The 576,716-nt window shown below is 41.2% G+C and overlaps 2 protein-coding genes across 2 annotated transcripts in view; both read right to left on the bottom strand.

Moving 5' to 3' along the window:
* LOC129403462 (mast cell protease 1A-like) overlaps positions 1–1,377 on the bottom strand; it is a 3,197-nt gene extending 1,820 nt beyond the window's left edge. Inside the window, exons 1-2 of the mRNA XM_055132086.1 lie at positions 1,326–1,377; positions 1–7 (exon numbers count right to left, since the gene is read on the bottom strand). The exon at positions 1–7 is cut by the window's left edge and continues 144 nt beyond it. Of these exons, the coding sequence (XP_054988061.1) occupies positions 1–7; positions 1,326–1,377 (59 nt within the window). The remainder of the gene's footprint in view (positions 8–1,325) is intronic.
* Positions 1,378–177,014: 175,637 nt separating this feature from the next.
* STXBP6 (syntaxin binding protein 6) lies at positions 177,015–445,628 on the bottom strand. Its single transcript, XM_055130512.1, has 6 exons — positions 445,412–445,628; positions 361,946–362,131; positions 230,499–230,629; positions 229,463–229,628; positions 185,769–185,926; positions 177,015–179,982 (listed from the first exon to the last, which is right to left on the bottom strand). Exons 2-6 carry the CDS (start codon positions 362,097–362,099, stop codon positions 179,959–179,961), a joined length of 633 nt encoding a protein of 210 aa, XP_054986487.1. The 5' UTR covers positions 362,100–362,131; positions 445,412–445,628; the 3' UTR covers positions 177,015–179,958.
* Positions 445,629–576,716: the final 131,088 nt, after the last annotated feature.

Raw genomic sequence — 576,716 nt, 5'->3', positions numbered from 1 at the left:
ATATCCCCTGAGGAGATGTCAGGTGTGTGTGTGTATGTGTGTGTGTATGCACCCCCTCCATGGCCCTGCTACTTTCACTGTAGGCTCATGGCAGCGGGTGGTCTGGGGTTCAGAGTTTTTTTTGGCAGCGCGAGCTTCACATCCCATTCCGTCCCAGGCCCCAAACACACAACAAGGGGATAAGCAGCAGCTCAGCCAGAGAGTTCATTCAAAAAGAAGAGGGAGATGTCTGTCTTAGGGACCGCAGAGTCTGGGGGCTCTCACATTACTCTCCTGGCTGGGTTCTGAGATCTCTGATTTTGTGATGTTCAGCAGGAACATCTTTTAGTGGGAGAATGAGGTCAGGAGCTGAGTGCGTTTCAGCTTATTCCTGAGGTGAGCACAGTGGATGCTCTGTTATTTCAGGTGCCTGTAGGAATGACCTTTAGGTTGGAGGTCATTGAGGAGGGCCTTCAGGAAGTTTGGAGGTATCTGTGGGTTGGATTCAGGAAGCAGAAGGATTGGATCTATTGAACTTGTACATCTTTGACCAGGGGGCACTGCTCAGTGAATGGAAGGAGAACAGAGTTAGTGAGCGGCATTGAGGGGTCTTGGGACAGAGCCAGGCAGAAACAGAACTTTGGGGACAGCAATGCCACCCACTAGAGGGTCTGTTATATTCCAGCTCGTCCTGTACCCCCATCTCCCACGCATCCCGGTATCTGTTCTAGAGGCATCCCTGAACAGCCCTGTCTCTCTTCAGGTACCAAGAGTGTAGTGCCCACCAACTCTTCTTCAGTTGAGTTTCCCACCATTTCTGTTTCTTTCTTTTTTTTAATCCAACATAATTCTTTTTCTTTTAAATTTTATTTTATTGAATCACCGTGAGATAGTTACAAGCTTCCATGTTTGGGTTACAATCTCACAATGATCAAACACTCACCCCTCCTTCAGTGCACATTCCCCACTACCGATATCCCGGGTATACCTCCCCCTCTTTCCCACCTTCCCTCTGCCTCCGTGGCAGACAAAATTCCTAATACTCTTTCTCTAATTTTGGGCATTATGTCTTGCAACACAAACACTGAGAGGTCAACATGTTTGTTCCATTATCTACTTTCGGCTCGCATCTCCCATCCCAGCTGGTTCCTCTAGCCATCATTTTCTTAGTGGTCCCTTCTCTATTCCATCTGCCTCCTCCCCTCCGCTCATGAAGAATCCAACATAATCCTTCAGGGACTCATGTGTCCCCGGATGTGGATTCAGAATGTTCCAGTAGACAATGGATAGTCAGATTCAGAAGAAGTAGGAGCAGGTCAGGCTTTGAGCGTGGGAGGGTCACTTACCTGTCTCTGCTCTCGGGGACAGTGCAAAGATCAACAGAAGGAGCAGGAGCATCTTCCCAGGAAGGTGTTCAGTTGGCAGCACTGTGCTTCCTCTATAGTCTCTTTTCTAACCTAGAAGAGAAAGGTTGTGTGGCTTTGGTCAGTTACCTGGGTCCCTTTCTAGTTTTATACATTCTCCCCACCTCACTGGTGACGACATTTCCTAGATAGCTGTGGGAGAGTGCAAGGCACACCATAGTAGTATTCGTAGTAGAGCCTCAGAGTTCTTGTTCCAGCCCAGAAAGGAATCCTAGTGAATAAGTGGGACAGTGCAACAGGAGGTATTCATCCCAGAATTATTGGATCCCAGAAACATGTGTTCACACTTCTTCATTATCATATTGCCAAGTTCATCCAACTAAAGTTTTTGAGAGCTGTGTGCCTACGTTCTTGTCTGGTATGACTGACGCATCACACTGAAGATGCCTCCTTCCCTTATGTTGTGGGGAACGAAGAAGAAACCTCAGTGACTAGGTGTAGAAAGAATGAACCAAGGTGAGAGACAGCGGACATGAGCTTAACCCAGCTCATGTCTAGAATGGAAGGACCCTAGTGACAGATGGAGCAGACATGGACCCAGAAAGCAACCCATCCACCATCATGGCTTCCTTTTTTTGAAATTTTATCAGCTTTATTAATTTATAAATGCCGAGTGTGACAGAAAATCACCTGTCAGATCAATGTTTTCGTCATTTTGGAAACATGTGATCCTAATGTTTCATCGAGAATTTAAGCCAGGCCTCTGCTGTGTTGCAGAGTTTGATTCCAAGAAAAGTTCTGATCCTTAAACGTCTGATATATGTATAATGTAGAAGTATGCTGGGCCACCAAATATCCAGAACTTGTTTATCCTTTCCCACATTTCTTTTTTTAAATAATTTATTTATTTTTTAATTGGTGAGTCACAGTGAGGGTACAGTTAGAGGTTCACACATTTTTGTGCTTGTTTTTCCCTCATGCAATGTTCGAGAGCCCATCCCTCCACAAGTGTCCATTCTCCACCACTTATGAACCCAGTATCCCTCCCACCCCCCTATCCCATCCCCCCCTCCCTGCTCCCCCTCTGTGGCAGAGCATTCCAATTTGTTCTCTCTCTCCTTCTGGGTCTTGTGGTTTGCAACAGGGGTATTGGGTGGCCATCATGTTCAGTCTCTAGTCTACTTTTAGCATGCATCTCCCTCCCCGCTCGGGATTTCCAATCACATTTAACTTGGTGTTCCCTTCTCTATCTGGGATGACTTTCCCCCAGCGTGTGAGGCTAGCTTCCAAGCCATGGAGCCAACCTCCTGGTATTATATACTACTATTCTTGGGTATTAGTCTCCTACTCTGCCATTTTATATTCCACAGATGAGTGCAATCTTTCTATGTCTGTCCCTCTCTTTCTGGCTCATTTCACTTAGCATGATACTTTCCATGTTGATCCACTTATATACAAAGTTCATGACTTCATCTTTTCTTTTTTTTAAATTTTTTATTGGAGAATCACTGTGAGATACAGTTACAAACTTATGAACTTTGTGTTTGCATTTTACTCAGAGTGAACGTTTACCCATCCCTCCACCAGTGCCCATTCACCTCCACCAATGATCGAAGTACTCCTCTCACCACCCCTACCCCATCCCCCACCACCCTACCCTGCCTCTGTGGCAGGGCACTCCCCTTTGTTCTCTCTCCTTTTGGGTGTTGTAGTTTGCAATAGAGGTATTGAGTGGCCATCATGTTCAGTCTATAGTCTACTTTCAGCTCGCATCTTCCAACCTGAATGGGTTCTCCTGACATACTCTACTTGGTGTTCCCTTCTCTATCTGAGCTGCCTTTTCCCCCAGCATGTGAGGCCAGTTTCCAAGCTGTGGGGCAGACCTCCCAATCCTTATCTCTACAACCCTACAACTCTACAACTAGTGTTAGTCTCCCACTATGTTATTTTATATTCCACAGATGAATGCAATATTTCTATGTCTGTCCCTCTCTTTCTGACTCATTTCACTTAACATGATACTTTCCATGTAGATCCACTTATATACAAATTTCATGACTTCATCTTTTCTAACAGCTGCATAGTATTCCATTGTGTAGATGTACCAAAGTTTCTTTAACCAGTCATCTGTTTTGGGGCACTCTGTTTTTCCCTAGATTTTGGCTATTGTAAACAGTGCTGCAATGAACATACAAATGCAGATGCATGACTTCATCTTTTCTAACAGTTGCATAGTATTCCATTGTATAGATGTACCAAAGTTTCTTTAACCAGTCATCTGTTCTCAGGCACTTGGTTTTTTTCCAGTTTCTGGCTATTGTAAACAGTGTCGTGACGAACATATAAGTGCAGATGTCATTTCGACTATACTTTTTTTTTCTCCAGAATATATTCCCAGAAGTGGTATTGCTGGATCAAATGGAAGCTCAATTTCTAATTTTTTGAGAATCGTCCATATTGTTTTCCAAAGGGGCTGGACCAGTCGGCATTCCCACCAGCAGTGTAGAAGGGTCTCTTTCTCTCCACATCCTCTCCAACAGCAGTTGCTTTTGTTCCTTTGGATGTGTGCCATTCTCTGTGGTGTGAGGTGGTATCTCATGGTTGTTTTGATCTGCATCTCCCTGATGATTAGTGGTGCAGAGCATTTTTTCATGTACCGTTTAGCCATTCGTATCTCTTTCCTGGAAAACTTTCTATTCATTTCTTCGGCCCATTTTCTGATGGGGTTGGATGTTTTCTTCTTGTAGAGTTCAACTAGTGCTTTGTATACCCTTGATATCAATCCTTTATCAGATGGGTATTGCTTTCCCACATTTCTTATTCAGCAGTCCTGGCACTGAGTAGGTTCATATCCATCATGTTGATAATGGATATGGAGATACATTGTCTCTAAACAGTTCAAGCCCAGTATTGGTCTAAGAACAACTTAATATACTTGAAAACTGGTTAATTATGGTGATTAATATTGCCCTCTTTACATTCACTTTATTTCTATGAGAAATACCATGTTTCAATATAAATAACTTTAGTACCAATATCCTTATCAGACAAAGCATATTTTTCAAATCTTTATCTTTTTGAACTTACTGAGTAGTAGGCATTTAAAATAAATAAAAGAACATTTTTTATTATCACAAAGTAAAAATGTCAGTTCATTGTCCCTGCTACCAGACATTTAGCATAGTGAGTTTTAAATATGTGTGCTTCTATTTTTTTCAAAAAATTTTTTTTCTTGACTTAGCCTGAAACTTAGGAATTTCAACATGTTCTCAAAAAGAAACTCTGGTACACAGTTGTTTAGGATGTAAACAGTACATCTAATAATAAAAAGAAAATACTATCTGATGCAACAATACTACACAAAGGCCATGAATATGAGCAAATGCAAACTAATTCATAAAGTTATTCTCTTCTTATTCACAGAAGCACATGGAAACTAGAAAAGCATAGGCTACACTTAAAAGTAAGGCATTGTTATATTAAGAAACCAATATATATGCTCAATGGAATGATACTATCTCATTAAAAAGATAACTTTGCATCCTTCGGGACAAAGTGGATGGAACCAGATAGGATTCAATGCCAAGTGAAGTAAGCCTGAAAAAGAAACAAAAACACTTGGATATCTTGCACCTATATGGGAGATAAAGTGCCCTAAGGTAAAAACACAAATTTTAGACTAAACCAGTCCTTGGATTTACGTCTTAGAACAGAGATTGCCACAGGGAAGGGGCTGGGGGCAAAAAACGGTGAAGGGAATCGAGCTGGTGGTGGAAAAACCTGCAGCCTTGGTGGTGGGGTGGTGTGACAGCTTGTGTTTGAAGAGCACTTGAAAGGGCTCCTGAAGCATGACCTATGACGTAAATCAATGTTACCTAGATAAAAAAAAACAACCCAAATCACTGGAGATAAGAAATGAATTCAAACACATTGGAGGGTATGGGTTTGCTTTGGTTTTTATACATTAGCACTGAACTAGCTGAAGGAAACAATTCCATCTATGACAGCACCCAAAAGAATAACACACCCAGGAGAAATTGAACTTTACATTCTGTTACTCCATTCCCTTCCAGTCCCTGCAGTACCCCAAATATTCCTGTTTATATTGTCCTTTTGGATATAAAAAAGTCATTTCATATGTGAGCTATTGTGAATGGGTTTGTTCACTCAACATAATAATGCTGTAGTCTATCCAAGTTGAGATATATTGTAAGTTCACCCTAATATTCCATGGTCTGTATCTGTCACACTTTACCCATTCATGTGTTGGTAGAAATTTTGGGTTTATTGAGTTCTCCAAGTTCCTTGTTTATCTTCTGGATGAAATAGGGGAAGCCCAACACAGGGAATAGATGCCCTTTTTGGATGAGGAGGATGTACCCGTAGTGGTCTGTTCAGGTAGATGGTGTCAGTGTTCAGCTGGGGAATTGAGAGCCCACAGAGTGGGAAGCTGGGTGCACTGTGTCAGGGTAGTCTGATAGGAACTAAGGCTAAGAACCAGAATTCCTGCTGTGTAAGTGTTTGACAGCCATGGAAGTGTTGGAATCTGTGAGAATTGTCTGAGACTGCTGGTTGTAGTTGGTTTTATGGAGGAGCATGTACTTATAGGTACGAATCACACACTAAAACATATGGGAGGTGATAGAACTCTAATCACTTCAGCAGCTTTACATACCAAAGTTTTATGTAATGTACTTTCTTCACTTTTGTCAGTTTGAGATTGTTTCACACTAAAAGTCAAGGCAGTGAAAGTCATGGAAGGCTAGGGCAAGATGACTGAAAAGGACGACTTCTGTGAGCGCTCCTGTGGTATGAACAAAAAGTATACATAAAACCTAGCAGAGCATTGCATAGCATGTGGAGGTTTGCTAAGAAAATTCACTGAGGAAGTCATTTATTGCCTCAGGGACATTCAAGTTAGCAGAAGGGAGTACTGAAGGCTTTCAGAGTTAAGGAGTGCTTCCTCTGGGCAGAACTGAGCTTTCATATGATACATCAATGCTATCAATTCCTAAGGATCTAAACACTATTCAGAAGATATCTGCATTCCTATGTTCATAACAGCACTATTCACAATAGCCCAAATCCGGAAAAAAACCAAGTATCTAAGAACAGATGAGTGGATAAAGAAACTATGATATATGTACACAATGAAATACTATTCAGTTATAAGAAAAGTTCAGTAGTAATTTGCATCTACATGGGTGGAACTAGAGGTATCATACTAAACAAAGTCAACCAGAAGAAGAGGAACACATGCAGAATGGTTGCTTATGTTGCGGGATATAAAGAAGCAAAGTAAGTGAATAACAAATGGCTAAAAGCAAGAGAATCTGAGAATGTCTTACCAGGGCAGTGAGATGGGAAGATAGGGTTGATATGTGGGTTTCAGGGAAGCATCTGAAGACAGTAGTGGAGGGAAGTGGTTTCTCTGGTGGTGGCTGGGGATTGGGGCATTATATGCATGGAACCTTACCATTAATAGTATTGTTTGTTTCTATGGGAGATAAGATACTTACCTTGCAGGAATATCCCCTGAACAATGGTGTATAAATTCCAAAGAAAAATCAAACACTGACGTTTATAATAGTATCCAAAAGAATAGAATGCTTTAAGAGAAATTTGCCATTATCTGTTCCTCCACTCCCTACCCCTGGGCTACCCGTAATCTTTCTGTATCCTGTGGGTGGACATTTTCCATATATTTCATAAATAAAGGAACTGTGTCATATGTGATATATTGTGGCTTTTTCCCACTTAACATAATAACATTTGAGGTTTAACCAAGTTGTAGTGTGTGTCAGGCTCATACTTTTTAATGGGTAAATATTTCATGGTTTTTATCTACTATTTCACACATTCGTGCATTGATAGAAATTTTGAGTTTACTGAATTTATTGAGTTGATGTTGATTAAATTTAGTTTACCAGATAAATTTAAATAAAAGTTGGTTTATTATGTTGACAAATTTATAAACTTCTATAAGTTAAAGACATAGGCTATATTTATGTAATTACTAATAGAACACGAAAATGCATTATGTCTATCTATATATATGGGATAAATGGAAAGGTAGAAAGAAATCTCAAAAAGGCAATAAAGGGGAAAATAGAATATTTGGGAAAAGCATAATGTCAGAATGGATAAGTCATCAAAAATAATATTAAATATATTATATAAACATATAAACATACTGTGTGTTCCAGTTAAAAGTCAAATCAGCTATTAAAAACAACATGTACTCTGTAATACAGTTTTAGAAAGTTGAAAGTAAGAGAGTGAGACAGATATATTATATTTTTGGTAAACAAAAGAAAACTTTTATAGGTATAGTAACACCAGACAAAATTATGGAGCATAAATACTTGAAATAGGTCAAAATTTAGTAGTCACATAGATGATTAAAACAAAAAATAAACTATACTTAATAGATGTATCTTGAACAATGAACCTATCCAGTGCAGAATATATATGTATATGTGTATGTATATATAAACACAGATAAGTAAATAAACACAAACATTTACTTACACAAACACAAAATGAATCTGTTATTCTGCTGTTCAGAAGCCCTATTCACTTTTTTATATCACCTACCATGTTCTTCATTTGTCATTTCTGATTATAATAGCTTTTTCTTTTTGACTCTTACACTTTCGTGTGCTTTGCTAATTACCTGTGTTATTGTTTCTTTGCACTCATGAAACACCCTTATCATAGTGTCATTTAAAGACATTGTCTGACGATGTATGGGTATTGTTCATACCTCTGGTGATGGCTTTTACTCATTGAACTTGGTGGGTTTCTACGTGTTTTCCCCACCGGTTTCCATGTGTTCTTGTTGTACCGGGGTTGAGTTTTTGTAGTTAACCATCCCGGAAGAGGTGAGGTGAGGGATTAGGTCGAGGTGTCTCTCTGTCTTCTCTGCCTGGGATGGTGGGGCAGCAAGCAGGTCAGAAAGGAGCTCTGTGGACTGTAAATACGACTCATGCCTGGTGTGGAGGCTGCTAGGACCCTCCTGGGGGAGGGGGTTCTCTTCTTTCAGGTGTTGCTCTGCCTCGCTTTCAGAATAGGCCTAGTGACACCAGCCAGAAGGGAGCCTTGCCCATTGGTGGCACAGCAAGTAGAAGGAGCGGTGGTGTGGGCCCACCTAAGATAAGAAAGAACTTCCCAGGATTCCCAGAGTTGAGGAGTACAGGCAACAAGATGCAAGAAACCTGAAAGGTCTGAAAATAGACCCAGTTAGGAAAACTCCAAGACACATTACATTCAAAATAACAAAATATAGATAGGATATTGAAAGCAGCAAGATCAAAAAAGAAGCTCACACAAAAGAAGAGCCTATATGATGTGCAGAAGATCTAGCAAATGAGACTCTATAAGTCAGAAGAATATGGAAGAATATAGTACAAAAACTCAGTGAACTCAACACCTCACCTGTTCAGCAAGGTCATCATGCGTATTTGAAGGAACTGTGCAGAGTTTCATGGAGAGACAACGGCTCAGGGAATTCATAGCCTTGAAACCAGTTTTTCAAGAACTCCTTTACAGGACAGGAGAAACTTCCCATCATGTGGTATTGAATATAGTACTCACTAATGTTGTATATGGTTGTCTCTACTCTATTAAGAAGGGTTAAAAACATATAGCTATTAGTCATCACAAATAGATTTCTAAAGATGAAGTCATGAAATTTGCCTATAAGTGGATCAACATGGAAAGTATCATGTTGAGTGAAATGAGTCAGGAAGAGAGAGACAGACATAGAAAGATCACACTCATATGTGGATTGTAAAGTAGCAGAATGGGACACTAACACCCAAGAGTAGTAGAGATAAGAACCAGGAGGTCTGCCCCACAGCTTGGAAACTGGCCTCACATGCTGGGGGAAAAGGCAGCAGAGACAGAGAAGTAGAGAATGTTAGTAGAGAATGTTGGGAGGACCCACTCGGGTTGAAAGCTGCGTACCAAAAGTAGACTATAGACTGGACATAATGGCCACTCAATACCTCTATTGCAAACTACAACATCCAACAGAGAAGAGAACAAAAGGGAATGCCCTGCCGCAGATGGGGTGGTGGGGGTTGGGATAGGGGTGGTGGGAGGGATACTGGGATCATTGGTGGAGAAGAATGGGCACTGGTGGGGGGATGTAAACTAAATACAAACATGAAAGTTCATAAGTTTCTAACTGTACCCCCTGGTGATTCACTAATAAAAATAAAAAAATAGATTTCTAATGATTTATTTTTAATAATTATATTTGCTATTTTTTGAGCAAAAGAATATAACATAAATATATTTATAAATATTATATAAATAATATAATAAAAGCATATAAATTAAACATAATGGGGCTGGAGCGATAGCACAGCGGGTAGGGTGTTTGCCTTACATGCAGCCGACTTGGGTTCAACTCCTCTGCCCCCTCAGAGAGCCTGGCAAGCTACCGTGGCATATACGTTATGCCAAAAACAGTAACAACAAGTTTCACAATGAAGATGTTATTGATGCCCGCTCGAGCAAATTGATGAGCAACAGGATGACAGTCACAGTGACAGTGACAATGACAGCATATCACTTCTTTGGGGCCAAGTGATATGAAATAAGTTTGTTATATGCCTGCCAATGTGGGGGTGGGGGAAGAAGCCTCATTTATGACAGGGAAAATATGATGATTACTGCAATGAAAACATAAGGTTCAAGTGCAAAATAAAATTTAATGCACTATGTTTTAGATGCCAGAGTTGAAAATTTAGTCATGTAAATAAGAATAGGCACTATACTATAATGTATCAAGTGATTTAAATTTCCTTATTTACATAGGCTAAAATAATATAGCAATTAATCATTCCAAATTAACTTTTGTTGATTTATCTTTGGATAATTCCATTTGCCATTTCCTTAAATTTTGTTGGAGCAAGCAAAGAAAAGAAATTTGTTATATGCCTGCCAAGGGGGCAGACGGAGCAATTGGCAGGGCCCCTGGGGACACTAGTGATGGGACTGGTGTTGCAGCACTGTATGCCTGGAACAACTCTGTTATGAATAACTTTGTAAATCATGGTGTCTTAATTTAAAATAAATAAATTTAAATTGGGTACATATTAAAAAGATAGTAAGCCAGTAGATTCAGTAAAATAGGAAGAGGACTGGAGAGATAGTACAGCAGGCGGGGTATTTACCTTGCATGTGGCCAACAGGGTTTGATCCCTGGCATCCCATATGGTCCCCAGAGCACTTCAAGGAGTAACTCTTTTTTTATTTTTAATTTTTTTATTTTTGTTTTTGTTTTTTGGATCACACCCAGCATTGCACAGGGGTTACTCCTGGCTCATGCACTCAGAAATTACTTCTGGCGATGCTTGGGGGACCATATGGGTTGCTGGGAATTGAACCCGAGTCAGCCGTGTGCAAGGCAAACGCCCTACCTGCTGTGCTATTGCTCCAGCCCCCAAGGAGTAACTCTTGAGTGAAGAGCAAAGAGTAGCCCTTGAGCATCACCAGGTGTGACTTAAAAATTTTTTTAAATAGTGTAAAATCAGAAGAGATAAGAGGGAGCGAAAGTTAACAAAATAACTGGAGATATATAATAGAGAGGCTTAATGAAGGCAAGATTAATTATCTGAAAGGCCTATACAAAACTTTGGAAACTGATGAAGAAAAGACACAAATACTTAATATTTTATAAATATTATAGACTATTAAAAAATTAGTCAAAATTATGATCAAAATTTTGTAGTAGTTAATTGGGAACTTCAGACAAAATGAAAATTTCACTGCTTATTTACTCAAGAAGAAATCACATATTGAGGTAATAGTAGAACTATGAAAGAAATCAGTAGTTGAAAATTTTCACATAGAGAACTGAACTTATGGCTTTATTGGCAATGTCTACTGAAATTCAAGGAAGAAAAACTTTTAACTTACAAACTTCCCAGAAAAAGAGAAAAAAGAAGAAACACTATCTTTCTAATTTCTTAAGGATGTCCTAACCTGGGGCTGGAGTGATAGCACAGCGGATAGGGCATTTGCCTTGCACGCGGCTGACCCAGGTTTGATTCCCAGCATCCCATATGGTCCCCTGAGCACCGCCAGGGGTAATTCCTGAGTGTGACCTAAAAAGCAAAAAAAAAAAAAAAAAAGGATAAAAAAAGGATGTCCTAACCTAATGTTCTTACTAGAAAAGTAATAAGAAAGGAAACTTGTGACTATCTTCAGACACAAAATTTATGATTATCTTCAGACACAACAACTTTATGCAAAGTATCAACTCTCCATTTTACTACAACACTTTATAGAATACACTTAATGCATCATGAGCAAGTTAGGTTTACTCTAGGAACACAGATCTGTTTAACCTTAGAAAATTGCCACAGGAATGAACCTCAGAGAAAGAGCCTATCATTTTCTCAGTAACACCTTTTGGTAAAACTCAGCATGCACTCATGATATCATGGTAACCATTTGGCCCATCAAAAGTTTTCCTAACTTCATAAACAATATCTGACTACTATAGAAACCACTTTATCAGCCACTCATCAAATAACAAAACTGAGGTTTTCATCATTCCCCCAAGAATGCAAAAAGTGCTTCTCTTTAGGCTGCTTCATATACGAAGTATGCAATCCTGGTCTATACTGGTATTTTCCTCCAGCTCTTCTCCAAGGGCAGGGCTATGTGTGGAAAGAATCTCAGAGTAGGATCCTTTTAGAGAAGTTGATGGAAATGAAAAGTGAAGAATGCAGTACGTCAGTCTGAGGCATGAAAAAAAATAAAAAGGGCTGAACTGAGATAGGGGAGAGCTTGCAACCCTATTTCTGCTTTAGTCCTCGCTGCGAGACCTGCTGCTTTGCTAGATGTTCTGGTTTGGGCAAGAATCTTGAGGTCCTCTCATGTAGGGGCCAATATCATGCAGGATCAACTCCTATCCTAAGAGGGCCATGCACAAATTTCTGTTAGGTGATGGCTTCAGGTGCAGTAGTTCTCAGCGAGAGAAGATGCATGACGGTCTTTCACTGAGCTGGAGCTGGAGAGAGCTGTGGCTGCTTCTCTTTAATCTGGCCATCAGGGTGAGATGTATGTGGGAGCAGCGTGAGAACAGCAGCTCAAGACAGCAGTTGAATTTTGAAGATAACCTGAGACAGAAGAACTGATACGCCCAATTATTCTGTGATATTATTTCTCATGGAGATCCTCTTCTTTTGAACTGACTAAAATGGGTTGCGATCACATAAATATTTATGTTTTAACTTGTTTTCCGTTGACCATCTTTTCCCTAGCTTCCCCCTTTCATTGTATACCGTCTATGAATGAGTTCATTCATTTTGTATTTGTCTTTTTCTTTCCAAACTATTTCATTATCATGACAACTTTATCATGACATTTTTGTTGTAGTAAAAGGCAAGATTTTGTCTTTTCTCATGGCAGTGGAGTATTCCATTGTGTGTATATCCCAGATATTCTTTATTCATTCTATGTTATTTGGCATTTGTACCGATTTCATATTTTGACTAATGTAAATAATGCAATGAACTTTCATATTCAGTGCAGTGTATATATAATAGATCAGTGTGTGTATAGTTTGGGTCAGTGTTTTGGGGATAATCTCTTGGTCCTTTCCACAGGAAAAAAATTATGCCTGTTTTCTTACTGTTAAGAGTAAGGTTCTTAGGGAGCATTTTCCTTATTTACAAAGTCCCTTTCTGTATCTGAACAAGTTGAGATCTTGTGCTTTTTCTCTTCTATTTTTCACCTTGCTCAGTTGACACCCCATTAATGCTAGTTGCCTTTCCATTTTTGGACTTGAATGATATAGCATAGTATGATGTATGGAAAATCCCTCCCTCCCTCCCTCCCTCCCTCCCTCCCTCCCTCCCTCCCTCCCTCCCTCCCTCCCTCCCTCCCTCCCTTCCTCCCTTCCTTCCTTCCTTCCTTCCTTCCTTCCTTCCTTCCTTCCTTCCTTCCTTCCTTCCTTCCTTCCTTCCTTCCTTCCTTCCTTCCTTCCTTCCTTCCTTCCTTCCTTCCTTCCTTCCTTCCTTCCATGGGTCCACACCAGGTGTGCTCAGGACATTTTGCTTAGGAGTTTGGGGACCTTTATATAATTCCAAGAACCAAAATTCTGTACTATTTTTTGCCCTGGAAGATGGTCTCCTAAAAAAAATTAAGGGGCTAGTTGACATGAGACAATATCGTCCATGTCTTTACTCAATGCCCAAGCTCTCAGCACTGAAAGCCAGTCAATCATCAAACATCCCACTTTTGATTTCTGAATTTCCATTTCCTATATCCTGTATAGAATAAGATTTTTCTATGTGACTCAGAAGTATTATCCTTCTTTGTTTTTGGAGGGGGCATATGGACTGGAGCGATAGGATAGTGGGTAGGGCATTAGCCTTGCACGCAGCCAATTGGGGTTTGATTCCTCCGTTCTTCTTGGAGAGCCTGGCAAGCTACCAAGAGTATCCTGCCCACACGGCAGAGCCTGGCAAGCTATCCGTGGTGTCTTCAATATGCCAAAAACAGTAACAATAAGTCTCACAATGGAGATGTTATTGGTGCCTGCTCAAGCAAATTGATGAACCATGGGATGGGATGACAGTGCTACAGTGCTACAGAGGGGACATACATGGGTGGCTTAGGGGTTACTCTTGGATATGCTCAGAGATCATGTGGTGCTGGAGACAAACACTGGGTGTTCTGAGTGCAAAGCTTGCACAGTGACCCTTCGAACTATCTCTCTGTTCCACATACTGTCCTTTCTATCTTTCCCGTGCTTAGTAATACAACCATATTTTTGTTTTTGATGTTGAACGCTATTAGCTCCTCTGTCAGTCCTTAACATTACTCTGGAGAGCTATTTCTATGTATTGAGTAAGCTGGTTGACACCTTGCTTTTTCTCACTAACTTCCTGTGAAGTAGCAAACAACTGTGTTTTAAGATAGCATGTTGCATGGTAGCTTTCCTCACTGTAATCTTTCCTCACTGCCATTGCTCTGAGAGTCTATTTCCCAAATAAATTGTTGTCCTCATAAACCTTGCTTTCAGCTCTGCTTTCCACAGAAGTCAGGTTAGGACAGAGCAAGAAAGCACAACTTTTGGTGTTTATTACTTGCAACTCAGGCTGGAATTTAACTCTCAGAAAGTGTTCTGATAAATTACAAAAAATAGAAGATAATCTCTCCTGAATATGCTCTCCTTATTATTTTTTCTCCTCCTGGTATTCTTGTTGGGCAGTCTGTGCATACTTATCTACTTAGTCAAAGTTTGTGAGAGAAAAATCTTTCCCTTAAATAATTTCTACTGGTAGAGTAAAGCTATACTTTCAGCATTACAATGAGAATCCTGAGATCAGCCTTAATGGGGGTAAGTATTATTTTCTTTTCCTCTGGAGAGGAGAGAAGGAAAGTGTGTGGGGAACATACAGGGAATATTTTATTTTATTTTGGGTTTTTTTTTGCCACATCCTGGGGTACTCAGGGACCACTTACTCATAGGTCTTCACTCAGTAATCACCCTTTATGGGGCTCTGAGGATGATACATGGTGCCAGGGGTTGAACCTGGGTTGGTTGTGTATGAGTTAAGCATCCTACTTGCCATGCTACCATTCTGGCTCATAAGCAATATTTTAGTGATGGTGGAAGAACTGAGACTCTGTGCCAGTTTTCACTCTGTTTTCACTCAGGGTGCCCCAGAGGGGGATGGGTGAGAACCCCCCCCTGCCCCAAGGGACCCAGCCCAGGCAGCCAACCTCCACTACTGCCACCATGCTCCAGGCCGCTTTCTGGACCTTGCTTCTGCTTCGAGGTTGCGAGATACATTATAAGACACTTCCTACCCATTTTCCATAATTACCACACCATATTTGATGGAGTTCAGACATACCTCTCAGAGAGCCTGGCAAGCTACCAAGAATATCCCACCTGGACAGGCAGAGCCTGGCAAGCTACCCGTGGCATATTCGATATGCCAAAATCAGTAACAATAGGTCCCATTTCTTGACCCTGAAAGAGTCTCCAATCATTGGGAAAGATGAGTAAGCAGGGGATGCTAAAATCTCAGGGCTGGGAGGAATGGAGATGTTACTGGTGCCCACTCAAGTAAATCTACAGACAAAGGGATTACAGTGATGGAAGAACTGAGGCTGTAGGAAGTCACTGGAAAAAAGTCTGCTCTCACCCCGGCACCTCATATGTTCCTCTGAGCCTCATGAGGTGTGATCCTTAAGTACATAGCTAGAAGTAAGCTCTGAGCACCACTGGGTATGGCCCAACAACAACAATAAGTCTGTCCTCAATAGCTTGTGTTTTTCTTCATTTCTCCATAATTTATTTTTCCTATTACATAGTTGTGTGATTATTCATCCAGACAGTGACAAAAACTCAAACTGTAATGGGACATGAACTATGGTACTGTATCAGTGACAGCCTTGAGGACAATGTAGGTCCAGAGCTTTACTTAATGAAGTGATGTAGGCAGTAAAACATGAAGTAAAATAGAAAAGATACAGGTTTTTAGTTTTAGGACTAATATGGAAATAAACTGATGGGTGGTTTATAAATTACTTAGTAGATTCTCAGAACACTGTTGAAAAAAATCAGTGACAAAAGAGAAATTATTTTTAAAGAACTATTTGAGATTTGCAAGGAATTTGACTTGGAGGAACCTTATAAAATTGATTTACTTCTCCAAGTTATTATTATTATTATTTTTGCATTTTTCTCAGTCCATGAAAAAAATCTCACTTCTTACTTTCGGTCTACACATTGTTTTATTTATAGCACTTGATCTCATCTCCTTTGCCTTTTGGGGGAATAACTTTTAAGTGATGTGATAGACAGCCTCCCCCACTTCCTGCATATTACTATCTTTTACCATTAATTTTTCTTGCTAGGAACATTGTGTTCCAACAGTGCAGACCAATGGTGTATCCTCAGTTCTGTTCTTTTATATGAAGAATAAATTTGGGTCCTGAGTATAGTCATCAACCTTTCCTGTGTGATTTACATCTTCATTTTCAGTTTATCATAAAAATGGACTATATCTCATATGTAATGGTTCACATCAATGTCATCATCTGGCATCTTGCTTCCAACCCCACTCCATTTAGACTAAGTCTAGTAGGTATACATGATATATTTAAGGAAACCTGCCAAAGTCAGAGCATTATGGAAAAATCTCTGTGTGATGACCCTGTGGCCTAGCATCCAGATGGAAAGTAAACATTCTAATGTGGCCTAATTGGTCATATGTTCTAAGTTTAGTAAATGTAAAGCAATAAGATGCTCAGGGTCCGAGTAAAGGCTGAAAATTCATTTTGATTAATCACTAGTCACCAACTTACAAGTAACAGCTGTAACCACAAACTACCCTTATTGAATTTAGTGTGTTGAAAGAACCGTTGACTCTTTACAGTTAATGTAGCCACAGTGAGAACCTCAAAAGAAGAAAAAAATTGTGGGTATTAGATCAAAGACAGAGATGATATTTCCTGTCAATTTGTAGTCTTCCTGTTGCTGAACTGTTATGAGGAAGGGAAATTGTAGAAACACTGGAGAAACATTTCCTAAGGAAATTGTTATTAAATCATAGAAATGGAGACGGAATGCCTGCCCTAGGCATCTCTTTCATTCAATAAGATATTTTAATTACTTTCTCTATGAGCTGCACTCTCCAAAGGACTTGGAATCAATTGGTGAGCAATAAAACTTATTTAGTTTCTAATCTTAAGGAGTGACTCATACATTAGCCAAATAAATGCTAATGTTAAAAAAAGAAAACCAAGAAATTGAGCTTCCATATGACCCTGCAATACCACTTCTGGGAATATATCCTGAGGATGCAAAAAAGCACAGTAGAAGTGACATCTGTACCTATTTATTTATTGCAGCACTGTTCACAATAGTCAAAATCTGGAAACAACCCAAGTGCCCTAGAACAGATGACTGGTTAAAGAAACTTTGGTACATCTACACAATTGAATACTATGCAGCTGTAAGGAGAGATGAAGTCATGAAATTTGCTTATAAATGAATAGACATGAAGAGTATCATGCTAAGTGAAATGAGTCAGAAAGAGAGGGACAGACATAGAAGGACTGCACTTATTTGTGGAGTATAGAATAACATCACATAGGGCTGACACCCAAGGACAGTAGATACAAGAGCCAGGAGGATTGCCTCACAGCTGGAAGCCTGCTTCATGAGGAGAGGGGAGAAGGCAGATGGAATAGAGAAGGGATCACTAAGAAAATGATGGCTGGAGGAATCAGTCGGGATGGGAGATGCATGCCGAAAGTAGATAATGGACCAAACATGATGACCTCTCAGTGTCTGTGCTGCAAGCCATAATGCCCAAAAGTAGAGAGAGAGTATGGGGAATATTGTCTGCCATGGGGACAGGAGGAAGGTGGGTGGGAGGGTTATACCCGTGGTATTGGTGGTGGGGAATGTGCACTGGTGGAGGGATGGGTGTTTGATCATTGTGTGATTGTAACCCAAACATGAAAGCCTGCAACTATCTCACCGTGATTCAATAAAATAAAAAAAAAGAAAACCAAATACACACTTGTATATGATTACTAATGGTGGCAGATAGTTGGAAGGAAAATATTATAAAATAATATGACAGGTTAACCTGATCTTTTCTAGGGAGTGAGAAAGACTTTCCCCAAAGTATTTTGTGTATTCAAGCAAGCACACACTTGCAGATGAAATAAATTCATTATGTTAAACTAATTTTGAGGGGAAGGGTAGGAAGTCTCAAGCCATGCTCTGGGGGCTCTGAAGCCGTCCTGGTGATTTGTGGCCAGGTATTTCATTGTCAGATCTGTGCTGGGGATTTTCTGCCTCATCAAGGTGCTGCTTGAAAACCAACAGGACCACATCTGGTGGGGCTTAGGGACCTCCAGGGCTTGTAAGCAGCGATGCTTAGAGAATCATGTGGTAATGAAGCTCAAACCAGGGTCAATTTCCTGCAAGGGATGTATACCTTAACCCCTGTACTGTCTCTCTGACCCCTCAGTAGTTATCTTGAGGCCACCACTAACCTAGAGGTTCTGGGGTGCCTCATAATTATGAGAATAATAAGGAACTTTTCACAAAAATAATTTCTTGGTTTCCAGAAAATATGTGGAAGTCAAAGACTATTGGCATAAGTCAGAACTTTTAAAAATCTAAATAAGATCTTTAACAAAAGGAATCATAATATTACAAAGATTAATTTATATTAGGAAATTATATTTATAATTATCTATGGAAATGGTATCTAGAATATTTAATAACCCTAAAATCATTAAAAAAACAACTCAAATGTGAATGTGCAAAACATTGATAATTCACAGAAGAGCAAATTCAAATGTCTAAGAAACATTTGAAAAGATAATGAACCTTATAAGCAGTCAAGGAAGAGATAATAAACCCATTATGATTTAACATTTCACAGCCTATAAACTGTCAAATATTAAGTTTCACAACACTGAATTTGGGAGAACATTAATTAGATCAATAACTTTCCAGGGCAACTGAGCAATATCAAAGAGAAGTGAAAGTATTCAAATAAGGTAATTTCATTTACTATTATACCTTACTGCCAAAAACAGTAACAATAAGTCTCTCAATGAGAGACGTTACTGGTGCCTGCTCGAACAAATCGATGAGCAATGGGATGACAGTGATTATACATTACTATAAAAAACCCAAAAAGTAAAAATAAAATAAAATAAAATAAAAACTGGGATCAGAGTGATAGCACAGTGGGTAGGGCGTTTGCCTTGCACATGACTGACTCGGGTTCGATTCCTCTCTCGCTCTCAGAGTCCAGCAAGCTACCGAGAGTATCCCGCCCGCACAGCAGAGCCTGGCAAGCTACTTGTGGCATATTCGATATGCCAAAAACGGTAACAACAAGTCTCACAATGGAGACATTATTGCTCGAGCAAATCAATGAGCAACGGCATGATAATGATACAGTGATACAGCAATACATTACTACAAGCTAGCAAGGAAGAAAATATTCATTTCTAGCAGGGGCCCCTGTCGGTAAGGGAATCTGCTGGGACTTCCACTGTCTTATACACTCCAGTTTCCTCTCATATCCTGATGGGGTCTTCTCCTGGCCTCTGATCAGTGTGCTCCCTCCCCCAGCAAGGGGCCACCGCTCAGAGTCCTGAGGACAGGGCCAATCTTCCCTTCCTTCAAAGAAAGTGGTCCAAGGGAAGGAGCAAACCTATGCTGCCGCCTCCACCATAAAAGAAGCACACGAGCACGGCGGAAGTCCTGTAAAGCAGTCCCAATTTATTAAGCAAATAACAAAGCTTTATTTTATTTTATTTTATTTTTACTTTTTTGGATCATACCCAGCGATGTTCAGGAGTTACTCCTAGTGGTGCTGGGGGACCATATGGGATGCTGGGGAATCTAACCTGGGTCGGCTGCATGCAAGGCAAACGCCCTGCCCACTGTACTATTGCTCTGGTCCCAGTTTTTATTTTATTTTAATTTTACTTTTTGGGTCACACCCAGCTCGGGGGTTAGTCCTGGCTCTGCACTCAGGAGTTGCTTCTGGCTGTGCTGAGGGACCACAAATAACAAAGCTTTATATAGGTTTGAGAAAACGAGGAAGATGTGCAGTCGGTCACGTACTCAAGGTGCTTAGAACAACCATATGTTTTTCTATAGGCAGGGTCACACCTTCCCTGTGTGATTACAATGGTTAAACTGTCACCGCACATCTGCCAGAAACACCCTGTCCCACAGTTTCATTGACCCTAGATAAGCAGGCTTGCAAACAGGCTTCCTGAGTGATCTGGAAACATCTGCCTGGGTCCCAGCCCAGGGATCAGTGTGGCACTTCAGTGCAGACCAAAAGGGGCTTTTCTCCCAACAACAACCCAGAGATGTGCGCTTCAGTTTCATTGGCTGTCTAAATTGCTCCAGTCTGAGTGAGAGGGAGTGAACACGAGTCTGCCCTGTGAGGGAAGGGCATCCTGTCCAAACATAGTTCACACCTAGCGCTCTGAGCTCAGGAATTGATTCCAAGTACCCAGAATCCTAAATAGAAGTAAGTTTGTTGATAAATGAATGAATGAATGAATAAATATAATTACTCTGTAATACTGAATGTGTTTTGGTTTTGATTCAAAAGTTTGGATATATATTTATGATGAGAAATATGCTGGAAAAATTTAACTCTGCTTTGTATTAAGTAGCCTGCAGTTAAGTTGATTTTGTTTTTTGTTATTCAGCCTAGTCACAGTTTCTGAGAACCCAGTAACTCTAAGTAAGGACTTACTGTATTCTACAGAGTAACCACTCCAAACTAGCATATATCCCAGAGGTATTCTTACACATGCAAACATGGAAATATGCAAACGAATGCTCAGGGCATACAGCCTTTTTCACTGGTAAAACTTGGAAACAACAGAAGGTTCCTAAGACTGGATAAATAATGGCTATTTGAATACATTGTACTATTAGACAACCATTAAAATGGATGAACTCTATTTAATTTACCTAACCATTTGGATAAGTCACAAAAATATGTCACTGACTTATTTATTTCAAGTAAAGAAACAAGCTGTCTTAGAGTCAGAGGCAAAGCTTGCAAAAGGCCTGTAAAAGATCACCTTTTAAAAAAAGTTTTTAAACAGACAAAAGGAAAAGGAAGACACCCAGTTCTCTTCTGGATCCTTCATTGTTTCAACAACCCTCACTACTTGAACACATAAAGTCAAAACTGAGACTTCAAACACTGATTATTTTTTTTGAGAGAGGAAAGTTTTAAAGTTTTATTTATTTATTTATTTATTTGTTCATTTACATTAAATTTAAAAAAAATTTTTAAATGAATCACCTTGAGGTACAGTTATAGACTTACAAAGTTTCCTGCTTACATTTCAGTCATACAATGATTGAGTACCCATCCCTCCACCAGTGCCCATTCTCCACCACCAATAATCCCATTATCCCTCCCACCACCACCACCCCACCCCCCACACTTCATCTCACCTCTGTGGCAGGGCATTCCCTTTTTCGCTCTCTCTCCTTTTCGGTGTTGTGGTTTGCATTATATGTAATGAGTGGCCATCATGTTCGGTCTACAGTCTACTTTCAGCTCGCATCTCCTATCCTGAGAGGGCCCTCCAAGCATTCTTTACTTGGTGGCCCATTCTCTATCTGAGCTGCCTTGTCCCCCAGCATGTGAGGCCAGCTTCCAAGCCAAAACACTGATTTTTAAACCTCAGCACCTCCACTGTTTGGAAACCAAAGTTCTTAAGCTTTCCCCCAGTATTCGCTTCTGACAGTAATGATAATAGGGGAAGAAAAATACAGAAAGAACCAGTGAGATGTCAGAACCAACAAGCAGCAAGAGGTTGAGACCAAGCTCTTTTTCTTCTTCTACATCTGAGACCAAATACCTAGGCAATCATCCCAGAGAACTTGACTCCTATGACTGATCTTACTAGCTGTTCTAATTTACTCAAGATTATTTACTTTCTTCTGCCAGAAAATCATCGCGATGTGTGGACTGAGTTAGAACAAGCACTTTCCACAAATGTCTTGTATACCTAGATGTAATCAATGCATAATTAGCTAGTGCCCATTATGTGACTGGCTCAGATGTCCAAGTCCTGCTGTATCTGATCTCTTGAGAGGAAGAACTGACCTTACCTTTGGCCTCCAACCAGAGGAGCTGATATGTCTTTAGTACTAAGTTGGCAGGATCTCACATCACTTAATCCTGTCACTTCTTTCATTGTAAAGTTCCTCTTCTCTGCCCATCACTAGTCTAGATTTTTGCTTTCCATTGGAGTCTAAACAGGTCTTCAAATTTCTTAGTCTCTAGACAAGGAAATGGTTCCTTTTAAAATCCATGGTATGTCTCTAGAGTATCCTACCCTTTTGCTGATATCTTGTGATCCTTAAGGCCTAGGATCACCCTATCATGATCTCCTGGGTCTGAACCATGTGAGTGTTGCCTGACGTACCCCTTGTTTTATTTTCAGTTCTTCCCATTCTTGCTTTTACTGAGGTTACTTAATGGGTTGGTGCTCATATCTCCTGAGTAACTGAGCTCTTGAGGTGATCTTGAACCTGATATAAAGAAGGCCTAATGTCCAGAGAGAGAGAGAGAGAGAGAGAGAGAGATAACAAATTCAACTCTTTAGGAAAGCCTGAAATATCCGTGACTTTTATGATTCATTTTTATCTGTTTCTTTCCCCCCTTTTCTTGCTGCTCCACCTTCCTCCCTTTTCTCCATTCTCTGTCTTCATCCTTTTTCGGTGATGGAGACCAAATCCAGAGACTTAAAGTTGTGAGTTAAGTGCTCTACACTCATATGGATCCCTGAAACCACATTCCATATAAAATCCTTGTAGTTATTGCTCTAGGTGCTTGTGCGGGACAGACACCTAAAACAACCCAGTAGTGACCTCACCCTTATAATAATAAATGCCCTTTCTGTTGAATATAGTCGATGTCTGTGCATTTGTTGAAACACCATTTCTATGATCAAATTTCTTTGTATGACAAAAGAAACATGACCTGAGTGCATAATCTAATCACATAAGCGACTCTTTTAAAAAAAATTATTAGTGAATCACCATGGGGGTACTGTTACAGACTTACAAACTTTTGTGCTTGCGTCTCAGTCACACAATGGTTGAGTACCCATCCCTCCACCAGTGCCCATTTTCCACCACCAATGGTTCCAGCATCCCTCCCATCACCCTTATCCCATCCTCTCCACTCCACCCCGCCTCTGTGGCAGGGCATTCCCGTTTGTTCTCTCTCCTTTTGGGTGTTATGGTTTGCAGTAGAGGTATTAAGTGACCATCATGTTTGGTCTATAGTCTACTTTCAGTCCACATCTCCCATCCCGAGGGGGCCCTCCTAGCAGCCTTTACTTGGTGGTCCCTTCTTTATCTGAGCTGCCTTTCCCCCACAGCATGTGAGGCTGGCTTCTAAGCTGTGGAGTAATCCTCTTGGTACTAATCTCTACTGTTCTTGGTTGTTAGTCTCCCATTCTGTTACTTTATATTCCACAAATGAGTGCAATCTTTCTATGTCTGTCCTTCTTTTTCTGACTCATTTCACTTAATGTGATAGTCTCCATGTTAATCCACTTATATGCAAATTTCATGACTTCATCTTTTCTAACAGCTGCATAGTATTCCATTGTGTAGATGTACCAAAGTTTCTTTAACCAGTCGTCTGTTCTTGGGTATTCTGGTTTTTCCAGATTCTGGCTATTATAAACAGTTCTGCAATGAACATACAAGTGCAGATGTCATTTTTGGATAATGTTCCATGTGCACTGGAAAAAAATGTGTATTCTTTCTTTTTGGGATGCAAAGCCCTGTATACATCTGTTAGCCCTCTCTCTTCTATCTCTTCCTTCAAAGCCAGTATTTCCTTGCTGAGTTTTAATCTTGTTGATCTGTCTAGCAGTGTTGAAGTCTCCAGCTACTATTGTGTTGCTACCAATGTCCTTGTCAAAATCTGTTAGCAGTTGTTTTAAGTATTTAGCTGGTCCCTCATTAGGTGCATACACGTTTAATGAGTGTGATTTCTATTTTACTAATCAAGGGATATGTACATAGGTGACTCTTAAAGCAGAATTTCCTTCAACCGGTAAAAGACGACAATGTGGTAAAAATCCTAAGTATGAGAGGATTTGTTTGACTTGCTGCTGTGAAAATTGAAGGAGACAGGTCATAGGAATGAAGAAAGTTTTTAGAAGTTGAGAACTTTCTTTCATTGGATCAGCAACCAATCAAGTACTGTTTTTTTTTGGGGGGGAGGTGCTATGAACCACACCCAGTAGTGCTCAGGGTTTACTCCTGGTGCTGTGCTCAGAGTTCAGTTATACAGGGCTCAGGAGACCATATATGGTTCTAGGGATTGAACCCTGATTGGCAAAGTGCAATTAAATTGCCCTGCCCACTGCACTTTACTTCGGTCCTCAAGCACTGATTTATACCAGGTTCTACTTTAAATGCCTTCTATGAATCATTTAATCTTATAATCTGTGAGGTGGTAGCGTTGACAATTTCTAAGTAGAGAACAGTAGAGATTCACAGCTCAACAGTCTGTGTGCAGAGTGCGCACAATAACCACTACAAGTAAAAGTTTGCAAGAGCTCCTTTCAGGTAATATAATATAATATAATATAATATAATATAATATAATATAATATATAAACATAATATATTGCTTATGTATTTGTAAATTCTAAAGTCTCTTGCCTTAACCATCTCTGCAACATCCCATGACAACTTTCTCTGTTCATTGGGGATGCCCTGATGTCCAGGAAAGATGGACTCTCCTGCTCCTCTCAGGAGTAATGATGAGGGGAAACCTCCTCAGTAATTTTTTTTGCACCTGGCATATCCCTGAAAAGTTTTCCTAGTCAAATTGGGATATGGAATCTCAGAAAGGCTCATCTGCATCCCACTGAGTGGCCAGTACAGATCAGTCCAGAAAGGAAAGGAAACAGGTCACAGAACAAAGAGAAAGCACTTAGGTCTGAGGATCAAAGAAACTTGCTACAGATTAGACCTACTCCCCAAGATTTTGAGGGAGAAGGTCCCTGCTCCAGTCCAAGTGAGGAGAGCCAGAACTAGAAAGTCATTCAAAGAGATCTGTGTCCTTTTCACTGCACTGCACTGTGGCACTGTTGTCCCGTTGTTCATTGATTTGCTCCAGTGGGCACCAGTAATGTGTCCACTGTGAGACTTGTTACTGTTTTTGGCATATTGAATACGCCACAGGTAGCTTGCCAGGCCCGTGTGGGCGGGATACTCTTGGTAGCTTGCTAGACTCTCTGAGAGGGGAGGAGGAGTCGAACCTGGGTCAGCTGAGTGCAAGGCAAACACCCTACCCGATGTCCTATCGCTTCAGGCTTTTAACAACCGAATAAAAATAACCCACTGAGCTCGGAGAGCAGGTTCCCTATCTATACTAAAGTGACAACATGAGACAAAAGATATGTTGGACACTCTTGTGGAGAAGCAATACACAGGTTTGTGGCTGTGCTTACCAATTTTTCAGTTGCCATCATCCAAGGACCTGGAGAGGTGAGTTGGACAGATTTCTTCCTGTGCACAACCTCAAGCCTAGTTTAACAAGTCTTCTCTGGTTAAAAGCAACCACATCAAAATGTATCTTCAAGCTTAGAGTTCTTCTAGTGTCCCATTATAGAGAGCAGAAACTCTGAGTTGCACAGTGTCAGAACTGAGACCATGCTATATGCCTTAGGAGGTGCATTTTATTAAGACTCCCTCCAACAACTCCATAGATTTTCTTCCTAGGTCATATTTATGTTATAATTTAAAAAATATTTTTATTTTATCACCATGTGGAAAGTTACAAAGTTCTCAGGTTTATGTCTCAGTTATACAATATTCAAACACCATCCCTTCACCAGTGCCCATATTCCACCACCAAAATCCCCAGTATACCCTCCGCCCACGCCCCCCACCCCCAACTGTATAACTGATGAATTTCACTTCATTTTCTCTTTACCTTGATTACGTTCCATATTTCAACACAAAACTCACTATTGTTGGAGTTTCCCCCCAAGAAAGACAGCCCTACTAAGGAAGCATTTGATAATTAGTTTTCCATTAAAAGATTGTATGTTTTCAGTTTTTAGAAAAGGTCACGCGGCCGCTTTAGCGGCCGCGCAGTTCAGATGTGTCCCAGTCCCTCATCCAGGAGCCGTGTTAGTTGCTGCTCAGTGTTGCCGGGGCTCCATCTGGAGAAGGTGTGCTGGCTGTACCTCCTCCGTCTGGATCCCCAGTGTTGCTGGCCCCAATTCGGGTCTGGAGCATTGTCCGGGCCGCGTTGCTCACCAGAACGCCTATGTTAAAAATTTTAAAGTTAGAATTATTATGGCTGGTTTAGCTAGTTGCTTATTCATATTTTAATATACCTGCCTACTATATATGTGCTGTTATGTGCTGAAGAGCCTAATTTTTCTCAGACAGGCAAGATACTTAGCCACTCGTATCAATCCTCTGAAAATTAGCATTCCAGTTATTTAGGGAGGGAGTGTGGTTTCTTTGCATGTAACATAATACTAAAAATACACATTGCTGAGTAGAGTTTCTAGGAGTGATTAAAAAAAAGCTATTAGTTTGGAAAACCATATAAATTTGGAAGTATAGTTTTGAACAATATCCAGATTAAACAGATATCAAGGGTCACCACCTTTACTTTAAAACATGCAACTCTGGGGAGGTGGGGGGAAGGGGGAGGTATATCGTGATTCTTGGTGGTGGAATATGTGCACTGGTGAAGGGATGGGTGTTTGAGCATTGTATAACTGAGACTTTAGCCTGAACGCTTTGTAACTTTCCACATGGTGAATTAGTAAAAGAATTAAAAAAAAACATGCAACTCTAGGGGCTGGAGTGATAACACAGAGGGTAGGGCGTTTGCCTTGCACGTAGCTAATCCGGGTTCGATTCCCAGCATCCCATATGGTCCCCTGAGCACCGCCAGTAGTCATTCCTGAGTGCAGAGTTAGGAGTAACCCCTGTTCATCGCCAGGTGTGACCCAAAAGAAAAAAAACTATGCAACTCTAAATAAATATTATATGTGCCCTGAAATTTGTTGTAATTAAAGTGTCAGAGATCTGCAGAAGGTTCTTTGTCAGTCATACATCACAGTTTTTCTTATGACACATAAGTGGGTTTTCAAGTCAGCCCAACACAAACACCTGGGGTCAAATGCCAGGAAAGAGAGGCACTTCCCATGCCCTCAGTGGCATGAAGCCATGAAAACTGCAAAGGATGTGGCTATGGATGCTGGTTCTCGTAATGTGCAAATTTATTATTCTGGACTGCCAAAGAAACCCAATAGATCATCAGAGGAAAGATTTATCTGCAATGTTACTCATTTAACTACCTAAATCCACCTTTATTAAATCAGTAAATAAACATAAAGCCCATGCACGTGAGAAACTTCTCAATAAAGAGAAATCCAGGGTGAATTACGGGATTTCTTCAACTGTAGCCTATTTTCTACTGCGTTTGAGTTTGGTGCTCTAAGAGGACCCACTTAATGGCTAAACTTCTATTTTCACTTTGCTGGTTCTTAAAACTAGGCTGCCTCCCCTTTCCAGACTTCTTTCTATCCTAGGCTAGTAGCCCAAATTGATTTCTACTACCTCCTGGATGTCCCAGGAGCACATAAAAATCAAAGGTCCAAAACTGGTGGAAGCAATAGTACAGCAGGTAGGGCATTTGCCTTGCACACATCTGACCTTGGTTTGATCCCCAGCATAGCCTATGGTCACCCAAGCATCACCAGGAGTAATTCCTGAGTGCAGAGCCAGGAGTAACCCCTGAACACTGCCATGTGTGACTCCAAAACATACAAAATAGCCCCAAACCTGAACTGATTGTTCCTCTTCTTTTTCAGTCTTCTGAAAACCCAGTGTGTAAATTAACTTTCACAGACAAATCCTAAATGACCCGAAAGCCCATAACTTATTATTGAAATACTGTCATAAAAGATAAAATTAAGCATGATCCATTTGAAATTGTACAGTCAATGGTATTTAGTACATTCACACTTATGCAACTGCCACTTCTCTCTAGTTCCAAGGCATTTTCATCACCTCATAAGGAAGAAAACCTCAAACCCCTTAAGGAATCACTTGCAATTCCCCCTCCTCTTAGCTTCAGGGAAACAGTAGTTAACTTCCTACTTCTACAAAGTTGCCTATAATTACAATTTGAATTGTAATATAAATGGATCAAGCAATCTGTGACATTTTGTGTCTGGCTTCTTTAACTCTGCATAATGTTTTCTAGGTCATCAAATGCTATAATATCAATACTTTAATTTTTTTTGTTTTGCCTTTTGGGTCACACCTGGCAATGCACAAAGGTTACTCCTAGCTCTGCACTCAGGAATTACTCCTGGTGGTGCTCAGAGAACCATAAGGGATGCGGGGAATCAAACCCAGGTCGGCTGCATGTAAGGCAAATGCCCTACCCATAGCTGTGCTATGACTCCAGCCCCAGTACTTTAATTTTTATTACTGAGAATGTTTCATTGTATGGATACACCACATTTTGTTTATTCATTCATTGGTTGATGAACATTTTCCTTGTTTATACCTTTTGACTCTGGTGTTGTTATAAATACACATGTACAATTATTTGTTCTTCTGCCAACTTTCAAGATTTGGTGTCATCTAGGAATAGAATGACAAGGTTTATATAGTAATTCCATGTTTAATAATTTAAGCAACTGCCACACCTCATTGTAGCACCATTTTAAATTATACACTTTCCACTGACTTTATGCATTTTCCACTCCCATAGCCATGAATAAAGGTTCTTATTTCTCCACACCGTTGCCAACACTTACTTTCCTTAAAAGGAAAATCATCCTAGTGGGTGTGAAGTAGTATCTCATTGTGGTTTTGATTAACATTTTCCTAATGACAATGATACTGGACGTCTTTTCTAGCGCTTATTTGCTATTTGCATATCTTTTTTGGGGGGAAATGTTTATACAAGTCCTTTACTGATTTTTTTTTTTTTTGCTTTTTGGGTCACACCCGGCGATGCACAGGGGTCACTCCTGGCTCATGCACTCAGGAACTATTCCTGGTGGTGCTCAGGGGACCATATGGGATGCTGGGAATCAACCCGGGTCGGCCTCGTGCAAGACAAACTTCCTACCCGCTGTGCTATCGCTACAGCCCCAGTCCTTTACTGATTTTAATGTAATTTTCTGAGATTTTTTTTCAGACCTAATTTGAATCTCATGCTATAAACTGGTGTGGGGAAAAATCATATAGCTAGTGCTAACCAGTTGCTTCTGAGGGAAATTTCTCTTGTAATCTTTGAGTAGGGCCTTATAAAGAAATTAATCAAAGCTCTAATATTTTGTTTTGGTTGATGGAGCTATGATCCATATTATTTTCCCAAATTAAAATGTACAGAAATCCGGGACTGGAGAGATATTACAGTGGGTAGGGTGCTTGCCTTGCATTCGGCTGACCTGCTTCAATCCCTGACACCCTATATGGTTCCTGAGCACTATCAGGAATGATCCTTGCTGGGTGTGTCCCAAAAACCAAAAATTAAAATGTGCAGTAATCTTGACACTTCCTAATTATCTCTGTCTACTAAGTTATCATGTGACGTCTGAAAAAATAAAATTTCTAACTTACTTGAAAAACTAAAGTTTTAAACTGAAGATTAAGTTTAAACCTTAATATGGCTTTATTTTATATTAGATTTATTTTCCCTTTCTTTATAACTGTTCATTTAAATATTTTGTTACTTGGCACATAAATTTGCAAGCTTCCCCAAATTTGCTTTTGAAAATACAAAATTAAAAAACTATTTACTTAGTCCTATATCATTCTGTAAAAACAAAACCACTTTTATGGTTTTACTCAGGACTCGAAAAAAGGCGTGATGTGATTGATGTCTTCTCATTTCAGTCAGACCAATGATGTCATACTTGGTCTTCTGTGCTTGCACCATCAGGTCCTCGATGGATGCTTCTGATGCCAGCGTACGTGCATTGAAAGTACAGACAATCATTTTAGTCTTTCTTCGTTTTGGCAGTCTAGTTCGTCGCCAAGATTTTTTCAGCCTCTCCTTGCTGATCTTTCTTAACGCTGCCGTATTGGGGGCTCTTTCAGTGTCAGGTGAATGAGGCCAATTGTTGTTACTGTTGTTGGCATATTGAATACACCATGGGTAGCTTGCTAGGCTCTGCTGTGCGGGCGGGATACTCTCGGTAGCTTGCTGGGCTCTCCAAGAGGGACAGAGGTTTTTAGGGCAGCCTCCAATCGCCCTTAGAGATGTTACCATGGTTCACACCAAATTTGAACTCTAGCAAATATGGTGCGGGAATAATGGGTATTAAGTGTCTTACAGAATGCGGCCTGGAGCATGGGTGTGGCTGGGTAGTGGACGTGCGAAGAATGCTAAGAGTGAGAAAGCCACAAACAGATGCCTGTCTTCGGAAACTCTCGAGCTCATTCGTCAACGTGGCTTGGCATGAGCCTCAGGCAACCACAAGCTAATGTCCGAGCTCACAAAGCTGTGCAGAGATGCGATAAAGGAAGACCTCAAAGAGAGAAGAGCAGTAGTGTTGGCCAGTGCAGCAGAATCAGGGAAAAGTACTCGCAACGCTCGCCTATCCTTCGCCAACTACAAGATCAAGATGACTGCCCTCCGACGTCCCGATGGATCTATCACATCTTCCAGAAAGGCAATGGAGAGGATTATTCATGATTTCTTCTCGGATCTCTTTGACAGCCATGTCCACCTGCCCACATACCAAATTTCGCAGGATGGATATGTCCTTCCCAACGTCCTCCCTTCTGAAATCCTACACACCATTTCTTTGGTACAGACATGTTCAGCACCTCGTCTGGACAAGATCAGACCCGAACACCTGAAGAATCTGCCGCCAGTACTCATCAATAAACTGGCTCGACTCTTCACACGCTACCTGTCTGAATGCAAGGTTTCTTCTCAGTGGAAAACCAGTAGGACCGTTCTGTTGTACAAGAAGTGAGACATCCACGACATCGGCAGCTATCGCCCAATCTTCCTGCTGTCTGTCGTCTACAAGTTGTTCACTCATGTCATCCTGAATAGAATAGGCAGAACACTAGACGGAGGACAACCATGTGAGCAAGCCGGGTTCCGAAGGGGATTCAGCACGATAGACCATATCCACATAGTGACCAAACTCATTGAAGTTTCTCGAGAGTTCAAGATGCCGATCTGTCTAATGTTCATCGACTTAAAGAAGGCCTTTGATTCTGTTGAGACTGAAGTGGTCATCGAAGCCCTGGCCAAACAGGGCATTCAAACTCAGTATATCAAAATCCTCCGTGAGCTGTATTGTGGATTCACCACCAGGATCTCACCATTCTACAAGGAAGTGATCACTGATGTAAAGAGAGGGGAGCGGCAGGGTGATACCATTTCACTGGAACTCTTCAGTGCCACCTTCAAGAACATCATGCGATGACTGGAATGGGAAGGAATAGGAGTGAAGATAGACAGTTGGCAATTACACCACCTTCGCTTCGCTGATGACATCGTTCTCATAACACCATCTAGAGTGGGACCTCCACTCAATAAATGTCTTTAGTAACATCAACTGGGCTCATGTGTGACCCTCATTCTCAGGAACAGCTCTGTGCTCAGAAGGCTATAGTGGTCCCTAGCCACTGTCATTCCATCTCTCTCCTTGATCTTCGGCCTGGGACAGACTCACCCCTGCAGGTAGCATGGACTCTGGCCTGGACTCAGAGGAACCTCTTCAGCCCCACTGCTGTGGAGGAAGCTCACCCCATGTTGCTGCAACCCAAGAAGACACAGCCCGGGCTGAAATCAAATCAATCACTCAACCTTTTTCATACTCATGGGAACAGTCTTAGGAACTCGAGATGTAAGGTGCAGGGAGTCTGACCACTGATAACCTGAGCCCTGCCAGGAGTAATTCCTGAATGCAGAGCCAGGAGTAACCCCCGAGGTTCACGGGGTGTGGCCCCAAAACAAATAAACAAAAACACCAAGTCCCAGCACCATCCTCTCCCCTTATATGGCCTCTTTCTACCTCACTCCTGACACTGACCCTCCACAGGGCCACTTCTTCATGCTCACTCACTCAGCTTAAGAACCTGCCCTCACAGGGCTGAAGCGATAGCACAGCAGATAGGGCATTTGCCTCGCACGTGGCCGACCCAGGTTCGATGCAGGTGAGTGACCCTCCCACCTGAGCCTGACCCCACTCACCGAGGGTGCATCTGCTCCTCTGTACCCTCCTTCCCACTGTCCCCTGGAACATTCTGAACCCACATCCCAGCCAACTTTAGCTTCCTGAGCCTGACATGGGATAAGAACCACAGAAACATGAGAGACAGATCTGAAAAGAGTCAGTGGGCACTAGCCTGCTGGCACCACCTCTGCCGCTAGAACAGACCTGAGGGTGCCTGGGGGATGGGGGAGACTGGAGGGTCTCCTGTTTAATGTTGGGAGAAGGAGCGGGACTGAGCAGTGGGGCTTGAGACTGAGCAGACCCTGAGTGGTTGCCATTGCTGTCCCCAAAGGTCTCTCCAGCTGCTCTCTCCCAAGGCCCCTCAGTCCCTTTCCCAATTCTGCTCTCCTTCCAGGCACAAAACCATGATCCTTGTGAAGGACGAGCCACTGTCTGACAGCTCCAAGCTGCTCTGTTTGCTGAATTCTAACTGCATTGGCATCAGCAACCCTCCTCACTGGGCCACTGGGGTCATTCCCACAATTCCCTCAGATACCCTGACTAACAGAGCACCCATAGAGGTCACCTCAGGAACAGGCTGGACCACACTTGACCCATGACCTCAGTGCCCTCTATTCAGAGATTCCTGCTGGACATCACAGAATGGGGCTCTCAGAATCCAGTCAGGAGAGTACTATCACGAGCCTCTAGTCCCAGTTGTCCATCAGAGACTTGTGTGTCCTCCCACTCCCTGTGGACATGGACTCACTGGCTGAGCTGCTGCTCTTCCCTTTGGGGTCAGGAACATGAATCCCCCTAAGCCTACCAACAGCAGGTCACACAGCAGCCCTGAGTCTTCGGGGAAGTCAGCAGGGGCACTTGAGGGGGTGCACGCTCACAGCTGACATTCCCCAGGTCAGATTGTCGGGGGGCACAAGGCTAAGCCCCACTCCAGACCCTTCTCATCATGAAGACATATGAGACTCCTCAATGTTACCGCCCATGTGGTAGGTTCCTGATGGGACAGGATGTCTCCATCCTGTCATGGCCTGTGAGGAGAGACACAGCCACACTCCCCTAGGGGCCATGGCTGCGAGCCATGCATTGCCCAGACCCTCCAGTGAGCCTAGAGAGTCTTCGAGTCTGGGAGATGGGCGAGTTCCTGGGGACAGGGACAGGTTGTAGCAGAGGCTGTAGGAGTCTTCCCCTGTCTGTATGTGTATTATAACCTAGTGGTAAACAATGCCATTTCACCTCTTTCCTGGGCCCACTCACCCTTGGCGACCACAAAACCATTCACTGCAGAGAATTCCCTCAACTGTGAGCAGCTGACACCCCAGATCACATCCACCTCTCAGAGCCACTGAGCAGCCCTCAGTGTACCTCCATCCCCTGCCTTCCAGCTTAGCTGGCTCTGCCTCCTGTTGTCACCTACACTTGACTTCTCTGAACAGAAATATCGATGTGATTCTGGGCGCCCACACTGCCCTAGAGGAGAGCAGCTGGCAAGTGATCCCTGTAAGCAAGGTCTTCATTCACCAAAACAATAACTGTAAACTCCACTGCAAGGACATCGTGTTGCTGAAGGTAAGGAAACCCTAAGGCTGGGCTGTCCTGGGTCTGCCTGTTTCCCACTCACTGACACCTGCACCCCTCCTTCCATCCAGCACCTGGGCATCATGGTGGCTCATGGAGAGACCGCCATGAGTAAACCACCAACACTGAATAAAGAAGTAGGACTCCTTCCCCTGGCAAGTTTGGGAAACATGGCGAAGGCAGGAGATTTGTGCTCTCTGGTCGGCTGGGGCAGGCTGAGCCTAGAGAACAATACCTTCGCTCGCACACACACACACCGCAGGAGATATATCTGACCGTGCAGAGTCCTCAGGTGTGCGTTTCTCAGTTTCCAAGATTTCGACCTCTCTCTCAGCTGTCTTTTGATAATGTTCCTATAGCAAGAGGTACATTTGAGGTGAGTCTGAGTCACTGGTCAGGTGACCATGAGGGCAGGCAAAATGGGAAGGAGCAAAAGTCCTGTCAGCAGGCTGTGAGGACCCCCCTCACCCTCCAGTCTGGGGTGTTTCCCTCTAGGAGAAAAAGGGGGGGGGACTTGCAAAGCAAAGTTCTCCCAGCCTCCCAGAGCAGCACATGGGGTGTCCCAGTCTCCCACATGGGTCATGTCACCATGTTGACAGAGTCCCCAAATGAGGGACAGAGAGTCCCTGCTGTAAGGGACCCCGAGAGGGTTCAGAGTCAGCCCCTGGCAGCTCGGCCCCAGCCTGCTTAACTGCTAACCACATGAGGCTCAAAGGATTGCCTCCTCTGAGGGGGCCAGAGGGCAGCAGTAGAAGTGTCCAGTCCTTCCCTCATGTCCACAGGGAAACTCCGGAGGTCCACTCGTGTGCAACAATATGGCCCATGGACTTGTGTTCTATGGAAGTAATAGTGGATTTCCGCCCTCTGTCTACACAAAAATCTCTAGCTTCTGGTTTTGGATAAATAGCACCCTGGAAAAGATGTAATCAGAGAACCTGAGGCCTCCTCTGAGAAGACCCTGCACCACCTGTGCAGCGGCCCTCGACTCAATAAAATCTTCAGCAGCATGAACTGGGACTCATGTGTGAGCCTCACTGAGGCACAAGCACAGCTCTGTGCTCAGGGCGCCGGGACAGTCCAGCCGTGTTCCCCTCTTCCCCTCCACAACCCCCAGCTCTGCAGAATGGTCCCCCAGCTCCTGCCCATCCCCCTTGTTTCCTCTGTCCATCTTCCAGGGACAGACTGACCCCCGAGGAGAAGGATGGACCCCAGCTTGGGTCTCAGGGGAGCCTCTCCCCAGTTGTCTGACAGAGAGGAAGGTACCCCCCCAGGGTCTGCACCCCAAGCAGACACAGCCTGGGCTGAAAACAGACATCTAACCTTCTCCCCTTACTCTTCCCCTTCCAAGCCAGGGAAGCAGCAGCCTTCTTGGGGGCTGCAGGGATGAGGTGAGGAGAGACAGCTTGTGAGAACCCATATTCTCACCTCTGAGAGCAGGGTTAGGGATTGGGGTGAAAACATTTGAAGTATGGTGGTAGGTGTAATGGTGGAGGTGTTGGTGTTGAAATATAAAATGCAATAAATTATTGTGAACAACTTTTTAAGATAAAAGAAGATATAAAATATCATGAGTTTCAGTGTACGTCATTAAACATCAACATCTGTAAATAGTACAGTAACTGCACCTCCAAATGTCTAATTCTGTTACTCTCCATCGACTCCTCTTATGTGATACTTCCCTTCCTTTTTCACTCCTGGTAAATAGTTGGTCTTATTACTGAATTCTGTTAGTAACTCTGCGAACAATTGGAGCTCCGTGACTTGGTAAAGGGCTGTTTATGAGTACTGGGGAGACTCTTCCTCTTGGCAACTTCTGGGGCATGATGTAGCAGGAAGAAAGGTGGATAGGATGAGTGAGGTATCTAGAACTGCAGAGTTTTGTGTTAGGAATGAAGACACAGGGAACTCATGGGCCAGAGGCAAGCAAACGGCTACCAGGTGGGGGAGGGGAGGGAGGCTACTTAGAAAGGATGACTCACCTCAGTTGTGGTGAGTGTGATCACAGGAGTGGGCGGGAGAGAGGGCACCCCTGACTTGCTTATCAGAAGCCCCCATCCCCGACCAGACTTTGGAAATTATTTCAAAGAAAACCACCTGCTTTCTGATTTTGAAGTGAATGAGTGTTTATTTTTTTTTATTCCCCCTCCACTCCCAACCCTGCTATTCATCCTAAGACACTGAGAGTGGATTCTTGGCCCTGGTTTTGACTTAGACCTCATGAAGTCCATCAACATTCTCCTCAAGAGAAATCAGACTGTGAATGTGGAGGGGAGCGAACTTGGGGTCCAGACTATTGTTGAGGCAGTAATTGCTATAGGAACTTTTGGAGTGACTAGGTTTGAACGAGGTAGATGGAAATGAAGAAGGTGGTAGGTAAATTAACAGCTGTGGGTGTCTGGTTCTCTCTCTCTCTCTCTCTCTCTCACATACACACTCGTAAACACACTACAGAGCCGGAAGTGATAGCTTCCTGTTTGACATTTCACACATCTACTTGGACAGTAAGTCTATGAGTCAGATTAAAACCACCAAACTGCCTGAATGTACGACTTAATTTGAGGATCAACATTTTTACAACATTGTATCTTCCAAGACAAACATTTAGCAATATTTGGGTTTCAAAAAAAAAGGACCTTTGATATATAGCTGTGCAGACAGGAGAGTTTCTATTTTATGAGTAAGAAGCAGTCTAGAGGTGCATCACCTAAAGTTGCTGCAATGGCTTCACAATATTTCTCACAAATGTATTTGGCTTCCTCTCTCTGCTCATGTTGACTCTTCATTCTTACAGTTAAAGCTTCCTTGTTGCAAGATGGCTGCAGCCACTCCAGGTATCATATTTCTATCAGGAAAAGGAGAGAAGAGAGAAGACTAAGACCTATCATAGGAAACAAGAACAAGAAACAATGTAACTATCCCAGACATCTGTTTACTTCTCAGTGACTAAGAATTTATAAAATTCATGCCTACCTGCAAGAAGATTTAGCATATACATTTTTATCACTCTCTCCTCAAATGTTGGCTTTAGTTAGCAAAATACAGGGAGGTGAACAGAATCCCTGTAAGTCACTTATAGATATGTTATGCCATCCATTAACATTGTATATCTTCTTTTAGTCCTTTTTGTGTTCTTCATAGACCTTTATTACTTTAATATAGTTATGTTTTACATATCTTTATTGGATTTGTTCCTAAGACCCCTATAACCTTATTATATTAACTATAACCTTATTACTAATAAATAACTATAACCTTATTACTAATAAAATTGCCTTTATTTTATTTTATTATTTTCTTGGTACCAGATAGTTTATTCCACAAGCCTTGCTCTGTAACCTATGAGCATGCATTTTATTTCTCCCTGATGAAAGTAGTCTCTACTAAATCTTAGTGAACCCAATACAACAATATATCAAAAAATTATACAGCATGACCAAGTGGTTTTAGTCAACGCTTCAGAAGGGGCTGCTATCATAGCAGCATTATTGGCCATGCTATGTGTGTTTATTTGGTTATGGTTATACTTGACACATTTTTCCAAGGAAAGAGTGAAGTTACTATTTTAGCTTTATAATTAATCAGGATCTTGAGTAGGGCAATAGTTTGAAACTGTTATTCATTAAATCTTTGCCTATACTTGTGATAATTATTTTCAAAAGAATTATGATTATTTTCTAATAAACTTACTATTAAGAGGACAATAAAATGGTGATTTTTCTAATTCTATCCTTCTACATTTCTTACCTGACTTTCTCCTATAAGAAAGAAACCTTACTGATATATTCATTTAATTATAAATACTTGATTCAATGGGTTATAGTCCTTCAGGTCATTTGTCATATCAAAGATTGCCCCATATTTGGAAAAGGATCAATTTTTACTGTCTAGAGGTTTGGCTTAAGTGATGGGGAAAGTTAGATTCAATTAAAATAGGAGGAGGAAAATATTTTCCATTATAATTTTACTTTAAGAGTTTGGCTAACTTATTAGTTTCATGTTATTTGAAAATATTTTTCTGTTTTGTGAATTGTCAAAAACGTTATCTGTTTAGATTATTTAAAAAAAAATAAGAATCCCTTATTGGCTAAGGACATTAACTCTCCTTCAATCAAGTTGTTTATTGAAATGATACAATAAATTAGATTTTTTTTCTCTTTTTTTGGGTCACACCCGGTGATGCTCAGGGGTTTACTCATGGCTATGCACTCAGGAGTTACTCCTGGCGGTGCTTGGGGACCATATGGGACACCAGGGATGGAGCCCTGCTTGAATGTATGCCCCACCCGTCCCCTAAATTAGAATCTTTAGCAATAATTTCTTCATCGCCCAGTGTTTTTCCTACAAAGTATTATTATTTTATTTTCATATTATTATTATTTTCATTTCATAGCTGAGAAGGCAAGAAAATTCTGAACCTCATAGCCCCCCAGTCAAGGAAAGTCAGGATTCCGTTTCCAAATTTATGTGTTAGTAATGGCTTACTTTTTTTTCATTGAATATTATGCATACTGGGAGAATTTCTGAATTTCTTAAGAATCCTAAGAAATCCCATTATCTCCACAGAGATACCAAACTTCAAAAATTCCAGGTACTCCTGTGTCCAGGCTGAGAACTTTGGGTTTTCTCAGAGTGGAGGTGGGCACCTCCCCACAGCGACCTCCCTCCCCCACCCCAGAGCAGCGCTCCCTCCACCCCTAGCAGCCACACCCACCTCCCACAATCGCTGCCCTTTTGGGCTCAACCACCCGCCCTGCTCTTCTGATTCTAAAAGAGATGCAAGCCAAGTAGCTAAAATTCATCTTCTGGCTGAAAACTCTCAGTGCTCTCAGGAAGGGCTGGCTGAGTTCCGGAATGCCCTGTTGGAGCCCTGGCGGCAGCACCCACATGCCACTGCTGCCGTCACACCAGTGGCTCAGCTCCATGGCTTCACTAATAATCTCTGCAGAGACACCAAAGTTTGCTGAAAATTCTAGGTACTCCCGTGTCCAGGCTGAGAGCTCTGGGGTCTTCTGGGAGTGAAGGGGGACCTTCAAGAAGATCCGGCAGCCACTTCCACCTCCTAGAGCCTTCACCTGGTCAATGCATCGGTCCAGTTCTACAGGTTCTAAAGCTTTTGGACCTTGTGGCCATGCACCAAATTCCACAATACTGAAATTCCAGCAGTCCATCAAATTAAATGGGAAGTAACATGGAAGCCAACTAAACTCAAAAAACAAAATAACAGCACAGAAGGCTCACCTAGCAATAGCTTAGTAAATCTTTAGACAAGAACTTAACCCGCTGATGAGACATAACAGTTTTTACAGATTTTCTTTTACTAAGGTATTTTTTATAATTTCATCAGCCATTTATTGTAACTGTCACTGTCATCCCGTTGCTCATCGGGATGGTTTGAGTGGGCACCAGTAACATCTCTTGATTGTGAGACTTATTTGTTGCTGTTTTTGGCATATTGAATACGCCACGGGTAGCTTGCCAGGCTCTGCTGTGCGGGCACGATACTCTCAGTAGCTTGCCGGGCTGTCTGAGAGGGGCGGAGGAATCAAACTCTGGTCGGCCGCGTGAAAGGCTAATTCCCTACCGCTGTGCTATCGCTCCAGCCATTTATTATAACAAGAAACATAAATTATTGTATGACTGCTAAGGGTATAGGTTTGGGGACTTGGTTGGGAAAATAGAGACAAAGGTGGAGGGAAGGTGGTGGGATTGGTGTTGGATCATTAAAAGTCCATAAACAACTGTATTATGAACAACTTTGTAAACCAGGGTGTTCTAATAAAGTATTTTATTTCTAAAAAAAATCCTAGAAAGATCCAACCTAATGCCCAAGTCCCTCTAAAGTTTAAGTCATAAGATTAGTTGTCATAATTGTCACTGTCACTGTCACTGTCATCCCGTTGTTCACTGATTTGCTCAAGCGGGCACCAGTAACATCTTCATTTGTCCCTGTCCCGTGCTAGTATAGCCCAATGGCATCTGCTCACTCCAGGAACACTAAGAGCACATTGTTGTTACTGTTTTTGGCATATCAAATACGTCACGGGTAGCTTGCCATGCTCTGCTGTGCAGGAAAAAATTTTCTAAACTATGAAAAATAATAAGCACTCTATCATTGTCGTTCCGTTGTTCATCGATATGCTCAAGCGGGCACCAGTAACATCTCCATTGTGAGACTTGTTACTGTTTTGGCATATTGAATATACCACAGAGAGCTTGCCAGGCTCTGCTGTGTGGGCAGGATACTCTCGGTAGCTTGCCGGGCTCTCCGAGAGTGATGGAGGAATCAAACCCAGGTTGGCCACGTGCAAGGCAAATGCCCTACCCGCTTTGCTATTGCTCCACCCCTTCCCACATACCCCTCCCCTTTACTTCCCCCATAACCCTCCCCTATAACCTTCCCCCTAAACCTTCCCTCATAACCTTCCCCCACAAACCTACCCCTTTAATCTCCCACAACCCTCCCCCTATAATCCTCCTCTTTCAGTTATCATACTTACACATTAAATTTAGATTTATAATAATTACATTAGCTGGAGGTGGATCAGCACATTTAGGTACAACTGCACTCAACACTTAAACAGATTGTGGTAATATGCAAATTAATATGAAAGTAAATGTTATGTGACCGCACCTGTTTTATTTTGTTGTTGATGTTTGATTTTTTTTTTTTTTGTTTTTGGATCACACCTGTTGATAGTTAGGGGTTGGAGCAATAGCACAGCGGTTGGGCGTTCGCCTTTCACGTGGCGGACCCGAGTTCGATTTCTCCGCCCCTTTCGGAGAGCCCGGCAAGCTACCGGAAAGTATCGAGCCAGCACGGCAGAACCTTGCAAGCTACCCGTGTGTATTGGATATGCAAAAAACAGTAACAATAAGTCTCTCAATGAGAAGACGTTACTGGTGCTCGCTCGAACAAATCGATGAGCAATGGGATGACAGTGACAATGATAGTGATAGTTAAGGGTTACTCATGGCTCTGCACTCAGGAATCACTCCAGACAGAGCTTGGGGGACTGTCTGGGATTCCGGGAATCGAACCTGGGTTGGCTGGGTGCAAGGCTAATGCCTTACCCCCTGGACTATAGCTCCAGCCCTCCCCACCCTCCCACACACACCTATTTTGCTGAGGATAAAATAAAATTTAGCAGGTCTCTAGCTGACATTTATATACCTGAAATTAAATGATTTATGGAGATAATTTATTCGGGTAGAATGAGGACATGAAGAAAACTGGCAGAAACATAAGCATCCTGGGAAGGACTCAGAACTCCCCGCTCAGGGAAACAATAAAGTCTTCCCTTAGACCTCGGACCCTCTTCCACTCCCTGCTAAGCACCTCTCAGCATCCTTTATTTTTCCTTTTTTCTTCCCTCTCTTTTTTCAACTCTCCTTTGTTTCCTCTTTAAAAACACTGAATTGCATCAGACCTGCTAGGGATTCCTTCCCGGAAAACCATCTCTTGTCCTCCTACAATTGAGGCAAGAGCCCTGATTTATCCTGAGGCGAGGGAGGGGAGGCCTGGGATGCGGGCTCTGTCTCTGCCTCTGCCTCTGTGGATGCTACAGGCAGTGGCTGATTGCTTAGCGCCCTCTTGTGTCTATGTTGAGTTCTTTCACTGTTTTGTCAGAGCCCAGAGGGAAAAAATTACTTCTTGAAATCAATTCAGCGAAACTCGAGCTCCTAAGCAGAGAAATCATTTTTTTTAATTGAATCGCCATGAGATAGAGTTATCAAGCTTTTATGTTTGAGTTTCAGTCATACAATGATCGAACACCCATCCCTCCACCATTGCACATTCTCCACCACCAATGTCCCCTGTATACTCTCTCTTTCTACCCCTCCCCATGCTTCAGTGGTAGACAATTTTTCCCATACTCTCTCTCTAATTTTGGGCATTATGGTTGCAATATAGATACTGAGAGCTATCACATTTGGTTCTTTATATACTTTCAGCACACTTTATTTACTTTCAGAAAACATAGGGAAAATGAATATGGAGAGAAGTTGGAAATTAAAGAGAGTTTGTAAAAGAACTAAAGGGACAAGATCGTTACAGTCTGTTTTGTTTCCTTTTCTCCTCTATGTCAACTCCTTTTGGGGGTGACCTAGAGGGGAAGCTATTTGAGGGAGAAAACTTGCACCCACCTTTCATGGGCCTGATCTCAGAGTTCTTTCCCCACTTCCAGATGTCCTTCCAGTTTGGTTTCTGTGCACATTAATATTTCAGTCACTAAAACTGTCTCCCCATGTTCGAATCTTCTAGTCAGTAAGTGGATACTTTACATATTTTATGAACGTGTTTCTTGCCCCCCCCACCTCTGTGGACAATATGGGATGCCTGGGATGGAACCCGGGTTGGCTGTGTGCAAGGAGAGTGCCCTACCCTTTGTACCATCACTCGGACCCCAGGTACATGCCTCTTGAACTTGGTAATATTTTTATTTTAAAATAAAATTATTTCTTTGCATTGTACAAGAAAAAATCCTCCATCTCCATCCAAAAATGGGGAGGAGAAATGAACAAAAGCTTCCTCAAAAAAGAAATATAAACAGCCAAAAGGCACATGAAAAAATGCTCCACATCGCTAATCATCAGGGAGATGCTAATCAAAACAACAATGAGATGTCATCTCACACCACAGAGACTGGCACACACTCAGAAGAACAAAAGCAACTAGTGCTTGTGTGGATGTGGGGAAAAAGGACTCTTTTTCACTGTTGGTTGGTATACTGACTGGTCCAGCCTTTTTGGATAACAATATGGGCATTCCTTAAAAAAACTAGAAATTGAGCTTCCATATGACCCCGCAATACCACTTCTGGGAATATAACCCGAGGCTGCAAAAAAGCACAGTAGAAATGACATCTGCACCTGAATGTTCATTGCAGCACTGTTCACAATAGCAGGAATCTGGAAATAACCTGAGTACCCAAGAACAGATGACTGGTTAAAGAAACTTTGGTACGTCTACACAATGGAATACTCTGCAACTGTTAGGAGAGATGAAGTCATGTAATTTGCTTATAAGTCGATGGTCATGGAGAGTATCATGCTAACTGAAATAAGTCAGAAAGAGAGAGACAAACATAGAATGACTGCACTCACTTGTGGAATATAAAGTAACATAATATGACACTGACACCCAAGGACAGTAGACACAAGGTCCAGGAATATTGAACCATAGTTGGAGGCCAGCCTCATGGCAGCTGGAATAGAGAAGGGATCGCTAAGACAATGATGGTTGGAGGGATTGTTTGGGGTGGGAGATGTGTGCTGAAAGTAGATAAAGGACCAAATGTGATAGCTCTCAGTATCTATATTGCAAACCATAATGCCCCAAAGTAGAGAGAGAGTATGGGAAAATTGCCGTGGAAGAAGGGTGGAAAGGGGAGAGTATACAGGGGACATTGGTGGTGGAGAATGTGCACCGGTGGGGGGGAATGGGTGCTCGATCATTGTATGACTGAAACTCAAACATGAAAGCTTTGTAACTCTATCTCAAAGTGATTCAGTTAAAAAAATTAGCAGAAAATATTTTTCTTCTTTAACTAGCATTTTTGCATATCATAAAGTTTATTAACTTTAGATAATTTATGGCCTATCAATAATAATATAATTATTATGATGATATAATTTTATTCAGAGCATTATTGGAAAGGGAGAAGTGAAATTCTTCTTTGCTTAGAAATGTGTTGAAGTCACAATCTCTCTCCTCCTGTTTGGATTAATGGCATAATTATTCAAACTGGGCAAAAGAGATGGAATGAGTTTGAACTTGGCATGAATTAATACACTAAAATATGCCTCCTGTTCTCTCTCAATGCCTAATTAATTCTGAATTATGAAATTCCTTTTGACTTACACAAAAAGCATGATCACTTGATTCTGCAGCAATTATTTTTTCTTTGCAATGAAAATCAAGTGATTTGATCATTATGGGGAGTTTGAAAAGAGAATATTCTTTTGAAAATTGAGAGAGTAAAAGAGCAAATATCATAAAGGAACTTTCTAGTGAAGTAATCACACACTATGCATATACAGTGGTTGCAAAGGAAACTGAACTTAGCATGGACCAACTTCCCATGAGGAAAATGGAAGGCTTTGGAACATCAACTCAAATATTTATCCCAGACTTGTGCCTTTATGTGTGAAATTTCCACAATGAAGGAACTATTGTTTGATTAGGACATTTTCTTCAGAGGTTCAAGCAAATTTGAATGAGCTACCCTTAGAGAATAGGATAATAATCCTCCAGTATCTAGTGAGAAACAGGTATTCCTTGACCAACTTTGACTACAACTTTGCTAACTGTTATTTCAAAGGAGGAAAAATATCTCTTAGGAATTATGATATTTGAACACAAGACATTGACTGGACTTTAAATGGCAATGGGTTAAGGCATTATGACACAAGAAGTATCAGCGAGGTCTCTCATTCTGGGCAACTCAGAGAAGGAAACACCAAGTAAAATGTGGTCGGAGGTCATGCAGGGGGAGGGGTGACGCGTGCCGAATGTAGACTAGAGACTAAACACAATGGCCGCTCAATACCTTTATTGCAAACCACAACACCTAATCAGAGAGAGAGAACGAAAGGGAATACCCTGCCATAGTGGCAGTTTGGGGTGGGGGGAGACGGGACTGGGGAGGGTGGGAGGGATGCTGGGTTTACTGGTGGTGGAGAATGGGCACTGGTGAAGGGAAAGGTTCTCGAACTTTGTATGGGGGAAACATGAGCACAAAAATGTATAAATCTGTAACTGTACCCTCACGGTGATTCACTAATTAAAAATAAAAAAAACTTAAAAAAAAGAAGTATCAGCGAATCTCCATATAATGCTCTCTAGTCTCACAGTGGAGATGTTACTGGTGCCCGCTCGAGCAAATCGATGAACAACGGGATCACAGTGATACAGTGATTCTACTCCAGGGGGTTGTGGGAGTGAAACTTAGACATGACTATTTTCTTTAATTAATTTACTTCCTGCAGTTTCCTAGGGAAAGTAAGAGTCCAAGAATTGCATCTAGGACTTGGAGGAGAAGCCTAAATAATGATGTAGGATTAACCCATCATTAGAATGTTGAAGTACTGTGCGGGGCTCTTGAATGGTCATTAGTGGAGTGGCAATTTAGTCCTTTCCTATTGTTCCTATCTGTTGCTCACTTAGGGTGCTAAGAGATTAAGGGCAGGTGGAGAACAATTGGTGTAACAATATTTTAGTGTTTTTCTTTGCTTCTTGGTGATCAAACTCTCTCAAACTCTATCAACAGAGCACCCCACTATAATGTATAGTAATAAGCACCACTCATTTCAATTAGTTTTCCAGATCAATTTGAAATTATAGCCTTCCACTGCATTCCTTCCATTAATATTTAAACATCCTGTGACACCTCTTATCTTAGAAAACAAAATAAAAAATAATAATTTCCCAAACCTTTCATCTCCCCCGATGACTTCTTCCTGTTTGTTTCCCTTTATAGAAATTATAACCTATGATTTTTGCCTTCAGATTCTCACTTCATATATCTTCCAAATATTATCAATTTCTTTTTTCCCACCAATGCACCGAGATCACTTTTGTCAAGGTTATCAGAGTTTTTTGTTTTGCTAAAGTCAGTACTAGTTCTGTGCCTTTTTTCTTTCCTGTACACTCCTTTGTATTTGACATCATGGTATTTTCATAAAACACCTTTTTAAACTAGTCCCAGAGGAGAGCGGTCTTCTGATAATTTTGTCCAGGTTTCTCAGTCTGTTCTTTTCTGTACTATTTCCAGAAGCGGTCCTGTCCTTCACATTTCCAGACCTTCTTAGTCAGCTCTTCGGCCCCATCTTCCAGGCAGCAGCCACTTGCTGTCTTACAGAGCAGAAACCACAGCAAGTACTTGAACTTAATTGATCTGGATGTTTGGAATCAAACCTCATTAGCTCAAATTACTTCAGTTTGCCTAATTTGTTTCTCTATGTGAGCTCTGATAAGCTTGGTTTAACATCTTCTAAACTGTGTTGTTTATCATCATAAATGCCTACTCAAATTATCCCTGTGGAGTAGTGGTCCAGGAGAAAAATTGTTTAAAAGGTATAGCTGTTTTGTATAGATATTTATACACACACACACACACACACACACACAAACAAATTGTAGGTCCAAGTCACTATAGAGGCACACTTATTTCCATAAGAGAAGTTCACTTAATAAAAGACACAGGCATACAGCTCTTTTTTTTTTTTGCTTTTGGGTCACACCCGGCTATGCACAGGGGTTATTCCTGGCTCATGCACTCAGGAACTACCCCTGGCAGTGCTTGAGGGACCATATGGGATGCTGGGAATCTAACCGGGTTGGCCGCATGCAAGGCAAATGCCCTACCCGCTGTGCTATCGCTCCAGCCCCAGGCATACAGCTTTTATCATTCATATTTATTCATAACTTGCTAGTGTTCTGAACTTCAAAATCTTTAACAATGTTTTCTATTTGTAAACATGAATAAAACTGTTGCTATTTTTCTTCTAAGCTGTTGAATATTTTTGATTAATCTATGAGCGTACGTGTGTTTACAAATATATGTCTGTTCTGAAAAGCAGGTGGGTGGATGAAAGAGATGTCACATATATACAAAATGAAATAATATAAAATACCATGCACCTACAGTGGAAGATTTAGCTACACTAAAAGATGAGGGGCTAGAGCAATAGCACAGCGGGTAGGGCATTTGCCTTGCACACGGCCATCCCAGGTTTGATTCCCAGCATCCTATATGGTCCCCAGAGCACCGCCAGAAGTAATTCCTGAGTGCAGAGCAAGGAGTAACCCCTGAGCATCACCGGGTGTGACCCATAAATAAATAAATAAATAAATAAATAAATAAAAAAGGATGAAATCTTGCTTTTGCAACAACATAGATTGAACTAGAGGGGTTCATACTAAGGAAATAAGTCAGAAGGCGAACAAAAAATGCCAAACTACCATACTCAGGATTTAAAGAAACAAAACAAGAGAAGAGATGCTGTTCAGTGAAAGCATACTCTGGGACTCTGAGAGTGGAAGAGGTCACCATGTGGTGGGGAAGTTAGCTGAAAGGATGCGGAAGGTCCTGTGATCTCGCTACTTCTGTGGTAGGGATGGTTTGGTAACATTATACCTCTCCATTATACCATCTATAATATAAAAATTATAAAATATTTTCATTTTTGTAAGAAACAGAACCTCAATAAAAAATAAATATAAAAAATTCAGTAAAAATTATTTTTAGGGCTGGAGCAATAGCACAGAGGGTAGGGCGTTTGCCTTGCACGTGGCCGACCCGGGTTCGAATGCCAGCATCCCATATGGTCCCCTGAGCACCGCCAGGGGTGATTCCTGAGTGCATGAGCCAGGAGTGACCCCTGTGCATTGCCGGGTGTGACCCCCCCAAAAAAAAAAGAAAAAAAATTATTTTTAAAAAACAGCAAATAAAAAGACAAAACAAAAAACCTTAGACTCTGACAACAAAATAGTGGCTATCAAAGTGAGAGGGGCTGTGGACTGAGAGGCAGGGCAAAGGAGGTGGTAGATGATAACTGAATTTTTGGGGTTGGATGTGGTATATAAATTTGTGGTGGTCTAAAGCTGTACTCCTGAAACACCCACAGTGTTGTAAATACATGACTTGCATTAAAAAATATATAAAGCTTTATTGAAATGCAATTCACATACTATGCAATTAAACACTTAAAGTTTAGAATTCAATTTGTTGTATGCTACTAACTTTCAACTAATAAAATGCATGACAAAATTTTATTTCACAATTGTGAATTGTGAACTTCAGTAGCATTTGTTACATTTACAATGTATCATCATCTTTCTCTAAAACTGCTTTTTTCTAAACATAAACATTTTTTAGATTTTTTTAAAAAAAATTGAATCACTGTGAGATAGTTACAATGTTGTTCATGATTGGATTTTGGTCCTAAGATGTTCCAACACCCTTCCCTTCACTAGTGTACATTTCCGACCACCAACGTTCCCAGTTTCCCTACGGCTCTTCCCTGGCCCCTCCAGCCTGCCTATAGTAGTGGGAATGGTTGTTGGTGGCTGAGCCTTGGTTGGGCTGGTATTCAATCTGCCTGAATGACAAATTAGTTGATAAACATAGACTAGAAAAGGATGTTCATTATTGATTTTATACACACATGCATACATGGTTTTAGATGGAAGCACTGTAGCACTGTCATCCCCTTGTTCATCGAGTTGCTCAAGCGGGCACCAGTAATGTCTCCATTGTGAGACTTGTTGTTACTGTTTTGGCATATAAAATATGCCACAGGGAGCTTGCAAGGCTCTGCTGTGTGGACAGGATACTCTCGGTAGCTTGCCGGGCTCTCCGAGAGTGATGGAGGAATCAAACCCGGGTCGGCCACGTGCAAGGCAAACGCCCTATCTGCTGTGCTATTGCTCCAGCCCACACCACCTAAAAAATGCAATCAAACTTATTTGATCATCAAGCCCATGTTCTCCCCTGATCATGTACCTTGCTTGTTTTGTCTCAATGTTTCTTTGCTTGCCTTTTTCTACTCTGTGTTCTTACTTGAACACACTTCTTCCTTTCTCTCCCTTCACATCTTTCTAAATAAGTTTCAGTAAAAACTATCTTGCTTTAACAACAACAAAGACAACAAAAATAGAATTCCACAGGCACTGACCTGCTGTCTTTAAATGAACAATTCCATGAGAAATATATACATTAAGTAATTGTTTATGAAATCCTTAAAAGTGCATGCACTCTAAGAAGAGGTCTCCCAGTGGATCTAGTTATTAGGAGAGTAGTTCAGGAAATGTTGGACTATAGTTCTAAGCATTTTAGTTTTAACACTAGTTTGTTTTTGACTCTTACAGGAGGGAGCTTAAGTTTATTGAGTTACACCCACCACAGTGTTCCTGAGGCACTCCCAGTTCCACTGGGACACTCTCAATCCTATGTTCATCTTTAACCTCGCCTTTGTGTTCTTCCTCTATCTGTTAATTACAAATATCTTTATTTTTTTAAATTTATTTATTTTTAATTAGTGAATCACCGTGAGGGTACAGTTACAGATTTATACATTTTTGTGCTCATGTTTCCCTCATACAAAGTTCGAGAACCCATCCCTTCACCAGTGCCCATTCTCCACCACCAGTAAACCCAGCATCCCTCCCACCTCCCCAGTCCCATCTCCCCCCACCCCACCCTGCCACTGTGGCAGGGTATTCCCTTTAATTACAAATATCTTTAAATCAGACACTGTAACCTATAAAGTCAAATCTTCTGAGAGCTCTGGATTTTATATATGTAAGTGACATATTACTTTTCTTTTTCCTTTATGTCCTTTGCATAGCTTAGAGCAATGTCCATTTTGTATAGACAGAGGAAGACAGTAAATACTATGCTTTCATAACATGGGAGTTGATTGATTCTGAACAATATTTACTCCTGGGCATCCATCACATTTACTTGACCTAAGCTGCAGTTGCCCTTAGCTCCTAGTACCCCAAAAGGTGGGTCACACTGAGGGACTTGGATGGACCTAGGGGAAGTCATAGTCTATCCTGGTTTCGAGAAAGGGACAGCCTAAGTGCCATAAAAAGTGTGATAAATCAAGAGCACAGTCATGGGAAGCTAGAACGATAGTACAGGAGGTAGGGTGACATGCGTTCAATTCCTGGTATCTTATATGGTGTCTTGAGCACTTCCAGGAGTAATTCCTGAGTGCAAAGCCAGGAGTAAGAGCACTGTCATGGAACAAACTGTCATGACCCAAAAAGAAGTAACTTAATTAGGACCCTGTTGGGTTGAGAAAAAGCTAGCCTGGCCTGAGGAAAGTATAGCAAGATGTCCCCAGGAAAAACTACCCTTTAGGCTTAACCTAATATTGATAAAAGCCTATATATCTTACTGTGTTCAGACAAAAATGACTAGAGATATTATTAAGAAGTAAGTTTAATATGGATTACTAGCAAGGTGAAGGAGAAAACATATGACCTTAGATGGGGTTCCAGCCTTGGGCAGATCTCATGGTAGGAATCCAGAGTGATGGAGCCCCTAAATGCTATCCTGTCCTTGGGTGAATATCCAAGAACTTCCCCCGAAGAAAGGGCTTTACATCTGCTCATCATTTATACTACTGTTAAGCCACATCTATGTGTAATTCCTAATCCCCCACCTTCATGATTTCTCTGTAATTAACTATGAGAGGTTGGAATAAATGGCCACTGATATCAACCAGCTGGTGGTTTCCATTCTTTCATCCATTGACTGGACAGGGGGATGGTGATTGGCCAAACACACCAGGGGATCCCCGGTCATCTTGGGATGGTGATACAGAACAACAACAAGGAAGGTGATGGGGAGCCCTGAAACATGGAAGAGCCTCAGTCTGAGATGTAGGATTATATCCTCCAGAGAAAGAGTGGGTGGGGAAGAAAAGGGTGGGGTGGTACTTGGATTTCAGTGCAGACTATGGAATCGAAGGAATCTGTTAGGGTCCTCAAATCACAATTACCCATCAGAGCAGTCCCACATCTGGGAACAGACCGGTCTCAGTTTCCCTGTTGTCTTTGGCTTGGACCATACTGGCAGAGGTGTTGCCTCAGCTCAAGCACTAATGGGTTTCAGAGCAGCAGCTGGGGCTGAAGTTGGACTTGTAGAAGCATAATTTTGTTGAAGTGGTCAAGTGTATATACGTGTGGTGACATTTCAGAGAGTCTTTGCTATTTCCGGCTAGAGTCCCATTCTGACGGGTCTCCAGGATGTTTACACTCTAAGGTACCTACTCATTATAATTGTAATTCCTCACCTTCTAAAATTCTTGGGTTCTGGGGCAGTGGTAGCACTATAGCACTGTCATCCCGTTGTTCATCGATTTGCTCCAGCAGGCACCAGTAATGTCTCCATTGTGAGATTTTTGTTACTGTTTTTGGAAGATCAACTACGACACAGGTAGCTTGCCAGGCTCTGCCGTGTGGGTGGGATACTCTCTGTAACTTGCCAGGCTCTCCGAGAGGACAGAAGTATTGAACTCGGGTTGGCCACGTGCAAGGCAAACGCCCTACCTGCTGTGTTATTGCTGCAGGTGCAGATCTTGGTCGTAGTAGCAAATATTCAAACAAGAACTTTGAAGGCCGAAGTGGAGAAGGGGGAAGTGGTATATAAACTTTTTTGATCAAGATGGAGAGTTCTAGCTAGAAAAACGTTAATAATAAATCACTGTACACTGAGACTCCTGACTGCTTATGACATTGAGAGTGCTTTGAGGATTAGGAAAAAACTCCATTCTGAGTCCTTCACCCAAATGATTATTGGGCAGGGTCATAACTAGAAGCCAACACTACAGATCCTAATCATTCCATATCTTTGGTTGAATTGCATTTCCCTTTCAGTTCTCATGTTTGCAATATCTTGGATTCCTGAAAAATTCATCCTGCTTTTGATTTTTACCCCAGGATCTGCGAGCATTGAAAAGGTTTCTGCTGGTGTGGTAGGAGGACCTGGTGTGACAATTTCATCTCATCTTCATCCCTTGCTTCATTCTGATTTCTTTGTGTTTATCACTACCCAGCCCCCTGTTGTCTCTAGGGTTCTTTATTGATTCTAACAATGAACTTGGGTGCTGGAGTGATAGTACAGCGGGTAGGGCATTTGCTTTGCATGCAGCCGACCTGGGTTCAATTCCCAGCATCCCACATGGTCCCCCAAACACCACCAAGAGTAACTCCTGAGTGCAGAGTCAGGAGTAACCCCTGAGCATCGCCGGGTGTGACCCCCCCAAAAAAATAAACAAAAACCAATGAACTTGGGTTGTATTATCCCTGTGCATTGGGCTTGTTTTCTTTGACTCAGTTTCCCACCTGGAAAATCAGCCAGGAGCTGCCTCCAAGTAAACACCAGCTTTGCCTTCCCATCCTTAGGCTGAGGGGCCTGTTCTAGCAAGGCTGAGATCTGTGTTTGGCCCCATATAGAGGAGAGAATCATAAATGTACATGGAACATGCTTTTTTGGGTCCACCCCTCTAGATCGCTATTTGTAGCATGAGTATATGCTTTCCTGTAGTACTGAACTAAATTATAGAAGGTGCATTGGCTGCATACAGAGCAGGGAGAGATTGATTAATTAGGGGCCTAGCTCAAGCACTGCAGCATACTCTCATTGTTCCTGCTGTTGCAGTACATTAGCATTCAGCTGGTACAGAGCTTTAAATAGTACCTGTTCCCCTGAAGGAAAACTTCAAGGTCTATTCATTTGCTAAAGACTAATATTTTCCCCCTGATCAAGTATTAGATTGTGAGCCCCTGGGGCCAGGGAGACTGTGTGGTGAACACAGGACAAGGACAACCTAGGGACGTTTTGTTGTCCATACTCCTGGCATCCTCGTGGGTACGGATCTTGTGCTCCTGTGCTCTCTATCCTGGGAGGGATGAGGAGATGTGCCTCCACAGAAGACAGCGGCATGACCAGTTCTACTTCAACCTTACCCTTGTTTAAATAAAATATTCAGGGGATCAGGGAGATAGCTAAAGTTATAAAGCACACTGTAGCACTGTAGCACTGCTGTCTCATTCATCGATTTGCTCGAGCGGGTACCAGTAACACATCAAGCATATACAAGGCCCTGGCTTTGGTCCCTAGAACTACGTGGCCTCTCACCCCATCTGGGGATGACCTTGGTGCCCCCCTGAATACTGCTGGATGCTGATTTTTTTTTACAAGCAAGATAAGCTTAAGACTATAAAGAATAGGGGGCTGGAGCGATAGCACAGCGGGTAGGGCATTTGCCTTGCACGCGGCCGACCCGGGTACGATTCCCAGCATCCCATATAGTCCCCTGAGCACCGCCAGGGGCAATTCCTGAGTGAAGAGCCAGGAGTAACCCCTGTGCATCGCCGGGTGTGACCCAAAAACCAAAAAAAAAAAAGACTATAAAGAATAAACAGAAATATCAAGACTCCACATTGGTAGAGTCAACACCAGTGAAAAAATCTTTCATACCCAGTAATTCATCAGATTTCAAACACATCTTGAGTGTTTGGTACCCAAAAAAGTAAAAATACTCCCTATTTAAGATGAAAAACGTATTTTTTAGCAACCAAGTTCTTACTGCTTGCTAAGGTCCTGCTAATATATATTGTTCTTACTCTACCTCATTCAGTCTCAGTATGAAATGTCTGGGTGCAAGAGATGCTATCATTAACCCTACTTGGCAGATGAATGGATGGAAGCACAGAGATTGATTTTACCAGGTCATGAGTGGACAGCAGAGTGAAGGTCTGAGCTACATCGACAGAGCCCAGAGCCAGGCCCCGGGCTGGGCTGCTGTACTGATGACCAAACCAAGCTGAAAAGGGCTACGAAGGAAATGAACAATGTGTACTGGGAAAGTAGAATTGGACTCTTAACTTGGGAGAGTGAGGAAAGCTTCTCAAGGATGTAACACTTGTGTGGAGGCAGAGATACAAGTCGGGGGCTGGGTTGAGGGTGGGAGAACAGGTTGGAGGGAAAGACAGCACAGGTAAAGGTCCAGGCAAAGCAGGACACTGGCCTTGGAAGAATTTAAACTACTTACTTTCTTTGCTGAGTAAGGCTCCTGGGGGAGCACAAGGGGATGAGGTTTAAGAGATAAGCATAGGCAGGACTTCATGGTCCACATTAAGAATTCAGTTAGGCTGTAAGTGCAGTGGGAATTAATTAGACTTACAAAGGGTCTCGACAATTGCTCTGGAGAGGCCTAGTGGGCGCCAAGGGCAGAGTAAAGAGTGGTTAGAATTCTCCTGGGGAAGGAAGGAAGTGGGGGATGTGGGCCTATAAACACCAGCTACAAAGGGCGATGTATGAGCACAATTCTGGCTCATACTTCAGGGTTTCCCTTCTGGTTAGACCTAGCTGAGGTGTGTGGTGTCTTGGCTCTGCTAGACTTATGTCTCTACTTCAGGGAAGCACATTCTCTCTCTCTCTCTCTCTCTCTCTCTCTCTCTCTCTTTCAATTTTACTGAATCACCATGAGATAGTTACAAGCTTTCATGTTTGGGTTACAATCACACAATGATCAAACACCCATCCCTCCACCAGTGCACATTCCCCACCACCAACATCCCTGGCATACCCCCTCTTTCCCACTCTCCCCCTGCCTCAATGGCAGACAATATTCCCCATACTCTCTCTCTACTTTTGAGCATTATGGTTTGCAATGCAGATACTGAGAGGTTATCATGTTTGGTCCATTATCTACTTTCAGCACACATCTCCCATCCTGACCGATTCCTCCAGCCATCATTTTCTTTTTTTTTTAAAATTTTTTATTGAGTCACCATGTGGAAAGTTACAAAGTTTTCAGGTTTAAATCTCAGTTATACAATGCTCGAATACCCATCCCTTCACCAGTGCACATATTCCACCACCAAGAATCCCAGTATAGCTCCACCCCGCACCCCCACACCCCTAACCCCCCACGCCCCTAGCCCCCCCATCCTTAGCCCCCCCCCCGCCTGTGTAACTAATAAATTTCACTTTACTTTCACTTTGATTGCATACAATATTTCAACAAAACTCACTATTATTGTTTGGAGAGTCTCTCCCCTAAAGTCAGACCTGCTGAAAAGGAAGCATTAGATAATTTGTTTTCCATTGCTGAGGATGAAGAGGTATGAGGTCGAGTGACCACACTTAGCGGCCTCTCGGTTTTGGGTTTCTGTGTTTTAGTTTTTTAGTAACTAAGTCCAGAGAGATATCTGCCAGAAGTTGCATCGTTGCCAACTTGTACTTCTCAGTTACATTATATTCCACATATGAGTGCAATCTTTCTATGTCTGTCTCTTTCTTTCTGACTCATTTCACTCAACGTGATACTTTCCATGTTGATCCATTTATATGCAAATTTCATGACTTCATGTTTTCTGACGGTCCAGCCATCATTTTCTTAGTGATCCCTTTTCTATTCCAGCTGTCTTCTCCCCTCCACTCATGAGGCAGGCTTACAGCTATGAAGCAGTCTTTCTGGCCCTTGTATTTACTTTCCTTGGGTGTCACCCTCATGTTATGTTATTTTATACTCCACAAATGAGAGAAGCACAATCTCTTGCTACAGGTCTTCTCTCTCTCTCTCTCTCTCTCTCTCTCTCTCTCTCTCTCTCTCTCTCTCTCTCTCTCTCTCTCTCTCTCTCTCTCGGTAACTCCAACTTTTTTTTTATCACCATGAGATACACAGTTACAAAAGTTGTTCACTGTTCGGTTTCAGTCATACAATGTTCCAACATCCTTCCCTTCCCACCAATGTCCCCACAATCAATGTCCCCAATTTCCCTCCCACCACCCCTCACTTCTCTTCCATCCTCCCCCTGCCTCTGTAGCAGACACTTTTCTGATCTCTCTCTCTCTCTCTCTCTCTCTCTCTCTGTCTGCCCCTCACCCTTCTCTTTCACACACACACACACACACACACACACACACACACACAAAGCTGAGAAAAGACTGCAGTGGATTTGTTGCTCTCTCAGTGCATTGGAAGTGTGGGATCCTGTTTTGCGACTCGGACAGAAAGCTGGGTAAAGAGGGCAGGAGGATTTAGGACAACCAAGTCCCAGTATTGACTCTTCCATGGCCCTGCTTCCACATGTGAGATCAGACAAAGGAAATATGCAGGTAATTTTTTTTGGGGTGATCAACTATAAAACCTAGATTCATGGGGCTGGAGTGATAGTATAATGGGGAGGGCATTTGCCTTGCACGCGCCCAACCCGGGTTCGATCCCCGGCATCCCATATGGCCCCCCAAGCACCACTAGGAGTAATTCCTGAGTGCAGAGCAAGGATTAACCCCTAAGCATCACTGGGTGTGACCCAAAAAGCAAACAAACAAACAAACAAACAAACAAAAACCCCAAACAACCTAGATTCACTAATGAACATTTTGTCATGACTGACACAAACTCAAGAAGTTTCAATGGATGCCAGCAAGAAGGATGGATTGTAATAAAGCACTTATATAAAGTGTTCCTTCCCCAATAAATCCTTTCTGGAAGAAATGTATTTTTCATTGGAAAATAGTGATATTAGATGACAAGAATAAAAGTGGAAGGGGGGAAAATAGTGCTCCTCTTGTAGAGGGCTATAAGTTCTTCAAAAGGAAAGAAAAAAATTATTTCATGTTTATAGGGGGTCATAAATATAGCCCCTCTTAGGAAGCAGGGGATTCTGTAGGTGTTTGGAGAACTCAGAAAAAAAAGGAAGAAAGTGTATGTGTGTGTGTGTTTGAAGCTTTTTTGCAAATTCAGAGCAAAATTTCCTGAGTCCAAGGCAATATTTCTAGGCTGTTACATCAGCCTATATAAAAGGGGGACATGCAGTATGCTTGAACTCAAACCATGTGTGCTTTAAAAAAATTGCCTGAATTTATTAGCTTTTTTGCTATTGGGCAGATCCAGCTTGGTCTAAATGATGCCCGAATTTAGCACCATATTTCACTCTGGCCTATAGCTTTGGTATTGCAGGCTAATGATAAATTAGATGATTACTTGTAATTTTCCAGTAGCCTCACATTTGAGGTTGTTTTGAGCATTTCCTTCTAGGAGGCAAATGATCTTTAAATCATTTTGGAAGATCATTTGCCACCTCTCAGGCCCTTACAGTGCTATCCTTCCTCTTTCCTTCTTCTTCTTGTATCAGAAATCACAGCCCCCCAACACTGAACCAGGCCATCCTGCTGTTAGGGACCATCCTCTCCAAAGCAAACTTCCAGCTAATTTGGAACCTTACTGTGTAAGGTTACTATATGGTAAGCCAGAAAGCCAGGCAAGTCTTACTGCAAAGGAAGTACAATGGATGTAAGGGGCTTTGTCGCCAGATTATTGTTCTCCTGTTAGAAAGCAGTTGAACCTCAGGACAGGTGGAGGTGGCCTGGAATCTTTGACTCAGCCTGGTGAGGCCCTCTGAGCAGTGAAGCCAGAGCTGCTGAGCAGAGTTCTCACTAGCAGAAAGAATCCTTCAGGTGAACTTTCTCCAATTCCCTCATAAATTACCCAGTGCTTTCTCAGTGGACACTGTAGACAATATTGACTTGATTTGAATAAATGACTAGCAACATGCATAAGGAAGTTTCTCCTTAGAGTGTATCAGTTGATTAATGACTTGAGCAAGAATCACTTTACAGCTCTTTGCTGTATTATTTGTCATTTCATAATAATGGTTTTTTTTTGTCACTTTACAATGCAATTTTCTTAATGGAAACTTAGGATCATATGTGTCTGAGAAGACTAGCGAGGTAAATACATGATTCTATTCACCCAATGACCATGCAGTGACTTTGACTTTGCAGGAAAAACATAGAAAGGTTCTGGCAAAGCAATGTTCCCTCGCCCATCTGTAGAAATATCTAGCTGGGTAGGCCCTTGTTTTTATTCCCTGTACCAATCCCAGATGTCATTGAGGAGGAAATCAAAGCAGAGAGGTGACATCAGGATCAGGATTATGCTTCCTGAATCAGCACAAATTTCTCAAATGCTTTTGCTGTGCCTGGTACTGTGCTAGGTGCTGGGGGAGGCGCTAGCTTTCTCAAACTGACTCAGGAGTTGGGATGACGAAGCTGGCTTATAGAAACTGTGAGCGAGGGAGCCCCCGATTAAGGCTCCAGACTGCCTTTTAGATTCCATGTTGCACAGGGTTCCTGATAGGTTGAGACTGAGGTGAAGCAGAGTAGTGAGCATAAATTACAGTTTTGTGGAAATCCAGGTTACAATAATCTAGCTCATGTGTGGCAAAATGAGCAGGGGCAAGAGGATCCGAGAATAGGGGACCACTGTGACAGTAAGATCAGAAAAGCCTGGTGATCCTCCACAGGAGGTTTTCTTCCTCCTCACTGTGGCAGTGTCTTTCCGGACTCCAGGTGGGTCAGTACAGCAGTAAGAGCTCAGGTTGAGGGCCAGATGGACCCCATTCGTAGTCCCAGCCCTGCTGCTTTTTCTTTTTTTGTTGTTGTTGCTGCTGAATAATTTTGAACAAATCATTTCACTCAAGTTTTATTTCATCATCTGTAAAGTAAGAATAATTAATGACTACTCACAAATTTTATGAAGATCAATTGAGAAAATGCATATAAGTAAAGCCATGGCAGTGTCTGACTGTCTGACATAGAGCTATGCTCTAATGAGAATCTATTATTAATGCTCCCAAATCACCTATGCAGTTAGAATAGTTGCTGCTAGCAATGAGAAAGATGGAGATGGGAGAGAGAGAGAAAGAGAGAGAGGAGTAGGGTGAGAGACACTAATAGACTGGTGTGTTCTGGTTATTTTAACCATCGAGGGCACATCTGGATTATGGAATCCAGTTGGTTTTGCAATGAAGAGCTCTTTAAAGTGGCTGAAAATAATAAATGGTGTTAAGGTGGAAACATAAGGAACAGCTCATTTATAAGTGACCATGTCAGTTGTTAGGTATTCTTTTCCCTCAGCACAAAAGAAGACAGTGTTTCCTAAACTCCCACACAATTAGGCTCAGATCACAAAATAGCATTCTGGCCAAAAATATTTGAGCAAGAAGTGCTGTTCACCCCTCTTCTAGGTTGACATGGATGACTCCCATGGTCTCCACTCTTCCTTCTCCTCCCATGGTTGCGTTTTCTATATTTATTTATTTGGTTTTGGACCCCACCTGGTGGTAGTTAAGGCCAACTCCTGGCTCTGTGCTCAGGAATCACTCCTGAGGCAGGGCTCAGAGGACCAGATGTGGTGCTGAGGATAGAACCCATGTCAGCCGCATGCAAGGTAAGCACTTGCCCTGCTGTGCTATCTCTCTGGCCTCTGGTTGCACATTCTAAATGACGTGACTTTATATGGCTACACATTCTAGATGGAAAGAACACACATCCATAATTCACTACTTATACTACAACCAGGGAAGAAAGTTGCCTGAGCCTCACAAACACTACACAGCAAGAAATAAATCTTTATTCCGTCCAACCGCTGACATTTGGGGATTATTACTTGCAAATACTATTATTTACAACTACTCAACTTCAAAGAGTATCAGTAACAGTTTTATGAATAAAAAATCCATTTTTACTTAATAAAAAGTTATGCTGCTATACTGCTTCCTTTTGAATTTACTGCCACCCAAAAAGTACTTCTTAAAAATGTAATGCCCCAGAAGGCCTCATTCTGACTCGGGGTTGAGAGCAGAGCCTTGTGTTTCATTGTCTCCAGAAAACATTCCTCATAATATTCTGCTGAGTGAAAAAAAAAAGTCTCCAAAGGTCACAAACTTATTCCACAGAAAAAATTACAATGTCAAAATGATGTATCTCATTGTGGTGGGTTGTGGAAATTAAGTAATTTTTTCTAAATGCTTAATTGTATTTTCTAAATCTACAAAAAGCATGCATTACTTATAAACAAAAAAGATCACAAAAAGCCATTGCAAAATATTCCTTAAAACTGATTTAATTTTGGGGTGTGTGTGTGTGTGTGTGTGTGTGTGTGTGTGTGTGTGTGTGTATGCTGGGTATTAAGTCTAGGGTTTCTTACATACAAACATGTGTTCTGTCACAGAACTATGTCCTCAGAATAAAATGAACATTTTCATACCTTGATCCTTTCAAGGACTGGAGCAATAGCACAGCAGGTAGGGTGTTTGCCTTGCACGGGCCCGACTCGAGTTTGGTTCCTCTGTCCCTTTTGGAGAGGCTGGCAAACTACCGAGAATATCCTGCCCACATGGCAGAACCTGGCAAGCTACCGGTGGTATATTCAATATGCCAAAAACAATAACAAGTCTCACAATGGAGACATTACTGGTGCCTGCTTGAGCAAATTGATGAACAATGGGATGAAAGTGCTACAGTGCTATCTTTTCATCATCATCATCATCACCACCATCATCATCATCAATCATCATCCCCTTGATCATCCCTCCGATGCTATCCTTTCAAAGACCATTAATCCCAAAATGACTAAAAAAGAAAAACAGAAAACAATAACAAAAAAGTTATTTGTGAAAATAAATTTTGATAGTGAAAATCTGGAAATGCAGAGATCTGAACACAAAAGTTCAAGTGGGCTTTGGAGGAGGAAGTATCCAAGAGGTGCTGAGGTGCTGAGGTGTCGTGTTCAGGTGATTTTTCTGGAGGAAGCACCTACACCAGAGCCTGACCTCAAATACTCCTGGTACTGAATCTGAACCCATGAAGAAAAGCTTAGGAAAGACACTTCTGAACCCATTCTTTAAGAACCTTCTAGGGGGCTAAGTTTTTAGAAGGGTCTCCTCTCAAACCTCCTCTAGCGAAGCTGGGGCTCGAACAACCCCTGTTATGGTTCTGATGGAACAGCCAGGCGAGCATTCCTCCCTGGGCTGAAGTGAAACGAAGATGGGAGGTCAGAGATGGGAATTCAGAGATGAGAGTCTTCCTGAACATTTCTCAGCACTTTTCTTTTTCTGAAACAGACTTCATGAGTCTAAATTTCTAGATCAATGATAAATCACAGACACATATTTAGAGAGACTATTGGCCTCTAACTGTCCTCAGAAGATCTAGGTTCTCTCTCTGTTTTTTTTTTCAGTGACTCAGTCACCACTTTGTAGATTTCAAGGTATCGAATATTCCTTTGAAAAAGAAACTGATAGGAGCAAATTTCTTCATCAGTTTCCTGTCCTAAAGAAAGAAAACTTACAAGTCCTTGGTTTCAAACAGAGAAATGTGATTTCTATTCACCAGAATTTGAATAGAAAAGTTTGAAAACCTGGAGAACACGTGAATGAGGGAAATTAAAGGGGTCTTGGGGAGTCTCTGGTTGACTCTCACCTCCTTTTCTTAGTCTCACCCAAGATGGAGGGAGAAAATTGAATGTGCCCTCTGCTCCATCAGCCTCACAGATGACTGCCTTCAGCTCTAGGTTCTTTGCTCCTTGGAGCTGATGTGTTTTCTCCCATGTACTATTTGGGTTGGAGAACCAAGATTTCTGTGGGCTGACTTTGTGCCCCAACCTACAGAGGTCCCTTGCTGTCCAGCCAGGTGCTAGTGCTGTGAGAACCTAAAGAATGCACAAAAAGTGGCAGGGATGGTGAAGTGGTCCTGAAAATATGGGTTTTCCTCCAGGTGGGACTGACTCTAGGGCACTAGTTCCTTCTCTTTACCACCTTGCCTTTCCAGATGTGGCTTAGCTCTGGCCTCTCCTCCAGTTTTCATCCAACTGAATCTTGATTTCCACACAGCCCCACGAATATGTTTCAGCAGTTTCATTGTTCAGCTGATCAGCCACAGAGTAGTTACCAAATTCCAGACATCTAGTGAGGCCTGTTGACAACTCCACCCCTGTCCTTTCTCCTGTCATCTTTGTAACAGCATCCTGTATCTCTTACAATAAAAAAATTAGTACTAAGTATGCTTTCAGGCTATTCTTTCTTAGAATCAACTCAGTATATGGGGTTGTGGTGAGAAAGGAACCTTTTATCCACTCTTAGTTGGATTGTTGTCTGGTTTAGCCTCTGATGAAAGCAATAGGAGATCTATCCAAAAACAGGAGTAGAAGTACCATAGACACAGTGATACTAATTCTTGACATCTATAGCCAAACACAAAAGCATTAATGTGAAATGATATACCCATATGTTCATCACTGCACATAGTACAATATTCTAGACATGGAAAAACAGCCCAAGAGCCAAACTATGGATGACTGGATCATGAAGATGTATATAGGCATAATGGAATACTATGTGGCTCTAAGGAAGAACAAAATCATGCCATTCTCAGTAACATGGACAAAACTAGAGGACAAAATTAAAGGATATTATGCTGAGTGAAGTCAGTCAGAAGGGAAAGGATAGTTCCATCATTCCATTGGTAGATCAGCCATTAGAGATTAAGACTCTTTCCCCTTTCTGATATCGTTGAACTGATCAGAAAAGAGCCAAAGAGGTGCTGGTGAGCATCCATAGCCAAGCTTCCACTGCCTTGCTTAGAAAACATTCTTTGTGATTTAGGCATGGGAAAGAGGCAGATCTCCCTATACTATCCTCAAAATACAACTTTATTTTTCTGTTGCTTCAGGAGGGAAGGGGAAGAAGAAAAGAGTATCTTTTTTTTTTTTTGGCTTTTTGGATCATACCCGGAGGTGCTCAGGGGTTACTCCTGGCTCTGCACTCAGGAATTACTCCTGGCATTGCTTGGAGGACCATATGGGATGCTGGGGATCGAACCCAGGTCAACTACATGCAAGGCAAAAGCCCTATCCACTGTATTATCACTCCAGCTCTGGGAATTCTTTCTCTGGCATCCACATAAAATGTGGCTTTTCTCAAGCTGCATCACTGCAAGTAAAAAGTGTGTTATTTTTTCATGTGAGCTTATACTCTCCACAAGCCTTCTATGTCTCATGAAGCCCTCACAGAGAATCACCAATCCTTATATAATTGCTTTCTGTGCTGGAGATATGTAAATAAGTTAAAATGAATCTCACCACCAAAATCATCTAAATGATCACATTCAGTGAACTATCACATTACTGGTGGAACTAAGAATATATTTCCTAGGTTACTTATTTGCAACGTACCATATCAGCCATCCAATGGCATATCCATAGTTTTAGCTCACATCTTACCTATTTGTGCCTGCTGGCATCATTCTTTTGATCATTGAAAGATAGGGTTACTTAAATCTCTCCTTATGATTAGAATCAATTGCTATTTGCACTTTGAATTGAAAATGGCTTTTCCATTGAGTTTTGCCATGACGCATAATATAACACCATTCAATATCCACCTGCAAACAGAAGCTCACTGGCCTGGTAGGGACTGACTCATAACCACAAGACCTCCAGAGTCCAATGACGCTAAACATTATTCAAACTTCTCTTTTCTGCAGTGACCCAGAATTGCTTAAGACGGGTGTTGAGTTCCATACTTTGAGTGGGGCTCAATAGTGATCTTTCACTGTAACTTTTTACTCCTTAATTCAGGTTTGACTGAGGAATGATTAAAATAAATCCTGAAGACCAATTTATCTTCTAAACCCACTTCCCAGTATTGTGCAAATAAGACAGCTGCAATAGTTATGAGTTGCCTAGGTTCAGCCAGCTCATTAGTGGAAGCATTGGGATGTGACTTCTCAGTTTCACGCTCTTTTCACTACAAAGTGCTGTCTCCAGCCATTTAATGGGGTCATAAGGAAATGGGATATAAAATGGTAAATTCTGTCAGGGAGAAATCACAAAGAGATATGAAGAGAGCAAAGTAGAATCAGGGATAAGTCAGGTTGGAGGATAAAAGGAGGGGGAAAGAAAGAAGAGCAAAATCATAGGACTAAATATGCAGGAATGGAGAGTTGTCAAGTCTGACCAAACTCATGGTCAGACACCTAATTCATGATCTACATAATTTGAAGATATTGTAAAAACATTGTGGTTTGAGACCACTATGGTTTGGGGAAGTTACACAGCAGCAGTAAGTAGAACACCAGCTTCTCCATTATTTATGTAAAACCGTATTCCCAAATTTGAACAACTTGGACTCTGGAGGTCTTGTGGGTATGAGTCAGTCCCTACCAGGCCAGTGAGCTTCTGTTTGCAGGTGGATATTGAATGGTGTTATATTATGCGTCATGGCAAAACTCAATGGAAAAGCCATTTTCAATTCAGAGTGCAAATAGCAATTGATTCTAATCATAAGGGGAGATTTAAGTAACCCTTCTCATAGCCCCATTGTAAAGGAAAAAAAGATGATTGTGAGAGAGAAAGTATAGATGACCACAGACCTAGTGTATTCAGTTTAGAAGGAGAAAGAAAGGCATTACCTCACAGTCATGAATTAATCAGGCAGTATGTTGTATGAAGGCTACTGGAACAATTTTTCTGCCCCAAATACCTTCTGGTATAGAAATATAGACTACTCTCATTTTTGTGCTGTGGTTCAATGCAACTTAGGGCTGGGAAAGGCAAGAGCATGGTTATATAGGGTCCACTGTATTTCTAAAGAGAGCTACAGCAATAACTCCCCTACCATGTCTTGGCCTTTCATCAAAATGCAGAATATATTTCCTATACTTTTGAAGCTAGGGTAACCTTGTGATTCCTTTAACTTTTTTTTTTTTGCAAGAGATTTTTGGATCTTCTAAACCCAGGCAGTAAGAAGGCTTGGCAGTTCCCAACTTTGCTTTCTGAATGATGCCAGCTTATATGAAAGGAATCCTGCTATCTTAGTTGGGCAGGCCACGAGAAGCTCAGCCTTGCTGGACAGAGAAGCCAATACAAATTCCTGTCTGACAGTTCCAGCTGAATCTCACCTGCCAGCCATTATGAACTTACCCACTATGAGAGTGAAGCCAGCTTGAAATTGGACCCTCCATTTTGTGAAGTCACCCTAGTTGACAACCCTAGGAGTAGAGGTAAACTGTGCCCTTGAGACTTGCGCATGTTATTATTTTTGTAGGGCATAATGGCTTGTGGTGGTTTGTTATGTAGAAATAAATAACTAAACCATTGGGCAAAGGTGTAGGAGCTGGCCTGTGATTCAAGGCCTTGGAACAGTGGGGTCCTAAAAACAAGTTTCAGGGGAAAAGCTTAAGAATCTAGGGAAAGGGCTGAGGAAATAATTCAAAAGACTGGAAAAGATGCTTTGCATAAAGGAGCTCCGGGTTCAGTCTCTGGCACTACATTTGGAACAACCCCTAAGCACAATGCCATGAGTACCTCCTGAGCACTATCTGCTGCCCCTCCCCCTCAATTCAGGGACAGGCCAGAACACTTGGTTCAGAAAGGTGGGCCAGAGATAGAAAACAGAGCTCAAATGGGAAATTCACATAAGAGCTTAAGGGGTTGGAGCAATAGCACAGCAGGTAGGGCGTTTACCTTGCATGCGGCTGATCCGGGTTCTATTCCCAGCATCCCAAATGGTCCCCTGAGCATTGCCAGGAATGACCCCTGAGTGCATGAGCCAGGAGTGACCCCTTTGCAATGCTGGGTGTGACCCAAAAGAGCAAAAAGCAAATAAAAAAATTCACATAAGAGATTAGATGAAGTGGAAGAAACATTGGGGTAGAACTGAATAGAGGATACAGAAATCAGTGGTAAAAGAAGCAAGTGGATTTTTAAAAGTGTTATGTTAAAAGGAATTTTAATGGATTTCTTTTCACCTTTTCAGAGAAATTGTTTGAAATTGTTTAAAGCAAGTTCAAAAGCAAACATTTCTGAACTGTCTGTGAATTTAACAGGGCCTTGAAGCAAATGTATGTTCCTGGTCCCCGCAATGGGGGTGGGGAGCCGCAGGAACAGTAGGAGAAATAACAAAGTCAGGTCAATCGTTCCAAAGCTTAAACCTGCTGGGTGGGGTTCCCATAAAGCCTTAATAAAAGAAGAGGAACAAATTATCAAAACACACTGTAATGAGTGGTTTATGCAGTGAATTTTGTTTGGGTCTAATTTCTTGCAAGAGCCCAGCTATTTCTATCCAATCCCTTTGCTATTTTCCTAAAGGGTTGAGTGAAGAGCTCCTCTAGGTACAATTATCTAAATACATAAATTCAGGAGGGATCTGACTAATGCGAAGTTTTTCATTCCCAGAATCTATAAAACTGCTGGGCTAAGTATCACCTTTTCAAGAATTTTATCTTAATTGTGTTTATTTTCAACTGTTTTTACTATGTGGTACATTAGCAAGATAATGATAGGTACAAAAAAAACCAATCTCCCTCGCTCCCTCCCTCCCTACATCCCTCCCTCCCCTTTCCTTCCTCTCTCCCCTTCCCTCCCTCCCTCCCTCTCTCCCTCCCTCCCTGCCTCCTTCCCTTCCTCCTTTCCTCCCTTGTATTTGGTCTGCCTGTCTGTGTTCAAGAATCACTTAGATTCTGCTCAGGGATCAGTTCTGACAGTATTCAGGGGTCCATATGTGGTGCCTGGGACCAAACTCAGGTCAACTACATGCAAGGCAAGTGCCTTACCCAATATACAATTTGGCCTGCAGTTTTATACCCATCTCTTGCTTCACCCACACAATTATTTATGGCCCTACATTATGTAGTTTCATTATTACCTAGTAACATTCTATCTTTCCAGTGTGCCAGAAAAACTACAGTGAGGGTAATATTACCTACTCCTTAACGAAGCTGAGTCTACAGTAAACTGTATAATATTCTAACCCTGTCATCCTTAGCCTATTGAGGCTTGTTGCCTTTCAAGTTCTTCATGTCTCTGACTGATGGTCTCCTCAAGAATGCTTTCATTTGGGGCTGGAGCAATAGCATAGTGGGTAGGGCGTTTGCCTTGAATGCGGCGGACCTAGGTTCGATTCCCCACCTCCCATATGGTCCCTCGAGCACCGCCAGGAGTAAATCCTGAGTGCATGAGCCAGGAGGAACCCCTGTGCATCGCTGGGTGTAACCCAAATAAAAACAACAACAACAAAAACCCAAAACTTTAATTCAATCATGAAGTATTAAGTTATGTATAAATTTTTATTGACACAGTAAAATGCTTACTCTAGCATTTGTTTCTGAAAGAATACAAAACTGTGCAATATCCAAAGCATTCCAAATGTACTAGGGACATACATTTCAATATTTTAAATACTGACAGTAACATTACTCCAAGGTGGGAACTATTCTTGCTTTAGAAAATATTAGAAGTGTGTCCTTTAATGAGTTGGGAAGGTGGGATGGTAAGCTAGTTGTCAGGAGACTGGGCAAGACAGGAAGTGGCTCATGTGCTCTGAGTCAAGTCCAGAGCAAGAGAGAGAGAGAGAGAGGAGAGGGCAATGGGGAAAATGAAGGTTTGGTGGAAGTTCTCTAGCAAAGGGGGCATGAAAAAGGTCTTTCTGTCCCGTGATAGTTACTCACTGCAATGTGTCCTTCTCCCCAGTCTTCAGCTTGTTCTAGGCAGAAATGTTCCATCTAGCATACATGGACATATGCACTGGAAGAGGGGCAGACCTGGTCCATGGACATGGACATGATGAGGGAAAAAAAATCCTCATCAATCTGGTAGAATCTGGGATTAGAAGTGACTGTGGAAAAAAAAATCAAATTGGAATGCCCCGCCACAGAGGCGGGGTGGGGTGGGGGGATGGGATTGGGGGGGTGGGAGGGATACTGGGTTTATTGGTGGTGGAGAATGGACACTGGTGGAGGAATGGGAAACCTTGCATGAGGGAATAACAAGAACAAAAATGTGTGAATCTGTAACTGTACCCTCATTGTGACTTACTAATTAAAAAATAAATTTAAAAAATCCTCATCGGATGTGGGAAGAAAGGGACCCTTCTTCACTGCTGGTGGGAATGCCGACTGGTTCAGCCCTTCTGGAAAACAATTTGGACGACTCTCAAAAAATTAGATATTGAATTCCCATTTGACCCAGCAATACCACTGCTGGGAATATATCCCAGAGAGGCAAAAAAGTACAATCGAAACAACATCTGCACATGTATGTTCATCGCAGCACTGTTTACAATAGCCAGAATCTGGAAAAAACCCGAATGCCCCAGAACGGATGACTGGTTGAGGAAACTTTGGTACATCTATACAATGGAATACTATGCAGCTGTTAGAAAAAAGGAGGTCAAGAATTTTGTAGTCAAGTGGATGGGCATGAAAAGTTTCATGCTGAGTGAAATGAGTCAGAAAGAGAGAGACAGACATAGAAAGATTGCACTCATCTATGGTATATAGAATAACAGAGTGGGAGACTAACACCCAAGAACTGTAGAAATAAGTACCAGGAGGTTGACTCCATGGCTTCGAGGCTGGCCTCACGTTCCGGGGAAAGGTCAGCTCAGAGAAGCGATCACCAACTACATTGTAGTCGAAGGCCATGTGGGGGAAGGGAGTTGCGGGCTGAATGAGGGCTAGAGACTGAGCACAGCGGCCACTCAACACCTTTATTGCAAACCACAACAGCTAATTAGAGAGAGAAAACAGAAGGGAATGCCTTGCCACAGTGGCAGGGTGGGGTGGGGGGGAGATGGGATTGGGGAGGGTGGCAGGGACACTGGGTTTACGGGTGGTGGAGAATGGGCACTGGTGAAGGGATGGGTTCCCAAACTTTGTATGAGGGAAGTATAAGCACAAAAGTGTATAAATCTGTAACTGTACCCTCACGGTGATTCTCTAATTAAAAATAAATAAATTAAAAAAAAATAAAAAAATAAAAATAAAAATAAAATAAAAAATCCTCATCAATCTTCAGGTATTTGGGGGAGGGCTTTGAATATTTACACGGAGAGGATGGAGGTAGTCCTTTTTTTTCAAATGGTTTTTGTCCACACTTGGCTGTTTTCAGACCTTACTCCTGTTCTGCACACAGGAATTACTCCAGGTAGGGCTCTGAGGACTGCATCTGAGGGTCAGCTGTAAGTAAAGCAAGCACCTTACCTGATGTATGATCTATAATTATAGAGCAGGAAGGAAGAATCACATACTAAGATTAGTGATTTCATGTTGGAAATCATTTTTTTCCCTTAGAGGGCTCTCTATTATTCATGGTTTCTACAATGAGCACTCATTATTTATAAAAGCGGTAGAAGGGTCTTAAAAGACACTCATTTTCAGCTTCCCTTGCTTTGGCCCTCAAATTAGGAAGGATTTCTAACAAATCAATCTCAAAGTGAGTGCTTATAATGGTTATCTCTAATAAACAAGGCAATGTGTCCAGGAACTTGGTATTTTAACAGATACTTAAGACTAATTCTATAAGTCAAAGGATGAGACTTTTAACCAGAGCATGGAAAGCCTAACACAACAGACATAGCTCCATATTCTACCTCCCCAAAGACTAGCCTTTCCCTTCAGCTGAAAATATAGAATAAGTCCTGGAATTTAAAGGAGGATTATTGCTCATGGATAATATTTGAGAAAAGTCCTCTAAGGCACCCAGACACCAAGCTGTGGGAATTCAGGTTTTTCAGGTTCTGATGTTTGGGAAAATTGGAACTAATATTTCCTAGTTCATCTTGAACCATTCTGCGTCCCTTTGCTTTGGGATTCCACTCCCCAGGACCCTGAGCATTGAGAGCATTACTCTGTTTTTGCCCTCCAATGTGAATAAAACCACAAACAGTGTGTGCCAGAATTTAAAGAAGTCATTTTCATGAGAGTGGGACCTCTCTCTTTCCAGATGCCGCAGAATTTAGCACACTGAGACACAGAAAAGGAGATATTAATGACTAATTAATGACTAATTGTAACCACTGCTGCTAAGTGTTTGCAACAGGGCTGTATTGTTCCGAGGCACCTTAAAAATATTTTTATTTGCTTCCCTGATGAAAATTTTCTAGTTCTGCTCTCTCAACAACCCCTCAGCAAATGAAAGGTAGAAATAAATGAGAGGAAAGAGGAAAAAAAAGGAAATAAATGAGAGGAAGGAACAGTCGTCAGGATCAGGAAATAGGGAATTTCTGTCTGAGTTTGTTCTGCTCTTTTTTACTTTTAAACTTTATTTTTTAAATGTATTTATTCATCTATTTTATAGTCATAGTTTAGGTAACATAGATAAAATAGTGCTAATGTTTATGGTTTTGATCTTTTTCTTGGTGAGAAGGATGTAGTAAGGACGAATGAATCCTTCAAAATGCAGTTGGGGACCTATTGAAAATGAGTGACTAAGGACCAAACGTGATGGCCTCTGGATCAATATATATGGATCTATATTAGAACCCATAATTCCCCAAAGTAGAGAGAGTAACAAAGAAAGTGCCTGCCATAGAGGCAGGGGGTGTGGTGTAGGGGGGACGGGGCAGGAGGGATACTGGGGATATTGGTGGTGGGGAATGTACACTGGTGGAGGGATGGGTGTTGGATCGATCATGGTATGACTGAAACCCAATCATGAAAGCTTTGTATCTCACGGTGATTCAATAAAAAGAAAGATTTAGAAATAAAAGAAAAGGAAAAAAGAAAAGGAGTGACTGACATTTATTTTTCACTATTAAGTGAATAACGAATTGGACTTTTGGCACCCCCCACTCCAACCCCCCGACATTTGGGGCCTGGCTCCTATTTGTAGTTTTGAACTCGATCAGGTTCCAAGCGGGGTCAGAAGAGCTGTCTTTCAAAGAGGCTGCTCCCCACCTGCAACACAAGAGGGCAGTGTTTCAACAGGCCTGAGACGGGAGCTGTGCCTCCTTTATCTTCGGCAAAAAGCCTGTTGGACTGATTATTTCAGCTCAAGAATTTTAGAGTCCAGGGGAGGATGCATTTTAATGACTCCAGGGAAGGGATCAAATTAAACACATTATCCCGGATTTTCTTCCCTCACCCTCCTCTCACCCGCCTTCTCCGGCCTCTGCTCAGCTTGGGTTTCAACCCCAGCGCCCTGAATCATTCCTTGCTGAAGAATCAAGAGCCGGAAAAGGCCTCAACAGATTGTCTTAGTGCAAATCCTCCAAGGTCACCTTCCAGCCAGATAAAGTCAGGGACCGCTGAAAGGTGTGTGTGTGTGTGTGTGTGTGTGTGTGTGTGTGTGTGTGTGTATGTGTGTGTGTGTGTGTGTGTGTGTGTGTGTGTGTGTGTGTGTGTGTGTCTCCTTTCAGCTGGTCTGGGGCTGAACAGCAGAAAACAGGCCCAGAGCCTGCAGCTGCTCTGTCTTACTGTGGAAACACACAGTTCCAGGGTCTTTATCTGAGCTGTGCAATTGTCATGATAGTCTTGAGAGAACAATTCATCATTTGGCAGGTGAACACACAAAAACAGGGAGGTTAAAAATCGTGCCCACTCATTAGTGGAATATAAACTAACATAATATGAGACTGATGCCCAGTGACAGTAGACACAGGGCCAGGAATATTGATCCATAGTTGGAAGCCTGTCTCATGGCTGGGGGGAGAAGGCAACTGGAATAGAGAAGGGATCACTAAGTCAATGATGGTTGGAGGAATCTGTCAGGATGGGAGATGTGTGCTGAAAGTAGATAAAGGACCAAATGTGATAGCCTCTCACTATCTATATTTCAAACTGTAATGCCCTAAAGTACGGAGAGATATGGGGGAAATTGTCTGCCATAGAGGCAGGGGGAGGACTGGAAAGGGGGATGGTAATACTGGAGATGTTGGTGGTGGAGAATGTGCAACTGGTGGAGGGATGGGTATTTGATCATTGTATGACTGAAACTCAGACATGAATGCTTTGTAACTGCATCTCACAGTGATTCAATAAAAACAAAAATTGTGCCCAACAGCACAAAGTTAGTAAGTGTTGAGCAGGGATTCAGTTCACTATGCCTGGCCCTGAAACCTAGAACACACATGGCATTTCCCTCATGTTAAACCTCTACTTCTCTTTTTCCCTTCACCATGTTTTACAAAATTGTTCATGATGCACTTGTTACAGGTTGGAATTCAATATTCCAACACCAGTTCCACTATACTTTCACCTTCCCCCCATCATTGTCTCCTTTTTCCCAATCACCCCTCAAGCTTGCCCCCCTATCAGGCCCACCACAATTTACTTTCTATTGCTTATTACTGGGCTGGAGCAATAGCACAGCGGTTGGGCTTTTGCCTTTCATGCGGCTGACCCATGTTCGATTCCTCTGCCCCTCTCGGAGAGCCTGGCAAGCTACTGAGAGTATAGAGCCCGCACGGCAGAGCCTGGCAAGCTACCTGTGCATATTGGATATGCCCAAAACAGTAACAATAAGTCTCTCAATGAGAGACATTACTGGTACCTGCTAGAACAAATCGATGAGCAACGGGGTGACAGTGATAGTGCTTATTACTACTAAATGGCTAATGGAATGATTAAAAAAAAAACTTTGGTGAAAGAAAATTTGTGAAAATTGTATCTCACTCTGGGGACATTAAGTCTTTGAGGGTTTATTAAGCTGTTGTTGCTAGCTTATTAGTTTAGATTAGTTGACTTCTATATTACATTCCCATGCAATCTGTGTGCTCCTGCTAGGATATTAGTGTTATAGGGTTTGGAGATGTGGCTCCAGAAAACCCAGAAAATTTAACTGGGTTGTCAGCTGGAGGCATGGCCATGGCTGCAGGGGTCTGAGTATGGCTGCAGGGGCCTTGGTAGGGTGGGAACTCAGTCAGACCTCCTCTTAAAGTCTCCCCAGAGGCCTCAGCTGGGACCAGGTATCTGAGAAATTTTTGCGGCTAGTTGATCTCTCGAGATTTCATTATTAATCTCTGGAACAGGGTCAGTAGACAAGCTTACAAGGCAGCTGCAGTGGGATGTAGGTGAGGCTGCCAGGCTTCCAGAAATGCAGAGAGGTGGGGCTGGGGGATGGGAGTCTCCCATCCTGACTCCGAGAAGGCCTGGACTTTTCTTCCCTTTTTTTTTTCTTTTTGGGTCACACCTGGCAATGCACAGGGGTTACTCCTGGCTCTGCACTCAGGAATTACTCCTGGTGGTGCTCAGGGGACCATATGGGATGCTGGGAATCGAACCCGGGTCAGCCGCGTGCAAGGCAAACACCCTATCCACTGTGCTATCGCTCCAGCCTTGGGCCTGGACTTTTCAAAACGTCTTCTTCTCTCATCCTTTTAAATATCCCATGAGCTTGGCCGCAGCATAGAAAGGACATATTAAATGATCCTCTTGTTGACAGGAAGAGGGGCCGACTTTTGCTTTGGGGAAACTTGAGTATAAAATTCAAACTCTGTTCATACTCTATCCCCTGTAGTCCCTGGAATAACCTGGCATTTGGAGGATGCTGGACTTTTATTGCATTTGAATCTATTGAATATCACTTGGCTATTCGATAGAGTTAACAGATTTCCTCAGGATTTTAAAGACATTTGTTTCTATCTTGTGTGTGTGTGTGTGTGTGTGTGTGTGTGTGTATTTTAAGATGAAGTAACATTGGTTCATAACGGATTTCAGATGCATAGCTTATAGTTCAACATCTGCAAAGACTATTTGAGCTTGCTGGCAGAAGTCTAGATTCTGCTCGTACCCATACAGCTGATGTCCACACTGGCTCCCCACTTCCCTTCTGGAAACCACTGCTTTGTCCTTTGAGACTGAATGGGTTGGCTTTGTTGTTGTTGTTGTTCATTCATCTATTTTATTCCTTTATCTACCTCCTGAGTGAAATCCATCAATGTTTGTCTTTCTTCCTCTGACTTATTTCACAATTGTCTCACCTTTTGTTGGCGTTGTTTCCACCTAGTTTCTTGTTAAAACAACCTCAGAAACCAAGAAGTGTTGTAATTTCTTTTTGAGCTTTATTTTCACTGAGAAGCTACATAAGTGATTTTTTTTAGAAGGAGAACCGATCAATCAAAATAAGCAGCTGTTATCTGATGTTAGAGTGATCTGCATGATAAGAGTTGGCCAAGGAGAAATAATTTCCTATCACAGTGGGATAACATGCAAATGAAATTTAAACTCCGGGGCTCCTTCACCTCACACAATGTCATAGAAGTGCTGAGGGAGAATATGCTTTTGAATGGGAGCCAGTGGCGGTGTATTTTCTTTCAGATTTTTCTCAACTTTGTCTTCATTAGGGACAAAATAGCCATAAACATTGCAAATATTTTATTCCATATGGCCAAATTCCAAACTTAAAAATAGCCACCAACTCTGCCCACAGAGAATGTTTTTAAAGGAAAGATAAATCCATTTTATTGGAAAATCTTTGAAAATGTTCCTTAGACATAAAATATGGGATGCCTGCACTGGACTGTTGTCAAATCTATTCCTGCAAAACCCAGAAAATTCTTGTTGGCCCTGTAATAGGAAGTGCCACAGTTGGTGGAAAGTTAGATAAGAGTTAAACCTTGGTAGGGGGGTTAGGGGTGCCAACTTTATTTAAAAAAAAAAGCCCATACACGTGGTGATGGGTGTTCATCTTGATAAAATCTCCCATATTGTCATGTGAAGAACCTAGGCCTACCCCCTTGGTATTGTGTCAGAGGTATCGTCCAACTTCCCCAGAACCACTCTTCAACCTCTTCAACTCCTGCAAACCAGAACAGCTTACAGGCTGTGAAAAATGATAGAATCTGCCACAGTTGTAAAAATGGGTCAGCACTGAGAAATGCATTGGGAAATGGTGGTGCTACCTAATGTGACAAAAGCTCTGTGGCTATTTTCACTGTCTTGAAATCCAGCTAGTACCTGACGGATGCTACTTTATCAGGCAGATCCTGTTACTCTTTTGGCCGTGAACACAAGTGCTTTCCCCTTCACTAGGGAACAGATGGTCCATGCACAGAATCACTCTTGGAGGGCTACAGGGAAATGGGATGATATTCTTGCTTCTGAATTAGGGGTACAGCTGACCCCCACAGATGCTTCTTGACTGTCTACTATGAGCCAGGAGAATAGCAGGTGCTCTAGATGAATAAAGACCTGTGAACAAGGGACTTTCACTGAGGTCACACTTTAGTGAGAGTGGGGAGAGAGAGAGAGAGAGAGAGAGAGAGAGAGAGAGAGAGAGAGAGAGAGAGAGAGAGAGAGAGAGAGAGAGAGAGAGAGAGAGAGAGAGAGAAAGAGAGAGAGAGAGAGGGGAGAGAGAGAAAAATAGAGAGAAATAATGCATAAATATAATAATGGCAACCATTCCCATGAAAAAATGAAATTCAGATATAGGAAGAAGACCCAGGTAAGTTATTGTTGCTGTTTTTGGTTTTGGGGTAATACTCAGCAATGCTCGGAGCTAACTCATGGCTCTGCACTCAGGGATTATTCCTGGTGGTGCTCAGGAAACCATATGAAATGCTGGGGATTGAATCAGGATCAGTCCCATGCAAGGCAAGTGCCTTACCTGCTGTACTATCACTGCGGCCCCCCTGGTAAGTTCTTTAGAATGACTGTGGGTGGGGTGGAGTCACCCTGAAGAGTGACCTGTTGGTGATGGGAAGAAGCATCTGTGCACAGATCCTGGCAAGAATATGCCAGACAAAGAGAATGGCAAGTTCAAAGGCCATACAGTGGAAACCTCTATGTACATAGAAGCACAGAGAGGTCTGGGAGGGGTGGCACTGGAATGCCACGGAGAGGACTGTTTTATGAGACAAAGCCAGAGGAGCAAAGTTTGTGCTCCAACAGTAGAGGGATAGACCTGCCTGCACTTTGGACGGTGCACGCTGGCCTCTTCTGTTTCCATAGAGCATTTCAGGACAGGCCATTTGCTAGAGCAATTGCTTGATTTGAATCTTCTTCAAGAAACCAGTTAAGATCCTGTCATAATTACAGTTGGCAGGAATTCCTAAAATCCTCTCAGAATGACTCCTTACACTTGAGTATTGAAAGTAAAAAGACAGCTGAATGGAAAACAAAACATTTCTATCCTTCATCAACTTTTGAAGCCCTATCAAGCAACCATTGGCACCAGGATTGTCAATGTAAGGCCATTATTTAAAAATCTTCTAAGCACAAGTCATTCTTCTCATGCTATTTCTAAAATCCAGATGAAAGTTTCCCTTAGAGTATCATCAAACAGACTCTGCTTATTTAAACATTCATTTTCAATTTCAATTGTAGATAAAAATAAATCCTAACCCTCACTTGAACCCTAACCCTAAACGTACCCCATAGCCCTAATTACATCTTAACTGTAACACTAACCCTAACCCCTCTGTTGGCCTAACCCTATCAGGTTAGGGGTCATGTTAAATAATTAGTTAGGGAATGTTAAATACTTAAATTTAACATTCACACTTAACACTAAATTTTATTTTTGTTTTAATCATAGTTAACACTAAATCCAAACTCTAACCTGAATCTTAACTCTAATCCTAATAGTAAAGCTTCTCCTAGCACAGGGCTAACTCAGCCAATTGGTAATATGAAATTGAAAATTCACTTTAATATTAACTTTCATTTTCAGTGCCAATCACAGTCAAACTACAATTTTAACCTGAACCTTGTCCTAACCCTAACTCCACTGTAACCCAAACAGTGAAACTAACCCTTACCCTAGCAAATGCCTATACCTACCAACTACCCTATATAGAACATTAACTCTAATACCAACTTTCATTGTCAGTTTCAAATATAGCCAAATCTAGGCCCTAACCATAAGCTGAAGAATAACCCTAATTCTAACCCAGGCCTAATATTAAACATAATCCTTTATAGGCCTAACCTCACCCTAAATTTTACATTCACCCTAATATTAACTTAGATTTTCAACTTGGACCATAACCAAAACTGAACCTTGCCCTAAACTGAACCATAACGCTTACCCTAACACTAAATACAACCCTAACCCTAATACTAATCCTAAACCACATCATAGGCCTAATCTGAACAATTACCATAAAATTAGCATACACCTTAATACTACCTTTCATTTTGAACTTGACCTAAATCCTCATCCACACCTGAAATCTAACTCTAACCCTAACCTAGACACTAACTCTAGTTATAAGCCTCACTGTAATCCTGACTCTTATTCTACATAGGGCTAACCCTACAAATTTGGGGGTGGGCACACCTGGCAGTACTCAGGGCTTACTCCTTGCTCTGTGCTCAGTGCTCTCACTTGCGCGGAGAGGACCTATATGAGATGCTTGGTTGGAACCCAGGCTGGGTACTGAGTTTCTTCAGTATTATGGTTTCCTTAAAAAAAAAATACTGGTTAAGGGAGCTTGAGAGATAGTATAGCAGGAAAGGCACTTGCCTTGTATGCTACCAACCTGGGTTTAATCCCAGCATACCATATGCTCCTCTGAGCTCACCAGGAATGATCCCTGAGCACAGCTGGGTGTCACTCCAAAGCAAAATAAAATGATTAAAATAAAAATAATTTTAAATTGTCATAATAAAGGAATAAAAAAATATGTTCATGGGACCAGAGAGATAGACCAGCAGGTAAGGGCATGCCTTGCATGTACCTGACCTGGGATTGATCCAGGCATCTAATTTTGCCTCCCCAAGTGACCCCTGAGTGTAGAGCCAGGAGTAAGCACTGAGCATTGCCGGGTCCCCCATCCTCTCCCTCCAAAAAAAAAAAAGAAATAAAACAAAAGCTCTTTTCCTTCTGTACTTGAATCTTTAATTTCCTAGGTTCTAAAATTGATTATTGATGCTTTTATAAGGAGCAGTCATGACTATGTTCACTACTGGATTCACAAATACAAGAAAAATATTTTTAGAAACAGTTTCATTTTGCAACTTTCTGAAGCCAGCTTTTGTTCTGTTTAACAATGTAAAGCAAGAGAGGAATTGGATCCTGCCATTTAAATAAAAATAAAGACTTGGAAAGGGAATTAATAAAAGAAACTTGTCTTTAAATCTTACAGAACACTGTCACATTTTTTTTTGTTACAATCCCAAGTAGTTTTTCTGGAAAAGTATTCTGATGATATATTGAAAGATGTCTCAAGTGTACACCTTTAATACAGTGCTATAGAGTATAAAAAGTAGTGTATTAGAAAATGTGTTGGCAAAGTAATCCTTTCATGTGACTTCAGTTTGAATATTTCATGTTTCAGTTTTTAAGAAACTACATTTTCCCTTTTGTTAATGATATGCAATGGTTAGTAGAAATTAGTCAAGAATTATATCAGGGTTTCTCCTATCATGGCTAATGGATCTAGTTTCTGTATCCTGACAGGATTATTTATTATCTTGGAGAACTAAGCAAGAAGAGAACTTTAAAATATCACACCTGAAATATTTAACCAATAGTTCTAATATTTTGCTTGAATTGTCCTTATAGGCCAAGGATCAAGGGATATTCTTTCTAGTGTGTTTGCTATTGTCTACTTTTGGAATGGGGCAGGTTGTTTTTATTTTCCTCCTTTCTGTTGGGGGAACCACCCAAGCAGTGCTCAAGGAACTCTGCGACCATTCCCAGTAATATTCTGTATGGGTCAGACAGTTCGATGCTCAGGCCCAGTGATGCAGTGCTCTTCCTGACCACAAGTGCTCAGGGGACAATATGGTGCCAGGGGTCCAGCTCAGGGCCTCTGCTTGCCAAACTTGTGCTACAGCCCTTTGAGTTATCTCCTTGGCTCTTTTAAAACATTTTAAATACAAAACCTTACTAGTAATTAAGTTCAGATCTTCCTCCTCCATTTCCATGAAAACTAAGAAAGGAGAAAGGAATTTGGGCAGAGCCTGTCACTAAATTTCAGGCAGAGCAGGCTGTCTATTCCTGGACAATTGGAAAGGGGTGGGTGAGTTCCCCCCCACACCCCAATAGATCCCGGGCAGCCAAAATCCTCCAGAACTCAATCACCACCATGCTCACAGCCAACTACCACAGACTTGGGTGAGCCTCTTCCATGAATAAATCTGCTGAAAAACTCAGGCATACAAGACTTGTGACCAAAATCTTGCACGGAGCTGGGAATGGGTGATTTTGCTTCTGGTAGCCTGATAGTCATGCCCATGAATTGCCTCTGGTGCCATACAAGCTCATTAACAGCTATGATCCAGAAATAAATGTTTTGGAAGAGAGCAACACAAGAGCAACACACCGCAGAGATGTCTCCAGACCCCAAAGACACCATGCAGTTAAAAAAATAAATTAGATTCACCTCAGGTATATCATCATACTTAAAATTTTAGAATTCCTGGACATCTCATACTCTACACCACTGATGTACCAAAATAAGGGCTTTATGACTCCACAGTGAAATACAACAATCCTCACACGTTTTCCTCTAAGGATACTTTTTTGGATTATTTATAACAAGCAATGCAAAATAAATTATTTAGGTCCTTCTTCGAGGGCAGACTTTGGGGGTTGGGATGGAAACATTTGAAATATGGTGGTGGGAAGGTATAACGGTGGTGGGATTAGTGTTAGAATATTAAATGTAATAAATTATTGTGAAAAACTTTATAAAAATGAAATTACATTAAAAAAAGAAATGAACAATACAGAAACCAAGCAAGCAATACAAAGTATCAGTGAAACCGGAGTTTTCTCTTAGAAAGAGTAAACAAAGATAGACTCTGATGATATTAGCTAGACTCACCAGGAAAAAAAAAGTTCTCGAATTAATTGGATCAGAAAACAAGGAAGAGAAATGACAACAGAACCCACAGAAATCCAAGACACTATGAGAACTTACTATGAACTTACTCTATTAAGCTGGAGAACCTACAAGAAAATGATGTCCTAAATTCCTAGAAAGCAGGTACTCCCAAACTCAATGACGAGGAAATATAAAGTCTGCGCAGACAGTCATAAACAAGGAAATTGAAACAGATAGCACAGAGGTTGGGCGTTGGCCTTTCACGTGGCCAACCCGAGTTTGATTCCTCTGCCCCTCTCGGAGAGTCCGGCAAGCTACCCAGAGTATTGAGTCCACTTGGCAGAACCTGGCAAGCTACCCGTGTGTATTGGATATGCCAAAAACAGTAACAATAAGTCTCTCAATGAGAGATGTTACTGGTGCCCGCTCGAACAAATTGATGAGCAATGGGATGACAGTGACAGTTATTAATAATTAATGCATTGTTAATTGATTATTAAGAATGACTAGTTATTATTAGTTATTAGTTATTAATATTAATTAGTAGTTTAAGATGAGTTTTATCAAATCTTCAGGAAAGACTGCCCTTAAACCTTAGGCTCTTCCAAAATATTAAAGAAATTACTTGGGGCAAAGTGATAGCACAGCGGGTAGGGCGTTTGCCTTGCAAGCGGCCGACCCGGGTTCGATCCCCGGCATCCCATATAGTCCCCCAAGCACCGCCAGGAGTAATTCCTGAGTGCAAAAGCCAGGAGTAACCCTTGAGCATTGCTGGGTGTGACCCAAAAAGAAAAAAAAAAGAAATTACTGAGTTTTAAAAAATTCAGGCAGAGACTTTAAAGTAATGTGGTGTTGGAAAATATGTGAAGTGAAATGAGTCAGAAAGAGAGGGACAGACACAGAAAGACTGCACTCATCTGTGGAATATAAAGTAACAGAATAGGACACTAACACCCAAGAATAGTAGAGATAAGGACCAGGAGGTTTGCCCCATGGCGTGGAAGCCGGCCTCACATGCTGGGGGAAAAGGCAGCTCAGATAGAAAGTAAAGGGTGTTGGGAGGACCTGCTCGGGTTGGGAGATGCGAGCCGAAAGTAGACTATAGACCGAACATGACGGCCACTCAATACCTCCATTGCAAACCACAACACCCCAAAGGAGAGAGAGAGCAAAAGGGAATGCCCTGCCACAGAGGAGGGGTGGGGTGGAGGGGAGGGGATGGGGGTGGTGGGAAGGATACTGGGATCATTGGTGGTGGAGAATGGGCACTGGTGGAGGGATGGGTACTCCATCATTGTATGACTGAAACGCAAACATGAAATTTGTAAGTATGTAACTGTACCTCTCAGAGATTCACTAGTAAAAAATAAAAAAAAAAATAGTGATGTAGTGTGCACCAAGATGCATCAAACACACCTGACCCTTATCGCTGTCCCTTTGCAGCTTCATGCAGCAGTTGCTCTGAGTTAAGCTGCATACTCACCTCCTGGTCCTCTCAACATCAGAGTGGGTCAATCCCACTCTTCCATGAAGAGAGAGGTAGCTCTGCAAGAACCTTCTCCTCCTATCTCCTTAAGTCCAGTTTTCTATTCCTTGAAGCATTGGCTCTGCCTCTTATTTTCACAGGATTCGAACTTGACCTGGGCAAGACAGCCCCTTGCTTCTCGAGAACTATTCCTGAGAATGGGCAAGGCTTTGCTGCACTGAGTGCCAACTGCCTTCTCATGGCTAGGGTTTGGGCTGTTTTCTGGATACCTGCCTAAGAAAGCTCTTGTTACTGCAAACCATTCATACCTGTACCCTCTTGTTTTCTTCTTGCTACACTTGTGTGCCTTTCTGTCTGTGTGCAAAATGAATAAGGGCTAAAAACCAAACAAACCAAAAAACAAACAACCCCCGCCCCCAAACAAACTGCTGCCAGAAGCCAGTGAAATTTGAATGGATGAATATTTAGGCAGCCTACAGCTGTTTAGAAAGTTGATTGCCAGGGACACCTGTTTTGGGCTGTTTTGGAGCAGGTGAAATGAAAACAAATATTTTTTCCTGTACTAAATTTTCAGAGTTTGAGGTGTGGCATCGTACTGTAAGTTAAAAGATTTATAGCCCACTGGGCACAACAAAATTACTATTTTCTTACCCACTGAAAACATGGTAAATTTAAAAGATTAGTTCAAATATATCATTGTACTTTTTCCTGTCTTCTCTTTCCCAAATGCTACTTTGGAGTGTGAGAGAACGTGACCTTAAAACTTTGATGTATAAATTATAAGGAACTAGTGCTTCCTCTAAAAGTTATGTCTAAGGAAATGTTTACAAGTAAGGATTAGAAAGTGGGGGTATGACAGAGTCTTATCTTCCCAGTTTTAAGATGACAATAGATTTTTTACTCAGGTTGGGGCTTCAGTGTTCAATTTATACATAAGTGGGACATCAATGTCCAGTTTGTAGCCTTAATATACGAGCTGCTATTTCAAATGACCACTGAAAATGAATGTGTTGGTGTTTTTTGTTTTGTAGCCAGGTCCATCATGTGGAAATCAGAAAAGCTTGTGTCTTATGTATGAGAGAAAATCAACAAGATTTTTTTGAGTCTGTAAATAGAATGCATACATACCCAACAGTGAGTAGCCAGTAGAGAAAGTAGCAGGTGGGGAATGAATTTTGAAACTTTAAATTATTGTGTCATTTCTTCTTCTCTCAGCAGCAAATATGTATTTTTCAGTTGACTTCTTTTCCCTACTGGCTCTGTTTCTGGACCATCTCCTAGAACTGGTTTGTTCTATACTATAAAATTTAAGAAAATAACTTAAACTATGTTTTTCTCATCATTTTCTCTCCTCTACAAAAACCAAACCCCAATAGTTAAGTTTTGATGACTGTTTAGTTCACTCATGCCACTGTTTTCTTGAATTATTAGAATTCATAAAAGGTGTGGCTATGTTGATATTTTGTGTGCTTATTTTTAGTATGTATAAATTGTTGGCCCCTTGTTCTATTAAATTCTGTGCACAATGATCTTCAGTTAGTCAGCCTGAAAAATCTTGTTAAAATTTAATTGAAATAAATTCTGAAGCGTCTGTTTTTTCATGTGGCAAAACATGGTAATTAAAGTCTTTCAATAACGACTGACTGTAAAACAATTTTTGGATAATATTTGCATACGTTAAAGTATTTGAAATTTTTTTTTATGAATGAAGTTTATCAAGGTCTTATTTTGTAAGTGTACGCTTTAGTGACTTTTTATTTTCCCTTTGCTTAGCCCTCAGAACTGTTTGTTTTCTTCTGTGTTATGGGTATTTGCCTGAGGGTTGAGGTTTACTGTTCACTCTTAATTTGCTCTACTGGTTTCGGTGACTAAAACTCTGTTAAGACTTCTTGACTATATGGCTTATTATTTAGAGTTAATTAGCTTTCATGATACCTGGGAGAAAGGAGTATTTTTTAGTCACTTCAAATACATGATTATGGTTTAAAGCAGTGCATCTCAAGTATTTTCCTACATATAAATCACCTGGAATTGTTTAAGATGCTGATTCAGGTATGAGTTGGGGCCAGAGTTTCCTGCATAAACTCCCAAGTGACTTTTGCTACTGTTCTTGCACCACATGTTAAGGAGCAAAGATGTGTATAAAAATGTAAAACCCTATGAGTGAATTTCAGAATAACTATGTTGAAGGAAGGAAGCTAGTCTACCCCATTCCTGCCAAAGTATGTACTATATTATTTTCTTCAGATGAACGTTAGAAAAATGCAACTCGCTCTGTAGTGTTAGAAAGCAGGTTTGTGGTTGCTTAGAAGTTAGTTGAGCATAAGGGGCATAAAAAAATTTATGGGAGGGTGGTACATTCAGTAAATGGGCATAAGAAAATTTATGGGAGAGGTGGGTATATTCAGTAACCAGCTGTCACAATGGTTTCATTGGTATACACATATGTCAAAATTTGTTCCATATAAACATGTATTATATGTTAGTTATACCTCAAAAGCTGTTTAAAGATTGAGAAAAATTTAAAAAAATTTTAATTATTATGATAAGTATACACGAAACTAGACATATTATCTTCTATTTTTTGCTTTCAATTTTCTTTTTATATTCCTTGCAGTTACTTTTTATTTTTACTGAGGTATGTTTTACATACAGCAAAATTCATCATTTTAAGTTTAGTGGTTTTAGTTTTGTCAGGCAATGATACAACTGCCACCATAATCAAGACACTGACAATTTTTCTCCTCATAAAGTTCCCTGATGTCCTGGGCATTTTGAAATTAATGAAATTCTATCTGAAGTGTATGTCTTGTCAAATTTTAAATCTGACAAGACATACATAATGGCTGTCTGGAACCATAATGGCTGCCAGGGATTGAACCCAGGTTGACTGTGTGCAAGGCAAGCACCCAACTGCTGTACTATTTCTCCAACCCCAGCATCAAATATTTTAGGTTTTCAAATTATTGTTTAGATACTAAGGTTACAGAAGTGTTAAAATTTCTAGTATGTGGGTACAAAGCTCCTGTACAGATGTGAAAACTGTAACAAAAAAATCTAGCTTGAGGAAGTGTTGGGTTTTGTATTTTATCAATTTTACACAATGCCAACTTTTACTGTTGTGAATAATGGGTGCTGCAGTGAACATGGGGCTGCATCTATCTTGTTGAGTTAGTGCTATTCTTCAGATAAATACCCAGCAGTAGAATAGTTAAATCATGTGTATTTCTCTTCTACCTATTTTAGGAATGTTTGAATTATTTTTCATAATGACTGTATTAATTTATATTTTCTTTTATTTTTTTGGGAGGGGAATAGCTGGTTGTGTTCAGGGCTCTACACTCAGGGATTATTCCTGACAGGCTCTGGAGACCATGTGGGGTGCTGAGGACTGAATCTGCATCAACTGTGTGCAAGGCAAGAACCTTACCTGCTGTACTAACACTTCGGCCCCCCAATTTAAATTTTCCAAAGAAGTGTTCAGGGATCCCTTTTAACTGTGTTCTTGCCAACCTTTCTTTCTTCCTTCCTTCCTTCCTTCCTTCCTTCCTTCCTTCCTTCCTTCCTTCCTTCCTTCTTCCTTCCTTCCTTCCTTCTTTCTTTCTTTCTTTCTTTCTTTCTTTCTTTCTTTCTTTCTTTCTTTCTTTCTTTCTTTCTTTCTTTCTTTCTTTCTTTCTTTCTTTCTTTCTTTCTTTCTCTCTCTCTCCTTTCTTTCTTTCTTTCTTTCTTTCTTTCTTTTCTTTCTTTCTTTCTTTCTTTCTTTCTTCTTCTTTCTTTCTTTCTTTCTTTCTCTCTCTCCTTTCTTTCTTTCTTTCTTTCTTTCTTTCTTTCTTTCTTCTTTCTTTCTTTCTTTCTTTCTTTCTTTCTTTCTTTCTTTCTTTCTTTCTTTCTTTCTTTCTTTCTTTCTTTCTTTCTTTCTTCTTCTTTCTTTCTTTCTTTCTTTCTTTCTTTCTTTCTTTTCTTTCTTTCTTTCTTTCTTTCTTTCTTTTCTTTCTTTCTTTCTTTCTCTCTCTCTCTTTTTTTCTTCCTTTCTTTCTCATTGATAAAATTGTAGGAATAGGATTTTCTTTACTTGCATTTCTTAATAATGAGATGCTGAATAACAGGCATGCTAATCACGTGCCTGTTGATCATCTACGTCTCTTTGAAAAAGTATATTCACATCAACATCATCTGCCTATTTTTGTGTGTGCACGTGTGTGTGTGTGTGTGTGTGAGGGTGGGGATGGTCATGCACTGCAGAACTCAGAGATTACCTCTAACTTTGTTCAGGAGTCACTCCTGGTTGTACTTAGGTTACCGTGCAGGACAGGGAATCAAACCCAGGCCTACTGCATGTAAAGCATGTGGTCTGCGACTCGAGCGGTCTCTCCAGATCTTCTGGCCATTTTTTTTCACCAGACTGCTTGTTTTTCTTTATTGTTGAGCTTCATTTTGGATTCTTACTCTTTGTTAATGCATGATTTTTCAATTAACTTTTACTATTAAGTAAACTAACTTTTAGCAATAATTTTTTTCTTCCACTGTGCAGAAGCTTTTAGAAGAAAATATAGGTGCCCAAATCTTAGACTTTAGTGTTGTCTTTGTGGACAGATCTTCAGTGGATAGATAAACAAAAGTGAAACCAGATAGGACAACATCAAATAAAAAAGCTCTACACAGCAAAAAACAAAAGCACTGAGATCAGCGTTTTTCAAGCCACTAGTTATTTTTTCCCTTGATGTTTTATTCTGAAAATTTTCATATAAATAAATTTTAGGGATTTTGTATATCCACCTATATATTTGCAATAATACTCCATTTTAAATGAGACTTGCACACTTATGAGAGATCATTGAGTTTATTAGGAGTAAATATCTTCCATTGTGACTCAGAAGAATATAAAATGTAAGATCTTTTGATGAGTGTAACAATGAAAAATTCATGTTTAAGTCTCATCCATACAATATAGACAAAGTAGTACTAAAAGTTAGGGTAATTTGGTATTTGTATACAAAGGATAGTTTATATGTGTCTAATTTATTCATGTATAAAATTTGTTAGTGTTGAAATGTGGACAAGTCAGGTTGTAGTATGGGATTTTACCTTTGTAATTCTCTTTGCCTCAGACTTAGGTGTCAGCTCAGACTCCTAAGATTTATATTTAATTTGAGTTTTCAAAACACAGCCTTTTCCAGGAGATTGAGGTTAGGGTAAGTATTAGAATTACAATTAGGGTTATTGATAGAGTTCTGGTTAGGTTTATAATTTGGGTTTGGCTATGGTCAAACCTGGAAATTCATCTTAAGTATTAGGGTAATTGATTGGGTTCCATTTGGGTTATTTTTGGTCTCAAACCTAAGATGAGGTAAGGGTTAATATTATGTTATGGCTAAGATTATAGTTTTTGTTAGTATAATGGCTAAGGTTCAGGTTAGGGTTAGGGCTTACGTTTGCCTATGGTTGAAGTTGAAAATGAAAGTGTTAGTGTGAAGGTTAAAGTAAGGGTAATTTGGTAGGATTAGGCCTATTGAAGCACAAAGGTTGGAGTATATAGGGTTAAAATTATCATTAGGGTTAGGTTTGGGGTTAGGGTTCAGGTTAGTGTTGCTGTTTACTTTGGCTATGGTCGAAGTTGAAAATGATAGTATTAGGGTAAACATTAAGTTGAAGGTAATGGGTAGAATTAGGCCTGTTCTAAGGTAACTGATGGTATAGGGTTATACTTATGGTTAGGATTAGGGTTTAGGATAGAAATATGGTATAGGTTTGACTATGATTGAAGTTGAAAATCAAAGTTAGTATAAGGATGAATTTTAAATTTATGTTAATTGGAAGGGTTAAGTCTATACCAGGTTGAGGGTTAGTATTAGTGATAGAGTTATAATTATGGTTAGAGTTGGGGTTCAGATTATATTTTCGGTTTGATTATAGTCAAAGTTGAAAATAAAATGAGTATTAGAGTGAATATTACATTTAGGAGTAATGGGTAGGATTAAACCTATGTGAAGGCAAGGATTAGTATTAAGCTTTAGATTTAGGTTTATAGTTTATGGTTATGGTTCAGGTTAGGGTTAGGGTTTAGGTTGGCTCTGATGAAGTTAAAATGGAGTATCAGAGTGAATGCTAAATTAGTAAATGTAGTGTGCTACCTATGCTAGGGTAAGGGTTTAGGTTTGGGTATGGTCTAAGACGAAAATGAAATTATGCTAGAGTCAATATTAAGTTTAAGGAAATTTGTAGGCTTAGACCTATGTAAGAGTGAGGATTATTATTATTAGGGTTAAATTTATAGAATTAGGGTTTGGATTAGGGATCAGGGTCGAATTAGTATTTAGGTTTGGGTAAGTCAATGTTCAAATGAAAGTATTAGGATGAATGTTATACTTAGTATAATGAGTAGGGTTAGGTCTATACTTGGGCAAAGGTAAGTATTAGGGTTAGAGTTATAATTAGAATCACTGTATCACTGTCCTCCCGTTCATCAATTTGCTCAAGCGGGCACCAGTAACGTCTCACAAACAAATTGGAATAAAATGAGGATTCAAGTAAGAGTTAAGAATTGAGTTTCATTGTAAGTTGAAGTAAAAAATGAAAATTAGCACTAGGGTATCACTGTATCACTGTATCACTGTCATCCTGTTGCTCATTGATTTGCTCGAGTAACGTCTCCATTGTGAGACTTATTGTTACTGTTTTTGGCATATTGAATACGCCATGGGTAGCTTGCCAGGCTCTGCTATTCGGGCGAGATACTCTCGGTAGCTTGCTGGGCTCTCTGAGAGGGATGGAGGAATCGAACCCGGGTCAGCTGTGTGCAAGGTGTGCCTTACCTATCGCGCCAGCCTTGGCACTAGGGTGAATATTATATTTAAGGTAATTGGTAGAATCAGGCCTATGATAGCATTAGATTTAGTATTAGGGTTATGATTATCATGTTGAAAATGAAATTTGGTATTAGATTAAATGTTAAATTTAGGGTAATTGTAAGGTTATGTCTAGTTTAATGCTAGGTTAATGGTTAGAATTTGGGTTAGGGTTATACTTAGGGTTAGGGTTAGAATTTAGGTTTGGCTTAGGTTAGGGTTATACTTAGGATGAATATTAGAATTTAGGTTTGGCTCTGGTAAAAGTTGAAAATCACTGTACCATTGTATTACTGTCATCCCGTTGTTCGTCGATTTCCTTGAGCGGGCACCAGTAATGTCTCTATTCCTCTCAGCCCTGAAATTTTAGCAGTCTCTCCTTACTCGTCTTTCCCAATGATTGGGGGGTTCTTTCAGGGTCAGGGGAATGAGACCTATCATTACTGTTTTTGGCATATCAAATATGCCACGGGTATCTTTCCAGGCTCTGCCCGTGCAGGCGGGATACTCTCAGTAGCTTGCCGGACTCTCCAAGAGGTATGTATATATCTGTTACTGTGTTTGGGATATGAATACGCAACTTTCAGTCTAAAAGTCGAAAATAAATTTTATTATTATGGGACATGTTAAATTTATGGTAATTGGTAGGAATAAGCCTATTGAAAGGGTTACAATTAATATTAGGGTTAGGGCTAGGGCATTCTTAGGGTTAGGTTTAGGATAAGGTTGTGGTAAGGGTTAGGGTTAAGGACAGGGCTAGGGCTTGAGTTTGACTATGCAATGTTGGAAATAAAATTCAATATTAGGGTGAATGTTAAATTGGTAGGGTTGAGTGTATGCTATGGTAGATGTTAGTAGTTTCAGGTTAAAGTTTGGGTTAACATTGGAGTAAAGATTCAGGTTAGAAGTGGGGTTGTTTGGCTTTGGTTGAAATTGAAAATCAGAGTTAGTATTAGAGTGAATGTTAAATTTGGGGTTATTAATATGGTTAAGCCTATGCTAGGATAAGGTTAAGTATAAGTGTTATTGTTAGGGTTAAGGTTTGGGTTCGGTTTATGGCTTAGGTTTGCCTAGGGTTGAAGTTGAAAATGAAAGTATTAAGATGAATTAAAATTTAGGGTAACTGGTTAAGGGGCCTGGATTTACAGAGGAGTCAGTAGAGGAAGAAAAAAAATACTGAGACTTGTATGGTGCTTAATAGTGGGCAAAAGAGACATTAGAATCTGCTCCTTATGATCAGTTATGATGATTAGCATTAGCACAGGAATGTGGTAAATATATAACACCTTCCCCTCCCCCCATAATTGGAACACAATTATGAGCATTGAAATAGTAACAGTCTGATAATCTGATTTGGGTCCCTCCAAAGATGAGGCTCTGAGCTTATGGACTTTGCATGGATCACAAAACTTTCTTCCCTTGGGGATTCATAAGGCCTTATTGTACCACATGATTGGCCTGCACAGTTATGTATTGTCTATCGACTGGTGGGTATGGTTAGCAATTTTAAGCTTTAGGATTTTGTTCATTTGTTTTCAGTTTTGGTTTAAAGGCCACACCTGGGGGCTGGAGCAATAGTATAGTGGGTAGGGCGTTTGCCTTGCACTCGACTGACCCGGGTTCGATTCCCGGCATCCCATATGGTCCTCTGAGCACCGCCAGGGGTGATTCCTGAGTGAAGAGCGAGAAGTAACCCCTCTGCATTGCCCGGTGTGACCCAAAAAGCAAAAATAAAATAAAATAAAATAAAATAAAAAAATGAAGGCTACACTTGGTGGTGCTTAGGGCGCACTCGTGCGGGATCAGGGACCCATGAGTAGTACCAGGGATCCAACTGGGGTTGCGCAAGGCAAGTGCCGTAAACCTTGTACTATTTCTCTGGTCTTAAGTCCTTAGATTTTCCATAAGCATAGACCAGTAGGATTTTGCCCTCACAGATAACGGCGACCTTATCCACAGGCAAATGACTGCTTTATTTTTGTACAAGAACTTCAATAAGTGCCAGCCTCAGAATCAGGAAAGAGCTGCCCTTGGCGTCCGCAAACAGAGAGAAGTTGAGGCCAGACTTTGATAAGAGGGAAAGGAGAATGTTCTCCTAAGTTAGTTTTTGCATGTGGGGATAAAACATTTTTGCTGTTGTTAACTTGACTGTTACAGTGTAATACTTTAAAAGCAAAGAAATCTGTATTTCATATGAACTAGAAATCATTTATATGTATAGTTCTGGATTTATAGCGACATGCCAGGCATAACTAGACAGGGAACAACAGTCATGCAGCTTCTGGTCCTCTTTCATGCTATTTTGAAAACTCCTCAAGGACTATTACCGGAGATATTGAGGGACAATATATAATGACAGAGTGGTCCATTTGCCAAGAGGACATAACTATACTAAATGGTTATGACCCTTATTTCAGATTCAAAATCTTAAAGCAAAAACATAAATATTTTAAAAGAGGAACAGTCTACAATTATAATGGGACATTTTAATGTTCCTCTTCCTGCAACTGGTAAATAAGTAACAGAAAATTAAGACAAAAGTCTTTTTTTGTTTGCTTGCTTTTTGGCTCACACCTGGTGATGCTCAGGAATTACTCCTGATTCTGTGCTCAGGAATCAACTCCTGGCGGTACTTGGAGGGCTATATAGAATGACGGGGATCGAACCTTGGTCAGTCTCATTCAAGACAAATGCCCTATCCACTGTACTATCTCTCTGGTCCCTAAGATAGAAGTCTTAAGCAACATTACCCACCAAATTTATATTTATGGAATGTGTCATTCCAAAGCAGCAGAGCACATATTCTTTTCAAAACAGTAGAACATATGTTTCTTTCTAATGTAGAATATTCATCAAGATTCTGAATCATTAAAGAAGTTTCATACAAAAAATTAAGTTAGTACACACATGAAATTTATTGGAAACCAACAAGAGAAATATGTTTAGAAATTCAAAAATTAGAACATTTAAAAGTTAAAACTTGGACCAAAGAAATTCACACAAAAATAATGTTTTTAAAGTGGGTGAGATTGAAAACACATGTCGAATATTTTGAGATGTATCTAAAGCATTGTTGAAATTATTTTAACACAAAATAAGAAACAAGTCAAATTAAAAAAATGTAAACACCATTGGTGGTGAAAATTGGGCATTGGTGGAGGGATGAGTACTCAATTATTATATGACTGAAAGGCAAGCACGAAAGTTTGTAAGTCTGTTACTGTACCTCTCGGTGATTCACTAATAAAAAAATTTTAAAAAATGTAAACATGAAAACCAGGAATATTATTTAAGTAGTAAAGCATGTGTCTAGTTTATGTTAGACTCCAAGTTTTTTTAATTTAATTATTTAATTTTTTTTATGCTGCGGATTGAACCCACGTGGGTCTCATGTCTCATGCAAGGCAAATATCCTATCCACTGTACTATCACTCTGGCCCCAGGCCCCAAGATATATGATTAGAACTACATGGTTGCTAATATCTTGGGTGGAGCCTGAGTACCTGTCAGTGTTCCCTGATGGCTCCCAAGTACCACTGGGTCTGAGCACTGTCAGGACTTCACCACCAGATGAGTCATTGCCGGAAGTAGTTTCCCTCCCTTAACACTGCAGGGTATGGCCCCTGTTGAACAAATCTAAATTTGTACCTTAATAAATTTGTACCTTAATAAATTAGAACAGGAGAATAGGAAAAACTAAAGACATAACAAATAACACTGGAAATCAATTAAATGTGAAATGAATAAGCAACAGAAAAAGATAATTATATAGAAAGCTGATTGAAGCAGTTGGAGAAATGGACCTTGAAGATGTTCTTGTTTTTGGTCTCTGGGACCTCTGAATACATTATGTGTAACAAAAAGACTTTGTTGTGATCCACTTAAGGATCTTGAGCTGGAAAGATTACCCTACATGATCTGGGTAGTCCAATGTAATCAGGAGCATCCTTATTAGAGAGAACAGGCTGATCAGAGATAGAGAGATGTGGTGATAGAAGCAAAAAAGCGGGAAGATGCAGGAATGGGTCATGGACCACATAGTTCTAAATAGGGTCAAGAAGGAAATAACCTCTAGAAACTGAAAAAAAAGAAAGAAAATGGGTGTTTCCCCAAGAACTTCCCAAAGGAATTAGCTCTGTCACTACACTTAGGACAGTGCGATTGACCAAGGTGATACATTTATGATGTTTTAAGTTACTGAGATTGTTCATTTATTATAGCATCAGTAGGAAACTAATACAATAAATCCTTGAAAAACAATGGCTAGACAAACCTCTAGTCAGATTTCACAGGAAAATAAGAAAGAAAAAAAGAAAACAAAAGAGAGAGTCTCCATAGGCATAAATGACCCATTGGAAAACAAAAATTTAAAATATGACTGATAATAGCATTGAAAAATAAGTGTACGCAAATTAAATTAATATAAATTTAATAAAATTTGTGTAAGAGCCATGCATGAAAGTGCAAAATAATGCAAAGGGGGAAAAGTCATATAAATAGTGAGCTATATTATGTTTATAGATCGAAGATTCACTATTTTATCTTTCAAAATTGATCTAATATTTCTAAGTAATTCCAATTTTATAGAAATTGATACAGTCCATCCAAAATTCATATCATAATGCAAAGGCCTAGACTAGACAAAATAGTTTTGAAAAAAGGTAGAAGACTTACTCTAGTTTTAAGGCTTTCTATAAAGCTTCATATAATAATGACAGTGGGGTATAAGAACTGACCTACATATAAATGGATAAAAATCAGAATAGCTAGAGATTTTAGAATAGACTGACACATAATAGAGCAATTGATTTTTTTACAAAGGTTCCGGTGTGATTCAAGGAATAACTCTTCTTTTTCTCTTTTCTTATTTTTTTATGGTGAGTGGGTAGAAATGAGTATCACCTGTCAGATCAATGGATTTGAGAGAAGAAACTGGACACGGGAGGCTGGCATTTATTCCACTTTATTTTCTTTAGACCCTTCCATTTTCTTTGGGAAAAAGCAGTTTATTTTTCCAGTGTTTTTCATTTTTTTCAGTTTCTTTTTCCAGTTTCTTCCAGTTTCTTTCCAGTTTCTTCTAGTTTCTTCCATTTGCCTGCAAACAATATGCTGTTTTCGTAGATTATTCCTTGAAGGCCCAGTACTGACCCAGAGAGACTCGAACCTGGAAAAGTTTAAGGCATGTCATAAAAATGTACTTGCCACTCAAGCCAATTTGAAATTTCCCAGGAGCTGAGTCATTCATAGTTGAGTATTACACAGATTTAAAACAAACAAACAAACAAACAATTATTGACACAGGCAATTGTGTGAATAGATTTCAAAACCATATATAGTAGGTAACTGAAGCCAGACCTATAATAATATGTGCTGTATTGTTTATTACATAAAATGAGATTAAAATATGATGACAGAGAAAAGAACTTGTGGATAATGTTTGCTGGGAGATAGAGTTGACTTTAGAGAGATACAAGAGCATTCGAGGGGTGGAGGATGATGGAAATGGTCTACTTCTGACTCTTATGTTCAGCTTTCAGTTGGTTCTGAACTTAGCAGCAAAGTGGGATAGCATTTATTTGGTACCTTTAATCCTAACTTAGCAGGGAGTTGTGAAACACGTAAATCCTTGAATCAGACCACTTTAGGGTGTTTGACTAAGTACTTGACTCTGTGGAGATATTGGTGAATGGTGAGGAAAGGGAAACAGAGAAATGAAAGGGAAACAGAGAAATCTTTACTATTTTCTGCTGGTTGAGTGTAGTCAAAGCATGACAACTACAGTTCCATGACCATATATTTATTTATTGAAACAGTGTCAAGAGATAGATATTACTCATTTTTAGCCTACATCTCTTTATCAGTGATGAGTCAAGAACAGGAAGAAGTTAAGAAGAAAATTGGTTCATTATGTTGTTTCAGCTAGACATAAAAAAAAAAACAAACCCAGGAGGCTGGAGTGATAGTACAGCATGTAGGGCGTTTGCTTTCTATGCGGCTGACCCAGGTTCGATTCCCAGTATCCAAATGGTTCCCTGAGCACCGCCAGGAGTAATTCCTGAGTGCAAAGCCAAGAGGATTCCCTGTGCATCTCTGGGTGTGACCCCCCCCCCAAAATACCAAAAATCCAGTTCTTGTGAACTTTTGGATTCTGTCTGGAATATACATTTTGGATATACCACTACTTAGTCACAGATAATCAAGAGTCATTCAAACTTTGGAGAAACCTAAATAAAAGACATGTCCAAAATTGGATCGAGGAAAGCAATAAGAAAGCTAGTTCAATCCAATGTTCAAGTTTCAGGAAGGCAAGCATGTAACTATCCTCTCCTAGAAACAGTATTTTGTGATTAACTTTGAAACTTTTCTTTCCTTTTTCTAACCTCCAGTTCTCTCAGATTAAATTATTTACTTGTAAATAAATTCTGCATGTTTATTAGTTTAACAAAACTGTGCCACATCCTAAAATTAATTGCTGGAGTAGAGGCAGACATAACCATGGAGAAGATGATAAACTATGATACTTGGGGGTTTCAACAAGTCTTCTTCCAGTGGATTGACCCCCATAACCTTTTTATTACAAGGTGCAATTTTGGTCAGAATGAGACATTATAATTATTAACACATAGGACTGGGAAGTACAAATAATAGAGCATGATTTTCCAGCAGGATTCTGAGCAAATTTATCCTAGCACTGAGGCCCATACTCAGAGTGAATTAAATTAATAATGAATATCAAAATTGGCAACAAACTGTCAAAGGTTGATCCCTGAAAAGAAAATCAGATTATAATTACATTGATTTTACTCCAAAAGTTGATTTATTATAAATTGTTTAGAAACTAAACATTTATTTGATGTATAATTGTTTGCCCCCTTACTGAACATCATTTAATTCATAAATTGATGGCACATTGACAATGGGATACACTTACAACTGTAAATGGGATACATTTGCTATAAAAAAAAAGTAGTGTTAACGTGAAAGAACTTGTCCTTCAGCTAAAGAAAGGATAAAATAGATTTTAAAAACTTTTGTATTTTGGGGGCCGGAGCGATAGCACAGCAGGTAGGGCGTTTGCCTTGCACGCGGCCGACCCGGGGTTCGATCCCCGGCATCCCATATGGTCCCCCAAGCACCGCCCGGAGTAGTTCCTGAGTGCAAAGCCAGGAGTAACCCCTGAGCATCGCTGGGTGTGACCCAAAAAGCAAAAAAAAAAAAAAAAAAAAAAAAAAAACTTTTGTATTTTGGATATTTTAAGGATGAAAGACTATTTTTGATAAAATTTTGACAGGATTTCCTTGTTCTTTTAAGTATTCTAGAATTTGATGACACTAAAATTTTTTAGTGTAGTTCTCTTTTACCTAAAGTTTCTTGGAAATTTAGAAGAATTTTTTCATCCTTTTTTTTATTGAGGTGATCTAAAATTTAGAGAAGAAACATGTTTCTCTGAGGTAAGCAAGCCAGAATTGAAAGAGCAAGAGGAATAGGGTTAAAGTGTGTGTGTGTGTGTGTGTGTGTGTGTGTGTGTGTGCATACACATATGTGCATGTATTTATATATGTATGTCATAATGTGGGAATAGTTGACTAGATTAAGGGTCTGAAAACTAGAAAAAAATTTTTAAAAAGAAAGAGTACAGCATGGGCCGGCCCGTGATACAAATTTGATTGAATGAGATCGATATCTAGTTTCTTAGAGTTTACGTAGAGTTGTATTACTTCCTGATTTGAGGAACAACTCAACTAGTCTCCAGGAAGTTGGGCAGTAGGCATTCTACAAATGTCCATTTATGCATAAGGTAGCACATAAGATGGTGCCTATTAGGATGAGAACAAATTCCCTGCGTATCATCTGGAACAGTTCTTTAGTGATGCCAGTTCTTTATACACTTGGATATTATCTAGAGGAAAATCAAAAGCTTCTAGATCTTTAGGGTACCTTGGTGCTATTACTGAATTCTTAGTCTGGATTGGTTTTCTCCTATTTGTAGGGGCTCAGTCGGCTTCTCCAGGCTAGGGAAATTAAAACACGGAGGGGAAGAACTCTTGCCTTTTTACAAATTGCTCGCTAATTTCCAAGTGTGTCTGCTGGCTGCTGATAGTGGCAGCTTTCTTAGACCTCCTACTGCATAATGCTCTTGGACATGGTTGCTGAAGAGACAGCAAACGAACTGAACTCCTTGTCCATCGTGTTAGATCAAAAGCAAACAGGCTGGGCTGTGCCAAGTTTAATTCACAAAAAACAACCCCAAGGAAATGAATGTAAGTGTAAACCAGCTGCTCTCTCTGAGGAGAGGCAGTCCCTGTCTGTTCTATGAGGACATCTGTTGCAGAGCAAACAGATGGGTGCTGCAGAGCCATTTGAGAAAAGGCAGATGCATAGGGGTCAGCACTCAGGCTCACTGAAGAGTGTCAGGAGCTTAGATGATGGGAGACCATATCTACTATAGGACTCATTTTTAAAATTTAAAAAGTTTATTTTCATAAAGTTTGTTCACAATAATTGTTTACATTCAATATTTCAACACCAATCCCACCACCATTACACCTTCCCACCACCATTATTTCGAATTTTACCACCACCACTCAAGCCTGCCCCAAAGGCAGATGCTAGATAATTTATTTTTGTATTGCTTGTTATGAGTAGTATGAGATGACGGTAAAGGATGCATTTGTGAATTGCAAAGAGACAAGTATGACATGCGAATATTTTATAGGGATTTGTAATTAGCAATCTAATCCTTTTTGTAAAGAGAACACTGCATCCCTTCTTGTCATTTATGCCTTCGGATAACCAAGGCTCACATTGTGGGTTAAGTCTGAGGCACTCTTGCAAATGAGGATTCTGAGACTTTCAGAGAAAAACTCTGAATCCAGCTGAAAGAAGGACAAACACATTTAAATGGAAAATTAGATCTTTCACCCGATGGCATCTGGTGTTTTCACTTTGGCTTACTTAAGTGCAAACTAAACTTTCTACAGAAATCTCATGGAGAAGCTCAGTAACACTTTTTTTCCTGTGCATATCAAACTGTGGAAGATCCCCCAAAATTAGTAAAGAGGATAGATTGTGATTAATAACTTTAAGTACTCATGAAACCTAGATAAGTTCAAATAGTTTGTGATAAATACATATGTCTAGAGGAGATTATATACAGTGAGATCATATAGGAGATGATGCACATGCCTTGCAAGTCGTCATCCTTGGTTTGATCCCCTAATCATATGTTCTTCTAGGCACTGCCATGAGTGACCCTTGATTTGTTTTTTTTTTGTTTTTTTGTTTTTGCGTTTTGGGTCACACCCGGTGATGGTCAGGGCTGACTCCTGGCTCTGTACTCAGGAATTACCTCTGGCGGAGCTCAGGGAACCATATGGGATGCTGGGAATCGAACCCAGGTTGGCTGCGTGCAAGGCAAACACCCTATCCGCTGTACTATCACTCCAGCCCCATGAGTGACCCTTGAACAGAGACCAGGATTAGCTCCTGAGCATCACTGGTTGTGACCCAGGTACACCCCTCAAGAAACCAGTCCCTCCCAAATAAAAATGTATATATACAGAGTATGTCTTACTGAATTCTGGTTCTAATCTTCTCTAGTGGAGTCAGGATACTGGGCACACTCTGCTCTATTTGTGAAGGTCACATTGCTTGATTTAGCATTAGCTTTATGCTTTATTTCTTTTTCTTCTTTTACTGTGATTTTTACATTATTTGTCCATCATTTCTTGTCCTTAGGTTGTAGGTTTTCTAACATTAGAGTGATGAGCTGATAACTGATGGGGCTGTAATTGGAGGATATTTTAGTCTTCTTTCCTGTGAATCTTCTTAGGTGTTAGACTGTAAGCCTAGGAATAGTTTCTCCACTTCCATACTTTATCCCCTCTGAACATATAGAACATACAAAGCATATAGCTTTGTACAAAACCAAACACATGAAATTAGTACAATCACTTTATGAAATAAAAGTATCTTATATTGTGTGACCACTCACTTATCCTACAGACACCAATTTACATGAGTAGAGAAAAACAACTCATTATAAACAATAGATTAAAAATTGGTACATTTTCTGTATTGCAAACCACAATGCCCGAAAGGAAGAGAGGGAGAGGAACAGGGAGGAAGGGAGGGAGGGAGGGAGAGAGAGAGAGAGGCAGGGGGGAGAGGGGGGGGAGAGAGAGAGAGCGCGCCTGCTTTAGGGACACTGGTGCTGGGAAATGTGCACTGGTGGAGGGATGGGTGTTGGAACACTGTATGACTAAAATCCAATCATGAACAGTTTGTAAGGGTCTATCTCACAGTAATTCAATAAGTTTTTAAAAAATTTGCTACAGTTTCAATGGAATAATTCTCTGCCATTAAGAAAAATAATATCTTTTGGGAAAAATGGATAGAACTTTAGGTGATAATAATGACAAAGGAATGAAAGATAATGATCTGATGGGTTCACTTATGTATTAAAAATAAAACAAAAAACCCATCAAAATCATATTTGGTTAAAACTATAAAAACTATAGTGATAATTAGAGCAGAAAAGGCAGAAAAGAGGAGAAGCAGAGGGATCTTTTGGGGGTGCTGGATTGGCACTGGAACTTTGGTAGAAAGTGTGGCGAGTCTCTTACATTTTGAAATTTGATATAATTTGAAATTCTATAGAATTGTTAGCCAATGATAAAGCAATAAAATGATGAAATATTACAAAAAAGTGATTTGAAATGATATTTCTTATGTTCATTGCCTGATTTCTGACAGTTAAGAGATGGAAACACAAAAGTAGAGTGAGAGTAAGAAGGAAGGTGCCTGCCATAGACGCAGAGGTGGGGTGGGGTTGGCAGGAGGGATACTGGGTACATTAGTGGTGGAAAAAGTACACTGGTGGAGGGATGGGTGTTCAATCATTGTATGACTGAAACTCAATCATAAAAGCTTTGTAACTATATCTCATGGTGATTTATTAAAAAATTAAACAATAAAAATATTGACTTAATATAACTATATACGTAAAATTTAAAACAAAGAAATGGGAATAACCTAAGTGCCCATCAATGAATAAGAAAGTAAAGAAAGTGTGGTATATATACATATGCAGAATATCTATATATATATATACACACACATACATACATACACAAACATACATACATATACACACAGATACACAAAATGGAACACTACTCACCTATAAAGAAGACAAAAATCCTGCCTTGAATGAAATGAACACAGAGGGTATTATGCTTAGTAAAATGTCAGATATAAAGAGACAAACATATTATGATTGTATTCATAGATAGTATATAAGAAATGGAACAAATAAAATTAAACAAAAAATTCTTTAAGGACTTTAAGACCAAAATAGTGATTATCATAAGGGAAGAAGAAAGTAGAAAGTGGGAAAATCAGGCAAAAAAAGAGGTCAATATATGGTGAAGAATGGAAATTAGACGTTGGATGATGGACACAATGTAATATATGCAAATGTTGACTTAATATAGCCATTAAAACCTGAATGTCGTAAATCAATATTACTTAAAATACAGAGAAATATGGCATACATAGAGGCAGGCTGCGGGTTCATGGCAGGAGGGAAACTGAAGCCATTGGTGGTGGAAAACGTGCACTAGTGAAGGGATGGGTAATGGAACATTGTATGACCGACAATCATGAACAACTTTGCATCTATATCTTATGGTGATTCAATTAAAATATTTAAATATTTTAAATGTGCCATATTTAAAATGTGGCACATGTCTAAGTCAAATACAGAAATGAGAATGAATAAACTGCAATTAACAGCATGAATCACCTTCATAAAAATGAAATGAACACAAGAAACCAAAATATAAGACTATGTATAAACCGTGTGCTTTTCCACATGTATGTTTCAAAAATAGCTGAAACTAATCTATGGTGCTGGCAATAAAGTCAGATAAATGACAGAACTAGGCCTTTGGAGGTACTGACATGACCTAGTGCTGTTACACTTTTGTATCCGTTCCCTCCTTTGTGTTCTGTTCCATTTGTAATTTGTATGTCATATTTCAGTAAAGTCACTTCTAATCTTGTTACAGGGGTCACATGCAGGTATGCCAGCATGGAGGAGTGCGGGGCCACTCCGGAATCTCAGTACAGTGATGCTCACCTTGGTGGTCTAAATATCACAGTTTGGAGCTAAGGGACCAATGGGCCACACTTGGTGGTGCTTGAGAGTCCGGCTGAGAATCCAGTTAGGGCTTTGCACATTGAACTTGTGCTCTGCCACTTGAGCTTTTGCCCCAGCACCATTATATTTTTCCTTTAAAAGAAAAAAGAAAGCAAACACTGAAAATTATTCTGAAATACATGAATCTTTTATCAGCCATTCAATTATTTCTGTTCAACCAAACAGCAAGCTCATTTCTACCACTAAGCAAGCTTATCCCTGGCTAGCAAAGCAATCATGGTTGTTGATGGCAGGGATAAAACTGCATGTGGTATTTCTGAAAGAGGTGAACACAGTACCCACCAAAATTACCATGTAGTTGAGGGACTAGTATTGCTTATACATTGTGTTAGGTAGCACTATAGCACTGTCCTCCTGTTGTTCATCAATTTGCTCAAGGAAAGTCTCCATTGTGAGACTTGTTACTGTTTTTGGCATATCGAATATGCCATGGGGAGCTTGCCAGGCTCTGCCGTGTAGGTGGGATACTCTTGGTAAGTTGCTGGGCTCTCCTAAAGGGATGGAAGAATTGAACCCGGGTCAGCTGCGTGCAAGGCAAATGCCCTACCTGCTGTGCTATCACTCCAGTTCATTGTGTTAGGCACTAGGGCAAAACAATGAGCCAGACCCAGTTCAGCCTTCAGGGAACTCCTAGTCTGTTCTATTTGCAAACTTCCTTCCTGGTCCTACCCAATAGCCACCAACCTTACCTCACCTGGGCACACACAGTCGGCTGTGTTTGCAATGTTTCTCCACCTTCTTCTCCTCTCCTGTGAATCTATGTTTTATTCATGGGACTAGGTTTCAGTGAAACTATTAGAGCACTTGAGCTGGAAGCCAACTGAGAACCACAGGCAGGATAATCCAAGTTGTGTCTCACTCCCACCTACAGATATGTGGATCTCAACGGACACAATCCATGTTCATTTCCAACACCAAGCAGATACCTCAAATATCAGCAATTTATAATAATAGCCCTGCAATTCTTGTTGATGGATTAAAATTTCAGGCCACTCTATGGCCAGTTAACATAAAATATAATGTGAAGAAATGTATCCAAGTGGCAGAAAACACTCGGGCACCATCCAGAAGCATCCAGAAGTGCTCATTAGTATAGTAACAATTTTCCAGAAGTAAGGCTGTTTTTTTAAACTTGGTGGTTCCAACTTGAGGCACCTGGACTTACAGATAGAAACCGGAGTTACTTGCAATATGCTAAAAAAAAAAAAAAAAAGAAACATTATAGAAAGACTTACAGACAAGAAGAAGACTTACAGACTGAAAAAAATGATGAGTATATTATATTAGGGATCATACTTATGCAGCTAGATAAGTTTCGAAATGTGAGGTAGTTGGGGTTAGTAAAGGAACAAAAGAACGGCTGGTAGTGAGAAGTTTGGTAACTGCTGATCCCATCCCGTTGGAGGTGGCATGCTCACCCACAGAGCCAGCAGAGGGCGCTGGAACTAAATGATTCTCTCTCGTTCTTGCTTCAAGGACACAAGTGACAGAGGAAAGGGCATTGAGAATAGAGGAAGATGGTTTTGCAAATTGGAAGATGACTACAAGAAGGTGCCAAGTCCACTTTATGTAAGAGTTTTAAGGATTAGATGGTATAAAAGGCAGCAAGGGAAGAACATTGACCGTGTGCAGTGTGGTAGCAGGTGGGGATGGGGGACAGTACTATTTTTATCATGGCATGTAACTGCTCTCAAGAAAGGGCTGTCCTAATGCTTATTCATCCAGGGCATGGCTCATTAGTAAACCCACCTCTGATCTCCTGAGGTGTCACTGTCATCAAAGGAAGCAGATCTGAACATGTGAAAACTGTGACCTTGCTATGGTTTTTCATTTTTTTACTTTTGGATTAGGTTCTTTCTTCTTCCTCCAAAGATGCCCCTACAAGTTTATTTCAGACATTGATAAGTAGCAAAGGGAGCTTCTTGTTCGGTCAGGAGTATCAGTATCCCATTTCTCCCACTGGAAAAGTTCAAGGACAGGACAACCTACCTTATTCACTGTATCACTGTCATCCTGTTGCTCATTGATTTGCTCGAGCGAGCACCAGTAGTGTCTCCATTGTGAGACTTGTTGTTACTGGTTTTGGCATATCGAATACGCCTCAGGTAGCTTGCCAAGCTCTGCCGTGTGGGTGGGATACTTTTGGCAAATTGTTGGGCTCTCCGAGAGGGATGGAAGAATTGAGCCTGGGTCAGCTGTGTGCAAGGCAAATGCCCTACCTGCTGTGCTATCGCTCCAAACTACATTATTACCTGAAAAAAAAAAAGTCTGCTGCAGAGAACAAAGAAGGGAGGCATGGTCTGGGCCCCACAGTTTTATTTTCCCCCACATAACTTTCTCTAGAAGAACTAAACATGGGTCATCTTATCTCACTGCTTTTTATAACACATTCCATTGATTGCTATTTCACAGTTTCACATTGAGTTTTATTAAGGCATTTAATGTACTTAATTATAAGAATGCTTGTGCTCATCATTTTTTCAGGTCTTAATAGCTCCTACAGTGTTCAGGTCACTTTTCCCAAGCCGGATGCTTAACTTCCAAACTCATTTTATTTAGTTGAATTTTTTAGTGATTTTTTCCTAATTTCCTTCTATTTTACATAAGTACTATCTGACCTGACTGGAGTGATAGTGCAGTGGGTAGGGCGTTTGCCTTGCACAAGGCCGACCCAGGTTTGATTCCTCCATCCCTCTCGGAGAGCCTGGCAAGCTACCGAGAGTATCCCGCCCACACGGCAGAGCCTGGCAAGCTCCCCATGGCATATTCGGTATGCCAAAGTCAGTAACAACAAGTCTCACAATGGAGCTGTTACTGGTGCTTGCTCGAGCAAATTGATTAGCAATGGGATGACAGTGATACAGTGCATAATTATTTTGTATTATGATCATTGTTATTGATAAAATCTTATGATACTTAAAGTACATACATATAATAAAAAACATTATGTAAAAGGCTTGGTACTATCTGAAGGTTCAGGATTTCACTGGGAATCTTGAATATAACTCCCAGGGCTAAGAGTGTACTACTGTACTTCCATTGAGGGTGATAAGTTCTAACACATATGGCAGAATTTCTGGCTAATTCTGATGCTAAATAAATATCTGCTTCTTTTAATTATCCAACACAGATGCGAGTCCTAGTTGACCTTCAAATATTTAAAATTCTAATTACTCCCCTCATTTTATCTTTTCTGAAGGATAAATATCTACAAGATTTATTTTAAGTCTCATATGATGATATGAGATACTTCTCCTTTTTCATCATGCCTGAAAATTCTTTCTTGTAGTTGTTAGTATCTCTTAAGAGCTATCTGTCCTCCCTGGCTAGGCAAGGCAATGCCCGGAATATTAGAGATTTCAGAAGCCTTGTCTGCTTTGGGGGTGAGTCTGTACTGAGAACAGGGAGTGTGTAAGCAAAGCTAGAACCAAGACTCTACCTTGACTTCAAGGAAAGCATCTGAACCTAGTGCGACTGACAACTAGAACTAAGCTGATTGCAGCTGCACGTAGAGGCCCTGGGTCAGTCTATGTTGCATTTTCAGAGGCAAGAAAAGGTCTTTGTGCTTGTTGATTTCTATGATTTGATAGAGCTATTAATTGACCATTCATAGCCCCGATTGAGTGCATTTTCTAAAGACAATCTATAGTTGCTGATGATTCCTAATGGTGGGAAGCAGGTTATAAAGGCTTGCTTTCCATTGTGAATATTTGTTGAACTCAGGAAAGGTTAATTATGTTGTTTTCCTGTCACATAGAGGAGTAGCCTGGTGTTTTTTTTTTCAATATCAGGTGTGTATGTGCTGGGGCGGGGGAGGGTGTTTCCACATCAGTTCTTCAATAGTGTCCAACAGTTCAACTGAATTTTGCCACTATCAAGAGTTAGTGCAAACCTCACCTGTTAAGGGTTTAAAACCCCCAAACACTCCCCTAACTCTGCACATCAGTTGCCCAGATTACCTTCTATTCTACCTAAATGTCTACGAATTGGGGGGCATTTCCATGACCCCCAACATTTGAAAATTTTATAGAATAATTGAAATAACCCAGGGTAATGACTCCATGTTCATCTCCTTATTATAAAGAACAACGTTAGGGACCAGTCAAGTGGAGAGACACGCAGGGCATGTGATACACAAGGCACTGGGCTTCTGTGCTCTCTCTGGGCACAATTCTTTCAGCACATCAAGGTCTTTGCAAACTCTAAGCTCTCTGAATCTCTTTGTTCAAGAGCTATTAGAAATAACCCAACCATAAGCTTCTCTCCACTTCACAGAGGTCAACATAAGGTCTGACTGGAAGTTCCCATGCTCTGCTTGCTCTTTGCCCCAGTTTATTTAGGGACCTCTGTAGGATAACATGGGGTTTGTCCTTTTAGCCTTGCCACAGGGAACTTAGTTTACCTTAAAGCAATATCCTTTCTGTATGGACACAGGAAGACAGCTAATATTATGATTTGTAACTTGGGAGCTGATTGACTCCAATAATATTTAATCCTGGGCATCTGCTTTCTCAACTCAGTTGTCCATAGTTCCTAGCACCCCAAAAGCAGGGTCCCGACGAGGGACGGAATGGACCCAGGGCAAGCTGTGAGCTACCCCGGCATCAAAATGGGCCAGGCCAAAGCACCACAATACTCAACTATAAGTTGAGAACATTGTCATAGACAAATGCTGTCATGATCCAAAAGTAATGATGAGACTAGAACCCTGCTGGGGTTAGGAAGACTAACCTGGCCTGAGGACTGTGGTCTGGAATATATAGTGAGTGTCCTCAGGAAGAACCAAACTTTAAGTCTGATATAGCTTTTTTTAAAAAAAATTTTTTTAAAATTAGAGAATCACTGTGATGTGCAGTTACAAACTTGTGAACTTTTGTGTTTGCATTTCACTCATACAGTGATCGTTTACCCATCCCTCCACTGGTGCCCATTCACCTCCACCAATGATCCCAGTATCCCTCTCGCCACCCCCACCCCACCCCCCACCATCCCATCCTGTCTCTGTGGCAGGGCATTCCCTTTTATTCTCACTCCTTTTGGGTGTTGTAGTTTGCAATAGAGGTATTGAGTGGTCTTCATGTTCGGTCTATAGTCTACTTTTAGTTCACAACTTCCAAGCTGAATGGGTCCTCCCAACATCCTCTACTTGGTGTTCCCTTCTCTATTTCAGCTGCCTTTCCCCCCAGCATGTGAGGTCAGTTTCCAAGCTGTGGGGCAGACCTCCTGGTCCTTATCTCTACAACTCTTGGGTGTTAGTCTCCCACTCTGTTATTTTATATTCCACAGATGAGTGCAATCTTTCTTTGTCTGTCTCTCTCTTTCTGACTCATTTCACTTAACATGATATTTTCCATGTTGATCCACTTATGTGCAAATTTCATGTAAGTCTGATATATCTCTTACTGTGCTCATACAGAATGACATTGCTAGAAATATTAGAAGTAAATTTACTATAACCATTTAAGTGGATTACTAGTTGAGGGAGGAAGAAAGGGACACACCCTGACACACCCTTGTATGGACCCCACTTTTGAGCAGATCTCCTATTAATCTGGAGTAAACGCCTTAGATGAATTTTGTTGATCTCCTCAAGAAAAGTTCTTACCCTTCTTTGTTGACTTGTTAATGTTCAACCTACCCTTTTGTTACCGCCCTATGTGATTGCTATATAAACTAAGACTGTAACAGAAGTAGGGGGAGACACAGAAGCAAGGAGACAGCAGAGGCAGAAAAAGAGGCAACAGGACACAGACAGAGGCAGCAGGACAGAGACAGAGGCAGCAGGACAGAGACAGAAGACACAGCAATAAGACACAGAGGCAAGACACAGAAGCAGAGGTAACACAGAAGCAAGAGAGAAGACACAGAAGCAGAGACAGAGAGGTTGGAAGAGATCAGAGGAGAGACTACAGAGACAGAGACAGAGATAGACAGACAGAAGAGAGCACAGTGGCATGCACAGAAGCAGAGCACAAGGAGGAGCCATCCTGATTTGGTCCATACACAGCGGCTCTAGAGCACTGAACTCGGGCGGCTCGCGCCCTAGAGAACCGCCCCGAGAGCCCTCGAACAAGAGAACACAACACACACATCATCATCACCCCCTCCCGCGCTCTCGTCTTTGTAATTTTTTACAGACCTCTATCCTGAGTCACTTCATTAACACCAAGTTAGTTAATGCACTTTATTATCTAAGGAGGGCTCATTGTGAGTGGCTGAACACCCTGCTATCCCTCAGAAAAGGGTTCCAGGATCCCTGAGACAGAAATCACAGGGACAACAAGCCATATCCTTTATTGGAGCACGAGATGACAGCAAGGTGGTGTGTGATCTTGAAGTTCTGGTTTCCCTTTGATAATTTAATTAGGAAAACCAAACATGTAAAGCATACTTAAATCATCATTTGAAAATAGGACATTTTTTTTTAAGGAATGTTTGAGCTCTAAAAATGTTAGCCAATTTTGTCTCTGGAACAAAACTTGTCAACATGTCAACGTTTGCTGCCCTAAAACTGTAATCTTATCAATTTATATAACAAGATTCTAAAATATATCCATAGAAAATTCTGCTCAATAAAGAAAAGAAAAAGTCATTCTCTGGGCTAAAGTAAAAGAACCTCTAAAGGTATTCCCCAATGTGGAATGGTCATGGCTTACCTCTCCATTGCATGTGTGAATGTATTCTTTCTTGCAATTCTTCATTTCTCTGTAGTTGTTGTGATCAGCTTTTCAGGTATTTTTTTTTTTTTTTAGTAAAAGGCGAAAGATTTATACGATCTGAAGAGAAACCAGAGTTTTTTCAGGTATTTTTTATTGTAAATAGATGGTCCTGTAAACAGGAGATATGGATCACCTGAGAAAGGTCAAATTTGTAAAATTGGCAAGTTAATGCATTTTCTTTCTTCTTTTAAAGTGGTTTCAGGGCTGGAGTGATAGTACAGTGAGTGGGTAGTGCGTTTGCCTTGCATGAGGTTGACCCGGGTTTGATTCCCAGCATCCCATATGGTCCCCTGAGCACCACCAGGAGTAATTCCTGAGTGCAGAGCCAGGAGTAACTCCTGAGTATCGTTGGGTGTGACCCAAAAAGCAAAAAAAAAAGTAAGTGGTTGCAACATAGATGAATGATTCCTTAACCTATATTTGGGAGAGATAGGGGTAGTGGGGGAGGGGGCAGACCTTTGCAGTGGGTTCCAGGAGGATGCGTCATAGAAAGGAAGACCAAGGATGATTGTGGGTTCATGTAGGCCTGTAGGCTTAGAAGGAAACTTGGCTGTTTCAGAAAAGTTATGGCAAACAGATACCTTTTTTTCTCTTTTTGCAAGGGGTGTGGGGTAGGCAGGGAGAACTGGATCACACTTGGCAAGGCTCAGGGCTCACTTCTTACCTAACCTGCTGTTCTATCTCTCCAGCCCTTTAGAACATGTCAGCAGAGCACAGACAGAGTCCTCAGAGTTAGGGATGAAGGAAGCTGCCCCTTCAGCTGGACTGGATTGATCGGGCTTCAGCCTGAGAAGGGAAGGTTCTTATGCCTGCTGACTCTGGAGTGTGATCTGAGCATTGAAGTTAGGAGCCTGGGGACTCAGTTCTTGCCTTGGATGCCAGGTGAATGACTTTGGGCTGGTAGCTTAGCCTGACTGAGTCTTGGCTTCCAATAAAATAGAGGAGATGAGAAAAATTATCTCTCCTCCCTCTCAGGAGTTTTATGGCAGGTTGGAGAAAATGTGCCTGAAGTGCTCTGTAAATTGAAACTCACTAGTCAGATACCAGAGATTATTGCTCTTGTTTTTCCACTAATATTCTTCTTGCTTTCCTCTGTCTTCTTTCTATTATAGGCCCTAGGTGGTATGCTTCAGATACCAGGTAAAGGTTGGAATGGGAAGTCCATTCATTTAATAGTATGTTCGTTTCTCCAGGTTGACTTTATAGGCCTCATCACCAACCTCCTAGTAGACACTATCCTCTCGGCTTCAATAACCCAAGCTTCATAAAACATAACGTATTTCTTAACACACTTCAACTGATGCTTACAATTTAAAAGTTTATATATGACGCATCCCCTTTCTCCATCAGTACACCATGTTTATCAAAACAACGTGAAGGTTAAGTCTTGAGTTTAAGTTCCAAATAATTGGTAGAGCACCAGGATTCCCTGTGTAGATGTTTTGAAAAACATACCCAGTGTCAACACAGCCCTGCTGCTCTGAGAGGCCGAGTCACTGCTGATGCAAAACCACTCTCGCCTAGCAAATTCAATTGCTCAGTGACTGGGGTGTGAGATCTTAAGCATTTTCCATCCTAATACGAACACATTGTGACTTAAAGGTCTTTTAGTTACATGTTAGGAATGTGAACAAGCATTTTGACTTCAGGTGTATTGCTAAGGTTTCCATTGATTTACTTATTATGATTTTTTGTTGTTTTGATTTGGGGCTGCACCTGGCTGTACTCAGGGCTGACTTCTGAGTGATCCCTGGTGGTACCCAGTGCTCATACCATCTGGGATACCAGAGATCGAACCTGGGTCGGCCACATGCAAGGCAAGTACCTATCTGCTGTACTATCTCTCTTGCCTCATGCTAAATAGTCCATTTAAAATAATTAGAAGAGGCAGAGTGCTAGTACAGTGGGTAGGGCATTCGCCTTGCATGCTGCCGACTTGGGTTCAATTTAAGTTACATTTCATATGGTTCCCCGAGCACTGCCAGGATTAGTTCTTGAGTGCAGAGCTAGGAGTAGCCCCTGAGCATCACTGGGTGTGATCCCCAAAGCCAAAATGTTAAAAAAAAAAAGAGGCTTTGTGTTAGTGTTTTCTGGCAGAAAAGTTATAGATGACTGACTTTAAGTCGGAGAAATAAGCAGTATTATTTGATTTTGAGCCTTCCTATTTGTAATGTTGAAAAGTGGGAGGATCACAGGGATTTAGAGTCTCTCCCAGAGAATCACGGCCCCTGGTGAAGAACGAAACCTAACAGATGTGACAGGTCTGTGCTTAAAGCTTGGTCTGGTTTCCCTCCTGGCTCTCCCGGGTTAGTCCTGTGTTCTCTGGAGTGGGGGGCTTGTGGGGGGGGTGCTGTGGGTGGCTGCATCTCATGCAATGATAGCTGCTGAATGAACTCCCCCTTCCTTGGAAGTGCTCAGGGGCCTCAGAGCAATCTCTAAAGGAACATAAACACAACATCTCATGTCTTAGCTTGGTGCTCTAATATTTTTCTATAAATGAGATACTTGGACATGCACATTTATTTCTTATCGTTCTAGAGACTGAAAATCCAAGGGTATGGTGCCGGTTTGGTCAGGCTTTTGATGAGGGGCCTACTCCTGGTTTGCTGACATCAGCTGCTCCCCAGCTCTCATATAAGGATGGGGTTAATTCTAGTCTCTTTGTTCTTTTTCTTATAAGGCCATCAGTTTCATCATGAGACTCCTTCCTAGTGGCCTCATCATTGTTTAGTTCTAGAAGAGTGTTGCTAAACATTCACAGGTGAGACTCAATTTTTGGGAATGACTCAGGACTAAAGTCAGTGAGGAAAGTTAATCTTGGGGTTAAATCAAGGTTTAAACATGAATTTGGGGTAGGGTGGACAGGTGGAATACAAACACATGGTCTTTAACATCTGAGGAACTTTAACAAATTCTTTTTCTGCAGACACCAGATAGATTGTCTATAGCAGACTTATTTATTTTCTGTCTTTAATTCTGTGTTTCCAGACAATCTGGCTGAAATGACAGCACAGTGGGTAGGGCGTGTGCCTTGCACGGGGCCAACCTGGATTCGATTTCTTCATCCCTCTTGGAAAGCCCGGCAAGCTAACAAGAGTATCTCGCCCGCACGGGTGAGCCTGGTAAGCTACCCGTGGTGTATTCGATATGCCAAAAACAATAACAAGTCTCACGATGGAGATGTTACTGGTGCCTGCTCAAGCAAATTGATGAACAACGGGATTGCAGTGACAGTGATACAGTGATAGTTCTGTGTTTAACTTGGGGTGCCCCAGAGGGGGGGCAGGTGAGAACCCTCCCTGTCCCAAGGAACTCAGGCCCCCCACCCCCCACCCCCACCTGCTGGCAGCCGAAAACTTCCAGAACCCCACCGCTGCCATGCTCAAGGCTGCTCCCCACTTGTTTGGCCCAAGCCCCACACATGAGTGAACCTACTCCTGGACCGTGCAGCTGCATTTGCAGCTGCAAAACACATCATAAGACACACCCTACCCATACTCCAAAGGTACCACACCACATGTGATGGGGTTCAAATTGTAGGCAACGAATCATGGAGAGAAATAAATATATGTGTTTTATATGTATATATACATATATATTTACAGATATATATACGAAAGTGCACAAGTCTCAACCTTTAGCAACATGTTAGTGATATCTCATAGAAGGTCTTAATGACCCCTGTCAAAATCGAACAATCTTCACACTCTGTTCTCTATGGATACTTTTTTGTAACATTTTCAGCGGTTTTCCATAACAAACAATACCAAATATGTTATTTCGGTTTTGCGTTGGGACAGGGACTTGGAATGGAAACATCCCATATATGGTGGTGGGAAGGTGTAATGGTGATAGGATTGGTGTTTGAATATTAAATGCAATCAAATTCTGTGAGCTACCTTAAAAATAAAAAAAAAAATTAAAAAAAATCTGTATTTAAGCCTAAATTCTAAGATTGAGTAACCATTGGGAGATAGTAGAAATTGGTTAAAATAACATTAGCCAGAACAATATAATATCAGAGAATGTTTCAGTGTGAGCAAAAGGAACTGATTCAACAAATTTAAGCCAAACAAATAATGGAGGCAAAGATCAAATGATAATCACCGAACCTGGGGCCTGGAAACAGAGCCAGGACTCTTGAGGATCAAAAGCAGCATCAGTTGGCCAGTCTGTCAGTTAACTTTGTTCCCTCAAGGCCAAATAGTCTCTTGTCGAAAGGGACTCTTCTTCACTGCTGGTGGGAATGCCGACTGGTTCAGCCCTTTTGGAAAACAATATGGACGATTCTCAAAAAATTAGAAATTGAGCTTCCATTTGACCCAGCAATACCACTCCTGGGAATATATCCCAGAGAGGCAAAACGGTATAGTAGAGATGGCATATGTATTTCTATGTTCATTGCAGCACTGTTTACAATAGCCACAATCTGGAAAAAACCAGAGTGCCCCAAAACAGATGACTGGTTAAAGAAACTCTGGTACATCTACACAATGGAATACTATGTAGCCGTCAGAAAACATGAAGTCATGAAATTTGCATATAAATGGATCAACATGGAAAGTATCATGTTGAGTGAAATGAGTCAGAAAGAAAAAGACAGACATAGAAAGATTGCACTCATATGTGGAATATAATGTAACTGACAAGTACAAGTTGGCAACGATGCAACTTCTGGCAGATATCTCTCTGAACTTAGTTACTAAAATACTAAAATACAGAAACCCAAAACCGAGAGGCCGCTAAGTGTGGTCACTCGACCTCATACCTCTTCATCCTCAGCAATGGAAAACAAATTATCTAATGCTTCCTTTTCAGCAGGTCTGACTTTAGGGGAGAGACTCTCCAAACAATAATAGTGAGTTTTGTTGAAATATTGAATGCAATCAAAGTGAAAGTAAAGTGAAATTTATTAGTTACACAGGCGGCGGGGCTAAGGGTGGGGGGGCTAGGGGCGTGGGGGGTTAGGGGTGTGGGGGTCCGGGGTGGAGCTATACTGGGATTCTTGGTGGTGGAATATGTGCACTGGTGAAGGGATGGATATTTGAGCATTGTATAACTGAGATTTAAACCTGAAAACTTTGTAACTTTCCACATGGTGACTCAATAAAAAATTAAAAAACAAAAACAAAAACAAATAGTCTCTTGTCTTGCATGCCTCTAGTTAGTGCTCATATATTCCCCCTTTGGCCACAAGTGTTATACTTCTCTGTTCAATTCGAATTCAGAATAATTATGGTTCCTCCAGTCCTAGTTTAAAACTTCCCACTACAGAATAACAATGGTCTTTGTGTATCAGCTCCAAATTTTTGGAAGTCAGGAGCTAAGCGATAGTCACTCTCTTTTGATCAATTATTGCTATAGGACTGTGAATCTATGGAACTAGATATAAAGGATGAGCTCATAAGAAGGGATTGTTCAGCTAAGCAAGCAAAATCTCTCAAAAAAATTACAAACACATTTCAGATTATCTTTGGAATAATAAAAGAAGAAAGAAGAAAAAGATAGACATGATATTAAATGATTTATAAACATCAGTAGAAGGTGACTCAGGGCTGAGGTCAGCAGGAAAAAGTTAGTTTGGGGGTTCAGGTGACCCCAAGGTAAATAGTAGAGTCAAGATAATGTAGAAACAACATTACCTTGAAAAGACTCTTTTGTCATGTTGGCTTTTCTGTTATCTTTCCCCCAACAATGGAACTGGTCTAGCTGATAGTGGGCACTCAATAGTTATATAAATGAATAAACAGCTACTCTTCATTCTATATCTGGGAGAGGAAAAACGGAGGTTACTGAGGTGATTGAATTAATAACTTCATTTTACTTGGTACTTTTTTACTATGTACTTGATACTATTTATTTCAACAGTTTCTAAGGTTATGCAATAGTGAATTCATAGACCTTAGTTATTTCCACCCTAGCCTATCACTAATTCAAAAACCCAAGGATTTCTGTCTCAAATAGTGGTACTTTTCCCCTAAAGGTTTTTATGTAAGATAAAAATATCTAGTCTATGCTATTAAAACTAGGGCATTCAGAATTTTGATTATATACAGCTGTTAAAAGTGGCCTTGGAAAATTCTATTTTGTTCTTGTTTTTAAAAAATTTACTATTATTATTATTATTTAGATTTGGGAACTATATCCAGCATTTTTTCAGGGATTAGTTCTGAATCTTTACTAAGAGATCACTCTGGAGGGACCTTGGGGACCATATAGGGTGTCAGAGATAAGATTGGGGGTTTAGTTGTGTGCAAGAGAAGCACCTTACCCATTACACTATCTTTCCAGACCCTGGGATATCCCACTGCTATAGGTTTATACAGAGGACAAAAATTATACCATTTTAAAAATTATACCATTAACTCTATTTCCCAATTAAAAAAATGTTCTTTTAATGTCTCGAAAGAGCTTGTGTGACTAATAGGCTATAAATAAATATAATTTTGATACACTATTCAAGCATGTAGTCTGATTGGAGCTAAAGCAAATAAGGCAAATAGATGTTCAATTCAGAATCATCAGAATGTTTTTGGGGTGACAGGGGAGGCACACCAAGCAGTGCTCAGGATTTACTCTTGACTGCACTCAGAGTGGTACTGGGGACCATACCGGTCAAACCCAGGTCAGTTTCAAGCAAGGCAAACAACTTACCTGCTGTTGCATCTCTCTGGCCCCAGAATTTTTAATTATATACTGTAGTTAAAGCATATGAGATTTAAAAATATCAATTCTGAGCACATGCGAAGGAAGGACTTTTTGATAACTCTTACCTGTAGATGTTAAAATATACTTTAAACATCTTCATGTATACATTTAACATCTTTAAATATACTTTTAACAAAAATGTATACTTACTTCTTTTTTTTAATGATGTGAAAAAAGCTGCAACTTTAAGTGTCCTAATAAATTTATCAATCTCTGCCCCCAAATATTATTGTGGGAGATCTCCTTGATGACCATACATGTTCCATTTCAGTTTTTCATTATTGTTTTAATAGCTACCACATACACATAGTTCACGAATCATATATTGGTCCCACCAGGTGACTCTTCCAGCTGTGAGGAGACCTCTGACTCTGGCCCCGTGACTCTCCCAACTCCCACAGCTAGCCAGACTGGCATTGAAAGAGAGGAATGTCCAGCAAGCTGGGCTCACTAGGTACTGTTTCACTCAGTCTGTACCTTGAGGAAATCTCTAGTCCTTTGCTATAATTATTATATCAGATAGCATAGACTTCAAAATTATAAAAGGCTATAGGAGACTGGGATGGTCATTTCCTAATGAGCAAGGGGTATGCACATCCTGAAAAACTCACAATCTTAAATATTTATGCATTTAATGATGATTCATCAAAATGTTTAAAACAACTGCTAATAGACCTGAAGGAAGACACTGAAAACAACACAAGAGTAGTTGCAGATTTTAACACACTGCAGTCTCTTCACTGGGCTGGAGCAATAGCACAGCGGGTAAGGCGTTTGCCTTCCACATAGCCGACCTGGGTTCGATTCCTTTGCCCCTTTTGGAGAGCCCAGCAAGTACAGAGTGTATCTCACCCACACGGCAGAGCCTGGTAAGCTACCTGTAGCATATTCGATATGCCAAAAAACAGAAACAACAACTCTCACCATGGAGACTTTACTGGTGCCTGCTCGAGCAAATGGATGAGCAACGGGATGACAGTGACAGTGACAGTGACAGTCTCTCCACTGGAGAGACCAACTGGGCAAAAATTTGATAAGAAAAGACTAATATTGAAGGAAGAAATGGAAGAGATGGACCTAACAGATATATATATACATAACATACATATATACATATATATGTATATACATAATATATATATAAATATAGGGACTTTCATACCTCAACAGTGGAAAACACATTCTTCCCTAGTGCACACAGGACACTCTCTAAGATAAAATAAACCACATTCTGAGTCACAAAACATAGCTCCATAAGATCAAGAAGACAGAAATCATATCAATTTATCAAAAGAAATTTATCAAGGAAATCATATCAATTTATCAAAAAAAATTATCCTTAGATCATAATGATTTGAAAATGACTATTAACCAAAATCAGAAACAGAAAAATACCTCAAACATTTGGAAATTAAACAACTTAATACTGAAAACCAGTGGGTCAAGAAGAAATTGGAGAAGAAATCAAAAGATTCCTGAAAACAACATAAAATTAAAACGTGTTGCCAGGCCCACCTCTCACAGTCACACCATGTTGACGCGGACCCCAGCCCTGACCTACCGATTTCTAAGTCCCCCAAGAGATGCAAGCCAAGTAGCTAAAATTGAGGGAATCACCAGTTCCTACAGAGGGTTCCTCTAGGGCACCCTCTCCAGTTGAGGGGTGGGGGGTCGGAATACACGCCCAGCCAAAGCTCCAACAGCTGCACCCACACCCCACAGTGCAGTCACACCAGAGGCTCAACTCCACAGCTTCATGAATATCCTCTGCAGAGAGACCAATTTATGAATAACTTCAGATATCCAGGGACCATGCTGAGATCTCTGATTTTTTTTTCAGAGTTGGGGTGGGTAGCCTCTCCCCACCCCCATCCTCCCACAAGCCCCAGTAGCCATTCTCACCTCCCACAGCCACTGCCTTGTCACTCATTGGCCCAGATCATAGATCCTGAAGTCTCCCCATCACTGGGCCACGACACCTCCTGTTTTCACATAATTGATTTTTATACTTATTGATTTTAATGATGGAGCTTTGCTAACTAATCAATTTTAATTCTAGAATTGTATCAGCAGTGGAATATTTCTACATTAAAACTAAACAAACGAACAAAAACAAAACAAAACAAACCCAAACAGGAGTTACTAGAACACATGGGACATGGCAAAAGTGGTTTTAAGGAGGAAGTTCATAGCAACACATGCATTCACTAGGAATCAAAGAGGGCCCAAATAAATAACTTTGCAGCACGGCTTACACAGTTAGAAAAAGACAACAAAGGGAACTGAAAGCAAGCAGAAGGAAGGAAATAATAAAACTTAGAGAAGAAATCAATGAAATGAAAGCTAAAGAAACAATTCAGAAGATCAATGAAAATAAGAGCTGGTTCTTTGAAAGAATAAACAAGATTGACAAACAACTAGCTAGACTCAAGAGAAAAATAAAGAGAGAAGACTAATAAACAAAACCATAAACAAAGGGAAATATCACAACAGATACCACAGAAAATCAAGGATTGTCAGCAATTCATGTTTCATTCTGTGACATGAAATTAGAGAACCTAGAAGAAATGGACACATTTTGGACTCTTGTACTCTTCCAAGGCTATATCAAAATCACCTTTACAGACCAATTACTCTCAAGTAAGATTGAAGTAGTAACCAAAAATCTCCCACAAAACAAGAAACCTAGGCTCAGATAGGTTCACTAGTGATTTTTTCCAAATTTTTAACAATCTGCTTTTAATTATTTTCAGCTTTTCCAGAAAGTCTAAGAAACAGGAACCCTCCCAAAAAATTTCTATGAGAAAACATTACCCGTTACCAAAAGCTGATAGAGACATCACAAAACAGGGAAAACTGTAGACATCCTAATGAATATAGATGCAAATATTTTCAATAAAATAGTAGCAAACCAAAAATAACATTACACGAAAAAGGTAATACACCATGGTAAAGAGGTATTTATTCAAGGGGTACAAGGATAATTTTACATACAGAACTCAACCAGTTTAATATACCATATTAATGCAAAAAATATAAAAAGTACATGATCATTCAAATTGGTGCATAGAAAGCATTTAACAATATCCAACACCAATTCTTGGTAAAAACGATTAACAAAATAGAGCTAGAAAGAGCTTTCCTCAGTATAGTTGAAGTTGTTTACTTTGAACTCACAATTAACATAATTCAATGGTGAAAAACTGAAAGCCTTCCCTTTAATATCAGGCATAAGAAAAGGTTGCTTTCTCTTGCCACTGTTACTTAATATAGTATTAAAAGTTCTTGCCATAGCAATCAGGCAAGAAAGACATAGTAAGGACATCCAGACTGGAAAAGAAGTCAGACAATCACTATGTGCAGATGATGTTATGTTATACTCAGAAAACCTTAAAGACTCTACCAGAAAAAAGAAAACACCAAAGGAACAACCAAAAGAACCCTTCTAGAAGCAATAAACTTGAACAATAATGTGACAAGCTACAAAATCAACAAGAAGATATCCATGGCATTGTTTTATGAAAACAATGTAATAGAAGAGAAAAATTAAAAACAAAAATCCTATCCCATTCACAATAGTGCCTCCAAAAAAATTCAAGTTTTGGGGAATCAGTTTATCTAAAGAGGCAAACTATTTATATAAAGAAAATGATAAATCACTACTAAAAGAAGACACAGGAGATCAATGGACCAGCTTAACATCTCCTGAACTTCTACTTGCCTCACCCTCACTCTTTCAGATATGATTAATATCTTGGCTGACACCTCAGGGGCCCTTTTGGAACCACTCTAGTCATCAAATATCACACTGCTCACAGTTATGCTTCCCTGTCACTGTGTGAAGATAGTCAGGGAAGGAAAAGAGCAAAACCCAACTATTCCTCAGAGACTTCTCAGAGACTACAAAGATTTGCCCTCAGCACAGCAGGAACAGAGCAAGCACAATGGAAAAGATGCATGGAAGCCACCAAGCTCCATGAATAAAAACAGTAACAATAACATGGAAAACTAATCAACAAACAAACCTGTGCTCAGAGAATGATTTATTGACACTATGATTTTAATGAGCTCAAAGAAACAATAGCACAAGAAGTCTGAAAAGTACAAGAAAACGTGAGAGCCAGAATGAAAAAAAATGACTGTCATCCCTTAGTAAAATGCTAAAAACTACATTAGATGGTTTAACTACAATTTAATTATGAAATACTATACAAATGGTGCTTAAACCATTAAAGTTTAAAGGGAACATTATAATAGGTATCACAATCTGTTAATTTTGGGGGGTGAGGGCTATAACTGAGGGTGAGCAGAGTCTACTCCTTGTAAGTGTTTTGGAGATCATGTGACGCCAGTAATCGAACCTGGGTCTTGTGCATATCAGGCATACACTCTAGCTGAAGTCTATTGGAGGTTAGCATCACTAAAAAGAAGGAGATATTATGATGTCTTGTAAACAGCACCACCAATAAAATTTTCTTCCAAGAAGTTTTAAAAATCTTATCAAGCCTCTAGATCTAATGACTATTTTTAGGAATGGAGAACAAATTAAACAACACAAAAAGGAATGAATCAGTGAAATTCAGAAAATTCAGAATGTGTGGATTTTTTTTTCCTTTTTGGGTCACACCTGGCAATGCACAGGGGTTACTCCTGGCTCTGCACTCAGGAATTACTCCTGGAGGTGCTCGGGGGACCATATGGGATGCTGGGATTCGAACTTGGGTGGGCCGCATGCAAGGCAAATGCCCTATCTGCTGTGCTATCGCTCCAGCTCATGTGCAGATTTTCTATGGCCTGTGTTAGGGGTTGGGTTAGGGGTAGAGAACACTAAGAAATGATGCTTAGGGAAAAAGAAAGAGAGATGGAATAAAAATTAGAGCAGAAGTTAATGACATGGAAACCCAGAAAACAATCCGAAAGGTCAATGAAACCAAGAGCTGGTTCTTTGAGAGAATAAACAAGATTGATAAACCACAAAGAGAGAGAGAGAGAGAGAGAGAGAGAGAGAGAGAGAGAGAGAGAGAGAGAACCCTAATAAACCAAATCAGGAATGAAAAGGGGGACATCACAACAGAAACCAACGAAATTCAAAAGATTGTCAGAGACTACTTCGAAAGTCTGTATGCCATGAAACATGAGAACCTAAAAGAAATGGATGAATTTCTTGATTCCTACAATTTCCCAAGACTGAACCAAGAAGACTTGGAATACCTGAATAAACCCATTAATATCAAGGAAATTGAAACTATAATAAAAAATCTCCCCAAAAACAAAAGCCCAGGTCCAGATGGATTCACTGGCAAATTCTTCAAAACATTTAAAGAAGACCTGTTGCCTGTTTTCCTCAAGCTTTTCCAGGAAATTGAAAAAACAGGAACTCTCCCAAACAGTTTCTATGAAGCACACATCTCCCTAATACCAAAAGCAAAGACACCACTAAAAAAGAAAATTATAGACCAGTATCCCTGATGAACACCAATGCGAAGATCCTCAACAAAATATTAGCAAATAAGATCCAACAACTCATCAAAAAGATCATACACCATGACCAAGTGGGATTCATCCCGGGGATGCAAGAATGGTTTAACATTCGGAAATCAATCAACATAATCCATCATATCAACAAAAGTAAAGATAAAAGAAAGAGAGATGGTTTAGAAGAGACAAAAATAATACAAAAACCAAATGCAGTATGTGACCTTGTTTGGGTGCTGAATCAAATGAACCAAAGGCAAAATGATTTTTTTAAGACAATCAGATCTTGAAAGAGATCAAAAGCCACAGTTAATCTCGGACCCTTGCATGACTAAAGAGACAGGGGTAAATTGGAGGGGGGGGCGGTTGGACTGGTGCACACCCAAGCAGACTCCCCAGCAGCCACTTGCTTCCACAATCCAAAATCGCCACCATACCCCTGCTCTGACTCCACCGTCTTAGGATGGACCTCGCTAAGATATAATTCTGCTGAAAATTCGGGTATTTGGGTTTTGTGACTGAAATCTCTGGCTTTCCCGGAGTTGGGATGGGTTACTTCCCCACTCCCCCCATCTCCCTGTACTTCTGGAAGCCTCGAAGTCACATCCACACCCCAATTTTCAATTGAAAAACCACTCCAGCCTTACCGTTCTGATAATGATACCGAATGCCCTGAAGAAACACCATGAACTCTTAGCAACTTTACTGCAAACCATAATGCACAAAAGGAAAAGGAGAGAAAGAGTAGGAAGGAAAGTGCTTCCCATAGAGGGAGGCTGGGGATGGGGGGTTGCGATGTTCGGGGATGTTGGTAGGGAAACAGGATACATTGGTGGTGGGAACTGCACACTGGTGGAGGGATGGGTGCTGGATCATTGTATGACTGTAACCAAAATTGTGAACAGTTTTGTAATGGATATTCTCACGGATATTCAATTTAAAAAATTAAAAATAAATTAATGTGGAGTTCACGTCCAATTCAATCAGCTTAATCAATGGTTGAATAAATAGCAGTAGTCCTACATTAAATAAAAAAGGAAAAAAAAGGTGCATGTTGTATTTGGCCAACCCCAGTTCAATCCTTGGCACCAGCAAACTCAGCTATGAGTAGCCCCTGTATACTGCCAGATGTGTCACCCGCTCAGATATCAGAAAAACAGAAACTGGTTCCTAACTCCCTTCTGTAATAGGTGCTTGTTTATTTTGAAATTGTTTATTTTATAATGTGTTATATATGTTTTATTTTAAAAATTCATATGCAGAAAATTTTATTAAGTATTTGTATATCATATCAAGTTGGTGAAGGTATGAATGATTAAATTAGGTAGACTGATTACTAGTAGAACTAGTTTTCTTTTTTTAAAAAGCCATTTATTGAAAATAACTAAAATATTGTAACAGTTGAGTGGAAGCCAGATTTCAAGAGATAAAGTGAGTCACAGTTGTATGACCAGAAATATTGATAAAATTAATTATTTGGCTGGTTACAGTTTATGCATGATATGAGCAAGAAAGTGGAAAACACTTCCAAGGAATTACCATTTTGTTTTCTAATTAAGAAATAGCATATAGATTCTAATACTCTCTAAATATTTATGTGTCAGTATTTATCCCTATATTACAGAATATTATTGCATCATTTGTATAAAGAATTTTTGCACAGAATCTTCATGAAATGCTTAGTGTTCTTACAAATACAGAAATGATTATACCATTGTTGATATGGGGTTTAGTGCAGAGGTTAGCTGCTAACTTGCTTTGTGACTGTGAACAAGTCACTTTGCCTCATCGGACCATGTCTTGTTCATTGTTCTATTTCTAGCATTGAGTATTTAGGCACACAATAAATGTTTTTGAATGAGTGAAAAAAAAAAAAGGACAATCAGTAAAATGTGCCATGTTCAGTCCAAAAAGACAGAATTTCTGGCCCACATCTCACCACTGCCACGGCTATGTAAGCTAATCTACTGGCCTTGTTTCAGAGACTCATAAATAAATCCCAAAAGAGATAAACTAGCTGCAAAAATTTCTCAGACACCCATTCCTGGCTGAGACCTCCAGGGCAATCTTGGAGGAGGGCCTTCCAGCTCCAGCCCTAACAAAGGCCCCGCAGCCACTCCCACACCTCAGTGTCTCTGCCATATATCTGACTGGATTGCTCAGTTAAATATTCTGGATTTTCTGCTGCAACATCTCAAACTCTCCACCACTGACATCCCAGTAGTAGCACATCAGATTGGACGGGATGTAATGTGACGCCAACCAATATCAACTAACTTAAACATTAACACAATAACTTAGTGAGCCCAGACAAGAATTTAAAATCCCCATGGTGAGATACGACAATTTTCACAAATTTTCTTCCATGGAAATACTTTTTGGTCATCCCATTAGACATTTATTGATAAAAATATGTAAAATAAATTATATGTGGACCTGCTACAGGGGCAGGCTTGAGGGGTGGTTGGGAAAATAGGGACAATGGTGGGGAAAAGGTGAGAGTGGTGGTGGGATTGATGTTGGAATATTGAATGCTTGTAACAAAACCACTGTGTTTAAATAAAATGGGGGTGGGGGAAATAGAATTTCCCCTTGAAATCTAACTTTTTAGAGATACAGAAATTTATAGTATTCTGGATTTCAAGGAAATGGTTTACTTAATCATTATAAACTCCTTCCTTCCTTCCTTCCTTCCTTCCTTCCTTCCTTCCTTCCTTCCTTCCTTCCTTCCTTCCTTCCTTCCTTCCTTCCTTCCTTCCAGTTCATGCTGTTCTCAAAGCACTGTGAAGAAATTAAACATATTAAGCCTTATGGTGCATTGTAGGAGGTCCCAGTGATGGTGGGAGATTAGATGTGCATCTGTCATATTAATACAAGGCATTCTGAAACAAAGGCTGTGTGAGAGAAGTAAGCTCAGACCCAGATAAATGTTTTTGATTGGAAAACCAAGATCAACTTCTAAAAAGAATGGTGAGCTGACCTCTAAGTTTGGGTGGGGTTATTTGCTAGAGATTGGGGAAACTTTTATTTTTTTCTCAAATCACAGCTTGTCCATACTTCAATGAGGAAATTGATTTTTCACGTCTTTCTTCACTTCTTTCCTCATTTTAAAAGAAAAAATAACATTAACATTAATCCTTTCGCTGTTTCCTGTTCTTTCCCTGGCAATTGTATTATTTTCTAAAGTTCCTAGACAAATAAACTACTACCTTTATTTATTTTTATTTTTCACAAACATTTGCTGAATAGTCACTAAACCCACCTTAATAAATACACTCACTTCTTTCCTACTGCTAGTTTGAAAGGACAGATCTTACTTAATCTAACTCCATCCTGGGAAGATCAGGAATAACCAAGAGTTGTATTTTCAGAACATTTTATTTCTTCCAGGTTAATAATCAGCATAGGCTCTATTACTCCATAGGGAAAGATAGTATCAATTTCCAAGGAATTGTGATAAAACATTGCAAATGGAAGTGCATGGACCCTAAAAGCTCAAGGCTGAAAAAAAATAACCTTTCCCTCTGTGCCCATAAAATCTGCAGAGTAAACCCTTATTAAACTGATAGCTGTTATTCAAAAGAGCTCACATTTTATAGCAATTGCTATTTCCCAGTCAACTAAATGCTCAATTAGTCTTTAATAAAATAACACCTAGTACAGTGCCCAGCAGAGAAAGGTATTTAACAAATCCTTTATTGCCCAATTCATTTAACTTGGCTGACCTAGATGTTATTTATACAATTTGTTTCTGAAATAAATACTACCCATGGGTTGACAATAAAGGCATTATCTTGACTAACTCGCTTGTTAAAAAGAATACTGATAGTCAACCAAGAAAGTGTGTGTTATTCATTTTGTCCTCATTTTAACCTGTCAAGAGCAGAATTGGTCATTATTATTTTCTTAGTAGAGATTCATTTTAGGACTGTAAGCATACAAGATTTCATTTCAGGCCCATTCTTAACCACTATCTGTCCAAAGTGTGTGTGTGAGTGTGTGTATGTGTGTGTGTGTGTGTGTGTGTGTGTGTGTGTGTGTGTGTGTGCAGACAGACAGAGACAGCTGTCAATACTGGCCCCTGGGTCTGGGGACACCTGACAGGGACATTTGCTGGACAATATTACACTATTGCACTGGGCCCTTAAATATAACTTGGGGTGGGGTGGGTAAGTAAAATATCATACTAGATCATCTTAAATGGATTTTATGGATTTCTTTACTCAAAATTTTAATTATTTTGAAATTTTGATTACCTACTTTTGCCTGAGACTGGCAGGAGATCTTGATAAAGAATTTCCTGGAAAGGTGTCCATTGCGCCTCACTTCCTCCTTATTCTGTATTCACACGCTGTCTTCTTTTTTCCTAGGTTTCCTCAGGAAAGTCTCTCTTCAAAGTAATCAGTGCACAGCTTTGATTAACAGAGATTTGTGAAGGCTGGGAGAGAGTTTAGGGATTAGGGACTCATACAAATTTACCCCAGAACCTGAATTGGAACCTGACACCACATTCCCTCCTCCCTCTTCCCCTCCCCATCGTCCAACATTGCTGGCCGTGGCCCTGCAGTTTCCCAGAGCACCATCAAGGGGCTTCTGGTGGTCACTGACTGGCATTGCAGGATAAAAAGTGGCTCTCAGTTCCCCCACTGCTCAAGAAGCTCCCCTTCTCAAAAGGGGGATTTGCGGTGCTGGCTACACGTGCATTCACTGATGCAGGTTTCCCACTCGGCACCCTGTCATTATCACGCAGCCTTCCTCCCTGTGATTGCCATGAACTGGTAGGTGGTGCTCCAGGTTGTCCTCCTCCTTTCCCATGTGCTGCTGTTGTGAGCATTTGCAAAACAGTTTTTGCAATCCTGCTGTTCTGGACCCGACTGCTTGGGGCCAATGGTAATTTTTCTAGTTGTTTTGAGAGGATTCTAGTATTCAGAATGGAAAACTGTAGGCTCACATCTCAAGTCTTGTTACTAATGAACATGTCTTTGAACAATTTGATTAACATTTCTCCTACCCTCCCCCCACCCGCCCCAAATTTCTTTAAATTGGAATACTAAAGGGGCTGGAGCGATAGTACAGTGGGTAGGGCGTTTGCCTTGCACGCAGCTGACCCAGGTTTGATTTCCAGCATCCCATATGGTTCCCTGAGCACCACCAGGAGTAATTCCTGAGTGAAAATCCAAGAGTAACTCCTATGCATTGCCAGGTGTGACCCAAAAAGCCAAAAAAATAAATAAATAAAATGATTAACAACTCAGCTTACATTAAAAGAATTGGAATACTAAAAACTTCATAGAATTTTGTATGCAGTAAGATAATATGTAGTACCCCTAATACATTAGTTTTGCTTAATAATGTTGCTTCTTTGACTCTAAAATCTCACTGATTATAAAACACTCTAGAAGGAAAGGAGGAATTAACTTTCAGTCTATATAAGAAAAGCCTGTGTATACAAGGAAAGTTGGTGATTTAGAAATGTAGAACAGACCAAAAAAAGGAGGAATGAGGAAAGATTCCAAGGAAAAACTTTACTTTTTAGTTTTATTTTGCCCAGATATAGACCTTCAGATAGAAATTGGCTTGAAATTTGCAATTCTTTTCAGCCAGGTTTTGGCTTCCTGAAACTTCTGAATATATTAAATAGGATTAGTTTGGATGTGAGACAAAAATCATCTGTCCCCCAACTTTCAAGGTTAATTAAAAAAGTCCCATGTGAAATCAGATGACCAAAATCTGCTTCTTTGTGCCTCTTTGTGGAGTATCTCACATTTCTGCCTCGGATGTTGGGACAAAAGTAGACTGAACAGAGAGCAGAGATGGGTGTGGGCCTGGGAAAAAGGAATAAGGTAGCCCTTGTACACAGGTAGCTTTGTTTCAAGTCCTACGTCTGTCTCTAATCTAGACAAAGGAATTGACCATAACTGTGGTTGGTGGTAGCTCACCTCACTGATGTAAGACTTAAAGATGCTGGAGTCAGTTTCCTATCCTTTTTGAGTTTGGAACATCTGATCAGGAGAGGAGAAGAGAGATAGACTGGAGTGGATTGAAAAAAAATCTTAGAATTTTAATATCTTTTTTTTCTTTGTTTGTTTTAATAATGTAGGAGTACCGCTATTTGTTCAGCCATTGATTAAGCTGATTGAATTGGGCACGAACTCCACATTACTTTATTATTTTATTGTATTCCCGTGAGATAGAGTTACAAAGCTTTCACATTTGAGATTCAGCTGTAAAATGATGGAACACCCATCCCTCCACCAGTGCACATACTCCGCCACTGATATCCCCAGAATCTTCCCCTACCACACACACACACACACACATCCCAACATCCCAGTCGTCACCCTATCTCTATGACAGGCAATTTCCCCAATACTCTCTCTCTAATTTTGGGCATTATTCTTTGCTCGAATTTTCCCACCACCATTCAAGCCTACTTGCCAGGAGCAGACACTTGATAATTTATTTTCCATTGCTCATCTTGAATATCATGAGAACTCGCATGGCTGCAATTGTAAATGTAAATTTCTAGATTGTAAATGGTTGGGTTTCAGAGACATCTCTGTATGACACTAATCTATTTAGGGATTCAATTAAGAGTCTCTGGGCCAGAGCTGTTGGTGTGCTAAGATGGCGCCTGAGGCAAATTGTGGGCATGACAGCCAGTCTTCTAGGCGGGCGGGGACCGGGAGGGGACAGCCCAGGTCCTCTGCTGCCTTGCAGCCTGGAGATTTAGTCCTGAACCCGCATACCTGGGCCTTGTCTGTGGAAGCTCTTGGACACTGGGATTCCATCTGGAGTAGGTGGGGACACTGCCCCTGCTCCATCTGGGGTGCCCTCGTGATATTGGTTTGGTATGGGGCTTAGATAGATCTCCGGCACTGTGGTGTCTTCCAGAACTTGCCTCTGTGTCTCTGAGCCAGGGCTGTTGGTACGCTAAGATCCACATTACAAAATTTTCAGCAATTATGTCTTGGTGAGACAGTGGAGTCAGGCTGGGGGTTTGGCAGCAACTTTGAATTGTGGAAGCAAGTGGCTGCTGGGCACTCTGCTTGGGCTGTCATAGGCCAACCCATCCCTTCTAATTTACTTGGGTCTGTTCAGCTATGCATGGATCTGAACTTAACTGTGGCTTTTGGTCTCTTTTGAGATTTATTTAGGAGTCTCTGAAGCAAGGCTGGTAGTAGAGCTTACAGGGTGGCACTGGAGTTGGTTTATGGGGGTGACTGCCAGTGCTTTTATGTGTATTGGGAAGTGGGGAGGTAGCCCTAGTCTGAGAAAGCCATGAGCTTGTATAGCTGAGCCAGAGGTGTTTGTGGGGGTGGCTCCCACATACCTAACTTTTGGCCATTTGATTTCTTGGTAAACTTGGTCCCAGGATGTTGGGGTATGGCCAAAGGCACAGCCACAATTTGGGGTATCGGGAAGCACTTGCCCCACAGGTACAGGTTGACTTATCGGCTGCATGACACCCCCTGAATTTAATATCTTAAAGGGACCAAATATTAAATCTTTTCATTCAGAGCTACTTAGAAGATATGAGATAAAAATATCCTTAACCTAACATATTTGGTCACTGCTTTTTCTCCTGGTTCCTATTCCCCATAACTCTGGCATTTATTTCTCTTTTTTCTAACATCTTTATATGTCTGCAGAAGTTTCAGATTGTCTGAAAGTTTCCAGGTGTAATTTCTTTTACAACTTTGGTAGAACAAATCATCTCAGGAGGTTGCCATGAGAACCTTTGGTCTGAACATCCATCAAACTATTTATAACCATCAAAAAGGCATTACACTCTTTGCCCTTCCATCAAACCATTTACCACAAAGCAGCCTGTGGCTTCCCTCACCAGGGGACCTCAGTGGGGCGAAGGGATGAAGGGTGAGCAGCAGGGGTGGGGGAGTAGGAGTGCAGGGGCATGATTGGACTGCTTAGCTTGCCTCAAGAGGCTGGTCCTTGAAGCAGCAGAGACTTCTTTCCTCTCCAGGGAAGCTCCTGAATGATTCTTCGAGCTACATTCAGGTATATGGAAACAGAGCAGAAAACCTGGGGTTAGACCTGGCCACAGGGTTTCACATCTTAAAGGTCAACTGGCCAAGGTCTTTATTAGGCCTTCCACAACTAACTGTATCCTGAAGCTAGGGGATTCCCAATGGGCATGAGATCCTTTGGGCAGAAATAAAATTATTGCTCTACCTTTTGCTCTCAGCTCTGAAAGCTCCCAGCTTGCTCACCAAACGGCTGCATTCTGTGTTTGCTGATGCAGAAGAATAGCACTTTCCTATAGCATACCACCAGATGGTAATTGGATTCTAATAATAGCATGAAATACCGAGAATTCCCACTGCTTGGCTGGCTTTTAACTGATGTGACAGCAGAGAGCAGCCCCTCCACTGTGTGCCTGTGCTGGAAATGAGCTCTGGGGAGCTGGGCCTCATAAGCACTCTTAGAAATACTGGGCCAGGGGTAGTTCCTCTGGCTATAAAATATTCTCAGTCTACTAGTGATTCTAGAAGGTGTGCCTGCCATGTTCCAGTGACTCTACATGATGTATGCATCATGATTTCAGAACTCCCCTGGGGAGTTTGGCTTCTATGGGGGAAGCTGGCTTGACTGTTTTTTCACCTCGGCAGTTCAACAGTGGGGACTATTCTCTGGAACCAAGGTTTTAGGCTCAGGAAGGAGTTTCTTTATTTTCCAATACTCTTGGATTATGTAATAATCACCTGGTGACTTCCACGAAGGACCCTGCCATGATACAAAATTCTTGGGTGGCATTGTATTTTTTTTGAAATATAATAAATTCTGGAAAACTTATCATAGTGGGAGTTATTATCAGGAACAGGGGAATATGCAACCTGCGACACATCTCAATGTATTTATTACAGGGAAGATATTGTTGAGGGAAGCTGCTTGGTCCTGAGAAACTTGTAGACTTCTGAACAAAATTGGTCAGGTGATCAATGGAAACACTCTTTTTATAATATCATTTTTGAAAATATTCCCATGATACCAATCCAGTAGAGGAGGGCCCACCTTCTGAGGAATTAATCACTCTAAATATTTCCAAGATAGTTATTTTTTTATTTAATCCAACAATATTAATCATTTGCTCACAGTACTTTAGGAGACAACAAAGCAAAAAAATCACAAGTCCTATAATAACTCTAACCTGACCTAAAGTGAAGAGAAACACAAGAATAAGTTAAGTAGAGTGAGACATCCAAAATCATGGGATGAAGTTGCACAAAAAAATCAGGATTGATATCTAACACAGATTGACATCTAACACAGATTCTATGTGAATAGAATCCATAATTCTATTCATAATGCAATGAGGGAAGATTTCCTGGAAGCAGGAGTCTTTGAATTAAACCTTGAAATATGACTCTAAGGTGAAGAGTAAGAATAGGACCAACTTGCCTAGCCTGGGTCAGAAGGTGCTGTCCTAGACTCACGTGAAAGGACAGTGGTTAGCATAAAAACCTGTGCACCTTAAACTTGGCTAGCAGGCGATTTAAGTGTTGGCATTATTTTAGAAAATCTTAGAAGGCTCAAAGCATCAGAGTCTATATTCAGTCGAAACAGGACTACTGGCTCTTCAAGCCCATGTTCTTGTTGAACATGTGTCTATCTCACTTGTATGTCTCTATATCTCTTTGCTTTTTCCACCTGGGAGAATCCTGTATTCTCTCTTGAACATATACTTTTTCTTACTTTCCCCTCACATATTTATAAGAAATTTCATTCAATAAAACTGTCTTGCTTCACTAAAAAAAAAAGACGAGAAAACAGTTGAAATTATAAAAGTGAGATTTTATAGTCACTGTCACTGTCACTGTCATCCCGTTGCTCATCGATTTGTTTGAGCGGGCACCAGTAACGTCTCTCATTGAAAGACTTATTGTTACTGGTTTTGGCATATCCAATACGCCACGGGTAGCTTGCCAGGGTCTGCTGTGAGGGCGAGATACTCTCGGTAGCTTGCCGGGCTCTCCGAGAGGCGGAGGAATCGAACACGGGTCGTCGGCGTGAAAGGCGAACGCCCTACCGCTGTGCTATGAACATCTATAATATCTGTAGGTTAAGAATCTCAGACACACTGTACATGAACGGCTCCTCTGCTCCTAAAAGACCATGATCCCGGAGGCCTACTAGTTTCGGCACCCAGTGGCTTTTTAGAGAGGCATTTCTAAATGCAACCCCATGCCGCTTAGGGAAGGGAAAGATTTTTCTCTTTTGGCCTTTCCTTTCTGAGGTGGCGGCGGTGGCAGTGGCGGCAGTGGCTGAGTGGTGACCGCCATCTTACAGAGCCCACTAACTGGAGGTATGAGCTTGCAGTGACGCAACTTCTGGCAGAAATTTCTCTGGACTTAATTACTAAAATACCAGAAATCCAAGACATCATATACTCTTCATTCTCAGCAATGGAAAACAAATTATCAAATGATGCCTTTTCAGCAGGTTTGATTGTTGGGGGAAAATTCCAAATAATAATAGTGAGTTTTCTGTTGAAATATTAACTGTAATCAAAATATAGAGAGAGTAAAGTGAAGATCACTGGCCACACAGGTAGGGGTGGGTGGGATGGGAGGTACTGGGGTTTTTAGTGGTGGAACATTTGCACTGGTGAAGGGATGGGGTTTTGATCATTGTATGACTGAGACTTAAACCTGAAAGCTTTGTAACTTTTTTCATGGTGATTCAATAAAAACAAAAACAAAACCAAAAGCTAGTCACAGTGTGTTTAGATATTGTAGTCCATCTTATAGACCAAACAGTATGTATATTAAAGTACCCAACGTTTACATAATGATAGTCTGAACCAGTTTACTATAGCAGTAATCTTTCCTGTCATGTTTCTCTCCTCACTCTACTTTCTTCACTTTTAAAAATACTGTGTTTTATAATTTATTCCAATATTTTCTTAAAATATAATGACATTTTAGAATTTGTAATCACAGAGACATTGATATTTATATCTCTTGACTACTATGTTTAGCAATTCTGTTCCCTGTAAGAATTTGCTTGCATTTTCTAATGAATAATTTATCTCTTAACAGTATATAAATACCTATCTGATGTTTATTTCTTTGGTAAGTATAAAGAAGAAAATATATGAAAAATGAATCACAGCAGCTTTTTTAAAAAGCTTTTTTTTTGTTAACTTTTTTTTAAAGTTAACAACAAAAAGAAAAAGAATTTCAGACACAGTAAGCAACGATAATTGTTGGAAGAAAGTTAAAAAATAAATGAGAGAGCTCAGTGGGCTGGAACACATGATTTGCTTGAAGGAAACCTGAATTTGATCCCTGACACTACTTGGCCCTGAACATCTTCAGGAGTGACCACCAATTATAGAATCAGTCCTTGAGCACTGCTAGGTGTGCTTCCCCACCCCAAGTCACAAATATGTAATTCATAAGGGTCTCTTGTCAAATTGAAGTCAAGTATTGAATGCAGACTTACCAATACACCCAAACTCTTTAGTCGGTAAAGCTAAACTTTTTTTCTCAGACATATGATTTGAGAATCACTTGTATCACTTGTCTTCCCATTGATCTTCGATTTGCTCGAGTGGGCGCCAGTAATGTCTCCATTTGTCCCTATCGCGTGCTAGTGTAGTCCAATAATATCTGCTCGCTCCGGGAACAGGAAGAGCCTCAAACCGTTCATTCAGGGATGATTTGAAAATAATGGATTAAATTAGTGTCTAAACTTCAAGACCCCCTGGTGATTATTGACAAGTTCACTCCTGCATGAGGTTTAGCCTGGAGCATGGCAGTGGCTGGGTAGTGGATGTAATGGGGGTCGGCCGGTGAGGTATTTATCTGGCTTGGGTAGGGTGGGGCGTCTGGATTTGACCCCCTCCCTAAGGTGCCGGAGATTGGAGGAGGCAGATAGAGGATCTTGTTTCCGGGTCTCATTGAGCCTAGAGTCCAAGGTCACAAAGTTCTGCTTTCCTGGTTTTGTGGGGCTTCACTCATGCGTGAGGTTTGGCCCAAGTGTCTGGAGAGTGACCTGGAGCATGGCAGTGGCTAGGTAGTGGAGGTCATGTTCACATAAACTTGATGCACAATGGTGGTTTTAGCTCCTGAGATTGCCTCCACATTTTCATACTGTTTCTGCCCTCCCCGCGCTGGCCCCCCCCCCCCCGCCGCCCCCCGGCCGCCTTTGGCAATTAGGGATATCAGAAGCATTTATACTCAAGACAAAGTCTTTGATTAAACTTGGAGGCTCAAACACAAAGTCTGGGCCACCAGTAACGTAATCCAAGGCAGGAAGTGCTCCTAAAATGAATTCTAAGGAAGATCATTCCAATATGCCTCAAACACACTGAAAACAGCTGCACCAATTAAAAGGCAATTAAATGTGTAATAAATGGAAATGCTACAAAATTGTTATGTGAAAAAGTCTAAATGGGAATTGCCGGGGTATACTCACTGAGAAATGTGTGCCAGAATGAAGGTTCCCCGAGTTTTAGCTGGTGTGCTGCTCCCCAATACCAGCAAGCATCTCTATAAACGAGAGCTCAAATAGCTGTTCTCAGGCCTGGAAGAGTACGGGTAATTTCTGCTACCCTCCTGCATGGGAGAGAAGGAATCCAAGGTACATTGATGGGGGTCTGTGAGGAGTTGAGGGAGGACAGTGAGAGAAGATTGCTTGGCAGAGTTGTGTTGGCTTTGAGGCTGTGAATCTGAGCATTAAACAGTATGAGCCTGGGTAAGCTGCATCAGCACGGGAAGATGGTCTTTTGCATCAGTAAAAGGAGCTAATAAGGAATATCATAGACTATAGCAATCAACTCTGCTCCTTTAGCATAAGTGCCATTCCAGCTTTCCTGATTTCATGTGACCAAATAGTCCAGAAAAAAAGATACTCAGATGGAAACCTGATCTATCATACACTTCATCATACACTTCTATATTTTAGGCTGCTCTTGGGTACCAGATAGAAGGGAAAATTAGCGAGGTTCAGATAGAGAAAGAGTCACTATATATCATGGGATAGAGGGTTCATTACAGAAATTAAACTGAACCCTGTTATGAGATGATCTACAGTGGCGAAGGTCCAGGAGAGAGGCTGCTGGAAGGTCAGAGGAATCAATATCCAGTGTGTCTGAGAAACCAAGGAGGTCTGGCTTCCTAGTGAGACTTTGAAAAAAGAGATTTGAAAAAAGAGAAGGTACGTGGAAGAAAATGTAAGCAAAACCCTCCATGATATTTAAGCTAAAGGTATCTTTAAAGATGAAATGCCATTGACCGAGCAAAGTGGAAGCAAAGATAGACAAATGGGATTACTTTAAACTAAGAAGTTTTTGCATCTCAATAGAAACAGCAAGACAGCCTATGGGAAATGTTATTCACCCAATGCCCTTCTGATAAAAGATTAATATCAAAGATAGACAAGACACTGGTTGAAAGTTACAAGAAAAACCATCCAATCCCATCAAAAAATGGGAGAATAAATGAACAGAAACTTTCTCAAAAAAGAAATTCAAATGGCAAAAAGGCCTATGAAAAAATGCTCTTCATCAGGGAGATTCAAATCAAAACAACAATGAGATATCTCGTACCACAGAGAGTAGCACATATTCAAAAGAACAAGAACAACCAGTGCTGGCACAGATGTGGGGAGAATGGGACTCTTATTCACTGCTGGTGGGAATGCTGACTGGTTCAGCCTTTTTGGAAAATGATATGGACATTCCTTAAAAAACTAGAAATTGAGCTCCCATTTGACCCAGAAATACCACTTATGGGAATGTACATTTGGGGCCCCAAAACACACATAGCAGAAACACCATCTGCACTCCTATGTTTACTATAACACTATTCACAACAGCCAGAATCTGAAAACAACCTGAGTGCCAGGGAAAAGACATATGGATAAAGAAACTATGGAATATCTACATAATGGAATACTATGCAGCTGTTAGAAAAAAATTAAGTCATGAAATTTGCCTATAAATGGATGGACATGGAGAGTATCATGCTGAGTGAAATGAGTCAGAAGGAGAGGGACAGATATAGAAGGACTGCAGTCATTTGTGGTATATAAAAATATACCACATTTTATCATTGTGGTATATTTGTGGTATATAAAAATAACCAAAGGCCAGGGAAAACAGGGGCTAGGGGAACTGGTCAATGGTTGGAATATACCACAAGTGTATGTGGGGTGAGTGTAGATAATATAAAGAAGGGGCTAGTATGACAATAATAGTTGGAGATGATCACACTGGACAAGAACTAAGTGTTAAAAATAGGTAAAGGGGTATACATGATAATCTTTCAGTATCTGCATTGCAAACCACAATGCCCAAAAGGGAAGAGAGAGAGAGACAGACAGACAGACAGACAGAGAGAGACAGACACAGAGAGAGAAAGACAGAGAGACACAGAGAGATAGAGAGAGAAGAAAAGTACCTGTTATGCGAGGGAATGATGGCAGGTTGGGAGGGAAAGTGGGAACACTTATGCTAGGAAATGTACCCTGGTGGAGGAATAGGTGGGATTTTGGAACACTGTATGACTGAAACCTAATTATGAATAGCTTTTTAAGGGTCCATCTCACAGTTATTCAATAAAATAAATCTTAAAACAAAAAAAGAAAGGAAAAGAGAGGGTCACAGGTTTACAGACAGATGGACATTTGTGGGTTTTTCTGGCATGGTAGAGGAGAGATCTGGAGCCATCTTTGATCAACAGCTGGGAGAAAGACTAAAGATGCAGGGAAGCAGTGTGAGGATGTGTTGGAACCCACTGGCACAACAACATCTATAAGCCACATCTAATGTTGCTGAGATTCAGCCAATAGCAGATGTTGCTCCACTTGTCTTCTAGATACCATGCAAATTGTTCTTTTGACCAACTCTCAGCCAGAATGCAGAAAGGAGGAGGGATGTGAGTAGACACCTTAATGGAGTTGGCACAGAACAAACTCTCCCAGAGTAGTAGTGATGAGTACACTGATCTAGTTTGCAGCTGAGACCTCCTGGTGGGTTCAGGGTTATGGAAAAATGGAGGAATAAAAGAACGACAAAGACTCAGAGTCAGATCCAAGACTGTAGAAGAGCCAATCATGGGGAAATTTGGTGTCTGAACAAGACCTTTTCTGGAAAAATAAAAGTGTCTCAGGTTTAAGCTCTCAGTTGTACTGAAGGAGGGATTTTTGTTAGAGTCCTAATTATAGGATTTGTGTTAGACTATCTTTTGTTTTTGTGGGGGTCACACCCAGCAATGCACAGGGGTTACTCCTGGTTCATGCGCTCAGGAATTACTCCTGGCGGTGCTCGGGGGACCATATGGGATGCTGGGAATAGAACTCGGGTCGGCCGCGTGCAAGGCAAACTCCCTACCCACTGTGCTATTGCTCCAGCCCCCTGTGTTAGACTATTTTTAACCCAATCTCTATAATCAGAATGACTCTTTGTCAAAGCACCAGAAGAGGAGCCGTCATGAAGAGTTAAGCTCTCAGTTGTACTGAAGGAGGGATTTTAGGCTAGAACCACCTAAAGTTAAGCATCTCAGAATATTATATTGAGTGAAGTCATTCAGAAGGGAAGGGATTGGTACAGAATGATCTTTCTCATAGGTGGCATTTAAAGTTATACAGCAAGAGAGGAACAAAGGGTCAAAGGCAACAGAGTTGGAGAGTTGGTCCCCAGAACTGAGTGTGAGGGGGTATATGGGATGGGGTATTGAAAGTGAGAGTCCTTTGAGAACTTGGTGGAGGGAAGAAGGTGCCCTGGTCATGAGTACAGTATGGAAATGATGATGCACAAAACCATCATGATTTTAATGTAAATCACATATCTCAATAAATATGAAACATTAAAAATAAATAAATAGTGTCAGGTATCTCACAACAGAAATTGTTTTCTACCTTAAATTTCAGAATGTCAATAATAGGCAGTGCTTGAGAAGGATTCATTTATATTTAGGGTGACTTTTGGTTAAGTCAATGTAGGAAGGTAGATAAAGAATTATAGATACATTAAGAAATCTATTGGCAAATAAAATTTATATGTGTTTATCAGTACTCACTTCTTTCTATCTCAAGTATTAACTATTGACTCAGCTGGTTATGCTAACTTTGATATGGAGATAAAACTTGCCCAAGAGTGAATTAGGAAAAATTTTTGTAAGGGCTATTTGAACCCTGCAGGTAGTAAATTAGAATGCCAGACTCACGTGAAGGTGAGTTAATGACAAATGCTAACGGAAACTTTTATAAAATTTCCAGTCAGAATCCAAGTCAAGATAGGACAGTGTCCTCATCTTCCTTTGATGGTGAGGTGATTCTTTAGGTTTTGTGGGGTTATTTTTGTTAGCTGGTAGGCCTTTGGGGGACCTAAACTTATATGGGGGCTTTTTACTCTTTACTTTACATGAAATAAAGATGTTTTCTCCTGTCCCCAATACTTGCAGTAACTGGGTTTCTTGGGTATGGAACAGGCACTTATTCAGTTTACAGCTCTGTCTGTAGTGGCCTCTTGGTATTTTCCTCCTTTGTCCTGAATTCATTTATGCATTTAATAAGAACTTGATCTACTTTTTGTTGTATTTCTGAGTATTTTCTATGAATTACTCAGTAGCTTTGGAATTCCAAATTTATAAAAAATAAAGTTGCTAAGATCATTAAAATTCCTTTTGGAAAACACTGTTCTACACCCTGCAGCACCATCTAATAACCTAATATTTGTAATCTTAGGAAAAAAGTGCGAGGAAGAAATATTCCCTTCACCATAATATAGAACATATAGAGAATCATTTCAGGACCAAAATCTCAGAATTGACTTGGAAACTCGGCTCCAATGGTAAGCAACACAAAAACAAAAATAACCCAATGGGACTAGGTCAAACTCAAAAACTTATAGAACAAGGGAAAACCACAAAAATAAAATAGGTATCCCAGAAGTTAGGAGAAGATATTTATATATGATATATCTAGCAAGGATAAATATCCAAAATATACAAAAAAAATCCACACACAACAAACAAACCACAACAAAAGAACAAGAAATCCAATCAAAGGGGGGAAATTTATGATGAAAGCCTTCTTCAAAGAAGGACACTTTCTAGATTACACATATGATCCACAGAGACATGAAAAGAAATGCTCATCATCCCCTATGAGGGAAACACAATTAAAACCACAAGAGTGATCACCGACTTAAGTGAGAATGGCCTACATAAAAAAGATTTGAAATGATGCCACCCATCTTCTTTTTCCCGAGGATTGCTTTAGCAATTCGTGGGGATTTATTTCATCTTCCCCAACTTCAAACTGTACTAAAAGCAGTAGTAATTAAAACAGCATGATATTGGGCTAGAAACAGAACCACAGACCAATGGAACAGAGTTGTCACAGACTCCCAAATATATAACCACTTAATCTTTGACAAAGGAGCAATAAAAGTGAAGTGGAACAAGGAAAGCCTCTTCAATAAATGGTGCTGGGAAAACTGGATCGCTACCTGAAAAAAAAAAAGAACTCTGACCTCTGTCTAGTGCCAGGCACAAAATTCAGAGCAAAGTGGATTAAAGACCTCAATATCAGACATGAATCCATAAGGTACATAGAGGAAAATGTAGGCAGAAGCCTCCATGACATTAAAGTTAAAAGCATCTTTAAGGATGAAACACCACTGACTAAGCAAGTGGAAACAAACATAAACAAATGGGACTATATGAAAATAAGAAGCTCCTGCACTTCAAAAGAAACAGTGACCAAAATACAGAAAGAGCCCACAGAATGGGAAAGAAGGGGCTGGAGAGATAGCACAGCGGGTAGGGCGTTTGCCTTGCACACGGCCGACCCGGGTTCAAATCCCAGCATCCCATATGGTCCCCTGAGCACGGCCAGGGCTAATTCCTGAGTGCAGAGCCAGGAGTAACCCCTGTGCATTGCCAGGTGTGACCCAAAAAGCAAAAAAAAAAAAAAAAAAACGTGAAAGAATATTTACCCAATACTCATCTGATAAGGGATTAATATCCAGGATATGCAAGACACTAGTAGAATTATGTAAGAAAAAAGCCTCCAACCCCATCAAAAAATGGGGAGAAGAAATGAACAGAAGCTTCCTCAAAAAAGAAATACAAATGGCCAAATGGCACATGAAAATTGTTCCACATCACTAATCATCAGGGAGACTCAAATCAAAACAACAATGAGATATCATTTCACACCACAGAGACTGGCACATATTCAAAAGAACAAAGCCAACAAGTGTTGGCGTGGATGTGGAAAAAAAGGGACACTCTTTCACTGTTTGTTGGAATGCCGATTGGTCCAGCCTTTTTGGAAAACAATTTGGACAGTCCTTCAAAAACTAGAAATTGAGCTTCCACATGACCCGGCGATACCACTTCTGGGAATATATCCCGAGGCTGCAAAAAAACACAGTAGAAATGACATCTGTACCTATCTGTGCATTGCAGCACTGTTTACAATAGCCAAAATCTGGAAACAACCCAAGTGTCTGAGAACAGATGATTGGTTAAAGAAACTTCGGTACATCTACACAATGGAGTACTATGCAGCTGCTAGGAGAGATGAAGTCATGAAATTTGCTTATACATGGATAGACATGGAGAGTATCAAGCTATGTGAAATGAGTCAGAAAGAGAGGGACAGATATAGAAGGACTTCACTCATTTGTGGAGTATAAAATAACATAACAGGGGCTGGAGCGATAGCACAGTGGGTAGGGCGTTTGCCTTGCACGTGGCCGACCCGGGTTCTAATCCCAGCATCCCATATGGTCCCCTGAGCACCGCCAGGGGTAATTCTTGAGTGAAGAGCTAGGAGTAACCCCTGTGCATCACCGGGTGTAACCCAAAAACAACAAAAAAATATAACATAACAGAAGACCGACACCCGAAGTCAGTAGATAGAAGGGTCAGGAAGATTGCTCCGTAGTTGGAAGCCTGCCTCATGAGCGGGTGGGGAGAAGACAGCTGGAATAGAGAAGGGGTCACTAAGAAAATGGTGGTTGGAGGAATTGGTCGGGATGAGAGATGTGTGCCAAAGTAGATAAAAGACCAAACATGATAACCTCTCTGTATCTGCATTGCAAACCATAATGCCGAAAAGTCGAGAGAGAGTATGGGGAATATTGTTTGCCATGGAGGCAATGGGAGGGTGGGAAAGGTGTGGGTATACTGGGGATATTGGTGGTGGGGAATGTGCACTGGTGGAGGGATGGGTGTTTGATCATGTGTGATTGTAACTCAGACATGAAAGCTTGTAACTATATCTCACGGTGAATCAATAAAATTTTAAAAAAAGATTAGAAATAAGTATTGGTAAGGGTGTGGAGAAAAAGAAAGCTCATTAGACTGTGAGAATGTAAATTTGTGTGGCCTTTCTTTTCAGAACAATGCAAGAAAAGAGAAGAGAGGATTAGAAAAGATTCTCCCTCATTATCCTTTTTAAAAATTTTTTAAATTTTTTAATTAGTGAGTCACTGTAGGGTACAGTTACAGATTTACACATTTTCGTGCTTGTGTTTCCCTCATACAATGTTTGAGAGCCCATACCTCCACCAGAGTCTATTCTCTACAACCAATGAACCCAGTATCCCTCCCACCCCCCAATCCCATCCCCTCACCCCACCTCTGTGGCAGGGTATTCCCTTTTATTCTCTCTCTCCTTTTGGGTGTCCCTCATTATCCTTTTAAGGAACAAACACTGTTATATCCAGATCTCTAACTTCTGGTCTCCAAAGCTAAGAAATAATAAATTTCCTTTGTTTAGGTAAAACAAAACAAAATAAAATAAAAATAGAACTAGGACAAGGAGAAATAGTGTCAGGGCTTAGAGTACCTCCCTTGCAAGTTTAATGTCACAGATTGAAACCCTTAGTGTCTCACATAATACAACAAGCTATTCTTGGAACTGAAAGCCATTTGTGATAAAACCAGAGTAGGTGTTCGTAAGCACCACAAAAGGGCATCACCTCCACTGACCACTATGGCTAAAAGCTGTGCAGGCATGCCAGCCAGGAAATGCAACCTCCGGTGAGTATGTATGAGAACACTTTAGGTTATATAATTGCCAATATTCTGTGCCTCAACTAAGAGTATGAGCACTGGCTAGCATGTGTAAGCCCAACTAAATGAACACAAACCTCAGTGAACACTGAGGTTGAGTGTGCAGTCACCGCAACCTGATTTGCACACCACACAAAAATGCACAAACCCCACAGCAGCCTTGTGTGCAACTCCTGGCCATCACAACATCAACAAATATCAACATCAGTGAAGGGATGAGGGAATTAAAGAATAGAAATGGTGATGATGATGAATCCCAGCTAGCCAAACAACCAAAGAAGAAAAAAATAGTTCATCTCTCAAATGCCATTCTTAAAAATCACAATGAAACCATCAGTACTAAGATATCCCCAGGGTGCTTTGCATGTCATCACTGCTCAGATAGTATGATTTCTGCCTGCATATGTGTGAACTCCAGTCTTCCTTTCTTCATGAGTTTTCTCTCTGATGGCTGTTTCCTGTACAATGTACCTCTTGAGTACAGTCTAAAAATGAAAAGTGAAAAAAGATAACTCGGTTATTATTTTTTGAGAATTGAAATATTATTTCTGCGTGGGGGGTTAGGACATATACCCATCCTTTCCATTATCCTACATAAATTATACCAACAGGGTTCTTTGAAATCATGAAAAGGAGTAGTTTGCTCTTGGGCTTTCTATGAGTATATTGGTGTAAAACCTAGTTATCACCAATGTCTTTGAAAGAAAAGGACCTGCTGTCTCTTGGGTTTGAAGTCTCAAAACTTGTGGTCTTGAAGTTCCAGATTAACGATGCATAGCATGATGGAGAGAGGCTTGTGGGAATTCCTGGATCAAGCACGCCATCTGCTCTTTTCTCTGGGCACACTCAGGATCATCCACGTCCACAAGTCATTTTCTCTTTTTAGACTGAGAACCAGTCAGTTCTGTGAATAAAGGATCAGCAGTGGAAAGTCAACTTTTTCCCCTACTCCTGGCTGGAAGCATTTAAATGAAAAATTTGACAGGCTCTTTCTTTTCATTTATTCAGCTGCTTCATCTGTGAGAGGAATAAGCTTCTTTTGGCAGAGAAAGAGAATGGAAGTAGAAGCTAAATTTATTCATTCAATAAGTACTTGTTGTGCAGCTTCTGTGTCATGTTCAAATAGATCAGAAAATCAGGCCCACACTACATACTACCCTCAGCAGAAGCTTGACCAAATAGCATTTTTTGTTAAAGGTGACTGACAGATAGAAGCCCCTTTGGTAATTGGAGTGGAGGCACCAAGGATTCCCAGGAAATGGACTTTTTGATCTAGCACAATTGAGAGAGGTGAAGGTGTTAAGGAGAGGGGCCAGAGATGCTGCCCTAGTCTTCCAGAAGACCATCCCAGTGCAATAGTCAAAGTGCTAATCACTCTATCACTCTATCACTCTATCACTGTCATCCCATTGTTTATTGATTTACTCAAGTTCAGGTAAAATAAAAATCACGATTCTATTCATTACCTGGAAGCTTAAATTAGTCAGGTCTTCATGAAGCTAGAGAACATATCATCATCATCATCATCATCATCATCATCATCATCATCATCATCCCGAGATCATCAAATTTCTTGAGCGGTCTCAGTAATATCTCCATTTGTCCTAGCCTCGAGAATTCAGAAGCCTCTCTTTACTCGTCCTTCCCAACGATGCCACATTGGAGGCTCTTTCAGGGTAAGGGGTATAAGACCCAGCATTGTTACTGGTTTGGGCATATGAATACAACATGGGGAGTTTGCGAGGCTCTCCCATGTGGGCAGAAAACTCTCGGTAGCTTGCCAGGTTCTCCCAGAGGGAGAAGTAGGCTATAAGATGTCGCTTCCGGGAGCTTGGTTTTAAGTCTCTGGATGTTGGCCATTGGTGGGATTACATGGTGCCAGGGGCAATCCCTGGGTGTGACTGCCTAGCTACTGGAAAATGGGGGATCTGGGTGGAAGAGGCCCTGTCCTGATCTGAGCAGGCTTGGAGGTCTTAGCCCCGGGTACCACACATCTGGGTTCCTCTGCTGGTACCTTCATGTGTGAGGCTCGTATGAACGTGTGGAGAGGGGCCTTGAGCATGGCTGTGGCTAGGCTCTGAAGGTCTTCAGCCGTGGGAGCTCTGCTTGGGGCAGGGAGGGAAGCTGGAAACCCATCCCCTCTGAGGGGCCCTGGGGAAAACAGTCAGGTGCACGGGCAAGAGACTCTCTCTCAGAGAGAGAGAGAACATATACAAAAAAAAATCTGAGTGCTATTTCATACTTTTCAGTTTTAAGTTTAATCAGTCTCATTTCTTTTGAAGGGGGGGTCACACCCAGAAGTGTTCAGGTCTTATTCCTGGCTCTGTACTCTGGGATAATTCCTGGTAAGACTTGGGGTACCACATGGAGTGCCAGGGTTCAAAATTGGGTCATCTACATGTAAGACACTGTATTATCTGGTCTCTTCATTTCTTTTACAATTTTATATCCATAGATGATTGATTGGTGGGTTAGTAGACTCTTATGTAGATTCTGATCATCTTGGACATCTTGACATCATTCCAATACAATCTTCTATTCTCCTAAAAGGAAATGCAAAGATGTAAAGAATTCTAACATGATTTCTGTTGTTAGTCATCCAATTGTAGGTATTATCATGAAGTTTTTAGCTAAACCCTTCTATATAGAAACTTTTAGGATACTATATTCTCTTCCTAACAAAGGAATACTTGTGAGTAGGGGTAATGTTAGCTTAACTTACATAGATAAGGTATGAGTTTCATGAGGCCAAGGATTATTGCATAATAATTGCATAATAATTATTGCACCATCTATTGTTTTTACTACTGGATCTCCATGGCTATGTTTTCCAGTGCCTGGAAAGTAATAAATGCTCAATAAATATTTGTTAACTAATTGAATTAATAAATGATGAATGAGTAAATGAGGAGAGAGGAGTGTCTCAAGAAATTCTATTGCAGAGAAGGTTAGACATTTCAGTCAGGAGGAATGTTTCCCTGAAAATGCAAATTAAAGCCATGTGAGAGATCACATCACATTAATGACAATGACATAGATCTGTTGAAGTTTTGAAACAACAAATGTTGGTGAAGATACAGAGATGAAGAAACTCTGTTACATTCTTTGTGGCAATGTAACTTGAATCTGCCTCTGTGGAAGATGGAGAATTCTATCATATAATCCGGGGACACTACTTCTAGGCATTTATCTGACAGGTATAGAAACACTAGTTTGAGAAGATATTTGCATCCTTGGGGTTCATAGTAGTATTATTCACACTAGACAAAACATTGAATTAACATATGTGCCCACAAATAGAAGACATGACAGAATCTGGAGAGATAGTACAGTGGATAAGGTACTTGCCTTGCACGTAGCTGACCCAGTTTCAGTCTCCAGCATCCATATGGTCCCCAGAACACTAGCAGGAGTCATTCCTGAGTGCATAGCCAATATCTCAGCATCTCTAGTTGTGGCCCAACCCCTTCCCTCAGATAGATGACATGATAAAGACACCATTGTTTGTATGTTCAGTGGAATACTATTCTGCCATTAAAAAGTTATGAAACCCAATCACTAACAATCTTGCAACTGTGTATCTCAATGTGACTCAATTAAAAAATAAATTAAAAAAAGTTGAACTGTGGGGCTGGAGTGATAGCATAGCGGGTAGGGCGTTTGCCTTGCACGCGGCCAACCCGGGTTCAGATCCCAGCATCCCATATGGTCCCCTGAGCACCGCCAGGAGTAATTCCTGAGTGCAGAGCCAGGAGTAACCCCTGGGCATCGCCAGGTGTGACCCAAAAACAAAACAAAACAAAAAAAGTTGAACTGTACCATTTGGGTTAAAATGGATGGATATAGAGATGATCATATTGAATTAAATAAAAAGTAAAATATAATTACCAGGTAGTAGACTATGAATTACTTAACAAATTAGCAACAAGAAAAACTCCTATGTTTAGCACAAACAATAGTGATTGCCAGAGGGAAAGAAGTTAGGGGGTGGAAGAATGAGTGGAGGAGGCCATTGTATGGGGGTGGGATAGCAGTGGATTCTTAGTACAAACCTTATACAAATATTGGTGTAAAAATGTACCCCTGAAGTTCTCTATGTAAAGTAATGATAAATCAATCTTTTAATTGGAGAAAGTATCCTTCTGCAGTGGGTCTTTAGGGATGAAATGCATTCATGGGACACTTGAAAGGATATGGATCTGCTACCTGCAAATGACCAATGAGTTCGTCTAGGTCCTTTGGACTTGAAGTAGCTGAACATAATCTCAGGCACCAAAGCCCATGAACACTAAGAAATACAAACAGGGGGCTGGAACAATAGCATAGGGGGTAGGACACTTGTCTTGCACGTGGCCAATCTGAGTTTGATTCCCAGCATCGCATATGGTCCCTCGAGCACCACCAGGAGTAATTCCTGAGTGCATGATCCAGGAGTAATCCCTGCGCATCACTGGGTGCTACCCAAAAAGCCAAAAAAAAAAAAAGAAACAGAAATAAAGACAAACAGATTTAAGTTTGTCAAGAAGGCAAAATAAGACTGTGTAAGATTGCCAGTTCAGCCTTCTGAATGTTATTAGTTTCACCAACGATGCTGGCAGGAGCAATATACCATCACTAGGCAAAATGTCTTACAGGTCAACACTCTGACTTGTGGTGCTGAATACTGCAGAAGGAAACATGACTGACAGGAGAGTCTCTGCTGGGGAAGCGCTGAGAGTCCAGCTGTTCTACTTGACATGGACCAAAAACAAAACTACCAGCAGTTGTATATGCACTTCCTCTTACACTTTAAGTATATCACCAGAATTTAATAAATCAAATAAATATAATTTACAGGTATAAGATAATATAAGTATATAAGCACTGGAGCGATAGCACAGTGGGTAAGGTATCTGCCTTGCATGCGGCCAACTCAGGTTCGATTCCTCCATCCCTCTCAGAGAGCCCAGCAAGCTACTGAGAGTATTCCGCCTGCACAGCAGAACCTGGCAAGTTACCCGTGTAGCATTCGATATGCCAAAAACAGTAACAAGTCTCAAAATGGAGACGTTACTGATGCCCGCTCGAGCAAATGATGAACAATGGGCCAACAGTGTGACAGTGCTACCAAGCACAAGAAAAACATATAAATATATAGTTTCCCTCTCCCCCCAACTAATAGGACTGTTTTTCAGCAATAGAGATGGGAGCGAATGGGGTGACTTAGGGAGAAGGGTTGTAGAGAGAATGAGGGTGTTTAATAGAGTAGGAGTTAGAAAATCAGTTCTCAATAAAACTTGCCCAGTCATAAAAATCCTTTAAGTTGGGTGCTTTGAAATATCCCCATTAACCAAGAAGATAAAGTGCTTACAGATGTTCAACCAGTCTAAGCGGTTGATTAGCAGAACATCTAAATGTCTCCATTATGAAAAGAGATGCTTTCTCATTCAGAAGGAATAATGAGCTGTTTCCTATTGATTCCATGAGAAGGAGACTAGGGGACTTCTACATTTTTCCCTCTTTGATGTTATGGCAAATTTAAAAGTTAAATGTTAAAATGTTAAAATGAAAAAAAGAAGTTAAGTGTTAAAAGGTAAAGAGAGACCCACCCAAGGGCCCTCTACTCACCCATTGCAGCCATGCCAGGGGTTTCTGCTGACCTCCCACAAATTCTCATTAGCATATTCTCTTTATCTTATGTAATTTGACACATTTCTTCAAGTCAGATCATCAATTTTTAACTGAACCTTTTTTTTTAATTTTCTTTTAAAAATTTTTTTAATTTTATGCTTTTTAATTGAGACACCGTGAAATAGTTACAGGGCTTTCAGGATCAAGTCTCAGTCATACAATGATCAAACACCCATCCCTTCACCAGTGCACATGATCCACCACCAAGAACCCCAGACACCCTCCCTCCCTATCCCCCTCTGCCTGTGTGGCAGATGATTTTCAATTAACTCTCATTGCTATGATAACATTCAATTTTTGACCGAAAACTCACTATCATTATTTGGAGTTTTCCCCCCAACAGTCAAACCTGTTAACTGAACTGTTTTAAGGTCACCCTGACCACCAAATTTACCAAATACAAAATCCCTTATTTTCATTTTGAACCACTCTACAGAACTGACATTACTCATTTAAATTATTTCTCTTAACTTTGTCAAATATGTTCTTTTGCTGATTTGTGAAAATAAAATAAAAACACAAAATAATCTACCTTTGGTGGTGGTGATTGCTATGGTGGTGTGTGGCTTTGGGCCACACCCAGTGGTGTTCAGAGGACACTCCTGGCTTGTTCTCAGGGTTCTGCCTGGTGATGTTCGGGGCATTTATGCAGGGAGTTGAATTGGGTATGTGGCAAGCAAGGCAGAAAGGATCTGCCTTATCAAAGGTTATGCTCTCTCCCTCGGGTGAGCTCATATCCAATGACTACTTGATGCAGACTTATAAAGCCCGTCTTTTTATTTTATTTGGAGGCTTGAGCATTACAACCTGTGGTCAGCAGCCATTACTGGCTGTAGGTTCAGGAGAGATCCCTGTCAGTGTTCAGGGAACCATATATAGTGCTGGGGGTTCAAACTGTGAGATAAAAGGTAAGTGCCTTTACTCCTGTTCTATCCATCTGCCACCTATCTCATTAATTTTAATTCGGAACATCCCTGAAGGGTTATCCTGTGGGATTGGATGAAATTTTTTCTGCAATGGCATCACAGTTCAATTTCTCCCTTTACCCAATCTTACTTCTCTTCCTCCTTTAAAGGTGCAACTCTTCTTGAGCTGGAGAGATAGTAGAGCGGGTAAGGCACTTGCCTTGCATGCAGTTGACCTGGGTTTGATCCCTGGCATAACATATGGTTCCCTGAGTCCAGCAGGTGTGCTCCCTGAGGACAGAGCTAGAAGTAAGCCCTGAGATTTCCAGGTGTGGTCCCAAAATTGGAAGAGAAACCCCCAGCTAACTATGACCTATTTGCATAGCACAACATACATCACTTCACCATTTCCCACTTCAGCACTTTCCCGTATGATCAATGCTGTGTTCTATTTCCCAGACCCTTTTTAGAATGAAGTACTTATTTCCCCAGCACCTAGAGTCAGTGATGAGAAACAACTTCCTTCTGAAGAAAATTAGTTATCCTAAGTCACACCTTCAGAATTCTAGGAGCAGTCTGCATCGAATGACTGATCCACTTGTTCTTGGTAAAATGACTGATTTAATCCTCTTGGCTAAACTCTGAAAGGAACACCTCAGTTCTAGAGTTCTGGGACTGAGGTTTTTGCTTGGATCACATCACAGCTCAATGCCTCCCTCTCTCCAATCCCATCTATGTCCCCTTTTATAATAAATATCTTTTGTGTTAATTCTCATTTTATTTTCATTTTGGTGACCCACCCAGCAGCATAACTCTCTTTTCTGAGATAATCATTGTTTATGTTCTAGAAATTCAGCTCAGAGATTCTCAAATCTAGACCAACCCCGCAAACTTCCCCTTCTGCACTGTGTTTTCCTTGGTGGGTGTTCTCATAACATTCTGTATATGAATTTATCCACTGCATTGCAGAAACTCTGTTCATCTCTGGCTATGGTTCTCCTGAATTGAAATGTAGGTGTTACTCTTACTGTTTTGTTGTTGTTGCGACCTGATCATGCCAGGGTAGAGGAAAGAACATTGAAGTCTATTTCAAAAATCTGAATCCTAGTCTCTGCTCTCCTTGTAATTTTACATGCACCCTTACCTCTCACTGTGTCAATTTAGCAAAACAGAAACAGTAATCTCCAGGCTTCCTCCTTTACCCATGAGCTCATTACAGTTGGGAAAATTCCAGGCAGGATTCCCTTGGGAGTGGCTAAGTGCCCTTTCCACTTAACAGTGTCCATCCGGCCCTTCTGCAGGGTAGCCTGGAGATAGCTTCCGGCAGGGAAACCAGTACAGAGAGCCAGTCTAGGTTTGGGTTCAGGGACACACTACTATTAGCATAAGCCATGGATCTTCTGAGGAAGCCTGCTTTAATTTTTTAATCACATAATTAATTAAGTACATTTAAATATAATTAGCATCTATATTGCTGTAACACTTTGCCTATAAATAATTCTAAAGACAAAATTCTTCACTAGATTACACAACCCATTGTGGGTTTGGAAAATTATGATTCTGTATGTACACATTAAATCAAAGCAGCAAATTGGCATTATGATTTATATAACTGCCATTTATGCATTTGATTAGTCTGAGTCCATTCCCCAGATACCTGTATAATAAAGTTTAATTGCTAAATTTTCAAGGCTTTTTGGAGTGTTTGGCAAAGTAAAGTCATTTCTTAAAGTTCAGCTTAATATGGTAATAAGGTATGACAACTTATTGAGCCCTGCTATAGCTTAGCTTCTGTTTGGTTGTTATTTCTTTAATCTAAGTTATTGTTCTTCCCAGTACATGATCCCTTCAGACAGATGATGAAACTGAGTGTTTGCAGCTGGTTAGCATCATACAGCTTACTTGGATTTAAAAGCCAAGAGACAGATTTCTTTTTACCTTTGCATCAAGTGATGCCACAATGACACCTTATATTTGGCCATTATAGGATTAGCACTGTAGTAGCACTGTCATCCCATTGTTCATCGATTTGCTCGAGCGGGCACCAGCAACATCTCCATTGTGAGACATGTGGTTACTGGTTTTGGCATATCGAATACGCCATGGGGAGCTTGCCAGGCTCTGCCATACAGGCAGGATACTCTCAGTAGCTTGCTGGGCTCTCTGAGAGGGATGAAGGAATCGAACCTGGGTTGGCCTCATGCAAGGCAAAGCCCTATCCACTGTGCTATCGCTCCAGTCCATTGTAGGAGTATGTACTCAAAAGATTTCCCACATACTATGAATTAGAATTTTATTTATGCTAAAAGTCTGTTGCTAAATATATAGCAGTATATACCACACTCTATAGCTAATAAGCCACTGAACCATGATTTGAACTCAGATCTCTCCAAATGCTATAGTCTGTCCCCCTGAGGTGGAAGTCACAGACTGAGGTCAGTACCCAGGGCTTTCTGAAGGCTCTGTTCTAAAGACTACCTTCCCCGGTGAAGTTCTGCCAACTCAAAATAGGAAGCTAAGTTCAGCCAGGGGCTATTCAGAATTCCCTTTCTTCTGTTTCAACTCTTGCCAAAAAGGAAAGTCAAATGGTGAAACTGTTAGAGAAAAACCAAAGAGACAAAGACAATCTGGCTCCTGTTTGTTCAGTATCCATGAATAAACGCAAAGGAGTAACTGAATAAACCATTAGTTCCCAAATGCTTTGAGAAGCCCCACTGGAGAGCTCTTTTATTTGGCAGTGAGGAGAAGGACCCCATGGAAGCCTTAATCAACACCATCTAATTAAAGAGATGGAGTTTAATCTCTGGGCCAACTGTCCATCTGCTTCCCATTCCCAATCATTTAGTACACATTAAAAGTGAGCACAACATAAACTCAGAACAACCTCAGTGATGCATTACATTTCCAAGACAAGACAAGAAATGAACTTCAAAGAAGATAACATAATGGGCTGAGAGTCTTGCTAAAACCTGGCATGGACTACAGTCAGGTATTGAGAAAAGGATCTGTAATAAACAACGACACAGACTTGTCTCTTGGCTATGATGGTTTGTCAGTGTTGGGGCAGTATATAATAACTTTATATATCCATTTTGCGTGCAATCTATACCTTTTGATTGGGGGAAATTCCGTCTTAGGTTTTACATTGCAAATTATTTGAGGATGGAGACCAACTCCATTAAATCTTTGTGAGATTGAGTGTTTCTTGCACAGTAACTGAGTCCTGAGTTACTTGGGTTGCTAATGATTGTCTCAAACTTTTAGAGTGACATCTTTCAAGGCTACCCCTTTATGTTCCCATGGAGATAACATTTCCCAGAGCCTTTATTAGTTTTTTCTTGGTAGTTTCTAAGTAAGGGAGTTGGGGAAGTAAGCATGCAGCAGGTAATAGCACAAGGTCATTATCTGCTCATACCTAACACAGAAACTATTACCTGTAGCCCCTGGAAAATCCACTGCCTCCTCAGTCAAGGAAGGTTGTTTGCAATTGTGTCACCAGAGATAATGTAAACAAAAAGGGGAATATAGAAAAAGAAATCAAAAGAAGGCGCCCTTCAACTAACCTAGGAAGGTGTAGTCCAGGAAAGCATCGGTCCTTTGAAGACCTAAGTGGACATCTTAACATCAGTCACAGAATATAGAGGATTTATGAAGGGTGTATCTTAGAGTCATTGTCATCCCGTTGCTCATTGATTTGCCCAAGCGGTCACCAGTAACGTCTCCATTTTGAGACTTGTTGACTGTTTTGGCATATCGAATACACCATGTGTAGCTTGCCAGGCTCTGCCGTGTGGGCAAGATACTCTTGGTAGCTTTCCGGGCTCTCTGAGAGGGGCAGAGGAATTGAACCCGGGTCGGCAGCATCCAAAGCAAATGCCTTACCCGCTGTGCTATGGCTCCAGCCCGTATCATAGTGTAGAACAGAAAAAACTTTATCTCCCACCCACTGCTGCTCATGGGAGTCCCATTATCCTGTGAATCTCTGCTTCTTTAAGGGAAGATCTTTCCAGCTGACTACCTTAGATCTCTGACTTCATCTGCCTGAGCTGCCTTAACAAACTGTGACTCAAGGTGCGCAGAGCGATAGTACACTTGTCTTGCAGGCAGCTGACCCAGGTTCAATCCCTGGCATCCTGTGTGGTCTCCTGAGCATACCTGAATGCAGTGCCAGGAGTCAGCCCTGAGCATCACTGGGTTAAAAACAAAAAATAAAAGACAAAACCAAGAACAAATCCAGAATGTGGCTTAAACAACAGACTGTGGAAACTGAAAGTTCAAGACCAAGGTGCCAGCAGGCAGGTTTCTGAGAAGGGCTCCCCTTCTCAGTTGCATATGACCACTTTCTCACCATGTCCTTAAGCGGTGTTTCCTCTGTGCATGGAGAATCCTGACAGGGACTGAAGCAATAGTAAATCACGTAGGATGCTTTTCTTGCTCGTGGCTGACCTGGCTTCAATCCCCATTGAGCCATATGAGCCCTACCAGGAGGGATCCTTGAATGCAGAGCCAGGAGCGATCCCAAAGAATAGGTAGGTGTGCCCCTCAAAAAGGAAAGAGTCTGCTGTCTTGAGCTCTTCCTCAAACGACACTAATCATATCAGATTAGAGTTCCATTCTCATTGTTTGACCCCTGCCAAGGTCTTACTTCCAATATAACCAAACTGAACTTCAACTGTGAATTTTAGGAGCTACAGCTCAACTCATAACCTTGATTCTCTATCACCACCCCACACATACTTACTCTTTATTATATTCTGTTCAGCCTTTTATTACTGTTCCTCCAAGGACTTAGTCCCTCTGAGATGGTTCTGTGTTCTCTCTCTTTCTCCCTCCCTCTCTCTCTCTGTGTCTCTCTGTCTCTCTTTACCTCTCTGTCTCTCTCTCTCCCTCATTCCGTTTCACTCTCTCTGTCTCCCTCTGCTTATAAGGAAACATAGTAAAAGTATGGCGAATGTCCAAAGTAATTGGAACTTCAGACTTTGTCTTTAAGATTTAGCTTACGTGGCTAGGACACCTGGGGACACTAGTAGAGGGAAGTGGATACTCTGGTGATGAGTATGATGTTGGAATGATGTATGCATTCAAAGTTTAATTAGCAGTATCACTATTGTAAATCACAGACCTCAAAAAATGGTAACAAAATATGAAATGAATAACTTCAAGTAGGCAGTTGGGTGTCTCATGGTGCCAGTATCCCATTGCATCAATTTCATCCTCCCTGAAAATAAGGACCTAGGTGGCCACATATCTGTTACAGCATCTCTTTCATCACAGACCCATTTCATTGCTCTAGTATTAGAGGCCTTGATGTCCCACCAGGCTTTTGAATCCCAGCTACTTGAGAGGCTGAAGAAACAGATGAGAGCTTTACGAGTGAACAAGGTCTTAAAAGGCCTTAAAAATCCCAGTGCAGCAGCGGCCACTCAACACCTTTATTGCAAACCACAACAGCTAATTAGAGAGAGAAAACAGAAGGGAATGCCTTGCCACAGTGGCAGGGTGGGGTGGGGGGGAGATGGGTTTGGGGAGGGTGGGAGGGACACTGGGTTTACGGGTGGTGGAGAATGGGCACTGGTGAAGGGATGGGTTCCCAAACTTTGTATGAGGGAAGTATAAGCACAAAAGTGTATAAATCTGTAACTGTACCCTCACGGTGATTCTCTAATTAAAAATAAATAAATTAAAAAAAAAAATCCCAGTGCAGAATGGGGACTCTGAGCTGAGTTTGGAGAGTTGAAGAAAAGCATTGAAATACCTGTGCTAAAAGGGGGTGGGAGAGGACCTCCACTGGGAATGGGAGACAATTTCCAGTGAGGAAGAACCTCAAGTGTCCAAGTAGGAAAATGATGGGAAAGAAATTTATCCATCTGCTTCTGAACCTCTTCAGGTTGCTTTGCAAATGAATTCCAGTGATTATTTTGTTTTGTTTTGGGTCACACCCGGCAATGTGATGCACAGGGGTTATTCCTGGCTCATGCACTCAGGAATTACTCCTGGTGGTGCTCTGGAGACCATATGGGATGCTGGGAATTGAACCCAGGTTGGCCGAGTGCAAGGCAAACGCCCTACCCGCTGTGCTATTGCTCCAGCCCTCTGTTTTGTTTTGTTTTGTTTTGTTTTTGGGACCAGTGATTATTTTGGACACACCTCGGGTAGCCAGAAGTTTCCAGCTAACAAAAGTCTCTTTAAAAACCCCGGTTTAGTGACAGCAAGATCCATAGCTGTGGTTTACTCCCTGATACATAGAGAAGTAGGATGCACACAGAATGATGTTTTAAATGATCCCAGATAGCAGCAGAGTCTCATTTCCAGAAACTATATTCTATTTTTAGCTTAAAATGTTATGGGGTAAAGAGATAGATCATGGGACTAGAGCCCATTTGCTTTGCTCAAGGGAGGCCCGCATTTGATTCTCAGCACTGCGTGGTTCCTCGATTATGACCTGGAATGACCCCAGAGCCTTGAGCTGGGAGTAGCACCTGTGCACTGCTGGGGATGACCCCCAAATAAAAATATATTAGTGAGAACTTTGAGTTCCAGTAGTACATTCCACCGTCTATCAGCAGGCTGCCAAATTGGCTCTAGTGAGATGATGCTTTCCATGGAGAGACACAAATCATCACAGGGAAAAGTTGTATGCACACTTCTGCAAGGATTACTGTGCATTCTTTCCTTCTTTTCAAAATGTTGCCTCAGGGACTGGAGCGATAGCACAGCGGGTAGGGCATTGCCTTGCACGCGGCCGACCCGGGTTTGATTCCCAGCATCCCATACAGTCCCCTGAGCACCGCCAGGTGCAATTCCTGAGTACATGAGCCAGGAGTAACCCCTGTGCATCGCCGGGTGTGACCCCAAAATCAAAATGTTGCCTCAGTTTTTGCTTAAAGGAAGGAAGGAAACTTACTAGGCAGGAGGCAGGAAGTTGCTGGGGAAGATTATGAAGTGACTGAACCCATACAGGCAGGTTTAGATCTTAGAGTCTTTAGGGTTTTGACATTTTTTAAAAAAAAATTAGGCAATTGAATTCGGTTGAATTGTGATCCCTAGCAAAATATATAGTGAGGATCAGAGAGGTAGCTCAATGGACTGAAACACGTACATTGTAAGCAGGAATCCCAAGTTTTGATACTCAGTACCAAGCATCAGTACCACATAGTTCACCAAGCACCAACTTTGGGAGAAAGGGTATAAGATAAGGCGGGATATTTTAATGGGATCTAGTGAGGGAGGAGTATTTCAAACCCACTGTTGCTTCTGTTGCTTTCAATTTTCAATCCCATTGGGAGAAGTTACCCTGAAATGTTGAAAGGCTAGCAGATAATTTGGTGCTTTACTAGTTTTTTGGGTATTCACACATCAAAAACCGTATAGGTCCATGATAAGAGTGTGGTGGCACTGGTTCCTTGTGGGGACAGAGAGCCTCCTGACCTCCGTCAGGGCTAGGGGATGGCCCTTTTCTTGTCTCTTCACACTGTCTTGTACTGTGTGTGTTCATGCCCTTCTTATATGAATGCCTTTCTTATATGGAGACTGGTACTGGTGATGGTGCTGGGGAATGACACTGCGGATCTTGTGGTTCCTGTTTGCAATGTATGTGTTTCAGTCCACTGACCCACCTCTCTGCCCTCAGTATATGTTTTGCGAAGGATCACAATTCAACGCATAAAAAAAGCAGATGTTATTGGGGCCAGAGGGACACTACAGCTGGTTAGGCATTTACCTCGCACATAGCCTACCCAGGAACAATTCTTGGCACCACATATGAACCACAAGAGCATTTCCAGGAATGACCCATGAGTCCAGAGTCAGGATTAAGCCCTGAACACGACTGGTGTGACTCAAAAGCAAACAAATAAAACAAACAACCCTCAACCTCATGCCAAAACCTCACCAAAACAACCTCCACAGAAAATGACTAGATGAAAGTTGCTTGTTCATCCTTGAGCCTCCAGCTTCATATCATATATTTTACTCTGTTCACAGTAGAAAAATATGGGTCGAGTCATTTTAATCTACTCCTAAACCTGCCCTCAATGATCCAAAAGACTCTGGGAAAAAGGAGTATGGCACCACCAGCAGGTCAACCTGTACCTGCGGGGCAAGTGCATCAACAACCTGATGGTGTTTTCAAGCTTCCTGATACCCCAAAATTGCTACTATGCCTTTGGCCAGATCCCAACAACTTGGGACCAAGTTTCTCAAGAAATTAAACGGCCAAAAGTTAGGTATGTGGGAATCATGCCTACAAACCACCTCTGGTTCAGCTATACAAGCTCATTTCTTGGCCTTATTTCAAAGGCTGATAGATAAATCTTGAAAGAGCTCAAAAGCCTCAGTTAATCTCAGCCCCCCCAAATGGCTGAACAGACCAGGGTAAATCTTGGGGTGGGGGCGTGCCCTGGAGCCTGCCGAAACAGGGTTCCTGGCAGCTACTTGCTTCCACAATCCAAAATCACTGCCATAACCTGGCCTGACTCCACTGTCTCAAGATGAACTTCATTAAGATATAGGCTGCTAAAAATTCTGGTATGCAGGTTTAGTGACTGAAATCTCCAGGTATTTTTAGGTTCAGGATGGGCTACCTTCCCCCACCTCCCTGGACTTCTGGAAGCCTTGGCAGTCACATTCACATCCCAAAGCTGTCACCCAATTGAAAAGCTACTCCAGCCTTACTATTACAATAAAAATACTGAAAGCCCTGAACAAACACCATGACTTCTTAGCACTTTTACTGCAAACCACAATGCACAAAAGGAAAAGGAGAGAGAAAGCAAGAAGGAAAGTACCTCCCATAGAGGGAGGCTGGAGGTGGGGTGTGGGGGACTGGGGGATGGTTGTAGGGAAACAGGACATTTGTGGTGGGAAAATGTACAAAGGTTGGAGATAAGGGTGCTGGATCATTGTATGACTTAAACCCCATTGTGAACAGCTTTGTAATGGTCTATCTCATGGATATCCAATTAAAATTATTAAAAAAATTAATGTGGAGTTCATGCCCAATTCAATCAGCTTTATCAATGACTGAATAAATAGCAGTACTCCTACATTAAAAAAAAAAGACTGGTAAAAGTCTCAGTTCCTCTTGAAACCTTGCTTTGCTATATGAAAGTGGGAATTGAACTGTAATTCCCAAAACTCTGACCATTTATGATTTTTTGGGGGAAAAATAAACTACAGAGAGACAGGTTGTTGTGTATGGGAATTGGGCACAGAGTCACTGCCCCTGTTGAAACAAACACTTAAAAACAATGAACTTTTAGTTAATTAAGCTCCAAGTTACTATTTTTCTTTTCTGAGTGCTAAGTAGATTTTCAGGTGGCCCAGCTCTTCTATAATACAAGTTTGTATTTTTTTGCCTTTCTTCCTTTTGTAAGCCGATGAGAGGATTAATGGTGAGAGGCTTTACTTCTGATATTTGGAAGGAGAAGGAAAAATTAAATGGGAGATTTGGATCAATATAACACCATTTTCTTCCTCAGGACTTAGAACAAGAGGGTGTTAAAGCTGGAACCCTCCATGCCACTTGAACTAAAAAGCTTCTTTGTTGTCAGAATGCTGAGGTCTAGAGAAGTTTCATCAGCTCATCCCTGTCCTTCAGCCTCATAGATAGAGGAAACATCAGGATTAGAATCCAACTCCATGGGAATGCCATTCCACTTCTCAGTATAGAAAGAGGAGCACTACCCAAGTCAGTGGAAATTAACATTTGAAAAATAATTTTTCTTGTTTTGTTTAGTTTTTGGTAAACAGCATTTGGGTATATCTGCCTTTCTTTCTTTCTTTCTTTCTTTCTTTCTTTCTTTCTTTCTTTCTTTCTTTCTTTCTTTCTTTCTTTCTTTCTTTCTTTCTTCTTCTTCTTCTTCTTCTTCTTCTTCTTCTTCTTCTTCTTCTTCTTCTTCTTCTTCTTCTTCTCCTTCTCCTTCTCCTTCTCCTTCTCCTTCTCCTTCTCCTTCTCCTTCTCCTCCTCCTCCTCCTCCTCCTCCTCCTCCTCCCCCTCCCCCTCCCTCCTCCTCCTCCTCCTCCACCTCCTCCACTGCAGCCTTCCCCTTCCCGTTCTCCTTTCCCTTCCCGTTCTCCTTCTCCTTCTCCTTCTCCTTCTCCTTCTCCTCCTCCTCCTCCTCCTCCTCCTCCTCCTCCTCCTCCTCCTCCTCCTCCTCCTCCTCCTCCTCCTCCTCCTCCTCCTCCTCCTCCTCCGCTGCCGCCGCTGGCTTATCCTTCTCCTTCTTTGTCTTTTTTTTTTCTGCCACACCTGGCACTGCTCCTGGATTTTTCCCGGTGCTGTACTCAAGCAACATTCCTGTCAGGCTTGGGGACTATATGGAGTTCCGGAGATTGAGCCAAGGTTGGTCACATGCAAGGCAAGCACCCTACCCACAGTACTACCACTCAAGTCCATATTTTCTATTTTTTCTTAGAGCAGCAGAATATGATAGGTGGGATAATCCCCATCAGATCACTTCCCTGACTGATTAGAAATAAGACTCGGCAATTTCAGTCCAGCCTGAACCCCCTTTCAACCTTAGATCTATGCCTTCTATCTGTTATATGAGCAAATCAGCACCCAAGAATATTTTTGGGGTAGAATAGCTGGCAGAAGGGGTGCACACTCTGGCACTGGGCTAGAGAGTCTCAGCCTTTCTTTCATTTTGGAGATTTTGCTGCTCCTGCCCCCAAGCTCTACAAACATTGGTCTCCCATTTTGAAGCTCCATGCATCCTAAAGCTAGTTTGAACTGGGTAAGTTCTCTGGCAACCAGCTAATGTGATTTCTTAAGTTAGAAGGAGTCATCTTTAGTAGTTAAATACATATTTCATTTTCCATTGAGAATAAGGAGTAACCTCACCAAAGATGAATGTTCTTCTCAATGCCTAAAGAAACCAACACAGTATCCCATCCAATAAGTTGCTAACTCTATACAGGTTTTCCTTCTTAAAGCCCTCAAGTCTACTGTTCATATTCATATATGATGACACGCACCCAATTGATGGACTTGACTTGCATCTCTTATTTTTTATTCATTGCCCCTTCAGATTTATCTTGTCGATATCTCACTCTTATGAGGACCCTGCCTCATAAAAGGCAGGACTCTTATCACCGATAAGGAGAGTTCAGGGAAGAGCTTAAAATAGTGTATTATTGTTATGTTTTATTGCTGCTCAGAAAATTCCCATAGCTTTAGCAACTGAAGACAGCATCCATTTAGAACCATGCAATTCTATAGGTCAGAAGCCTTGCTGAGTTGACTGGGATATATTCTCATGATTTCTGAAGGATGAAGTCAAGATATTGGTCAGGCTAGGAATTTCCTTGGAAATATGGGTGGAGGAGTCTTCTAAGCTGTATAGATTTTTGGTAGGGATTGGGGACTTGCAGCTAAAGGTCTGAGGTTTCCATTTCCTGGCTGGCTGTTAGCTGAGGGTTACTGCCTGATTCAAAAAGCCACACACATCCTTCTTTCCACAAGTCCTTTTCCCCCACAAGTCTCTCCTTCTCTCCTCATGTCCTCTCCCTCCATTTCCAAAGCAACAGCAGTGCATTTGAGTTTTAGCTCTCATCTCACTGATTTGAGCTCTGCCACCAGTTGTAGAAAGTTTGGCTTTCCAAGGAATAGATGAGCTCCCACTTTGTGATTTGAAACCTGAATTGCATCCAGAATCCCTTCATTCTTCTAAGAGCATAATCATGCGCATGTATTCTCATGGGGTGCACAGGCCCCATTTCCATGCAGTGTGAGGAGATTAGATTAGATGTAGCAGAGGATCCTTGGGGTCACTATAAGCATTCTGCCTTACATAGACCGGTGTTGTAAACTATTTTACAACTCACCTAAAATATTATGGAAGAGTCAGAGTGTGAATATGGGTGTCACGTAGAACAAAAAACTAAAGCATGGTCAGTGATGTGGGTTTGGCAGCAGCAGGACCAAGAGTAGACAGAACTGGACTTTGATCTCTGTGTGTGGGGGGAGTGTGTGGTGTGTATGTGTGTGTGAGTGTGTGTGTTGTGGAAGAGGCAATATGAGGAAGCAGAGAATGTGGGAGGGAGATGTGCACAGGGTGTGTGTGGGAGCGGGTGTGGCAGAGTTATTAATTACACAACCTGAAGAGCAAAAGGCCTCACGTGTCTAGAAAGAATATTTCACTTCTTGGGGCAGCCAGAGCTCCTGTGGTCACCTTCCTCCCCAAACAGTCTAGATCCTCCCCATATACTCCCCAGTGGGTCATTAAAAGTCTTCCAGTAACAGGCTCCCATTATTTTCACCTTATTCTGTCTGTACACATCCTCCTAATGTATCTTCTGCTGAAGTTTCAATTGAACTGTACATAGTGAAATTAATAATGCAGTGAGGAAATCGATGCCACCAATTTGTTCTGGAGAGCAATCACTGCTGTCATGAATTCATAGAGATCTGAGGCCTGTCTCCCATCTTCAGAGTCATATATGATTTTTTTCAGTATATCAAAAGTAGGGCCTTCTGGGAAAGTGCTCAAAGAAACACCCTTTGTTGGCATTTTTCCTTTGCTTTTCAGTCCTGATCTCATCCTCTCTTCCACTTGCATTAGCAATCTCTTATGACTGGACTTTCCGGTTCCTCAATTGTGGTTTAGGAGATATCTCTGTGGAGTCTTGAGACTATTTCCCCTTTCCAACAAGTGTGACAGACCCAGCTACCAACTGTGGGGCCCAGTGCATACTGAAAACCTAGAAATCTTGTTTAAAAATGATTAAGAGTTTTTAGATGTTACTGAGGAATATTGAAGTGAGCACTGTGCCCATGTCGCTACACAGGGCAATCAATGCACTATAAGTCACCATCCTAATGGCCTGTCTTCTCTCTGTATGCTCTTTTCTGTTCACATCCATATAGGAGGTTCTCAAAAATTGTTTTTAATGATAACATAGTATCTCAGATGTTGGATAATGACACATTGCTATTGGAAGCTCTCTGAATTTATAAACATAGTCTTGGAGAATAGTTTTTTAGTTTGATGCATGCTATCAAAGGTATGATAACCAGATCTAATAATTAAATAGTGAATGGCAACTCAGCATAGAAAGTTATTTTCATTTTGAAATACAGAATAGTGATAAACCAGAATCATAGGAAGTCACAATAGTTGGAGGGAGAGAGACCTTTTTATGAAACTGCAATATTTCAATATCCCCTTGGGAAAGAGCGAAGAGAAGGAAGAAGGGAAGAGAGAAAGGAAGAAAAGACAGAAAGAGAAAGAAAGAAAGAAAGAAAGGAAGGAAGAAAGAAGAAAAGGAGGGAGGGAGGAAGAGAAAGAAAGAAAAGGAAAAAGAAAAAGGAAAGAGTAAGAAGGAATGAGGAAGGAATGAAGGAAGGAAGGGGTAGGGAGGGAAGGAGAGAGGGAGGGAGGGAATAAGGTTAGAAAAATTAATCTTACCTTCACAAACATCAAGCCTTTCAGGTTCTGGATACCTGATTTTTCTTTTTTTAAAAAAATTTTTATTGAATCACTGTGAGAAACTGTCTTTCTCACAGTGATTCTCCAACCAGCTTTCATGTTTGGATTACAATCACATAATGATCAAACACCCATCCCTCCACCAGTGCATATTCCCCACCACCCAGTATCTCTGGTATATTCCCCCTTTCCCACCCTCCCCTTGCCTCCATGGAAGACAATATTCCCCATACTCTCTCTTTACTTTTGGGCATTATGGCTTGCAACATAGACACTGAGAGGTCATCATGTTTGGTCCATTACCTACTTTCAGCACATATCTCCCATCCTGACTGATTCCTCCAGCCATCACTTTCTTAGTGATCCCTTTTCTATTCCATCTGCCTTCTCCCTTCCGTTCATGAAGCAGGCTTCCAGCTATGGGGCAATCCTCCTGGCCCTTGTATCTACTGTCCTTGGGTGTCAGTCTCATGTGATGTTATTCTATACTCCACAAATGAGTGCAGTCCTTCTATGTCTGTCCCTGTCTTTCTGACTCATTTCACTTAGCATGATACTCTCCATGTCTACCCATTTATAAGCAAATTTCATGACTTCATCTCTCCTAACAGCTGCATAGTGGATACCTGATTTTTCTAAGGGTATGAAAGTCCTTTTCAAAAGCACCTTGGTTAGGGTTGGTGCTGTGGGTTAAAGTGGAGGAATAGGACAAGGGAAAGACAGAGCACTGTCTTTAAAACAACAGCTATTTAACGAGCCTAGATAATTTGCAAGGCTGCATTTTGCCTTCCCATCCTGGACCTGACAGGACAGCGAGAATTATGAAATGGCCGCTGGCAGATGAATGGGGAGGGCCTCTGCCATCTGTCTTCCAAATGATCCTGTAGGTACAGCTATTATTTCAGTCAGACACTGGCAGGCGGGCAATTGTTCACCGCCTCTGTGAAGAATAGTGGCTGTCAAGGGTTTGGTGAGTGTTACGACTTCCCACACACCCGTCTTCGGCTCATCGGAGGCATTAAAACATGGAGGGGGCCTGGGGGCTCCACTGGCCAGAGCCCCCAGTGGCCCTTCCCCCTCTCTTCTCTGTCTTTCTGCTCTGTGCCCTTTCTCACCCCTAATTCTCCCCAATTTTCTTTCCTTTCTCATTCTCTTCATACGCTCTTCATGCACCACAGCTTCTGTTCCCCACTTCTCAACCATTTTCTCCTCCTTTTTTAAATCTCTTACACAAACATGCTCACACACATATTTTGTGAGGAAAGTTGCTGTTGCTCCCTGGATGAGTAAAGAGAAAGATGCCGTTGAGTAAAATGTGCAAAGGAGACAAGACTAAAATGAGATAAATAAGACAAAGGCACATGAGGTTAGCTCTGGAATCCTTGGTAAGGAGAGAGAGAAGTGGAATTTGAAAACAGAGAAGAGAGAACCCGGCAGACAAATGGCATTAAATATTGTGTTAATCCAATTAAAGAGAAATAAAATTGAAGGCAGAAGATAATGCAAGCAAAACGAGTAACAAGTCTCGTTAAGGTTTTAGGTATTCAAAGAAAAATTCTAATTCTTTGCTTTCCATAAAATGCTTCAGCTATTATCCTTCCACAATAGGCCCAGGCCTGTGCTCCCAGGTTTATCTAGGAATATTCAGGTTTATATCCGTTGTCCAAATAGAATCATTCATAACTTGATTGGAAGACAAGAAAAACAGCCAAAAGACATATGAGGCTCATCAAAACCTTTTGGGAGGAGTAGGTATGAACAAGCACATTGAATAGCTTCCCATTATTCAATGCACTCATTTATCAGCATTTTAATTTTCATTCCTCTATGGACCAGTTTGAGTGACAGAATTCGGCCCACACCTGGCTTGACATGACAGTTGGATTTGAAGTACTTCTAACTCTCACCTCCACACTCTTCACCACCCTCTTGACACAGACTGGTGGTGGAGGGTCCCACAGTCTTACCTTCTACCTGAAGCAAAAAAATATCTTTGAAAAGACATCACACAGCACAGTGAGAGTCAAGTTCAAGGGTATAATCAAAGATTACCCTTGAATTCTGTTAAATTCTGTTAAATGGTACAAGAGACTTAAACCTTGCTGCTTCTCACCCTTTAATTTTTATTATATATATTTTTTTCTTTTGGGGCCACACCTGGTAATGCACAGGGGTCATTCCTGGCTCTCATTCAGTAATTATTCCCGGTGGTGCTCAAGGGACCATATGGGATGCTGGGAATCGAACCCAAGTTGGTCACGTGCAAGGCAAACACCCTACTAGCTGTGCTATTGCTCTAGCCCCTTGATTATCTTCTTATAGCTTTCCTCTGCACTCGTCCTCTTCTTTGCATCTAAATCTTCTACCCATGACCACCCTCCTGCCTATAAAGTAATGCTGAAGAACAAATAGCAGTAAGACAAAGCAACTCCTTAACTGCTTTAACAACAGAGGGTATCATACACCAAAATCACTGTATCTCATTAGTCAACAAATTGTTTTTTTTTTTTTTTTTTTTTGCTTTTTGGGTCACACCTGGCAATGCACAGGGGTTACTCCTGGCTCTTCACTCAGGAATTACTCCTGGCGGTGCTCAGGGGACCATATGGGATGCTGGGAATCGAACCTGGGTCGGCCGCGTGCAAGGCAAATGCCCTACCCGCTGTGCTATTGCTCCAGCCCTAATTAGTCAACAAAATTTAAGTTTCCTCATTTCAACTTTGCTAGGAAAAAAAATCTGAGTACCAATTGTCAAGTATTATTGAAATGTATGTTTTACTCTAGTCGATCAGAGTAAAAACCTAGGCTATTCTCTATTGAGATGTCAGTAACATAAAAATTTAAGGACCACATTTTATTCCACGTTGAGATTCAGGATCAGTGCTATACTTAACCAGCTCTCTAGTGTCCAGGGGCTTTCTGCCTAATGCCCTATTATTTGAATGATGGATTGGATTATAGTGAAGTTTGTATATTTGAAAATGAAAGTATTCCTATTTATGATTCTGTTTGGACAACAGATATAAATTTGAGCAGTCCTGGATAAACCTGGGGGCACAGGCCTGTATCTATTGTGGGAAAGACAATAGCAGAAGTGTTTTACAGAAAACAAAGTTAGCGCCTTTGAATACCTAAAACCTTAGCTGAATTTGTTATTCATTTGGCTTGTATTACATTCTGCCTCAAATTTATTTCACTTTATATGACTCTCTCATTGAGATTGGAGCCTGATTCCCAGTCAGAGATTCAGAAACCCTAATAAATGCTAATAAATACTTAATAATTTTTTTTTTATTGTGACCAAATTTTGGTCTGAAGGGTACTACTGGTTCACCCTAGTTTTAGAGGGATAGTTTTAGAGCTTTCCACCTTATCTTGAGGGTAAAGTCTGAATTATATTTCTATTGGTATTACAAAATTAGTGGCTTAAACCAACACAAATTAGTTTACAGATTTGGAAGTCAGATCCTGCATTAAGGACTTGGCAAGGCCGGAAGCTTTCAGATAGATTTTCTTCCTTCCCTTTTATAGCTCCTAGAAGTCACTTGCATTTTGCGATTCATGACCTTTTTCTCCATCTTAAAATCAGCAATTTGGTATCTTTCACTGTATATTTGACTCCAACAAAATGTAGTTTTTCTGATAACAGACTCATTGCCCCTTTAAAAGGTCCTTTGCGACAATTAGGCTCATCTGCATAATCCAGCATAGTCCTACACCTCCACCCCCGCCCCCCAGCATCGCTAATCACAGTAACATATGTGGTTACATAGTCACAGTTTTTCGGGATTGGGGGAGCATATTTAATTTGCCAGAAAAACCCTCCCAAAACAGACTCCGAGGCTGTTTCCTGAGGTGCTAAGTCAGTCATTAGTCTTAGCAAAGCATACATCGTCATAGTTCATTGGTGCCAGTGGTTTCAATAGTGTTTTAGAACTAGTGTGAGGTGTGTGAGGAGGAAGACCTCAGCTTTCTCACTGCCAAACATACATTTCACCACCACCAAATAAAAGCTAGCATGAATTGAACATCTACAGTATGCAAATTATCATACCAAATACTTTACACATGCGATCTCATTGAGTCTTGATATCCATCCCATGAGATGAGTATTGCTGCCTCATCCCACAAATGAGCAAACTTAAGTTTAGAGACATGAGTTGTCCCATGTGTGCATAAAGCCCACCTCCTCCTCCGGAAACTCAGATACCCACAGGACTGTCAGTGGAGTTTGGGTGGAAGAAAAAAATGTAAAGATTTAAGAAAGAAAAACTAAACAGAAATAGAAACAGTACACTAAAGAAAGAGAAAATGCTTTAGATACCTCCCTTTTTGTGTGTTTGTGTGTGTGCTCAAAGAATTCCCTCTGTTGCTCAGAGACAAACAAAACCTTGGTCTCCTACATGCAGAGCATATGTTTCAGTCTCTTGGATTCTCTCTACATGATAGCAACCTCCTGTCATTCTCAAATACTATGGACTGAGTATTGTGTATCCCCCAAATTCATACATTGATGTCCTTATCTCCAGTGTGATGATGTTTGGATGTGGAGCCTCTGGGAGGTAATTAAGGATACATTATGTCATGAGGAAAGGGCTCTCCTAATGAATTAATGCCCTTATTAAAAACAGAAGACACAGAGCTCTTTTTTTCTCACTGTGAGAAGACACAGCAAGAAGTCAGCCTTCTAAGTTAGGAAGAGAGCACTCAACATAAGCATATCTGACTTGGTATTTATGCCAGCTTGAGCTAAGGCAACACAGTCACGTCACTCAATATAGGAACACACGTTTATTGTATACTCCTATACGGAGTACTCGTGTGCTCTTGGATATGCAGATATAATTGAGACACAGTATCTATCTCACAAAGAAGGCAAATGTTATGTGGAATATACCACTTAATGCTAGAAAAGCTGAGGCAATAGCACAGCGGGTAGGGCGTTTGGCTTGCGTGCAGCCGACCCAGGTTCGATTGCTCCGTCCCTCTCGGAGAGCCCGGCAAGCTACCGAGAGTATCCTGCCCACACAGCAGAGCCTGGCAAGCTATCCATAATGTATTCAGTATGCCAAAAACAGTAACACATCTCACCATGGAGACATTACTGGCACTCGCTCAAGCAAATCGATGAACAACAGGATGGCAGTGCTACAGTGCCACAGTGCTAGAAAAGCAATGAAAGTGCAAAGAAAGAAGTTGTTGTATCAGCCTGCCCTCCACCCTGCCTTGTACCACCATAGAAAACTGGGAGATATTTTGGGAAAAAAGAGGCTGAGTGAAGTCTTGAAAAAAATATAGGATTTGGGGGCCAGGGACATAGTTCAGGGGTTAAGTGGCTTGCCTTCCACATAAATGACCCTGGATTGACCACCAGTACTGCATAGCACTTTTAGCATCAGTACCACATAGCACCACAAAGTACCCTGAGTACTTTTAGTAGGAGTGATCCCTGAGTGCAGAGCTAAGTATAGTCCCTGAACACCTCTGTGTGTGGCTCTAAAATAAAAAAATCAGTAACAACAACAACAATGACAGGAGTTGAATGGATCAGTGGAAATAGGATTCCAGGACCAACAAACAGTGTGACCAAAGGCACCAAGGTGAGAAAAGTAACAGCTTCTCAGGGTAGAATTTTGATCAGGTTATCATACATGAAAGCAAAGAGTAGATTGGGAAGATGGTTGGGGTAAAATCATGTGGGACTTGCATGCCAGGCTTTGGAATTCAGATTTTATATTGTGGAAAATGAAGACACAAGATTTTTGAGCACAAAGATCAACACAAATTTGGACACTGAAAATAAGTCATAAGTAACTTATTGATTGCTTTGTTTGGCACAAATGGAATATTTTGCATTAAAGTGTCTTCTCCTAGAGAAACTAGAGAGATTGCTTCATGGGCTGAGTGCAAGCTTTGCATCCAGGGGGCCATTAATTTTATCCCCAGCACATTGTTCCCAGAGAACCATAAGGAATGACCCTCAAGCACAAAGCTGGGAGTAGCCCCTGAGCACTACCAGATGTGTCTTATCTACCTGCAAAAGAAAAACAAAATCCACAAAAGCTGGAAGACCTGGTTTCTGTTATGGCCACTATTATAACAGAAACCGAATAGCTGAGTGCCCATTTAGGGCATTCACTTTCAGTTTGCTGCCACACCACTCCTTATTGCCTCCTACAAATCTATTTTATTCCATGTTGGGTATCTGACTTCATTATATTGACATAAATTACCAGCGATGTCCTTCTGAAGATCAATGTAGCAGCATGTACAAGCAGATCTAGTTAGGGGAAATAGGAAAATGCTATGACCACACCAGTCTCTGGTGAAGCTCCCAATCCATTTTGGGTTGTATTCAATTTATTTTTAACTTTCTCAGAAAAGGAGAAAGTAGAACTACTTGAGATAACTATTTTTTTTTCTTCCTTTCCCCTGAGAACATCCTTACAATGTCTGTGGCACACACTGGGGACAATAGACTTTTCACAAAAGTTGACTAATTTGAGTAGTTCAGGTAAACATTGATGAGTGTGAGAGGTTGGCTGGTGGCAGTGATGGAAAAACCCAAATAGAAATGACTGTATAAGAATATAAAAGACGCTACTTGAGTGGATTGTATTAATAAGAAACATCAGTTCTCTTAAGGGTTTTACCACAAAATATTTCTCCCATCTCATGAGAAAAGCACTATTATAAATTCTACTTTATAATTGAGGGGAGGGAGAGAAATACAATAAGAGTTAGGTTTAAAGTCTCAGTAGGATGCTAAGAGGAGGAAAATAGGCTGTGGGAGAGAAGATAAATTCTGATTTTGACTGACAGAGCTATGTGGAAATTTCCAGCAGGAAGTCAGAAATTTCGTTTTGGAATTCAGGAGAAAGATCAAGGCTAAAACTGTATTATTGCATAGAAGTAAAAGTCAAATAAGTTCATGGAATAACCTTGGAAGAGTTTGCAAAAAGAGATGCATAAGGACAAAAGTTCTGGGAAAATATAATCTTGGGGTGGGGTGAAGAAAAGACAAACCAGATACGTTCGAAATCGCAGATTCCAGAGAGGCAGCAGAGAACAGGCACTGGACTTTTCATCACAACACCTGAGAGAGTGTCAAGGGCCCATGACTGTGATCATTCATTCACTCCCACTCACTTGTGATGTTTGCTGGACAGGGTGGTGAGAAAGTGGTATCTTAGTTGATAATAAGGAAAGGAAGCATTGATGGGGGAATCATTCCTCCTTCGTGATGGAGGAACCAACAACTCTCCTCCGAGAAGATGACAGGTGGGGAGGAGGACCTAGGACATACGAGATCAGGGTCTGGAGAAGAGCTCCAGGCTAGAGTGTCTACCCTACAGTTGCTGTACTGCGGTTACATGATCCTCATAGCACAAGCACCGTAACTAACTATGCACTGTCTGGTGTACCACAACCAAGTGTATGTGTGAGCACCCCACATTTCAGTGTGGCCAACCCCCACTAAAAGATGTGTGAGCACTGCACTCCAGTGTGCTGTTCCCATCATCGTAACACCAAACATCAGGGAAAGGGAGAAGGGAGCAACAATAGCAGAGAGACACAGGTTACTGTTGACAGTGTAAAACTTTTGGGGGAAGCAGAAGTGGGGATCCAAGACTCAAGAATGGGGCCGTTCCTTCCCAGTGGAGGAGAACTATGATGGCAGAGACAGAGAGGATATTGCTGATGTTGGCAAAGCATCAGGACATGAGATTATTTTCCAGAAGAAAAGGGTTTGCCAGATGAGACCTGCAGAGAATGGCAAAGCGTTGGAGCAGATGCAGTGCCAAATGGTCCGAGATGATGTGTCAGCAGGGGTGAGTCTGGGAAAAGAAGTTATGCCAGTTCTCTGAGCAGGAAGAATCAACATCAATAATTGTTCATTAGTTAAAAACATATTTTAACAGGGCCAACAGATAGTAAGATGCTTGCCTTGTATGCAGTGAAACTGGGTTCGGTCCCTGGCACACTGCCAGCAGTGATCCCTGAGCACAGCTTGGTGTGGCCCAAAAACCAGAAAAAAAAACAACACCAAAAAACCAAGAATCAAAAATACTTCAACCACGAAGGGGGTCTAATAAGATTTAGTATTCACAGCATCTAGCTCCAGTATCATAAAGAAAAACAAAAGACCATGTCATCTGGAACTGAGAGACCATCAATAGATGAGTGACATAGATGGATTAAAGGATTTTCCAACACAATAGGTAAAAAGCATTACAGTTTTGAGAGCCATGCTGGCTTCCTTCCCCTCCAGAGTTTTAATTCCAGGGAAAAAGAGAAGTATGGATGAGACAGAGAAACTCTGTTGTTGCTGAAGTTAGGTGGAGCAGTTGACAGTACCTGCCAAAATCAAATATAAAATGGGGAAACGAAAGAGTCAGCTTTATTTATGGAACCTGTTTGTTCTGGGGGAGTCGAGTGAAACCTGGTCATTGCCACCAGACTCCCAGGAACCAGAGAAACTTGTAATGAAAGATGATGGTTGAAAACTGGGGAAGGAACAGCATTGGTGGGGGCAGGAGCAAAGTATTTGAATCTTGATAAACATTAGCAATCTGATTTTAAAATGAGCTCTGGGTCTGGCAAGAGGTTACAGGAATTAAGACCCAGGTCTTGCAAGTAGTCAACTCCAGTTTCATCTCCAGCACCACACGATCTCTGAGCATTGCTGGCTACAGTCCTGGAAGCTCCCAAGTATCTCCAGGTGTGGCCTGGGAGGAGTTATGCACCATAAGGATGGTCCAAGTAACTCCGTGGACCCTTACTATGGGCCAGAGCAGCACTGCATCCTTGGGCCCTCTCACACTGAACCACTGGCCCAGTTAGCTGAGAATTGCTGGGAGGGGCACTCCAAAAATGTGATCTCTATTTTTATTCCACTGTCATCATTGTCATCCTATTGTTCAACAATTTATTCGAGCGGGTGCCAGTAATGTCTCCATTCGTCCCAGCCTTGAGATTTTATTTTTTTTTTTATTTTATTTTTTTTTAAATTTATTGAATCACCATGTGGAGGGTTACATAGTTCTCAGGATTATGTCAGTTATACAATACTCAAACACCCTTCCCTTCACCAGTGCCCATCTTCCATCACCAACCCCCCCAGTATACCTGCCGCCCCCTCCCACCTCCCCAGTCCCCACCCTTGTAAGTGATAAGTTTCACTTCGTTTACGCCTTATCTCGATTACATTCCATGTTTCAACACACAACTCACTGCCATTGTTGGGGTTTCCCCCCAAAAAGAAAAAGACAGTCCTATTATTGCCAAGGAGGCATTTGATAGTTCTCCACTGCTAAGAATATAGAGATATTAAGTCCCGCTGTTTGTTACATAACTTTTCTTTTTCCCCCTTGCCCCGCGCCACCGAGTTCACGCCTGCTAGTAATCGCCACGCTGCCTGACAAGGGAAAAAAAAAAACGAAAAGGATGGTTATTTCCCGTCATCAGCAGGCGTGGGGCTCTGGCTTAGTTGATAGACTAGTAGAGTGTCTGCAAGCAGTTTCTGGAACCGAAGGTCTTGCGCTGGCATCGGCTCCGGCTCGAGATTCCACCAGCGTCCCACTGTTCCATGTACATAATTTTTCCCCTTATATCCCATTCCCACGCCACCAGGTCTGTTTGCTTAATGGACATCACACTGTAGTTGACGCCACGCCGCGTTTCTTCCCGAGAAAGAAGAAAATTTCTTCTCAGCCGGCGTGGGGATATAGCTTAGTTCAGTCTAGAGAGATGGCTGCCACTTTGATTGCCTTCAATATTTCAGCAACAGACTTACTATTCTTGTTAGGATCTCCCACAAAAGTCCGACCCATTAAAAAGGAACCATTACATATTGCTGATGCTAAGATGACATTAGGTCGCACGGCTGCTGCCGCGGCCGCACGGTTTTGGGTTTCTGTATAAAGTCCAGGGAAAGTACAACCAGAAATAACATCACTACAAACTTTTACCCTTTTATGGTGCTCATAAGATGGAGAAACCTAGAGAGAGGCTCGGCGTCTCCATTTTGCGCTCAGAAAGCCCCTGACCCTGCACTGTGCTCAGGAGGGAGGAGTTGAGAGAGAGGTTAAAAGAATTGGGGGATGCCCGGTTCCCACTGTTTCAGCCCGCCGTGGGGTCTCCGATCTCGTGCCGGAATTAGTTCAGTGGGCTGCTTGGAGTCCAAGGGCGCTTCCTTGGGCTCTTCCATCATGCTCGCTCTGCAGCAGGGTCCAAAGGGAAGCACACGTGGGGGAGGTGGGTTTAAGTATCTATCTGCGGTGGGCGGGGGTCACCGCCCCCACCCCCTCGTGTCTCCCGCAAGCGCACGTCCTGTTTCAGCTATCAGCCTTGAGATTTTAGCAGCCTCTCCTTACTCATTTTTCCCAACAATTAGAGGCTCTTTTCAGGGTCAGGGGAATGAGACCTGTTATTGTTACTTTGTCATTGTTACCTGTTATTGATTTGACATATCAAACCCGCCACAGGGAGTTTGGCAGGGTCTTTACTTCTATATATAATATTTTGCTGTCAACTATCAAACTTTAAGCCTTGAGTATTACACTTCTATAACTTTGTGTGAGTCCAAGTATTTCAGGTATTTAGCCATTTGGATCATTTTTCTATTCATCTTTGTATCTGGCGTGGGTACAGGTTTATCACAAACTAAGAGGGTACTATGAGACCGGCAGATCTAGGATTTTGAGGTGACCTGATGAACAAAAGCCATCGTTTCTAATCTCAGAGCTGAATGTGTTGTGGGCAAGACAAGAAAGGAGAGAAAGATGTATAAACACACATTTTGATAAATTTTATGAGAGGGAAAAAAAGATTCTGTAAGAAGAAGAAGCCTGCGGATCGCCTTTGGATGCAACACGCAGGGGTTTACATATGCGGACCCTGGATGGGTGAGAAGTGATTGGGCAGGTGAGGGCTGGGGAAAGTGTTCTTGGCCTCGGAGACAGTACAGCAGGTAGATTGGCTGGACCAGCATGCTTTGCATGGGACCTACCCAGGTTCGGTCCCCAGCACCCTATACTGTCCCATAAGTCCTGCCAGGAGTAATTTCTGAGTGCAGACCCAGGTGGAACCCCTGAGCATCGCTGGGTGTGGCCCAAAACAAAAGAAACAAAACCAGAGATAGTACCAGGAAGACATGCAGGTTCATGTGTGAAGAAGTGTGCAAGAGCCCGGTCAGGTGGAGCAGATTGAGTAACTGGTGGGTGTTTTCACAATCCTGATTTAGACCGGGTGCAGGCGGGGAAGGGGTGTAGCTCTTTACAACTCCGAGGAGCTTGTAGAGAGCTTTTTAGCTTTTCTCAGGTAAAAAAAATACCCTATATTGAAATTATAGACTGGTGTCTTTTGTGAATTTGCGAATAAAAGTAGACTGTTGAGGGCTTTTAGAAGCTGCCTCTGAAAAACAAAATACAAAACAACAACCCTACCTAACTCACTTCTTTTTTCTTTACCTCAGGTAGGAGGAATAAGTGGGATACAGACTGGGGATCAGAAGGAAGCCCTGGGTGGAGTGGTCTGGCCTTATCACTCCTTTTTAACTGTGGGGTCTTCAAGCTTTTTCCTAATAGTAGTGAGCAGTATGTGCCTGAGGGGAGTTGTGTGTGTTTGTGTGTGTGTGTGTGTGAATACATGTATGAGAAAGAGAGAGAGAGAGTGAGAGAGAAAGAGAGAGGTATGTGTGAAAGTGTCCGTCAGGGTTTATGTGAGTGTGAGAGTATATGTTTTAGAGAGTTGTGACAGTGTGTATGTAACTATTGTGAGTATCTGAGTGTGTCTGTATGTGTGAGAGTGTATGTGTACATGGTGAGTGTGAGTTTGTGACAGAATGTGTGAAAGTGTGTGTGTGTGGGGAGGGGGAACCACCCATTATGGATAATTTGATTGATGGAATCCAGAGAAGCTGAATCATGATTCAGTGGGGATTGAATTAGTGTCTCCACATTCAAGGCTTGTGCTCCAGAACCCTTTGTGCTCTCTCCCTGGCCCCAGATTAGTTTATATTTGAGTAGCAGAATCCTTGAAATAAAAGCAATACATCTACAGAACAGCCTTGAACATTTTTTTAAAAGAGGGACATGAATTACTGCCCAAAGGACACCAACTAATCTCCAGGCCATAAACTACTCATTTCATGGTGCAGATACCAAGGCCCCATTCTCTCGACTGCTTTCTCTCGAGAATTTACTCTTTTTGGAAATTTCCTACAGAAAAGGATACGACTGAGGGCATTTTGGCTTTTGAAGTCACTCCTTTATCCCAGAGCTGGGATCTATGAGATTTCAAGGAATCCATGTACATATTATTATGGCTCAACAGAACTAGATAATAATGTCTTCCCATATTGACACTGAGCCAACATGAATTTAAGGAAAACCATCTATTCTTCTAGCTAGAAACCCGGCCTTGCAGACACTGCAAGCTGGAGAGTTTTATTTGTTTGGCTTCTTTTATACATACATCCTAGCTTTGCGAAGTTGATATAACTGGTGCCCTTTATGTGGTAGGCACTGGGCATTACATTAATTTCATTAAGTCCTTATAATAACCTGGGAGGTAGACAATCACTCCCATTTTAAAGCTAAGAGAACAGGCAGAGAAGGAGTTGGTAAAGTAACTAAACCACCCATCTAGTAAGAGAACCAATAATTCAGAGGGGGGCTGATCTTACTACAGGCTCATTAACCACAAGCAATACCGCCTCTAGTAATACACCACAGGGGAGCTCCCTGCACATATTCACTCCAGTTACAAGACATTTTTAGAGGTGGGGTAACACTGTAGCACTGTCCTCCTGTTGTTCATAGATTTGCTCCAGCGGGTACCAGTAACGTCTTCATTGTGAGACTTGTTACTGTTTCTGGCATATTGAATACAGCATGGCTAGCTTGCCAGGCTCTGCTGTGCACATGGGATACTCTCGATGGCTTGCCAGGCCCTCGGAGAGGGATGGAGGAATCGAACCCGGGTCGGTTGCATGCAAGGCAAATGCCCTACCCTCTGTGGTATCGCTCCAGTCCAGTCCTCAGGGGTGGGGTACAGTTCATAAGCTCTCTCCTGCCTACAACCCCCTCCATTTCTTTTTGTTCAAATGCCAAGGATCCTTTCAATATAAGAAAGTTTTAGACTGATGTAACTGTGTCTACTAGTATGCTACTATAATCCTAGATTCCCCCAAACAAAAGCTCCCTGAAGGAAACCACTGTAGTAGGAACCTGAGTTTTCTTCCTGGGGTAGTAAAAGAAAGGACTGGATTTAATAAAAGCTAACAGCAAGTGTCAGCTTTAAGTGCCAAAGATGGAGCACTTGGTATACAATCAGAGCACAGAATTGTCTTTAGAGATTATGAATCATCTGAGCTATGCTTTAGATCTGAGGGTGACTCTGAGAATTCATGCACTCCTTTTTTTCTTTTCTCCATGTCAACTGACAATGTGTGGCAAAGCCATTAGGAGACAATGTCACAGGACAAAGGCTCATATTTAATGTTGATAATTGGCAGCTGGGCCTAGGACAGTGATTCTTTTTTTTTAAATTATTTTAAATTGAATCATCATCATATACACAGTCACAAAGTTGTTTGTGATTGGATTTCAGTCATATAATGTTCCAACACCTATCCCTTTACCAGTGTACATTTCCCATCACCAATCTCTCCTGTTTCCTTCCTGCTACCTCTTGCCCGGTCTGCTTCTATAGCAGGCACGTTTCTTCTTTCTCTCTTGCTGTCTTTCTCTCTTACCTTTATGGGAATTATAGTTTGAAATACATGCTTGTATTACATGCTTGTCATGTTTGTTATAATGTTTGTTCCTTTACTTACTTTCAGCACTCAGTTCTTGTCCAGAGTGATCATTTCCAACTATCATCATCATAGTGCTCCTAGCTGCCCTCCCCCATCACCACTTCTGTCAAGCTTCCAACCAGCCCTCCTGACCCTTGTTACTACAGGACAGGTGATTTTTTTTTTAAATTTATTTATTTTTAATTAGAGAATCACCGTGAGGGTACAGTTACAGATTTATACACTTTTGTGCTCATACTTCCCTCATACCAAGTTTGGGAACCCATCCCTCCACCAGTGCCCATTCTCCACCACCCGTAAACCCAGTGTCCCTCCCACCCTCCCCAATCCCATCTCCCCCCCACCCCACCCTGCCACTGTGGCAAGGCATTCCCTTCTGTTTTCTCTCTCTAATTAGCTGTTGTGGTTTGCAATAAAGGTGTTGAGTGGCCATTGTGCTCAGTCTCTAGCCCTCATTCAGCCCGCAACTCCCTTCCCCCACATGGCCTTCGACTACAATGTAGTTGGTGATCGCTTCTCTGAGTTGCCCTTTCCCCGGAACGTGAGGCCAGCCTCGAAGCCATGGAGTCAACCTCCTGGTACTTATTTCTACAGTTCTTGGGTGTTAGTCTCCCACTCTGTTATTCTATATACCATAGATGAGTGCAATCTTTCTATGTCTGTCTCTCTCTTTCTGACTCATTTCACTCAGCATGAAACTTTTCATGCCCATCCACTTGACTACAAAATTCTTGACCTCCTTTTTTCTAACAGCTGCATAGTATTCCATTGTATAGATGTACCAAAGTTTCCTCAACCAGTCATCCGTTCTGGGGCATTCGGGTTTTTTCCAGATTCTGGCTATTGTAAACAGTGCTGCGATGAACATACATGTGCAGATGTTGTTTCGATTGTACTTTTTTGCCTCTCTGGGATATATTCCCAGCAGTGGTATTGCTGGGTCAAATGGGAATTCAATATCTAATTTTTTGAGAGTCGTCCAAATTGTTTTCCAGAAGGGCTGAACCAGTCGGCATTCCCACCAGCAGTGAAGAAGGGTCCCTTTCTCCCCACATCCTCTCCAACAGCGGTTGCTTTTGTTCTTTTGGATGTGTGCTAGTCTCTGTGGTGTGAGGTGGTATCTCAAAGTTGTTTTGATCTGCATCTCTCTGATGATTAGTGATGCAGAGCACTTTTTCATGTGCCTTTTGGCCATTCGTATTTCTTCCTTGGTAAAGTTTCTGTTCATTTCTTTGCCCCATTTTTTGATGGGGTTGGATGTTTTCTTCTTGTAGAGTTCAACCAGTGCTTTATATACCATTGATATCAACCCCTTATCTGATGGGTATTGTGTAAATATCCTTTCCCATTCTGTGGATAGTCTTTGTATTCTGGTCACTGTATCTCTTGCGGTGCAGAAGCTTTTTAGTTTAATGTAGTCCCATTTGTTGATCTCTGTTTTTACTAGATTGCTTAGTTCCGTGTCACCTTTGAAGATACCTTTATCTTCAATATCGTGGAGGGTTTCGCCGACCTTGTCTTCAATGTACCTTATGGTTTGTGGTCTAATGTTGAGGTCTTTAATCCATTTTGATCTGACTTTTGTGCATGGTGTCAGGTCAAGGTCTAAACCCATTTTTTTGCATGTGGTAGGACAGGTGATTTTTGTCCAGCAACTCACATGTGTGAGTACAAAAGTATGGCTGAGCATTTGGCGACCAGAAAAAAAAGTACGTTCTTTAAAATAGTCTTCACTGCATGTTAGGGAGTCAATCAGAACATTTTAAATGTCCAATAGACAAAACGTGGGAGCAGGGACTCTATCTGTGAGGTGGACCTGGACTCCCTTCCATGGGTTCCCGGTTCTGGGAACACTGAGGTGGTTTTGCTGACCAACTCACACCTAGCAGTGCCCAGCAGCAGGGCCTCTAAAGCTGACCCCCCGTCGTTCCCCCAAACACACTCCTAAAAATGTGATGCTGCGGATCATGACTTAGCAGCAGAAAGAATTAGGTGTGGGAGAGAACCTGAGGGGTGGGAAGCGGGTGGGAAGAGAAAACACAGCTCAGGAAATCCAGAGACCTGAAGTGAGGCTCCAGGGAGAAAAGATAATGGGGGTCAAGGCAGAAGGTTACACTCGAACAGTAATTGAGCTTAAATGTATATCATATTTAATTTCCTTGACAGGTTAAATTTGTTGATGAAAAAATTTCAGCATCCGGGAAAGTCAGGAGTCTGACCCCTCTCCCCCTGCCTTCTACTACCCTGCGTGCGCGTGTGCGCGCGCGCGCTCACACACACACACACACACGCACACGCACACGCACACGCACACGCACACGCACGCACCCACGCACGCGCGCTGTTCATTTTTTTTTCCTTTGCAAACGACAAAGGAACACCAAGAAGTCAAAGTTGTATGTAGGATGCCTGCATTTCTCCAAGTCCCCCAAATGAGCATGAATCGCAGCCAGGGTAGAGAATTGCTCTAAGCCACGGTAAACCAGCACTTTATGTCTTAGTAACAATTTAGGAAGGCTTAGCTAAAGCAGGATTTAAGAAGGGTCAGAAAGTGAGGCAAAGGACACAGTGGGGAGAAAGGTGACCTCACAGGAGGCTGGAAGTAGAACTGAAGATTAATTTTGTCCATCAGGCTGTTTTTTGGTTCTACAAAAATCATTTCATAGATAATCTCAGGAATGAAAAAATGAAAAAAATAAACGAAAAATAAAACCGGTCTTAGCACTATCTAGTTAAAAGAGGGAGGCTAGTACATTCACAGTTTGGAGAAATAAAATTAAACTTGCCTTGTGGGTGAATGAGTTCTCTTCCTGCGTTTTAAGTCTTTACATTTCTCCTGCTCTGATAATGGCCCACCTGGGGCATTTTCCACTTCTAATGACCCCTGCAAATAGTCAGAAAGTGTCACCAAGAGACTCTGGGGAGTCCAGGGGCGCAGCTCAGTTTCTCTTTGATGCCAGCTGTGTGCCTGCCTGTTTTAACATGAGTGAGCACGTGAAAATGTTGGGGATATATGAATGTGCATGCATGTATAAATGTGCACACTCATGACCAGCTGCTCCCCAGCCTCCCTCATGGCCGAGCCAGAGGCGCACAGAATGGATAGCAGCAGGAAACAACTCTCAAACATTTGCATTTCTGAAATTGAGGGCTGATATTTCTCTCTCTCCTCCTCTTCTTTTTCTGCCCCATCTAGTTATGTTTTTCCTAACCATGTTGTCAATGAAAAACAACCCAAACCCCCAAACCCCAAACTTCATATTACTTTTCCCACAACATTTGTGGCATAATTGCTAACAAATTGCTAACAAATAAAAATCAGGTTGGGAAATAAGGTTATCTTCACAAGGCTGTTGTTTAGAATTAGTTCACAAGGTCTAGCAACTTTAGAAATATAATTAAGGTTGGGCCTTCTTCTCTGAGAAGCAGAGATGGCACTCTCTTTCCTCCGCTTACAGTCCCAGGAAGTATTTTTAAAGTCTGTACTGTCTGCTTTAACCTAGAAAGGGCAAGGATGCTACAGGAGTCACCTCGGGCATTGCCCTGGAAAATGACCCTGGCAATACAATAAGCGGCATTGTCTTTCTAGAGAAATAAATTGCCATAACTTCATCAAACCGTCTTTCCAGTTTAACAGGCATGAAACGGATAGGCTGGATGAGGGAGCATGCTGGGATAAGGATTCAGTTAGCACATCAGTTAAAACATAACTACTGCTTTGAGTCACTTCACCTATGTGTTGAATATCATTGGTGTGTCCTGCTCCCCTTGCCACTAGGAGCTTAGGTTTATCAGTCACACCCATCAAAGTGCTCCCGAGTCACTCCCATTCCTTTGTTTATCTGTAACCACTTCTACCAGTTTATCTGCTCTTCCTCTGATCAAACTGTTAATTTGTAAGGTCAGACCTTGCTAGGACAGTGATCTTGTATTGTAAGTTAATATTGTCTTTCTCCTCTCTTATGTCTTTTGAATAGTTTACCTTAAAACAATATCCTTTTTGTGTTGACAAAGAAAGACATTTATTAATATGCTTTGGTAACATGGGATTTAATTGGCTTCAAATATTATTTATTCCCGGGCATCTGCATTCTTGACTTAAGCCTCAGCTGGCCTTACTTCCTAGCACCCTCAAAAGCAGGGTCCCAACGAGGGACAGGATGGACCCAGGGCAAGCAACGATGAGACTAGGCCCTGCTAGGGCTAGGAAAGACTAATCTGGCCTGAGCGCTGTAGTCTGAGATCGAGGTGACCCCCGGAGAGCAATTCTATAAGCTTAATGCGTCTCTTGCTATGTCCTTACAAAATGATTTTTTTTTTTGCTTTTTGGGTCACACCCAGCAATGCACAGGGGTTATTCCTGGCTCATGCACTCAGGAATTACTCCTGGCGGTGCTCAGGGGACCATATGGGATGCTGGGATTTGAACCCGGGTCGGCTGCGTGCAAGGCAAACGCCCTACCCGCTGTGCTATCACTCCAGCCCCACAAAATGATTTATAATATGAATACTTATATGTTAGTCGGACAAAGAGAGGGGAAACACACCCATGGGGCGGATGTCCTACTGAGGGAGATTCTGTCCTAGTGAAAGCATCCCCTAAGGGATAGAACTTTACCCCCTATGGATTGTAACCACACCTACGCATGAGCCCCGGGCCCGTGGCATCCGGAGTGGATGTGGGGGATTTAAGGTAGCTGTATGAGGGGGCTGGGGGCGAGTTAGAGAGGAGCAGAGGGAGAGAATGAGGTAGGATGGGGGAGGAAGAAGCAGGAGGAGAATCAGAGGAGAATGGAGAAAGAAGTTTGGAATAAACTGTGGTGAGATCAACCATCTTGGCTCTGTCCCTTCCCTTGCCCGCAGTTCTCTTTTTATTTTTGTGTTTTTTACACACTATGAGAAGAAAGAAAACTCCCCTTGACAGATAGATGATCATTTTTCAGATCATCTTGATGGTCTTTTCTTCCTTTGGAATGTAGAAAAGTAAACTTTATCATAATGTTGGTCCCAGCTCTTCTGTAGGCACACAGGAGCTTCCATTCACATCGAAACTGTGGCGATCCCCAACTATTTGGTGGTGATGTACAGACTCCACAAATAACTGACAGAAGCAAACTTTCAACACAGAATTCAAATATTTAATGACAAATTAGAGCTAGCTGTAATAGTGAATCATAGAGCAGGTGTTACTCATCTTTGAGAGAAACAAAAATTGTACTTGACATCTTAGGGAAGAATTAATAACTGTACAATAGATATCAGCAGTGTTGTAATCCTAAAAATTAAAAGCAAAACCTATCCTTATTACCCTGTAGGCAGGGCAATCTGTAAATACTCTTACATAAATTCACAACCTTTGTTAGCCACAAAAGTAGTATTAAGACAGATTTCACTGTAATTTTAAGTCTAACACAGAAACTTTTTTCCCCCTCAGCTTAAAAAAAAAAGTTAACTACTGATCTTGTTACATTTTACAAATACATTCTTTAATATGAAACATTAACCTGAATAATTGTATACTCTCTGTACACAGATATCTAATACTAGTGAAGAATACTAAGCTACATTCCAAGAGGTGATAACACTGGGAAGTTTCTTCTCTTTACACATTGTCAAAACAAGAAACTCTTCACAAAAATAGTGTCCCAAAAACTCATAATGAAAAGCAGAAATGAAACAAGCAGAAAAGAAAAGCTTTTCTAGCGAGTTCAACCAAATTGGTCCCAAGTACGTGAATCATTCCAGCAATTTTCTCTAGACTAGGTTGCACTAATATTTAGTACTGCAGCCTCTTCTACAAAAGAATAGAACTTCATGGTGTCATCACAAGGCCTCAGCAAGAGGCCAGGAGGCAGAGAAGGGACAGGGGCCGCTATTCTAGCCTCTCTGGGGGCAATGTGGTAGGCAGGACGCCACACAGGGACGTCGAGGGTATGATTGGAAGCAAACCAATACAGAAGGTGAACAGAGATTCCAATAACGTGTGTAGGAAATTTCAAAGGGGTAGATGGTGAGGACAGAGGGTAAGATGTAAAATACTTGTTTCTGAGGCAGCAATCACAGCTCTACTAGGGTGGAAGAATCTCAGGTTTCACAGTCTGCTTATGACCTCATTGTCTGTTACTTCAGAAGCATCTTTGCAAATACTGTTGTTTGAGAGTTGGTATTAACGTTTACATTTTGAGTTTGGCCAATTGTCAAGGGGGTTTAGATTTACCCTTTCAATTATTTATCTCTGAAGATTTAGCCCAATTTGGGAAGTGTTGTATGTTCTGAACTAAAATCTATGAGCAGAACCATTTGGACTATTATTTTTGGCTTTTCTTAGATATCATAAGTGCTTCTAATGGGTAGCAACCTCTTTGCATATTTTAATTTTTAAAACACCAAAAATAAAATTACAGAATCTGATAGTAAACTCATATGGCTTACCATATTTATATATACATATATATATTTACAGTTTGCTAGAACTGAAACATTTAATCAAGAGGATTCAAAAATACGTCTCCAGCACAGTCAATCTCTCTTTTGTTTGACATCTATTACTTTCCTTATTGATATTCCAACTTTCTCTCTCTATCTCTCTCTCTAAAATGCTTTATCAGGAGAACTTAAATTATTCAAACAATCCTATCAATAATATTGCAATGTAAGAGGCTACAAATTGAGCCTACTGAGCTCATAGGTTCAGCAGGCTCAAAGGCTAGGAAGGAACAAGAAGGGGTTTGCAGATTCAAGAAGCCTAAAAACCAACGCACTGCTATGGGAGCTGAGAATGAGGCTGGGCTATGCAGTTTGCTTACTTGTTTAATGAAGACAGAATTCAACTTCCATGGTCAGCTTCCAACCCTCTAAGAAACAAAACTCCCCAGTTACTATGTACCTTGCACTATCATAAATAATAGAAAATTGGGAGGTGTGTGTGGGGGGCCAACTTGCACTGCCCTCGGGGCAGCCTGAAGACTTCTGGACTGAACCCCCTTCATGTTCTCTCAAGCGAGTTGCAATCACTCTGAAATGCAATGTGTCCAGAAACCTACACTGAAATGATATTAAATAGGGAGCAATCACAATATTGAACTCTACAAAATCCAGATGCGAAGGCCTCTGCCCAAGACAGTGGTGAGGGTGTCTTTAAAATAGACAGAACTTGGTGAAGAGAAAAGAAAAATGACTTAAAGTGTCATCTACGTTCACCCTGTCATTTCCACAGACGCTTATCTGCACAAATCAATTCTTGATAAAAATCCAAGTTCTTTTCAATGCCAGCTCCTGTAATTTGGGACAATCACTAGAGACACATCCGTGAATGCACAGCTTTTCCTCAGGGCTTTAATCTCAAATTTTTATCCTTCATATGATAATTCCAAATAATCAGTCTTTAAACAAGGAGCGGAAATATTTAAACTAGTTCAGAAAGTAGATTTCTATCTGTGATTTTGATTTGTTTTTCTAACTGCTGATGAGGGCTCATGCAAAAGATTACTAGAGAAGGAGCAGAGTCTAAGACTGCTGTTTCCCCTGATAAATCTTATTGTTCTCCATAACATCTAGAATCTTCTCCTTCAAATTAAGACTAGGGAGGACACAGAGACCAATTGCTATTTTACTTTATTTCCATCCAGGAGCAAAAATATCTGATGTCACCATATTGAACTGCCTTCCTGCTTAATATCAGGACAAAAGCTTAGGTTGCCAGTTTAGACTCATCTCAGTATATCATTTGGTCCAAGTTTCTAGCTAAACAAAGAAACAAACTGACAAATAAAAACAGTGAAAAACTTAATATAAACACATACACACAGTGCGGTGAGTGTGGGCGATGGGGAACCCAAAATGAAGCTGATGCTTTTTGCAGCATTTCTTCGCAAGATCATCAGGGAAATGTATAAACATAATAATCTTTTTTTTCATATTAACATCTAAAAAGGGAAACAAAAAAAAACCCAAATGTCCATATACTAGAATAAAAGCAAGCGGAGGTCTGGGATTCTTGTAAAAACTGCGACACAAACTCTTCCACTTCTTGTAAGAGGTTCACCACAGTCGGCTGTTTCTCAACATTTGTGCTTCATGGCAAGCTACGGAAAGAGAGAGGGATGAGAAAAGGAAGATGTTAATAATAGTGGGAGGGATCCCCTGTGCCAGTCTCCTCCCCATAGCCATGATGAGAAGCAGGAGTCTATTTGCTATTGGACTAAATTTGTGACATTCTTGAAAAATAGTCCATTAACCCTTTCATTTTACTCTTGACAGTAATTGTGCTGGTGTTGGAGCTCAGGTGGAGAAATGCTATATGTGATGCCCTCATCCCACTGGAGGGACACATGGAGACATCAATGACTAGGAACAATGTCCAGCTCACATAACAATGTCCAGCTCACTTGAACGATGTCCAAGTCACCCATATGAGCTGTGGGAGCTGGGCACAGGCCCCTGGTTGACTAGTCACTAGTAACACCAAACTTGCACAAAGGCAAGTCTTCATTGGCATCATACATTATTACAAAGCACCAACTGCAAAGAAATAATTGTCAACAATATATGCAAAACCCTGTATGGATGTTCAACCAAGTCCAGAGCACATGACAATTAAACTGTGTTAGGAGCTAGGGCTAAAAAAAAAAAAAAAAGAAGAAAAAGAAGAAGAAAGAAAAACCAAAAATCCAAATCTTGATATAGTCCTCCTCCACAGAAATGTGCTTTATTGAAATGTTACAGCTATTTATAAATGAGAACACCAAATACCAATCAATAGCTTCCCAAACCCAGCTTGAGTTCTTGATGATATAATTAAGAAAATGCACACAACTGTGGGACATAAAATTAAATCTGATTTGTCTTTTTTTTTAGCTAGATCCTTCCCATGGAATCTTTGTGGGGGATGTGAACCAGCAGGCAGAGCTGATGCTGAATTGCAACTCTTCATATGATATGACATTAGGGACAATCCCTGAGGTCAAGGCTGGGAGTGACTTGGGAAAGGGGGCAGAATTCTGAGATCCAGAATTTCTTTGACAAAAGAGCAGATGATTCTCAAAGGCAATCACTTTGTAAATGCCCTGCCATCTGCATCATAATCAGGTTCTTGACCTTTGAACAATTATCAAGAGGCATTCCCTGATTCCACATTTTGGTTCTTGCATCATCCTAGAAGAAGTCAGTGATCTATTTCTCCAAGGAGTACTGACTCAAAGCCACCACCGTGGGCCACCTATGAAAGCAGCACCATATAAGTCTCCTAACCAGTGTACTAGACCAGGCTGACACATGATAGAGAGGGGACCTATGAATTTAGCCCTCATGTTGCTGGGTTAATCTCTGCATGAGAAACCTCATATGAAATCACTCTACGTGCTTCTACCTGACGAAACCAGCTAAAGAGAAGATCTCCATAGATCTCCGTACTCTTCAGTGTTTCATGAAGATCTGGTCAGTTGTTAGTCTAAGTGAAACCCTGAATAAACCAAGGGATCCATGATAAATTATTGACTGGTTTCCCTTGTCTAGATAGAGGAGGGGATGGTTACAACTCCAGATCTGAACTTATTTATAACCTAGGAAACATGGTGGGTAGAAATGCAAAACCAAGGTCTTTCTTAAGTCTGTTCCCTCCCTAGCTTTTCTGTAATTCTCTGTTGCATGGTGTCTACTTCTCGCCCAGTGTCTAGTGTCAACCATTATTTAGCAATGTGAACCACCATATCAGCACAGTCTTTTAATGTTGATGTGTGTGATGAATACCAACCATAAACGTTCGATTGGTGTTGCTGTCCTGAGCATTTAACTGAGCATTTAACCTCCAATAAATTGCTGTGTGCCAACCCTGTTGCTCAAACCAGATCCGGCTTCCTACAACACTCTGGAATAAAATCGAGGACCTTGTGGGGCTGAGGCCAGCTCTGCTTTGCAGCAGTGCAACTAGATTGGGCATTTGCTACTTGAGGTATTTTTTTGAGAGGGTGGCATCATTTTCACGTTTACTATTTTAAAAAATTGTCCTGGGAGCTAGAAGATGCAGAATGTGAAAATAAAGATGGCAGAGTATAAAGAACACCAAATTAAAGTGGGGGGAGTGGTAGGGGGATACCCCTATGCCTGTTATAAATTTGCTATGCGACTTAGGCTCAAAGGCCAAACCTACTCTGTTCTTCAAATTATCATTTCTATAAATATACACTTATCATTTTGTACTCAAATGCTTCTGGATCAATTCAGAAGGTTGCGATCTTGTCAAAGTGGGGTTTAAATTTTCCCTTTCAATTTTTGTCTTCTTAATATTTCATATAAAACTTTGAATTCTGTGTAACCTATCCCACTTAAATAATAACAGTAATAACAACAATGATGATGCCAATATCATTACTTAGATTAGTAAGATTATTGTTTTGGTTTTAGGCCATGAACAAGAGTGCTCAGAGGACTTACTCCTAGCTCTGTGCTCAGGGATCACCCCAGTATGTGATGCCAGGGACTGAATTTGAATCAGCTGTTGCAAGGCAAGTGCCTTAACCCATGTACTATCTATCTAGCTCTTAGGGCAATTCTTTAAGAGGCCTGGCCACTTGAGGACTTTTGGCTCAGAGATTCAGAGAAAGCAGGTGACTGTTGTGGAGATAGAGACAGCCATTCCCTGCAGAGAGAAAGGCCACATGCCTCTCCCATCCCCAGAGATGTAGGTTCATGTGAAATGGAGCAATTCCCATTTCTTTCTGCACAAATGTCATCAGAGCATGCCTAGGTGTGGGTAGGCACAGCTGTCTGCTGCCTCCCCGCTGCACACTTTGCTCTGCTGTGCTTTTGGAGTGCAGGGTGAGGGAAGCGAGCAGTCTGTGCTGAGGCTGAGCTACATTTTCCTAAGGGTTGAGACCTTGCCAAGCCCAGAGCTCAGGAAGGAACCACGCCTCCTCCAGGCTGAGGGGAACTGGGGAGAGGGAGGAACAAGGCTGTTTTCCATCTGCTCTGGGCAGAAAAGCACCCGTGGATCTTGGTTGGGGTCACGGGAAGGTGACCCATTCACTAACAAGCCCGGGTCAATGGCAAGGGTCCAGGGAAAAGTCAATAAGGCAAAAAAAGCCCCTTCTACTATGCATCTGGAAAGGTGAGACATGATCTCCCTCGAACTCACATGCCCTGATCCAACCCACAACTGTGGAGGGACTGTCACCAAGAATTGCCCTTCTCTGCTCTCTTATGCGTACCACAGCTAATGTGCAAACACAGCCCACTCCTTATGAGTCAACACAGGCTATTGGGCTGGGCGGGGTGGGGTGTTTGGAAGGTCTGAGCACTGGACAGCGTGGAACTCTGCCCACCGGCACACCTGGTGCATAGAGTGACATTTTCATGGTCAACCCACATCAGAGGTTGGAATCAGGAGTCTCGACCCTTGAGAAAAGAGCTACGACCCCTTACCTAAAGAAGCTCATCTCCTCTGTTGGGCTGCTGCCAGTACTGGTGATTCATAAGCACACATCCCAATTTTAGAAAAGCACAACTCTGGCAGTTGCAGTATTCTCTTTTTTCTCTCAAATACTCTAACAGATACCAACAGCCTCATTCCTCCACACAGGATATCCCCAGCCTTCTCGCCCGACCCTGGCTTAGTGGATCTCTCCTGAAAACTGGTGGAGGCAGAGCCTGGTGGTGGTCAACCCTTGGCTGTTAGGGGGCTGATAAGCAGTAGGGCAGGTTCATCAGAAATGGTTTTAATTGGGGGGCTGGAGCTATAGCACAGTGGGTAGGGCATTTGCCTTGCATGCGGCCGACCCAGGCTCGATTCCCAGCATCCCATATGGTCCCCTGAGCACCACCAGGAGTGGTTCCTGAGTGCAGAGCCAGGAGTAACCCCTGTGTGTCACCAGGTGTGACCCAAAAAGCAAAAAAAAAAAAAAAAAAGAAATGGTTTTAATGGAAATCATTATATGAATATAGGTATAAATATGCCAGATACTGGGTTAACTCAATTGTATCACATCCTACAAAGCATCTCACATCCCATTATTAACAGTGATGAAGAAACTGAAGCTCAAAGAAATTAAGCACTTACCCAAGGTCATTCAGAGGGTAAGTTTAAAAAAAGTGTTAACTGTTCTACAATATTGTCTTCCCAGGACCTAGCGAATGTGTGCACAATATCAGGGAAACGAGGTAACCAGAGCCAAGAAGTCCGGCCATCTGGTTAGATTATATCCAACCCAGTGTTGCCTGACCTCCTCTGAGGGGGACGCCTACACCGATGACCTCCAGGTATTGTCTACTTCACCTTAGGAAGAGTGATTTTACAGACTTCCTTGGTAACTTGGCTCATGGTTTACTCATTAGGCTCCACTCTTGTTTTCACAGAATTTTATCAGTGCTCTATTCTGTGAGATGAAGGCATGAGGGAGAGCTGCTTGCACAATCACACTTCCCAGACCTGAAGACAATGGAAAGATCACTTCCTTTGGTCTTCTCTTTCCAAATCAACCTGTGAACGTTTCTCCAGATTCCTGGCTTTCCCCTCCTCGTTTCACCCAGCAAGCTTTGCTGCTGTTGGAATGAATGAAGCTGGGCCTGGAATTTTAGCACCTCTCTCTCACCATGATCTTTGGACCACGAAGGCTGGTGGAGGAGGACGGAAGAACGGAGGCTTAGATCTGAGTTCCCTCTCACAACCATGGCAGGCAAGGCTCTGGCTTCCAATAGGGCTGCCTTTCTCACACAACCCCTGTCAATGCTTCTCCAGGGAACCCCTGAAGGAAACCCCCACAGCCGCAGTGCAATGAACTCGTGTGAGACAGATTTGTGCAGAGGGAATGCAGGAAGGGAAGGCAGGAAGCATTTCCTCAAATAGAATCGGGATCAGGCTTGGCTCAACTGGAAGATATTCCTCCTTACATTTCAGGTTGTCACTTCTTGTTTCCTTAGCAGAAGCATGTTTTTCTGTTGGAGAAAATTAATTTTTTCCCCAAAGGTCACCTGGAAAACATATCTGAAACACCAGAACCGGAGTCTGAGGTGCCAACCGTTATCAGCAGATGTCATTTCTGTAAACCTAAATTTGAATCACCATCCAGAAAAAGAATTGCCCTTTGATGGGAAGCACAAGAACTGGAATAAATTCTCTTTATTTCCTGACCCAGAGGGCTCTCTTGCCTTTGGTTTGCACCCATCCCAGTGAGCTGGCTGCCAATGACATACCCCTTCCCCGCTTCTCCGTGTGTGTGGGGGGGGAGGGGAGCTTCTTAGTGCATGTGTGTGGGTGTGCGTGTGCCCATGTGTGTGGCTTGAGCCAGGCTGTGTGAGACTAGCTATCCTGTGGGTTTGGAAGCAGGAGGGCAGGAGGGAACCGGGTAAGCAGCTATCCACTGGTTAGGTCGGCCTGAGAGACCCACAACTAGCAGAGGGGTGCTAGACCTGAGGACCAGAGCTTGTTTTGGGGGGGAGGGCAAGAACACAGCATGCCAGGCTCCAGACAGGGACATTGTGGGAGAAGTCAGCAGACTTCAGTGGCTTCTCCCAAGCATTTTGCTTAGTGGGAAGGGGTGCCCTGAGACCTGACATCCCCTGCCTCTTCATCCTGTGCCCCGAAACCTGAGCATTAAACCTGAATCCTCACTTCCCAAAATGCCAAGCAAGGGCAGTGACACTGATCCAGGCATCAGAAAAGGAGATGGCCCAAGAGACAGCTACAACGAAAACTCTCACGACTACGTAGGTAGCAGATGAGCATTGAACGAAGGGATGGGTGGAGCTGGAGGTGGGGGAGAAAATAAAAGGAAAAGAAAACGCCTTAAATGAGTATTGGCTCTTAGGGAAAACATAGCAACACAGTGTTCCTCTGCCCTCAAACACCCTCACAGCCCAGGCTGAGCCCTCAACCTACCTTATGCGCAGTTTCTGCAAACTGCTGCGCGCTGTTCTTCATGTCTTCCGTCTTCTCCTCAGCTCGGCCTAACCGCTCCCCACGCTCATTCAAGGCCTGGCTGGCTTTCTGGACGGCGCTGGTCACGCTGTCAGCTGCCGAGTGCAGGATGCTGTTTCCTGTAGGAAGATACCCGGAGCGTGAGCAGTGAACTTTATTTCCTGCAGCAACAGACCCCTTCCAGGGGTGTCCACCCTGTTAGGACCAGACAGGTTGAGACCTACAGAGAGGCCTTGAGTGAGCAGGAAACAAGTCATCAGATCTTCGGACGGGGTCAGACAGATTGATGGAGGAAGAAGACATGTGGGAAGCCGAAGCCTGGGCAGACACTCAAGGCTTCCCTCCAACACCCGTCACCCATGAGATACTCATTTCCGTCCTACTTGTATTCTGTCACATGAGGCTTAAGAGCCAGGGCCATCTTTTATGTAGGCCGAGGGACGTAAAGGCAAATGGAAATCCTGTCAAGGATTTAGGCAAGCTCAGGGAAACTTAGCTGTATCATATATGTGTTTTCTTTTGATTTGAGATTCACACATCATCACATCACACACACACGCACACACACACAGAGCAGGGGATACAAAATTTTTCCAGCTATAACTAAGGTGGGCTGGAGCGATAACACAGTGGGTAGGGCTTTCGCACTGCACGTGGCCGACCCGGGCTCGATTCTGAGAGTATCTCGCCCGCACCGCAGAGCCTGGCAAGCTACCTGTGGTGTATTCAATATGCTAAAACAGTAACATCAAGTCTCACAATGGAGACATTACTGGTGCCCGCTCCAGCAAATCGGTGAGCAACGGGATGACAGTGATACAGTGATAACTCCAGGTAGTTCTCCCAACTCATCCCTTCCTAAATGTGTGAATGTGTGGCTCAATATTTCCAACTATGCAGAAGACATGCGAGCTTCCAGCCTTGAATGCTGAGTACAGTAGGTCCTTCAGTAATGTCATATTGCTCAATGTACTTCCACTGTGACATTGATGAAAAAAAGAAATCTTGGCCTCAAATGACATGAAGGGGAACTAAGACTTATTTTATGTAAAATAATGGGCCTCCACATTACACATAGACACCAGCAGAAAACAGTGAGAGAAATCAGCCATAGAAAAAACTTCATGCTTCTACATTCATAACTGATGCTACAGAGACAGTTTCAAATGATTACATATCCCTGACCTTCTCCCTTTCAGGTCTGGGAAACAGAATTCAATAGTGAAGGCCTGGCAGAGGCAGAGATACTGAGCAGCTTTGCGTCTTTGAGTATGTTTATTATATCACTAAACTTTCTACCTGGGATGGATGGATACATCTAACACTGCTTTTATTTTTTATAATTAAAAAAAATTTTTTTGGGTCATACCCGGTGATGTGCAGGGGCCATTCCTGGCTCTGCACTCAGGAATTACTCCTGGCGGTACTTGGGGACCATATAGGATGCTGGGAATCGAACCCAGGTCGGCTGCATGCAAGGCAAATGCCCTACCCTCTCTCTCTGCTATCACTCCAGCCCTAACACTGCTTTTAATAGGAAGGTAATTTCCACTAGTCTTCGAAGGCTTCCTAATTTCTCTTCTGTGGGTACAGCTACGGTTTTGGGAAAAGAAGCCTAGGCAAAGAAAGAGCATGGCCTAGAGGAAGTACTTTGTAAATTGTTCTCCAGTTTTCTTCTTTAGGAGCAGAATTCAAGGACTCTCATGATGCACTAAGGGAAAGCGACTGAGACTAATTTATTATTTACTTGGGTGCATCACACACACAGGAACCAAGATAACCAGCACATGTGACCAGAGCCCAGAGCAGAGGAGGCACTGGGAAAACCTGGTTGAACACAAAGTTGGAAAGGAAAGTTTATGTCTTCTAAGCAGAGTTGTGAGGAGACATTTCAGTCCTTGTTTGCTTTTTTACATCATATATCTATCTTATGCTAGGATGAATCCTATCACCACTGCCTACAGTTTTTTAATCATAGAGGATCATCACAATTATTGTGCCAGTTGTCATAGAAGTTACTAGAAGACTGAGATTAATAAAAATTAAGTGGCATATGATGACAAATGATGACAATACTATGGTAGGGACATGGCTAGCTGTGGAATCTGGTTTTCAATAGTTTTAATTCTGTACCTTCTCTCTTTGTAGATATAATGTTGGTTGTGGAAGTTAATCACTTTGGCATCATCAAAGCGGGCTATGTTTCTCTTCCCTTCACATCTTTGTATTTGATGTTACCTCCTTTTGGAACTCTGATTCACATTTTAACCTTCCTATTTGGTCCTAAGTGCTTCCATTCACTTCACACCCAATTATTGAGAAACTTGTCTGTCCACACACTCTTCTCCAAATTTCCCTGCCCCCAATAGGCATATGACCTTGTGTCCATTTAAATGATGCCTTTTATTTGCCTGCATGTAATTGATGGAGACATAATGTGAGCTCCTTGAAGGCAGGGACTGTGCTATTCTCACTATATTCCCAAACCAAGGCACACACAGACACAATAAATTGTTGATTAATTTAGGGGAAGGAAGTATGAATCATCCCTCTGACTTCATGCTGGTTTAGTCAAGGGATGGTTACATAACTGATACTGTCACATAGTCTACTTGGGTCCTGAAAATGTAAACATACCAAATGGCCATAGCACAGCAGGTAGGGTGTTTGCCTTGCACGTGGCCGACCCAGGTTCAATTCCTCAGTCCCTCTCAGAGACCCCGGCAAGCTACCAAGAGTATCGCGCCCAAATGGCAGAGCCTGGCAAGCTACTCATGGCGTATTCAGTATGCCAAAAACAGTAACAACAAGTCTCACAATGGAGACGTTACTGGTGCCCGCTCGAGCAAATTGATGAGCAATGGGATGACAGTGATAGTGATATCATCTAATGAATGTGTTGGGAGTCCTGTCAATTCATTAAATCAACAACAAAATGCAAAAAGGGCAATATTTTTGCCATAGCAAAAGAATTTAAAAAAATGTCATTAGCCTTAAAATAAACTTTACGATAAAATAACAAGTTAAAAAAGTGAAATCCTGGGGCTGGAGAGATAGCACAGCGGGTAGGGCGTTTGCCTTGCACGCGGCCGACCCGGGTTCAAATCCCAGCATCCCATATGGTCCCCTGAGCACGGCCAGGGGTAATTCCTGAGTGCAGAGCCAGGAGTAACCCCTGTGCATCGCCAGGTGTGACCCAAAAAGCCAAAAAAAAAAAAAAGTGAAATCCAATGCAAATATAACAGTTGTTTAATGTTTAACTACATTCTTGGCAATTAATAAAGTCTGCTCATCATAATCATATGTGAAGGACATTTCACTAGCTCCATTTTCAGCAGAGAGACGTTTATCAAGCCGTTATGGATCACACAGCATGCAGATCACAGAACTGAGTTTTGAAGCCAGGAAATTGAGCTCCAGATGAATGTCTCTTACATATTGCATTACATTGGCTCTCAGTGGGAATTTTCTTGTATTGAGATTAATGACACAGTTTATATTAACTGCATGGAATGAGAGCTTCAGTATAGTCATTCCTAATGCACTTAATAGAATGAGGGTACAAAACAGGAAGCATTGTTATTATTCTAAGTTAAAACATTTACTATAGATAATTTAGAATATATGTTACTATAAGAGATAATAAAATAATGAACTATTCAATTGGTTAGAAAAAAAACATTATATATATGTGCAAATATTACTAAAATGAAATGTACCATATACACATGCATATTATCTTAGAGAACATGGTTGAGATCATACTATTATATTTTTTCTATATTGTGAACATTTACATACGCCATAGAAATTTCCTTGAAACCACTGTTTATAATGGCTGAATGGTACCATTGTGACATTGAATTATTCAACAATTTCTCTTTCAGATATCTAGTGTATTTTAAAGCTATATCTTTGTAAATGAGGTCATAATTATCATCTTACACTTATACACACACATGCACAAGTGGGTGCATGTACACACACACACACACACACACACACACACACACAAAGAGACTCTTTGGTGACCTATCTGATAGTTCCTAGAAATAAAACTGCTACTTCAAAGTCCACACACATTTTTAAGGGCTGTGATGCATGCTGAAATTGCCTTCCTGAGAGATTCATTGAGAGCATTCAAAAGTATCCATTAAGTGCAAATTATGTGCCAAACACTGACATACTGACACACTTGGCAGAGTGCCTTTAACTGGGTAATTTAAATTCTCTAATCTCCCATTTTCTTATCTGTAAAATGAGGCTTATGCCACCTGCATCCTGCCAGGTTACTTCTGTGGCAATGAAGACAAAGATGCATATAGACCAGAAATTGTGTTTGTCCCTCTGTCTCCCTAGGACCTCATCTGCTCTCCAAGAATTTTGGACACATGGCACAATCACACCCACCCCAAATTGCATTTTTTCCTTTCTCCTCTTCTGTCTTGGGACTCGGTATTCTGAGGCCCAAAGGAGACAGTTTTCAGACCCCTCTGTTTGTCCTGTGTGTAGTGCAACTTAGTGTTATTGCTCAGAGAAGGAGTCAAACACATACTCATGAAGCCAATTCATGCTTTGTAAATAGGCTGCCTCATTCAGAAGTTGGAACCAACCATATTGTGCTGAGCTAAATCTGGAAAGAAAACAGTCTCCTGAGGCAGCCATAACAGTAATTCTCTCTAAATAGACAGGACGCAGATTAATACCCAAATTTATTCAAGCAGTCTGAGAAGAGGCTATCAACCATAGCAAATAAAGTCAACTACCTTTTGAATGATAGTCTCTGGAGAGTAGAGCAGGGACCGGTCTTTACTTCCCTGATGTTGCATTTGCATCATTTCCACTTAATATGGCTTTTTAAATATATGCTGGCATCTTTTATGTTTAGTGATTTAGAAGAGTTTATGGAGAGAACAACTTGAGATCATTACAACATTATACCCAAACACTATTTGAAATGCAGTTAAAAGAAATTTAAATGTATAGAAAATGAGAGGGGAAAGAATCGGGTCTATTGAAATGTGATGATAGAAGGCAAAAAAGAAAAAAAATTTCTAAAAACAGAAAACACACCACAGCTTAAATATCACCATAATTTATTTAGATTGTCCTAGACCTCAGGGATTCATGTTGGTAGGCAAAAGTCCCAATTCGAGAGTTAATATGAGACAATTTACATGGAGTTGCCAGGAGGTACTTCTCATATTAAGTATATGTATGACTACTCAAAATTTCAAAATACTTATTTTCTTTGAAAATAAAAAGATATCAGGAGAAATAATCTAAAGAGTAACTGTCCAATAACTACATACTCTGTGCAGAGAAAATATGTCCATCTCAGAACACTTAAAAATATTTTATCTGTTAATAGATCTTGGACTACATATATGCCACGATCTAACCAATTAAGAATTTATTATATAATAAAGTACCATTTACTAAAACAAAGTAAGCCAATTGTGGAAAAGTATGAAATATATGAAAGGATTTGGATTCTAACACAACAAACTCACAAAAATTGGCAGGAAGATCTATCATATTAAATCTGCTAATGGATAGAATCATTAGAAACTCCTGTATAATATGTCCAGTGTGTTCATATTAATTTATTCTGAGTAGATTATATAGTCCCTTTCCTGTTCTCCTTTATGGTTTTAATTTTCTTATCAAAATGATTTTTACAGGTCTATTTAAGGTAACTTAACGTCTGCTCTCAGACTAGTAACATAATTTTACTGCATACAGATCTATGGACTTTTTTTTTCTTTTTCTTTTTGGGTCACATCTGGCTCTGCACTCAGGAATTACTCCTGGTGGTGCTCAGGGGACCATATGGGATGCTGGGATTTGAACTCGGGTTGGCCGCATGCAAGGCAAACACCCTACCTGCTGTGCTATCGCTCCAGCCTCCAGACCTTTGGACTTTATCCAAGATGTTCTTTCTTCCCTTTTTCTACCTCTAGTCTTCATCGTTGAGCATCTCCACCAGTATAGGATGTATATTAGCAAAAGAAAAGTTGTATGGAAACCAGGTGCCCCTGATCATAGGCTCCTATCTCAGTCCTAGAGTCACTCTGAACCATTTCGACATTATTTTGCTTCCTGAGGTAAGTGCTCACCTCTGCCCGCATTGGGGGTGATACAGTTGTAAGGTCACTGTGATGCTGTCAAGGAGCTTCTGCTTAGTACTATGACTAGTACAAAGCATTTGGTAGTGAATAATCATGAAAAATGATAATACCAACTTTTATAAATAGTGATTCAATTTGTTAATCCATGGGCTTGGCTCCATTGATTATCTGTGAGCCAGGCAAATTACAAGCTCTTTCTGTATTACACATAGAAACAATACTAAACAATACCAGCCCCACTGCTGCATTTCAATATTGGACAACATTGAGGATCTCCTTAATGATGAAGATTTTCCCAAAAGACTGAATTTCATTTGATCTTCTGTATAATGAAAAATTAGACCATTATATATCCAGGTTACATCAAACAAGTGCTCAGAGAGACGATAGAGCCTATCCAAGATTATCCAGGTCTTTATCTCAAAGCTATTTTTTAAGTAAAAATTGCATATATTTAAGATGTAACAACTTTATAATTTGATATACATGTATGTACAAAGTGAATGAGTACTAATTAACATATATCTATATCCTCATACAACTATTGTTTCTTTTTGTGTGGTGAAAATACCTAACACCTGCACTGTCTGTCACTGTCCTCCCATTGTTCATCGATTTGCTCAAGCGGGCACCAGTAATGTCTCCATTGTGAGACTCGTTGTTACTGTTTTTGGCATATCGAATACGCCATGGGTAGCTTGCCAGGCTCTGCCGCTCGGGCAGGATACTCTCGGTAGCCTGCTGGGCTCTCCGAGAGGGGCGGAGGAATCGAACCCGGGTTGGCCTCATGCAAGGCAAACACCCTACCCACTGTGCTATCGCTCCAGTCCTAATATCTATTGCTAGTAAATTCCCAGTATTTATCCAATACTATTATCATCTAGAGTCATCATATTATGCATCCAACCTTTACACTTGTACATATTACACAACTTCAACTTGATACTCTCTGACCAAAACCTCTCCATTTCTCCCACTTCCCTGCCCATGGTTGCCATACACAGGAAGATAAACACATACTTAGGAGTTCATTTACATGTGGAATCTTAAAAGGTCAAATACATAAAAACTGAGTTGGCCCCAAAGTTCTTAATGGTTATTTCAGCATTTCCCAAAGTGGTTCTGTGGTTTTAAGAAGTGCTACATAGAAAACTCAATCCTGTGGCAAAATGACTTTATGAAATGCAAATCTTCTAGCCAGAGGCTCTTTTATTGCAAAATTCTGTAAAATCTTTAATATGCTAATGTAATTTGTGAATCAAAAGAAAGTAGGGGTGGGAACAGGAGAAATCTGCTGGCAGAATTTCCCCAAAATATTTACTCACAGGTTTCTCTGGCATAGTTTATCTTGGTAAGGTGGATTTCTGTAGAATTTACTCTTAGAAATGCTGTAAGCTACACTAACTCCCAAGTAAAAGAATAAATAAATGAACAAATCCTGGCTAGTTTCATCAATCTGTAGATGGACACGTCATGTAATTACAATAAAAAAGCCAGTTTTACTGAGGCAGCAGCACAGATATAGCACACTGAATAGCAGCTCCAGAATTATCTTTTGTCTTTGTTGGTGGCTAATTTCAGGGATCATGAAACTGATCTGTTGCAAGGAGCTGGGTGACAAGAAAAAATGGGTTCAGCACTCAAATACTTTGTGAATTCCAAACACCTGCCTAAAGGAGACCTACCTTGGCTTTATTTATTGCTGGGGAAGCAAATGGAAGAAGAATGGACCATTCTACCAGGCAAATATCTTCAGATGGTGACATTAAAGTAATTCAGAGACATGCTAATGACTCCGGAGAAAACTCAATGCCTGCTCCTTGTCCTATAGACGAATACGGGTTCATACTGATCTCAATTTACTTTCCCAGTATTTCCAATAGCATTGGTGAAAGAGCTGGGATTTTATAAAGTGGGGCTGGGGGCTGTCATTTGGGCCACACCCTGCTGTGCTTAAGGCTTACTTCTGGCTCTATGCTTAGAAGCTTGGGGGTGGGAGGCACATGTGGTGCTAAGGATTTATTTACTAGGGTTGGTTCTGTGCAAGGCAAGTTCCTTGTCCTCTGTCCCATCTCCCTGACCCCCCAATATTCAGGGTTTAATTCCTGCTCAATAAAGGGTCAAACACTCGAACTTAGGATATGCAGAAAATTCACCAGTCCTTTATTTATTTATTTTAATTCGGACTTAATGACCATGTTCTTGTGTTATAGGACATGAAGAGAATAATTCAAGGACATTTCCTATGGTTCTATTTTGTTCGGAGAATCAGACTGTCAGAGGGTGGTTGAAGTACATCTTCAAAGAGGAAACCCTTGTTCTGAAGTTAAAAATCTAAAGAGGCTCTAAATTTGGTTAGATGGATTTTGTTACTTATCTTTGGTACATATGACTCCAATCCAGCTCTGATCTTCTACTTTGCTTTCATCATCTTTTTTTTTTCTTTTTCTTTTGCTGCGGGGACCATACCCAGCAGTATTTGGGGCTTGGAGATACTCCTGTCCATGCTAGGGATGGGATGGGAGACACATTGTGCCAGGGATCCAACCAGAGCCCTGTACATGCAAGCCATGTGCTCTACCACTTGAACCATATACCTGGCCCAGTGTTTTGCTTTTATCAGTTGGAAGCTAATGATATTTATGTGAATGACTACAATGACAAATCCTGATAAAAATAACTTAAAAATCCTCCACAATGCTTCCAGCTAAAACATTCTATCCAACCAGTGGAACCAGCTGCTTATTAACTATATGATCTTAAGTAAATAACACTTCTCTTTGCTTCAATATGTTCCTCACCTGTTTTGGGGTTGGAACAGTATTTACCCTACAAGGTTGTTGGGAAGAATAAAAATGAAGGAACTTACAGTACACACCAAGTAGACATCTAATAATGTAGCCATTATTAGAAAGATAAACTTCAGTTATCTGCAGCTAAGGAGTTTAGACAGATTTAGAAAATCACTGATGTTTCATCAGTTTCTTACTGCAAGTAGAGCAATGCACAAAACACCAAATTTGGGGGAGAAATAAACGGAACTATGATGCTTAACAATGAACAGTGTCTAACTCTCTGCCTAAAAATTCTTCAAACATTAGCAACAGCATTTCTGACATTTGGATCATTAACACCCAAATGTAAATTCAGCACTTATATTTTGGTATCTAACCATTTTTTTCCCACTAGGAAAAAAGCAAAGTTCTTTGGGAAAATGGCGACAATGGTGGAGGGAAGGCCTCACCGGTGGTGGGATTTGATGTTGGAACATTGAACGCTTGTAACAACTGTAGTATGAACAACTTTGCAAACCATGATGTTTAAATTTTTTTTAAAATTGTGTCTCAAACCTATTGCTGCTATTATTATTATTACTGTTTTTGCTGTTGTTGTTTCTGAACACACCCAGTGTCACTCAGGGACTACTTTCATCTCTGAGCTCACAGGTCCTCCCAGTGGAGCTTGGGGTATCATGCGGTGCCATGAGTGAATCTGGGTCTTTTGCATGCAAAGCACAGAGATTAGGTTCTTGAGACTTCCTCGTGTGAAATAAGCAAATATCCCATTGTCTTACATTAAAATGAACCTCGGAATCACCGGATTCCTGGGAGAGAGAAGTGTGGTCAGAGGAGTATGGAATGGATTTACTCAGGTCACATCTCTGTTAATAGCAAAGCTGACTCATATTTGCTAACTTGGAACTCAGTGAGGTGTCCAACTTGTTCATGTTCTACAAAATTTAAGAAAAACATTCTAAATTCCCACATTTGATGTGAGATTTCCTTAATATATGCAGCTGATTTCCTTAACATAATCCATACTCATGCCCCTTTTGGGAAGTATGTACACTTAGACCACATTATGTATTCAATATGCAACGTTACCCAGCTTTAATAATCATAATATCAAAGGGAAAAATCATACACTTGATAGAAAAAGTGTATACATGTCACCAGGGATCTTTTACAAGACCATTTTATGGAATTCGAAGGACTGAAAACTTGTGAGGGAAAAAAAACCTTACAATTACTCAATCCTTTTCCTTCTGATAATTAAGTCTGTAAGCTGGCGATGCGGCTATCATCAAAAGATATATGGAAACCTCTTATTTTGAGCAGGAGAAATAAATAAGATGGACTTCCACAGAAAAGAGACAATGTTGCTGCTGCAATGAAGGTGAAATATGTTGATGATAACAACAACAACAACAAAATCTTCTATTATCTTTAAAATTATCACTTTACTACTGGGCCAGGCCATAACTGCTCTAGTTTCATCCTATTATTTAGGAGATAATAAAAGAAAATCAAATCTTTCCCAGTCTTGACCTAATTTCTTTTATGATACTGGCACCTGAATATTACAAAGTCTGGATCCTTCATGCTGTAGACATTGTCATGGGGAGCAACAGAATTCAGCACAATTGAATTTCTCTTTCTGACATTCTCTAGCCGGCACCCAGAGGAACTGAAGAGTTATTTAATTTCTTGTTTCAATCTGGTGAATGCAAAACTCAGAATCTTACCTGAAAGATAGATTGAGGAAACAGTGATGAAGAAATGACTGGCTGTCTCATGTCAAATACAGTTCTGTACAAGCTGTTTATTTTTTTAAAAAATCTCCTCAAGATTAAATTCCCCAGAATTTGACTTTCCCAAGATTGGTAGCATTGTTTTTTTTTTTTCCTTTTTGGGTCACATCCGGCAATGCACAGGCGTTACTCCTGGCTCTGCACTCAGGAATCAGCCCTGGCAGTGTCAGGGGACCATATGGGATGCTGGGAATTGAACCTGGATTGGCTACATGCAAGGCAAATGCCCTACCCACTGTGCTATCGCTCCAACCCCAAGATTGGTTGCATATTTAACCGTTTTGAAATAGATATAAAATCCCAGTGGGTTTCATGACTATTCATTATTCATTCCATGTTCTTAATGTGTTTTGTTTAATTACTAATGAATCCCGGTGACACTTTACTTCCTAAGAAGGATGTTCTGAAAACTTCCACCAACTGATTATGTAAAGCTACAACAATTATCATCAGGTGAATCGAATTACTATCAGCTCCTAAAAGAGTTAATTCTTATGAACACAGTATCAAATTGAACACAAATATTTTCAACTCCTATTAACAAAATAGAAATAGAAATAAAGGATGTTTAACCAACTACAGACCTGGAGTTCAATTATCAAAGTTTCTAATACAACCCATTTCCATCTGAGCTATTCTTATTAGAAAGGATCATTTGTTAAATGTCTGCTCTGTGCCAGAAGCTGTGCTAAATTCTTCATATATTATTCTTATAATGGCTGCCATTTAAGTTCATTAATATTTCCGCTTAAAAATGAAAGAAGCACACAGAAACTCAGATAAGATTATACAGCTCATCAGTGACAGAATCTTGATTTGAACTCAAGTCTGTGTGACCTCAAAATCAATATTCATTTTGTTCCACGAGAGTTTCTAAAGTTACTTTATGGGTATGCCACCTTAGGAGGGGCAATTTTAATGTACTAAAAGTGGATTTTTCACTTATCCCACCTTAACTTATCATACTTGTATACTGGATATTCATAAGCTGTTTTTTTTTTCTTTTTACACTCTCCCTTTTCAAGGCCTCAGTTACCTAAACCATAATCCCTTCTCCAGGGATCTGGTTTTGCTTCCCTGAGGCGAGTGAGGTAGCTATTTTTTCTGTGCTTACCACAGGACCCTTTTCAGTTCTCAAAAAAGCATTTGTTATACTGCAGCAACACTGTTGATCTATTTATTTGTACACCATATTAAACTAGGAGCCTCTGGATCACAGTTGTTGTCTACTATTTAGAAATTCAGTGGACCTGTGTAAAATGGATAGTAGATACATTTAAAAAAATGTTTTCCACTTTGATGAGTATGGGGCTTTTAGAAGCATTAAGCTCTGCTCCCACACTAAGCAGGTAGGCTTTTCACCCAAAGGGACTCAGTCCCTACAGCTTGTTTTGGGAACAGGAAAGGGTCTTTAGTCAGTGGGGCCTTGGAAATGAGACCTAAGCAAAACAGTGAGACCTTGAACACATGTGCATAATGCAGAGGCTTTGGCACAGAGCGCGCTTTGTCCCTTTTCCCTGTAAAAAAGTTTTACCCAAGGCTGGATGGAGGGAGGCTTTCGAGAACAAGTGTTAAAGGGTGCGGCTAGTTAAGGGGTTCTACCACCGCTGCTAAAAGCTAGCCCAGAGATCCCACAAAGAGTGGAGGAGGTTGTTGTTGGCCCTAATGTAATAGAGAGAGAGAGACAGAGAGAGACAGAGAGACAGAGAGACAGAGAGACAGAGACAGAGAGAGCGCTCAGGGTCATGAGGCCAGTTGTTGGTCCTGGAAGACAGAGAGAGAGAGAGAGAGAGAGAGAGAGAGAGAGAGAGAGAGAGAGAGAGAGAGAGAGACAGAGAGACAGAGAGACAGAGACAGAGACAGAGACAGAGACAGAGAGACAGAGAGACAGAGGGAGGGAGGGAGGGAGGGAGAGAGCGCTTCCAAGGTCATAGCTACAGAGAGAATGGGAAGATCTATGGTGAGGGATGGAGCTGGGAGTAGAACTGACATAGAGCCTGTGGGGATGAAAGAACAGGTGCAGCTCCAAAGAAGGTTCGATTCTGCCCCACAGCTACTCTCCTCCTCATTATGCTGTTTTGGGACCCAGAGACACCCGAGAAGGACCAGTTTCTACACAGACTGTAAAGAAACCCACCACAGAGCCCCAGGGGTTGGGACCTGAAGTGCCATACTTGGTGTCGAATGGGCAGGATTTAGAGACCCCATAGCATCCCACAATCGGTGAGGAGGACTGGCCCAGCCAAGCAGGATTCTGAGTGAATGCACCTGTGGCAACTGCCACACACTGAGCTTCCAGTTTAGGTGTTTTCACTGTCATTCCAGTGAAATGGATAGTCCATAGTATTGTCTTAATCCACACACAGAAAGGGTCAACTTTTGTATATATAAACAAAGTGCCAGTCATATAGCATTTTTTATATTGTTAGGAATGTTTGAAAAATTTTGTCAAAGATATAATCATGTGCAAATGTAACTGCATAAGGATATTTGATTAATATGGAAACATTTACTTTTGGTAGAAACAGCAGCACTATTTCCAAAATTCTTATCTTTCTCATGGGGAAAAGATGACACAGAGTGAAAGCCCAAACAGATTTTACTACATCCTGTGTTTACTCCATTTAGGGCATGAAGGGAGACATGTTTTTCACACCTCCTCTCTTTAAGCACCACACTTTTAAAAAGGATTAAGCATGGAGAAGAAGTCAGAAGAATTTAGTACATTTTATTCCTAGCTTAAATGCAGGTTAAAGTGTTAAGAAAATCATGGACAAAAATGGAGATTTTTGTCAATTTAAAAATATTTTGTATTTTACTCACTGGATTCTCCAAGTAGCATTATAAGTCACTTATAATCTTTATTGAGGAAAAAAGAGCTTTATGTACAAAGAGAATAAACAATCCTCTTATTTGTAAGGTCAGTGGCTCTAAAATATCAAATGACTGTTTTGATTGAGCAATACAGATGCTAATATTTTTAGAATTTGTGAGGTGGAGAGACATGAGTTGTTGGGAAAAAAATGATCTGGTTGGGGACAGAATAATAAAAGGAATTAAAATGACTAGCAATCAGTTATTATAACTACTCCAGGAAAAGACTTACAAGTCCCTGAATTGGAATGGTAAAGATGAGAATTTTAGAAAGCAGAGCTTTAAGAGATACTGAAGTAACAAGAAGGCATTGTTATAGACTTATTTATAGACGTTATATCATGGGTTTACAAAGGGAAAAAGTAGAGGTTAGGGGGTGATAATTTACTATAAGATCAAGTTCAGATCACCTGATTTGAAATGCTGAATTTCAAAATATGCTTTTTAAGAATTTATTCCATGATACATAAAAGGGTTGGGCGGAAGTAATGATGGATATTCACAAAACTATGTTTCAGTTTCTTCTTCCTTCATACAGAATAAGTGCCTACTTCTCAGCCCTTCTTGCTGTTAGTTACATTGGCAACAATACCAGTGAGCAGTGAGTAGAACAGTGAGGGTCACATCTGGGCTGAAATAAGGAAAATCCTAACCTGTGTAGCTTTCAGCTCTCTTCTGTTAGATTTGATCGTAGACAGAAAACAGACAAGAAAAATGGAGCCTAGGTTTATTGCTTAGAGCCTGTTCTATAGAAGCACTGAACTCAAACATTATTGGTGTAAAAATAATGACTTGTCAAGCCACTAAAACTCTGAAGTTATGTTTGTTATTGCAACATAAACAAATGTTGTTCTGACCAATAACAGGGTCATGCTGTCTGTTTTCAACACATACTGAGTACATTACGCAGATTTAGAAAACCTCACAGATGTGTTACCCTTATAAAAAAAATCAAGTCAATGACATTTATCGAGGAGGATAAGAGTCAATAATGCACAAATATATCTTATACATGTGTATTCAATGAAATGAGACACTTAGAGATTTAGAAAATGTTGTTTTAGGATACAAAGTATGTTTAGCTCAGGCTGCTATAACGGAACTACCATAAACTGGGTTGTTTAACACTTTTTCTCTTTATGGTTCTGGGCTTGCCATGTCTGAGACCAGGATGCTTGCATGGTTGTGCTCTAGTGGGAATTCTCTCTTGGGTTGTTGATGGCCATCTTTTAGCTCTGTTCTCCCTTGGGGCAGTGGGAAAGCATATGTTCTTTCTAGAATTTCCTGCTAAAGCTACTAATGCTTTGCTCTCATGTATTAATCACATCCCCAAATCCCACTTTCTAACACCATTCCTGTGGAGGTTTGGTTTCAACATAAACAACATGGGGGACACAAATAGACTATATCATCTCAATACATCTCAATTAAAAACCCCAAATCTCATTTTATTTTTTCCCTTTTCCTTAAAAATTATTTTAGTCACTGGGCTGGAGTAATAGCACAGCGGGTAGGGTGTTTGCCTTGTACTCGGCCAACCCGGGTTCGATTCCTCCATCCCTCTCGGAGAGCCCAGCAAGCTACTGACAGTATCCTGCCTGCACGGCAGAGCCTGGCAAGCTCCCCGTGGCGTATTCGATATGCCCAAAACAGTAACAAGTCTCACAGTGGAGTTGTTACTGGTGCCCGCTTGAGCAAATCGATGAACAACGGGACAACAGTGCTACAGTGCTACCGTGATTTATAATAATATCAATGACAGGGTTCCGTGCATGCAGCATTCTTACACTAGACCTTCTACTGGCATGTCCGTTTCCCTCCACCATTGTCTCAGTGTCCCTCCTTCAACCCTCTGTTTTGCCTCACCGTGGTAAGCTCAGTTATGTAGACCAGTTCACAGATTCTTTTGTCTTAAAACATTTTTTCCTATTTGTTTTCAATTTGTCTGTGTTTTTGTGCTACACCCAGTGGTGCTCAGGGTTTACCTCTGGCTGTGCACTCAGGGGTCACTCCCAATAGGGCTCTGGGTACCATATGAGATGCCTGAGGTCAAATCTGGGTTAGCTGCATGCAAGGTAGGCACCACATCTGCTGTACTATCTCTCTGGCCCCTTTGATCATGTGTATTCCTTTACCAAGCTTCTTTGAGTGTGTGTGTGTATGTGTGTGTGTGTGTGTGTGTGTGTGTGTGTGTGTGTGTGGTGGGGGTGGTGGGGGCTGGGGGGAGAGTATACCTGGCTTACTCCTGGCTCTACATACAGGAATTAACTCTAGATGGGACTCAGGGGACCATATGAAGTGTCAGGGATCAAACCTGGGACAGACATGTGCAAGGCTGGGCTATTTCATCCCCATTACATTGCTTCTTTATATCCCAGTATGAGAGAGATCACTTTGTATCTGCCCCTCTCCTTCTGGCCTAAATTTTGAATTTTAGAAAAATTTCCCCATCTGTATAAAAATGATAAAGTAGAGGCTCTTTAAAATGTGCATAAAAACGAATTTTATGGTTTAAATATAAAACTACAACCCTTGTAGATTAATATGCTAATATAAACATTGTTATTAAAATCCCATTTTCTGCTTTGAACTTGTAACCGTAACTCCTCTTAGTAACAACATGTATAATATTATTATCTCTCCTGGGAAGTATGGGGGCAAACTCCCATTTTTGACTTACTTTCTTATTAGAGAATGAGCCCAGGGGTAAACTCAAGCAAAACGGTGCTGCTGTCACCCCACTCTTTGCACTCAGGCCCAAGAACGACCCGGTCAAAATACTAAATATCAACATTTCCAAACTCAAAGTCAGAAAATCAATAACTAAAGGGCATCTAGCAATCAATAGATTAGATTTTCTTTACATTATTTCTCGAAATAAGGAAAAGGTGTGCAAGAAAGGTCAGCCGGTGATAAGAGACAGATGAATGGAAAAGATACTCTTTTTCTTAATTCTTTAAATCTTTAGAAGAAAAAACCTCAAGTGAAATCTTAACATGAGCCTAATTACGCACTTTTACTGCAGGATGGAGCTATAATTAAAGCGTTACCTTATATGGCTTACTAACTTGCAGCTGCAAGCTGAATGTTTTAACATATCATCATATTGGCATTACTTTGGCAAAATGTAGTAATCATTTCCTTTTGTGAACAAGAAGATAGTGAGAACATGCATATTTTAATTCATGTGTTAGCCAATACAGGAAGAATTATTAGAGGTTATGGAGAGTACACAGCATCGGGATTTTTTCTATACTTTTTTGTTTTAAAGGTAATTGAATGCTTTGCTTATTTTGAATAAGTATAACTCTACACAAATGATCTAAAACAAGGAGTTGAAACAGTAGGAAAGAAAACAGGACAAATCCTTAAGACGTGAAGAGGATAGGAAAATTTAGTGCTTTTAAAATTTAGTGCTTTTAAAGCATTTTGAGAACCATGCAGATTAAGAGGCTGACAGACAATTCTTTCCATCAGTATATTATACTTTTATAAGAATCCAGACTACTCACTTTCTCAGTTGCAGTTCAGCAAAGGGAAGCAAAACCATTATTTAGTAATTAATCGCCACATAAGTATATATGTAAGTGGCATAATCTCACCTTAACGTTTTCTATCAATTTCCTTTAGTCAAATACAAGGGGGGAAAAGAGCAAAAGGTTGTCCTGTGACTTTGGGAGAGGGTGGTAAGGTGGGCAAAAGGAACTGTGTGGGCCGCTCAGAGCTTAGTCCTAGCCCTTGACACACAGTTATCCATTGTTTTGCTATTCTGAAGCCTTTTTCATTTCAGCAAGGGCTAGGCTGAAAGGTCTCTGTAAGATTAGATAAAAAGAGAGGGGTGATAGATGCAATTTATTGTGGTAGAATACATGGTGACATGTATGAGGCCCTGGGTTCAGTGTCTTGGTACCACACAACACTCTCCCCACCTCCTCTTATTATGGTGCCTCTTTTTTTTTTTTGCTTTTTGGGTCGAACCCCGGGATGCTCAGAGGTTACTCCTGGATCTGCACTCAGGAATTACTCCTGGTGGTGCTTGGAGAACCATATGGGATGCTGGGAATTGAACCCAGGTTGGCCGTGTGCAAGGCAGACGCCCTACTTGCTGTACTATTACTCCAGTCCCTATGGTGCCTCCTTTAAAAAGGCACAGATGATAAGAATATACATGCCACTATTAACCAGAGAAGTCTAAGCTTCTGATCTAACATAACCAGCTGCAGATGAGCATATTTATCTTGGAATTTCCCATCTGAAAGCCTGAATCATCTCTAGAAACTGCAAATGTTGCAAATATTGGAGATGCACTGTGAGCTGATAGTGGCTGGAAGAGAACTCAAGAGAACTCAGTTTACAATGGCTCATGATCTGGGGGTCCTTTTCCTTCATAAGTTTGATCAAAGATCTGGATTCAGTTCTCCAGTAGAGAACTTCACTGATTTTGAAACGAGCATCAAAAGAATTTGTTGTAATATGGAGTTCTGAAATTGGTCAGGCTATTTGCAAAATTGGTGACTTTGGACTCTCCACAAAGCGGGAAGATCTGCTCTACTCCCAGTCTAGGCAGCATATAAATTTTCTGGTTTCAGAGCTCCAGAATGGAGAGGCAATAATACTAAGCCAACATCTCTTCTTTCGCATGTCCTCTCTCTGACAAGGGACTCCTGAGAAGCTGTTGAAACTTAAAAGGGGCTCTGCACAGTCATGCCCTGTATCTCTCATCCATCTCTCTCAGCTGCTGTCTTCTCTGACTCCATCCCTAGGACAAGATTAAAGATCATCAAATGACCTCGAGGGTCAGAACTTTGCAGTAGCTAAGAGAAATTGTGGTTGACTGTATCTCTCCAAGCTCAATGTGGCTAACTAAACTTGTATCAAGATAACTTTTTGTCCTTACCTCTTCATTTTTTGAAGTGAAGATATAGGAAAATATATTAGTAGAATAGAAAATATAAGTTACTAAAAATTATAAAGGAGAACAGGAAGGCCAATGTACTTGAAAACCCTTCAATATTTTATAATTAAATATCTAAAAGTTTATTCCTTTTAGAAGTTGATGGAGGAGAAGTGAGCAAATTTGAGTCTAAATACCTACATGCATGGATGATTTAAAAAGCCCCATCTAACTCCTACTTTGATCCATTTGAAATTAGTGACAGACTTAAAATGTTATACTCTGTAAAAGGCTGAAATTAAAAAGTCTAAAGAAAATTTAAAAAAAATCACATTGTTAAAGATATCTAAAGGGAGACAGACCTTGAAAATGCAGGTTGGAAACATGACAAAGATCTCCCTTTTCAACTGGGAATCTGGCCAAGCAACCCCAGGGGAGCTGGATTCTGTGATTATGAGTGAAAGTTGCATTGTCTGCCCCAGTCTGCCCTCCTTCTGTTCTGTTCTCTAATTTTAGATATATTGGCCTTGACAGTATCCCTTAACGAAAAGATTAGCCACAAGAACTTAAGTCCTCAATCTGACATTTCTCTCATTATGAGAAAGGGGTGGGATTCCTTGCTATTTTTTCTTTTTTTACATTAGTAGCTCTTATGTAAGCACACACGCCTATACAGTGGGATGACTAGTGCCATGTCGCAACCAACCTCTTTCTAATTAAATTATACTTTACTTTCAAAGTATACAGTCTTATAGACCCCCAGAATGTTCCTAACTACTAAAGACTTGCTGAAAACTTAAACACTAGGGCAGAAATAAGCAACTTTTATCTGGAAAGAGTCAAGCATGGAATATTTTAGACCAATTAAACTTTGTTGGCCCTAATGTCTTTAGCAAAGTAAAGCATGGAAATAATCACAGGCAAGATTTAAATGAATAGGCATGGTTGTGTTTCAGTAAAACTTCATTTACAAAAAAGGCTAGAGTGATAGTACAGTGAGTAGGGCAATTGCCTTGCATGTGGCTGACCTGAATTTGATCCTTGGCACCAAATACAATTGCTCCAGTCCTCCAGGAATAATCCCTGACCAAAGAACCAGGAGAAAACCTGAAGCATCAATGGGTGTGCTTCCTCAAACAAACAAACAAACGAACAAACTTTATTTACAAAAGCAAGTTGGATTTAGACCTCTTCTCAGGTCAAAACCAGTTTTGCCACAACTAACATCACCACAGCCACCATAATCAACTTATTTAAAATATGCATCAATTTGTAAAATTAGAGAATTTTGCTCATGATATCAATAAACCAAATTTTTCTCATCATATAAAATAGAACAAAAACTGAAATATATGACCTGGCAATCAATAGATTATTATACTTTGTACCTACCCTCCCCTGCCCCCAATTCAGTTTGGTTCTGTTTCAAGAACCACATTTTCTAAGGTCCCCAAGAAGTATAGTAGCTATATCTATTGTATTTTTGAAAAATAAAATTATTGATAGTCAATATGAACTTAATGTATACTAGTGCCAGATGCAAATAAAATCCTCCAAAATAATACTTTTCACAACTTTGTGAAGTCTGAGGCTCGTCCGAGTGTGTGGAGGACGAGCCTCATTCACAAAGAAACCGGCAGAGGAACCCAGGTGTGTGGGACCCAGGGCTGAGATCTCCAAGCTTGCTCTGATCAGGACTGGGCCTCCTCCACCCAGATCCCCCATTTTCCAGAAGCTAGGTAGTCACACCCACAAACTGCCCTGGGAGCCGTGTTATCCCATCAACGGCCAAGATCTATAAAACAAAGCTCCCGGAAGACCTCTTATTGTCTAGTTGTCCCTTTCAGAGAACCCAGTAATCTACTGAGAGTATTCTGCCCACATAGTAGAGCCTGGCAAGCTCCCTGTGGCATATTCGATATGCCAAAAATAGTAACAATGATGGGTCTCATTCCCCTGACCCTGAAAGAGGCTCCAATGCAGTACCTTTGGGAAGGACGAGCAAAGAGAGGCTGCCAAAATCTCAGGGCTTGGATGAATGGAGACGTTACTGGCACCCACTCGAGCAAATCAATAAACAATGGGACAAAGTGATACAATGATACAGTGAACTTTATGAAGTAAATATAACTTCCATATTACAGACAGGAAAACAAGGTCAAAGAAACAATTTTGTCTACATCATAATGCTGATAGGTGAAAAATGAAAGATATGAAACCATGCAACCTTTCTCCTGAATCTGTGACCGTAATCACTCCTCTTTGAAAAAGAAATGGAAGAGGAAGAGGTGGACAAATTCATCCTCAGTCCTGGGAATTCTACAGACAGATACATGACAGTGATGTCTTCTCTGAGTTGATCAGTGCCAATTTATTGAATTTATTTAATTCTGGACAGTGTATTGCTATTTGATATATGTTATGTTATTTAATCTTACCACAGTGCTATCTGGGAGGAACTCTTTAAGGAACCCACTTAACGAAACCAAATTTATAGCTTGGGCAGGTTATGAGATGTGCAAGGACATAAACTTAATGAGGATTGCAAAATCTACACTTCTAGGATAGCCAAAAAATATGAAAAATGAGGCGATCATATTCTGAACAGCTATTTGCTGAAGGTTTATATTACTAAGGACGAACCAGGGCAGTGAACTAAGCTAACAGGGAGTAGCATTCTCTTTGTAATGTAGTCTTGCATCTGTGGCAGAGACCTTCTGAGCCTTTACTTCTCCCAAATGAGATCTGAACCCAGGGTTGCATAGACTTTAGTTTCTTTCCTTCTCTATAAACAGACTGATTCTTAAAATACAGTTTTGGGTATGTGATTCTTTGTTCAGCACTTCTTTCTTTTCTTGTTCAGGCATTCATGTCATACAAACCCCATCAAACATCAGAACTTTCCTGGCATGTGCTTATTGTTCCAAAGAAGGAAACGTTGGCATTTACTATGGACCATTTTTATTCTCCTGACTTTAGGTTTTGTGTGAGACTACAGCAGTAAGGATCTCTTGGAATCTACTTTGACGTTCCCTGCATTTATGAATTCTTCTCTATACCTAGAGGCTTAAAATTAGACCATCAAAGATACCTTGCATCCCTGTATAACCATCATAGATTTAAATAATGTTCAAGAAGAGAGGGAAAATTCTTGCTTCCTTCTATCACAAAAAACAAGGTGTCTAACAATTGCAATGTGATTTTTTTCTGTGAATCAATTTAATTCAGTAACTATCATTCTCAGCACAAGGATCAGCATAGATTAAATTTCAGTAACTATCATTCTCAGAACGAATTTCAATATAGCATACAACAAACACACATCATATAGTCTTTGTTAATTTTGTCTAGAATTTTAGTATCAGTTTTTTTTAAAAAGATAAAAAATAATTTATATACAGTTGGCCTTACATATTCATGAGTATCAATCAACATCCATGGACTTAACCAATTGCAATAGAAAATATATATTGTATAGTAAAGCTTACAATCTATAGTGAACATATGCAAACTTTTCTCCCTTGTCATTATTCATAAACCATACAGAATAGCAACTAATTACATGGTAGGTATATGAATTAAAAATTATAAGTAATCTTAAGATGATGTAAAATAAATGGGGGAAAGTGTATAGGCTACAATGCAAATACTATGCTATTTTGTTGAAGGAAATTGAGCATTCTCCAATTTTAGTTTCTGAGGGGGTTTTAAAACCAAAATTAATTACTGCAGACCCCAAGGGATGACTACAATCATTAGGCAATTAAGTTTGACAATATATTTTAACCATATTTATAATTCCTATTCGTTCTTATATCCTTTGTCTTTCTGTCGGTTCTCTTTGTACAACTCTCAAATGTTTTTGTTGTTGCTGTTGCCTAACTTAGGGAATTTCAATATGTATACAGCTGAGTTGGAAAATTTAATTTCTTCTATTCTCTTCTTACCCTTTGGACCCTTCTTCTTGTGCACAAATTCATTGACTTTTTTTGGACTTAGAGTGAGCGTCTATGATTTCTATCTTGGGTGCTATTTTGTTTTTTTTTTTTTTTTATTTAAAGTCGTTTTTTATTTTTTTATTTTTTTTTTAAAGAAATATTTTATTGAACCACCGTGAAAACAAGAAAAAAATACAAAGCTTTCAGGTTCAAGTCACAGTCAAATACTGATTAAACCACCATCCCTTCACCAGTGCACCCGTTCCACCACCAAAAACCCCAATACACCCCCATCCCACCCCACCCCCCATCTAAGTAGCTGATGATATTCCCATTATTCTCTCTATATATTGAGTACATTTCATATTTCCATACAGAACTCACTATTGTTGATTGGAAATTTTACCCAACAATCAGGCCTGCTGAATAAGCATCATCTAATAATTTCTCTTCCTTGGTAAAGGTGAAGATTTTGAGTCCGCGCGGCCGCGATCGCGGCCGCGCGGTTTTGGGTTTCTAATATTTTAGCTCAGTTCGCAGTCAAAATGCATGGCTCCAAGAATCTGCTCTGGTGCCAAAATGGGTTAGGAGACCTCAGGATCACAGTCAGTAGGCGGGAGGCTCTGCTTCTCGTGCCGCGGCTCTTGGTTCATCTCTGGGCGGAAGGCGCGCCGGGAACACCTCCCCTCCCAGGATCACCTACAGGCTACGTCACTAAAGAAAGTCCTACCTCCTGGTGTAGGGGTCTTAGAGGGTGGCTCTCACCGCGTGGTTGCTGCCGCTGCCGCCATTTTCGCTCAGAAAAATGGGGTGGAGAGGGAAAAAAATCCCTCCCCGGGCTGCACGAGGTTGTAGTTCAGTTCGCAGTCAAAATGCATGGCTCCAAGAATCTGCTCTGGTGCCAAAATGGGTTAGGAGACCTCAGGATCACAGTCAGTAGGCGGGAGGCTCTGCTTCTCGTGCCGCGGCTCTTGGTTCCTTGGGTGCTATTTTGAACATCACATGGGCAGTCCAAATTTGTGGGCAGTTGGCTGCAGGTCTTGGGTGGAAGACAACATTTGCTTTTCTCTTCCTCAGGTTCCTTACAGGCAACTGCCCTAGGGAGCAACTGCTCACAACGTATTGGTAGACTCCTTTGGGCACAGAAGGTAAGCTGGATCTCCTTGGACAGACAATGTGTGTTTGATTTTACAGACACTTTCAGCCATGTTTACAATACAAAATTAAGACTATGTCTTTTCAGACCTGTAGCCCAGCAGGCAGATAGCTTCATTCCTACTGATTTGTGGTTTTGTTATGTTTCTAGTATATACATAATTATATTTTTTCTGAATGTGGATACTTTTTTTGTTTCTATTTTGTATATGGTGGTATTAAAATGTGCTCAAAATGTGGATTTACAATGTCAAATTGCACTAACATTCAATTTTAAAAACATTTAATTTTATCAATATAATCATCCAAAATTCCTCTAATATTATAATCTTACACATATATTTTACCTTTGTTTTCATCAGCAAATTCAGAAAGAACTATTTATGTCTGACTGATAATTTTTCTAACTTATCTACATTTGACTAATTGAGATGGTTCCAAATTATTTTCAGGCTACTTGTTTCACAGTTTTTGGGTCACACCTGGTGGTGCTCATGGCTGACTGCAAGCTCTGTGCTCAGGACTTACTCCTAATGTTTTTTGGGGAACACGTGTGATGCAAGGGACTGAACTGAGTGGGAAGTATACAAGGCAAGTGCCTTACAGCTACATTATCTTTCCAGCCCCACCATTTGCTTATTATTAGTGTGGAGGTTGGGATGGAGAGTTGATAAGCAACAACAATTCAATGTTATTGTCTATTATTTATATTTGATTTAAAACTACAGAAGCTGATCTTAATCAGAGGGAAATTTAACTCTTTCTCATGTATTTATCATTTCTTAGGGATAACCTTGTGAAGTAGAACAGATCCCTAAGCAGGGAGTCATAATTTTGGAATTGTTTCCCAAATCATTATTAAAGAAAGCTGTACCATACTCTTTAAACTTGTGTGCATGTGTGTAAACATAACTATATATATGTGCATATGTGTGTATATGCATATACATATGCAAAGGAATGCATATATTCATTTAGTTTTGAAGGCTAACTTACCTAGGACTCTATTTAATTACCCATGTGTTCTGCTGGTGTATAAGCCATGCTTATTATGCATAAAAGCTGAATACAAATGTGCCACACTTTATGTCACATAGTTATTCCTGAAAATGTATGTATGCATTACATTTACATTTCAAAAATCAAACTGCATTTTCCTTCTGAAGTATAACTCCATATTTGTGAAGAAATAAATAGCATCTGGAACACCACAATAAATGAAAGTATTAGAAAAGTGAACATTACATCAAATACTTATGTGGAAAATAACTTAGTGATAAGGCAATGAATGCTAAAGCTTAAATGCTAATACTGAGAAAATACAACATTGCACAATGTCAGGACTAAACTAATTGCTCAATAAAATGAGAATAGAACCTAATTTTGTTGGAGGAAAACTTGAAGCTTTCAGAGAAAAAAAATAGTACTAACATTAATGATAACTGCTTTGAAGATTTCCCCCCCCCCTGCTTTTCTCTCTAATGGAAAAAGTGAAAGGGATTTATTTGAGATGGAATGTTAGGTACAAATCATGTACTACCAGTATTATGCAACTTTGGGCAATTTAAGTAGTCTTTCTCTCTGAGAACCAGTTTTTTCACCAATAAAATAGAAATAGCAATAATTACTTTATAAAGTTTTTGTAAACTCAAGAAAATGCTCAGCATGTAGTCACTGTCATCCCGTTGCTCATCGATTTGTTGAGCGGGCACCAGTAACGTCTCTCATTGTGAGACTTAATGTTATTGTTTTTGGCATATCCAATATACCACAGGGAGCTTGCCAGGCTCTGCCGTGTGGGCAAGATACTCTCGGTAGCTTGCCGGGCTCTCCAAGAGGGGCAGAGTAATCGAACACGGGTCGGCCGGGTGAAAGGCGAACGCCCTACCGCTGTGCTATCACTCCAGCCCTGGCATGTAGTAAGAACTCTATATGGTGAATATAGAGTTGAATACTACGTCTGATATAAAGGATGATTTTAAATCCAAGACTTGATCTCCATTCTCTCCTCTGGGTCTTGCTAGAATTCAGGTTACATGTAAATTGACCCTAACTGGATTAAAGGTAGGAAAACAAAAATACATAATGAAGAGAAAACATAAATAATAGCATCCATGTACTGATTAATTATAACAACTAACTCCAAATCCCACACTATTTCTAAAGCACCAATGCTAAATGTTTCACATTCTTAATCTTTATACCAATCTTAACAACCATTATTCCGTTTAAGTAGTGGTAGTCAAGGGGTTGTAGTGATAGTGCAGTGATAAAGGCAGTTGCCTTGCCTGCAGCCAGTTAGGGTTTGACCCTTGGTTCTGATCCCTGAGCACTGCCAAGAGTGACTCTTGAGCACGGAACCAAGAGGAGTTCCTAAGCATGGCCAAGTGTGGTCCAACACCCTGCACCCACCAAACCCCCCAGGGAGAAAAAGAACTCAAGCTTTCAATTTAAAGATCTAAAGATAATAGAAAGACAACAAATTCAAACGGAAACCTGTGCATTCCAAGACATGTTTCTAGTTTTGTGTTTTTGGTCACACCCTGCATGCAGTAGTCAGGCCTTACTCCCGGTTCTGTTCAGGAATCACTTATTGCTGGGCCTGGGGGACCTTAGGTGGTGCTGGAGATTGAACTTCAGTCAATTGCATGAGGGAAGTGCCCTTGCTGCTTTACTATCTCTCTCTCAAACATGTTCTTTTTTAAACTGCATCATATTATGTCAGAAAGACAAAACTGAAGAAGCAATGCCACAGAGAAAGAAGGATACACGATAAGCAATACTGACAATTTTTGAATGAGCATAGCCATTTATTTCAAGTGCTCATGAGGAATCATTTCTCAAAGTATCCTGAATTATAGAGACAGATCTAACCAGTGAATGTGAATTTGTCTGTGATGAGTATGTGTTAAGTAAATCTGAACTTGACATTTTATACTGAAGCTGAAAAGAGAATTGTCATCCTCTCAAGAGGAATACCATCTGTTTATTTAAAAGTAGGGCATTAAGATCATTTTCAGAGCATACAATAGAGGAATATCAAGGAAAAGTATGATTTTTAACAAAAGGAAATTGCCTATAACATCTTCACCATCCAAAGCTTTAACAATTAAGCACTCTAAGACTTCTCAGAAATGTATAAAGTACTTGTGTGCAATTATTAGGGAAGATTAAGTCTCTGAGGGTTGGAGCAATAGCACAGCAAGTAGGGAGTTTGCCTTGCATGTGGCTGACCTGGGTTCGATTCCTCTGTCCCTCTCAGACAGCCTGGCAAGCTACCGAGAATTTCCCGCCCGTACAGCAGAGCCTGGCAAGCTACCCATGGTGTATTCGACATGCCAAAAACAGTAACAAGTCTTACATTGGAGATGTTACTGGTGCCCGCTCAAGCAAATCAATAAGTAACGGGATAACAGTGATACAGTGATAGAAGCTCTTAAGAAAAAGAGAAAAGGCCAACATCCAAATATTCCAACTTGTAAACTGAGGAACTGCTTGATAGTATAGTTCATGCAACCCCTTTCAACTACTTAAGTACCAGCTCGTCATAAAAAGTTTGGTTGTTTCTAAGTTTAAAAGTAGTATTACACTATTATAGATTGGAACCTGTAATACAGTCTTTAGGAAGTATTTACAAAATAACTTATAAAGGGGAAAAATAAATGTAGGATAATATTCCATGACAGCATATTTTATAGCTTTTAGAGTAGTTCAGAATAATGCTGTGGTAGGCAGGGTAATAGTTCCTCAAAGATGCCCTCATTCTAATTCCTGAAAGCTGCAGCCTGTTATCTTTCATGGTATAGGGGATCAGCCAAGTGACAAAATTCTTCCCATGTTCAGATGAAATGATATTTTTGAATTATCGGGTAGATGCTATGTAGTCACGGATCCTTAAAAGGCTGATGTAGGAGTAAAAGATTGAGAGTAAGAAAGAAAGTAAGAAGTACACACACACACAGAGGGAGAGAGAGAAAGAGAAAAAGAGAGAGAGAGAGAGAGGGAGATCTGAAGATGTGAGTCTGGGGATTTTGAAGATGAAGGAAGGGCCACACAAAATGCAAACAACTTCTCGAAGGTGGAAAATGCCAGAAAACGTATTATGGAATTATACTATAAAAATCACATTTAATAATACAATTTGTATGATAAAAATTGTATTAGACTCTGTCTTAATCCAAGTTTAAAATAGGTCTAAAAGTCAGAAGTCTAAAAGTCAAAAAGTCTAAAAGTCAAAAACAGTCTAAAAGTTTTAAAAAAATCTATAAGTAAGAACAGTTTAAAAGTTAAAATTATCAAAAAGTCAAAAGTAGCTTATTGATATGGAAATAAACAGATGGAAATTGATTATTTTCTCCTTTACTTGTTCGGTCAAAAATAAGCAAACATTCCTGGAAACAAATTATCAGGACCATCTTGAGACTTTGTCATCAATATGTGAATGCATTCTTAATTATGGAACACTTTTTGTTTTTATATCTTAACCTCTTATGATGAAAACTACAAAGATCAATAAAATCAAGCAATGGTGAAAATGAGAACTATGGGGTAGAGTGAAACACTAAGAATAATATGTGATAGTACCACAAGGAGCCTGAATTTGTACAGTATTTACATAGGAATGGTGCAATGTTCCTGACTCATAGCCACTAGTTAACTCATGTTACAAGTGGAATAAATTTGATCCCAACCACCATAATGTTCTCAATCAGGCTCAAGGAAGGAGTTATTGATTGCTCCTGAAAATTATTTTTTATACTATTATTTTACTGTCCCTCTGGGAGAGCCCGGCAAGCTATCGAGAGTATTCCGCCTGCACGGCAGAGCCATACAAGCTCTCCGTGGCATATTCGATATGCCAAAAACAGTAACAAGTCTCACAATGGAGACGTTACTGGTTCCCGCTTGAGCAAATCAATGAACAACGGGGATGACAGTGACAGTGATCTTACTGTGATTTACAATGCTATTTATGATAGTTTCATGCATACACAGTTCCAAGTCTATAAGAATTATATTTATATTATATATAAAATTTTTACATATTTTTGGTACATTGTTATTAGCTTATTTTCTTCTGAATTACCTCCTTATGTTCTTGATGAATTTATTTATTTGTTCATTTATTTATTTAACTTTTTAAATTGAGTCACTGTGAGATACATCTTTACAAAGCTGTTCATGATCAGGTTTTAGTCATACAATGTTCCAACACCCATCCCTCCACCAGTGTACATTTCCCATATCAATGTCCCCAGTGTCCCTCCCGCCTCCACCCCCTTGCCTCTATAGCAGACATTCCTTTATTCCTCCACCTTCTCCTCCTCTTCCTCCTCCTCTCTCTGTCTCTCTGTCTCTGTCTCTCTCCTTTTGGGCATTATGGTTTGCAATACAGATACTGAGAGGGCATCATGTTTGGTCCTTGGCTCACTTTCAGCACATAGCTCCCATCCCCATCCAGAGAGATCACTTCCAACCATCATTGCCATAATGGTCCCTGTCTCTATCCTAAATGCCCTCTCCCCCAGCACTTGAGGCAGCCTTCCAACCATGGACCAATCATCCTGCCCCTTGTTTCTACTGTCCTTGTGTATTAATCTCATACCACATACCTGATGACATCATTCTCATAACACCAAACATTAGCCAAGTGGCACAAATGCTGGCCAACTTCGACCACGAGTGTGGAAAGGTCAGATTGCAGCTGAATCTCAATAAGACAATGCTCATGAAAAATGAACTAGTCCCTGAAGCTCCATTTGCTCTCAATGGAACGAACATCTCCGAATGCAGCAGCTATGTGTACCTGGGTCGAGAAATCAACATGAGGAATGACTTAGTGCCAGAACTGCGCAGGAGGAAGAGAGCAGCGTGGAATGCCTTCAAGAGTGTCAAAGAAGTGGTTAAGAGAACGAAGAACCTCCGACTCCAGGCACATCTTTTCGATTCCACTGTTCTTCCTGCACTAACATATGCCTCAGAGACCTGGGCCCTACTCAAACAGGATGAGAACGCTACTAGGGTATCCCAAAGAAGAATCGAAAGAGCTATGCTAGGAATATCACATCTCACTCCAGTGAGAGAAGGAATCCGGAGTTCTGACCTCCGTCAACGGTCAAGAATCAGGGACGCTGTCTCATTTGCCAAAGCATCAAAAATCAGATGGGCCAGTCATGTAATGCGATTCAGAGACAACCGCTGGACTAGAGCTGTTACCGACTGGATTCCACGGGATGTCAGAAGAAGACCTTGTGGCCGCCCACCAACTAGATGGTCAGATTTCTTCTTCAAATCCCTGGATGAACAATTTGAGGCTCTTCCTGTTCCGGGAGCAAGCAAATATCATTGGGCTGCACTAGCACGCGACAGGGACAAATAGAGACGTTACTGGCGCCCGCTCGAGCAAATCAAAGATCAATGGGATGACAAGTGATACAAGTGATCCCACAAATGAGTGCAGTCATTCTATATCTGCCCCTTTCCTTATGACTCATTTCATGCAGCATGATATTCTCCATATCCATCCATTTATAAGCGAATCTTATGACTTCATTTCTCTGAATAGCTGCATTGTATTTCATTGTACAGATGTACCATAATTTCTTTAACCAGTCATCTGTTCTTGGACACTCGGATTGTTTCCAGATTCTGGCTATTCTGAATAGTGCTGCAATGAACATAAAACTGCAGATGGTATTTCTGTGTTTTTTGTGCCCCCGAGGTATATTCCCAGAAGTGGTATTACTGAGTCATATGGAAGCTCAATTTCTAATTTTTTGAGGAATGCCTATATTGTTTTCCAAAAAGGCGGGGTTAATCAGCATTCCCATCAACAATGAATGAGAGTCCCTTTCTCCATTGGTTGTTCTTGTTCTTTTGGATGTGCTTGTTCTTTTGTTCTCTGTGGCGTGAGATGATGCCGCATTGTTGTTTTGATTTGCATCTCCCTGATGATTAGCAATGTAGTCTTTTTTTTTATTGCCTTTGACCATTGTATTTCTTCTTTGAGGAAGTTTCTGTTCATTTCTCTTCCCCATTTTTTGGATGGGGTTTGATATTTTATTCTTATAAAGTTCTACCAGTTAATTTCCAAAATATATAAGGACATATTTTGGATATATATATTGGAAATTAACCCTTTATCTGATGGCTATTGGTTAAATAATTTTTCCCATTCCATGTGCTGTCTCTGTATCTAGATCACCATTTCTTTTGAGGTGCAGAAGCTTCTTAGTTTAATGTTGTCCCATTTGTTTACCTTTGATTCTACTTGCTTGGTTAGTGGTGTTTCATCCTTTAAAATTCCTTTAGCTTCAGTGCCATGGAGAGTTCTGACTACATTTTCCTCCATGTTTCCTTATGGATTCAGGTCTGATGTTGAGCTCTTTAATCCATTTTAATCTGATTTTTGTGCCTGATTTTATTAAAGCATAAAATTCATGTTTCTTAGACATCTAAAGTGAAAAAATACTGGGGCTGGAGATATAATGCAGAGGGTAGGGGCTCTTTCCTTGTAAACAGCTGACCTGGGTTTGATCCTGGCATCCCATATGGTGGTCCCCCAAGCCCTCCAGGAATGATTCCTGAGTGTAGAGCAAGGAGTAACCCCTGAGCACTGCTAGGTGTAGCCCCAAAACAAAGCAAAAGTGAAAAAATGCTACATTTCTTACTAATGTCTTTTTGATTTGGACTAATTCAAATGAAAGGGAAAAAAATACTTGCTTTTTATTAATCATGCCCATTGAGTTTAAAGATCTGTGCGTGCATACACACATACACCTATTTGTCACCAGCAACTTAACCATTCATAATTTGGACAGTAAATCCCAAATACAATGAAAACTCATTCTTTCTAAAACATATTATTTAATGCCATATAATGAATATACCTAATTATTTCCTTTCCCACCACTCACGTGTTTCAGGAGAAGTGTGCCTGCTTAACTGTGCCTTTCTTTGGTTAGAACATATTGGAATAGATATTCCCCCCCCACCCCTTCTTGATGGGTCAAGAAACTTTCAAATGCTACATTCATATAGAGCTACAATCCAACTGGAACTAGAGCCACAACAAATATAGTCAGAATCCCTCCCCATGCCTGTATACTTGACAATGACAGAAGGCCACCGAGGGGCAGCACAATGGTAATAGCTGAGCCAGGGAACAGAGTTTGTCTAGGGATCCTTGATGGATCAGTTATTTCCATTACTATGAAAACCATTTGACAGGAAGGATCCCAGAGGTTTTATTTTTGTTTTGTTTTATTGGGGAGGTCACACCCAGTTATGCTCAGGGCTTACTCTAAGGTACGTTTATTGCAAAAGAGAAGGAAGCAGGATATTTTGTCTCAGAAATGTAAAGTTTCCAACATTAGATTTGCCTAAGTCTCTGCATTTCAAATAATTACCTCTGATAAATCAGTGAGTTACTCTTAATGATCATAAACAAGGCAAAAAATTTAAACCAGTATAATGTGGAAAGGAAAAAAAGTCATGTTACTTACCTCTTCATTAAAGGTTTCAGAAACCTCATATTTCTGTGGAGCTTTTTGGATATTCTGCCCATATATGTTACTTCTGTTCTTGGTAAAAAACAGAACTACGACCTCATCCTGAAGATTATATTTTGATCTGTTGTCTTGAATGTGTGACTGTGTGGTAGCCTCCTCATAAGTAGGGATGAAAATAATAAATCACAAATTACCAATTTTAGAACTAGTGACTGCTTCTGAGAATGTACAGCATCTCCTCAGAAAAATACAAGGCATTTTCAAATTCCATCTCTATGTCACTGTAGACAACTTTCAAATATTTCCTGATGGAGTTTTCATTGGTTCATGTGAATTAAAAAAAGTGAGGACAATGTAATTTTTCTTAATGGTATATGTTTACAATTTAAGGAATAGTCGTTATCAGTCTCTGCCCATTTTTATCTTCTGATAAAGTACATTTTTTAAAAATGAAATTATGGTAGTGCTGAGTGATAAATTAAAAAAAAGTTTTTAAGTAGAAAATTGGTTGGCAAACTTGTCTCCAAAATTCTTTAAAAAATAGTTATATGTTGACCCGAGAGATAGTTTTATGGGTTGAGTGCATGCTTTGCAGATGTCTGATTTAATCCCTGGCACTGCATATTGTCCCGAGTACCACCAGGAGCGACCGACTCCTGAGCACAGAACTGGTAGTAACCTCAGGGTCCAGAGAGGTGTGCTTCCTCCAAAGGAAAAAATTTTGTCCATAAGTTTAAAAGTATGGGCATCTGGTCATTTAAAGGCATGTATTTTATGCCTGTTAAGAAAAGGTGCTTGGGGCTGGAGTGATAGCACAGCAGGTAGGGCGTTTGCTTTGCAGGTAACCGATCTGAGTTTGATTCCCAACATCCCATATGGTCTCCCAAGCACTACAAGGAGTAATTCCTGAGTGCATGAGCCAGGAGTGACCCTTGTGCATCGCCAGGTGTGACCCAAAAAGAAAAAAAAAGAAAGGGTACTTCAGGTCTAACACTATTAAACAGTTTTAACCCTAATACAAAACTCTTCATTTTGGCTATACAAAGAATTGGATTCAGAGAAATATTCTAGCCTTAAGATATGCTGGATTCTATTCTCATATAAAGTTCAGAAAACATGTTTCAGGGTTTTTTCTTTCCTTTAGGAAGACCTGAATAATGTACCCTGGTCTCTGACACAGTGTCACTCGATATATTTTAAACATTGTTGTTTTGGTAAGTCAGCAGTAACATATGCACTCTATAAATGTCAAACATAAAAGGCAACACATTCAGCATTCTATAAGCTCTGGTGAACAATTCGGCATTCCAGACACTTGAAATATCCATAGTATAGCTTAACTCATTTCTACTCCCAACAAAGAAATTATTATGTTTTTTTGCAATTCTTAAGGCCAACATGGATTAGGGAAGCTTAAGAGCATTTTCTTGCTTCTTTAACGACAAAATGCTTTTGGAAGAAATTATGTAGCACTGTAGCACTGTTGTTCCTTTATTCATCGATTTGCTTGAGTGGGCACAGTAACGTCTCCATTGTGAGACTTGTTACTGTTTTTGGCATATTGAATACACCACAGGTAGCTTGCCAGGAAGAAATCATGTAATAGTATGAAAATACAGGTAGTAGTTTCCAAGTTTTAAAAATAGAATATTCAAGCATATTCTGCATTTTACAAAAATTAGATTGAATTCTTTTCACATTAATCACCACATTATTCATTCAAAACTTAGATTACTATTCATAACACAGAAAAGCACAGAGAGACAGCGTGTAAGTTAAACAACTTAAAGACAATGGGCCCTGGTGGAGGGATGTAAACAAAATGCAAACATGAAAGTTCATAAGTTTGTAACTATACCTCATGGTGATTCACTAATAAAAATTTTTAAAAAAATTTAAAAAGTAAAAAAAAGAATAAAGACAAAGGGAACAAGAGATAGTCCAATGGGCTGAGCTTGTACTTTGCATTCAGGAGGCTGAGGTTCAAGCCTGGGCAATCCACATGTCCCCTCAGCACCACCAGGAGTGACCCCCATGCTTAGGGCTAGGAGTAGCCCCTGAGCTTCTTGGAGTGGGTTCTAGATAAACAAAGCAAAACAATCCCCAAATAAAGTCATAGATATTCATGAGTGCGACCATTGAAGGTAGGGATGAGAGAATCTCTTTTGTGTTCTTTTGATTATATTGACTCATGAATGACATCTTTTGGTTGACTCTGGGTATACGAATACTTCTCAATTGCAGATTATTTAATCAAGGTAAAGACAAAATAGTTTTTATAAACATATCAAGCCAATAACGGTAACTTGCAAGTACCCTCAGGGAGCCTCAGTTTGGATCATGGTTTGATGGAGTGATACGATTCAAAAGTATTTCATGCAAAAAGTTGCTCCTGGCTTAGGATGACTAACCGACCACCAGCTGTTACACAGCATGCATTTCAGTGTAGCTTCCAGCCCATGAGCAAAGAAAAAGAGAAAAGTGCATCTGCGACCCAATTTTTCTTCAGTTACTAGTCATTTGTATCATGCACAGAACTGGATGAAACCTATGGAAGTAGTCCTTGTTACTGCAATTTTCTCACTTAAAATAAAAGCCTCTATTTTTGATTCACCTCGATGAACAAGATAAGGTTGAATGACTGACTCAGAAAACATGAGAAAGTGCATAAGATATCCAACATAATGACTCATAATATCATCCTAAATTTAAGCAATGCATACCCCAAAAAACTCAGATCCAGAGACATCTCCCAGCTCTGCTAGAATGTCCTGTTCTTAATAGAAATTGGCTCATGTCAGACTGCTATTTCATAGAGCACTGGAAACTCCAAACTTGAGTTTGATGCAGTAATTGCACTGCACCTTAGTGCCAAAATAACAACAAATTTCCCAGATTGTTCTTTTCCCCTTGTATCTTGTCAGTATTTATGCTGTTATTTTATTGATCCATTGAGGGAGGGGGGTGATACTCTTCATTTCTTACTTTCTCCAAACCATTTTCTATAGGGAAATTGTTAATAAAATATGCTGCATAGAAAAAAGATGTCACTGACTTCAATAAAGAGGATGGAGTGATGGAAACATGAATGATAATTATATTAATCAGGTATCCATACAGACTTAACAATCATTCACAGAAAACTTTCCAGAAAATTTCACATTTGATTGTCAGAAATATCTTATTTAAATAGGTGTTAACTCTTCTGCTCAGCTAAGTCTACAAAAGGGAAAAAAAGGTTCAGGCTTATTAAGGGAACCGGCAGTTACTGCTTGCTGAATGGCTGAGGAATGACAGGCTTTGACTGAAGCACTAGCTTTATCCTTATTAGCTGTGGGATCTTGGGCAAGTTCCTCATAAATCACTTTCCTCATTGGTACTACTATGGAGGACAATTTCAGGTTGTTATTTCTTCAAGGGTAGCAAAAGTAATCACTAGAAGATCTATGACACGGAGTGCTCTAGATTTATAGAATTATAAGAATTGCGTTACTGTTCTTTTATAAGAGTGACTCAGTCAGCTAAGCATCCTGGCTTCCCGCTCTCCTCTCAGGCCAGTTCCAGGAAGAAATGAGTCCTTGGTTTTAAGACAACTTAACTCTGCGTGTGGATTATAATTTCTAATATAGGGTGGGTGGATGCATCCCCAAGTATTTTCAAGTTTGAGTAGTAGAGGCAAAATTATACATGACTTTAATTTATTCATGAGAAAGAGCAGTTTCTTGTAATGCAGCCTGATTAAAGCAAGTAGAAGAGTGCAAGGTTTACACCCTAGAAGCTGTTTTTTTTTTAATTTACAGAAAACATTAAAAGAGGAGAAAAAATTGTAACACTGATGTTAGATCTAAGAGAGTCTCTTAAAACACTGTATGTTAAAACATTGGGATTATTAATGTTTTTTTAAAAGAATCTGGTGAAAAAGTGCATGCATGCTATTTTATACTTTACTGCCTCATTTTACTCATCCCTATGCCCAGGGCACTCACAAGGTGAAATATTCCTGCACCTCACCTTGGGATGACTCTGCTTTGTTTGGAAGACAAATACAGGAAAATGTCATGCTTTGAATCCTTAGATTGAATCCCACCCTAGGGATGCCAGCCTAGAGTCATCCAGTTTTCTCTTTAGCATACTAATAAGCAGTAGCTAGCAAGGGTATGAAGTAGGAAGGAGATATTTGAGACAATTGTGACCTGGAATTCCAGTAGCATTCATGAGTCTGGATGTAGGGCCTCCTCTGAAGGGCCACAGGCAGACAGCCCAGGCTTAAGAAATACTCTGTGTGAATAATAGAAAATATACGGTACTGGGGCTGGAGCATTAGTACAGTTGGTAGGTTGTTAGCCTTGCACGTGGCTGACCCAGTTCGACTGCCAGCATCCTATATGGTCCCCTGAGCACTGCCAGAAGTACTTCCTGAGTGCATAAGCCAGGAGTAACCTCTGTGAATCATTGGGTGTGACCCAAAAAGAAAATTATATATATATATATATACACATGGTACTTCAAAATAGCCTGCTGGGTGGGGACAGCCAGATTTCAAATTCTGAATTGGTGACCATGGAAATGAAACTGTTGGGATTAACTGCAGCAGTGAGAAAGCACTTATGTCATCCTGCCCTTTTCTGTCCCATCACAACTGCTTTCTTTCTTGTCTACCAGTTCTTCAGAACATAGTCAGGTGGTTGTGCATTATTTCAGCTCTAGTTACATCTCTGCTCCTCAACAGAGATGAGTCAGTGAAGGAAGGCATCCACCCTGCTTTTGGATGTCTGACAAGCAAACCATCCTCAAAAAAATATTGTGGAATTTGTAAGACTGTGGGCACAACAGGGCCTCAACCAGCGCTGGTGGGGGCCCTGGAAGGTGAGGACCCATAGGGACCCGTGGTAGGTAAGAGCATGCTTGGACTGTCAAAATGCTAGAATCTGCTTCAGTTTATACAGAACCATACCTAGAGGAATAAATCTTTTTTTCTTCATTGGTTCATCCTTTCTGCCTTGCCAGAGGGAACTTAGGTTTATAGGGTTACGCTCATCACAGTGCTCCCATTCCTCTGTGTTTATTTGTAACTTCTTTCTTTGTGCTCTGCTTCCCCAACCAGTCAATCACTTTTATCTTCAAATCAGACTCTGTTAACTTGTAAATATTTCTTTTCCTTAAATCTTTTGCATAGTTAATTCAGAGCAATGTCCTTTTTGTGAGGACACAGGAAGACAGTTAATGCTATGCTTTTGTAACTTGGGAGTTAATTGACTACCAATAATATTCACTCCAGGGCATCTGTTCTCTTGACTTAAGCCTCAGTTGCCCTTAGTTCCTAGCACCCCCAAAACAGGGTCCCGACCAGGGACTGGATGGACCCAGGGCAAGATGTGTGCTACCCTGGCATTGAAGTGGGCCAGGCCAAAGTACCATAATACTTAACTATAAGTTAAGAGCATGGTCATGGACAGATTCTGTCATGATCCAAAAAGTAACAACTGGATTAGGACTTGCTAGAGTTAGGAAAGACTAATCTGGCCTGAGCATTGGAGTCTGGAATCTATAATGAGGTGTACCCAGTAGATGTACCCCATTAAACTCTACAAGCTTAATGTGTCTCTTACTGTGTCCATACAAAATAACTAATATTAAGAAGTAGAATTAAGATGTTAATTAAGTTATTGGACTAAGGAAAGGAGAAAAACCCCTAAGTGGCATTTTGCCCTTGGCCTGATCTGCAATCAGGAAGGGCTTTCATATGTTTATTATGGTACCCCAAATGCGAGGAGTTGGTGAGAGACAGAGAGAAACCAAGGTGGCAAGATGGAGCAGGGCGATACTAGCAAGGGGCACAGGAAGAGACTGAAATTAGGGGGCTTAATGAGACTGGAAGAGATGCATGAGGAGAATGGAATTAATGGCAACTGATCACCAACCAGCCTGGCCCTTGTTTCCTCCTTCATCTGCCTTTGGCATTGGCTATCCAGGGTCGGGGAGCGGCTCGAGACCACCAAAAGCAGGCAGTGAGAGAGAGATTTCTGAGATTTCACTAGCTGTCTGGTGATTACACACTTTCTCCAACAAATAATTTATAATACATATCCAAAAACGTTTGAATACGTGTGATAAATTATTCTTTAAAATGTTCTCAAAGAATATACTTTGGGTTCTTATACTGAAATTGTTCCCACCACTAAAGATTTCTTAGTTTACAATGTGAGGCATAAGAGTAGGAGGCTGGGGGCTGGAAAGATAATTCAGAGATTAACGCACTTGGCCGACCGGCCTCTAACTCTGGTCTAATACCTGGCACAACATATGGTCCCCTGAGCACAAAGACAGAAGGAGTCTCTGAGTACCTCTGGGTGTGACACAAACCACATCTTTAACTGCCCCTCTCCTTCCCATCCCCAATCCCCTCCCCCACCAAGGGGAAGTAGGAAAACAGGAGGATGACAGTCACTACAAAAGGCTGCACAAACAAAATCACTATGGGGAGCAGGGGAGCACTGTGGATCTGCCCACATTTACTAAGAAGGATGACGAGAGCAAGCTGTCAAAGTTCTCTTGGGTTCCTGACTTAATATGATCAACTGCATCAAGACAAGTTTGAAGTACAAATGGATTATCACCCATAGCCTCATCTCCACTGATACACCTAAAGCAGCCCACGTGTGTTTGGTTTTAACATACTTGCTTGTATTCTCTTATATACATTTTCTATCCCCCTCAGAGAGCTGGGCGAGCCACCGAGAGTATCCCCTCCCACACAGCAGAGGCTGGCAAGCTCCCCGTGGCGTATTCAATATGCCAAATACAGTAACAATAATGGGTCTCCATTCCCCTGACCTTGAAAGAGCCTCAAATACGGCACCATTTGGAAGGACGAGTGGGGAGAGGCTGCTAGAATCTCAGGGTTGGGATGAATGAAGACATTACTGGCTCTGGCTTGAACAAATCAATGAACAATGGGATGACAGTGACAGTGACAGTGATCCTCACCTCCATTGACAATAAGAGAAAAAGGCTGCCTTCTCAGAAGACAATGTGACTTGGAACCTCAGTCCTTACATGCAGTGCCCTCAACATTTTTGATGTCCTTACGTTTCAGCAGCCAGATTGGCTCCACAACTCTATCTTCAAATAGGGTTTCTGTTTAATAGTTCAGACTCAGACACTTTCCTAAAAAGGGTGAAAAGGAACCCCCAGGGGACACTGCAACAATCAGGGGGTAGGGGAGGGAGAATAATAGTGGTCTCAGCCTTTGTATTCCACTGCATACCAACACAGATTTTACTCAACACAGACCAAGACAAATTTTTGGCCATAGTGTGGAGTATGACCATTATATAGAGTTTTAAAAAGCTTTGTATTTTTATACATTTTATATATTTTATTTGTGCTAGTATTACTGAAACAAAATAAAACAGAGTGCAAGAGTTCTATGGTGGTGATGATTATTTAGTGAAACATGGTAATTTTCTTTTCCCTGAAAAGGGAGCGGTAAGCCCAAATTAAGTCTGGGAACTTCTGCACTGAAAGAATAACTGCATTGTTGAAAGGTGAGTTAATGAAGTAAGAGAGGTTAGGAAATGAACAAAACTTGGGAATGTTGGCCTGACTTATGGGCACTCCAACCACACAGGACAAAGAAGACAGCTGTAAAGATGTTGACACAGGCTTAAAACGTATATCCCCTTCTCTTGCCTTTCCTTTCTGAATACCAAGAAATGTGGTTTTTGCACACTGCTAATGGTGTCCCTTGCTGGATGCCCCTTATTAGCCCTGGGGAATATATTTTTAGAGCAGAGTGGATCTGTGTTTGCATCTTACCTCTACCACTTACTATCTGAACCTTGGCAAGCTATTTTATAATCTCTCTGGTCCCATACTCTTCTCTTTAAAATGGAGGTAATGAATTGCATTTCCAAAGGCTACCTTAAAAACTAAATGAGATAGTACATGCAAAGAACCTGATGTAGGGCAGCAGTCCAACACTAATATTAGGTTTTACTAATCACAGAAGTTATCACAGTACAGGAAATAAGTATATCTAGGTAAGCCTAGATATGTTCTAAACAAATATATTTGGACTCTCCTTAGAATATGTGACCCAAACTAGGAAAAACCAAAAAATTACTATAAAAGGTGGAATAGGTCTCATCTGCTAAAGATGGAGTAGGTACCTCCAAATCTAAGGCGATCAGAATATAGTGAGCCAAGAACTCAATGATTTTGATCTCCAACTTATAATAATTGGCAGATAGTAAGCCTAATCAGTATGTTGACTAATTGGGACTGGTTGGTATAATTGTTACCAAGACTTTAAGTAAGACATTTGCTTTTTCTAAGGACATACTTGCTGCCAACAAATTACAATGTGCTCAAGTCCAACCTTATTTTTTTTCTTCTCTAGGAATCCAGGACCAGTGTATATTTAATTCTACCACACCTTTTATCTATTATCAAATTAAGAAGGAACTAAACAGCACAAGGAATCTATAATTTAGGAATTATAGATGCTCCAAGGGATAGAACTGAGATAAGTTCGAGTTTGTAGGGCATTGGAAGCCATAGGAAGGACTGTGGTCATGACTGTTAGAAGCAGCTCTGTGGGACCTAGTAAGGTCTGAGAATATCCAAGGAAACAAGAAAGATCATAAGAGAAAGGCAATTAGGTCTATAAAGGGTCCAAGTTCAAAACAATTCCTGATTTGCAGGATATAGCACAGTCACTGGCATTGAGTAGATATCTAGTACTTATTTGTTGTCTAATTTGAAGATAAACCAAAAAATATAAATGAGTGAATGAAAGGAACTGCTCTGAAAAGAAGAAATGACAAGTTGAGAGACAATAGAGAAGGGGGCCTGTCTAGTACATGAATGTCAACTGATGTGTACAACTTGTATTGTAACTGCAATCTCAAAAGTCATTTGACATTAGGGGTTGAAAAAGAAAATAGTAACCACAGCTCTCCCCATTTCTACACAAAGAAGCAAGAATGAGTTAGTAGTTCTCCAGCTTCCACCTAACACGGCATGGATGGTTTCTGGCAACTTTTCTCTTGGAATGAGCATGAATAAGCGAAACACTTGAGAGGGGTCCAGCTCCAAGGGGAACAGAAACCTCAAATCCATAATTTTCAAGCCCCATTATTCTAAGGAAGTAGTCAGTGATTAAGCATTAACCACGCAAGCTACTGGCTCAATGGAGAAAATGTTTCATAGCGAAAACTCAAGATCAAGAAATAAATTAAATTAGATTCTTGGGGTGGGGGGGGAATGGAGTTGGTTGTGGTGGGAGGGATACTGGGAACATTGGTGGAGGAAAATGGGAATTGGTGGAGGGATAGGTAAACGATCATTGTATTACTGAAATGCAAACATGAAAGTTTGTAAATATGTAACTGTACATCATGGTGATTCACCAATAAAATATTAAAAAAATAAAGTTTTTATGACTATTAGCAAAAATTGAAAAAAAAAAGAAAGAAATCAGATTCTAGAATAGCAGAGAAAATCCTACCAAATAAGGAATAGGGAAAATTGGATTTCCTGGTCAATTTTTCATTCACTGAAACAGAGCCACCTGTGGTTGGATGCCTGGTGTGATCTGAGCTTCTTCCAAATCTGTTAAAGTGGGACTTTAAAGAAAGGTACATTGGAAGAACAGTGGAGATACAGACAGGATAGAACACTGTGTTTCATTATATTTTTTAAACAGTAATGTCTATATTCCCTTCTCCCTCATCATTTGTGTCTAATATCTTTTACTTTGGTATCCTAGGATCTAGTTTCTTAGAAAAAATATGCATGACTCACCACCCATTATATTTTCTAGGATTAAACAGAGAAGCCACTAAGCTCAGAATTACAGCTCAAAAGGTCTAACACTCCAAGTTTGATCCCTAGCACCAGTTAGTTAGTCCTGAGCACAGTCAGGTGAGATCCTCCGCCCCCTCCATATGACAGCACCAATAACAAGAAAATAAACTATATTAAAAGATTGTACTGGTACCTAAGAAAGACCTTTCATGGTTCTTATGATGCAAGTAACGTCCAATTTCTTTTTGTTTTTGTTCTTTGGGTCACACCCAGTGAAGCACAGGGGTTACTCTTGGATCTGCACTCAGGAATTACCCCTGGCGCTGCTCAGAGGACCATATGGGATGTTGGGAATCGAACCCGGGTCAGCCGCATGCAAGGCAAATGCCCTACCTCTGTTCTATTGCTCCAGCCCCAAGCAACCTCCAGTTTAAGGGGAATATCAGCACAATCGATAATGAAGAGGCACTACACAGCATCTTCTCCATGTAATTTCCAGCCAACCAATGCAAAATGTAAGTCTGCCTCAGCTGCTGAGACAGTATTGGATTCTGCCCCATGTACCAAGAAAACTGATACTGCCCTAGGAGAAGATGTAATGTCTTGAATGCGATCTTCTTTTGACATTTGACCAAGACAAAATTGATGCATTAAAGAAGGGAAAGATTTTGAAGTTAAGAGAACAAGTCAGGGGAGAAAGAACAATGATATCAATACTTCCACTCAATTTACAGAGCAGCTAACAACATTTTACTGCTGTTGGTGATGTTTGTTTGTTGAGTCTTCTAAGCTGTGATCTGGAGGCACTGGACCCTTTCTTTGTGATTCCTGGCCTACCAAACAGATGGTTTAATGCTAGCCAAGGATGAGGTGCTTATCTGAGATGCCAGGGATTACCTGGGCTAACATGGAAGTTCTTGGGGTTCTCTAAGGCACACCTGGTGATGTTTGAAGGGACAAGGTACTGGGGGTAGAACCAGGATCAGTCACATGCAAGACATGCACCATAATACCTGCATTATCTCTTTGGCTCACTTTTATTTTTTAGTACAGTTTCAATTACCACCAAAGAAATTCAAGCTCAATAAATGTGCTAAAACCTCCTGAATGTTTCTTATTAAGTTACCAATACTGATAGTTTCCTGCTAGGCTAGATTACAGCCTTCACCCTAAATCAATACTGCTCAATGAATAAATGTGAGATTAGTTACATTATTTGAAAGAAAGGGACTACATCTCTAAGGATTTTTATGTAGTATTTCTAAGATATCTTGAATGATAATAGAGAAAAGCAACCTAGAATACGGTGTTTTCCAATCAAATTATAGAAATAGTAATAAAGAAACCCAACTGAAAGATACAGGTTCGTTCTCCAAGTACAAATAATCCTAGCAATGCAATCAATTCTTCTGAAAAAACAAGTTTTGTTTTTCAGAAAACAACCATTCTTTATTTTTTTTTTTAAATTACGCTGCTGAACACTGATTTTTTTAATAATGTTTTTTGAAATAAAAAATTGTTAGTTTGGTTTTGGGCCACCTTCGGTGATGCACAGGGGTTACTCCTGGCTCTGCACTCAATAATCACTCAATAATCACTCCTGGTGGTGCTTGGGGGACCATCTAGGAAGCCAGGAATCAAAGTCCAGGCTGGCTGCCCTACCCACTGTACTATTTCTCTGGCCTCTGACTTTCTATGCAAAGGTGAGCCTAAGGAAGCAGGAGAACTAAAGTCACTCAGTTGCCCACTTACCTCCCATGATCTTGGATTGGCAGTTAATAAACTCTGGCTTCCTGTCTGTGAGGTACCTCTGGCAGGTATGATGGAGGATCTGGAAGAAGGTGCATTTTTCTGAGGCTGTGCTGGCTACCCATTGGTCAAAAGCATTTTCAAACAACAAATCAAACTCTGCAGAATCCTGAAAAAGACGGTGAAATAACTATTGATCTCAAATCTATAAAAGCCATGGCTACTAGCTTCACCTTAGCAAAAGATATCCCAGCTAAAACACCTTTCAAAGGCTTTAGTTCTAACCACAAGGCTCACCTTTATTGGTGCCAAGGCACACGGAGAGCATATCTTTCTCTGTTTCTCAAGCAACTCCAAATCTCACAGCACTTATAGATGTTCCTAGAAGCTAACATCACAGAAGACCCTGCAGCCTCACTACGCATTGACTTACATCAGAATTCAGATGATATCTGCTTTCATGTGGCTGCTTGGGAATGGATTCTTTCAGGTTCCTGGTATTGTACCCTATTAACATTGCCTGCAGTAACCCTCAGTAGAAAAAGAAACCCCTTCTTTGTTATCAGTTCAAAGTTACATTTTATTTTCTCTCATTGTGGGTGTTTTATATGGTAAATGTGTGCGTGAGGAAAAGGCACTATACTTTTAACAGATAATACTACCACAAAACTTTCCTTTATTAAATCCAACTTTTAAAAGTGCCATTCATTGATGTTTCAGGGATAATGATGTTGCACAGTAATAAGCATGACCATGATCCTTTGACCCTGGTCTTTGCATTTTGCTGGTAAGTACTATGACCAGAGTGAGTACTTCTTCACTATGCCTTCTTTTTGGTTTCCCATCAAGGATAAGGAAAAGATGGATAATTCCCCATCAGAATGTCACAGCAACTAGAAAGTCTTCAGTACAAAGGAAATAGAGAAATAGCCTTGTTGAAAATGATGGGGGCCATCACCTCAGCACCCTCAGCCAAGGTGAGAGCGGCATCATGGGTAAAGCATGCCCAGCTGCTCACCCCCAGTGATGTTCCACTCACCCGGTTTGGATCAATGCCATTGACCTGGCGAAGCTGCTCCAGCATCCACTGCGATCTGCGCACAAATGAGGTGGAGCCTTCAAACTGCTTGACCTTCGTGATGGACGCCTGTGTGGGCTTCTTGTTTGTCACTGTTAAAAAAAAAGGACAGCTCATATCAGGGCAGGGCAGGCTAGTGTGTCTCTTCTTTCAGTGATGCAGCAAACTGACACCTACCTGTGGCCATGCAAACAGAAAGTCAGGGAGGGGGCTGGAGAGACAGGACAGCAGGTAGGGTGCTTGCTTTACAAGCGGCTGACCCATGTTCAATTCCCGACATCCTGAAGCACCGGCAGAAGTAATTCCCGAGTGCAGAGTCAGTAGTAACCCCTGAGCATCTCAGAGTGTGGCCCCCAAACAAAACAAAACAAACCAAAAAAGCCAGGGAGAGGCAAAGGAATGAGCGAATATGTGAGCCTTCTCATTCTCACTTCAAGCAGTTATGTTATAATTAAAGTTCCTTCTTTTATGTCTTATCTAGTCAAAAGAAACATAACCTAATAGAATAAGATCAAGTCTCACTAATGGAGGCGGGCGAGCAGGCAGTTACTGTCTGTCTGGGAGCGTGCAGGGCTGACAGGCATCAGATAGGGGTCATTGGGAAAGGTTAAATTTGAAAGAAAGTGGAGGTTACTGACTCCCTGGAAAACCGCAGCTCAAATATAGAATCCAGTGTAAAAATTTCAGGCATTTGTGAGGATGAGGAATGTGTAACTAAAACACATAAACAGCCCCCGCAATTTGGTTTAAAATACCATCCAATGAATTATGTCCCTGCAGAAATCATTATTCATATTATTTTAAGCCAAATAAAAAATTAAAATACCATCCAGTTTGAATCTAGTTTGCATCTGATTAATACTATGTTCTATATTTGGCGTTCTGGGTCCCCTCCCTCTTTGGGAATTCCTGAGGTCACTGAACCCCCCAGGACCAGGAAAATTCCTCTTCCAGCCCATGAAACTCTTCCTGAAGCCCCTTTCTGCAGGAGATGGCCAGCCTCACCTTCCAGACAGAGTGTACCAGGAGGGGCATAGCCTCATTCCCAGGTCTGTGCAATTCCTGACTTACAACACCATGCATGCAGAGAGGTAAGTGTGTGTTTTATAAATGCTTTTTGAAAGCTTCTCCTGAGCCCCCAGTGTTGGATTCATAAAATAAAATAGAAAGGATGGAATTAGAAGAACGAGAAGAAGAGGAAAGAACTGCCTGTAATGAAAGCCAATCTGGCAAGACCATATTTGTAGCACATTTCTGGTTTCAAATTACCCTACACCGGGCTGGAGTGACAAAATCTAACCCCAGTTGACAAAACCCGACCAGGGTTCGATTCCCAGCATCCCATATGGTCCCCTGAGCACTGCCAGGAGTGATTCCTGAGTGCAAAGCCAGGAGTAACTCCTGTGCATTGCCGGATATGACCCAAAAAAGAAAAAAAAATACCCTACAGCTCTCACATTTTAAGGTAACTACAGAATGCTCACCCCATATAAAAAAGAACGGTCCTATTTCTAGACAGAACACACCTATTTCTAGGCACTTTGCATAGTGAGTGGCAAGAAGTCATAAAAATAGATGTTTAATTAATTGATTAATTAATTTTTATTGAATCACAGTGAGATATACAGTTACAAAGTTGTTCATGATTTGGTTTCAGTCATATAGTGTTTCAACACCTGTCCTTTCACAGGTGTACATTTCCCACCACCAATGTACTCATTTTCCCTCCCACCCCTCCTCCCCATCCTCTATGGCAGGCACTTCTCTCTCTCTCTCTCCTCTCTCTCTCTCTCTCTCTCATACACACACAGACTCTCACACACACTCTCTCTCTCATACACACACACTCACACATAATCTCCCTCTCACACACACTCTCTCTCTCACACTGTCTCTTAAACAAACTCTCTCACACACACACTCTCTCTGTCTCTCTCTCTGTCTCTCTCTCTCTCTTAATCTCTCCTTTCTCTCTCACTCTCACGCTTTCTTTCCCTTTGGGTATTATGGAGATCTCAGTGTCTGGGTCCCTAAAGCAGGAGATCAACGGCCTGTGGGTACCCACTGGTCTGGGGAAAACCCTGGGTTAACAAGACACAGCAGTTTCTATAAACTCATTTCAATCTTCTTTCTCTCCTCATCAGAATTTAGCAAACATTTAAAAAAATTTCAAATAATGCTTAGGTTTATTACTCATCATTTCTGTTATATTTGGATAAAAGCTTATGAACATTTCATACCAATTACATTTACTTTCATGCTTAAAAAGTCATTATCTCTTCACCGCCCACAATCAAAAGGAATTTTATCTTCTATTCACAAAAGACCTGCAGCTCCATGTACGAGTCTATTAAGTACCATGAGGAAGAAGCATTCCACTACCTAAATCCAGGCAGTATTTCCAATCTTTTCAGGTCTCTGCTCATTTAATTTCATCCATTCATTCATTTATCTCCTAGAACCCAAAAGGGAGATCCCACATCTTTCTCTGACAGTCAGGGCACTGCTCTGGTGTTTTCATATGAGAGGAAACAACACACCTGGAAAACGTGCAGGTCCTAAAATGTGCTTCAGAGATTAAAGGATGCTTTTCAATAACAGGAAAACATGGGTTCCTGTATTAGACACACCCCCTTAAGCCCACAGAGGATTTCCTCCTTTGTTTATGTAAATCACAGGACATTTAGGCATCCTGGGAAAATGAGGCCTTGCCTTCCCACCAGTTGTTATGAGCTCCTAATTTTACTTCTTGTCCATTTGTTTATAAATGGTTTACAGCACTATAAATGCCCCCACACAATGCAGCAGGGCTGTAGTCATTGGCATGGTTAGGGTTCAGTTCTATTCAGTGTGTCACTAAAGCACCAAGTGCAGGAACCCCACCCCAATGCTCCAGGGAATTGCCCCACAGGACCACATTGTAAAGCGAATATTGTTTGTGAAGCCAGTTACAACTCAACCAACTGCTGCTTTCCCCTCCTATGAATTTATTCCTTGCCCAGTTCTTGTAATCTGGGTAGCTTTCCTGGGCATGGAGCCCAGTTCAGTTTAATTTTTGTTTATTGCTACCATCTCCAACATTCCAATTTCTATTTTGTAGCAGGTGCCTTAAAATTATATTATTATATACACATTATATAGAGTTAAATTAAGACTTTCTTCTGAAATCAAAACACTTGCACAAACATCCCATGGGCTGACTTGCCCAGTTCCATGCTTGAAGGAACCATGTTCTTAATCCCTTCTTTGTTTTGGTCTTTAGAGGCTCAAGGAATGGTTTAAAACAAAATAGTCAAAAAAGTCAGACACCCAGTGGGTGGGGTTTGTCTTCTTCCAAATGAAAGTTAATTGATAGAGTAGCTTGGAAACTGCAATAAAATGACTTGGCTCAGTAAGGTTGTAATGTTTTATTTGCAAGTAGCTCCAAACTGTAGACTCTGTAGCCATTATTTTGAATAACTATAAGTCAGATAACTAAGGCATTTTCATCAAGCCTTCAATATTCATGAGAAAAAGGTAAATAAATATAAAGGTATTTAGGGGGGACAGATAGGCATGATAATCCTGGGTAATACTGCTGGCCACTCATAATCAGAATTGTTCTCTGGTTCTCCTTTCTGGCTGTACTTCAGTATCACTGAAGGGCGTGGGGTGGGGGGTGGGGAGGAGATTACCATGAACATACCAAACAGTGTGAGACAGAATCTTCAGGACTGTGACTCTAGCACCCAAATTTAAGTCTTTCTAGTTGATTAAGGCAGGTGAAGTGCTGGAAGCACTGAGTAGTGTAGCTGCTCATTTAACAAACACATTTGGAAAACCCATTGGATGGAAGTCACAGAAGCATATTTTTGTTTTGTTTTGTTTGTTTTGTTTTGTTGGGTTGGAGTGATAGCACAGCAAGTAGGGTGTTTGCCTCACCTGCGGCCGACCCAGGTTCGATTCCTCTGTCCCTCTTGGAGAGGCTGGCAAGCTACGGAGAATATCCCACCTGCATGGCAGAGCCTGGCAAGCTCCCCATGGCGTATTCGATATGCCAAAAACAGTAACAATAAGTCTCACAATGGAGATATTACTGGTGCCCGCTCAAGCAAATCAATGAACAATGGGATGACAGTGCTACAGTGCTTTGTTGCCACACCCAGAAATGCTCAGGAGTTACTGTACTGTACTGTTACTTGTTCTGTACTCAGGAATTACTCCTTGCGGTGCTAGGGGATCATATGGATGCCAGGGATTGACTTTGGGTTCATTGCTCACGATGCAAGTGCCCGATCCACTGTACTATTGCTCTGGCCCCCATAGAAACACATTCTGGGGGCAATTTGATGATCAAGAAAGATATGGCTCTGAAATAGAAAATTGGACAGAGTGGGGGACAAACAGGATGTGAAACAGTCTAATAGAAGAATAGAGCAAATGACATAAAAGTCATCTGCGGGGCCAGAGAGAGAGTACAGAAGTTAAGGCACTTGGCTTGCATGTGCTCAACCCTGCTCGATCCCTGGCACCACAGGTGTGGCCCTCTAAGTACAAAGCCAGAACTAGCCCTGGAACACTGCTGAGTTTTGGACTCAAACTCAACCCCTCACAATAAAGTCACCTGAGCTTCCGCTGGCGTCAGGATAGAGTACTCGAGGGTCTGAGAAACAACTGAGGACAGTCAGAGAGATTCTCTGAAACAATCACATTCCAGGCAACATGTTGCTAGTCCTCACTTTACTTTCAAACTGGCTTCTCTGATCAGCCTGAGCGTGCAAATGGAAACAATATTGATCCATCTGTTTAAAATACCTCAATAGAATCCCAATGCTTTCACAGTAAGATCCAAGTTTCTTACCTGACTCTCAAAGCTCTAGATCAGGGCTTCGTAAACTACTTTTCCCCTCAAGGCTCCCTGGCACCTCCTCCCACCCAGATATTTTTATGTGATTCTAGGTACATAAAACAGATAATACAAATAAAACTGACTAATCATAAATTTATTTTAAAACAAAAGCTTCCAATCCAAGTCAGTTATGTGTTGTAGTGCACAGAGGGTTGTAGTGCAGTTTCAGAAGTCAGGCTCTAAGAAAACCTGGCCCTTGATTTTGCTTTCATTTTCATCTTGGTTCACCACCCACCTTTATGTCTCTCAGATCTGTCATATTTTTCTCTTAGGAAACAAACATCTGCATTTTCGCCAGTACTACTTCTTTCACAGAAATAACCTTCCCTGGCTTTTAAATAATGGTTGCTTGTTCACTCTTTGGATTTCAGCTCCATAAGTCAACCCCATAGAAAAAAATTTGGGTGTCACATCACCCACGTATAAGCTTCTCCATCGGTTTTCTGACCTCTGTTTGCCATGAAAGAGGCTCATTTTCAAGTCTGGATAAAATCATCTGTGTTTGCTGCTCAGATGTGTTATGAAGAACAAAGACCAGAGAGCTGTCATCATCCCGTCTAGTCACCCTAAAACATGTAAGACACAATTAAATCCTTACCACGCTACCTCCCATGTTGGGTTTGCAATGTAGGGTTCTATAAAACAAATTACATTTCCATTGAATCACATTTTCAAAAACAATGTTTCACACAGCTTCAATTTTTTGTCTTGCCCTTCACAACAGGTCTGTGATAGAATCAAGGTTATTGCTATTATCCCCTATTGTGTTTAAAGACAAGGACACAGACACAGAAAGAGCTGACTTGTCAATTTAACATTGCTAATAAATGGGAAAACTGTCATTTAGACAATGGACTTAATGTCCACTGCTCTTTCCACCAAAGCTTTTCACTGCAAAGTCAAATGGCACATTTTGGGAGTCTGTGGGATGGTCATTAAATAAAGATAACCTGAAGGAATCATTTTATTTCTAATAATGATGCTACTCTTGTGAATTCAAAAATATCCTGAACTGTTATTTCCTTAATATTTCCCTCGAAATAACTTGCTTTTAAATTTAAATAAGTTAATAAAAACAAAATATATGTAAAGTCACAAATAGATACATAGTTCTGGCTATATTAAATAGAAAATGATGTAAAAATACAATTTAAAACAATCACTACAGTTAACTTTAAATTAGAGAACTGTTTTGGCAGAATATTTAGCATCTGAGATTTAATGTTTTGTAAAATGGTGATTAGCAAGTGTAAATAGGTTTTAACGACTATCACCCACCATAAATATAATCTAGATATAATCATGCATTGTAACTGGAAATAGGTTTTCTACAACTACTGCAACATTTGCACAGGGAAGCATTGATAGGTAAAGTTTTAGGGTTTTTCTAAGCCTAATTCCCCCTTTTCACTTCTTTCTATTCCTGAAACCCACTGCTTTCTATTATGGGATCAGAGAAAGAAGCATAGGGCAACCAAATTGAGGTCTTATTGCTATCAGCTCTGAAAAAATGTTTCCATGGCTACATGCATTCTTTTGCCTTTAAGTAGACTTATAGACACGTCAATAGTGGTTAAATCACAGTGATAAGAACTATTATGTTTGCAATACTACTCAAGTAGTATAATAATCTCTATGTCATCAAATTAATGGCTTTTATATCTAGTGTCAGTTGGGATGCAGAATCTCCTTTAACTGTTTGTGGGAATGTTGTCTGATTTAGCCTCTGTGGAAAACAGTTTGGAAATTTCTAAAGAAAATAAGAATAGAATCTCCATATGAAACAGCAATTCATGGCATCTATCCTCTTGTCACTTGTCATCCCGTTGATCTTCGATTTGCTCAAGCGGGCACCAGTAACATCTCTATTCGTCCCTGTCGTGTGCTAGTGTAGCCCAATGATATCTGCTTACTCCAGGAACAGAAAGAGCCTCAAACTGTTGATTCAGGGTTTTGACGAAGAAGTCTGACTATGTTGTAAGTGGGCAGCCATGTGGTCTTTTGTCACGGTAACAGCTCTAGTCCAGAAGTCGTCTCTGAATCACATTACGTGTCTGGCCCATCTGATTTTTGATGCCTTGGCAAATGAGACAGCTTCCCTGATTCTTAATCATCAACAGAGGTCGGAACTCCAGATTCCTTCTCTCACTTGAGTGAAACGTGATACTCCAAGCACAATTCTTTCGATTCCTCTTTGGGAAAGCCAAATAGCGTTCTCATCCTGTTTTCATAGGGCCTAGGTCTCTGAGGCGTATGTTAGTGCAGGAAAAATAGTGGAGTCAAAAAGATGTGCCTGGAGATGGAGGTTCTTCGTCCTCTTAACCACTTCTTCAATGCTCTTGAAGGCATTCCACGCTGCTTCTTCCTCCTGCACAGTTCTGGTGCCAAGTCCTTCGTCATGCTGATTTGATTTCTCGACCCAGGTACACATAGCTGCTGCAATTGGAGATGTTCGTTCCATTGAGAGCAAATGGAACATCCGGGACTTGTTCGTTTTTTATGAGCATTGTTTTGCTGAGATTCAGCTGCAGTCCAACCTTTCCACACTCGTGGTCGATGCTGACCAACATTTGTGCCACTTGGCTAATGTTCAGTGTTATGAGAACAATGTCATCAGTGAAGTGGAGGTGCTGACCATCTGTCTTCACTCCCATTCCTTCCTATTCCAGTCTTCACATGACGTTCTCGAGGGTGGCACTGAAGACCTCCACTACCCAGCCACCGTTATGCTCCAGGCCACTTTCCAGACACTCGGGCCAAACCTCACGCATGAGTGAAGCCCCACAGAACCAGGTAAAGCAGAACTTTGCAACCGTGGTCTCCAGGCTCAATAAGACCCAGAAACAAGATCCCCTGTCTGCCTCCTGCATCTATCCTCAAGAACACAAAAACATTACTTCAAAAAGACACATGCATTGGGCTTGGAGTGAAAGCAGCTAGGGTACTTGCCTTGCATGCGGACAACCCAAGTTCCATGTCTGGCATCCCATATGGTACCCTGAGCACTATCAGGAGTGATTCCTGAGTGCAGAGCCAGGAGTAACCTCTGAGCATCACAAAGTGTGGCCCCCAAACAAAAACAACATATGCACAACTATGTTCACTGCAGCACTAAATACAATAGTCAGGATATAGAAACGACCCAAATATCCAATTGCAAATAAATGGATAAAGAAGTTGTAGAACAAATACACAATAGGATATGACACAGTTTTAAGGAAAAATGGTTTTGTAGTTTGCTGCTACTTAGTGCAACTGGAGGGCATCATGTTTGGGAATTAAGTGATAGAAAAAGAAGAATAAATATCTGATGATTTCAGGGGCTGGAGCCATAGCACAGCGGGTAGGGTGTTTGCCTTGCATGCAGCCGACCCGGGTTCGGTTGCCAGCATCCCATATGGTCCCCTGGACACCGCCAGGAGTGATTCCTGAGTGCAGAGCCAGGAGTAACCCTTGTTGGTGTGACCCTTGCAAGGTGTGACCCTAAAAGCAAGCAAACAAACAAACAAACAAACAAAATATGCGATGATTTCAGTTATATAAGGCAGAGAACTAAAACAAGGGACAAGGTCATACTGAATGAGGATAAGTCCTGGTTGCAAAACTGAGATTACCAAGCAGTGGGGGCAGGTGGGAAGAAGAGGCAGACTACAGGTCACACAAAGGTAGTGTTGGAGGGACTTGGGCATTATGGTGGTGGTGAAGGTACAGTAATTTTGTGCAATAAAACCATGAAAGTTAAAATAATTGTAATCTCACTATCTAAATTACAATAATAAGGAGGAAAGTTTTCTTTGCAAAACACTCTATAAAAATTTTAAAAAGAGGGGGCAGTGCAGAACAAATTGCATTACACACCTAAGATACCTTAAAATTTCATCATTATTAGATCCATCCTAGTTTCAAAGCTGAGTGAAAATAAGAATTTGCCATATGCCTAACCTAATGAGAAATCAGCAGTCTGGAGCAAGAGAAAAAAAAGGTGATTTTCACACAGAATTTTGTTAGTGCCATCTCGGTGTTCCATAGGCACTGCCATAAAGCAGGTGGAAAGAAATCTTCTGAAAGGTGATTCAAGAAGTAAAAGCAAAGTACCAGAGATAGTACAGAGATTCAGGTACTTGCCCTGTATGTGGCAACATTGCTCTGATCTCTGACACTGTATGTGGTTCCCTGGTTTCCTGAAGCACCTCTAGGAGCAATCCCTGAACACAGTGTTTGGCCTTCAAGCATGGTCAGGTTTGCCCCCAACTTTCCCTCTCAAAAACAGAAGGTAAAAGTAAAATTCATCATGTCTTCAGAGTGCCTATATGGTAAAGAAGCTGACCAATCAAAGATCAGAAGTCATTATTTAGAACTGTTTCCCTTAATACTTCTTGGAAACTTGAATGGGCGATAATTCTAGGTAAGTTTCATAGCATCTATGGAGAAATGAGGACCAAGTTCTGAAGCAGCATCAGAAATTTTGCTAAGCTTATAAAACTTATAAATGAAAGTATCTATATTGTTACTGTGTGTGTGTGAATGAGAGAGAGAAAGAAAGAGAGAGAGAGTGAGAGACAGAGAGACAAAGACAGGGAGATAGAGAGAAAGAGACAGAACCAGAGAGGACAGAAAGAAAGAGACAGACACAGAGAGAAAGAAATACTGGTGCTAGAATGCAAGATCTCACACAAGCGAGATTTGCACTCCATCACTAAGCCACATGTCCAATCACCTGAATACTTTTAGATTAATGAAAGGCATCACTGTAAGAGTTAACACAGTGCCCTCTGCACAAATTTTATGCTTCTCACACTATGTTTTAAAAGTGTGCCATCATTTGCAGGCATAATATAATGTTTAAGTTCCACAGGTTCTAAGAAGACCAATTCATGAGATGACCAAGTTTATCTTTATGGCCTGTATTCTCTTCCCCATTTTGGGTGCTGGAGGCTCTCTTGAAACCATATGGTACTGAGAGGGTATTCTTGAATCTGCATGCTTTCTGAACAAAACATTTGATGTAAATGTTACAATAACCAACTGCTGGCATTTAGTCATGAGCACTAATCTGGTGAGAAAGTATATAGTGTTCCTTATCATTTGTACTAACACTAAAAAAGCAGGAAGGGGAGAATTTGCATAAGGTTTTGAAGTATATTTAAAATTTTTTAATTTTACTTTTTACTTATTCACCATAACCTAGCAAAATAGTTGATAACAGAGTTTCAGGTACTCAGTGTTCCAACTCCAAACCACCGCCAGTGTCAGCATCCCTCCAACGATGACCCTCTCCCCACCCTTCCACCTTAGCAAACTCTTTTTAAAAACATGCTACGTAGCTATGGTCGTATGCTTATATTAGTATTGATTTGTAGTTTTGATGGACATTGAAGACAGATTTACTTAGTTTACAAAAAAGGGATTCTTTAAAAAGAGTCCATATTTGGTCTTGCTAATTTAATTGATATCTACAGCATGTTCTTATATCCCAGGAGGCGTTAGGGGGATGGGGAATATGGTTTAAGGGTTGAGCACTTACACTGCATGTGTGAGGCCTTCAGTTCAATGTGACACCATCAAACAAACAAAAAGTCATTCCAAATTAGATGACTCATAAAGTGAAAGTCTAATAAATTTCCCTAAAAGGATCTCAAAAAAGGAGCCATTTGTATGGGAAACTTCTTTGTTATAAAAGAAAATTGAGTAAATTCTTCTGTAGGAGGAGAAAAATAAGAACATCCTACATGAAGCATTCTTTTCTAGAAAGCATGCTTTATTATTCTTTTTAATTGAAGTGAGATACAAAACTTTCATGTTTGAGTTTCAGTCATACAATGATCAAACACCCATCCCTTCACCAGTGCACATTTTCCACCACCAATGTCTCCAGTATCACCCCCATCACACCCCTCACCCTGCCTCTATGGCAGATAATCTCCCCTATACTCTCTCTCTACTTTTGGTAGAAAGCATGCTTTAAATAAATAAAAGTGCTGTTATAAGATTATTTATTACACATCAATTAAACAATCATACACCAATTCTGCAGGATGTGCTAGTTATTTTTAGTATTTTCAAGTTATTAAAGAAATAGTATTACTTTTAGAATGCACAACTTTGGGCCAAGAAACTAATTCAATGGGCTGGATCACATGCTTAGCATGTAGGAGACCTGATTTGATCCTCAGTGCCTGATGGTTACCTGAGAACTGCCAGGAGCAACTCCTGAGCCCCAAGTTTGATATAGATCCCGAGCACTGTCACATGTGACCCCAAAACCAAATCAATGAGAAACAGGATGCACATTTTCAGTCTTTTGCCCACATGAGCTTGAATTCATTCTTCTAAAATTAAGCCCCTTCTCATCTTAATCTTATTTATTATTTTAATTTTATAATGAAAAAAGGGTATTCCACTTTTAAGTCAATGATAGATTAAGATCATCATCATCATCATCATCATCATCATCATCACCATCATCATCATCATCCCGTTGATAGTCAATTTTCTTGAGTGGTCTCAGTAATGTCTCAATTTGTCCTAACCCTGAGATTTTAGAAGCCTCTCTTTATTCATCCTTTCCAATGGTGCCGCATTGGAGGCTCTTTCAGGGTCAGGGGAATGAGAACCATCATTGTTACTGGTTTTGGCATATGAATATGCCATGGGGAGTTTGCCAGGCTCTCCCATGTGGGCAGGAAACTCTCGGTAGCTTGCCAGGTTCTCCAAGAGGGAGAACTAGGCTATAAGATGTCGAGCAGCCACTTTGCTTCTAGGAGCTTGATTTTATAGTCTTTGGATGTTGGCCACTGATGGGATTACAAGGCGCTGGGGGCAGTTTCTGGATGTGACTGCCTATCTACTGGAAAATGGGGGATCTGGGTAGAAGAGGCCCAGTCCCAATCTGAACAGACTTGGAGATCTCAGCCCCGGGTCACACACACCTGTGTTTCTCTGCTGGTTCCTGCATGCGTGAGGCTTGTCGGAACGTGTGGAGAGGGGCCTTGAGCATGGCTGTGGCTGGGTTCTGGAGGTCTTTGGCTGCTGGGGCTCTGTTCAGGGCAGGGAGGGAAACTCAACTCAACCCACCCCCTCTGAGGGGCCCCAGTGAAGACAGCCAGGTGCAGGGTCAAGAGACTCTGCCATAGATATTAAGCCTGCCTCAGGTGCTGGGGATAGAGAGGGGAACACTATGACAATGACGGTTGGAAGGGATCTCTCTGAAGGGGGAAATGTGTGCTTAAAGTATATAAAGGACCAAACATGTTGGTCTCTCAGTATCTGTATTGCAGACCATAATATCCAAAAGTAGAGAGAGAGAGAAAGAGAGAGAGAGAGAGAGAGAGAGAGAGAGAGAGAGAGAGAGAGAGAGAGAGAGAGAGAGAGAAGGAAGGAAAGTGCCTACCATAGAGTATAGAGCTGGTTGGCAGCTGGGAGAGGGGTGGGTGGTGGGGGACAGAGAGGGGTGAGTGGGGGAAGGGAGATACTACGGACATTGGTGATAGGAAATGTACACTGGTGGAGTGTATGACATTGTACGACTGAAACTCTATCATGAACAGCTTTGTAACTGTATCTCATGGTGATTCAATTAAAAAAAAAAAGCTTGACATCAGTACTCAATCTCCTAAAGGCTTGAATTCCCCACTGCAAGATCAGCTTCTCTTCTTTCTGGACACTACCATGATGTCCTCTATTTTATAAATTAGGTACAGTGCCAGCTTGTGTGTGTATGCATAAAAGGGCAAAAAGATAAATGAATGAATAAATCAAAGAAAAAAAAAACCAACAAACCAGTGCCTCCCAAAAGTTAATAATAAATCCAAACCTTTTTTAGGATTTATTTTTCAAATAAATCTTAAACAAATCGTATATAAATCTTAAATAAATCTTAAATCTTAAACATTGTACTGTTTCAATATCAAGCCATGGGTTTTTAGGGACTTGACTATGTTCTTTAAAAAAATGAGAGAAAAATATGTGTTCGGAGAACTGAGGAGAGCAGAGAAAGTGGTAAACAACAACAACAACAACAACAATCTACCCCCCTACCCAATCCTATTCTAGCAGCGTTTCACTTAAGAAAAATGTTTATTTCAGCTTCTCTGAAAGAACAAATTCATGTTTAAGTGTAAGAAATAGAAGTTTTTCTATTCTGCCTGATTTTAAAACACATTCTTACTCTTTTTTTCATTGACCCAAGGAGAAAATTAATTTGCAAGTACTTTGGGTAAAGGGTAAGCATACAATGGATTTAAAAAACCTGGTTAATATAGGTTACTGTAGCTTCTTATTTTAAAATAGAAATAGGCTGACATCTATTATTTATCCAATAGATAAGTGGAATAAATAGGCCCAAATTCAAGAAAAGGGAAACCTAGCATTGTGAGACATGTGTTGGTTTCTGAAAGTGATTAAATTTAATACCGAATACTGTAATAGACAATAAAACTAACAGGAGGGGTTAACTGCAGTCATAGCCGACTCTGTTCCAACTTCCTCGATTCTGTTAGCAGATATAAACATCAGTTTTGATCTATTTTTAGGAGAGATTTACAAACAGAGTGCCTAAAGACAAAGGCATCAAAGACACAGTTACCTGACTCAGAAATAAATTCCACAAGAAGATCAAAGTCTGGGAAGAAAAACTGGAAAAAAGAGAGTCCTTTACGGTTATTGTTCCTTTAACATTATCCCAGAAATACGGAGATATACAAGTCAAGCTGCCGCTGCTCTCCTCAATGCCTCTTTTACCTGTGAGAGCTGCTAAAAATCATTTGCATAGTTCAAATACCTCAAACAATGGACAGACACAGAATTCTTTCTGCAGCCTCTGACTATATGGCCTTTGGCAGCTGCAGAGAGGAGCCTTCCTACCACTGTGTGAGCAAAGGCCTGGTTCTGTGCTCCCTGACACTTGGATGTCATTGCTAGGCATGATCTTTTGTCCATGAACTTTTAATGGGGGTCACACCCAGAAGTAGTAGTGCTCAGAACTACTTTCAGCAAAGGGTGGCCCAGTGAGGTCAGGCTGCTTAGGCTGGGGGGTGCTTGGGGGCCATGAGGGCCAAATCCAGCAGGGGCATAATGTTTTATTAATATAAAAATTTAGTATAAAGGAACAAAAGCAGGATGGCATATGAGTCGCCTAAAACATGTTGATGCTGGTGCTGCAATTTGGTTAATTCAATCATATTCAAGCATGAGCTACGGGTGGTATAAGTCAGCATCAAAGAGCATTTTAAAAAATTCGAGAGCAAGAAACAATTTTCAAGGAGACACAGAAACAGAGAATGTTCTAATGGTCTGAATATTAGACAAATAATATTACTAGGTTTTTTGAAAAGTCATAGCTGTTATTCCACAGCACGCATATCCTGTCAAATATAATTACAACTATCAGTCAAGCAAAGACAGATTGATCAGCTCTCTCCATTTTTCTCTCTCTTCAACACTACCACTTACTCAGTACTTTTAATAATACATTTAAAATGAAGGTGTCCATCACTAAAGCTCTAAAAAAATGTTACTGATGTCACTAAGAACTCATCACTCTTAGTCCATTATTTAAAATGGGAGAATAAAATCTAGCAACATGTTCCAGGTAATACAAATGTGAATTACATTATAAAAATTACAGACAATGAAATTTGCTGAATTTATTTTGGTAAACTCAAGGCAATGCCTACTAAAGCTAAGCATGCATGTACACTTTGACTCAGCAATTCCAACTCAGTAAGGGCCAACTTCCTGCTTGAGACAATCCATAATAGACAAGAGATATAAAACAATCAAATTCCTGAGAGAAGGGAAATGAATAAAGTGCACTCTGATTTCCCTCGTTTGCTGCTTTAAGAGAACTTTCCAAGTGGTGCAGGAGGAATGGCCCAGGCAGAAATGGCAGACTCCTTGAGCTGAAGAGAGTTAGCTGAGAACTCAGGGAGACTGAGGTCTCTGAAATTCTCGGGACAGAGTACTGAAGTAGAACAGACTATATAGAAAGAACTCCAGAGATTTGCAAGGATCCAGCCTCTAGTGTTCAGCTGAGTAAGATCCTACCCTATGTGCATGAGGAAATTACCTGGAGGCAGAAAAACAGTGATTCAAAATGAAGAGAGGAATCAGTACATCATGCTCACATAGGGCTGGGAATAGGGCTTGTTCCTATCAACCAGACTGGGAAGTCTCAAGATTCAGGAGGCACTGGGTAGAAGACACAGAGAATTCTCCATCAGAGAAGAACAACAAACACTAGTTTCAACTGAGCTCTAGTTTTGTTTCCAAATGACAGTGTAGTATGGGGTTTAAAACACATGAAGAGGGGCTGGAGCGATAGCACAGCGGGTAGGGCGTTTGCCTTGCACGCGGCCGACCCGGGTTCTAATCCCAGCATCCCATATGGTCCCCTGAGCACCGCCGGGGTAATTCCTGAGTCAAGAGCCAGGAGTAACCCCTGTGCATCGCCGGGTGTGACCCAAAAAGCAAAAAATAAATAAATAAATAAAAATAAAACACACGAAGAAGTAAATGTAAAAAGTAAAATATCATGAAGGATGGGGAAAAGGAGTGACAGGTAGGTTCTTCTAATTGAAATAGTTCCTGAAGGCAAAGTATGTTAAGTCAAAAAGTATACCATCAATTCTTAAGGAGACAATATAATTACAAATAAAAGAATCATAAATTTAATGGAAATTTAGATATTAACTTTGCCAGGCAATGGTACCAGATTAGCTGGCCAAACAATATTTTGAATGCTTCATGACAATGTTTTTGGATGAAATTAACACTTTAATTAGTGAATGTTCAGTAAGGCATATTGCACTAATAATGTGGGTGGGCATTATCCAATAAGCTAAAAGCCAGTATAGAAGAAGAGACAGATTTCTCCAGAACAAAAAGAAATTATATGAACAGGTGGCCATCAGATTTCAACTACAGTTCCTTAGTTCCTTTTTGGATTTCTTGCTTAACAGATCATTCTGCAGATGTTGGATTTGATAGCTTCTGTAAATGTGCAAGTATATTCCATACATAAAATGCACATTTGGAATATTTGTATCTCTTTTACATATATGCATATATTTAACCTTCTACTTTTTTCTCTAGAGAAACATCACTAAAATTCATTATCATTATCATCATCATCCCATTTATCATCGAATTTCTCGAGTGGGCTCAGTAACGTCTCCATTCATCTTAGCCCTGAGATTTTAGCAGCCTCTCTTTACTCATCCTTCCCAATGGTGCCACATTGGAGGCTCTTTTAGGGTCAGGGGAATGAGACCCATCATTGTTACCACTAAAATTAGGAATAAATAAAATAATATAGTGTAGAATAAATAAATAAAATAAAATAATCCTGCTTATAGTACCAAAAAGAACAAAATGCTTTACTATGTATAATAAAATTTTAAATGAATAAGATACTAAAGGATTCTCTTGCACCAAAGAAGTACAAATGTTACATACTGAAAACTGCAATATATTGTTAAAATAAATTAAAGATTACTTATATGTAAAAACCTCTCAGGTTCAAGGATTGCAAGACTTAAAATATATAAGATGGCAATGATCCACAAATTAATTTACAGATTCAAATGGAGAAACCCAATATACTTAGAAGACTAAATATTAAGATGTCAATTATCTTTATAATGTTCTTTAGAGTTAACTGTATCTAAATAAAAATTCAGCAATTTTTTAAATGAACTTTTCTAGACTATGACAAATTGAGTATAAAAATTCATATGGAAATAACAAGTTTGAAAAAATTTAATAAAGTTGCAGGAACTACACTACTTGATTATAAGACTGCTAAAGATAGGCTGGTGAAGAAATTGTATACTGGCATCAAGACAGACATATATCAAAGGAAAAGAAGTCCAAGGAAAGAATCTTACATATATGGAAAACATTTTCAACAAATGTACAAGGCAACACAGTAGAAAACAAATAGTGTTTTCAATAAATAGTTGAGAAATAGTAGAATATCCACATGTACTAAAGAGAAAATTCAGCTCAAACTTTTTATAATACAATGATTATATCACAGAATAAAATACAAAGACCTAAAAGCACAAAACATTATGAAGAAAGCATAATGTAGGCAGGACTTCTTAGATACGTCACCAAAAGTATGACTCACAAGAGAACAATAAGTAGAACCAAAGTCAAAGGCTTCTTCTCCTTAAGAGTATGAGAAGAATAAAACCACAAATAGGAAAAAAAATATTTGCCAAACATTTGTCTAACAAGAAATTTGTATCTAGACTACTTTCAAAAATGAGTAAAAGCACTGAATGGATATGTCATTAAAAACCATGAAATAGTATGGTCAAAAAGCATATGCAAAAAAGATTCACAACATCATCAGTTACCAGGGAAAGTAGTTGGAACCACATTGAGGTAACATTAAACACCAGTAAGAATGGCCACTTAAGATTGACAAAGTATGTCAAGTGTGAAATTGTGTACACATATTCAGAGCTTTATTTGTTGTAGTCCCAAACTGGAAACAACAATAGGAAAATGTCCACAGTAAGAAAATTGATAAGGTGTGGTATATCTACATGATTTATTCAGCAATTAAAAAGTAATGAACTATTGATACAATACAGCCACAGAGGAGAGAATGGGAAGGGGACTGTCCAGATTGTCTCTGAGGCCATCCTGCGGTCATCTTCCTTGCCTAATGGTCTGTGGGCATTGCTTATTAACACGACATTTCGTTGTGCATGCCAGAAAATAAAGGTCACTCTCTGATTTGCAGTTTTATTTATCTGCCTGTGCTAGCTCATGTAACACATTAGAAATATCTGGGGAATTAAAGACGGTTGGAATTCTTTGTGTACTTCAGAGTACCTGGGAGGGTACCCTAATTAGTTCTACCTCAAATAAGCACACAGGAACCATCTCCATTTCTATCAGAAATATTCAAGTATATACTGGAGGGTATTGAAGACTAAGGTTAGCAATTTCTCACCCATTTTCTCTAATTTTTTTTCTAGGCTAATTTTTTTTTCTTATCCAGGGTCAGTTAAGGCATGTGAGGGAAGAAAATAAATAAATAACCGGCACATCTGACTTAGTGCATCTGACTTGTGGTGAAAAGAACAGCTTCTCTGCACTGAAACAAGCCCCTCGGTGACTTCAGCGGCACATTCCGAGGTGGAACACATTGTGATGCACTTCATTAGTATTTCTGGAACAGCCTAGGACTCATTTCCGGAATAACTGATGCCACTTGTGTTAAATGATTCCTTCCTAGGAAAAATCCCTGGGGAGCTTTTCCTAGCACAGCCTTGATAAAGATTCAGAACAAAAGGAGTAAAACACCTGCCTCTCTGGTGCCCAAGGTGATGGCAGGCTCAGCCTTGCCAAGCCAATTCCCACTGACATTTCCCCCAGAAATTGGACCAGAACTGGAGGACAAATTGTCCCAATGAGACAAACCACAGCCATCATTTGTGCCAGAGCTTTTCACAAAATCCAGTTGCCCACAGGTTTCCACCTGATCGCCTCAGACTCTTCCTCCCAGACCTACAGTCTAGCTTAGAGGCACTTGTGCTAAAGCCACTCTGAATAGAGAATAATGATCAGATTGGCTCATTATGGTGTTTTTATTTTTTTCTTTTGTGGGGGATAGGGGGAGGGAGTCACATCCACATCAGGCTATTGCCAGGGCTAACTTAATGCTCTTTATTCAGAAATTACTCCTGGCAGTGCTCAGGAGGCAGGGGACATATGTGGTGCTGGGGATTGAGTCTAGGCCAGCTATGTACTGCCACAGGGCTGGTTAATTTTTTCAGCATCAAACAGAGAAGCTCTGCTTTCTGTAAATGCTGGATATGTTCATAAAACTCTGTTCCTCGGGGACATGGGGATAGACAGAGTGTCCACCTCCCTCTATATATCCACACTAAGGAGTAACGTCCCCTACTTTTTACAGCCACTGCAACTTTTTCTATGAAAGTAAGGCATTATGTTTTTGAAGAATGAGTAGAAGGGGCAGCCATTATGGATATATATGGCCTGTCAGGCAGAGAAAACATTTATTGAAGGATGATTAATGTGAGTAAGTGGACCTACTAACTTTGACATCTTAAATCATTTGCATGAAAGTCATTTGATTCCAAGCCCTCAGTCTATTTTGACTGAAACATGGGACAGAAACAACTGCTTTTGCATGGCAAGAAAACCACGCAAAAATACACTAGTTTTAGAATTAAACCTAGCAACTATAACCAGGGACAAATTGTTGATTTGATTCCCTAGATCAACACTAAAATTGGAAACTTTTATCAGCTCCTCCTAAAGCAATGAGCTGTACGGGCTAAGGTTTTGTTTAGTTTGTTATGTTAATTTGATGATGGCAAAACTCATGAAAGTATGCTTTACATGTATGCATTGTACTTCTGTCTGTGCAATCAAGGTTCACAGAGAATGAGAGGGTTAAGAGATGTCTCAAAAAATTTATTCTCCACGTCTTTGGGTTTGTTATCTTCTTAGTTGTGAGACAACTTAAACTAATTCTTTAAAATCTGTTTTGCTGAGGATCTTTTAGGCTATGATTAAAGCTGTTTGCATTTCACATCCTTGAAAGTCATAATTTGATAGGTCTTCAGTTTTCTCTGAGTTAAATGTTTCCCGGGTCTTCCAGGATCTTTTCCAGAAGGGCGGGTCTATACTGTTTCTACACCCATGTGGGCCTCCACTGACTGACAGAGTCCATCATGGTCCCTGTTAGACTAGGAGTCAAATCTAAGTAGAACAGCTTAAAAATGCCAAATGTAATGCTACAAGTTCACATTTAGGATTCGGCAGCTTTGTGTTTCTCTTTGGGTATGCATTTCTTTTTTTTTTTTTTGCTTTTTGGGTTACACCCGGCAATGCTCAGGGGTTACTCCTGGCTTTGCACTCAGGAATTGCTCCTGGCAGTGCTTGGGGGACCATATGGGATGCCGGGGATCGAACCCGGGTTGGCCGCGTGTAAGGCAAACGCCCAACCCGGTGTGCTATCGCTCCGGCCCCGGGTATGCATTTCTTAAAGCTATAATGCTGCCTCCTCAGGTCATCTTATCGGCTATGGCTATTTACAGACCCATTCTTTGGCCACATTCTTAAAGAGATTCAAGTTTTACTTGACACTTTAAAGATTTCATTTTCTCTATACATGTCACACCAGTATTTTATATCCAATTGTGTCCTTTTTTTGTCACTCCTTTCATATAGCAAATTTTCAAGCCCATTTAAAATTCCTTAAAGGAGAGAAGTTATTTCTATTCTCATTAATAAATTTTATACTTGGAGTGAGGCAAGTCTTCTGGTTTTATCCTTTATCCATCCCCACTTTCAATCAAAACATACTGATCCATCCTGCTTACTGTTCATCCCTTGTGAACAGTAAGCATCAATGCTATCTGTTGAATGGATATTACAGTATTACGGGATGGGGTTACAGTACTGGAAATAAAACGACACACTATAAAGGTATTTGCAGAAGTTGATGTGTGGCCAAATTGTGCCAATTCTCAGTTAGCTTTGATGTAGTAACTAAGGGTCACTTTAGGGTCTGATGTTATTACAGAATAAAGTGAATGTTGCTTCTCTCCTATATGTTTCTGCTGTGAAGGAGGTCAATTATACCATTGAGAAATCTTTGGCGATGTCAGTCCATCCCAGATGTACAGCAGAGGTTGACCACTTGACAGCAAGCTACATCATTTTTCGATCTTAACAGAAGTATGTGTGAACAATGTTGAGTGCACATTCTTCCCTTAGATGCCCATGAACCTGGTATATACAGAAGATGCTATACTGATAGACAAAACCACTCTGAAGCCCTGATGATTTAAATCTAAATTACATGATTTGACTTTAGAAAGATTAATGTTTGATTCTTTAAGTAATACTCATCCATACTACGGAATATTCAGTTGTCCTCCACTTGTCTTCCTAACCTTAAAGTCCATACCTTTAAGTCTGCATCACCAGAGTACTGAGTTCCTCCTAGGACCTAGAATGCATCACAGCACACCTCAGCCAGCATCCTTCTGCTCCAGGTGACTTCTCAGCCTTGGACCTCCTCCTGCAAATCTAAATTGTATTCCATCTACAAAGGGAAACTCCAGATCTCCTCTGCCCCAAGAGTTTCCTTGGAAGTCCAGCCTATACTCACAGCTTTTCCCAAACTCTCTATGGCAATTCTCAGTAATATTCACTTTAATACTTGGACTGAATCTAATGGGGAAAAACAAAGAAAATAGGTTCTTTGAAAATAAATAACTAGACCTAAATTTCCTTGTCTTTTTTTCTTTTCTTTTTCGAAATGTCATACCTTTTTTCTTTGTAGGGGTGGTTAGCGAGAGAGAGAGAGAGAGAGAGAGAGAGAGAGAGAGAGACAGAGACAGAGACAGAGACAGAGACAGAGAGACAGAGAGACAGAGAGAGACAGAGAGAGAGAGGGAGAGAGAGAGAGAGAGAGAGGGAGAGAGAGAGAGAGAGAGAGAGAGAGAGAGTGTATATCAGGTAAGGTGCTTGCCTAGCATCCAGCCAACCCAGGTTCAATCCCCAGCACCCCATATGGTTCCCGCGCACTGCCAGAAATGATCCCTAAATGCAAAGTCAGGAAGGAGTAAGCCCTGAGCTTAGAGCAGGTAAGGCCCCAGAAACAGATGCAAAACAAAGTGTCTCGTTTCGAGTACATATTTTTTCATTCTATTTACTTGCTCAGGAAACTCTTCCAACTCTTCATAGGTAATATATAGTGAAGTTTCAGCTGAACATATGACCAATATTTATTCTAAATTCATAGACAATTGTATGACTGTGTGTAATCACAAAATAAATAAGTGAGTGGAAGCGTGCTTTCTCTCACCCGCCACATGCGTTCAGTGTCCATGAGCCACTTCCCCATCCTGGCCTGCAGCCTCCACCAACAGACACAAGAAGGAGCGAACAGAACCGCCAGGCTGGTTGGTGATCAGTTGCCGTTTATTCCATTCTCCCCATGCGCCTGTTTCAGTCTCACTAAGCTCCCCATTCCAGTCTTGCAATGTCCTTCATTCCCATCTCCTCCTGTGCCCCGTGCTAGTCTCTCCTCGCTCCATCTAGCAGCCAGGATCTAGTTCCCAATCTTCAAGCATTGCAGTAGCAACTATACCTAGTCAGGCAGCACAATCAACATATGAAAGCCCTTACTTCTGAGAAGGAAGCTCTTCTAAGATAAGACAAAGATCTCTGGAAGCCAGGAGATCCACTCAAGGGCAAAATACCACGTAGGGGTGTGTTTTTTCCTTTCCTTAATCTAACAGCCATCCTAGATTTACTTACTACTAAATAATCTTTCTAGTCATTTTGTATGGACACAGTAAGAGATACATTAAGCTTGTAGGGTGGCTCTCTTGAGGACATCTCGCTATAGATCCCAAGCTACAGTGCTCAGGCCAGATTAGTCTTAACTAACCCTAGCAGGGTCTTAATCCAGTTGTTGCTCTTTGGACCATGACAGAATTTGTCCATGACCATGCTCTTAACTTATAATAAGTATTATGGCATTTGACCTGGCCCGTTTCAATGCCAGGGTAGCTCACAGCTTGCCCTGGGTTCATCCAGTCCTTCATAGGGACCCTGCTCCTGGGGTGCTAGGAAGTAAGGGCAACTGAGGATTAAGTCAAGATGCCCAGGAGTGAGTATTATTCAGAGTCAATTAACTCTCAAGTTACAAAAAGTATGGCATTAACTGTCTTCTTGTGTCTATACACAAAGGACATTGCTCTGAAGAAAACTATGCAAAAGGACTAAGGGAAGGAGAAAAGCAATATTTCACTTACAAGTAGAAAAATCAGAGATTTCTGAGGAATTTGACTTTACAAGTCACAGTTACTGCTTAGGGAAAAAAGGTGATTAACCAGTTAGGGAAGCAGAGCGCAGAGAAGTTAAAGGTAAACACAGGAATGGCAACGCCGTGGGAGCTCTGTGATTGGTATAACCCAATAAACCTAAGCTTCCTGCAGCCAGGGAGAAAAGACAAAACCAACGTTATCCTACAGACTGAAACCTGATCATGAACAGCTTTGTAACTGTTTATCTCATGGTGACTTAATACAAAATTAACAAATAAATAAATTTTAAAAAACAGAGAAATGCAAAAAACAATTCTAAATTCAGAACACCTGAGCCTGCCTCAAATGAAATGTACTCTCTGATAATAATGTAGCATGATCCTGTCGCTTACTAATTAGATTTTTGACTGTCTAGGCAAAATAGAATGCAGTTTCTGCGTCTCAAAGGGTTTCAGGTTCCATTTAGACAAAACAAGCAAACAAACAAGAAATCTGCAGTGGTACTGAAGGGGTCAACAGAGCAGACGAGCCAGGACAGTTTTCAGAGAAGCTGAGTTCTAAAGGGAGACTTAAAGAATGAGATTCAAACAGAATCCTTCAGAAAGGAGTTCATTCAAGGAGAGCCCTTTGCTCAAGAATAAAAATAAGCGGTTAAAAGGGCACATTTTCAGAGAGAAGTACCAAGATAGAATTCATCATAAGGTGATTAGTTTGGGGTTTTTATGAGATACACATGTAAGAACAATGACTACCATATTTGGACTTGGGCTATTGTGGCAACCCCAACCGAAGAAAGTACAGGAAAGGTCATTGCCTTCTGCATCCACATTCACTTTGCCCTCTGTCCAAGCCATCATCATTCACTTATTCACTTCCAATTGTCCTGATAACTCTTTTAGAAAAAAGTGGTGCTTTCCATTGAAAGTCCAACCCATGGCTCATTCTCTGACAGATGAGAGCTATGCGCATGTGAGTGAAGACTCAGAAGGATATAGGCCAAATACAACAGACACAGTTGTATTGTGCAAATACCTCTTTTAAGACCACGGTTCTAATTATGCATAGACCATCCTGCTACCTTACACAGATATGGTGTGAAAATTAGTACTGTACAGGGGCTGAAGGTCTCTATTCAATTCTGCTGTCCTATAAATGAGATAAAGGGAGCATATTTAGAGGCGCAAACGAAATTAGCATATACAAAACATTCCTAATGAAATTTTAAGTCTTAAGTAATGACCAAATTAAGACACTGAGTGTTCTTAATTTGTTCTTAGTAAAGTGTCCACCACTTTATTGCTCCTTCTTTTGAAGGTGCATGGGAGATCTGCTGGCAAGTGGTCTAAGCTAACGTGGCTGTGATAGTGGCATAGTTCTGGGGCATACGTAAAGCCAGAGGAGATAAAAGAGTCAGTCACTCAGATTCTGATGTCCAGTACTTATGCCTTTATATTGATGGTGTTATAATAACGTGTTGTTATACCACTGATCTTTCTTGACCTTCTAGAGTATCCTTCTAGAGTCCTGTTCAAACATGTTCAAAAGAGGATTGCTGAAAATTCTCTGTTCCAGATGTAGCCCTAGGAACACACTAATTATGCAACAGGCTTCATTCCAACCACATTATATGGGTTATGATGCTTGGTAGAATTTGGAGAAACATGGTCAGGACCCAAATCAATTCCTAATGTGAACAAGCTTTGTTCATCAAAATGGAAATCAAGGCAAAGAGAGATAGTACAATGGGTAAGACCCTTGCCTTGCATGTGGCAGACCTAAGTTCAACTCCCAGCATCCCACATGGTCCTCTGAACCAACCAGGAGTGATTTGAGTGCAGAGTCAGGAGTAACCCCTGAGCACTGCTGGGTGTGGTCCCCAAACCAAAAAAAAAAAAAAAAAACCAAGAATGCTAGTGCAATTTATACATGACCATGGCAGAGAGTTTTCTTCACTGAGTGAGAAATCTGGTTTAATGACTATTTTCCAGCTATAAGAAATGATTTTTCAGGGCTGGAGCAATAGTACAGTGGGTAAGGTATTTGCCTTGCACACGGTCAACCTGGGTTCCATTCCCAGCACCCCATATGGTTCTCCAAGCACTGCCAAGAGTAATTCCTAAGTGCAAAGCCAGGAGTAACCCCTGTACATTGCTGGGTGTGACCCAAAAAGCCAAAAAAAAAAAACCAAAAAAAACCCAAAAACCAAAAACAAAACTCAAGAAATCATTTGTCCCTTAAGATGACAAAGTTAAGGGAAATTTACGTGAGCATACATAACATGTTTAATGCTGGAAGTTTTATAATAGTCTCTTTAAATAAAACAGAGGTGGGGAAACTTCAATTCTGCCAAGACCATTGGGTATTTATGACATCATTTGGGGAGCGATAGCACAGCAGATAAGGCATTTTGCCTTGCACTTGGCCGACCCGGGTTCGATTTCTCCATCCCTCTTGGAGAGCCAGCAAGCTACTGAGAGTATCCTGCCTGAATGGCAGAGCCTGGCAAGCTACCCGTGGCATATTCGATATGCCAAAAACAGTAACAGCAAGTCTCACAATGGAGACATTACTGGTGCCCGCTCAAGCAAATTGATGAACAACAGGACAACAGTGCTGCAGTGCTACTGTATGGGCGGGTGGGTGACAGATAGCTAATGAGAAGCATGTGTGTTTGTCTCGTCACATTTCAGAACAAGATCACATGATTTTGTGGGCCTTGACACATTCCACAAGCCCAGACATTCCTTTAAAAGGAGCTGCAGTCTAATCAGCTATCTCCTGAGAGGAGGTATGTCCTGTTCTGCCACCTTACTTCTCAGAAGGACATGACCAGTAAATGGTTGCCCAGCAGAGGCCACTGCTTCTGTATGGAGCCTCCTGTGTTTCTTTACCTGTGTCCTCCAAGACCAAACAGCATTATAGACTCAGGATTTGGCCTAGAATCAGAGGAATCCCCTCTGTGAAGGAAGCTGCTCTAGATGGGAGATGAACCTTGTGTCCATTAGTCTAGGGTGGCGCTCACGGAATCACAGTAGAGACATTATGTGGGAGGATGCCTCAGAGCCAGTAAGCACTGGATGTGGAGTCAGAGAAAACCAGGGAATGTTGGTTTTCATGCTACTCTGCCAACCTGTCTCAGGCACTTCAGATGTGGTGTGTGGATTTCATTTCACCATTTCTAGGACATGCAATGGATCCTTCTAGTTTGACTTTTGGCCCAGGAAGTTCCATAAATACATGCTGCAGGTTACACTGTCCTTTTCCCCCCCAAGTCTAGAAGCTACATTAACAAGAGAAATGTAGAAATCCATGATAGAAATACAAGAGCTGTTGATCATTCTAAATGAAAAACAAAAATGTAAAATATTTACCCATTTTAAAATGCCAAATACAAAAAATGATACCTTCAATTCCTTATCTCCAGTGATTGTTCTAGGCCCATCTGAGAGTCTTAACCAAAGACACTATTGCTCTCATTACTTTCCTCAGCCTGGCAGCTGATCTGCTAAGGTGAAGGCTGGTGACGGAGGTCTCTTAACAGGAAGAGAGTGTCATGATATGTGAAAACAATTCTGTTGGGAAAGGTAAAATCCGCTGCTGCTATCTTTCCTAAATTTCCCTGGAAGAGATCAGAGCTGAATACAAGATGTTTATGCAAATTTTGTGTTTTGCTTAAGAAGAATTTAAACTGCCAGCACTTGGATCATAAAGCAAGGCAACTATCCCATTTCTTTAGAAAAATCTGAAGGCACAAATAACAGATAGCACTCACTTAACACATATCTACTGCTGGCACACGGAAAGAAAAGTGAAGCACAGAGATGAAGGTGAAGGGATGGGAAATGAGTTGAGAGTGGAAATAAAGGCAAGGAAAGTCAAGCACAGTTCTCCATAGGTGCTTATAGGTGCTCCATTAGCATGCCTTTTAGGAATGCTAAAATACAAGGCAGGATATAATAAATGTCATGACTGTTTCTTACTGCCAGCAAGCATGCCATTAGGCGTCTGGAGAAGGGAAAGATTACCTACTGGATGGAGAGGAGAAAAGTAGATGTGATTAGCCTTTCAGACCATCATTGTGTTTCCAATTAGGAGGAACCAAAGATAATTCTTTGGTTTTCTACTGCTTGGAAGGGACCAACTCACCTTAACCTACTCAGTACAGAAATAAGACCACTCGGAGAGTAGCTGATTTCTTCAAGATTACCTTGACTTGGGATGAATTTTAAGGCAATTCCTTTCCTGGCCAAGAATCCTGTTACTCCTCCGAGCTCAAACAGAATGTTTAGGAAGTAATCTTGTTAAATGCGTATTTATATTCAGAAGCAGAACTCCAAGCTTCCTGGTCTTGTTTCCTGACCTCAACACAAAGGCACTGTTATTGCAAAGGAAATCATTCCAGTGCCAGGCCCAGAATCCAACAACTCATGTTTGCCCTCAATCTTCTTCCTCTTCTTGAAAGGACACTCAGAGCTATAACTCACCACCAGATTGATATAGAAGCAGTGTTGATACGAGGATGCTCCTATTTTAACTGTGGGAACAGTGTTCCTGTGCGAGAATATTTAAAACCTTACTTGCCTTGAAACCTGCCATCCATTAACATTTCAGCTGTAGGGCTAGGTTCACCTCATTTTAAAATGTAAGTCAAGAGCCTAAAATTGGTAATTGGGCATTTAATTGGGTATGTGAAGGCACTTATGGGATTTTAACAACTTCAACAGGTAATGTTTAAGAACATTAAAAATTAGAGCAATGATGAATCAGATGCATTTGGAAAGTGAATGAATTTTGGCACTATAATTTAACGCACAGCTAACTGGTGCTTTTCTGCACTGAGCCTGTTGAGCTTGGTTGGTTCTCTTAAATTTTCTGATATGCCAAGGATTATAAAAATATTTTACTTTTAAAGCTTGACTTCTCTCTCACAAAACTCCACCTTAAAAAATGCCCAATCCAATTCAGGTGTTTATTTGGTCCAACATAAAGTTGGTATTGCATACGCCTATAGGGAATTTCAAGAAGCCTGAACTCTATGGACCATGATAAACAACAAATAGCATATTAGACAGAACTTGTGGTATCCAGAAGAGAGTCAGGGACACATCTGTCAATCCAATGGAAATGGAATGACCCACTGGGATGCGCATAACCAAACACCTCAGAGTCATTTATAACAACTTCCTTCATCTGTTGACTGTTTATTCTTTTCTAAAATATATTTTATTAATAGATAACGTAATTCACATAATTAAAAAATGACATATTGAGATTTCTTACTCCCACCTTTGGGTCCCCTTACTTCAATCCTTCCCTTCTCTCCTGTTCCTGGTGTGTGTGTGGTGGGGGAGAGTCAGTTCAGACCCATGGTACCTCGAACAAAGAACTAAGGGTGTGTCAAGCAGAGGAAGGATTTACTAGAGAGTGATAGCACACTCAAAGCAAAGTGGAACAAGTTAAAGGCCCAAGTGAAGTCTTTCAGGACCTCTTCTATTATGGTTTGGGATGGGGGGCCTTGGGGATGTCAGGGAGGTGGGTTGGGTGGCTGGGGTCTCTTGCAGGTCTTGACTGACAGGTACAGGGTGTGTGACAGGATACCTAGGGGCTGTTGTTGGTCTCAGTTTCTGGGCTGTTGATGGCATGGGATGTCTGGGGGATCTGTCTCTCCTGGATTGACGGTTGATCTCCATCTATTTTGCCTATATTCCCTCTACCTTCAAATTGCCAAATCAAATTCAATAACTGACTCTTCTCCTTAGAAACTGGTCTGATGTCTGCTCGTATGGATTGAGATAAGCACTATAATTGAGTAAGGTTCGGCCTATGTCCATCCTTATCAAAATGATTCTGTGAGCAAGAAAGAATGACTACAAAGGGGGTGGAGTGATAGCACAGCAGATAAAGTGCTTGTCTCACCTGTGACCTACCCAGGTTTGATCCCCAGTATCCTACATGTCCCCTGAGCACTGAGCACTAGGAGTGATGTCTGAGCACAGAGCCAGCAGTAACCCCTGAGCATCACTTAGTGTTGCCCCATATAAACTGTAGCACTGTCATCCTGTTGTTCATCAATTTGCTCAAGTGGGCACCAGTAATGTTTCCATTGTGAGACTTGTTGTTACTGTTTTTGGCATATCGAATATGCCACGGGTAGCTTGCCAGGCTCTGTTGTGCGGGCAGGATACTCTCAGTAGCTTGCTGGGCTCTCCAAAACAGACGGAGGAATCAAACCCAGGTCGGCCACGTGCAAGGCAAACACCCGACTTTCTGTGCTATTACTCCAGTTGCCCCAAATAAACACACAAAAAGGCATATGGCACCCAAAGCTCTCATTCGGCAGTGTGACCAAACCATACATGCCGACATACTTAAATTGATAAACATGAAAAAAAGTGAGTCTACACACAGACAAAGGTATGTAAACTTTAAAAAAGAAATAATAAAAAGATAAGAGACAAGCAAATTTAAATCAAAGTAGTCCTTCCATGAAGCAGATAAGAAGTTTTATTTTACTTATTTTGGAGGGAGGTGGGGCGGGGAGGGAGGGTGGATGAAAGATTCTCCTATGCTGTGCTCAAAGGTCTTAAGGTTTCTTGGAGCAATTTTCAGCAACTCTGGCTTGTGGTTGAATGTGAAACCTGAGGATGTGGGACTTTTGGAGCTCAGTGGTGTTGGGATTATCTGGACCACCCCAGTGGTACTGGAGGATTCCAGGTAGTACCTGGTGATGCAGGGGGGACCGTGTAGTACCAGGGATTGAACCAGGATTGGTTATGTAGAAAAGCAAGCACTTTCACCCCATAGACTATCTCTCTAGCCCTAAAAAATAATGAAAAGAGAGGCACTTCCTATCTATCCAGGTCATCATTTTTATGTAGAAAAAGTAAATATTCCACAAAAGATAATATGTAAGAGTGGTTTACATTTGTATATTCTTAATAGACTTTACAGTAATCTCTGGGGGGGGGTTGGGGGGAGGGAAGAGAGATTCTGACTTAAATACTTTCTCTGTAATCCATTTTAATACTGCAATAAATAGTATCAAGTTATACTGATCAAAACAAAACCAGAAATCAGATTATCGCCTGCCCCATTCCAGGCTGGTTCTAGCTCCAGACTATTGTTCTTTCAATTCTCATACCATGATTTCATCCCTTACACTTAACTGGCTTGCCTCCACCCTTGATAAGGCGCTCAGGGGCTTGTTGAGGACTGTTCTATTATAGTCCTAAATCAATTATTGTAAGAAGAGATGAGGGAAAAGAAGCAGGACTACAAACAATGTGACAAAACCCATTTTCTTCCACTCCACATAGTCTGTTTTTCCCAGACAGACGTTTTACAGAGCAAAAACAGGGTCTGGGGTTGGCAGGAGCTGCCCCCTGTTAAAAATAAAAAAAGCCCAGCTGAGATAATGATTCCCAAACAATCGCAGGGCAGGGAACCCCCACTGTGGGCGTCTGGCGACTCTGATCCCAGCCCTCACTAACTGGGTTTGTTTCTGGTTCCCTTTAATCCTCTTGGTGACTGTACTCACTCTTCATCCATTACAAGGGCGCTGCTTTGACCCCTCTGAGAAGGGTCTGGCTGTGCCTGTCAGAGAAGGACCAAGAAATGACATCATTGAACAGACATTTGTCTTCCCCCTTGCTGGGTTCCAAGTTGTCTTGCACTAAAGAGTACGTAAAAGCACTCTGGAAAAACAGACTTAGTAACTCATTTTATTGTTTAAAACATTCCCGAGGGAAGCTGGCGGAAAGCCTCCTGAGCTAGGCCCCCTTGAGGAATTTGTTTCTGACGTTGGGGTGAGGGGAGGAGGGGAGCAGTGGCGAGGAACATGATCACAGATTCTGAAATGTTCCTAAACAATGCAAAACCCATTCCCATTCCCACTCTCTGGGGTGGGGTGGGGTCCTCACGTTTACTCTGCAACTGGAGCACTGAGGCTTGTCCTAACAAAAGCTTTGTGCTCACTGTGCATAGGGAAGGAGCACTGGATGGGGAGGGTTTGGAAGAGTCGGGAGGAGTGTGGCGGGGTAGGGGTGGGGGTGGGGGGCAGAGGAGATGAAGCCCAGGAAGTAAGAGGGCCACATTGCACATTGTAGCACAATCTTTAGCTGAAGTGCAGAGCTGACTGCTCCCCAGTAAACTTGGTGGTGCTGGGATTTTGGACTCTGCACATAAAAGTGATAGGTAAGTAACGGCAGACACAAGAGCAAAGACCTGAAACAGAGAGTCTCTATGAATGGGTAGAAGGAACAGCTATTAAAAAATGATCCAACATGCATAGAAAGAGGGCACAATGATAAGACATGATGCAATGACTCAGTGATCAGAATGGGTCACAAATCAACAACTCTCATGGATGGATCTAATTCTGTACATCTCAGTCCTACAAAAAAAAACAAATGTGTGTGTGTGGGGGGTGCAGGGGAGTGGGGGATGTGGAGGACTAAGCAGAGTAGAATGTGGGCAGTTCCAAATCTGAAATGTTATATGAGTCATATTTTGTAAGCTTTTCCACATTCAGCCTCTTGAAAGGGTGTCTTTCTCTCCCTTCTTTCCTTCCTCCTTCCTTCCTTCCTTCCTTCCTTCCTTCCTTCCTTCCTTCCTTCCTTCCTTCCTCCCTCCCTCCCTCCCTCCCTCCCTCCCTCCCTCCCCTCCCTCCCTCTTCTTTCTTTCTTTCTTTCTTTCTTTCTTTCTTTCTTTCTTTCTTTCTTTCTTTCTTTCTTTCTTTCTTTCTTTCTTTCTTTCTTTCTTTCTTTCTTTCTTTCTTTCTTTCTTTCTTTCTTTCTTTCTTTCTTTCTTTCTTTCTTTCTTTCTTTCTTTCTTTCTTTCTTTCTTTCTTTCTCTTTCTCTCTTCTTTACTTCTTATTGAACCACCATGAGATACACAGTGACAGAGCTGTTCATGGTTGGGTTTCAGCCTTGGCTCTGAGAGTCCCCAAACCAACAATCATCAAATACTTTTTGTCTGGAGATAGTTGTTATAATACTCCTTTCCTTCGTCCATCACCTGTCTGCTTCCTCACTCACCTCGCTCAGCTGTTATAACCAGAGAGCTGAATCCCTGCTGGATTTTCCTGCTAATCTGAACAGAACATCTTGGAAGTAAAGGTCAGGCTGTGTTTAGTGTTAGCGGTGGGGGGTAGGGATCATGCACTGAAGGGTCAAACCCAGAGGCTGTGTTTTCTCCACTTTCCTTTAAACTCTGATTTCTTGAACATCCTCCTGTTCTGAAGGCAAGCTGGGTGGCCGGAGCTCCAGCTAGCAGATAAGTTTACATTGGAACACTCCTCCAGTTACAGCAGGAAAGCAGATCTCTGATTGGGGAGCTGGCTTCAGAAAGATCTCAAGTCAATATTAGAGCCTCTACATTCAAAACATCATGGGAAAGTATCTAAACTTCATAGTAGGAGTATGCTTGAAGTAAAACGAAAGGTTAGGAATGGTGAGTCAAGCTGCACAGTCGATATTAATACGTTCATCATATCTGAATAAGGAAACACAACTTCCCATCGCTCTCTCTGGATAATCACTCAGGGCTCTTCTGGCTTTTACCCACACTCCTGAAGGCAGAGGGCTGGCTGATCATCCAGGCTGGCACATTTGGGTGACACCACTGTTGTTAGGAGCAGGTATAATGATGGTCACCACCCAGCAAAGTGCAGTCAGCAGAAGAGAAAGAAAGAGAGATTTTGCTAGAAGAGCCTGGAGGGATTATGGTCAGTGCAGATAAATGAATATGCCCTGTAATGGGGAAGATTCGTTCTAATTTGTCCAAAATTGGCTATTTGTGGCTGATAGCTGAGAGGTACCAACCAGGATGCTATTTTTCTCTGCTCCATTTCCTATACTCTGAACATCTTACCGACCTCAAACAGGTTCCTATCTGAAGAGGTCATGGACCGTAGATGCCTGTCCTTCTCCTGGCTTCTGGGGGGCTCAGCATATGGTAGCAGGGGAGAAGGAAAGGCTCAGGTGCTACCCCTACTTCCAGAATCTAGCCTACACTAAATGAATATCCAGATGCCTGAATCCTATCTTTGTTTCTGTCACTCACCGAGCAGGCGAGCACCCAAATCCACAAACCTGCCCTATCTCTCTCTAGAGTTCTGCTTCATGCAAGCCTGCATCCACCCAATCACAAGCCTCATAATTTCCTTCCAGTTCCCCACCCCCTACACATACCCTTCTCTCAGATTTTCCTCCACTTTGCACCTATTTTAGCCCACCACTCTCCACTCTAAATTTAATTGTTCTGGTAATCTTATACATAATACATTCCACTTAAAGAACTCAAATGGTGGCCCTGGAGTGCTAGCACAGTGGGTAGGGCATTTGCCTTGCATGCGGCTGACCAGGGTCCAATCCCTGGCATCCCATATGGTCCCCTGAGTACAGGAGTAATTTCTGAGGGCAGAGCCAGGAGTAACCCCTAAGTATCTCTGGGTTGAACCAAGAAAAAAAAATGTTAAGGAGGAAAGGATTCAAATGACTCCCAAGGAACCAATAGTGAATGTGAATGAAGTTTTAATCATAAGGCTAAGTTATGGCATTATTTACACTAATGACACATGGCTAATAGCTTCTATTTTGAATCCCCCCCAAAATAAAAAAGATTAATACATTCCATTATATTTTGTATAATGGAATGATATACAAAAATTGTAATGCTATTTAGTGTCATAATTTAATAATGTACCACTACCTACTGACATTTAAAATGTCTATTAGAAGAAGAAATTGAGAAATTATATGCATGTGTAATATGTAAAAAAAATCATACTCAACTATATAAAAAAGTATACAAAAATAGTCTGAGGGTTAGAATTTTAAGTCAAACTTTTTAAATATTCTCCTATACCTAAAAATTATTTGTAAGTAGTTATTATTATTTGGGGCTGTCTCCCAAGCAGTGCTCAAGGAGGACCCCTGGAGATTCTCAGCCAGTTCAATGTGAGGTCCAGAGATTGAGGTCCAGGCTCTAGAGTCCCAGGACTTAACTGGGTTACTGTTGCAGTGCTTGGGGTTCCTAGGGCTGAATACACGGTGCTTGGAGGTGTCTAGGTGTGCATCTGACCAAATTCAGAAGACTGCATGGTGTTAGGGATTGAACTGGGGTTAGCTACAAGGAAGTACTTGACCCTTGTACTCTCCAGCCCCAAGCTTTCATTATTTTTAATGTTTTACTTAAGAATAGATTTCAGGGGCTGGAGAGATAGCACAGCGGGTAGGGCGTTTGCCTTGCACGCGGCCGACCCGGGTTCAAATCCCAGCATCCCATATGGTCCCCTGAGCACGGCCAGGGGTAATTCCTGAGTGCAGAGCCAGGAGTAACCCCTGTGCAGAGACAGGTGTGACCCAAAAAGAAAAAAAAAAGAATAGATTTCAGTTTGTATAAAACTTGAAGGTAATAGGACTCTGTTGTCTCCCTTAACCAGTACCCTACTGAGAACATCTGAGATTTGTTAAAACTAATGAATCCATATTGGCACAGTGTTAGTGGATTAAATCTGTACTGAGATTTCCTTAGCTTTTACCTGATGTCCTTTTTCTCTTCCGGGATCTATCAAGGATATCATATAAATATGCCATGGGTGAGAGAAAGTGCTCATGAAAGCTGAATTCACAATTATACCCACAGCTGCTGAGCAGTCTGCTCTAAGTTGGCTTTCCAGACCTCAGTTTAGGGCAGGAATTCTCAACTTCTGGTTCGAGGATGTATGACAGGTCAGCAATGATGGCCCTCAGGCATAAAAAAGTTGAAAACCCCTAGTTTAGACATAGAAACACATACTCCCTCATGTTCCACAGTGAGTAGTTTTAAAGAATATAATTAGATATTTTAAAACATCCCAACATTCCATTTATTGTAGGAAAATGACCCACAGCAATCACTCATTTGCCTAGAATCAGTCAGTTGTGCTGCTCTGTTCTCAGAATTGATTTGCTGAGTAGGTATTTGTTCTTCCATAAGTGCCAAAAGTAGATAAAGGACCAAATGTGATAGCCTCTTGGTATTTGTATTGCAAACCATAATGCCCAAAATTGGAGAGTATGGGGGAGGCTGTCTGCCACAGAGGCAGGTGGAGGGGTGGGATGGTGGGGATACTGGGGACATTGGTGGTGAGAATGTGCACTGGTAGAGGAATGGGTGTTCGATCATTGTATGACTGAAACTTAAACATGAGAGCTTTGTATCTTATGGTGATTCAATAAAAAAGAAAGAAAGAAAGAAAGAAAGAAAGAAAGAAAGAAAGAAAGAAAGAAAGAAAGAAAGAAAGAGAAGGAAAGGAAGGAAGAGGGAAGGAAGAAAGGAAGGAGGGAAGGAAGGAAGGAAAGAAGGAAGGAAGGAAGGAAGGAAGGAAGGAAGGACGGAAGGAAGGAAGGAAGGAAGGAAGGAAGGAAGGAAGGAAGGAAGGAAGGAAGGAAGAGAAAGTTAAGTACCCCTGGATTCTTCTGCAAAAGCTAAGGCAAATGCTCAACTATCAACCTTAAGAAGAGTGCATGCCTTTTGAATAAAAAGGTTTGGAGTTGGAATTTTCCTTCAACACAAGCTCTAAAATAACTGGGAAATGAAAGAACTGAAGAAGAAGCTATCTTTAAAAGGGAGGGATGGGGGAATAATGAAAACCAAAACAAAAATCTTGTCTCATTACAGGCTTTATTCTCTTTAAGAAACAGACACAGTCATTTCTCAGCATGTAGCTGTTCAGTTATTTTTGCAAAAGGGCATTTCTCACACAGCTGAAAGAAGGCGCCACTAAGCCATTGAGCTTCTTAGATCCGTCAGACACTTAATATTGTATGAAATGAAGCTGGTTGACTAATCTAGTAGACTAAACTCCTTAAGATTTATCTTCTTAAAAGAAAAAAAAGGGACAATTTACTCGTGTTAAAGCACAGTTGTGTCATGTAACATAACTTAAAGAAATTTTGGTACAATGGCCAAAAGAAATGATGGCCAATAACAACTGGCTTCTATCTTCCATTTATAATGGAAAGACAGGAACAGAAGGTACCAATATCTTTATTTAAGAATCAACAAAGTTTCAGTGACTCATTAAAGGAATCCTTTTTGGCTCATTTCCCAAAGGATGGTGTTTCTAATATAGCTGCTCTTTGCAAACGATAATCAAGCATCCAGAGTTGGGAAGGCACAAAGATTGGGGATGAAAGGAAGTGGTGGACTGGAAGTGACACAGGGTAGTGGTGGAGGGTCATGGGCATTTTGGTTTGGTAAAGATGCAGTGACTTTTTACATCAAAACCATAAACATTAATACAAATAATACAAATAAAACACGCTAACAAACAACCCACAAAGCTTTGCCTACTTGAGCCAAGAATCAGTAAGAGGTGGGCAGCACTTGCTCACATGGCATTTCAAAAACTATAGTTCTCTCCCCTTTCTCCAACATCTACACAGGATGCCTTGGCAACAGTGGAGTTCTCATTTCGTACCAATATTCAAGTCTAACTTCCTAAAAATATGCATGCAGCAATGCTTGTGGACCTGTAACATTATTTCAGTATACTCATAAATGTCTCTATTTTTGCATTATTTTGTATTATTTAGATGTATTCAAGATGAAATGCTGAATGTAATGGATTCTTTTTTTTTGTCTTGATGTAAGTGTTGCCTTTTTGTCTAAAAATCTAACAAGAATAAATATTTGTAAAGTTCTGCAGGGGAAAAGACATATAGAAGCATCTTCTCTACTGTTTTGCCAGAAAATCAAGAAAAGAAACTGTTACTCTAGAATTTCCAAGATTAACATCCTGCTTGCCATTGCAGTGCTTTCCGGCCAGTCAGATGAAGAAAGAAATAATAACAATGAACCCATTTTGTAGGAAAAGTCAGAGGCCTTCAACCTTCTTGCTCAGAGAAAAATAAAATTTAATAAATAAAATATAAAGTAAAATTCTAAAAAAAATTTAGAAAATCTGAAAAAAAAACCCCTGAAAATCTGAAGGACCATAAATTTCTGGGATATCTCTGTTCTCTGATGCACAAGTACTGCTAAAACAGTGGCTTTTTGTTTTTTTTTTTTGGTGGAGGAACTCGGGATATACACCAGGTTGTGCTCAGGTGCAACTCTGAATTGGTGCTTAGGAGTTGCTCCCAGCAGTGCTCAGGGACCATAGAATTCTGGGCATAAAATTTTATGCAGGCATTCTGCATAAAAAGCATGTGCTCTGGCCCTTTCCCCAGCTCAACAGCTATTACCTCTTTGTTTAAGAGATTTTCTGGGTTATTTGCCATCTCTCCCAGAAGTCATTGACAAAGGTGAATTTGCATTTACTGGTGAGCAATTTACTGGTGAGAATTTTCATTTACTTGTAAAACTTTGCATTTACTCTCTCCCTCGAAACAAGTGTCCTGAAATTGTTTTCCATACTCAATATTTAGAATATCCAAGAGCCGAGCAAACACTGGCAGGGGGGGATAGGAGAGGCAAAGAGAATCTCAGGATGCCTGGAATGAATAAGTTTGCAGGGACCACCACTTCTAGGCTACCGTGGTCCCCCTGAGGAACAGCCAATGGCCAGTGGGTGGATGACTTACTGACTATGAGCTCAAGTACAGCTCTGGGTGTCCTGGTTTCTCTGGTAATAAGAGCAGTTGACTTTATAACCAATATGTGAACAAGATTCATCGTCTCAGATAGTAGTTCAATGTTTATCTTCTCCTTAGTCAAACAGTTTAGTCCAAACTGATCTTCTTCAAATATTTTTTATCTCTAAGTTTTTTAGGTTAAAAAGACTCTAGAAAAGGATCTGCAAAAGTACACGAATACGTGAATCTCCTCTATGGACATGGGAACGTCACTAGAACTTACATAGTGAGAGGGAACTTATCAATGCGACAGGACAGATAGATGCCCTTTCAATTCCTCAAACAGAAATAAACTGAAGGTGGTTCTCAGGTCCCAGAAAATAAATCGGGTCTGCCTTTCATTTATTAACTTTAGGTATTTGAACTTGGTGAGTTTGCTCTAAAACTGGCCTAGCTTTTTAATCCATGATCACTCATTGCCTCATCAGTTGTTCTCATCTCTGATCTCCTCAGCATGACTAGGCTCTCTGACAGGAGAGGACAGTCTGACAACCACTTTTTGTATATGATTTGTTTAATCTTCTACTTGTCCAACAGCTTAGAATTTCAAAAGGCAGCGAGGGAAGAGAATTAGCTCTTTTTGATAGTTAGTCTTTGATATGATCTTCAGTTGATGCTAGTTTTTAAAATATAGCAGCCTGTTTAAAAAGCAAAACAAAATAAAACACCACTTGGAGTCATACAGATCCAGTTCCAAGTTCCTGATCTACTACTTAGCTGTGCATCTTAGGTTGAGATACTTTAGCTACAATAAAGGAATGATAATAGTAAATACAAATCCAAATTGTTATAACTATCATTAAAAGACTATTTATCGACTTTTAGTATAGGGCCTGACATATTTTGTTATTAATGAATGCTGAATATTATAATAACCATATCTGGAAAACTTTGCTATCTAGAACCTATCAACAATCCATGTTAGGTGTTCTATCTTACTCTGGAATTTTGATGATACTAATTTCTCTGTATCACTGTAGCACTGTCATTCCGTTGCTTATTGATTTGCTCGAGCAGCACCAGTAATGTCTCCATTGTGAGACTTGTTGTTACTGCTTCTGGCAATCGAATATGCCATGGGGAGCTTGCCAGGCTCTGTTGTGCGGGCGAGATACTCTTGGTAGCTTGCCAGGCTCTCCAAGAGGGGCGGAGGAATCAAACCCAAGTCAGTCTGCGTGCAAGGCAAACGCCTTACCCATCATGCTATCGCTCCAGCCCGTTTAATTTCTCTGTATAATGCCAAAAATTCAGTCTATTTTTATGATTTTTTATTTCACTTTTAAATATTCTCTGTCCAACACTTGAAGCATACTGAACTTACAGCTACTTTCAAAGTAACATTATCATGAGTTCATGTCATTTTTTTCTTGAGTCACTTGCATTGTATATCAGTACCATGGAACTGAAAACAACTTGCAACTAGTTAGTAAATAAATATGGATTAAAATACAAGTTTCCCAAATTCCAATCAAAAATTAATATCAATGCAGTCTTTCGAATGCACTGAAACTGCATCCTCAACTCCCCAAATGACTGACAAACAGGTTCACTGAAAACACTGAATTCCATTCACTTGTATCACTTGTCACCCCATAGCTCATCAATTTGCTTGACCAGGTGCCAGTTAAGTCTCCCTTCATCCCTGTCATGTGCTAGTGTAGCCCAATGGCATCTGCTCACTCTAGGAATACGATGAGCCTCAAACCATTCATTCATGATCTTGACAAAGAAGTCAGACTATCTCACAGGTGGGCCACCAGGCATTCTTTTGACGTCCCATGGAATCCAGTCGGTAACAGCTCTAGCCTAGCAGTTATCTCTAAACCTCATTACGTGTCCAGCCCATCTGATTTTCGACGCTTTGGCAAACGAGACAGCGTCCCTGATTCTTGATCGTCGATGTCTAAACCATTAACATGGAAATATGGCATCTTCTCTAATTTCTGTCCCACCCTAAGTGATGTCTAAGCTCAGAGGCATGCATGACAACACATTTTAACAGAAAAGGTATTTTGTTTCTAAATTTATTAGCTCTTGACAATCACAGGCTCAATGAAAAACCCATTGAGCTATTATGCTCCTGGCCTTTTTGTATTCATTGGTACCTTGTTTTATTAATTTTGTCAAATGCACCTTTTGTTAAAAGGTTGCCATGTGCTCATCCTGATTATTTCCTCAAAATTAGAAAAAAATAAGGTAAGCCTGTTCATACATTATCATGAAAAATGAAATTCTGAAGAAAAAACAAACATTACACTTAAAATATCTTGCCACTATTAGTTTTTTCCTTTCCATGGTTCAATTTTAATCTCTTCACAGCAAAAATGAAAAGGCTTATACTTGAGAGGAAATTCAGTCTCCTCATCTGAGTTTTGTCCTTCTTTCGAAAATCTATATTTGGATTCAATAGCCAGTGGTCTGAAACGTTAATGGGCTTTCCATTGAGCCATTACCTTTTTCCTCATTTTGTTTTGCAAACAGGCTTATTAAATCTTTGCTGTAGGCACCAGGAATGAAGAACAGTGAGAATGTGCTGATGTGAAAGGTTTCACTGAACTCAAGCAAATCAGAAATGATTTGCCACAACTCCTCAGCAGTAAATGCCAAAAAGCATGCTGTTTGCATGGCAAATATAAATTCCTATGACATAAAACATCAAAAGAGAAAGCCCAAAACCCACTTCTTTTCCTATAGTGGAGCCTTGAGGCAGAGATGTAGACTACAGAAGCTTCTCATTAAGTATATTCAAATAAATCTAGAAAAAACCTGTATCTTTGGGGATAGTACAGCTTAAAGCAATTCCTGTTAGTACTAAAGAAAAGAAAGCAATGTGCACTTTAGGACACATAGCATGTCTGTCTTTAAGCTTTTCTTTATTGTCCACCTCTAAGTTCAAACACACACATACAAACACTCAATAAAGTTTAATAACATCGCTTAAAGCTGCATATTACATATACTGAATAAATAATCAAGTGGGCTAGAGAAAGTCATATCTGTATAATAGGTAACAGATAATGCCTGTCTATTCTCAGGAGTCACAGGAAAGTTACTCCAAGTCAAAACCATGGGCTCCCTCCTCTGTTTCCACCCCCCCACTTCACTTTAAAAACAGTCTTTCTTTTACCTAACTACACTGACAGTAGGGACTTATGCTCTAAAGTGAGTACACAGAGAATAAAATGACAGTATTCATATTAACAAACTTTTCAAGTCAGAAAGCAAATGGTGGTTAGTGGCCCAGGCAGGTTCAAGAAAATGGAAACTTAAGTTGGCAATGGGACTACAAAGCTAAACAACTGCTCAATTCACAGGAGAGACTCCTCCAAAGCCAACAATTTTTAAGACATTGGACACCTCTGAAATCCAAGGTAAGGGTGAGGTTAAGAAATGGTTGAAAGGCAGTATAAGAAGAATTTTAATCTTCTATCATCTTCTATTAATCTTCTATCATCTTCTCTCAGATGGATTCTGATTTTTCTAATCCTCTCTGTACCAGACATTGTTCAGAGTAGGGCAATGTACTAAATATATTGTTGTGGCTGACTTTTCTCCAAGGGGGATATTCAAATGCATATGCCTAAATATCCATTTCTGTTTTTGTCCTCAGGTCCCAGGTCTGCAGCAGCCAGCCTGTGCTCTATAGGCAGAAGAAAAAAGTATTATTCTCTGGGAACTCTAACCTGAACAAGAAAAGAACCATGAATCACAAAGTTGCTGACAACAAGGCAGAGCATAGCCAAACCACTTCACAGGGATTCTAATAGACTTTTCAGGAGAAATACAAGGCTCACTCAACCAAGATTAGAGAGTAAAAGAATAAAGGTTAGACGCAAACAGACAGTCAAACGCAACAGGTGCAATGCAAGAAGAAATGTTTTTAAAATCTAACATTAACCAATATCCTTAGAAAAAACAGGAGATGATCTATTGCATACAATATTGTAAGATAGGAGCATCTATAGGGCTGGAGCGATAGCACAGCAGATAGGTCGTTTGCCTTGCATGTGGCTGACTTGGGTTCGATTCCCAGCATCCCATTTATAGTCCCCTGAGCACCGCCAGGAGTAACTCCTGTGCATCGCCAGGTGTGACCCCTCCCCCCCACACAAAAAAACCCAAAATAAAAATGAAAAAAAAAAAGAGATAGGAGCATCTAGTGGAGGAAAAAGTGTACTTAGACATTATTTATGTTTGTGTGTATATGGAAATCCCAAAACTCAACTAAAATTACTCAATTGCTGAACTAGAAACAAAATTAAAATCCAAGAAACCAAAAAACTTGGGAGCAGGCTTTAAAGCATGCTTTGCACGTAGGGGCTTTGGGTTTCTGATTAACAACAATGCATGGTCCCCTTATTTTGGAACATTCTATTGGGAGTGGCCCTCAGCACAGCTGAAGGTATCCCCTCAAAATAAATCTTCACAAAAAAGTAAAGTTGGAAGCCAGAAAAAAAAGTAAAAAAAAAATCAGAAAAAAAAATATCTGGAGTACCATGCTGATCAGGGTCTTTTGTAGAGAACATCATGCTGCCTAGTTTCATTAGAAATTATTCGTCAATGATTTAATCACCAGAAGGGATAAGGAAACAGGCTTGAGATTAATCTTCCAGTACAATTCCCAAAGTAAACCAGAGAACTAAGCCACAAAGAGAGGTAACCACTACAACAACAGGAGGCTGCCTCCTACAGAGGCAGATACATACAGCAGCTGCTGCCAGAGGTTATCTATTGTTGCAAAGATCAGAAAGACACAGCAATGGCTACCATCTTTAAAAGCCAACTACATCTGCTACAGTTTCTTTAAGCAAGACAGATAATAAGCAGCCTGCTTCTTGACCTCACAGAGCTGGGGGACTAAACGCTGGACTGCTTGTTAATGCTATCCCATACTAAAAAGCTTCCAGGACCATACTACCAACAGGAGAGGAAATTCCCTGAAAAACTGTCTGGGGAATATTGTATTGAGCTTTCCAGCCTCTAAAGGACCAATGATAAACCAGAAGGAAGTTAGAATGAATGTGAGATAGTTCACCATTTATGTCACAAGGTCCTCAATAGCTAAAAACGGGAAACAATACCTGAAAGGGAAACAGGAGAGAAAAGTAAGGCTGATTAGAGGGGCAGAGGGGTCATTCATAAAATAATTCAAGAACATTAGAAATAAATTAATTTCTCAACACTGATGTGTCCCAGTAAATATAAGTACAATAGGTATAAAAAGGTCACAGCTAGATATAATACTGCAACATTCCAAAACACAGGTTAGTGGGGCTTAAAAGATATTTTAAGAGCCAAAGGAGATGGTTCTACAGATGGAGCAAAAGTTTTGAATGTAGGAGTTCTAGTTCCATCCCTGGCACTGCATGGTCCCCCCAAGTACCACGCCAGAAGTGGATCTTGAGCATGCCTCCTCTCCCAAAATAAGGTGTTAAAAGCTTTCACAAAGAAACACAATAGGATCAGAGAGATAGATCAATAGCCTGGAATATACACCGTGCCTGTGGGAAGCCTGGGTTTATACCGACCACTTCATAGTTTCCTGAGCACCATAAGGAGTGATCAACAAGTCAGGAGTAGCCCCTGAGCACTGCTAGCTGTGCCCCACCCCCACAAAATAAAAACAGAAAAGCGGAAAATAAGCATCATGTAGAAAATAGTAGGAATTAGAATCTGTTCCAACTTCTCAATGGCAACACTGGAAGCTTTAATACAAAGGAACTACACCATCAACATTTCACAAGAAAATCACTCCAATTTAGAATTGTATGCCCAGATTAGCTATCCATCAGATATGTGGCAGAACGGCACAGGCAGGCAGGTGGGCTGTTCATACCCAGCATACTGCTTTCATTCTGAGCTCCATGTTGGCTCTTATCCCAGGATTTCCTTTTAACTCTATCTTGTGTTAAATTTCTTATTTCTTGGATCTTGTACTTTCCTCTTGTTTTTAGCCCTTGTTCTCAAGAAGTTGAAAGGCTGAAAATATCTTTGGGCAGTTTGTTAGTAGGGGTCCAAATAGGCCAAAAGACAACTTAAGAGAGGAGACTGTTTCTCCCAGTCATAAAGTCCTTCCAATGGGCGTATAACCATTATAAAAAGGAACACTCAATTAGGAATTGAAGTTCATCTCTCATAGAACTGTTGCCCCCAAGCTAAAAGTATTACATTTATTTCCAGGCACTTTCCCTGAAGTGGATGCTACATAATTTGATATATGTATCTGTGGATAGTACAGATCCAATTCCTTCTTATTAGCAAAGATAAAAAGAGACTGACTACATCTTGAATATACTGTAATATTTAGCTTATACTTCAAGAGAGAGAAAATGCCATTGAAGGTAATAAGAAAAGGCCATCATCTCATTTCACACTAAAACCTCATGACCAGTTAACTTGTGGATAGAGTATGCTTGTGGATAGACAGAGAAAAGAAAAAAAAGGAGGAAAAGAAGAAGGGAATTTGGAAGAAAATGTAAATAAAAGTTCTAAATACAAATCCTGAGTTTAGATTATAATATTTTTCTTTTTTTGGTGTTGGGAATTGGAGCCAGGGCCTCACATATACAATGCAAGGTCTCCAGTACTGAGCTATTTCCTTGACCTTATTTATTCTTAAATCTTTAAATTTATCTACCTATCTATATAGTGTGCTTTAGAAATTTGAGAAGTTACTAGTGTATACTGGAGCGATAGCATTTGCCTAGCAAGCAGCCAACCCAGGTTCGATTCCTCCGCCCCTCTTGGAGAGCCCAGCAAGCTACAGAGAGTATCCCGTCTGCACACCAGAGCCTGGCAAGCTACCTGTGACATATTTGATATGCCAGAAACAGTAACAGCAAGTCTCACAATGGAGACGTTACTGGTACCAGCTCAAGCAAATCGATAAACAACGGGATGACGGTGCTACAGTACTACTAGTGTATAAGGAAAACAAGCAAGATGCTTTTCTTCTTTCTAATAGGAAAACTCTTCTGAGAGAGAAGAAAACATGACACTGTAATCTCAGAAGGCAGCTTGATCCTGGACCTTGAGCTGAGTCTCTCTTTCCAGGAGTCACACAAAGGACAAGCCCCTGCCACTCCACGTGGTCATGTGAGCTTCCCAGGCACACCGCCTGAGCTCATGTCTGACCCATTCCTTGGCTCTACAGCGCACTGATCCTATGACTTGCAATCCTCTGGGTTCTGCTGCAATGCTCTTCATACTACTCTGTCAGGCCCCAAAACCACACCTGCTGATCCACGGTGGGCCACCAGGAAGAATGTACTAATTAGAAGAGACCCCAGAGCACCAAAGCATTTTTCTTTGACTATTTTCACAGAGAAAATTGTCTAGTTTTTGCTCCCACGTTTTTTGGAATACTTTCCATGTATCACACCTGTGTTCATATTTCCCTATCAGCCAATGGGAAAAGGTCTGACACCATTTCTGGCATTAACCCTACACACAGCAGCTACTTAGCAAATGAATAGCTGACGGAGAAAGCAGCTGAGTAGGTACTTACATACTTCAGTGAAATTTTAAAGTTTTCCATTCTAGCTCCTATTTTTCCTTTAAAAAAATATACGTTGGGACATTTTCCCAAATCCTTCTATGTCATATTCCAGTGGCTTTATGACATTTTCCTTTGGCTTCTTTTTTCTCTACCTCATATTAACTGATCTCCAATACAAGGTTTCTGGGGCTGGAGAGATAGTACAGGGATAAAGGTGCTTACCTTGCTCATAGAAGGCCCTAGATCAATTCCAGCAGTACATATGGCCCCTGAAATGATCCCTGAGCACAGAGCCAGGAGAAAAACCTGAGTACTGCCAGGAGTGAGCCAAAATCCCAACATCAATCCATTAATTAATAAAACAAGATTTATTTCTAAGGAATTATTTCATCTCACTGACCAATGTATGAAGCACCTAAATTTTTTCAAGAAATCAATTTGACTGATAGTGGCCTTTTCAGATATCAACAGTTTAAAAGAGCAAGTTACCAAGCATGTTCAGATTCTTTGGTTTTGAAGGAGATCATCTGACTGCCTATATCAACAAAATGTATTGAAAGCAACAAGGCAGTAGGGTTGGAGAGATGGTACAGTGGATATGATGCTGTGCCTTGCAGGTGGCCTACCCAGGTTCGATCTCGACATCCCATACAGTCCCCTGAGTTTATGACAAGTGACCCCTGATTGTAGAGCCTAAGCACAGTTTGGTGTGGCCCAACCACAAAATAAAAAGTGTGTGTGGAGAGATTGTTCAGTGGTAGAGCACATAGCTTATGTATGCAAGACCCAGAGTTTGATTCCAGGCACCACATGGTCCCCTAAGCACCAGCAGGTAGACCCATGGTGACCCTTGAACAATGCCAGCGATGGGCTCTATACTAAAAAAAAAAAAAAAAAAAAAAAAAAGGATTCCCACTTCTGCATTCTTCCCCTATATTCTTTTCTCTCTGTCCCCCTTGCTAGTCTCTCAGCACTCCATCTTGCTGCCCTGGTCTCTCTCTCATTTCTCTCCAACTCTCTCGTCTCTTTCTAATTCCCTGTATTGGAGATAGTCACCACACCCCATCTGGCAGCAAAATCAATGTAAGAAAGCCCTTCCTTTGCTCATGGGCAAAATATCACTTAAGGTGTTTTTCTCCTTTCCTTAGTCCAATAACTTAATTAGCACCTTAAATTCTACTTCCTAATATTTATTATTCTTATGGACATAGTAATAGACACTTTTAGGCTTGAAGGGTGACTCTCTTGGGCACATCTCACCACAGACTTAGACTACAGTGCTCAGACCACATTAATCATTCCTAACCCCAGCAGGGTCCAAATCTAGCTATCACTTTTGGATCATGACAGAATTTGTCCATGACCAAGTTCTTAAATTATAGTTAAGCATTAGGACACTTTGGTCTGGCCCATTTTGATGCCAGGGTAACTCATAGCTCATTGCTTGCCCTGGGTCCATCCAGTCCGTCATCAGGACCCTGCTTTTGGGGATCTAGGAAGTAAGGGCAATGGAGACTTAAGTCGAGAGAATAGATGTCCAGGAGGAAAATATCATTCAGAGTCAATTAACTCCCATGTTACAAAAGCATAGCATTAACTGTCTTCTTGTGCCCAGACAAAAAGGACATTGCTCTGAATTAACTATGCAAAGGACTTAAGGAGAAGAGAAAAACATTTACAAGTCAACAGAGCCCAAAGAAAGAAGTTACAAGTAAACACAGAGGAATGGAAGTATTGTGATGGGAGAAACCCAATAAACCTAAGCTCCCTGTGGCAAGGCAGAAAGGACAAACCAATGTTATCCTACACATCTAGAACATGCTTCTTCTGCTAGGGGAGCATCTGGCCACTCCTGTTAGGCAAGATGCCAAATGCTGTCCAGTGGAGGTTCAGAGCACACAGATCTAAGTTTATACTCATCTATGCACTGCATATTCCAAGATACAACTGAAACAATGTCATTCTCTCAAATGCATAAGCAAGAAAGCAGATTTTAAATTACGATTGTATGTCAGGATGCATAGCATTTCAGAAGTGGCAGCTGGAACAGTTACAGGGCATGGACTCTAGAGTCAGCCCACTTGCACTGACCTCCCTGTCCCACTTCTCATTAACTGTGTTACCAATGTCACCAAACTGCTCAACCTCTCTGTGCATCAGGGGCCTCTCTAGTAAAGGAGGCAATAATTACATTTCCTCTTAGGACTGTCTTGAAGATTAAATGAGAAAATTTATGAAAAGCGATTAGCATACCTCCATCAAACAGAGATCAGGAAATAGGAGTTTCATTAATTATATTCATCAACATCATTCTTATTCAAACCCAAAATGAAGAATGTGGAATATCGTTGGCAGAGTATGGGCTACCATTAGGCCCTTTCCAACCTCAGCAACCTAAATATAGAATTAGACAGCAACATTTATGAAACAAAATGAATGTCTGCTGTAGAGGCATGATCAGATGAAGTAATCATCCTGAAAATCCATAATCCAGTGTCTTTGGGATATTTGTCAGTCTTAGGCCTCCTTAAAACTCTATTTTTGTCCTGGTTCTAGCTCTTTTCCACACTTGGTTATTACTAAATGCACACATGATTTGAATTGTGCACTTAAATAAAATCTATCCAATTGTGAAAAGAAACTAGCCCATAATCACCATCGTCTGTGGTGGATTGCACTGCAAATAGAGTCACACAAAGGAGAAGAGACAAGACAAAAAAATCAAAGAGTACACTTGTGCCTGGGTTGATGCTGAGATCCCAATTCAGTTTTGGGTTCTGGGTCTGTAGTCTTGGGACGGCTTCTGGTTTCAAAAACAGAATCAGTTGTCAAACTCCTAATAATCAAGAACATTAAAAAAAAGGTCTGAGGTGCTAGAGAGATAGTACAGCAGGAAAGGAACTTACCTTGGAAGCAGCTGACCTGGGTTTGAGCCCCAGTACCTCACAGGGTTCCCTGCACCACCAGAAATAATTTCCGAACACAGAGTCAAAGACAGGAGTAAGTCCTGGAAACTGCCAGGTGTGCCCCTTGTCCTACCCCCAATAAGTCTGAATAATAAATTAACTAGAGTGCTGCTAATATTCAAGCTTGAAAAAAAAGATGGGAATAAAGGAAGTCAAGGATATGTTTTATAACAAGAAGCATTTAGGATCAGTACTCTAGGGATTCACACACAGTACAGTTGAGGGGTGACACTGACAAGCTGTTCTTATCCCAGGCAGTCTTTGATGGGTGCTCCAATAAAAAAAAATCTGGAGTCACAGGGTTGAACAGAAAGAGAGAGAAGCTATTCCAAACAGGTAAATGTAGGAGAACCTCCTATGGTCAGAACTTGGAAGACTGCTGGCAGTATGAGCAGGAAAAAAGGCTGGGATGGGAGCAAAGCTGTGTGCTAAAAGAGTGTCCTGGGTACAGGGAACCCACTGAGCACAGGCCCCAAGAGCACACAATCTGGACGTGTCACTGGAGCACAGAGATGAGGCCAAGAAGAGCCATTGAAAGACAGGGGCTACCACTGTAGGCAGAGGGAGCAAGGCTGGAGGGTTGACATCCATGGCACAGGGAAGGTGTTTAATGCTGTTAGGGCCAGCTCAGCCGAAGCACTGCCATGACAGGCTTTGTGGCCATCTGAGTGACCTAGGCTTCTTCCAGGAACAAGAAAAGCAGAAAAACCAGATGCTTTTGTCAAAGATTACATCTCTGGACATCTAATAGCCTACTTATCCCTTTTGGAGAACCTGACAAGCTACAGAGAGTCTATTGCCCTGTCAGGAGATCCTGACAAGTTCCTGGTGGCGTATTCATATCCCAAATACAATAACAGATATATACATATCTCTTGGAGATCCTGGCAAGCTACTGAGCGTATCCCACCTGCACGGCAGAGCCTGGCAAGCTACCCGTGGCATATTCGATATGCTAAAAACAGTAACGATAAGTCTCATTCCCCTGACTCTGAAAGAGCCTCCAATCATTGGGAAAGACAAGTAAGGAGATGCTGCTAAAATCTCAGGACTGAGTGTAATAGACATCACTGATGCCCACTTGAATAAATCGACAAACAACAGGATAACAGTGATGACAGTGATACAGTGATACATCCCTGGAATAAGATTAGGTCGTCTCTGGAATGTAACATTCAGGAGGTGGGCTGGATGTTGTGGGCCAAAACAACAACAACAAAAATGTATGTGTACTTTGTAGGAAACAGAAATTTGCTGAGTAATACTGACTTGCTAAAGTGAAAGTATAAGAACTTACTGAACCTAGTGTTTAGGGTCCTTGCTGAAGCCCGCTGCGTTGGACAAACTCTTGGACCCCAGCTAGCTGGAACAATAAACCTCACTATGTGATCTGCATTATCAGCTCTGTTCTCTGTCCTTGAGGGGTGGTCGACTCCACACTCTAACAGTGCCAACCAGAAACTGAAGTCTGGTGTCTGTTAACCATGGAGGGTTGTGGAAGGTTTCTGCAGAGGGGGCATCAGCAGAGATGACCTTGGAAAAGGTCAGTCTAGTATGGTGAACTGGAAAGGGTTACTCAGGCCCATAATACCATATCTACTTTCTCCCATCCAACTACTAACCAGGCCTGACCCTGCTTAGCTTCTGAGATCAGATGAGATTGGGCGCGTTAAGGGTGGTATGTCTGTAGACTCTATCTACTTTTACAAGTTCAAAAAAACCCTGAAAACAAAAAGGCTCTGTGTGTGTGTGTGTGTGTGTGTGTGTGTGTTGAGGGGGAACGATAAAAAAAAACTGTCATGTAATAAAGTAGGTTTATATAGAACCATTTTTATCTAAATTATTATAAATCCATTTATTTAATTGTAAAAGTATGAATATGCATGACTAGGGGTGCTAACCTAGCTCTGTTTGCAGAGGTGATAAATATAGTTCATAAATACCATTTCTGAACTTCAAAAAATTCTGAGTTGCAAAGTACATTTAAGACTAAGGTGGGTTTTGGATTTTTTTTTTTCAATTTGGTTTTTGGGCCACATCTGGCTATGCTCAGGGATCACTCCTGGAAGGAATGAATGCAGGTTGACTACATACAAGGCATGTGCCCTACCCTGTGTACTGTCACTTCAACCCCGAGAGTAAGGCTTTGGTAAGAAATCATGGACCGGGGCTGGAGCGATAGCACAGCGGGTAGGGTGTTTGCCTTGCATGCGACCGACCTGGGTTCGATCCCTGGCATCCCATATGGTCCCCCAAGCACCGCCAGGAGTAATTCCTGAGTGCAAAGCCAGGAGTAACCCCTGAGCATCGCTGGGTGTGACCCAAAAAGCAAAAAAAAAAAAAAGAAAGAAAGAAATCATGGACCATTATAAACAGTGAGAGAGGTTTTATTTTATATACTTGATGATGCCTTGTCTGTGTGTATGCATGCAAGTGCTCCCTCTCTCTCTCTCTCTCTCTCACACACACACACACACACACACACACACACTCACACACACATACACACACACTGGATGATCAGCTCTTTATTTTTTTTATCTTCTTTTATTTGGCCAATTTTCTAAGATTGGCCACTTAATTGCTGTGGAGACTTAGGCCTCAGATCCCGCTCCAAAGAGAAAGTGCCTTTGGTGGTCAGCTCTTAAAAACCCTCTCATCAATTTTCATCAATCCTAGCCTCCTGTCATCCCAAGTGTAAAATCTATGATGCTGCAAATTGGAAATTACATGGGGAACTGATGTAGGCAAAGGCTGTTTCAGCTTTGCATGGACGTATATGCATGTGTTTATCTTGTATACAAAATCCAGCCGCTTTAGAATTTCAATCTCCTGGAAAACAATGCATTCAGTTCATTCCTTTCACAGACGAGAAAACTGAGGAGAGAGATGGGAAGTCATTTACTAGGTATCTCTGAAAGAACAAGGAGTCCATAGATTTGTAAAGGAATACTGAAGAAATATAGTGATCTTCATACACATAATTGCACCACGAGGGAATATTCAACTGAAGTTCACTGGTATCACTTCATTTGTTAGCTAAGTATTGTAATGACAAGGGATTTGGGTTAGCAACAACTCACATGAATACAAGCTAAGAAAATGATCAAAAGTGTTTATTGTTTTTGTAAAATGTTTTTAAGGTTATATAAAGACATAGGCAGATATAGACATATATAGATAATGTGTCTAAGTGAACTCCTAGAAAAACAAATAATAAAATGAAATAATTATCCACAAAGTGAAATCATTTATTCTTAGAAATGATAGAAGAAATAACAGTAGAAGTGTCTAAATATTTAACTATCTTCTTTTATTTGGGACAAATGATTTTAAAAGATCTAAGTCAAAACAAGAGGCCTAAATACAAGGAAAAATATGTTTAGCCCATATTTTATATATATGCTGTGGTCTTTTACTGTGAAGAACTCACACAAATTAGTGAGAACAACACCAAAACTCCTAAATAAAGAGATTAAAGACATGAACAAACACTTCCAAAAAGAAAAAATACCTATGTAAACTAATGCAAGACACAACATTCAGGCATCTCACAGTGAAGCACATTAGAAAAAAAAACACATTAATACCACAAGCTGCCCCCATACAGGCACAGATCTGAGAAATTATATTAGTCATTCTTAGTGGAATATGATAAAATAACTACTCTGACATATTACTAATGGCAACAATTTGGGAAAGACATACAGCAAACTGGAGTTCTTTAAAATATTCATATTCCTTAACTTAGTAATTCTACCTGTGAAAAACTTTCCTAATAACATGATTATTCATTAGGCTGGAGAAATAATACAGCAGGCAGGGTACTTGCCTTGCATGAGGCTGACCCAGATTCGATCCCTGACATCCCATATGGTCCCCCAAACATAGTCAGGAGTGATCCCTGAGCTCAGAACCAGGCATAACCCCTGAGCATTGCTGAGTGTAGCCTTTTTAACCCTCTTCCCTAATAAAATAATAAATCCTATAAACTTAGGTTTGAACATGGAATTTATTACACCATTATTTATGGCACTGAAAAATCATAAGCCACTACCAAATACAATCTGTCAAAATAGAAATAAATCAAAAAGTATCTAGTCAAGATGCTGTGTAGACAGTTAAGCGATGTTAAATTGGTCCTAGGTAACAAGAGGAAAATGTTAAATGCTGAAAAGATTAGGAATCAAAAGGGTTATATGAAATGATTATAACTCAGCAGAAAAAAAAAGAACTTAATCTATAAATAGGAAAAAAATTAAAGCCTGATTAGAAATAAAACAAACTGATTACATCTGGGTAATGAGCAAGTAAGTCATTAATTTTCTTCTTCATACCTGCTTATATTTTCCAAAACGTATTTACATACTGCATATAGTTTGATTTAGAAATTTATTTCAGTGAAATTAAGGCATGACATCATAGAGTAAAAAGTCAACAGGGGGTCAGAAATATGACTCAGCAGTAAAGTGCATGCTTTGCATATAAACGAGTTCCTTAGTTTAATCTCTGGCACCACACCACACACACACACACACACACACACACACACACACACACACACACACACCTTATTCCAGTAATGATGGCAAAAGATACTTCCTAAGGAAGTATAAGGAAGTTGAAATTAGCACAGTTATTACCTGGGATATCTTACGTTACAACACTTCACCAGAACTTCTTAGTGCCAGGAAGTATCAGAAGTGCTTTATGCACTGAAGCACGATAGCAATGTTGTTCAGTGGCTGCTTTATTAGTCACATTTCACACAGAGCACTAAGAAAAATGATTTACTTGCTCAAAATGCACACAGCTGCTAAGAATTCAATACCCCATTGCTCAACTCCTGTTCTCTTAGATCCCATACTACGAAATTACTTGCTGACCTCTCAAGTGAGAGGGTCGTTGGAGATGATCATCAGTATCAACTCTCAGCGAGCAGAGAAGTTTAGCAACTTGATCGTCATCACAAGGCATACAATATACAGACAGAGAATTTTGCTTTACAGATTGCAATTTGCAAACATTAGGAAGATTAAAACAAATACAAACGACTTTAACCCATCTACTTGATTTCCTTCCATATACACACGTTTCTTGTTTCCATCTTCATGTCGATGAAGAAAAAGGCGCATTTCTGTGATCTCAGATTTGGTATGCTTGAAGTCCTTATGCACATCTGCCTCTCAGTTTTCTTAAAGCACCATGCATTCCAACCCAGGCAGTGATAACATTTTTCCCTGCAAAGCACCTACTGGGTGTGGCACCATCACAGGCTTGAAAGAAAATCATCCTGCAGTAGAGCTCTCTGAACTGCACAGAGCAGTTTAAGCGTCAAAACAAAATAGAAACATTTGCCAACAGTGAGAAAAAAGTTCTGTATATGCTTGTCTTCTAATCTAGCATGAAATCCCCAATAAAGTCCAGGCTTCCTCATTGCATCTGATATAGATGAATAAAATCAGGGCTCTGCTGGGAGAGTTCGACACCAAATAACTGGGCTCAATGACAAGAGGAAGTTTTAAAGATTGTTCCCTTGGGCTAGTGTGGCTTAGTCATGCCTAAATTTTTTTCGGCATGTTATTTAGAGGTCCCTGGACTCGTCTTCATGGGATTGGAAGGGAGGAAAATGAGGTCCTGTAAAAAAGATAGGACACGATAATGTTGCTATAAAAATCATGGAAATGAATGGGCTCCTCACCCGGCACTTCCAGCTCAGCCTGGCCTTTAGCACTGTGTCTGTCCTCTCAAAAGGAAGGCCTCCCAGTACTCTGTTTTAGACTAAGGCCCCAGCAAAATCTAAAGCAGAGGTGAAGGTCACAAAAATCAGGATGCCTTAATGGGAAGAGAAGCAATTTCTTTGATACAGAACAGCTGTTTTATCCTCGAATAGACTGCTGAAATTTCTTGTATGTGTGTGTTGGGGGTGAGGGGTGGGGAGGAGTTTGAGTCACACCTGGCAATGATCAGGGCTTACTCCTGGCTCAGTACTCAGAGATCACTCCTGGTGGGGTTTGGAGGAACTGTATATGATGCCAGAGACTGAACCTGAGTTGGCAGCATGCAGGCAAGTACCCTACCTGCTATTGCTATTGGTATTGCTATTACTATTGCTCTGGCCCCTGGATGTTGAAATTTATAACTGAAAGCAAGGAACATATTTAAAAGCCAAAGAATTGATCTGAACTATATAGACAGTTTAATTTGGGGACTTTAAAAAAAATCAAGAAGGAGTACTTTTAGCTAAGATTTCATATAATAAAAATATTAATATGTACTATACTAAAAGAGTAACATGCAACATTTTCTCTTATGTAAATTCATAATGTTCTCAAACCAATTATTTAGGATAGTTTAAGCATACACACTCTTGTATATTAAACAAAAATTAATGAATTACAGTAACATAGCTGCTAGAATGATCAAATAAAAATCGTAAGTCAATGAGCAGGCAATCCCAAGTGAACACAAAAATTTTAAAGAACCAGAATACTTGCATATTACCAAGTGGAGAATAAAATGTTACAACTACTTGGAAAACTGTTGTATGCTTCTGATAAAACTAAACATAACATTCCTATGACCCAGCAATTCTCCTCTAGTGTGTGTAAGAGAAGTAAGTGCCTATGTCCCCAAAGACTTACATGAGAATGTAAGTCATACTTACTTCATTTGTCATAGCCCCATATGGAAGCAACTCAAATGTACACCCAGCAAAGAATGAATAAATAAATCATAGCAAATATATAACAGAAAAAATTTCAGCAATAAACATAAGTCACAACATGGGTGAGTCTCAAAAGTGTATTGATGGAAAGAAATCAGATCTAAGAAGTCACAAATACTGTGTGATTCTGCTTAGATGAAATTCAAGAGCAAACAAAATTAATCTATAGTGATAGGTATCAGAACAGTGGTTGTCTCTGATCAGGAGGCTATCGGTGCAAAAGAAAACAGGGAGATTTCTAAGATGCCTGAAATGCTCTATGACTTAACCTGGGTGGTCTTCAAATGGCTAATCACACATGTGCAGTCCCAAGAAGCAATACACTTAAGATCTGTGCATTTTACTGCACATTTGACTGCATACAATGAAATAACAAGCACCAATGCAGATGTTAGTTTCTCTTGATAAAAATTTAGTATTAATTTGATAGCTGCATCTAAAAGAAAGCTTGAACTCTTTTGTAAAAAATTACTATTTTTCAATTAAAGGATGAGCTCAGGGATTTAGCTGCAAGAATATTCATGGTAAAATTGTTTCTTTTTTCTATGTGTGTGTGGCGGGGGGAGGGGGGTACGGAGAAGGGGTTGGGCCACACCAGATGGTGCCCAGGAATCACTCCTGGTGCACTTGGGGGACCATGTCATATTCAGGATTCAAACAGAGATCAGCTGCAAGCAAGGCAAGTGCCTTAATCTCTGTACTATCTCTCTAGCCTGGTAAACTGTTTCCTTACAAGTACAAATTTTAAAGCAAATTTTAGGAGTTGAAGAGATAACAAGGGACAAGGCACTTATTTTGTGCTGTGGCCAACAGTTCAACTCCCAGCACCATTTGGTCCCCCAAGTCTCATGGGGTACAACCCTGGGAGCCCTGAGAACTGTTAGGCTTGTCTAGGTAATCTAATCCCTGCATCCTCGAACCTTTATATTAAACCTCTGGTCTCATTGTCTGAGAATCTCCAGGGGGAGGCTCCCAGTCCTGAGCACTGCTTGGGGGGCCTTCGCTCACCAAAAAATCCCAACTTTTAGTGTCCAATAAAAAAGGGAATGATTTGGGGTACATTTATATTAGAGTACTACACCTGAACTAAGTAAACAAATTGCAATGGCCCTTGCTATAGAGATGGAAAGAAGATCTAGCCAAAGAGGAAACTGGCATAGAAAAATGAATGACATCCTTTTCCTATGTGTCTGCATTCAGGAAAGTAAACTACAGAACATACAGTATCAAAATGTAGCGTCTTTTTGATGTCATTTGGGAGACATCTTTTCAAATCAGAAGAAACAGCATGAGTGAATGTAAGAGCAATTTGCACATTTATTTATTATGGAAAGCCTGAAGAGCTAGCTGCAAACAGTCCGGAGGAAGCAGGGCTGCAGCAGAAGCACTGGCTAGAGGTGGTGGCCGCCCCTCTTCCCTTTTCTACTTTCACCCACTGCAGCCAGTGCAGCATGGAGCCGAACTGGGAGCAAGAGGCGAAGGGATGTCAGAGTAACTGAAATGTGATTCCTTCCCACCTCGTGCCTTTCCAAGTCCCACAGGACACAGTCTGAAACCCCGAAAGCTATGAGACACATCTCAACATCTCAGACTGCAAGTGCTTAGAGTTCTACATGTAAATCTAACTGAAAGGCATCTTTCTTGACCCTTATGGGTGAATACTTAGATTGATTCTGTGTGTGTGTGTGTGAGCTTGCACACACACACACACACACACACACACACACACACACACACACACACTCAGGTGCACCAGATCAGCCTAGTTTCTGTGCCTAGGGAATCCTTGCACATCTCTGGTTCCCCCTTTATCCTGAAATGCTTTGGTACTCCCCCTCTTCCCCTTTACGGTCACTCTTGAAAGCTCAGCTTAATTTCCACATCTCCTGAGCTATCTTTCCAAGTAATACTGATCAGGTGACACCCTGCCAGAAATATCTCTTCTTAACACTGTTCACTTAGTGGATTAACTTTTCAAGATTTTCTATTGGTTATCTATTATTGCTGTAGTAAGTTACCATGAATTCAATATCTGAGACCTAAACACATTTACCACTTCATAGCTGCCTCTTAAAAGCCTGACCCTGGTCTCACTGGGGCAAAACCAAGATGCTGGCACCTCTGTCAGGGGATCTATTTCCTCAACTCTCTCATCCTGGGGGCAATCCGTGATCCTTGGTTTGTGGTCCTTTGCTTCCATTCTAAAGCAGGAAGAAGCTTCTTTATTGACAGGTTATGATTAGATTGGGCCCACTTGGACAACTCAGAATAGTTTCCTTATCTCAAGGTCCTTGGCCTTGAGCATGTCTACCAAGTTCATTTCACCAGGTAAAGCCACAAAGTCATAGGCTCTCAAAACAAGGCACTGGACTTCATTAGCTGGGGACATTATTCTGACCACCAAAGAGATGCTTCTTTAAGTATCCCAGGAATGAAGCCCACTTCATTATCCTTTGGGTAACTTCACAGTTCTAAATATACAGAGAAATGCCCACTGGTTATCAGGTATAATATCACTAACACAGTCTGGTGTTGTATTGTGTTACACACAGAATTTATCCATCTCTTGGCTGGACAGATAGTATAGAGGGCAGGGCACTTGCCTGGAACACAGCTAGTCTGGGTTCAATTCCCGGAACTCTGAATAGTCCCCCTGAGGCTGCCAGGAGTGATCCTTGAATGCAGAACCAGTAGTAAACCCCTTCCCAAAGAATTTATCCATCTCTTCCATTAGCTTGTGAGAAACTTGTGTATGTTCAATTAGGTTTTCTTTTGGACAAATTGAGAGTTAATTAAAAATAACATATGATAATATCTCCTAATGTGAGAAAGGTTGAGGAGATGGGCAAAAGAGTTTTCAGGGATTATTATTTCAGGTAGGCCCTTTTCTAAGAGAATTCCATAGTCTCTGCAAAATTACCCAGAATTATGCGTAACTGGTGATCTATCCTAAAGTCTCACCAAGGACCACATCAAATCACACCAAATATTTTTGTAACATGCTTATATTTTAATAAGATTTTGCATTTAAGTTGAAATTTGGTACATCTTTGATATACATGGCTAATAGCCATGTTGAAAGTGGCTTACCAATCACTAACTACTTTATCAAAGATTAAAAAACACTTCATTAACCCAGTTTCCTTTACTAAATTTGTTGAATTTAATGCACAAGCACCTGTGGCCTTTCTGTAAAATTTCTGATCTGTCAGCGCTCTCATTTTTGGTGTCTGCCTTTGATCAGGTTTTTCTCTGTTTCTGGTGTCATGATCAAACAGGGCTCACCCTAGGTTGGATGACCTGCTTTGAGATCAGGTCATACCTGCACACTTTTGATATGTGGGTTCTTGCCTAGAGCTTTCCTCCAGAGGAAGAAATACAGAATGTTCTCTCTTATATGTGGGTATAAAGAAACAGGTAAGGGGGGAAAAGTGGACAAAGGCAGCAGAACTGAAGAGCTAGTCTACTGCCTTTATCTGAAGAGTGAAGAGGAGCAATTGGGCAGGGTCTTGGGGACACTGGTGGAAGGACTGGATGGTGGATGTGGTGTTGGAATGTTGTGTGCATGGAACTATCATTAACAGTACTGTAAGTCACAGTACCTTAATAAAAATGGTAAAACAATAAAAAAAACAAACAAACAAATACATTCTCCCCTCTGTGCCTGGGCAGTGCTCTTGGATGCTTTTCATTGCTTACTGCTTTTAAATATGCTTATTTAACTTTACATTGTATTTCTCCTACACTGTACAACTGAGAACAGATTTTTCACCTTGGTCCTCTATAGTGTCTCATATGGTCCATTAAACAAAGCTCTCTACAGATATTGATGGGATGTGTTACAATTGGTACATAATGAAATTCTAAAGTGTTTTGATTTTTTTTTAAATCTATACCTCAAGGGACAGAGCACAGAAGGATAAAAAGAATATGAATGTCAAACTGAAAAAAAACTTCATCCTGGATATAAATTTGGTGTTTTTTTTTTGTTTGCTCGTTTGTTTTGTTTGTTTGTTTTGTTTTTTTTGTTTTTGCTTTTTGGGTCACACCTAGCGATGCACAGGGGTTACTCCTGGCTCTGCACTCAGGAATTACCCCTGGCAGGGATAATTAGGGAACCATAAGGGATGCTGGGATTCAAAGCTGGCTTGGCCGGGTGCAAGGCAAATGCCCTACCCACTGTGCTATCGCTCCAGCCCCCTGGATATAAATTTGGATCAATGATGTAGTTTCATTACATTTCAATGCTCCTATTGAGGCTCACATGGCAGGAGACTTGAGTTTGAATCTCATGCCTACCATTCTATAAGGCAGCCTTAGGTCAGGTTGTCTCTACTCTCTGTGCTTCAGTTTTCTCATCAGTAAAATAGACCAGTCAGATCAATTTGAAGTCATGCCATCTGATGTGAGGAACACGGGAAAACAACAGCAAAATGCTCAGAAGGTGGCAGTCAATGCACGTGGGTCAAAGCAGAATCTTGTTGTGGACTGCCCCCCCAGGACTCTGGGCTTCTGCTCTCCTGTCACAGCTTGTCTAAGGAGGAAACCTTGAGAATGGACAGGAAGTCCGCACTTCTGATATAGCCCCTACACAGAACCGATACCCCCGTGATCCAGAATGCAAAGCTGCCGAAGAAGGAAGACAACCCAGCAGTCTTCTACTTTAACAACTACTTAAAGAAATTTTATGTCAGTTCTTAAATAAATTATGAGAAAATATGGACATAAGATGAAAAAGAGGGTCAGCTTGTAGTTGAAACTCAACACACACACACACACACACACACACACACACACACACACATACATGCTGGCACCTTGTAGACTATGGTGTTAAGGTACGATATGAGAAAAGTTGTGAACCACAGAAATCCTCTTATGCTTTATAATAACTAGTAGTTATGGAAACTGAGAATAAAACCTGAGTAGGAAAAAAATAAGACATCCACACAGCATACAGAATGTTCCTCAACTCTTTATAATTATCATTTTTTTAATCATAGAACATCTCTTGACAGTGAATGCATCTTGATTAAAGATATATTTCCATTGTCCCAAATAATCATTTTTTCTTTGAAAAGCTTATGAATGACAATTTTATCCTGTTATTAGAAGGCCAGAGAATGACCTCTATTCTTCTCGATCCACCTTACTAGTGTAAAATGAATGATATTAAATGTTACTTTTCAATTTGCATATAAATTGCTCCTTTAGACTAAAAATATGCCAGGTTAAAGACATATTAATGATATTCCACAATGCATGAAAAATTTCAAAATCAGGCATTACAGTGTAAATCTTACTTAGTCTTTTAAAATCCATTTTAATAATTTTTATATACAACAATGGAATCAACAGGTCTATAACAGTCCATCTCAGTTCACATTGAAGATAATCTTTGTGTGCAGAAAATATATTTAGCTTCCTATGCTTGAAGAGCTCCAAATTCAGAGTTACTGCATAATTTAGTAATGTTTCCTTTTATCTGCCATCTTATTATTTACGTCATTTGATTGATATGATTTTAAGAACTGTTGTGTTAAAAAATATAACCTGACAATGGCGCATTCACGACAAATTTCAATTTAAAGGCTAAAGAAAAATGCAGAGTGCTAGAACAGAAGATTTCCATATCAAGGGGCTCCTTCACTAAGTCACCTTTCTAAGCAGGCTTTATGGCTGACTTTGGACTTTTTTTCCTGTGCAGTGAATTGATATAGTGGAAATATATTAAGGTCAAGGAAATAAGTTGTCTACTTGACTGTCCTCTTCAAGAGGAAAACTGAAGAAGAAAAAACTGGTCAAAGAATAGCAAAATAGATTTGGCAAGCTTTTAAAAAGTGTGAAGATATATACATGCAGTCTCTACATTTTCATTGAAAAACATATAACATTTTATACAATATACAAATATGTATAAACATTTATAAAACATAAATATAAAATATAACGTAAATATATATTTATATTTTGTATTAATAAATGTGGGCTGGAGTGATAGCACAGCCGGTAGGGCATTTGCCTTGAATGCAGCCAACCCGGGTTTGATTCCTCCGCCACTCTCGGAGAGGCCGGCAAGCTACCGAGAGTATCCTGCCCACATGGCTGAGCCTGGCAAGCTCCCTGTGATGTATGTATTCGATATGCCAAAAACAGTAGCAACAAGTCTCACAATGGAGACGTTACTGGTGCCCACTTGAGCAAATTGATGAATAATGGGATGATAGTGCTACAGTGCATAAATGAAAGTATAACTTTTATTTAAAAATGTAAAGTGTATTCTTTCCTTATACCATGGAGTTGAATGCTGTATTTATGTTAATTCATTTGATTCTAAAAAAATATGCAGGGGTGGCTCCCTCATCTGACTCTTACTCCGCTGTTAAATCTCCAAATGTCAGCACCTCCCAGCTCTCAGTCTAGCTACACTCTCTCCTACATGATCTCTCCAGTGTGTGGCTTTAACACCTTCATAGTCAAGTCATCCTGAGTTCAACTCAAGCCTTTATCTGTCCCTATGCTAATGTTGAAGCCTCTCCCTAACCTTCCACCTGGGAGGCAAAAAGGGGGGGTGGTGGTGGGGTGATCTATCATAAGTTTCTTCAAACCTAATTCGACTGAGCAGGACCATTCATTAGCTATTTCCTTTTACTTAATCTGTCCTTTCTAACACCCACACACCCTTGAGTCTTTTACTCTATCGTTAAGTGGCATCACTAATTTTCTCAGTTTTTGTCTCCCCCCCACCCCCTGCAAAAAAAAAAATAGAGATTGTACTTGATGCCATCCTTTTTTTTTTCTTTTTTCTTTTTGGGTCACACCCAGTGATGCTCAGGGGTTACTCCTGGCTCTGCACTCAGGATTAATTCCTGGCGGTGCTCAGGGGACCATATGGGATGCTGGGAATAGAACCCTGGTTGGCCGCATGCAAAGCAAACACCCTACCCACTGTGCTATCGCTCCAGCCCCTAGATGCCATTCTTTTCCTAAGAATTTCACCCAGCTCTCTGTTCATTATATAGATGTGCTAGTGTTACCTGGGCATATATCCTGAATCCAAAACTTTCCACCTCTGCAGTGGCTTCTACTTGGCCATAGTCAATCACTTCTCACAGGACCTTTGCCTCAGCTGCACTAGTGGTGCGCATGCTGACCCCACTTGTCTCTGTGGCATTGAGAATGTGAAGCAATCATGCCTTTGCTTAAAACCTTCCCCTATGACCTGCTGTTTGCAAGCAAGGTTTATACTTCACATCATGGCTTACAAGGCCTCACAGGCATTAGACACACATGCCATCTCATTCTCATTTATCATCCATTTCCCCCCCTCCATACATGCTCCAGTCACACTAGGGAAAAACAAATGAACAAAATCATTCATTGGAATACAATACTTAATATCAAATAATAATCGATTTTTCTTTGATCCCTTCATTGCAGCAAATGTGTTGTTCCTTTTGCCCCTCTCAAGTCTGCTGCCATTGCTCTTTGGTTAAAGGAGACCTGAAATGTGCAAACACCCCCATGGACCCAGGCTCTCATTGCACTAAGACCCCCACCAGATCAACAGCTGCTTCCAGGAGGTCTCACAGCCCTTGAGAAGTCAGAGGCAGAGCCGACCACAGTCTTTGAAAGCCTTCATGCAGCCAGGTTTCCCTTAGACCAACCCATCACATACAGGAGCTAAACTCCAGATGGCACAGCTCAAGGACAAGTTAATGGGATTTGGCAGAACATATAAAGAAACAAGGAGTTACAAAGGAAAATGCACTTAAAATAGAAATAGGTAAAATACACAGTTGTAGAATCAGTGTCTACGAAACGCATCAAAACCTATTTACATTTATGTGTTATCTTTATGGACAAGCAGGAAAGGAGACAAAGAGCCACTGAAGTATTTTTTAAATTTGTTAGAATCTGCACTTGACTTCCACAGTTCTTGAAAAGTCAGTATATGGGACAGGTACAAAATCTTGAGTTATTTCCCCAGCCTCCGCAATGTCGCTAGAAGAGTACATTACAGAAGTAATGGAGCAGTGCAGAAATCTGGTTGGTCTTGCCTTTAGAGACAATTCCTTGGTCAAATAACTCAAAATCCCTGAACATCAGTTTCTGCATCTGCAAAACAATCACTGTCACTGTATTACTGTCATCCCATTGCTCACTGATTTGCTCGAGCGGGCACCAGTAACATCTCCATTCTGAGACTTGTTACTGTTTTTGGCATATCGAATACGCCACGGGGAGCTTGCCAGGCTCTGCTGTGTGGGCGAGATACTCTCGGTAGCTTGCCAGGCTCTCTGAGAGGGGTGGAGGAATCAAGCCTGGGTTGGCTGCATTCAAGGCAAATGCCCTACCGGCTGTGCTATCGCTCCAGCCCCTTCAAAACAAGGGGGAATAAAATTCAGGGTTGTGATGAAATCCAAGCTAGCCAACGTGGATGGAACTTCAAGTGAACAGCCTGAGCTTTGTTAATCCACTTTATTTAAGGACTCCATCGGAATTTCCAAAGAAATAATTCTAAGGAGTAGATGGTCAATTGCATCATATTTTTATGAAATGGCTTTTAGTCCATTCCCTTCCTGTCACTTGCCAAATTGTTAAATTCACTTATGACTCTTTAACAATCTATAGCAATTTTTAACATGTATCACTGCCATCTATTTAGAAATCACACAAACTTATTTTAAATGTACATAAAAAGGCTTCAACAACTCATTGAAGAAATAATTAGACTTGAGATGGCAATGGTCTAAGTGAGCAAATTTGAGTTCATTGGATTAGTGCTATTCAGTGTGGACCAAAAGTGTGCTGACACTGATCAACAATAAGATAATACATTGAGATGTAGCAATTAGAAGTTTGAGAGTTTGAACAGAATCATTTTATGATTGTTGAAACTAATATTTAAAAAATATGAACTTTCATGTTTTTCATTTATTATTTGCCAGCAAATCATTTTTATTCTATTTCACTAAAGCATTGATCCAAGTAAACTAGAAATCTAAAAGTGGGCCCTTCATCACATAGATTTTTTTTTCACACCCAGTGGAGTTGTGGACTATTTCCAGCCCTGTGTTTTGGGGTCACTCCTAGATGATGTTCACTACCATATGCGGTGTCAGGGATCAAATAGGGGTTGGTCACGTGCAAGAAAAATGCCTTATCTCTGTACTACCTTGCTAGCCCTACTCATATTTTGAGAAGTAAACATTAGATTAATTGTAACTTGGGGAAGAGCGGTGGGGGCCATGCCCTGCAGTGGTCATCTCCAGTGATGCTCAAGGGACCCATATTGGCATTGGGGAATCAAACTTGGGTCTCCTGCATGCACATGATGCGCTCTAGCACATGTATAATTCCTCCTTTGCAATCATGAGTTATTTGCCCAGCCTGAATGCTGAAAACACCGACAATGTCAGGAGATGGATGTAATTAGGGAGTAATTCACAGAATCATTAAATGGTATTAAACTCAACTATCCTACAAGATGAAGAACAGGAGATGCTCCATTGACAGCATTCCAACAAAAATAAAGTAGCTCTGATTTTAGGCTACTTACTACTTTATGGGCCAAGGAGAAATCATTCCATTCTTGCTGAGGGGTCAGAGCCCTGGAAGTGGTAGTTGAGAGCATCCTCGTTGTGTGTGGCCTGGGTTTTCTTGAGAACAAAATGACCGTGACCCTATTGAGGACCCCATGGGAATGCCGAGAGGAAGGAGAGACTGCAAAAACAATTCATTCTCATTGGAAAATTCTTAAGCAGTCAATTTAAAAAGTCAATTTGAACTGCTTTGCTGTAGTCTAATAGTTTCCAAGTTTAACCTTGTGTTTCAAAGACACTAATTGGAACGATGAGTGATGAAATATCAGTCTTGAGAAAACTACTGCTTCTGCCATTGTTCCAATCTCACATTTTATCAATCTCACCAAAGCACCACCAAGGAAGTGGAAACGGGACAAGGAGTTTGCTAGAATATGGAAAAATACAGTTTTTTTTTTCTCTCTAGGGAACGGGCTTGAAAATGCAGGTAAGAATTCAAGAGATATCGTGGTTCATAGGCAGAGTGTACCTTCATTTCCTGTGCTGGGTCTTGATTTTTAGATCAACCTGTCATTTGCTGGCTGCTCTGAATACTGGAGTTGACAGAGTCTTAAATTATGTATCATCTTTCGCTGTCATTTGGTAATAGACATTAAAGCTGGTATCAAAATATGTCACAGTGATGCAAAAAATGAAACTAAATTAATTTCTCATAGATTTTTATCTTACAGGTACTTTCATTTTTGGTGGCTGAGGTCAATATTTTGCTAATTAATCATTCATCATCCTAGGACTGTCTTCCAAGTTTTGGTTACAAGGTATATTTTCAACTTGTCCTTGTTCTTTGCCTCATGATTTAGGATGACAAATTAGTGCCACTTCATTAATGATGTCTGGAGTGCCATTTTATAGACATTCCATCACAAGGGTGAAGTTTGCACCTTAACTTAAGAGTTATCAAATGCTGAGCTATCCACTTTGTTTTTTAATCTCACTTCAAAAATACTAGCATATGCAATCATTTCATGCACTGCCTTGATAAGTGAGCGAAAGAAAAAGCTGTCACCTTACAACAATTCCACATCTTCAAAGCTGGGCTGATTTTACTACCCTTCCCTTTCACAGATATTCACTTCTTTCTTTCCTTATTTAGAAGTTTATAAGAGACCATACTGCATACCAGTGCTTCCGCCTCAGACCTCTGGTGTGGGCTGTGCTGGTTCTCCATGCATCTGTCTCTTTCCTAACTTTGTATCAGTTGTTAAGAATACTCTTTCCTTTTCTAACTTTTGCATTTAAGAAAGTGTATTAGGAGAATAATAGCCTGTGCATAATTTCTTGATAGAGATAGGCAATGGTGAATTAAGACTTCTGAGATAGCTTTTGCATCCCGTAGTTTTTTCTTTTGTATTTCAGTATTTCATAAAGCATGCAGTTTGTAGCTTAACACTTTTTGCTCATTTTCACAAAATTATTTCCTCAAAGGTTTCAAGCATAAGTCCCAAGCAGCAGAATTGCAGCAAAGTGAAACATTAGTTTCCTTCAGCTTTCACCATTATTACCAGAAGTTATTTATAACAATACTTGGGGCAACACTGTCTTTTTCAAGGAGAGCAAATCATGGATGAAGACAATTTGTCATGTTTCTCAGAGCTTAAAAAAAAAGCACACAATTGTGTTTTGTGTCATTACTGTCTGCAGAGGTCAGATTTGGAGCTCCCAGCATCCTTGGAACAACTTCAAGAATAGAGGGAACAAAAATGACGATATTGAGATAAGAAGCACAGATGAAATGGCTTTGAAATTCTTTCACTTCAACTATGGTTCAGAACCACACTCTGACATAATTCCTTTAGTTAGTGGAAGAAATGAGCCAAGGAGACAGTCTGCTGAGAGATCCAGGCCTGACACAAATGCCATGAGGCTAGGATTCTTTTACTACCAAAGTAATCACACCACAATTACTATTACCATTGGCATTATTACTTTGATTAGTATCATTGTGGTAGTTGTATTTTATCCTAAGCCAGCTATCATGAGGCAAGCTTTTTACTAAGTGTATACTAGGTAAAATCATTTGGACTTTTAAATGCAATACACTGAAGGGAAACAATTTTTATTTCATTTCATGCTTTTTAAAGTGAGGAAACAAGTTACAAGGATATTTTTAAGTTATGGAAATTAGCCATAAACAATGACATCATGGAATCTATATATGGATTGTCTTCTTTTACTGACATTTCCAATCAATATGCATACAAGCAATCCTATTCAATTAGCTCTAATCCAGTTATAAGGTAATCTTTTTCTGGTGAAGGCAGAATAAATAAATGAATCAGAGTCAGCTTTCCCTCTCTGAACTGCTTCATTTAAAAAAAAAAAGGTAAAATATAAACCTAAAAGAAAATTGTAGATCATAAAAAAACCCAGAAATGCATTTGTGCCTTCAGAAATGCACTGATATTTTAAAGCTAGTTTCTTAATAAGGTACAGTAGACAGATACATGCCTTTAAAAAAAAAGTCGCTGTATTTTAACTATGACAGGCAGTTATAATTCTGATTTTGAAATAGCTTAAAGGCAAAATAAAAGCTCTCATAGTTAAATATATGCCCTGATCACAGAGTGAATCTAAAGTAAAATCACTCCTAAGGAATATAACATACAAATCCTTAGACCCTAGACTTCAGGTAGATAACAGTTTCATGATAAGGGAATAGGATGCTATCTACCTAAATTGCTGTGAAAGCTTACCTGAGCTTAGAGAAAAATAAGATTGACCAAGTAGAAAGGCTTGACTCTGATCTCATTTTATTCTTTAATAACCTGGGGGACATCCACAGCTAAACTGCCGCGGACACTATTTTCGGAGTATAAATCAGATACACGGTTCTGAGTAAAAGTGTGGATAATGTACCAAAAGATCAGAGACAACACCTGGGGCAAATGAAACCAAACTTTGCAACTGTGTACCCCTAGCCACTTGCAAAATTTCTGTAGATTTTCCTAAGGCGAGGTTTTCATTTTTTGAAAGCTTAATATCCATCCAATTGCAGCTGCTAGAGTACACTTGGAACTTTTCTTTGTTTTGCAGAGTATGGTTGGGGAGGGGTATTTATTTATTTTCAGAAAATTGAAGGGTGAACTCGGGGTCCAGACTAAAATGATTCCAATTTATCAATTCCTGATTTTACCCTGAAATCTCTGATTCTCACAATGTGATCAAAATGCATACCTGGGGGTTTGGTAGTAATGCAGAATGTCAAGCTCCACCCAGACACACTGCATCAGAATCTCAGAATCTGCATTTCACTAAGATCCCATGAGGTAGACAGACATAGCTGACTTTGAGAAAGCGCTGCTTTCAGGAAACTAGTTCTTTCCATACTAAGGATTTCTCCAGTTTAGCAATTAGAGATGCTGGCTCCTGAACACAAACATGAAGATTCTCAAATCATATTGATTTCCCAGGTCATCCTAACACTAATTAACAAGAAGTGGCACGTAGCCGTCCTATGATGGAGAGGTGAGAGAGGAAAATCAGTCTTTGCACAGCAATCAGAGAAGGAGAAAGAAAATGCAACCACATCCCTGGTGCAATTGGTTATTTCCAGGAAGTAAACGAGTTGAGCAATTAATTCTAAGTTTGGAAAGGAAAGATGAACTCAAAACCCTTGCTCAACGTTACTTTCCGATCATGGCAATTCATGCAATGCTTTTGGTAGAAAGAACTTAATACTATAAGAAATAAAACAGTAACCAGAGGAAAATGTGAAAAGATGAGGTAGCTAAAAGTGTGCTTGATTTCCTGTATTTTGCACACTTTATGACAAGGTATTGACAACGCATCTGGGAGCAAGAGGCTCACGACACATTCTTCTTTGAAAGGGAGTGTGGGAAAAGGCTGTCAATCAGCACAGCAAGTTCCTAACATGCAGCCCAGCAGCAGCCTTCCCCACACAGAAACAGCATCATAAACAGCCGGTGGTAATCTACAGGGATTAGCATTTCCAATTAAAAATTAATAGGCAGTTCTGGAGAAGCTGGATACTCACACATGCAAGACAGTAAAGTTGGATACCTACATCATACTCTATACAAAAAATAATTTCAAATGGACCATAGATCTATTTGTATGAGCTTCAACTTAAAATCTCATTATTTGTCTTTATGTCCTTGGATGGTAGCACTGTAGCACTGTAGTCCTAGTGTTCATCGATTTTGCTCGAGCAGGCACCAGTAACATCTCCATTGTGAGACTTATTGCTACTGTTTTTTGGCATATCGAATATGCCACGGGTAGCTTGCCAGGCTCTGCTGTGCGGGCGGGATGCTCTCGGTAGCTTGCCGGGTTCTCCAAGAGAGGCAGAGGAATCGAACCAGGGTTGGCTGCGTGTGAGACAAACGCCCTACCCGATGTGCTATCTCTCCAGCCCGTCCTTGGACTACAGCCATACAATAGTTTCTCAAATCCAACAGCAAAAGCATAAGAGATGAAACTGGACTTTATCAAAATTTTTAAAATCTTTTGTTTTTTTCTTTATGGAGTCATACCCAGCAATGCACAGGGGTTACCCCTGGCTCTGTACTTAGGAATCATTCTTGGCAGTGCTTGGGGGAACCATATGGGATGCTGGGAATCAAATCCAGGTCAGCCCCATGCAAGGTAAATGTCTACCCACTGTACTATGGCTCCAGCCCCAAAATTTTAAAAATCTTATGCTGAAAAATTATGCCATCAATAAAATCAGTAAGTAATCCACTGAAATGGAAAAAAATGAGTTAACAATATGTCTGAAACAGAGCAAAAAGAGAAACACGATTTTATTCAAAAATTAAAATAACACTTTAGAAAATGTCCACCAGTTCCTCAAAATGTTACACACAAAGTTACCATATGAGCCAGCACCTCCATTCATGCCCAAGAAAAATGAGACAAATGTCTGCACAAATATTTGAACTCAAAATTTCACTAGCAGAATTAAGCATAAAAGCCAAAATATGAAAACAACTTCTTTTGATTTTCTGTATTGCTGTTATAACAATTAAGAAAAATATATTAAAACAATACAAATACATTAATACAGTCTGTATGTCTCACTGTACCTGAAGAAAATTTAATTCCTTGCTTTTCTCAGTTTTAGGACTCCACCTTGGCTCAAGGCCCACTTCCACCATCTTCAAACTAGCACTGTTCCACTTAGTTCCATCAATTCCTCCCATAGTCACATCTTTCTTTGACTAATTATTTGAAATGCTCTCCATTTCCAAGGATTTTTCTGACTGTATTAGATCCAGGAGATAATTCAGGATAATCTTGTCTCAACTGTCCTTAAACAGATTTGCATAATCCTCTTTGCTATGTGAGGTGACAAAATCCTGGGGAACAGGAAATGGACATCTTTGGATACTATTATTCTATTTAACATCAATTCAAATGCCCATAGCTGATGGGTATATAAATAAGACGTGATATATTAAATAATGTAAATCATTTAGCAATAAAAGAAATAGTAGAATATGCCATTATGTGACTAATCTCTCTAAACATTATGCTAAGTGGAAGAAGCCAGTCATATGATTTCATTTATATGTGATGTCCATAATAGGTAAATTCCCACAAATAATAATTTAGCTTTAAGAGGTGGGTGAAGGGAGAAAAAGTATCTGGTAATGAAGATGGGTCTTTTCCAGGTATATTATGGAAAAGAGAGTGGCAAAGTCGATTGGGATGATGTTTATAATAATCTGTAAATATTCTAAAAATATAGAATTATACATTTTGAACGAGTGAACTCCACATAAATTATATATCAGTAACAAAATTGTTAAAGAAAAGGTGGATATGGCTTTAAATAAGTAAGGAATAATCCATGATGGTTTACTTACTTTACGTTACTACAGTAAACAGTATAAAATTACTTCAGTCCTGCTACCAAGACTGGCTTGAGTGGTGGTTGAGAAAACTGGAGGCAATGGTGTGGTGGAGGGTGATAGTGGTGGTGGGACTGGTGTTCAGATATTCAATGCCTATAAGACATGCACCATTTACAAACAACTTTGTAAAACACAGTATTTTAGAAGTGGAAAAAATAACAAAAAATCAACTATGTTACTACAAAGTTAATGCCACTGTCACCATAAGCAAAGATTCTGGGGTTTTTGTGGTGTCAGGAAGCCATAGATATTTGCAAGAATCATTAAAATAATTTAATTTTGTTAACTTATTTTTCAGTGCTAGCTATCAAACACAAGGCTTCAAATGCAAGGCAAATGCTCCACCACTGAACTACATCCCCAGCCTCCCAAACATTTTATTTAAAAAATGAAGTGATAAGGTGTAGAAAGTATTGGGTATTTTGATGATGAAGAAAATCACTTTGTATATCAGTATATGGTATGTCAAAACCATAAAAAGTTTTGTAACTAAGTTACCTAAATAATAACAATTTAAAAATATATAATATTAGGTGGTTATTTAAAAAAAAATCCTAAAACAATAAATGAGCTTCGGATACAGAGATCTAGCCAAGGGAAAAACTTGTTTCGTAGGTGAAATGGAAGGGAACAGCTCCAGTTAACAAAATACCCCAGCATTTGTAGTTTATGGAATAGCTTGGGATTAGGGCTATGTTTGTCGACAGGCATCCTTTACAAACTGGAGACCAGGGACAGTCACAGTTTGGTGCTATCCCCAGTGGCAAGCACATTCTTGCCCCAGAACTTACTACACTCAGAAAAAATAGGGGAATGCAAAATCACATCTCACATTTGAACAGTAATGGCAAATATTTGGTGTTAATATAAGGTTTCTATTAGCTTTTGAAGTTCTCCTCAACTGAACCATGATATAATGAATGCTTCCTCACATCAGGGCTCCACACCCAAGCACCTGGCTAGGAAGGGAGTGAGCATTCAGCCAGGATTCCCTGGGCTGAAATGTAGACAGACAGTGAGCGAAAAGTGAAAACACTTTTCTCAGGGGGAGGCGTGTCAGAGTGGCCCAAAGTTGTCTTGTGCAACTGGTACCTACAAAACTGGGCACACTCAGAAATCAAATGCTTTATTTTATTTTATTTTATTTTTTTTTGCTTTTTGGGTCACACCCAGCAATGCTCAGGGGTTACTCCTGGCTTGGCGGTGCTCGGGGGACCATATGGGATGCCGGGGATCGAACCTGGGTCAGCCATGTGCAAGGCAAATGCCCTACCCGCTGTACTATTGCTCCGGCTCCAGAAACCAAATGCTTTGGGGGGTGATTTTTGCCTGAAATACTAACAGAACCTCATCACCAAATCTTCTGAACAGGTGTGTGACACAGGCACTGTTGATCAGGTTACAGAGAAGAAAGGAAAGTTTCTAGGTAAAGAAACATCCCCCTCAAACAAACACTCTGGGCTAAATGTGCAGTGTTGCATTTTCTGATTCTGCACACAAATATTGTGAATAAAATATTTATTCTACCGATGAATACAGCAAAACAAACAACCAGATTCTTTTTTTTTTTTTTTAGTTACCTTTAGGGATTCCTCTCAAACTCAAGGAGAGAATTATTTCTCTGCAATTTCAATAGGGATCATTTAAAAACAAATTCCCCCACCCCCGCCCAGCCTGCAAGTTGTTTAAAGCTGCAGATTAAATTCTTCCGGTTGGATACTAGAAGAAGCAATTGTGCCCAATCTATGATTTTTCACAAACCTGTGACTACACTTTACACCTGTGACTCTGCCTCATACCCTTAATTTTCTTCGTGTAAATAGTGGTTTGGTTAATTAAACGTCTATTTGTTGGAAAAAGCAGCAGTGGGAGGAGGTGTTCCTGGACACACATGCAAACTTAAGGATGAGGTGGGTGGGTGAGAGTCAGCTTGTTATAAAGCTTGGTGACAGAGTCCAAGAACCTGAAATTTGAAGGATTGTTTATAATCAGGAAAAAAAAATAAATGAACTATTCAGATGTTAGATTCTAAGAGAGAGAAGTTAGGTTAAATTGAGCAATACATTTGGTTCCACAAAAGAATCTAAAGATAAATAAAAGAAGAGAAACTTCGAAAAGAGTTTAGTCTTGCAGATATTTTGGTGTTCAGAAACTTTAATGGTACCAGTGTTTCTTCTGGTTTTGGTTTTGAGACCCTGTCTAGTGGAGCTTGGGAGCTACTCTCAGAAGAACTTGGGGGACCACGCGGTGCTAGGTATAGATAATAGGGCTCCTGCATACCACTCATGCACTCCAACCCCCTAGGTCACCTTCCTGGCCCTCACTATGTAGTTTTCAGTCCCAATTTCAGGGGACACAATGTGAAAGAGTAACCAGGTAGCAAAAAGCCCCATTACCCACCCTGATCCCACTCAGAGGTCCTTGTTGCTAGCATTTATGGTAAGAGTTAACTAGATTTTATCTAGTCTGCTGAGAAGCATGCTAAAGGCTCCCAAGACAGCACAAATAGGGCTGGAGTGATAGCACAGTAGATAGGGCATTTGTTTGCCTTGCACGTGGCCAGTCTGGGTTCGAATCCCAGCATCCCATATGGTCCCCTGAGCACCACCAGGAGTAATTCCTGAGTGCAGAGCCTAGAGTAACCCCTGTGCATCGCCGGGTGTGACCCAAAAAGAAGAAAAAAAGACAGCATACATTTCTAACTATCTTTTTATTAAGAACCAGTTTTTCTTTTTATTTAAGAATAAAAACACTTGGCGTGTGTAATGGCTAATTTTATGGGTCATTTTCACCAGACTAAGGAATTCCTGCATAGCTGGTATGACATTATTTCTGAGTATGAGTAGGAGGGTGTCTCAGGAAGAGATTAGCATTTGATTGAATGGGCTCAGTAATGCAGATCACCTCACCCTTGCCATAGTGCAGGAGAGGGAACACTATTAAATGTGGAGCACCTGAATAGAACAAAAAGGTGGGAGAAGGAAGGTGAGAAGGCTGGAGGTCTCTGTGGGAGCCAGACATCTACCCTCTCCTGCCCTAGGGCAGGAGTGCTCCTGGTTCTTGGAACTACTCTCCCAGGCTTAGACCGTACACCGGACCTTACCCCCACCCAACACCAGGCTTTAGGGTTTGGAGTAGAGATTCCCTGTAAACATAAGAGCCAATCCCTCAAAGTCTTTACCTCCACGTGGATATTAGGTGCTTCTCCAGAGAACTTGCTAGTAAAGGAATTAGAAGAAACTTACAGAAATAGAAAATAGTCTAACAGCCCTAGTTGAGTCATGTGACTCCCAGGCAACCCTCCCAAGCTTGCTCACTATCTTCCTGCCCTGCCAGTTCCCAAAACCTTGCTCCATGTCACATCCTTCAAGCCTGAAGCACCTCCCAATTTTGGTTTTGTTCTGTGTGTGTGTGTGTGTGTGTGTGTGTGTGTGTGTGTGTGTGTGTGTGTGTGAAAGTGTGTTTGGGCCATGTCTGGCAATGCTTAGAGGTTATACCTGGCTCTATACTCAGGAATTATTTCTGGCGAGCACCTCACAATTTCTCATCTTCATCGTCAACTGTCCAGAGAGATCTAGCTTCTAATAGTTTGAAGGGTTTGCCAAACAATTCCCGTTTGTAACCGGAGATTCTTTTTGCCTGAAGCCTGATGTTTTTCTTGTTGCTGGCTAGCAGGATGATTTCAGTGATGTCAAGGCCCCTGGATCTGTGAAAGCTGATGCAAGCACAGATCTAGAAATCTGATGGGGAAGATATACTAGAATGGTCCAACAGAGAGATGGTGTCAGAGGCAAGGGACAGACTACTTGATAAATTTGACTCTGGAATCAGAGAGACCAGAGTCTTAGAGAATCTCCCTATGGTCACTGCCACATAGTAGGCATAGTCTTTCAAGCCTCCGTTTTCATATCTGTAAAATGGAAATAGTACCACTCACCTCACTGGGATGCAGTAAAGATCCAAAGAAATGTGTAAAGTACTTAATTAACATAATGTCATACATACAAGATCTCAATGAAAAGTAGTAATTATTACTATTCTCATTCCATTGAACAAAGCAAATCTGGTGTGAGCTATATAATTAATCCCAGTTTCACTAGGAATCTATTTGATGGCCTCTAACAGTTTAATAAGGCACTTGGAGCAGACTGTGATCTTTGGTGATGAAATCTATAGTTACATCCTAAAAAAAATGCAATTTCGCTAAAACTTTCCAATATTTGCCAACACGTACTCAAAAAGCATTGCTTAATTCAATTTATAAAATATCCTTTCTTGATAGCAAATGGCATTGTTTGACGTTAAATACTTTCTTTTTGTTTAAATACAACTTTCTTGTAAGAGTCTAAACCAATTCGGGGTTTAAAATCAACTGGCACTAAAATAACAGGAGTTGGGTTACCCCTTTTTAACTACAGCTGAAGGCCTGTCCTTGTTTCTCTAGAACAGGGACAAGTACAGAGTCCCGAGGAACATGGGAACATCAGGAGACAAATTATAGTCATTTTCTCATAGGATGGAACTCGCCCCCATCTGCCTATTTTAACCTGTTTTATTGACTACTGCCCTTCCTACTATATTTTTAAATAAGGACAAGGTTCCAAAGCCCAACCCCTACTTGCACAGCTTAGTTATCTATTGTTTTAGTGTTGATGCCCACATCTTGCCTCTCTGCCACTGGGGTCCCCACCTTCCTGCCAGTTGTTTCTTGCACCATCATCCTCAGGAAGGTTCACAATGGCCACCCTCCCTTCCTCAGTCCTTTCCCTTTTCTGTTTTTCTTTCAGAGGATGATGTACTGATGTTCTAGGCTTGGCTTTGCCAATGTTCTTTTCATTTTTCTTGGCTCTTCTTTTATTTGAGACATACTTTTCTTTTGTCAGTGGGCATCTCACCAGAATGAATAATTCCACAGCCATTCTCTCTCTCACTCTCTCTCTCTCTCTCTCTCTCTCTCTCTTTCTCTCTCTTGCTGCCTTCTCCCCACAGCTCTCCTTCCCTCATGCTTTCCTCTTTCCAGTAAATTTTCTCTTGATGGAAAAGTGAACAAAGATTCCACACCAAAAGGGGGCTGAAAAGCTCATCCAAGACATTTCTTTAACCTTAAGGATAAGAAATCAGGTTCCAGGGGATGAAGGAACCTCTGCAAAAAAACATAAGTTGGTGCTCGGGGGAGCCAGAGGCAGACATAAACATGTCATGATTTCTACTCTAATGTTCTCTCAAGAAGACTGATGCAAAAGGATGAAATGTGTCATAAGAAAAGATGCATGTATCCAGCATCCAGGCTGCTCTTGGAAAGGGTAACACTCCAACTGAAAAGAACAGGAAAACTGTAAGAAAATTGCATTCCAGGAGAAATTTTTTTAAAAATGCACTCTTCCAGCCACTAAGATTTTGTCAGTGTACTCAAGACAGATAAAAGAGGTCATCTTTACAGAGATGGCCGTATGACTGGAGCAACAGGGAGACAGATCCTCAGCTATGAAGTCTGAACAAATAAAAGAGAAGGTCATTGGGAGTCTGCTATCTGCGGGTAGTGGCAATGCTGAGAGCCCATTTGACTTCAGACAAAGAATCAGATTCTGGACATCAATCAGTGAGTGAATGAAATGAAAGAATGGCATGTCGGGTTCAATGATGAACTTAATTTATGTCACAAATTCAAGACACTTAAGATTCGATATGGTATTAACACATAGTTTAGTTAAGTATGCTTGTCTTTTGCTATTATTTTTATTCAGAATATTAATTTCATATAGATTGGTTTTGGTTTTGGACCACACCTGGGGGTGTTCAGGAGTTACTCCTGGCTCTACACTCAGGGATCATTTTTAGTGGGGTCTGGGGCAACATATATGGTGCTGGGGGATAGAACTGGATAGGCAGCATGAAAGGCAAGCACCCTAACCATTGCTCTATCACTCTAGCCCCTATTTTAATATAAATTTTATTAAATCATTTACAAAAGTATTAGCCACATCTTAAGTACTCAAGGATTCACCATCCCATTATAAGAAGAACCTTATAGCAAAAGGAAATGTCATTTCCCTTTCTTTTTTTTTTTTTTTTTTGCTTTTTGGGTCACACCTGGCAGTGCATAGGGGTTCCTCCTGGCTCTGCACTCAGGAATTACTCCTGGTGGTGCTCAGGGGACCATATGGGATTCTGGGAATCGAACCCTGGTCTGCTGGGTGCAAAGCAAACACCCTACCTGCTGTGCTATCACTCCAGCCTCAGTTCATTTCCTTTTCTTGATCACATTTCCCTTGCCCACAGCAAAGGTGACCAAAGACCTGAATTTGAAGTGAATTAACATCCAGTCATGTTATATTTATATTATTAGCCCTACTCAATATGCAACATTTCCATGTTGGTAAATGTTATGTAAATGGCAGAATACAAAGCATTTCTTCGTGCAACTAGCTTTTATTTAAGTATTGTCCATAATATATGTTGATCCATGTAACTTTAGTTATTTTTATTGTAGTATGGTATCTTCTCATATTAAAATGCCATGTCTTATCCATTTTAGTATTTACAATCAGTAACATCAGTTTTTCAAAATTGTAATGCTGTTCTGAAAATACCTTTTACTATTTCTTTATGAATATAATCAGAAGATGTAACCAGTAGTTGACCCTATGAACACATCTTACACCTTAGGACTTTTTGTGAAACAGCTCTCCAAAGCAGGTTAATCATTCATATTTCTCTTCATAATGCTCAACATTACCACCATGTATATATCATCAAATATCAGAAACTTTTCACACCTCAATGTGAAATGTTATCTCATTTTAATTTACATCTTCCATATTGCTCCTGAGGATGGGTATCCATCATATTCACGTGGTGGGATATCTGCATCATTTCTGAGTTACCTGCCCCAGTCACTGTCTGGTTTTGTTCCATTGTTCTTACTGATTTATATAAATTTTTACATTCTCAGGCTTAGTTACACAGAAATGAAAATTGTCCTTTCCTTGTGGTCATTTTGTTTTTCATTTTTCCCACAATAAATTGCGTCATATATGAACAATTTTCATGTAAATATTATGAAGTTAACTTTTCCCTTTTGATTTGTTCTTCCTGTAATTGTAAAGAAAAATTTATTATGTTCAGATAGTAGAAAGAAACTCTTACTCATTTTTACTAAAAGCTTTACTTTTTTTTTGGATATTTAATTCACCTAGATTGCTTTGTGTGTTTGGTGTAAGGTGGAGGTTCACTTCCCTCTCATTATGCAAAACTAAATGCCATGGTTCCAATTACAAGAAGTCAGCCATCCTTGCCCCACTGATCTACAAAGCCATCATCCCAATACCATGTCTTCATACATGCAACACCAATGTAATTTCTTCACTTGCCGTGCTAAGCTGTTTGAATTTTTGTAGAAATGCGTGCTGAAAGCTTCTTATTCTAGAAGAGAGACTACAACTCTTCTGAAATGGAGATACCGAGTGGTTAATGGACAAACACATGTTTATGTGGCTCATTTCTAAGCCAGAAATCAATTGTTCCTAGAGAAAGGAAATTAAAATAAAAACACGGGCTGTGAGTTTACTTAGAAATACATGATTTCTATGAATCCAAAGGAGCAGTTAGGGAAAAAATAAGTATAGCAAAGGCTTTGATCTTATTTTATTTCTCATTCATTAATTCTGTATCTGAATTGATGTTTAATTCTGTGTCTGAATTGGTGTTTCTACATTCTCATTAGTTACCTCTTAACATATCCCTTTTTTTGTAGAGTACAACTCTGGGCCAGAGAGGAAGTTCAGGCATTAAGGCACTTGCCTTACACATGGCTGACCCTAGTTCTATCCTGGCACTGCATATGGACCCCTGAGCCCCACCAAGAGTGACCTCTGAGTAAGAAGTAAGCCCTGAGTGCAACTGAGTATGGCCCAAAACAAAACAAAAAACAAAACAAAAAGAGAGAGAGAGAGAGAAAGATAATTCCTCAATCGATTATGTGGTTTTAAATTTTTTTAAATTTTATTTTCATAGGGTTTTTCACAGTAATTGATTACATTTAATATTTCAACACCAATCCCACCACCATTACACCTTCCCACCACCATTATTTAGAATTTTCCCACCATCACCCAAGCCTTCCACAAAAACAGATGCTAAATAATTTATTTTGTATGGCTTCTTATGAATAATTGACCAAAAATAATCCAAAAAGGTTTCCTTAGAGGAAAGTGTGTGAAAATTGTTGTACCTCATCTTGACAGCATTAAGCCCCTGAATAAGAGATCACAAACATGTTGTTCAGAGTTTTGAGCCTTGTGTGTGTGTGTGCGTGTGTGTTATTTATTTATTTATTTATTTATTTATTTATTTGTTTGTTTGTTTGTTTTTGTCAAGATTGGTTGTCTTCTGCCTTACACCCCATCAAATGTTGTGTGTTATCCTTGGTATATCAAGTGGCATAATATATGAGATGTTGCGTGACCACAAAAGTGCTGCACGCTCCTGGAATTCTAAACTTTTATATAGGGTGCTAGAACTGGAGTTAAATTTTTTTAATGGATGGTGATTTGGGGGTCCAGAGGCATCCCTGGAACATGTTGCTCTCTTCCGAGATTCATTTGTGAGTCTCTGGATCATGGCCGTTAATGTGCTTAAATGGTACCCAGAGGCATTTCGTGGGTGTGACTCCCAGGAAAACGGGAACACGGGGAGATGGGAAACACATCCTCAACTCTGGATGGGACTGGAGATTTCAGTCATAAGTCCCGCATACCTGGGTTTTTCAGCGGATTCAAATCACATGTATGGGCGGCTCTGGGCACACCTGTGATGGTCAGCATGAGAATGGCAGTGACTGGGTTCTGTAGGTTTGCAGCTGCCGGGGTTCTTTTGGGGCAGGAGGAGGGACACACCTGCCCCCTCTGAGGTGCCCAGGTGAAATCAGGCTGGCATGAGATGGGGAGACATCTCTGCAGAGTATTAATCTCTTCCAAAATTCATTTGTGAGTCTCAAACATGTGTTTTATTTTTACTGTTGTGCAGGTTTTAGGGGACAGGAAGATAACAAGCCATAATCTGTTTATTGCCGAGACACAAGGTCATGGCTAACTCCCAGATTAAGGGAAATATATAAAAAATATATATACATAAGATGGAACAATTAATTATATATAAGGGATATTAGGAAATAAACACAAGAAACTTATTGAATTTGTTCGTCTTCTATATATTTCTCCAGGAAAGTTATAGGTAAGAAATAGCTCCCACAAAAAAAAAATAAAAGAAGATACCATTAAAATTTAGTATAGTTCTGCATTCAGGGTATTATACCCAATTGGTTAAATTATTTAAAGTCACAAATGTAGCTGGACTTCTTCACATGTGGTGAAAGGACAGTGAAGCTGAGACATGACCTTAAAGGTGAATTCATAATAACCCTTCATTAAGTGGTGAATGGCCCTAAGTGCTTTTTATTTAATTATCTACAAAGTGTGGTTGAGACATCAATATCTTCAGAGACCTACTGCTCACGACAAGATATGTCCAGTAAAGTAGACAGCCCCTCACCAGTTGCTGGCACCACATGGCGCACACTGCGACCAACAGAGCACAAAGATCCCAGATTCCCTAAAGGCCAGCACATTTCCTGCCATTACAGTGGAATTAAAGATGACTGATGCCATTCTAGGCACGAGCAACTACAGAGGCAAAGAGACTACAGGAGCAATGGCCAGAAAACGTACTGTTGCAGCCACTCAGGCATCTGTCTCCTTACATGTGAGACCATACAGTAGAGGGAGCAGGAAAATCTACCCCCAGAAAGGGGAGACACCCAGGAGAGGGGAAATGCCAGGTACCCACAGGGGTTCATGGCTCAACTCCCGGAGAGTCTGAAGTCACTTCTCAGATACCAGTACTTTCACCTTGAAAGATTAACGCATATCAAATAAACCAGGAGAGTAGGAACTGCACGCTTGTATTTAGAAATGACTGTAGAACTGTCATCCCGTTGTTCATCAATTTGCTCGAGTGGGCACCAGTAACATCTCCATTGTGAGACTTGTTGTTATTGTTTTTGGCATATCGAATACGCCACGGGGAGCTTGTCAGGCTCTGGTGTGCAGGTGGGATACTCTCGGTAGCTTGCCGGGCTCTCCGAAAGGGATGGAGGAATCAAACCCGGGTTGGCTGCGTGCAAGGCAAACACCCTCCCTGCTGTGCTATTGTGGACAAGAATGAAGAGATTTATAATCCTGGAGAGATCTTTTTCTTTGTTCCTGGGTCACTTCCAGCCATGCTTGGTGCTTACTCCTGGCTTTTTGTTCAGGAATCACTCCTAGTGGGGTTTTAGGGACTATCTGGGGTGCCAGGGAACCAACCTGGGTTGACTGTGTACAAGGTAAGCCCTTCCTGCTGTACTATCTCTCTGACATCAATCTAGAGAGATTTTCAAGATACTTTGTAATTTGCAACCTTCCCCACCCCATAATACCTCAGAAATCAATCTTACAATTTCTGTCCTTCCCCTAGAGTAAAATAGAAAAGAAAGGATACTTCAAAGAAAACTTTGTGATTTTTTGCCAAGGAAGAAGCATTCACTTTGCCTGTCAAAAGTATTTGGAAGGTAGTTCCAGGGAGTTGCTTCTCAGTGACTTAGCTGGACAGCAAGGAATGCAATGCACTGTCATGCCGTGTGTGTTTTTACAGGGAGGACTCATTAACTTCTCCAAAAATTTCTGCTCTGCTGCCTGCCTAGCTTCATTCAGGCTTAGTAAGGAGCTAGTATGAATGTTTCTTTCCACTTTTCGTCTTTATCTGGAGTTCTGACCTCCGTCAATAGTCAAGAATCAGGGACGCTGTCTCGTTTGCCAAGGCGTCAAAAATCAGATGGGCTGGACATGTAATGCGATTCAGAGACGACCGCTGGACTAGAGCTGTTACCGACTGGATTCCACGTCTCGTCAAAAGACCCCATGGCCGCCCACCAACGAGATGGTCAGACTTCTTCATCAAAACCCTGAATGAGTGGTTTGAGGCTCTTCCTGTTCCTGGAGCAGTGTCCTTGTCTTTATATAAACAAGTAACAGCTCTAGTCCAGCGGTTGTCTCTAAGTAAACAAATAAGAAGGCATTTATTTCATTTCCCATTAATCTTACAAAATGCTGAGAAAAAAAGAAAAAATTCTTGCTAAAAGGAACAGAACACAATAGGAACCTTGAGTAGGTGGTAAAAATTAGGACAAGAAGTGTGGGACTAATACGGGAGACTACACACGCTTTCTAAAATTGCCTCTCTGGATGTCCTTGGTTTGCAACATTACTCTAACTAGTCATGGATACCTTTTCCACTCAGTGGGAAAAAAAAATGCTGATACTTCACATATTTTACTCCCTGTGATTATTAAGAAAAAACTGTGAGACAAGAAAACTCTATTAATGTATTGCTTTATTTCCTTTTATTAACTCTTTTTGTTTTAGTTTTTTATTCTGCTGGAAGCTCAAATCCAGGACCTCGTACCTGAGTACACAAGGGGTCTGGGCTCTCCCACTGGGCACATCCCAACTCTGTTCCCACTGCCATCATTTTTCAGTGCTTGCTAATATTCATGGGGAGAACTGGAAAGCAGATTTGTAATAATCACTGTATCACTGTCATCCCATTGCTCATCGATTTGCTCGAGTGGGCACTAGTAATGTCTCCATCATGAGACTCGTTGTTACTGTTTTTAGCATATTGAATACACCACGGGTAGCTTGCCAGGCTCTGCCATGTGAGTGAGATACTCTCGGTAGCTTTTGGGCTCTCCGAGAGGGGCGGAGGAATCAAACCTGGGTTGGCCACGTGCAAGGTGAATGCCCTACCCACTTTGCTATCTCTCCAGCCCATTTATAAAAGGTATTTCCAGTGCTGGGATTAATCATTTGCTACTTAGCAGGGGTTAATAGAAGGATTAAGAACACCTGAAGTCCTTGAGCATCCCGGCCTCCCTAGTATAAATATGGCCATTTCCTCTAGTTTTCTGTGGGCTGAAGGAGGGAAATAATGGTAACTGTTTCCTAGGCATGATCTGAAGGTCACATGAGGTGATGCACATAAGTAGCAGAAAAGTGCTGGGGGCCAGTCCTCCTTTTGGGGGCGGGGGGGAGGTGGCTGGGAGTGGCAAGGGGATTCCAAAATAGTGCTCAGGGGTTCTGAAACCTCTCCCAATAATACCTGATTCAATGTCCCCAGGACACTGAGTAGCTTGGCTCTATGATGCCAAGACCACCCACGTCACACTGGCAATGCCAAGGTGGGTAGAAGAGACTACCGTGCCCGGATCAAACCAGTGCCCTTGTCCCCTGCTCTATTACCCCAGCCCCCTATCTTTATGTTTTTTTGACTTCAAAATAGAGTCTTCCATTGCTGCTAAGAACAAGGGGTAGCGCGCCCTACTTTAAAGATAAGGGGATGAAGTCAACCTCCTTAGTAGATAGAAACAAGTAAAAACCTCTAGATAAAAAGCCAGTAACTGAAATAAGAGGTGTAGGCAATCCAAGAGGGACACGTCTCGAGGGTCCCTCCCTGGCTGTGAGTGTAACCCTTGAGCCCTGCAGGAGGCTAGAGGCATTAGGGACGCACCATTGAAGATAACTGTTCAGGAACCTGCAGCCCAGGAGCTCCGCGGTGCAGAGATGGAGGCTTCATGAAGACTTTCGCATACACAACCCTCCAGCCCCGGACCACCCTTCTCTCAAATCCTTATTTCTCTGTGGCTCAGCACTTTCCTCCTTGGCCTCTGGGCTGCGTTGACATGCTTCTAAAATAGATTTGAACAAGAGGCAGCATTTTTCATGTTATCTATAACTGCCAAAGTCAGGGCATGGTGGACTAGAAATCCGCTGGAAACCCGAGAAGTGATATCACTTAGATCTTGATTTGCTGAGAAAGTTTTTGTAACTATCAGACTTAGCCATCACCTTTTCTCCTGGGGCTGCCTGAGAGAGCAGTTTGTCTGCTAGGTCATTCCCGATGATGCCCTCTCTCTTCTCCCTGCTCTTCTGCTCCCACAGACCTTTCCCTCTGTCCAAAGGCCTGGCAGGCAGCGGCTTTCCTTCAGGACTGTAGCACTGTAGCACTGTCATCCCATTGTTCATCAATTTGCTCTAGTGGGCACCAATAACGTCTCCATTGTGAGACTTGTTACTGTTTTTGGCATATCAAATACGCCCCGGGGAGCTTGCCAGGCTCTGCCCTGCGGACGGGATACTCTTGGCAGCTTGCCGGGCTCTCCCAGAGGGGCAGAGGAATCGAACCCCGGTCGGCCATGTGCAGGCAAAGGCCCTACCCGCTGTGCTATCGCTCCTTCAGGACAGCTGAGCAGAAATGTCAACCAGCTACGTTCGGGGTTGCTTTTTCTTGATCATGCTTTCTCCCTCCCCTCAAGTTGGTGGGTTGTGTTCACATTTCCAATGAAAGAGTCTCAAATCTTTATCATTGCAACTGTAACAAAAACTCTTTCGCCCCCACCCCACCCCAATTATTCTCAAGAACCTCTAATCAGTCAGAGGTTCAATTCTCATTAATCTTAGTTTAGGGCACAGACAGCCTCGGAATTACTATCTGATGTTACGCCTCTGTGCGCAGAGACCAGTGAGTAGGAGAAGGGTGGGGAGAGAGTAGGAAAGAGGAAGAGAAGCACCCTGCTACTGTGAAACTGCCTTCTGAATTCTGAATTCAGCATGAGGAATCCCTAACTGGTTTGACTCATTAACACCCTCCACCCTTCAGCTTTCTCCCTTCCCTAGGAGGCCAAGGCAGATAGATCCTGATTCCTGGCACACCACGGACAACTGCGATATTCGAAACATATGTGCGATTAAATCAGAACAAGAGAGCTCTTCCGTTTCACCCTCGATGCCCCAAAACTACTATGGGAAGAACTGGAAAGTGGGAAGAGAGTGTTCTGGAATATCGAGGGAGTCCAGGTCATCCCTCACTCACTTCACTCTCTGTTAATGTTTTTAAACAAATTAGGCATCCTTAGGTTTGTTTTGTGGGGTTTTTTTTTTCACAATTTTGGTTTTAATTCTCATCACATCCATATGCTAAGTTGTTCATTTACAATTTTAATAGCGTCTCTAGCTTATAAACTCATTATTTCTTTTCCTACTAGCTTATTAGTCTATTAACAACCTCACACTGTGAAAACAAATTAGAGCTGGATAACCTACCCAGCTTTTGACACCATTTCCAGCTCTTTAGCAATCACTTCAGACACTGATAAACCTATATATAGAAATGAGAACCACATAGCTGAAATAATTTAGTATCTTGGTGATTAAAGCATGAGCACGCAATCACCAGCTCGGAGCCTCCAAGTCAGCCTTGCAGCTGTCATAGATGATCATTGCTTTTTTTGATTTATTGATTCCAAAGATATTTGAGATTGCCCACTTCCAGATAAGTATTTCTAGTAGTTTTGTGCCTGGCTACTAAGAAGTAAAGGCAGTTTGGGGTGTTCTTTAAATTTACTGTAAAATAAAAGCACTCTTCAGCAGGTAGGGCATTTGCCTTGCACGTGGCCAACCTGGGTTCGATTCCCAGCATCCCTGAGCGCAGAGCCAGGAGTAGCCCCTGTGCATTGCCAGGTGTGACCCAAAAAGCAAAATAAATAAATAAAATAAAATAAAATAAAAGCACTCAATATCAACCAAGTGTTTTCCTTGATTGGGAAATTTCCATTAAAACAAAATGCAGACAGTAGATTAAAAAACAAACAAACAGGGGCCGGAGTGATAGCACAGCGGGTAGGGTGTTTGCCTTGCATGCGGCCGACCCGGGTTCGACCCCGGCATCCCATATGGTCCCCCAAGCACCGCCAGGAGTAATTCCTGAGTGTAAAGCCAGGAGTAACCCCTGAGCATCACTGGGTGTGACCCAAAAAGAAAAAAAAAAAAAAACCACATGAGCCAGAGAGATAGACAGGTGTAAAGGTGGTTGCTTTGCACTGGGCCAATCCCGGTTCAAACCCCAGCATCCTAGGCACTGTCAGGAGTGATCCCAGTGCACAGAACCAGGACTTATTCCTGAGCACAGAGCCAGGGCCAGTTCCTGAGCACCAACAGATATGGCCCCCAAACCAAAACAAATGAAATCAAGATAGCAAAAATCCAAACAATCAGACATTCCAAGAGGCCAATGGATAACCAAAGAAATTAGATAGAAGTCCAGCAGAATGAAGGACAGGTTTTTCAGGTCTCTCACTAAAACAAGGAGGAAAGTTCTCTGAAGCAAGGGCAAGGTGGGGGCAAGACCTCCAGAAAGATCTGTGCAGAAACTGACTCTTCAATTAACCCCTAAAAAACTTAAGAAAAGACCTGTTATTGGAATAGAATGTTTGAGTCTGTGGAAAATTTTTCTTTGGGGAAGTTCTAGGCATTTCAGAAGAAGGGGGTTCTGAAATCAAAGACTTGGGGCTGGAGCAATAGCACAGCAGGCAGGGTGTTTGCCTTGCACGCGGCCGACTCAGGTTCGATTCCCAGCATCCCATATGGTCCCCTGAGCACCACCAGGAGTAATTCCTGAGTGCAGAGCCAGGAGTGACCCCTGTGCATCACTGGGTGTGACCCAAAAAAAGCAAAAAACAAAAATTAAAATCAAAGACTCCCCAGAAAGTAGACAATCTTCCAAATCAAGGATTCAGAGAGCAGTGCAGAGGTGACAGCTCCATTCTCTGTCTCCTCACAGCCTCCACAGAAGGCTTCCAACTGAGTCAAGTAAAAATATTTCTGAGCGTCTTGCTGTGCTTCTGACCAGAGGCCCAACACACCGTCTCTGTCTCTGGTAAGGCAGAATGTGCTGTCTCTTACTGGCGATGGCTGAGATTTAGAGTCGTGACTTGCAGTTTTTACAAGCATCCAGGCCCACATCGGCAATTTCAGGAAATTTTATTGTTGCACTTCCAAGAAAACAAATAGGCATTTGTCTGCTTTCCCCCCACTTAGATTTTTTAGTACCAGAGGAATACACAGCACACGTAGAATTTCTTCAAATGAGATGCTTCTGTCAGCACCATTTTATAGATTTTACTGACTTAAAAGGCATCCGTGGAGAAATAACATTCTACAAAAGATGGGCAGGTGAGCTCACCTTTACCCTGGGCATCATTCAAGGAACTGGAAAGATGCCTCTCAAGAAAATGTGGTCTTGTGTAACCTTGGATCCCTTTCTCTCCTCTCATCCCAGCCATTTGGAAAGCAAGTCCGGGTAGAAGTATCTGACCAAACTGGCTACTAGAGACTCTAAAACATCTGAGTCTCCTCATCAAACCCAAGACAGTACTTTGTTCCGACATGAAAAAAGAACACGACTGCATCTTGGAGATGCAAGGCTGAAACTTTTACGGACATAATAACTTTCAAATATTCCCCAGGCCATTGGTAGAGGCATATTTGTTAGATTTCTTCAAGACCTGCTATGCTTCCGTTAGCACAGAACTAATCCATTGTTGAAACTAAAACCATTTTAAGCCGTGACATGATTCTCAGAGGGTTGTAATCACATCTTTCTGGTAGAGTAAGTAGCCCCAAAACAAATCACTGTGAGATAATGCTTCCTTGTCTCGGATCTCACCCTACCTTTGCTTTCCTAACAATGTGAGAAATATCTTAATATGTTTTTAATTTTCCCATTGAATATCTTAGTTTTAAAGAAAAGCCACATTTTCTTAGAAAAATCATCCACTCTTTATTACAAAATCTTATCCCTTTTGAGACCACGGAATTGGGCAAGCTCTAACAAGTTTTTATAAACAAAATATTTACCTGCACAGACTTTTTTTTTTTTTGCTTTTTGGGTCATACCTAGCAAAGCACAGGGGTTACTCCTGGCTCTGCACTCAATAATTACTCCCTGCATTGCTCAGGGGATCATATGGGATGCTTGGAATCAAACCTGGGTTGGCTGCGTGCAAGGCAAATACCCTACCCGCTGTGCTATTACTCCAGCCAGGCAGAGACTTTTTGAAAGTAATTCACAATGGCTGGGGTTGGCATGGGGCTGCTCTGTGGACTAAACTGATTATTCTGATGATCACACAAAGAGCAACCTCCATCACAGATAACCGTGACATAAAAGAGAAAATGAGTTAAGATATTCATTCAGATCTAAAGAGTAGTTAGTTTATGGAAATCATCAAAGAACAGGCACAAGAAATAAAAAGTATATCTGAATTTTAATTTTTTCAGAATAAAAGAATTCTGAATTCTTTTCTTTTCAATTCTTTAATTCAGAATGAAAGAACTTAATTCTTTCAAAATAAAAAATTCTTTAATTCAAAGAATTTTAATTCTTTTAGAAAAAAAATTTAATGGGGCTGGAGCGATAGCACAGAGGGTAGGGCGTTTTGCCTTGCATACACCCGACCCGGGTTCAATTCCCAGCATCCCATATGGTCCCCTGAGTATTGCCAGGAGTAATTCCTGAGTACATGAGCCAGAAGTAACCCCTGTGCCAGGTGTGACCCAAAAAGAAAAAAAATGTAGTTACCATTGCTATTTTAATAAAAGTACTAAAAAAATTGCCTGAAAGTGTTAAAATGGACATCTTCCTCTTTAGTTATGTTTCCTCAACTAGCTTAACCTTTCCAAGATTAAAAAAAGTTAAATGCTGATTTTATTAAACCTTAGGGATTTAAGCTTAGGGAACTCCAGGATCAACTCCTGGTAATATCTGGCTGGGAAGTGCAGGCCTGAAGATTCAAAGTTCTGGATGGCAATGCACTGCTGCTGGGGTCCAGAGGCTGGACCCACCCATCCCACTCCCTCAGGGCCACACAAAGCTGGTTCTGGGGACCATGAGGTGTTGGGATCAAACTTAGGGCTTCTGCATGCTAGGCATGTATTCCAGTCTTTCTAACCCATCTCCCTGGCCCCATTTTTGTTTTTCTCCCCTACCCTCAGCCTCCCAACACCAGGTATCAAATTCAGGCCTCACAATAAGAGGCAATTTTTCTACCACTGAACTATATTGTGATGCCCTTTTCCCCTTCTTTTCTAAAAGTTTTCCCAAAGTGGCATTAAGCCAGAGTGATAGTTGAGGTGATGAGATACTTGTCATGCATGCAGCTGATTTGAGCCCGGTTCAAATCACCATCAATGCTGTGGATACTCCTAAGCATAGAGTAACTTCTGAGCACCACCGGTTGTGGCCCAGTACTGACCTCCTTCCTCACCCTCATCCCCAAAACAAGAAAGAGGCTCTGACTGAATTAGAATTGCGGGAGCTTCCTTGCAGTGATCTCTCCAGACCCTAATTATTAAAATTTTAGAATCCCTAGAGCGCATGGCCCCTTTTATCCATATTTTATCCATAACAAACAATACAAAACAAACTATCTAGCACTGCCTTTTCGGCAGGTTTGGCTGGTGGTGGATTGGTGTCGGGATATCGAATGTAACCAAAGCAGAGAGAGAGTATTATACAAATTGCCACACAGGCAGGGGAAGGGGTAGAATGGGGTGGGGGTGGGGCAGATACTGGGATTTTCATGGTAGAAAATGTGCACTGGTAAAGGGATAGGTGCTTGATGATTGCATGATCGAAGCTCAAACATGAAAGCTTTGTGACTGTACCTCACGGTGAATCAGTAATAAAAGGAGGGGGAGGGGAGAATTTCAGGAGCTTAGCCTCACACCTTAGTGTGCACAATACTCACCACACCCACTAACAAAGTGTCAGTCAGTCATCCCACCATCAAAAGAGCCTTATACTTGGGACTGGAGCAGTAGCACAGTGGGTAGGGCATTTGCCTTGCACGCGGCCGACCCGGGTTCGATTCCCAGCATCCCATATGGTCCCCTTAGCACTACCAGGGGCAATTCCTGAGTGCAGAGCCAGGAGTAACCCCTGTGCATCGCCAGGTGTGACCCCCCCCAAAAAAAAAGCCAAAAGAGCCTTCTACTAATTCCTACACTCTGTGCAAATGGTCAGAGGAAGTTTTCCACTGAGTCTAAGGATCTGTTTGCTGATCCTTATATTCATCTTCTACATATGAGTGAAACTATCTTAAAACTTTTCTTTCACTTCTTATTTTACTTAACATAATCTTAATTCATTCTGATTCCATCCAGATTGTTCCAAAAGATGATATTTCATCTTTTTTTAACGGCACATTGACATTGGTGTTCCACTGAGTTTATGAACTTCTTTCTCCAGTCATCAGTTTATGGACATTTATGTTAATTATGTACTTTGGCTACTGTGAATTATGCTATGAGTGTAAAAGCCCAGATATGTTTTCAAATTAACATTTTTCATATCTCTCAGATGCATAAATAGAATTAGCATTTCAGGATCATATGGAATTTCCATTTTTTGTTTGTTTTTGGCCCATACCCAGCATTACTCTGGGATTACCCATGGATCTACACTCAGAAATTACTCCTGGTAGTATTCAAGGGCTCAGAAATTACTCCTGGTAGTACTCAAGGGACCATATAAGATGCCAGGGAACAAACCTGGGTTAGCCTCGTGCAAGACAAATGCCCTACCTACTCTTGCTCCAGCCCTGGAATTCCCATTTTTACATTTTTAAAGAATCTGGGATTACTATTTTCCATGGCAGGTTATCCCATTTACATTCTCAGTAGCAATGTACCAGTTGTTCCTTTTACAGCCTATTTTTACCAATCTATTTTTTTTAATCCTTTTGATGTAGGCCCATCTCACCAGTGTGAGGTAGTAATACAATGTGGTTTGGGTTTGTATTTCTCTAATAAAAAGTGATACCGCACATTTTTTCATGTTTGTGGTCACCTGTATGTCTTCTTTGATAAAGTGCCTACTTAAGTCTTTTGCCTGTCCTTTTGGCCTTATTTTTATTTTCAATTGGGTTGCTTGCTAAATAGTACATTAAAGAGATCATTAATACAGCCATATTTGATAAGGGTCCACAATTACCAGGTACTGTAATTGGCTGAGTGGGATTTGTGGAAGACGGATCACAAAACTCTTCAGGAGACTCCTCTTCTCAGGGAGAAGTGTTACACCACTAACATTCTTATTTTTAAAGCATTTACATTCCAGGGGCCAGAGAGATAACACAGCAGATAGGGCATCCTGTCAGGTCCCTGTCACTTGATATGGGCCCCTGAGCCACACCAGGAGTGATTCTTGAGCACAGAGCCAGGAATAAGCCCTGAACACAGCTGGGTGAGGCCCCACAACAAAACCAAACCAAAAAAGACTCAAAAATTGATATTCACATGTAGCATTAAATTAAAATCATTTCCCAAGTATGAGAAAGTAGAAAGGGTAAATGCAGACTCATTGGGTACACTCAACTTCTCATAGCAATAAACCATTTTATAATAACATATGCTGCTGAGCCTCTTAATTGAAGATGGGTTCTGTTAGACAGCATTTTATAATATAGGAATTTCCAATGAATGGAAATCATTGGAAAACAAGTAAAAGATTTTTTTAAGGGGCTGAAGTGATAGCCACAGTGGGTAGGGCGTTTGTCTTGCACACAGCTGAGCCGGGTTCGATTCCCAGCATATGGTCCCCTGAGCACTACCAGGGGTAATTCCTGAGTGCAGAGCCAAGAGTGACCCCTGTGCATTGCTAGGTGTGACCCAAAAAACAAACAAACAAAAAAAGATCTTTTTAAGTAGATGTTAATGTTGAGAATACATTGAAGATGAAATGTTAAAAAAAGGAAAAACAGGGCTGAGGATATGGTTCAGTACTTAGAGCACATGTCTTGTATACTTATGTCCTTGTGTTTAACCCCCTGTCCCACAATAAGAAAAAAAACAAAACCCATAAAACAGATTATAGAAAGAGAGAGGCAGAAAATGAATTCTAAAGCAGCATTAAGCAGCATCTAGGAAGGAATACTCTCTCTCTCTGTCTCTCTCTCTCTGTCTCTCTCTCTCTCTCTCTCCATATGAAAAAGACCACCAATAAAGAAAAGCCAAACTAAAGAAAAACAAGTAAGAATGATCTGAATTTTAACAGGAAAATGGAAACTGCGCAGGTATAATATGTGATGAAAGAATTATGAGAGGAAGGAAAATGCGAGATAATTCTAAATAAAGTCACACGGGCTTTGCATTCAAAACAGCACTATTTTCTAAAAAACATAACAAGATTAAACATGTCTGTAATGAGTACAAAACTTCTATTTTCATCATACCCAATTATAGAATTATAATAGAGTTTAAACTAGAGAATGATAATAAGTTAGAAAAGAATTATACTAGATTGTTTGTTCTTTGATGTCTTTCTTGAAACCTGAGATTGACATCATGTCTCCACCTAGTCTTCTCAGATGTTTTATTATTTTTGGAAATGACAACAATTTCCTGATGAACACACACCGTGAAACAACTTATCATCCATGCACAGACCAGAAAAAAATAATTTGGCATCTCTTATTCATATCTACTTTCACAGGGGACATCCAGCATAAAAGTCCAAAACAAACAGAAGAAATAGGAGAATTTATATAGAACCACAAATCAGATATGAGTCTACCTTTGGTTTAAGAGAGTAACTTTTGGTTTACTATGACCAAATGACTTTGAACTTTACCTAGTTTGTGTCTGAAACTGATTAGCTCCCTGGGTCAGAGACTGTTAGGCCATCCTCAAAACTTGAAGTCATTTGGGACTCTGCTAGCTGAGTCTGCTCCATTAGCTCCATACTTTAACACAGCCCATTTGTCTTCTTAATACTATTGTTTATACACACAAGTGCACCATGGCCAAAAAAAAAAAAAAAAAAAAAAAGGATGGCTCATTACTTAATGTATTACATGGATACACTGGATGTACTGGATGTACCACAACTACTCTGACAGGCTCTATGAACGTGGAATTACTAAAGCTACCTTCAAATACAAGAGATCACTAGTTTGAAAAACTGAAGGTCCAGGAAATAGTTTAAGAGTTGGAGGGACTATCTGGCCCTGAGGTCAATCTCCCATACTACATAGCCCCCAGTGTCACCATCTATGGCTCTGGTGGCCTTAAGTCCCACTGGGCACCATCAGTTAACTATTAAACCCACATAGCTGTCCTAAGTATCACTAGGAGTCATACCTAGATCCCCTGAGCACTTTTGGACAAGTCTTCCCCCACATAAAAAAAAAAGAAAAGAAAAAAAAGGAGAACTGAAAATTTTTATACCTATACAAAGAAAGAGCCTCCAATTGTTGGGAAAGACGAGTAAGGAGAGGCTGCTAAAATCTCAGGGCTGAGGGACTGGCACGATAGCACAGCGGGTAGGGTGCTTGCCTTGCACGCGGCCGACCCGGGTTTGATTCCCAGCATTTCATATGGTCCCCTGATTACAGCCAGGAATAATTCCTGAGTGCAGAGCCAGGAGTAACTCCCGTGCAGTGCCAAGTGTGACCCAAAAAGCCAAAAAAATAAAAAATAAAATAAAATCTCAGGGCTGGGATGAATGGAGATGTTGCTGGCGCCCGCTCGAGTAAATCGATGAACAATGGGATGACAGTGATACAGTGATACAAAGAAAGTGAAGGACACTAATGAAAATGGTCTATTGGAAGACCAATAAGAATATATCCTGGCAGGGATGTAGTGAGAAAGTAGCTCTCATTCACCATTGGTGGGAGAGTTGCATGGTTCAGTCTGTCTGGAAAACATTTTGGAGACTCCTCAACACATTATGAATAGAACTTTCATATGACTTGCAATTCCAGTCATGGGACTCTGCTCCAGGAGCACAAACTCATTAATTCAAAAGGATATATGCACATCTATGTTTATCACATCACTATTTACAATAGCCAACACATACAGAGGATTGGATAAAGAAATTCTGGTATACATACATAATACAGTACTATTCAGGGGCTGGATCGATAGCACAGCGGTTGGGCTTTCGCCTTTTATGCGGCCAACCCGAGTTCAATTCCTCCGTCCCTCTTGGAGAGCCCGGCAAGCTACCGAGAGAGTATGGAGCCCGCGCGGCACAGCCTGGCAAGCTGCCCGTGCGAATTGGATATGCCAAAAACAGTAACAATAAGTCTCTCAATGAGAGACGTTACTGGTGCCCGCTCAAACAAATCGATGAGCAACGGGATGACAGTGACAGTGACAGTACTATTCAGATATGAGAAAAGATGAAACCTTGAACTGAAGGGTGTCAAATTGAATGAAGTGAGTCAGAAAGTAAAAGATAAGATGATCTTGCTCATATAGAGAGTAAAAATAAACAAAGACAAAATAGACAATTGCCAATGGAAACAAAGACTGACTTGATTAATAGAACTAGGAATGAAAGGAGGATGTTAGGGGCCATGTTAAAATGGTGGAGAAATTTTATAGATGCTGGTGGAAGAATTGGCATAGTACTCTGAAACTATAAAACAATATCAATATTATTGTAAACAATGGTATCTCAATTAAAATTTTTCTAGAAAAGAACACAAGGAAAATTTCACCAGCAAATGTCCTAATCTTACATACTGGTTTTCATCATATCCTAGTCACCATCAATTATGAAGCTGTACCATGATTTATATGACCCTAAATAAGTAAAGATACTATCAATTAAACCACTGCAATGCTTCTTGATTACATACTTTCACTTTATACTTCCTAAGCATTAGACTGCCATATGCCACACTGCTCTGCTCTGCTGCTGTGCCTTTTATGTACTCTGAACAGCATAATCTTTTTGAAGGCAGCCTATGGGCAATTATGCTCAATCTATCTCTTAATGGAAGTGATGACAATATGAGTAGTTATGCCCAGCCTACACAGCAATAAGTTATGTCATGTCGACCACCTGGCTGGAAACAATTTAAAGTTGTCACAGATTCCAAGATGTATTCCAATTTCAAAGACAGCAAAACATGGAAAAGAGAGATGCTTTAGAAGAATGTAAAATATAGTCATGTATATTTTCACTTCTGATCAACACCGATGTTGTCAATGTAAACACACTCAGAAACATGAATAAAGAATGTTAAAAGCTATTTCACTGCTGTTGATCTTATCTTTAATGTTACATTACTATTTCTGACACTAAGCTTTATTGTCTGTGTCAGTTATGTGTCTACACACACTTGTAAACAGACATTTGGGCAAGATAAAAGAAAATTGCCTGTGCATAGTAAAGTACTTAGAGATTTTGGTAATCACTTTGCCCCCATATTCTGATTTGATGAATTGGTATTTTGGAATTGCCAATCAAAATCACTTAATACTTTGCCACTTTACAAATGCTGCAACATGCTAATTGATGTAAAAGTATTTATAGCAATTCTTCTAACCTCTATGAAGGGAAGAAAATAACTTATGGGCCTGAGAGCTGTAATATATGAGTTAGGATGCTTACCTTGCTCATGGCCAATCCTGGTTTGATCCCTGGCACCACATATGGTCCCAAGTAATAGTATCTCAGTCATGTGGAGATATAGATTTTCTCAAGATTCCTTTTCCCTCCCCTTTTATAAAGATATGACTTCATGACTATTGATTTTATGGTTTTATTATTATGATTTTATGATTTATGATTTTATGATTATGACACTAAACTGCTCTCCATATTTTATATTTGTTAAAAATATGACACACGTTAAGACTGTTATCTGTTGGGCACTATTCCTTCCATCTTTTTAACACACATACAAAATCAATATCTACCTGAAATTCTTTTCCAAATTCTAATGCTCAGATGAGGTCAAGCTTTCAAATTTTAGTGCAAAAAGGAAAACCAAACCAAATCAAAATTAAAGCATATGCCAATACTAAACTGCATTAAAAAGAATGGTGTTTGAGTTTTATTATTTACCTATTTGTTTGTTTTAATTTGTGGCCATGCCCATCGATGCCCAGGGGTTACTTCTGGCTCAGGAATCACTCCTGGCTGGAGGTTGAACCCAGACCAGCCGTGTGCAAAGCAAGTGCCCTATTTGCTGTGCTATAGTTCTCCAGCCCCAGAACAGTGTCTGAATTTTTATATAGTTTATTTATTTTTAATGGAGACAAGCCAGGACTGGCTTTTATGGCAGCAGAGCAGAAAGTATCTCCATGGTGACCATACCCAAATGTTTTTATCAGATACCTAAATGTTTCATTGACCAAATATACCAAGAAGGTCACTGTACTGGTTAAGGTATTTTGGGGCCAGTTCTTTCAGTAAATACATGTTCAATTTGCTCAAATATGCCATAACTGTGAAAAAACCATGGGAATATGTTATGTCTAGCGGGATAAAAAGAGCACTTTCAAAAGTGCCAGAAACTCAGAATTAAGAGAATTGTGTCAGGTTGAGAATTAAAAACAAAATCATTTTAATTGCACATTACACATCATATTTAAAAATGTAACTATAGGGGCTGGAGCAATAGCACAGCGGGTAGGGCGTTTGCCTTGCACGCGGCCGACCCAGGTTCGAATCCCAGCATCCCATATGGTCCCCCGAGCACTGACAGGAGTAATTCCTGAGTGCATGAGCCAGGAGTAACCGGAGTAACCCCTAAGCATCGCCAGGTGTAACCCAAAAACCAAAAAAAAAAAAGTTACTATATTGCATGCATTTTCCTTTACATAAACAGTTGAATTTTTAGTAAATATTTATTTAACTTTACCTTTGGATTTTTGACTAGACCAGACAGTGCTCAGGGGCTATTCCTGACTTCATACTCTGGAGACCATGTAGTAATAACAGTAACAGACCATGTAGATTGAACCAAGGCCTTCTTCATACAAAGTATGTGCTCAGTCCATTAAACTATATCTCCAGGCACGGTACAATTGTCTTACATAAACACCAACAAGTCTTGCTGCAATTACCTAATATCACTGATATTCATCATGGCAATCCAGTGACCAAGGCAACATGAAAAGTCCATATGGACAAATAGAATAATTCTGACTCTCTTTTAGTATCTTCCTAACTTCTACTTTGGATGTCTCATTCCAATCTAAAATATTCAATTAGCCACTGAAAGGCAATAATTCCTCTGAAAATAATGGAATGAGTGAAAGGATGAGGTTATATGAGCACATATTTTTTTTCCCTTTTTCCCTTGAGGGTAGTGCTTTGTTGGGTGAACCTTAGAGGTGAAAGAAATTGAAGATTTTCTGATGCCCTACTGTTACAGATAAAAATTATTGCAAAGGCAAACCTAATGAGAAATATGTGTGAATTTTGCCTATATATTCTGCATGAGTGCTATTTCATAACTCTAAGCTACCAGGGAAATGCTGGTCTAGGAATGAATACTGGATAGGCCAGGTCTATCCAACAGAAATAAAATAAAATATAAAACAAGATTTATTTCCTGATAGTCATAAATAAATACAAAGAAATGACATTAATGGTGTACTTTATTTAACCCAACATGCAATAAATAGTAAAAGATTGAGTTGTTTTTATATATATTTTTTCTTAACCTTCAATATCTTGTGTTTATTACAGACTTATGGCACAAGGTGATTGGGACTAGTTTTCATTGTGTTAAAAAGCAACATATACCTAGTGGCTCTCAAACTGGATAATACATCTTAGCATAAAGCAATTGAATCCCCACCAACATCTTTTAGGAAGAGGTGTCCATTGCTTGTTTATCAGGATCTGTAAGTGGTATATATTACTGATCCTTTGCCTCTCATATCCATGTGATGTCTTATTTTTGAGAAATATGCTTTTTTTATAAAGAAGAGAGGATGAGCCAAACTCTAGGAATTAACTGTGGAGTCAAATTCCTTTACACTTAATTAATTAGTACCTACAGCAGAACACACAACTTGAATAAAAGGGGTGACTTTTCCTGGATTGATTCCCACTAGAAAATATAATGAGAGGATCTGGTGTTTTGAATGAATGGGAGAGGATGGTTCTCGTTTCAAAACACCTATTTTCATGGAAGCATGGGTGAACTTATTGGGAAATATCACTGCTGAGAGGAACAAGACATAAAACCCTATTCCACAGCATTGTAACCAGGAAAAATCAACATTCACAGAGAAAACACTCACCAGACAGTGATGGGTGAGAAATTCATGAAGTCGAGGGACAATATGTGGTAAAGATGATGTTTATCTTCTTTAGCCTGAATCTATCACCAGCTGATTTTCATGACTGCTCCACTGGCTTTATGCTGGAAACCTCTTTTTTGACCTTTCAGTAAATAAGCTGACTGCTGACTGATTAGAACTGTGGATCTATTTTTCATCTCTGCATGTCAGAGACCCGCTGACCTGCATGCAAACCTTTGCTGAAATAAATCTTCTTCATCTCTCTTGCCACAGCAATCCGACCCTCACTCCTCACCCCAGAAAACATTCAAACTAGGTAAATATTCAAGGACTTGGCAAGCAGGTTCTATTATGTCAATGGGGAGGAGAAAAATTCAACTATAAAATTTGACCTCAAAGCCAGTTTCTTTTGTTTTTATCTGTTAATTCAGCTAATAGTACTGAACAACTACGTTCTACGAGGTATCATGTTAACACAGTATTTGAAGTTCAATAATCACTGAGTCCTGCCCTCTTAGTAGAAAAAAGGACCCAGAAACACAAACAGCAGAACCATGTGATCAGGGACATGACCAGCATGTGCAAGGACATGATTTGAACTAGGTAGCACTGTAACACTGTTGACCTCTTGTTCATCAATTTGCTCAAGTGGGCACCAGTAACGTCTCCATGGTGACACTTGTTACTGTTCTTGGCATATTGAATACGCCATGGGTAGCTTGCTAGGCTCTGCTGTGCAGGTGGGATACTCTCGGTAGCTTGCTGATCTCTTCGAGAGGGACGGAGGAATCAAACCCAGGTCAGCCGCATGCAAGGCCCTACCTGCTGTGCTATTGCTCCAGCCCTTGAACTAGGTATTCAGGCAGTATCTGGAAACCATGTCAAGGGAAGTTGAACTGAGTGAAGAAACAGAAGATGCAATTAAAATAAGATAAAAGAATACAACAGTCATCAGATGAATCAATGTGACTGGCATAGACAAAAGTGTCCTATGTGGAAATAGGGAAAAGAGTGGTTGCATGAGTGGAATGAGGTGGAATGGGAGTAACAAAGAAATAAGAGAAAAAAGTAAGGGCTTGTTGAAATGCTAAGTAGAGTTTCAAAATTTGTCCTGTGGCTAACAGAGTCGACCCTGGAAGTGGAAGACCATCCCAGAGACAAATGAACTAGGTAACGACTCATTCTCTCATCTCTGAGAGCACTTTTGCACAAGTATAGGAGCTGCTGACTGAATGCCACTGGTTGACAGGACCTTCACCGGCAGTTTCCTGTGCCAAGTTTATCTAGGTGATGGGTTTACCTCATGTCAATCCATCCTAGGTTTGAGGAAAAACATGGGGAAGAGATGAAGAGTTCAGAAGAGGAGTAAATGTAAATCTGGTGCTGGGAACAAGGCAAACTTGTTAAAGAGCAGTGATTCAATGAACTGCAGGATGTAGCATGAAAGAATTGTCAAAAGGAAAGGAAAGACAGTCAAGAGAAGAAAAGCAGAAAAGATCTGTTTTCAAATAGATCTTGAGTCATCTTTGATCCCACTGGTAGAGGTCTTGGCATAACAGTGACAAAGGAGACCAAAGGCACACAAGTGATGCCATTTGAACCTCCTTTTTACAAGGGGAAATTAGAAGTCTGTTTCAAAGCAGACTGAATAACCAAAGGCACTTTGCCAACAATTCCATCCAGGGGCGGTAGAACAGAGAGTCCAGGAGGCTCTCTAGAAACAGATCCCACACTGTGGGTGAAGGTGGGAAGGAGGAAGTGTGTGAGTGGGAAAAACGGTCCCCTGTGGCTAGAGAGATATTTTCCACAGACACTCCCAATGCTGTGAGGACTCTCAGGGGCCACAGAGGGTGGGAGTATGTTTGTGCAGAAACTATCATGATGCATGAGTGGAATTCGCTCCAGTCCTCCCAAGAACAATAAAATGTCAGAATCAAATGGCCAGTTATCTTGGCTTCAGACTTTGACCACCAACAGTTTGGTTTTGGATCCAATATTTATTGAACACAACCATCTTTGATCTGAGGGCAGGTAGTTTAAGCAAAACCATAAAAGAGCAAGTCAATCACTCACAAATGGGGCAGCCATCTGCACGAGAAAAAGGTAATGCATGCCTTTTTTGGTGTGTTCCCAATCCCCCAGACCAATATCTACAAGGATAATTGTGTTGAAATCAATTGCTATGTAACTAGAAAATCAACTTGTTACGTAGCAGAAACACTTGCTAATATAAAGAACAACGAAGTGACTCAAAGAAGACACCAAGTGAAATGAGGGTCACAGAAAACTTAATCAGAATCAACTATTTTAATCAAATTGATTCGAGGTGAAAAAAATTTTTTTAAAAAGTGAAATCATTTTTACAAAATGTGTCTGTCCACTTTTGGGGCTGGTAGCATTAGTAGCTTACCCAAGGTCCATGATCTTGGGGTTACAGTGTCCTGTTTTGGTTGGGGGAGGCAGCAATGTGTTTTCAATCTCACAGCCCAGAGGGAAGTCACTTTAAGTCACTTGAGAGTGAATTCTGGGAGAACTCACTGGAAGCTAATGTGCCCCTTTGGCCTCTGGCCTGCCTCTTCTTCCTTCCAGAAAGGTGTTAGGATTCTGGTGATCACTACGCCAGATAAGGCAGATAAAGCTGAAACCCAGAACAACAATCACATTCCCCTAGACTCTGAGCTGAAACGTTAATTCCTGATTTATTGAAGCCACTGTTTATTCAGGTTTTTCATTATGTGCTGCTGAACAGAACTCTAACTGATAAATGATTCATTCTAAATATTCCATCTGAATCAAGATCTTACATTTTTACCTCTCTCAGTTTTATGCTCCTTATGGCATTCAGTAATTAAATGTTGCATCATTTGTTATTAAAGGTAAACTTTGTGAAAAACTGGCAGGCTTGGTCCTGAAGTGAAAGACATTTGAAAATTTAATTGTTATAGGAATAATGAAACAGTTGTTTTTTTTTCTCCAGCATTGAGCTAAATATATTTGATAAAATATTCTTCCACATAAAATTGACAACAGTCAAAGAGCACCAAAATTGTTTTCACTGGTTAGAAAAAAAGTTTACATCTTGATATTTGACTAGATCATTATTATTATTTTTTAAAAACAGTAGGCACTCTAGCTTTGCCTCTGACATACTAAAGAACTGGAAGGATCACATATTTTCTTCATTTTCTTATTTAAAAAAGTGTAACATGGTATTTCAAAATATTTATTTATACTGAGACTGAAATTCATCTGTTGCTTTTCTGTATTCAACAACACAAACTCCCAAATAAATTTTAAACATAAATTTGGGTACTTTTTTTTGGACCTGGCCCTTCTCCAGCTTTTTTTAGTTAAAATGCAGCTTCTTTCACATGAGGTCACCTGGTGAATGTAACAAAAGCTTTCAATTCCAGGGACAAAGGAATGAGTGTGCCTGATAATTCATTTTTTGAATTGTGATGGTAACAGTCAAGCTCTGAGATCTGATGGGCCTCTGCCATCACACGGAATACATGGTCTTACCCCTTCCACTTTGGGATGTGGACTACACGAAGAGCGACAAGCAGTAGAACTACTTCCAACTCAGGCTGGGCAGGCTCAATTCTGGGCAGAGGTAAGCAAACACAGCTGTTATTCTCCTGACTTTAAAACCTCCAAGGGACAAGTTCTAATTAAATCTATTCTTAAACCCACCATGATGGTGGAGCCCTCATATCATTAGCCATGCACCACGCACATGTGGGGTGTACATAGGGAATCTGGTGGAAGCTTTCCTACAAAGCTTATAGTTTTTCTCCACTGAAATGTACCGGGAGTCTAGGATGAAGCATCATGCACAAGATATGGGGCAAAGGTTAGGTCAGAGCTGGAAATGCTGGAACTGGAAGAAGCTTTGGGATCTTGTGCAAGAAACTGGATTTACCTAAGTTGTCGAAGAGTTTACTTGTTTAGTTATTTCAGTTGCAGGGCTACACCAAGTGGGGCACCCAGTGGTGCCCAAGGGACCATGTGGTGCTGGGAATCAACTCAGACCTTTCGTATGCAAAACATGAGCTCAGTCTGAGTTATCTCTCTGAACTAAGAGTTTAAACTGGAATCTTCAATCCAGGATTCTGATCACTAGACTAAGAAAATGTAAAGTCTCCATTGTGAGACTTGTTGCTACTGTTTTTGGCATATTGAATACGCCACAGGTAGTTTACCAGGCTCTGCCATGCGGGTGAAATACTCTTGGTAGCTTGCTGAACTTTCCAAGAGAAACGAAGGAATCGAACCTGGGTCAGCCTTGTGCAAGGCAAATGCCCTACCCGCTGTGCTATTGCTCCAGTCCAATAGTAAACAAAGAAAGGTAAATTCAACTATTCTTTCTTTTAACAAACATATGAGTTTGCTCTTTAAAAAAATGTATGCCATAAAGTAAACTGAGGGCCAGAGAGTCAACCCAAAGGGATGGGGCACATGCTTTGCATGCAGGAGGACTGAGTTTAACCCCTAGCACATAGTCCCCTGAGCATCATCAGGAGTGAACGCCCTCCACCTCCAAAACATGAGTTGAAATTAACGAGAGACCATGAAGGTCTTCAGAAGACCTTCAAAATTAATAGGAAGCGATAGAGGGAAAGAATGACCTGCCTCTGAGTGACATGAAAAACAATCTTGACTGTCACCTATAACAAGACAGACCTAATGTGACTAGTTCATAATTACTCAAGTTCCAACTAGAATAGAGCCACTGAAGCAGCTGACTTGGTGGCCCCATTGTAGTTCCACCACATAAAGCAGAGAACAAGATTCAGCCATCACCTGAAAACAGCCAAATTCCTCACAATAACTTGGTGTTAGGAAGATTCTTGGTACCTATGTCTTGAGCTGATGATATCAGTGGTAAAGGAGTGGTGGAAAGAGAGGGGGTGTCAGAAAGTCATGGGGAAAATGAGGGAAAAACTGAGTGACACAATGGGGAAGGTCATGGCTCCATTTGAACTAGGACTAAATTCAGTGAGAAAGAACATAGAGAAAGGGGCTAGAGTGATAGCACAGTGGGGAGGGTGTTTGCCTTTCATGAGCCCGACCGGGATTCAATTCCCAGCATCCCCTATGGTCCCCCGAGCACGCCAGAAGTAATTCCTGATCGCCGGGTGTAACCCAAAAAGAAAAAATTCACTCAATAATTTCCCTGACCATTATGAAACTGACACCAAATGCTTACCACATAGCCAGAACAACTGACACTCTGGGCACTGCTGGTGAGAGTATGCTAAACTTTGGAGAGCTGTTCAGTAGCATGTTCAGAAAAAGTATATATCTTGGGCAGGGAATTTTTATTTTTGGCATCTACCTACAGAAATTTGTAGGTGCAGTCAACAAAAGATATGAACAAAGGATTTCTAGGAGCATTATTTGTAAAAATAATTTTCAGAAGGCCAAGAGTTGATTAAAAACAGAATGCAAACTTGTGGTAGGTTTTTGTGATAGAATCTAGTCCGTAAGCGAAGGAAAAATTACAGCAACATACAACAACACAGAAGAATCAATCTCACAAACAATATTGAGATGAAGAAGCCAAGCCTGGATAGCACATACTCTAGGATTTTGTTTATATGAAGCACATAAACAGATAAATCTACAATGCATTGCTAGCTAGAAAAATAATCATGATCCTAAGGATGGGAATGTAGAGATGAAAAGTGTATGGAGAGCTTCGGAGAATTTTAATATTTGGCTTCTTGATCAGACTGCTGGTTACACAGAAGAGTTCCCTTTTTGAGAGTATACTAAGCATATACTTATAATCTGTATATGTTTCTATATGTAAATAAAAGTTAAAGAAATGAGGAGACTAGTAATCAATGATGCTGCACGTGCCTTATTTATATATTTTATTTTATTGAATCACTGTGGGCTGGAGCAATAGCACAGTGGTAGGGCATTTGCCTTGCACACAGCCCACCGGGGTTTGATTCCTCCACTCCTTTCAGAGCTACTGAGAGTATCCCGCCCGCATGGCAGAGCCTGGCAAGCTACCCGTGGTATATTCAACATGCCAAAAACAGTAACAAACAATTCTCACAATGGAGATGTTACTGGTGCCCTCTCGAGCAAATCAATGAGCAATGGGATGACAATGACAGTGACAATGATTGAATCACTGAGAGATAGTTACAAGCTTTCATGTTTGGGTTACAATCACACAATGATCAAACACCCATCCCTCCACCAGTGCACATTCCCCCCCACCAATAACCCCAGTATACCCTCCCTTTTCCCACCCTCCCCCTGCCTCATGGCAGACAATATTCCCCAAACTCTCTCTCTACTTTTGGGCATATGGCTTGCAACACAGACACTGAGAGGTCATCATGTTTGGTCCATTATCTACTTTCGGTGCATGCCTTATTTAGATTCTAGTTAAAATCATAAACATTTCTATTTATGAGGTATAAGAACCATCTTATACATTTATTGTAGCTCATCCAAATATTTACACTAATTTAAATTTTAAATATAAAATAAAAAATATATGAGGTAATTAGAAAGGTGAACACTATTTTTATCACTGTGATATTGACAGTTTGATTTTACTTTAAAAATTTAAATATAAATACACACATATGGGAATATTTAATAATTAAATGAGATGTTTTTTCTTCTGCAAAAATAACCCAGTGCATAGGAATCAAATGAAGGACGACTGCCAGGAGTGTTAATTGTTGAAAGTGACAAAAGCCACATTCATGTTCTTTATACTATTACCTCTAATGTTCTATATTTGTAATTTTCCATAAAAATATTTTTAACATAATAAAACTTAATAAACAAAACAGAAAATTCCATTAGGACAAATAAGCATATTTTAAGCTCATAGACCAAGTGACCTATTTAATTAAGTGCACAAAGTCAGCATAGTTACCATATATTAAATTCACCTATTAAGAACATATTTGTCCCCAAAATCTTTTCTAAACTTACAAAAGAGTTCACTCCTTCATAATAAAAAATCTGAAAGATATTAATCCAAAATATCATGTCTTTCTGTTTTTGAGTAACTCAGATGAAAGTAGAATTTGAAGAGGCAGGATCATAAACTACTCAAGTTCTGCAAGTAGTTTTTAGTGTTGTGAATCCAGAAAATGTAACCCCAAGCCCAGAGTTAAAACTCTTCATCTCTAGGGTCTGGGGATATAGTATATGGCTGGTTAAGACACAAGCCTTGCATGTGGACAACCCTGGTCTGATAACTGGCACCACATGGCTCCCCAAGAACTATAAGGTACAGACCTGGAAGCATCCCCCAGCATTTTCTGGTATGCCCACACATTATAGGATGACTCAGGTAATACCACAGGGTCTAAGCAGCATGGCATCCTTGGACTCTCACAAGCCCATGAACCACTAGCCCATGTGGCTGACAAGAGCCATTGAAACCCCTGGACCTTCTGAGAGCCATTTGGGAGCCACCTCCTTTCAAAAAAGCAAGGGGAAAAAAATCCTCCATCATTAGAATAAATTTCTGAGTTGAAAGATTTTTAAGTATTGTCATTCAAAGTAAGTCATTAGGAGACAGATCCCTGTCTCATCTCACTAAGCCTAGGAGGGAAAAGGTCTATTTTGTCGCCCAATCTTTTTCATGTTGCCAACACATTTTGTCAAACAAGTAAAACCAGAAAATATGTCATCAAAAGGCACTCCACTTCAGCTCCGAGGAGGAGACCAAGTTATGAAGCTTCCAAGAGTAAAGATAGATCCCCAAATATACATTATTTCTTAGTATGTACCTGTAAGCATATGTAAAATGTTTAATAAGCACACAGATTCCTTCTTACATTTCTATTGAATTTCTGACAGAGCTAGCTAATATGTTCTTCATGTATTATCTTATTCCTTGGGTCTAAAAGAATGAGTCTTGCCTAAATGTCTACAATCCTGAGTATTGCTAATGTAGGAGAAATTAGGGTACATGCTCCTGGCTTTTGGGACAAGTTACCCCAAACTGAGTTTTTAAAGGAATTAGACTTTTAAAGGAATTAAACTTTCCCTCCAACAATTATGGGAGGGAAAGTTTCAAAATTAAGGAGTTTTGAGGTCATGCTCTCCGTGGAGGTAATCTGGGAAGATTAATCCCTCTCTCCTAGCTCTTGAGGCCTGCCAGCTCTCCTTGATTCACATCTGTTCTTCACACTGCTTTCATGTCTGACCTGCCTCAGTTTCTTACTTGGACATAAAAAAATAACATTTTAGGTCCACCATTTTAGGTCCCTCGGTTAAATACACAGAGTCTCTGTAAAATTTTGAGATTTGGCATGAAGTGGCTTGGAAAATTACTGTCACGGAAAAGTCTTTTAAGTAAGTTCCCGTGATCCTTAAAATTGCTGCCTATCAATTAGGAATGGTCTCTTCCTTGAGTCTCTCCTTGACTTCTGCAGGTGGGGCTAGTTTCAGAGTATACCTAAGTTGTGCCCTCATGATGACCTTCAAATAATGGATCATGGCCAGAGAGATAACTTAACAGGCTGTGTGTATTCTCTACATGTAATAGGCCCAAGTTTGATTTTCAGCAGCACATAGTCCCCCTAAACACCGGGTTGCTGAAAGCAAACCCTGAACAGTCAGATATGGCTCCCAAACAACACAACGACAAAAACTAGAAACAAATAAAAAAAACCCTAATCAATAATTTCTTGCTGTGCTTCTAGTTATGGAGCTGTATTCCCTGAGAAGAGAGATATACTCCGATACAGAAAGAAGGAGCACTTGGAAGCACTTCCTCTCACAGAACGGAGCCTCAGACTCTGAAGACTGGTCTGGGTCGAACCCTGTGTTTCAAGAGTTCTAGGCTCTGTAAGATTTGATAAGATTTACTGAAACCCTTTCTCTTCCCCCCTCTCCTCCCAAGGAAAGGAGAAAAGTACACAGACTTTTCTGGAGGATTGGTGAAAACACTGTAGGAGATCACACATGGAAGTTTAGTCCAGCTGTTGGAATTAAGTGTTCAACTCATGTTAGCTATCAGCATATAGACCATAGCTATTGGTCTACAGAAATTAGGCTGAATGTAGCGGAAGGGAAAGTCACATTCTCAGGAAGGATTCCCAACTGGGTCACTCCCTTCCACATGATCACAACTAGAGGGGTGCCTATCAGATAGATGCTCAAGTGATCAACCCTGGGGGGGGTAACAGTGCACTTGATTAGGGAGACGCATGTCTGATGCCAAAGCTTTCCCACGCCACTCATCCAAATTCTTCTACTCCAGTAGCTGCAATGACCACCCAACCTTCTGCAGCTCCTTCCCACTGGTAGAAATGAAAGACTTAAGCTTATCACCTTTCTATGATTTGTTTTTAGATCTCATTTAAGGTATTGGCTACTTCCTTTGCTGTTAGGAACAGATAGTTTCAAATTTAGGAGCCTTGGTGAATTGGACATGGTGGGGATAAAATAACAGCACATACCAGTAGTGATGAGGGACCTTTAAACCCAGGTTGAAGAATGAGATTGGAGTCCTTGCTTTCAATGGAACTAACCCAGGTGTAAGGCCTGAGCAGCTGGCACTGAGGGGAGGAAGTAAGGGAGCACCTCCAGGCACATTATGCATCAGTCTGCAGGGGGGTCAGGAAATCTAGCCCTGCTTCCCTCAGTAAGTTCTCTACAGAGTTCAGTGCCAAGGCTCAGCACCAACCAGGAAGACAATCACCAGAGCAGCAGCATTCCACTTAACAGTACTTCCTTTATGCTAAGAAATACATGAGGTGATTCACAGAAATTACCTCTCAGCTTCAATCACACCAAAACTAGCTTTCGAACTGAGCAAACCAAACTGAGCTGGGAGGAGAGAAAGTAAGTTATCCAAAAATGTGCACAGGTGGTTCAGTGAAGGATTCAAATCCAAGACGACTGCTTGGCTGCAAAGTCCAAGCGTCTTTCTCCATGACATCATGCAGCATCTGAATCGTATTCCAACGCACAGCAGAATTTCACTTCCAAGTAAGCAACCAGCAAATGGGAGATTCAAGATGTATACAACATGGCCTACCCGTATTTGGTGACCAAGTCAGTGGAATTAAGAAACAACAGCAACAAACGGTTGTGTCTCTTAATGGACTGGAGTTAAAAGAAGGAGTTCAGGACCAGTTACAGAGGCAGGCACAGTGTAAGCTAAGGGGTCCTGTGGCTTCCTCAGACAAGGGACAGCTATTCCTTTCAACACAGTTGAAATGTGACAAAGATCTCAGAAGCAGGCTTTAATTTCCAATGCTTTTAATCACTGTGTCACTGTCATCCTGTTGCTCATTGATTTGCTTGAGCGGGCACCAGTAACATCTCCATTGTGAGACTTGATGTTACTGTTTTTGGCATATTGAATATACCCCGGTTAGCTTGCCAGGCTCTGCTGTCCGGGTGAGATATTCTTGGTAGCTTGCCGGGCTGTCTGAGAGGGGCGCCTCGTGCAAGGCAAATGCCCTACCTGCTGTGCTAACGCTTTTAATGATAGAAGAAAATCCAGCCAGAAAGCATTAGTTTGCATTAAAAAGAATTGGGGAAAATAAAATGATAAGCTAGAAATTGGTTTTCAGAAGTTTCTTTTACAGCCTGAAAGCATGTCATTAAATCGCAAAGGAATTCAAGCTCTTCAGAGACTGAAGCACGGCTTAAGCCAACGCTGGTACACACTCATGAAAGATGCCTGCTGCCTTCCGGGGCTCTAAGCTTTCCATCCAAACAAAGACATTTTAAGAAGAGGGAAATAAAAGTCTACAGTGAAACAGCTTAAAAAATACTAAGAATCCAGTGACATGACTGTGTTTGTGTGCTTTGTTTGTGAAACACCAAACACCTTAACACTGCACAGCTGACATTCATACTGAGGTCAGGCCCACAGCATGACATGGCCACAGAGAAGTTCCTGCAACAGTTCCCTTTAGAACACATCAATTTTTAAGCCTTTGGCAGATTCTGTGACTCCTAAACTCTGAAGGTGGAACTACATTTTTTGCACAATTCTGCTTCTGAATGCTGAGCACATAAAAGTCAGCATTTACTGAGGCCTGTGGTATACCAGGCCCCATGCCAGACTCTTTGCAGGGGGCCTTATTTAATTAACCAAACCCATGAGGTGTGAGTTGCCCTTGTGGCATGGGAGGGTGGGAGGGAAACGTAATTCCCAGAAGTCAGGTATATTCCATGGCCAGAGAGTCGGGGGTGGGATGACGTGCAGCTGTGGGGAGGTGAGGGGGGGGCGGCCATTCTAATTAAGTTGTGTCTGCTTCTAGTCATCCAACCCTATCAGCATATTTAACCAAACTCGGTAACTTTAAAAAAAAGATGAAATCATTCTATTTGCAACTAGAGGAATGGACTGTTGGACAGTGAGGGGATTATGCTAAATAAAGTAAGCCAGAATGAGAAAATACTGTAGGACTTTACTCACTATAGTACATAAAGATACATGTGGGTACCTACATAGAAAAATACACTGTAGCACTGTGTCATTCAGTTGTTCATCAATTTGTTCGATCGGGCACCAGTAACGTCTCCATTGTGAGACTTGTGGTTACTGTTTTTGGCATATCGAATATGCCACGGGTAGCTTGTCAGGCTCTACCATGAGGGAAAAAGACATATATAGTGAAAATATATAATTAGGTAATGAATTAAGCGTCAAAAGGAAGAATCCAGTTCTCACTCTTTAAATGAAAACTCCAATGTCTTGTCACTCATTTGGTTGACATCTTCATCGAAAAGATGAAGATCTTCAGAATGGGTAACTCCATAAAAACCAATGTGGTGGCATATACAGAACTTGTGATGTGGCTCATAATGTCTATGATACTCTTTCACTTAGATACCCTATTTGACCCCCTGACAAATTTTCTTTTTTTTTTTTTGGCTTTTGGCTTTTAGGGTACCACCTGGAGATGGTCAGGGGTTATTCCTGGTTCTGCACTCAGGAATTACTCCTGGCATTGCTCAGGGAACTATATGGGATGCCGAGGATTGAACCCCAGTCAGCTGCACGCAAGGCAAGCAACTTATCCCCCGGACTATCGCTCTGGCCCCAAGTTTCAATTCTTGTTTGAGGAACATGTAATCCATCTCTGGCTGTTTGCTTGTATATTCTAGTTCAGTCTCTGACAGATGACCAGTTTCTTGTCATTGATAGAAGTAAGCTTTTAAATGTCAGTTGAAGATGATGAGACAAGATAAGAAATTAAAATTTAATGTATAGTTATTACATTCTGTGCAAATCAAAGCAGCTTATGAATATCTTTTATGTAACTAAATTCTTCTAATAGTTCTCCAAGATATAGTTTGGAGCAACATATTTTGGGGGACACACTAGTGGTCTTTGGATTACTTCCACTAAGGCTTAGGTGACCAAGATGGTGCTAGAGATCAAATCTAGGGTTCCTGCACCCAAAGATCATGTTCCAGAACTCTGAGCTCTCTCCTGGATTGAAAGATAATTTATTTTATTTTAGGCACCGGGGTTTGCAATATTATTAATGATAGGGTTTCATACATAACAATCCCTCACACATCCTCACCCAGAGTGTCCACTTCCTCCACAAATGTGTCAATGTCCCTCTCTCCCATCCTATTTCTATCCCCACTCCCTCTCTGGGTAAGCTTCCTATGAAGATCAATTCTTGAGTCTGTGGTCTTTGGGCATGTGTCACGCCCCACTTTACTACTTTATATCTCATATATGAATGAGATCATTCTGTGACTGTCCCTCTACTTATGACTAACTGCACTCAGCATAATACCCTCCACTTCCATCCACAGAGGGCATACTGAATGATCTCTTCTTTTCTTACAGCTGAGCAGTATTGTACATAAGGACCATAGTTTCTTTATCTAATCATTGTTCTTGGACAATTGTGTTATTTCCAGATTTAGGCAATTGTGAACAGTGCTTCAATGAACATAGTAGTGCAAATGTCTTCTCTGAATAGAGTTTTTGGCCCTTGAGATAAAAGCCAAGAAGTGGAATTGCTGAGTCATATGGAAGCTCAATACCTAGTTTTTGAGAAGTGTCCTTATTATTTTGGCACAAGGCTGGACCAGTTGACATTCCCACCATCGGTGAATAAGGGTCACTTTTTTCCCACATCTATGCCAACACTGTTGTTTTTGTCCTTTGTGGTGTGTGCCAAACTCACTGGTGTGAGTTGATAAGGTAGATATTTTTAATCACCATTTTATCTAAGTGAAAACTGAGGTTTGGATGGATCAAGTGACTCTAGGTTATACAACTTGTCAGTAAAAAAAAAAAAAAAGAAAGAAAGAAAACAAAGATTCAGGGACTGGAGAGATAGTACAGTGGGCAGGGCACTTGTTTTCCATGAGCCTGACCCAGGTTCAATCTCCTTCATCCCATATGGTCCTACGAGCACTGCCAGGAGTAATTCCTGAGTGCAGAGCTAGAAATGACCCTTGAGCATTGCCAGGTATGACCCCAAAACAAAAACAAAAAAGAATAAAGGTTCAAAGTTACATTTTCTAATTCCAAAAAATTTGCCCTCTATCAGAGTTGTATAATTGACCAGTCACCTTGATCCTGGAAGAAACACAGACGATGCACAAAAAACTGTCATTTGATTGACTATTATAAAGACATGAATTTTCTCCATTCATTATCCCACATATTAATTTATAGGTCTCACGTAAGAAGAGTTCCTGTAGTTTCTCATTAGTTCAGTGTACCTGAATTAGTATTCACAAAACTCTTCTCTTCAAGATCCATTAGAAACTTAGAAAATGATACTTTACAGAGTATCTCTTACAAAGTAAAACTTGGAAGTTCTAATTGGACTCTGTGTGGTTAGGCTAAAATTAAATTCAAGTCATAATTCTAAGTAAATCATTCCAATCCAAATCTTATTTTTAATGTTGCACAGACCAAAGTATTTATGATACTAACTACAATGTATAGAGCCAAGGAACTCTCAAAGTACTCTAAGTACCACCAGCCTATTCTTACCTTTTAGCAAAAATTAAACTTGCCACAAGGAAATTGAAACTCATTATTGCAAAACCCTCTTTTGCTTGCAACCTGCACAGTATTTCCAGCTTAGAGCTCATTTATGGAGAAGATTCTTTTCTTCTTCTGACCTCAACATTCAACAGAGCAGTAGTGTAACTTAAAATAAAATTAGATTTTGGAAGGCAATGAGTTTGAAATATTATGTAGAAAAATCCTGGCAAAAGATACCTATCATATCACAGCTTTCAAGCCGGAGAATTTTATCTGGAAGTCTGACTAACAGCCAGTGAATCTAAAAAAATAATGCATGCACATGTTTTGAAGCTGAAAGAGGCATTTATAAACTTCAGTACTGTGGTATGTTGATTTATAAAAATGTATGATGCAAGTCTCCTTAATATCCAGTTGCATTTTTTCTATAATACAAAAAACTAGCAGTCAAATTAGTGAAATCCAAGTCCATTCAACAGATCATTTTCTGAAATTCAAGATAAAAACATCATTATCTAAAAACAACCAGTGTCGGTGAGGATGTGGTGAAAAAGTAACGCTCATTCACTCTTATTGTGATTGTCATATGGTTCAGCCTCTGTGCAAAGTATTAAACCTTCATTAAAATCTTAGAAAACAGCTTCCATATGATCCAATGATCCCACTTCTTGGCATCTATCCCAAGAACTCTAAAACATTCATCAAAAAATATATGCACACCTATGTTTACTGAAATACTTGGTCAAATAACCAGGATATGAAGATATTACAAATGTCTGATGACTGATAAATGGATTTAAAGAGTTGTGACATAAATAAATAATGGTATACTATGTAACTGTAAGAAAAGGTGAAATCTTGTAGTTCTCTGAAACTTAGATGAAAAGGAGGGTATCATGTTAAGCAAAATAAGTCAGGAGGAGGAAAAATACCAGAAGATCCAGTCATTGGTAGTACAGAGAGAGGCAAAACAAAGGATTAGAAAGATATGAGCAAGAACAACCTTGGCAATGGATTATAAAACTCAGATTACCAAGGTAAGGAGGGGGGATGAAGTTAGTTCAAAGTAACATAAGAACATTGGTAGAGGAAGATTAGGCACTTTGGTAGTGGTGAGGTTCAGTTGCTGTACATCAACACCATAAATACAAACACCATGGTAATCATGTTACTTAACTATAACAATATCTTTTAAAGGCATCACACCAAAAGGTGCCAAACAAGAGTCCTTAAGTTTCAACATGGAACCAATGAAGGCTTCCAACAAAAACATAAGGAAATATGAATTATGGAGTGGTGATCAGAGAGCAAACCCAGATGTCTATCGCAGGTATATTGATTGACTCCAGATAAAATTCTCTGAGAAGATATAAAATGGGTTTTATACAATAGATACATAATAGCTGTTCAATGAATGGTCTCAGTGTAACCCCAACATGAGAGCTTCTCAGGTGCTGATATTCTTTGCAAATACCAATGGGAATGGATAAGGAAGGTGCTCAAACTACACAGCTGTCATAAAAGATTTTTGTAAAGTTTCTCTACTATACAATCAGATCAGAAGCCTTGGGGAAATGTGTCTTTGAATTGTACTGATTTCAGAGTGAGGAAATGGTGGCCAATCATGTAGCCTTTCCCAAAGACCCTGAAAGCAAAGGGTATTAGTCCAGCTGTATGGTTCTTACCAACAGATTCATTGTCAGAAATGCATCGTTAGATTAATTCACCATTGGGCAAACATCATAGACTACAATTAGAGACTAACCTCTATACTTTAGACAATATGGTGCTGCCTGCTGGGACCACCATCAGATATCTAGTCCATCATTGACCAAAGTGCCATTATGTCATACCTAATTGCACCTAATAGCAGTTGAAAAGGATATTTGAAATGAAAAGTAATTGGGAAAAGGAGGTATTGGGGTAGCAAAAATCTCTGAGACATGCATGCACATAAGACCAAATCCAGTCTTGATGTTATGTGATTTCTGAAAACATAATATTTTAATAGTATAAATGCCATGGAAAACAGAGTATAGTGACTTACATTTATATTTATGTAAGATGTGGTACATTCGAATACTGTTTGGAGATGTAGTATTTGAATTTAAGATAAAAATAAAGTGTTATTTTCAAAGAGGGTTGGCATAACCATGCTATGTAAGCAAACAATCTGCTCAGCTCTTTTCTATGAAGTATAACAACTGGCAAATAAAAACAATTCTATGCAAAAGTAGAAAGGCTTAAGTTCAAACAAAATTGCCCATGGGGAAACCAAGGACTTTGCTATATCAGCAGAGAACGAGGCTCCCCTGGATGAATCAATAAACGTCAGGTCCAAAAAAGAAATGTAAGTTTCCCTTTTTAAAAATAGTACAAAAGGCCAAGAAGCTTCAGAACTAAATCAACCAGACCCGACCTGATGAGAGCGCATGAAAAGCAAAGTCACAGATGTTTACATCTAATCCAAATGCAACCCAATATTCGAACTGAAACAAATAACCATCTCCACCAGATTTCAGCTTCCCAAAGGACAATGATCACTTGCTACCCTGAGTGCTCAGCACTGGCACCGTAACCGGCCCCTAGCCTGGGTCAGTGAGCACAGTACTGGTTCTCCACCCACCAGAAAGGCCCAGAATCACTGGAGCTGCAGGGAATGAGGGCTGAGGCGGACTCCAAAGGATGGTTATATATTCACTTTGTGCACCCACATCTAAATGCCAGAGATTTTAAAACAGTAGATTGCAGTCTACTAACCACTTGTTATACTTGTAGCAATGATTTCCATCCTCTGGGACTCTAATTGGGGCTCGCCAAATATGCATGACTCTAAGAAAAATATCTCTTAATAAGAAAAAGAAATTACTAAGGTATGGTATGTTAGTTCAGTGGTAAGCCCCCTGTCCTACATGTATGAGGCCCTGGATTTGATCTCCAGTTACTCAAAACTTCTTACAAAGAGTATCAACTGTCAGTATATGTCTGCCTGTAAATTATTTCCTTGGATTACTGCTCTAAAATATGGTGATTATATTACTAGGCCAAAAGAAGAGATAAAGTCATGAAACTTGCTGCTACGTAAGTGAAGTCAGTCAGGGGGAGAAATAGCGGCATAGAATGATCTCTCTCATATGCGAGACATAAGAAAGCAGAATGGTGGGATAACACATCACACTGTATCACACTGTCATTACGTTGTTCATCGGTTTACTCGAGCAGGCACCAGTAATGTCTCTGTTCATCTCAACCCTGAGATTTTAGCAGCCTCTCCTTACTTGTCTTTCCTAATGAGGAGGCTCTTTCAGGGTTAAGGGAATGAGGCCTATTATTGTTACTGCTTTTGGCATATAGAATACGCCATAGGGAGCTTGCCAGGCTCTGCCATGTGGGCGGGATACTCTCGGTAGCTTACTGGGCTCTCTGAGGGGGCAGAGGAATCGAGCCTGGGGTTGGCCACGTGCAAGGCAAATGCCCTACCTGCTGTGCTATGCTCTAGCCCACAGTGCAAAAAAATTATACATCCACCTCTATATGTCTCTGTCTCTATATAAACGACTCTTCTTGTAGAGGTAGATTGGTGGGTGGGAGGCAATGGGGGTGGAGGGGGGTTGGTGAAGGGAAATGGACATTGGTGAAGGGAGTGGTGTTGAAACACTGTATGCCTAAAATCCAGTCATGAATAACTTTGTGATTTCAGCAATTAAATAAAAAGTAAATTAATTTTTTAAATAGTAATAAAATATGGTCATTATCAAGCATACCTGATACATATAAGATAAACAATTATGTCTAAAACTAGAGAAATCACAGCAAGGCGAGCACATGCTTTGCTTGCAGAAGACCCGGGCTTGATCCTTGGCACCACATGGTCCAGGAGCACTGATGGGAGCAGCCCCCAAGCATAGAGCTGGAAATTATATTTTAAGTGCAAAGTTCAATATCTTCGTCTCTAATCCCAATAGAGTAAGAAGTACATTGCATTCAGACACAATGGCATCTTGGCTTATCCCCTCCAAAATACGCTCACTGGGAGCTTCCCACTTTATGGGTTCCCGGGCAAGGAGGAAGTGACGGGGAAGTAGGTTAGGCCTGCATATCAATGCCTAAGAAAGAGAGAGACCACCACATTTTAGAAGGGTAGCCACCAGGCTCCTACCCGGAGTTAGAAGGACTGATTGTTCCTACATTCTGATTTGATAAAGAAATAGCACAGAGATCACTTGTATCACTTGTGATCCTGTTGCTCATCGATTAGCTCCAGCAGACACCAGTCCGCTCTCCATTCATCCCTGTCGAGTGCTAGTGTAGCCCAGTGATGTCTGTTTGCTCTGGAACACGAAGAGCCTCAAACCATTCGTTCAGGGTCTTGATCATCTCGTATTATTCGTAAGAAGTCTGATCATCTCGTATTATTCACAGCACAGACATACATCCTTAAATTCAAGAAGTTATTTCTTTCTCTTCAAACTATACTTTTTGTTCCTTTAGGGATATTTTGGGGGTCACACCTGACAGTGCTCAGGGCTTATCAGGGATCCTTCCCAGCAAGGATCAAAGCACCACATGGGATGTCCAGGACTGAATCCAGGTAGGCTGTGTGTGACGCAAGAAGCCTACCTGCTGTGCTCTCTCCCCAGCTTCTGAAATCACACTTAATGAGAGTTGGTTCCCAAGAAGTCAACCTAGCAAGGAGATCGGAGCATGTTCCCTCCACCTTATTTTGCAGTGCATGGGATTAAACCCAGGGCCTCCCTCTTATGAGACATGTGCTCTGTTGCTGAGCTTTGGTTCAGTCCCGTTCCCCGCTTCTTTTGCCTTACTGCAGTGGTTCTGTGATATTGGAGCAAACCCTCCAATCCTTCTGGGACTTTTTTTTTTTCTTGTAAATGTTTGTGTTCACATTCCTCAGCATGCCCCAACATGAGTGCCATAGCTCCTAGGTCTGAGAAAGGGGGGAGCACTTTCTGTATGTTCTCTTTAAGAATGTAGATGTCCAGTGGTGCACTGAAGTGATTTATTTTCTGATACAGGGCAGTAGGCCAAGTAAGTTTGGCAACCTCTGTTCTAGATAAACATCTAAACTTCTAAAAGAAAATTTCTAAGAAGTTCATTTGCCTCACCCTGTTTGCTCCATAGGTTCAAGTGTCGGATCTGATATAATGTCAAATGTGAATCATTAATTAAATGCACTGACCTAGAAAACAAAAAAGCAGGCATGCAATTTGGTTGACATTTACACTTCCTTATCCCTCATTAACCACAATACAACAGACGATGTCTAATCAATTTGTATGTGTAAGTACCAAAGAGATGAGGCAAAGAGCTGACTTCTATTTTTTTAACTTAATAATTAATAATTAATGATAATTAATGCGAGCCTCACGAATGAAGGAACCAGCAGAGAAACCCAGGTGCGTGGGACCCAGGGCTGAGATCGCCAAGCCTGCTCGGATAGGGACTGGGGGATCCACCCAGATCCCCCATTTTCCAGTAGCTAGGTGGTCACACGCACAAACTGGCCCTGGCGCTGTGTAATGCCATCAACGGCCAACATCCAGAGACTGTAAAACTAAGCTCCCAGAAGTATGTGCCGACCTCTTTTTTTTTTATTAGTGAATCACCGTGAGACAAAGTTACAGACTTAGAGGTTATCATGTTTACATTTCAGTCATACAATGATCGAGTGCCCATCCCTCCACCAGTGCCCATTTTCCACCACCAATGGTCCCAGCATCCCTCCCACCACCCCCACCCTGTCCCCTTCACCCCACCCTGCCTCTGTGGCAGGGCATTCCCATTTGTTCTCTCTCTCTTTTTTGGGTGTTGTGGTTTGCTACAGAGGTACTGAGTAGGCATCATGTTCAGTCTATAGTCTATTTTCAGCCCATATTTTCCATCCCTAATGGGCCCGCCTAGCACCCTCTGCTTGGTGATCCCTTCTCTATCAGAGCTGCTTCTTCACCTAGCATGTGAGGTCAGCTTCCAAGCTGTGGAGTACTCCTCTTAGTACTTATCTCTACTATTCTTGGGTGTTAGTCTCCCATTCTGTTACTTTATATTCCACAAATGAGTGCAATCTTTCTATGTCTGTCCCTCTCTTTCTGACTCATTTCACTTAACATGATACTTTCCATGTTGATCCACCTATATGCAAATCTCATGACTTTATCTTTTCTAACAGCTGCATAGTTATTTTTTATTTTATTGAATCACCATGAGATATAGTTACAAGCTTTCATGTTTGGGTTACAATCACACAACGATCAAATACCCATCCCTCCACCAGTGCACATTTCCCACCACCAATATCCCCAGTATACCCACCCTTCCCACCCTCCCATATCTCTTTTCAGAAACATTGGATTAGCTTTCTGGAAATTACATTTTCCTTCCTCTCTGTTTCTGAAAACACAGAGGACATACGTGCACATATGCAAGAACTTAGATTCACCTGCAAAAGCACAGGCACTCCGAGAGTGACTTAACCCTGAAGGAAGCAGTAATCAGATATATTTCAAAAAAGAACTTCATGTAGAACAAAATTAAAGATCATGGCACTTCTTAACCTATTGTTAAGTACACAAAGTGCAATTCAATATTTTGCTTTTAAAATTGATTTTCTTATAAACATATTTGGAAACATACTCTTTTTGGTCCAAGAATTTGTTGGAGTTCTGGTTTCCAGCACCATTCTACCACTCACTGGCAGTGTGGACATTTCCAGAAATAAAAGTAAGTTATCTGCATGACCCTCAATTTCCACATCTGTAAGATTTTATATATGTGTGTGTGTATGTGTGTGTGTGTGTGTGTGTGTGTGTGTGTGTGTGTGTATGTAAGACCAAGTTCCAAATTCCTAGTGAAAATTGAAAGGAATAAATACAATAAATGAACTCAAGAAGCTGTATAAAAATCTATCTTTGTAAGAATGTCTGATAAATAAAATATTTTGTCCCCCTATTAAATGAAACATATGAAGCTGACCCTAGATCATGAAAGGGGAGAGGTTGTTTTTTTTTAAGGCATAAAGTCCAAGAAAGTAGAGCATTATTTTCAGATGGTTTTTGGCAGCACTTTTGATGGTTTTTTTAAGAGAGAGAGTATGTATGCATTTATAAAGAAAAGGCATGTTAAAGGTTGCAGTTCCAAAAACATGGTTGACTCTTTGTGAGTAATTGGCCCAGAACAGACCGTAGGAATTAATGTAGCTTTCTCAAGATTCTGTTTTCAGGAGCCCGCATCGCAAAATAACTGTCTTTTCTGCCCCTGAACAAGACAACTCGGATACAGGCGCCCCAGGTTGCAAGTTAGACCAGATAAGCAGATGTCTCTTAGATGCCTCCTACAAAACCCATGCCACTAGATCCATGACTGCCCTAAAACCCAGAACATTCCTGAACACTGACGCAAATGCTGATCTCTAAAACTATGGGCTAAGGAGTGATGTCCTTCTAAATGGATTGGTTAGGAAAATATGTATCATTACAAATCTATTGGCTATGGGGCTGGAGCGATAGCACAGCGGGTAAGGCGTTTGCCTTGCACTCGGCCAACCCGGGTTCGATCCCCAGCATCCCATATGGTCCTCCAAGCACCGCCAGGAGTAATTCCTGAGTGCAAAGCCAGGAGTAACCCCTGAGCATCACTGGGTGTGACCCAAAAAAAAACCAAAACAAATCTATTGGCTATGAAATGCGCGGGCTCTGCTGTAATGGCCGGTGAAGGCCTATATAAGATCTCCTTTGAAGAAGCTCGGGGTCTTGCCTCACACATGGGACCTGCGTGTCGCTGTGTGCGTATGCAGAACCCTGGCTAGCCAGCTTAATAAACTACCCGCTTGCTAATTGCATTCCTCTGTGGTCCTTGTCTGCGGTTGGTGATCCAGAACCGTGCCCTAACATCTTACCTATCTGCAAGATGGAAAGAGAATTCTGACCTGAGGAATAATGCTATAACTGCTCTTTATTCCTATTAGTCAGAAAATTGAAGAGGGCAACTGCTACTCCCATGGCTTCCTCTAATGAGAACAGAAATGATGCTCTCAAGGAATCAAGGCTGGGAGCATTTCTGCCATCCTACTCACCACGCCTCTGCAGCCTCTTTGGACCTCTGGGGGCAGAGTGCATTTCTAAACTAATTCTACCACCAAAATGCAATTAGGCTTGAGGGTCTCTCTAAGCCACAGGAATCCACAAGGGGTGGATGAAAATAACATGGTAGCAGAGGGAGGGGTGCTTGACACGATGATATGAATATCCTCAGAGATTAAAATCAAAAATCAAAATGGAATTTCCATTTTCCCCTTGAAAGCTTTTTTTTTTTTCTTCCAGGAAATGTAGAACTGAAAACGATTATTTTGAGAAAAGAGCATTCAAAGAAGAGTTCTGAAATATTCAATGGCCTGGAAGTGATCATTTATTCTTCTATAATCTGAACTCTTTGGGAAACACACTCAAATACTTAAAAAAAAAAAGTGAGATAACCATTCCCTACCATAGGCAACAATGAAAGCATTTACAAATGCTTTGCATGATTGTAAGAGAATAAATCAGAGAAATCTGCATTTATTTTCCCTGGGTAACTGGGCCATTAAGTAGAACAAAAACTCCTGCACAGTAATCTGTTGAATTCCAAGGGAATTAAAAGATCACACAGCAGCATCTCCCTGTGAATAACATCCAGCTTAAATATATAAATAAATAAATAAATCCACACCAGGCTCAGTCCCGTAGAACCCAAAACTAAGCGCATGAGCTCACAGCCCAGAACGCATCACCTGGAGGCAAGCACCACCTCCGGAGTGGATTCTGCCCCATTCCCCCAGGCGCTTCCTCTATCCCACAGAGAAGTGTCTGCAGCGGGGTTCCTGTCCTCCAGGGCCTGGCAGCCCGGAGAGGTAAACAGAAAGCAAATTGAGTGCTTCTGAATTTGCTGAGCGCTAGCTACTGTGGCAATGACATTGGAGAGCAGAAAAGAAAAGTGATCAAGTCCTAAGCTTAGTAACTAACTAATCAGAATTCCCCAGTCTTATTTGACCAACCCCCTCAAATGAAACAAAACATTTCAGCACTTCGTGGAAATCTGCTTTAAAAGAACAAATGGAGCATGCGCACCTACAGTTGCACTGGTGGGCTACCACCACCCCCTGGATCACTCTGGCTCCTTGCATAAGGGCAGAGGGGAGGAGGCATGAAACTGGTCACTTCTTCATGGTATTAAACAACATGGCAAATTTACTGCTTTTATGATTACAATTTTTTTTTCCTGGAAAACTCTAATTATGATTTAGCAGGACATAGCTAGAGTGGAAATATCACTCACTCACATGGGTTTTTCTCTCTGAAAGAGGAGTAACAGGGAAGAGCTCAGCAAACAAAAATCTGATCTGGGCAGTAAAATGGGTCCCAGGTGTTGGTACCAGTCTCTCCCACTTCTGCTGTTTCCTTAACAGAGCATCTGATTGACCACAGAGAATATTTTTGTACCCCATCTCCAGTTCTCTTCTGATCCAATGAAGATGCATAAAGGAAAAAAAAAATAACATCTCCCATTTCAGGGACAGGAAATAACCGGATTAAGTCAGTCATAACTTTCCACAAAGTTGGATCACAGACTTGATACTCTGAGTTTCATGCCAAATCCCCCCAGTGATGTCCATAGCACTGTAGCACTGTGGCACATTCATCCCGTTATTCATCAATTTGCTCAAGCAGGCACCAGTAACATCTCCGTTGTGAGACTTGTTGTTGCTGTTTTTGGCATATCAGGTAGCTTGCCAGGCTCTGCCATGCGGGCAGGATACTCTCTCGGTAGCTTGCCGGGCTCTCCAAGAGGGACAGAGGAATTGAACCCAGGTCGGCTGCTTGCAAGGCAAATGCCCTACCTGCTGTGCTATCACTTTAGTCCTGTAATGCCCATACACTCATGAAATCAGAGAAGTCTTCAAACCCCTCAAAAGCAGATGTGTCAGGAGGCCCCAGTGTTTCCAGAATGGGTAAGCTGTGGTAGGGGGAGGGGAGAGAGAATTATGACAAGCTTGGTTTAGAAATCAGGTGTTAGGTTTAGAAATCAAGATCAGAATGACCTTAAAATCCCTGACAGGGTGGGAAAAAGAAAGAGGAGGAAGCAAACTTGAGAGGGAGTAGGCAAAGAATATGGTAGAGGAGATAGGAATTTAGAAACTTACATGATAAATAGAGGCTTTCCTGGGATTTGGTCTCATGTTACATGGGTCAAAGACATACATTGACATGCTTTTAAAAAACTTTAGAGGGTCAGAGGAGAGTGTTCAATGCCCTGAGCATATGCTTTGAATGCAATAACATCCAATCTACATGATACACTAAGTAGGACAAAGCACTAAGTATCCCTGAGCACAAAGTCAGGGGTAGCCTCTGAGCATTTCCAGTATGAACCCCCCCCCCCCAACAAACAAAAGTACTGAAGATGGATTCTCTGAATGGCAAGAACAGGAGTGGACCATTTAATGAGATTGTTCTAATTAGAAGGTCTAACCAAGGACCTTCTAATATCAGGTCTTATGACACAACGAGCCTCATGCACGAAGGAACCAGCAGAGGAACCCAGGTGTGTGGGACCCGGGGCTGAGATCTCCAAGTCTGCTCAGATTGAGACTGGGCCTCTTCCGCCCAGATTCCCCATCTTCCAGTACCTAGGTGGTCACACCCACAAACTGCCCCCATCACTGTGTAATCTCACCAACAGCCAACATTCAGAGACTATAAAACCAAGCCCCTGGAAGTGGAAACATCTTATAGCCTAGTTCTCCCTCTGGGAGAACCTGCCAAGCTGCCAAGAGTTTCCTGCCTACATGGGAGAGCCTCGCAAACTCCCCATGGCGTGTTCTTATGCCAAAACCAGTAACAATGATGGATCTCATTCCCTTGACCCTGAAAGAGCCTCCAATGCGACACCATTGGAAAGGACAAGTAAAGAGAGGCTGCTAAAATCTCAGGGCTTGGGCGAATGGAGACATTACTGAGCCCGCTTGAGAAAATCGATGATCAATGGGATGATGATGATGATGATGATGATGATGATGATGATGATGATGATGATGGTGATGATGATGACGACACAGCATATGATCAGTTCAACTTCAAAATGTCCTTGATATAGAAAGATGAGTTACATTTTATAGATGAGGAGAACTTGACCGTGATCGGTAAAGTGATCTTATGCCTAAACTGGTGCTCTGCTATAGCTGGGCTGATCCAAGGTGTTTCTCAGCACTTCCGGCTCCCACTGAGGTACAAGAGAAAGCCTGAGGGTGATGCTCATAAAACATAACAAAACATTACAGAACTTTCGGAAAGTCCTTAGAAAGCCACCACTGTCAAAGACTGTATCTGCCTTTGTGGCAGGCTGTAGTTTAGGACGTCTGCCAGGTACACACAGAGCCTCATCAGAGTCCCATTCCAGAAGGACAGCTGCCTGAGTTTGCAATCTTCCTCCCCGCCACTTGCTGTACCTTTGCAAATAACCAAAATGAACCAAAACGAACATAAGTGGATCAGCTGTGAGACTCCCGCTCCTAACAGTGGGCTGGGTGGTGGGTGAGTGCACAGATGGGGTTTCCTTTTTAAATGAAACAGTTTGGCACCGGCCTCTGGGAAGAGTTCTCCCTCGTTTCCATCTGGCTGTGGTGATGGAATGTGTACATGAGAGAACGGAAAAAGAAAACCCTGTGACGTGCTGAGCCACTAGGAAGACTCGGGCGGGTCAGCGGCACTTCCTCTCTGGTCTCGGAGACTGTAACGCTGTGCTCGGGAAGGTTGGCCGACTCCTGGTGAAGGACGGGGAGCCCCGTTTCTTGGACCTAGCACCAGTACTGGAGAAAAATAAAATCCAACAGGAAGTGTGCAACTCTGTAAACAGAGTCTCAGCTTAGTCTCCATTTAGTCGCCCGAGGCCCGGCAGTGCACTTAACCACTTCAAATCAACTTTATAAAAATAACAACAGGAGCCAACCCACAAGGCTGCTGTGAGGATTAAATGAGCTAAACTCCTGGTAAGTGCTTCCAAGCGCCTCTTCTTCACGATGTTTTAGAAAAGACAAATAAGATCACTACCTGTTTCCAAGGACTGAGATCTGGAAGCACCAGGGAAACAAAAAATGTAAGGCATCTACTTTTTGTATAATACATCTGAACAAAACAAGTTTCCACACAGCAATGCCCTAGTTAGGAGCCTATCAGAATCTCCCTCCCTTATTCACCCCCCCACACACACACTCCCGCCAAACTAATTTCCTGCAGGACTCAGATGCACCCTCTTGATGTAGGTAGACAGATAGGGAAGGCAATGGCAGTAAATCTCCTGGGAAGTAATAGCCCTGACCTCTTGGAGAACTGGAGCAGGTCTGTAACAAACCCTGAGGAGGCTGGACCAACCCCCTCCAACACAAGCTCCTGCAGAAACAAAAGTCAGGAGGGGAATTTCAAAGAAGACCATCACCACTCCTACCCCCGTTGGTAACCTCCCTAGCAACAGACTTTTACCTAGGTAGCAGCCCCACATGGGGGCAGGTTGGGAGAAACCCTATAAAGACCACCTTGGACAAAGGAAGGGCTCCGCATATGCTGCCTGAGCCCATGTGCTGCCTGCATCCATGTGGCCAAGCGCATGTGGTGCCTGAGCACATGTGTCGCCCGCATCCCCCCTCTCGAGATGTGTACTTTCATGCTTTCATGTCTAATGCTGGGGTGTGTGTAGGGGATCTCTCCGCCCTTGGAGAAGCCCGGGCTCTCTCTTGAGCATGTTACTCTCCACTCTCTCCCACTCTCTCTCTCTCTCTCTCCTTCCTTCCCTCCAAAACCTCCAAATAAAACTGTAATTTCACTGCTCATCTACTGAAATTCCTTTCTGCGAAGCAAGACAAGAACTCAGTAACCTTGAATCCCGGGTGGCAGAGGTGAATGGGGAGAAAGTGACCGTCTTTCTCCTCCCTGCTTCACATAAGTCACCTGTAGGGCCCATCACCCTGACACTATTATCCTACCAGCTGACTCTCTGCATAGCCCAGATACTAACATGCAGGGTTGGCTGACACTCCGGCTAAGTCTGTCAGAAAGCAGAGCAATGCTGACCATGCCCGTGACTGAAGATGTTGAAGGAAGGTAAAAGAGAGGTTTGGTCTGGGGCGTCTTTCTGGCCTAGAATCAAATGACCCGGGTTCCAAATGCAGTTTATTAATCATAAACTGATACTCTTGAACAAGCCCATATACTTCATGATGCTCAGTTTCCTCATCTACAAAATAAGGGCAGTCCAGTTCTGTACTTTTAACTCTGTTACAAGGATTAGCTGAGATAATAAAGAGCAAATGTCACAGAAGTTCTGATACAAAAACTGAATACCATTACTACAACTAATGACATAACTGTCACCAATTCAAAGAGGGGCTGCGCTACCCTAAATGTTTTCAACGCTGAAGCTAATGCTAAGTGCATATCACATGTTACACTGAAGGTCTTTTATGAAGGACACCTGGTAGCAAAATTTCTGGACCAGAAAACAGTTCAGAAGAAAACCCTCCTTGCTTTATTTTTAACTCTATTAACCTAGGATTATTGTTGTTATTTACACATCTTCATATTCAAATATCTCTATTCACACATGGAGAAAATCAAACAGTCTATGGGAAAAAAAAAAGTGTAACAGTAGGGCCAGAGAGACAGTACAGCCTTGCACATGGCAAACCCATATTCAACCCCCACCACCCCCCAAGTGGTCTGGATGGTCCCCCAAGTAACATTAGGAGTAATTCCTGAGTGTAGAGCCAGGGGTAACCCCTGAGCATCACTGGGTGTGGCAAAAAAAAATAGATAAGCAAAAATATAACAGAGAGTATTGCATTTTTATAAAATATATGAGAATCACATAATCAGGGCACTGAGAATTATTTTATTTTTTATTGAGTTGTCTTCTAGAACTACCTAAATAAATTCAGAACTGAGAGAAGATACAGTGTTGGTCAAACCTGTACAATCTCTTTATTAATTCTGAAAAGTTAATGAAAATGTGCTCCTTACAACATCATCCTCTCTATGCCCCTGGCCCAAACCTCCTGACGTAGGTCAGAGATGAGACACCAAGGACATCCCAAGCATAATTATCAAGACACAGGATTGTGAGGGATTCTAAATTTGTCACCTCCAAAATGCTCAGTCTAGAGGTCATAACCTTGCCAACAAATACTGGTCCCTTGAGCTGTGAAATCAAGAGTAAACATGCAACTTAATTGACAGGGATCTTGTGAAGATAAAAATCGAATTAAGACAAAAAGTATAGGGCTAGAGCTATAATGCATCGGGGCGGGCCTTGCACATCACAGACCCGAGTTCCAATTCCCAACATCCCATATGGTCCCCTGAGCACTGCCAGGAGTAATTCCTGAGTGCAAAACCAGGAGTAACCTCTGTGCATCGCCAGGTGTGAGCCAAAAAAGAAAAAAAAAGTACAACACATACAACAAGATGAATAATTTTTATTGTCATATACATAATTTTCTGAAAGTTCTATTTTTAGTAAGATTCACTATCTCTAATGAGTATTAAATATATATCATCCTTATAGATGTTTCATATTTCTTCTTTAGCTGTTAATGATTCTTATATCTCTGGATTCACTATGGATTTCTTAATTTTCCCCTATATAAGAACTCTTGGAAAGTCAACTCACCAGTCCTGAATAAAATGTTTTTATCAAGGTCAAGTTTCATCTTTCTTGTTCTTTCTTTTTTTTCTCTTCTAATATTTATAGGCCTGAGATGAGATTTTGTCTGAATTAGAAAGTGGATAAAGAGAATTTCTTTCTTACACAAGATCACTGACAATTAACTTCGGCAACCCTGATTTTAATAACAGCCTATATAAAGAATGTTCCCAAACCTTCATAAATGTTTCAAGTGTCCATTTGGCAAACTAACCATCTGAATTTCTCTTTTCATGATATGCATAGAGTAACAATGAGATTTGGGCAAAACTTCCAAAGGAGCTCAGAACCTTGAACCTCAGAGCCCAAAATAAACGTTGAACTTGTCAACTGAATAACTGGAAGTCGAGAAAAATTCAGAGCCAGTCAAAGAGAGAATGATAGATAATTCTTAAAATATAATTGAGTACCCTAAATACAGTATTGGGCTAGTGAGATTATACAGGGGTTAAGATGTTTGCCTTGCAAGCAAGTGTGATCCAGGTTTAGCCCTGGCACCACGTATGGTCTCCTGGGAATAGCCAGGAGTGATCTCTAAGCACTGCTAGGTGTGGTCCAAGAACAAAACAAAAATAAGCACTTTGTCAAGAATATAATAAGATATCCCAGAGTATAACTCCTCAAGTTAAATAAACTTCTCAGCCTGACTCTCAGTATCTGTTGTATAATACTTTCAAAATATAGACAAGTTCCCCTGATGCTGCTTTATGACTTAGATTGAACAAAGCCATCTGGATTTTGAAAAGTTGTGGAGGTTATTGTAAAGAACACCTAGACATAGCAGTCACTGAGATAAAGAACAATCTTCTATGATTCAAGATTCTTAATTTGCAGCGTTACCTTCTATGGAGATCTATTTACATAAATTATTTCATCAAAGAGCACTCAGAACTTTTTTAATTAGAAAATGTTGCCCCCCGCAAATCTAAAGTTTCTTTGAAAATATTATGATTTTCTGCTTCAACAAAGTGACAGAATGCATGAATCACAAAAGCCAAAATTCCCTTTATTTCCTTGCTTTTTTTGGGGGGGAGGGGCTTTTTGGGTCACACAGGACAATGCACAGGGGTCACTCCTGACTCTGCACTCAGGAATTACCCCTGGTGGTGCTCAGGGGACCATATGGGATGCTGGGAATCGAACCCGGGTTGACCGTGTGAAAGGCAAACGCCCAACCTGCTGTGCTGTGGCTTCGGCCCCTATTTCCTGTTTTTTCATGTGAACACAAACATAAGTAAGTTCAACAAATAAAAACAGGAGGGAATTTTTTAAACATTAGATTACATAATTTTTGGTAAATAACTTGTCTCTGATAAACTTATTTTTAACAACTTAGCATATTTCTAGTTGTATAAATTCTATAAATTTATAAATTCATAAATTTATATATTTTCTAGTTTTATAAATTCAGATGTTCATGATCAAAATTATCGTGGGTAGGATATGGTTTACCTTCTCAATGAGTTAATAGTTCTAACTTTTAAAGGAAGCTCCACTTTGATCAGGTATGTAGGAAACTGTATATTTAAATAGCAGCTTCCATTAAGCATCTAGTGTGGGTCTCCTGGGCAATGTGCCAGGTGTGGTAAGGAGGCAAAAGCATCCAGATCACATAAACACAAGCACAGGTTTACATAAGACACAACTACTTCTGGGCCTTTCCGCTGCTGCACGAGCATGATCCGGAGGCCAACTGAGCTACTTTGGACACCAACAGCTCACAGAAATGCCTCTAGACTGTGAACTGAGCCACTGCCCCATGCGGTGCCAGGGGGGAAGGGTTTCTCTCTCTCAACCCTTCCTTTCCGGGCACAGCATGGGGATCACCACTTTTTGAGCACAAAATGGAGTTACCAGCCAGCTGCTGCGGGACGTGTGGGAGATGGCGGGGGGAACGGGGGTGGGGGGTGGTACCGGCCCCGCCCTTCAACGAGATTTAAGCTCAGTGGCCACACATGTGTGGCCTTTCCGCTGCTGCACGAGCATGATCTCGGAGGCCAACTAAACTACTTTGGACACCAGCAGCTTGCAGAAATGCCTCTAGACTGTGAACTAAGCCACTGCCCCATGCAGCGCCAGGGGGATAGGGTTTCTCTCTCCAGGCTTTTCCATCTTATGAGCACCACAAAAGGAAAGTAAAAGCTTGCAGTGATGCAATTTCTGGCAGAATTTTCCCTGGACTTTATACAGAAATCCAAAACCGCGCGGCCACGACATCTCTTAATTGTAAGCAATGTGAAACGGTTCCTTTTTAGCAGGTCTGACTTTGGGGGGAAACTCCAAACAATAATAGTGAGTTTTTGTTGAAATATTGAAGGAAATCAAAGTAGCATCCATGTCTCTAGACTGTGAACTAAGCCATAGCCCCACGCCGGCTGAGGAGAGGAAACATCCTTCTTTCTCGGTTTTTTTCCCTTTTTGGGGAGAAGCCCAACCCAAAGTCCCTGGCTTCTGTTGATCCTCACAGTCTTCTAGGAAGTAAGACTGAACCAGAGAGAGAGAAGCCAAAATCACTATGTGTTCCAGTGCAGCTACCATCCCTCTGTCTGATGCATTCTCCACCCCAACTCCCCCAGTTTCACACTAGGGACCCTCTTCTCTCAGTCCCCACCTACTCCCAGGCTTCTACTCACTCTATTTTTCCTTTTCACCTGTTCCCAGTTTATAATTAAATTTATTTAAGTGACTTATTAACATCTACTGTTACTTTCCTGCCCTACGAGGGAATTCTGGTTCATCTCATAACTGTGCCACTGGCACCTAAAAGGCTCAGCACATAAAACATACTCAGTACTTGATTAATTGGTAAGTAAAACACTCCCCAATTGGAGACGACGTGACTGATAGGCCTTCTCAGCTTCACATAAAGAAAGGTGGCAGCATCTCTCACAAATATACTATAAACCAAACTGCAAACCACTTGGGTGCCAAAGTAGCCTGGCTTCCTCCTGCTCCCATTTTCATAAAACTACCAACTCTACTGTCAGGTCTACTTTATCAAACTAACCTCTAGAAATTCTAATGCATGAGAAGAACAAAAGATCTGCCCCCATTAGAATGCCACATACAAAAAAGTTATTCTCATCTTTTCAGACTTTAAATCTCAGGTTACTATTTTCCCTGGCAGTGGAAATGGTTGTCCTGTTTCACCGAAATGAGGCAGTTAGAATGAGCCCCACATCCTTGCAGGCTTCCTGATCTGAAACAGGCTGACAAGACCATATGCCTGAAATGCAAACTGAACTGCCCTCTTTTCCAGTTTTAGGTATGTGCTAGGCAAAACTTGACAAACCAATAAAAATAGGTTAAATAGTTCGTTAACTGTCAAGGCAGAAAGCAAAACAAAGCATTGTTTATAATAATATTTTGAGTATTCACTTTTAAATCTGATATTATAAAACAAATATTTTATCTAGGTCCACTATGTGTTAAGTGGCAATGATGTTTTGCAGATCACTGGGAAATTTCTGCCTATATGTAGCCATTGAAAACTATTTCCGAACACCCACCTTCTCTTCAACTATCTTCATGAAATTTCAAGGAAACAAACACTGAGAAAATAGATCCCAAAAGAAAATGAGAAACAGTATGTGTCAGCCCTCATTCAGCTCAGCCCAAACAGAACTTATTATAATACTTCCTATTCATAAGGAGAAATTCTAGAACACAGCATTTAATAACATAAAAATAATTTTAAGGTGCAGAGTCATAGTACAGGGGTAGGGTGCTTGCCTTGCGAATGGTTCCTCTTGCACCAGGAGTGACACACAAGGAACCAGTTATAAGCCCTGAGCACAGCTGGGTATAGCACAAACATCGGCCCACCCCCAAATAACTTTAAGACTTGAATCTCATTTAACAAAATACAGAAAGGCATTAGGAAAGGCCACTTTTATCTTTCATTTAGTCATAATATATAAATTAAGCACCTCTTAGAAACCAGACATTACCAAATGCCCTGTAAGAAGAACCATAATTTATTAATCTAATCCATATTTGGGATTAAGGAAGAGATGAGGGAACTGGGATATGGCTGAAGCAAATGCTTTCCATGTGGGATTTCAGGCTAGATCCCTGGTACAGCACAGCCCCCCTGAGAACTTCTGGGAGCCATCTCTGAGCACCTTGTAGCACCCCACCCGCACCACTCCCCACACCATGGCTGTCGAAGCAAAAAAATAATAGCAGCAGAAAAGAGACTAATGTTTCGAGATAAGTTCTCTCATACTAATTTAAATAAATGTTTTTCCTTTTAATCACTGAAAAGGCGTTAACAATGGTTATGTTTTTCTTTGAAGTTAAAATAAAGTTTTATCATCTTAATACTGCTTTTATGAAAAAATTTTAAAAAGTTATTTCCCCTGAAGTAAATCCTGACAAATTTAAATGATCAGAGGCTTAATTTGTGGGCAAATGGGGAGCAGCTAAAAATATGTTCAGGGGCTGGAGAGATAGCACAGCGGGTAGGGTGTTTGCCTTGCACGAGGCCGACCTGGGTTCTATTTCCAGCATCCCATATGGTCCCCTGAGCACTGCCAGGGGTAATTCCTGAGTGCATGAGCCAGGAGTAACCCTGTGCATCGCCAGGTGTGGCACCCCCCAAAAAAAGAAAGCAAAAATAAATAAATAAAAAATATGTTCAAAAACAAAGTTTTTTTCCTCACTTCATAAGTGAAGGAAATAGTAAACTAAAGTGAGTTCTCTTCTTTCATTGTCCAGATACAAAAATTATCAGCTATATTATAATTGCCTGGTGTTCAAATTTACAACATCAAAATTCCATGGAAAACTTTCCAAATCTTATCTTAAAAAACTGGGTATGAGAGCCACAGTGATAGTACAGTGGGGGAAGCGTTTGCCTTGCATGCAGCCGAGCAGGATTCGATCTCCCCTATTCCATGCGGTCCCCTGAACACCAGTAGGTAGGGTGTTTGCTATGCATGAGGATAACCCAGGTTCAATTCCCGGCATCCCATATGGTCCTCAGACCACCGCTAGAAGTAATTCCTGAGTACAGAGCCAGGAGTAACTCCTGAGCATTGCCAAGTGAGGCAAAACAAACAAACATGTAACACTTCGCTATGAATCTCCAGTAACTCTTTCAGATTTCCTACATCACAGAGGGAAAAAAAACCCAAAACATCCAAACAAAATTCTAAGCTTAACAGAACAGATGCTTGTCTTCGACAAGAAACAGCTGTCAGGTACCACAGTAACTGGTGAGTTGAGTCTACTTTCTCACATTACATGACATGTCCACATTTATCTTCAAACAAACCATTACTGGTGATAGACAACCGTTACAAAGAACTCTTGTTGAATCTCAGGCAGTTAGAGATGACAAGCATCCAAATATGAGGACTTGCTATGAAACAAACATCCAGGAGGATGGTCCACTTTCTGCCAATACCCTAGTGAAGGAAAACAGGAATAAAGAAATGTGCCTGCTAAGCCCTGCATCGAAGCTTCTGCTGAACCGGATGCAATGTGTTAAAAATGAATGTCGTTACCTTTTTCCATATAGAACAACCTCAGAAAGAGCGATGTCACAAATAAACAAGGTTTTCAAGAAGACCACAGAAACAGGAGGAAAAGAAGAGCAGATATATTCATCCCAGGTATATAACCCTCCTGAAAATAAACTGCACTGAATAGAAGAGGTTTTAATAATACTGCTATCCCATTTTTTCTTACCTGATAAGCAGATGTAAGTCAAATATTCGCCTTGACCCCCGGTTGCCAAGAATGGAATCTTTTTCTTGGTCCTTCTCTTGACCTGGACAGCACCCAGCATCCTTTCATCGAGAGGAGCAAAGATTTCTTTGCTGATGGCAGATTTGGCACTCATTGTTGAAGCAAGGGGTACACAAAGTGAGTTTTCTAAAAAAGGAAAAAGGCAAGTTGGAATCAGCAATACCATAAGGGCCCATGGAAGAGTTTTGATTTTCTGGTGAAAAAGTTTTCAAAAAGTTTGCAGTTGAACTTCCACTTACTTAAAATGCATTACACAATCATCAGAAGCAAGGCATTCGCATTTTTAATAAGGCTAAAACACTACATTGTGAAATACCGATGACACTAAAAATGTCAAACAACAGTGAGAGATGAGCAGCATGAAATTGGATCTAGAAAGTTGGTCAATCTTTACCCCAGCTGCACCTAATTCTAACTGGCAAGTGATACCCATCCCTATTTCTAATTCTGTAAGGAACATGATTTCACATTTCCAGCGCGAAGTCTTTCACTTTTCAATATCCTTCAAGTCAAGAAGTTCTGTATACTCCTTTACAATCTCCTTTAACTCTAATGTGAATCCCTTTTCCTAACTATCTTCACAATGGAAATAATTATATCATCTTCTATACATACGTAACAACTATACGTACAATGTACAACAAAAGACAATTTATTTAATCAACTTTCAGCTGTTCTGAATCTGGCTAAGTTCCACATCCAGATAAATAACTTAATCCTTATTTATTTATTTTGCTTTTTGGGTCACACCCAGCAATACAAAGGAGTTACTCCTGGCTTTGCACTCTCAGGAATTACCCTTGGCGGTGCTCAGAAGACCATATGGGATGCTGGGAATCAAACCCGGGTCGGCCTCATGCAAGGCAAACACCCTACCCACTGTGCTATCACTCCAGCCCCAATCCTTATTTATTAGCAATTTTCCCTGGGTTCTATTTTCTTGTTCTCCTTTGCATCTCCTTTGCCACATTCTGGACACTTGTTAAGTTCTCCACGTTTTCCTTCAACCAAAGTGAACACAAATTCCTAAAAAAGGGTCTGACTAAGGGTAAGAGTTCTGTAAATGTTACCCAGAAGTTCCCACATGTTTTGCTCTAGTGGTTAACTGGCAGTGTGTTCCTGATAATTAAGATAAAGCAGTATGCTGCTGACTCACAAGGAGTGCACCCCCCCTCCCCAGCTTACAAATATTCCATCACGTGCTCTATTTCATTTTCTAAACGTCGTACTTTCCCTACAGTTTCATTCTGCTATGTGCGTATATGTGTGTCTACTGTGCTCAAGGTCAAACTGAAGCTTAACCTTATCATCCATGAAGCTCAACAGCAACTTGGATAAACATTTCATATTCTGTCATCCAAGTCACAGTCTATGCCTAACTCACTATGCTGAAACCAGGCATGTGGTCAAGCAGTTAACTAATCAGAACAAAATATGCTCAGGGATACTAACTATAGTTGGCCAGAAAGATGAGAAAGACTTGGAGTGCTTATTTTCAACATATTTTTTATGCCTCAGGACTAGCACCTGTACAAGTGCTGGCCAGCAGATAATAACCACTGCGGACCAGTGGTTTTTAACTTCATATCTGAAGACTGGCACGAGTCTGCATATCAGCAGTTGAAAACCACTAGGATAAAGTACTGAAATATCCTTCATACGACAGCAGCACAGCTACGCGGGTTAACAGCAGCTCAAAGAGTTGCCCATAATGCTGTAAGATGAAGCCAATTAGCAATCATCTACTATACCCCATCTCTATGTTCAGCATTTTAAGATGCGAGAACAAATACAGGGTTCCTATTCTCTTAAAAGTCAACTATTGACTATATTGAATTTTTTACTTAAATCCAGATGATTTATAACACGGTCATGGGGCATTCTTCCTAGTTTAATGTGATCACTCTTATAATTCACCTGTAACTGGGCCACATTAAGTAAGAGATATTTAAAAGAGTATCCCTCTGGTTAAGTTTCTCCTAGTTTCAAGTCAGTAATTGAATACATTTTCTGAGCAGTTACCAAAAATAACTGGCTTTTTATTACTATTTATATTTAGAGTTCTATGCCAGGTCTATTGATTATGACATTTCATCGCTGCCACTAAGTCAGTTTTTTCTACTGGATGAGAACAAAATGACACCGTTGTAGGGGACCAGGACCTGGGTTCCAATGTGTTGCCAATGATTTGCCCTGCAGTTCTCGAGACATTAAGAGAAAGAAATTCCTCCACTATAATTTGTCCCATAATTTTCCTAGGCAGAGTATTATAACAAAGCGGGACATTTTCTTAAAAAGAGAAAACTCAGGGGCCAGAGTGATAGCACAGCGGGTAGGGCATTTGCTTTGCACGCGGCCGACCCGGGTTAGATCCCCGGCACCCCATATGGTCCCCCAGGCACCGCCAGGAGTAATTCCTGAGTGCAGAGCCAGGAGTAACCCCTGAGCATCTCCGGGTGTGACCCAAAAAGCCAAAAAAAAAAAAAAGAGAAAACTTAAAAATACTAATTCTTTTCTGGCCCTACTGCTAGAAAAGATTAGATTTTTGTTTTGCAAAAAAAAGGGGGGGGGGCGTGGTCAATGGCTTCAAAAGTCATGTTTCCTGAGTGGAAAGATAGCACAGCAGGTAAGTCACTTTGCAAGCAGCCAAACTGAGTTTGATCCCAGGTACCATGTACAGAGCACTACCTGCGATGATCCCGGAGCCTAGGGCCAGGAGTAAGATGTGAATATTGCTAGGTGTGGGCCCCCCAAGAAACAAACAAACCACTCATATTCTCAAACTCCTTAGGGATCCTCTAGCCAACACTGTCCCAACCACCATATGGCTTTTGGTTTTCCATTTCAGATTCACACATTTCTAAAACTGTGGTTAATACTAACAGTCTGTCAGGGGAAGAAAATGGGACATGAGTATCTAATCAAAGTCATAGGAAATTCTGTTCTCTTTTTAAAATATGATAAGAAATGGAAAAACATATATATATATATATATTAAGTTACTGATAGTTAATGGTTGAGAACAGTCACAAAACCATAAAACCCAGACTCATTCAGGGCAAGTTTTGAAATCAAACCAACCTGGGTTTGAATTTCAGCTCTAAGACTTCAGGCTTGTGTATGACAGAGTAAACTTCTCAAAATTCCAGCCCCCCACTATACTAAATATAACATGAAGATACCTTTGCTTGCCTCATTGGAAGTGTCGAAAGAATTAAGAGAGACGATGTGTGCAGGCCACTGATTTCACTGCCTGAATCATGAAACATTGAGAGTTTTGTTTTGTTCTGGGGACACACATAGCAGTGCTCAGGGCTTACTCCTGAGTCTGTGCTCAGGGATCACTCCTGGTGGCTTGAGGGACCATATGGGGTTCTGGAGATGGAACCTGTGTCGGCCACATGCAAGGAAAATGCCCTATCCACTGTACTATTGCTCCAGCCCCATAAAAATATTTTTAAGTAGAAAAAGTTCTAAGTTTCCTACAATACAACAAAAGTGAAAGATGCTCTGAACTTATAAAAACTGAGCAAATGTAACCATCCATACAAAAGGTACTTGTTATAAATAGACATTCAATCTTATTTATGAAAGCCTCAGTTTATATGAAAGCAGCTCAGATCAAGCCCTCTAAAGAGATAAACCGGTATAAAGTCCTTCAGAGAGATAAATTGTCAATTATTTGGAAAGCTTTGTACTGCTAAAAGATATGAGGAACTTATAGGCAAACCCTTAGAAATCTCATTTCTAGAAAATTATCAGACTCATTCTACATGAAATAGAAAAAAATTTTAGACATGTGTGGCTGTACTCACTTATGTAGGTTTATATCATATGCTTTGGAAATGGGAATGTAGAATGGATTAGAAAACAAAGAAGCAGAACGTTAAATACTGGTTCATGGCTATAATCTTTGAAGGGCATCTCCCAAATCTGACACACTGAGTTCAGCATGGGGAGCTTTAAAAAATATATATACAGACTCCTGGGGCCAGGAGATAATCCAATTGCTAAGGTGCATGCTAAGCTTGGATCCAACCAAGGACTGATTCCCAGCACGACATAGACCATCACTGGAGGTCCCAAGCACCAATGGGGTGGCCAGAGTATACCCAGATTGCAAGACCCAAGAAGCATCGCATCCTCAGGTCCTTGATCTAAACCTGTGCGCATCATAAATAGGGACCCCAGACTTCCTAAATACCCTCCTAGATCCCACAATGAAGACACCAGGCTCCTCCATCACATCCACCCAATCAGAATCTGGAGACCTGTATATTAAGCAACTCTTTCATTATTCTGCTCTGCAGCCTTCCTGGCACTGTTCTAAAAGTCAAGGAACTATGGGGTTGGAAAGGAATACATTCTCAGGAGAGATACAGGAAGATGGTATACAGGATTATTTCTCTTGGTTCCCCCAAAGTTTTATCAACTCTTACAACTTACGCTGACAAATCAATAACTAACCCAGTGCTGGGACCCATTTTAAGGCAGTAAGATGAATGCAACAGCAGCGATGTACCAAAGTTACTCCACCCTTCATCACCCTGAAGGGCAGCAAGTAGAATAGCCCCCAAATACAGTGCTGAAGCACAGTGAGCTGAAGGCAACTTAAAAAGAAAAAAACAGTAAAATATAAAGAGGCTTTCTCTGAAAACCTATTGTTCAAATGACACTGTCTCCAAAAGAACCCTAGCTGTCATAAGTGCCCTCTTCAGGAGCCCCATCATCCAGGGAAGACTGACTCTTTCACGGGAGAGGAAATGAAGCTCACACCACACTCAGGAAATCTTGAATTTTGATTTCAATGAATCAAAACCAATGAATCTTCCCTCTCCAATTCATCTAAGGTGCCATTAATCATTTCTGAAAATCACATTCTCTCCTCTAAGAGGCCCACATCCTTCTTGCCCTATACCCCATTATCAGAGCATTCTATCCTGAACCCTAAGCCATGCAGGGAAGTTGCTTATTTCCCCCTGAACTTCCCCCACATACTCATGTGTTTCAAAACCTCACTTGATGTCTCTTGCTAATCTTTTGTAACAGAAGTCTCAGCTCAGAGAGGTAAAGGGAACATTCTTTTCTTTTTTTCCCTCCCTTACAATGCTGGGGAAGTATTTTTTTTTCTCTTCCTTGTCCACAGCTTAGATAGGCTATAATTACCAGTTTTTTCCATCCAAGAAATCAACCTACAATATGATTTGCAAGTCAAAGCAGCTGGCTGCCTTAAATGGTAGTTGTAGAAACTAATCACAATTTTGATCTTCTTCAAGTCTTTCCCTCATTCTTCTTTCTCACTTTAAGGCACCTAACCCATATCCACTTTTTAAAACCGACATATAACATTACACAAATTTAAGGCATGTAGTATGTTCATTGGCTACATTTATATATTGTAGAATGGCCGCCATTATAGAGCAGTAATTAGCCCTTCAATCAGTGTATCACTGTATCACTGTCATCCCATTGCTCATCGATTAGCCCTTCTATCAATTTATATAAATATCCTTACTTTTTAACGGTTGAATCATTAGGTGCTAGTCTCCAAGCAAGTTTGATGCTTATACTTTTGTTGTCTATATTGGGGCTGGAGAGCTAGCACAGTGGGTAGTGGCACTTGCCTTGCACATGGCTAGTGAGGGTACATTCAATCCCTGGCACCACATAGAGTCCAGCCCCGCCAGAGGTGATCCCTGAATGCAGAGCTAGGAATAATGCTAAGGAACACTGGGTGTGACCAAAAAACAAACCAGAAAAATGTTGTCTATAGTAATTGCAGAATTCATTAGCTCTCTAGGGTTAGGGCTAATACATTAGTCATAACAAGTTTATACCCTTAAACAGCATTTGTCTGTCCCCCCACACTCCCATTTCCTGGCAATTATTTTACTTTCTGTTTTTATGAATTTGCACTTTTTCAGATTCTATACATGGTACCATAGAAGTAATTGCCTTTGATCTATATGATGTGGCATAGTGAGTTGATTATAATAGAGAGAAAGCCCTTCATCATCCAAGAAGCCAAGGAATAATATTATCCTTTAGTGTAAGACAATCTCAAATGACATCAGAGATTAAACAGATGAAAGCAAGTAAGGAGGTATAGATATAAGATGCTTTTGCCTTCCAATACTAACATTTTTGGTGTCTAATATTGCAACTGACACCTGTCCTCTGTGGCTAGGAGACAAAGGGGAGTGGTAAAGACTCCAGATAATTAAAGTTGAGTGGCATTCATTACCATGCTGATAATTCTACCTAACTGCAGATAGGCCTTAAATATTTTTCATTGGAGAGGCATAAATATCCTCTAGAGAGGGATCAGCTATTCAGCTTCTTATTATCAGATAACTAATTCATCAAACCCCATTTATTTCCGAGTTCAGATCCCATATTAAATCTACAATCTTCAATCATTTGGTGACACTAACTATACCAACACAAGTATTTGGGTTGCCTGACAGTTATATTTTTGTCAGTTAGTAATCAAAATCCCTGGTTGCCAGACAAACTAAATGTGATTTATCCCTGGATTAGGGACTTATATCAAGTTTCAGAATAACAAGGCAAAGGTGATATCATCCTATATGAATTTTTGGGAAAAAAATCAACCAGTCTTCTCGGGAATATAGTAACTTTGGTGAGAGGACATCAATAATTTAGATATAAAAGAAATAGGTTGTTCTCTATAATTGGATTTATTTGCATTGTCACTTACTGTTTTAAATTCTACAAAGTCAACATCAACTCCAGTCTTCAATTTGAAGATGCTGATCATTGCTTTTGGCTCCATTTGCCTTCCTACTTTAAGTCCAGATAAGCAGTTTCTTAGTAAGTACTTGAATTGTGTTTCCAGAGCAAGCAGATACCATTGGGCTACACTAGCACTGGACAGGGATGAATGGAGACGTTATTGGAGCCTGCTTGAGCAAATCGAAGATCAATGGGATGACAAGTGATACAAGTGATACTTGAGTCTTAATCTAGACTCACCATTTCCCTCCAACCCCAACAACAACCAACTAAACACCATGCCCTGTGAATTCTACTAATACTTCAGGGCTCTGCCAGTTCCTTTCCATTCACACATCACCTGCCATGGTTCCAGATCTCAATATCCCAGGCCTGAATGAGTTTGATGTCTCTGCAAAGGGCCCTCATCTTGCTCTCCACTGTTCTTTTACTTGTACAAGTCTCAACTTGCTCATCTTGCTTTCATGTTCCTCTATACTAAAGCACAGGTTCCCAAAGATATTAGGCACCTCTTTTCAGAAACAAACAACAATTAAAAAAAAACACACAATTATTCAGGCTGCTACTGTCCCCTTAATTATTCCAGCATGGGGAGTGGGGGGAAGTCACGCACTTTAAGAAATGATCCAAATTTAACTCTACTTTATTTCTTCTCCATCCCATTCCTAAAGTCTTATCCAAGAAATATAATAACCTTGACAAAGAATAGTCATAAACACTGAAAGTAGAGAACTGTTAAACTGCTTCCCATAAACTCTATACTATATATATTTATACTGTTACATGTAAGATCTTATTATATGTCCATTAAACATGTAACAATACTAAAATGTTAGTTTCACTTCAAAATCAAAATCTTCACCTGGTAGTTCAAAAAAACATGGTATTTATTGTGCAATGAGATCTTTTTTATTTTTTTTGACAGTGAATAGATTTTATTTGGAGGATTTTTAAGGTGTGGTGTGTGTGGGAGAGAGAGAGAGAGAGAGAGAGAGAGAGTAATGCACTCAAGAGAGAACATGGACTTCTCCAGGGGTGGAGAGAGCCCCTACACACATCCTAGCATTAGGCATGAAAGTACACATCTCAAGAGGGGAGATGCGGGTGACACATGTGCTCAGGCACCACATGTGCTTGGCTGCGTGGGCCAAAGCAGCACATGGGCTCTGGCAGCATATGCGACGAGATCATTTTTTTAAGCTTTTATTCTAGTTTCACACTAAGACCAATGGGGATACTTTGCAGTCAAATTAGATATTTAATAAGTTTATTCAAGTACAAGAGGATTAATGTTTCCATAAAGCAAAATTTCTACTTAAACTTTACTCTTTGATGACATTGGTTTCAAGATAAAAACTTTACCACATACACTTGTAGTTATGCACATAAAACAATCAGACAAAAATTTAAACACACTAGGAATTTTTCTATATTTTTACTACTACTTTTTCTGGCAGAGCAGAACTGGCAAGCTCCCTGTGGCATATTTGATATGCCAAATACAGTGACAATAACAGGTCTCATTCCCCTGACCCTGAAAGAGCCTCTAATATGGCACCATTTGGAAGGATGAGTAAGGAGAGGCTGCTAAAATTTCAGGGCTGGGACGAATGGAGATGTTACTGGCACCCACTTGAGCTAATCAATGAACAACGGGATGACAGTGACACAGCGATACAGCGATAAAATTTTTCCTAATTTCTTGCTTTGTAGTATTGGGAACAGAACTCAGGGACTGTGCATGTAATGCAGGCATTCTACCACTGAACAACATCTCTGGTCCTTCTACTCTACTCTTAACTCAAAGTTCCTGTAGTATAATCTAATAAGGAATAAGATATATGTCATTTTGAATAGACAGATAACTTTAACCTGATGGTAATATCCAAAGTTTTAAAGAACAATCTCTACTTGCAATAGATTCTTTTTAGTAGATCTACTAAATCATCTATGTGTAGAGATTTTTTTATAGGCTGCGACAACAGGGAGGAAGGGGAGATGAAGAATCCATACTTAGGATTCCATACTGTAAATACTGCAAACAATATTTACAGTAATTGGAACTAAATCAACGTTATCACTGTCACTGTCACTGTCATCCCGTGGCTCATGGATTTGCTGGAGCGGGCACCAGTAACGTCTCCATTGTGAGACTTGTTGTTACTGTTTTTGGCATATCGAATATGCCACGGGTAGCTTGCCAGGATCTGCTGTGCGGGCGGGATATTCTTGGTAGCTTACCGAGCTCTCTGAGAGGGACGGAGGAATCAAACCCAGGTTTGCCGCATGCAAGGCAAACCGCCCTACCACTGTGCTATCGCTTCAGCCAAATCAACATTATACCAAAAAAAAAATTCCTCTAAAAATATTTCCACAACAGTCAGAAAATTCCAAAGAGGAAAAATAAACATTTTTAATTAATAATAGCTAAAATTCATTTTTACTCTGCTAAAATAATTATTTGGTAAGAGACAAAAAGGAATTCCAAGGAAAGCTGCACATCAATCTCACTGGGAAACCAGGTCTCTCTTAGGCAGAGATTCTGGGTAGCTGCGGAAGGGAGCGGAGCCTAACTTAGTTTATTGATCTTGGTTTACTCAGCTCTGTATAATCAGGTTAGAAACCATTGTTTGGGGAGGGGGGTTCTCTGTATTTAGCAAATTGTTTAAAAAATGAATTAATTAGAAGACTTCATGAATATATTTTTTAAAGCACATGGCAGACATTCCTTGACTCCCTAGTAGTAAGTCCCTAAAATCTGTACAGCATTTCTTAATTTACTAAGCACCTCCATATGTAAACCCAAGTATACAGTCAAATAGCAATTGAATGTATCTTCCAAATTTTGCTTTAAGATTGTGTTATATGGGGCTGGAACGATAGCACAGTGGGTAGGGCGTTTGCCTTGCACGCGGCCAATCTAGTTTCAATTCCCAGCATCCCATATGGTCCCTCGAGCACTGAACTAGTAATTCCTGAGTGCATGAACCACGAATAACCCCTGTGCATCACTGGGTGTTTCCCAAAAAAAAAAAAAAAAAAAAAAAAAAAAGATTGTTATATTATTTAGGTCTTTATTTTGGAGGGGGTTTGTGGGGAGATGGGCATATCCGGTGGCACTCAAAGTCTCCAGCTCTATATTCAGGTATCATATTTACCTTTGCATTCCACAAGCAAAGCATGAACTTAATCTGTTGTGCCTATTCTTTCAGTGGCAAGCTATGCCATTTTATGTGTTTATTTGGGATCCATACCCAGTGCTTTTTTGTAATAGGGATTATTACTGGCAGTGCTGAAGACTGAGGGATCATGGGATAGAACCATGTCCTCTATCATTCCCACAAACCATGTGCTCTACCCCTTTGAGTATCTTCCTAGTTCCAATAATATAGTTTTTAATGCACCCATATTAGTCTAAGGATTATGCAGAAGTTAAGATATCCTTACAGAAATTAATATTTTTAACAAAAAAATATTTTAAAAAATCTTAAAAATCAGCAACTCTAACTAGAAAAATTAGTGTGAGCACATGCAATTTGGTATGATCGAGATTATGGTAACCTCACATTCATTTTTAAGAGGAAATCATTATAGACAACCAAAATATCCATCAACAGTTACTCTTTCTTTTTTTTTTTTCTTTTTTAGATCACACCCGGCGATGCACAGGGGTTACTCCTTGCTCTGCACTCAGGAATTACCCCTGGGCGGTGCTCAGGGGACCATCTGGGATGCTGGGAATCGAACCCGGGTTGGCCGCGTGCAAGGCAAACGCCCTACCTACTGTGCTATTGCTCCAGCCCCCAGTTACTCTTTCTTAAAGTTAAATACGCTTTATTCCACCCACTTATTAAAATATTATTAGCCTTTAAAACTCATGGCATCTGAGACATCCAGAGCACTTGGAAGGGGACAGGCCAGTTCAGGGCCCAACCAAACAGGGCCCCAGCTGTCACTTGTTTCCATGCTCCCAAATCACCACCATGCCTCACTCAGGCCAGACTCCAATGTCTTGGAGCCAAGCCTCACCCAGAAATTAACCTGCTAAAAGTTCAAGTATGAACATCCCTGTGACTGAAAACTCCAGGCTTTCTCAGAGTAGGGATGGGTTACCTCCCCGCACCTCTCTGTACTTCCAGAAGCACCAGCACTAATATCCATACCCCAAACTCACTGCACAGTTAAAAATTTAACTCCAGCTGTACCACCCAGTTAAAAATTCTGGGCTTCCTTGGAGCATGCAGCCACATTCATGGCTGCGTGACATCTCCAAACTCTACAACACCAGATTGGATGAATGTAACATAGAAAGGCAAGTAGTCTTGACTAACTGATCAGTAACACAGAAGGCTTAACCTGTAAATAGAATTTTAGTAATCCCTCATACAAGGACTTAATGTCTCCATGGTGAGATATAACAATTTACACTAATTTTTATCTAAGGAAAAATTTTTAATTACTCTGTTAGCAATTTATTTATAACAAATAATACAAAATAAATTATTGTGGTCTGCTATGGGGATAAGCTCAAGGAGTGGTTGGGAAAATTAGACAGTGGGTGGAGGGAAGGTAATAATGGGGTGGGATTGGTGTTGGAATATTGAATGTCTGTTACATTGTAGAACAACTTTGTAAACCACAGTGTTTATAGAAAGTGTAGGGGAGAAAATTACATAAGTGTAGGGGAGAAAATTACATAAGTAGGCTTTACATATTTCATGTAAATTCCAAAATATATTAGCACAGAATTTCTTTAGAAATTTTATTAATGACACGTAAGGCATGATTATTATGATAATGAAATCCAAATATAAAATAAAATTTTATTGTAATATTTAATGATTAATCAAATTTAATCATGACAAGATCTATGCAATGATTTTTAAAAAATACTTTTAAAAATAACTATGACACAATGTAGAGTAGAAACAAGATTACAAAAGGAAAATAAGTTCATAAATGCACTTATATGTTTGTGTTTGTATGACTTTAAAGTTTGCCATAGGTTTTGTATGATTATCTATGGACTTTAAAAAATAAGCAATAATTTGGAGATTCCTCAGGACCATATTGTTATTCCACTATTTCCACTCACTAAAGAATATCTTAAAATTTAATTTTGAGATACATTTTTCTCCCCAAACAGAAGGCTATACCAAAATCTATTTATTGAGATCCAGTTATTGGTTTATATTACCCTTTCAACTCAAAATCAAGCATTAGTACAAGGATTCCTCAACGTGAAAGTCAGATAGACTCCCATCTTACAATAGCTGTGAGAAAGGAGAGCAAACGCTATGAACAATCATGGTGTAGAAGGCATTTTTTTATACCTTTTATAAGCAGGAAAAGGTATTCTTTCTTTGAGCAAATGCTGCTCTATTCCCGGCACCTGGATCTGGGGAGTTCACTATCCCAAGTACAGTCAGTCTGCACTTGCTCCTTTAAATACAAAGTTTTGAAGCAATGCAAAAAAATAGCACAGCAACGCTGATCACGATGTTTAATATTTTAAAGGAAAGAAAAGCTCTTTTCTACCAACAGGCTACCAAGTACAAAGAGATTTGGTTGGTGTTCTTTCCCTGTAGAGAACCAACCCTTTCGTGTAGGAGACATTATGTTCACAGGATCCTCTAAGGTAGTGACTCATGTCTGCTTCAATTATAAATCTAAACTATTTTCATCTCCTCTTCCCTTGTTTATATCTTTGATAAGTACATTCTTCTGTAGGTTTAATATCCAAAGAACAAACCCTGCTCTGTACCCAGACCACAAGACCTGTGTTTATACAAGTTTATTTACATGGGGGGGCAGACTTTGTAGCTGTCTTGTCAATCACCACATCCTAACTTTAACAATGATATAGGAAAGCCAAAAAAATAACATCATCACCACCAACAAAAAAAAGCTGCCAAGGAACAAGCTGTTTAGATGATTTGCTAAAAGGAGATGAAAATTTCAGAAGCATCACACTCCTCATTCTGAGGGATCCGTCCTATAATAGAACATTCAGGCTCACAAGTTAAATTCCAAGGACCAACTAAGTTGGTTCTCAAGGATCATTCTTCAGTAACGAGTAAAAATAAAATATCTAGATCACTAATCCCAAAGGGGGAAGCAGGTACTACATGTCAGATTTAATTATATCAAAGAAAGAACAAATGGTATAAGAGAAAACAAGACAAGAGAAGCTCAAATTATTGGCATGTCCCAGTTTCTGAGTAGTCATGTCATCATGGAGTTAGGCAGCTAGTTCACAGACAAAGAAAGCAATATATTGGCCTGAGAGCATTGTTTATGAAAGACAACACTGGCAATAGACAAGTTTTTTTTCCAACTATATTCAAATAAGAACAAAAGCTACAAAATGATAACATGAAGAATGAACATTTCAATTATGTGTTAGGTCCTACACTGTTTGCTGAGTTAGGTTGTTTAGAAGAGAGACAGGAATATTAATCTCAAACGTGTAAGGAAGGGGAAGACCTTGGTGATGGTTTATTTTGCTCTTAAGGAGAACTTTGGGTTATACATTTATAAGAAAAATTATAGATTAAAAAAACATAGAAAGACCAAACACATCAACCATTTTTTAAAAAGAAGCAGATAAACGAGCAAGTTCCCCAGCAACATAAGATGAACCTTTTATACCAGATATTTGTTGACTCAAATCTTAGGTAAATTATAAGTTCTTTTGATTCAGCTACTTCTATTTTAGAATAGACCTGGTGGAAAAACAGTAGGAAGAAAATAAGTCTTTTAAAGGATATTCTGCCTTTCAAGTGTATGAAATCTATAAAACCTAAAACATAGGTAAACCAAGTATTGAATTTTCTAAAATTCAACGCAAAACTTTTCAAAACTCTAAATCTGACAATGATTTTAAAACATTTACTTACATCCCTAATCTAAAGGTTATCATGACATTATGGTTTCTAAAGAGTTTCAATAAACTTTGGGTAAATTATATCTTAGCAATGATTTACTGTGACATGAAGTTTCAAGGCACTGAGGTGAATAGAAGTGGACTCTTCAAGGACTGTCTTACATTTATGTAATTTTATCAATTTAATATGTAACATTCTATGTCCTTCAATGTCTCAATTTCACAGGTGAAATCTTTAATAAGGCCATTAAACTCTTCTTGTCATTAGGATCCAGCAATTTATTGTAATTGCAACTTTCACTAGCTCAAGAGCCAAGCTCCTGGTTTTCTGTCTAAGCAGCATAATATAAACAGTGATGGAGACATTCTCTCTCAGCATCCAAAAGCAATTTCTCCCAAACACCAGCAACTTCAAAGTCTATAACAAAGATATGAGAACTTAGATGTAGGGCTTTGTTATCTGAAAATCCTCATTAATATGTTCACACTGGTATGTTCCACTAGTGGTTCACACTTGCATATGGTTTAATTAACACAAATTGCATCAATGTGTTTATATTTGTTTATAATCAATGTGTTTATCATATGTTTATATTTGGCAGTTGAGCAGAGCAAGATTCCATTTTATAGATGAGAAAATTAGGACTCAGTCAAGTAAGTTGTTCTAGAACACATAGCTCTTAAATAGTAGAACAGAGATTTGAATAATGCTCCTAGGAAGATCCCAGGAGTCCTTGCATTGGCATTTCATTATTAAGAAATCAGTGGAAGGACTGGAGCGATAGCACAGCTGGTAGGCCATTTGCCTTGCACACGGCTGATCTGGGTTCGATTTCTAGCATCCAATATAGTCCCCAGGGCACTGCCAGGAGTAATTCCTGAGTAAAGAGCCAGGAGTAACCACTGAGCATCACTGGGTGTGACCCAAAAGCAAGAGAGAGAGAGAGAGAGAGAGAGAGAGAGAGAAAGGAAGAAAGAAAGAAAGGAAGAAAGAGAAAAGAAAGAAAGAAATCAGTGGAGGGGCTGGCCAGATAGTATGACAGGTATGGTGACTGCCTTGCATGCAGTTAACCTAGGTTTGATCCCAGCACCCCTGAGAATTGCCAGGAGTAATCCCTGAGTGCAGAGCCAAAAGTAAGACTTGGGAATGTTTTGATGTACACCCCACACAGACACACACAGGAGAGAGAGACAGACAGATACACAAAGAGACAGAGAGACAGAGAGAGACAGAGAGAGAGGAGGTGGAGAGACAGCCAATATGCTGGAATGCACAGGATGTCCAGACACCTCATAGTCTCCTGAGAACTGCCCCCTGAATACTGAACCAGAAATAGCCTTTAAGCAACACCAGGTACAGCCTAAAAACCAAAACCAAACAGAAAGTGAGAAAGTCAGGCAGGCCAGTTAAATTAAGACAAATTCATCTGTTTCATAGTTCTGTCTCTGATGAGCCTTGCTTCCTGGTGGACAAGATACTGTTATCAAGCTTGCCTAGCAGCTTCAAAGATAAGGAAGGAGTCCTGCTGCAGTCTGAAGACATTCTTTCTGGGTATCTGTTCATCTAGGGTATGCATGTCATGCTGTGTGGCTGGCAAGGAGGATCGCATAGCCTGTTAGTATAGAGCTTATTTTGATTCCAAAAGTACAAAAGTGGGGAACTGGGAAGAAATGTCTTTGCAGAGAGAGTTTGCAATAGATCTGTCTCCATGAACAGGACCATATCCACTGACGCCTCATCCCAGCTATTGGCCACACTCCGGAGGAGAACAGGAGTTTGTAACAGGAGTCCACTCCAGGGAGGATCTTGGATAGTTGCCACAAGGCAGTTTTATGAACTTTGCAGGCTAATTTCCAAACCGGAAAAGGCTTAACTATGAAAGGCACATATTTCAAAGGTTTCTGCTGGTTCTCAAGGGAAACTCCTTTTCCCACTTCCTTTGCTGTATTACCCCCCTCTGACATCTCAAATGCACCACTTGGGCCTCCTGGCTCCTCCTTCCTCATATTCTCTCAGTGTCTTCTACCTTTTATACCCAACTTTCCAGCAACCTGAGCCTCTACTTGAGCAGTAATGCTTTGGGTTCTGTAAACATAGAAAGACTTCGCAAGGGTGAATCCATCTATTTCACTTTACTAAGAAGCAAGACCTTCCCAACAACCATTCCTGGACACCTCTTTAGGTCCTACACACAGCAGCTTTAAGTTGAAAAGCAGGAGCAAGCAAGAATGTTGGCGTTCTTGCATTTGGAAAATTAATCATTGTAGTGATCTTAGCAATTGTCTATATCACACAACTCTCTCCCTTAAAAGAAAATTAAAAAGTTAGGTGACAGTTTGCACATAATACAACTGAAGGGTAACAAAGCTATGCTAGTGACAACCATTGCTCTCCATTCTACTGTCATGCTCTTTTATTAAAAGTCATGGCATCAGTGCCAAGTTATGAAAGGTGAGACAAGGTACTATATGCTAGGAGAGGGGGAAAGAGAGAAAAGGAAGCATAATTAATCTCAATGGAGACTTACTTGGCTTTCATTTTTTTTCCTTATGAATTGGCAAGAAATTAAATGTTGGACTAGAATATTTCTGGCTCTTAGATTTGTAAAGCTAAATCTTTGGCTCTCACCTTTTTCCCTTTGGTCTTCACAGTTGGATTTTTTTTTTTTTCATTTCAATGTAGAGGCCAAAAGCAATGACTGCCAACCCAAGAGGAACAAAGAAAAACAGTTCAAGAAGTGAAAAGAAAAACTCAGCTTAAGCCAAGTCCAGTGCTACTGGGCTCTATGTTAACTCTCAACTAATAGACCCCCCCCCCTCAAGAGCCTCAGTGCTCATAATCCCTGGAAGAAGGACATACCACAGACAAAGTGAGTCACGTGTCCATTATTGGTCTTGCAATTAATACTCTGGTATTGGTAGTCTCCTGAAAGCACATGCCACCAATCATGGAAAGCCTGGTCCAGTTTTTATAAGGATTTCTCAGTATATATTATGGAGAATAAAAGGCTAGGAAAATAGAAATCTGTTGTGGCCAGTTCTTGTCTTTGGAACCGTACCCATCAGCCTAAGTACAAAAACGTCACCAGGTGCCTGCCATCTGTAATCAGTGCTCTATTAAAATGCTCTCAGAAATGCTGGAATTACCCTAATTTCCACACACAGCTGCACCAGGTCTGTGGAGTAACTGAAAAGTCTTCACTGGTTCATGTGAGACAACTGGAATGGTTTAGTTAGGATCCAGCATCCAAATGAGGGTGAAACTGTCCCATGACGGGGATGGGCTGGTTGGCAGGCCTTCTTCCCCTTGTGTTTATGAGGATGCCACAGAATCGTGTCCAAAAATCCAGGTCAGATTCAAGGAACATAGATAAATGTAGGTTCTGCCCTGTCACTCAGTGTCAACCCCTTTCTCAATGGCATGTTCCAGAAAGTAACCAACTTCTGAACTATCCATCAGCACAGGATTAAGAGAAAAAAAAATCTACTAGCTAAATATCATTCTGAGGATTAATGATGAGGGTTAACACTAGCTCACATTTATGGTATCACATATTACTAACTTGAGGAAACATTCAAATACCTACGGGCAGACATCATCCATGGTGTCTTGAATCACCACACTAGTCACTTCTCCCTAGCCACAATCTTACAAATAGTTGATGGGGGGGGGGAGCAAGGAGGGGAGGAAGGTGAGACTTATTATATGACCCAGGTCTGAGCTCAGGCTTTGCTCTGTGAAACGCTGGGTCAGATTCTCCATCTCTGAGAGTCATATTCATCTCTAAATGGGAGAGTGACACCCACTTCACAAGTCTGCTGTGAAAGGTGAGGAGGAGGTTACAGAAATCAGCTCTGCTGAGGAAGCCTGCTCCTCCTTTCCCCTGGTCCCATGCCAGCTTCCATCTGCAAAAGCAGGGCTACATTACAGTGTCTTCCAAAGCTTTATCCAAGGATCATCCTAATTCCTCTTCCCAATGAGTGAAGGAGGTATCATTATTATAGAGAACACAACCCAGAAAAAGAGAGCTACCTGAATGACTTGGCCAGGAAGGAGAGAACAATCCCGCAAGTCTGTTTTGTTGCCGCTGCCACTGCAACCGTTGGCCTCACCACACCTGAACTGCCAGTGTACACAAGAAAATAATGACAGAGCCAATTTAAGCCTGCCCCACTGTGGATGGAGTGTTGTCACCCAAGGGAGAAGTGGAGCTATGCAGACTTTAGAAAAGAATAAGAGGGCAAAGGAAGGAGGAAAAGAAGAAGAAGAAACCTGAGCTGAGCTCAAGCATGACCTCATTCAGCAACACTCAGGACTGAGGAGAACCAGATCCACAGTGAGGGGACAGGAACCTTGTTGAAGCCTCTTCCCTTTTGGAACTGACTCATGGGGAGAACATCAACAAGTAAATAAATCAACACAACAGTTGAATGGGTCTTGTGGGTTCCACTATAAAGCAAAGGGATTAAAAAAAAAAACACAATAATCTTTCCTCTAAGGATACTTCTTTGTAGCATTTTCAGTGGTTTTTTCATAATAAATACAAGCTATATTATTTTGGTTCTGCTTTGGGGCAGGGATTGGGGTTCGGGATGGAAATACCTGTCATATGGTGGTGGAAAGGTGTAATAGTGGTGGGATTGGTGTTTGAATATTAAATGCAATCAAATATTGTGAACTACATTATTAAAAAATAATACAGCCACTATCATTTGCTTCTCCTCATCAGAGAGAAATAAGATAACGTGGAACTATAGCTTTCCAAGCCTGTGATGAACTAGAACGTCTCTCTGTCTTGGTGACTATTTCTGTCCTGGCACATGATAGCAAAGTCATTCCATATAGGTCCAAACCTTCTTCATTTCAACATTGACTAAGTATTCCCAAGGCCCGGGCTCTCTGTGAGGATTGGAGATCACAGACAAGTTAGATATACTTAAGGGGAAAAAATATTGCCTGAGAAGGAAAAAGACATGGAGAACAGATAACCAGACGGTCTGTGGAAACCTATGTTGCTGCTCTGAGGCATCAGAAGATGCAAGTACTTTCATCCTGAGGCTGACAATCAGGAGATGCATACTCTGTTAAGCCTATCTTTGAAATGTAACTAAAGAATTTAATGAGGTTCTGCCTGGACAAATCTCAAAGGGAGATGCACTTCCCTGAAAAGGCCAGGGAATGCTGCAGGAAGCAGCCGGCTCTAAGGGAGGAACCTAGAACATACCTTCTCACATTCACGAAAGGGTACCCATCAATAGTTGCATAACAGACCGTCCTGGACAGATACCCCTTGACCTGAGGTGAATAGGCAAACATTCCAACAACACTGTTGGACAAGATTTACCTTGTCCAATGGCAAGAAATTGAAGAAGTAGCCATGGAGATGTTGCAATGGAAAGAGGGCTATAAAATAGAATGTTCATTTGGTGGATGTACAATGGAAGGATGAACAGTGTTCATCCCCCCACACCTCCCCATTTTTCACTGAAGTGGTGAAACAAGCTCAAAAGAAATAAAGAGCTGAATACAGAATTTTAAAACAGCAGCTCCTCTTAACAGGGCCATTGTCCTTATCTTGTCCTTCCCTCCAAAGCCTAAAATAAGAGCAGGTTGAACCCTGTTCAACCTTACCTTTTCAACCTTAGATTTGCAGATAAGAGGAATGTGCCTCGGGGACCATCCCAAGAGGGGATTTATTCACCATTCTGGTTCCCACCAGTCTGCAACCTGCCCTTTTTAAAGATGTGATTCCCTGCTCTCCTCTGTAAGAACCTCTTCTTGTGGCCAATGGCTGCTCTGAGGATATGAGTTGACCATCTTCCTACTGGCTTGTTGCCAATAAAGCTCTTTTATGACCCACTGCTGTGTGTCTTGATCGGTTGGCCCTTAAGTGGTAGTGGAACCAGATCTTCAAGGATACAGTGGGCATGGATAGAGGCAAATCTATCCTACATGATCACAGATAAGTGTCATTTTTCAATAATAAATTTTTCAATAATAAATTTTCTTGGCTTATTGACATTTTAAAAATGCATGTTATATAAAATAACTTTCTAATTTCTTTCAGAAATCGAGAGTTCCTGGCAATACTAGACCTACAATTCCCTCTCTCACTATCTTTTAAATCTCAAATTCATTATGGTCACTAATATTTTATTGCCCAAATAGAAACAATGCATAGTGACTATCATCATCCAAGTTGCATTGTTTTTCACATGCTTGGCCTTTTCACTAGTTTACCCATTTTGGTTTCAGAGTATAAAGCATATGATTAGATACTAAATTAATTAGCAGGATTCTGATAAAAAAAACTATAGAGTAAGATTATGAGTCATATATATATATATATTACTTTATAGTAAGAAATAAAGAGCATAGGTTTGTTTTGGTTTTTTCTTTTTTATAAAGAAAGGAGCTGGAGAGATATTCAGGAGTAATATGTTTGCTATTCACTTAAAAAATATCTTGAAAACAATATATTACAAGATGGAATACACGGGCTTTATTCCCAGGAGAGTCATGACGTGTTTTAATACCTGTATGAGTGGCAACACTAAACATCTCATTCTCCATGTATGCATGTGTGTATGCTTTCCTGTAAGGCAGAAATCCCCCTAGAGTTCTGGATTGCTATGTCAATGTAAGGGTTCACAGAATTGTTTCCTTTTAGGTAAACCTAACCCAATCTGGAAAAAAGTGGGAGTGAGGGAGCAATACTGAGCATGAGGAACTTTATCTAGCTTAATTCTAACTAGACAAATGACATGTGCTTTTTAAAAACACTGAATATTTTCATTACTTTTAGGTGATCTGGTATTGGTTAATGGCTTGGCATTCTTTGATGTTTATTTACAAAATGAGTAAGCTGATTTCCTCTGATTCTACCCTCATTTATCATATAGCTCTCAACGGTATGTAACTATAAAGACAGTTCACTGTACTTACTGAGATATAAGAAACTCAAATGATTAAATGCAAATGTAAAAGTCATGTCAATACAGTGTAAAAACAATTTTCTCTTTTTCTATGCAATTAACTGAGAAACCACATGGAAATTAGCCAAGAAAGAATGCTCAGAAATAAACAAGCTTGATTGCAGAATCCAAGCCCCATAGATACCTACTCTCTAACTATTACGAAATTAGACTGCTCTAAATTCTTAACAGGGGTTGAAGGGAAAGAAAATCCAAAAAAGACTCTGATTTGAAATGCATCAACTGCAGTGATATTTCTATTTAATATCACATCAGTAACTACTAAAAATTCATTAAAATACAAACAAAAAAATCCAGACCTGATTTTAACAATGAAAGAAAGGCGTGGAGACAAATAAATGGAAAAGAATGAGAAGACAATGGAAGTCATCATGGTATTTCCAAAGACTCGGGTTAATCAGTAGACTAGAAACAATGAACTCCAGAGTAGTTATTTACAGATGAGGGGACCCACTTTATCTAAGAGACAAAAGAAGCCAAAGGCTTAGGAGTTGGAGATCCTTCAGTAAACCTTGCTTTTTCCAAACATCTGGATTCAGAATGAATTCTATTCTAGACAAAATATATGCTGAGCCAGTGACCCATATACAACATGTCTTTCACACAAAGACAAGGTGGATGTCACACAATGAGAGGTGGATATTACTTCAACCCTGTCTTAAATGAGCATTAAGACCATCACCGCATAGTTGTTCTTAAGGCATGCCAGTGTAAGACATACTATTTGTGCCATAAATTACAGAATGACTATTCTGCCATAGGTGAGAATGAAAGACAGTGAGTACAGTGAGTTCAGGCTGGCCAGAGCGTTTTAAGCTACTTAAACACAAAAGCTGACTCTGACTCAGGCATGCTTGCTGTTGGGGAAAGAACAAGCAGATGTGTGGCTTTATCTCTGAGGATTGGTTCATTTTTTAAAAATTTTTTAAATTTTATTGAATCACCGTGAGATAGTTACAAGCTTTCATGTTTGGGTTACAATCTCACAATGATCAAACACCCATCCCTCCACCAGTACACATTCCCCACCATCAATATCCCCAGTATACCCCCCCTTTCCCACCCTCCCCTTGCCTCCATGGCAGACAATATTCCCCATACTCTCCTCTACTTTTGGGCATTATGGCTTGCAACACAGACACTGAGAGGTCATCACGTTTGGTCCATTAGCTACTTTCGGCACGCATCTCCCATCCCAACTGGTTCCTCCAGCCATCATTTTCTTAGTGATCCCTTCTCTATTCCATCTGCCTTCTCCCCTCTGCTCATGAAGCAGTCATTGGATTGGTTAATCTTGAAGAGGGTGTCTTCTACCTGTATTTAGAAAATGAATCTGGAGTTGGGCAGGAAAAAGATGGACTGAAAAGTCACCTTCAGAAACTTAACTTGCTTTCAGTTCCTGGGGGAAGGATCAGACTTCCTGTTACATGAAACACATGGGTGCCATTACCTGGACCAAGTTAAGCAGAAAGACCTTGGCCAAGAAAAGTACATCCAACTGTGATATCTTCTAGCTAAAAAAGAGAGTCTGGGTCAGTCAGATCCTGAAAGGAGAGAGATAACAACCCAAATAGCCCCAAGATATACCAGTTAAGGGTCAAGTGCAATACTGAGAAAGGCTGAGAGAAGATAGTATACAATACCAGGAGGTTGACTCCATAGCTTGGAACTTGGCCTCACACGCTGGGGGAAAGTCATACCACATGGAGAAGGGAACACCAAGTAAATTGTGAGTGGAGATCTCACGTGGTAAGGGAAATGCGCGCTGAAAGTCGACTAGTGTCTGAACATGATGGCCACTCAATACCCCTATTGCAGACCACAACACGCAAAAGGAGAGAGAGAGAACAAATTGGAATGCCCTGCCAAAGAGGTGGTGTGGGGTGGGGGGGATGGGATTGGGGGGTGGGAGGGATACTGGGTTCATTGGTGGTGGAGAATGAGGAAAAACAAGCATGGAATGTTTGAATCTGTAACTGTACCCTCACTGTGACTAATTAAAAAATTAAAAAAAAAATTTAAAAAAGAAGATAGATCAAATACAGACAAAGTTTGCACGGAACTGTAGCACTGTAGCACTGTCATCGATTTGCTTGAGCAGGCACCAATAATGTCTCCATTGTGAGACTTGTTGTACTGTTTTTGTCATATCGAATACGCCACAGATAGCTTGCCAGGCTCTGCCATGCGGGCAGGATATGGTGAACTATACCTGGGTAGGGTGAAGCCAGAGGAAACTCTGGTGGAGGTCCGTAGCAGACCTAATGTGAAAATCGGTCGTCCGACCTGGGTACAGGAGCGAAAGAATAATCGAACCATCTAGTAGCTGGTTCCCTCCAAAGTATCCCTCGGGATAGCTGGCACTCTCCCATGACCACCCACGTAGTTGTATCTGGTAAAGTGAATGATTAGAGGTCTTGGCATGGAACTGTAGAATGAAAGAATGGTGCAAAAACGCAGAAAGGAGGAGAGAAAGAAGAAAATGCCTGGAGCTACTCAGATTCACTGGGCTCTGGTTCCCAGGTAGTGTCCAATGAAAACAAACCCTTGGACTTGGACAACAGAACTGAGGTGACCAAAGGTATGCTATGGAAGGGAAATTGGAAGCAGGGAGAAATGGGACGAATAACATCAATGCTAATGTAAAAAAAGAAAACATTTTAAAAGAAACACTGATGGAATTGCAAAGAATCCTCATTTCCATCTGAGAACAGGATTAGAAGAGCTATCTTTGTTTACTGCCACCTGCAAACCCACCCAAAGCTATGAACACTAACAGGTATCTAATGGTCTGCAAGTATTGGTTCACTTCCTTTTTTCACAAATCAGGTCTAAAATTTGCCCAGGTCAGTTCATACAGGTCATCAGGAGACAGGTTATCAGGAGTTAGATCGATGTGACTGTATAATTAAAGGTTCTGAAAGATAAAGTGAGGGTATATTCAGAGTTTAAAACCAACAACCAAATAAACAGAGAATTTTCCCTCCGTTTGTTAGCCACTCACTAAAGCTTTTCATCACCCCCAGAAGCAAGACAAATCCAGTCAAAAGACACATTAATATAGGATGACTTATGTACTTTGTGTAAGGCGAAACCAACTGACTCAAGGTTATGATTCCACAAACACAAACCTCACTAAAAATGTCATCTGGAAGATAAATACTGATGCCCTCCAAGCAGGCCTCTGAGAACTGCCTTTTCTCCATGATTACACAGCTCAAGGCCTTATTTCTCACATAAGACTTGAGAGAGCGCTGGTAGATGGCTCGTGTCCTGTAGCTCAGCCATGCCCCTGGGCTCCCAGTGGCCTCCTCCCCAGGGGCTATCCCTCCTCCTACTGCTTCTCCCCAGGCTGGGTTAGGTGCCACTCATTTGTACACAGGAGCACAGCTTCCTCACCACACCAGCAACTCTGCTTATGGATCTGTATTTCCGACCAGAAAAAGTCTCTGACTCAAAAAAGTCAGCCCTGGGGATGGAGTGATAGCACAGTGGGTAGGGAGTTTGCCTTGCAAGTGGCCAACCCGGGTTCGATTCCCAGCATCCCATATGGTCCCCTGAGCACCACCAGGAGTAATTCCTGAGTGCAGAACCAGGAATAACCCCTGTGCATTGCCAGGTGTGACCCAAAAAGTTAAAAAAAAAAAAAGAAAGAAAGAAAGAAAGAAATTTAGCCCTTAGCACTGAACCTGGTACATCACAGAGCTGAAACGCCTGTTTTAAGTACAAGGATCTGTGCTGTCATTCCACTTTCCTTGAAAGGCCACTTATCCCCAGCACTTATTAAAAGAGGTTGCTCTAACCATCAGCTAACTTTCCTCTCTCTTGGCTCTGGTGCATTCAAACCAAAAGCAAGATCATGGCCAGCCCTAAGAATGAATGCTCAAAGATCACATTTTCCCTAAACATTTTAACAAATTTATTTAAAGGGGGTGGGGGGATGTTAGAGACCCATTCTAATCAACTTATATGAAACACTTTTGAGACCAGAGTCCAAGTTAAATATTAAGGGCCACATAGTAAATATTTAAGTTTTCTTAGGCTATGGGCTCCATTGTAATAACTTAAGTCTGTATTACAAGGTAAGCACAAACAGAACAAAGATAAAAAGTAAATGGGCAGTCCGTTGTTTCAATAAAACTTTTTTTGTATAAGAAAAAGAGGCTGCAATTCAAAGTCTCACAGTTTGCTGATGCCTAACTGATCCAAGACAACAGATGATATCAAGAATATATGTGTGGAGCTGGAGTGATAGCACAGTGGGTAGGGCATTTGCCTTGCATGCAGCTGACCTAGGTTCGATCCCCAGAATCCCAAATGGTCCACCAAGCACCGCCTGGAGTAATTCCTGAGTGCAGAGCCAGGAGTAACCCCTGTGCATCACCGGGTGTGACCCAAAAAGTGGGGAAAAAATATATATGTATATATGTATGTGCAAAATTCTCAAGTGTCTCATGGTGAAATATGAGTGACATGGTGTCTTGGACCTACCTTCACCTAGATGACTAACAAGGGCAGACTGTGTATAGTAGAAGCATCACAAACAACAGTGACTGGAACATAGTGAGCCTGGGTTGGCCCTGCCCGCCTTTTTCTACATGCTTCTTGGGGTCTAAGACAGCACCCGTGCTGGTTAACTTTCTCAGTCTCTCTCACCACTCTCACTGTGTCCTTTACAAACTTTCCTCCTCGACTCTGTTCTTTCCTAACATGTTTCTTCTCTCTGGTTCTGCCCTCTGCTTTTCTCTCTGTCTGCCACAGAGCCCATTGGTAATCTTTTCATTCCTATGACTCTGCTATCACTTAGACCTGAAAATATCACACCCGCATGTCCAGAGAGCCGCAATGACTTTCCAACTAGAGGAACCACAGGCACTTCAAACTCAGGCAGTCCCCAATGCGATAGATTTACCCCTAAGCAGTTTCTAGTCTTATATTCCTATCCGGGTGAACACCACCATCTAAATCAGCAATACAAGGTAGGGTCCTCCTTCACTCCTCCCCTCCTCCGGTCCCTGTCATTCCTCTGATCTAACCCCTCTTCCTTCACAACATATATAAGGCACCAAGTTCTATCCAATTCTACCTTTGAAATCTACACATTAGCACTACGTGGTTTCTAGGTCTACCTAACCACACCCATTCCTTTTCACTCTCCCCCAGTCCTTGGGAAGGCAGCTACTTCAGGAAGTTACAAATTCCAGTCTGGGGGACTGGAGCAATAGCACAGCGAGTAGGGCATTTGCCTTGCATGCGGCTGACCTGGGTTCGATTCCCAGCATCCCAGATGGTCCTCCGAGCACTGAACTAGTATTCCTGAGTTCATGAACCAGGAGTAACCCCTATGCATCGCTGGGTGTAACCCCAAAAGCAAACAAACAAACAAAACAATTCTAGTGTGGTTTTTCAGTTCTGCAAAGTGGTGTTCCCAAATTTCTATGCTCAACCACCTTTACTTGTGATTGATGTTAGCCTTGTTTTTGGACAGGAGCTATGGCAGTACTTGGCACCAGAAGCGATTCCCAGGAAATAATCATGTGAGATTCTCAAGAAATGATCCCTAAAAATGGTATTCCGGGATTGTTTTGCTTATCACTTTGACCTTGAATACTGAACATCTCATATTTCTCTCCAGTACATCTCCTACACTACACTAGATCTTAGCCAAAAAGGCCGAGGACTAGAGCAATAGCACAGCGGGCAGGGCATTTGCCTTGCACGTGGCAGACCCAGCTTTGATTCCTCTGTCCCTTTCAGAGAGCCCGGCAAGCTACCAAGAGTATCCCACCTGAACAGCAGAACCTGGCAAGCTACCCATGGCGTATTCAATATGTGAAAAACAGTAACAACAAGTCTCACAATGGAGATGTTACTGGTGCCCACTCGAGCAAATCTATGAATAATGGGATGACAGTGCTACAGTGCTACAATATCTCCGACACAGCAGCTACTATGACTTGGGGAGCGTGAGGGCCTCCCACACAGTGCTCAGTGAAACTTGCCTGACCTGGTTAAGCAGTTCAATACAAGGGCCCTACAGGGCCAAACCCAGAGGTGCTGAAAGGGGCCGTGCGGTGCTGGAATTCAAAATCAGGTCCTGAGGCATCAAAGCAAGCACCCCAGCCACTGAATTCTCTCTCAATCCTGAGCAGCTATTGTGAATTTATGGAAGTCTATCACCCCCTCAGTCCATGCTTCTATCACTAGTAAAGTGGGTTTAAAGAGGCATTCAGGCTTCATAACCATCATTCCTCTTATTTCTCTCTTGCCCCTGCTTCTTCCTCCTTTGTGCTCCAAGCTCTGAGTACTCTGCTTTCTACTGCAGAATCATTATACTTTTTAATCCTTTCACAAAGCTGACCCCCTGCCTTGTAGAGACCCCCTAATCTTCCAGTTCATCCTGATAACTCCTGGTGAGTTCAGACAGCACTTTCTCTGTGAGTCTTTGCAGATTTGTCTGCGACCTTAGCTTCATGTATTTATTGCAGACTGAGGATTTCTGTTACTCTGGGTTGCTTTGTACTCCCCATTAAATTGTGAGTTCTAGGAAGATGGGGACTATATTTATCTTGTTTGTTGTTTCCATTTCACATAGTATCACTGTCATCACTGTCATCCCGTTGCTCATCGATTTGTTTGAGCGGGCACCAGTAATGTTTTCTCATTGAGAGACTTATTGTTACTGTTTTTGGCATATCCAATACACATGGGTAGCTTGCCAGGCTCTGCCGCGCGGGCTCAATACTCTCAGTAGCTTGCCGGGCTCTCCGAGAGGGGCAGAGGAATCGAATTCGGGTCAGCCACGTGAAAGGCGAACGCCCAACCGCTGTGCTACCGCTCCAGCCTGCGTTCAATTAATATTCATTAAAGAAATGAGACCATTGGTGAGACGGTATGGATTAATCTTACTAAGAAGGTGTGGAAATGCTTTTAAAGAAGCCATAATTTTGCACTCATTGGCTAGATGCAATTACCAGAGAGAGTATAGAAATTTAATAGAGGTAGCAGTACAGGGGTTAAGCACTTTCTTTGCATGTTGTCAGTCCAGATTTGACAGATATGCCTTGACATGGCCTATGTTCCTCAGAACACCACCAGAAGTGATCCCTGAGCACTAAGTCAGAAGTCAGTTCTAAGCACCAGCAGGTCTGGTCCCCAAACCAAAAAGAAAAAAGGAAGAAAGAGTGAAAGAAAGAAAAGAAAATTTTCAGAAATATTGTCTTTAACTACTTCCATAAACTCCCTAAAAGATAGGGTAAAAGATTTTATTTTCCTTTTAGTGGATCTAAATCTTCAAAAATATATAAAAAGTAAAAGTCTTGGAATGAAGAAATGGTAGGGGTTAAGGCACTTGCTTTACATTCAGCAGACCTTGGTTCTATCTGTGGAACCACATATGGTCCCCCAAGCATCACTGAAGTGACCCCCAAGCACAGGGCTAGAAGTCTTCAAACAGAGGGTTTTGGTGGAACAAAAAATTCTCTCCAAAAACTAATTCAAAAATTAATTAAAAATAAATATCTTGGGAGCAACACTTTTATCTTTAGAAATTAACCATAGGCCAACCACATACATAAACCAACCTTAGAATGATGGTAGCTAAATGCCATTAGATGTTTATTAAAGCATACACTCCCAGTCTAGTAAACCTCGCCTGCATATGTTCTATACCAAAATGTGTACTGAGATCCTAATCAATCATTTTGTTTTCTTTTTGAAAATCTCACATACCCCAGACTTTAGAAATTTCTTTAAACCAAGTATGTTATAATTCAGAACTCAGTTAATGGAAAGTAAAGTACTTCAATAAGGTAAAGATCTTTACATTGATCCATGTAGATTTACTTCATAAATAGGAGTTGTGTTTCCAAATTGGGAACTCAATCTTCTCCTCCCCACACCAAAAAATAAAAATAAATAAAATAAAAAGAGAGTGAAAATAAGAGACATGTCCTACAGGTTTTTTTTGGTTTTTGTTTTTTAAGCTGTACCTGGCAGTGCTCAAGAGTTTAATCTTCTAGCTCTGTACTCAGGGGTCACTCCTGCAAGACTCCAGAGACCATATGGGGTGCCAGGGATCAAACCTAGGTCAGCCACATGTAAGGCAAATACCCTACCCACTGTACTATCACTTCAGCCCCTCCTGAAACTTTGTAAGTTTACATTACAGGTGAAAGTAATAGATCAATAAGATTTTTATTTCTCCAGAACTGATGTTTCAAAGTAAAAATTTATTTATAATACAATAGGTCAAAAATTGGCCTGAAATCATCAAAGATGAAACACCACTGACCAAGCAAGTGGAAACAAAGATAAATAAACAGGATTTCATTAAACTAAGATAGTTCTAAACCTCAAAAGAAACAGTAATCAAGATACAGAGACAGCCCACAGAATGGAAAAACTTACTTACCCAATACCCATCAAGTAAGGAGTTTAATATCCAAGATATATAAGGCACCGTTAGAACTTTACAATAAAAAATATCCAACTGCACCAAAAAATGGTGAGAAGTAATAAACAGAAACTTCCTCAAAGAAGAAATTCAAATGACCAAAAGGCACATGAAAAAAAAAAATGCTCTACAGCACTAATCATCAGAATGATGCAAATCAAAACAACAACGAGATATCATCTCATACCACAAAGACTGGCACACATCCAAAAGAACAGCCAGTGCTGGTGTGGATGTGGGGAGAAAGGGACTGCCATTCATTGTGGTGGGAATGTCTACTGAATGAAGCCTTTATGGAAAACAATATGGACATTCCTCAAAAGACTAGAAATTGAGATCCCATTTGACCCAGCAATACTACTTCTGGAAATATATCCTGGGGACCCAAAAACACACAGTGGAAAGACCATCTGCACTTCTATGTTTGTTGCAGCACTATTCACAGTGGCCAAAATCTGGAAACAACCAAATAAAGAAACAGACTACTGGATAAAGAAACAATGGTACATCTACACAATGGAATATTATGCAGCTGTTAGGGAAAATGAAGTCGTGAAATTTCTTATAAATGGATGGACATGGAGTGTATCATGCTGGGAAAGGGACAGACATAGAATGACTGCATTTATTTGTGGGATACGAAAGAATAGTATGAGACAAATATCCAACACCAAGGAAAACAGGGGCCAGGAGGACTGGTCAATGATTGGAAGCTTGCCACGAGTGTCTGTGTGTGCATGTGAGGGGAGGCAAAGGGCAGTTAACATAAAGAAGGCATCAGTATGACAATCATAGAAAGGATCACTCTGTCAAGAACTCAGTGTTGAAAGTAGGTAAAGGAATGTACATGAGAACCTTTCAGTATCTGTATCACAAACTATAATGTCCAAAATGAGAGAGAAAGAGAATGAGAGAGATAGAGAGACAGAGAGACAGAGGGAGAGACAGACACAGAGACAGAGACAGAGAGAGAAGAAAAGTGCCTGCTATAGAGATAGGCAGGATTGGGAGGCAGGAGGAACACTGGAGACGTTGGTGGTGGGAAATGTGCACTGGTGAAGGGATAGATGTTGGAACATTATAACTGAAACCCAATCATAAACAACTTTGTAACTTTATCTCACTGATTCATTAAAAAAACAATTTTTTAATTGGTCTGAAACATCTAGGCTATTTATTTAATGTTTCACAATCATTTATATTTATCCTGAATAAAACATAGCATTTTATAAAAGGTTTTAGGTCTCAAGGATTTGTTTAAGATATGTTTTGTTTGTTTTGGTTTTTGTTTTTCATTTTCTGGGCCACACTTGACACTGTTTAGGCATTACTTCTGGCTCTGTACTCAGAAATCACTCCTAGCTGTGCTCAGGGGACCATTTAGGATACCAGAGATTGAATCCGGATTGGCTGTGTGCAAAGCAAGTGCCTTACCCACACTGTATTATCTCTCCAGCCCCTGTTTAAGGCACTTTTCTCTTGATCTCTTAATAACAAAATATTTAACAGAAGTCAGTGATGGTACATACTCTCCTGCATTTATTTTCAGGTTATTAACTATATTAAGGCTATTTCTGGCACACGGTTTTAAAAGCCTCATAACACAAAAGGAGTCAAAACAGCACAGCAATGATGAAAAGTGGAAGTAATTCTCTATCTCGTCTTTGACAAAGGATCAAATGCCTGGGCCTGCCCCCCTTCCTCCCTGCCTTCCTTCCACACACCAAAAATGCTTGGTAAAGTAGCAAATGTCAACCCAAATGAGCTTGCTATTCCTGAATCTCTAGGCTTCATTTCCCTCTGTCACTTTGTGGGAAATCTATTCAAACAAAATCCCCACAGAGGTATTTCAGATGGCTACAGCACATACTCTGCATGCAGAAGGTCTGGGTTTGGTCCCGAGAGTATTACTGGGAGCAATGCCCAGGCACTGAGCTGGGCTTGGGCCAAAAAAACAAGCAAACAAAAAACCACACAAAACATAATCCCCAAATCACCTGTCTTGTGCATTTCAGTTGATTCTTAACTGTCTCATTCTTGGCATCACATAGAGTGTCTTTCCTTTGTTCTCTCTTCAAAAAAATAAGAAGGGAAGAAAAGACAAGAAAGAAAGAAAGAAAGAAAGAAAGAAAGAAAGAAAGAAAGAAAGAAAGAAAGAAAGAAAGAAAGAAAGAAAGAAAGAAAGAAAGAAAGAAAGAGAGAGAGAGAAAGAAAGAGAGAGAGAGAAAGAGAGAGAGAGGAGGGAGGGAGGGAGGAAGGAAAGAAGGAAGGAAGGAAGGAAGGAAGGAAGGAAGGAAGGAAGGAAGGAAGGAAGGAAGGAAGGAAGGAAGGAAGGAAGGAAGGAAAAGGAAAAAGAGGAGGGACAGAGATACAGCTCCAGAGCATGCAAAACCACAAAATCAATTGGAACTTGCCCTTCTTGAAGTTGAACAGCTTATAAAGAGTAAACCCACTGAGGCCAAGACTACCTGGTTGTGCTCTGGAGTATACGTTTGTTTGTTTCTTCTTGTTTTGGGGCCATCCCAGTGGTACTCAGAGCTCAGGGTCATGTCTAGTGGACTCAGAAGACCATATGGGGTGCAGGGTATTGACCTTAAATCAGCTGCATGCTGCAAAGGGAATGAGTTACCTGCTATGCTATTTCTCTAATCCTGCCAGTGGATGCTTGAATCACAATTCTGACCACTGCTCCTCTCTGTTCTTATCCCTCTATTTGCCTTTGGGACTTGCCCTGGTTTCCTCAAAAGCCAAATAATAATCAGTGTAACACCTTCCTCCTGAGATTGTAATGTGGATGAAATGAAACAATTTCTGTAAAACGTTTAGATCAGCAGTCACTCAAGCGTTGTCTAGTAGAACTATCTTTGTACATACTAAAAGGGCCAGAGTCTTCAAATAAATTAAAGTGAGAAAATCAATAAGAAACAAAAGCAATGCAAAAAATATTAAATAGCATATAGATGGGCATAATGTAGAACTGTGCTGGGTATGACTCCATAGTAGAACTTGAGTGGGGAAGAAAGGGGAGACAATTCTGAACAAAGTACCAGCATCAAAATAACTTGGTGGCAACATCTGTAGAACTATCAGAAAGAACTATCGAAAGAACGATTGAAAGAACTCTGCTGTTACTCTAGCCTTGGGATTTCTACCAGTGCTGCTCCTCCCACCAAGCCTGGGAGAGTCCACAGAATTCCCACGGGAGTCCCTTTAAGGGAGAGAGAGGGCGAGTCCTCATCGTCACCTCCCATCCTTCAACTATGAAAGCTCAGGTTTAATTGTACCTGTTTCATTCTCTCCCCATTTAAGGTAAATGACTAAAAGGTATTATTTCTAAAAAGATAATGGCAGGGCGGGGGTGGAGCATAGACAGTACCAATCTAGGTCAACATTCTCACTTAACAGATTAGGAAACTGAGAGAGAGGTAGTGGGCTTCATCTAAATTCGCACAGCATCTGTGTAGTGGATGTAGCAAGGAGGAGTTTCCTGTCTCAAAACTACCTGTCACCCTCTTTAAGTATATGATTCTCCTAATTTTCCTCATAACAAGACATTTCACAGAAGCTCATGCCCACAGCCAAGTCAACATCTAGTACTTCCCAAATTAAATGGACACCATAGCCCACAACTTTACACTCCCCCATCTCGCTCTCTCTCCCCCCTCTCTCTTTTTCTCTTTCTCTTCCTCCCTCTACATCTCCTTCTTTCTCATTACCAAATCTCTCCAGATTCAGCTCAAACCAATTCACTCTATGGTTGTTTTCCCATGTTTTCCTTCACTTACTCTATACCAAAGATTGGTATTTAATCAGTTAAAGAATAACCATACAGTGGTCAGAGTGATAGTACAGCAGGTAGGATGCTTGTCTTGCACGCAGCCAACCCAGGTTTAATCCCCAGCACCATATATGATCCCCCGAGCACTACCAGGAGTGATCCCTAAGCACAGAGCCTGGCATAAGAACACTTCTGAGTATGACCCAAGCAACAACAACAAAATATGAATAATCATATTAAATGCTTCAAAATTTCTATCAGCTTCCCAAGAGATAATATAGGAAGTATCTCTTACCCCATTTAAGTTTTTCATTTGAATAGCCTATAAGCTTCCTGGGACAAGTATCAATCTTAATATTATGTGTTTTTATATCCCAAATCTAGTGGGTTGTACTCTTGAATCTATGCCTGATTCACAGTTATTTTAATACATATTAAATATTCAATATAATATATATATATATGTATATATATATGTTGGATTTGGAGCCACACCCAGCAGTGCTCAGGGCTTACTCCTGGCTCTTCACTCAGAAATTACTCCTGGCAGTGCTTGGGAGACCATATGGGATGCCAGAGATCTAACTGTGGTCTGCCATGTGCAAGGCAATGCCCAACCAACTGTACTACCACTCCAGCTTCTGAATTACAATTCTTACCACTGCTCCTCTCTGCACACTATAGCTGAGTACCCCATGCTAAGAAGCATTGTATATATACCCACATGTTATGATTCTTTAACAGCCAAAAGCAACATACAAAATGAGTAGAGTGGCTGGATAGACTGTATAGTAGGTAGAGAGCTTGTTTTGCACATGGCTGACCCAGGTTTGATCCCCAGCATCCCACATGGCTGTTGATCAGATTATATGGCACGAGGGCTAGTTTGTGGGTGTGGATGCCAAGTACTGGTAAACTATAATCTCAGCAGTAGCCAAGATCCAGAGACTCAGAAATAAAGCACCCAGAAGAGAGCAACGTAGGCCTCACCCATGAGTGAATCTGCTATACAGTTATTCTAAATTCTGTAGTACTGTAGCACTGTAATCCCGTTGTTCATAGGTTTGCTAGAGCAGGCACCAATAACGTCTCCAGTGTGAGACTTGCTGTTACTGTTTTTGGCATATCAAATACACTACGGGTAGCTTGCTGGGCTCTCCGAGAGGGCCAGAGGAAACAAACTCGGGTCAGCAAACGCCCTACCCGCTGTGCTATCTAGACCTCTCATACTCTACACTACTGATGTACCAAGAGTAGCACATAACATTTGATTGCATTTAACAAACATTTTTATAATCTCTTATTCAAGGACTCAGTGGCTCCAGGATGAAATACAATAATCTTCACACACTTTCTTCTAAAGAAATTTTATTGAACCATTTTTAGATTATTCATAACAAGCAAAAAAAAATGCTTTGTTCTACTGTTGGGGGCCTGGTTTGGGATTCGGGGTGGAAACATTCGAAATATGGTGGCAGGGAGGTGCAATGGTAGTGGAATTGGTGTTTCAATATTAAATGTAATGAATTATTGTGAAAAACTTTATAAAAATAAAATAAAATACAAAAAAATTTTACTTTCTTAGACTTTTCCCTATGAGTTTATAATTTACACAGAAAAAGAATAATTAAGTTCAATGTTCTGTTTTAAATATGCTTACTTTCGGGGCTGGAGCGATAGCACAGCGGGTAGGGTGTTTGCCTTGCATGCAGCTGACCTGGGTTCGATCCCCGGCATTCCATATGGTCCCCCAAGCACTGCCAGGAGTAATTCCTGAGTGCAAAGCCAGGAGTAACCCCTGAGCATCTCTGGGTGTGACCCAAAAAGCAAAAAAAATAAATAAATAAATGCTTACTTTGGGCTTAAAAAAAACCAAATTTAATGTTTCTTTTTTAAAAGTTACATTTTATTTGACAATTTTCATATTTATTAATTTTCCAGTTTCTTATATTTCCAATTTATCAATGATAAAAAAGAAAAATACAAGATATCTATTTATACCACTGTATATTTATGTAATAATTAACAAAAATTGACATATACAATGTTGATAAATATGTCTAATATCCTCCGCCCCTCTTGGGGAGCTTGTCAAACTACCAAGACTATCCCGCCCGCATGGCAGAGCCTGGCAAGCTCTCTGTGGCATATTCAATATGCCAAAAACAGGAACAACAAGTCTCATAATGGAGACGTTACTGGTGTCCACTTGAGCAAAATCGATGAGCAATGGGATGACAGTGACAGTGACGGTGATCCTTCCTAAATTTTTATACTGATTTTCATTAACCCTCTATGCAATTACCTTTTCTGGTTCAGTACTAAGTATTATCAACCTAACTTGTCATTGCCAATCTGGTCATTGAAAAGTGACACATTATTCAAAAGTTGAATTGCTGCTGTTATTTGTCTGCTATTTGGGGGTCACACCATGCATTGCTCAGGTCTTACCCAGGCTCTCTGCACAGGGATCACTCTGAGCAGGGACTGGGCAATTATCTGTGGTGCTGGGAATCAAACCCATGTTAGCTAAGTGCTAGTCAAGATCCACCCACTGTGCAATCTCTCTGGTCCACAAAAGTTGAATGTCTCAGGCTGGTATTCAGAAGCTGAATTAGTGAGACTGACCATCTTTGTATACGGTTATCAAGTGGGATGGGGATTGTTAAACAAAAACTAAATTGTTCAGTCAAATCTAGAGCTTATTTTTCTTATGAATAAGTTGCAGATGAGAAGAAGCCTTAAAGATGTTTCCTTATTAAGTACTTGAGCTAAAGTATATGGGAATATTTGGAATTAAAGGAAAAGTGCTTCTTGGTACCTATGAGAAATCATAGTTCAAATTAATCTAATAGAAAACAAAAATGCTCTTTCATTTGAATTATATGTTACTAGAGAATAACTAGACTGGAGCGATAGCACAGCAGGTAGGGCGTTTGCCTTTCAAGCAGCCAACCTGGGTTCAATTCCTCTGTCCCTCTAGGAGAGCCCGGTAAGCTACTGAGAGTATCCCACCCACATGGCAGAACCTGGCAAGCTACCCGTGGTGTATTCAACATGCCAAAAACAGTAAAAACAACTCTCACAATGGAGATGTTACAGATGCCCACGAGAGCAAATCAATGAGCAATGGGATGACAGTTATACAGTGATACAGTGATAGAGAATAACTATTTGGGTTAAAATCATGACCTCTGGTTTTGCTTGGTTGTTTTGGGGCCACATCCTGTGGTACTCAGGGCTTACTCCTGACTCTGTGCTCAGGGATCAATCCTCCTGGCAGACTCAGGAGACCACATGGGATGCCAGGAATCAAACCCAGGTTGCTGCATGCAAGGCAAATGCCCAAGCCGCTGTACTATAGTCCCCAAGATCATGATCTCTTAACAGAACTTGGTAAATAAACAGAGACCAGCTACTTTGAGCTATAAATTAGAACTCAGAATTTCATGTGGAAACTTGAATATATTCAACACATATTGCAGGCTTGGCAGAAAATGATGATGTAAAAATTGGTTAGATCTAGAACTTAGAGAGTTGCCTTTTTTAGGGCTGGGAATAGTTGGCCACTGCTTGGTTCTCTGAGCACTTCTAGAAGTAGCCCCCAACCAACAGGTATTGTTGGTGTTCCATGCCCCCCCAAAGATGCACCTTCTGCTAATTCTTTGGTAGAAAATACACACAGTCGAGAAACTAGTTTCTCAAGACACCATTTGCAACAATATTGATTAAGCCATTCTGAAGGAAGGCTCACTAAGTTAGAGTACTAATGTAGCCTTACTACAAATGAGCAACCCCTCTTGTTACCAGCACGCTGAAACTTGATGAGGACATTCTCTGAAACTATTCCCTGTAAACAGATGAGACTGGATCAATATTTGAGGCCACCACTTAATGTCATTTAGTCCAGAAAAGAGAGGCAGGAAAGATTTAACTCCTTTACTATCAATCATTTCTACTTTGAGAAGACAAGTAGCTATATTGCCAACATAAATGTTTACCATTTTTAAAAGTCAATTTATGACAGGGAATCTTTCACAGTTGAGTTCTTATGACTTTAAAGAAACCATCATTTCCCTGTCTTCACAAAGCCAATCAAAGTTAAATAGCAAGTCAGTCAGCACTGAAAAGTTCAGATCACAGACTCTTGTGTTACAAAGGTCAAAGAAGCAAAGATGTGAGGATGATTTTTGGTTTTACTGACTTTTGTGAAAATGATCATAAAATGACAAAAAGTGAGAAAAGCAAGATCAGAAACTCTGGCCAGCTTCTTTCAAAGTCACCTCTCAGCTGGAGAAAAAGGGAAGACCGGTGGTAAGATTAAAAATGAAGGTCGATATTGATGGTAATCTCCCCTGCCATTCAATGAAATAAATATGCTTATGAAACCCTTAATTACAAAGGAGAGTAGCCCAAACTTCCTGTCAAATATCTTTTCTCCTGGCCTTTCAGTATCCTAGAGCCTGCTAAATCACCATTCTATTCAGATAACAATATTTAAATGAGCTGGAGGAAGCGACATGACAAGTCCCTAAGGTAAGGATTTTAGCTATAAGTTTATTAAGGGAACACACTTCTAATTATGGAGGGACATGACATTCTTCAGAGCATTCTCCAGAATCTTTGGCAAGTCAAGGAAGATCTAAGACACAAACCTAGCAATCAGGCTGAGAAATATTATCTATAGTCCTTTTGTTATCTTGAGTAATATAGGCTCCACAACATGAGCCTTTTGCCAAGGAAATCATTGGGATGAAGTTCAGAATCATCCTGCAGACGTGAGACCTACACACGTTCATTGTACTGGTCAGGAAATACTCTCGACACTTTACAACCACAATCTAGTGTATCTCTACTTTCCCTTCTTAAGCTTCATGCTGGGTGTCTCCTGTTACTGGCTAAGGCCAGGTCAGTGTCACAGAATTAAACAAGATGAAACACCAGGTGAACTGGCTGCCAGAAGTGATGTTTGCCATGGAAAGAGCTATTCTTCAAGCATAGAGTTAGTTCAAGAAGCCCTTCCAGTGAAAGAAATATGTGTAAGTAATCAATTAACTCGTCAAATATTTATTGAGCCCTACATAATATATAAATCACCATGCTGTGCTTTGGAGCAGGGGACAAGGAAGAATACCAAAATAGCTGAGTGCCTACCTATGAAAGGTGAACCATCGGTAATGAGTTAAGGATGAGAACAACTCCTCTCCACATTTTATCAGGAAATACTGTGATAGTCTAGGGGAAGGAGGTTATTGAGGCTGCTGAAGCTAACAAGTGAAATGCAGTTGAACAAGATTTTCTTAGGTTGCATATAATAGTTGTTATCTCTAGTGACCCACCATTCACAATACTGTAAAATAACAATCTCCTTCCAGCTCAATGGAATCTGAAAGGAATGGGACATCTTGTTGACTTGCTCTGGGTCCTGTGCATTACCTGCTAAAGTCTGTAATACAGAGTTGCAGACATATAGGGCAATTCTAAATAGGAATTTGTGCTGACTTTTTGGTGGACTACCTAAAATAATTTTCAGGGACAAACTTAAGAAGATTAATAACCACAAGGCAATAGCACCTGAAGTCTATGACCCTCTCAGCTCTTGATCAAACGGATGCTTGTTTGAGCAATTTGACCTGGGGTTTTCATGACCTGCAGCTAAGCGTCCCATTGGGGATAGTCATTTATTAGCTCTTTGGGGTGAGAATCCATAAGTCTTTCATTTCTAGCAGCACTTGGTATAGAATCAGCACTGAAATACTTGAGAAAAATAAAGGACAAAGAAAAAACTCAAAGGTCAGCTGGTGTTCTTTAGTCTCTGCCCTCCACGCCTGGGGCTTCAGGCAAAGAAAGGGATGTTACGCAGCAGAATCATTGATCTCTGTAAGTATTTGTGGTAAGCACAGCAGTGAACCGACAGTCTGAGCCTATAGGAGAAATAACCACCCTTTGGCAAAAGGCTGATTCCACGATTCAGGCAGAAAAATAAAAAAACTAAGCCCAGTGTCCTCATGAGGTTACCTCCCATCTATCTCCCAAAGCATTGAATTGAAAATCATATCTCGGGGTTTGGAGCGATAGCACAGTGGGTGGGGCATTTGTCTTGCACAGGGCCGACCCGGGTTCGATTCCCAGCATCCCATATTGACCCTCAAGCACCACCAGGAGTAATTCCTGAGTGCATGAGTCAGGAGTAACCCCTGTGCATCGCTGGGTGTGGCCCAAAAAGCAAAAAAAAAAAAAATCATATTTCAGCAAAACATAATTCAGTACAGGAAGGAAATTTCACAATCTATCTCAATTGCCACATCACCAACCTCAAATGATATATTGTGTACAAACATGCTCAACTATGAGCTTTTGACAAGGGACATATGTGACTTCCCATGCTATCCTCCATAATGCTGTGCGTACACCATCATTCAATAAGCATTTGCTGAATGAGTAGTCATTTGGTCCTCCACAGCATGTGTTTGCTTGAGGGCTGTCAGTCTTGAGGGCATGCGCTCAGCTGTATGATTTGGCTGTAAACAACCTACTTAACAGGTGTGAGGCAAAAGCTTTCCAATTGTGACAGAGATGACACTGATGGTGACTTTGACAGAACAATCAGCCCCACTTAACAGCTGTGTTTCATTCTTGTGAGTCCAGTTACCATAAGATATGTAAGACCCCCACCCCACAACATAATAACATACCCGGTCCCTGGCTCTGCTCCTATTCGTCTTCTGTGCTTTAGCTTTTCCCATAGCCTGTATCACTATCAGACATAAATTAACTGACCATGAGCCATCTCTACCCACATGAAGCTGTGGGGGCAGGGACTTGTGTCCATGCAGTCCCAGCACCTAGAACACTCATCGCAGAGGTGGAGAAAAGTAAAATGGTAATTTGAGTCTTTGCTCTAAAACTGAGGGTTTTAGCCACAAAAGAATTATCTCTGCAATGTTCTGGCTTAGATTCCCACTTAGATTCTTTTAAATTAATTCAAAAATTTTCCCCTGTTTTAATGTTTAAAATACTAACCATTAGACAGAGAAAGGACTGGAGCACTAGCACAGTGGGTAGGGCGTTTGTGTTGCACGTGGCCAAACCTGGTTCAATTCCTCCGTCCCTCTTGGAGAGCCCGGCAAGCTACCGAGAGTATCCCGCCCACACGCAGAGCCTGACAAGCTACCCACGGTGTATTCGATATGCCAAAAATAGTTAACAACAAGTCTCACAATGGAGATGTTACTGGTGCCCGCTCGAGCAAATCGATGAACAACAGAACTACAGTGCTACGGTGCTAGCAGAGAAGAGATAATGCAAGAGTCAAGGCACCTGCAATGAGTTCGGTTAACCTCAGTTCAATCCCCTAGTATCATCAGAAGTGACACCTGAGCCCTGCCTAGTGTGACCAACCACTCTCACCTCCACCAAAAAAAAAAAAAAAGAAAGAAAGAAAGAAAATACAAAGATGTGAGCATCAGACTTTTTTTTTTTAGGTTGAAAAAATGTTTTATTTTTTGAGGTAATAGAATGCTCTTACTAATTTGCCAAGCTATCATTTGATAAAACTTTGAAATCCATGTTTCATTTCATTTTGGGCTTATGGATTACAGTGCCTATGGCTACAGTGGTCTCTGTTCATTCTTCTGCTGCATCTCAACAGTAACAGTAATTAATACTCCTAAAGAAGTGGTAAAAGAGATTTCCAGCCCTAGAAAGTACAACAAAAGGTCAATTGGAAATGATAATAGAAAGCTGTGGGAAATATTAAATACGTATGTACTTTACACATCAAAGAGTTTGTTCATTCAGAACATCTTACACATCGCAAATTTTCAGAATTATAGACATAAGGATCTAACAATTAAAGGTAGAATGATAAAGCTTTTAAATTCCAAAAAGATGAGTTATCCCAGCATCTTTCCTCCTCCTCCTCAAACTTTCCACCAAGACAGTCTTTAAATATAGCCTGGTCAAAATATTTGTTTCAAGATCTCTTCACTAACCATTCTACCCCATCAGAGTGTATGATACACTAAATCCAATGCTAGGCATTGGGAATACTGAGATTACAATGAACTTTGATGATGAATTATTGGATTCATCAACAAAATCACAAAGATGAATTGGATGATGGCTAAGATCATTTCTTGCTAATTTGTTTTGTTTTGACTTCAGAACAAGTTCTCACAAATATAAACCACAAGGCCTCAAATCCAGGCAGCAGTAAAAAATAAAGTTTCAGAATAGTTTGATTAAATCTACAGCCATATCACCCTGAATGCACCCAATTTCATCAGAATAATTTCATTAAATATTCCTTTTTTTTTTTTGCTTTTTGGGTCACACCCAGCGATGCTCAGGGGTTACTCCTGGCTCTGCACTCAGGAATCACTCCTGGCGGTGCTCAGGGGACCTTATGGGATGCTAGGAATCGAACCTGGGTCAGCCACATGCAAGGCAAATGCCCTACCTGCTGTGCTATTACTCCAGCCCTCATTAAATATTCTTGATCATGGAATTTTAATATTTGATTTCTAAACCTTAAGCATACATCTTCAGATATTTCTCAGAGATTCTTTCTCCCTAATCACATGGACAGATCACCTGCATATACAGTATTCTTTGCTTTTACATTTCCTTATTTGCTTCTCAAAATAAAATTTTAAAAATATTGTATGATTACAAAAAATATATAATAATTAAGACATTCCTTTCAGAGGTTTAAGCCCCATCATGTCAGTTTCCATAGCATTAGGCTGAAGAGACTCATCGAATGTGAGAAAAGCTTTCTTCTTTTAATAAAAGGTCAAGGAGGTGGAGTTCATGCCTGGTGTGCTTAAGACTCCAGTTTTGATCCCTGGCACCACTTGGCATTCTGAGCATGCTGGGTATAGTCTGGTTGACCCCCAAGATTGCTGGTGACCCCACCCACACATAAAAATAAATAACTAAAAAGTAAAACAGTCTAATTTCACCAACTCCGAACACGGCAGTTCTTCAGAAACACAGTCACCATACTCGAGAATTCACTCCAACATGACACTGGACCACAACTAAGCAACTTTTGTCCCACTGGCATCTCTTTCAGGGCTCCAAAGCTCCCACATATAGCTTCTTCATGCAAAAATGGTATGATGCATACACAGCAACTTAGCAACAAAGGGAAAAGGGAACACAATGAGAGAACTTATCAACAGGACTGAGTTGATTTTGGGGGGAGATTTGATAGGGAAGAGCACTGGGGCCCCTGAGGGAAGGGAGGTGTGTACACTGGTGAGGGGTGTGGTGCTGGAGTTATATGCATGGGAAACCAATCATCAATAATACTGTAAATCATAGGACCTCAAGCAATACAAGCAAAAAGATTGTTTGTTGTTGCTGTTGTTGTTTTTTTAAAAAAGAAGTGATGCAGTTGAAGCCAAACCAAACCACATCACAAATACGTACATGCCAGGGGCCTACATTTTTCATCCACAGTAACTGTCACTGCCTAAGCTACAAAATTGCTCAATGCCATTATTTATCTTTATATTTTCTAGAAGGAGTGGTGCTCTCTGGAAAGAAATGTTTTCCTAATAGGCGGCCCTCAATTGCCACATCAGTCTAACCTCAACTGTGTTGTAACCATAAAGCATCTTAAAGATGTAAGACGCAACTGCTCCTAATAGTGGGTCACTGAGCTTCGGGGGAACAGCAAAGAGCATTTCCACAGTATGCTGGGAGATTCTGATCTATTTATTCTGAGGAACCATCCGCATAATTCATTCCACCCCCAAATGCATTCCTGGAATTCTGAGTTCTCTCCCATAGTGGTTTCGAGCCAATGTAGTTGTCACAAAGAGTTGTTAAGTAATGGCTCACTTTATGATGGATACCCACATTTAGACTTGAAAAGAGACTTATGGATTACTCCACAGTTGCCTGTAATTAGTCACAGAACAAGAAAGTAATCTGGCCCTCATTTCCACTTCAGTAAAACTTTTTCTCCAATAAAACTATTCAGGCAATTAAAATCAATTCCAATTTCCACTTCCCAGACCTTTATATGCTTTGCTGCTAAGACAGAGAAGCGAATTAAGTGAACAAAACATAAATTCAAATTGTGTGGAGTGATTATTCAAACTTAAATAAATAAGTGGTGGCATAAAGTAATGAATATTTCATATGCATGTAAGACATTTTTATAAGCCAATTACCAAACTTTAGTCCTACCTGCAAGTAAGAACTTAACTATATGGAAATCTCCACACACACGGCACCTTCTCTCTTAGTACCTCAAGGTCCTTAGAAAGGAGGAGGACTCTCTAAGTTGGAAATGCAGAAAGTCATGGTCATTTTCCTCAATTAAAATTAAAATCCTGCCATTCCCAAGCCAAAAGAGTTCCAGGCTCACAGGACAGATGATTCCTGGGTGCAGATGGGCCTGTTCAGTGAATTTAACATGAAACTCAATATTTTCATTTTTTCCAATTTAGTGAGAGTGAGGCTGGAGCGATAGCACAGCGGGTAGGGTATTTGCCTTGCATGAGGCCAAACTGGGTTCGATTCCTCTGTCCCTCTTGAATAGCCCAGCAAGCTATTGAATAGCTCACGTGGCAGAGCCTGGCAAGCTACCCGTGGCATATTCGATATGCCAAAAACAATAACAGCAAGTCTCACAATAGAGACGTTACTGGTGCTTGCTCGAGCAAATCGATGAGCAACAGGATGACAGTGACAATGACAATCATACAGTAAAAGTGAAAGTATGAAAGTTAAATGTTGGCATAATCAATGGCAGTGCCCGCTGCCAGGAAAGACTCCCTTTCCACTTCATGCTCTGGCTTTCACACTTCAGAAACTCTCTTCAGCAAAGTCAATAAGATGACTTGCTTGAGAAGACCAGGCACCTGAATTTCCAAAGACATCAATCTAAATACCACAGATCCCTAAATCAGATATTTAAATATTTCATTATGACTTTAGATGTTGAGAAAAAGAACAAGACTTCAGTGAAAACGAATTTGCTCCTAAGCTCAAAAACTTATGGGTATCTAAAGTCCACTTTCCAACCAAAAAATATTTACACTTTACTACTGAAACTCTTAATAAATTCTCGGGGCTGGAGCAATAGTAAAAGCAGGTAGGACTTTTGCCTTGCACGAGTGCAAGCCAAGTTCGATTCCCAGCATCCCATACGGTCCCCCCGAGCACTGACAAGAGTATTTCCTGAGTTCATGAGCCAGGAGTAACCTCCACCAGGAGTAATTTCTGAGTGCATGAACCAGGAGTCACTTCTGTGTATTGCCGGGTGTGACCCAAAAAGCAAAAAAAAAAAAAAAAGAAAAAGAAAAAAAAACACTTAACAAATTCTTTGCCTCATTCCCTATCTGAACTTGAGTAATAATAATAATAAAGTAATTTTTAAAACGCACCCGAACAGTGATGTGTGCCCTGATCCACGCTGCTTATGAGATCTTCCCAGATGACATCTGAGATTACAGGTGCTTCTTATGCAGGTGCATATGCAAGGACAATATATAAAATCTATTTTTCCCCAGTGCATATCCTAACTTCATAAAGTCACTGCTCTAGCTCTTTCGGAAATAAACTTCCTTTTCTTAAGATGGAAACAGTTCCATGCACCTGGGAAATAAGAGTTAATGTTTATTACCCAAGAGAAGTTTCAGTTACTGGGAAAGGTGGGAAAAAATGACAAGTTATACTAAATTCAACTCAACAGAATGGAAACAAAATGAAGCTTTCCCTCACTCCACTCCATAAGACCTAGAACTATGAAATGCATTGGTTTTAAGTAGTAGTCATTTGGATATTATATACTATTAAGTGATGGGAGAAAATGAGAGTTTTAACCTTAAGGCACTATTATTGCACTTTGAAAAATTCAGTACATATTTTTGCAGGATTTGGTTCAGCTAACTACATGAAGAAAATCTGTATGGCCAAGCAATCAATTCAATGTTCAGAAATTAGTGGGAAACACAGGAACCATTACTGATTTCCAAAATAAGCAGATATTTCCTCAGATGACTAAAATCTTCTAAAGTTAACTTGCCAATGGAAAAACTACTGCAGCTTAAACAGAAAAACAACCTATTTTACTTATTTGGTGCATTGTTTCATTTTATATCATGGAGCTATAGCAACCACTCATTTGGTCTCTACAAAGTTGACTTTATTTTTTGTTTTGTGGGCTATCCATTTGAGTAACAGAGCTACTAATTAGAATTGCTCTTGGACACCCTTAACAAGTACATGGCAGGCATATCAGGCAGCATTTAGAGTCTTAGCTTTAATCAGTCATAAACTTTCAGACTGCAGTGATTCAGTTTACAGCAGGAACAGTGCTGCATACGTACTTAGGCTCAAATTCTGGCTTTGCCATTTATGAGTTGTAAGACTTAAAGCCACTGACTGGTTACACATAAAAAAGAGCTTTTTAAAAGGAACCAAGTTTATAAGGCCACTAGTATGAAGCAAGAAATGTGAACAATGAGCTTGACTTTAGCTTAACTTTAAAATAAAATTTAAAAATTTATAAAATTTATCATCATCATCATCATCATCATCATCATCATCCTGTTGATCATCAAATTTCTCAAGTGGTCTCAGTAACGTCTTCATTTGTCCAAGCCCTGAGATTTTAGAAGCCTCTCTACTCGTCCTTCCAATGATGATGTACTGGAGAGGCTCTTTCAGGGTCAGGGGAATGAGACCCAGCTTGTTATTGGTTTTGGCATATTAATACACCATGGGGACCTTGAGAGGCTCTCCCATGTGGGCAGGAAACTCCCAGTAGTTTGCCAGGTTCTCCCAGAGGGAGAAGTAAGCTATAAGATATCCCCTCGGAGGGGATAGGCTCTAGCTTCCCTCCCCGCCGTGAGCAGAGCTCCCGGCAGCCGAAGACCTCCAGAGCCTAGCCATAGCTATGCTCAAGGCCCCTTTCCACACGTTCGGACAAGCCTCACGCATGAAGGAACCGGCAGAGGAACCCAGGTGTGTGGGACCCGGGGCTGAGACCTCCAAGGCTGCTCGGATTGGGACTGGGCCTCCTCCGCCCAGATTTCCCATTTCCCTGTAGCTAGGCGGTCACACCCAGGGACTGCCCCCTGCACTGTGTAATTCTGTCAACAGCCAGCATCCAGAGACTTAAAAGCAAGCTCCTGGAAGCGCTCATAAAATTTATAAAATTAAAAAATTATAAATTTAAAATTCATGAATTTATAAATTTTTAGAAAGCACAAGAATATTATGTATATTAAATGTACAGACATGTGTATTCTATCACTAACCTCAAATATATTAACATACAGAAGGCAAAGATTACTAAAGGGAGCTGTCAAAGAGTACTAAAAAATCTGATCAGTGTGCAGAAATCAACACAGGAGCTCCCACCAGCCAAAGATAAGACCATTTTAATATCAATAAGAATAATTGCAGGACCCAGGCACAACTTAGAGGCAAAATCCTTGCAAGGAACTGTTCTAATAGCCAGAATCTGGAAACAACATGAGTGCCGAGAACAGACTACTTGTTAAAGAAATGATGATACATCTACTATGGAATACTATGCAGCTGTTAGGAAAGATGAAGTCATGAAATTTGCTTATAAGTGGATGGACGTGGAGAGTATCATGCTAAGTGAAATGAATCAGGAAGAGAGGGGCAGACATAGAATGACTGCACTCATTTGTGGATATAAAATAAGATAATATAAAACTAGCTTGTTATTGGTTTTGGCATATTAATACACCATGGGGACCTTGAGAGGCTCTCCCATGTGGGCAGGAAACTCCCAGTAGTTTGCCAGGTTCTCCCAGAGGGAGAAGTAGGCTATAAGATATCCCCTCGGAGGGGATAGGCTCTAGCTTCCCTCCCCGCCCTAGTAGAAACAAGGGCCAGGAAGATTGCTCCACAGTTGGGCGCCTGTCTCATGACCTCATGAGCTGGGAGAGAAGGCTGATGGGATAGAGAAGGGATCACTAAATCAATGATGGTTGGAGGGATCACTTGAGATGGGAGATGGGAGCTGAAAGTAGATAAAGGACCAAACATGATGACCTCTCAGTATCTGTATTGCAAACCATAATGTCCCAAAGTAGAGAGAGAATAAGAAGGAAATTGTCTGCCAGAGAGGAAGGGGGTGGGGTGGGGTTGAGGTGATGGGAGGGATACTGGGGACATTGGTGGTGGAAAAGGTGCACTGGTGGAGGGATGGGTATTGATCATCGTATTACTGAAACTCAATCATCAAAGCTTTGTAACTATATCTCATGGTGATTCAGTAAAAAATTAATAAATAAATAATAAAAATTTTTAAAAGCCTTGCAAAAAAATACCACTGTTGTCCCATTGTTCATTGATTTGCTCGAGCAGGTACCTCCCTTGTGAGAATTGTTGTTACTGTTTTTGGCATATCGAATATGCCACGGGTAGCTTGTCAGGATCTGCCATGCAGGTGAGATACTCTCCGTAGCTTGCCAGGCTCTCCAAGAGGGATGGAGAAATTGAATCCGGGTCAGCCTCATGCAAGGCAAACGTCCTACCCACTGTGCTATTGCTCCAGTCTGAACAAGACATAACTGTTTTTGAAAAGTAAAGTTTACAGGTGGCCATGATCATGTCTGTGTCTCCCTTTCAGCAGCACTAAGATGCCCAGGACAGCACATGCCCACTGATACCCCCCCCCCCGGCTCTCAGGACAGCACCCCATGATCTCCATAAACCTGCTGAGCAAGAACACCCCAAGACAGCTGCCCCTGGGTCCTAGGCATCTTCAGGAAACAAAACTCCACTTATGGCCTGACAATAACGAAGAAATAGAAACAAAAGCTTGACCTGAAAGTGGATGGGAGATAGTACTGTGGTTAAGGCACATACTAGTTATGTGTCCGAGTTTGATCCTCACTAGCACATGGTCCCTCAAGCATCACAGGGTGCAACCCTGGAGGTCCCTGGGCACTGCCAGGCATGGCTCCAGGACCACCAGAAGAGCCCATGTAACCCTTGTTACCAAAGAGCCTGGACTCCCAGGACCACCAGAAGAGCCCATGTAACCCTTGTTGCCAAAGAGCCTGGACTCCCAGGACCACCAGAAGAGCTCATGTAACCCTTGTTGCCAAAGAGCCTGGACTCCCAGGACCACCAGAAGAGCTCATGTAACCCTTGTTGCCAAAGAGCCTGAGCAGCACAGCACCCATGGGCCCCTGCATTAAACCACAGGCCAAGCTGGCCAAGAACTGCCATTACTGGGGCTGTCAGGTCTCCTGTATGGTGCCCAGACACTCACAAAGGGTACAGAAATTCTCCACAGAAATAAACACACACACACACACACAGAATGCATTTTTCTCTTTTAAATATAAGGATCATAGTTTGCTTTTCTTCTGTTTCTTTACTAATCACACAATATCAAAGCTCTACAGAGAGCTACTTACAGGTGTATTACTAATGCATTATTTGTTATAGTGCTATAGCTCTTTCTATGATATAGATAAAGGAAGAATGAAAGTATATCATAATAGTTCTGAAATTCATCATTGAAGGATTTAAAATCGAATCATAAAAGCAAAATAATCACAAGGGACACAATATTTTTTGCTGTCTTTTCCTCTATAAAATAAAGGAGAATCACCATTTCGAAAAAAAGGAGAATTGCCACTTCAAAAATCTATACGTGGAGCAAAAATCCATACTGGAGCAATAGTACAACGGGTAGGGTGTACCTCAGAATATGTAACAGACCTTAGGCATAACGAAAAAATGACAATAAAAAGAGATACAGATGACAATAAAACAGAGGGAAGAGGCACCAACCGAACAATAATTAGCTCAACCCAGTTCTGATTGTACATGGAAACTCTTAATTTTTACATTTTAGCTACAGCATACTGTAATAATTCTTTCTGATGACACCCTCCCCCACCAAAGAAGTTTATTAGGTCTTGCAACGAAAAATACAGAGGCATGAGATTTAATTAACGTTACATTTAAGATCTATCCTATGGCAGCAAAGCTGTTGCTAGACTTCAAACCTACCAGATTTAAGAGGAAACAAGAAAGATTCTCTTGGAGCTCCCCACCATTTCAAACTCCCGTCTTATGGGGCCAACTACGATTTAAAGGACATTCTTTTGTTGTTGATGCTCTTGTTTTGAGCCATCCTGGGAAGTGCTAGAAAGCTACTCTCTATTTGGTGCTCAGAGAACTATGTGATGGCTGGAATTGGATCCAGATGTCATACATGCAAGGCAATGCCCTACCACTGAGCCACATTCCTGGTAAAAGACCTTTCTTGACTCCACCATTGCGGCTAGGCCATTTGGAGATACACGCTCCTTCTACAATCAAGGATTTAACTTACTCAAGTGCCAGGTTTAAAATTGGAGGATGAAGAACTTCAAAGGAAATCAAGACACTGCTATCAAAAGGAGAAAATGAACTCTGAGCAGTCAAAAAACCATGAACATGTCACAGCAACTTGTTCAAATATTTTGAAAGCACGATGCAGGCCAAATCAAACAGGTTTACTGGCTGCAGGTGGCTTGTCCTCCAGTTCCAAGCCTTCTTTCTCTACTTGTTTCCTAGGTGATATCATCCAAGATCAAGCTTCCATTTACCATCTCTAAACCAAAATGCCACATTTCTCTCTGGCTCACACATTCCTCTGCCTACTCAACATCTTCTCATGGATTCCTCAAAACTCTTCTCAAATTCAGTGTGTCCAAAATGAAATGAACGGTCTTCTAACCCTACCCTTGTCTCCCACCCAAATCAGAGTTCCTATGGTGGAGGGCTAAGGAGGGCTAAGGAGGAAGGGAAGGTAGACCAGAAACCAGGTCGACATGACAGAGGGACCACTCGAAAAGCAAAAATCAAAGTCTTCAGACTCAAAAAAAAAAAAAAGTCTTCAGACTCCAGTGAAATTCCTTTGTACTTCAAATAGTCAATGAATATCCTAATCCATTTCAGATTGTAATTTCACTTTTCTCTCTTCTGATTTTTTTTTAACGTTTTCAGTCATACCTGCCAAACTCAGGATTTACTCCTAGCACTGTGCTCATGGTGGTGCTGGAAGTATCATACGCAGTGACAGGGATTGAACAAGAGTTGTTTGCATGCAAGACAAATGCCTAACCACTATACTCTCTCTCTCTCTGGTCCCCCTTCTAAATTTAATTTTAAGACATAGAGAAACAAAGTTACAGCTTACAAGTACCCAAGGGGCATTCTAAGGTGCTTTTGTTTGCTTGTTAATATTTTTTAGCAAATGTATTTTTCTAAAAAAATATACTATCTGATGCAGTCCTAATAAAAAGATATGTTTGATAATGCAAATATTACCATTATTTCGTCAAATCTAAGAAATCACCAGTAAGGTCCTCATTTTATACACCACTATATTAAAAACATCACATATTAAATGCTAACATACAATGCACTGTGAAACAGTTTATATTCAAATGTTTTCAAATATGAACAAAAATGTATGCCTTCAAATCTTCTTAAAGCATTATCACTTTTCATATTGGGAAGCAGAGAGGCTCAAAAATTGACACAAGGCCCATTGCCACTGCCATGTAAGCTAATCTACTGCCCTTTTTCCAGAGACTCATAAATAAATCCCAGAAAAGATCAACTAGCTGCAAAATTTTCTTGGACATCCCTCCCGACTAAGACCTCCAGAGCAATCTGAGAGGTATGGGCTCGCTCCCACCCTCACGAAGCCCCAGCAACTGCTTCCACACCCCAAAGCAGCTGCCCTGCCTCCAGCCCGACTGCCCAGTTATCTATTCTTGATTTTCTGGAGCAACGTCTGCAAACTTACAACACTGCCATCCTGGTAGTAGCACAACAGATTGGATGGAATGTAACATAGAAGCCAACTAATCTCGACTGATTTAAAAAGACTGCTAACTTGCAATAGCAGCTGAGTAAAACCTCAGACTAGGGCTTAGTGTCCCTATGGTGAGATACAACAATTTTCACAAATTTTCTTCCACAAATGTTTTGTTATCATTTCATCAGCCATTTATTGGTAACTGTCACTGTCACTTTCATCCCGTTGCTCATCGATTTGCTAGAGCAGACACCAGTAACATCTCCATTGTGAGACTTGATGTTACTGTTTTTGGCAAATTGAATACGCCACGGGTAGCTCGCCAGGCTCTGCCATGCAGGTGAGATACTCTCGGTAGCTTGTCAAGGGGCAGAGGAATCGAACCCGGGTCGGCCTCGTGCAAGGCAAACGCCCTACCGACTGTGCTATCATCCTTAAACTGATTATTTATTGGTAATAAGCAATGTAAAATAAATTATTATGAGCCTGCTGCCGGGGCAGGCTTGAGGCGTGGTTGGGAAAATGGGGACAATGGTGGAAGAAAGGTGACAGTGGTGGTAGGATTGGTGTTGGAATATTGATTGTCTGTAACAAATTGTCATGAACAACACTGCAAACCACAGTGTTTAAATAAAGTGTGTGTGGGGGGGGGCGGGGTTAATTAGCACTGTCCCAAAGAAAAAAAATTACACAAAGTTAAAATGAGTAAGTTGAAGAATGAGTCTTTACCCATGGAAATCAGTTTCCTAATCTTCTCCTACCCACCCTTCAAATCCCCTGCATTATTGATTGTTATGACTGTATTTTCAACACACTGTTTACAGTGCTCACTGGGGAGGGGGTGTGCACACTTTTAATTGTGGTGCTTGTACACACTGTACACACTGGATTGTGATGTAACAGAAATCACACACTTTTGCTGTAGACACAGGGATCTTGAATGACCTGCTCTGAGGACCAGACTGGGTATGTGGAGCTGTGCCAGAGATCAAATTCAACTCAAGCCTGCCTCAACACTCTATCACTGAAATGTTCCGAAGGCCCTCCTGGTCTTTCCCCCGTCTAACCCTGGGGTCTGAGTGATCAAGAATTTCTTCTTAATCTTCAAAAATTTCTCTGACACAAAATTGGTAAAGGAAAATCATAATTGAAACAGAAAATTATTATTGAAGCAACTGAATCAGAGCTTTAAAATTGACAAGGATTCTAGAACTGAGGATAATTTAGAACTTGTCTTTTCTGTAACTTGTCTTTTCTGTAGTTTAGGAAACAATGCTAGCCGAATGGTAACACATGTCAAGTGTACAAGAAAACAGTGACACCATTAATTTCACTGTTAATAGGATTAGCACAAGCACATACAGTTACCTATTAATTTTAAGTACAATGCATAAGAAAATGCTAACTTGGGAGCTGATATGACCAGGCATGTTTTCAAGCTAAATCTTTCATTAAAAAAAAAATTATGCAGGGCTGGAGTGATAGCACAGCAGGTAGGGCGTTTGCCTTATATGCAGCCGACCCGGGTTTGATTCCCAGCATCCCATATGGTCCTCTGAGCACCACCAGGAATAATTCCTGAGTGCATGAGCCAGGAGTAACCCCTGTGCATTGCCCGGTGAGACTCAAAAAAACAAACAAAAAAATAAAATAAAATAAAATTTAAAAATTAATTATGCCCATTTAATGATTTCTTTTGTCTTTTTTTTTGTTTCTTTTTTTTACAATAACCATTTAGAGAGGTGCCATGTTATACATAATTACTATATAAACTAATGCAAATACAATGTAGACACTTAGTAGGCCTAATTACATGTGCAAGAAACTTTTTTACTCCAACATCTAACAGTTATGAAAAAGAAAATTTGTTTCGAAGACCAAGAAATTTGGTGTGTGAATAATATGGAAGAGGCTTAACTCATGAAAAAATTGTATTGCTTTTTAAAAATTCTAAATTTAATTATCCTGTAATTCTTTTTTTCCCCAGCTGTCTTATGTACTGAGTCAGTCTAATAAGTGCACATAATGATATATACAAGGATTAAAAAAAAAGTCTGTTGCTCTAGGGCCTGAGTACAATGGGTAGTGGGCTGGCCTTGCATATGGTTGACCTTGGTTCAATCCCTGGCATCCCAGATGGTACCCTGAGCACTGCCAGGAATGATTCCTGAGTACAGAGACAGGAGCAACCTCTGAGCACTGCTGGGTATGAATCCAAAACCAAAAAAGAAAAAAAAAAAAGCAAAAACAGTTGGTCTCTCTTGTTTCTTCTTCCTAAGCCTGGGCTAGTTTGGGAGGAGAAAGAGTATAGCAAATTTTGGGTGTGCTATCAAGAGTCTATCTCTTGACTCGGGCAAATCAAACTTAATGGTAGAAGTTGTCAAGGAGCTGACAGTCTAACCAATGAATATATTAAACATATATTTTTAAAAAATGCAGGTCAAAGATTACCTTTAAATATGCCTAGTAACTGAGAAATATGGTAAAATGCATTCACATTATGTCAAAGCCGACTGTAGAATTAGGGGAACTGGGACAGCCAATTGCTAGACATGAGAATGGATAAGTCACTTCTTAGAACCTTCGCTATTGCCTACCTACCTCTCCAGGATATTGCAAAAGAAATTAGGCAGGAAATTAGGCAGGGGCGGGAGAGACAATACAATGGGTAGGGTGTTTACTTTGTATATAGCCCACTTGGGTCTGATCACTGACACCCCATATAATGCCTGAGCCCAGCCAGGAGGAATCCCTGAGCACAGAGGCAGGAATAAACCCTGAGCACTGCCAGGTATGGCCCCCCTAAAATGTTTTTCAAACTCTACTTTATAATGTAAAACATTATTAAAACTATCCTGGGTCGGGGCTGGAGCCATAGTACAGTGGGTAGGACATTTGCCTGGCACATGACCCACCTGGGTTCGATTCCCAGCATCCCATATGGTCCCCCGAGCACTGCCAGGAGCAATTCCTGAGCATAGAGCCAGGAATAACCCCTGAGCACCGCTGGGTGTGACCCAAAAAGCAAATAAATAAAAACAAACAAAAAAAACCTATCCTGGGTCTAGATTGCCCAGGTTATTACAATCACTTCCCCTTTAAGATGAAGTCAGAGGGCTCCCTCTAAAACACAAATCCAATCATTCACCCCCAGGTTGAAAACCAATTGCTATCTTGCCACTCTTCTGCCTGGTAGATGAGGCTGTTCAAAAACTGAATCCTCTGCAGTCCCATCTGGCTTTATTTTTCAGAGACCACAGCATACACATGATTGTTCCTCGATCACATTCTCTTCCTCACTTCTTTGTCTTTGTACTTCTGATGGAGCTTCTGGTTGTGACTCACTCACGACCCCAAGGATTCCAGAGAGTGCTAGTAAATCACCTTCCACATCATCAGAAGGCACTGAGCTTCCCAGGGCAAGGAGCACCAACACCATATTTTGCCCCATACCTAGTACAAAGGCACTACATACCTAGTACTACAGCCACTCAGAAAATGTTTCATGAGTGATAGGCAAGGGATATCCTCATTTATATGACATAAAAAAAAATACTGTCCTAAGGGAAGAATCTCAAGGGAAGGTTATCAACTGAAAATGAGGTTAGAGGCCTAATAAAAATTATATAGAATCACATCTCTTAGCCAAATCCCCTATGACACAAGAGTGCTAATTTTCACCTTTATGAGAATAGGTTTAACTTTATGGCTATGATTTAATGCAAGGGATTTACATCACAACAATACACATGTTGGGACTGAAAGTTAAGATAGAGAGATAAAGGATACAAACAGGAATGAGTTTATGGGAACTTTCAGCCCAGAATGCTGGTACCCGGAGTGGAAATGGTGACCCAGAGAGGCTCTTTATCTCTGCTCCTTCTCCTGGGAAAGTATCCTCTTGAGAAAGCCCATTACAAAGATGTTTGTCCCTCAGATGTGTAAAAGTCTAGCCTGGAGAGATTAAGATAGTTAGGCATTTGACCAAAAAATGTTCTTCTCCTTCTAGTGATTACTGTTTTTCAGCAATAAATATTGTACATGGAGGACAATCAAGGCTCTCAGTCTGTGAGGCTGTTAGCCTCCTAGTTCCATGCTTTTTTCCTCTTATTTCTATCTCTTTTCTTGACTCTCACTGCACCCCTGCTTCAGACCTGTTCCCTCGGGGCCAGTCCAGACATACACAAATACAAGTAAGTTAGCAGTAAAGGGTGGTGAAGTACAAACAACTTAAAGGTATCCAGAGACTGAAAATGGCAATGGAGAGTCAGAGGTCCTTTGCCATTGTCTGTGGGGAGGGAGAGATAACTTCCTGAGGGAGGATTCAAGACAGTCCTTGCTGGAGGATTTGGTACCACAGATGGCTTCCAGAAGGTGACTCAAGCCAACACATTTCAATGACAAATAAATAATATTTGAAAGCTATGGTAACCTGTTCATTTTAATTTAGGTGGGGCCGCTTGCATAGCTGTGCCTTTATCTGTTCTTACCTTTTTCATGTCTGCTTATATTCCTAACAGATGGCACTCGGTTGCCACCATCTAATATCAGTGAAGTGCTGCTGCATCTCAGGGGCCCCCATGTTTTCATCAGCTCGGGTCCTTACAATGTCAATGCACATAAAAATTCAACCTGGTTCAATTCAATTAGTATTATTACAGTATCAGCACATATAATATCCAAGACCAGATGTGTTTTGGAATTTGAAGTATTTGGCATTTAAGAAAGGCAATGTATACCTCCATCTCCCAAGAGAGTAGGTCAGCACCCCACACTCCAATGCAACAAGACTCCTGCATAAAAATTTAGGAATAACCACACACCATGAGATCAATAAAGGATACATACAATCGGACTTCATCCATTCAAGCCATAGTTTGCCACTACATGTGCTTTCAGAGTCGTCTAGATTCTAGAATTGGAGAAAAATGATGATGGCTCCATTCATTTTCTTGTGTGCCCAGAAAATCACTACGGCAGGACTGACCTGTATTTAGAAAAAGTCAAAGCCTCCATCCATCCAAGTAGTAGCAGACTGGCTATAAAATACCCTGGGAGGAAGGGGTACAGAGACTCATTATCACTGACAACTGTGGCCAACTCTAAAGACAAGAAAGAAAATAGCAGACTAGACCTCAGAAGGGCTGGTGTAAAAATAATAGTGATACCAACTATAGAAATGATCCCTGAAAATAGAGTCTTGTTAATCTTTCAGTCAAAACCAGTAACAATGATGGGTCTCATTCCCCTGACCCTGAAAGAGCTTCCAATGCGGCACCATTGGAAAGGATGAGTAAAGAGAGGCTTCTAAAATCTCAGGATGAATGGAGACGTTACTGAGACCACTGGAGAAATTTGACGATCAACGGAATGATGATGATGATGATGATGATGATGATGATGATGATGATGATGATGATGATGAATCTTTCAGTATCAATATTGCAAACTACAATGCCCCGGTGGGAAAGAGAGAGAAGGAAAGAAAGAAAGAAAGAAAGAAAGAAAGAAAGAAAGAAAGAAAGAAAGAAAGAAAGAAAGAAAGAAAGAAAGAAAGAGAGAGAGAAAGGAAGGAAGGAAGGAAGGAAGGAAGGAAGGAAGGAAGGAAGGAAGGAAGGAAGGAAGGAAGGAAGGAAGGGAAGAAAGAAAGAAAGAAAGAAAGAAAGAAAGAAAGAAAGAAAGAAAGAAAGAAAGAAAGAAAGAAAGAAAGAAAGAAAGAAAGAAAGAAAGAAAGAAAGAAAGAAAGAAAGAAAGAAAGAAAGAAAGTGGGGTGGGGAGTGATAGGAGGGAACCTGGGGCCACTGGTGCTGGGAAATGTACACTGGTGGAGGGATGGGTGTTGAAATACTGTATGACTGAAATCCAATCATGAACAGCTTTGCAAAGGTCTATCTCACGGTGATTCAATAAAAAAGTTTTCTTTAAAAAAGTAGTGATACACGGAGTGCAAAATAAAAGCAAGGACAGTGTGTAAATCAATTTTGCTAGGAATTCCCATCACAGACAACTAAACGGCTCTCCAACAGAGGCAAACACATGCACAAACACAGTCACGAGCCGGAATCCAGCTGGCGCTGACCAGCGGGACTTGCTTCCATATCCCTACAGAAACAGCAGGGCTTGCCACCTGCTCTCCAGGACTGCAGGAAGGAACTGAGTAACACATTTTTTTTTGCAAATAAATATAAAGAGACATAAATGTATGCATATATTCTTTTAAACAGCCAGACAAGCTACCATGGAACACTTCCTGGGGGGAAAAATATCTCTTAGAGCCAAGTATTGGTAGGAGTAAAACTTCCCTCCAGAAACTGGGAAGTGCTTTCCTTTCTGAAAAGTAGCACTCCATGACAAAAAGGACGGAGACTGTTCCCAAGCATCCTAGGGCTTAGATGCCCATTTTGGGTTTATGAATCTAAAACTTCTTTTTGTCAGGAATGGGAGAATTTTGCCTCAGAGCATTCAGAACAGACACTACTTGATCTTCTCATATAGCAGCGCTGATGAGAACAGCAGTAGCCAGGCAGAGACTCCCTGCGGTGGTTAGGGAGGGTGAGTGGGGAGAGGACGGATGATGCTGGGTGCCCTTTAGACGTACATTTATTTATTTATTTATTTTGCTTTTTGGGTCACATTCCGCAATGCACAGGTGTTATTCCTGGCTCTGCACTCAGGAATTACTCCTGGCGGTGCTCAGGGGACCATATGAGATGCTGGGAATCAAACCTGGGTCGGCTGCGTGCAAGGCAAATGCCCTACCTGCTGTGCTATTGCTCCAGCTCTAGATGTACTTTTACTATACTTCTCCCTCGCCAGCCTACTGTGCCCCTCAGTGTGGGGCCCACCACCACCATCACCACCTTCACCAACATGGACCCCCAATAGCAGGGAAAGCTCCCAGGCACTGTGGACTTCAGGGAGTGGCTCTAATTTTTCACTAGGTTTAGTGAACCAACAGAACAGACCAGGAGAGATACTATAGTAAGTAGGGCACTTACTTGGTTCAATCCCTGGTACCACATATGATCCCCCGAGCACCACAAGGAGCAATTCCCAAGTGCAGCGTGAGGACCTACTTTCAATATACACTCAGCATCACCGGGTTGGCCTTCCCCAAGCCCAGAAACAAACAAAAACACTGGGGACGAGAGTGATAGTACAGGGGTTAGGGCATTTGCCTTGCATGCAGTCAGCCTGAATTCAATCCCCACCATCCAGATGGTTCCCTGAGCACTGCCAAGAGTAATTTCTGAGTGCAAAGCCAGGAATAACCTCTGAGTATCACTGGGTGTGCCCCCACACACCTACACACACAAACACAAAGAACAGACCAGGAGGTGGAACAACAATGGTCTCAATCACCAAAGGGCAGGCACCAATCTCTCCCACTTTTTAGGGGCCCGGTCAGCAAATCTAGTGGTGCCAGAGAAGACCTGGGTATCACCCGGACCTCGGAGAAAGAACTCATCTGAAGAGAACTCTGAACACTTCCTAAAACTAAAGGGAGAAGGTGAGACTCATGGAAACGTGGACACACATTTGCAGGCCATTGTGGGGTGGAGCAAAGAGAAGCCAGTGCCTGCTGCCTCTGTGCCCAGCTCTGTGGTGCCAGTCCTGAGCAAACCCTTACAGCAACAAGTTCAGATTCAGCCTCAGTTTACCTCTACTGTCCCCAAGTTCGTTACTCTGTGTGTGTGTGTGTGTGTGTTTCCTCCATGCTTGTGAGTTGCATGATTTGAGCTAGACTATACATTCCTGACTATACATTTGTTTCATTAATCACTGTCACTGTAACACTGTCATCCTGTTCATCGATTTGCTCAAGCTGGCACCAGTAACATCTCCATTGTGAGACTTGTTACTGTTTTTGACATATCGAATATGCATGGTCCCCTGAGCACCGCCAGGGGTAATACCTGAGTCCAGAGCCAGGAATAACCTCTGAGCATCCCTGGGTGTGACCCAAAAAGAAAAAAAAAATTAAAACAAAAGAAGGAAAAGATTATGACCAAGATAATCCAACCTTAAGATTCTACCCAAATGCCCATGATCCTACCCTGCCCGTAGGAGATGGAAAGGGCAAACCTGGGGCTGGAGTGACAGCACAGCGGGTAGGACATTTGCCTTGCAATCGGGCGACCCAGGTTCGATTCCCAGTATTCCATATGGTCCCCTGATCACCGCCAGGAGTAATTCCTGAGTGCAGAGCCGGGAATAACCCCTGTGCAATGCCAGGTGTGACCCAAAAAGCAAAAAATTTTAAAAATATAAAAATTGAAAAAAATTTATAAAAAAGGGCAAACCTGGGGCAGCTGGGTGGCAACAAAGCAAGCTAAGGAGCTGGTGTCCTCTCTGGACCAGCCCCCCTTTCTCCTCCCCTTAGGCTTCCCAGCTCTCCTTATTTCTCCTTTCCTTCCCATAAGTTATATGTTTTTTCTTCCAGAAGAATCTATAAGGCTGAGATCTAGAAATCTTTTCTCAGACAAATATTTATCAATTAATCATAACCATGAGTTGAGAATTAGACAATATACCATCACAGATTTATTACAAAATGCAGCTCTAAGAGCTGAGAGAGAAAAATAATAAGCCCACTGATCTGGACAGGGAAGAGTGGAATCACTTTAAGCAGTTCACTTAAAAGGAAAAAAAGGAGTGCATAGACCCCAGTTACAGAGAGCTCCCATATCCCCTAAACATCAGGGCACAATATAGGCTGATGGGCTTGCTGGCTCCTTATCCATGCCTCCTGGTCCTTTAAAGCAGTAAGCCTCATGCTTTTTGAAATTGCTGCATCCGGTCCCCATCTGATTAATGAATTCCTATCTCCTCTCTATGAGAAAGAATAAAATTCTGCTGCTACTTAATATGTTTTTTGCTTTTCACCAAAAATGGCTTAAATGAAATATTATGAAATTTTCCTGTTAACCTATATGATAATTAGACACATACTAACTTCCTGAACAAATCCAAAGTGAAAAATCACAAGCCAAAGATTTCTCTCTTCCGAGAGACCAAGATGACAGGTAAAGGACAGCATGTTTCAACACAAATGTAATCTCTTCCAAGTGGAAATATGGTCAAATGAGACATAAAATATTAGTATAGCACTGTATGGCATTGTTGTCCCATTGCTCATCGATTTGCTTGAGCAGGCACCAGTAACGTCTCCATTGTGCGACTTGTTACTGTTTTGGGCATATCAAATACGCCCCGGGTAGTTTGCCAGTCTCTGCCGTGCGGGCGGGATACTCTTGGTAGCTTGCCGGGCTCTCTGAGAGGAAAGGAGGAATCGAACCCGGGTCGGCCGCATGCAAGGCAAACTCCCTACCCTCTGTGCTATTGCTCCAGTCCATAAAATATTAGTACAATTAAAAATTATTCATGCAGATAATATTAACAAATAAAAAACACTCCTATTGACAGAGTTATGAACAATTATGCTAAATTCATTTTATTTGGGGGGACTACACCCAGCAGTGCTCAGGAGCTACTCTGGGCACTGTACTTGGAGGCCACCCCAGGAGGTACCTGGAGGACCTGGTGCTCCAACAAGTTGAGTCATTTACCCAGCCACAATATTCATTTTAAAACAAGAAAAAGTCATTACTCCGTCCTCCTTTTGAAATATCAACTGATGTTACTGTAAAACAAGGAAACAAATTCTAAGAAACAATAAAGTTAAACTGAAAATGAGACTTAAAATGAAGAATCCCAGAAATATTTTAAAATTCCAGAGAGTCTTACAACATGCTGAAGAATCAAAATATTGGAACCCTGGATCTGGGTGAGGGGAAGTAGTTCAATGATCACAAATTCGATCCCAGGCAGCACTCTACATGGAGAGTACCTTCCTGGTGACCTGGGTACCACAACACTGATGCATGATAACCAGATGTGTGCAAGCACACCTGAACTTAGTGCGCACTTAAAACAGTGTGAGCCTCATAACAAAGTATTGCAACAGTGGTCATAGATGCACCAAAGGGAAGAGAAGCAGGTAGAGCAAAAGGTCAGGGTTAGGTAAAATCCTGAGCTTCCTGCTTATTTATGGCAGAAAAGCATAGTCTCATATAATAAAGGGTTAATTCTATATCTAAAGCCTTTGTCTGATTTTTAAAAAAATGTTGTTGCCAGAGAGACAGCATGGGAGTAGGCCTGGGTTTGATACCCAGCATCCCATATGGTCCTTGAGCACTATGAGGAGTAATTTCTGAGCATAAATAGCCAGGAGTAATCCCTGAGCATCACTGGGTATGGCCAAAACAAACAGACAAACGAAAAAATGTTGTGTGTCATATACACAGAAGATTCCTTTCTAGGGAAACAATTGCTAGTTTCAACTAAAAGATAAAAGATTTTTTAAAAATTGAGGGAAGTAAAAATAGAATAAAAATGCTCAATCATCTGAGTACAAGTGCCAATTTTTGTTTTTATGCATATGTCAGTTTATGAAATAAAAATGAGTAATTGTCTAAGCAGTTTTGAAAGGTGGCTCTGCAGATTCTCAATTCCTTTCGCTCAGTGTAGTATATATATATATATATATATATATATATATCCTAATGCATAGGACAAACAATGATAATTTGGCATGTGTTATTACTTTCATCATGTCTAGTTATTTTAAGAGTGTAATGTGTTATAAGCAGCATACTTTAGGACAGCAGAGCTGCTATCCTAAGCCCTAAGTAGAGTATTTTACTTATCCCAAGTAAAGTAGAAAGACCACAAGGTCTTTCTTGGACCCAACATAGAGCCCAATTTCCAGCCAGAGAGTGAGGTAGATAAAGGTTCCTATTCTCATGGAATCACTGAATTCTATGACCAAGCGAACTGGTCAGAGCGGCCAGGGCAGGATGGGGAGGGGGTGGCAGAGAGGGGAAGGCAGGGAGGGGGGTTGCGACAAGGAGGGGGAGAAACAGAATGCATACTGTGGTAGAGAAAAAAAGAAATTCATGGGGCTGGAGCGATAGCACAGTGGGTAGGGTGTTTGCCTTGCACACGGCCAACCCGGGTTCAATTCTCAGCATCCCATATGGTCCCCTGAGCACCGCCAGGAGTGATTCCTGAGTGCAGAGCCAGGAGTAACCCCTGTGCATCGCCAGGTATGACCCAAAAAGCAAAGGAAAAAAAAAAGAAATTCACTAATGTTCCAGAATGTTTTATGTGATAGAGAAATGACAGATGGAAAAGACAGAAAGTCCTGAAAACCCAAGCCGAAAGAGGAGAGACGGGAGTATGAGCACACAACAGCACCTGACAGGAATACAGGCTTTCTACTATAAGCCACACGACCGTGATGTGCGGCTCCCAGACAACCACTCCAGAATTCTCCAGTTACTCTTCAAGGAGGCTCTTGGTATATCAACTTATACATTCTACACTCAGGATCCAGATGAAGAAATCACTTGTCAGGTCAGGAAATAGCTGAAAGGTCTAGAATACAGGATTTCCATGCAGGAACCCCAGAGTCAAACCATGGCATAAATGGTGTCCCCCTGGCCTGGCACTAGAGAGACCCCAGAGCACTGAGGAGGGAGTAGCCTCTAGGCACCACCAGATGCTATAAAAACAGAAGTTTTGTCCACTTTTGCTCCACATGGTAACTGGCTATACCCAGGAGTATTTGTGCTGAGTGGGTAAAAAGACTAAGAAGGACACAAAGCACATTTATTTATTTATTTATTTGTTTGTTTATATGTTTGTTTATTTTGCTTTTTGGGTCACACTCAGGAGTACACAGGGGTTACTCCTGGCTCAGTACATTTTTTTAGAAAGTGGCCTGTGAGAGATGCAGAGGAATAGAGGAACGGCGCTGCAGGTTGTCCAAGCTTACCTCTGCCTATTTACAAGGGGTCTAGGAGGAAATTCCTTGAATTCCCTTCACACCGTCAGCGTACTGAATGGAGGGGACCCCATGAGAGAAAGGTGAGTGGAACAGTTGTTTGTATTAGTCTCCTTATTAATGCTTAGGGCTGGAGCGATAGCACAGCGAGTAGGGCGTTTGCCTTGCACGTGGCCGACTCGGGTTCGATTCCTCCACCTCTCTCAGAGAGCCCAGCAAGCTACTGAGAGTATCCCACCCACATGGCAAAGCCTGGCAAGCTCCCCGTGGCTGTATTCAATATGCCAAAAACAGTAACAACAAGTCTCACAATGGAGACGTTACTGGTGCCCGCTCGAGCAAATCAATGAGCAATGGGATGACAGCAACAGTGACAGTGATCAATGCTTAGAGATGTTATAAACAAGGGAAGCAGCAGAATGGAAGTGCATGGAAAAACTTTGGGGCTGTTCATCTAACAGGGACAACTCTCCCACCCCCAACCTAACAAAACAGCAATGCCCTCCTTATACAATTTCCCTTAAGAAGCCCCTGACAAATATGTTCATCTCTGGAAGTCTTTCCAGGTCTTTTCAGGAGAAAAGTCAGGACTTAATGAACTTAAGTCCTGAAAAGTTAGTCCTTCAATGAAAAGTTTGTCCTTCAATGACAATTGAAGGATTCTCCATCCTTCAATTGTCTTTGGAAGCCTCTCTTCTTTCTTTTCCAAAAATCTTTTTCTTCTCAACATGTACCATAACCAACTTCACCATGGCTCACCTCGACCAAGCACACTTAAAAATGCAGGCACTGGGCCAGAGAGAAAGGGATTAAAGCATTTGCCTTGCCTAAGGCCGCCCCTGGTTCAATCACCAGAACTGCATGGTCTCTGGAGCTAGACAGGATTCCCCAAAAAACAGAGCTGGGAGTAGCCTACAAGCACCACTGAATGTGGCCCAAGTAATCCTCCCAAAATAAAAATAAACACATAAAAATAAAATGCAGGAGCTTTGACATATGTCCAACTAAAAAGGTCCTGATTGTGGAGGCCGTAGGGTGTCTTGGTGGCTCAGGTGCCCGCCTTGCAGCCATGAAACCATGAGTTCAGTCCCCAATGCTATGCTGCCCACATGCACAGATCATGATTCTGGCAGCTCTGCTATCAGGGATGCCTGATGCCACCGTGATTTTCAGTCACAACAGCATGCACAAACCTCACAAGCGAAAAAAAGGTACAACCTGCTGGGAATGGCACAACGAAAAAGCTTAGCCAGTGGTGTACCCACCGCATTTCCCCCTGTGAGCACACCACAACTGCCATGTGAGCACCAAGGACAATGTGTGTGCATTACAACTGACGTGTGACCTCGGACAAGCATACCACCAGCGCTGCAAGCACCACAATCCATGTGTTGACCACCTTCATCATTGTAGCCACAACACTGACATAGGGAAGGGAGCGGGGTGCTGGCACCCTCCTCTGCCAACACCCAATAACTTAAAGAGTCACTCTAGGTGTTCAGCCCCTCCAGCCACTCAAGCCCAGCATTGGACCGTGTGGTTCAGAGGCTGACCTAGAGGGATGCTGCAAACCCTGGGCTGAGGGGATGGCTCTGCTGCATCTTGATCTCTGTACAGTAGCGCAAAAGGCAGCATCTCAGTAACAAAGTTAGCAAAATACACAGAATCTTCTTAACACAGCATCTAGTGCTTCCATGTATTTACGGATGAACTATTTGGATAACTGATATACTAAGGAAGCAAGAAGCCTCATATATTCACTGAAGTGGACCCCAAACCAAGAAACTTACACACACACACACTTTGGTTGAACACTTGAAAGAAGAAAACTTCTGATGTCAGGATCGTGGCCACACCACAGGGACCCGGTGTTTAGCACTGTGCGTCTGTGAAGACGACAGTGGGACATGACCTACATCCTAGTTATACATCCAGGAACTAGTCATCAGCTACACCCACTCAAAAAATAAGGATGTGGGCGGCCCCTTACACCTCCTATCACAATGCATAGCTTGTGTTTACTCAGCGTGCTGGAAAATTCAAAACACAAAGCACTATTTATACGCTTCATTCTTTTGGCAGGAGGTGAATATCAGCTCTGACGTGGGGCAGCCACACCCAGGGCCAAGGAGTCCATGCTGCCCAGGGCCCAGGCTCTCGCCATCTGCTAGGAAAACAGATGCAGTTGCTACAGCAGGTATTTCAGACCCAAGAGGGCCTGCCCACAGGAACACTGGCTCTTTGCACCTGCTCAGGAAGGCTGTGCAGTAATGAAATGTGCTGGGATAATGAATGTCCTGCACCGGGAGAGCTTTCCATTTTAATATTTTCACCTTTTTTTTTTTTGCTTTCTCAGACACCTCATTCTATCTAGGGAAAAATTGCGTGAAAATGAACGAAATAAAATTCTAAATTGTATAGGAAATGATTTGATTCTCTGGTTCACCCTGGATTGGGGGGATGTGAGCTGAAAGCCTGGACTGTGGGGGATGTGATGGGTTAAGAGAGAAAGGAGGAGGGGGCTGGAGCAATAGCACAGCGGGTAGGGCATTTGCCTTGCACGAGGCCAACCCGGTTTTGATCCCCAGCATCCCATATGGTCCCCCGAGCACCGCCAGGAGTAATTCCTGAGTGCAGAGCCAGGAGGAACCCCTGAGCATCACTGGGTGTGACCAAAAAAGAAAAAAAAGGGGGGGGTAAAGGAAACGAAACCAGACGAACAAGTAAGCCTTCCTCTGTGCAGTCTTTTCAAGTCTCAAAACTTCTCTGCTACTTACTAGTTTTGAGCCAGACAAACAGGTTGTGGGGTCAGTTTTCTACAGATTCAGCTTTTCCACAGCAGCCCAACCTGCGTGAGAGAGGCCTGCTCTGTGGGGTCCCAGAGGCATGCAGGGTGAGAGAGCAAGACTTGGGAGGGTTTGGTCCACTCCTCTAGCCTAGGACCCCCTCATCTTGGCTTAGCGCTGTCCGGAAGCGACTTAACCCAGGAACACTCTTCTCAAGGAGAATACCAAAGCCATCAACCCCCTCTGCCTCAGAGAAAACCAAGGAGTCCTTCTCTTTTAAGGTCAGGAATGAATGACTGGTAAAGAACTCAGCTATATTCTTCTGATCACAATTAATGTGGAAATAGACTTCTCTCCCTAGCATATAGTTTCCCAGAGTGACCGTATTCCCCAACACATCCTTCATGTGGCTGCCTTCATGTGGTTAGATGGGAGCCTGTGGACACAGCGAGGCCTGTGGACACAGAAGACCTGGAAGAACCTCTATACCCATGGGCTCAGGGACCAGGTGTGTGGAGAAGAAAAGGCCCGAGGTCTGACTTAGGGGCTTCTCTCAGAGCCCCGGCAGGCAGAGAAGGCTCCAATCACCTGGAGTCTTCATGAGGACAGTTCACACACCTGATCACCACCCTCAGCTCTGGTCCTTCCGCTAACATAGTTCTCTAGTTCCTTTGCCTCTGGAGGAGAAGTTGGGTGGGGAAGGAGGCTTGGCCTCTGGGCAGGGGAGTCAAGGTAGGTGTAAATTCTCAGAGAGAATGAAAGCAAAGTTCTTCTATTGGGGAGAATGCCCTCCACCGAAACGACCCCTAGGGAACTGTGCAAGTTTACAAGATCATCAGTGGCGTGTCATGCTGAGGTCTCCACTCCCTGCACATTCCATGCCTCCCTGGCAAGCCTCGCATTGTTTTATGGTCACCCCTGGAACAATCTTCTTAGTCACTGGACTGGGTTCTGAGAGGGCTTTTTGCTGTTTCCCAAAACAAGTATACGTTCCAAGGGCATTTGAAGCTAACTAAAAATATCCCAAACAATATACTCAAAGCAATTGCAGAGATACTTTCAGCAATACTTCTGGAACTGGTTTACAGCCATCCAGTGTGATTTCCATAAAAGGTAAACTCATTTGTAGGTTAAGTGCTTTTAAGATTTCAGGTGCTCTCACAACCTTATGGTTAGCCTGGGTCACCTACCCTCTTGTTCCCAAGTCGTTAATGAGTTTCCAACTAAAGGTTCAGGGTTCAAGTTCCACTTTGCCTTCTGTGTTTAAAAGGAGGGGTGCTTTCCAGAAAGGATGTTTGAGGATGCAATTGTTCAGCAGTGACAAGTGATTCCATTCACTATAAATTTGTAGGGTTTTGCCACCTGTTTTTATAGAACTCTCACTGTGTTTTTATAGAACTTTCTTTTGAAAGAAATGAGGAAGGGGACCCTCTGCGCCTAAAGACTTTGATTCCAGAGATCTAACACATTCGGGCATCCAGCGCAGCATCCGATAGCAATGCACTGGGACTGCGAACTGGGCTATAATTCTGTACTGCCGGGGGTGGATTTTTTTCCTCCCCACCCTGTCTTCCTGCATGGAAAGTGGCGGGCTGGTGGCACCCATGTGGCAGGCGCCATCTTCTAGACTCCAAACCCAGAGGTATTCGGTTTTTACTTTTGGGGCTCCCAGGAACTCATGGGAAGGGGGCGTAACCGGCACGCCCTTGGCCCAGATAAATCCGGAGCCTCTGAGCGCAAATCAGACCCTCTGCGCCTAAAGACTTTGAATTCAGAGACTTCTTACAGCAATGCACTGGGACTGTGAGCTGGGCTATGTAATTTCTGGCAGAATTTTCCCTGGACTTTATACAGAAATTCAAAACCGCGCGGACGCGGACTTAAAATTTATAATTGTCAGCAAAGTGAAACGGTTCCTTTTGAACAGGTCTGACTTGGGGGGAAAACTCCAAATAATAACAGTAAGTTTTTGTTGAAATATTGAAGGTTTTTAATGTAGCAGCCACCTCTCTGGACTGTGAACTAAGCAAAAGCCCCACGCTGGCCGACGCGGCATGGCGTACACCATACTATGAGGCGCGGGAAGGCGGATGAGGGGGAAAAAGAAAAAAAAAGGGAAAAGGAAAAAGGAAAACAAAAGAGAGAGTTATGTACTTGTAGCAGTGGGGCTACATATCTCTTCATTTCCAGCAATGGAAAACTAATTTTCAAATGTAGTAGGTCTGTCTCTCTTGAGTGGAAACTCCAACAACTATAGTGAGTTTTGTGTTGAATTATGGAATGTAATCAAGGTAAAGAAAAAATGAAGTGAAATTCATTAGTTATACAGTAGGGGGTAGGGGGTGGGGGCGGGGGGTATACTGGGGTTTTTGGTGGCGGAATATGGGCACTGGTGAAGGGATGGGTGTTTGAATATTGTATAACTGACATATAAACCTGAGAACTTTGTAACTTTCCACATGGTGATTTAATAAAAAGTTAAAAAAAAAAAAAGAAATGAGGAAGATGGTTCAAAGGGCTGGAGCACATGCTCAGCATGAAAAGCCCCAGGTCTGATATCCAGATAACCATATGCACCAGTGGGAATAACCTCCAAGCACCACTAGGTGTGACCCCAAACCAAAAAGAAGTCACACAAACAACATATTAGATAAATAAGCAAGCATTTATGGGAGGGATAGGACAAGAGCTGATAAAGTGCCTATCTTATTTTTGTTTCTTGCCTTTGTTTGTTTTGGAGTACATGCCTAACAGTGCTCAGGACTCACTTCTGGCTCCTCCTTCAGAGATCACTCCTGGCAGGACTTAAGGGACCATGTATGATGCCAGGGATCGGACCTCGTCAACCTCATGCAAGGTAAGCATCTTACCTGTGTTACTACCTCTCCAGAAAGCCTGTCTTGCAAGTAGCCACGTGTTCAAATGTCAGTGTCTTCTGGGTGCCAAGTGTAATCTCTGATGCTGCAAACATTTCCCAGCTGCCCCACAGCCAGTTGCAAGTAAGCACCACCAAGGGGTCCAACCCTGCTGCAAGCTCCACAGCTTACAAACTGTGCCAGCTCTGTGGGCAGGAAGGTTGACTCCCAGCGAGCACAAGTGTGAGCACCACAGTGACCTTTGGCAAGAACAGGAACAAGGGCAGCAACTGCAAGAATACAAGCCGCTGGGAGCAACTCTGCCAAGAGAGCAAGTCCGGCAACCCGAAGCACAAGCCCTGGCGAGCTCCGCAGGTAGACACGGGGGTGCCAATACCACAGTCGGGTGTGTGTGCACCCCTAGACATCACCGCAACAACATCAACAGCAAGGGGCCAAGGGAGATGGGAATTAAATAAAAAATTTAAAACTCGGAAAAGATTTTAGAAAAAGACTTTTGAAGACGGAAAAATGAATGGGAGGGACCCCAGAGAGAGCTCCAAGGGCGAAAGCACGTGCCTCGTGTGGAGGAGCTGGATCCCACCAGGCAGGCACCACCGGAAGTAACCCCCAGCACCAGCCTGAGAGGAACCCTGAGCACAGCTGGGCGCGGCCCAGCTCACCTGCTCCCCAAATAGAAAAGAGAAGAGGGGAAGGTAGGAGAGGGAAATGAAGGAGGAGAGGGGAGGGGAGAAGAGAATGAGGGAGGGGAAGAGAGAGGGGAGAGAAAAGGTCAAGAGATTTTCACTGGATTGGGGGCTGGAGCAATAGCACAGCGGGGAGGGCATTTGCTTTGCTCGCGGCCGACCCGGGTTCGATTCCCAGCATCCCATATGGTGCTTGAAAAAAAAAAGAGAGAGAGATTTTCACTGGATCATCATACAAGAGGATATCCAAATGTCAACATATGCAAAGGGGACACTAACCTTCAAGTGGTGTAAATAAAAATATAAATTAGAACCATATTGAGAGACCTCTATCTTAGCATCGCCCAAAATTAAAATGATTAAAAGGAAAGTGTCTGCCATAGAGACACGCTGGGTGGGGTGGGGGAGCAGAGTGGGGAGGGGGTGCGGGAGGGAAACTGGAGATACTGGTCCTGAGAAATGAAAACTGGTGGAGAGATGGGTGCTGGAACATTGTCTGACTGGAACCCACCAATCATGATAACAGCCTTGTAAATATGTACCCCACTGTGATTCAATAAAAATAAATAAATAAAATAACTTATCAAAATAATATTTGCATTCACATTCACCCATTCACACCTGACAGGAATATAAAATGATCATTTTGGAAATGACCATTCCAGAAATGACCATTCCGGAAAGTCATACCAATTAAAGCTGAATGTAGGCCCACAAGAGGTCCCAGCAACGCTATCCACTTATGGAAATGCCCACCTATGTGACCCACATAGTCATGAACGAACCTGGAAGCAAAGAGCCTCAAACTAGAAATGATTCCAATGTGTATCCTCAATAACTGGGGCCTTTCATATAAAGGAATACAATGCAGGCACAGCTGCACGTACAAAGTGGGTCACTCACAATACTGCATCAGCCATAAAAGAGTACACATGTCTACGTGCCTTCAGTAAACGAGAAAAAAGTGAACGATGGTGTGTGAAGTCAGAGACAGGGAGGAGGAAATAATTAAAAGTGGGGAGAATTTAGGATGCCAGTGACTACTGATCTGGGTTCGGATTAAATAGGTGTGTTCATAGAATAGAAATTCACTAACCTCGACCCAGGTAATTAATGCTTGCTTCTATTGGTATGCTAAACTTACTTTAAAAGTATTTAGGGACAGAACAGGCAGATGCTTGCCTTGCACATGGCTGACCTGAGTTCAATTGATCCCTGGGACCCTATATGGTCCCCCCAAGACCTGCCAGGAGCAACCCATGAGTGCAGAGCCAGGAGTAAACTCTGAGCACCACCATGTGTGGGCCAAAGTACCAATAAATCAATTCAGTTAAACTGAAAATCTTTGTTTTTCAAGTCAAGCCCTACAGATGCTTCTTCCGTGCAAAGCCAAACAAGGTGAACCGGTGTGACAGTCCAGTGACATAAATGTATTCAGTAAGTGTCCAGTATAAAGAGCAAGAGACACCAGGTCATGCTCCTTTGCTCATGCCAGCTTTCACTGCCACCTGGGAGCCTGTGATTCTGGGGGATTTTGTGATTCTGGTTCTCCAGGCCTCACCTTTCTCCCACCTCAGAAACACCCAGGTCATTAGGACATTCAAGTGAGCTACAACAAGCACTTTGTTTGCCATACATCTGACTTTCAGTATGGGTTTTTAAGTCACTATCACATCTCATGGCAGATGATCTTGGCAAGCAGGGAGAACAGGAGGGAACTTGCAGAGATTTTGAGGCACTTGGGGGTAATTTTTTAAGAGCTTTGGATGACCACAGCATAGGTTCATTATGAAATGTCATTTCACTTTAGCAGGAGATATTAGACTTCCCATTCTCAAAGCTGTATCACTGAGTGCCACTCTGTAATGAGTTTTCTATCATAAATAAACACTTTGAAACTCCCATCTGGAAATGAAACACTTCATTCTGAAGGCACACATTTCTTTCTTTTTTTTTTTAACTCTTCCTTACACTCTCATTTGGTCTCTAGTTTCTATCTTTTCGCAACTTCCAGTTTTTTTTCTTTTTTAAAATTTTTTATTAGTGAATCACTGTGGGGTAGTTACATATTTACAAACTTTCGTACTTGTATTTCAGTCATACAATGATCGAGTACCCATCCCTCTATCAGTGCTCATTCTCCACCACCAGTGGTCCCAGTATCCCTCCCAGCACCCCCACACTTCCCCCCTCACCCCACCCCACCCCGCTTCTGTGACAGGGCATTCCCTTTTATTCTCTCTTTCCTTTTGGGTGTTGTAGTTTGCACTAGAGGCATTGAGTGGCCATTGTGTTAGATCTATAGTCTACAGTCGGTTCACATCTCCCAACCAGAGCTGGTCCTCTAAATACCCTTTACTTGGTGTTCCCTTCTCTATTTGAGCTGCCTTTTCCCCCAGCATTTTCCAAGCCGGTCTCAAACTTCCAGTTTCTTAGCATGCAGCTCTCTAGATGTCTGTCTCTGTGTCCCAGGTTAGGACTAGTGAAGCCTAATGAGGAAGAACAGTGTTGAAATAGCAGTCGTGGCCTCCCCATACTCAGGACTCCCTCACAAATCTGGCTCATGAACTAGCTGCCTCTCTAAGACTAGAAACTTGTAGAAATGCAAAATTTGGAGCTGGAATGATAGTACCGTATACAGGGCACTTGGCCTTGCATGCAACAGATCATGTTCAATCTCAGGCACCCTATCTGCTCCCCTGAGCCCTGCCAGGAGTGATCATCCCTGAGTTCAGCAGAGACAGGAAGAGAAGAGAAAACCTGAGCATGAGAAGAGAAAACCAATATTTATTTAAGAGTCAACAAAGCACAAAGAAAGAAGTGACAAACGCAGTGAATGGGAGCACTGTGATGGGAGAATAAACCTCAGCTCCCTGTGGCAAGGCAGAAAGGACAAACCATGGTTATCCTACAGAGCACCTCTGGGGGCGGCCAAACAAACAAACAAATATAGAAATGCAAAATTCCTAGGCCTGTGCTGATTCCCATATGCTAAAGTTGAGACGTTCACTCTGACCTTGGTTACAGGGTGGCCACCAGAAAAACTCAGAGGCCCAGGACTGGAGATTCCAACCTTTCAAAAGAGCCCTCTATGAAAAGTCCACCCAAGGAATATGGGTCCATGTAATTGAGCCCAGGGGCCATCCTGTTATCTTCTTTTCCCAACTCTGTTGTATTTTTTGCATTTTCATTTAGGGACCATACCTGCCAGTACTTGGGGTTGCTCCCAGCAGTGCTAAGATGACCACCACCTCCAACATGCAAAACTTGAACTCAGACCATTGAGCACTTTCAATAGCCCTCCAGGGTTACAATTTGTGGAACCTGGGAATGTGCAAAGAACAGGGAAGGTGGACAGAAGGGACACTGGAAAGGTGTGCCTAGTCTTCTTATTCTGAAACACTTGGGAAAATCAGGTGGAAGGAGAGAAGGGTAACATCTGAGCACTGACACTAAGCTCAGATGCTGAGCATCTGCGACAGATGCTAAGCCCAGAATATAGCTGGTGGCAGATACAGATACTCAGTGCAGCCTGAGCAGCACTGCCTCACCTTCCATCTCTGCTGCAGGCAGAGTCACACAACCTTTCTGTGTCTCCATTGTGTTCACTGTAAAGCAGGGAAAAATAACTCCCCACCTCCGAGTCATAAGGATAAAAGGAACGGGGTTTGCCAGTGGCTTAAGATCCTGTGCACTATGTTAGCACATAATCACCTCCAGGGAAATGTTAATACAAATAATAGACTGATGGAAAAATTAACAGATGAGACAGTGGCGGGGGTGTGTGCTGGGGTGAGGGAAGGTCGAAGGAGAAAGCAGGTGTGCAGTTCAATGTATTTTTATTGATTTGCTCCTCTCTGCCAGACCAGCCAAGCTCCGGAACCCAGAATAAAGACTCCTGCCTAGGGAGTTCAGTATGGTGGGCTTTATGAGGGAACACGCATAAACAAGGACTATGAGTTCAGGATTGATTTCCCCGTTCTATGCTTAAAAAACAATCAACCACAAGAATGACCGGAAGGTACATGAGTGCAGGGTTGACAATATATAACAACTTTCAGAAAAGGACCTGATTAAAAAGGAAAAGTCTCCTTGTGCAGTAGGTGAAACCGGAAGAAAAAAGCCATGTTATCAGCATTGAACTTTCTTTGGAGGGTTGTGGAGGAGGTTAGGGTGGGGAGAGGCAGTGGCATCCAAGCAGGGCCACTCCCAGTGAGACTCCATCCACTGGACCATTCGAGGTTGAATTCGAGGGCCCAAGAGCTGCTAAGCCCAGCGGTGGTGTTCAGGGCCCTCCAGTGTTAGAGCCAGTGAAGCTGAGGAAGCCCTGTGGTACCAGGGATGGATTCTAGGCCTGTGTGGGCCCTAAGCCCTAAGTCCCATGCTTATAAGTGGTTGGATTTGTTTTGTTTTGTTTTGTTTTTTCTTTTTGGGTCACACCCGGAGATGCACAGAGGTTCCTCCTGGCTCTGCACTCAGAAATTACTCCTGGCGGTGCTTAGGGGACCATATGGGATGCTGGGAATCGAACCCGGGTCAGCCACGTGCATTCAAACGCTTACCCGCTGTGCTATCACTCCAGCCTCCTTCACTATGGCTATGACTCCATTTTAAAAGAACTTCAGGAACATTCTGCTTTCTTACACCCAGCCCTCTCTCAGCCGCAGGGCAGCCTCCTTATTGTTTGTTAATGACAGGGTGGATCAAATTCTTCAGCAAGAATAGCACTAACTTCTCAACCTCAAGATACTGCTGGCTTTCACTTTCAACCGGAAGAGGCAACACATTCCAACAAACTCTCAAGAACAAAACAGGTGGCTTAGAGAGAACTTCCGGGGGCCAGGCTCAGCAGGGATTATGGGAAGTGTTGAGGTAAGCAGATCTTTTCACTTCCAAACTACACCCCATCCGCCTCAAGGAAACCAGGGAGTGACCGGGAGGCCTAGCGCCTGAGGCTTCAATAGCTCACCCTCACTCCATCTCTGATGCAACAGCAGGTGAAGTGCTCAGTCCTGGCCCCTGGCCCGTGAACAACCACATTCTCCTCAGAGTCTCCTGCCAATCCACCAAGCAGTACAAGAAGGTGGAGGAACAGGGCCTCGGGGTGAAATTACGGTTCTTAGAAAAGCAATGGATTTCAGACTGCGTGAAAATGAGATACTTCTTTGATTTACCACACCACACTTTTATTAAAAATCTTGTTAAAAAAATTGTTTGGGATGTATATTGCTACTCGAGATGAAAGTGAAAAGGAAAAGAGATCCTTCAACTTAATTGGAGTCTAGCACAACCTCTTATTTCCTCTTGTGTCAGGTAATGATAAAGGGATGAATAAAACCTAAGTAAACAAACCACTGCTTGTGTCATGCTGAGCACAAAATTCCCTAAGTAAGCTCTGTGCCATGCAGCATGCACTCGCCAAAGGTCCAGCATCTTGGATGCTCAAAGTGCCCTCCTGTGGCCTGTTCATTTCAGCCTCACCCAGTGGGGCCCGCAGAGCACCTTACATCTCCCAAACTGTATCACTGTCACTGTATCACTGTCATCCCGTTGCTCATCGATTTGCTCGAGTGGGCACCAGTAACGTCTCCATTGTGAGACTTGTTTTTGGCATATCAAACATGCTACAGGTAGCTTGCCAGGCTCTGCCATGCAGGTGAGATACTCTCAGTAGCTTGCTGGGCTCTCTGAGCGGAACAGAGGAATTGAACCCGGCTCAGCCACATACAAGGCCTTACCTGCTGTGCAATCACTCTAGCACAAACTGTAGTGGAAGAAAATGAGGCATGGGAAAGGCACGGGTTCCAAGAAGGAGAATCATGGTCAGTGGAAGGATTTGGTTCCTACAACTTCCATTCAGTCATTGCCAAGAATCCAGAAACAGCCCCACAGTGAACCATTACATGGAAGAACAAATGAGATACACAGATTTTCTGAAGTCAACACGAAGCAATGATTTCCAACTGCATCCATACAATATCCCACTCTTGGTATTCAAGACAATCTCCAATCGAGATTTTAGCTCACTTTATTTCCTCTCACCTTCCTAAGAGAGATAGCGTGACAGGTGAGGTCAGAAGGCCAGAGGGGTAGAAACCACCACATCAAGCTATCATAACACTAACCCAGAAGAACAGGAATAACCTTTTGGTCCAAAAGAAACAAACTTGAGGGCTGGAGAGATACTACAGTAGCTAAAGTGCTTGCCTTGCATGTGTTTTGATATGTGGCACCACATAGCATTTCCAGGATTCCATGAGGAATGATTCCTAAAAGCCCTGATCAACAGCCACAAATTAAAAAAAAAAAAAAAAAAAAAACAACTTTAAAATCCAACTTGATAAACGCAAGTTAATGACCCAACGTCTTGACTATATTTTATAGAGTAGCACTGTGTCTTTACCAAAACTATGGCAATGTGAAACCGACTAAGCAAAATAAAATTGTTTTGACGATTAAAATTCATAGTCTTATCTCCAAGGACCACTCCTACAAATCAAATCCTCCCTGATCCTGGCATTCGTCCATTTATTTTTTTTTTCTTTCCTCATAAGCATAAATTTCCCAGACCTACAGGAAGAAGGCAAGTTAGATACTTTTCTCTGAACTAACTCCTATCCTGACCTTAGGGAGAAGAGATGGTGATTAAGAAGTTCTATTTAATTGGTCAAACTCTGGAGTCCACATTCTGTTCTGTCTCTCTTCAGAGCCTCTTACCCATCCTATATAGGCCTTTACTGAGTGGTCCACGGGCCCCTATGACATCCACACCAGGAGGGGTTTGTTAGACTCAGAAGCCCCAGCCCAGACCTACTGAATCACAATCGGCACTTTAATAAGATCCCCAGGTACTTCCTGTATGTGCCTGAGAAACAAAAAGCTAAAGAAAAAGCAGGAAAAAAAGGGGGGACTGGGCCAGTGTTGAGGGATACAGTAGCCTCAGCTCCAGGGACATTCAAGCTAATTTAGCACCAGAGTCTTGCACCTAAGACCGTGCTTGAGTAACGTCACAAAGTACATGAACCCTGCTTGACCACTGTTGCTGTGTTCTTTTAAAGGCAGTCGACAAAAGTTTCACCAATAAATCAGGAAGATGACACTAAACCACAGAGTCATCTCCAGGGTGATGCTCAACCCAAGCTGCCCAGTCAGCATTGCCTACGGCCCGGCAGGGACGCCCAAATCTGAAGCGAGTCTCCAGTAGGAAGTTCAAAAACACTTTCTCTCTGAAGATCACTAGGCTTTTGCTGTGAAAACAATCCCACTCACTCAGGTACAGCTTGGAATAAAATCCTGGTCATTCAGGGAAAGGACTTTCAGATGAAAGGCTAATAGGATGATCTGAGAAGAAACAATGACAGACAAAAGGAAATGAATTATCTAGAAGGTGTCTCCCAAGAGCAGAAAAGTCAAATCTGAATTGACACCTTCATCCTAGATCTCTCACCAGTTTACTTTCTTACTATACTCCATTCCCTAGACACAGTAGTCCATTGGTTGTTGGGACAACCACCCGCAATGCTAGGAGGTACTTGGAGGACCTTGCAAGATAAAGATCCAATCTGGGGCTCCTGTATGCACTTTGAGTCATCTCCCTAGTCTTTTTATTGTTTTTAATTAAGATATAATTTACATACCACAAAAGTCACCCTTTCTATTACTGTATAATTCAGAGGTTTTGAGTCTATTCTGGGTTGTATAATCAATACTACTATCTAATTCCAGAATAAATTTTCAAAAACTTTATAAAAATTGTATTGATTTACCACTGGTTTATAGGAAGTATAATTACCATCTGAGTTTCAAAATATTTTCATCCCCCTCACCCTCCGAAAGAAAACCCACACCAAATACGTCACCCCTTTACATTACATTTTGTTTGTACTTTCTTCAATTGGGACCGGAGCACAGCGGGTAAAGCATTTGCCTTGCATGAGGCTGACCCGGGTTCGATTCCTCCATTCCGCTCAGAGAGCCTGGCAAAGCCTACCGAGAGTATCCCGCCCGCACGGCAGAGCCTGGCAAGCTACCTGTGGCATATTTGATATGCCAAAAACAGTAACAAGTCTCACAATGGAGACGTTACTGGTGCCCGCTCGAGCAAATTGATGAACTGCTAAGACAGTGCTACAGTGCTACTTTCTTCAGTTGGTAGGGAGCAGGCTGTTTCCACTTTGGGGCTACTGTGAATAAAGTCAACATGAACAGTTATGTGCAAGTACTTAGCAGGAACACATTTTCTATTTTCTTGGATCTATGCCTAGGAGTGGAATTGGTCATGATGTATCTCTATGGTACAGTTAACACTCAGAGTAACTACATGTTTTCCAAAACGGCGGAGCTATTCTACAGCATTCCCACCAGTAGTAGGATTGACTAGTGTTTCAGTAACTTTACATTCTCCTCAACCCTCAGTATTATGTGGTTTTGAACATAGACACCCCGGGAAGTCTAAAGTATTCCCTCATTGTGGTTTCCATGTGTATTTCCCTAATGCTACTGAGAATCTTTCCATGTATTTGTTGATGGTCATTTGTATATCTCTTTGAAGAAATAATGATTTAATTCATTTGGGGTCACCCCATGGCCCTTTGTGGGGGTGTGCTGGAATCAAACTCATGGCCTCCTGCTCCCCTGCTGAACTATATCCCCAGCCCCTTCACCATTTTTGAATGTTTATTTGCCTATATTATAGGTAATATAGTAATTACCTATAGAGTTCATTCATCAATTGACATCCAAATTTATCTTTCTTCTTGCTCTTATTAAAACTCTAATGAAGATCCCTCTTTCAGGGAAACTTTTCCCCAAATATCCAATAATTTCCAACTGGACCCACATTTTAATTAATCCCTCCTTACCTGAAACACTACTTAGAGCAGTGGGTTTTAACAGCCCTCCCCCCCATGCACACACAATATAAGTAGTAACCATATTTTCTACTAGGATAAGAAAGCCAAATATGTATTGTTGTAGAATGCCATCAATTGGAAATCCCTCTATTAAAATGCTAGGTTACAAAAAAAGAAAACAAAAATGTTACTGAATGTCTCTTGAAATAGCTAGATAAAATTTTCATTCTACAGTGTTTAATTTCAATAACACACAAAAAAATACATTTTTAAAAAATTTCTGTTTAGTGATCCCCAGAATATTTCTCCTGTTTTCACTGGTCCATAGATTAAAAAACAAACAAACAAACAAACAAACAAAAACAGTTTGCAAACCTCTCTTCTTAAGTCTTAGAAAAACTTTTCCTTCTTCTCTGCCCCATGCTATCTTTAGCAAGAGGGTTGTGCCTCTGATCCCATTAACCCACCACTACCTCTTTGGGTTCTCTAGAATCCATGTGCTACAATCAGGGAATTTACAGAATCAAGAAGACACTAACAGTCAGTTCCTTGTCCCCTGCCACAAATTTACTGTGCTTTACATTGCACTCAGTTCCTTTCATATATGACCTGAAAGTTGCTGAAAAACAGCACAGGTACAAGTCTTCATACCCCTACTCCTTTACACCAGCTTAAAATACCCCTTCTTCACCATACAGAAGAGCTGCCTATGAGTTACAACATTTTTAGAGCCTGTCCATGGTGACTTTCTTAGCCATCACACAGAACATAGTTTGACTCTTTCTGAAATTAAAAATAGTAATTACCTATAGAGTTCATTCATCAAATGATATCCAAATTTAATGAATGTCCCACTATAATAGGGATCTACTAGACAAGAACATTCCACTGTGGATCCTTGAAATAACATGTTAGAATTGCTGTTCATTCAGTCCTGGAGGTCAAGGAGATTGCACACAGAACCTCAACAAAATAAGTTCTGTGTCCCGGAAAACATTTAATTGAACAAATATAATCAAGGTTTTGTGTTCACCTTGTAAACTATAGTATTTCACAGTACATGAGCTGAGATACCCTAAGGGATAGGAAAAATAATAGCAGTGCTTCCAAATTGATTTGCCCTTTACAAGAGCACACCTATTAACATCCACCCCACAGCATTCTTCTGAGATACTCTGGAAACTGCTGGGGTAATTCAATTGCTACTCAATTCTATCAGCTGGAAAGCACTGAATAGTAACCATATTTCCTACTGGGGTAAGAAAGCCAAATGTGTTTTGTTTTCGGATACCATCAATTGGAAATCCCTCTATTGCCATACTAGGTTACAGAAAAAAAGAAACAGAAACCATACATTAACTGTGTCCACAATTAAGATCCCTCTGGATTTCTGCAAGTGGGAAATTATGGCGCAGTGGATCAGCTGTATCTTCCTTCAAATTGAACTATAGCGGACTCATCTAACATTCAGTTTAACACCACCCTCTCAGGAGATTGAGGAAAAGCTGCATCCAGAATGGGCCATGCCTCTCTCTGTTTCAGTAACAGAGCCCGATGACCAAAGGGAAAATGAAATAGCATAATTTCTGACAACCGATGCCCAATGGAGCAAAGATGCCACATGAGGTGCTGAGAAAAGAGAAGAGGCTCTTGGAGCTAAGAGGCTCCCGCCCCCCACCACCCTAAAAGATCTTCACAACAAAAAATTGAGGTAACACTCAAAATCTAAACACCGAATTATAGGAAAGTCTTTTAAAATAGAAACATTCCCTTCTCATTTAGGAGTCAAGTAAGAGACACCATTCAAATGAGTTAGTGAATCTTGAGGATTTGGGACCGGAAGGTTATTTCTTCCACTCAAAGTGCTGATTACCATCAGGAAGACACGCATGGGCCTGGCAGCTTATCTACTGAAACACTAAGTGTTCCACTTGAGTTTTTGAATAGGTTTCTGATTGACTGGTAGGTTTCCCTAGTGCTAATCATTTTCAAATGAAAACAAAGCACAAATGCGAAGCTAAGATATAGCTCAATGGTCAGCTGGGATCCCAGAAGGCAGATCAACACCAACACTAACTCAAGTACTGCCCTTCTCTGGTACTTAGTCCACTTGGGTGCTACCTGAACCTTCTTCCTCCCTGAAGGTGCCGTCTTAGGAAAGCCCCTAACTCACACAAAGCAGTTCAACCTCAAGGCCACCACAAGGTTCTCAGGGCAGGACCAGAGCCAAGAAGGAAAAGAGATTTTAAATTTGACTTGTGCCCAAATAGTGCTAGATGATCAGTTATGTTCAGGAAGACCCAATTCTGCACTGCTGACCCCAAAACAGGTCCTCCCAGCTGCAGTCAGAGAGACCCTCTCAGTCAGTGCCAATGCTACCATTCTCCAAGAGAAGAAGGCCTGGACTGAATCTAGCCACCTCGGCCACCTGCCACAGGCCACAGATCAGCGAAAGTAGCTCAGACGGAGAAAATACTACACTATAAATTTTATGGAACCTGCTCATAAGCGGCTCAACCTGTTTTTCAATCATCAGGCTCAAGTTGCCGGAAGTTTGTGTCACCTCCTCTCTACAACAACTTCGATCTCTGAAAAATAAAGGAAACAGAGTGGCTATTGGAATAATCAACATCAGGGTCTCCTTTCTCATTTCACCCAAGAGTGACCTGGAAATCAGAGATCAACTATTTAATAGTATGAAAAGAAAGGGAAATCCTATCATTAGGTAGCCACAAATTTCTTTTGAAGAACAATCAGAATTAAGACCAGACTATATTATAAGACTATATTAAGACTATATTAAGACCAGACTTATATTATAAGACTATATTAACTAGCATCGGTTTTAGACATACAAAATGCTTTGACCACATTCTTACACTTGAGAAATTAAAATGACAGCATTCCATGGAGCCGAGGCCGACCTGAGTTTAATTCCTGACACCCCATATGGTCCTCTCAGCGCTGCCAGGAGTGATTCCTGAGCACAGAGCCAGAAGTAAGCCCTGAGTTTACTGCCTGGTGTGGCCCCAAAATTAATAACAGATTTGGGAATAAACCCCACCTCTCTTAATCTCTCACCTCCTAAACCAGAGAGTCCATAGGTGTAGTTCCTAACCAAGCTGTAAATTTTTGCCATACCCTCTCCTCCACTGCCAGAGAACCTGACACCCACACAGGGTATCAGCTGGGTTGAACAACCCTTCAGGTAAGAAAAACAAAATTTCTGATGCTCAAAATTGAGAATCTCTGCCCTAGCATCTGGACGCTGCAGTAATAGGCTTGAAGAGAGTAAGCAGCAGGATCAAGAACCTGATAAAGTCCCATATTTGCTGAGGGAGAGATACTCTTCCTATACTATGAGGGAGAGATACTCTCCCTATACTAGCCTCTGATCACTCCAGACCTTAAATCAGAGACTCACTTCACTTAGGAGGGAATAAGTCCTTTCTTCAAGGTCACTGTTAGAGGCCTATCAGAGAGCAGTCCAGGGTGGACTGACCCCCTCCACCGTGGCTCTCAAACTGGGTTGTTGCTGACAAGCAAATTCTTGGGCCTAGGACTCTGAGCACCCATTCACCACACCCAGTGGTCTCCCTGCAGCTTTCTTTAGATAAATATGAAGGCTGGAGCCTTACCCCATAAAAGATTGGTTTAAGGGAAAGAAAACAAAGAGTGACTTCCAAAGCTCTAAACTAAAACCTCTTGAAGAGTGGGTGGAGGGGAGAAGGCTCAGGTGTCTTGTTAAAAGATGCTCAGGGGACCATCTGCAATGCCAGGGATCTAACCTGGGAGAGCCACCTTCAAGGCAGGCATCTCATCCCTTGTATTTTCTCTCCAGCCCAGGAATTAGCCATGTTTATTTGAAAGAAAGAAAGAAAGAAAGAAAGAAAGAAAGAAAGAAAGAAAGAAAGAAAGAAAGAAAGAAAGAAAGAAAGAAAGAAAGAAAGAAAGAAAGAAAGAAAGAAAGAAAGAACACAGTCACAATAAGAGATGAATGGGTCTTTAGAGTTTCAAAACACTTCATTTCCAGGATCTCACCCAAGTCTGACAACAACCCTGCAAAGGGAGGAGAGAGGTTCCCCACTTTGAGAAGAGAAAACTAAGGTTCAGAGAGGCCAGAAATCTATCTATGGACACAGCCATCCCTTGGAAAGCTGAAACTTGATCGTGGGTCTGTCTCACTCTAGAACCCGAGGACACCATGCGATTTCCACATCTGGGCATCTGGCCCGAGGAAAAAGACCAAGAGAAAAACATGCCGCAGGAACAGGCAACCCCAAAAGCCTTGGCATTTGAGCAGTGTGTGGGTGCCCCTTTAAGAGGTTAACACACAAACCCAACAGCCAAGGTGTTCAGCCAAAAATGAAAAAAAGAAAAAAAAAAGAAAAAGGGAAAGAGCGAGCGAGCAAGCGATAGAGGCATATTTCGAGCCTGCATAATCACTTCTGGAACAATTCCCACTAGCAGCCTCGGAGGCGAACAGCGGCGCACTGCCGGGCTGAAGTTCCTCCACCACCACCCCTCTCCCCACCCTCCCCAGGGTTATGACAGCGCAGCTCTGACTTGTGTGTAGGCAAACCTCCAAAACTCAAAACAAGAAGTGAAAAAAAGTGAGCCCAGAAGAAATTGGGCAGCATCCTGCACCTCCTTGCAACTTGCCCAACGCGGGTTCTAGGGAGAGCTGTGCCCGCCTCACGCACCACTAATATCCCGGGAGAAGGTGGGATGAGGCGACTTTCTGGGGGGTCCCGCCGCCCCTCCCAGCTGCTGGCGAAGAGTGACAGAAAGGTTGGAAAGGATCTTTCAGAAGTTCTGGGGCTGCGGCCAGGCCTGCCCCGACCCTGGCACCCTCCCGAAAGGCACAGGCTCTGCTCGCAAACTCGCCCCACGGCCCTTCCCTCCAAACCCCGTCCCCCGTTCAGATGATGGGGCGCTGTGGCCCCGAGTTAAGGTACGGGGAAACCCCACCCCTCGAATCCTGCCTCGCTGCCCGTGGCGCGCGCCAGGAGCGCTCCCTGGTCCCTGGAGCCCTCGCCCTTGGCCACGTCTGAGGTCGGGGAGGGGCGCTGCCCGCCCAGCAAGCCGGACGCAGGGAGCCGAGCCCCGCGGGAGCGCCCAGCCCCGTTCCGGGCAGGGGTAGTTTTCCTAGAAGAGGCCAGAGAAGAGAAAATCGGGGCGATCCCCGAATTTCGGCTGCGGGGTAGCGGGCAGAGCTCGGCCCAGGGGCGAAGCACCCCGCTCAGCTCCTCCAAACGTGGGGCCTCAGAACGACCCCCCTGGGGGGACCCTTCCTAACAGAGGGGAGCGGGAGGGAAGAAGGGGTCCATCGGCAACTTTCTCGGAGGAAACTGCTCCGCTCCGCAGCTTGCTGATGTTGGGGGTACCGCGTTTGGGAAGAAATAAGGACCCTCGTCCCTCTCCACGCTCAGAAAATAAACGCAGCTGCGCCGGAGCGCGCAGCCCGTTCTCCCGCCAACTTGAAAAAGCATCTCCCGGCGCCTCCTCCGGCCCCGGAGCGCGGTCCTGGTCCCGGCTTCCCGCAGCCGGGGGATCAGGCGCGGGGCGCCCACATCGCCGCAGCCCTCGCACCCGCATCACCCTCCCCCGGCCTGGCCTCGGCTGCACCCTCGCGGCTCCCCACGCCCGGGCCCTACCTCGTCACGCAGTTCTGGCCCGGGCAGTGCCAGTGCGCGGCACGCGTCCCAGGCGGTGAGGCTCCTCCCCGGGGGCTGCCCCACGCCGGGCTCCGGACCCGGCTCACTGGATCCCGGGTGCTGCCTCCCGCCGCCCCGCGGCGCGCGAAGACCAAGAGGTGTGTGGGGGGGGTAGTAGCGAGGGGGAGGGGGGAACTCTCGGCAACTCCAACTCAGAGCGCCCGAGCTCCAGCTGCAGCCGCGCGCCCGTCAGCCGCGGTTTTGCGAGCGCCTGCGAAGCAAACCTGCCCCCGCGGCCGCCTCTGAGCATGCCCAGTGCCGCCGGGGGCGAGCCCGAGCGCCCTGACCTGGGGCACAGAGCTGCAACTGGGGGCCGGGGAACCGCCCCAGGCGCGCTATCGCTGGGGCCTCGGGTCTCGGGGGACCAGGGCTGGGGTCGGGGTGGGGAGGGGGACCGCCCCGCAGCCCAGGGCTCGGGACAAACTCTGCGGAGGGCAATGCAAATTTCATTGGAAGTTTGTGGGCTGCAAAGGTGAGCAGCTGTGGTAGAAATCTGCAAGACGGTGTTGGGGAGGGTTGGGACGCGTTTCTCCTGCGGGAGAGAATAAGTGGCTTGGACAGATGAGTTTCTTTTTCTTTTTCTTTCTTTCTTTCTTTCTTTTCTTTTTGGATCACACCCGGCGTTGCACAGGGCTTATTCCTGGCTCTGCACTCAGGAATTCCTCCTGGCGGTGCTGGGGGTCGAACCTGGGTCGGCCGCTTGCAAGGCAACCGCCCTATAGCTCCAGCCCCATTGGGCAGATGAGTTTCTAGCTTGTGCACTAGTCCCTGCGTGCCTCGGGTACTTCCGTGCGAACGCCAAGAGCTCGTGGGGCCTGGAGAACCGGGTTCACGGGGTTGAAGGGCTGGGAAGAGGAAGACAGCTCTCCCTGGGCAGGTACAGGCAACTCTGCCCTGAATGTCCCTCTTCTCCGGCCTCATTCAGGCTGGCTTCGACTACATGTGGTTTTACAAGAAATGACAGGTGTGTGTTAGGGTGATTATTTTTCTCTTACACTTAGAAATTTTATTTTTAATTTTTTTTAAATAGAAGCTGTCCATGATTGGGTTTCAGTCATACAATGTTCCAACACCCATCCCTTCACCAGTGTACATTTCCCACCACCAATGTCCCCAGTTTCGTCCTGCCACCGGCCCCCAGCCTGCCTTGATGGCAGGCACTTTTCTTCTCTGTCTCTCTCTCTCTCTCTACCACCCCCATCTCTCTCTGTGTGTGTGTATATTTTAATCCCAATGACATTTAAAACAAAAACAAAAACTCTGAAACCAACAGCTCCTAATTGGGTTCCTTCTCTGCTCAACTTCACCATCAGCCCTTTGTGGGAGAGTGACCTCTGCCTTCTTTTGGCCAAGAGGTGGTGACCCCCACTGGTGTGGGAAGGCACTGGAAAGACTCCCAGAAGGGTCAGGTTTGTCATCAATATCCAAACTGGTTCCTAAGGCAAAGGGCTTTCTGAAAAGAAGAGCTCTCTGGGGAAATTCTGGGACATTCAAGAAAAGTGGGAGAATTACCTTGGAAATCAGTTATCCAATTAGCAGACTTCAGAGTTCCTGGGGGATCAGGAATCCTGCCCCAGTGAGGCATTTGGGAATCTGAAGGAAAATAAAAGGGGGAAGGGCATTGTCGCATTGTGTTTATTTTTAAATGTTGACATTTTACATCCTTTTGCCCTGATTTTTAAATGTGGCATTAATATATTTGCTTGGCTACTGAGTTTGTTCCTCATGAACCTTGTGACTTTCCTCTCCTCAGCCAGTGACCATGGACGGGGTTGACTAGCTAAAGTATAAGGAGCAAGTCACAGCACAATGAAGTGGCAAGAGCACTGGAACAGTGAATGGGGGGTGAGCAACAATGGGCGGAGCCAGACTGGAGGCTGCCCTGCATTATGTAGGCATGTGGGGCTAGCAAGGATGTAGGGGGAGGAGAGATAGGATCTAAGCTGATCTTCAGGAAAACCACACAAAGAGCCCCAGTCAGCTGCTTTGGAGAGAAAAAAAAACAAATGGGAGAAATGCGAATACCTGTGCCTGGTTCTCTATCTTGGTCTTGAAATGAAAAAGGGAGCGATTTCCATAGTTTCAGCACGTGGATCCTGTATTTGGGCGTGACTTCATGGGAAGGCTCTCAACCTGGGCTGAGCTGCAGTTATTTCCTCCCCCCATTTCCATTGGCAAGTGGCCCCACCAAGCTGCACTGTCCTCAGCTGTGAAGTGGAAAAACTATCCCCACAGTTCTGGTGAGAATTCCAAGCATTAACACACATCTCAGGGCTTTGCGTTTAAGCAAATAGGAGGCATTGTTCTCATCCCCACACAGGCTATATGAGATCTGCATTTAAACAAGGAAGCTCTTTATGGAAGTTGTATTAAGCAGCAAGCTGCTTTGATTTCTCAAGCTCCTTTAGTGTGTTCAGGATTCTCTGGACAAATCTCTGGAATCAGCTTTTGGATAATTCAACAACTCGGTGAATTACCATATCCTGGTGATAAATTTCTATTCCAGGTCATTCTCTCTCCTAAAACTTTCTCTTAAAAGAAAACTTCCCTTTAAACTTTTATTTTCTCAATATCTCTGAGTTAGCTCCAGGACTTCCCCACTCTGTTCATTATTATCCTCAGTCGCAACTGCAGCTTGTCACTAGTCTCACCTCAGCGGAATACCTGGGATTTACCCAGGGTCCTTATCCATGGTGAGCTCATCAGCTGCTGCATTGAGACCACCACTTGCCTGTGGGAAGTATTTTGGGCATGCAAAACTCTCAAAGATTAAACAAAAAAAAAAAGGCTTGGATGTTTACACAAGAAGCCTTCTAGAAGTTGTGAAAGGAGGAAATACTTCTCTCAGGACCTGTCACAGAACAGGTAGTCATACATAGTTGCAGAATTAAGAGCAATTTCCATTATCAAGATCTTGTGTGTGTGTGTGTGTGTGTGTGTGTGTGTGTGTGTGTTTGGGGGCCACACCTGGCAATGCTCAGGGGTTTCTTCTGGCTCTGTACTTGGAAATTACTCCTGGAAGTGCTCAGGAGATCATTTGAGATGCCAGGGATAGGACCCTAGTAAGCCATGTGCAAGTACCCTACCCACTGTATTATCATTCTGGCCCATTCTCTATCAAAGCCTTCTAAATCATTCTTCTACCACCCACAGTTCCCAAGAATTATTTAAAAAAAATGAAGGAAATAAAAGGTTTTAAAGATAGCAAGAAGATCAGGGTATACACATTCTCTTTTTTAAAGGGGGGCTCTTCACTTTAACAAATTAAATGCTATGCCTACTTACATTTCCAATTCGTTAGATTTGGTTTCTAACTTATTGTTATTATTAGTTGTAAATAATGCAGGATATTAAAAAAGAAGTTCATTGCAAAATACTTGGAACAGAGAAAGAGGAAGTTCCCCTCCCCAGGAACTACTATTGTTGCCATTTTCTTGGATATAATTACAGAAATACCCTATGCACAAGAAAGCAAGCAAAGCTGGTCCCCCTCCCCCACCTCGAGCCCCCCCCCCCCACACACACACATACCCGTTTAAAATTGAGTCATGAACCTAGAAAACTGGAAAAAACTTTAGTGTTCATCTCAGGTTACAAACTTTTTAATTATGCCTCTCTTCCATAATAGAAAAGGAAAACATGAAAGCAATTTTCCGTTCTGCAAAAGTAAGCCCATGTTCAGAAGGACTCCAGACCACATGCAAAACCCTCCTTCTGAGCACTAAATGATTGAAGAAAAAACTGAGTTCATCTAGGGTTGTCATAAAACCCACATTACCCACTATCAAGCTCAATCTTAAATGTTCTCAGATTTAGGTGTTCTGGGTGGCAAGGACTATAAGAAGAAGTGCTATCGAGATAACAAATGAAATGACTTGATGTGGACTAAGAAAATTTGATCTAGAGAATGATGCATTATAGTACAATTTTTAAGCAGCATTACTTATGTATAATATAGTACTATTGATCAGTTTTTCTTCAAGACTAGTCAAGTCTATATCATTTTTAAGCTTTCTATTTACAGCACAGCTAATAGATCCACAGTTAATAGCCTTTCAAATTCATCAATGTGATATGTGAGTTCAATGAGAAACGAATAAAATCTCACTTATCAAGATTTAATATTGCCCATTTCATATGGTTCCATCTTGGTTAACTTCTCAAACATTATTCATTGTTTTTAGAGCTGAAGGGGGATTTCCTTCAAATTGCTTGAAATAGCATTCATTTTTTTTTCTATTAAAACTGTTTCATTAAACCAGTTCAAAGAACCCTATTTAATATCCAAGGTGAATAAAGATATCAGATTCTTATCTTGTCCTATAAGTTGAACTCTTTCGGTCAAGAAAATAGAGAAAATTTATCTTCTTTTCTCAGTAAATACAGCATTACTCTTGGTTGGCCTGAATACCAGTAAAAGTAAACTTATACTTCTTTCTGCTCTATTTACACCTTATTTCCACAGTATTCCCCTAAGATCCCATTCCCAGCACCTACTGTCTTTGTTCTGGCCTTAATTCTTCTATCTTAGCCAGCTTGATTATTGCTCTTTATTCTTAAAAATCAATGTGACTTTTGTGTACTTGAAGTTGGAAGTAAAAGTAATTTGATTAAACTAAGTCACTCATGTGTGGAAGACTTTGAGTTTTTCCAAAGATAAATGCAATTTTAAAAGGATTTGGGGGGAGCAGAGAGATACAGGGGTTAAGGAATTTGCTTTGCTTATGGTAGACCCTGCTTTGATCCTCAAATGCCATGTTGTTCCCCAGGCTACCACCAGGAGTAATCCATGTGCACAGAGCCAGGTGATCATTGAATATGAATGCTTGTGATCCCCTAAAAAAGTTATTCTTGGAGTCTCAAAAAAATCTTTAAAATAGGGCCTGGAGCGATAGTACAGCGGGTAGGGCGTTTGCCTTGCACGCGGCCAACCCAAGTTCGATTCCCAGCATCCCATATGGTCCCCTGAGCACCGCCAGGTGTAATTCCTGAGTGCAGAGCCAGGAGTAACCCCTGTGCATCTCTGGGTGTGACCCAAAAAGGAAAAAAAAATCTTAAAAATAAAATTTTGGATTAACATATATAAAGACTATAACATCAAGTTCCCAGAAGAGAGCGATGCAGAGAGTCTCTTGCCCAGGTGTGTGGGACCCGGGGCTGAGACCTCCAAGCCTGCTCGGATCAGAACTGGGCCTCTTCCATCCAGACTCCCTATTTTCCAGTAACTAGGCGGTTCACACCCAGAATATGTCCCCGGCGCCCTGTAATTCCACCAACGGCCAACATCCAGACTATAACATCAAGCTCCTGGAAGTGTGCGGCCACTCGCGACATCTTTTAGCCTAGTGCAAACTCCCCATGGCGTATATATATGCCAAAACCAGTAACAATGATGGATCTCATTCCCCTGACCCTGAAAGATCCTCCAATGCGGCACCATTGGAAAGGACGTGTAAATAGAGGCTTCTAAAATCTCAGAGCTAGGACAAATAGAGACATTACTGAGACCACTCAAGAAATTCGACAGTCAACAGGATGATGATGATGATGATGATGATGATGATGATGATGATGATATGTAAAGTATTAAGAGAGGATCCTGCTTAAGACGCTCCTCACAAACAAAAAAGCCTTTCTGCCCTTTCCATTTCTTTCTATCCATCTAAATAAAATCTCTTCTGAATTCAGCCATTTAAAAAGTGACTAAAAAGGGGCTGGAGCAATAGCACAGCAGGTAGGGTGTTTGCCTTGCATGTGGCTGACCCAGGTTTGATTCCCAGCATCCCGTATGGTGGTCCCCTGAGCATGGCCAGGAGTAATTCCTGAGTGCAGAGTCGGGAGTAACCCCTGTGCATCGCCACGTGTGACCCAAAAAGAAAAAAAAAAAGTGACTAAAGAGAGGATTCTGGTGTGAGTGGAGAAAACAACATATTGGGGACGAGGAAATTTTAGTTCAGTCTAATATCATTCTATATTTTGTCAATTCCTCACATTCTCTTTCTCCAAAACTATGGATTTCCTTTGAAGTCTTGAATTTCATTTTGATTTTTAAAATGACTCCCGCAGCAAAGCAGCAAACATCTTCAGGCTCAGGATAGGCCCACGGCTAATGCATGAATGCATCATTTGTAAACTGGGAATTAAACATCTCTTCTGGTGACACTGATATGGTGGAATTGTAGAATTTAACAAATTTGTGGCTATGAGGTTTGGAACTCCATTCTGTCAAGGCCTGTACACTGGCCTTGGCCTGTGGGTTTAGGCTGGAAGGATTTCAGCTACTTTATATCTAGAGTGCACATTTCTTTCTTTTTTTTTTTTGACTGAGTTGTGTACTTTAATACCTCTAATGAACACATAGTTTCATTTTCTCCTGTGTTTTTTTAAGAGCATGGTAAATATTAACTACTAACATAAGATTGAGTGACCTTTAACCTGCTACTATTCTCTGAAAGATTTCTGAGAAAGATGGCAAACTGCAGTTCTCATTTCATCCCTTTTCATCTTTCTTGGTCTCCCATTTTTCTCAAGTTTCCTTTTTGGCTTTTTAAATTATTTTATGACCTAAACTGCTTCAGGGGCTGGAGCGATAGTACAGTGGGTAGGGTGTTTGCCTTGCACACGACCGACCTGGGTTCGATTCACAGCATCCCATATGGTCCCCCAAGCACTGCCAGGAGCAATTCCTGAGTGAGCCAGGAGTAACCATTGAGCATTGTTGGGTGTGATCCAAAAAATAAATAAATAAATAAATAAATAAATAAATAAATAAATAAATAAATAAATAAATAAACTGCTTCAGCCTAAAGTGCTGTATCATATAGTTATAACATACATAAAAATCCTTTTCTAGATTCTGGAAAATAATTAAGTTAAATAAACGAAGTCAAAATCACAACAAATGACAATGACAAGCTCTCACCAGTAGGCGAGTCAATGTGGCAGAAGGCAAAAAAGAATTCAGTATCTTATTTCTAAAGAGAGAAGAAATCTGATATTTAGGATGCAAGTATAAAATTGTAAAAATTTTTTTATAACCAAAAAATGGTTGCCCTTAAAATACGTAAGGAATAGTGGGTAAAAAACAAAAAGGCCTTCTTGGAGGAATAATAGTATATGTGGAATAGCAGACAAAAAGAAATAAAAATAATTCCAAGCAATGAAACAGCCTGCTAAAGGCACTCTGGTAGGAGAGTGTGTGAAAAGGTTGGGAGAGATTTTAACCAATAACAGCCTTCTTAGACTTTCACAGCTACTCAGCCTCTCTTAAGAACAGCCGCCATAAGGAAGCAAACTGTCCTTGTAAGAGTAAAGTAATGTGGTGTTATGAAGCAGCCTGCCATGTTAGAAAGGGCATAAACTTTATCTCAACAGATTTGGGTTTGAAACTATTTCAACTCATTCTTGCTATGTAAGCATGGGGTAAGTCCATAACTACCCCCCCCAACTTCTAATTTTATTATATATAAAACATGTTCCTATCTACACATGTGTTTCATTGGAAGAATAAAAGAGTACACACAATATGCTTAGCAAAATACCTGACCCTAAGTAATAAATGTTGCTAGTTTGATCACCCACCTTGGTAACTTTCAGGGAAAAAAATAACTTATAGGAATGTGGGAAATCAAGAGTATGTTTTGAATTTCCAATCTACCTATTTCTTAGAAGTAAACCTCTGCTATAATTAATATTTATGTACACAGGTGTTATATAGCATGTATGTCTCAGTAAAAGGTATTGTAACTGAAGGATATGGTTATAATAGTGTTAATCTTTATGTTCTTGTTATAAATTACTGTACCTTTACCACCACGAAAGGGCCAAAGACCTTCTACCACTGTTCACTCTAGTCCACCTTTTCTTCTGCTCCCTCACCCCCCATCCCCTCTTTTTCCCTGTTCCTTCCTCCTCCCATTTGGTAACCTTGGCTCCAGAGTCAAAGTCCAAGAGTTGTTATCGTTAGACACTGTCTATTTCCTTGCTCTGTTCCTCTGTTTATCACATATGGGTGACATTTGTGTATTTGTTCTTCTCCCTCTCATTTTTTCCACCTAATTTAATATCCTCTAACTCCAACCATGTTGTAGCAAAACAGCAAAATTTCATATTTTCCTTGTTGAGTAGTATTCTATTGTGTGTATCTATATATACGTATATGTGTATCTATACACGTATATATAGATATATGTACACATATAGATATATGTACATAGATACATGTACATACACACATATATATACATATATTACAGCTTCTTATCCATTCATATTGGACATCTGTGTTTTTTCCACATTCTGACAATTGTACTTAATACTGAAATGACCATAGATGTACATGTAACTTTTCAAGTTAATATTTTTGTGTTTGGGGAGAACATTCCAAGAGGTGAAAACACTGGGCTATATGGAAACTCTAATATTACTTTTGAAAGGAAACTACACACTGTTTTTCATAAAGGCTGAACCAGATGATCGATTTGTTCGAGTGGGCACCAGTAATGTCTCTCATTGAGAGACTTATTGTTACTATTTTTTGCATATCCAATATGCACGGTTAGCTTGCCAGGCTCGGCTGTGCGGGCTCCATACTCTCGGTAGCTTGCTGGGCTCTCCGAGAGGGGCTGAGGAATCTAACACGGGTTGGCCGCATGAAAGGCGAACGCCCAACCACTGTGCTATCTATCACTCCAGCAACCAGATGATATTCTTACCAAAATGGAATGAGGATTCCCTTTTCACTGCATCCCCACCAACAATGATTGTTTCTCATCGTTTTGAGATCATTTCTGTCTTTACAAAAATTATTTTATATACATAGAAAGTATCACTGTATCACTGTCATCCCATTGTTCATCCATTTACTCGATCAGGCACCAGTATGTCTCCATTGTGAGACTTGTTACTGTTTTTTTTTTTTTTTGGCATATTGAATACGCCATAGGTAGCTTGCCAGGCTCTGCTGTTCAGGCGAGATACTCTCATAACTTGCCAGGCTAGAAATTACTTTTTCTTTTTTCTTGCTTTGGGCCCCACCCTCTGGTGCTCAAGTACCGCTGTGCATACAGACATAGTTCCTAGGGGTGTTCAAGGGAGTCTCAGTGCAAGGGCTCAGATCTGGGGCTTCTGTAAACCAAGCACGTGCTTCACTCATTAAGTATCTTCAGGACACACAAATGTGTTTTAAAATAATTTATACACTCTCCTACCCAAATGTTTTAGTGTTTTGACCTATTACTGTACTTTCAAAGAAAAATGTCTGAAAAGGGCAAATTAATAGTTACATTAAATTTGTTTTTATTTATGGTTAGAACTCAGGGCGTACTAAAATACCCTAGGCTATAAATACTGATAAGGAATTTTGATCACAAATAACCAAGTGTGGCTTTTCTCTGACTTCATGACATGCTTGAGTGGAAAGATTTAGAGAATAGCATCCAAGAAAGAAAGCCTTAACGCTGCAGGCAGGTCTCCACCTGAACTTAGATTTAAGTTCAGAGTATGGTCTTGAGACTTCTTGATTCCTGCATCCTTTGATTGGGCAATCTTCTTAGAGGTCCATTTGGGGTTTAAAATGATTCTCTTTGTATGGGGAATATTGTCTGCCATAGAGGCAGGGGGAGGGTGGGAAAGGGGGGATATACCCGGGATATTGGTGGTGGGGAATGTGCACTGGTGGAGGGATGGGTGTTTGATCATTGTGAGATTGTAATCCAAACATGAAAGCTTGTAACTATCTCACGGTGATTCAATAAAATTTAAAAAATTAAGTAAATAAATAAAATGATTCTCTTTTAAAAAAGAAGAAGAAAGATATCAAACAAAATGACTGTCCCACTAAGATCAGAAAGGCAACTAGGCTTGGCGCTCACAATGAATCCTTTATTCTGCCTGGACATCAACATGCCAGATGAAACAATACCACTCAGAACTGCCATCTCTCCCTGAGCTGCTAGTTTAGGGATAGAGAGACAATCTGATCTCAGTGGTAGAGCAAATGGTCTCCTCTATTACAGCAGCTTCCCCCAGATTTCTACGGTCCCTAGCCCTTCTCAGAAGACTAATAGTGGAGGCATCCCTGCTGTTCTATCCCCAGAACTTCTTCCAGTCCCTCTATCCTCTGTACCAGGCCCTGTAATTTCCCATTGTCACACCTTATCATGAGAACATGTACCTTGTACTGGGATTTTTCTATCCAAAGTTCATTTTTCAGACAGCAGCTTTAGAACTATTTGGAAATTCTGCCTATCTCAGACAGAGAGAAGGAGGATCTGCATTTTAACAAGATGGTTGGACCATTTATACATAAATATGAGTTTAAAAGACATTAGACCCTGTTCCCCCAACCAAGAACTGGGAAAGAAACAAAAACCATTTCAAAGGTGAAACCTATTTTCTTTGTGCTGAATGCACAGACTCCATCTCTGTGATTATAAACCTGGTTTTGAGTATCACTGGGGTGCCCTTGGTAGTTCCCTGACTCACATGACCCAAGCAGCCAAAATTTCCTGAGCTTCTAAAATCAACTAAATAATCAGTTAGTGAATTACATAAGGGGGATCCCGATTCTTTCTCCTATTTCTTTTTCTTTTTTTTTTTTTGTTGGTGTTCTTGTGAAGACAGTTGATTGATATTGACTATTAGCATAATTGATCCTATTAGTTTATATTAATAATGATTCCTGGCAATGGGGACTGACTATAGGAGATTTCAGAGATCTGACCTGGGTCAGCTGTATGCAAGGCAAGTACCCTACACAATGTACTATTGCTACAGTTCATAATTTTATAATATCTTCATGAAAAAATAATTGGAACATTTTGTAATTATTTTATGTCCTGGCTTATGTCTTGTCTGTGAAAAAGTTTTGTGTACACTTGAAAAAAATGTAAATTTAGCTGTTTTGATGTGACATATTCTACGAATGCTTAAGCCTTTCTGTTCAAGTTTGTTACATAAGTCTATTTCTGTTAGTTGCCCTGTTCATAGTTGTAGGTGGGAAGTTAAAATATCCTGTTATTAATGTCATATTACTTTGTTTATTAGTAGTGCCTAAGACTGGAGTGAAAGCACAGTGGGTAGGGTGTTTGCCTTGAATGTGGTTGACCCAGGTTCGATTCCTCCATCCTTCTTGGGGAGCCCAGCAAGCTACCAAGAGTATCCCGCCCGCATGGCAGAGCCTGGCAAGCTACCCGTGGCGTATTCGATATACCAAAAACAGTAACAAGAGAGGCATTCTGGTGAGCAATGCGGCCCAGAAAATGCTCCGGACCCGAATTGAGGCTAGCAACACCGGGGAGCCGGAAGGAGGAGGTGCAGCCTGCACACCTTCTCCAGATGGAGCCCTGGCAACACTGAGCAGCAACTAACATGGCTCCGGGATTTGGGACTGGGACACAGCCGAGCCACAGGGAGGTGGGGCACTGGAGTGGGGCGGCACCAGCCCAGACTCCAAGTGGTCCCGGCCGCCGGAAGTCACACCCTCGACCCACCCTCGGCGCAATCTTGTCACATTCAACAGAGAAGCGGCCAGGCATTCTGGTGAGCAACGCAGCCCAGAAAATGCTCTCGACCCAAATTGGGGCCAGCAACACCGGGTAGCCGGAAGGAGGAGGTGCAGCCAGCACACCTTCTCCAGATGGAGCCCTGGCGACACTGAGCAGCAACTAACACGGCTCCAGGATTCGGGACTGGGACATATCCGAGCCGCACGGCCTTTTCTAAAACCTGAAAACATACAATCTTTTAATGGAAAACTAATTATCAAATGCTTCCTTAGTAGGGCTATCTCGTTTGGGGGTATAACTCCCACAACAATAGTGAGTTTTGTGTTGAAATATGGAACGTAATCAAGGTAAAGAGAAAATTAAGTGAAATTCATCAGTTATACAGTTGGGGTGGGGGCGGGGGTGGGGGTATACTGGGGATTTTGGTGGTGGAATATGGGCACTGGTGAAGGGATGGTTTTTGAATACTGTATAACTGAGACATAAACCTGAGAACTTTGTAACTTTCCACATGGTGATAAAATAAAATATATATATATATATGTATTAAATAAATGAATAAATAAGAACAATATTTAAAAAAAGTAACAAGTCTAAATAAGAACAATATTAAAAAAAAGTAACAAGTCTAAAAAAAAACAGTAACAAGGAGTCTCACAATGGAAATGTTACTGGTGCCCACTCAAGCAAATGGATGAACAATGGGACGACAGTGCTACAGTGCTACCAGGAGTTGTGACTCTATTGGTTGCGACTCCCCCCCACACCATCCCCCACAAAAGTTTAAAAAAAAAGGAAAGAAAACTTAAAAAATTCATTTAAATGTGAAGTTGAGACCTTGCTAGAGCACCAAGTAGAAGTGATAAATAGTTGAGTATTCAGGTTTGGAACTCAGAAAACAGACACCTGGTTGGAAATAATATTTAGATGATATTTAACTCTATTAAATAAAATTACTATAGAATGACTTAGAGAGAGGCCTTTTTCAGCCCAAGAAGCTATAGCATTAAAAGATCTTGCTAAGTAGTATTTATCAAAGGTGATTAATTTTCAGGTTGAAAATATTTAGTAATTCTGGTGAATAGAAAATACTTTTTCAGCGCCATAGAGATAGTACAGTGGGTAAGGTGCTTGCCTTTCAAGCAGCTGACCTCAGTTCAATCTCTGTCATCACATATGGGCTCCCGAGTACTGCCAGGAGTGATTCCTGAGTGCACAGCTAGGAATTATCCCTGAGCACTGCTGGGTGTGGCCCCAAACCAAAAAACCCCAACTATTTCTCGAAGCGAAGTATGGTCAGTTATGTTGAATATTATTGAGGGGTTAAGCATAATACTCCTAAGGATAAAAATAAAAGTTGCTTCATTAGAGTAGAGATTTTAAGTACATTGTTTATTCTATATGCCAAATACAGTAACAACAAGTCTCACAATGGAGACGTTACTGGTGCCCGCTTGAACAAATCGATGAGCAATGGGATGACAGTGATACAGTGTGTCTTGTAATATTTAAGCTCCACTTAATAATAAAAATCTAATGACATTTAGATATTGATAAGTTAATTTCAGTAGGGTAGATATGATGTATTAACTTTATTTTGATATCCAAACTCTGTTTTTCCATCTTTCCTTTCCTTTGTTGCAGCTACTGTGGACCTAATGACTTGCTTTTGGTGCTTGCATGCATCCTTACTGGAGGTCGTACTGATTGCACATTCTGGTTGTAGTGTTTGCTGAGGGGTGGTCTATGTGGCCTCTCAACACCCCTGGGGTGGCAGTAGCATCTGCCAGGTCCTTGTATTCACAGAATGACCCAGTTGACTGGAAATTGTCAGAGAATCCTGAGCACTGCTTGGGAACCCCACCCCTCCAAATTCTTCCCCACTTGCCTTTCCTTTTATTGTTGCTGTTCTGGTTGTGATAACAATGACATGTTGTTGTCTGTGGTCACATGCACTTGTGTGAGGTGTGCCAGAGATGACATTCTTTGCTGTGAAACCAAAGGTCCCAGACAGCAGTAGCATTAGCATGATACTAGCAAGTGTTATGGTGTCAGGATCCAACTTTCAGCCTTTAAGACAGCTGTTTCACCACTGAGTCCAATCCTGGGAGCTTCATCAACTCTCTTATCTCTAATCTTCAAATCTCACCTACAGTCAGCTTAACAACACGAAAGTATGACTTCTAGATATTTAAGACTGCCTTGTAGAAACCACATGGAATGTTGAATTTTCTGCTCTATAACAAATGTTTTATTTCTTTCATGGTTTTATGGACAGTGACCTTTTCTTAGAAAACTCTACCTTATTCAGATAAATTCAGGTCTTAATTTGACAGATCTTCATTAACTCAAAATGACTATAAGTATCAGAAAAATGTCAGAATAAGATGACCTTTTTGGTTTGTTTGTATTTTAGCCCTTTGATATTATATTTGGAAACTAAAGGAAAAGTTCAACATGGATTAGTAGGCAATCTAGCCTTCCCAATTTTGGGGGTTAGAAGGAGGAGATTGAACGAAATTTTCAAACCCCTACCTCACCTTTTACTGAAATACCTTGACTACACATTTTCTTCCTGATGACACAGAGTATGAAAGCCCTTCGACACTCAAGAAATGAAGCTGAGAAATAAAAAAGAGGAAGGACCTTAGGAAGAGCTGCTCTCAGCAAAACCGTCAGGACTCTATTATTTCCCCGAACTTCCCACCTTAAGCTTTAATTATGCTCTTAGATGATAGTGTTTTCATCTCAAGCACAAACTCTTATTGGCAAGAGTTAAAACTTATGCAGATTATGTCACCCTTTACATCTCTGTTATGCTTCCCAGAACAATATGAGACTAGTACCCCAGGACGGTAGAAGCAAGGGCCAGGATTACTGGTGCATGGTTGGAAGCTTGACGAAAGTGGTAAGTGTGTGGGGAAGGGGTGAGCAGGGGCAGTAACACAGTTAAGCTAGAGAAGGGAAGGGACCACTATGACAAGGACATTTGGAAATGATCACTTTGGACAAGAACTGAGTGCTGAAAGTAGGTAGAGGGACTAACGTGATAACCTTTCAGTACCTGTATTGCAAACCATAATACCCAAAAGGAGAGAGAGAGAAGAACAGAAAGAGAGAGAGAGAACAGCAGAAAGAAAGAGAGAGAGGGAGAAAGAAAGAAAGAAAGAAAGAAAGAAAGAAAGAAAGAAAGAAAGAAAGAAAGAAAGAAAGAAAGAAAGAAAGAAAGAAAGAAAGAAAGAAAGAAAGAAGAAGGAAGGAAGGAAGGGAAGGAAGGAAGGAAGGAAGGAAAGAAAGAAAGAAAGAAAGAAAGAGAAAGAAAGAAAGAAAGAAAGAAAGAAAGAAAGAAAGAAAGAAAGAAAGAAAGAAAAGAAAGAAAGAAAGAAAGAAAGAAAGAAAGAAAGAAAAGGAAGGAAGGAAGGAAGGAAGGAAGGAAGGAAGGCAGGAAGGAAGGAAGGAAGGAAGGAAGGAAGGAAGGAAGGAAGGAAGGAAGGAAGGAAGGAAGGAAGGAAGGAAGGAAGGAAGGAAGGAAGGAAGAGAAGAAAAGTGCCTGCCATAGAGGCAGGCAGGGTTGGGGCTGGAGGGAAACTAGGGACATTGGTGGTGAGAAATGTACAGTGGTGAAGGGACAGACATTAGAACATTGCATGACTGAAACCCAATCATGAACAACTTTGAAACTATGAATCTCAGGGATATTCATTTATAAATAAATAAATAAAAGCCACTTTCATGCTGAATGTCTCAATGTCTCGCGAGATAAGCCAGATCGTTGTTTTTCTCATGCTCATACTTTTGTCTCTCCTCTTACTTGCATCATTGGGCTTGTTCAGAAGATCTCCTGCCAGTATGTCTCACTTTGTATTTGTGTTATGAGTGACGCAATTTGTATGATACATAAAATACTGATAAATGAAAGGAGTAAACAGAAAAAGCAGAACTCTGGCAAATGGAGTAAACAATGATTCTTAGTAGACGGTTTTACGTGTCACTGCCATGGTGCCAGGCTCTGCTGCTCTTAGGAAGTCTGACAGCACTTTCCAGTTGTTTCCTTGACTCTTCATTTTCATGAAGAGAACCAAAGAGAATCATGTCACCTCACATTTTCCAGTTTAGCTAGTAGAGGGATTTCTCCTAGATCATAAGAGAAAAATATAATTATGACTTGCATTTTTTTTGGCGGGGGGGGGGGGATGAGTCAAGGGTGCGGCTGGGGGTCTGGGATAGGGAGTTACCAGTTACTCTTTTTGAAGATATGTTCCACTCATTTTGGTTGTTCTTGGGAGTACTTTTCTGTTAGGTTTTCCAATGACCTGAACAGACAGTTTTCATCTTACTAACACTATATTGGTACACACAGAATGCCTGTTAGTAGTGTATATACACACGCATTGGCTAATGAATCACTCAGTGGGACAGATTTGATAGGGTAGGAAAGAGGGAAAAGATAGAACATGGAAATTACCATGTTCAAGGACTGATTTGAGATTTTTCTCAAATTACATTTTCCTGTCATAGATGCTTCCAGGTAATTAATAGCTTATAGGTTACATCCTAATCATTGACTAATTTCCTTTGGTAATTAGGTAATTAAGAGTATTTTTTTCAATTTTTACTTTCATTTTTAGCTGAATTTCCATGAGACAAAAAGTTGCTCATGATTGAATTTCAGTCATACAATGCTCCAGCACCCATCCCTTCATCAACCAATGTACGTTTTCTGCCACTGATGTCCCCAGTTTTCCTCCTGCTACCTTCCCCAGCCTGCCCCCTAAGGCAGACACTTCTCTCTCTCACTCTCTCTCTCTGTTTCTGTCTCCCCCTTCCCCCTTTTTCCTTCTAGGCACTGTGGTTTGCAATACCATTACTGAAAGGATATCATGTCTATCAGTTTACCTAATTAGGAATATTTTTGAAACCAATGTTGCATCACTTTCCCTTCTACTTAGACATACTATGCTTCCCAAATCTATTGATGTTGGCTAGCTGATTTGTTTTGACTAGTGAAAGTGAGACAAAGCACAAACCTGTTTGTCTACTTTTTCTCGATTCTTACCTCTTACCGGTGATCTACCCTGAGAAGAACAGGCCCTGGTAGCTGTTGTTACTTTATCCCAGACCATAGAGCACAGACAAGTGGAAAAGATCATCTGAACCCAGTTCAAAACTAAAGCCAAGTCCGGCATTTGAAAAGCAATGCTTTCTAGCCAAGCTGGTCTAGATTAGCCAGGACATAGAGCATTGAACATAAGCACTAGGTTTAGGCCAGTTTGTAATGCAGCCAATTGTGCCATTAACGGACTAATACAAATACTTAGAAGAATAATGGAATAAATATAAATGCAGGAAAAACTTACCTAGTTTAATATTTTTTTAGCCTAAACCACAAAAGGACTGGATTGATAGTGCAGCAGGTAGGGCATTTGCCTTGCACGCGGCTGACCTGGGTTCAATTCCTCCCTCCCTCTCGGAGAACCTGGTAAACTACCAAGAGTATCTCTCCCGCATGGCAGAGCCTGGCAAGCTACCCATGGCGTATTCCATATGCCAAAAGCAGTAACAACAAGTCTCACAATGGAGATATTACTAGTGCCTGCTCTAGGAAATTGATGAGCAAACGGGACTACAATGATACAGTGATACCACAAAAGGAACAGCATCCAAATCACTTAATCATATAATCTAGTTTGAAGTGAATTATATTCACTGTAGATCTTTTCATAAGATGAAGCTGATGGGCCTGAAAGATAATACAGAGGAAAAGTTACCCACCTTTTACACAACTGACTTGAGTTTAATTCCTGGCACCCCAATGGTTATGGATCCAATATAAAATTCATTGAATTTAAAACAAACAAAGGTCATTCAAAATTAATTCTAAAATCCTTTTCATTTAAAACATTGTATTTATTTGTTTGGGGGCCATCCCCAGTGGTGCTCAGGGATCACTCCTAGCAGTGGCCAAAGGAGCATATCCAGAGCCAGAAATCAAACTGGGTCCACCACATGTGAGACAAGCACCCTATCTTCTGTACTATCGCTTCAGACCCAATTTTCAAAAAAAAAATTTAGCAGGAGAATTCCCCAATACAAATATTCTTAAACAAAGTAGGATGTACGAATAGCAAAAGTGCATTCATCTATCTATCCATCTATTCATGTTTATAATTTTTTTACATTTTATATAGTCAAAAATACAATAGGTGGGGGCTGGAGCAATAGCACAGTGGGTAGGGCATTTGCCTTGCACGCGGCCGACCCGGGATCGATTCCCAGCATCCCATATGGTCCCCTGAGCACTGACAGGGGTAATTCCTGAGTGCAGAGCCAGGAGTAACCCTTGTGCATCGCCGGGTGTGACCCAAAAAGCAAAAAAAAAAAAAAATACAATAGGTCTTAGGTTCTAAGAATTTAGTTAGAAATCATTATTTAAATTTTTAATATTTGAATTGCATAAGAAATCATTCAGGGGCTGGAGCAATAGTACAGCAGGTAGGGTGTTTGCCTTGCATGTGGCCGACCTGGGTTCGATTCCCAGCATCACATATGGTCATCTGAGTACCACCAGGGGTGATTCCTGAGTGCAGAGGCAGGAGTAAACCCCTGTGCATTGCCAGGTGTAACCAAAAAGAAAAACAAAAAACAAACAAACAAACAAACCATTCATTAGTGTGCCAAAATTATCAAAGACATACACAGAAAGTAGCAAAGCAGATAACTATATGACAAAAATCAATCCCAGACTCTGAAAAATATGACCGTACTGAATAAGGGAGGATAGGCTAGCAAGGAGAACCAGGTAGAGGAGGGTCACTTGGATAATGATAGCACTCAATCTTTGATAGTGGATAAATGAGACAAATAGACATAGAGGTATGGAACAGTAATCTCAAAATATCTGTGTAAATGCACCATCTATCATATTCTATCTCTAAGATAGCTATCGTTGAAACTTCATTGTTTGGGTCTGAGATATGGCTTATTGGGCTGGGTGGAGTACATGCTTTGCATGTGGGAAGGCTGGATTTGATCCCTGGCACTGCATGGTGCCTGAGAGTCACCAAAAGTGATCTAAGCATCTAAGCAATAACTGCTAAGCACTGCTGAGTATGCTCTAAAATAACAGCAACAACAACAACAAAGAAAGAAACTATTGTTGCAAAACTTCTTTTCTGTATGTGTGCATATATGTGCAAGTGTACATTTACATGTGTATATATTTCATTGCAATGAGATCATTCTGTTCTGTACACTGATTTCATTATTAATATTATGTTGTAACTTCTCTCCATGGCAATGATATAGAACTATACAATCTGTTTTTGTTTTTCTTTTGGACCACTTTTCTTTTTGTTTTTTTTCTTTTGGAAGCCATGTGACTCCAGGGATCACTGGAAAGCATGTGTTCAGTCACTGAGCTATCTTGGCAGTCCCTATGTATTCATTTTTAAGAACAGCTAGTTAAGGGGCTGGAGTGATAACACAGCGGGTAGGGCATTTGTCTTGCATACGGCCAACCTGGGTTTGATTCCCAGCATCCCATATGGTCCCCTGAGCACCACCAGGAGTAATTCCTGATTGCATGAGCCATGAGTAACCCCTGTGCATCGCCGGGTGTGACCCAAAAACAAAACAAACAAACAAACAAAAGAACAGCAGTTAAAATGCTTAAAACAATTGTATAATGAGCAACTTTGTAAAACACAGTTTACAAAATTAAATTAGAATTAATTAAAAAAAATAAGAATGGAAAGCCAGACTATGATGGAGGTTTCAAGAGCTATCATTATTGATTTAGAAAATTGTGTAGAAAAGGTAACTTATCTATCTCAAATTAATTTTTATATTTCACTGTCACTCCATTCGTTGATTTACTTGAGCAGGCACCAGTAACGTCTCTATTTCTCCCAGCCCTGAGATTTTAAGCAGCCTCTCCTTACCTGTCTTTCCCAATGATTGGAGGCTCTTTCCGGGCCAGGGGAATGAGACCTATCATTACTGTTTTTGACATATCGAATACACCATTGGCAGCTTGCCAGGCTCTGCCCATGTGGGCGGGATACTCTCGGTAGCTTTCCGGGCTCTCCGAGAGGCATATATATATATATATATACATATATATACATATATTACTCTATGAATTTTATTACTCTCTATATTGTCACTGTCACTGTCATCCCATTGCTCATCAATTTGCTTGAGCGGGCACCAGTAACATCTCCATTTTGAGACTTGTTACTGTTTTTGGCATATCGAATATACCACAGGTAGCTTACCAGGCTCTGCCGTGTGGGCGAGATACTCTCGGTATCTTGCAGGGCTCTCCGAGAGGGATGGAGGAATCGAACCCAGGTCGGCAGCATGCAAGGCAAATGCCCTACCACTGTGCTGTCGCTCCAGCCCACTTTATATATTGCTGTCTATAAATTTTTATATTTACCAATATGTAAATAGAAATTAAAAGTCAAAATGATAAAGTCACAGATCTGACCCTATTCCTATCTTATGGACATTAGAGCTGTTTCTAACACTGTTAAGGTGATTATGATGTTTTGAAGTATTTATAAATCTACTTGTTTCTTGCAATGATATGAAACAAATATTTTTTAAAGAATTAGCCATATAATTCAAAGCATTGTTTTCTTTATTGATATATACAGCCTCTCTTTTATCTTATGTAAGCAAATAAATCACAATCTTGGCACAAAAAAAAATGAACTGCTAGTAATTTTAAAATATTCTAGAATCTGTTAGTTAGGCACCTATCTTTGGATGTGTTGTTTGTTTCTAGTTAGTGTACCCCTGCCCTGAATGATCACTTTAATCACAATTTCTTTCTCCTCTTTCATATTACTTACTAGAAATTATATTGCTAATGCAAAGGCTATGTACACTTTTGGGGAGGGGATATTAGATCCAGTTGTGCTCAAAGTTTACTCTGTGCTCAGGGATCACTCCTGGCAGTGCTTGGGGGACCAAACTGGTGCTGGGGATCTTATCTGGGCAAGATAAGTGCCCCAATCTACTGTACTATCTTTCTGGGCCTGAAGGATATGCACATTGTAAGACCCTTGCTAGGCAATTTCCAGAAAAGTGGCAACTATTATTATCCTTTCAGCAATATGACTTCTACTATATCATTTATCGACAATATTTCTTTCCTTTGTGTGTTTTCTCTTACGTATCTATTGCCTACTCTAGTTCTGTTTAGAGGGTCTTAAGAAATTCTGACATTCCCATATCACAGTTTCCCCCTGTGATATACAAAAAATTTAAGAAATACATTGAATGAAATGGAATAGGAAATGCAATCATAACAGCAAAGCAGTTTTCATTTTTAGGGGGAAAAATACCCTCTTAATTTTGGTCTCAAAATTGTTTGGAGTAATAGACAACTAAACCATAACCCTTTATAATTTCATGGCCTTAAATAGGGCTTGTTGGAAATGAGTCATTTTGTATACATTGGGAGTTTTATGAGTTTTAATGTCACTGAATTTAATTAACTTCAATTGTCACTTGCACATCATTGTACTTTGGTAAACCCTTTTGTTCAATGACAGACCTCATTTCATTGAACAACAGCAAAAAATGTACAGTCCCACTAAAGTTCTAAGAACTATTTGGCTGATTTATTAGGTGTAAAAATGGAGGCATAAAACAGTGAATTTTCCAATAGCAGAAAATTTCAAAAGCCATAAAATTATAAAAGTGAGGCTGCTTCTATAGAGGAAGAGGGAGAAAAAAGGAATGTTTTCAAATGCCAAACACATTCTTTTGTAAGCACTAATAGATGGGGTTTTAAACCGGTGCTAGAATTTTAAATGGGGGTGTTACTTGGAAGTGACAACTGGCCTGGGAATGGACCCTCTGCACGTTCTCCATCTCCCAGACACCACACAGACTCATGAAAAGGGCCCCCTTCACTCAGTGGCTCAATTTATAAAGGCAAACCCAAAACTGATAGTGTTTTGGATGCCAAACAAATAAATAAATAAGTTATTACAGTGGGAACTATTTGAAAAATCTAAGAATTTTTAAAGATCAATTCCTAAAGTGTTTTTCCCTTATTTTAATCATTCATGTGTACATAAAGAAAAATTATAAAATCAGTCTATAAAACACCTTTTCCAAAGAACATATTTTTGGAGGCGGGGATGGGGGGGGCACCTGACTGTGGCCAGGGGCTGTTCCTAGCTCTATGCACAGAAGTGATTCCTGGCTCTGGGGTACTTGGTGCTGGGGATTCAAACCATAGTCAGCCACATGCAAGGCAAGTGTCTCACCTCCTGTACTGTCTCTTCATATGACTTACTTTCTGAGGTTGCTTTATTTTGCTTTGTGCTACCAATGATCAGACCCGGGCTTCGTACATATAAGGCATGTATTTTTTGTTTTTTTTTTGTTTGGGGAGGGAGGGTCACACCCAACAGTGCTCAGGGCTTACTCCTGTCTCTGTACTCAAGAATCACTCCTGGGTGTTTGAGCATTGTATAACTGAGACTTAAACCTGAAACTTTTGTAACTTTCCACAAGGTGATTCAATAAAAAAATAAAATTAAAAAAAAAGAAAGAAAGAAAGAAAGAAAGAAAAAGAATCACTCCTGGGATCAATCATATTGGGCGGGTCGGGGTGACGGTGGGGGGGGGGGCGGAGAAGGGCAAAGATAGACCTGGATGGCCAGTGTCTTATCATCTGCACTATCTTCTTGTCATGTGTTTTATCACTAAGCCCTACTCCAGGAACACTGATATGTTTTTATGGCTCTTTGGATGGCTTTTAGCGCTTACAGAGAACTTCATTTTCCAAAATGCTTGTTTGACAATCTGTATTGTTAATCATCAGAAATAACATCTCTCTATTCTTTTCAGGGGTTTATTGTTGTTGTTTTTCTTTTTGAGTCACACCCGGTGATGCACAGGGGTTACTCCTGGCTCTGAACTCAGAAATTGCTCCTGGCAGTGCTCAGGGAATCATATGTGATGCTGGGAATCAAACCTGGGTGGGCCGCGTGCAAGGTAAACTCCCTACCCTCTGTGCTATCATTCCAGCCCCTCAACTTTTCCACAACTTGTGGCAGGGGATGCTCCTGGTTCTGTTCAGGGGTCAGGATTGGAGTTGTCACTTTTGGTGGTATTTTGGGGACAGGGTAGTGTTGGGGAATTGAACCTGGGCCTCCTGCATGTCAAGTCCGTGCTCAGCTCCTGAAATATTTCTCTAGGCCAGTATTTTGTGATTTAAATACAGATTTTTCCTTTTGTTTGTGTCTCTCCTCATGTATATTTCCTTGGAGTGCCTTTCTATTCAAATTCAGTTCAACAAATATTTACTGAATACTCACTCAGATAAGACTTTATGTCAGGGCTTCAAAGTCTTTAAAGGACACAGAGAGAAAGCGGATTTGTGGTTGCCAGAGATGTAGGTGCACAGAAACAGAGAAATAGCTGCTTAAAGGGAAAGCAGTTTCCTTTTGGGGCATTAAAAATGCTTTGTAACTATTTACTACAACTACCCATACTGAATGCGAGTGTACATTTTATTTTATTTTATTGAATCACTTTGAGATAGTTACAAGCTTTCATGTTTGGTTTACAATCTCACAATGATCAAACACCCATCCCTCCACCAGTGCACATTCCCCACCACCAATATCCCGGATATACCCCCCATTTCCCACCCTCCCCCTGCCTCTAAGGCAGACACTATTCCCCATACTCTCTCTCTACTTTTGGGCATTTTAGCTTGCAACACAGACACTGAGAAGTCATCATGTTTGGTCCATTATCTACTTTCGGCACGCATCTCCCATCCCAACTGGTTCCTCCAGCCATCATTTTCTTAGTGATCCCTTCTCTATTCCATCTGCCTTCTCCCCTCCCTTCATGAAGCAGTCTTCCAGCTATGGGGCAATCCCCCTGGCCCTTATATCTACCGTCCTTGGGTATCAGCCTCATGTGATGCTACCCCACACTCCACAAATGAGTGCAGTCCCTTTATGTCTGTCCCTCTCTTTCTGACTCATTTCACTTAGCACGATACTTTCCATGTTTATCCGTTTATAAGCAAATTTCATGACTTCATCTCTCCTAACAGCTTCATAGTATTCCATTGTGTAGATGTACCAAAGTTTCTTTAACAGTCATCTGTTTTAGGGCACTCGGGTTGTTTCCATATTTTGGCTATTGTGAACAGTGCTGCCATGAATATATAGGTACAGATGTCATTTCTACTGTGTGTTCGTGGCCCGCGTCGCGATTTCCCTTCGCCAGCAAAGAGTGAGACGACACGGGTTGAGGATCCTTCTGCAGCAGTTTTATTCAGTCGACTTCACGAGGAGAAAGAAAGAACCCCAACCCGGGTAATGGCAGTCCTTATATAGCCTGGTTGCCCCGCCTCTAAGGTGGTGCTCATTTTCTATTGGCTCTCGCTCATAGGGTGGCGCCTTTCCTATTGGCTCTTGCTCATAGGGTGGCGCCTTTCCTATTGGCTCTCGCTCATAGGGTGGCGCCTTTCCTATTGGCTCTTGCCACGCATGCGCAATGCGGTCGTTGCGCATTCGCAATGTGGTTGTTGCGCATGCGCGATCATGCGCATGCGCAATGTGCTCTGGCTCCCTACATCTCCCCCTTATGTCTTTGTTTATGGAGCCATCCTGTTGGTAGAAGGGGGTGGCGGTCACCACTGCCTGTATTACAAGGGACTGAGAAGGCCTCCGCACGTCCCCTTCAGGTCGCGCCAAGGCTCCACCTGTCCCGCCGTCCTCACTTCCAGGCAGGGCAAAATCCGACGGCGGCCCTATGCAAGTGGCTCGCCACCCTGAGTCGGGGGCCAACTCAGTGCAGTGCTCTCTGGCCTGACACCCTTCTCAGGAAGAATACTCGGGAGCACCCGTACTCGTGCAATGAGCCCTTGTGGCTCCGAGCGTGCAAGGGCTGCTCCCAGAGCAGGAGCCATGAGCGCAAGATCTCAGGAAAAATACTCGGGAGCACCCATACTCGTGCAATGAGCCCTTGTGGCTCCGAGCGTGCAAGGGCTGCTCCCAGAGCAGGAGCCATGAGCGCAAGATAGAGGGGGATAGCGGGAGCCTAACGAGTCCGAGCCCCCGCCAAAGAATTGGGGCACCAGGCAGCAGTCAGCTATTACCCAGGTAAAAGCGAATAATCAAAACAACAATCAAAAAATACAACCATCAAAACAAAATCAGAAATGCAATCAACCAACATAGCATCAAGCGGTTTCCACGTAGGACATATGGGGCTTTGCAGTAAAATACCTCTTTCCTCCTAGGGTACATTCAGAATAGCTGGTATAACACATGGCATTCATCTGGTCTACCACTTGACAGTTTTGAGGACAGGGATCCCCCTTATTTATAAAAGTAGGCTTGGGCACGCACTGCCAAAACTGGGTCAGTCCGCCCCGAGCAGTGGGCCGAGTGACGAGATATTTAGTCAGAGTCCCACAGTCCACGGTTTTCGTGTAGCTCGTTGGGGTCACCGAAGATTGTCCTCCCTGACAGTTGCATGGGGTCCCATACAGCTGTTGTATGAGGTGTGTAGGGTCAGCCGGCCGGCCCAATCCGGCCTCCGTCGGTTGCACAGTCAGCAGCAGGATCATCATTGCAAACCCGCAGGGTCGGCACCGGACGACGAGCCGCATGTTCTCTGTAAGAAGAAAAGAGAGAATCCCTCTCAGGGGTTCCCCCTGGAGCATTCTGCGGACTCGGAAATCTTTAAAAACTCTCACTCCTTATGACCCTGAGCTAAGTAGCTTAAAAAAAATTTTTTTTTTTTTATCTCAAATCAAATAAAACACTGGTAGGACAAGTTTTGCAACCAATATTAGAACTCCAAAAAACTCATGTTTTAACTAAACCATTACTCTTCGAACCTGTTTTTACTACAATTATTTCAGCTCACATTCTAATAATCCAATGCAGATGTATAAGTACATTGACACAACAGCATAAGACCTTTAAACCATCAATTTTCATGAAACATGAGTAAATCTTCTTTGGCTTAAGTTCAACAGTTTTTGTACCTTAGTTCAAATCATGAGCTTTCTAACTTTATCAATTCCACAATACAAGCATGCTGTCAAACACAGAAAGAGCCCTTCGGGTATTTATATATATATATGTATATATATATATATATTTTTTTTAACCAAACTTCGATAATAGCATAGAAAAAAAAATTTTGACTATCAAATGTCTACGGAAACACAAGTAACTTTGTTTATTTTGAGGGTTTCTGTACCTTTGTTGTTTGAAAAACAGCTAAATTCCTCATTAAAATTAGCAGAGGCTTATAAGATAAACCTTGCACTCTGAATTCCCAATTCACTTTTAGATTTCTGGCTCTAGTTCTGTAGCTGTTTCTAGATAGTACAGATACTGGAATTCAAAAGAATTTCAATTGGTAATAACTATTAATGTTCTTCCAATAAAAAATTTAGACTAAAAATTTCAATTTCGTTGTAGGTGCCATATTCTAATTAGAAATCTTTGTTTAAACCTGGTCTAACAGGTTCCAAAATCATATAGATCCTTTAAATTGCTGAACTGCATATCACCCTGATCTCTTGAGATGATCCTGTTTTCCCCAGGCCTAATTTTTACCACTGATTCCCACTCTGGCTCCAGCACTCAAGTGTTCCACATAGAGAGACAGACAAACAGACAGACAATAAGTTCACTAAAAACACCACATGTACATGTGCACACATCTGCAGTTGATCTATCGATCTGACCCTTCAGAAATGGCAGGGAAAAAACTGATAGACTGAGAAAGGAAGGAACAAGTCCCCAGGGCAAAGTTAAGCCCTGTCGGCCGATTGGGAACATTGCTCCCCGTTTCTCTGCCTGACCAGCCAGTTTCCTGCTTATTAAAATTGGGTCAAGAAAGCGCTTTTGTTGATATAAGCCGGCAAAACAATCCATGACAAAGTTGTTGAAACCTAAGTTGTCAGATGTTACAATTTTAAGATCAAGACTACTTCTGAGGTGGATAAACCACCTTAGCGACACTCTTTTTCATTCCTGATATTATTAAACACTCAACCACATGATCTTGCATTTTCCTGACTTCTCTGCTGATAATAATAAGCATAACTAAGAGAAATATAATGAGACAAATATACACACACACTAAAGGCACTCGCACAAATCACACTCCTGCACTCATTCGGACCGGTCCTCTTTCATTCCGGTGAGCACCCCGCGCACCACATTCACACAGAAATTCTTAAACCTGCCCTACGGGAGTCCACATTACCTTTGGTCTTGTCCCCCTGACAATGGGGTTGCTACAATGTACATCGGGCTCTTTCTAATAAGAAGCTAGCAATCTAGAGGCAAATGGGGGTGGGGTGCCGGGCTGTTCCTGCAGTAACAACTTGGCGGCCTGTAATTTTTCAATGGGAAGGGGGCCCTAGGTGTCAATTAGTAAAAAGCCCATTTGTGAGAGAATATCCCTGCCCCAGAGTTTGACAGGGAGCCCAGGCAGAACATAAGGGCATACAGTCCCGGATTTGCCCTCCTCGGTGCGCCAATCAAGTGGGGACAAACTTAACATAGGGTTTTGGGATTGGCCTGTACCCTGAAGGTGAGTCAGTGAGGGGGTGAGGGGCCACTCTTTTGGCCAGTCTTTTTTGGCAATGATCGTTACATCTGCACCAGTGTCAATCAAACCCGAAAGCACCTTCCCATTGATTTCATCCTTATTTATTTCTAACTTCTTGCCCCCACCGGGCAGTCCTTTTTCCTTATTTATTTCTAACTTCTTGCCCCCACCGGGCAGTCCTTTTTCCTTATTTATTTCTAACTTCTTGCCCCCACCGGGCAGTCCTTTTTCCTTATTTATTTCTAACTTCTTGCCCCCACCGGGCAGTCCTTTTTCCTTATTTATTTCTAACTTCTTGCCCCCACCGGGCAGTCCTTTTTCCTTATTTATTTCTAACTTCTTGCCCCCACCGGGCAGTCCTTTTTCCTTATTGCTGGGTATTTTCATACGCGCGCCCAGCCCTCCTGATTGCTCGGTTTCTGACAAACTGTCTTGGACCTTTTCCAACACCTGCCGGCCTTCCCTGACCACTATGGAGCATGCCTCATCCTCCAAACAATTTTGAACCATCTTCCAAGTCGCCTCAGTGCCCATAGTAAAGACACAAGAGCAAAAGAGAAGGCAAATCCAAATAAGGAGGACAAAGAGTGCTCCCCACCACCAGGAAACGGGCATTCTTTTCTTACCAACGCTGGGCAGTGGTCCGCAGCACGCCTCTCCGAGCAATTGTCCTGCAGTTCTGAATCCTCCCTCCAAAAGGAGGGGTTCTTCCTCGCGGTGCAAGATGAAATTCCCGGGTTTCGGCACCAGTTGTTCGTGGCCCGCGTCGCGATTTCCCTTCGCCAGCAAAGAGTGAGACGACACGGGTTGAGGATCCTTCTGCAGCAGTTTTATTCAGTCGACTTCACGAGGAGAAAGAAAGAACCCCAACCCGGGTAATGGCAGTCCTTATATAGCCTGGTTGCCCCGCCTCTAAGGTGGTGCTCATTTTCTATTGGCTCTCGCTCATAGGGTGGCGCCTTTCCTATTGGCTCTTGCTCATAGGGTGGCGCCTTTCCTATTGGCTCTCGCTCATAGGGTGGCGCCTTTCCTATTGGCTCTTGCCACGCATGCGCAATGCGGTCGTTGCGCATTCGCAATGTGGTTGTTGCGCATGCGCGATCATGCGCATGCGCAATGTGCTCTGGCTCCCTACAACTGTGCTTTTTTGCATCCTCAGGATATATTCCCAGAAGTGGTATTGTGGGATCATATGGAAGTTCAATTTCTAGTTTTTGAAGGACTGTCCATATTGTTTTCCAGAAAGGCCGGACCAGTCGGCATTTCCACCAACAGTGAAGGAGTGTCCCTTTTTCCCCACATCCACGCCAGCATTGGTTGCTTTTGTTTTTTTGAATGTGTGCCAGTCTCTGTGGTCTGAGATGATACCTCACTGTTGTTTTGATTTGCATCTCCCTGATGACTAGTGATGTGCAGCATTTTTCATATGCCTTTTGGCCATGTGTATTTCTTTTTTTGAGGAAACTTCTGTTCATTTCTTCTCCCCATTTTTTGATGGGGTTGGAGGTTTTTCCTTATACAGTTCTACAAGTATCTTTTATATCCTGGATATTAATCCCTTATCAGGTGGGTATTGGGTAAATATTCTTTCCCATTCTGTGGGCTCTTTCTGTATTTTGGTCACTGTTTCTTTTGAAGTTCAGAAGCTTCTTAGTTTGATGTAGTCCCATTTGTTTATGTTTGCTTCGACTTGCATGGTCAGTGCTGTTTTGTCCTTAAAGATGCTTTTAGCTTCAATGTCATGGAGAGTTCTGCCTACATTTTCTTCTATGAAACTTATAGATTCATGTCTGATATTGAGGTCTTTAATTAACTAGTCAGAGCCATCTACCAAAAGCCCACAGCAAGTATCATTCTCAATGGGGAAAAAACTGAAAGCCTTCCCTCTAAGATTGGGTAAAAGGCAAGGTTGCCCGCTTTCACCACTCCTATTCAATATAATACTGGAAGTCTTGGCCATAGCAGTTAGACAAGAAAAAGATATCAAGGGCATACAGATAGGAAAGGAAGAGATCAAGGTATCACTATTTGCAGATGATAAAATACTATACTTGGAAAACCCTAAAGACTCTACAGAAAAGCTCCTAGAAACAATAAGTCGATATAGTAAAGTGGCAGCCTACAAAATCAACACCCAAGAGTCCATGGCTTTCTTATATACAAATAATGAAAAGGAAGAAAGAGACATTTAAAAAAATCCCATTCACAATAGTACCTCAGAAAATCAAGTACCTCAAGAAATAAAGGAGGACACTAGGTAGTGGAGACACATCCCCTGCTCATGGATAGGGAGAATTAACATTATCAAAATGGCAATACTGCCCAAAGTACTATACAAATTTAATGCAGTCCCTATCAGGATACCCATGACATTTTTCAAAGAAATAGACAAAACACTCCTGAAATTTATATGGAACAGTAAACCCCCACGAATAGCTAAAGCAATCCTTGGAAAAAAGAAGATGGGTGGCGTCACCTTCCCCAACTTCAAACTCTGCTACAAAGCAGTAGTAATTAAAACAGCATGGTATTGGGATAAAAACAGACCCTCAGACCAATGGAACAGAGTTGAATATCCTGTCACAGACCCCCAAATATATGGCCACTTAATCTTTGACAAAGGAGCAAGAGATGCAAAGTGGAACAAGGAAAGCCTCTTCAACAAGTGGTGCTGGGAAAACTGGATAGCTACCTCCAAAAAAATGAACTCTGACCTCTGCTTAATGTCAGGCACAAAAGACAGAGTGAGTGTACATTTTAAAATAGTGATTAGCCAGAGAGATAGTACAGCAGGCAGGATGCTGGCCTTGTACATGGCTGACCAGGGTTCTATTGCTGGCATCCCATGTGGTCCCCCAAGCATCTCCAGAAATAATTCTTGATTACAGAGCTAGATGTAAGCCCTGAACATCATTGGGTATAGCCTCAAAACAAACCCCCAAAATGATAAATACTGTATGTCTTTTATCACAATTGGGGGAACAGTCAGGAAAAACTCTGGTTGAGTCTATGAAAGATTAGTATAAATATCCTGCCTCATAAGTCCATTTATAGAGAAAACAGTCTTCAATTATCCTTCCAATATCATTATTGATTTCATGCAGCAACTGCATCAAATCCAATTTAATAATTATGTAGTATTAGGGAAGTCATGGACAGTCATTTACTGACAATTGAATCTAAATGTTGAAGTGAGTTGTTGAGGGTTTTTGCTTTCAAGCACATTTCAAATGTCTTAACTCAAGGTCTGAACAGATAGTACTGAAGATAAAACCTGCGCCTTACAAATTGCTCACTCCTATTCAACCCTAAGCTGGTCATCATTGAATATAATCCCCTGAGAACACCAAGGATTTCTAGAACAAAGACCCAGGGAAACCCTATGAGCACTGCTGTCTGTAGCCCCAAATACAATTGAAATATCATAATTCATTACATATACTTGAGAGATGAACATAACGCTAAGGAAATGAAGATGATGACTAAATTAATTACTGAAAAAAAACACAAAAGATGTGATAAGCCTTCTGCTGCTCTTCAAGGATGAGTTATGATTCAGTCAATTATATGATATGGTCATGGTCAGTTTTGGTGAAAGGAAGATGACAAGAAAAATGATAGAGCTGGGGGTTGGAGTGATAGCATAGCGGGTAGGGCATTTGCCTTGCACTCGGCTGACCCGGGTTCAAATCCCAGCATCCCATATGGTCCCCTGAGCACCGCCAGGAGTAATTCCTGAGTGCAGAGCCAGGAGTAACCCGTGTGCATCGCCAGGTGTGACCCAAAAACAAAAAAAAAAAAGAAAAAGAAAAATGATAGAGCTAATAAAAAAAAGTAGTTATCAGAAATATGTTTTTTTGTTTTTGTTTTGTTTTTTTTTTTGCTTTTTGGGTCACACCCGGCAATGCACAGGGATCATTCCTGGCTCATGCACTCAGGAATTACCCCTGGCGGTGCTCAGGGGACCATATGGGATGCTGGGATTCGAACCCGGGTCGGCCGCGTGCAAGGCAAACGCCCTACCCGCTGTGCTATCACTCCAGCCCCAGTTATCAGAAATATGGAATCCTTCTTGGCTGAAGGGCAGAGTTTATTTAGTAGGCCACATAACGGATGCTAGGTTTGAAGAAGTTGCATTGGTTCAGAGAGACCTGAAGACATGCAGAGATTGAAGGTGATAGAGGAGTAATTTCCTCCAGATTCCCACCTACAAAATGCACCTTCCCACAGTGTCCGACCAGAAACCCTCCAGCTCTTTAGAATTCCTCCATGACTCTGAAGTCACCATCTACCAAGGAGGCTGGACCACAGTGAGAAGATGGAAATTGTTACATTTAGTCATTGAAAATCTGCCACCCCCACAGATTTTTTTTTACTTTTGCTTTTTGGGTCACACCTGGTGATGCACAGGGGTTACTCCTGGCTTTGCACTCAGGAATTACTCTTGGCAGTGCTCACGGGACCATATGAGATGCTGGGGATCGAACCTGGGTCGGCCGCATGCAAGGAAAACGCCTTACCCATTGTACAATTGCTCCAGCCCACTTTTTATTTTTTAATCTATTTTAGCTCCACCTTTGGGAACCAAATAAGATAACATGTTTAAAATTTTCTTATTTTAAATCTAAAAATTGAGTCAGGACACATGTTCTTCTGATTTTTCTTCCCTATATTAGATATAATATGAGCCTTAGTGCTTGTTTCTTTATGGACAGGTTTCCTAAGACTTCTGCAAGTCAAGGAGATCCATTTTCAGTAAACTCCTGCATTCCTCCTTCAATGCACTAAATTTCTATTTCTGGTTGGGTCTGAGTAGCAACACTTCTCCTCCTCTGACAGCCCTAGGATTTATTTAAGAATCTATTCTCTGCAGACACACCTTGAGGTGACATGTTTAAAACTTCTAGTCAACTAAGACCTGCCTAGATTTGGTTTGGTTTTTTTTTTTGTTTGTTTGTTTGTTTGTTTGCTTTTTGGGTCACACTTGGCGATGCACAGGGGTTATTCCTGGCTCTGCACTCAGGAATTACCCCTGGTGGTGCTCAGGGGACCTTATGGGAACCTGGGTGGGCAAATGCCCTACCTGCTGTGCTATCGCTCCAGCCCCTAGATTTGGTTTTTGTAAGTGTAAATATTCTCAGGGCTAGGACAAATGGAGATGCTACTGAGACCGCTTGAGAAATTCGATGATCAACGGAATGATGATGATGACGATGATGAAGTGTAAATATTGTTACTTTCCCCATTCTAGCACACAGATTCTAAGTTTATCATTTAAAATTTCATGGTGATAGAGCTGACCTATAATGGTATATTATGGGAGTCTATAGGATCCTAATTCTGTAGACTGGTATTAGCCACTCCACTTGCCATTCATTAATTTGTCAGATTAATCTTTGATGTTGAAATTTAAGACCCTAATAAACTGTTTTATTTTATTTTTTTAGGTTTATAAAGTAACTTTATTTATTTATTTTAAATTTATTTATTTTTTAGTGAGTCACCATGAGGGTACAGTTACAGATTTATACATTTTCGTGCTCATGTTTCCCTCATACAAAGTTCGAGAACCCATCCCTTCACCAGTGCCCATTCTCCACCACAAATAAACCAGCATCCCTCCCACCCCCCCAGTCCCATCTCCCCCCACTCCACCCTGCCACTGCAGCAGGGTATTCCCTTTTGTTCTCTCTCTCTAACTAGGTGTTGTGGTTTACAGTAAAGGTGTTGAGTGGCCATTGTGTTCAGTCTCTAGTCTACATTCAGCATGCATCACCCTTCCCCCACGTGGCCTCCAACCACATTTTACTTGGTGTTCCCTTCTCTATCTGAGATGCCCTCTCCCCAGAATGTGAGGCCAACTTCCAAGCCATGGAGTCAACCTCCTGGTACTTATTTCTACTATTCTTGGGTGTTAGTCTCTTACTCTGTTATTCTATATTTCACAGATGAGTGCAATCTTTCTATGTCTGTCTCTCTCTTTCTGACTCATTTCACTTAGCATGATACTTTCTATGCTGATCTACTTATATGCAAAGTTCATTACCTCATTTTTTTCTAACAGCTGCATAGTATTCCATTGTGTAGATGTACCAAAGTTTCTTCAACCAGTCATCTGTTCTAGGGCACTCGGGTTTTTTCCAGATTCTGGCTATTGTAAATAGTGCTGCGAGGAACATATAAGTGCAGATGTCATTTTGACTATACTTTTTTTCTTCTCTGGGATATATTCCCAGCAGTGGTATTGTTGGGTCAAATGGGAGCTCAACTTCTAATTTTCTGAGAATCGTCCATATTGTTTTCCAAAAGGGCTGAACCAGTCAGCATTCCCACCAGCAGTGTAGAAGGAAAACCCTAATAAACTGTTTTAGAGAAAAATTGTAGGTATAATTCTATTATTTATTTATTTATTTATTTATTTATTTATTTATTGCTTTCTGGGTCACACTTGGCAATGCTCAGGGGTTACTCCTGGCTCTGGACTCAGGAATTACTCCTGGCAAGGCTTGGAGGACATTTGGTATGCCCGGGATTGAATTTGGGTCAGGCGCGTGCAAGACAAACACCCAAACCCACTGTACTAATGCTCTGGCTCCTGTAGGTATAACTTTAAAGAAACTACTATAATTTTCCTCTGGGTATATTTTCAAGCTAGTCATTTATTAACCATCCTTGATCGTTGAACTTATTATGAATTTATTCAATTATGTTTTAATTTTCATTGATCCAAGTCTTGTTTTAGACATTGACTTCATTATGAAGCTTTTTTATTTGATTTTGTTTTTGATTCTACCAAGTGGTATCCAGGGCTTACTCCTGACTCTGTACTCAGGAATTACTCCTGGCAGTGCTTAGGGAGATGCCAGGGATCAAATTTGGGTTGGCTGCATGCAAGGCAAATGCCCTACCCATCTCTATCTCTAGCCTGTATGTACTATCACTAGCCTCTATGAACCATGTTTTAACTGCAGTGTAAAATTAACACTGTAGCTTGATATTCAATCTTTGGGGTTAAGATCTTGGAACTGACATCTTGCACAATCAGTTGCTAGCCATAACCTTAAGAAAATTAGCTAACTTCTCTGCACCACATACTCTTTGTCTATAAAATATGTGTGAAAATATTATGTGCTTTACCTTGCATATGGGAGACCTGGGTTTGATGCCCATTTGCACACTGTCCCCTATGGACTGCCTGGAACAACCCCTAGCAACTTACTGGTAGCAACTTACTGGGTCCCTGAGTGCCACCAGCTGTGGCTCCAAAGCTAAAAATAAATAAATAGATAGATAGATAGATAGATAGATAGATAGATAGATAGATAGATAGATAGATAAATATTGCATACTTTATAGGTTTACAATTTGTCTTAAACTATTTTGTAGCAAGAGTTATCACTGTATCACTGTCATTCCCCTTAGCCATCGGGCCATCGGTTTTGCTTGAGCGGGCCTGGTAATGTCTCCATTCATCCTAGCCCTGAGATTTTAGCAGCCTCTTTCTTTTTTTTTTTCTTTTTGGGTCACACCTGGCAATGCACAGGGGTTACTCCTGGCTCTGCACTCAGGAATCACCCCTGACTAACAGCCTCTCTTTACTCGTCTTCCCAATGGTGCCGCATTAGTGGCTCTTCAGGGTCAGGGGAATGAGACCCATCATTGTTACTGTATTTGGCATATGAATACACCTCAGGGACCTTGCCAGGATCTCCCCCCTATGGGCAGTAGACTCTCGATAGCTTGCCATGTTCTCCAAGAGGGAGAACTAGGCTATCAGATGTAGTTCAGCCGCATCGTGGTCTTGCGCTTCCAGGAGCTTGGTTTTATAGTCTCTGGATGTTGGCTGTTGATGGGATTACACTGTGTGGGCAGGGGGAGGCAGGGGGAGGGGGGCAGTTTCTGGGTGTGACTGCCTAGCAACTGGAAAATGGGGAATCTGGATGGAAGAGGCCCAGTCCCGATCCTAGCAGCCTTGGAGATCTCGGCCCCAGGTCCCACACATCTGGTTTCCTCTGCCCGTTCCTTCATTCATGAGGCTCGTCAGAACATGTGGAGAGTGGCCTTGAGCATGGCTGTGGCTGGGTTCTGGAGGTCTTTAACTGCCTGGGCTCTGCTCGGGGTGTGGGGGGGAACTCAATCTGCCCCCTCTGAGGTACCCCAGTGAAAACAGCCAGGCACAGGGGCAAGAGACTCTGCCTCCTGAGCACATATGCTAGAAAAATTCTCACTTAGGTTCATAAGTAGAAACATAACTACAAAGATCTCTAGGGCACTATTCTTGGTAGCAGGGAGATAAGAGTTAAAATAAGAAAATGCTCATTTTTACTTTCGTCATTATTATGGCAATATCAAAATATGTCTATAAATTTCTTAACATTTCTCTTTTTAAGAAGTATAGTACAATTTCTTTTCCCTGACTTTGGACTGGGCTTAAGTGATTTAGTGACATCTATAACAAATAGAATATACATTATTTTCCAGCAATAGAACACTGTGTCTCCTTCTTTTGTTATCTCTTGAATTGCTCACATTGGGGGTTGTTAACTCTATGCCACGTTAGTTTTCTATTTCTGTGAAACAATTGCTGCAAATTTAAGAGCTCAACCCAGTACCCATTTAATAGCCTACAGTTTTTGTAGGTTAGGACTGCAACAAAGCATGGCTAGGTTCTTCTGAGAGCTCTTAAGTGTTTCTGAGCAAAGACATTGCAAGTCAGAAAGTGTTTGTGGGAGACTGCTTGTGCAATGAAGTTCACTGAAGTAAAAGAAGAAAAATGGAAGTAGAGGAGGGATATGTAATTGCTACCCGATAGTCCAAGATGGAAATCATGGTTGTGTCCAAATTGCTGAGAAGACAATAGTAAATGAAGACTGAATTGAAAAAAATCACTGAAGAAATAGTCTTCTGGATTTTGATGACAAACTGGATGACTATCAATTCATGGAAATGTATGGAGAGTCCTGGGACTTCGGGGATCAAAAAATCTATCTGTGTGAGATAAATAAATATACCTTGGAGTATTATTCAATAGTGGTTACTATTCAAGTTGAAGGTGGATGAATTCTCATGGGAAGGTGTTAGGAAAAAATATAGCTGAAATAAGAATGATATGGATGCACAAATTTATTAAGCATGACAAGTTTATAGACAAAGAAAGACATAAATGGAGAACTTTAAGAAGTAGGAGGAAATGAGAGAAATTAAAAGGGAAATGAAGGACTCAAGAGTTGATCAGGAGTAAACACTTGCCTGCCTGTGCCAACCATGTGTGAATATACAGTATTACAGCTGGTCTCCAAAACACCACTGAGACTGATCTCTGAGCACAGAGCCAGGACTATCCCTTGAACGCTGTGATTCCCTAAAGAAAAAACAAACAGAAAAACTGGAATATGAGAGTTTTAAGAAAAAAAGAAGGTAAGTTGTATTAATTTATGTCTGGGAAATTATTAGTGCTTAGGAAAATAAGCAGGCTGGAGTGAGAGTACAGCAGGTAGGGCGTTTGCCTTGCACACAAGTGTCCTGGGTTTGTTTACCAGCATCCCATATGGTCCCCTGAGCACCGCCCAGAGTGATTCCTGAGTGCAGAGCCAGGAGTAACCCCTGAGCATAGCTGGGTGTGATCAAAAAAAGAAGTTAGAACAAACTCAAAAGTGCATTATAAGAAAGAAGATTGGAATATATCTCAAGTGTAGTGCTATGCCCATGTGTGTGAGAACTCTGGGTTCAATCTGCAACAACACACACCCAGAGAGACAGAGACAGAGACAGAGAATGAGAGAGAGAGAGAGAGAGAGAGAGAGAGAGAGAGAGAGAGAGAATCAGTGTATTTATAGGATTTGTATGTGTGACAATCCAGTGATTGTGATATGCTGAATCAGGTATGTTCCTCTTAAAGATGAAAAGAATGTCCCGGTGTTTCAAAAACTCTTTTATTTTTACTATTCTTCTAGAGATTTTAGGAAGGTTTTGAAGGAAATGCAGTTAAACACCTCTTGGTGGTGGTTGCTCAGTAAATTTATTGCCAAAAACAATGCTGCAGGGGGCTGGAGAGATAGCACAGCAGGCAGGGCGTTTGCCTTGCATGTAGTCTACCCGGCTTCGATTCCCAGCATCCCATATGGTCCCCCGAGCACAACCAGGAGTAATTCCTGAGTGCAGAGACAGGAACGGCCTCTGTGCATTGCCGGCTGTGACCCAAAAAGAAGAAAAAAAAAAAAAGAACAATGCTGCATCTTAAGTGCTTCCTGAATTTAAAAACAACAACAACAACAAAATAATCCTGGTCTCTTAATTTGGGCACTGGTCAATCACTACTCTCAAAGTCACCTGGAAGACGTTCTTACCCCTGATGTTTATTTATCCCATTCAGCACCATTCACTACCCAAACTATACTGGACCTACTGTTCTATAGGGAATCTTGAGGAAAGAAGAGACTACATCCTCCAGGAATATTAGGTGGGATCCCAGGGATAGATCAATGGACTGAGTGCATGGTTTGCATGCCAGAGACCCAGGTTCAATCCTCTGCACCTATCAGAACAGGAAGTAACCACTGAGCACTGCTGGTGCTCACAAAAAAATAATTTTTAAAAAGTGTAGTAGATAAAAATATAATACAGACACACTATGGGCACTGAGCAGAATAACGATGGATGGGTTTCAAATAAGAACCTCTGATGCTCTAGTGTGTCTGTCCCATGCATTGGCCAATTTCACTAGAAACAGTTTTTGGTTGCTGTTGTTCTTAACAAGTATACACATGTCATTGGGATCGAACTGTTCTTTTTTATACTAATGTTTCCTAATTGCCAGAGGAAATCCTTCTATCCCTCTTGTTTCTTGTCCCCAGGTTTTCTATTTGCTAAAAACTGGCTTTAATCAATTCTGATGAAAGTAAGAGAACCCTAATTACACACCTCTATCAAGAAAAGTAAGTTTCTATACTTTGAAGTTAAATTGGGTCTTGTGAAGAACTGATGTCATTGATTTCTGAAGTCTGTGAAGATGAGAAACCATGCCTTTGAAAATCTGCACAAAATTTCCCAATATGCTATTACGGTTTTCAGAACATGTTTTTCCTTAAGCAGCAATATTCTGATTGTGTGTGTGTGTCCAGTTGCTGACTTGCAGAAGTTTGTTTTAACTATTTTTCATTGCTAATGTCTAATCATTCATATATGCTCTGAGAAAAATAGGAATCTGTACAGTTCAAAAATTCAACCATTCTTTTTATTTCTGTTTCTAAAAGATAATAGATTTTACATTTCTAACCAATGACTTCCAAGTTCAGAGCGCAGAGCACTTGAAATTTTAAGTTCACTTGTACATATAAAACCAAAATACAGTTAAATATGTTTCCTTTAGCTAAATCTTCTGCTTTTATTCTCCAGGTGACTTTGGTCTATGATATCACCCAACTTTCTTTTCTGTACTTAGGAAAGTGGCAATAGAGTGGGGTCATGAGCAAATCCTTGGAACCAGATAGAACCCCTTCCCAATACTAAATTAATCAATGGCATGCACTATTCTTTGGAAAAATTATGTAACTTTCTTTGATCTTTTAATCTCTTTGGATCTGTGTGTGTGTATGTGTGAGCCACATTCAGTGATGATTAGGGGCCACTCAATGATGGTGCACCAGGTGCATGTCATGCTAGAGATTAGAGCTGAACCTTCTTCATGCAAAACTTTGCTTTGCTCATTGAGCTCTCTCCAATCCAACTTCTTTAAATATATTTTCCTATTCTTTAAAATAAGCCTCCTAGAAGTGACCCTTAAGTGCAGAACCAGGGGTAAACCCCAAACACTGCCAGGTGTTTGGGTGGCAACAAAACAAAACAGAACAAAAAAGTGGAATGAGTCTCTCAGAATATTCTGAAATAACACCATTTTCATTAAACTCCAGATTATTATGATGGGTTTCTGTCACAGGCTTTCAGAAATTATTTTGGCAGTAAATTTTTTAAAATCATATTAGTGCAAAAGGGAATTTATTCCTGAGCTTGTGGGTTCTTGAGAATTGTATAAAAGGTTGACATACAAAACTCAGAAGTTTAAGAAGTTAGAGTTTATTGTACAGTTCAAGTAGATAGGTCTGGGTCCCGATGTCCAGACCTCTTACTTTTACTCATCTAAGACATCACTCGTGCTGTCCCTCCATGCCAAGTCCAGTGTGTGACATCCTAAATTCTGTATTTCACTGTCTGCTGTCCTGCAGTGTACAAAGACCTGGTCTTGTCCCTACACTGTGCTCTAGTGCTCAGTGTATTGCTCCCTAGTCTGAGATTGTTAATTAGAATCCTGTCCCCTGCATCTCCTTGCTGGGGCTTGCTGCTCTGTAATCTGTCACTGGGTCTCTTTAAGAGACCCCAGTAGCTTCCTGTCCCCTTGACTTTTCTTAGTCTCAGGCCACAGAGTGGCGGTCACTTTCAGCAGTGCCTAGATGTGGTGCCTAGGATGGAACCAGGAATCTTGCATGCAACACCTTCTCTCCAATAACCTGACCTCATAAATAAGTGTATTTTAATATGAGATATTCATCCACGTAAGTTTCATATATTTGACCCTTGCTTATCTGATATGCTTATTTACCAGTCTAAACTCCAGAGAGCGTGACCCAAATGGAGAAATGCAGTGTCAGAGAACAAAGGCTAAATTCAATATGTATTCTTGGTGTGTGAAGAGCCCTTAGTACTATAAATCGAGCAAAGCAGGACCTGCCTTCAGTTTTTCCAAGTGAATTATGCTAAACTTATGTAGATTAAAAATTTGTATTCAATTTGAAAATCCCCCCAAGTGAGTTCTAAAATTTTGTAATTATAAACAAAAATCATATGGATGTTCTGCTAGGAAGTCAGACATCCAAGTGGTGTTTGTAAATGAAATAGGTTCTTATAAGCACGTGAGTGATAGTGTCTTCAATCCTTCAATTGTTAACTCTTACTACTGTCTATAAAATACAAATAAAGAAGTAAAATATGCAAATTGGGACCAGAGAGATGCTACACAGCGGGTAAGGCTTGCACGCAGCTGACCTGGATTCAATCCTTGGCAACCCAAGTGATCCCCAAACCCATCAAAAGTGATCTCTGAGCACAGCTGGGGGTAGCCAAAAAAAACAAAACCAAAACCAAAACCAAAAAAATTATGATTGCTTCAGTTTTAGCTTTATCAATTTATTTTTATTTCACATCATTTAGTTAGTCCTACAAAGAACTACAGAGATGCATGTTTGCATTGATAATATTGTGACCAGGGGCTGGGGAGATAGTGTGGTGTATAAAGCCTTTCATGTGGCCTGGATGACTTAGGTTCAAACCCCAGGACCCCATATCATCCCCAGAGCACTTCCAGGAGTGATTCCTGTGTGCAGAGCCAGGAATAACCACTGAGCATTGCCAAGAATGACCCCAAAACATATATTGCCAGTAGTGGCCCCAAAACACACACACATATATGTATGTGTGTATATATACACACATATTCGTAAGCATATACTGTGTATATACTGTATGTATATATATATGCTGTGTGTATATATATAATTTTCCCTATAATTAGAGTGTAAGGAACGCATGGTCAATGTGAATAATTGAACCCTCTATTGTTAAAATAAATCATGCATAACTTTTTCTCAAAATGTTCTTGAGTAATGACACTTTGTGGTTTATCAATGAATTCCTTTTATGGTGGAAACTTTAGAGGATAAAGAAGTCATTAGGCTGCCACCAAGATGTGATCCCGGGGGCCGCACTTGTGTGCGGCTTCTCCGCAGCTGCATGAATGTGACTCCAGACGCCAGCTAAATTTTTCGGCATGGGCAGCTCCTCGCAGAATGTCTCCAGACTGAGAACTAAGCCTCGGCCCCATGCCCGCCCAGGAAGGGAAAGGTATTTCTCTCTCTCGCCTCTTCCTTGCCAGGGGTGAAGGGCGTGGTGACCGCCATATTATGACGACCACAGATGGGGTTTACAAGCTTGCAATGATCCAATACCTGGAAGAAATCTCCCTGGACTTAGTTGCTAAAGTACAGAATCCAAAACCTCATATCTCTTCACAACAGGTCTGACTTTAGTGGGGTACTCCTAACAATAATAGTGAGGTTTGTGTTGAAATATTGAATGTAACCAAAGTAAATAGAAAGTGAAGTGAAATTTATCAGTTACAAGGTGGGGGAGGGGGGCAGGATGGGAGGTGTACTATTTTTTTTTTTGGTGGTGGGATATGGGCACCGGTGAAGGGATGGTTGTTTCAGCATTGTATAACTGAGACTTAAGCCTGAAAGCATTGTAATTTTCCATATGGTGATTCAATAAAAAAGTAAAAATTAAAAAGAAAAAGAAGTCATTAGGAGTCAGAGATAATACAGTAGGCAAGGTATGTGTAGACCCTGGATCGATTCCCTGGACCACACATGGTCTCCTAAGCACCTCCAAGAGTGACCCCTGAGCACAGAGTCAAGAATATTCCATGAGCACTGATAGATAAGGCCCAGGAAACAACACCCACCCCCCACATTCCTCCCCTCCACCCCCTGCCCACCCTGCAACAGAGAAGTAAGTTTTATCCAATTACATGGATTATCCTGATTTTAGGTATTTAAATTTTTTCTAATTTGCACTTGATTCTTCTTGATTCCAATCAAAAAGACAGTGATGGGCCTAGAGTGATAGTACAGTAGGCAAGATGCTTTGTTTGGACGTGGCCAATCTGGGATTCACTCAGATAGCGTCTATAGTCCCTAAGCCCACCAGGAGTAATCACTAAGTGTAAAATGAGGAATAATCCCTAAGCACCTCCAGGTGAGGTCTTCAAACAAACAAACAAATGAAAAGAGATAGGTATGTCGCACGCCGCTTCGTCCAGCGAAGAAACACGCAACTCGGAGATCCTTTTGGCTGCGATTTATTCAGGAACTTTCTCATGCGTTAGAGAAGAAATCAAGAACGGGGACGTGGAGTAAGGAGGAAAAGGGGACGCATGAGGGAGAACCGACTAGCTAGGTATGTCTATTTCATATTAAATTTTAAATCTATCAATCACAGAATTGTTGATACTATTAATAAAAAAATGTTATATACATAGAAGAAGAAAAATATGATATAAACCTATGTCAGACTGTCAATGAAATAAAAATGACTGAATCACTTATTTTGGGTAAAGGAGAGAAATAAAATTTGTTGAGGACTGAAGAACCCAGTTTATTTGGTGGGGGCACACTATGTGGTGCTCAGGAGCTTTGGCTGGATCTAGGATACTATGGAGAGTTTGAGTGAGGGGTGGGGGGGAAACCAGCCACATAAGACTTTGCTCTGTATAATATCTCTGCCCCCTGAAGAACCTAGTTAAAAGATTTAGATCTAACCTGTCCAATCACCAGCCTAATGTAATTATTTACAATTGAATTTAAATTGCAATTCCAGGGACTGGAGCAATAGCACAGCGGGTAGGGCATTTGCCCTGCATGCAGTCAACTCAGGTTCAATTCCCAGCATCCCATATGGTCCCCTGAGCACCACCAGGAGTAATTGCTGAATGCAGGAATAACCCTGGTGTATTGCCGGGTGTGACCCAAAAAGCAAAAAAAAAAAAAAAAAGAATTAGAGTAAATAAAATTCCATGGAGGCACTACCTCATTTCAAGGACTCCACAGTCTCCTGTGGCCAGTGGCTTCTGATCAGATAACACAGCTGTAGAACATTGTGGAGTTCTAGCCTTGCTGGAGTTCACTGGAAGCACTGGTTGAAACCATAAAACATTTGAATGAATTTTTATCAAGAACTAGCAATGGCAACCAACAGGATGATACATTGCACTCCCAAACTGTTCAATTGGAAGAAGAAAGAAAACAGACTATCACTCTGTCCCAGATAAATAATGGCACCCACTAGGGAGACATTGCCAACTAACATAGTAGGCTGAAAAAGAATCTCTTGGGACATAGAGGCTTAAGCATTTATTTACAACATTGTCCCAGATTAGTTGCAATCAAAATTTATTACTGTTGAGACTGGAACGATAGTACAGTGGGTAGGGCTTTTGCCTTGCACATGGCCAACTTGGGTTTGACCCCTAGAATCCCATATCATTCCTTGAGCAGTGCAGAGTACTTTCTGAGCACAGAGCCAGGAGTAATCCCTGAGCATCCCGGGTATGACCCCTAGAGACAAAAAGAATATTTGTGATGGCCTTTGCAGTGGGGAAGTCCTGCAGTCTTCAAAGGGATCTTAGCTTCTAAGGTGTATGCTTGAGTCTGGAACTGTTCTTTTTCATTTTTCAGACTCTGATTCATACCTTTTCTATAGTGGCATCTAAATGAATTCAATAAAGCCACAAGATGAATGGCTGGGGCTGGAGCAATAGCACAAAAGGTAGGGCGTTTGCCTTGCACGCAGCTGACCCGGGTTTGATTCCCAGCATCCTATATGACCCCCAGAGCACCGCCAGGAGTAATTCCTGAGTGCAGATCCAGGAGTAATCTCTGTGCATTGCTGGGTGTGACCCAAAAAGGCAAAAAAAAAAAAAATGGGACTATGCTCTTCGTGTGTGTGCATAGCTGCCCAATCTTCAACTTGCTAAATTGCCCCATGATTTCAGGTTTCTGACTTGGAGAAGCTCCAAATTTTCATCTCCTTGTAACAGAGACTTAGCTATGTGCCTGATGTCGCAGTCAGGCACCTCAGTTGCAGACCTGACGCCGGAATGTGAAGAGCCAGTCTCTGAATTCAGTTGTCACTGTTGTTAGAAGAAATGCCCCATTTCGACCATTGCCAATGCTCTGGTGTAGACAAGTCCACACCCCTGATCTAGAGGTGGCCTCTGGGCTAACTGCTTCAGTTTGGTCAAGTGCCAAGGTTGAATGTATCACTGTGGAGGTAGGTGGTGGCAGTGCTAACTCCTCAGACCTGTTTCTGTGGTTTGCTCTTGCATGTCCTTCCTAAAATTAGCCTCTAGTGTATTTCCCAACATTAACATCTTTTTTTTTCTGTGTGAGCTAATACCTCATATGATTTTTTAAAAAATCTCATCAAACGAGCTAGAATGGATTTTGTGGCTGTAGCTAAGAAAACTAATGCTACAGGCATTGATGATACAGCCCATTCATGTTTTGGAATCACACATCTCACTGTACTTAATATGCGATTATTGTATGGCTGTGTTGGAACCTCAGCCATTTCCAACCTGAGAACCTTGTATTTATTTGCTTGTTTGTTTTAGTTCCCTTTCTCAGTGTTCTCACTGTTGCTGTGGTCATTGTTTTGATGTCTGGGAGGTGCACACTTGCTTGTGGTGCCCTAGACACTGCACATTTGTGAGACAGATACCAGAAAGCCTTGCAGCTGGGACTGAATGAGAATGTGAGCAGTGCTGGAGATTGAACTTGTGGCCAATCTTTGAGACTTAGGACAAGTGTACAACTCTTGATTCGTACCCCAAGACCTTAAGTATCACTTACACTTTTTTTCTTAGATTTGAAATGCCAGTGAAATTTTATTTTATTTTATTATTATTTTTTTAATTATTGAATCACCATGTGGAAAATTACAATGCTTTCAGGTTTAAGTCTCAGTTATACAATGCTGAAACACATATTCCACCACCAAAAAAACCCCAGTATACCTCCCATCCCTCCCCGCCCCACCTGTGTAACTAATAAATTTCACTTTACTTTCTCTTTACTTTGGTTACATTCAACATTTCAACAAAAAACTCACTATTATTATTAGGAGTTCCCCACTAGAGACAGACCTGCTGTGGAGAGATATGAGGTTTTGGATTTCTGTATTTTAGCAACTAAGTCCAGGGAAATTTCTTCCAGAAATTGGATCATTGCAAGCTTGTATCTCTCATTAGTGGTCCTCATAATATGGCGGTCGCCACGCCCTTCCGCCTCGGCAAGGAAAAGGCGAGAGAGGAAAAAAAACCTTTCCCCTCCTGGGCAGGCACGGGGCCTCGGCTTAGTTCTCAGTCTGCAGAAATTCTGCATCACTTACACTTTTTTGAGGGGGCTACTCCCTGTGGTGTTCCCAGGACTGTGTAGTGCTGGGGATTGACCCTGGGGTTTGCCCATGCAAAGCATGCACCTTAGTCATCAGTGTCATTGCTGCCCACTGAGCACTATTGAATGATGCCATTAGGGAGAGATGAAACACAGGAGTAAAGCAAGTGGGGATAGGGATATGAGGTAGAAAAAGTACTTGCTTTCTGCCACCCCAAATCCAGAGTGTCACCACATCCTCACAAATATTTCTCTTAAATATCATTCCGGTATCTTCTCTTCTTTATAACTTTTCATTCCTTTGACAAACACTCAACTCCCGTTCTCTCTTAGTTTTCACCTGAATTACTGAGATAGTCAAAGGTAGCCATAAGATAGTTCCTCATGCACTATACTGTTATTTGTTTGTATAGCTTTTCTCCTGCTGTTCTGAGAACTAAAAAACTCTGTCCTTTCCCTCATTCATGTGGTTACTTTCTATTTATGCTTTCAGACATAGATTATGCCTCTTCCATTGCACAGACTTGGTTGTATGGTAATTATATGGTTATTTATCTGACTTGCTCAGCTAGACTGTGAGCACCTGAGGGCACATATCATGTCTTATTTACTGTTATATCTCCAGCCCCTGCCTGAGCGGTATATAATAAGTACACAATCAATATTTGTTGGAAGAACAAATGACTTGTTAATATTTACTACCCGATTGTTGCCCGTTCAGTCTGTGTGCATCCTCAGAAGAGTACCATGTCTAGTGTATAACAGGAATTCGATAATGATTTATTGTACACATGAATGATGTTCATATGGGACATCTGTTGGAGATAATGGGTGGCAATAAAAATTATGAGTCTAATGTTTAGAATAGAAGTGAACACTGGAGATTAGGGTTTGAGGGTTGTGAGGTGGTTTCTGGTGGCTGCACTTTAGTTCTCTAACATTTTTCTTCTCTGACATTGTTGAAGGCTATTATATTTTCTTTTTTTGTTTTTTTTTCTTTTTGGGTCACGCCCGGCAATGCTCAGGAGTTACTCCTGACTCTGCACTCAGGAATTACTTCTGGCAGTGCTCGGGGGACCATACAGGATGCTGGGAATCGAACCCAGGCCGGCCTCGTGCATAGCAAATGCTCTATCCACTGTGCTATTGCTCCAGCCCCAAAGCTACTATCTTTTTTTGTTTGTTTGTTTTTAATTGAATCACCATGTGGAAAGTTACAAAGCTTTCAGGCTTAAGTCTCAGTTACACAATGCTCAAACACCCACCCCTTCACCAGTACACATATTCCACCACCAAGAACCACAGTAAATCTCTCCCCTAGCCCCCACCCCTCCTGTGTAGCTGATAAATTTCACTTTCTCTTTACTTTGATTACATTCAATATTTCAACAAAAAACTCACTATTATTGTTTGGAGTTTCCCCCCCCCCAAAGTCGGACTTGCTGGAAAGGAAGCTTGATCAGCAGCTTTACCTGCCATACTTGGAAAGCCTTCCTGTATATTTTCACTAAGTTTAGCCTTCTCCCGAGGTTGTTCTCAGATAATACCTGGGAGGAAGAAGATAGGGGCCATCCTGGTGAGTGATTTAGTTTCTGGCCTCTGATGACCTTGCCAAATGCTCGTTAGAGTGGTACTTGTCTCAACTGCTTCTATCCCTTCCCTCTCTGCTTCACTTAGAATCAAATGGCAGAATGGTCTGAGGGTGCTCCCACTCTTCAGACTTCTTCTCACATTCTCTCCAGCCTTGGGTCTTGCATGCACACATTGCACTTGGTGAAAGCCAGGTGAGTAGATTAGGGTTTGGCGAAGACCAATGGAACAAGAAATGATGTAACGGGACAGGAGTGTTTAGGGAGTGGGAAGGAGAGTACTTTTTTGTGTTCAGAAAACAAAAATGAGCAGTCAAAAATGCAGCCAAGTGGAGGGCAGTGTTCTGGAACAGGTCATCCCTATATTTCATTCCAGAGCTTTATCTACACATGATAAAAGTTAAAGATTTACCAAGGTTCCCAAACTAGAGAAATTCAAAAGAGAATAGCTAAGGCTAACGACTACTTGGGTTTTTTAAAAGCCAATACTTCATACTAAGGTAAGCAGTTAAAATAATAGCACTATCACAGAATATGCATGTAGTTAGTCATTATCTTGTATATCTTATACTCATATTGTATAATATATCAACTATTTCTTGATGAACTTGGGGAAAAAATATGTTCGCATAAAGGGGATTGCATAGCCCCAAGCTTTGGACAACATGCTGAATAGATAATAAAATAGATGCAGCAGAATAAATACATTTCATTTGTCCATATTCATAGCAATAAAATTTTTTAAATGAGTTTATAGCTAAGAAAGAACACTTGCATTGTCATTTATGCTTTATTCTTCCTCTAATTTTTTGTTTGTTTTGGGGACACACCTAGCAATGTTCAGGGGTCACTCCTGGATCTGCTCTTAGGAATTCCTCCTGGCAGTGCTCAGGGCCATATGAGATGCTGGGAATCAAATCTAAGTAGATTGTGAACAAGGCAAGTGCACTGCCCACTGGACTATTGCTCTGACCCCTCTTCCTCTATTTTTGACGTACCTTTTCCTTTGTACTTATTTTTAAATATTTACATAAACATTTATATGCTGTATAATAACATTTGTGTAACATATTATATACTAATAAATAAACTTTCAATATTATTATTCTGTTTTGAAAATATACCAAATAGAAGTAGTGCAGGATAGGGAGGGAGAGATAATATGCTTTCCTTAAATCATAGGACTTTACATAGAAATAGTTAAAGTAAAAGAAAATATAACATGTATATAAATAGCTATTAAGAATTATTTTTCTTTTTGTTTATTTTAGTTCAGCACCTCCATGACTGCGCGAGGAATGCCGAGAGTGGGAAAGCCACAAACAAATGCCTGTCTTTGGAAACTCTCGAGCTCATTCGCCAATGTGGTTTGGCACAAGCCTCAGGCAATTACAAACTAATGTCTGAGCTCGCAAAGCTGTGCAGAGAAGCAATGAAGGAAGATCTCAAAGAGAGAAGAGCAGCAGTGTTGGCCCATGTGGCAGAAGCCAGGAAAAGTATTCGCAACGTTCGCCTGCCTTTGAGAACTAAAAGACCAAGATGACTGCCCTCAGACCTCCTGATGGGTCTATCACATCTTTCAGAAGAGCAATGGAGAGGATTATTCACGACTTCTACTTGGATCTCTTGGATAGCCACGTCCACCTGCCCACATACCAAATTCCGCAGGATGCATATGTCATTCCCAATGTTCTCCCTTCCAAAATCCGAGACGCCATTTTGTCAGTAAAGACGTGTACAACACCCGGTCCAGACAAGGTCAGACTCGAACACTTGAAGAATCTGCTGCCAGTACTCATCAATACACTAGCTCGACTCTTCACACGCTACCTGTCCAAATGCAAGGTTCCGTCCCAGTGGAAAACCACCAGACAGTTCTGTTGTACAAGAAGGGAGACATCAGCAACTATCGCCCAATCTGCCTGTTGTCCGTCATCTACAAGTTGCTCACTTGAGTCATCCTGAATAGAATAGGCAGAACACTAGACGAAGGACAATCATGTGAGTACGAAGGGTTCCAAAAAGGATTCAGCACAATCAACCATATCCACATGGTGACTAAGTTCATTGAAGTTTCACAAGAGTTCAAGATGCCGCTCTGTCTAGCGTTCATCTATTTAAAGAAGGCCTTTGATTCTGTTGAGACTGAAGTGGTCATTGAAGCCCTAGCCAAACAGGGTGTTCAAACTCAGTACATCAGGATCGTCCATGAGCTGTATTACGAATTCACGACCAGGATCTCACCATTCTACAAGGGAGTGATCATTGATGTAAAGAGAGGGGTTCGACAGGGTGATACCATTTCTCCTAAACTCTTCAGTGCCACCCTTGAGAACGCCATGCAATGACTGGAATCAGAAGGAATGGGAGTGAAGATAGACGGTCGGCAACTACAGCACCTCTGTTTCGCTGATGACATCGTTCTAATAACACCGAATATTAGCCAAGCAGCACAAATACTTTGATCGTGAGTGTGGGAAGGTCGAACTGTAACTGAATCTCAGCAAAACAATGTTCATGGAAAACAAACTAGTCCCTGATGTTCCATTTGCTCTCAATGGAATGAACATCTCCGAATGCAGCAGCTATGTGTACCTAGGTTGAGAACTCAACATGAGGAATGACTTGGCACCAGAACTGTGCAGGAGGAAGAGAGTACTGTGGAATGCCTTCAAGAGCGTCCAAGAAGTTGTTAAAAGGACGAAGAGGGGCCGGAGTGATAGCACAGTGGGTAGGGCGTTTGTCTTGCATGCAGCCAACCTGGATTCGATCCCAGGCATCCCATATGGTCTCCCCAGCACTGCCAGGAGTAATTCCTGAGTGAATGAGCCAGGAGTAATCCTTGTGCATCACCGGGTGTGACACAAAAAGCAAAAAAAAAAAAAAAAAAAAATTGAAAGGACGAAGAACTTTCGGCTCCGGGCACATCTTTTCGACTCCACTGTTCTTCTTGCACTAACATACGCCTCAGAGACCTGGACCCTATGAAAACAGGACGAGAATGCTATTTGAGTATTCCAAAGAGGAATCAAAAGAGATATGCTTGGAATATCATATTTCACTCAAGTGAGAGAAAGAATCCGAAGTTCCAAACTCCGCTGACAATTAAGATTCAGGGACTGTCTTGTTTGCCAAGACAGAGTCGAAAATCAGATGGGCCGAACATGTAATGCGATTTAGAGACAACCACTGGACTAGAGCTGTTACTGAGTGTGTTCCACGGAACGTCAAAGACCGAGTGGCCGCCCACCTACAAGATGGTCAGACTTCTTAGTCAAAACCCTAAATGAATGGTTTGAGGCTCTTTGTGTTAATGAAGTGAGTAGATATCATTGGGCTACACTAGCATGCGACAGGGACAAATGGAGATGTTACTGGAGCCTGCTCAAACAAATCAAAGATCAAAGAGATGACAAGTGATACAAGTGATTATTTTGGGGGCCACCCCTAGCTGTGTTCAGGGGCTATTCCTGGCTCTGTGCTGGGAAAAGGGTCTCACTCCTGGCAATTCTCTGGGAAATGAAGTCCCACATGCAAAGCATGTATTCCATCCCATTGAACTATATTTCTGGACTCTGAAAATTTTTTGATAGCTCAAAGGACTGGGCAGATGCTTTGCATGCATGCGGGCAGGAGGTCTAGGTTTGATCCTCAGAACTGCATGGTACATGCCATGCATTCATCAGGTCCTGATTTTATACCCCAGAACCTCCTGGCCTTTGAGCAACACTGGATGGCCTCTGGGTTTGAACACTAAACCTTCAGGTTCATATAGCTAGGCTGAGTATTTTCAAACATAGCTCTTCTCCCATGGCCTCTTGAATGCTGCTTGGAACAGCCCCCTCCCACCAGTAATCTCATTGAACATAAAATTCATTCATTCATTCTTTCTTTCTTTCTTTCTTTCTTTCTTTCTTTCTTTCTTTCTTTCTTTCTTTCTTTCTTTCTTTCTTTCTTTCTTTCTTTCTTTCTTTCTTTCCTTCTTTTCTTCTTTCTTTCCTTCTTTCTTTCTTTTTTCTTTTGGTTTGTTTTTGTTTTGGGTTTTGGGTGCTCAGGGCTTACTCTTGGCTCTGCCAGGAATCACTCCTGGTAGTGCTTGGGAGACTGTATGTGATGCCAGGGATCAAACCTGGGTCAGGAAATCAAGGAGTTAGGAAAGGGAAGACAAAGCTCTGTCAAGAAGATTGGTGTGAGGGTACAGTTGTCTTGCCCTTTTGGGGAGGATAAAAAGACAGAAGAAAATGTTTTCCTAGATAAAGTACTTAAGGATGTCATAGTAAAACGGATGATGGTTTTTTATCGGAAGATGGTAGAAGAGGTCAGAGAGTGAAGGGGGGATAATGGATTGAAGAGCCAATTTCAAGAACTTAAATAAAGGCAGATCCTCCCTCATGGTCTATAGGCTAATATGTGGAAGGATCCTGGGAAATTATAAGGATCCTGGGAAGTTATGGTGGAGTTTCAAAGAATACGAATGGATCCTATGCCTGATAGCCTATTGGAGACATCTATGTGAATCACATTACCTAAACTAAAAATTTTATATGGGAATGGGAAGGGCCAGTGATGTAGTGCAGGAGTTAAGATTTCCTTGTGGGACCAAATGTGATAGCCTCTCAGTATCTGTATTACAAACCATAATGCCCAAAAGTAGAGAGAAAGTATGGGGGAAATTGTCTGCCATAGAGGCAGGGGGAGAGGTGGGATGGTAGTGGAGATACTGGGGACATTGGTGGTGGAAAATGTGCATTGGTGGAGGGATGAATGTTCAATCGTTGTATGACTGAAACTCAAACATGGAAGCTTTGTAACTGTATCTCACAGTGATTCAATTAAAAAAAAAAGATTGCTTTGTGGATTACTGACCTTGGTTTAACACTCAGTACCACTTATGATCTCCTGAGCACTTCCCAAGTTCAGGCCTGAGCTCAGGGTCAGGAATAGCCCCTGAGCTCCTCTGGGTGTTGCACCAACCACCACTACCCCTCCAAAAAAAAAAAAAAAACACCTGGGAGTTGGGGAGAACACATTGGAAGGTCTCAGTCTACTTTGTCAAGTAGAAAATGAAGCTATTCATTTCAAAAAGGACAGGATGTCCCTGGGTGACAAGATAACCAGGGAATGGAGTAATGATGAATACAAATCTGAATTCTGAAATAAGATACAGAAGATGGAGGGACAGAGTGAAATATATTGTCAGTCAGGCTGAAGTGATAGTACAGCAGGTTAGGGGCCTGTCTTGCATAAGGCTAACCCAGCTTTGATCTTCAGTACCCCATATGGTCCCCTGAGCCAGTCAAGAGTGACCCCTGATGGGGCTGGAGCAATAGCACAGCGGGTAGGGTGTTTGCCTTACACATGGCAGACCCAGGTTCGAATCCCAGCATCCCATATGGTCCCCCAAGCACTGCCAGGGATAATTCCTGAGTGCATGAGCCAGGAGTAATCCCTGTACATCGCTGGGTGTGACTCAAAAAGAAAAAAAAAAGAGTGACCCCTGAGCACAGAGCCAGGAGTAAGTCCTGAACACTGTCAAGTGTGTTCCCCCACACCAAAAGAGAGAATGAAAGAACAAAAGAAAGAAGGAAGAAAGGAAGAAAAGAAGGAAGGAAGAAAGGAAGGGAGGAAAGAAAATTTCAGTGTGTGTATTAGAGACTCATGACTTGTCGGAGGATTAATTTGTATTTATTGTAAAATACCCACTGTAGCACTGTAGCATCATCATCCCATTGTTCATCGATTTGTTTGAGCAGGCACCAGTAATGTCTCCATTGTGAGACTTGTTGTTACTGTTTTTGGCATATTGAATATGCCACGGGTAGCTTGCCAGGCTCTGCCATGCGGGCAGAATACTCTTGGTAGCTTGCCGGGCTTTCCAAGGGGAAAATACCCATTACTCAAAAATAATGGTCCTAAGGTGATACAGCCTGAGAAACCCCAACAGGAGTGGTATTATCTGGCTATGGGGCCTATGTGTGTGAGAAAGTCAACTGCTTGTGTCTGATCAGAAGGATTGGTGTTACATTGCTAGAATACAGTGGTCCAGAGCGGTACAGTGGTGCCCATTTTGGAAAGATGTTGTTTGTAAATTTAGAAGTTGGATTTCATATGGAGAACCCTAAAATTAAAAAGATATATTCCTGTAGCTTTCAATAGCTGAGGACTTAATCGGAAATAGTAGGTAACAGAAATGAGGGAATGGAATATAGCTGGGGTAGAAGAAAAAGAATAAGGAGAGTAATGTGACCAAAGACTGGGATGGAGGTGGGTCGCACAGATTTTAATTGTATTTAGCAATACAAAGATGTCAAAGAGAAAACAAACAAGTAATTTATCAATTTCACAATTAGCTAGCAGGGAAGCCATTCATTGATTTTCTTTAAATTATGGCCTGGCTTTGACAATTAGCTTTAAAATGGATTATTCACCAATACCACAAATTATTGCTTAAGTTTTCTTTCAAAGAGTTTATTATAGGAGAAAGATACTTTTCCTGCAGTTTTAGGAGTAGGATCTATGCAGCGTTCAACAATTTTCAGAAGTAAACTTCAAATTTGTTTCAATAGTCTTTATAAAGTATGACTTCACTTTCATTGCTTTGGTTTGCCACTTTAGATTTACTTTATTATTTTTCACTTGACAATTTCTCTAGGCTTCTGGGGCAAGATGATTTTCCTTCCCAGACAATGCTTTCTGCCAATATATATAGAAGCAATATTTTTGAGTGTAATATTCTCTGAAGTCATCTCGGCCTTTTGTTGAGAGTGAAGATTAAACTAGAGAGAGATGGACCAGCAGTAGCCCAAGAGAACAATATTCATGAACACGTTATATCTAAGTCTTGAGTTTTTATTTTAAAGCTCCATATTGTTAATGGGAACTCTTAATATAAAACAAGCTACCAATATGTGGAATTGTATAATTTTTGTCACTGTCATCCCATTGCTCATCGATTTGTTCGAGCGGGCACCAGTAACATCTCTCATTGAGAGACTTATTGTTACTGTTTTTGGCATATCCAATACAGCATGGGTAGCTTGCCAGGCTCTGCGAGAGGGGCGGAGGAATCGAACACGGGGGTCAGCTGCATGAAAGGCGAATGTCCTACCGCTGTGCTATAGCTCTAGCCCAAATTAAACGTTCTGGTATCATTACAGTATGTTTTCAAACGATTTATTTTTTGGGTTCCCTTTTCCTACTTTATATTTTAATTTTACTTTGTATTTCCAGTTTATTTAATTGAGGCAATAAGAAATTCCACATTAATATTTTATACTTGTATTGCAACAATACCAACCCACCAAGAGAGTGTCAGTAATTCTCCACCAATTACCCAAGGTCCTTCTTCTTCCTCACCCTCCTGCCACTAAATTTCACAGCCTTGGTTCAGATTCTGTCAATAAATAGTATCTCACGGGGGTCTTTTCCATTGAGGTTAGACTTGTTATTCCACTGGGGACTATTATTCCTTTGTTTATTTTGCTTTTGGGGGGGGGGGTTGGCCTACATGCAGCAGTGCTCAGACTTACTCCCAACTCTGTGCTCAGGGATTATTCCTGGCTATGCAGTGCCAAGAATCAAACCCTACTTGGCTACATCAAGGCAAAAGCCTTAACCCCCATATTATTTCTCCACTCTTCCTCCATTACTTTACACTCCACATAAGAATGCAGTGGAGTATATATAATTTGAGATTGCTCCTTTTCCTTCTGACTCCTTTCACTTAGCATGATACCCTCTAATTCTATCCAAGTGGAAAGGACTTGTAAGAATTCATCTTTCCTCATAGTCAAGTGTATTTCATTGAGTGTATACACCCCAGTTTCACTATTGACTCATCTGCTATTGGGTGCTTGAGTTATTTTCAGATCTTTGTTATTGCTATGATGACATAGGTGTTTATATATCTTTGTGGATGAATATTTCAGTGTGCTTAAGGGTAGATATCCAAGAATGGAATTGTTGAGTCATATGGAAGGTTTATTCTTATTTATTTGAGAAAACTCCAAAATGTTTTTCATAGAAGTTGAAGCAGATGACATTCTTGCTAACAGTTAATGAGGGTTCCCTTTTCACAAAATCTCCATCAACATTAGTCATTCCTGTTTTTTTTAATTGAGCTTTATCACTGATTGAGGGGTTGATAATTAAAAAAAGAAGTAAGATTAAATGCTTTTATCTCACTTATATTTATAGAATAATGCAATCCAGACACATGATGATAATTTTTAAGACGTATGAAATGTATATTAATCACAGCAGTAATTTATGATTAGCAATATTCCATAAAGTGCAAAAGCATCTTTATATTTTTTCCTTATATGAATGCTGCTAAAATTAAATTCTCTATCAGTCTTGTCCCAAATTATTCTTATAACCACTTAGAGATGGTTTCTTTCTTTGAAATAGTTTCCATGCTTCTCAGTCATGCATAACAGAAAATTTTTCTGCATCTCATCCAAGCTCAAAAAAAAAAAACACCCCAGTTTTAAGTGCATGCTAAAACGGTGCCAAGAGAAAACTCAAAATAGAAGCCTCAGGACAGAGAAAGAGAGAGAGGAGATAGATCATTTTGCTCAGTAAGTTTAAATTTTGTATTAGGGACAAAATAAACCAAATTTATTATCCAGGTTATTATGCAAATATCCCATGCTTCTACTTTCAAAAGACCTGTAACAAGGCAGGAGTAAACAATACCAGCAAGGAGAGGTCCCGGATCAATGTCTGCTGAAGTTCTCCAAATATCACTCCCCAGTGTGTGAGCAGCCTGTGTTGCTAAGGACGGTTGAATCAATTTTATTTTTAAAAACGTGTTACTGTTGTTTTGGGTGGCATTTCTCAAACAGTAATTATCGGGCTGCTACTACTCTGTGCATGCGTTTAAGGGTAGCAAAGCTCAGGGATGCAATATCCACTTAAGTTCCCTGGACAAGAGGAGTGGAGTTTGGTACAGCCTGGAGAAGGCTTAGAGCCCTGAGTGAAATTATTCCCCAACTCTGAGTTCAATCCATTGTTTGTATCTGTTCCCTATTCCAGCATAGCTGTGACAGAGCCACGCAGTTTGCCGATTTTATGAAAATAACTTTGTTTTCTTGCTGTTGAGACTTTGGAGGTTATGTTCCTATTCTCTTCCTCCTTTTATCATTACTAACAAAAATTATTAACAAAAAAGAAATGGCAAGCTACTCATGGCGTATTCGATATGCCAAAAACAGTAACAATAGGTCTCATTCCCATGACCCTAAAAGAGCCTCCAATTGTTGGAAAAGATGAGTAAGGAGAGGCTGCGAAAATCTCAGGGCTGAGTGTAATAGAGACGTTACTGGTGCCCGCTCGAGTAAATCGACGAACAATGGGATGACAGTGACAATGATGCAGTGAACAAAAATCTCTGTTGACAACATGATTTGTTCTCATTTGTTTCAGAGCCACACTCAGCAGTGCTCAGAAATTACTCCTGGCCCTAGATTCAGGAAGTAGCACCTGGCGAGGCTCAGAGGATTATATGGGATGCTGGAGATCAAACTCAGGTCAACCTCATATAAGGCAAGAGCTCTGCCCACTATACTATCTCTATAGCCCCTGAGCCATATAGTATGGCAGACAGCAGGAACTGGCTCCTTGGCAGGGTGCTTAGTGCACCCTCCCTCTACCTTCAGAGGCAGAGAGAGTGACAGCAAATTTGTATTTTTGAATCTCAGAGACATTCCTAACATCTGCCAAGGCCCAAATCAAACTCCCTCTCCCAGGATGAAAGGAAGCACAAAGTGTTTATCAGTATCAAGAAGTCATTTCTATATTTATGTGACAAAAATCTCAACTAGGGGAGTCTCACAAAGTTTCAAAACTGAGCCTATCTCTGTCACTTTTCTAGTGATATATAACAAACTAAAATAAGTGTTCTTTAAATACTAGGACCCTATTGCCTATAGATTAATTGTGCATTTCTATAAACTGAAGTTTAAAAATTTAACACTGACAGTAGAGACAAGGGCCAGGACTATTCGTGGTTGGAAGCCTGCCTCCTGAGCTGGGGAAGAAGGCAGCTGGGATAGAGAAGGGATCACTAAGACCATGATTGTCAGAGGGATGGCTCAGGATGGGAGATGTGTGCTTTAAGTAGATAAAGGATCAAACATGATAGCCTCTCAATATCTGTATTGCAAACCAGGATGCCCCAAAGTAGATAGTAAGAAGGAAATTGTCTGACAAAGAGGCAGGGCATGGGGTGGGGTGGGGGTGGCAGGAGGGAAACTGGGGACAATGGTGGTGGAAAATGTGCTCTGATGGAGGAATGGGTGTTTTTGATATTTGTAAGACTGAAACTCAATCATGAAAGCTTTGTAACTATCCCATAGTGATTCAATAGAAAATAATAATAAAATAAAGACTTAACGCTGAATAACTTTTCTCTTATGCTATTGAGACTTTGGAGGATATGTTCCTATTCTTTTCCTCATTTTATCATTTCTAACAAAAATCTCTATCTACAACAGGATTGAGGAAATAAAACGCTCTTGGATCATGGAGTTAAAAGTGAAAGTTTTGTGACAGGAGAAATAGTAGAGCGGGCACTTGTATGGTGGGTACTTGCCTTGTATGTGACTGATCTGAGTTTGATCTCTGGCACCCCATATGGTCTCTCTAGCCCCAGCAGGAGTGACCCCAGAGTCAGAAGTAAGACCTGAGCACTGCTGGGTGTGGCCCAACACACACACACACACACACACACACACACACACACGCACAAAAGAATTTCTACAAACATTTTCCAATTTGTAGAAGAGTGAAAATGTTTTCTAGTTTTCTTTTTGTGTGCATATTCCTTACAAGTGTCTCTCCCCGCCCCCCCCCCCCAGCCCTGTTTTCTTTTACATAGTGTAATTGGTGTAATTGCTTCCTGGCTATCTCCTTTGGATGTCTCAGAGTTACCCGAATTTCAATGTTCTGGAGTCCGCTCATTTTATCTCTCATCCTAATATGATTATTAGGCAGTCACACCCAGGGACTGCCCCCAGCGCCATGTGATCCCATCAACGGCCAACATCCAGAGACTTAAAAGCAAGCTCCTGTAAGCAAAGTGGCCGCGCAATATCTCATAGCCTACTTCTCCCTCTGGGAGAAATTGGGAAGCTACCGAGTGTTTCCTGCCCACATGGGACAGCCTCACAAGCTCCCCATGGGGTATTCATATGCTAAAACCAGTAACAAGCTGGGTCTCAGTCCCCTGACCCTGAAAGAGCCTCTAATGTGGTACCATTGGGAAGGATGAATAGAGAGAGGCTTCTAAAATCTTAGGACTGGGATAAATGGAGATGCTACTGAGACTACTTGAGAAATTCGATGATCAATGGGAAGATGATGATGATGATGATGATGATGATGATGATGATGATGATGATGATCCTAATATGATATGTATTTCTGTCTGCAGTAAATATTTTAGGTAACAGTCCACGGTCCTTGACAAACTCCTACTTAACCTTCACAATTTAGCCTAAATGTCACATTCGCATGTGCCTTTCCAGTCTTCCCCCAAATGAAGTTAGTTGTTTCTGTTTTATTTTCTCATGCAGTGAAGAAAAAAAAAGCCTTATTATTTTATTTCCCCTTACTCCTTCCCTTCATTATTATTGTTGATGCCGTTGTGCTGACTGGGGATTGCACACTGTGTGGTTTTTACACATTTTTAAACTGTGGTGTCTTATATCAGGTAGTGGAGTTTGCATATGACAGTCGAGCTTACTGCTCCTTTGCATAAAAAGGCTGTGCCCTTTTATTGTGGCACTCACATATACTTGGCAGTGCAATAGCAAGAAATTCTTACTGCACTTCACTATAGACAGGAAATTTGCCAGGCATTTGATAGCACGTATTGGACACCAGGGATTTGAACTTGTAATAACATGTATGCAAGGTAGGACCTCTAAGCCCCTGAACAATTCCTACTTGTTCATACAACATTTCATACAACATTTCATACTTTCAGTCTTTTATTCTTATAATATGTCATGATGATCTGACATATTCTGGAGCTGAGGACCTCCGGAACCCAGGCACAGCCATGCTCAAGGCACAGCAATGCTCTCCACATGTTCCGATGAGCCTCACGCATGAAGGAACTGGCAGAGGAACCCAGGGGTCTGGGACCCGGGGCTGAGATCTCCAAACCTGCTCAGATTGGGACTGGGCCTCTTTGGCCCAGATACCCCATTTTTTCAGTAGCTAGGCAGTCATACCCAGAAACTGGCCCCAGCGCCAGTGTAATCCCATCAATGGCCAACAACCATAGACTATAAAACCCAGCTCCCAGAAGTGCATGGTGACCTCTTATAGCCTAGTTCTCCCTCGGAGAATCTGGCAAGCTACTGAGAGTTTCCTGCCTACATGGGAGAGCCTGGCAAGCTCCCCGTGACGTATTCTTATGCCAAAACCAGTAACAATGATGGGTCTCATTCCCTTGACTCTTAAAGAGCCTCCAATGTGGCACCGTTGGGAAGGACGAGTAAAGAGAGGCTGCTACAATCTTAAGACTGGGACAAATGGAGACTTTACTGAGACTGCTTGGGAAAATCAATGATCAACGGGATGATGATGATGATGATGATGATGATGATGATGATGATGGTGATGATGATGATGATGATGATGTTATGATGATGAGGTCCTCAAAACCAGGAACTTTGCCATTTCTCTATACCCTTGCCATGACAGTAACTCATGGTAGATCTTATACAATGAAAATGTTTGTTGAGTCTACTTCTAGCCCTCTGCCACTGTCTCCTTTCTGTCTTAATGCATGCATTTATCAAAGGCAAGGCAATTGGCTTTCCTGAGGATCAAATGCCATTTACAAGCTACTTGATCTTGGTAAACCCTCTGTACCCCTTGGATTGATTTTCCTCACCTATAAAACATAGGAGAGGTCATTTTGTTCCTTAAGTAATAATGACATGAAGGTCTGTTTTTTTAACTTCTTTCCCCGGGCTCTTTTTGGAGTTCTGGTTTAAAATGATTGTTGAAGAAGATAAAAGGTTTTTTTGTTCTGAAGAGAAGAGCTCTGAGGAGGAGCATTGGACCTCCCTCCCACTGTGAAAAGGATGTGGCTGTAGAGGCCAGGATGGGGACAGATGGCGAAGGTCATGGTGAGGCATTCAAACAGCACATGGAGTGCAATGTTGTGCTGTCTAGAGCAGCTGTCCCAGAATCAGGATCTCAGGGCTCAGTAAAATACCTGTGCCACTCCTAAGGGCAGGGGCCTCACCTCAGGCTTCAGGATCCAACTTCGCCACCTAAAACAACACACAGGCAAAAAAAGGAAAAAGCAAAACAACCCTTTCCTGCGGCCATCATGTCATAAGAAGATACCTTTACAAAAAGGAAAAAAGCAAGGTGTCTTATTTTTTAAAGAATAGGTTTTTTTGGGCTGGAGTGATAGTACACAGGTAGGGCATTTGCCTTGCACGCAGCCAACCCAGGTTCGATTCCTAGCATCCCATATGGTCCCCTGAGCACTTCCAGGGGTGATTCCTGAGTGCATGAGCCAGGAGTAACCCCTGTGCATCGCCAGGTGTGACCCAAAAAGCAAAAAAAAAAAAAGAATAGGTTTTTTGGAGTGGGGACTCTGATAACTTTCTATTTTTCCTTTATAATACTTGGATCTTACAAACATCAGTATGATCCAATGGGCTTGCAGGCCAGTGTTTCAGTGGGTTAAACCTTTCTAACTCTGATAATCATTTCAAAGGGGTCAAAAGACATCTATCTATCTATCTATCTATCTATCTATCTATCTATCTATCTATCTATTTATCTATCTATCTATAGGTGCCTATATATATATAGGTGCCCTCTCGAGCAAATCGATGAGCAATGGGATGACAGTGAAATGCTTTAAGTATTTTAAAGGCTTTAAGTATTTTAAACAAATATTTTAAACTTTGGGGATACATTTATTATCTCTTACATTTGAAAGTTTGCCCAATGTCACTTCATTTTTATGAAAGACTTAACATTTCTTTGCTAACTGAAAGAAATTTAGTAGTGCTTAGCTTTACAAAAGGCAAAAAATGAAAATGACATTTATTGGCTGTTCTTTGGGTTTGCGGGGGTGGGGTGGGGGGATTGTGGGGATGGTTGGGAAACACTCAGCTGTGCTCAGAGCTTACCCTGGCCCTGAATTCAGGGATCATTCCTGGCAGGGCTTGGGGGATCATATGGGGTGCCGGGGATCAAATCCGGGTTGGCTGCTTGCAAGACAGATGTTTTATCTGTACTCTCTCTCAAGCCCCTGCCTGTCTTTTGTTTTAACTTTGTGGTCCTATCTAGCAGGCCTGGAAGGAGGGCGGGGGAGGAGTGGGGCGTACACCCGGTAGTGCTGGGAGGATAATGTGGTACCCAGGATTGAATCCAGGTCCCACCAGTAGAACAGTATAAAAAGGCATTCAGCCTGCTGAACTATCTCTTGGTCCCAGTATCTGTTGGGCAGCAAAAAACCAAGCTGCTCAAGAGGCCATGGGCATCTAGGCCAGAGAGGCTTAGTCAAACTTCTTTCCCGGGAACAACCTTCAGCCTCTCAGCTCTGGTCTGCATGTGTCAGCACCTGGGCCCTATCTCTAATTATTATGAGCACAAGTAGCAAGACGGGTCCTATCAAAAACACCTATGAGTTCAGCAAGGAGTTCTGCTCAGCAGCAAACAGGACGTGGGTATGAGTTTTGATGGTGGAGACCGCACGTGAAGTGCACAGGTGTGAAAGTCTTGCTACCATGGTCTGTACTGAGAAGCCTATCTTTAATTTAGAAAGGACACAGAGGTTTAGAACCATTTCCAGAAAGTTCGCAGTCCTTATAAAGAATTACCAGGCACCAGTAATGTCTCCATTGTGAAACTTGTTACTGTTTTGGGCATATCGAATACGCCACGGGTAGCTTGCCAGGCTTTGCTGTGCGGGCAGGATACTCTTAGTAACTTGTCAGGCTCTCCAAGAGGGACGGAGGAATCAAACTCGGGTCGGCTGCATGCAAAGCAAATGCCCTACCCACTGTGCTATCGCTCCAGTCCTAGTGCTATGGACACACGATAGGAAAATGTATGAGGGTAGGCCATCTAGCATACAATTATATAGCGAGCCTGCACAGTCAGCTCCATCAGCCCCCGCTGACAGTGAAGCGGTCTTTGCCGTGGAGGGGAAGCTGATACAGAAGATGGGGAAGCTTGTGACCTATCAGTGCTGATGGATTCGGATATAGTATGGAGGTGGCCTCCCTCCCCTCTCTCCCATACCCTAGTCGCCTGTGCCTCCCACTGCCTTATAGACCATCTCTGCTTGGCTTTCCAGGGTGCCAGCTGTTTTCCCCATCCCGTGAAGTGAAACTCCACTTCCACCACACATGCAATGTATCCGCTGTATTCAGGCTCTGTGTTTATTGGGACTTGCTGCTTCTCCTCTCTGTTAGGTGTTGTTTTTGTTTTAAATTATTTATTTTATTGAACCACAGTGAGATACACAGTTATAAAATTGTTCGTGATTGGGTTTCAGTCAGACAATGTTCCAACACCTTTCCCTTCACTGGTGTAGATTTACCACCACCAATGTCTCCAGTTTCCTCCTGCCCCACCTCTGTGGCAGGCACTTCTCTCTCTGTCTCTCTCTCCCTCTCTCACTTCCTCTCCCCCCATCCTCTCTCTTTCTCTCTCTTATTGGACATTATGGTTTGCAATACAGATACTGGAAGGATATCATGTACATCCCTTTACCTACTTTTAACACTCAAGGTGATCATTTTTTAACTATTATCATCATACTGGGCTGGAGTGATAGCACAGCGGTAGGGTGTTCGCCTTTCACGCGGCTAACCCGTGTTCGATTCCTCTGCCCCTCTCGGAGAGCCTGGCAATACTTCCCGTGGCGTATTGGATATGCCAAAAACAGTAACAATAAGTCTCACAATGAGAGACGTTACTGGTGCCCGCTCAAACAAATTGATGAGCAACGGGATGACAGTGATCATCAGACTGGTCCATTCTCTATTCTATTCTAACCGCCCTTAAAGTGCTCTTAGGAATTTGACTAAAGGAATAAGATCCACAAGTGTCTCTTAAAGCATTGCTATGGGGATGATTGGCTCAGCCCCAGAATTTTTGGGTGACTTTTGCAAAGCGTTACAGTTTCTTCCTGTGGTTGCACTGTCAGGAGTTGTCAAGTTGGAAGTGTCTCTGTGCTTCAGGCTCTGGAGGATTTTATTGGGCCGTTAGCCTAAAATCTGGAAAGAGTTTATGAAAGTTCTCCTCAGATAGGATGACAGGGTGATAACACCATTTTGACATGTTCAATTTAAATACTATTTAAAGGGGAAAACACGGAAATAAAGCCAGTCACTGTGTTGAGTTTTTTTGATTTCAGAAATAAATCTACAGTCTTAATTTTCAAATACACTCGATATCTCTCTTTTTCTCTTTCTTTTTCTTTCTTTCTTTCTTTCTTTCTTTCTTTCTTTCTTTCTTTCTTTCTTTCTTTCTTTCTTTCTTTCTTTCTTTCTCTCTCTTTCTTTCTTTCTTTCTCTCTCTCTTTTTTTTTTAAATTTATTTATTTTTAATTAGAGAATCACCGTGAGGGTACAGTTACAGATTTATACACTTTTGTGCTTATACTTCCCTCATACAAAGTTCGGGAACCCATCCCTTCACCAGTGCCCATTCTCCACCACCCGTAAACCCAGCGTCCCTCCCACCCTCCCCAATCCCATCTCCCCCCCACCCCACCCTGCCACTGTGGCAGGGCATTCCCTTCTGTTCTCACTTTCTCTCTCTCTTTCTCTCTCTCTCTCTCTCTTTCTCTTCCTTCCTTTCTTTCTTTCTTTCTTTCTTTCTTTCTTTCTTTCTTTCTTTCTTTCTTTCTTTCTTTCTTTCTTTCTTTCTCTCTCTTTTTCTCTTTCTCTCTCTCTTTCTTTCTCTTTCTCTCTTTTTCTCTTTCTCTTTCTTTCTTTCTTTCTTTCTTTCTTTCTTTCTTTCTTTCTTTCTTTCTTTCTTTCTTTCTTTCTTTCTTTCTTTCTTTCTTTCTTTCTTTCTTTCTTTCTTTCTTTCTTTCTTTCTTTCTTTCTTTCTTTCTTTCTTTCTTTCTTTCTTTCTTTCTTTCTTTCTTTCTTTCTTTCTTTCTTTCTTTCCTGCTTCATATTCTGCTGGTCAGTGGGAAGGGAAGTTGGGTGACCATTCAGGGACCATGCAGGGCCACAGGGCCAGTGATGGAACTCAGGCTTCCTACAGGGAAAGCACGTGCTCAGCCCTATTAATTATCTGACCTAAAATTGGGATTTTTTTTCTTTTTTTTTTTTAAGGAACTCTGAGTAATTCGGGCAGCTCAAAATTTCCTTTTATCTGAAATACCCAGATTAGTGAGATAAGTGAGTGTATTGTTTTCCCTTCCTGGTGGGAGGGGGAAGATATTTCTGTGGTAATTATTGGTCTAATTGCCCCCCATTCTCTGCTTCTGTGTACAAACAGCCTAGGAGAACTCCTACCTATGACCTGTGCTTTTCTCTTCCAAAGGAAATAAAAAATAGAGATTATTTGAACTCTCTTACAATGTTTGGCCTCTACATTTTTCCCATTCCTACATCCTTCCCTTCCTACATCAATCCCATTTTAAAGATGGAGGAATTGAGCTGAGGGGTCACTGAGCGCTGCTAGGGGAGAGGAGGGGGCCAGACTAGGGTTTGTGACTCACAGCCAGCGCCTGCCCCCACGCTAGGTGCAATGTGTTCCTTGCTGTTGAAAATTATGCCTGGAGCCTCTGGAAGCTCTAAGCCCAGTCTGTGAAAGTTCTCTAGGGGAGCAGCCAGGGAGATCTTCCAGTTGTATGAACATTTAGAAATAATCACCCACACTAACAGTTCATCTGCACCCATTGTTTTTCCAAAGCACTCTTTTCCCTGGTATTATCAGAGCCAGAATCGTTGGTGTAAATTACTACAAGGAGTTCCCCCGCCTCTCCAACCAGATTCTCAAATTGACTGTATTAAATTCGTCAGTCTGCCTTGATCACTGTGACAGTGATATATTATGGGACTCACCTGGTGTGAGAAGAATATCTGTGGGCTTCTCTCTGTAGTGCATCTAGAAGGAAAACCAGGGTCTGGCAGATAATCCATACCTATTAGGGCAAAAATCAATGTGCCCATTCAGGTAATGCCATGATTGGGTTTTCTCTACAGCAGAACAAAGATTTACGTGGAAGAATCAGCACAGAGCAATTTCCTTCAAAGATGAGGGGTGAGTGCTTCAGGCACAGCTGGTTGCCAACTGATGGGGTAGGCGGTGGAGGCTTGGTGCCCGGGATTGAACCTTGGCCTCCCACGTGCAATGCATGTGTTCCCACTCACTGAGCCATCTCTCTGGCCCCTTTGTGATTCTTAAAAAATAAATAAATAAATAAAAGGAAACTTTGGCTGGGGGCTGGGCGGGGGTTGTCACACCTGGTGATACTCAGGGTTTATTCCTCCTCTGCACTCAGGACTTACTCCTGGTGGGGCTGGGAGACCATATGGGATATCGGGGACCAGACAGGGGTCGGCTGCTTGCAAGGCATAGCTATAATATAGCTTTGGCCTGTGATTTTTTCTTAATTTTGACAATGATTTCTGTTGCATGCTGTGTAATGAATCATTTGAAAAGATACTATTTAGTAATGGTAGAGATGTTTCACCAGCAGTTCTTTGGTCTGTACAAGGGGCTTCCCATTTAATGAATAAGACCTGGAACAGATGTTTCTTGCCTTTCAAAAAGAAATACAAGTTCTCAATAAAAGAAAAATGAGCAGAGAGATTTAAGCATCTGGCTCAGGGATGCAGCTTAGGAAGAAGTCCAGAACTTCAAAACCTGGGCAGCAATCGGGTGATTCGAGACTTTACCCTGTTTTGGCCTTTGCTGTCTCTTGAGAATTTACTGCCACAACTGGTAGTTATATCATCTCTGAACCCAGGGGCATTTGAAAGGTCGGGCAAGGATTGCTTTGTCATGGAGATTAGGCAAAGCCAAATTCATTCCCTTTTGTGCAGATGCTAGGGTAGGTGGGAGAAAATTTATGAGTCTCTGAAATGATAAATATTCCTCCCAGAGAGAAACCTTGCTTGGAACATGAGTGCAGTTAGTGGAAATTTTCTCTTCATAACGCTAAATGCATATTTTTTCCCTCTGAGGGGTCTGCCTCAGAAGTTAAGTAAATGAAAGTCCAGCCTCTGACCTTGCAATGCCCTTTGGCCCCTCCCCACCTATTGTCTCATTTTGGTCTCAGCAGCTCTGCTGTAAGCCTGAGAAGCCTGAGGCTTGCTTTTTTTTTTTTTTTGTAGCTAGAATTAGCATCTAGCTTTTTAAAAAAAAATTAATTAATTACTTTTTTAATTAAATCACCGTGAGAACAGCTACAAAGCTTTCAAGTTTTCTGAGGGGCCTAAGATCTCTTCCAAAGGCCTTGACAGACAAATCTCTGAGCTGGGGGATCAATGTGTCCTCTCTGGAGGACGAGGGTGAGGAGGGTGAGGACGGTCTCTCTCGGGAGACCTTATCTGAGAGATAGATGAATAAGTCCACCCTCTGAAGGCTCCACATTCCAGGAGGGTGGACTTATTCGAGGAGGTCTCCAGAGCTGTTGCAGTGGAAATAAATGTCTAAACAGCTCCACAAGGTAACAGAGACTGATGTTAGAGTCCAATGTCTATTTGGAAAGAGAGTGAAGTCACAGTAGTACTTGCTGTAAGGAAGACTAAAGATATTGCTTTTCGGGAAATATGAGCAATTCTTTACCAACTAAACAGATAACTTGACCAGGAAATTCATTAAGTCAATAAGAGAACAGACAAACTTCCTTTTTGGCATTTGTTTTTGATATCCACCCCCCTCCACCCTCTACCCCCCACCCTCTGTGCCTTTTTTTTCTGGTGCTGGGATCAGACCCCAGTTCTCAGGCGTGGAAGGTAATGTGTTCCACCCCTGAGCTACATTCCTGGTCCATGCTTTCTTCTTTTTATTTATTTTGGGGGTGTGGCACACCCAGGGGTGCTCAGAGGCTGCTCCTGGCTTGGTGTTTGGGGGACCAAGCGATGCGGGGTGGGGGGGGAATCGAACCCAGGTCTCCCTTGTGCAAAGCCTGAACACCAACCGGCTGAGCTGTTCTCTCTGCCCTCTTTTAAAAAACATCCCCCCACCCCCAGTTCTTTTCTTCTGCCTCAGGCTCTTGAATGCAAGGTAACTCTCATGCCAGAGGCTTGTATCTTGTGTCCATATTCAGGGTAGCGTCATACTCAAGAGAGCTTAAGTGGGTCTTGAGGATTGACTCAGGCACCAGGCTCCACAGTGTCCCTACACTGTTGACTGAATCATCCCAACTGTAGAGTTGAGAGCTGCTTCCCCTTGGGACAGGTTCTTGCCCCGTGACACAGCCTGCTTCCCTGAATCTGCCAAGGTAGCGCCACATTCTTGCTGAAGAGTCCTTCTCTGATCCAGCCTAACGGAGTGGAAAGTACGCAACTCCAATTTTGGGGTTCAGTGAGAGCAAGCCCACAACTTGCCCACTTCTCTCCCACCATGTCCACCCAATCGCGTGTAACTTGGTTCTTCTGGGACTGCAGCGTTTGCCCTCACTCCCGCTGTCTAGTTTGGATTTCTCCTCCTGGCCTTGCCCTGACTATTCCACTTCAGTGTCCCCATGCCTGGCTCTCTGCTCTCTAGGACTGAGGGCTGCTCAGAGCGAGCTTCTCCCCCTTCATCCTTTGACCCTGTGGGATGTCTCTGACAATGCTTGTCATCCCTCAGCCTCCCTAACTGTCTCGGCTTCTTCAGATCAGTGTGAACCTCTGAGGCCCCTCTGATGCCTGGGTTTGAGCACAGGTGTTGTGCTCTTTTTTCAGTGCCAGAGTCGTCTCTAGGAGCAAAAAGAAACTTGGGATGCCTTTAGCAGATTCAATTCAGAAAGTACAAAGTGATTGTACAACGTTTGACATCAGTGTAAGTGCTCAGAATGAGGAAATAACCATGACATGGCTTCTGGGAGATTCATGTCTTTCTTCAGAGATCTCTTCAGGTGCTTTACCAGAAGTGCTCAGTGTTTCACAGCTTTTCTTTTCCATTCAGAAAACTCAGTAAGCCCAGACCCTCACACCACATGAATTATAGGCCCTGGATACTCACACCACATGAATGAGGAGGCTCACAGACCCAGTGTTTCTTGACTCATAAGTCACTCTGACGTTTTCTTTTTTGAAGTGGGGGCATAAGCCGGGGGGTGAAAGGAGACAGAGATTGACCCTGACCATTTTGCCTGCTAGCCCACTCTTTGTTCAAACCCCTTCATGGTATTTTTATATCTGCTGTCACTTAGCAGCAAGCATTGCAGAAAAAATTGCATTAATCATTGTTTTCTATTATATTTTGGGGTGTGGCCAGGCATGAACTGATTATTGGAATGCCAAAGAGCCAGAGTCCCTCTTAGGGGGCTTGACTGGGTGTGTGGACGATAGCATCCAGGGACAGGCTCCATGCACAGAGCACCACCTGGAGTTTCGAGGAAGCATTTCTGTCCTGGGAGAATCCCTGCTCCACCTGCACTGTGGCAACTGAGGAATAGTTCTAAGGGGGACTGCGACAAGAATCAGGCTAGGGGCCATTAGCTTGATCTACTGAGGACAAGTACAAAGGAAGACATAAGATCTTGGAAAGACTCTCCAAAGCAACACATCCGAGGCTAGATATGTGTGTGTTTGGGGACCCACGTATGTACTAACTGTATAACTTTTAGACAGTTCTCTATGAGTGACTCCTTAGCCTAGCTCTTTATTCTGTTTAAAATCTGGAAACCCAAGAACATACGACTACATAAGGAAATTGTGGTATATATACACAATAGAATACTACTTGGCTATGAGAAGTCAAAATCCTGCAGTTTGCTGCTATGTGGATGGAACTGGAGAGTGTCATGCTGAGTGAAGTCACCCAGAAGAAGAGGGATGCATGCAGAGAGATCTCCCTTAAATATGGGATGTAAAGAAACATAGTAATGAAATTACTATTGGGCAAAGGCACCAGAATCTGAGAACTGATCTATAGCACTGAATCTGGGGAGAGGGTGGTAGGATGGGGAGAAGGAACTGGGACATTGGTGATGAAGAGAAGTGGGCACTCAAATGGAGGGGGTGGTATTGAACTGTTGTGCTCAGTTCTACTACTGGTAGAGTTTCCTTTACTACTACATCATTTGCACCATATTGCAAATTATGGTGCTTAAAAATAAAATTAAAACAAATAAGGTACAACAGGATTTCTCTGACCAAACAAAAAAACATGTAGGGATAAATATTGTCTGTAATCTATTAGGATATAAAACCAGACGTTATTCTTATCTTTTAACTCTTGCCACACACGAGACAGGCACACAGTAAGCTGCTTATAAATGTTTGTTAAACCAACAAATCACTGCAGGTGACTGGCACACATGTCTCTATGTGGATTGATACCTACCTTGGTCTAAAGATTAGAAAAACAAGTCTACGCATTTGTAGCCAATTATGAACTTGTCTACATTCTTAACTATTTGTTGCTTAGCTCTTGAAAATGAGTGTGATGTCAGAGGCAGATGGCATCTGGGTGACACTGCTCAGTCAGGGACTGTAAAACCCGAGGAAACCCTTCATTTCCTCCTGGCTGGGGTGGGGGGCGGGGTGCAGGGGGGATGGGCTGGGGTTACAGTTGTTGTGAGGGACCCTGACGGGTGGATAAAGGTAAGCGCCAAAGGACTCGATAGTGCCAATTCTAACCTGTCCATCTTAAACCACCATCACTGACGTGAAAAACCAAAGCTGAGATTTTCCTAAAGTGTTTGCCACTATTTGTTTTCATGTTTCTGATTCCAGTTTTGTTTTTTATTTGGGAAGGGGGTTAATGTATTTTTTAAAATTGAAATAGAAAGAGGCTCGGCTAACATCTTCCTGGGGAAAGTCTCCACTTCAGCATTCAGGGAGCTTCACCATTTCCCTCTTTGCCCCGAAGGCACCTTTTGCAAGGGATAATGAAGTGTTCTCACTGATTCTCTATTTGGCTCCCAGACTTTGATGTACTGAAATAAAAATGTTGGTGTTTTTTCTTTGATCCAGTAAAGCCCAGAGCTCTCTGCCCTGCTCTTCCTGAAGGAAGACAGTCTAAACACAGCAGACAGGCAGACAGCTGGGCCCGTGGCAGAGACAGCATGGGCTCCAAGACAGTTTGACCCAAGTCCACCCCTGTCCGTGTCACCGCCCTGTCAGTTGCTGTGCTGAATCTGTGGCTTATGAACTGTTGTAGGTGACGTAGGGGAAATGAAGAGAGAGGCAGGGAATAGCCTCAGGAGGGGAAAAGTACTGCTAGGACCTTCCCACTCTACCCACCTTGTTCACCCAGACTTGGGGGGGGAGGGTTGTGGATCGGGGGTTGTTAGGACAGTACAGTCTGTCCTGAGAACATATGCGGCATAGACCCTCATATCTCAGCAACCCCACTAGCAATTGTCCGACCACATGTGCATTGCATTTGTTCTTCATGACTCAAGGACTGGTCTCTACCATCCAATTTCTTGGGGACCCATGGCTTCAGGCTTGAGTGAGGGATTTTTCTTCTGCAGGAAAGGAAAGCCAATGCTGGCCTCCACCCAGATTCTCATGTTCCAGGTTCATTGTCTAACTCTGAGGAAAAAAATTTCAGGAAGGAGATGAAGAGCGAAATTAAATCTCTTTAATCGGGAAAGATGAGTGGTGAGAAAGAGGGAGGAAGAAACACTTTAAGACAGAACACACCCACAGGAGTAGGCATCCCAAGTTGAGAAGCAGAAATGCAGACAGATCACCCCGATGAGCCATACATCTTCCCAGGTTAAAATACAAATAGACTTCAAGCTAGGGGATATGTGCCACATAATCTTTACAAAGCTTGTTTTGCAGGGTTTCTCCAATTTGCCCCCTAAAACCTGTTGCTATGGTGCTGTCAGGGGGAAGAGCTTGGAGATGTTGCAGCCTTTGTTTCTGCCTTTGAAGCTTCTCTCAGAGAGGCTAGCTAATGCCCTGGGCTGGTTTGGAGACAAATGGGTTTTTCAATACATATTGCTGGAGCCTCATTAGTTGGCTGGCCTGCAACAGCCATATCTCAAACCTTAGTTTACTCAACAGCAAATGCATTAAAATCAGAGTTCTGATCTACCTGTTAGGGCCACAGTGAACCTTATAAGAAATAACACTAATAAAAGTCTCAGTATCATACCTGGCATGAAATACTATTTTAATTTTAATGTTTTGAAAAAAATCAATACCGTTGAACTATGTAACTATGAAGGTACAGTTCCATTGCCATCTGAGGGCCAAACAAGAAACACAGTGATGGGTTGAGAAACTCACTTATTGGAAACATCCTGGCAGACTGGAAGTTGGCAACTCAGATGCTAATAGGAGAAAGAGGCGAATTCTGTTTGTTTGTTTGTTTGTTTGTTTTTTTGGGTCACACCTGGAAATGCTCAGGGCTGACTCCTGGCTCTGCACTCAGCAATCACTCCTGGCGGTGCTCGGAGGAACATATGGGATGCTGGGAATGAACCAGGTCTGCCGCGAGCAAAGCAAATGTCCTACCCGCTGTACTATCACTTTAGCCTTGAGGCCGTAATTCTAAGCACTCATTCATCATGTCTGCACAGTCACAAGAGGGGGTTTTACTAGAGGAAGAAGAGAGAAGAATGGGTGGGCTCCAGCCCTGTGGGGTCCAGAAAGAACAAATTGCCAAAATAAAATTCTCTTTTAGGCTCTGGTCCCAGGAGACATACTCCATTGCATCCTAACTTTATCAAACTTAAAGTCAAACAAAGGGTTAGAGTTTGGGTGGGAAGGCAAAGTGAGGATTATCTATCTTTATCTTTAGACTTTGTAGCAAGGGCAGCTGTCCGTGTCTAACATTGATCTATTTATATAAAGAGGATAACAAGTGAGGACCATCCTGTAGATGTGTTTTTCCTGGTGGACAGTCAACATCTGGGGGCAGGGGCATTTAAAAGTTACAGGGGGAGCATTACTAGGGTCAGGTGCAATTGAGGGTTATTTTCCATTTGTTAAAGTAGATTTCCAGGGGGGCATCGAGTAAATGCTTTTTGTTTATGAGGAAGGGGTCAGATAATGTCTGGGAATCCCTGATCTGGATACTGGTGAGAACATGGACAGGCCTGGTGTCTCCCTGAGTTGATTCTCCTCAAGTGTGGGGCCTGGAAGGCTCTGGTGGTCCAGAAGGTGTGAGTTAACTGAGGGCATATAAAACTCAGGAAGACGTTAACGATAGGAAGCCGTGGCCCATGTCTTGGTAAACAGTACAGTAGAAGTTTAGAGTTTCCTTTGAGTTATCTCCCCTCACTAGGAAATTCTTTTCAGGCATTACCGTATGGCAGGGGCTCTCCATCTGTATTTTAGCCTTTCCATAACTCTGGAATAAGAAACGTTCCATGCATTTTTAAAAATTTTTTTAAATTTTATTGAATCACCGTGAGATAGTTACAAGCTTTCATGTTTGGGTTACAATCTCACAATGATTAAACACCCATCCCTCCACCAGTGCACATTCCCCACCACCAATATCCAGGGTATACCACCTTTTTCCTACCCTTCCCATGCCTCTATGGCAGACAATATTCCCCATACTCTCTCACTACTTTTGGGCATTATAGCTTGCAACACAGACACTGAGAGGTCATCATGTTTGGTCCGTTATCTACTTTCGGCACACATCTCCCATCCCAACTGGTTCCTCCAGCCATCATTTTCTTAAAGAGGAAGATGTTATGTCATGGAGATAGCAATTAGTTTTTTTTTTCTTTTTGAGTCACACCTGGTGAGATACACAGGGGTTACTTCTGGCTCTGCACTCAGGAATTACTCCTGGCGGTGCTCAGGGGACCATATGGGATGCTGGGAATTGAACCCAGTCGGCTGCAATGCAAACGCCCTACCTGCTGTGCTATTGCTCCAGCCCCAGCAATTACTTTTTCTGGTGAAGTCAGAGTGTGTGTGTGTGTGTGTGTGTGTGTGTGGCGGGGCGGGGGGGGGGGGGGGGGATAAGGGGTGTTCAGGGAGGGGGAGGGAGAAGGGTAGGAGGAGGGATATAGTTGGTAGCAAGGGAAGGGGTGGGATACAGTTTGTGCATAGCACTTTTTTCCGGAGATGTCCTTTGACAGCTACTAATTCCTCTTGGATTTTTCTTAGCTATGAGATTGGCCAATCAGGGGGTGCCCCTTGGCAATGAATTCCTGGAAGCCATAAAACCAAGATGTAATCAGGAAAGGAATTTCTGCCTTGCCCCAGTCCTAGGCTCAATATTTTAAATGGCCCAACTCCATTTAAAATATGAATTGAGTTAAGACAAACCAGAGGCCCCAATTTTGAAGGCTGATGCCTTCAAATTTTAATATCAGCCCCCAAACCTGGAGACTGGAACCCTTCAGAAGACACTTGAGACAACAGTTCCTGATAAGACTCTAAATGAAGCTTGCTAGAGTTCAGAGTAGACAACCTGGACTCTGCAATGGTCTCTAATCTGCACACAGAGTGCCAGGATAAGGCAGTTATTAAAAACACTATAACAGCTTCTCAAAGCCACGCTAATCAATCCCGTACCTCTGATGTAGGCAGGTAGATAGGGAAAGGCCCTTGGCAATGAAACTTAGATTATCAAAGTCTCTGGGAGGAGAATCCTGAGACTGACCCACCCTGTGGATACAGGAAACGACCTGATAAACCTTCAGCAGACCCTGAGGAGGTTGGACCCCTCCCTGTGAAGTTCCTCAATTCTGTCAACCTCTCCCTTAATCTGATTAAAATGTGATCCAGGCTACAGAAGACCCAGCCTCCCTGGTAACCTCCTTAGCAACAGACTTTTACCTGGGAAGAAGCCCCCAAGTGGGGGCAGGTTGGAGAAACCCTATAAAGGTCACCTTGAACAAAGGAAGTGCTCACATATGCTGCCTGAGCCCATGTGCTGCTTGTGCCCACGTGGCCGAGCACATGTGGTGCCCAAGCACATGTGTCGCCCTCATCTCCCACCTTGAGATGTGCACTTTCATGCTTTCATGTCCAGTGCTAGGATGTGTGTAGAGCTTCCTCCACCCTTGGAGAAGCCCGCGTTCTCTCTTGAGCGCGTTACTCCTACTGTTTTTCCCTTTCCACTTATCCCTTCCTCCTTCCCTCAGAAACCTCTAAATAAAATCTGTTACTTCACTGCTTGTCTACTTCTGAAATTCTTTTCTGCGAGCGATGACAAGAACCCAGTAACTCTGGGTCCCGGGTGGTAGAGGCAGCTGGGGAGAAAGTGACGTCTTTCTCCTCCCTGCTTCACGGAAGTCACCCGTGGGGCCCACCGACATCACCTCTACTTCTTTCATTCCAGCTAAGAGTGCATTTTTTTCCCTGTGTGGCATTTTCCCCTTTATGTTTCCTTTATGCATATTTTCCCTTTGTGTATTCCAATTTTTGCAGGTGAAAATTGAGTAAATGAAGGGGCCACAATACTAGACTGGAGGGCCAACCTACAGTACAGATGGGGGGTTGGGAAGTGGGCATAGGAAGGAAGTGAGGTCCAGAGTGACAGGAAGTGAGATCCAGAATGGAGCCACAGTGGGAAAAAGATTAAGAAACACTGCTTTATGTTTAAGATTAAGAAACACTTCTCTCTTCTATTTCCAAACAAGAATTCATCTTCTCCTGATATTTCTTTCAACGAGATGGAAAACAAACCTAGAAAGTTCAAGTAGGAGTCAGGACTGTCCTTTCCCTAAAGAATTTAAGTTTGCCTCAGAAAAAGAAGCACAGCTCTTCAAATAACTGGGTGATGGGGACCAGCTCTCAGGCCACCTGACACAGATGAGGTGGTCTCAAGTGCAACTTGGTCTGAGCCACACAGCTCCCCCCCCCCCACTCCACAGACTTCTACATCATCACCTTTTCAGGCAACCTACTGGCAATTCGTTGAAACTTTTGACTTCTCATGACCAACCACTTCTCTATACCTCCTTGGTCCTGCCAAGCCCATGTGTCTATAGATGCTTCTCAGATTTGAAAACTTTCAGCACACATCTCCCATCCCGACTGATTCCTCCAGCCATCATTTTCTTAGTGATCCCTTCTCTATTCCATCTGCCTTCTCCCCTCCGCTCATGAAGCAGTCTTCCAGCTATGGGGCAATCCTCCTGGCTCTTGTATCTACTGTCCTTGGGTGTTAGCCTCATGTGATGTTCTTCTAGACTCCACAAATGAGTGCAGTCCTTCTATGTCTGTCCCTCTCTTTCTGACTCATTTCACTTAGCATGATACTCTCCATGTCTATCCATTTATAAGCAGTGAAATTCTTTTCTTTAGAGTTAAACAATGAACCTGGAACCTGTGGCTATTGAGATTGGAGGGCTCAGCTTACTCCCTCAGCTCATCACCTCCCCCACCCCTTCCCCCTTGTCAAATTCTCCAGAGAACTTGCCTAAAGGCGAAATACCTCCTAGCTTATACTTCATCCTGGGCAAGCTCTTATGTTTATACTTTTCCACACACACCTACCGGCCCACCTAGATGGGGGAGAATTTGCATGACAGGGTGATGTAGGCAGGTAGATAGGGAAAGGCCCTCGGCAACAAAATTTAGGTTAACAGAACTTCTGGGAGGAAAATCCTAAGGCTGATCCACCCTGTGGATACAGAAAACAGACCTGATAAGACCTTCAGCAAAACCCTGAGGAGATTGGACCCCTCCCCATGAAGTTCCTCAAACCCTCAAGCCTCTCCCTTAATCTGATTAAAATGTGATCCAGCCCCGAGAAGACTCCAGAACTTCAGGGTCAAGACTACCCGAGAAGAGCCTACAAAAGACGCCTTGAACAAAGGAAGCCGTGCATACGCTGCCTGAGCCCATGTGCTGCTTGCACCCAGTGGCTAAGCTCATGTGGTGCCTGAGCACCTGTGTCACCCGTATCTCCCCTCTTGAGCTGTGAACTTTCATGCTTTCCTAGCTAACGCTGGGATGTGTGTAAGGGCTCTCTCTGCCCTTGCAGAAGCCCACGTTCTCTCTTGAGCACGTTACCCTGTCTCTCTTACTCTCCACTTTCCCACTTTTCTCTTCCTCCTTCCTTTCAAAAATCCTCCAAATAAAATCTGTTTTACTTCACTGCTTGTCTACTCCTGAAATTCTTTTCTGTGAACGAGACAAGAACCCAGTAACCCTGGATCCCTGGTGGGAGAGGCGGATCGGGAGAAAGTGACTGTCTTTCTCCTCCCGACTTATGTGAGCCAACCGTGGGGTCCACCGACATCAAGGGCTTCGTTTGACAACCGATCTGATAGCATACATGTCGATAAAGGTCTTGATTTTCTGACTCTTTCCTTCCCTGGAACAGAATTGTTCCAAGTAGAGCTACTTGGGCCTTATTCTGAACCAAATTAATCAAAATTTCCCATGCACGGTTTAGGAATCTCTAATTTTAAAAGTACTCTGCCCTCCCTTCCCCATCTCCTCCCCCACCTGACACAGCTGCTGGGCTTTGAGGAAATGATGCTGTAAGTGTCTGGACTACCTGGATGCTTGGATACTCTGAATCTATATTCCTGTCATTGTTCAATCAGATTCATAAAATAAATTCAGAAAGATACGATTTCCTTGAGGATTCTAGAACTGCTTTAAGAGAAAAAATTAGTTTCCCTCCAAATCTCTTCTGGAGGAACACATGGGTTGGATGTCTATGTGGACATTTGAATCCCGAAGGATCACTTGTATGTTCACCTGCTTCTGCAATTAGTTTGGCATTTTCCACCTGTTCTCATTCTAAGCCACCAATGAGCCAGGCCTCTCACCCTCTCAAGCCTACTCTGGTTTGTAGGCATTCAATCTGGGCCTGCATTTCTCTTTACTGTTACTGCCTCAACCCAGTTCTATGTTCCCTCTTAGAAATGAGGCTCTGCCCACATTCAAAGCTGGCAGTATCAAAGCTCTTTCTTTGAACTCTTCTGAGGAATAATCTGGGAGCATCTGAGATTTAATGTCTTTTAAAATAGTGTGAAAAAAATAGTTCTGTCTAGGTTGAAATCCTTTCGATTCATTATCTCAGGCTAAGTCTTACCGACGTATTAAAATGTTCATTGATGTACTAAAACTTTTTAAAAGTTGGTTTTATGCACTGAGAAACTTGAAAACTTTTAAGCATCTTCTACTGGAAGTTGCTTTAAGATGGTAGATCTTTCCTGTCACTTTACATTCCTTTACATATGAAAGGGGATGCTGTGTATCAATGAGTGTGCCTTTATTTTTTTTGAGCATTTGTATTTGTGCACTACAGAGAGTTTCTGTGATAATAAAGAGTGGTTAAATTGGAAACCAATTTATCCCTTGACTTTTTCTAGCTACCCAGGCAAAGATAGGATTTGTAACTTCTGACTTAGGCTGGCAAGTTCCCAACAATTTCTGGGAAATAAATACCCCTCAAAAGTTAATGATTTTTTTTTTTTTTGCTTTTTGGGTCAGTGCTCAGGGGTTACTCCTGGCTCTGCACTCAGGAATCACTCCTGGTGGTACTCAGGAGACCATATGGGATGCTGGGAATTGAACCCAGGTTTGATTGGCCTGGGTTCGATTGGCCGAGTGCAAGGCAAATGCCCTACCTGCTGTGCTATTGCTCTAGCCCCAATAATTTTTTTTAAGGTCATAAATTCCTAGTTCAATATCTATGCTGTCTTCTCATGATGTATTAAGTCATCAATTTGTGAACAACATTAAGTGCTGAGATGGGTTTGAGGTATGGTTAAGTGGTAGAGCACACACATTGCATGTGTGAGGCTCTGCATTTGATCTCATACACATACTCACAAATGTTGAGGTGGAATTTGATACAACAGTAGGACAAAATAAAACTTGGAGGATGACAGGCTTTATCATCATATTCCTGTTCAGGGATCTTTTGGTTAGCTTGACTTTATCAGTACCTTGTTTATCACATAGTAAATATCTTCCCTCACCAAATTATTGTCAGGCTGTTGTATTCTTGTTCCCTAGAAGTTGAGCCTAAACTTAACTTGTGAAAGACTAGACTTGAGAGATAACTAAGCTGTTCTCATTTCCAGGGATATTGTGTGTTGGCTTCAAGAGAATGCCACTGGTGGAAGTTTAGGAAGTGGTAACATGATGGCATCCAGGAGAATTTGGTTATCTGGCCAATACCTCTTTCTTTCACCAGACCATCTCCAAGTCAGCGACAGGGTATATGGCTGTGATTCTACTGTGTTGTTTGTTTGATTTGGTTCAATTTGGGGGTCACACCTAGTTGTGCTCAGGGTTTACTCCTGACTCTGCACTCAGGGATCACTCAGGGTGGGCTTAGGGGACGTCCCCTGTGGTTCAACCCGGGTTGGTCACAATGAAGGCAAGCTCTCTACCTGCTCTAGTGTAACTCTCAGGCCCATGGCTATGATTCTAAAATGCAGATTTTTTTTTCAAATGAGTTTATAGAGTTTTTAAGATGGAATAATGAGAAATAGGGTACAGGCTCTTGCTCAATGTGGCAAAATACATGTAGTTGGAATTGCAATGATATTTTTGTTATAGGTTGATAAAGATAGATTTCTAAGCAATTGTAGAAGGAGCTAAGTTGATGCAGGGAGAGGGACAGAGGGTTGGGATGGGGTTGGGGGTTTGCTTAGCAGTTGGAAAAACAGAGAATATGCTTTCCCTGGAAATTACAGAAAGGTTCTTCATATTTTCTAGAGAAAATTCAACCTAAGTTCCAAAAACAACTTAAATGTTCTCTTTATTTTTAATTAGTCAAAAACATTCTAAGATTTAATTACTTAATTATTGGGTCTCAAAAATTATCCTTATAACTATAGACCTTAGCAGCATATTAATTAAAGTAGGATTAATTGTAAAACATTAAAATACATTTAAAACTACTCATTATAATTCTATGGCAAGAAAAGTGAAATAGGACACAATGCCCCCACAAAATGCCCAATTTCTGTCTCTACATTTTTTGTTGTTTGCTTTTTGGGCCACACTCAACAGTACTCAGGGGTTACTCCTTACCCCAACTAAGAAATAACTCCTAGTATTGATCAGAGAACAATACAGATTGCCAAGGATCAAACCCCAGTTGACCATGTGCAAGGCAAGTACCCTACCTGCTATACTATCTCTCAATCCCCTTTCTACTTTCATGCTAAATAAAAAGAAAAAGCTATAGTATATTGTGATAGTATATTGGGTAGGGCATTTGCCTTGTTTGCATTGCATGTGACTGGCCTGGGTTTAATCCCTGGCACCCCCTATGGTCTTATTGTCAGTAGTGATTCTTGAATGCAGAGCCAGCAGTAAGTCCTGAGTACTGCCTAGTATGACACGTTCCCCATTAAATATATATATATATATACATATACATATATATAAAATAACTTAAAATTAGATGTCTAGGTGGCTGAAGAGGTAATACAAGGTGCTTGTCTTACATGCAGCTGACCTGATTCATTCTCTGCTACCACTATGATCCTAGACAACTATTAGGGATCAGTCCTGAGCATAGAACACATATGTCATTGCACTCCTGAGCAATGCCTGGTATGACCCAAACTTCCTCCTGATCCAAGCTATCCCTCCAAAATAAATAATAGCAGATGGCTAAACTTTTAATTTAATTGGAGGCATACTAGAGGAACCTTATCTGTACTCCTCTGACATTACATGAACATCTTTTTTGAAAATATACAATTACATATTTTTTTAATTGCCGCAGCTCTGATAAGCAGGAGAGAGGAAGATCATACACTGCTCACACGAGGGTTTCTAAAAACTACCACGTCAGTTGTGTTAGAGTGATTAGAGTTATGGACTCTGCTCCACTTAGGATTCAGAACCATATAGAGCATATGGTAGTAGGAAAACCTGACGCTTCTGCAGACTTTTCTTTACTCAGACTCTAAGCATCAAGTGAGGTGACACTTTTTTCAGGCTATCTGATCCAGGTCCTCTTTGTCTTTTTTTCTCCCTTCTCTCTTTATTCTTGATTGGCGAGTATAGGCCTAGGTGGAAACTGAGCCCTGAGCCAGTTGTGTGATCTCTAGCCACAGAACGCACAAGTAGAATTGGTAATGGCGAGTTGAACTGGGATCTCAAGTGAGCCAGATGGTGGCAGAAACCAGGCTGAAAGTGGAGTGAGTGTAAATGAAAGCAGGAGGCTTCAAGACTTGCCTTTAGAGAGGTGATAAGAGATTGTGCCTAAGAGTGGAAGATAGTTCAGAGATTCTGGCAGTGAGAGAAGGGGTTCATTGAGTCATCCAGCAAGTATTCATCCAGCATTTCCTATGTGGAAAAACCCATTTTGGGGGAAGAGAAACACCAGGGGTAAAGAGCAACTAGAGTATGATTCTAGTGAGGAGTATAGATGGAGACAGACAAAATTAAGAAAATCATTGATGGGACTGGAGGGATAGTACAGCAGGGACGGTGCTTGCCTTGCATACGACTGATCAGATTTTATCCCTGGCACCACATAGGGTCTCCTGAGACCACCAAGAGTGATCTCTGAATGCAGATCTAGGAGTAAGTCCAGAGCACAGCTGGGTGTGGCCCCCAAACAAACAAAAAGGTACATTATGATAATTAATCCACAAAGCAAAAAATGTTTTATTAATCTAGCAAGTAAAACTCTGGTAGAATGGAGAAGAGAAGTGGGGACTCAGAAGTAAAAAATGAAGATGCAATTATGAGGAGGGAAAAGGTGCATAATAGAAGACTCAGTCAAGATCCAAACTAAGAGAGGCAATTTGAATCCAATGTCAGACAAGCTTTGAAGTCCAGAAGAAGGAGAGTGAAACTAGAGTTAGAGGAGAAAGACCATAGGACATTAAAGACAATCTTGCTAAAGAAAAGGTAAAGGAAGAAGCAGGGACAAAACCAACCTTTGGAGAAGTCAACTGACCAGGCAGAAACAAAAGGTGAGCTCTCAAGAATGCATGACTCAAGCTGAGGGCAAGACTGTGCCAGCTGGCATCCATGCCTCGAGTGGGGATAAGCCCCAGGCATTTAGTGGTTTCAAGACTCGATAACATTATAAGTAAAGGTAAGGATCTCTCACACATAATTAGAATACAATATTCCAGAGATTCTATCTAAATATTCCTGTGGCAACTCTAGCTAGGAGTATTCTCTTTTAAAGAAGTAGGAGTATTGGGTCACAAGATGCTCAGGAGTTACTCTTATTTCTGTGTTCAGGTGATACGTCTGGCAAGCTGGGAATTAAGTGGGTAGTTGTTGAGGGTCATCTGCATGTAAAGCAACTGCCTTAACCCCTGTACTACCTCTTTAGTCCTTCTGGAAGCACACTCAAAAAAAAAGAAGAAAAGGTTTAATGATTTTATCAAGATTTAGTAAGTGGAGTAATTTAAGCATGATAGACTCTAAAAGCCATTTACTTCCATCCTGCCCTCTTCCTCCCTCCCTCCCTCCCTTCAATTTTCTCTCTCTCTTCCTATCTGCCTGCCTGCTTTGGTGATGGGAGAATCACATTTGGTGGTATCATATGATGCTGGGGATGGAATCCAGGACTTAGCCCTAAGCCATATCCCTGGGCCCCATATTATTTCTTTCATGCAGTTTTGAGGATTTTCAGGGATTGTTGTCCAATAACCCTTCCTGCAGGTGAGAGAATAAGTCTAAGGTATTTCCTGGCATAGGTGGCTTGCGAGATAAGAACCATTGATTGACTTCTCATAAGCTTCTGGTTGGATCAGAGTGAAGAGGAAGTCTATAAGGAAACTGCTAGTAAGGAATTTGAACACGGTTCTGCCCCACTTTTCCAGCATCTTGTTATGTTTCAGATTCACTCCAGGTGGCCTTAGCTGCTGTCAAAGACCAAATGACCTAAGAAGACTCTAGCCTAAGAACTCTTTAAAGAAAACACTAAGATAAAAATATGAGAAGATGCTCTGGCATCTTGTGACTGGGCAAAAGCAAATAAGAATAACCCTTAGTACTATTTCTGTGCCATCAGAGAGTAAATTATAAATATTTTAATATCCAGTGTTTTTGACAGTACAGGGAAAATGGAACCCTATTCTTGTTGATATAGAAGTTGGCCTCATCTACTAAGATGCCTGGGATTTTTATATTTGGCATGCTTCTTACAGAAATCATAATGCAAGAGTGCATGTATAGGTGTATTGTGATATGTATTCCTATACCATTTAAAAATTAAAAAGTGAAACCAAGTGAATACTCATCCATAAAGAAATGCTAAAGGGCTGGAGAGAGAGAGAGAGCTCAAGTCGAGAGTACCTGCCTGGCATGTAGAAAAACCCTGAGTCCCATTCCAGCACCCTAAGAATCTGCACTGACAATGTACCCCACTACTCTTACATAGCACAATTGGCACAGCTCAAAGAAAGCTGGGTGGGGCACCTATTTTATAAAAAAGAGTTAAATTACAGAATACTTATTGTATTTTTCCCTAAGGAGTGTGATTGAAGCACTTAAAAATGGGGTGGAACTGTTTATATGTGCAAGGGTATCTAGGATCTACTGAGTGTAGAAGCTAGTGGATGACTCAAAGAATGACGTCCACAAGTATACAGAAAGAGGTCAGGAAGGTTTCAAGCATTTGGTAGAAATTTTGGCAGAGAGGAGGTTGGTTGGGAAAGGGGTGGATGCAATGACCCTCATTCTTGACATATTTCCTCACAATTTGAATTTTTGGGAGAGGACATTGAACATTTATTATTGTGATAAATTAAGATAAATGATAAAAACAATGAACAGCCAGAAGTAGTAGATAGACCGTTCTCTTTCTGGACTGGAGGCAGAGGTCTTAGGTGATTCTATACCAGCATCAACCACAGAAATACAGATACTAGTTGGAATCAGCCCTCTTAGAAGAGTCCAAAGAATCAGCTCCAGGCAGAAGTACAAGCTGGTAGAACACGAATCTAATTTCTCTTTTATACTGATCTGCTCTACCCAGGGTTCCTAGTAGCATTATTATCTATTCCTCAGCAGTTCTTCTGACTCTAACTCCACAGTGACCTCTTGTTTTTTCCCTGAAGGAATTTTTTAATACTTTTTCTTTCTTTCAATTTACATTTTAATGGTTAGTGGGTTCATGACACTGTAAGATATTTTTATAATAGATGCTAAAATACTTGCAAAACTCCAGCAAAATTTTTCATAGATGAATAAAAATGTACAGTCCCTTAGGAGGTTATAATCAAACCAGAATGTCACAGACATACAGTATATATGTAAGAAATGAAATTCAGAAAGTAATAATAAAAGGTTAATTTTCTTTTAATTTTATATAGAGTTGATTTCCTTGCATTTATCTTTGAAAATAAAGGAAGAGTTTCTGAGAGCTAGTACAAGGGGTAAGGTGCTTCTCTCGCACACAGTCGACCTGGACTTGCTCCCTGACACTGCGTGTGGTCACGGAGCCCCACCAGGAGGGATCTCTGAGCACAGACTCAGGAATAATCCCTCAGCCTTGCATTGCTGAATGTGGTCCAAAGACAAGCATTGGGTGAAAGGTCAAGAGATGACAGTGTGTAGGTTAAGTTACTTGCACACAGTTGGCCCTGATTCAATCCCCTGCACCCCGTGTGGTCCCCTGAGTACTACCAGGAGTAATCCCTGAGCACAGAGCCAAGAGTCAGCCTTGAGAACTACTGAGTGTAGCTCTCCTTCTTCCTCCTCCTCTCTTCCCTGCTCAAAGATAAAGGTTTAAAGGAATGTATGGAGAAAATTAAGTCTGTGGTGATTTACTTCTAAGCAATGGGAAGGTATATACAATCCCTTCACTTGAACAAGACTTGTCCTTACTGTGCCTACCCAAATCCATCAGGGCCCCATGTCATTAAAAATTAGTCCAAAACCTGTAGAGGGGAGAGGCTGAATGTGGCCAGGAGATGGACTCCTTGTTCAGTGAGAGAATGTGATTGACTCCTCATTTATGTTTTCTGCCTCCTCATTCTCCTTTCCAACAAAGATATGCTTCTCAAGAGTTGGAAATAAAATTACTGGGGCTAGACATGGGATAATGAAGCATGTTCTTGAAATAGGGTAAGTTTTGGGCAGTGACAGAACAGAATGTCTGATGACATCTATGTCCAATGGAAACTGCTAATAGCGATGTATGACTATCAGAAGTCAGCTTTTGCAAGTGATTGTGTCAAGTGGGGAGTAGAGGAACATAATTTCAAGGTGAACTTTGGGGGAAGGAAGCTACTACCTTTCTTTACATTCATCCTTGTCACCAAGGAAGTGCCTGGGAGGGTTAGGACTGATAAAGTCTGCAGGAGGTCTTATGTGCTGTGGAAGCTAGTGTACCACCAGCCCCACTCCAACCATCAGGTTATACCTCAGTTCTCTTTGGCCTTCTTGATGCATAGCCAGTCCCTGCCACTCAGTTTCTCAGGGGACTATGGAACTCAGATGAGAGCAAGGGATTTGATATAGCACAGCGGCTAGGGCGTTTGCCTTGCATGCTGCCGACCTGGGTTAGATTCCTCCGTCCTTCTTGGAGAGCCTGGCAAGCTACTGAGAGTATCCCGCCCGCACGGCAGAGTCTGGCAAGCTACCTGTGGCATATTTGATATGCCAAAAGCAGTAACAAGTCTCGCAATGGAGATGTTACTGGTGCCCGCTCGGTCAAATCGCTGAACAACGGGAGGACAGTGCTACAGTGCTGCAGAAAAAAATATGTCAATCTGGACCAGGTTTCCAAGTTTGTTTTCTTTTCCTTCCTTCCTTCCTTCCTTCCTTCCTTCCTTCCTTCCTTCCTTCCTTCCTTCCTTCCTTCCTTCCTTCCTTCCTTCCTTCCTTCCTTCCTTCCTTCCTTCCGTCCTTCCTTCCTTCCTTCCTTCCTTCCTTCCTTCCTTCCTTCCTTCCTTCCTTCCTTCCTTCCTTCCTTTCTTTCTTTCTTCTTTCTTTCTTTCTTTCTTTCTTTCTTTCTTTCTTTCTTTCTTTCTTTCTTTCTTTCTTTCTTTCTTTCTTTCTTTCTTTCTTTCTTTCTTCTCTTTTTCTTTCTGTGGGGGGTATACTTAGTGATGTTCAGGAGTGATTCCTGGCACCCAGGAATCACGAATCACTCCTGGTGGTGCTCGGGGGACCATATGAGATGCCAGGATCAAACCTGGGTTGGTCTCATGCAAGGCAAACACCCTACCATGTTGTACTATCCCTCACCCTAGGTCTATTTTCTACCCTTGCAGAAAAGAGTTTCAGAAAGACACAAATAGTGAAGAAAGAGAAATTTACTTGAGAGTATGAGAGGAGAGGAAGATGGAGGAACATTTTCAGAGGAATAAAGGGAAAGAGCTGAGTATGCATCCTATTCTGAGAAATAGATGCCCCCCACATGGGGACTGTACCCAGAGGCCCATCCCAAGCAGAGATGTGAATTAATCTTCAAGATGTAATTTAATAGAGACAAGTACATTCTCTGCTTGTCTCTGTTAAATTACTTTTATAGGGCATTTCTAAGCTGCCTCCCAAAGTTCTTGATATTCTTTGGGGGGTGGGGGCACACCCTGTGACGCTCAAGGCTTAATCTTGATTCTGCACACAGGAATTACTTCTGGCAATGCTTGGAGGACCATAGAGATGCCAGGAATTGAGCCCAAGTCTGCCAATTCAAGGCAAGTGTTCTACTGAGGTACTATCTTGCTAGCTAGCTTTCTGTAGCTTTCTGGTCTTTGATGTGTGTGTGTGTGTGTGTGTGTGTGTGTGTGTGTGTGTATCACTGTATCACTGTCATCCCATTGCTCATTGATTTGCTTGAGCGGGCACCAGTAACATCTCCATTGTGAGACTTGTTGTTACTGTTTTTTGGCATCTCAAATACGCCACGGGTAGCTTGCAGGCTCTGCCGTGTGGGTGAGATACTCTCGGTAGCTTGCCAGGCTCTCCAAGAGGGACAGAGGAATCGAACCCGGGTTGGCCTCATGCAAGGCAAATGCCCTACCCGCTGTGCTATCTATCTATGCTATGCTATCTATCTATCTATCTATCTATCTATCTATCTATCTATCTATCTATCTATCTATCTATCTATCTATCTATCTATCCGTCTGTCTGTCTATATATTTTTGGTGGGGTCGGGCACACCCAGCAATACTCAGAGTTACTCATGGCTTTGTACTTAGGAATTACTCCTGGCAATGCTTGTGGGACCTTAAGAGATGCTGAGGATAGAACCTGTGTCAGCCGCATGCAAGGCAAACACCCTAAGCCCCAGTTTGATATGCTTATCACAGTCTTTGTTTCTTTAGAAGCTTCTTTTCTCAAGGATCCTGGCATTTGTGCATCTCAAAGGGTCTTGAGCTTTCTTGGTGCATACCTGCACCTCATAGGCTTCCATGCCTTTGGGCTGGTTTGGTTTTGAGACAGTGATTTTTTTCTAATCTACATGGCCAGGGCTTCAGTGGCTTGTCATTCCGGGCCTGCAACATAGTCAAGTACAGCTATCTTACATGAAGTTCAGCTTAGTAGATAGCTATGTAAATGACATTGGGGACTCCCTCTCTGTTTCTGATGTGAACGATTCTGTGACCAGATACATGAGATGAATAAATATTCACTCTATAAGCTACCTTTAGATGTATCTGCCTACTAGATTAGTCATTAACAAATTTTAGAATACATAAAATTCATCTGGGGACTTGTTAAAAAATGCAGATTTCCAGCTATGCTCCAAAGTAATTTTGATTGAATAGGCTTGGGATATGTTTTTGACAAGTTCCCCAAGTGGCTTTCATGGAACTAGTCAGTTAAGTATACATCAGGAAAGTATGGCATTGAATAGCAGAAACAGCTGAGGATGAAGACACTGTGCAGAAGGTCCAATGTTTGAAATAAAGGTCTCTCTCTGGCATTCATCATGATATTTTTTTTTTTTTGGCTTTTTTGGGTCACACAAAAAATGCACAGGGGTTACTTCTAGCTTTGTACTCAGGAATTATTCCTGGCAGTGCTCGGGAAAACCGTATGAGGTGCTGGGAATTGAACCGGGTCGGCCACGTACAAGGCAAATGCCCTACCCGCTATACTATCACTCCAGCCTCTCTTCATGTTTTATTCCTTTTCGCTTTCCTACTCTTTCACAAATACCTTATTACATAGGATTTGAAAGCAATAGGGGAGGGATTGGAAGCATACAAATTTTAGGGGGATGGGTCACACATCCTTATCTCCAAATGGACTTGTGGAATGTCCTTCCAGGTTCTGATGACAAAGCCTGTTTGCTTTGGGGGACATGCCCAGTGATGCTCAGGAGTGCTTCTGACTCTGTTTTGGGATCACTCCTGGTGGTGCTAGGGGTACCATACAGATGCTGGGATCCAACCCGAGTTGACCATGTACGAGGCTAATGCCCTAACTACTGTATTATCACTCAGGCCTTGTGATGTTTCCTCTATCTCACTTCACCCACAAATAGGTGACTGTTTTTCCCCTGGAGCTTTTTGACCACACCAGGTGGCAGTGGGTGGTGGGGGAGGGTCTCCTGGCATTGTTCAGGGATCATGTGATGTTAGGGATTGAAATGAGCATCTCGCATGCTCTCAGACCATTGAGCTGTCTTTCAAACCCCTGCTCTCCAATAGGTATTTTTTTTGGGTGGGTCACACCCAGCCATGCTCAGGGCTCTGTGCTCAGGGATTACTCATGGTAGGGCTTGGGGGGCTATACCTGGCTCTGAGGACTTAACCTGGGTCATCGGCATCATGCAGGGCAAGTGCCCCACCCCATGAGTTATTTTTCCAGCCCCCTAAATAGGTGATTCATAACTTGGAGCAAATAAAGTATTTTTTGGGAGGGTGAGATGACTTTTGCTCACACCCCGAGTGACTTGCGTTGTGAGTTAAAAGCAGATAAGACTTGCACTTGGTAATCTTTCTTCCCTCGGAGACTGGATGAGCCAACTTATTCCCTTTGTGAGGATTTCCTATCCAAAGTTTAGTCTTCTTGGAGACTATTCTCCTCCACATAGTCTGGCCCTGCCTATGTAGAGGAGAAGGGTGTAATCCCAAGGCATGAATGCAGCTGAAACTAGTCCAGGCCCTATTCATGGAACTGTGTTAGTGAGTGGGAGGGTCATGTCTGGCTGGAGGAAGAGGCACTTTTTAAAAACCCACAAAGCACTGCTAGTTGCAACCCTGGCGGGTGGATCCTCAAGTTTAGCGCCCCATTGACTTAAGTGAGTTGGGGTTTTGGAATTATAGAATAAGCACAAACAATAAAATTTAGACAAAACTTTTTATTTTGTTTTGGGCCCACTCCTGGCAGTCAGTGCTCAGGATTTATTTTTGGCTCTGCACTTAGAAATCGTTCCTGGAAAAGCTAGGGGGATCATTTCAGGTGCTAGGGATCAAACCCTGGTCAGTTACATTCAAGGCAAATGCCCTACTCTGTCACTGTACTATCACTATTATCACTCCGGCCCCTTGCAAAACTTTTTACTGCTACACTAAGAGTTGGAAATGGCTGTTTTCCTGATAACAATTGGACCTTGGGAAGAACCCACCCACATGACCTCCTCTTATGATTTGATCACCCACCCATTGGAAAAGCAGATTCCTAAGCCAGTGACGCTTTATCTCTGGTGTCCTGCCAACGCTCTTATTTGCCAATTTTCAGCTTATCAAGTAGACTTGCTTAATGCCCAGGGCCAAGGTACTGCAGTATCTCTCAATTAACTAGTTGGAGACAGCTAATTGCCACAGCATCTCATCAGTATACAAAGTGTATTGACTCTGAGTTGTAAGATGCCTCTGAGGCTTTACAGAACTTATATTAAAAGAGACACTTTCTTAAATACACCCATCCCAGAGCCTAGAGAAGGAGGTTAAAGAAGTCGACAGCAAGCAAAATTAACATGTTTCTCTCTCCAACCCTATTTCCCTTTCGACTCGCCATGCCAAAATGATATCTCAAGAAATTTGTAGAATTCATCTCCTCACACCTATCTCCATTCTCCCTGTGATACAAAACAGCATTTGAAATGCCTCAGTCCATGATCTTTAAGTGGGCTCAGGTCCTGAGCACGCTGACTATACTGTGGACTAGAGAGCTGCCAGCTGCCCACCCTTAGTGCCACCAGAGGCTTCAGGAAAGCTTTCTGACCCATGACTTCAGTCCTTGGTTTTAAGCCCCCATTGACCAGCCTGCTTAGTCCGGATCTAGCCTTGCCTCCACCCTTGTTGACTGAAGTATCCGTGGCTTCCTGTAGAAGACAGGACACAGTCTCCTTATTAAAGTGAGATTAGCGGGTGCTCAGGAGGGTATTACAGATCATTAGCTACCTAATCATTTAAGCTCCTAATTGAGGAGTTCTCCCAGGTAGACCATTTACTGTACTCTTGGTAGATGGCCAGGCGTGCACAGGGTCCCCCAGATGGACTCCAGTGCCCATCTTCTCACTTTGAGAGCTAGGGAATAGTCTCAATGTGCAGTGGAGAAACGAGAGAATTGGGATAACTTGTTGAAAGGTTCACACCTTTTTGAAAAATGGAAAAAAATGCAACAACGAAAAGGTAGGAAAGGAAGAATGCTTTAGAGGAAACAGGCATTAGTGAAGTGCTTCCTTCCAAGGTGCATTCATTTGGGAAGAGCAGGTGTTTCTGACACCTGCGGTAATTCTTGCCAGGTTTAGAGCTGTGTTTGTTGATTCCTTATAATCTTCTTACAATTTAAAGACTGTCTGAAGGCAAAATGGACATGTCAGGCTCAAAATTATTCTTCCTTTTCCTTCTCTTCCCTGTTTCATGTTTAGGGGGCCATACCTGGTAATGTTCAGGGACTTCTCCTGACTCTGGGTTCGGGGCAGGGGGAACCACGTGGTCCTGAGACTCTTGCATGCAAAGCATGCATTTAAGCCCATTGAACTCCCTGTCTGGCTCAGCTCAATTAATATCTTAGTGACCACCCTTTCTTCTTTAGAATCGCATATATCATCAATGTGTGTAGGCAAGTAAAAGCAAATTATCACGTAGGTCAAAATTGGCTTCTCAGAATCCATGGTTTACAACCTCTGTGTTCATGTCATTGCAGGAGGTCCTGGAAGAGAGCTCAGAGGAAAGAGCACATGCTTTGTTTGCCCAAGCTCCAGGTTCCATCCCTGGCACCACATGGTCACAGATCACCACTGGGAGCAACCAGCTGGGGGTAGCCGCTAAGCACTGTAGATTGTAGCCCCCAATCAAAACAAAAACTAAACTAAACTCTCTAGAGGAGAATTCAAAAGTCTGGGTTATGGCCAAAAAGACATCTTGTTAAGACAACCTCTCGGGTGCAAGGGATCAGGCACAGAACCAGCCTCTCCAGTTGCGGCCCAGGTAAAACTTCTGGCTCTACTGCCCGAGAGCCCTTCTTCCTTCCAGTGCTGCTTCCGGGGGTTTTGTAACAGGTACATTGTGGTCCAGCAGATCCGTGTGAGCTCCGAGAGTTTTGTTTCTAAGAAGTTCTCAACAGAGGCAGCTTCTGCTACTTCCTTTCGTTTTGAGGAGCAGACCTCTAGATTGAGATTCTCAAAATGTAATCTCTGGGTTTGAAGCATCAGCACCATCAGGGACTTTGTCAGCAATGCTGGCTCTTGTGTCCTACTCCAGGATCAAAGAACCTGTCACTCAGGGGCAGGGCCCAGAAAGGTTAAGGTTATTTGGAGGAACTCAAAACTGAGTTCACCGGAACAAATTTTCTTCCGTGATAGGCTTCCAAGAGGCAAGGAATAGAGACTCCCCTACATGTCTGCAGCGTGGAGAGGGCTAATTCCAAGGACACTGTGGAAAGGAGAGCTGGCTTCTTGGGAAGCCAGGGAAAATTTACCATCAGGACTCAGGTAATGAACCTCTGGGGCTGTGGCCTGGCAGCTTGAGTGTGAGTCAGCATCTGAGTGGCAAGATCAGAGTGGACTCATTAGTCATCCAGCACTGGGATTCACATTCTTTTTTATTCTAGAACCTTACTCTTATGATTGAAATATTCCCTCCTCTCTGTTGACAACACGGTGACTTCAAAACAAGAGGCTGCTTGAGTTAGAATTCTGGCTTAATGTCTGTCTGCTTTTGGTCACTAGTCTTTACCTGTCTTGCCATAGTCTTCCCATCTCATAAACGGGAACACTAGTCTTCCCATCTCCTAGACTTGTAGGATTAATTTTGGAAGAGGCGTTGAGGTTGGGCCACAACTGATGGTGCTCAGGACTTGCTCCTGGCTTTGTCTGTGCTCAGGGGTGACTTTGGGTGGTGTTCAGAGGACCTCATGTGGTGCTGGAGATCAAACTGAGTCGGCTGCATGCCAGGCATACTTCTTGTCGGATTAAGTTGAAATAAGGGGGTATAATGCAGGTTAGAGTAAAAGCCAGTCACTTCTCAAAAGTGAAAAATCTGTCATGACCGCATATCTTTATCCTAGGATAAAACTGACTCCCAATCTAAACCTTGAGTTGAAATGTTTTAAAATGAGGCACAGATTGTTGTCATGAGTCAGGCTCATGGTTCCTGGGCCAAAATCTCTCCCACCAAGCATCTGTGGGCATTCTATGTATTTGCTATTTGGGGTTAGATGATTTTCCCTCATTCTTAATACTTATTTGAGATCCTTCCATACTTATTTGAGTTATATTTTTCTTGCTGTATCTGAAGGGATGAAGAGAGCACTTGTGATATTGTGCAACCTAAGGCACTTTGGCAGTTTGTCCTTTGAGTGTCTTATTCCTTGAGATAGGTCCAAACTGTCTCATTATCCACTGATGGAGCTTTGATTCCATAATTTTTTTTTTTTTGCTTTTTGGGTCACACCCAGCGATGCTCAGGGGTTACTCCTGGCTTTGCACTCAGGAATTACTCCTGGCGGTGCTTGGGGGACCATATGGGATGCCGGGGATCGAACCTGGGTCGGCCGCGTGCAAGGCAAACGCCCTACCCGCTGTGCTATCACTCCGACCCCATAATTTGGAGATGGATTTTCACATGAATTTTCCATATAGCTCAGTCTTCTCTCTGGATTTGGATTTCTGCTCTCTGTCTGGAGTTAGAGTGAAGGGGCCTATTGAAATCACAAGAGAATGTGCCATTTTGATAGGGACAGAGAGGATGACAAGCTAACACTAGATAATGTACGTTGAAAAGGCATCTCCTACCCTCTGTCCTTGAATCTTAGAAAATAAATGCCTTAGTCAGGGGAGAGGATGTAGCTCATTGGTTGAGCACTTGCCTTACATATATGAGGTACTGCGTTTGAACCCCACCACCACAATGTAGAGAAAAAGATAAAAAAAAAAAAGAGGCATTTGTCATTTGTTAGGTTGGAGAAAACTGTAACTGATAGTGTTCATTCAGAGACACTTTTCGACTGATTTCTTGTTAACATGCTCAAGTGTGTGAATTTTGTAGATTCCACATTACCAAGGACATTTTGTGATGAATTCTCCTTTGATCAGAAACCTTATTTGGCTATGTAGGAACTACTAGCACTTTTGCTAATGATTGGTTTTCTAGAGATGAGATTCTGTGATGCCCAGAGTAAAGTGTTTCCCTTGATCATTTTGAATGTACAAGATATCATTCCACTCATTTGGAGTTTCTGCTCTCTTCTTTCTCTCCTTCTTGTAGAAAAGCAAAGAGAAAAATTGCATAATGGTTATATTGAAGAGTTAAAATGATCTGAGGTCACTGCCAGTTATACCTTCCTTCCTACCTGAGTTCTGAAGTCATTAAGTTTCCTTCTTAGAAGATTTTAGAATTGAAGATCTGGCTGACTAAATGTCTGAGTCAGGCAATCAGGGTCTATATAGGTCACTCTGAAAGAAAATACATTCTTGCAGATTGCCAGCCTGACCTCCTATCACTTTTGATAATAAAGTTCATTGCATAGGTAAAATAATAAAATTAGGTATATAAATATGTGCCATGCCATCATAAAGTTAAAATAATAAATATGCTCAAAATTATAATCACACATCTCAAATGAGTAATATTAACATTTTAGATATTGATATTGGGCTTAAATTGCCCTATGATCTACTAATAGAAAGATGTGCACATAGTTATGTTTTTTCTGATAGTTATTTTCTCTTTATATAAATAATAAATGAAATTGTTGCAGTGGTGGGAATCAAACCCCAAATACATGCTAGACATTCACTTTACCCGTGAGCCATATTCTGACCCACTTTCTAGTTAATCATTATTTAAATTGTGGGCATATTCATCATCATTATTTTTCTACTTTAACAAAGTAAGGCAAATTACTTTGTTAGCAGGTTAGTCAGCTTACAATGTACATTCCCTTCATTGAAAAATTAATAAAAGTATCTTTTTAAAAAGAAACTTATTGCATATTTATCGGCTACATAACTATGATGCCCAACTACTACACCACATGTTTGTTTGATTTTCAGTGGTAATGTGGCATAAAGTGACTCAATTCCCCCAGTACTTCTTTTTGCTGTTCAAATTACTCTGAAAGTCTTACACCATGAATAGTAACATCAGCTGTCCTTGACTGGACGCATGCATGAATGTAAACTCACACAGATAGGCAGTGACTGGAAACTTGTCTTCATCTGGGTGGCAATAGGCTATGTTGGCATAAATATTTATATTTTGATTATCATCAAAACAACACAAAATCACATTTCCCAATGACTATTTTTTTTTAATTTGAGGAGACTCTAAGGACCTTCAGAAGTCCTAGATCTCCAAGTTATAGAACAATAGCTGGATTACCAAATAAGTTTTGCCTCATTTAATTTTCACAAAGATCCTATCCTGCCAGATTCCAACCCAACTCCAAGAATGAGGCTCTGGGGCATGACCAGGTTGAGGGATTGCTGTGAACCACACAGGGAGGGGAACCCATATTCCCTATTGGCCCATCAGTCCCTGAAACTTTTTTTCTTGAGAACTCCCTATACACCGGCAGCAGAAAATTTGGCTAGCATGCTCAGGGAAGTGGGACGGTTTGGTCATTGGACAGACAGGGTTCATGTTGATCCTGTGTTTGTGGGGAGAGTCAAGAAAAGTGGTCACTATAAACGAAAGCAGTGTTCATTTTGTAGGGCGTAACTATCTATTTTAATGAGAACCCATTTCCCCACACATAATTTCACTCAGAATAATTTCCAAAGCCATCCAGGTCTGGACTGGACATGTTGGCCAATGTTGATACCTTTTCTTACATAGAACTAAAATGTTGTATGAGAGGTTTGTTTGTGGCTCATAGTCTGAGTGTTGTTTATTAATTTATTCATTACTTTTTACAGAATACCTGAATAACCTTTCAACTATTCTTGCAGTATAAGAAAGGAACACATAAGTATAAGTATACATAAGTATATTGTCACATAAGTGTAAAAAATGATAGCACAGGGGGTAGGGCATTTGCCTTGCACACGGCTACCTGGGTTCAATTCCTCCTTCCCTCTCGGAGAGCCCAGCAAGCTACTGAGAGTATTCCACCCGCACAGCAGAGCCTCGCAGGCTATGCGTGGCGTATTTGATATGCCAAAAACAGTAACAACAAGTCTCACAATGGAGACGTTACTTGGTGCCCGCTTGAGCAAATCGATGAACAACGGGATGACAGTGATACAATGATACAATGATACAGTGATAACAAAGGAAAAACACCCAAATGGCATCTGGATCTGGAGATCTGAAATATATGCTTCGCATGTGAAAGCCCTGGGTTTGATGCCCACTGAGTGGTGCCATTCCTAGCAGAGCATAAGGAGTAGCCCCTTATGTGCCCTGACTCTCTTGCCCTCAATTACAGTTCCCGAACCTCTCTCTCCTCCACCCTACACACACTTTTATTATAGTTTATGGTCACAATTTTTGTTTTACTGTGCTGGGGATAGAACCCAGGGCCTGACACATGTAAGACAATTGCTCTATTGCTCTATTTCAGGATAGGATTTTTGTGAAAATTACAGTGGCTATATATATGAATCACTGTAGCACTGTTGTCCCGTTGTTCATCAATTTGCTCGAGCGGGCACCAAGTAATGTCTCCATTGTGAGACTTGTTACTGTTTTTGGCATATTGAATATGCCACAGGTAGCTTGCCAGGCTCTGCCATGGGGGCGGGATACTCTTGGTAGCTTGCCAGGCTCTCTGAGAGGGGTGGAGGAATAGAACCCGGGTCAGATGCGTGCAAGGCAAATACCCTACCCGCTAGCACAGTGGGCTTGTCCAAGGGCTTGTTTTATTAGATAGCACTTTTTGCTATGTTTCTTGTTCATTTTACTTTTTGGGCCACACCTAGCAGTGCTCAGGGGCCCATGTGGTCCCACGCATTGAACCTGGGCATTCTGCATGGAAGACATGCTGCATGGAATGCTCCAGTCCATTGTGCTCTCTCTGGCCCTGCTTTGTTTCATTATATAGCACATATGAGTGAAGTCATCTGACTTTTGTGCTTCCTCTGACTAATTTCACTTAATAGGACCCTGAGTTTCATCCAACTTTTAGCAAAAGGCAAGATTTCATCTTATGGTTGAGTAGTATTCCTTTGTGTATATTTATCACAACTTTGTCCTCTCATGTCATTGGACATGGGTTATTTCCATTTCTTGGACACTGTAAATAGCATTGCAATAAACATAGGTGTACATATATCTTTTTGAATTCACATTCTGCATTCTTGGGAGAGTTGCCTAGGCTTGGTATTGATGGTTCATATGGGAGTTCTATTCCATTTTTTTTTATGTTTCAAAAGTGTTTTAATAGATGCTGATTCAGATAACATTCCAAACACCAGTAGAGAATAAGGTTGTTTTTCACCACATGCCTGCCAAAACTGGTTGCTTCTGGTCTTTTTGTTATATGGAATCTCACTGGTGGGAGATGATATCTCATTGTTTTCATTTTCATTTTCCTGCTAATAAGTGATGGAAGTTAGTCAATATGGCTGATTACATGTCATCTTTGAGGATGTGGCTATTTATCTCCTCTCTCCATTTTTTGATGTGTTATTCGGGTTTTATTATTTACCTTTATGAATTGAGACTCTCCCTTCCCAAACCAGAGCTTATACTCCTGGTTCCCTGACCATTGGGCATCAGTCTTTTAGATCTTAACCAAATCCAGATGGCATGCATTTGCTTTTGACTGGTAAAATAGCACTGTCTAATTTTTGCACCCAAAACTCTGGTCAAATCCTGCTCTGTTACTAAATTCTCTATGTCCATTTATCTCTACTGTGTTCACCATTCCCATATAAATATTTTGTTATTATTTTTGAGTTTTAAAATTAATTTAGCATTGGCTAACAACTCTATATAATTATAGGGGTATTTTTCCCCATCAGTGAATATCTTTCTCGTCTAAAATGAGGCTTAAGGAGATAGCTCAAATGGCTAGTATCCATGTTTTGCATATGGGAGGCCCAGGTTTGATTCCCAAGTTCTGCAGGGTTCCAAGAGCACTGCTGGCAGTGACCCCCATACCCCTAAACAGTGAGCTGGGTATAGCCTCTGAGCACCACTAGATAAGGCTCCTAAACCACCCCCCTAAAATAAAAAAAAAGCACCAGAAACAAAAAAGAGAAACTTGATAATTTTGTGTGTGTGTGTGCTCCATGAGACTCTGTCTAGGGACCTTTAAAGCATTTTTAACTGAAAGCCAGGCTATTACTCATTATATTCTTTAAACTCTTACTTAATCATGTCATAGGCAATGGGAATCCAAAGATTAGACGTAGTACCTGGCCTTAATGAACCCATAATCCGGTAAGGGAGGCAGGCATTAAATATAGACGTATCTATATCATGATGAAATAAGATATAATGTTATAGAAACATGTGCAGAGAAAGAGAAGCGGTAATCAAAGTGACCTGGGTGGAAGAGTTTTATTTTTGCAGAGGGGAGACCAGAATTAATTATTTAACTATCAGAAAAATTGTAGAAGCAGAGCAGATGAGTAGGGATTAAGGGCATGGGGATAGAGCAGGATATAAGGCAAGGATTACTCGGTCACAGAGAACTAAGGGTCCAGTTTTGTTCTGCTTAGATGGTCACCAGTAGCTGTAAGACATAATGCCCACCTATGCTATTTCCTTTCCACCTAGAATTGCAAAAAGTAATTATGCTGTGCCAGTTTCAAATGTACTTTGAGGATGAAAAACATCAAGCACTGTCTCCATTTAATTGGCTTTTCCTGCTGTTTTGATTCTGGGCTGCAGGGCCAGCTGTAAGCAGAACAGGGGCACCTGACATGGCATTTCCTCTGCCTCCCCTGAAGTGCGCTGCTTTCTCTTTAACAAGTTCCAGGCTTCCTCTCAATACATCATTTGGACACCGCATTGTTGTTCTTTTGATGGTTGGCTTTGACCCTCATAAAAGGATTGACTTGGTCAAAAAAAAAAAAAAGAAAAACAACCCCCATGGTGCTGAGAAATAACTCAATGAGCTGAGCACATGCTTTCCAGCACCGTGGGGTCCATGAGCACTGTGCCAAGAGTCAATAGTGAGCACCGTGCCAGGAGTAGCCAGTGAGCATTGCCTGGTGTGGTCTAAAATTACCCCTCAAAAGAAATGTAACTCTATTTATTTCTTAATAAAGTTGATATAAACAAAAAAATGATTACTATTCCAAACAGTAGGTTTTACCCCGGCACTATTTTTGTTTGTTTTTTGATCACACTGGTGGTGCTCAGAAATTACTCCTCCCTTGGTGTTGTTGAGGGGGTATCATTCCTGGTGGTACTTGGGGGACCATCTGTCTGTCACTGAGGACTGAGCACAGACCTCATGCATGCAGAGCATGGTCTCTAGCACTGTGAACCATCCCTTGGGCCCTGCCCCTGTCGTTCCACAAGAAAGAAGAAGTAGAATTCCCACTCCTTCAACCAAAGCTGTGTATGTGTCCTACAAGCAGGGGCCCTGGCGTCCATCCCTAGTGTCACATGGTCCTCCCACACCACTGGGAGCAAGCCCTGAGCACAGAGCCTGGAGTAACATCTGAGCAAAAAACCAAAAACGTTTTTTGGTTTTTGTGTGTTGTAAAAAGAAAAAAAGAACATGTTTGTCTTATTTTGTTTACTCTAACATTTTCAAATCTTGATTTTATTATTAATATAATTATCATGAATATAAAGATCAGAGAGTGCTGGCTAATATGGATCCTTGGGGAACTGTATGGAAAAAACTGTATAAAAAAAAAACTGAAAAAAAAAAAAAACCTACCTCCAACAACTGTAAGTAGTGCTCAGAATCCCTAGGTATTTTTGATAACATATTTCTTTAACAGCCTTAGCAGGTAGGCTTCTAACACTGGCTGTTGCTATGGCAGTCAGTCCCATAGGGCCCCACAAAGTCCAGTTTTCCCATGTGGTCTGTTGTCCCATGAGCCCTGTGCTCTCAATGATTTGTGGGCAGGTCCCTGGTGCTCTTCGGTTTGTGTCTCTTCTGGTGCTTGCTGCTCTTTGTCACTCTGGTTTCTTCTTTGTTTTCCAGCTATGCGTGTTTGAAAGCTGCTGTTTACTTGTGGGTGCAGGTACAAGGCCAGAAAGAGAGGAATAGAGCCGGGGAGACACTAGCTTGATCTCTTACTTTCCCCTGCTCTTAACTACTGCAGCCACTGCAAAACTAGTTATCTCCAGGCAGGTGAGATTTTATTTTATTTTGAATTTATTTATTTAAAGCCCTACCCACTCTACTAGGGAGTACATACCTTTTCTTTTTATTTTAATCCTCATTTTAAATGGCCAATTAGATTTCCCCTACACTTCTTCACTTCCACCATAACAGTATGTCTATAAAGACCTATGGATACACTGATTCATGTGTGAGTAAATAGTTTCGTAAATAAGAGTAAATACTCAAATGTGTTCTATTGATTGGGTGATAGTGTAGCTTAATATGTTCTTTTCTAATATTTTAGTTTTTTTTGTTGTTTGTTTGTTTTGGGGCCATACCCAGTGATGCTCATGGGTTACTCCTGGCTGTACACTTAGTAATTATTCCTGGTTGTGCTCAGGGGACCAAAAAGAATGCTGGGGATTGAAGCCAGATTTATCATGTGCAAGACAAGTGACCTATTTGCTGTACTCTCTCCAGACCCCAGTTTTTTTTTATTTTGGGGGGGATTTACAAGCAGTACTAAGAGGATTTGGGCCACTCACTGTGATTCTTTAACTTTTTTTTTTTTTTTTGCTTTTTGGGTCACACCAAGCGATGCACAGGGGTTAACTCCTGGCTCTGCTTTCAGGAACAACTCCTGGCAGTGTTAGGGGGGACCATGTGGAATGCTGGGAATGGAACCCGGGTTGACCGAGTGCAAGGCAAATACTCTACCCACTGTGTTATCGCTCCAGCCCCTCACTGTGATTCGTGACCTAGCTGTGCAGGCCTAAAGTTTCCAGGGCTCAGATCTGGCTATGCAGTGCTCTTTAGGCTGGTGGTCAGCAAGATACTCTGGCGGTGCGTGGGGGATTACTTGGTGCTGAGTTTTATTCCTGAGACCTCCACATGCGAAGGATGAGCTCCAGTCCTTTGAGCTATATCCCTGGTGCCATGCTAGGTCTTTCAGATGGGAAGATGATGGAACAATTTTTCAGGATAATAGCACAGCAGGTAGGGCATTTGCCTTGCTCGCAGCCGACCTGGGTTCGATTCCTCCATCCCTCTCGGAGAGCCCTGCAAGCTATAGAGAGTATCCCCCCGCATGCCAGAGCCTGGCAAGCTACCCGTGGCGCATTTGATATGCCAAACACAATAACAAGAAGTCTCACAATGGAGATGTTCCTGGTGTCCACTTGAGCAAATCGATGAACAACGGGACGACAGTGCGACAGTGCTACAGTGCAATATAGGTCATCAAATAACCAAAGATTTATCCTATGAGAAACATGTTTATTTATTGTATGACTCAAATTTTTCTTTAAACATTTAAAGTTTCTTGCATCAGGGAGGTAATTCAAGGACTAAGGCCCTTGCCTTGCATGCCACTGACCCTGATTTGATCCCTGGCTCCAGACGGTCTCCTAGGAGCAGACCCCACCCCTATTTCCCCCAAACTCATCACCCCCCTAGTACAGATCTGGAAGTAGTCTCAAGCACTGCCAGGTATGGTTCAGTAAAGCAAAAAAAGAATAAGAGTTTCTTGATGACTCTTAGGTTTTTGGTGGTGGTGTTTTATCTTGTTTTGTTTTTTGTTTTTGAGCCACACCTGGCTGTGCTCCAGAGCTATTCCTGCCTCGATGCTCAGGGGACTTGCCCGGCCCTGATCACGAACCAGCCCTTTGAGCCAGCTGTCTCCCCAGCCCTGGCTCTTAGGTTTGAAAGAGAGTGTCTGGGATGACTTAAATTGGTTCCTATATAGAAACTAATTTTTGTTGTTTTTTTTCCCCCCACTAACCTTTGTGTTCTATTCAGATCTCACAAGGGCAAGAAAATCATATTAAGCCAAAAAAGTCAGTCATTGCTAAGCCACTTATTTACTAGTATTTTTGTGACTATTGTATAGATGAAAACTAGGCAGTTCAGCAGCTATTTCTGGAGAATGCAGTGAGTATAATCAAAGCATCAGGGAGTAGAACTGGATAAGTAGTGAACTTTATATATGTATATAAATATATATATAAGCAGTGAACTTTATATATGTGTGTATGTGTATATATATATATATATTTGCTTCTTGGGTCACACCAAAAAGCGATGCACAGGGGTTACTCCTGGCTCTGCACTCAGGAATTACCCCCTGGCAGTGCTCAGGGGACCATATGGGATGCTGGGAATCGAACCCAGGTCGGCTGTGTGCAAGGCAAACGTCCTACCCACTGTGCTATTTATCCAGTCCCAAACTTGATGCATATTGTGTACACAGTCATACACACACACACACACATATATATAGATACCCACTCCTGCACAAATATACATACACTCACACACCATCACACCTACATATATGTATATATTTACACATACCACGTACACATACACTCCACACATACTCAGTTATTCTAGTGATTTTGGTATTTTTTTGGGGGGAGGGGCTTGCCTAACTTTTGCCATAGGTCTAGCCTACTCCTACATCACTGTCACTGTCACTGTCATCCCGTTGTTCATCAATTTGCTTGAGTGGGCTCCAGTAATGTCTCCATTCGTCCTAGTCCTGAGATTTTAGCAGCCTCTCTTTACTCATCCTTCCCAACAGTGCCACACTGGAGGCTCTTTCAGGGTCAGGGAAATGACCCATCATCGTTACTGTTTTTGGCATACCGTATAGTATACTCCTTGGGGAGCTTGCTAGGCTTGGCCATGTGGGCAGGATACTCTTGGCAGCTTGCCGGGTTCTCCGAGAGGGAGAACCAGACAATAAGAGATCGCATGGCTGACTCCTTCTACAATAAAAGAATAAAGAGCAACAAATATTCTTTGTGTTCTGATTGGCAGATTTCAAATTAGTCAGGGTGCAGTCAGTGAGCATTGAGGACTATTGCATTTTTGGAGTCTCTTCCGTCTCCGAAGGATCCCAAAGGACTGAGCACTTAGTATGTGGAAGAAGGCAGTGACTTGCCTTATGAGGTCAGAGATGATGCAGTTTTCTGATTAGTATTGGGTGGGGATAGTTTCTTATCCCTTCCAAACAAACCTGTCTCTGATTCTATTGGCCGGTCTTGAAAAATCATCACCTGTCCAGTGAGGCAACTGCATACAAAGTTCTAGTTCTAGCCATTCATCATTATTTGTCATCCATTGCGAACCACTGACCATGTCAGGAGATGCAAATATGTGATGATGATTGAACACCATCACCCAGCCCCTGTCTCTGGCCCTCACCAGTTATTACCACTGGATAGTAAATTGCTCAGGTGGCAAAAGTCACCTCTTCCGAAGAAGATGTACAGAGAGAATAAAAGAAAGGGTGAAATGTCCTGGGCATCCTGACACCAAGAGACTGAAGAGAGGGGACAGAGATCCCGGAAACATGCCAAAAGCAAACTAAGGGAGCATCATGGATGTCAAGGGGAGGGGGTGCGATCAGCACTGTGATCAGCCCCCTTTTGACTTGTCACAATTTCCCTCCTGTTCCCCTCTGCTGTAGGCATGGATGATCTTCTGTGTCCTGAGGCTGATAAACCCATCAGTAGAGGTTCCCAGTTATAAGAAACTCTTGGGACTTTTAGAACCAACACACAATGTCTCTAATGTTATCTTTGATTTCCTGCTTTGCATTTTCTTTTTTTTTTTTTATCAAATTCTCCTAAAATGAGGGTATGTTCAAAGGGATGAAGTAAGTCTAGATTGGAGGGAGAATTTTGCTTGTGATTTTTAATGCTTTTAGCTATGAAATTACGTTGTTACTAATCTCCTATAGAAGGGATTAATGGTTTCTGGGTGAAATACAGCAATCTTCACACACTTTCCTCTAAGGAACCCTTTTTGTCTCATTTTTTGTGAATTATTCATAACAAGCAATACAAAATAAATTATTTTGGTTCTGCTTTGGGGGCAGGGTTTGGGGTTCGGGATAGAAATATGGTGGTGGGAAGGTATGAAGGTGGTGGGATTACTGTTCAAATATTAAATGTGATAAAATATTGTGAACAATTTTATAAAAATAGAAAAAGAAAAATTGAAAAAGGAGAATACAGCTACACTACTTTTAAACTTCTGAAATATAAATTAAAATATATATTCTAAGTACTATCTCATAAGCTATGTATATTAGAAATCCAATGTGCTATTCATTGCGCCATGGAGCCACCTATAACCTTTGAATATTGAAGTCACTAATTTATCTACATATTAATGTGATCACAGCAGAGCCTGGCAAGCTCCCTGTGGCATATTTGATATACCAAATACAGTAGCAATCACGGGTCTCATTCTCCTGAGCCTGAAAGAGCCTTCAATATGGCACCATTTGGAAAGACGAGTAAGGAGAAGCTGCTAAAATCTCAGTACTGGAATGAATGGACACGTTACTGGTGCCCACTCGAGCAGATTGATGAACAACGGGATGACAGTGATACAGTGATTCTAAGTTTAGGTAATGATTGGAATAATCAAAAATTTACAGAATTTTCATGAAGTTAAAATAGGTTTATGAAGAAGACATCACTTTGAAATTAAAAAGAACAGTCATCTCTATGAGCACATCAACAAGTATAATGGAATTGGTGTTATGCTATTTTGGGTCAATCCAATTCAAGGCAGAACCTAATGAAATAAACACATATCCATACTGTAATGTGAAATAAATAAAAATGTTATGATCTTGTTATCAAAAAAGAAATTATATTCAACACATTAAATAAATGCTATTGTAGATGATACAGATCTAGATAAAAAACTTAAGAGATAGATTAACTGAATCCCAATGTCTTTCAATAACTACAATGTAGGAAGGAATAACATTACTATTAGAAAAATATGTGTAATGGACTGGAGATAATAGCTTAGTGGGAGAACACTTGCCTTACATATGTGAAACCTTGGGTTCAATACTGCTAGAAAAGAAAAGAAAAGAAAAAAGAGAAAAGAAAAGGAGAGAAAATATTCACAAAACACTATGAAGGTTCCAAGGAAGAAGACATCATATTTGGTAGGAGGGATTTTAGAAGGCCTGAAGGATGTGTGGTATAACTTTAAAGAGTGATTAGGGTTGAAGATGAAGTTTAGGAAAATGCAAATAGCATGAGCAAAGGCACAAAGATAAGAAAACAGAGCTGACATCTGGAGAAAAAATAGTATTCAGATGGAGATATTTCCATGTCAAAAATATAAAAAATAAAATTATAAAATAGAAATAAAATAAATTTAAATATATTAATAATAATTAAAATAATTTGGGCTGGAGCGATAGCACAGTGGTAGGGCATTTGCCTTTCACGTGGCCGACCCGTGTTCGATTCCTCCGCCCTTTTCGAAGAGCCTGGCAAGCTACCTAGAGTATCGCGCCCGCACGGCAGAGCCTGGCAAGCTACCTGTGGCATATTTGATATGCCAAAAACAATAACAATAAGTCTCACAATGAGAGACGTTACTGGTGCCAGCTCGAACAAATTGATAGCAGCAGGATGACAGTGACAGTGATTAAAAAATTAAAAAATTTTTCTTTTCAAAAAAAGTGGTAGAAGAGAGGTGACATCAGTCTGAGAACACTGGCAGGGAAGCCTTCTTCAGATCAGATTGTGCAAGGCTCTCCTAGTTGGTGCATGGTGACAAAACTCATTCTCCTCATGTAAAAGGCACTTGGATATTGTTGTAAGAAAACAAACACTAAGGCAAACCACGGTGTCCCTAATGTTGGCCTTGAGACATGATGACAAAGTTGAATTGTTTTCAATGCAACTTGGCTAAGAAGTCAAGGAAATGACTAGGGGACTGGGTAGGCCCCTTGGAGTCACTGGGGTGAGTGACTTAGGAAACTAAGCCTGGGAAATGGGGGCGTGTGAAGAGAAAGCAAGGAACAAAATTGCTGCACCTGGGTGGCTGAGCTTGACTCTGGGACACAGGGTCCCCTGCCCCAGGGAACACAGACGTCTTTCCTGGGTGTAGACTGCAGAAATGGGTAGGATCTTTCTCAACAGTGCCACCATGTGGCAGAGAGGAGCAGCAGTAAATAGAGCACCATCTCAGGTGAGTTCTCAAATGAGAGGCTTAGCCTCACTCTGGCTCTGAATTGTGGAGTACCATTGTCTTGGAGGGGGGCAGGGGGTGGGTGGGAGATTTTTAAGAGGGTGATGCCAGGTCTTCTGATGGTAGAGAATATACAAATTTGAGAGCTCAGTTCAAAAGAAAACTATCTGCAATTTAAATGTGCATAGCCTATCCAAGTAATTCAAAATAATTGGGGAAAAAAAGTATAATTCTGGAGAATCGTTCAAGACTTTTCCTCAAAAACTGTCCAGACACTGCTGTTCCCTAAGATTTTAGGTTGAGAAATTTTTACTTTGGCTTTTATTCATCAAGGGAATGAAGTGAAATGATTGCATTCTTACTTTAAATTTAGCTCAGGTTCCATAAGTCTCGGGAGGAGAAAGTCTCTAATGATCCTAGATCTCCTGTCTGTACCTTTTAACATCCTGGCGTCGACTCCTCGAGTTTTTCACAAGTGAGGAATGATATTGGAAAGGAGATGATGAGAGAAGCATCAGGCACATTAATTACTGACTGAATTACATCTGTTCCTGGTCAGTCGTCATTAGGCAAAGCTCGAAATTTCAATCAGCATCCGGCCTAATTGTGCCCTGAGTCTAACGAAGAGTCACTGAAAAGGGTGCAAAGAACCTGCAGTGAATTGAGTGGTCCATGCTAGGCCCTTCTTTGTTGCCCACTGTACCTATGAAAAGTCATTCTTATTGGTCAGGTTTGGGGAAATAAATAAAACTTTTATATTTGAAAGGTTCTCTGTGGTCATTTATTTAAGTCAATCTTTCTGCAAACGCTGAGTTTCTGCGATAGAATTGCAGTCACGGAAGAATGCGCTCAAGTTGGGCACGGAGGCTGACATCTCTGCCACAGGCCACTTGCTCAATTTTAAGTAGAGTCTGGGGAGCAGTGGGCAGCATTTGGAGTTTAGCTAGCAACGTGCATCCTCACCCCAGAATAAAGATTCTGCTGAATCGGCATTGTCATTTGACAAGATTCCCAGGTACCAGGATAGATGCTGTTTGTGAAGCACTGGGCTTTAGCATTCTCAAATGGTTTGGGATGTCAGAAAAGAACATCTTGCTAAGAAGACCTGCTGGATGGGCACTGCTGTGCTCCAGCCTGTATCTGCTCTGCCTTGCTTCCCGCAGTCTCCCTGGTCACGAGTCCTTCCAGCCCCTCAGCTGAATGGAAATCCTAGCCTAGTACTGCCTTTGTGATCATCTCTGTCCCCTCTACTTGATTCTGGCTTTTTTGGGGGGGCCAGGGCTGAGCTTCTGCACAGCTTTTGTCTGCCTCTCTGGTGGGTCCTCATGGGGGCTCTGGCTAACTTAGGCCACTTGAAAGGGCAGAGGAAGGCAACGCAAGGAGTGGAGGAGTATTTGTACCCCGTGGGAAGAGAGAAGACAAGGAGGGCTCAGAGGATAAATTGCTCACTCTTTTCTGGCAGGAAACTCCACATCTTTGTGAAACTTGGCTGTGTTTAGAGGAAGTTGGGAAATCTTGGTGACGTAGCATCTTGTACTTGTTCTCTTTTCTGTCCTGCCTCACATCTATTTCCATTTATGTTCCTTGCACTGTAATTGCACCCCCAGTCGACATAGCTAATTTTTACCTTCGAGTTTGTTTTCTAAGGAACCCAGACCAAGACTTCTATCTGCCTTCTCTGGGTTTCGCTCCAAGCTTGTCAGTCTGTCATCTGGTCTGGAATGGTGAGCATCACTCATCAAGCTTCTTGAAAATCCCAGAGGATGGCTACCATGCTTTTCCTCTTCTTGGCTACACTGCCTGATTCCTTAGCATTCCTTCAAAAAGCAGCTTCTAGGTCTTTCCCCAGAACGTTTCACGCTAGCAAGCCAAGTCTTCCTAGATCATGGCAGCTCAGTTCCTCTCCCCAGTGGGAGTACAAGGCTGAGCTCATGGGCTTCTCATTTCTCTTTCTGCCAGGAATCACCAGGAATCTCACTGTCAGGATCACATTTGTGCATAGAGGGCACCAGGACTTGAACTGGGAGCCTCCTGTTTGCTGGCAAACATGGTCAAGCCATTGAGTCATCTCATGGGTCCTCATAGCTTTACCTATGGGCATACCACCAGCAAAAACAGGAAAAAACTGACTGGTGTGTGACAAAGACGACATGATTCCTATGGGCTCAGGAAAACCAGAGGAGTGTGAGGGAGGCAGGCCTTGTTTGGTCTTCTGTATCAGCTGTCTAATTAACCCTTCTGTCATGGAGGTCCTTTTGGGTTTAGCCTCCCTTAAAGACAAGTGGACTCACCCGAGCCTGGCTGCTGTTGGATGTGGTGGGAGGATGAGAAGAGTAAGTCACTTCTTAGTGTCATTGTCCTTTTCAGTGTTTTTTTTTTTCTTTTCAGGTCACACCCAGCGATGCACAGGGGTTACTCCCGGCTCTGCACTCAGGAATTACTCCTGGTGGTGCTCAGGGGACCATATGGGATGCTGGGAATCAAACCCGGGTCGGCCACGTGCAAGGCAAAAGCCCTACCCACTGTGCTATCACTCCAGTGTGTGCTATCACCCCCTCTTCAGTGTTAGAAACTTCATTTTCTGTCATAAGACAGTGGGACAAGGACAGACACCAACTATTATCACTCATCTATAGTATAGAGAGAAACAAGGGGATGACTAGAAACTCCCAGATAACAAGGTTTGAAATAGCAAGCTAGGCAGGAGAGGAAATGAAGTTGGAATATAAGTGACATAGACAATGGAGAGAGAGGATCTTGAGCACTTTGGTGGTATGAGATGAGGCAACTGTGTACATTAGAACCATCAACACTAACACAATTTTAAGCATGTGACCTGGACTAGTATAAGTAATTTATTTATTTATTTGGTTTTTTGGGTCATACCGGGTGATGCACAGGAGTGACTCCTGGCTCATGAAGTCAGGAATAACTCTTGGTGGTGCTCAGGGGACCACATGGGATGCTGGGAATTGAACCCGGGTCGGCCTTCATGCAAGGCGAACTCTCTATCCACTGTGCTATCACTCCAGCCCCTAGTATAAATAACACTCTAGCACTGTCATCCCATTGTTCATCTATTTGCTCGAGTGGGCACCAGTAACATCTTCATTGTGAGACTTGTTACTGTTTTTGGCATATCGAATATGCCATGGGTATCCAGGCTCTGCTGCATGGGCGGGATACTCCCAGTAGCTTGCCAGGCTCTCTGAGAGGGACGAAGGAATCGAACCCAGGTCAACTGCGTGCAAGGCAAATGCCCTACCCACTGTGCTATCGCTCCAGTCTAGTATAAGTAATTTTAATTAAAAAAAAAAAGCTATGTATTCTGTCATCCTGCCCAACCCAGACCCAGAGTTTGGCAAGTAGATTCCTAGGAATGCTGGATCATGGCAAATTCAGGCATTTGATTTCTGGATTTAATGAAAGACGGTGATCTCAAAATTATGTAGAACACTCTAAGGTTGAGAGTATTTCTGTGTGCATCTTTAGTGACTATGTTTCCACTCCCTCAGCAACTCTGGGGGGCTTTATGATTGCCGGTAGACATGTACCAAGTGCTCAATGTGAACAAGACCTTCATTAACCTGAGGGGCACAAAGATAAGGGTGGGATAGAGTGTCTGCCCCCAGGATCTTGCGAAGGAAATCATATCATGAAACATGATACCTAATGCCACAGGGATTCTATGACTGTCAGAGGTGGTTCCAGGGACCAGATCCAGGACTCAGAAGAGCTGGAGAGACTCAATGGAGAGTTTACAGAAGAAACCTTCAGCTTTCCTTAACTCTGCAAGTAGCAGAGATTTCAGGTCACTGAAATGTTAGGTCACTGCAAGCTGAATTGTTGCCCCTTTTACCAGTGGATAGAACATCTTATCTTCTCTGGGGTTTAAAGAATGCTATAAACATGTATGGTACTTTATCAGGTCAGAGAAATGACAGCATTTTGTCTGCAGTTTAAAGGGCTGGTGAAGAATCCATTAAAAACAAATGACAAAACATCTCTCTGTTCAAAATGATTACTTTTGGTTCAACAGCAGGCTTCTGTCCCCTGGAGTTTGAGAAAAGCAGGCTCAATTATTGTTGGCATGTTTGCTAAACTATTTTTAGTACTATAGAAGGGCCACACAGGAGAAGTCAACAGAGAAGCTTGGGGAGGCTCTCACTCACCAGCCAGTGGGTAACAGTTCATCCCAAATGGTCCGTGGCATGAGAACAACACTAGATTGGTTTCTCTCTGTTTCCAGCACATTCCTGGGCAGTGGTCTTCCTTTATGAGTATATACCTGCACAGAGAATGCTGTTTTGATTTTGTATTTTTTAAAATATACATTTTTGATAGAATCACCATGAGATACACCACTACAAAGTTGTTCACAATTGGGTTTCAGTCAGACAATGTTCCATCGCCCGTCCCTTCACCAGTGTGTATTGCCCATGACCAATGCCCCCAGTTTCTCTCCCAGCCCCTTCAATTTATATTAAAAGGTGAACTTTTTCATGGCTCATGAGGAACCTGCAGGCTCTGGGAGGGAGACAAGAGCCATGAGAGCAAGAGTGGTTGGTGAGACAGGAATTTGATGTTCTTGGTTCATTGAACACATAAAATCCCAAGCCTGGGAACCCTTGCTGTATTCTTTCTACCAACTAGTCTTTAAGCTTGTTCTTCCAATCCATTCTCCTCTCAGTGGTTAGTAAAGTTAAAAAAAAAATTCCTGAGGACACAGGCCTGCCTTGCGTGTGACCAACCTGGTTCCATCCCTGGCATTCTAGATGGTCCCTGAGCCTGCCAGGAGTGATTACTGAGTTGGAGCTAGGAGTAACCCCTGAGTACCACTGATACAGTTCCCATCCTCTCCTCCAAAATAAAACCAAAAAACAACAAAAATCTTGATGTATAGCTCTCTATGACAAAATAAGCAAAATAAAATCAAACAGAAAACAATAGACATTTTCAGGATTGCCTTTGTACTTAAACAGAATTTCAAGGGTGAGAGAGATAGTATAGGAGGTAAGGCCTTGCATGTGGCTGCTTCTGCCAAACCTGCACTGCAGATGATACCCTGAGCACTGCCAGGGAGCACTCGTGAGCACAGAACCAGGAGTCGGCCCTGAGCACCGGCAAGGTATGTCCCAACCTTTCCTCCTCAGAATCACTTTTCAAGGTTCTAGCCTGGTACTTAATCCAGTGCCCCGCTGTCCCAGCTATAGCATTTCTTTAGTGCCACCAGCAACTCCTCTTCTCCTTCTTTGCGAGCACGGCTTGCCATGCTTCATTCTCTTCTCCGTGTCAACTTCAAGCCCGTCTTACAAGCACCACTTCAAATGAGAGGGGACCAAGAGACAGATGCAGAGGAACAGTGATGCTCCCGTGGTGGATGAGACATAGCAGTACCATACTCTGAAACAGTGCTATTAACTGTTGTAAATCACAGTCCCCAAATGAAACAAAAGGGATGCAAATAAATGACATGCCTGATGAAAGAAGCAAACAGATTTCTTAAGCTAATTTCCATGATGTTTATATAATGATCATCCTTTTCCTCTTGTTTTTACCTTCTTATCCTTCTTATATTTAAAAACTGTGTATTATTTTTTATTTACCTAATCTTTCTCTTCATAGATGCAAATGCCATTAGCATAGGTGTCCCTGCTTTGTACCCCATGAACTTTTGTATACCCTGCACCTGGCTAAATTCCTGCCTGTTTGAAATATTACAGATTCTTAGGAACATTCATTTTTAACTGAATGAATGAACACTACTGGCATTTAAATTAAGAAGAGTAATTCTAGTATGAAAAATCATTAAAACTAGAATAGATCACAGCTGTTAGAAAGTATGTAGGTTTGTGTGGCAAAGAAAAATGCTTGGTTAGTTTTGTTTGGAAAAGCCAATTAAAATATTGTGTATTTCAACATTTTATATTGACAAGAAAAAATAAACACACTGGTGTTTTGTTATAAGAACAAGAGTTCTTTAGGTGACAACTTTTTGGTGGTTTTGTTTTTACTTATTCCAATTTCCTTATGTTAAAATTTGTTTTAAAGAATCTACTAATTGTTAATTCACCAAAAACTATTTATTATTATCTGTCAAGTATTGTTTTAGAAATAAGTTTGTGTGTTGGTTATAAAATTTAAGCACGAATTCTCTCATGAATACACCCAGCGGTGCTCAGAGGTTATTCTTTTTTTTTTTCTTTTTGGGTCCCACCTGGAGATGCACAGGGGTTATTCCTGGCTCTGCACTCAGGAATTACTCCTGGCGTTGCTCAGGGGGCCATATGGGATGCCGGGAATCGAACCCGGGTCGGCCGCGTGCAAGGCAAACACCCTACCCGCTGTGCTGTCGCTCCAGCCCCTCAGAGGTTATTCTTGGCTCTCTGCTCAGGAGTGACCCTTGGTGGTACTTAGGGGGCCATATATGGTGCTTATTATGGAGTTGGTACCACTCTGGTGCAAGGCAATATACTACCTTTCTATTCTACACCTTTTAAAAAATTATTATTTATTCTTTTTTTTCCCCACACATGGAGGTCCTCAGGGTTTACTCCTATCTCTGCCCTCAGGGATCACTTCTAGCAGGTCTCAGGAGACCATATGTGGTGCCAGGGATTGAACCTGGGTCCACTGCATGCAAGATCAACCCCTCATCCATCATGCCATCTCTCTGGTACTACACTTTTTGCATTTCTTTACAGTTAACTACTTCAACAATTTAGAGTAATCTTTCTGATTCTTTTCTCTATCAGTTTAATAACATTTATATAAGGTCTGCTTTTTTTTACATGTTTAACATCTTAAAATTTGTGATTATATGTGTCTACATTTTTTCTGTCTTCCTTTAAAAAATTAAAAATTTTGCAAAATAGCATCACTAGGGAACATTCATCAATCATCACTTGTATCACTTGTTGTCCCGTTGGTCTTCGATTTGCTCGAGAGGGCACCAGTAACTTCTCCATTAGTCCCTGTCGCATGCTAGTGTAGCCCAATGATATCTGCTTGCTCTAGGAAGAGGAAGAGCCTCAAATCGTTCATTTAGGGTTTTGACAAAGAAGTCTGACCATCTCGTTGGTTGGCGGCCACACGGTCTTTTGATGTCCCGTGGAATCAAGTTGGTAACAGCTCTAGTCCATTGGTCATCTCTGAATCACATTATGTGTTCAGCCCATCTGATTTTTTAAAAAAATATTTTATTAGAGAATCACTGTTATGTACAGTTACAAACTTATGAACTTTTGTGTTTGCATTTTACTCATACAGTGATCATTTATCCATCCCTCGACCAGTGTCCATCTGATTTTTGACACCTTGGCAAATGAGACAGCATCCCTGATTCTTGACTGTCAACGGAGCTCGGAACTCCAGATTCCTTCTCTCACTTGAGTGAAACATGATACTCCTAGCATAGCTCTTGTGATTTCTCTTTGGGATACCCGAACAGCGTTCTCATCCTGTTTGCATAGGGCCCAGGAAGAACAGTGGAGTCGAAAAGATGTGCCCGGAGCCAGAGGCTCTTCATCCTCTTAACCACTTTTTAAATGCTCTTGAAGGCTTTCCACACTGCTCTCTTCCTCCTGTGCAGTTCTGGTGCCAAGTCCTTCCTTATGTTGAATTCTCGACCCAGGTACACATAGCTGCTGCATTTGGAGATGTTTGTTCCTTTGAGAGCAAATGGAACGTCAGGGACTAGCTCATTTCTCATGAATATCATTTGCTGAGATTCAGCTGCAGTCCGACCGTCAATCATACCACAACTTATTACTATTATTATTATTATTATTATTAGGTCACTGTCACCCCATTGCTCATCGATTTGTTTGAGCTGGCACCAGTAACGTCTCTCATTGAGAGACTTATTAGTAACTATTATTATTATTATTATTATTATTATTATTATTTAGCTTCCCAGGGAGTTTTCTGATGTCCCAGAGACTACTTCTGGCAATGCGTGGGTCTGAGGATGTTGTGCTATTCTGGCTTTGTGCTAGACACGCCCAGGTTCATACTGGCTGTACTCTGGGCCCCCCAGATTCAGATCTGCTATCATTTCCTTAGTTCTTCTAAATGCACTTGGGAATCCTCTGGGGAGCAAGCCTATTAAGCAAGAATGACAATTCGTTAAAATCATGAAAAATTTGATGTAATTCATTAGGTATATAACTTTTATGCTAGACATTTCAACTTTGTGAAAGGTTATCTTGACTACAAAATTTTTTAATTAAATTAATACTAAGACATAACAGAAAACCCTAAAATCTCAGGGTACTTCACACAAACTCTTGAGGAAAATTTTCAAAACTGAATTATACGAGTCAGGGTCTATCTAACTAGGAGATAGGAACTGCAGTAATTTTAACAGAGCGAGATTAATACAAACAATTACTACCCATATGTAAAAGTTTGGGCTTTATTTTGTTTTAGAGCCAAAGCTGCTGTACTCAGGGCTTACCTCCTGGTCTTGTGCTCGGATTTCTTTCCTGTCAGTGCTTGGAGGACCATATACCGTGCCAGGATCAAACAAGGTTCAGCCACATGCAAGATGTAAAGTTTATAACATAATAGCTGAAGGAGATAATAAATAAATAGAAGAGACTATTAAGGGGGCCGGAGTGATAGTACAGTGGATAGGGAGCTTGCCTTGCACATGGCCAACGTGGGTTCAATTCCCGGCATCCCATATGGTCCCCTGAGCACCGTCAGGAGTAACTCCTGAATGCAGAGCCAGAAGGAACCCCTGAGCATCCTCGGATGTGACCAAAAAAGCGGAAAAAAAAAGAAAGAGAGACCATTAAAGTAACTGGCAGAACAAGGAGGTGGTGGCAGGGGTGTGTCTTAGACTGATTGGCTGTTACCAGATTTGGGGGTATGGGAGACACATGATTTGTTAATTATATTCCACATAGAGGTCTGTGAACTATATCCAAAGGCCTAATCCAGTCAATTCTATGGTTTTCTAAGGCCTGTGAGTTCAGAATGGTTTCTATTTTTTTTATTGAATCACTGTGAAATACAATTACAAAGTTTTCATATTTGATCCACCACCAAACCCCACATACCCCCCTCCCATTCCCCCTCTGCCTGTGTGGCAGACATTTTTCACTTTACTCTTTCCTTACTTTGACTACATTCAATTTTTAACAGGAATCTCACTATTATTATTTGGAGGTTTTCCTCCAACAGTCAGACATGCTGGATGGCATCAATAGATTGCATGTTTTCATTTTTCAGAAAAGGTTGCACGGCTGCATTAGTGGCTGCGCGGTTTGGAGATGTCCCAGTCCCGCATCCTGGAGCCATGTTAGTAGCTGCTCAGTGTCCCCGGGGCTCCATCTGGAGAAGGCATACCGGCTGTGCCTCCTCTGTCTGGCTCCCTGGTGTTGTTGGCCCGGTCTAAGGCCTGGAGCAGTCTCCGGCCTGCGTGGCTTACGGGAACGCCCAGATTCTTCTCTCTAGTCTCTCAGAATGGTTTCTATGGAGGCTGAGGCATTGGGTTTGATCCCCAGCATGCAAAGAAAAAAAAAAAGCTTGCACATTTTCAAATAGTTAAAAAATATTCTGAAGAACCATTGTATTATTTGTATTATTTTCCTACTACCACTACAATAAAGTTTTACACAGGGAGACTTAAAACAATAGACAATTTAAGGGCTGGGGATATAGCTCAACTCCACATGTTTTTTGCCTGGGCAATCCCCAGTGCAGCTAAAAGCCACCTGGGACCACTAGGCCACAAGTCATCCCTGAGTATCACCTGTGTGGCTGCAAGCCCATAAATAACAAAACAAAACAAAAAAAATTGCAAAACAAATAGACATTTGTTCTCTCTTAGAGGTGGATATTTGAAACCCAGTCTCCTGCTGCCTCTAGACTGGATGAATTCTTTCCAGGCTCTTCCTAGCTTCTGGGGCTGTCAATCTTGGGCGTTTCTTGTCTTGCAGTTGCTCCCTTCTCTGCTTGTCTTCATGGAGAGAAGATGTCTATGTTTTTACATGATATTTCCCCTTCTTTTTGATTTTTTAGTATTTGGGCCACACCCAGTGATGCTCAGGGGTCTCTGTACTCAGAAATTACTCCTGGTGGTATTCGGAGGAATGATACGGGATGCTGGGGATTGAATCTGGGTCAGCCACGTGCAAGATAAGGGCACTACCCACTGTACTATCATCTGGCCCCTTCCCCTTCATTTTAAAAAAAGAAAATATTTATTCCACTTCTGTCCCATCTATTGTTGTGTCCCATATGAGGTCATGTTTACTTAGCTGTGGTACTCACTGGGGGTTACACACTTTAGTTGTGACTTTCACACATGCAGTTGTCTGCAGTGTTTCGGGAATTGAGTTCATCATGCCTCACAGGTCTCAGGCTTACCAGGTGTTTTCGCTGCTGAGTTAATCCGTGGCCTGTTCACCTCTTCTTATACCTCTTCTTATACTGAACTGGAGTTCAGCCTAATGATCTTGTCTAAACTCCAAATAAGATCATGCTCACACGTACAGAGACTGGGACTTTCACATACCTTTTGGGGGACTCATTTCCATTTTTTGTTCTTTTGGTTTGTTTGTTTGTTTTGCTTTTTGGGTCACACCTGGCGATGGTCAGGGGTTATTCCTGGCTCTGCACTCAGGAACTACTCCTGGTAGTGCTCGGGGGACCATATGGGATGCTGGGAATTGAACCCAGATTGGCCGCCGACCGGCAAACGCCCTACCTCCCATACTATTGCTCCAGCCCTTGGGGGGACTCACTTCAATCTCAGCAATAACAATGCTGTGTGACACCGGGGTATTTAGGAAACTCTTATTTGTTCCTTCATAATCAGATTTCTGGTTATCATGCTTGTCCACTCAGATGTTATCTCTGGATGCTGTCTTACGCTGCAGTGGCAGGATGGAGGAGATGTTTCTGAGAACACAGACCTGTAAAGTCTCATGTTTCTGCATGCTGCCCCTTAGTAGCAAAAGTTTGCTGACACTTGTTCTATGTGATGGGCTTTGGAAATGTTGGGAAAATGCAAATTCTATTCAAAAAGCTGCTTCGGGGACGTCTTTTACCCTATGGGGAAGAAGGCATTTTACTGTGTGATGCTTAGGGGAAGCCTCACACAGGAAGCCACAGCTTGAGGATGAAGCCTCTTCATTCTTCTCCAGCCTTTTCGGCTCCTTTTGCTGCCCCCTATTGGTAGATGAAGCAAGCAGATGCCCAAAAGAGTAGAAACGTGGTTTGTAGTTATTACAGCCCTAGAAACAAAGCAGAAAGCAGATCCGGGAATTTTTAGACAGTTGCTTAGTAACTTGAGCACTCTCTCACACACATATATACCTACTGTACATTACTATTAAGGAAGAAAATTTTCAGCTATATTCATATTTCTATAACTGGCCATAGTTTGCATGTATTTATTCAGTAAATTGATTATTTTTAAAAATTGTAGTCTCCCATGCAGATGTAAAGAAACAAACAAAAAAGCAATCTGCAAAGAAATCTTTTCACTATCTACCCTGTACATTTTCCCTCAATGGTAACTCTACTACAAGACTTTCAGAACTGTATAATTAGACACTGATATAGTCAATTACAGAGTATTTTTTTATCACCACGAAGATTCTCCAGTTCCCCCTTTTCAACTATCCTTCCATCTTTCTCTTTCTTCACCCTTCTCTTAGCTCCTGACAACCTCTTATTTTTCTATACTTTCGTCACTTTAAGGAAGCCAAAAGTGAAACTGGATATGGTCAGAAAGATATTACAGGGTTAGGACCTGCTTTGCCTGTGGCCAATCCTGGCTTAGTCCCCTGAGCCCTGCCAGGGATGGTCCCTGAGCACAGAGCCAGGAGTAAATCCGGAGTACTGCTGGGTGTTACCCCTGAGCCCAATATAAAATGACAAAAAAATGGAATTGGATGTATGCAGCCTTTAGGGATTGGCTGATTTATTAGCATAATTCTCTTGAGATGAATTTAAGTTATTGCATAAATTACTGCAGCTCTTTGTTTCCTTAAACATCACGGTTTACAAAGTTATTCATGATATAGTTGTTACTGGCTTTTGATGTTTCAACACCAACCTTATGACCTTGCAACATTTTTTTAACCTGAGTACATTACTACATAAGACATAAATACTTCAGATTTTATACAACCATTCACCTATTGGAGAACTTCTGGACTGTATTTAGTTTCACATTTTTGAAGGAAAAAAGTAGCTAAAAACATTCTTGTACAGGTGTTTGTGTCAACATTATTTCTTTTCTCTGAACTTTAAGTCAGAGATGGTAATTTCTGGGCTTTTGGAAGATGCACATTTAGTATTTGTTTGTTTGTTTGTTTATTGTCAGAAACACCAGAATTTCTGGAAACTGCATGTTGAATTTTTCAAAAAGAGTCAAACAATTATCCAGAGTGGTGAAGCTTGTTACAATCTCACCTGCAGTGCTACCAATTTCTTTGCATCTTTGCCAGCATCTGGTGTTGTCACAATTTTTTACTTTAATCATTTCAAGTGGCATGTAAAGATATCTTATTGTATTTAATGTGCATATCCCTAATTGCTTACAAAGATAAACACCTTTTCATCTCCCTATTTGCCATCTGTGTATATTCTCCCATAACATGTCTGTTCAGATCTTCTTCCTGCTATTAAGTGGATTTTTTTTTTTTTTAGTTGTTGGTGTTTGAAAGTTGTTTATTTCTACTTGGTTCTAGGCTTTTGTCAGACACATAGTCTGAACATATTTTCTCTCAAGCTGTTTCTCTCATTAGCTTCTTGAAAGGTTCTTACAGAGCTAAAATTTCAATTGTAATGAAGTCTAATATATTTTCTGGCTTTTTTGGTCATATGTCGAGATGCTTAGGGGTTACCCCTGACTCTGCACTAGAAATTCCTCCTAATGGTGCTTGGGGAACCTTATGGGATACCATGAATAGAACCTAGGTCAACTGTAAGCAAGGCAAATCCCTACATGCTGTACTATTGCTCTGGCCCCCTGAAGTCTAGTATATTGGTTTCTAGGGTTTTTTTTTCTATACTTTTGTAATCAATTCTGACAACTCTGCCTTATTTTACATTCTGAAGTGTTTCTATTACTTTTTTCCTAAAAGTTTTTATTTTACACTTTCATTTCAGTCCTGAATGCATTTGAATTAGTTTCCTGCGGGAGTGGGGGGCAGGTACATGGTACTTGGAGAAGGCATGTGGTGAGGATTGAACTCAGATACTAAAACATGCAAGGCGTATGCTCTGCCACTTAGGTTATATGGTTACATCTATGGTCCCTGAGCTAATTTTTGTTCAGTGTGTAAAGTTTAGACTGGAGTTCATCTTTTTTAATCTATGTGTTTTTGTTTTTTTGAAGGGGGTCTCCCAAATAGTGCTTGGAAGGCCTCAGAGGCCCTCCCAACAATTCGGCCTGATCAGACCAGTGGTCCGGTGCTACAGCCTGAGTACGGAGTGCTGCTTGGGCCTTGTAGAGCATGCTGGGAACCATGTGATGACAGGAATTGAACCCGGATGGAATGTATGCAAAGCATATGCTTTAACTCTTGTATTATTTCTCTGTCCATGCAGGTCATTTTATTTCAAGGAATTGTTTTGTGACTTTGTAAACAAAATTGTAAAAAAAAATTGGATATATTTCTGTGGGTTTATTTCTGGGCTCTATATTCAATGTCACTGAGTCTTTTTCACTGAAAAAGGACACCCCTTTTCTCTATCAGCATCATAGCTGCTTATTATAGCCATATCATGGACTGAAGTAAAGGAAACTGATTTCTTCTATTTCATTTTCAGTATTCAAAATTATTGAAAGCTATTGCAGTTCCAGGCCAGAATGATAGTACAGTATGCAAGGCACTTGCTTTGCCTGCAGCTAACCTGGGTTTGATCCCCAGCATCCGATATGGTCCTCTAAGCCTGACAAGAGTAAACCCTAAGCACAGAGCCAGGAGCAACTGACTTTTTGTTTGTTTTATGGGCCACATCTGGTGGTGCTCAGGGCTTTTTACATCCCCATTGAATCAACATCCTTTATTCTTTTCTCCCATCTCAACTCTTTCCTTGACCCACATTTTTAGTTCTTTGAGTTCTTAAAACATTTAAAGAAGAAAATATCAAAATAACATATATAGAAATATTCCTTATATTCTTACGCCTACTTTGGTAATCCAATTCTACCCTACCCTCAGTAGGTAACCAGTTTTTAATTTCTTGTTTATTGTTCCAGGAATGATGTGTGCATATTTTCACATGTGTTCATAATTCTACATTATAGGAATATGTCACTAAAAATGAATGCAAATCAAAATCTAATTTTCTTTTATTTCTTTAACTCTGAAAATAAAGATGGTCTGTAACAACTTTTCTTTTGATGAAAGTTTATAATAATGTATCTTGAAAGCTCAAATTTTCTTCTTTGTATTTAAAAAATATTTATTTTTGGTTTGGAGGCCATGCCTGGCAGTGCCTAGTGATTAACCCTGGCTCTGTGCTAGGGATCACTGCACCTTAGAAGACCATCTGCAGTGCCAGGGTATCAAACTGGGATTGCCAAATGCAAGGCAAGTTCTTTACTTCCTATTCTATCTCTCTGGTCTCACACCTTCCTTTTAAAAACTTTGGTACACTTCTGGGGCTGTATCGATAGTACAATGGGTAAGACATTTCCCTTGCACTGGATGTTTAATTCCCAGCATCCCATAGGGTCCCCCAAGCACCGTCAGGAGTAATTTCTGAGTGCAGAACCAGGAGTAACCCCTGTGCATCCCCGTGTGTGATCCCCAAAAAGAAAAGAATGGCAAAACTTTTTTTTGTGGTCACACCTGGCAATGCACAGGAGTTACTCTTGGCTCTGCACTCAGGAATCACCCCGGTAGTGCTCAGAGGACCATATGGGATGCTGGGAATCAAACCCAGGTTGGCCACGTGCAAGGCAAACACCCTACCCACTGTACTATTGCTCTAGCTCAAAAATGGCAAACACCCTACCCACTGTACTATTGCTCTAGCTCAAAAATGGCAAAACTTTTGGGCCTGAGTGATAGCACAGCGGATAGGGCGTTTGCCTTGCATGAGGCCCATCCGGCCTCACATATGGTCCCCCCAGCACTGCCAGGAGTAATTTCTGAGTGCAGAGCCAGGAGTAACCCCTGAGCATTGCCAGGTATGACCCCCAAAAGCAAAATAAATAAATAAATAAAACTGGTACATTTGCCCCCATACTTTTGTTGTTTTCTATCCTGCAATATTAAACATTAAATCTATTTTGTTTTAGGACTTGAATATTATTTTATGAGTCTTCCTATAAGCTTGTTTTTACACAATCTTGTTTGTTCATTCTGAAGTTTGTCAAGTGAGACCAGGAGAAATAAGTTGCTTGTTCAAGGCCACCGAGATGGTGAGAGGCTGAGTGGGGATGAAACAAAGGCCTAGGTGAGGGCTGCCCTCTGCCCATCTCCCGAACGCTTTCCTGGCTTTAAGATAATTTAGATTTATTATCACCAAGGCTGAAATCCATTGGAAAAATGTTTCTGCCATCCATCTCAACCCTCTGCTAGTCATGCGGCCCATCCTTTTAAAATGAGGATTTCTTCTTTTTTTTTGCTGACAGTTTCATTATTTTAGTTGTTTCTGCTCTCTTAGCATTTACCCAGTTCAATGATTAATCCTCCAATCTGGACTCAAATATATTGGAGTAATGTCCTGCCAACCAAAAAGAGCAAGTGAATCATTGAAATTTTTATTAAGGATGAATCTTCTTTATTGTAATGTATTTATTATATATGATAGTTTCAACTTTCTGAGTGTCTCTTGTCAAAGGCATTTTTCCTCATTATCATCTTATATAATGTTTAATTTAAATGCCCAGCCCTTTGTTTTTACGCAGGAAAAGAAGTTGACAGAACCTTCAACCAATTAGTACCACTTTTCAGTTTGGGATTGTCTTGTATTAATGTCGTAGTCTGACCCCTAGTGGTCATATGAAATACCTGCACAGCTAATTGTAGCAACAAATTTGGACTGTTTTCTTAAAAAACGAACATGAGGCAATGAATTCCTCTTTGAAAATAAATGAGAGAAAAAATTATAGTTCAAGGAAGAAATAATAGTCAGATGAAAATTCGGGTAAAATTGTGTTTCTGTGAAAATAATTTCCAAATCTACATTTAGCTGGCTTTTAGCGACGCATGACGAGGCTTCGCTTATAAACACTTGTATTCCAGAAATCCAATTTACCTTATTTATTTGAAGCCAAAATTAGTTTTCTCTTTGAAATGGCTTTGTGTGTTTCAATTTAGTCTTTTCTAGTCGGTTCATTATAGCATTGCAGTCACACTTAGAGCTGAAGATTTTGGTGATATTCTTTTTTTGTTTTGTTTTTGTTTTTTGTTTTTTTTGGGGGGTCACACCCAGCAATGCTCAGGGATTACTCCTAGTTCTCCACTCAAGAATTACTCCTAATGTTGCTCAGGAGACCAGATAGGATCGAACCCCTGTCGGCAAGGCAAACACCCTACCCGCTATACTATTGCTCCAGCCTGGATTTTGGTGATATTCTAAGGGAAGAGCAGATACCCGTCAAGGGTTAGAGACTGTGCTGACATCACAAGTAAACTCACAAATCTAAGCAGATGATACCCTATTGGGTCCCTCACTCATGGGGGCCTGAGCCAGCTGAGGAGCTGCAGACTGATTCTGGGACATTGAACAGATGCAACACAGTGCTCCTGAGTAGAAGAAACTGCTTGTGAAAGCTGGGCTTGGGATCTGTGCTCAATGAGCTGTAACCTAAAAGTAAACTAAGATACCCCCCACCTCCCACCCCTCTTCACCTTGGAGGTGTGAAGGGGATGTATTAGAGCATCAGGGACACTCTAGTGGTGGTGAAGTATGGTGACCATTTAAACCAAGAGTATGAATATCAACATTATTCTAAACACATAACATTGACTATAATTAATTACAAAAAGCTCTCCCCTTTCTGACACAGACTGAGTTACACACACACACACACACACTCTCTCTCTCTCTCTCTCTCTCTCTTAACCCACATGGGGTTCTACTATACATGCTAGTCTATAAGTTGAGGTAGTCACAGAATGAAATATCTTAATCACCTGTTGAAGTCAGTAATTCTCATCTTGATGAAAGAACATGTCCTAGTTTGTTAACGATTCTCAATTCATTTACATGTGGGTGTTTCAAAATCTTTTGCACTGCTGCAAATGATGCTGTAGAGAATGTCCTTGTGCATGTAACCATGGATACATGGTGGTAGGTTTCATTAAAGTGGCTTTTAGTTAAAAACTTATAATTTGCTTTTGGTAGGTAATGGGAGCACATTGTTTAAATTTGTGGTCACATTCATTTATAAGAGTGTAACTATTTAATTGGTTGTAGGGTCTAATCAGTGACCACTCCTTTGTCCCTTCAGTGTACTGATTAAAAAAAGAGGTCATTCAAGTGATGAGAGTTACTATGTACAAAATTGATCCAGGACGCTAGTTAGATACAGTGATGGGGAACTACTTTGAGAGAATCACCTGAAAGTATTAACATAATCTAAGAAGAAAGTCTGAATGCTTGATGAAAAATACTTTGTGGTGTGAGGCATTTTTGGTTTTGGAGGTTGATGAACCTCATCTTTTGACCATTTATTTAGTCTTTTGGCCTTTCTAGAAATGTTTCTGGGCTGAAGTGATAGCACCGTGGGTAAGGCGTTTGCCTTGCATGTGGCTGACCTGGGTTCGATTCCTCCATCCCTCTCAGAGTGCCCGGCAAGCTATCGAAAGTATCCCACCTGCATATTCGATATGCCAAAAACAGTAACAACAAGGCTTCCAATGGAGACGTTACTGTTGCCTGCTCAAGCAAAACGATGAACAATGGGATGACAGTGCTATAGAAATGTTTCTGACACATGTATGTTTATTGAAATGAATGCTTCATTGCAATCTATTGTCATTTAAGTCAGTATAGAATTAATGTTGACTACTTATTCACCAGGAAGAAGTCCTAAAGTGGAATGAATACAATTTCCACATGTCAGAGCCATGATAAAGATAGGATTTGGAAGATGGAGTTGAAGGTCAGAGGAGTCTCATGCATGACAAAAGTGGAAACTAAGTAGAAATAGAAAAGAACATTAAATAAAAAAACCTCATGGTCATTTGTGGAAGTGCAGTATCTGAATTCACACTCAATATTCTGACTCAGAATCAGTTTCTCAGTAAGTAAACAGCTTGGCTCTTCCATGATTTCTACTTGACTGCAGAGAAATATATAACCTGCCGATTGCTGGAGAGAATTACTAATAAGTAAAAAAAAATTGGCCTTCTAAGCAATACTCAGGAGGTCCAGGGACCACTCCTGGTCATATTTGACCAGTTGGACCAGATGGTTCAGTGCTCAGGCCCAAGGGCTTGGGGCCAGTATCAAACTTAGGAATCTCCAAGTCTGTATCCCAAGTTTTGGAAGTTTTTAATGAGTTAATGAATTTCTCTGAGATCAAATTCACTCACCTACAAATTTTCTCTATTTTTGAACTAGTTACAAAACATGATATTTTAAGTCACCAGTTGATATGCTTAGACTCAATTATGTGGAATCTTTTCACTTCTACTCATAAGAGGGGTTAAGTAGGGTGCTGTTTAGAGTGTAGATTTGTGGAGAGTTGGTGGGTCTAATAGGTTCCTGGGGTTTCTGAGTAAGACTCAAATATAGCGGCTGAAAAGTTTTGCTCCCTATTGGTATATGTACCGAGGTTGTTTCCTACAAAAGCTAGAAATGTGAAAGAAAGCTTTAAAAATTGTTCTCATTTCTCTTCAGCCTTTCCACCGTCCCCTATAATGGTTGCATGTTTCTGAGTCAGAGTTATATAAAAATCAATCCTATTAGCTGACTGCCTGGTGGCATGGGACATTCAGCATTAAGAAAAATGTCACATAGAAGAATGTTGGCCTTTAAAAGGGCTTTTTATTGATTTTCTATGGGTTTAACTTTTATCCCCAGGCTTTCAAACAACATTATATCTTTTTATTGAAAATAGATTTCACTTAAAAAAAAAACTAAACTTGCCTAGTGCAAGGAAACTTAATATACCAAATATAGTCTTAATATACCAAATTGGGGCATTACTGTGAGAGTCACTCACACTTTGTGGCACTTGGGAGACCAGAAGGACCAAAGTAGGCTGTATGGGGAGGAAGGGAAAGGGAACAAAAGAGGTGAAAATGAATGGAACAATGATTTATTAACCCACCTGGAAAGGAGGAATCCCACAAGACGGAGAGAGGCCACTTGTGTAGAAAATTTCCTTGTCTCTATCGCTAATTATCTCAAGTTGCTCAAAGAAGTTAAACCCATAGCTCATGAGATCTGGAAGGAAAATAATTACTGTTTGCCTTCAGAACAGCTCCACTCCGAGACAATCTTTGAAGAAGTGGACAAGAATCCACTTAATATTTCTCCTAACAAGCAGTAGACATCAGGGCCATTGACACCAGTGAGCACCTATAGGATGGCAGAAGCCCAAGAACAGCACCCACAGAGATTTCTGGAGCAAGAGGATGCTGAACTATCAGTAGAGGCTGTGACAAGAACTCTCCCCTCATTGCACCTCCTTGTCCACCGCAAAGACCCTGAGAAAGTGATTTAATCAAGGGCAAAATCTTGGTGAAAAATTTTCACCAGGATTAAATGCATCTATTGTATTCTAACAATAGATGTGGAAATTTATGGAAATGTTTAGAATATTTAGGGAGAATATACAATCTAAGATCTTTTTATACAAAAGAGGACAGAGAACATTAAGATTGGGGTTATTCTTGACATGGACCCTTTTTATGACTGAATTCCACCTTATGCTATATGATTTCCAAGTCAGATGGGATAGAATTACCCTGGAGCCCCTCTGATCTCAACCTTTACTTTTCCCTACAAGGCTGTCCTACATGTTTGTTTCAAAAAGTTCATATATTCTAAAAAATATTATGAAGTACTGTTTTTCATGGGCTGGAGCGATAGCACAGCAGTAGGGCATTCGCCTTGCACTCGGCCAACCCATGGGCGATTCCTCCGCCCCTCTCGGAGAGCCCGCAAGCTACTGAGAGTATCTCGCCCGCATGGCAGAGCTTGGCAAGGTACCCGTGGCGTATTTGATATGCCAAAAACAGTAACAATAAGTCTCTCAATGAGAGACATATGTTACTGGTGCCCGCTCGAACAAATCGATGAGCAACGGGATGACAGTGATACAGTGACAGCCATTCTCACTTTTGTGAAGGGATATTTCGAAGTGATTCGGTTCATAGTTCCCTCATGATTAATAATGGTGGGTATCTTTTTAGTCTCTCTCTCTCTCTCTCTTGCCTTTTTTGCTATTCAGTTTTTTTTTCTTTTTGGGTCACACCCAGCGATGCACAGGGGTTACTCCTGGCTCTTCACTCAGGAATTACTCCTGGCGTACTCAGGGGACCATATGGAATGCTGGAATTTAAACCTGGGTTGGCCACATGCAAGGCAAACACCCTACCTGCTGTGCTATCACTCCATCCCCTCAGTTTTGAAAAAATAATATGGGGGCTAGAGAGATAGTATAATAATTACCCTTCTGAGCACAGAGCCAGGAATAAGCCCTGAGCATTGCTGGGAGTGGCCCCCAAAACAAAACAAACAGAAACCAATATTATGGGGAAAGATTACTATTGTACCTTCTACCCATAGAGTTTTATGTTGCACTAAAGAACTCAGAAAATAATGTCCTAAGTAAGTTCTGCTTTGTAACACTGGAGTGTTTCAGAATTATTATTTCACATGTTAATCCTTTTGGAACATCTTTACCTAGCTGAACTATTAGCCCTCTAAATGAAAAAGAAAAAAGGAGCCTTTTTAACTCCTTGTCTTTCAAGTAGACTTCAGGCTCCCCCTCATTGCCAGTGACTTGATGATTTCATTGGCCTTGGAGTCTCATGAATCTGTGTGTATCAACGCATGATTAGTATCTAACCGAATATTAGGGTTGTGCACACAACATTGTTGACTGCTGATGACTCCTACTTCACTTTCTCTGGAGCCTCATTCTTTGCCTAGGGAAGGAACTGCTTTCCCCAGGGGTACACAACCCCATGCATAGTAACAGCAGACATGCCAAGTGGGCACAAAGGCCTGTCTGCTATTGACTCATTGGAATAAGTCTACAGGTTCTCCCAGCCCCAGAGTCACCCTAGGCTCTGCATGTCAGCTACCTTCTGCTCTGCCCAGCCCTGCCGGCTGCTGTGCAGGAGAAGCAGTCAGGAAGATAACCACACTCTGAGATCTTGTCCTCCAGGGAATGCAGCCTAAGGTAGTCATAGTTTGATCTCATCTCTCATCCTCCAATATTGTATTACAATAGGTTCAAATGATTATAAATTGAACGAAACACTTGTTTAAACCCTCCTAACCTATTATGGGTCCTTAGAATCTCTCCTCTTTTCTCTTTTCTCCTGATTAAGAATTCAAACTTTCTGAATCTAAACGAAAGTTTGGAAAATGACCAAACAAGGAAAATGACCCCCCCAAAGTAGCAATCGGCCATTTGTTTGTTTGTTTGTTTGTTTTGAGGCCACACCTGGTGATGCTCAGGGGTTACTCATGACTTTAGCACTCAAGAATTACTCCTGGCAGTGTTTAGGGGACCATACAGGATGCCAGTCGCATGCAAGACAGATGCCCTACCTGCTGTACTACTTCTTCAGCCCCAGGTGTTGGTCATCTATGTCTTGGCTTCTCTTGCCCTCCATGTGGCACCGCCAGCAGCTATGATATTGGGGTTAGGGAGATCTAGCCCTGGTTGGGGTGAACGTGCTCAGTCAGTGAAGCAGCTCTCTCAAGCAGGGTCCCTGTCACTGATCCCAGGGCTGAACAGCTGGTCCTAAGCTGGCACTCAAGCCCAGAGACACTCCCCACTAAGGTCTGTGACCCAGAGGCTTCAAAGCTGCCAAACTGGGTCCTCATTTTTACCTCAGGTCCATGAAAATGAACTCTGGATTATTTTTAAGATTAAATCACATCTATAATTACTTAATATTATTTATATTGGTTTATAAAGGGACTTGATATATTTATGGTGACATATTTATGAGCATGGTGTGAATATCTATTATTTAATGCTACTTCTATGTCTTTAACAGTCTCTAGGACTTTTTTTTCAAAGTGGTTTGGATATATTCTGCTAAATTCGTGCCTGCATATTTCATTTTATTTTATTACATTGTGCTATGTAAATTGTGCCATCTTTCCTATTTTATTTTCTGACTGGCATTTGCATATATTTACTTTTTTCTATTTGACATTTTAAAAACTGTTATATGTCCTGTATCTGTCTCATCTTTTCTCCACTTGTTCAAGATGCAGCAAGATATTTATTTGGTAATATGACTTCTCTGAAGTACTTCCCTGCTTGAATAAAATATTTCTCATTTCTAATATTTTTGGGGGGGACCTTGCCATACTCTATTTTGTGTTATAATTATGTATTTGTCTTCATTTTACCTATTTTAAGACAGCAACTTGTCTCTTTATACTTACTTTTCCTTGGGCACAAAAGTGCTTTCCTTCTATGCAGTTAAAAAGTTAGATAATATTAAGTTGCAAAGTGGAGGTCCTTAAAATTTTATTATGGTTCTGGCCCTTTAAAAGTGAAGTTTTGAAAAAGCCAGAAACATAGTTTCCTGTGTAGATGACATATTAATTTAATTGTTCAGTCAAACATGTTGAGGCTGCTAAAGGCCAGCTATAGCTCTCTTAGATTACAAGATCTGAATTTTTTTCTGGAAATTTTTTTTGAAAATAAAAATGATTTGACTTGAGTTTGGTTATATTTGAAAGAATATAAATCACTTCCTTAGAAATATTATCTAGAAAACAATTGCACTATTTTGAAGTACTAAACCAGAAACCTTATAATGAACACGTCAGTTAGTATATAAAATCAAGGGCAGTGGACAAGGTTAATTTTTTCACTAATTCCTGTTGCATATGTAGAAATTTTTTTTGGATGATACAATAAGTCTCTCAGAAAATTGAGGAAGATGTTTATGATGTTCTACAGCTCTGTAGTGTTCTCTCTACCAATACATTTTGCCTTACTTATGTCTAATGAACTAAATTAGGTGCTTATTAGTAAATTTTTTTACCATAAATTTACCATCCTTATAGGACTCCATGATCCTTTCAATAATATAGGGGTTTATCCTGCTTTTGGGAATTCCCTGCCTCCAATGTAGGATATTTTGTTTTTAATGTTTATAATAAATTTGTTGATAACGTTTTGACTTTGGTGAGGGGAGCACAACTGGTGGTGTTCAGGAACAATTCCCAGATGTAAGCTCAAGAGTGACCCCTGGCAATGACCTTGAGGTACTGAAAAGTGAACCAGAATAGCTTGCATGCAAGGTAAACACACCTTGACCCCTTACTATATTTCTGGTCCTGCCTATACATTTTAAATTTATCAGACATTGTCATTTCATGGATAATGCAATCAAACCTTTATTTGGGTGATTTGTGTTCTTTAAAAGGAGCTCTATTACTTTTACAATAAATTGAAGTTGAGATTAAGACCCTACACAAAGGAGAAATATCTATTGTGATAAAATGCCTTTTTATACTTGTGAGGATACTAAAAATTCATTCTAATGTCTATTTCTACTCTTTTAGTAGCTAATATATTCTCTTCAGATGAATTATTACTGAATACGTTGTTTATTAAGGTCATTGTTTGAAATAGAAAACTTGTTTACTTCATTGGCACATAAAAATATTAAATGGTTTTAGCAAAGCAATTAATTTTTTTATCTTAAACAAGATGACTAATGATTCAGACTCTACGCACCAGAAATAGCCATTACTTAGGTAAATGCCAAGTTTAAGAGACTATTTTAAAGGAGAGGGTTTATATGTGTCAAAGTATGGTCCATGAATGAGAAGGGGGGGAGGGAGAGAGAGAGAGAGAGAGAAGAAAAGTGTCTGCCATAGGCTGGATGGAAACTGAGTAACTGATGCTGGGAAGTGTACACTGGTGGAGGGATGGGTGTTGGAACTGTATGACTGAAACCCGATCATGAACAGCTTTGTAACTGTGTATTTCATGGTGATTCAATTAAAAAACTATTAAAAATATTTTTATAAAAAGAGTGAAGAGTTAGGGCTAGAGAGGTAATACAATAGATAAGACCTTGATTTTTATGCATGGCACTGAATATGGTACCCTAAACACTGCCAAGCATGGCCCCTGGACACAGAGATCAGAGTAACCCTTGAGAACAGTCAGTTATGCCCCCCCAGCCCCCACAAAAAGTTAAGAGCTCAAAGACTTAGTCTACCTTAGAGAATGAGCTTAAATGCATGTGACTGGGCATTTCTAATGCATAGTAAGATGCTAATTAAACTTGTCTCTGCCAAGTGATTTTAGGCCACCGATTTCCCATTGTTCTGTCCTACTGCTTGTCCACACTTCCTTAAGCACAAATCGGCATAACTAAGTGAATATGGATCTGACTAATAATGTTCATCACAGTGCCCAGACTTCAATAATTTCTGCTAGGTAATCCTTAGTTCTCTTAGGGATCCAGGAGAGGTATGTTATGAGAAAAAAGTGTGAGATTTGGAGGCAGAGGACTTGATTTTAAATCTTAGCTAGAAACGAACAGCTAGAAATGTGATTAGATTTTGCTTCTGTTTGCTTTTGTTTCAGAAGCAAAATAATGTGTTATTAACAAAATAGTAATATGTTTATTATTATTAATAATAACTAAGCACATAACTTCAGAGAGCTGTGTCTCTAGGTTTCAGTCCCTTATCCATCAAAGTAAAAACAATTCAATTCCTGGATTTACTGTATCTTTGAGGAAAAAACATTAATAACACGTGTCACTGTGTCACTGTCATCCCATTGTTCATCAATTTACTCGAGTGGGCACCAATAACGTCTCCATTTGTCCCAGCCCTGAGATTTTAGCAGCCTCCCCTTACTCGTTTTTCCCAATGATTGGATGCTCTTTGCAGGGTCAGGGGAATGAGACCTGTTATTTGTTACTATATTTGGCATATCAGGGCTGGAGCGATAGCACAATGGGTAGGGCATTTGCCTTGCATGCGACTGACTCAGGTTCGATTCCTCTGCCCCTCTCGAGAGCCTGGCAAGCTACTGAGAGTATCTCGCCCACATGGCAGAGCCTGGCAAGCTCCCCGTGGCATATTCGATATGCCAAAAACAGTAACAAGTCTCACATGGAGACGTTACTGGTGTCCGCTTGAGCAAATCGATGAGCAACAGGATAACAGTGATACAGTGACACAGTCATTTGGCATATCGAATATGCCACGGGGAGCTTGCCAGGCTCTTAGGGAAAAAAATTGCTGCAATACTATGCTCTAACTATCAATGACTAAAAGTGATAAATGACTGTAACTTTGGTGGGGAGGAGACTTCCCATGAAAGGCTCTGGGGCTGCTCCTGTTGATTCGTGGCTAACTGGGCTGAGGGTTCAGTGCTGGCTACTGAGTTTGCTGTGCTGCTTTGGCCCTGCCATGCCAGAGTTCCTGAGCCTTCCTTGCAGTTCTCTTTTTTTTTGGGGGGGGGTGGTGGTCACGACCAGTGATGCTCAAGGGTTACTTCTGGCTCTGCACTCAGGAATTACTCCTGGTGGTGCTTAAGGGACCACATGAAAAGTCGAGGGATAGAACCCGGGTCAGCTGTGGGCAGGGCAAATGTCATATTCACGGTTTTATTGCTCCAGCCCCCAAGCTGTTGTTGAGGGTCTCCGAGGAATACCCAGTGATTCTCAGAGGCCAGGACTTGAATCAAGTCCTACGGTGCCAGGACTTGAATCCAGCTGGGAACATACCATGAGCCCCAAACCTTGGACTATCTCCCTGGCCCACCCATGGCTACTGTTTCAAAGAATAAGTTGATTCTACATGTTTTCCCCCCTCCCCGAAAGGATTAATAGTAGCATCAAAGAACATAATCAGATAGAAACAGAGAAATATCAGGTCCTAAGGGGGAAAAAAAGAGAATATGAAAATTAACAAAGTGCAGCTTTGTTCATAGGTTACTGCTTGCAGACATAACGAGCATTACTTCCATTTTACCCTTCAAAGTCCCTTCACACAGTGACCACCTAATGAGATGTCTGTCCTATGGCACTTTTTAAAATTGTTTTTTAGTTTCTATAATAAGGGCATGCGATTATACCTGGAGATGATTCTCCTGGACACTCAGATTAAGAGGTCATATGGCTTTGGTTTGTCCTTCATGCCTCTTTGTGTCTGTAGGTGGAGGCACAGCATTAGATGACATTTTCTAAAACATACTACGGAAATCACATTTTTCAGAAGAGATAGGGAAAAAAATACATGAGAAAAATCTGTTTGAAAAATCTGCTAGTGGGTGCCCAGTGGGGTGTATGTAAAAACAACCCTGTGAGCATTTACATAAATTAGAGGTTAGTAAAAGGTAAGTAGGGAGGGGGATGGTTCATGCTGAGATCACTTCTTCAAACAGGACATTCTATCTCTGCAGTGACAGCCAATTAAAGATGGATGGAACAATAATATCTTGCTTTAGCACAAGATAATTAGACTAAATCTCTAGGAGATATACACACAGCTCATCAAAGCTTAGACTTCACTCTCTTGGTTGAAGGAAATAAAAATAGACAGTGTGAGGTTTAAGCACAAGTAAAGCTAATATGGGTAGATATCCTCTGTTATTTAAAAGTTTGAGTTATGTTACTTTACTGTTTTACAAAGGATTGCATTGGTACCCATCTTCACTAACCAAAAGAAATCTGAAAAGGATTTCTGCTTTAGTGACAAGAAAGAAAAAATAG

This window comes from Sorex araneus, chromosome 3 (genome assembly GCF_027595985.1).
Source record: "Sorex araneus isolate mSorAra2 chromosome 3, mSorAra2.pri, whole genome shotgun sequence".
In the NCBI taxonomy this organism is placed as follows: Eukaryota; Metazoa; Chordata; class Mammalia; order Eulipotyphla; family Soricidae; genus Sorex; species Sorex araneus.
The sequence above is the reverse complement of the archived record's forward strand: the minus strand, read 5'-3'. Positions and strand labels throughout refer to the sequence as shown.

Coding starts and splice junctions, on each gene's coding strand:
- STXBP6 (XM_055130512.1), bottom strand. CDS start 362,099: ATGAGTGCCAAATCTGCCATCAGCAAAGAAATCTTTGCTCCTCTCGAT. Junction 185,927..229,462: donor CCAATCCAAGATCATGGGAG/GTAAGTGGGCAA, acceptor ATCTTCCTACAG/GAAACAGCATCCTGCACTCG. Junction 179,983..185,768: donor TTGCAGAAACTGCGCATAAG/GTAGGTTGAGGG, acceptor CTCTTTCCGTAG/CTTGCCATGAAGCACAAATG.